At 43.5% G+C, this 503,371-nt stretch overlaps 3 protein-coding genes across 12 annotated transcripts; 2 read left to right on the top strand and 1 right to left on the bottom strand.

Annotated features, from left to right (window-relative positions):
* The first annotated feature begins 29,239 nt into the window (after positions 1–29,239).
* TBXAS1 (thromboxane A synthase 1) lies at positions 29,240–369,809 on the top strand. 10 transcript variants are annotated; one of them, XM_008171140.4, is made up of 14 exons: positions 29,240–29,395; positions 52,275–52,437; positions 116,783–116,876; positions 150,106–150,158; positions 186,051–186,147; positions 225,221–225,337; positions 239,382–239,470; positions 244,679–244,827; positions 247,240–247,370; positions 269,636–269,950; positions 350,319–350,407; positions 356,272–356,409; positions 359,719–359,881; positions 360,703–369,809. In XM_008171140.4, the coding sequence occupies exons 2-14, from the start codon at positions 52,340–52,342 to the stop codon at positions 360,775–360,777; spliced, it is 1,608 nt and encodes a 535-aa protein (XP_008169362.2). In that variant the 5' UTR covers positions 29,240–29,395; positions 52,275–52,339; the 3' UTR covers positions 360,778–369,809. The 10 variants fall into 10 exon arrangements, with proteins under 10 accessions (XP_008169362.2, XP_042707514.2, XP_065421538.1 ...); XM_065565466.1 differs by having other exon boundaries at positions 29,263–29,395; positions 52,252–52,437; XM_065565485.1 differs by lacking the exon at positions 29,240–29,395 and adding an exon at positions 31,961–32,102.
* On the bottom strand, positions 367,713–400,530 carry LOC101932609 (protein mono-ADP-ribosyltransferase PARP12). The gene is made up of 12 exons (XM_024107785.3): positions 399,897–400,530; positions 395,573–395,708; positions 393,920–394,184; positions 391,525–391,626; positions 384,233–384,356; positions 382,435–382,612; positions 381,786–381,906; positions 378,217–378,313; positions 375,477–375,552; positions 373,080–373,210; positions 371,373–371,524; positions 367,713–370,339 (listed from the first exon to the last, which is right to left on the bottom strand). Exons 1-12 carry the CDS (start codon positions 400,229–400,231, stop codon positions 370,032–370,034), a joined length of 2,025 nt encoding a protein of 674 aa, XP_023963553.2. The 5' UTR covers positions 400,232–400,530; the 3' UTR covers positions 367,713–370,031.
* A 35,109-nt stretch (positions 400,531–435,639) lies between these two features.
* On the top strand, positions 435,640–448,315 carry SPIC (Spi-C transcription factor). Its single transcript, XM_065597235.1, has 6 exons — positions 435,640–435,710; positions 437,344–437,370; positions 438,012–438,105; positions 440,492–440,604; positions 442,646–442,754; positions 445,862–448,315. The coding sequence occupies exons 2-6, from the start codon at positions 437,368–437,370 to the stop codon at positions 446,287–446,289; spliced, it is 747 nt and encodes a 248-aa protein (XP_065453307.1). The 5' UTR covers positions 435,640–435,710; positions 437,344–437,367; the 3' UTR covers positions 446,290–448,315.
* The last annotated feature ends 55,056 nt before the right edge of the window (positions 448,316–503,371 follow it).

Raw genomic sequence — 503,371 nt, 5'->3', positions numbered from 1 at the left:
GATCTTGGAGACATTGTGGATAGTTCTCTGAAAACATCCACTCAATGTGCACCGGCAGTCAAAAAAGCGAACAGAATGTTGGGAATCATTAAGAAAGGAATAGATAATAAGACAGAAAATATCATATTGCCTCTATATAAATCTTGAATATTGCATGGAGATATGGCTGCCGCATCTCAAAAAAGATACATTGGAATTGGAAAAGGTTCAGAAAAGGGCAACAAAAATGATTAGGGGTTTGGAACAGCTTCCATATGAGGAGCAATTAATAAGACTGGGACTTTTCAGCTTGGAAAAGAGACGACTAAGGGGGGATATGATAGAGGTCTATAAAATCCTGACTGGTGTGAAGAAAGTAAATAAGGAAGTGCTATTTATTCCTTCTCATAACACAAGAACTAGGGGTCACCAAATGAAATTAATGGGCAGCAGGTTTAAAACAAACAAAAGGAAGTATTTTTTCACACAATGCACAGTCAACCTGTGGAACTCCTTGCCAGAGGATGTTGTGAAGGCCAGGACTATAACAGGGTTCAAAAAAGAACTAGATAAATTCATGGAGAATAAGTCCATCAATGGCTATTAGCCAGGATGAGCAGGGATGGTGTCCCTAGCCTCTGTTTGCCAGAAGCTGGGAATGGGCAACAGGGGATGGGTCACTTGATGATTACCTGTTCTGTTCATTCCCTCTGGGGCACCTGGCATTGGCCACTGTCGGAAGACCAGATACTGGGCTAAATGGACCTTTGGTCTGACCCAGTATGGCATTCTTATGTTCATTAATGGGTTCTGACTTTCTCCTCTCACCACCAGAGCAAAGTCCATTCAGGGCATTTTTTAAATTTTCTTTGAAAAGTTGCAGTTTTTAAAAAGGCGTAGTAAAAGGTTGGAATGGAAACGATGTAAAATCATAATATAAGACAGGTGCTTTAAGCAAAAGGGGATGATTCTCATTTAGGATACGTCTACATTGAAAAAAAGGTGAGTTCTTAACTCACATTTCCTAACTCAAGTTCAAATAGCAGTGAACTGGCAACTCAGGTTAGTGTAACCCACACACCTCCTGGGTGTGGTGTTCTGTCCCATCTAGTGGCAGTGAGACCACTTAGGGTACATCTATACTTACCTCCAGGTCCGGCAGTAAGCAATCGATCTTCTGGGATCGATTTATCACGTCTTGTCTAGACGCGATAAATTGATCCCGAATAGATCCCGGAAGTGCTCGCCGTCGACGCCGGTACTCCTGCTCCGCGAGAGGAGTACGCGGAGTCGACGGGGGAGCCTGCCTGCCGCGTGTGGACCCGCGGTAAGATCGAACATGAATAACGTAGCTGAAGTTGCGTATCTTAGTTCGAAGTGGGGGGTTAGTGTGGACCAGCCCTTAGAGAGAGAGAAAGAGATCAAATGAGTCAACTCTAGAGCATTAGCTAACAGTCAGTTAGCTTTCAGCTCTTGTAGTAGCAGCTCATACACTGAGGTCCCAGGTTCAATCCTGCCTGCTGACAACCAGGCCCTTACAGCGTTACATTAGCTGCTCCAACAGCCTGGGGTTGAATTCAAGCTGCTAAACTAAGTTAATGGCTGAGTTGCTGTGTCTTCACTGTTGCATTAGCTGACTCTAGTTAAGTACACACTTTCTTTTGCAGTATAGCTATATCCTCAAACTAAGAACCTTTTACACTGCTCTGGTTGTGCAAAGGGAACTGAAAGCAGTGTAAAGGGATCTAAGTGTAAATGGGATTTGGGCCCCAAATCTTTAGCATTAAACAAAGCAAAATCATTTTGTAAATGATGAGGCAAGGTTTTCTTGTGAAATATAGATGTTTTCTTTTTAACTGTAAACCAGTAAGGGAATGGACAATTTAATTACAAACAATATCATTGAGTAAGTGCTGAGGGAATCTACTTTACCTGCGATGTACAGTCACATATGTTTTTAACAGTGAATCAACTGCAGTTTTAAATTTTTCCCCTCCTAATGCTATCAGCTTACAGAAGAGCTATGACTGCATGGAATGTACTGAGGGTAATTTTTCCATGTGTAGAAAGATGTCTACTCTTCAGGTGGATTGTGAGTGCCAACATTCCCAGCTGTTGCACATCTGTACCTTGTACTTACTCTCTGCTGAGCATTAGCAAACAACTGGCATGCAGAAAGAGTAGAGCACAGGCTTAAGGCTTTGCAGGATTGGGAGCCCATCTTTAAAAGGGGAACAAAGAGGACCTAGGGAATTATAGACTAGTCTGCCTAACTTCAATACCTGTAAAGATATTGGAACAAATGATTAAACAATCAATTTGTAAGCACCTAGTGGATAACAGGATTATAAGGAATAGCCAGCATGGGTTTGTCAAGAACAACTCATGCCAAACCAACCTAATTTCCTTCTTTCAGAGGGTTGCTGGCTTAGTGGATGGGGGGAAGCTGTAGACATGATATACTTTGATTTTAGTGAGGCTTTTGACACAGTCCCACATGACATTCTCATAAGCAAACTAGGGAAATGGGCTCTAGATGAAATACTATAAGGTATGTGCACAGCTGATTGAAAGGTCATACTCACAATAGTTATCAGTGGAAGGGCATATCTAGTGAGATCACAGAGGGGTCAGTCCTGGCTCCAGTACCAGTCAATATTTTTATTAATTACTTGGATAATGGACTGGAGATTATGCTTACATAACATAAGAACAGCCATACTGAGTCAGACCTATGGTCCATCTAGCCCAGTATCCTGTCTTCCAACAATGACCAAAGCCAGGTGTTTCAGAGGGAATGAACAGAACAGGCCATCATTGAATGATTCATCTCCTGTCATCCACTCCCAGTTTCTGCTAAACAGAGGCTAGGGATGTTCAGAGCATGGGGTTGCATACCTGACCATCCTGGCTAATAGCCATTGATGGACCTATCCTCCAGGAATTTATCTAATTCTTTTTTGAACCCTGTTATAGTTTTAGCCTTCATGACATCCCCTGGCAGTGAATTCCACAGGTTGACTGTGCATTGTGTGAAGAAGTACTTCTTTTTGTTTGTTTTAAACATGCTGCTTATTAATTTCATTTGGTGACCCCTAGTTCTTTTGTTATGTGAAGGAAAAAATAATTTCCTTATTCACTGTCTACACCCCAGTCAAGATTTTATAAACCTCTATCATATCCCCTCTTTCCAAGCTGAAAAGTCCCAGTCTTTTTAATCTCTCCTCATATGGAAGCTGTTCCATACCCCTACTCATTTTTGTTGCCCTTCTCTGTACCTTTCCCAATTCTAATATATCTTTTTTGAAATGGGGTGACCAGATCTGCATGCAGTATTCAAGATGTTGGTGTACCATGGATTTATATAGAGGCATTATATATTTTCTGTCCTATTATCTATCACTCCCCTAATAATTCCCAACATTCTGTTAGCTTTTTTGTCTGCCGCTGTACATTGAGTGGATTTTTTCAGAGAACTATCCACAATGACTCCAAGATCTCTTTCTTGAGTGGTAACAGCTAATTTAGATTCCATCATTTTGTATATATAGTTGGAATTATGTTTTCCAATGTGCATTACTTTGCATTTATCAACATTGAATTTCATCTGCCATTTCGTTGCCCAGTCAGCCAGTTTTGTGAGATCCCTTTGTAGCTCTTCACAGTCTGCTTTGGACTTAACAGTCAAGTAATTTTGTATCATCTGCAAATTTCGCCACCTCACTGTTTAACCCTTTTTCCAGATCATTGATGAATATGTTGAACAGTACTGGTCCCACTATAGACCCCTGGGAGACACCACTATTAATATCTCTCCATTCTGAAGACTGACCATTTATTACTATCCTTTGTTTCCTATCTTTTAACCAGTTACCGATCCATGAGAGGACCTTCCCTCTTATCCCAAGATTGCTTACTTTGCTTAAGAGCCTTTGGTGAGCCTTTGTCAAAGGCTTTCTGAAACTCTAAGTTCACTATATCCACTCGATCACCCTTATCCACAAGTTTGTTGACCCCCCTCAAAGTTTTTTAATGGATTGGTGAGACATGAGTTCCCTTTACAAAAGCCGTATGTTGACTCCTCCCCAATAAATTGTGTTCATCTATGTGTCTGATAGTTCTGTTCTTTATTAAAGTTTCAACCAATTTGTCTGGTACTGAAGTTAGGCTTACTGGCCTGTAATTGGCATTATTGCTTCTGGAGCCCTTTTAAAAAAATTGTCATCACATTAGCTATCATCCAGTCATCTGCTACAGAAGCTGATTTAAATAATAGGTTACATATCAGTTAGTAGTTCTGCAATTTAATATTGGAGTTTCTTCAGAACTTTTGGAGTGATTTATTACTGTTTAATTTATCAGTTTGTTCCAAAACCTCCTCTACTGACACCTCAATCTTGGACAGTTCCTCAGATTTGTCACCTAAAAAGAATGGCTCAGGTGTGGAAATCTCCATCACATCCTGCAATGAAGACTGATGCAAAGAATTCATTTAGCTTCTCCGCAATGGCCTTATCTTCCTTGAGCACCTCGATCATCCAGTGGCCCCACTGATTGTTTAGCCGGCTTCCTGCTTCTGATGTACTTGAAAAAAATTGCTGCTAGTTTTTGAGTCTTTGGCTAGCTGCTCATCAAATTCTTTTTTGGCCAGGCTAATGATACTTTTACACTTGACTTGCAAGAGTTTATGCTCCTTTATATTTTTCTCAGTAGGATTTGACTTCCAACTTTTAAAGGATGCCTTTTTGCCTCTGTTTCTTTTACTTTGTTGTTAACCACTTTATAGGTTCTCTTACTATGTTTTTTTAATTTGGGGTATACATTTAATTTGAGCCTCTATTATGGTGTTTTTTAAAAGTTTCCATGCAGTTTGCAGGCATTTCACTGATTATAAAATCTGCAGATGACAGAATCTGCTGGGAGGTGTTGCAAGCGCTTTGAAAGACAGGATTAGAATTCAAAATGACCTTAACAAATTGGAGAATTGGTCTGAAATCAATAAGATTAAATTCAACAAAGATAAGTCCAAAGTACTTCACTTGTGAAGAAAAAATTAAATGCATCAATACAAAATGGGGAATAAATGGCTAGGTGGTAGTATTGCTGAGAAGGATGTGGGGTCATAGTGGATCATAAATTGAATATGAGTCAACAATGTGATGCAGTTGCAAAAAAGGCACATATCATTCTGGGAGTGTATTAACTGGAGTGTCATAGGTAAGACACAGGATGTAATTGTCCTGCTCTACTTGACACTGGTGAGGCCTCAGTTGGAGCATCATGTCCAATTCTGGGTGCCACACTCTAGGAAAGATGTGGAAAAAATTGGAGAAAGTCCACAGGAGAGCAACAAAAATGATGAAAAGTTTAGAAACCCTTAAAACCCTCAGCACAATTATCCGAGGAATCAGATAGTGTAAATAATAATTATTATTATAATTGTCATAATCATCACTCTGAACTTCACTAACATCTCTGCATTGAAGAAAATTTGATGCAAACTGCTCTGTTTACGGATAAGAAATGGATTTCTAATGCTTTCAAGTTGAGTGGCAGCACATATTGCACACGCAGGTCTAGCGATAGAGGATAAATATAATAATATAATATAGTAATATAATAATATAATATAATAGGTTTGATTAGGCTTAATTGACATTAATAGGACTGATTCTCCAACACATTACACTCACTACCCCAGCATAAATCTGGAGTAAGGCAGTGAAGAATCAGGCCCATTGTTTGTAAAATGCTTTGAAATCCATGCAAGTGCGAAGTATTATTACCCAAAGGAAGCCGGGGATTAGGTCAATTCATACATGTGCACAGCCATATATGATCATATTTTTCAACCTCACTTCCCTACTAGGAGTATCACTGAAATAAATAGCCTAAAAATGATGTGGTCCCTCTATTTGAGGCTTAAACACAATTTCCTCTCTTCTAGTTTCTGCAGTCAGTTCAAGTATTATTGTCTGGCTCTTGACTTTTTCTTTTTCTTTCTTTCTTTCTTTCTTTCTTTCTTTCTTTCTTTCTTTCTTTCTTTCTTTCTTTCTTTCTTTCTTTCTTTCTTTCACAATGAAACTTTGAAATAAGAAAATTGGTTATCAGTTAATGAAATTCTAGCTGTGGTCAAATCTTTCAAACATCCAGGGCCCTGATTTAATTGGAAGTAATTATAGCCTTTTCTGTAGTATAATTATAGGGTATTTTTTCCCTGACATTTACAGTGTGGAAATTAAAAACAAAATGATGTCAGAATCACAAGATTTTAATCTGTCTTCAAACAATAATGTGAGCTAGTGTCAGAGGTTTGTCCTTGGTTGGGGGAGGGGGAATTCACTGAAGAAAATTCTCTGGGTGAAGATGGCTAATAGCACCTAGTAGTGTGGTTTTGTACCCAAACAGAGAGACTCCTGAGGGATTTCTATTTCTCAAAGCTTAATGAAAATCTCCCATCTATATAACTCAGGGAAAGGTAAGACAGTTCTTAGCTCCTGAGAATGATGGGTTTATTATTATATCAAATGTAACTCCATGATTAAGGTTACATTAAGATTTACACGTAAAGCAGGACATAAAAATAAAATAAAATAAAAAATCCCTGTGTTCCACATGTTAAGGATTGAATTCAGTCTCCATACTCAGAAAAACTCTCTGGAGGACAATTGAATGTTCTATGCCATTTTTTGGAGAAAAATATTTTACTAACTTTTGCAGAGGAAACATTTTAAAATGCTTCTTTTTGACATTTCAGCCTCTTTTCCCTTCACAATTCTTTGGGTTCCTCTAGCTGAACTGCCACACTACACACATTCATAAACTCCACACTACACACATTCTGGTAATAGGGATAAGCCCAACCAGTACAAATTGCAGCCATCCTTGACTATACATGAGGTTTGCAAATGTACAGCTACACTGGTTATTGGATTCGGATTGCAGAATCCCAGGGGCCAAAACTTCAGCTGGTATTAATTGTCATAGCTCCATTGAAGGCAATAGCTCTATGACTTCAATGGAGCTATGACATTTTACATAGAATCATAGAAGATTAGGGTTGGAAGAGACCTCAGGAGGTCATCTAGTCCAACTCCCTGCTCAAAGCAGGATCAACCCCAACTAAATCATCCCAGCCAGGGTTTTGTCGAGATGGGCCTTAAAAACCTCTAAGGATGGAGATTCTACCACCTCCCTAGGTAACCCATTCCAGTGCTTCACCACCCTCTGAGTGAAATAGTGTTTCCTAATATCCAACCTAGACCTCCCCCCACTGCAACTTGAGACCATTGCTTCTTGTTCTGTCATCTACCACCACTGAGAACAGCCGAGCTCCATCCTCTTTGGAACCCCTCTTCAGCTGGCTGCTATCAAATCCCCCCTCACTCTTCTCTTCTGCAGACTAAACAAGCCCAGTTCCCTCAGCCTCTCCTTATAAGTCATGTGCCCCAGTCCCCTGATCATTTTCATTGCCCTTCTCTGGACTCTTTCCAATTTTTTCCACATCCTTCTTGTAGTGTGGGGCCCAAAACTGGACACAGTACTCCAGATGAGACCTCACCAATGCCGAATAGAGGGGAATGATCACATCCCTCAATCTGCTGGCAATGCTCCCACTAATGCAGCACAATATGCCATTAGCCTTCTTGGCAACAAGGGCACACTGTTGACTCATATCCAGCTTCTCATCCACTGTAATCCCCAGGTCTTTTTCTGCAGAACTGCTGCTTAGCCAGTCGGTCCCCAGTAGTTCCCCAGATTCTCCTTCTTCCCTTTTTTAAAGATGGGCACTATATTTGCCTTTTTCCAGTCGTCCGGGACCTCCCCTGATCGCCACCAGTTTTCAAAGATAATGGTCAATGGCTCTGCAATCACATCACCCAACTCCCTCAGCACCCTCAAATGCCTTAGATCCAGACCCATGGATACATAGCTGAGAGGATCTAGTCCCAGCTACAGACAAGGCCTGGGCTCTTTCATAAATATATCCACCCAAAAGTACAGTTTAACCCAGCATTTTTAATCGATATCTTCTCCAGCAATTCGTGCAGCATATAAGGAAGAAGGGGAAAGTGCTCTCTACCCTGCTTTTCTGGAACTGAATTTCTGGATTTAACTTCCATTCCTAAATTCTATCCCTGCGAGTCAATCTAAGTGAAGAAAGGAGACAGATTAATATAGTGCCATTCAGATCAAAATGTGACATACAAAGCAGTCTGTAATTAAAAGCACAATAAGGCAAAATGTAACGTATTGTATGGTACTGATGTGAGTAGGGGGGCATTTGTGTGGCTGGATGCACCCTCTTTCTGATGCGGTGTTACAGGAGGTCCAGACCACTTGTAATCATTAATGATTCCATAGGGCTTTTGATGAGGAGTGTTAGCCAAATTCCAGCTGGGCAACTACCGTCTGGCCCACTAGCCTGCCCCGCACATAATTCTGTTCGAGTCTTCACTGTCCATCTTAAGAGCCCCACTGTGTGGTTTCATTGGTACAGAATGGCTACTGTGTTTCATTCCAGACATGGCTTTCCTTCTGTAATAGCTGAAGGGATCTCTCTCAGCATGGCGGCCTGTGAAACAGCCTGGTCAAAGAAAGTGATTTAAAAGGTAACGTTCATTATTTTTTTATAGTGGAAGCCAGGATGAAGACAATGCGCCTGATACAGGTGGAGGCAAAATGTTGGCTAAAGGAAAACTGCAATGACTAGTTATCATACCTTAGGTACTGGACCTGAGCCACCCAGTTCTTTCCAGAAACAGGCCCCACTTCTGCACCCAAATGATGAGGTAACATGAACCTTGTGACTCCTAGACGATATCGCCTAAGGCAGTGTTTGTCAAGGTTTTCGGGATGACAGCCCCCTTCTTCACAGTCAAATATTGTCATGACTTTTTACTCTAAAAGGAAGAGTAAAAACATATCATTTATATATCAATTATAAAAACATATAATTTACTTTTCAAGAGGTTGACGGAGAATATTGATTTTAAAGAGTCTATCTATCATACTTGGATGGCCTCCATTAACATATTATCACAATCATTAATGTATTTATCATCAGAAACGCCCTGTGAAGCAGGAAAGTGCTATTATTCCATGGTTACAGAAAGGGAACATAGGCACAGAGACCAAATGACTTGCCCAAGGTTACACAGGAAGTCTATTGAGGAACAGGAATTGAACCCAGGTCTTCCACTCAGTGCTCAGGCTAGCACTGTACCCACTGGAGATAGTGTGGCACTGGTAAGCATAGGAAAGGAAGATTTTTTGTGCTTTAGAGTGTAATAATTTTTTACTGCCTCGCAACCTTCCCTCCGCACCATTGCCTTTCATGACCCCCCCCCCCCCCCCCGGGTCACAACCCACCAGTTGAGATACATGAGCCTTAATTGATTGGGCACAGGACTAGGAGACCTGGGTTCTATTTCAAACTTGACCACTGACTAGCATGTGACTTTGCGCAAATTACATCACCTCTGTTTCTTCTCTCACCTTTTCCCTCTCATCTTGGGGCAGAGACTGTTTCTTACTGTGATTGTGCAGGGCCAAGTACAATGGGGCCTTGATCTCAGTTATGGCTTCTAGGTGCTAATGTCATACAAATAATAATAGCTAACTTGCCACAGGAAGCAGTGCTGGCGTTCCCCAATAATGTTCAATGTCCTGCACTGCTTTGGCTTCCCAACATAGCCATAGACTGTAACCACAATTTTGACAATTGTTCTGGGGGGACTTGTCTTGAGCCCCATCAACACTACCCCCTCTAAAGAGCTACATAAATATTTATTGCTTCTGATAATAACACTTAAGCATTTCCCTCTGCAAAAGGCTTTACCACTGTTTACTAATTCATCTAATTGAAATAAGAATATATGTAAACTGATTGTCAAAGCAGTTTATTAGAAAAACCCATCACTGTCAGGAGCAACCACAGTGATGCTGTGTTGTCTTTCATTGCTGGCTGACATTTTAATGATATTTCCCAGTGAGGGGCTGAGATTGATCATGCAGAGTAGAAGCCAATGTTGCTGGTGCTGGGACGTATCAATGACACCTATCTGGGTTAGCTAGGACATGCGTGCCCTTTCCTGCTTAGGCTGGGCAAACAGTGTTACTGCCTTAGTAATTTATCTGGATCCTGCCAGTTGTCCTACCCAGCTCTTCAGCATCCTGCCTGGCAGACTGCTTCAGAGTCAGGGACCCCAGGACTTCCCTGCCACAGAGCCAGCAGTCTGGCAGACTGGGGTGCTACCAGACCTTTGAGCCTTCCTGCCACGGAGCGAGGAGCCTGGAAGCTGTGACTGATTTGGGAGCCTCAGAGCTAGTGCTCCCAGGTGGAATTCATTTCAAAATTTTCAAAACAAAGCTTTTTTATTGTTTTGAGACTTTTTCTTTAAAAGAATTTCCCTTCCACAGGACATTTCAAAATGTCTTCTTTTTATTCTGAAACAAAATTAATTATTTTTCAAAATTTGGGAATTTCCTTTGTAAGGAAAATTCCAACTTTTGGCCAGCTCTAAAAATAAGTAAAATTTGAATTTTCTTTAATTTAACAGTGATTAAATTAACTTTTAAATTAGCCAAACCAACCCTACCAGCACTTATGCCCGTATGCAATTTTACACAAGCAATTAGTACCATTGATCTTAAAGGGATTACTCACATTTGTAAAGTTACTCATATGCACGAATGATGGCAAGATCCAGGCCTTATTTTAAACACTAACATCTTTATTACAATGTCTTTGAAGGTCTCTGTTTTCCCATACATTCAAATGTTGAGACCGATTCCTGCTCTAACACAGACCTTTATGTTGGCAGTTTCCTGGTTGAGGATGGTTTTTAAAAATATATATATTTAAGGTACTAAACTTTCTTAAATTGGGTTCCTTTTCTTCAGACTTGGATATAGTGATCAGAATATATTTTATGTTATGCTACAGTTTTCTATTATTAATTATTATATCCATTATTTGAAAGCCGCTCCAAACACTGACAAGGATTGCTTGGCACAAGCTACTCAGTTCAGAATTTGGGAGAGAAGACCTTCAGCGCCACTTGTGTTACCTTCTATCAGAATCCATCCTGCATTGTGAAACTGACTTTTCAAATAAGTGCGGCATTGTTCCCAGTAACGAGACTATTGGGAGGGTTGGAGGCAGTGAAAGGTTTAGTAGCTGTTTCCATTTGTTTTAGCTGTATCAGCCAGGCAACTTGTTGTTTTTTTTTTCTACTTCAAACACAGCTTTGTTTTCAAAAGTGTGGATGCAAAATCTGGACACTCCTGTCATCTGAATAGGGCTTACATATGTTCACGTCACCGCAAAGCAGGTTATAATGACTCTAGCTCAGGCATTCCGCCCTAATTAAGTCAGTGGAGATCTATAAAGCTTTCAGCAGAGCTAGGACTGCATGTACTGAAGTAACCTTGATGATTTTGGACCCAAAAAGCATGCATTAATGCTGAAATCTCCTACTTTGCTAAGCATGTTTTTTTCTTATTTTTCGTGACAGCCAGGTAAATATAGCTGAAGAATGCACATTCTTCCGCCTTTCTCCATTATTACAGAGGAGATTATTAGTGTTGCACTGAAGCAACTTTCCTGTTTAGTAAGTTTACATGACTTGCTTTGCCAAAGAGCTTGCCAGCTGTCTGGATTGCATTCCCAGTTCCCACATTAAGTCTCTATTGACCAGGACCCTTTATGTATAATCACCTCACCCTCCAGCAAATTCTTGGTAACAGGTCTGGCTTCATGAAGCGCCAAGTGCTAATAATTTAAGACCAGACGCTCTCATTTAGTGTGTGGCATGGATGGGAGCACAGGAGCAGAATTCTAGGCAAAAAGGACCTGAAGCTTGTGGAAGGAAAGGATAGCCTGCCTGGCAGACAGCTCCCAACCCCTTAAAGACCCTCCTTGTAAACACACTGTAATTGTACATAACTCTAACATTTGAGAGTATGGATGAAGGGAGTGGAGATAGGAAGCAGGTGCTACATGTTGTATGCCTCCCTATCAACCTGGACGAAATACTGCTGTGAAAGCCAATGGAATTAACATTGCAAATAGCAGCAATCATTTCCGCTATGTGTCTTATGACGAGCTGGGCAAATTTTTTGATGATTTTTTTTTTGGTCAAAAGTGTATTTTTGAAGGTCCAAAAGCATTTGCCAAATTTAACCCAAATTTGGAAAATACTTTTGGTTGGCAAACAATTGTCAAAAGAGTTAAAATGTTTTGTTTTCAACCATTTAGAAACATTTTGTTTTGACTTTCTAATTTGAATCAGCATTTCAATTTTAAATCTGGCCAGTTATTTTTTAAACTCTCTCTCTCTCTCTCTCTCTCTCTCTCTCTCTTCCAAAAAGGCCAAAATCAAAATGAACAACTCAAAAAAAATTGTTTTGCATTGACTGAAATAGTTCATCCAGCATAAAATGAATTTTAAAATACCTGAAAGAAATTTTGGCATTTGACTTGAAACATATTGGTCACTTCAGAACAATTTTTCTTTTCTTCAGTTTTACAATTTAAAAAATTGTTTTGGTTTGTATCATACTGAATTTTTTTCTGGATTTTTCACTTTGTCCCCTTGACCAAAAAAATCCGTTATTTGTTCAACTCTTGTCTTATATCCTCTTTGGAGGAAGATGTAGGTAGCATGGCCCCCACTAGGGGGTTGATCTACAGAGATTTATGAGTCTGCTATGGCTTCCAACTAGGGAGTTCACAGTACCTTAGCTTAGTTGGTAGAGGCTCGTGCTTTTAATGCTGAAGGTCCTGGGTTTAAACTTTGCTGTTGGTCCCAGTGGGATTGGCTACACAGACACAGCAGAGGGACAAGTGGCCATATGACTCCTGAGTGAGCCAGGCTACCAAGGGAAGGGAAACAACTGAGAAGCATGGATGTGCAAGCTCTCCATGCAGCTTCACTGTGATCCAATGGGTTGGGATCACATTGCCCTTGGATCCTTTAGTTCTGTGCAGCCTTCAGAGGAGAATACAGGTGTAACCCCACAAGCTGATCCACGCTTTCAGCAGCACTACTACCCCTCCCTTGGGAGGTTTGTGGGAGGGATAATTTACCTCTCAGTGTTCAGGCAGTGTCTTTTGTTGTATGGTGGAAGGACGGGTCACTCATTTCCAAAGTAATTCTACTCTGAGTCTTGGATAAATGTATACATTCCACTATGCAGTCTCTCATTTGGAAGGAGACATCTCAACAGAGCTGCTCAAAAATGGGGCAAAAATCTCAACAATAATGTTCATAAAATCCCAGCTCCTTTTTTTTTTTTTTTTTGGTAAAAATTTCAAATTATGATTTTTTTTGTTCTATACCTCTGTTTGGAGTCCAGGACACGCTTGAGGATTTGATAATGGTTGCCTGGTGGCCTATGTTAAAGGGTCTCGGTTTGATTCCAAGGAAACCTCATAATTGGCCCCCTTTTTTCAGCCTAAACCCAGGGGTCAAAGAGTCCCAAGAGAGAACGAAACACCATTGTATTCCTAGAAGGAAGGCCTTTACCTACAATTAGTCAATAAGCTTTCCTTTTATCAGTCCAATATGGACTGGCAGGGGTGGGTATTTAGGGGTCCTAAAGCTAATACAGGACGGCTATATTAGGCCTTATTTCCATTATGAGTTTGTGTCAAGAGGAAAGAATCTGTTTTCCAAATGGTATGTTTTCTATCTGCTTGTTATTTTCACCTTCAAGCTTGCTTGGGCAGTTCATTATGAGAAACGTAATGGTTCCTACAGGCAAACCTACCTGTTTATAGTATTTATGGGATGCCAATCACTATCTGTCTACGGTATTTATGGGGTGCCAATTACTAGAGTATCCAGGTGCCAGGTACAATATTAAGATAAGCATAAAAGTTATTCAACATGGACTCTGCTCTTCCCATTCTAGGGTTTGGCCCCTTATACTTGGATAGTTTTTGTCTTCTCCTCCTCTCTCCCCTTCACCTTCATTTGCCACCCTTTGTCATACTTGCTAGGCTTTGGGGGAAAGGTGAGGTTTGCACTGTGCTCTGAAAACAGTCAGACTTGTGATCTCTTTCAGCATGTCAGTCTAGGCCCCAGTGCAACAGCTTCTGGGCCCAAAAACTTCACCACAGGCAGAGTCAGCCTCTGATCCTCAATGACCACAGTTGCCTAATTCAGTTACTCATAGAGAAGTTGTCTTTTAAGGACCATAATCCCAGTGATAGGGGAAAATAGGAAGTAGTTCACAGGGATTACCTGGAACAGCTACTTTCCTCCATCTGCACTGATTGTGGGAGGAAGGAGGGTAGTTGTGACTAATGGAGGACCCACTAAGAGTACTTTGATCTTATTTCCCTAATAAAAGTGCCTCTATTGGAGAGTAGAAGGGGGTTGAAGAGAGACATGGGAAAAATACTCACCTGGTTGGGTGTCTCAAAGGCCAGGGGCTTGTGTTCTCATTTTGCCATGGTTATTATTTTGGTTAAACACTGGGAATAGAACCTGGGGAAGGCCCTGACACCTTTAGGGGTTGGTTTGCTGCAAACTAGGGCTGTCAAGCGATTAAAAAAATTAATCGCAATTAATCACGCGATTAAAAAATTAATCGTGATTAATCACAGTGTTAAACAATAATAGAATACCATTTATTTAAATATTTTGGATGTTTTCTACATTTTCAAATATATTGATTTCAATCACAACACAGAATACAAAGTGTACAGTGCTCAATTTGTATTTATTTTTATTACAAGTATTTGCACTGTAAAAAAACAAAAGAAATAGTATTTTTCAATTCACCTAATACAAGTACTGTAATGAAATCTCTTTATCATGAAAGTTGAACTTACAAATGTAGAATTATGTACAAAAAATAACTGCATTCAAAAATAAAAAAGTATAAATCTTTAGAACCTGCAAGTCCACTCAGTCCTACTTCTTGTTCAGCCAATCACTCAGACAAACAAGTTTCTTTACATTTGCAGAAGATAATGCTGCCCGCTTCTTGTTTACAATATCACCTGAAAGTGAGAACAGGCATTCCCATGGCACTGTTGTAGCCAGAATCACAAGACATTTACGTGCCAGATGTGCTAAAGATTCATATGTCCCTCCATGCTTCAACCACCATTCCAGGAGACATGCATCCATGCTGATGACAGGTTCTGTTCCATTTTACAGATAGGGAAACAAAGGCTCAGAGGAGTTAAATGACTTGCCTAGAGCCGTACATCAAATGAATGACAAAGCTGGGAATAGAACCCAGGAGTCCTGCTCCCCATACCCTTGCACTAACTAGTAGGCGGTGCTCTTTGTGCTTTTGGATTTCTACTCTCAGCCTCTATTTGCTGACTATTTTGGAAGAGCCAATCATTCTTGTAAGAACAAAGAGGATAAGAATTGCCTGTCGTCAAATAAGAACTTCTGTATAATTGTCCATGGCAGGTGGATCCTCTGGTTGCTTTTGACTGTTGCTACACGGGGCAGACAGCAAGTGGAGTTAGAGAGACAAGGTGGGTGAGGTAATATCTTTTATTGGACCAACTTCTGTTAAAGTTCAACTACACCGCACACAGCAAGCGGAGTTAGTCAGCACTCAGGGCTGAGCTGGCCCGATGATTCTACCAGTTGATTGCTCAGGGCTGCAGCAGCCAAGCTGCATGACGCCAATAGATTTGCACAGGGGCTGGAATCAGATTACACTGACTCCAAAGGATCAGGCAGCAGCTTCCAAGGAAAAATACTCGTCCACATAAAGAGAGAAATAATTACCAATAACTAATTAAGTGAGGAGCAGCAAGAGGGAAGGAGTGAGCAGAACTGAAGGAGAGGAGGAAAGGGAAAGTGTCTGAGTGAAAGCTACGGACAAGAGGAGCTGAATCTTGCATCAGAAAAACAGGGCAACCTAGAGACATTTTTAAAAAAGAAATTAAAAGTCTGGGAGGGAGAAGTACAAAAAATATCCCTTATTTTCCAAAGGAAACGGAAGGGGGAAATGGTGACATGAGGACAAAAATATAAACATTGATTTCTTATATATGTAGGAAAGCTCTCTTCAGCTGCAGAGTGAAAGTAAACTTTGGAAAACACCCAAGGAAAGTGATGGGAATTGTTTGTCCTTGCTATTTTTTACTCCAGTCATTGGGTAGCATTGGTGAAGAAGTTACTACAAACAAGCTTACTGGATTCAGTATATAGGGCATTCCTCTCTTCTCTTTTCAAGGCTAGCCTATGGCCAAGAGTACTTAGTTAAATGTGATAAAAGCTCCTAGCTGAACTCCGGGCACCATCCATGACTGTAAACACATTCTAAACTTAGCTGGATCTGATAGCCACAAGGAGGAAAATCCTCCCCACCCACTGCAATTAAGATTCCCCTTCACCCCAGTTCCACCCCATTCAGGAAAGCCTGGGGAAATGGATAGGCCTGAAAGCCAACAAATGCAGGCTGTCTCAGACCAAAGTACAGTGGAGATTTCAAAGTCCCTCACTGAAAAACCCCTGTAACTATTTCCTTCCCATTTTAACCAGGAGGCTGGACGCATGAGTACTGCAGCTATAGCAAGTGTCATTGTATTAGGTGAGCAGAGAGGTGGCTTTTCACATAGCCAAGATCAAAACCATTCAGGGCTTTTAAAGTCAAAACCAAACCCCTTAAACTTAAGGTGACCATGCGCCCTGTTTTGGACCGGGACAGTCCTTTTTTTAAGCCCTGTCCTCCTGGCCATCCTGACTCCCCCCCCCCCCCCCACCCAAAAGGAGGCATTTGTCCCTTTTGCTCTTGCTGACTTGCTCAGTTGGCAAGAAAAAACAGGACAAATGCCAACTTTTGTCCAAAGAGTGGGATGCGATGCAGAGGGGGTGAATGGAGATGCCAGCCCCCCGCAGGGGAGAGGCAGGGCTAGAGGTTGGGGGGGAAGCAGTGTTCCAGCATGCCCCCCTGCCCGGGTTCCAGCAACCAGGCAACAGCTTCCTCAGAGCTTCCCTCCCCCACAGGGTTCCAACAAGGAGGCAACAGCCTCACGTTGGGGGGTCCCCGCAGGGGTACAGTGACCGGACAACAGTATAAGGGGGAGCCCCTCAGTCGAGCGGCTGGGGTGTCCAGTTTTCTCTTTGGGAAATATGGTCACCCTACTTAAACTTCTTCCAGAAGGCAGCATAGATCACTAGACACAGGTGTAATGTGTCAGAAGTGCCACTCAGTAAGCAGGCTGTTGCATTCTGTGCTATAAACCAGGGCCACTTCAGATGCTTCCTGATGAAGTAAAATGCAATAGAGGAAAGTAGAAGAAAACTCAGGTGGGCAAACGCCTATCTTCTCCCCATTCTTGGGCCTGGTCTACACTATGACTTTAATTCGGATTTAGCAGCATTAAATTGAATTAACCTTGCACCCGTCCACACAACGAAGCCCTTTACTTCGACATAAAGGGCTCTTAAAATCAATTTCTGTACTCCACCCCGACGAGCGGAGTAGCACCAAAATCGATATTGTCATTTCAAATTAGGGTTAGTGTGGCTGCAATTCGATGGTATTGGCCTCCGGGAGCTATCCCACAGTGCACCATTGTGACTGCTCTGGACAGCAATCTGAACTCGGATGCACTGTCCAGGTAGACAGGAAAAGCCCCACGAACATTTGAATTTCATTTCCTGTTTGCCCAGCACAGGAGAGCACAGGTGACCACAGATAGCTCATCAGCACAGGTAACCATGCAGGCCGGTAATCGAAAAAGAGCACCAGCATGGACCGTACGGGAGGTACTGGATCTGATCGCTATATGGGGAGAGGATTCAGTGCTAGCAGAACTTTGTTTGAAAAGACGAAATGCCAAAACTTTTGAAAAAATCTCCAAGGGCATGATGGAGAGAGGCCACAATAGGGACTCAGATCAGTGCCGTGTGAAAGTCAAGGAGCTCAGACAAGCCTATCAAAAAACAAAGGAGGCAAACGGTCGCCAAGCTGCATGCAATTCTAGGGGGGGCCGCCACCACTACTCCACCTCTGACCGTGGATTCCGAGGCGGGGGTAATCTCATCAGCTACACCTGAGGATTCTGTGGACGGGGAAGAGGAGGAAGAGGAGGAGGAGGACGAGCTTGCAGAGAGCACACAGCACTCCGTTCTCCCCAACAGCCAGGATCTTTTTCTCAGCCTGACTGAAGTACCCTCCCAACCCTCCCAAGCCAGTATCCAAGACCATGACCCAATGGAAGGGACCTCAGGTGAATTTACCTTTTAAAATATAAAACTTGTTTTAAAAGCAAGCGTTTTTAAATGATTACTTTGCCCTGAGGACTTGGGATGCATTCGCGGCCAGTACAGTTACTGGAAAAGTCTGTTAACATGTCTGGGGATGGAGCGGAAATCCTCCAGGGACATCTCCATGAAGCTCTCCTGGAGGTACTCCCAAAGCCTTGCCACAAGGCTTGCTGGGCAGTGCAGCCTTATTCCGTCCTCCATGGTAGGACACTTGACCACGCCATGCTTGCAGCAAGTAATCTGGTATCATTGCATGACAAAGCCTGGCAGCGTATGGTCCCGGTGTTTGCTGGCATTCAAGCAACATCCTTTCTTTATCTCGCTGTGTAATCCTCAGGAGAGTGATATCGCTCGTGGTAACCTGGTTGAAATACAGGAATTTAATTAAGGGGACAGAGGTGGCCATTCCTACTGGGCTGTTTGCCTGTGGCTGAAAAGAAATCCTTCCCTGCAGTTAGCCAAGCGCGGGGGGTGGGGAAATTGGCCCTGAGCTTTTTGTTTGGCTAGCAGGGATCTTCCCTGATACCAGCCACGCGGTGGGGGAAGGGGTACAGCGATCATCCCAGAGAATTCATGGCGGGAGGGGGAAGCGGGGGGTTAGTTTGGTTTCTGCAGGGATCTTCCCTGATACCAGCCACGTGGTGGGGGGGAGGGATAAAGCGATCATCCCAGAGAATTGGATGGGCGGGGGGGTTAGTTTGTTTTCTGCTGCTGAAGGTTAACAGGAAAACTGCAGCAGTCAACGGGCTTTGCTTGGTATGTGGGCAATAACAATGGTTATTGATAGCAAGCAGCAATAACAATGGGGATATTGGTTTGGCTGAGGTCTGAGCGAGTCAGTAACAAGCGCCAGCGACCTTTTAAATGGCCAAATGCACATTCTACCACCATTCTGCACTTGCTCAGCCTGTAGTTGAACAGCTCCTGACTCCTGTCCAGGATGCCTGTGTATGGCTTCATGAGCCATGGCATTAAGGGGTAGGCTGGGTCCCCAAGGATAACTATAGGCATTTCAACATCCCCAACGGTTATTTTCTGGTCCGGGAAGTAAGTCCCTTGCTGCAGCCGTTTAAACAGATTAGTGTTCCTGAAGACACGAGCGTCATGAACCCTTCCCGGCCAGCCCACGTTGATGTTAGTGAAACGTCCCTTGTGATCCACAAGTGGTTGCAGCACCATTGAAAAGTACCCCTTGCGGTTTATGTACTGGGTACTCTCGTGCTCCGGTGCCAAGATAGGGATATTGGTTCCATCTATCGCCCCACCACAGTTAGGGAATCCCATTGCAGCAAAGCCATCTACTATGACCTGCACATTTCCCAGAGTCACTACCTTTCGTAGCAGCAGCTCAGTGATTGCTTTGGCTACTTGCATCAAGGCAGCCCCCACAGTAGATTTGCCCACTCCAAATTGATTCCCAACTGATCGGTAGCTGTCTGGCATTGCAAGCTTCCACAGGGCTATCGCCACTCTCTTCTCAACTGTGAGGGCTGCTCCCATCTTGGTATTCTGGCGCTTCAGGGCAGGGGAAAGCAAGTCACAAAGTTCCATGAAAGTTCCCTTACGCATGCGAAAGTTTCGCAGCCACTGGGAATCGTCCCACACCTGCAACACTATGAGGTCCCACCAATCTGTGCTTGTTTCCAGGGCCCAGAATCGGTGTTCCATGGCTATAACCTGCCCCATTAACAGCATGATCTCCAAAGCGCCGGGGCCCGCGGTTTGATAGAATTCCATGTCCATGTCCTCATCACTCTCGCCGCCGTGCTGCTGTAGCCTACTCCTCGCTGCCTGGTTTTGCAGGTTCTGGTTCAGCATAAACTGCACGATAACGCGCGAGGTGTTTACAATGTTCATGACTGCTGTCTTGAGCTGAGCGGGCTCCATGCTTGCCATGGTATGGCGTCTGCACTGTTCACCCAGGAAAAAGGCGTGAAACGGTTGTCTGCCGTTGCTTCCCTGGAGAGGGGGGAGGATGTACCCAGAACCACCCGCGACAATGTTTTTGGCCCCATCAGGCATTGGGATCTCAACCCAGAATTCCAATAGGTGGAGGAGACTGCGGGAACTATGGGATAGCTATGGGATAGCTACCCACAGTGCAACGCTCAGGAAATCGACGCTAGCCCCGGTACATGGACGCACACCGCCGAATTAATGTGCTTAGTGTGGCCGCATACATTCGACTTTATACAATCTGTTTCCAAAATTCAAATTATATAAATTCGGATTAATCCCGTAGTGTAGACATACCCTTGGATTGCACTGGTCATTAGGCAGGGGATAAGTGTCCAGGTGCTGCAGCGTTTCTCAAATACGGCCACCGTGGCAGCATGTGGCCACCTGGGGCTTTTCTTACGGCCACAGAATCCTGGGCTGTGATTGGGGGAGGGGAGAAGCAGCAGCCACTCCCCCTCCCTGTTGCTCCTGGATGCACTGCCTTGGTGTTGGTTGCTGGGGCTGCCAGCAAGGGTTTGCCTGTCCCCCTCCAGAGACACTTGGAGCACAATGCTGGAGGAGCAGGCAGCCAGTGAGTTCCCCACCTTCCCAGAAGCAGTGGGGCTCAGGCTTTGGGCATCAGCCGTGGGGTGGCAGGCAGCTGGCTCTGGCTGCAGGGCTTTGGGATCCAGCCCCGGCCTCAGGCTGCACAGCAGTGGGGCCCAGGCTCCAGCTGTGCAGCTTTGAGCTTCTTCCCCCAGCAGTGGGGCTTCAGGCTCTGGCCCCTCACTGCCTCCCCCAGCCACCCAGCCACCCACCCCCATCACCCTTGGTCTTCGCTGCCTCCCCCTAACTCCCAGCCAGGGCTCAATTTGTCCCTGCACTTGTGCGGGCTGCGTAAGCCTGCTGTGAAAAGTGATACTTGTGTGTTTGTTAATATCACTTTTCACAACAGACTGACTAGCGAGCACTAAATAAATTACAATGATTTGGACGTGTATATGTGCATATTTATTTGTTTTTCCTAAAGCTAATTAAATATTTTAGGAAAAGCGTGAATGCGGCCACCAGCACAAGTTGGTGGCTGCGCTCTGAGGCCACCAAATACTTTGTCCTGAGAACCCCTGAGCGTGAGGCAGCACTGTGCAGCTGGTACCCAGAGGCAGACACTTCGGCACTGAGGGAACTCCTACAGTGGCAATTTAGACACCGCATGAGTTTAGGTGCCTACAGGGCTAGGTGACAGCTGAGTGGGAGTTTTGTGGATCACAGTAGTGCCTAAACCCTAGATTTAGGCACCAAAATTCCTTTAAAAAGCTGAGCCCTTGCAGAGCCCTGTTTCAGGCTCCCTACACAAAGAGTCTCTCAGTTTCTTGCTAACTCTCTTTTGGGTTCAGCCTTCAGTTATTGTCCTGGGCTCTCTGGTGTCCTACTATGTCAGGTGACCCAACCTCCTGCCACCCAAGCCATACATCACCACATCTAGCTCCTCTGTGTCCCTGGAGGGCTTCCTTCTTTTCAGACCTGCCCTTGCAGGCACACCCCTTTCCTTGGTGTTGCAAGGCAGTTCTAATTTCGACCCTTTCAATTTTATTAACCCTTTCCTGACTCCTGTTCTTTCTTACCTAAATGCCCCTGGAAGAGAAAGGGGGAGATTTAGCCCATGAGGCACAGGGCACTGAATAAGCCTTGTGACAGTGCCCCTAAACTGCTGGCATAAAGGCACAGATTCACAAAGGTATTCAGGTGCCTAACTCCCCTTGACTATAGTGGGAGTTAGGTGCCTAAGTACCTTTGTGAATCTGGGTCTGTAGTATTTATCCTCCCCAAGCCCTGAGCTTTATTTGCATTATATTCTTGTTAACATCTTGCGCAACATTTTACAACATTTAAAAAACTTTCTCTGTGGACATTGGTGTGTAAGGGGATGGAACAGATGACTACTGACACTGATCCTAATCTAATCCTTCCAATAATCTAATCCTGCCAAGCCTATTTATAGCCTTGAAATGACAATAGACTTTAAAGGGACACAAGTATCTGCATTTGGGCTCTAGAAATATACATGCTGTTCTACATACATTTTAACCCTCCACAAATGCAGTTTCCTCAGACTGATTGCATGATAACTCCCTTTCAATATGCCAGGGGAATAGGATGTGTGCCTCTGGTACATCCTCCTTGACAAACAATACTTTTCATAATACTGGTAACGTACTAAGGACCAAAAATACATTTTATTTCAATAAAACTCATAAATGTGGATTTTTTTTCCTTGGTGGAATTTAATAACCTTCTGCTGTCTGGAAATAATCAAGAAGAAAAGCTCTCATAGCCATGTAAAAAATATAAACTGATTCTGGTTTGTTATTTCATCCAGCAATTTGAGAACTTTTTCTATTTTCTTGGGATTAAGGCGATCAACCAATGTTTTTTTCCCGCCCCCTCCAATCTTATTAAGGAACTTATTAATGTTTTGCATTCAAAATAAAGATAAATAAGAACAAACTGATCTGAAAACAAAGTCATACCTAATGCCACATATTTCTGTATGTGACTGCTAGACTATTTCCACTGTTTGTAACCAATTTATTTTACCAGTGCTTCTGCTTCTCACTAGCTCTGCAGAACTTCAGCTCACACATAGCAGAGCAGTAGTTCAACCAGGAGTCACCAGGTTTTTAAAAAAATATATATAATTCAATGCAGGGACTTGTTTATAGAACTGAATCCTTTTGTTTTTCCAAAAGGGACTTGGAAATTCACTGAGCAACGATACCAGTGGTAGGTAACTGTATGCTTTTTCCAGAGCAAAGTCCTCAGTTTTCAGCAGAATTTACATTCCAGAAATAAATATTTAAAAGAATTGTAATGGAACTGAAACAAAGAATGTCTCTCTGTCACACACACACACACACTGTCAATTAGTGTGAGGTCACTTCAATGCAGACAGTGTCTCTGTTCAAGCCCTTTAATATTTTACTTTATCCATGAGAAAACTTGGCTTCTTTAGATTTTTAATACCCCATAAAAAGCCAATAAAATGCTATTGCTTATTGCCTACCTAGCAGATGGGTCAAACAAGTCAGTCAAATGGTATTTTTTGTTGCAGGGCCTCTTTCTCTCCCACAAGAGGAAAAGATGCTATGTAACTCGTGTGTCAATTTCTTGCTGCTCTTTTTCAGACATGACATTTAAGATTTTCTATATCTCTGATTTTTCAACAACAAAAGGAAGTAAGTGACACCAGTGCAGCAGTCAGAGAACATAAAAGAACTGCTTAGCTAGATTTTGACTTTAAATGTGTTGACCATTGTTAAGCAAATGAGACAGTGGTGCATTTTTCCATTTAAAAAGCTTGCATTCACCCCTGTGGCCATAACACAGGGTGATGTCTTAAATAATGATAGTGACAGTCACATTTCTGACAAACAAAAGAACTGTTTGGGGTTTTTTTTTTTTTTTTTTAAGAAAAAAGATGAAAATATTCCCACTCCTTTGGGAAAAACTAATGCACTTTTTCCAAAGGGCAGAATAATGCAAGCCAACTCAAAAACAATTGGGAAAGAAGATGGCATACATACTGAAGTGACCTGCAAACCTCCCACAGCAAAGGAGGCTGCGATAGTTTTTGATTCTGTCAAACTGCTCCAAGCCAGGCACAAATTTGCACTGTATTTGCACCACATTCTGGTTGACTGTAAACCCCAGCACTGGTTTCCTCTGCCAAAAATGCTACTGCATGCGGGGAACAATGCCTACATAGACTCTTACTTATGCTGGGTAGTGCCTTAGTCGGCTGACTGAAAACAGCTAAGCTACTCCACAGGAATAAGGGAAGCAGAATCTCACCCAGAGAAAGGTCACGCTGTGGGTGGATCAGATATAGCCAACTCAAACAGACCATGGGATCCGTTCTCTCCCCACCCTCATTCCTCCTCCGTCTAGATGTGCCCTTGGCACTCCCATTGTGGGAATTACACAATGGGTTTGGGACATGCTATCCAGGAGAGGATAGACCCTTAACTTGCGAAGCATACATTATTCATGGGGCTGAGATTTGCAAAAGGCATTCATGTGATTTAGGAACATAATCCCTAATGAAAGTCATGCCACTTAAACATTCCTGAAAATCCCACCTGTAAGGTTAAAGAAACCCTCCTTCCTAGCTATACACTCAAGGACTGCTGAAGTCTGCTGTGTAATATTATACCAGACTAAGGGCTGTGATAGTTAAAGTCTTCAACAGATAAGGTTGAGTTTCAACCTCAAACCTACGTAGGGAGGGTCAAGCATAAGGAGGGTAGTGGGCTACCATGAGCACATCAGAGCTGTCTACACTGGCCTTCTATAGAATATGGAGTCAAGTTCATGGACTCAGTCCATATCTTTAAGGCACTCTATCGCCTGGGCACAGCACATTTGAAAGATTGCCTTAACCTCTAGGATGGGGGCTGTGGCTAACAACTCTGCTCAGCAGGCACAATGCAACTCTCTACGCCCAGGACAAAGCTCCTCTGTGAAGGAGACAGAACTTCCTTGGGAGGGAGGGCAGATGAAGACCGTGGAACAAACACTGCCTGAAATTAAAGGCCATCAAAAACCACACCAACATCTGCTCCAAGAGCAAGTTCAGCCTGGCCTACTCTAACACAAACACATTAAGAAAAACCCCAACCCCCAATCAAGACAAAACACTAGCTTGCACACATGGGCAGCGGGTGACCTGGCTTTTGGGAGAGGCTAGCCCCGGCCCCTCCCCCCGTGCCCAAGGCTCCACCCCACCCCCCTCCTCTGCAGGAGCTCAGAGCACCCCAACACAGCTCCCAGCACGGCTGCAGTGCCCCCAGCTCCCACGCACCAGGCAGCACAGCCCCAGCGCCAGTCACCCCAAGTCCCCGCAGCAGGCAGGCCGGCCAGCCCCAGCTAGCCCAGGCCAGGGCAGAGTGCCGGGAACTGCAGAAAGGAGTCTGGGGGGCAGATCATGGGCAGGACCACACCAGGCTATTTGGGGAGGCACAGCAGCCACCTGTGCTTGCACATGTGATTCTCCCCCAGGGAGAGGCTTAGAGAGGGAACAAACCACAGGTGACAGATATTAGTCACTTCATGGCTATTGGAAGGCTCTCACATGCTATGGTGATGAGGGTGGTTTCAGAACCTATGTGGAGCAGACTAGCAGAGGAGCCATTGCAGCAAGGCTTGGGATAGTTGGAATCAGTACTAGAGTGAAGGAGCCAGGGTAATAGCTGTGGGGAGGGTTGAGGGCTTGGGGGTTATTTGTTTGTTTGTTTGTTTCTCCATCAACTTTTACTATGTCCAAGACACTTAGAGAAAGATTGCTTCACCCTACCTTGCTCCCTCCTCACTGCCCTGTGGTTGTCCTGGTTTTTCGTTTTGGAAATCTGGTCACCCAAGGCTCAGCAGCACTAACTTGCCCAGCTGATATGAAAGCACACGTGTTTGTGAGGATGGTGGCTCAGCACCAATGGTTAAAGCAGATCTAAATAAGGTGAGGGTAAGCTCACCAATTCTGGTGGCAGTATGTCATCATGGGTGGTGACATTGCCTCATCTTGTGTGAAGGGTCAGGTCATGGTGGAAATGGGGTCAAGGGAAATGTCCGCAAGCAGACCCATACCCAGCCAAATAAAGGGAGGGTGTGTTTGTGTCTCTGCAGGCACAGAGTATAGAGCTGTGTAGAGAGGGTCAACCCTTGAGCTCACATGCATCCTCCCCACCCTGTTCCCATCCACACCCACCATTATGGGGAGGGCACATGCTGTTTCCCCTGGATTCAGCTAAAAGAAACAAAGCCTGTAGTAGGTTTTCCCTTTTATCCTGAAGAGAGCGAGATGAAATGGACTCCAGTGCACCTCTTTGCCCCTCTGCCTTCCTAGAAGGGAAGGGAACCATCTTCCTATGGAAGAGCAGAAATAGATGCAGATAGGAGACTCCCCATCAAGCGCCAGTGCTCCTCCACCTGCGGCTAGGAAAGGTTTGAAGCCTCCTCCTGTTATTTCCACTTCTGAGTCTCCTGCCTACTGACTAAGTCTTCATTCTACCTCTCAGTAAGAGCCAGGAAAAGGAGCTGAGCTTTCCCAAGGGAATTATCCCTTTAGGCAGAGGAGGAGGAGCTGTCCTCCCACAAGCCCCTCTGTACTTGGTGAAAAAGGATCAAATGTTTATATATCTACGTTCCAAGGTGCTCTACTAATTATAGGTCTGTTTATGCTCCCCTCATTCCTGGTAAGTAGAACCTTGGCTCAGTGATCTCCTTGAAATCCATAGGGCTGGTTGGGAGAGTAGGGTACTATTAAAAGTGAGGAAGGCTAGCAGAATTAGTCAGTGGTGTCTTTTGGGACTTCAGCATGTTTAAGAAAATCTGAGCACTCACACGGATACTCTCCAGCAGGGAGTGGAGCACTCTGTAAGGTCATTGTTTTGCCTTTATCTTCCAGGATTTTTTTTTTCTGCTCTCCAGGATTTTAAAGGAGCCATCTGAGTGAGCCTTTCCCCTTCAGAAATGGGAAGTGAATTACACAGTTGAATATCACATTTAATCAGCCCGACTCCTTGCTGTAGGGACCCATACTATATTGTGTGTGAGAGACGAGAAGGCACCCATGTGAAAGGCATGATGTGGTTTTAGCTCTGGCATACTTAGCACTAAGTTGTTTCCCCTCCAAAGCCTCTACTATGGATCTCCCTTCTCCTTTCTGTGTGCAAGGTAGGGGTCAACTGCCTTCTCAGCACCATTTTCTCCCCCCTCCAGTCCTCACAGAGGGCATTTGGGTGTTACAGTGTCTGCGCAAGAGGAAATGATGTAAAGATGGTCCAAGGTACCCTGGAGTCAACCACATTGTCAGGGGGCTGGGAGGAGAGCACCATGGGTAAGAACCAGTGTGTAGTGACAGGGTCTCCATGTGGATGGCTTTCACCTCCTATAGACCCCTACAGCAGTGGAACAATAGGGGAAGAGTTCTGCTACGGGAGCCACACACAGATTTCCTCCCCCAGAGCCTGTTTCTGCAGGTTTGTCCCTGGCTGTGGGGGGATAACTGAGACTATTTTATTTGGGGAAACAGCAAGAAGAAGAGATCATGAGAATAAGATCCCCATGTTGCACTGTGAGTAGCCCCACTGACTTCAATAGGACTGCTTAAAGGGCATAAAAGTTAAGCATGTGTGTAAGTCTTTGTAGGATGAGGGCGTAATGTAATACATAAAAGAGTCAGGCCCAGATCCACAAATTTATTTAGGCTTCTAACTTGAAGTAAGTGGAAGTTAGGACCCTAAATACCTTTGTGGATCTGAACCTAAGTGATAATCCATCATGTTCACAAAAAAACCTTCTTACGTTTTTTATATAAGACATTGCTCTGTCAGTCATCAAATACTACCGAACTATAGCAACAAAAAACAAAATAAAACATTTATATTTAAAAACAACTTCTCCCGTGCTTTCAGCAAGATCTTACTGGGCTCTCCAGTCCAACAATCATGGAACTCCAGGTGCAAGGGGAAAAAATGGTATTTTTAGTGTAAATTATATTTTAGAGATAACTGTGTCTTGTGCTGATTGAAGCAATCTTTGTAAATAATTAAAATTCTAGTAATTTTCCAAAAGAACATACTCTTGAGTTTTATTATCTGTACACAGATTGTTAATATGTTTTAGCAGAAAAGCCCTAGGTCAAAACTGAGACTTTCTAGCAAATGTAGGGAAATTTACCTTCCAAGTGACATACATCATAATCTTCAATGTCTACTGGTCTAGAAGGCATTTGTCTGACTGGTTGTACATTCATTTCATTAAAAAGAAGAACAGGAGTACTTGTGGCACCTTAGAGACTAACAAATTTATTAGAGCATAAGCAACAGACTAACACGGCTGCTACTCTGAAACCATTCATTTCATTGTTCACATTTTTGGTGGGTATGCAAGCAGCCAAACCTGGGCAAAACTTTAGAGCTTTCAGTATACTGTGAACAGAAGGTAAATTTTAGATTAATCACCCAAGTTGTATCATTAAAATTACCTGCCTGTAATTACTAATTATTGTGTGAAGAGTTTAGCCCTAAATTGTGCATAATGCTAGGAAGCAATGCTTGAAGTCTGAAGAGAACAGAATGATCTGCTCTGCATAATCTATCCCCCTGTGTTTAAAAAAGCAAGAATTTAGTCCCCAACAGTGCAGCCTCTTCCATGCAGCATTACTATTAGTTCTTGCAATTTTATCATGAGTCTCATGATATTTGGTATTTTTGTTGATATCTGAGCTTCTGAGTCATGTGATCACATAAGACTCTCAGCTTCTATTTTTCAAAGAAAGGAAGTTTTTAGACCCCCTGATTGCAGACAAGTAGCTTCAACGTGTGATCCTTAAAGGCACAAAAGCCAGAAGGCAAATAATAACAATCCAGCATTTTTTATCATGATTTTAAAGCTAATCTTGTGATTTGGGGGGGGGGGTGTCCTCACTCATGATTTTTGTATGCACAGGGCTGGCACTATTGCACATGCTAATTTTAAACAGCTGAGCAGTAGACCCATTGATTTTTAGGAGGGATAAAGTTAGACCTGTGTGTGTTTCTAGGACTAGAACCTGATGGCATAATTAAGAAGACACCCTTCAACACATTATCGCATGGGAACATTAAAATCCAGTCCTCTTTATTTAATTTTTTGCAATACCTGTTTGCATTTTTTTTTAAAAAAACACAAAGATATTAACATTTTCCTGCAATGAATTTAAGGGGGGGAAATTATTTTGCAGTCTTGTAGATTTTATACATTGGGGTGGGGGATTCAATTCCAATTCAACACGTTGTAACATGTTTTGATTTCTTCCACAAAGCAAAACATGAAACCCCGCTTTCCAACAAGTGCATTGGAATCAATCCTGGGATGTCACGCCCCCGGCCCTTTTACTGTCGCGGACGAACACTGTCTATAGAGCGGAAACTACAATCCCCACAATCCATTGTGCAGGGAACAGAGAAAAGGGGAGGAATGTGGTCTGCCGCATGGGTTCTGGGAAAGGTAGTTTTATTGCTGCTTCCCCTTTTTCCTCAGCTGAGGTCAGATTTCCAAGCACCTGTCCCTTTGGAGGGAAGCCGAACTACATTCTCCACCACTCCCTTCGGGTTGTCACGATGCAGTTGCTTGATAACAAGCCAAACAGGAAGTGATGAGAGCCACATGGGAGAGATGTAAAGGTAAGGAGGTGCTAGACTTTGCTGGGGTTAGAGCTCACTTTGGTGGCTTTTGTATTGTGTTTTCTAGCTAAGAGCCTGTGGCATTTCATTCAGTTTGGGCAATCATCTTATTTTGTTGGGGTGGGAAAATGTTTGCAGATGTAGCAGGTAGGACACTTGTGGACTGGGGGGGTCCCCTGCCTTGTGGCGGTTAACAGAAATAAGAGTTTGAGGGGGAAAATCCACTCCCTATTGTGATGGCAAAGCTTGCTGTGGTGTGTCAGGGATCGATCCCATGAACTCTTGCTAAATTTAAGCTTTTGTGTGTGTGTGTGTGTGGGGGGGGGGGTTAAACCTTTATTGCCCCAACCATAAGAACTAGAAACATCCAAATGAACTTGGAGTAAAGTGATGCAGTAGCATCTGCCTGTGTCTATTGATGGTTCCAGTGCTGTTGCAGTCTCTGATAAGTTTGTGCAGTAGCCAAGATAAATTGTCGGGGCTGTTCAATACTGCTGCAGTTCAGAATCATGTGGGCGGCAGCGAAACTCCCCAGAAATGTCAGTTTTATGCTGATGCTGCTTGGGAAAGCTCAGCAGTAGCAGCAGAGGCAGTCAATGGAGAGAAGACAAGGCATGGTGTTGGGTGCTCAGTGGCTGAGGCATGAACAGTTAATGAATGTTCCTGAAAATGTTGGCCTTAGTCCACTGACTAGTTGGTATCTAAGATGTCTTTCATGTTTTGATCATATTTATCCGTTCATGCTGAAGGATCACAAATTGCTTTACACAAGGCATATGTGCAGCACCACTGTAGTGCAGCCACCTCTGGGGTGAAGGACAGCAATCAGTGGGCACACACAACTATGCAAAACAGTGGCGTTTAAAGGGAAAATTTGGCTAGGGTTACTGGGGCAAATCCCTACTCCGGTGAAAAAATAGCATGGAATCATTAATGTTGCTGCAGAGAAGATAGGCTGGCCCTGATTATTGGTAAAGAATATACAGATAGATAGTCCTTAGTTCTACCAAGATCAAAATATCACCCTTTAAAACTCTGTGATAAAGCAGCTTCATGCTTAATTTCCAGAGAGGTGCCAAATACTGGAGGGGCCTTGACAGTGAATTACTTTCCTGCTCCAAGAATTGGTGCCTCTAGATCATTGAGGCACGTGTGGGTGGGACTTGTATACTTGACACCGTTACCAAAGATGTCTTGTGAGAAAGCAAAAGGCACAAAGCTTCAGGACTGTCACCACTCATGAACTTTGAATTCATGCAACATGAATAAAAGAACCCACACCAGCCTCCCCCCTCTGCCCCAGCAAAACTCTGACAGACCTAAAATGAGGGACAAATGGCAGAGGTGGCAATGGAAAATGATGTGGGATTAAATTAATTCCCTGTGTGTAAAGTAATCCATGACCTGAAAAGAAGCCAAGCCAATGCTTAGAATTTGTGAGGTACTTCTCATGTTCAGAGTCCTTTATACACATCATAGACTTGACATTTCTGATGTCTTAAATTATTTTCTGTATTAAACAGCATAGTAGCATAAGGTTGGCGTGGGAAGTAGGTAAGATTGAGTCTTAAGTACCTCATATACATTAAAGAAATATTGCCAAGGTAAGCGACACTAATAATAAAATATGTGGGTAATGTTTGTCTACAGAGTCACAGTGTTTTGGGTGTTTCACTGCTCGTGCATTGTCAAACACCCTGTATGCCAATTCAATCTACCCAATCAAATGCAGTTTTAAGGCTAAATCCTTTCAATTCCTGAAGCTCTGCTATGCTCAGTAGGCTACACACCAAAATAAGAGAGAGAGGCAGCCAGAGCATCAATTTGATGCTTACTTTGCTGAGTCCCTTTACCCTCATTATTGTACCTTTTTAAGGTGCCAGGAAAAAGCTATTCATGCTTGTAAGGCTTTTGTGTGTCACAGTGATTTAAAACAAGCTCTTTTCCTGGAAAAAAACAGATAGCTTGGATGTGAACAAGTTTTCACTTGGGAGTACTAAATTTCACTACATGCCCTTCAGACAAACTTGGAGCCTGATCCTATGATTCTTACTCAAGTAAAACTGAAACCAGTGAGAACCTTACTTGAGTAGGGAGAGCAGGATCTAACTCTTAAGCTTTGTCTACACTTAAAAAAAAAAAATCACCTGTTGCTGAACTGGAGCAAAACATGGCTTAATTGGGTGTGTAGATCAGGACAAACCATGTTCAGCTGTACTTGTGGTTGATTCCTATTATCTACAATGGCTAGGTCTCCTACTGCAGCAGAGAAGGCTTAAAATTAGCAGCAACCCAGTCTTCTCTAGGTCCTCTCCCCACTACCTCATTATTAAGCAAATCCTGAACTTTTGAAATGACACAGGTTTTCTATTACCCTGTGTCTCAAAATGCTTGTCTGAAAAGCCAGCTGTGTGTTTTTGCCAGTGCATGTAAAAATCATAAAACATATGTATAACCTTATTATGTAAGCCCATATTGGGTTGCTCTTACTACCTAGAGAAATATCCCAATGTCACAGTTCAATTGATAATATATTAGCTTGCTTGTCTTTCATTTGCCAAATGGATTGGAGCCTGCTTGTCATTAACATGCTTTAGCAACTACAGTAATTGGTTAACAAAGCTGTGTTCAGAAGCCTGGGTGGGGGTGGTTAGTAGCTAGAGACCAGGCCTGATATGCGAGAGGATCAATATGTTTGCTGTGGCTGGTGAGTTGATTTCATTGTGTGTATCTGCTTACATTTATTTTTTTAATGCAACTTGAATTACTTTTTTTAAGCTTGAACTGTATCCCAATAGCTAATTCATATTATAAAAGAAGAGGATAAAGGATAACTTCTTGCCTTCTATTGATCATGGAAATACAAGCCCTCTTCCTCAACTCTCCCCGCAAAAAAAGTGTGTGTTTAAAATTAAGCACAAATGCATACACTAGTAAATTTCAACCACTGTTTATGTCCTGATTGTAATGTAACGTAAGAGACGTTTCTCTCTGAACCCTTTCCTTCCCTCCTTTGGAATGGTCGGTTTAGAGACATTGCTCAGTGTAACCCTCACAGGAAAGAGTAATGTATACATCTGTATGTTGGAAGTGTACAGAGATGTATTATTCATACCTTGTCAATGGATATACTGGAAAACAAGCTGAATTTATAGTTCTTTTCCCTTTCCGCTAGTGCTGCTATAGTTAACTGTCTGAGTATTTCCATTATAAACCCATGTTTTTGGAGGTGTGTAACTGTCTTTAAAACAAAGAGTTCATTAATCTTGTACCATGACAGAGAACAGACAATGTTGCATTTAGAAAACAGCTGTAACTGCATATGAAGGGGAGTAACCTCAGTGTACACACATGCTCCAGGAAAATTAACTAGCGTTTTACATATTAAGGGGACAATAGTATTTTACACTTGAAATGATGCTCCTCTGTCAGAGATCTGAAAGAACAAGGTGGGTGGTGGTATTTTCCCCCATTTTACAGATGACAGAGCTAAGGCACAAATAGGTGAGTAAATATCTTTGAAAATCTGGGCCAGAGATATTAAATAATTAGCCGTGGATCAACCAGGAAAGTGGTGGCAGTTAGGAATAGAGCTCAGTGCAAACTACACTTGCAGTCGTTTGCTGTAGCCATTAGACGCATTGCCGCTCCCAAGAACTATTCACCATTAATTCAGCTAAATCTTAACTGGGGCAGAAGAGCCTAGTGTTTTGTTAGCAGTAATTGATGCAGCAGAGCTGAAAGAGACAGGCTTTATTAAACATACCATGAGACTGGTGTTCCATACTCCAGCTCTGCCTCTCTCTGGATGCAGCCCCTCTGGTTACACCCCTGAGCCTCAGGTCTCTCACTAATATATGCCCCTTCTGAAACCTGTCTTTCTCTGGTTCCACTCCTCTTATTACATCTGGGAGCTCCTTTGCTGCTAATGTTTCTTTTCCACTTTTCTTTACAGAGATGTACACCTATCTCATAGAGCTGGAAGGGACCCTGAAAGGTCATTGAGTCCAGCCCCCTGCCTTCGCTAGCAGGATCAAGTACTGATTTTTGCCCCCGATTAGGGTGACCAGATGACAAAGGTGAAATATCAGGATGCGGGGGGAGGGGATGGCGGCGGACAGCACAGAGCACCCTGGGATTAGGAAGTGAGCGGTTGGGGCATGCTCAGCCTGCAGCTGCTGTGACCCCACCGAGTTGTCCTGCACGTGGGGCGAGTCTGTCCCCACGCACAAGAATGGCCTGTAGCGCCGACCCGCTGTGCTGCGGCCCTGGGGGGTTCGGGGCAGGGCACGGCAGGCGCAACAGCTGGGCAAAGGGACCAGGGGACACGGGAGCCCTAGAGGAACAGGGGCCGCCAGCCGCCCCAGGGGAGAGGGCCGGTGGGCGGCAGCTCTGCCCCTCAGGTGTGGGGTCTGGGCGTGGCACTGGCGGCCTGGCTGGGTGCCCCATGGCCTCTCCCACCTTCACGCGGCGCGGGACGCTGGACAAACAAGCAATTTTGTCCTCCCCAAATCCCCGCCCTGGCCCTACCTTCTTCATGGCCGCGCCATGCACGCTGGTGTCACCCCCTCCCTCCAGCGCTTGTGCCACCATACAGCTGATCAGCGCAAGCCTGGGAGGGAGGAGGAATGCAGTGTGTTTGGGGAAGAGGGGGGGCCAGGGTGGGGATTTGGGGAGGGATTCAATGGGGGAAGGAGGGGGCGTGAGCTCCTCTGGGCTCTGCCTGTGTGCCGGAGCGGAGAGCAAAATTGGTGAAATCAGGATGTCTGGTCACCCTACCCTGATCCCTAAGTGGCCCCCTCAAGGATTGAACTCACTACCCTGGGTTTAGGAGGGCAATGCTCAAACCACTGAGCTATCCCTCCCCCCCCTTATAGTCATATGTAGATAAAAGAACATAGTTAAATCCCTGACTCAGGCTGGCCAGAAGATGGTCTCCATCAGGGTTCTAAATATGAAATCTGTGCGAAGAGTCACCACCAATAAACAGTACTCTTATAAGCAACTAGGGAAGCTGGTAGGGTGGGGTCCACCAAAGGATTTAGATGTTGCAATGCTGAGCATCATGGTGCCTAACTTTCAGGCACCTAGAAAATCACAGGAGTAATGCTGTATTCCAAAAAGCTGAGTGAAACACCTCAGCTCCCTGTATAATGAATGGGAAGAGATAGCAGTCTACAAATGTGATCCACAAAAGCCAGCATGTTAAGTGGCTCATTGTCTCAGCTAGCCAATGGGAGATGCTGACCAGAGAGGTGTGTCCTAAACCCTTCCCCTCTGTCTGGTGCCTGAGTCTGGGCTACTGGAAGGTGCCTATTTCTGCTAGCAATCCATGAATGGGAACCCACTACCTGGAGTCAGGTGGCTTATGCACCTAAGGAGTGAGTTAAATGCCTGCCTAGCTCCACACAGAACATCAGGAGAAGCAGGTGGTGGTGCCTACTTTTATAATTTTTATCCCAGAGGTTAGAGTATTCACTAGGGATGTAAGGGACCCTGGTTAAATTGCAGGGCATTGAGTCTGTGTCTCCCACATCCCAGGTGAATGCTCTAACCTCTGGGCTAAGAGTTATAAGGTGGGCAGCAACACTATGACCATCACCATGTCCTCCTCTTGGATTCTGAATAGAACCCAATCTGGTAGGAAGCTTCTAAGCATGCCTACCACATTGGGTCTTGCATGTGACTTAGGTGGCCGAACGTTTGTCTTTCCTGATTTGTGATTTGCTCTGGGGCATAGGTGGGAGATAGGCATGCGGGTGCCTGGAGGGAGGCAGTGGCGTCCATGCCCAGAGACAGAAATAAAGGACCTATTGAACTTTTATTCTGAAGACTTAGGTGCTGAGTGTAGACACCTGCAAGATTTGGCGGGAGTTTTGTGGATTGCAGTGGAGCCAAAACTGATACGTAGGTACCTAAGTCTTGGAGTCTATGTGCCTAAGTACCTTCATGGATCCCATCCCTAAGGTCTGCTGCACCAGGAGGAGGGATGACTTCTATTTGCTGGGAAGCAGGATTAGTTAGGACTCTCTGGGCGTGTCCACAATGAAGCCGGAAGGTGTGATTTCCAGTTCAAGTAGACATACCTGTGCTAGCTCTGATGGCGCTAATGCACTAAAAATAGAAGTGGAGCCCTGGTGGTGGGAGTGGCTAGCCCTCCCAAGTATGAGTGCATGCCAGCTACACCAAAATAGAAAAGGAGCCAAAAAAATGGACTACAGCAAGAAAAGTATGTTGAATAAGCTAAAGGAAGCCACCCCTACTTTATTTGACATCTTCTGCTCTTTCCTGTTTAAGCTATCACAACTGAGACTCCATTACATATTGGTAAGCGGGTTTCCATAGGCCTCAGGGAGTCTTAAATCCCACCCAGCCAACACTTAACGCTTAACTTTATGTTCATGACATATATGAGGTGCATCGAGTTAAACACAGGTATAAGTGTGGCAGGACCGGCCTAAGTGAACGTAAGGGCATCCCAATTTATGGTACTTTTATGCGTCACCTCTGACTTTGCTCCTCTGTATGAAAGAATTTATTCCCCATCCCCTTCTTACTGCAACTGTATCCATTCTAATACAGAATGTGGTGACTATTCTGTATTGTATATGCATGTCTAAAACCATGTGATGTCTACACATTGCACTCATTGTTTTTGAAGTATATACTGTGTGGGAGATTTTCAAAGGCACAAATAGCAGTTAGGCACCTAATTTCCCTTGATTTCTGAGGGGAGTTAGGCCCCTATCTGCTACTTTGTGCCTTTGAAAATTTCCCCATGTCTTTTATTCACCAGTAGAACTTTTTAATGCAATAAGGAGTTACTTTTGCGGCCTCATATAGACTCTAACAGACTATTGTTAAAAAGGCTTAAAAAAGAACAGTAATTGACAGTTTCCTGATTACACCTTACAGTTGAATGTAATCTTTTTGCAGTAGCATTTCCTTTAAACATATACATGTGGGATAATCGCATAACAGCATGCCACTGTGGTTTACATGCTTCTTGATCTTTAAAAAGTTCCTTCAACAATAGTATTAGACCAATGACTTTTTTAGATGCTTTCCCTGTTGGTCTTTTCTCTGCCAGTCCACTCACCCATTTTAGCATGTGCTGGTTGGATGGAAGTTCTAGAGTTATCATTCCCCCTCTTTGGCTGGTGAATAGCAGCATGTTTGCATTATGTAGCCAATCATACATTCTTTCTCCCCTTCATTCATGCTTTACCTCCAATTGTGGCTGTTAGAATCACTGGGGTTGGACATCTGGCCTGTGCTCTTTCTTGGGCCCAGTTCTGCAACCCTTATTCACATTGAATAATATTACTCATGTGAGCAGACCCATTTATATCAATGGAACTTCTTGTGTGAGTATGTACTACGTCAGGGGTCGGCAACCTTTCATAAGTGGTGTGCCAAGTCTTCATTTATTCACTCTAATTTAAGGTTTCGTGTGCCAGTAATACATTTTAAAGTTTTTAGAAGGTCTCTTTCTATAAGTCTATAATTTATAACTAAACTATTGTATGTAAAGTAAATAAGGTTTTTAAAATGTTTAAGAAGTTTCATTTAAAATTAAATTAAAATACAGAGCCCCCCCAGACCGGTGGCCAGGACCCTGGCAGCGTGAGTGCCACTGAAAATCAGCTCGCGTGCCGAAGGCGGCACGCGTGCCATAGGTTGCCTACCCCGTACTACATGATGTAATGAAGGGGCCAAAGAATGGTCCTTCTACTCATCAAAGGCTCTAGACTCCCTGTTCTCCTTTCATTCTGTGTTTTGTAGAGTTATAGGCTACTGGGTTTTTTTGCTGGTGTGTTTTGCTGTTTCCAGGTACTTTGTAATTGCACTTTTATTTCCCAAGTATTAATAGGGTGACCAGACGTCCTGATATTTCGGTGTCTGTCCCGCGTCCTGACCGATCTTTGGTCGGGACGCATTTTGTCCCGATATCCGCTGGCAGCACTGTGGGTTTTTTTGTTTTTTTTTTCCCGGCAGGACTCATATCCCGATATTTTCTTCCCCTCATCTGGTCACCCTAAGTATTAATAACTTTCTGGTTGCCCTAGGCCTTGGTGGTTCAGCTCATTTCCAGTATGTCAGTGTCAGGCTGCATGTGACCAGTACTTGCAATTGCTTCCTCTTTTTAATGGGCTAATAAGCAATTGTGTTCTTCAATTCAAGGTCTGATCAATTTTCTTTTTCCACAAGCAGAAACTGGTTGCAGATGACTGCACACTGTGATGCTAACATAAACTTCCTCCTATCAGTGCCCTGTGACAATCTGTTCTAATCCGATTTTCCTCATCTATTCCTCTTGCCTTGCCCTGCCCCTTTTATTTGCTTCTGTGACTCCTTTAGTTGAGGCATGTGGAACTGTTTTTGTTGGGGGCACTGTGAACTGTATAAGAGTTTGGATTTCTATTGCTGGCAAACTCGAAAAACACAGGTACTTTGTCTGTGGAATAGCGATCATTATTGGTTAATTCTCTCTGAACCCCTGTCCTACTTTTAAGTAGGTTGCCTGCAGTTGCTCTCTAATGGAGTCCTTTCTGTTTGGTACAGGGGAAGACTGTCAGTTTTTTAATTGTAGTCTAGAGAGTTAAGGGAGGGATCCTGTAACTATAAATACAAGATAGGTCTCTAAGTATTGCTAATCATTTGGAAAAAAAAAAAAAAAACAACTAGGGCACTATAACTACCTGGTCATTGGCTGCAGAATTGTTGGACAGCCAGTTTGAGATGTCTTAAATTTAGGGCCAGCCTTACTCATGTACCTTAAGCTTGGATCCACAAATGTAATTAGGCACCTAAAACTGGGGTATAAGCACCTAAGTCCCATTCCTGGTCTCCACTGCGATCCACAAAACCCCCACGCAGCTGCTGTTGAACACTGTAGGTGCCTAAACTCACTTGGTGCCTAAGTTTTCAGGATGCAAGTTTCCTAAGTATCTGTTTCTGGCTCTGGGCACGCACGCTGCAGCCTCCCTCTAGCTGCCTGGAAGCCTAAGTCCTAGAGTGATCCATGAATTGGGTGAAAATTAAATGGGAGAGTGCCTGTCAAGCCTGATTCAGTAGACCTGCTTGGGGGTCACCAGCTGGCTGAGATCCTATTCAAAATCTGGCCACAGGAGGAGATAGTGATGGTACTGCCCACCTTATAACTTTTAGCTCAGTGGTTAGTCCACTCACTGGGTTTTGGGAGACCCAGATTCAATCCACCCCTCTGCCTGAGAGGGAGAGGATTTGAATGGAGTCTACAGCACCCTTCTGAGAGGTGTGGTAATCACTGAGCTGGGGATAGTTTGTCCTCATCCAGTCTCACCTGTTGAAGCTGTTCCATGGTGTATAAATAAAGAGTCACTGCAGAAAGGGATCTGGATCCTGGGTCTTCTTCCAGGCTAGAAGTCATTCATTCTCTCTTTTTCTGGCCCGGTGAGTCTTGAAGTAGTTATCCAAAGGGGAACAGCTTCAACAGGAAAGAGTGGTTGAGTACAAAAGAATAGTGCAAACATGTAGGGACAAAATCAGAAAAACTAGGGCACAAAAATGAGTTACACCTCGCAAGGGACATAAAAGGCCATAAGAAGAGATTCTGTAAATACACTAGGAGCAAGAGAGAGACAAAGGGAAAGTGTAGGTCCACTACTTATTAGCTCTCTGTCCCTGCTAACACATGACATCAAGAAGTGAGGTGTTGAATGCTTATTTTGTTTCAGTCTTTACTAAAAAGGTTAATTGTGAACAGATACTGAACACAATTAATATTAACCTCAAGGAGGGAAGGAGTGCAAGCCAGAACAGGGAAAGAATAGAGTAAAAAATATGTATATAGGTTAGATGTATTCCAGTTGGCAGGGCCTGATGAAATTAATCCTAGAGTACTTGAGGAACTAGCTGAAGCAATCTCAGAACTGTTAGCGATTATCTTTGAGAACTCATGGAGGACGGGTGAGGTCCCAGAGGACTGGAGAAGGGCAAATATAGCACCTACATTTAAAAAGGGGAACAAAGAGGACCCAGGTCATTATAGACCAGTTAACCTGACTTCAGTACCTAACCAATTATTCAGTACTGGAACAAATTATTAAACAATCAGTTTGTAAGCACTTAGAGGACAATAGGATTAAAAGTAAAAGCCAACATGGATTTGTCAAGAACAAATCATGCCAAACCAGCCTAATTTCCTTCTTTGATTATTAACCCTAGGGTTATTAGCCTAGGGGATCAAGAAGGAGCAGTAGATGTGATGTGATGTATCTTAATTTTAGTAAGGCTTTTGACACAGTCCCGCATGATATTCATAAACAAACTAGGGAAGTGTGGTCTTCATGAAATTACTGTAAGGTGGATGTTCAAATGATTGAAAAACCATAATCAAATAGTAGTTATGGTTTGAAGTCAAACTGGGAGGACGTAACTAGTGGGGTCCTGCAGAGATTTGTCTTGGGTACAGTACTAGCCAATATTTTTATTATTGGATAATGGAGTAGAGAATATGATTATAAAATTTGTGGATGACACCAAGCAGGGAGAGGTTGCAAGCCCTTTGGAGGAATGGATTATCATTCAAAATGACTGACAAATGGGAGATTGGTTGGAATCAACAACATGAAATTCAGCAAAGACAAGTGCAAAGTACAACTCTTAGTAAGGAAAAATCCAATGCACAACAGCAAAATGGGGAAATAGCTGGCTACGTGGTAGTACTGCTGAAAAGGATCTGGGGGTTCTAGTGGATCACAAATTGAATATGAGTCATAAATGTGATATAGTTGCAAAAAAGGCTAATAAAATTCTGGAGTATATTAACTGGAGTGCTGTATGTAAGTCCCAGGAGGTAACTGTCCTGTTCTACTTTGCACTGGTGAGACTTCAGCTGGAGTTCTGTATACAATTCTGGTCTCCACACTTTAGGAAAGAGATGGACAAATTGGAGAGAGTTCAGAGGAGAGCAACAAAAATTATTAGAAAACTGACCTGTGAGGAAAGGTTAAAAATGGGGCATGTTTAATCATGAGAAAAGAAGATTGAGGGGGACCTGATAGAGGTGTATATAAAGGGCTATCTTGATATAACGCTGTCCTCAGGAACCAAAAAAATCTTACCGCGTTATAGGTGAAACCACGTTATATTGAACTTGCTTTGATCCACTGGAGTGCGCAGCCCCGCCCCCCCAGAGCACTGCTTTACCATGTTATATCCGAATTTGTGTTATATCGAGGTAGAAGTGTATTTGAAAACTGTTCTTATAAAGAAGACAGTGATCAATTGTCTCCAAGTCCAGTGAAGATAGGACAGGAATTAATGGGCTTAATTTGCAGCAAGGGAAACTTAGGAAAACTTTTCAACAAAAAGGGTAGCTAAGATCTGGAATAGGCTCTCGAGAGAGATTGTGGAGTCCCTGTTGTTGGAGGTTTTTAAGAACAGGTTACACAAACACCTGTCTGGGATGGTCCAGGTTTACTTGGTCCTGCCTCACCATAGGGGCCTGGACTAGATGACCTCTGTGACAGATCTCCAATCACATACAATGTCTTTGGGGATGAATGGTTTATATATGATGGTGTTCTGTTTCCTGGGGAAGGGTTATAGGATTGTCAACTTTCTACTTGCACAAAACCGAACACCCTTGCCCCGCTCCTTCTTTGAGGCCCCGCCCTCGTTCATGTCATCATTTCCCCTGCCCCTCCCCCATCACTTGCTCTCCCCACTCTCTCACTCACACATTTTCACCGGCCTGGCTCAGGGGGTTGGGGTGCAGGAGGGGGTGAGGGCTCTGGCTGGGGTGCGAGTTCCAGGGTGGGATCAGAAATCAGGGGTGCGGGAGGGGGCTCCAGGCTGGGGCAGGGGGTTGACATGCCGGGGGATGAGGGCTGTGGTGTGGAGCCAGCGATGAGGGGTTTGGGGTGCAGGAGGGTGCTCTGGGCTGGGATTGAGGGGTTCGGAGGGTAGGAGGGGGATCAGGTCTGGGGCAGGGGATTGGGGCGTGGGATGGGGTCAGGGGTGCAGGCTCCAGGCAGCACTTACTTCAGGCAGCTCCTGGAAGCAGCGGGTGTCCCCACTCCGGCTCTTATGTGGAAGCGCAGCCAGGCGGCTCTGCGTGCTGCCTGGGCTGCAGGCGCTGCCCCCGCAGCTCCTATTGCCCATGGTTCCCGGCCAAAGGGAGCTGCAGAACCGGCGTTTGCAGCAGGAGCAGCATGCACAGCCCCCTGGCTCCCCTATGTGAAGGAGCTGGACGGAGTGAAATGCCGCTGCTTCCGTGAGCTGCGTGGAGCCATGGCAGGCAGGGAGCCTGCCTTAGCCCCGCTGTGCTGCCGACTGGACTTTTAACGGCCTAATCAGCAGTGCTGACCGGAGCCACCAGGGTTCCTTTTCGATCGGGCATTCTGGTCGAAAACCAGACACCTGGCAACCCTAGAGGGTTTCCACAGCTTCCACAGGAAGTAAAAACCATGGGGGGTGATTAAGGTGAGTCACTGAGACTAAACAATAATGGAGAGGTATCACCTGCTGGAGTGGTTGGCATGTATTGGCTCAAGTTGGGTTTTTGAGAGACTAGGAAAGGGCTTTTAGTATAAAAGCATGCATTTGAACTGATCCAAGGCCTTCTTTCTGATCCAACAAATGGCCAGGACCTTCTGTACAAGGTGGGGGATGGGGAGTGCAACCCTTGCAGAAGAATTGGCCATGTAAAGCCCCATAAAACTGATGGCTGACTCCGGGCATGTTGCTGTGTGTTTAAATCTGTTTATTATTTTTATGATGTTTGCTTCTGTAATGCTTTTTACCTTAAGAATAAATGTGCTTCCTTAGAAAAAGCTTTGTGGTAACTTGTAGCTGCTGTTCATAGCCCTCTGAGAGAGAGCCAAGCACAGGGGCTGGCTTTTAGGTAGACTATCTTGCTGGGGATATCACCTTTGTAATGCAGGGAGCTGTGCAGCCTTAAACCCTCCTGTCAGAAGAAATTGAGTTATGGGTCCCTGCCCAGAGACAGGTGACAGCTGACTGGGAGCTCCTGCAGTGGACCACAGATGGAGAATACAAGTGCAGTTACTGTGAAACTGTGACAACCTCTTTAGGTCCCTTCCAGCCCTATATCTCTATGATTGAGGGAACCTGCTTGAGAATATCCCATAGCTCAGTGGTTAGAACGCTTTCCTGGAAGAGCCTTGTTTAAATCCTCTTCTCCCCCTCAAAAGGAAATTGAACCTGGGTCTCCAACATCACAGGAGAGTGCTCTAACCACTGGACTAAAAGTTAAAAGGTGGGTATCCCCAGCTCCTCCTTTTTGACCATTTTATGAGGAGTGGAACAGGCGCTTAACTCATTCTCACAAGAAATGACTTAGGTACCTAAGACACCGGACTCCAGGAAAGGGGTTACTGGTTGTGGGTCACAAGCAGGGATGGGCACCTCCCTGCAGCCTGGACTTAAAGGAGCAATGCTTAGTATATACCCCTCTCGTTAAATGAATAAATAAATTAATGGAGATATCCTATCTCCTAGAACTAGAAGAGACCTTGAAAGGTCATCGAGTCCAGCACCCCGCCTTTACTAGCAGGACCAAGTACTGATTTTGCCCCAGATCCCTAAGTGGCCCCCTCAAGGATTGCACTCACAACCCTGGGTTTAGCAGGCAAATGCTCAAACCACTGAGCTATCCCATTGGCATCTCCCATTGGCCATCTTAGGTGGCTCCCTGCCTAGCAAGCTGGTTTTTGTGGATCACATTCTAAGGCACCTATTTTCCCCCCCCCTGTCATTGTATAGGGAGCGTGGGTGCTTAACTCAGACTTTTTGTGTCACAGTGTTGTTCCTATCATTTTCTAGGTGCCCAAAAGTTAGGCACTGTGACACGTAGGTTCCTTTCTGGATCCTGGCCGTACTCCTTTAGTAACGCAATTTACTCCAGTGGGACTTTCTCCCATTATAAGACAATACTCAACATAAGCAAGGGTGTTGGGATCTGCTTTTTCTTTATTTTCTTTCTAAATACAGGTTTTACATGGGTGGCCAGTGTGAGAAAGATAGGTTAGTAAATACACATTGGCTATGTAGAGGTAAGGGTTCATAGGTTTTCTTTCTGTTCTTTGGATCTGCATTTCTTAGCTGAAGTACAGACAGAAAAATTATTACAAATCTATAGGTTATACTATAGACAGCAGAATGAAGATTGTGAATAATATCATCTCTGTCAAAAAACTGATCTCAACATGGGATGTTACAACAAGAGTTAATAAATCAGTTCAATTAATTCAAAGTCTTATCACAGTCTTGTTGCAAAGGCAAACTTTTATTCTAGTTCTATATTAGTCTGGGCAGGTGATCTTGGGTATCAACATGAAACCATATAGATCCTTATGTATCTATAGTCAAGTTTATGGGACACTGCTCTTGTTGGTTCAACCAACAATTCTAAAGTAGGACTTCAGAAATTTAGGCAACTTACTTAATTATTGGAGAATGTCAATTGAGTTCAAACCTACCTTATTAATACATGCTCAAGACTATCACACATTACACCAAATATAATATACGGGTAATTATTCTGAAGCTATTCTAATTTCTCTGGAATTTCACAAATACTGTAAGCTCTTATGTTACTTTAACCAAAGGTTCAAATTGTGGTAAAACCTTTAGCTTGCAAACCAATTCAAAGTTTCTTCCTCTTTCTGTGTAAGACACCATTTGTTCTCTTGGGTATCAACATGAAACCATATAGATCCTTATGTATCTATAGTCAAGTTTATGGGACACTGCTCTTGTTGGTTCAACCAACAATTCTAAAGTAGGACTTCAGAAATTTAGGCAACTTACTTAATTATTGGAGAATGTCAATTGAGTTCAAACCTACCTTATTAATACATGCTCAAGACTATCACACATTACACCAAATATAATATACGGGTAATTATTCTGAAGCTATTCTAATTTCTCTGGAATTTCACAAATACTGTAAGCTCTTATGTTACTTTAACCAAAGGTTCAAATTGTGGTAAAACCTTTAGCTTGCAAACCAATTCAAAGTTTCTTCCTCTTTCTGTGTAAGACACCATTTGTTCTCTTGGCCATAAAATCTATGTGGTTTCTAGTATGAACTCTCTGAAATAACCAGGATTTCTCGTAGCTAACTTGTTTGTAGGGAAGCAGTTTCCTCTTTCAAATAGTACTAGGCTTAGTTAATATAATGAGTTTCTCCAGACACTATGCCTTCATTAAAGTTAGTGATTCAGTGGTTCCTGAACACCATGATCAGCTTCAATAATGGAACCCTACAGACAACGATATACAAGAAACCAACGGATCACTACACCTACCTCCACAGATCTAGTAACCACCCCAGACACAACAAGAAATCTGTTACCTACAGTCAGGCCCCAACCTTGTTAAGCTCATGGTCAGAAGCAAGCTCCCCACAGACCAGGACACATCAAATCAAAGCAGCACCAGACTCTGCCAAAGCAAAAACTGGTAGATACATCTCCACAGCTGTGATGATCAATTGCCCCCCACAACACACCTATCACAATCCATGGGGTTTGCACATGCCTATCACAACATGTGGTTATCTCATCCAGTGTATCAGATGCCCCAATAAAACTATGTGGGTTGCTCACACAGAAAAATGATAAAAGACAAAACCACACTATCACCCATGGGTGAACACTTTTCACAAAGTGATCACTCCATAACTAACCTCTCAGTCCTCATCCTCAAAGGAAACCTGCACAGCATCTTCAAAAGACAAGCCTGGGAACTTAAATTCATAACTCCACTGGATACTTAAAAAAAGCCATGGACTTTACAGAGACACTAGTTTTATGGCTCATTCCAACAATTTGTAACACACCATACTGACTACTAACCCTCCTTTGTCCCACTACTGCAGAGGTGTTATTGCCCACTTTGTTTTAAGTAATGTCCTTCAACTTGTGGGAACCTCTTATGCTTAATTATCTGTCCCACCTTAGATATGACACCCTGATTACCTTCTCCAGATCTGAAGAAGAGCTCTCTAAACCTCAAAAGCCTGTCCCTTCCACCAGAAGAAGTTCGTCCAATAATTACCTCACCCACCTTGTCTCTCTTAGTGATTCAGTGTAAGTTCTAGACAACTAAGACTAAATTTGTTAGTGAAGTATAAGCACACATTATACACTTTAGTCATTCAAAAGCTTTAACTCTGTTATGTACTTTCTGAGGAGCATTTGGTTTAACATGAGCAGGTCACCACTTGGGTAAACAATTCATGTATAAAAGTCACTTTTGAAAGTGGCATGAAGGTGGCTTCTCCAGCTCAGCTTCACAATTGCAGTGACTGGTTTCTAGAGATTGAGTGAATCACCTGAATGAACTTTAAGGGCTAGTCTACACTAGGAGAACTACATAGGCACAGCTGCACCGCTGCGTGTCTGGTGAAGACACTCTATACTGATGGGAGAGAGCTCTCCACCTCTGTGAGAGGTGGTATCTATGTTGTTGGAAGAAGCTCGCCCACTAACATAGCACTGTCCATACCAACGCTTAGGTTGGTGTAACTTGTGTCGCTCAGGGAGGTGGCTTATTTGCACCCCAGAGTGAAGTAAGTTATACAGAAATAAGTGGTAGTGTAGTCCTGGCCTAAGTGTTATGACAGATGTAGTCCTATTCTTAGGGTTACCATACGTCCTCTTTTTCCCGGACATGTCCGGCTTTTTGGCACTCAAACCCCCGTCCAGGGGGATTGCCAAAAAGCCGAAAATGGCGGCTCTGCTCCTCCCCTGAGTCTTCGGCTCTGTTTAAGAGCCGAGCTGCCCGAGTGCTATGGGCTTCAGGCAGCCCCTGTGCCTCCGGACCCCAGCTGCCAGCCGGGCACTTCCCCTCCTGGGCTCCGGCGGCGCAGGGTCCGGAGGCATGGGGGCTGCCCGAAGCCCAAGCGCTACCGGCTGGGGAAGCACCGGCCGGGGGCGCAGGGTCTGGGGGCTGCCCGGCAAACCGTGAAGCCGGTAGCGCTGGGGCAGCCCTTTCCCCGTGGCTGGGAGTGGGAGGGAGGAGGGGGTGAAGTTAGGGCAGGGAAGGGGCGGAGTTGGGGCGGGGCCAGGGCCCGCGGAGGGTCCTCTTTTTTTATTTAATAGATATGGTAACCCTACCTATTCTTGTTCTGGATTTTGCAGCAGTCTCTCTAGATAAAGGGCTTGTTGGACACTTAGTTCCCGGTAAGCTAGAGTGTAAATCTACCCTGCACTAGCCTGGGGTGCACTAAATGTCCATGCAGACTCTGCTGCTGGGCACTGTATGGCAGCAGGCTCCACACAGACCCAAAGGATACATCTCCACTGCAAAAAAAAAAAGTGGTAGAGAGTCTTAGAGCGCTGGGGTTTGGGCTGCCGGCTCCCCCGCTGACCGCCAAGACTCGGGCTGCCAGCCCCAACTGCCTGGCCCTGCTCTCCCTGGGGCTTGGGGTGTCTGCCCTGCAACCAGGTCCCACCTGCTGTCTCCAATGCCCAGGGTCCTCTGTCCGCCATTAGTGAAATTTTTCTGGTGAACCCCCTGTAACGTTCTGCGAACCCCCAGGGGTTCACGAACCCCAGTTTGGGAACCACTGCCCTAGTGTAAGCCATGTTGGGTCATATGTTGAACACGTGCTGGCTCAGCTCCAGCCAGTGACCTACCTCTGCAAGTTACTTTCTGTGGGCCCCTCTACAGTGTGGTCGTCCAGTTGATTTTGCACAACTCCATGACCTTTCCAACAGCGCTTTTAGCTGTTTGCAGAAATGTCCATTTTGAAGTTGAGAAGAGTTTTTATGTATGTCTTTTTACAGCCTTGGATGGTCCTGTCTGTATTGCTGTATGACGAACATCTAAACAAAAAGTCATTTTCTTGGTCAGTCACCAATGGGAGATAACAATTAATGCAATAATATGAAACACATACTTCTTTACCAGTACTTGAATATTCCCTACACCTTCACACTAGAAGAATGGCTTCAAGTGTGAAACTCTCTGTTCAGCTGCCAAGCACACTGTTGATCAAGCTTTATGATCTTAGAAAATTTTGATTGGTTCATCTTAAAGATTTGCCCTTCACATTAGCTTCTCAATATTCCACTTGAGTACATCAGGTTCTTTATATATTAGGTATTTGTTTTGTATTATACACAAACACCTTTTTGTTAGATTAGTTGTATATATCTTATTGATCACATTTCTATTTAAAATACAGGGCCGCCCGGGGGATGGGGGGGGGCAAATGGGGCAATTTGCCTCAGGCCCCAGGCCCCGCAGGGGCCCCCACAAGAATGACGGAGGCTCCCCCAGCCCCTGCCTCCGCCTTCGCGTTCCCCCATCGCCTCAGCACGCTGTGTCTAGGAGTGGCCCTGGACAGCGCTGCAGTGGCGTGGCCTGAGCTCCTCCCGCTCAGAGCCGCATGGTAAGGGGGCAGGGCTCTGAGCTCCGGGCCGAGTGGCGGGACCTCAGGTCCCATGGAGCCAGGCCGCTGCAGCGCTGTCCAGGGCCACTCCTGGACGCGGTGCGCTGAGGCTCTGGTAGAGGGGGAGGTGGGAGTAAGCAGCATGGTAAGCCCCTCAGAGCCGGACACCCCCCTGCCCCCTGCCCCAGGGCCCTGACCCCCAGCTCCGAGCCCAGCCCCTCTGAGCTGGACACCCCCCTGACAACACTCCCCACCCAGCCCTGGGCAATAGCAGCGCCACCCCCAGGCAGCGACAGCCCATTGGCACCAACCATCACCCAGTGACAGCCCATTATGTAATTGCAAATGTATACATAGCATTAAAGCATTTAATGTTTTTAAATAATGTATTTCATGTATTTTCAAATTATTAAAATTAATTTTTGAATGTATTTCACTGGTTATTTTTTACATTTCCAAATACATGTTACTATAGTATTACAACTTTTTTTTATGGAAGGGGCCCCCGAAATTGCTTTGCCCCAAGCCCCCTGAATCCTCTGGGTGGCCCTGTTAAAATAAACAGCATGGGCCGAACTATTTGCTTTGGTTTGTGATCAGGTTGCTTACGCTACAAAACTTCCTTGAACTGAAGGGGTCTATTAAAGAATGCTTTAGATAGAACTATCAGATACTTAAGCTTTTTAAATGTTAATTGACACCTTTTTAGATTTCCTATATCTAGTAATAAAATTATACCTTCTGAATTTATATCAGATAACATTGATAGTTCTACAGTGTGTCCATTACAAATATATAGACATAAAGCATATAAAATAGAAGGAATTTACTTCATAACTTAGGCCTGGTCTACACTTGGGGGTGGGGGGATCGATCTAAGTTAAGCAACTTCAGCTACATGAATAACGTTAGCTGAAGTCGACGTACTTAGATCTACTTACCGTGTCTTCACTGCGGTAAGTCAATGGCTGACGCTCTCCCGTTGACTCTGCCTGCTGCTCTCACCCTGGTGGAGTACCGAAGTCGACGGGAGAGTGCTCGGTGGTCAATTTATTGTCTAGACTAGATACGATAAATTGACCCCTGCTGGATTGATTGCTGCCCATCGATCCAGCGGGTAATGTAGACAAGCCCTTAGCAAGAGTTTATGGTTAAACCAAGTTAGTTTAGCTTTTACACAACCTACATATCCTGTCTATGAAACACAGAAACAGTATGTGCTGTTTGATATGTTTTAAAAGCTTAGACCTAAATTATGCCAGGGATTCTGGCCTATGTCTTGAGATCTATAACGTTGTTAATTATTTATTCCATATTTTCTGTGTCACCACTACACTAATCTATGGCAAGCATTTTGAAGGTTTTCATCGTGGTAGAATATTTATGCTACATTCCAATTTAGAAATTAGTTCTGTTGCAACTGTGTTTAAAAACTATTCCTGATCATGTGGACAAGGCTTTAAAATCATTAACTCTTCCTGGAAAACTTTGACTATTTTTCAGCTGAGAAACAGTTCAATTTCTAGTATTTGTCACGCAATTTCTGTATTTCCTTTTTTCTTCTTCTTTTTACTGCTGTAAACACATACAAGTAAACTGGCTCTCTTGCTCTGTAAGACTTCAGCTGCTTCTGCAGTGCAGGCCAAATCCTGCCCTTTCCTCTACTTTAGTTCTGCTGCTGTTGCATTTCTCTAATTATGTGATTCTGCTGCACGTTGAAGATGGGAAGTGTCTGGATATGAAGCACCCAAGCATAGGTTTCTGTGGAACAGATCTGAGCCCTGTGGGTTTTTCCTGCGGTGGACGAGAATTTGGGATGGAAGAAGATGTCCTAGTGATGAGCGCAGTATAAATGCCAATGGATTGTGATCCTTGTGGATCTACTCCCCCTGCCTGTCCCTGAATACATGAGCTGCAACCTGAGTGGAACCATGCTGTGCCCTGACCTTGCAGTAAGCAGCCACTGAGTAGCTCTGCTCCCTGACTGCAGAGGATTCCTTCCCCCTTCTACCTCCCCTCAACCTTCTCGGACATTTGAATGAGAGGAACAGAACTTACCCGTCTATGAAGTTACATACTCCTGACTGACATTATAGTACTTTTCATACCAACCAGATGTTGTGTCATTCAGCAGAGGATTATGAGTAGAGATGGAAAAATAAGTCTATTAACTCTTCAATAAACCTTTCAATAAACATGTTTCTCATGCAGATGACTCTTGTAACAAAGAGGTGAGGGAAGAGAAATACTGAAAACAGGCTCTATAAATAGAATGTTTCTCAAAGTTTTCCACAAGGCATCAGCTGGATCTTTGAGACAAAGTCTCTTTTGGGAAATTAGCAACTTGACTGTGGTATCACTGTAAATACCTTGTAACGAATGGGCATGTGAGGCATGTTCCAGGTGAGTGTTGGGATTAGTGTTGTATGACTTCCCCTCTATCTGGGTGAAGATGCCAAGTTAAAAACTTTAGCAAGAAACAGGTGCAGAGGTGTAAAAATGCGGTGCCCAACAACAATCAAACTACTTGTTAATTCATTCTTTTCCAAATGGAATGCTGATTTTGAAAATCCATTTTACTTCATTATGTGTGTGTTTAAGAACAAATCCATCCCATCCTCCTCCAAGCATGATCCTGGAAAGTTCCATTGAGCTTCTAAAAATAATCAAGCAAGATCTGGGTCCAACTCAGTATTGACTGAACTCAACACAAGTTTTGCCATTGCCTTCATTGGGAGAAGCATCAGGTCTACCTTGGGCAACTATATGTACTCTTTAACAAAGAAGTGCAGTAAAGTCAAAATATCTAATGTCTCGCTCTCAAGATTTGTGACTAATCATTCTCCTTTTTTAAGAAGCTTTTAAGAAATATTCCATATAAACTAAGGTCCAGTGAGATCAGTGCTATTTGGGATCAGTGTGTGCCCAATGATTAATCCTTCATGTGTCCAGTCTTGAATTGTGATTCAATTGTTCTCGGACAACTTGGCAACAGCAAACGGGCAGAGCTATTATTGACCCAGAGTAGCATCTGGAAGCAATGGCATTATTAATACAGTAAGCAAAGTTTTCTGTGAATTACTGTGCTACTCTGTGGAGCTGATGAGCTGGTTAACACCTTTTACTTATTTTGTAAGGATCCAGCGCTGGAAAGGAATTAATGTAGTTGTGAAGCAGTAATTCAGTTATAGTAGAGTCAGATCATCTTAAAATTAAACTCTATTGCGTTGGAGATTTTACTTTTCTGATACCTATATTATTAACCTCTCTGATAAGAGAAGGAAATGTAATACAGTGATGTTGGAGAAGCCTCACACATTATATTTAAGCTGTTATCTCGGGGCTGTATAAGAAGAAACTACTTTTCGTCTTGTATGTTATGGGAATCCGATGAGCAGAATGTCTAGTTCTTAAGGTTACTAGATAGTTTACAAACTTAGTATCATAGGGGTAGCTGTGTTAGTCTGAATCTGTAAAAAGCAACAGAGGGTCCTGTGGCACCTTTAAGACTAACAGAAGTATTGGAGCATAAGCTTTCATGGGTGAATGCCCACTTCATCCCACTTGCATCCGATGAAGTTGGCATTCACCCACGAAAGCTTATGCTCCAATACTTCTTTACAAACCTAGTTCTCTTTGGGAATATTTTAATTTGCATAACTTTCAAATAGGTTGTGTGCAATATCTATTTTTTCTTTAAATAATAACAAAATATGTTGGATGGCCCTAGGGACCAGGAATCTCCTGGGTGGTGGAGGATGTCTCTCACTTGAAAGTCACTTTTAACTATGGCTCAAACCATTAGTGATTTGAAATTCATTAGCATCTGATAGCTTATGTGTAAGTAGTTGTGTGCCCATCGTAGAGATGCCCCCTACTTTCAACTCTGCTTACTGTCTAATTTGAGATACCAAGGACTGAACTGGCAGGGAAGCAGAATTACCCTTTTGCTTCTTGAGATGGTCGTTCAAGTCAGGGTTGAGTCACGTTAGAGGGACGCTAGAGGATGCTTGCGCTGTTGTTGAGCCTCTCCTATGGACAGCCCCTTTCCAGGGCTGCCTATTGAGCAATTTTCCCATGCGTCAGTAGTATGTTGCCAGATTGTTCACATTTTAAATGAACTTTTCTATTTACAGAGCACACTGGATTCACTGAGGTATTTTTTTTCAAATCTATTCCACATACGCGTGATATATTCCCTCTTTTATTCCCCCCTCCCCCGCTGCAAACCTGTGGGCCAGCTCTGATGTTTCAAGCAGTGGCTATGTAAATATTTATTAATGCGACAGTCATTAAGGGGGGGAAAAAACGTTGCTTCATCCCATTACACAGGAAGCCCTTAACTTCTGCCTCTCTCTGAGGGTGCAGTCAGTGAGAACAGGAAAAGTTCACAATTAGAGTTGGTTTGACAGACTTTGCTCTCTTGGTTCCTGTTTCACTACAGACTGTCATTCATGTAACTGGCAGGTTTTATCTGTTATTGAGGAGACTTCCCCATCAACCTCAAGCCCAGCATTGTGTAGTGAAGGAAAATGGAGCTTGCAGATCTCTTGAAATTTGTCTTCATGGAAATCAATGGAACAACAGTAACAGTGGCTCTGCTGGTGATCCTCCTAGTGTTACTCTATTGGTAAGTGTATTCATACTAATATGAGACCTACGTAATACTGAAAGCCAGCCAAAAAATTAGCTCCAGGAGTAGATTCTCCCAGCAGGAATTCAGTACAAGTGTCTCCCCTCAATCAAAATATCTTAGTGTTTCATTTTAAGAGGCTGGAGTGGAGGCAGATGCAGAGATTAAAAGAATAAAATAGACACTTGTTAGAAAATCTTGTCAAATTTGTGAGAGAATTTTGTCTTTTCTAAAGGTTTCTTTTTTTAATTTTGTTTTTTTTAAATTTCCCTATTAAAGTCTAGGTTTTTAGAGTAATTTCTGTAGAAACCTATCAAATTTATGTTAATAACTCCTGGTTTCATCCCCATTAAGTTTTCATGTGAGAGATGTTGAAGGTGGTCAGATTTGAAAAGGAAAAAAGTATAATGTCACTTGCAGAGTCTCAAAGGACCTTTTTCTCTCTTGATCTTACCCATGCCCTTTGCTTGGCTTTTCAACTCAAACCTACCAGCACTGTAAACACTACTTGAGTTCCCTTGCTTATTTTTTTTATTTCTCACATTGAGTACATAGTAGACTGATTGTCAACCTAATCATAAACATAGTAGGGGATGCGGAGGGAGGCTTATAAAGTAGGAAAGAACTGGATTACAGTGGACAAAGAACCTTGCCTACGTGTGCTGATTATCTATTAGGCAAATTAGCAATAGTTTATTGCCATCTCTGTTTTTACTAGAGCTGTGCCTCGAATCCTCCCCACTCACCCCATCATCAACCATTGTTCTTTGTTTCTGTGTGTCCAAGGAAGAGAATACAGGAAAATGTTAGGAAATCTAAGCTAAATACAGTCTTTAGACCACCAGCAAAAATAAAGATAAAACGCAGTAATAACACCGTAGGTACTACAGATGTTTCTGTAGGTGTGTTAATGAGAGATGCTCGTCTGCATGTGCCTTGATTCTTGAATCTCTTAGGGCCTCATCCATTTCTCTATTTAAATCAATTGAAACTCCTGCTGACTTCAAAGGGAGTGAGGTTGGGCCCTAGGTGGTTTGGCAGAATGTATTCAATAGATATGTTGGTGATCCAGTTTGGTTTAAAATAATAATTGACCGAAACCTCTTTTGAAAAGTTACAGTCCAACCCATCTGTTTTGTGGTCTGTTTTTTGAGATCCAGATAAATCGCTCTGAAGATTCTTGCTGCAGCACACCCAATGTCCAGTGTGGATTGTGGTTTAAAAGCAAAACTCCCATTGACGTCAATGAGGATTTTGCTTGAGTCAGGAGTGCAAGATCAGGCCCACAGATTAGTTCATGATGTTTAGACCATAGGTCACTTTCAGCTGCAAGGAGGGGAACCCCCACCCCTAACAATTTAGGGAGATAGAAAAGGGGCTGGAGAGCCCCATTGGGGTGGGAGGTTGCAGGCAAAGCCACAATTACTGCTTCTTAACAAGCTTCCCAAAGTGCACAGTTCTGAGAAGTGTATGTATCTGCCGTCAGGTGTGCATTTCTTAATATAATATAATCTACATGCTGACCCTGTCCAGTGTGTGCGCTTTTCAGGAGTCCCTAACTCTCTGTTAAATCAAAAGCAATCATTTGTTCAGACTAAGGGCTTGTCTACACTTCCTGGGGGATCGACAAGCAGCAATTGATGCATCAGCGATTGATTTAACGGTTCTAGTGAAGACCTGCTAAATCGACCCCAGATCGCTATCCCGTCGACTCCTGTACTCCATCGGATTGAGAAGAGTAGGGGGAGTCGACAGGAGAGCGTCTACCGTCAACGTCGTGTAGTGTGGACCCCGCGGTAAGTAGGTCTAAGCTACATCGACTTCAGTTACACTATTCACATAACTCAAATTGCGTAGTTTAGATCAAATTTCCCCTGTAGTGTAGACAAGGCCTAAGTCCTGGGCAAAATTCATTGTTGGCATCAGTAGCCATGTAACTCTATTGACTTAATGAAGTCAAAAGAATTGTTTCCTGTTTTGTCAGTCATGGATTTGACCCACAGCCTGTGCCAAACTTCAGCTTTCAAGCTTCATTTCTTTTGGGCATAGATTTGTTTAAAAGAGTGTAGTTAGAATTGTTTGAAGCAGGAAAAGAGTTTAAAAATTATGAAAGTGTGTGTGCGGGGGGAATCGTCATTTGGTTAGAGATCAAGTAGCCAATGTTTTCCTCTCAAAAAAATGCATGTTTTGTTGTGTTCTAAGACTGTGGGAAAGAAGTTGGACTGAGTGTTGTGCAGTTCTAACAATACGGTACTTACTACCAGTGCAATTGCAATTATAACTCTTGCTGCTGATCTGTGGAGATGTATTAATACAAGCTTAGATAATTAAAGGATACAGATGCCTGGAGGTCATTATTTCAATGAAAAGTGTGTTTCTCAAACTTCTAGTAGAATGTGTTGGGCAACCTATCCGAGCTGTCTGGTGAAAGTTCACCTAACGGACATAATCTTTTCACCATCCATTTGTTGTTTATTTCAGTAAAATGTAATGATTCAAGCTGTAGGATTAGTGGCTTGAAATCCATCTGCAGCCGTAAGAAGAGAAGTGGCTTCTGCTGTTTGTTAGAAGCCTATCAACCTTTTCCAACCTAGCTGCTATTTATAAGGAGTTGTTAGCTCTGCTGTGTGTTATTAAAAACTCCTTCAGGGCTGAAACCTTGCAAGCAGGGAATTATTGAAAATAATACGCATATGGCTGCTAATAGAAATGTGTCCATTATTCTAGAGAGCATTTACTCACTACATTCATGCGGCATATGCCATTGTGCAGCTCCTTTGTAGTGTCACTGCACGTGGCTATGATGGCAGGAGCAGTTACGTTGTTAACATTCCATGAATGTTTCCATTCTAAGCCCCTATTTTCATTTGCTTATAACTTTCTGAAATTTTCATTTTTCAGGCCTGACTTCTGCCTGAAGGTTCCTTTTTATTTGCGTGTTTAATTTTGAGTGAAAATGGTTCAGCCATTTTGCATGTAAGGAGTGGGAAATGATTGCAATGTATCTCAAACACCTCTTCAGCAGAAATGTATGATTTATGTTATAGTAATGCTTAGAGACCAGCCAAGATCAGGGCCCATTGTGCTAGCCACTATACAAACAGAGAGTAAGAGTATGTCTGTACTGGCATATCTACATCACTGTGGTTATGGCGGCATTGCCCCGTAATATAGACACAGCCTACGGCAATGGAAGGGGAATTGCCATCTCTGTAAGAACACCACCTCCCTGAACAACAGCAGCTTCGTTGATGGAAGCACTCTCCCGTTAGTATAGCTGCATCTACCCTGGGGGTTAGGTCAACATAACTATGTCAGTCTGGGGGTAGTTTGTTTCATACCTCTGACCAACATTTTATACCCCTGACCCCTGTCAACGTAACTTTTAAATGTAGACCAGGCCTAAGAGACAGCCCCAGCCTCCAAGAGATTAAATCTAAATAAACAAGATAAAGCGAAGGTGGGGAGGAGAGGCAGGCAAAGCATAGGTGCCAACTCTGTGGGTGCTCCGGGGGCTCAAGCATCCACTGAAAAAAATAGAGGGTGCTCAGCACCTGCAGGGCTGAATTAATCTTTTGTGGGGCCCGTTCATGTCCCTGCCCCCCAAGGCCCCTGCACGCTGCTTGAATGGAGGAGACTGGGCAGAGAGGAGCACCCGCTGGCAAGAACAAAAGTCAGCACTGGTGAGGCAAAGGGATATAAGAGAAGAGTGAATAATGTGATGCTGGCAAATGTCTTGTTAGTTCTACAAATTTTTAAAAATCATTTTTGGAGGTTTGTTAGGGGACTAAGTAAACAGGCAGCTGGGGAAGGGAGAAGAGACTGAGGAAAAATTAGGGAAGGATGGAGGGCAGGTGGAGTCAGGCAGAAGTGGAGTGACTGTGAGGGAGGTAAGGCCAGGAGGGATTGGAGCAAGCAGCCAATCAGCACATGGGGGTAACTGTCTAGAATAAAATGACTGATGACCTCGCCACTGTCTGGTGATCCTTGCTGCCTTGAGTCTTCTGAAGAAAATCGTTTTAGGTTTCACCGAGTTATGACCCTTTGAAAAATCACACTCTACTCACACATCCCTTTCATTTTTTACACAAAATTCCCAAAATGCACAGGTCTGATGTAAAACGTTTATTTCATGAAAGTACACTCTGCTTTTTTTTTTTTTTTTTTAATTAAGTGGGTAACATTTATAGTGGCTATCATCTGTTACTATTTTTGTCCTTCATTTAGCAACCTGTGTTTTTAAACCAATTAAATCTTTACAGTTTTACAAAATACAAAAAGGACTAATTTGGCCACATTTTCAGTGTTCATTCAGCACGCTGGGTGCTGAATTCTGTTGAAAACCTGGCCAAATGTCACAGAATGCTGCTGCATTTTGAGCACGCTTGAAAATCTGTCCTCTTCTTTCCCCTCCATTTCTCTGATAACCAAAATGGATACTCTGATGAATTACTGTCTTTTTTTGTTCTGTGTTTGCACAATACCTAGCACAATAGGGTCCTGATCTATGACAAAGGCTCAAATAATTAATCATAGTAATTTATCAGAAAAGTTCCTCCTAAGCAGACTTTCCTCTTCCAACTCCCAATGTGGAGACTAGCAGTCTATTCACTTAACCTTTCTGTGGCTGTTTCTCCTCATCTTCAAAATGGGGATAATAATATCTCAAAGGCTTAATTCGTATCTGCAGAGCCCTTTGATATGCTACAGTGAAAGATGCTATAGTGTAGCTGTGCAAAGTATTATTCATTTTCATTTTAACTAGATGCTGAGTTGGGTCTCCCATGCTTGGCTGTGGGTGCAAACATTATTTTGTGGCTTTCCTTTTGCTGCCTGTAAACGGTTGATAAAATGAAAACAGGAACTCATCTTTTCTTTTAAAGTTTAATGTACCATAAGCTTTACATTATGAAGATGCTGTCACAGCTTTCTGACGCATGTGTTCAAACTAGATTTTCAACTGCTTGTCTAAACAAACCTGATTTTTAGAAAATTGGAAGTTGAAGGGGAGGTGTGTATGTGACACACACACACACACACACACACACACACACACACACACACACACACACACACACACACACACACACACACACACACACACACACTTACTTCTCATTGCATGCTTAGTTTTTACCCATTGTGAAACACGCACTTATGATGTCCTTGCCTGGTGCTGCAAAGCCGAATCATTCAAAAGGTATCAGTTTTACATGTAAAATTGTTTATTGCTTGTATGATACCTAGAGGTGCTGATCCAAATCCAGAGATCTGGTCTAGATAATGTCCACCCATGTAATAAAAAGACAATCCCTTCCCCAAAGAGCTTACAGTTTGTATAAACTAGAGAAGAATTAGAACCAGAACAGTTCTTTTAAACCCTCTCTGCCCCTGAATTTTAGGAGTTTGGATAAAGTTGAGAGTTGGATCAGCAACTAAACCTTGGTCTGGATTTGGATCAGAGTTCACAGCTGAAAACAGTCTCTAACTGACCAATTTAGAACACTCAGACTTTGGGACAGCTTGGTTTCAGATATTTCATCCACTTAATGTTGGGAATGTTTAGATCTGGAGTTCTGGGGAGGTCCCAGAGAATACAGGTTTAAAAAAAAAAAAAAAAAGACTCAAATCCAAGCCCTAGTTTTGCAAAACCAAAACCCAGATGCTAAGACTTTGCAAAACTTAAACCAAAACTGTCTATCTCTTCTCACCCATCTCCAATAATGTGTAATCTAAAAGCTGGGTAAAAACGAATTGTATCATAACTTTATGAGCCAGGGGTTGAGCAGTGAGCACCCCCTGGCACATTGGAAAGTTGGCACCTGTAGCTCCAACCGCAGAGTCGGTGCCTATACAAGGAGCCGCATATTAACTTCTGAAGAGCCACATGTGGCTCTGAAGCCACAGATTGGCCACCCCTGTCTTAATGCATGTTTCTTTCAAGGTAAAGTTCTTGAAAATATAAGCCAAATGTGAATTTAAAAAAGTACTAAAATTATTTTCTGAGATTGATCAAATCAGATGTTAGGGAAGGGATTGGCTCTGAAACCTTCAAAGCAGTAGGAGTTCTAATGGCCATTCCTACCAGTTTTTATGTATCAGTAAGGGTAGGAAAACTAGTTTGGATAAAATAGGAACTTGTGAAATCAGGCTTTTTATTCAAAGATCGAAAAACTTTTGACCTCCCCACCCCCACCCCCCGCCACATAACCCTGCACTACTTTGTTCCTGTTTGAACCACGTGTTGAAATCCCCCAAGCGGCTTCTGCAATATTTGCAGGCTAACTTCAAGCCTTATGAGAGCATGCTTTTACAAGACTTCCAGCCCAGCTTCAGAGATTCAAGACATTCAGTTAAGCATCCAAACTTTGGGCTGCTGGGAAGTGGTTTTCACTAGTAATAAATGATCCAGCAGGAAACAGAAGTCTATTTAACATGCCAAGAAGCTAATGTAACATGCTGAGGCACTCCTGTTTGTGTAGTAGCAGCCTGAACCCAATTTGCATTCTGGTCCCTCCCTAAATTAGGTCTCTCTTTCTTTCTCCCGTTCCATTCATGAATGACCAGCTACACAATGAATGACCTCAGCTTCTAGCCCACTGCAGAAGATGCTGAACACCTTGTGGGATTGGGGCCCCAAAACGGATCCTTTCTGCGATTCTCCCATTACTAGTACTAATGGGCTGAGTGACCCATGTTTTATAATCTGGTAACCTCACAGAGTGTGGTCAACCCCAGGGGTGAGCTGGAGCCGGTTCGCACCAGTTCACATGAACCAGTTGTTAAATTTTGAAGCGGTTTTAGAACCACTTGTTAACTGGTTTCCCTGCGAGGGAAGCTTTGATGGGCTCTGGCTGGGAAGCGTGTAATTCCTCCTCCCGGCCACCGGGGGCGCTGCGCTGCAGGAGCCATGTGGGCTGCCTCCTGGCCCTGTTGCTGCTCCTTGGACCTCTGGCCCTGGGGCTCCTGCTGCTACCTGGTGGGTCCCCGGCTGCTCTGCTGGGCCTGGGCTGCGTCCTGCTGCTCAGGCTGCTCTCAGCCCCTCTCCCCGTGTGAGTACCCACCACCCTGCCCGCAGCCAGCCCCTGCCTGCAGCCAGCCCCTGTCGCACCCCCTGCCCGCAGCCAGCTCCTGCCCGCAGCCAGCTCCTGCCCGCAGCCAGCCCCTGTCGCACCCCCTTCCTGCAGCCAGCCCCTGTCGCACCCCCTTCCTGCAGCTAGCCTGTCGCACCCCCTGCCCGCAGCCAGCTCCTGCCCGCAGCCAGCCCCTGTCGCACCCCCTGCCCGCAGCCAGCCCCTGTCGCACCCCCTGCCTCCAGCTAGCCCTGCTCCATGCCCTGTCTGCAGCCAGCCCCAGGTCCACTGGTGCCCTGCAGTTCCCAGGGCAGTAACCCTGCACACCTGCTTCAATGATGGGGGGGCAGGGAGCAGCTGGGACCCACACATGTGCACACCTTAGGGTGACCAGACAGCAAGTGTGAAAAATCGGGACGGGGGTGAGGGGTAATAGGAGCCTATATAAGAAAAAGACCCAAAAATCGAGACTGTCCCTATAAAATTGGGACATCTGGTCACCCTAGCATACCCCCAGGGACAGGCGGGGACCCACACATGTGAAACGGAGATCATTTCTAGTTCAGGTCCATCTTTTTTAAAAAGAACTTTAGGTAGGGTTAACATACATCCGTATTTTCCCAGACATATCAGGCTTTTTGGTTCTTAAATAGCCGTCCAGGTGGAAATTTTAAAATTTAAAAATTCCTCCCGGGAAAATATGACTGTATGGTAACCCTATTGGTACAAAAAATACATACTGTGGCACATCCCTTAAATCAGAACTTTTTATAGGGAACCGGTTGTTAAGATTTTAGCAACTCATCACTGGTTAACCCTATACTAGTAATCAAGTTGACAGGTGGTGGCTGGGTGGGAAACCTTTCCTTTTATCCTAGGGTTACCATACGTCCTCTTTTTCCCAGACATGTCCGGCTTTTTGGCACTCAAACCCTCATCCGGGGGGGAATTGCCAAAAAGCCTAACATGTCCGGGAAAATGCCGGCCAGGCACTTCCCCTCCCGCGGTGGCTCTGCTCCTCCCCTGACTCTTCGGCTCTGTTTAAGAGCCGAGCTGCCCGAGCGCTATGGGCTTCAGGCAGCCCCCTTGCCTCTGGACCCCAGCCGCCGGCCGGGCACTTCCCCTCCCAGGCTCCGGCGGCGCAGGGTCCGGAGGCGTGGGGGCTGCCCGAAGCCGGTAGCGCTCGGGCAGCCCGGCTCTTAAACAGAGCCGAAGAGTCAGGGGAGGAGCAGAGCCTCCGGCCACGGCGGCTCTGCTCCTCCCCGACTCTTCGGCTCTGTTTAAGAGCCGAGCGCTACCGGCTTCGGGCAGCCCCCATGCCTCCGGACCCTGCGCCGCCGGAGCCCGGGAGGGGAAGTGCCCGGCTGGGGGTGCAGGGTCCTGAGGCAAGGGGGCTGCCCGAAGCCCAAGCGCTACCGGCTTCACGGTTTGCCGGGCAGCCTCCAGACCCTGCGCCCCCGGCTGGGCGCTTCCCCTCCTGGGCTCCAGCTGTGCTGGGGAAGCGCTGGCCGGGGGCGCAGAGTCTGGGGGCTGCCCGGCAAACCGTGAAGCCGGTAGCGCTCGGGCAGCCCTTTCCGCGTGGCTGGGAGTGGGGGGGCGGAGTTAGGGCGGAGAAGGGGCGGATTTGGGGCGGGGCTGGGGTGGGGAAATGGGTGGGGCCAGGGCCCGTGGAGGGTCCTCTTTTTTTATTTGTTAGATATGGTAACCCTATTTTATCCTCATCTGTCCCTGTTGGCTGCTTTTCAGAGAATGGCCCTTAAGTTGGAGGAAATGCTTTGTCTTGTTCAAAGGTTCCACCATGTGAGGTTGCAAGGATCTGACTGAACAGGAAATGTGGGCAAATTACCACTAATGACAGAAAATCTTCCAACTCCTCACTGCTTCGGTCATATAGTCTTACATCAAGCAAATCTGGATTTTCCACTAAAATGTCAAATGTAATATGATATTGGAACTGTGCAATGTGTGACTCCCCCTCTGAGAAAACCAGTTGGCTCTGGATGGGCCAGACCAAGCTTTGCCTGAAAGGGAGCAGAGTAAGCTAATGAATTCTGATTTGGAAGAGTGCCAGGCCCTTAATGACTAAACATCTTTAGTTCTGAAAACAAGGAAGATCTGATTATCTGGTATGAAGTTCTGTCACAATATTAATTTGTACTGTTTTTTCTGAAAACAAAGATCTCTCTATTTTGGGTGAGGTGGAAAGGAGTTGCTTGAAATTATTTTTGTAGCTTCAGAGCAAAATACTTTTAGTATCTTCGTAGGATAAACTATAAAGGCACCTTATTTTTCTGATAAACCTGTGTGCTTCCTGAGTGCTGTGTAACGTTGATATCCTCATTTCTCTCCTTAAGGGTGACATTCAGAGGACCAGCACAAGATCTAGGCACCATTTTAAGCCCTCAAAATAGGGCTTAAGTAGCGCATAGGCCTTGAGTTGACTTTCTGCATAGGAATTAATTGCACCATATTAGTGTCAGGTCAAAAAAATCCATTCCTGGGTTGTTTAGTCTTATGTAAATAAATAAATAAAAAGGACACTTAAATTATGCAGGCATAAAGTTTGATTTAGAGTAGGGAGATTGGTTCTAATGGTGCACTGAGGGTCGTCCTGCAGGATATGTTAGATCTTGGGACTCCACTGGAAAACTTTTAGAGCCCAGGTGGGAAACAGTCCTCCAATGCTGTAAAGTGAGTTAAATCAAACAAAAAGGTCACGATTGCTGGATCACCCTGGCACAAGCTGACAGTGGCTAGGCTGCTGGCCTTCATTTCTGGTGAGTGCAGAAGCTGCCCACAGCCATTGCTCCACTATGGGCTTGGATCTGGGCTGGTCTAGCTTTGGCAGGGCCAAGTTTCACAAGTTGACTCAGTTCCTTTTTCAGGAAGCTTCTGATACTGGGGCTTCTGTGGAGCCCCTACCAGATTGCACTGGGAGTAGGGAGACCTGGATTCTGTTCCTGTCTCTGCCACTGGCCTGCTGTGTGGCTTTGGGCAAATGACTTGCCCCTCTTTGCCAGTTTTCTCTCTGTCTGTGTTGTGTATTTGGGCTTTTGGGGGCAGGGACTGTCTGTGTCTGTATAGTGCTTAACATAAAGAGAATCTGGGTTGGGGCCTCTACGCACTACTGCAATGCAACTAATAAGCCGGTTTAAAGACGCTGCTTTCCCCTGGCTGAACCCCCCCGGGGGGAAGGGGCTCTGGGGCTAAGAGGGAGTGCAGAGTACTCCCTAGCTTGAAGTAATAATAGCAACCAAATGCTTTACAGTTTTGTTCAAGGGCTTTCTGCACCCTCACTCTAAAAATTGTTCTGGTGCCCCTGCCAAAGGGAGGATATTGGCAGCACCACTGCCTCCCCTCCCTCCCCTGGAATAAATACAGGTACCTCCCTTCCCCTGGTTCAGTTGCCCTGATTCAAGGGGTATAGATTTGCAATTTAAATTATTTGAAATGCTCTGGACCAAACGCTCCTCTGGCCTAACTCCACTGATTTTAAATGGATTTAAACCAGCAGGCAATTTGGCCTTGACTGACCGAACTTTCTGAGAAGTTGAACTGTAAACATAAAAATTCTCCTTGTGCCATGTCCTCGCCTCACATGTATTCCAGTGTTTTAACAAGGACAACTTTTATTTTCCCCTGCACCCTCTCAAACTTTTTAAAAATCCAGCTATGGACCCTCATAAATAATGTTTCATGTTCTTTTTGTTCTCTCTGCTGGCTCAGCTGTAGTTAGCTAGTGCTTTCCACAGGCGTAGGTACCCCTCTCAGAGAGAAGTGGAAGGAGGTAATTGTGCAGTATTTGATAGACCTGTTTGAAAATTACTGGTGAAAACTTCCTTGGGGGTGCAAAAAAATGGCTATTTGGACAAAACTGAAATGTTAATGAGAATTTTAATTTTTGTCAAAAATCTTGGGGTATGTTGAAAAATGATTTTTTTTTAACAACAGAAAACAAATGTTTTGTCTTTTTCATGAAAACCTGAAAAACTTTGAAAATGGAAATGTTTTGCTTTCCTCTAAGTTTCTGACAGAAAACAAAATACATGTTTTGAGGATCTCTAGTGTATGATAACCAAGGATGAACAGGCAGCAGAAGGAGCATGAAGTAATTTTCTTTTGTAGATCCTATTAAAAAGAATTTCACTTTACTTTTGTTTTTAACTTTCCTAGGAACAGAGAAGATTTAAAGAATAGATATTTAGGGTCCAGTTCTCCAGGGCCATGCACTTTGTGTCATTATTTACATCAGTGCAGTTTCGGTTCTGATCTGGTAGCATTTTACACCCACTTTCTGTGGATGTAAATGACTATATAGGGTGCAGGACAATGGCGAACCAAGGCATTGTATTTGCGTGATGGAGTGTACCCCTTGGTTATAACTATGGTAACCCCCCACATCCTCCCCATCCCTGATGTCCCCCCTTCCTCTCAGTTCCCTGGAAAATTCAGGAATGTAAGGGATAGATTTGGAAATGATCAGTAGGCAGGAAGGGTACAAAAAGGGTTATTGGGGCTAAAAATTTTGGCTGGGTAATGATGGGGTGATTGTTCTTGAATGGGACGAGGAGGTAGGTGGCTGAGGAGGAAGAGCGGTGTGCCATTGATCATTTGCGGAAAAGTCAAAAGGCCGTGTGGAGAGGAGAGACAGGGAAGATGCTGATTGAGATGGAGGAATGAGTCACATGGCTAGTTGTGGAGGAAGCACTGGACAGCTGGGAGTGGCTGCAATCCGTTATAGTCCACACATGTGATGCTTTTTTATCCCAAAAGAGCTTTTTGTAAATACTCTCTTGATTGATAGAGATGTAACAAGATGTAGATCTTTACCTAGAGGTTTACCGTATGGGATGTGAGAGAAACATTGCAATGCAGCCACCTCAGGGATGGAGGAGCAGTAAGCCAATAGCATGCTGCACGACAGTGGTTGAGAGGAGGAACTGTGGCCAAGGATGGTGGTGCCTTACTCCTGTTTTGGGGGGAAAACTTCATGTGATCTTTAAAGTTTACAGAGAACAAATGGGACTTCAGTTTGGGCTGAAAGGTTTGTGTCAAGCTGTAACAAACGAGTCCACATTGAGTTTTACACAATATATCTGCATTTATGGTTTTTAATTGTGTATCCTTGAAGGGTCTTGCTCCAGAGCTGTGCTTATGACCTCTATACTTTCATGTTAATGGAAGTGCCAGTGAACTAGAATAATTAGCAATGCAAAGCAGAATGAAAATTGCAGTTTTTAACTCTAAGGCGTCTGAGTTGGATACTCAACTCCCACTGAATTTCAAAAGGATTTGTGTGCGACTTTCTTAGGTTCCTTTGACAAATCTCGGTCCAAATGCATACACCAATGGTAACTTGCAACCTTGTATCTATCTAAAGTCAGAGCACTGTAAAGACGCTATTTGTTTTGTTTGTTCAGCTGGCCAGAGGCATTCAAAGAAAAGGAAAGTAACAAATTGTCAGGAACTTGCTTAGGTAAAGAAATCTTTACTAATCGGATCACAGTATAAGTTTTGTAGTAGGAAAAATTGAAACTGTTCTTTTGTGTACTGGTGGATTTTGAAAAGACCAGTGGGATACAGTTTGTTCTAGATCAGGGGTCGGCAATCTTTCAGAAGTGGTGTGCCGAGTCTTCATTTATTCACTTTAATTTAAGGTTTCGCATGCCAGTAATACATTTTAATCTTTTTAGAAGCTCTCGTTCTACAAGTCTATAATATTTTAACTAAACTATTGCTGTATGTAAAGTAAATAAGTTTAACTTTATTAACTTTACCGCATTATATCCGAATTTGTGTTATATCGGGTCGCGTTATATTGGGGTAGAGGTGTATTGTCATTATTTCTGCTTTCTTTCGTATTCGTTTCTAATACATAAGGCTTTTGCTTAAAATAAATAGAACTGGTGTTGACTGATATCTGGGGAAATGATTGGCTGATGATCTCAAATAAAACAGAGCTCTTCCCCCTGCAGAGAGGAAGAAGGTGAGATCCTGTATATGAGGAAGACGGCTGTAGTCTTCCCTTGGAGCAGTGCCATAGAGGGATTTCAGGGATATATTGTGTGCACAAGATGGTCAAATAATCCAGGGCACCATAGCACCTACAACCAAAAAGCTGTATGGAAATTAGCATATTTACCATGGAAACATTAAGGTCTAAGTTGATCCTGTTGTTGGGATTCAAACCTGCAGGGCTAGGGGTTTGTGGTATTTCAAACCCTATGCTTTGTCCACTAAACCATCTTCTCAGTGTTTAGCGATGGGTTTGTAATCAGAACAGAGTCCCTGACTATTAAGGAAATGGAGAACTCCTTAAGGGGCTTGTTAATAAACTGTTTTCTCTGAAGGACCCTTTTCTGTTTAATTTTGACATTTTTAGGGATTCTACACAGCCACCTCTTCCCCCTCCCCCACCCCCCCCCACTCCCTTCTTGTTTATGTTCCTAAGTGAGAGCATCACCAAGCAGTGAGCTCTGTGCCATGGCAGCATTTTATATTTTGAGCAGAGATAAAAATCTCATTCCTTCTATAAACAAAACAAATCAAGAGATGGTGCCCCAGAGAACCATTTCTCTGTAGCCATTTTCCTCCAGCTGCTTTCTATTCCATGCAGTTTGCAATGCACCATATGAAATACGCATGTGCCTGCGTGCGTATGAGGAACGCAGGTTTCCTCCAGACAGCAGCCACTGCCGCTCCATCATAAACACTGATTTTTACAGTGCTGTAATAAGAAGATTACTAATAGAGCTGAGATGTTTGGTTATTTAATAGCCTATTGTTTAGCAATGAGAGACAGCAAGAGCACTGCAGTCATGGGCACTCTGTCTTCACTGTGAATAGTTTGGGTTATACATAGGGATGGGAGAGGGTGGCAAATATTGGGGTGCATTTTCACTGAAGAGGGACCAAGCTCTCTTGCTGACAGCTAGCTACCCTGTGGGTGGTTGCTGGATATATTTCCCTTACCCACACTTGCAGGTCTTCCAGTTTCTTCAGTAGGGACTTGATGATTCCACTCACACCTGGGACTCCAGTAATCTAGAATTCTCTTTATTCACTGCACTGCCGTGTTCGCCTCAGAATGAGGCTCGATAAGACAAAACCAAGATGGTGATTGCAGCAAGCATAAACTGATAGTTGTGAGACAGGGTTCAAATCTGCTGAGTTCTCTAAATGTCACTCCTCCTCACTAGATGCTTCCTCTCTCTATTAATATACCCTGGCCCTCTGCATTAATATGGAGTCTCTGGGACTTAGTGGGTCTCAAACAGTGAATCTGAAGGTCTCTCAAACTTTCTCTGGCTTTTTAATAGAACTGGCTTTATCAATAGAGGGGGAAAAAAATCTTGCTACAGCAGTCAGTGACCCTAAAAAGCTCCTTTTACATTTGTATTTATTTCTGCAGTACATTGCTATGAATGGCCAGTTTTATAAAGGAGGAAGAACAGAGCTGGTCAGAGCTTTCTGCTCTAATCTAGACTCACTGGATCCTTAAGGCAAACCCACTGCACAAAGGGCTGGCCACATAATCCCTGGTAACTAGTGTTTGGTGGGTGAAACATCTAGAACTGCTTTACTAGGAACCCCAACTGTAGTGTTTTCAAACTATACCTGTGTTAGTCACCATCTTGGTTTTGTCTTGTCTAGCTTCATTCTGAGTCTTATTGTGTGGTACTGTGTGTAAAAACTGCAGCATGGTACATCAGCTTTGTGATGTCAACAGAATTCCAATAAGGATTAGTATGAAACTCACTAGACTCAGCAAACCTTTAAAGGTTGGTCTATGTTATGTAATTGACCTGTTGCCAGCAGCCTTTGCCAACAATGGGTCCCTCCCAAATTGTGGCTGAAAACATGTCTCTTACTGTGTTTGCAAACACCTATATTAAGTGTGTCAAGCTTAGTGTAGACTAGGCCTGTGCCACTCTTGGAATTTGAATTCCGGTCTATGTAGATGAGAGGAGAGAGATTAGTGTGTCAACACTACAAACATTAAGGTCAAAATTTTTCAAAAGAGCTCAGCATGCTGGGGACTGAACTGCCTTGAAAAGCATGACCTCAGTTATGGGTGTTGAACACATGGAAATCTTGGTTAAGTGTCATTTAGAATGGTTGGGTTTTCTTTGAGACTTTTTGTGTCAGTTGTGTAGCTGGTTGGGAGGATGAGAAACTTTCAGGAAAGTTTTCCTGGAAAATGTATCCCTATTTTTCATCGAAAAATTTCAGTTTTAACCCACTCTAGTCAGGTTTATCAAAAGGATAATAACATTGGGGGAACAGATTCACCTCTGTTGTAACTCCATTTAAAATCACGGGGATGAATTTGGCCCAGTATGTTTAGATCAGTGATAAACAAAACAAGAGCTGTTTTATGTCTGAGTGCTTTTGAAATCCCCACCCCCACTCACTTCTCCAGTTTGACACAGACCTTTTCCTGTGAAAAAATGTGCTTAAACATAATATTGGTGTGATAAGAAGTAAATCCATAGAGAAGATGCACCATAAATCTCTCTTTCTCTGAGGTGCTTTGCACCAGTTATGTAAATAAGAGGCCCCTGGTATTTTGGCTGTTTGCAGAATTGATGTGCTGCTACAAAAATCACTCTTGTGTGAGGAGTACTGACTGTGTGTGGCCATCTAGCTGTCCACACTGTCCCCTTTTTCGATAGATCCTCAAATGCTGTAATTTGGTGTAATTTTGATCTGTTGACGTCAGTGGGCCTATGACAGTTTACAGCAGCCGAAGATCTGCTCCCAAATGCTTTAGGAGCACGATAGTGTTCATTTAGTGCATGGATCAGCGTTCATGTCTCACTCCCTGTCAGTACCTGGCCCAAGCCAGGGAAGCTAATGATCCAACCAGCGGAACAAATTCGGTGATGAATCCTGGTCACCTGAGGCACGTTGCGCATATGCTAAGAAGTGCATCTGCATTTGTCTTTGTCTGGAAATACAAGGGCTTTTGATTGACTGGAAAGTATGTTGGCCAGTTTGGGAGGAAAGACTTTGTGTTAAACTATATTGTTGTTTCAGTGGAATGCAGTTATCTTCATTTCCCATTCCAAGCTGTTCTGTGACATTACTGTATGCTGTTTGACAGTTGCCATGTTCCACTTCAGTGATGAGTGAATTGATTCATATGTATCTGATATTTGTAAATTACATTGGCCTCCAGCTATATATGAATGCAAAGTCATTATCATTGCACGAACATTACAGCTTTTGGCAGGGGTTGGGTGGTTCAGTGTTCTCTTTGAGAAAGTTAGAATCTTTATCTTTGTGGGCTATGAGCAAATTGTGTTATAAACACAAGAGATTTGGTAGAAGTTTGTGGAATCCTAATGAACTGACAATGATTTTTTTTTTAAAGCCACATTTTTTCAATTAAAAAAAAAAGCTGTTAAAAACAACTTGGAACAACATTATGATATAGTAGTCCCTTGACACACAAGGGTAACTTTGGGTTAAACATATAAATAACACTGAAAAGACTATATTTAGCTCAAGGACAACCAAGAAGTGAAGGTCAAATAATAAAACGAAGCAGGGAAATTATAGCTCTCCTTGTTCTATTTTGCAATGTGCTGTTTGGCAGCTGTAAAGGTACAATACTTTGGAATTTGTCTAACACAACTATTTCTGATTTGTACTTTAAATAAAGCAAGTAAGCATGAAGTGTGTGTGTATAAGTATATGTATGTGGGTGTGTGTGTGTATTTATATACACCTCTACCCCGATATAACGCGACCCGATATAACACGAATTCGGATATAACGTGGTAAAGCAGTGCTCCAGGGTGGCAGGGCTGCGCACTCCGGTGGATCAAAGCAAGTTTGATAAAACGCAGTTTCACCTATAATGCGATAAGATGATTTTTTTTTTTTTGGCTCCCAAGGACAGCGTTATATCGGGGTAGAGGTGTATATACTTTTTGCTAAAAGCACAGTGCTGAGACCTGTTGCACCAAATCCAAACAGGAGCCTTAAAATGTTACAGAAGTCCTATAGGTTAGATATTAATAGATATTTGGAAGTCTTGATCAATGTTATTTCCCCACTCTATCACTGAGTGTGCCTCAAATCAGCTCTGGAGAGATCACGCCTGGAGGTGAATGGGTAATTCCATTTCCATCATCCTTCAATTTTTGGCATTTCTGCCAAGTGAGCCAAACTAAACCACAACTGACCATTAAACAGTAGACTGAGATCATCCACTCATTTCAAATAGATAATCAAAACAGTTGTAAAATAGTAACAACTTGAGGTCACCACTGACTCAGGCTAAAGTGGAGTTAGTCACCCAGACAAGATATCCTTTAAATTTAAACATTACAAGTGCACAGCTCAGTATTGGCTCATCACTGTAAATTCAAGTAAACTTACAACCTGGGAAAGGCACTCTTCAGCTGGGTCATGATACTTTGATCCTTGATAAATGGAGCTAACGTCCCTGTTGTCATTTCAGGCAGAATACCAGGATGAGGTAAGAATTATGCTGCGTTCTTTTTTTACCTAACCAAAGCACTTCACTTAATGTCTAACTTCGGGTCACATAAGTACAGTTAAAGTCACAGGAACAGATCTCAAGGGCCCTATGTCAATTTACACCAGCTGATGATCTGGACTGTAGTCAATGTCCTGAGTGCTCTAAGCCAATTGAAAGGCATGACACATACGTCTGTTTTGTGTTTATTACACTGAAGTACTAGCTACCATTAATGGAATGTGAAGACCAAAGATAATCTCTATCATCGTTACTCCACTGACATTGGGTCAGATTAATTTCCCTGTACATGTTTAGCCTCTCTGACGCTGAGGACCCCGATCGAGATTGAAAGGGCCGCATTCAGGAAGTTGCTCTCTTGGAATGGTAGCCACATATTGCACAGTACCCATATCTGTTTTTGTTGTGAATTCCAGACTTGCTTGATGTGAAATTGCATGACAAAGATAATTAGAAGGAAGTTGGGAGGTTTCCTGTTAGCAGCAGGATTTTGGTCGTATTTCCTGTGTGCAGACTTCTTATAACCCTTTGTCTAAACAAAAGCTTCAGAGCTCATCTCTCCACTCCATAGTATGGCAGAGACCCGTAGGGAGGAGGAGCCTTTCAGTAACAAACCAGTCTGTGACTATGCAAAGGAGGAAAAGTAAATTAGGATAATCCTGAACTGAAGTCCCAGCGCCCATGTCACCCTGACCACCTCATTCCCTGAATTTAAGATACCTATAACCTTAACTGAGGCTCATGAACTAGTCCAAAATTTAGATAGAACTTACAATTAGGGTCCAACTCTAACCCCTAGTCAAGGCCCACAAACTGGCCCCAATCCAAAGCTTTAGGGTTGGGCCATTGAACTGTTCTGAACATATATCTAGAAATAAGCTCCCAATTTGGTACTAACTTTACCTCTGGCTTACAGGTAGAACTAGGTGATTAAACAAATGCTGTTGACAATTTCCTCAATCCAGCAGCCATATATAATTTAGGCATCTTGTACTTCATTCTATTTGCTCTTTGTAGAAATGCAATGTGTTTCCTATATGAAGCTTTCATTTCATAATGAAAACACTTGTTTTGTAATGAAATTTCATTTTACTACTGAGGCACTCCCTCACGCTAGATGAGGAAACATGAAGCAGCAGTTTTCTAACAAACTACCCACACTCACTCCCTTTCTGATGTCTTCAGAGGCTAAGAGTCTGGTGGGGAAGGAGAGAGAAAGGAGCCAGCCGCTCTTTTGTAGCATGTTTTAGTTTGGCAAGTACTGTATATTCTTGCTTATATGTTGCTTAAAGAATTTTGCAGTAGGGTAACTATGTTGCTGTAGTTCCACCAGTGTAAACCCCTAATGTAGACATGCTACACCAGTCCAGCTCTTCTACTCCGGGGGTTTGTGAAGGTGTATTTGCATCAATGAAAAAGTCCCATGTAGACAGGGCCTTACCCAGACATTCATAGAGTGGCATACTGGCAAATGATCATCTGACTGCTGTAGCTCAGGCTAACCCAATGTGGTGTAGAGGACACTCTCTACCCTCGCAGGGTCGCAGAGCTTGGGCTCTAGCCCAAGCCTGCATGTGTACACAGTGATTTTTTTTTTTTTTCAGCCCCAGAGCCAGAACCCAAGTCAGCTGACGTGGGTCAGCTGTGGATTTTTATCACCATGTAGATGTACTCTATAGAAGTGGTTTGCCCACATGTCTGGGGTCAGGTATATTTGTACAGTAGTTTAAAAATATTACCAAGGACACTTGAATGAAAAGAGGATGTTCCTTCTGGCTCGTGCATTCCTTTGGCCCAGTTGTTTATTCCTCATTTGTAGTTCAACTTCCTTTGACCGCACACTTTTCAGAGACCAATTTATGAGGTCACAAGAGTATGATTTCTGATGGATTATTTTTCTTGAGTAGAGTGAAGAACCCCTTGTGGAAAAGAGTGCTTAGCATTGCAGTAGATGAGAAGCCACGTTTGAGAGCGTAAGAGTTCTGCCTCCAGCCGTTGCAAAGATGTGACAAAAAAGCAACCGAGGTGGATGAACTCTTAAAACCGCCTATTTCTGCTCAGATGTCCTTAGTGAGGATAGTAACAAAAAAGGAATTAAAAAATAAACCCATACCATGTATCCTATGTCAACAGAATTGTTTCTAAACAAAACATTCCAGAGCCTTCTGTGAGGCATCATCATCAATCTCTCTTAAAAATACCTTTAACTCTTTGCCAACTGCTCTGTGAAGAAGAAATAGAAACTTTAAAGTCAACTTGCAAGCCCACTAGATGGAGGTTATTCTGTGGCAGCACCCAAAGGCTTCAGTCAGAGGTGGGGCCTATCCTGCCAGGCACTCTACAACCACATCAGGAGGTTGTATAGTGCCATGTTTAATTGTTAAATTAGAGATACACTGCCTTGAGATGAGGGGAAGAATTCACCTTTTTAAAATTGGCTTTACTGAAAACTATCCAGGTACATTAAAAGTGGGATTATCTCTTTTACACTGCTATAAATCCAGAGCAACTCCACTGATGTCCATGGAATAGGTCTGAATTTCAACATCAGCCCCTATATATACCAAGGCACACTTGCTTTGCATATTCTAGAGAGAGAAGATCTGTGTGGCAGCTCCAGTGGGGTGAATAGTGTCAGGCCAACTTCTCAGTGCACATACCAAAACACACCACCATTTCAGGTCTAAGTTTTATTTCAACTCCCAGGAAGGAATATCTTGCTGCAAAATGTCCCTGCTCTTCCAGGGAATACTACTACAACAGACAAAGTGCCAGAACAGTCTAAGTTCAGAATCTCTTGCCCTCTATACTGTTTAGCACTGAATGCTAGATGCATTTTTTTTAAAATGGGGAAGAACAAAAAAAACCCTGAGATTTTCATATGATCACCTGACTCCAGGAACTGGCACTTTAAGAAAATACCAAATATTGCAAGACTTGTGATGATAATGCTGAGTGTACACACTCCTCACGTACTCTTGTGTTGTAGAATTAATAAAACTTTAAGGAGCTTGATCAAATTTTAAAGAAAGGGACACTTTTTCAATGAAACATGAAAGGTTTGGTTTTAATTAACAACAGAAATAATATAAACATAGAGATGAAGATCAGTTGCATTTTGTTTTAGGCCAATGTGGGGTTTGCAGCATGTTGTCAGTGACCCGGAAGCTGACAAACAGGTGTGAGGTGCGTGGAAAACAAACCACCACAGTGTCAGTATACAGACTACAAAAGAGCCTTGTTTCCTCTGCGCCCATGCCTCCCTGCAAACACAGAACTGTAAGATTCATGTTGTCAAGAGGAAAGAAGATTACATCAGTTCACTTGTTTGAAGAGATCATGTCTAAATTTCGTTAAGGTTGTCAGCTTCTAAATAACCCTTTGTTAATGTAGGGTGTACTCATTTCAGCAACTCACACGCAATCTCTGAGCCAAACCAGGTCAAAGAACATCTCCTGAGTAGAACTGGTTGAATTAGTTGTGCATAACAATTATGTTCATTGCTTACGTCCCTTGCCTCTTTTCTCCACAAATAGAACAAGACTTTATAAATGTATTCCTTATTTATAATGGTTGAAGAAACAGCTTTTGCCAACAGATTTGGGCCCAGGACTTATTCGTGGATTGTCTGAAGGAAATTCTCCTTTTGAGTACCCACTATTCAGAACTTCTTATTACAATGCGGGGATGGATAACCTAAATCATATGGTATCATTTCTGTTCTCTGATCGTATGACCTAACCATTATAGACAGTAGAAGTACCTGAAGAAATCATTGGTGGTTTGTTAATATCTTGGAGAGGAACACCTTGAGGTGGAGGGGAGAGAGCAGGGGATGAGCAGGCCTGGGAAATGTTAGGACTTCTAGAATGTCTTCCTCTTCTCTTTTGGTGCCTGATCCAAAGCTCATTCCCATTGACTTCAATAGACTTTGGATCAGGCTGAGAGAGATTAAGTGACTTACCCAAAGTCACATATGAAGTCAGCAGCAGAGCTAGAAACAGAACTATAATCTCCAAAGTCCCAATCCAGTGCATTAACCACAAGAATATTCTACAGCACCAGTACGATATGTTTGAGATACTGCCTATGTGACCCACCACTCGGTTTGTACATGTAAGGAAGAGATGGTGATTAGGTTGCTGCTACCTGATGTGTATAGTTTAATTTATGTCCTCCTTTTATTTAATAATCCTTCCATTTAGTACCCAAGCATTATGCCAGTGGTGTGGCTTGTGTGAAACCCTGTACGTGTGATAACTAAGAGTGATATGGCTGATGCTGCTAGCAGAGAGCTTTAATTTATGGACCTAAATTTATATATAAAGTTATGTATGTATAAAGTTATGTAGTGATAACTAACATGTAATGCTGTCACTTCCTGTAAACAAAGTGCAGCTGTAAATCAGCTGTGATTTGCATCAGTACACTACAATACCATCATACGCCCACTTGCAGAGGGGAAAATTAAAAGAAACTTTGGGGAGTAGAACTTACTCCCACCCATCTCTCAAAGGATTGTGAAAGAGAAACTGTAAGTTCTCTCAGCAACCTGGCTGGGAAAATGTAATAAAGGCTGCAGCAGTTGGATTTCTGTAACTCTTTAAAAATAAGCCCCTGTATATTTGGAGTCTCCAAAATGTTTTCAGAGAGAGACTCCCATGCTACTGAAAGTTAAACTTGCTCCTGCCTCTCTTGTGGGGCTTACAGTAACCTTTGTCAGGCTATTGAGAAGTGCTGCTGGTGTAAAGGTCACTTGCCCTTTCCTTTCTTCTGAAGTCTTGCTGTCGTTACCCAAACAATTCTGGCAGGTTCCCAGTGTACTCTAGGACTTGGATCATTTCTAAAATATTGACTTGGGAAAGTTTGGCTGCAAAACAGCATCTGGATTTTAGTGTTAGCCTGAACTTACTAAGGAGGTCTCAAGTGATTGGCCCAGTGCCACACATTGACTCAGTGATTCAGACACTTTGAAAACCATGCTCTTCCTGGTTCAGAGCTCTGTGCTCTAAACATTTGACCACACCACTACTTACTTGATGGTATATGAATATCCAACTTGAATCATTAGGTTGAATTGTGTGGCAACAAAAATGATTAGGGGGCTGGAGCACATGATTTATGAGGAGGGGCTGAGGGAACTGGGATTGTTTAGTCTGCAGAAGAGAAGAATGAGGGGGGATTTGATAGCTGCTTTCAACTACCTGAAAGGGGGTTCCAAAGAGGATGGATCTAGACTGTTCTCAGTGGTAGCAGATGACAGAACAAGGAGTAATGGTCTGAAGTTGCAGTGGGGGAGGTTTAGGTTGGATATTAGGAAAAACTTTTTCACTAGGAGGGTGCTGAAGCACTGGAATGGGTTACCTAGGGAGATGGTGGAATCTCCTTCCTTAGAGGTTTTTAAGGTCAGGCTTGACAAAGCCCTGGCTGGGATGATTTAGTTGGGAATTGGTCCTGCTTTGAGCAGGGGGTTGGACTAGATGACCTCCTGAGTTCCCTTCCAACCCTGATATTCTATGGTTTAAATGTATTTGAACACCAGAATAATAAATATAAAAATAAGCACTCCTCCACCTGACTGATCTTCTACATTATGTGGGCCCTTGTAGTCTCCAGGCTTATAACCTGAGAGAGGAGAAGAGGACCACATAGGCTCTGCAAGAGGTCCCTTACAGAGTTGCTGACTCTCTGCCTCAGGGCAGGAGGTTTGGACAGGGTATGCTGCAAAGGCAGCAGGGAGCATGGTCTGCAATCCTCACAAACGTCTAGGGATCTAGGGGGGAAAGAAAGCCCTGTTGTTGGTTGTTCATGTTTATTATGGGAGTATCTACAGGCCAACCAAGAATGGGGACCCCATTGCACTACGCTCTGTACAAATGCAGGCTACACTACAAGCTTAAGTAGACGTAAGCCACCTTGAGTTGACCTAGTTGTGCATGTGTGTACACTTATATTTGTCTCCCAGCAATGTGAGCTCTCCATTACGGTGACATAGTAATGTCATCTCCCTGAGCGGTGTTGAGTCGCGGTCAATGTACTGAGGTCGACACAGTGCAAATGTAGACACTGCGTTACCTATGTCAGTCCTAACAGTCCTCCAGCAGCTGTCCCACAATGCCTGGCACTGACCTTTCTGGTCACAGTTGTGAACTCCACTGACTGGAGGTCATGAAGATAGAAGCACCTCCTCTACCCTTTAAAGCCCCAATTTCTTTTAAATGATGTTTGCAACTGCCCAGCTGACCATGCCAGCTACATGCTCCACACTCAAAGAGCTGCATGCCATGCTTGGCAGAGACCCCCACCACCACTCTGGATATCTCTGAGGAGCCAACCAGGAACGAGGAGGAGGATGAGGATGGGGGACGTGCGACTGGCAGGTTCATCTGTGCCACAAGCCAGGACCTGTTTGAGACTCCACTGCAGTCCTGGCAATCAAGCATGGGAGAGCCTGATGCAAGGGAAGGAACATTGGGTAAGTGTGTAAATGTAATTCCCATTATAGTGATGGTGCCCCCGCAACTTAGCAGACACAGCTACGCAGTGGTACAACAATGAGAGCTAGAATTATCTGCTTTTCATTCCCTTGTAGTGGTGTGGGGGTTGGGTATACAGCATAGTTTATTTGTGTACACCGAGATGTCCAGTGAATCCTCCTGCGAGATCTTGATGGAGCTTTCATGGGAGTACTCTGCAATCCTCTCCAGAAAGTTTCTAGGGATGGCTGTGACGGGTTGGATCACAGAAACCCCCTTGGGAGCTGCCACCAGATGTGCAAAGACTACCCCTGCTTCTGTTTTCCCTGCCAGCTCAGGACTCCAGCACCCTGTCTTGCTGAGCCAGACACTCCCGTCTGGCTCCAGACACAGATCCAGGGTCTGAATCTCCTGTCCCAAAGCTGCAAGTTACCTGAAAACAGCGTACAGAAGTGCGCTTGTCTTTAGCACTCAGATGCCCAACTCCCAGTGGGGTCTAAACCCAGATAAATCTGTTTTACCCTGTATAAAGCTTATGCAGGGCAAACTCATAAATTGTTCGCCCTCTATAACACTGATAGAGAGATATGCACAGTTGTTTGCTCCCCCAAGTATTAATACATACTCTGAGTGAATTACTAAATAGAAAGTGATTTTATTAAATACAGACAGTAGGATTTAAGTGGTTCAAAGTAGTAACAGACAGAACAAAGTAAGTCACCAAGCAAAATAAAATAAAATGCGCAAATCTATGCCTAATCAAACTAAATACAGATAATCTCACCCTCAGAGATGTTTCAGGAAGTTTTTCTCAGACTGGACACCTTCCAGGCCTGGGCACAATTCTTTCCCCTGGTACAGCTCTTGTTGCAGCTCAGGTGGTAGCTAGGGGATTCTTCATGATGGCTTCTCCTTTCTCTGTTCTCTTCCCCCCCTTTATATATCTTTTGCATAAGGCGGGAACTCTTTGTCTCTCTGGGTTTCCACCCCCCCTCACTGGAAAAGCACCAGGTTAAAGATGGATTCCAGTTCAGGTGACATGATCACATGTCACTGCAAGACTTCATTACTCACTTGCCAGCACACACATATACAGGAAGACTCACAGGTAAATACAGCCATCTGCAGACAATGGGAGTCATCAAGATTCCAAACCATCATTAATGGTCCACACTTTACACAATTACAATAGGCCCTCAGAGTTACATTTTATATTTCTAGTTTTAGATACAAGAGTGGTACATTTATACAAATCAGATGATCACACTCAGTAGATTATAAGCTTTGTAATGATACCTTACAAGAGACCTTTTGCATGAGGCATATCCCAGTTACTTACATTCACTTATTACCGTATTTTCTCTAAAACTATCTCAGTTACATTATATTGACTTATTATCAAGCTTTTATAAAACCATATAGACTGCACAACGTCACAGCAGCCCTATTCTTCTGCAGTAGGACACTTTCCCACACAAGTCAGTGATAACTTCAGCAGGCACCATTGTAGTAAATGGGCTAGCGACATACTGGTCTGGGCAGCTTTGGGACACCAGCAGCAGTTGTGCTCTCTTTGCCTTTGTTACCCTCAGGAGTGAGATATCTGCTAAAGTCGCCATAGCTTGGGGGAAATGGTGCCAGTATTCAGTGCCAGTGCCCTATTCTCATAGTTTCATGCAAATAAGCAGTTCCCTCCTCATTTTCCTCACGCCTGGCAGACCTAGGGTTACCATTCGTCCGGATTTACCCGGACATGTCCTCCTTTTTGTGCTAAAAATAGCGTCCGGGGGGAATTTGTAAAGCACTCACAATGTCCGGGATTTCCCCCTCCCCCGGCACAGCAGAGCGAGCGGCTGGGAGGGCTGCAGGAAAGTCCCGGGCTGGACTCCGGAGCAGCTGGAGAGGAGCTCCGCCCTGCATTCTGAGCAAGTGTATCAGCACAAAGTGCAGCCCTCCCCTTTTGCAACTGGGAGCGGTTTCTGCCATGCAGCGTAGCAAAACGGGAGCGAGAGCACTTTGTGCTGATACAAGGGCAGCTCTCCCCTGCAACCCGGTCCGGACCAGGGACCGGGTTTTGTTGTGCAGGGCCAGGGACCGGGTTTTGTTGTGCTGGGGAGCTCAGCCACGTGTCCGGCTCGCACAGAGCCCAACACCCTGTTCTGAGCAGCAGGGTAAAGGGGGCAGGAGAAGGGGCAGGGAGGTTCTGGAGGGGGCAGTCAAGAAACGGGGGGGGGCTTTTTGGGGGGAGTGGAGAAAGTTTTGGGCAGTCAGGGTACAGGTAGGGGGTAGGGTCCTGGTGGGCAGTTGGGGGGGGGTCTTAGGAGGGGGCAGTTAGGGGACAAGGAACAGGGAGTCTTAGGTAGGGGGTGGGGTTCTGGAGGGCAGTTAGGAGCAGGGGTCCCAGGAGGGGGCAGTCAGGGGACAAGGAGCGGGGGGGGTAGGGGGCTGGGAGTTCTGGGGGGGAGCTGTCAGGGGGCAGGAGTGGGGAGAGGGATCGGAGCAGTCAGGGGACAGGGAGCAGAGGGGTTTAGATGGGTTGGGAGTTCTGGGGGGGGCTGTCAGGGGGCAGGAGTGCGGAGAGGGATCGGAGCAGTCAGAGGACAGGGAGCAGAGGGGTTTAGATGGGTTGGGAGTTCTGGGGGGGGGCTGTCAGGGGGTGGGGAGTGGTTGGATGGGGCGTGGGAGTCCCAGGGGTCTGTCTGGGGGTGGGGGTGTGGATAAAGGTTGGGGCAGTCAGGGGACAAGAGGCAGGGAGGCTTAGATAGTCCTGGGGGGCAGTTAGGGGCAGGGGTCCCAGGAGGGGGTAGTCAGGGGACAAGGAACGGGGGGAGGGTTGGGAGGTCAGGGGGGGCGGGAAGTGGGAGGGGCAGGGGCGGGGCTAGGGCGGGGCTCCTCCCGTCCTCTTTTTTGCTCGCTGAAATATGGTAACCCTAGGCAGACCATGCTCACCATGGCTGGTGCTGTGAGTGGAGCAAAGGAAGGGAGTTCTGAATCTTAAGTTTCGCTTTCCATTGTGACTATACTGACAATTCTACCTCTGTGTTTTATAGGCAGCTGCTGCCATTGCAATGTGGAGGGGTTCCCCCTCCACACCTGTGGAACGCCTGAGCCAGATAAGAAGGTGAAAGAAGAGGACTCGAGATGCCATGTTCAACGAGATCCTGCAAGCCAGTGCTGCATCACACTGGGAGCAAAGGGCCTGGAGGATGTATCTTGCAGATAGCCTGGAGAAGGAAGAAGTGGACAGGAGAGAGTCCCAGGAGTCCCAGAAGGAGAGGAAGATGCACCAGTACATAATGGGGCTTGAGGTTCAACAATCATAGGCTCACCTCCCTTTGCAGTCCATGGAGAACTGCATTTCCATCCCCTCATCGTTCCATGCGGGATCAGAGACCGCATCCCTCCTACTCCACACCACGGGATGTTAAAGACAATTGCAGCCATGGCTCTCCCAGTGTCTCCAGAGAGAGAGACCCTAAGAACCCTGGAATGCCAACTCTCAGGGGTTGCTCAGCACCTTACAAGCTGATAATGGGCCAAATTCATCCTTGGTTGACTGTCCATAGCTCCAGTGGAGTGCTGTGTACAAACACAGAATGCCTTGAAGAACTTAGTCTGATACAATATACCAGAGATTAATTTGGTCCATTGTGATTTTTGTTTGTGTTTTTTTTGTCCATGACTACAACATAGTGATAAAGTACCGGTCCTGACTATTTTAAAAACTACCACACTCTGTTTTAAATAAATAAATAAATAAATAAAAACCTTTCCAAACAGTCGTTTTTTATGCCATCTTGTGTTTAATGAAATGTCCTACAATTTCTGTGCCTAGCATTTGCATTATGCATGGATCAAAGTAAGGAATAAGCACCATCACTTTGAGTATTGTTGACTTTTTACAGAGTGCAGCTGAGGTCCCGAAAGAGAAGGGGGTAGATGCAGGGGCGGCTCTATGTATTTTGCCGCCCCAAGCACGGCAGTCAGGCGGCTTTTGGTGGCACGCCTGCAGGAAGTCCGCTGGTAACGCGGATTCGGCGGCTTGCCTGTGGGAGGTCCGCCAGTCCCACACCTTCGGCGTACCTGCCACCGAATTGCCGCCGAAGCCGCGGGACCGGCGGACCTCCCGCAGGCATGCCACCCTCACAGCGACCGGCAGGCTGCGGCTTGCCGCCCCAGGCACATGCTTGATGCACTGGTGCCTCGAGCTGCCCCTGGGTAGATGATATAGGAATTCCTTCACCACCATCAGCACATGTTCCCTCACTGCAGAAAAATAAATTGCCCCTTGCAAGAGCATTTTGCCTCTGCTCACAAACGAGTTTTTAGTATAAGCATTTTTCAGCTTAAATATTTTGCAACAGAATTAACTCATTGAAATGCTTTGGATTTTTTTCTTCTTTGCTTTTTTCATTTGTGTTTTGCGGTGGCTTCCCATCACATACCGAAGCAAGATTGCCAAACACAATAAAAATTTGTCTCTAGGCAAGAATTGCAAACTAGCTGTTGTACTGCTGATATCTGTAAGGAATCAGCTGAGCATTAGCAAAGTAGTTGTACAAGCTTTTATTAAGATTGCATGATTCCTAATGTGGAATGTGACTTTGTCAGGGTTTATGTAATTAATGTGCATGGGTTTGTTTTTTTGGGCAGGAGGGGGAGGAGGTTCTTGTTAATTTTGCATTGCTTTCTGCTGGGTTGCACTATCAATGCACAATGTTCATCTAGGACAGAGGACCTGAATAAACATTTCAAACTATCAAAATAAAGACAAAGGGCAGTGTCTTTAAGGGAGTGCACGTAGCCTCTGTTCTAGATAAAAAACGGTATGTAAAGGCCCTTAAATAGCTAGCTTTTATCTTTCCTGTAACGTTGTGTAACTTTTACTTAGGATGCCAATTAACTTTCTGGCATTAACTATTACCTTGAGATTTTTTTAAACTCTATTTGAATCTTGTGATGGGTCTAAAGACTGCATGCATACACTGCGTATGGCCCTGCATTCGTACGGGGGCACATGCAGAGATGGCAATGTCTGCTGCGGCTTTGGGCGATGAATAACTGTGGAGAACAATAGTAATACCTTTACTAAACACAGTGCGTTACTAAAAATAGTAACAGATACTGTTTTTAAATTCAAAGTGCTTTAAAAATAGTTAACTAATGACTACAACTTCCCTGTGAGGTAGGTGAGTCTTATTATCTCATTACGTAGCTGGGGAAATTGAAGCAGAGAGGTGGTGACTTGCTCAAGGTCATGAAGAACTGGCCTTAGAATCCACTTACAGTGTGATCCCTACCTTTGTGCCCTCTAGGTTGGATTGCTTCATTACCCCATACGTAGGTGTGAGCACTCTGAACTAAATGAAGCTTTTTAGACAGAATGGCACAGTCCTCCCCCTTAGCAGTGCCAGCCTCTGAGAGTACATCCCCCCCCGCCCAGTGTGCTGTTTACTACACTGTCTTCCGATGGAACACCAGGATAAATCCAGTTGAATCCAGTCTCAGTTCTAATGTGCATTGATGCCTATGGAATTGGCCCAAGATACCGCAGAGACCACCTCTTTTGACATGATGACCCCTTCCCATGACAGCTGTGTTTCTGAGGAACAATGATGCTGCCAACTGGAAGAGTGAAACTTATGAGAGCAGGAGATAGGGCTCTGTCTTCATCGCTACTTTCAAAGCAAAGTGCACAATACACAACCGTGCAGTTGAGGAGCTGTGCAGGAGGGGAAGGGTACCATCACGTGAGACTCTGAGCTCTGTAGGGTGAGAACTCTGCTCTTTACCAGCTTAGGCTGATGTGTGGAGTTGCTGAATTGTGCCAGAGCAGAGCTCCCCTCTGAGACAATTTAAGAGATTATGCAGCATCTGGGAAGAGAGGCTGAATTCTGCAGCCATTTACAAGGCTGCATAAAAGTATTATAGACAAGTCTTTGGGTACTGGCCATCTTTCTGAATGACCAGGGCTTAGGCTGGGCATATTTTCAACACTGGTCACTTGTGTGAGTTTTACAATGATACTGGGTACCATGACGTCACTCGTGCTTGGGGCAGGACTGATAGGGTTGCACAGCAAAATAACAAAGTCATCTGCGTTCTCTGCTTCAGGCCAGTCCCCACACAGTCATGATTGCTTTGCACTACACAGTAAACAGACAAGAGTCCCAATGAATTTAGAATTATTTTTACCATTTTAGGCACTGCCTCTGCTTTTCCTCTGCACTGTCAAGCCATTGATTGAGGTACAAGCCCCTCCTGAATCTATCAATGTGCCCCCCTCCCTAAAATAAAAACCAAATACAGCAATAAGAAAAGTCTATTGTTCAGCCATCTTGAGCCCTAACTGTAGGCTTCTCCTCTCCCCTCTGTTCCCATGGATAATGCGTCTTCAAATATATTTGATGAAATGTTGGACCAATTCCATTTGACTTGGTACCAGAGCCTCGGCCAGAACTTCTTCAGTCATTGATTCCAACATTGTTCCCTTCCCAGTGGCCACAGATGAAACCAACCCTAATTTTCTCAGATGATAGTTCAGGGGACAGCCTGTGCACCAACAACTCTAGATCCTTTTTTATTAAGGACGTGACTGTTTTGAACTCATTCCTGCACTCACTTAAATCAATGGGCTCTTTCCCCATTAACTTTAAATCAGACTGAGATCCTCCCCCTCCCTTTGGGTAGTTTGTCCACCGGTGAAGGGACAGGGTTTCAACCCCTTTGTATGGAGGGGTGGGCAGCGGACAAATAATAATGCTGTTCTAGTTCACCCATTTATGAAGCCTGTGTAATGCTAATCAGCAGGCGGGATTGAACCTGGGATCTCTGGAGCTTAGTGAATGAGTCTCTATTGTATGAGCTAAAAGCCACATGCCTGTTAACTAAGGCTGTAGAGCAGACTCATTTTCTCTCTCTAAGTGGTCTCAGTGCCACTGGGTGGGACAGAACACCACACCCAGGAGGTGTGTGGGTTACACCTGCTATCCGTAATGCCTTGGTAGAGCAGTTCCCAACCGCCCCTTATTGGAGCACTCCTTTTGGTGGGCTGACAGATGAGTGTCACCCCCACGTTCCCTCCCAATTATAGCTTAACGCTCTCTCCTTTTAATTCCTTCCATTCATCACTCTCTCCTTTGCTGTCACACGTGTGTGTTCTTTTACAGTGGATTTCTGAGTTTTCCTCTTATTTATTTGTTTATTTTGCCCTATCCCTTGCCCTCTCAAAAGAGGGCTATGTGCTGCCTGAAGCAGGACGGACTCATCAGTCCACGGCCCAGCAGGAACAAGCCTTGTATGCTTTTTGTGGCTGGACTGAGTGCTGCAGTAATAGAGAAGGAAAACTTCAGCTAGAGGGCTTCTTCCTGAGCTGCTCCCACAGCCAGCCACATTAGGGGCCAGTGAGGTAACAAAGCAATGGCTTTCAATGACATGTCTGCCCCTATGCTCCTCTCAAGGGAGCTTATTTAAGGGTATATGGGAGAGAGTGGCTTATATAACATCACATGCAGCTTTCCCTTGCCCCCTTTCCTGTCCTATGTTTTGTGTTCTCCCCGGGCTGGTTGGGGTTCTCTTCATTCCTCCAGTTGCCACAGTGGCTCCTGATACTGGATTTTTTGTGTGTGTGTGTAAATGTGTAGAGCTCAACACAACGTGAACAGATTTTGCTGAAACTTTTCAAAATAAATTAACCACTCCCCTGACAACAAACATAGAAAATTCCAGCCCAAATGGGCTATAAAAAGTTGTGAGCAGCTGGAAAAAGCAGGGTTATAATGAATGTTGCCGTTTCAACCTTAACTATATTGGTTGCCTTGTTCCTGAGCAGTGTATGTCACAGAACTGTGGGGCCCAGTCCTCACCTACTGTCATTTGGAGTAGCTGCTTTGACTTCAGGGGAGCTGTGCTGACTTACGCCAGCTGAAAATCTGGTTTGTCATCCTTATTATCCTGTAACGTTACTATTCTGCTGTAATGCAATCTGATTCAGCTTGCTGAGCCAAGTGGCAGAATAAGTGTCTAGGATTATCTTTAGAAAAGCACAAGATCTCAGGGAGCTGCATGACACACTTTCTTTGTATACGTTTTTTTTAATTGCTTTTGAGCAGCCTGAGGGTTGCTCCTTTTTTTTGAGGGCGGGGGTGGGGGCGGCTTTAAAAAAAAAAAATTAAAGATTCTACTTAGGCATATCAATAGGATGATTTTTCACCTGTTCCTTCCACCCAGGGCCGGCTCCAGGCACCAGCTTACCAAGCAGGTGCTTGGGACGGTCACTCCAGAGAGAGGCGGCATGTCCAGTTGTTCGGCAATTCGGCGGACGGTCCCTCACTCCCGCTCAGAGCGAAGGACCTCCCGCCGGATTGCTGCCGCAGATCGCGATCGCGGCTTTTTTTTGTTTTTGTTTTGTTTGGCTGCTTGGGGCGGCCAAAACCCTGGAGCCGGCCCTGCTTCCACCCTTCTGCCAGCGGTGGCTGCACAGAAAAGACGTGTGTTGCATCTGATGCAGTGCAATGTTTGCCTATTCCTGCAATTTGGGTCTGACTGCACATTTAGGGTTTAGTTTTGTGCTCTTTATTTTGTACTGAAATAGAACATATTGGTTTTTGTCAATCACACCCTGTTCATTTCCCCATCTTAATTCAGAATCCTCTGTGACCTTACAATCATCTTGACTACGCCAATTGCGATAGCCCCTTCCTCCATTTACCCTTCCTCCCCCGCACCCTAGCTCTGATTGTCAATAGAGAGCTAAGAGACACTGAAGTCCTTGGGATCAGGATCTGGCACGAACTGACGAGCCCTTTAAAAGTATGTGTCCTGTTTACATGCCAATATCTCTTCTGTAATGCAGAGTTTGGGAAGAGAAAAGTGGAGGGTTTGTTATTTTTCTAAATGGAATGTTTTCCCAACTTCTCTGCAAGGCATTAGCTGCTCTTTAAGAATGTTTGGAAGCATGAACCAACAAGGTATTACCCAAGTGTTATCTCCAGCATTCTTTTTCAAACTACTATTTTTATTTGCACATACTTTTATCTCTAGTATTTCTTCAGTCTGAGAAGGATCAAGCAGACGCCACGCTGTACAGCATAGCCCAGACAGACATGACACACTGCAGTTTCGACTTGAGAAACTCTTGACTCCTGCTAAGCATCAAGGGGCAAACCCTTCTCTTGGCACGTAGCCCTAACTGTGTTGTATGCTGAGAGAAATGGGAAAAATTCACTCTCCCAGTGTGTGAAGCTGTTCTAGATTTACCACTACAGCCACACACTTCTGCTCTACTAGTGACTGCAAATACCTGTATCTTTGAAGGGTCATGTTATGCCCTCTCCAAAATAGTTTTGGATGCCCTTTATAAAGAGATCTATACTAGCCCGGCCCCTCCTCATCCCCCCTTTCTACCCCCGCCCCCAAACTCATCCTCTGCAAAGGGGCATGGGAAGTGCCCATGGAACTGTGCTTACCGCTCTCACAGGAGTAAACAAGGGATCCCTGCTTCCTCTTTCTTCCGAGTTCCACCGCAATGGAGTCATCCCATTGATTCTGCTGTAGTCAGGGCCTTCTATGCCCCATAAGTGGGAGGTGGGGGTGTTTGAGATTGACCCCAAGAAATTTTGTGTTGATCATGGTGATGGTTCTTTAATTCAGGGGACATGGAATGAGAATTTGTAACAGGATTCTAGTGCAAACAGAGTGAAACAAATTCTGGGTTGCAGCCCGTAACTGAGGGTAAAATGTGGTCCCTTGTGCCTTGCATGGCAGGACTGAAAATGTGTTTTAAACATGAGCTCATCCTATTCTCTGGAAAGATTGCACATGCTCTTCCTCACTGGGGAAAGATATGCGTAAATCAAAGTATGTTATGATAGAGGTGCTCATTTAAATATATTCCTACTAAAAGAATAAACATGGAAGCTAGACGTCTGTGCCCATGACATTTTTGAGTAATACCTTGTTAAAAACCTAGTTTACGAGGGAATCAGTTCTGTGAATGGAAATCCTATATATTAATAGTAGGGGTTCTAAAAAGGGCTGTCAGAGTCGCTTCTCTTCCTCTGCCTACCCTAAAGAGTTGGTTAAGTTCCCATGATGTTTTAATCTAGTCTGCCAACCTGTGACTTCATAATGAATCCAGATTTGGCCCTACTGCTTTCAAAGAACTGAACTATTTGCTGTGTTGACATGTGGCATATGCTTTCAATGAATGGACTTGCTTGGTGAAGGTGGGGACGCATTGTGCTTCAGAGTATATTTTAAAATACAACAAACCTCCATCAGCCCCAAATCTAACCAATGTATTGTATATGGGAAAAAAACTAGGATGGGATTTACCTGCGTTTGATAGTAACTGTGCTGTTTAATCACAAGGCTAAATTCAGTAATGCCTCTGCTGTAAGGAATGTTTGATCAATGGATACAGCTGGTGATGCAACAAGCATTTAAGAAAAGTGCCCATAGGATATGCATTTAAGAGGTCTAACCATTTCCATACATTGAGTAGCTTCTGGCTTTTTGGTTCTGAAAACGTGATTAGGACTAAAGCCTTGTCATAGAATAGCTCTGATCTATAGAGCAGTAATCCAATGCAACGTTGTTAACAATGGCTTTGTATGTAAACAATAATAGTACTTTGGTTGTCTAGCGCTTTCCATCTGAGGATCTCAGTCATTCAGTCAACAAATTCTCAACACCCATGTGAGGAAGGTGTTTTACAGATGGGGAAACTTAAGCACAGAGAGGAAAAAGTGATTGGTCAAAATCACACAAGCCTGTGTCAGAGCCCATGGTAGATCCCAAATTTTGTCTCCCCATTTCTGTGCTCTAACTATGATACCTGATTCTTCCTCTCCTCCTTGTTTTCAGACCTGCAGAGGTAGTTATCCTCCTATGTCTTCCAGCATCTCTTCCTTCTTCCTAATTACTTACCTTTTACTAGTCCCACCCACAAAGGTCCCACTCACATCTAGCCATTCACATGCCTGACTAGGATGGGTGTGGCTGCCTTCAAGAACCCATTAAGGATGTTGAGCTCACTAGAGAGAGATTCTAAAGAGCACTGGCACTTTGTGCTTTCCAGAAACTGACCTTGGACTGTAGCCATTGTGTGTTTTGTTCTGAGGTACAAAATGCTCAAGCTGTAATGCTGCGGCAGTATTGCAATGTTTGCGTCTTCAAATCAGGATGCGGCTTGATGTGCAATAAATTTGTATTATTCTGGTCAAACACTATGGTGCTGCCTCCTCGCTACAAATAGATGCAGAATTAATGAAGGTGCATGAAAGAATCTGTAGTAAACTTGGGGGTCCTTTTAATTGTTCAACAACCGATGATTGCAGGACTGGGGCAGTCTGCTGTTGCAACATCCTGTCAGTGTCGGAATACAGACTCATGAGCTCGCAGCCTTGATTGCCCTAGACCAGAGGTCTGCAACCTTTCAGAAGTGGTGTGCCGAGTCTTCATTTATTCACTCTAATTTAAGGTTTCGTGTGCCAGTAATACATTGTAATGTTTTTAGAAGGTCTCTTTCTGTAAGTCTTTTAATATATAACTTAACTATTGTTGTATGTAAAGTAAATAAGGTTTTTAAAATGTTTAAGAAGCTTCATTTAAAATTAAATTAAAATGCAGAGCCTCCTTGACTGGTGGCCAGGACTTGGGCAGTGTGAGTGCCACTGAAAATCAGCTCATGTGCCGCCTTTGGCACTCACACTGCCTTTGTGCCATAGGTTGCCTACCCCTGCCCTAGACTGTGAAGGCCTGAGCTGGAGTCTTTCTAACTTTGATCCCTTGTTGGGTCTCATAAGTGGACTATGTGACTCAGAGGTTGGCAATGGGAAACAGAGCTTCTATCTCTTGTTCACTGGCTCAAATCCAGCTTCGGCCAGTTGTGTATGACAGCCCATAGCATCTGATGGCTTTTCTAATCCTGTTCAGGCAGGGAGGTTGACTTGATGATGTAACAGACTGAGGAGATCTAACTGCTGTGATTTTGTGTAGCCCGTGTACTACCACGAGACCACCATGCTGGCTGGGGCTGGCCTGCACCATAATTTGGTTTGGGTTTTTTTTGGGGTAAATTGGGCACACAACTGCTTACTTAATGAGACCCAGAGATTTGTCCAGTTGGGTATGAAAGCAGGTGTTTCCTGGTGACAGCATTTTTTTTGGCTCTATAAACTAATATATATAATATATAATGCAAAGAGACAAGATGGCTCAGGGGATTAGCAATGGAGATGGGTGCGGAGCCTTTCCTCTCTAGATCACTGGTTTGGGTCAGGCACAGGTTGGTCACAAGTGAGGGTCATTATCCACTTTGTGGCTGTCTTTTAAGTTGTGAACTGATGATATCAGGCCAGTTGCTAAAGCACTGTCTTGGGCAAAAACATCCCCGTACTTCACAGGTCAGGGTTCTTTTACGTTTCACTGCCTCTCTGGGTCACAAGAACAGAGCCGTGTGCATGGTGTCTAGGATCACAAACAGGCCCTGAGCCTTATTCATTGTTGCCCTATGGTTACTGTCTCACCGGGAAACTCTGCCGGTGCAGGGGGCCCTTGTTCCAGGTGCAGAGCTGTCTCTGCCAGCTTGGTGCTGGCTCAGCAGGAATAGCCACAGGAGGTGTTCTGGAGGGTATTGGGCTGCAGAAGGAAGAGGTGAATCAAGAGTATAGCCAGGGTGCCCATGCACCTTGGTGATTCTGCAATAGTCCCTAGGGGCTGCCACAGGCACTGACTTTTTTGCTTTTGCCAGTGGGTGATTCACCCTGCCCTGAGGCCCCACTCCCGCTCGGCCTCTTCTCTTGAGGCTCTGCTCCCACTCTGCCTCTTTCCAACCCTGCTTCGCCTCTGTCCCAAGGATCTTTCCTCCCCCCCCCCCTCCCCAGCCCGCTGCTTGCTCCTCTCTGCCCCCGAGCGCCTCTCCCACCGTTTGCTCCGTTCTGCCCCCTCCTACCTTAAGGGCAAGTGATGGTGGGAGGGAACAGAGAGGAGGGAGTGGTGGGAGCCTCGGTGGAAGAGGCACAGTATGGGTGGGGCTATGGGGGAAAGGCTGAGTGAGGGCAGGACCTCAGGGTGGAGCGTGGGCGGGGCCACAGTTCATGGGTGTTGAGCACCCCCCTTTTTTCTCCATGAGTTCTTGAGCCATGCAGTTTTGTTTAATGGACTTCCCCTCCCCAAAATATAAGACTCCATTCCTGCAGCATTAATTTCCTCAATGGTTTTATCCATTTCCGCAGCATGAACATCCTCAGTGGTTTTAAAACATATTTGAAATGGCTTAGGTCTGGCTTTATCCTCATCCCTGTCATGACCGTTCTGCTTTGCAATATTTGGTCTGTGCAATTGCTCTTGCATTGCAGCTTCTTGCATTCATACATAGCGTCAAAGCTCATCCAGCACATTATGTGCTGAAAGCATCCAGAAACCTTCTGTGTGTTCTCTCCCTGGGTGTGGGTGTATGTGTGTCTGCACAAGTGTTTTTAAAAATTGAACTTTATTTTCAGTAATATTTTATGGTAGGGTTACTGTTAATTACGCTGTTAGCCGTTGCAGGATTCCCACCCTTTCTAACCACATTGAAGACATATACGATAAATTGGAACTCCTGGACAACTGCCATATTTATTACACATAGCGGCACCTGTGCATTTTATAAAAGGCCTTATTCATTTGGAGGGCTTGTGTAGTGCTCCATACGGAGACTAGAAACACGTATGAACAGTATAGGGAGGGAAATAGTGGACAGTGCTTGAGAATGAGGTCAGGGAATAAAGAACTCTGTGAGTTCCCAATGACCTAACATGGAGACAAGTATTTCCTTGACTGACTGAATACTAGTCAGCAGGGGACAAATTTTAAGAGGTCAAGTGGTTAAACGCCTGTGGCCCCAAAACTGGATATTCTTAGCTGATCTCAGGTTGTTTTCTAATATGATGCCCCTCTGCCAATGGATTGTAGACACCTCATTAAAATAGTGTTGCTTCATAATCAGTTGGCAATTATCCTATTTACTCTCTGTTTTTTTCCTACCGCACCCATTAGTGTAGTGTCTTAAGTGCTGATATGCATTTTCAAAGTGTTAGAGTTTGTACTAGGTTCAACTCAATCAGAGACTAACTACTCACAAAAGGTGAAATTCACCCCATGCAGAGGGCCAGCACAAATCCTACTTATGGTCCAATTAATCCCTGTTTTGATGGGCTTAAGTAGGACTTGTGCTGGCCCTCTGTAGAGAAGTGAATTTCATCCATTGAACTTAATTTGAAATTGGCTTTCATAAGGGGCTGACTTACGAGGAAGAGATAAGTGTGAAAACAAGTGCAGAAATGGAGAGCTTAGCTTTGAAATGAAACTGTAAGCCGCATGATGATCCAAATTTAGCCTTCCTTATTTATTATCTGTGGAACCCAGAAATGTTCTAGCTGCCTTGCAAAACAAGCAAAAGCACGCTTCCTGTCCCGGATTGTTCACATCTAAATACAACATGACTCAGTAATAAAGAGTGATAAGCAGGAAAAAGATGGAGAGGAGAAAGAAGAGGGTAACATTAATAGGATGATGTGTCAACTCAGTAAAGCATGTCCTTCTCTTGCTGCCTCTGATAGTGAATTTTTAGGAGAAATGTGAGTGAGGCAAAGGAGGTGGCTTGGTGACCAGGTTTGGGGAGGTCTTTCACACAGAAGGGAAGTATGGTAGAAGGCTTGGAGATGTAAAAGATGTCAAGACTGTTGTCATTGGCAGAGCAGTGGGGAGGAACATGAAAAAAGCCTAGATCAGAAAGGTCTGCAGAGTTTGCTTGATTTATGGCCTGGAAAGCAAAGACAAGAAATCTGAACTTGATTTCTTGCAAGCAAGCTTCCATCCTGCAACCAGTGTGTGAAGCCCAGCACCTGCAAGCAGCCTGCTGATTCAAGAGCAAACCAGTGTGTGCGTGTGTATGTGCAATCAAGTTTTCCATATGTCACTAAAGAAAAAAAATATCATTTTCAAGCTTCCACTGGGTCCTTATAGATGGCAAATTAAAACAAAAATAAGCAAACAAGGTAATGAAATCAGTTATGTGTATGAAATTGGCAGTGCACTTTATAAGATCTGGTTAAAACAGTGGGCCCTATTCTCCACTGCCCTGAACCTTGCATAGTCACTTTCATCTGTACAAAGTGGGCTAGAACTGATCTACACCAGTTCCAGACGTGGCCCAGGATGGCTAACTTATTGGAATGCTAGCGTTTACACCATCTTTGTACAGGTATCAATGGCTGCACAAGGCAGTGAGGAATTGGCCCCAGGGTCACTAGTCATGTTGTTGCTTTCTATGGGTCAGATCCTGCCACCCTTACTTATGTTGTGTAATACCTTACTTCTTGCATTCCCCTTAAGATCCATAATGTACATGGGGAACTACTTGCAGAGGGTTAGATCAAGCACCCAGCGAAATCAGTGGTAAGACTCCTACTGGCTTCAATGGATTTTGGATTAGACTGAGCCGGAGTAAGGAACTACTTGATGTGAATAAGGATGGCAGAATCAGGCTCTGCAGCTTCTCTTCCCCTCTCCTTCTCCCCCCCACCCTGTGGATTTTATTGAGTTAAACCAGCAATCATTTTCCAGCAAGAGAAATGTATAATCCCAGCTACACGTGTATTGAGTGAAACACAAAGGCACACAAGGAACCATGTTGTCTAATGTAAACCAGTGCCGCTCTTATAAAATTATGACTCTTTAGGTGAGCAGTTACAGTCAGATGTGGTTAATCTGAAGAATAGATTTTGCAAGATTTATTTTTATTCTGATTTAAAAGAAAAACCCATCAGGTTAACAAGTCAATAGTACAGCCATTAACACTTAAATCTTTCTAAAACCCAGATCCATAGTAGGGGATGAATGAGGTCTGGTTATTGTGTGTTTAGTTACCTTTTTCATGCTCGGGTTAAACTAACCCTGCTTTGTGTGCCAAATCTGGGATTTGAGCAGTTCCAGATTTTTGCAGCTATGCAACTCAAGTGTAGTGAAGAACTGTTTAAATGGGTCTCTGTTTGTAGAGATACTTCTCTCCTCTTTCCCATTTGCACACTTATACTCCTGACACAATGTCCATTTTCACGCTAATCCCACTGTACATTTCACTTATCTTAAAAAGCGTATACTGGAACTGCTGTCTAATGTCAGTGCCGGGTTCTTTTTAAATTGATCACTGCAGTCCTCAATAACAAACGGAAACCTCTTTGTTATTAGTACAGGTTACAGGAGCGCTGCGTCCAATGATTTTTAAAAAGCACTTAATTATTCACTGTGGAAAAGGATTTTCTGATTTCATTTAAGTTCCTGTGATAAATCACTTTTAAATTAGAACCTTTTTTTTGTCTCTACATGAAGATAGGATCTGTAAGGCTTCCTGAGTGTGTTACTGGGGTGTTGGAGCATAATTGTCATACTGTAGGCTTGCAAATGAATGTACGAAATGTGTGCTTTATGGTCACTTGTTGACCACCATTGCATGTTCAGACTGAGCAGTTATATGCTGCAATGCATTCTGGTAGAGGTTTGTGTGTGCACAATCCTGGTAAAAGGGCAGACACAGTTGTGTACCTAGTATGGAAGCTGGGTCCTTGCTGTTCAAATTACAGCTGCTGAAAATTCAACTCTGCTTTTTATCCACTGAGCAGGAAGGAACAGCAAAACTGACAGCAGAGTCAGTTTGCTTCTTACAGACTGATGGGTGTCTCAGTGCTGACTGGGAGGGTCCGTCCATAGGGAAGAAAGGGCAGTTTGTTCCCTCTTCTTTCAAATCCTTGTCCTCTCTTTTAAGATATGCACAGAACAAACCTAAATTTCAGTATACCCTTATTGTACACCTTATCTTACCTCATTGTACACCCCTCTCCTATTGCCCACCCCTCCCACAAATGCCTACCACGAGGTGGCCAATTTCTCCTTCCCTCCCCCTCCCCCCCCGAAACCTGGGTGGGTTCCTAAATCCATATTTAAGCCCTTAAATATTAGTAGCCTGATTTTCAAAGGGGCTGAGCACGTGCAGCTCCTGTTGCCAATTGCCCACAAAGCCCTTTAAAGTCATGTCTGAAGATGAAGCCATTTATATTAAGGTGTCTAAATATGGATTTAGGAGCCTACCTCTTTTCATCTGGGTTTGAAAACTGTGGCTGTGGTCAGCAAGGTGAATCTAAGCTGTCCTTCCCTTTTAGGTGCAAATAAGTTTCCTTTATTAAAAATCCAGTCAGCGAGTTGTTGTTGTGATGAGGAATATTGTACCTCTTGGTTTCTGGTTTTAATCATGCCCAGGTGGAGTTGGTTCAAGCAAAACTGGACCCCTTTTTAAAATTGTTAGCTTCGGCCTTCTGGTTATAAAGCACCAGTTTCAATGCAGGGCCGGCTCCAGGCACCAGCTAAGGAAACAAGTGCTTGGGGCGGCAAATACGAAGGGGTGGCACATCCGGGTCTTCGGTGGGAATTCGGCGGCGGGTCCCTCAGTCCCTCTCCTCCTCTTTGAGCTGCCGCCAAAGTGCTGCCGGAGAGGAAGAGAGGGAGTGAAGGACCCGCCGCCAAACTTCTGCTGAAGAATAGAGTGGTGCGATTGAGCTGCCACCGAAGAGCCGCTGATCGGCTTTTTTTTTTTTTTTTTTTTTTTGCCGCTTGGGGCGGCAGAAACCCTGGAGCCGGCCCTGTTTCAATGTAGAATGACCCTCTCACCTTCCTTTTACAGTGGTGATAGGTAAATAGCAGGGTCCCCCCAACAATCTGTACTGGGACCTGTGCTGTTCAATATATTCATAAATGATCCGGAAAAGGGAACACACAGTAAGGTGGCAAAGTTTATACAGAATACTAACTGACTCACAATAGTTAAGTCCAAAGCAGACTGCGGAGAGTTACAAAGGGATCTCACAAAACTGGGTGACTGGCCAACCAAATGGCAGATGAAATTCAGTGTTGATAAATGCAAAGTAAAGCACCTTTGAAAAAAAAATAATTCCAGCTATACATAGGGAATGATGGGATTTACAACCCAAGAAAGAGATCTTGCAGTTATCATGATAGTGCTCTGGAAACATCCACTCAATGTGCAGTGGCAGTCAAAAAAGCTAACAGAATATTAGGAACTATTCGGAAACAGATAGATACCCCTTCACATAACACAAGAACTAGGGATCATCCAATGAAATTAATAGGCAGCATGTTTAAAACAAACAAAAGGAAATACTTCTTCACACAATGCACAGTCACTCTGTGGAACTCATTGCCATGGTATATTGTGAAGGCCTAAAGTATAACTGGCTTCAAAAAAGAATTACGAAAGTTCATGGAGGATAGGCTCATCAATGGCTATCAGCCAAGATGGTCAAGGATGCAAGCCCATGCTCTGGATGTGCCTAAACATGTGACTGCCAGAAACTGGGACTGGACAACAGGAGGGTGGTGGGTCACTTGATAATTGCCCCGCTCTGTTCATTCCCTCTGAAGCCTCTGGCATTGGCCACTGTTGGAAGACAGGGTACTGGGCTAGATGGACCATTGATCTGTTCTTATACTTAGAGGAGGTAGAGAACAGGACTAAGGCATGTTGTCTTTGTAGGGTGAGGAAGCTTGAAGTGCTGATGTCTGTGCTGTACCTAGTCAATGGGTATTTTGAGTACCTTGGTCTCCCATGGTCACACTCTTAACTGCTTTCATAGCTTAATTTTTGAATAAAACACACATCACCCACTTTTACTGTTTTAAAGGCATACAATCTATCTTTATCACCAGCTGCAATTTGTTAATGGAACAACAGGAACAGCTGCAGCTTCAGATGAGGGATCCCTGCGTGTTTCATAAGGGCCCCTGGGAATCATCTTCATTCTGTTGGTTGCGCTGCTGCATGTACCACATGCGGTAAGCAAGGGATGGCTCAGCTTCACTTTTGCCAGTGTGCCTACAGCTGTAACTAAAACCTCTTTGTCTAAGCTCAATAGTGAGCTTTTCAGATAGCCTGATCCCTGACTTCTTTCTCCCCTCAAAGATACACTTCTTAATCTTTCCCTCTCCCACAAATTCTACAGTTTGAAGATCACAGTGCAATCTTTCACCACTCCTTTCCATAGGGATGAAAGCTACGATAGTGTGTGCATTCAGGCTGGGCCAGTGGTCAAGGAACAGGATTCAAACCGTGCCCACAAAGAAGGTTTCTGCTCTGTTTGGAAATACAAGCCCTTTATGTAGACCTGTTGCAGAGTCATAAGCCAGACTGTTCTTCTGGTCCTGATGTGTAGAGTGAGGAGGATAGGAGAGTAATAATTGGTTTTAATTCTCAAGACTATCCTGCCCAGCGCCTCTTTGTCTTTTCATACCATAGCAATAGAATCACTCCAGGCGATCTTTCACTTTGCAGATCTGAAAAACAGAACGTGGTCACTGATGAAAAGTGATGTACGTGTTTTGAGGTTAGAATGGACCCTATGAAGTCATGCATCTAGCAAGTTGATTGATTAATAGAGTTACCATTTTATGTTGAAGGGCAGACAAGAGAATAGAGGTCCCTCTGAAGGGACATCTCATTACAGGATTACCATACTTAATTTGGTATATGTTTGGATGTACCTTCTGTGAAGTAGTATATCCCACACTGTTTTTTTGTGTATCTTGACAGTGACTGTAAACTTTTAAGACATTCTTTACCAGCAATTACCACACAGTAATACTCCCCTGACTAAGCATTGGGAGATAGCACTGCAGGGTATCAGAAGTACTACTGTAACTGTTGACTCTTGACTGGTGACTATAGTATTGGCTTGGGATTGCTTACTTTCAGAGTTGGATCTTCACCTCCAATAGTGCAATGATGATTTCTTCAGTCAAGTAACAGCTGCTCTCACAGATACCTTTTGAGTTATGGATAAGGCTTTTTAATTGCAAGTTCTTTTGTGTCACTCCGTGCTATGAAAAGTGTTTATGAAATTGTGGAATAGTGTAAGGTATTCCAATAAAATCCAAGTAGTGGATCCACACACACCTTGGTGTATTGAATAATCTTACAGGCCCAATACCTAAACTCAGTCTCCATTTGATGAGAGAATATATTTCTTTTTGCTGATGTGCAATGGGCAACCTCTAATAACCCCTCCCCCCCCCATTTGCCTTTATCTGCATGACCTGTTGGTACTGGAGTAGAAAGGGCCTGTTCCCTGACTCTTTACAGTTTTGTGTCAGTGGTGCACATCCAGTCTTGGTGAAACAGCGAAGAATAGTTCCTCTCCCACGCATTGTTCTATTTTTTATATGCTATTATGTTTCATTCGAAAGCATAACTTATAGGAAGTCCCCAAACAGCATTTTGGAAGCTAACAGGTACCTACAGAAACTAAAGTGGAATCAAAGAACCTTCCAGTCCATTTATCAAAGTGCCTACAGGTCCCATTTCAAGGCAGAGAACCATTTTACCACCTCCTCAGACTGACACTCACTACACCTAGGTAGAGAAATTGGCACGGGGCCAGCTACGCTGCCCATGCCTTTGCACCAAATAAAAATCCCTACACTGGGAATTCTCAGCCGATGGCCAGATTCTGGCTCCTTTGCACTGATCAGGGGCAAAAGGATCTGGGGTGTGTGTCGGGGGGGAACTGGACCTTAATGGCAGGCAAGTCAGAGAATGGGAAAGATCAACACTATCTGAAGTCAGTAGGATTAAAGTATAGAAAATCTTCTGTTCTGCTGCATCGAGCATTAACTCTGTGCATTGCTCAGCAGGATAGCTTCAGAGAGGGCAAGAAAATGGCCCTTTTGAAGGATGGCAGTGTGAATGTTCAGTTGCTCGGTTTAGCACTAACTTACCTCTGCTGCTAATGCACCCCCGAAGGGATAGATACGAGTGAAAGATAAGTGCACAAGATGAATAAAAATGTGGTGTACAGAAACCCTTGTGATAATTTATTTTGGTATCAGCACGGTTAAGTTGTAAAACAAATATTCATTTTGTTTCATGGGGAATACAGCAGGGTTTGGGGTTTTTTGGGTGGATGGGGGTGTTAAAACCTGGCACCTTTAAGTTTAAGTATTTGAAGAATCTGAAACTGCTTTACAAGGAGCAAGCTATTGTTAGTGCAGTGACTGGGTAGGTAAATGGAGCCGCCATTAGGCACTCAAAAATCACTTGAACAGTGTGCTAGAGCCGCTGAGGGAATTCATAGTCTTTCCAGACACTTCACATCACAGCCACTGTTTTGCTTACACTTGAGATATTTTAAAATTAAAACCAGAGCTCTTAATGCTTGGAAGGTGACAGTAGGGGACTCTCTCCCTTCCTTTGAGTGAGTCCAATATGGCAGCCATGAATGCATACAAACTTTTCTAAGTGCGGTAATGCTAGGTCGTGTGAGATCTGATGCTGATGGATTAGTTATTTATTATTTGAATTGCAGTAGCACCTAGCGGCCCCACTCAAGGATCTGGGCCCCACTGTGCTAGGTGCTGTACATGCAATTCAGAAAGATGGTCCCTGTTCCAAAGAGCTTGCAATTTAAGTGGTGAAACTTTTTGTTCACGTACCGCAAGGAATGTTAGACTGTTTCACTGCAAGAGGGAGGCTGGTGTAGGACAAAGGAGCTATCACAAGCCCCTTTTATAAATACCACCAGTGGGATCTTTCACTTGCACCACGAAATAGCATCCTGGAACCTCCATATTCACCACTGTGATAGCTGCTAGGGGAGAGGCTGTTTTAGATTTGATTTTGACAAATAGGGAGGAACTGGTTGATAATTTAAAAGTGGAAGACAGCTTGGGTGAAAGTGACAATGAAATGGTAGAGTTCATGATTCTAAGGAATGGTAGGAAGGAGAACAGCAAAATAAAGACAATGGATTTCAAGAAAGCAGACTTCAGCAAACTCAGGGAGTTGGTAGGTAAGATCCCACGGGAAGCAAGTCTAGGGGAAAAACACTTGAAGACAGTTGGCAGTTTTTCAAAGCGACATTATTAAGGGCACAAGAGCAAACTATCCCACTGCGCAGGAAAGATAGGAAGTATGGCAAGAGACCACCCTGGCTTAACCAGGAAATCTTCAATGATCTAAAAATCAAAAAGAGTCCTACAAAAAGTGGAAAGAAGGTCAAATTACAAACGATGAATATAAAGAAATAACACATGTAGGGACAAAATTAGAAAGGTCAAGGCATAAAACAAGATCAAACTAACTAGAGACATAAAGGGTAACAAGAAAACATTCTACAAATATATTAGAAGCAAGAGGAAGACCAAGGACAGGGTAGGCCCGTTACTCAATGAGGGGAGAAAAACAATAGCAGAAAATGTGGAAATAGCAGAGGTGTTTAATGACTTCTTTGTTTCGGTTTTCACCGAGAAGGTTGGTAGTGATCGGACATCTAACATAGTGGATGCCACTGAAAATGAGGTAGGATCGGAGGCTAAAATAGGGAAAGAACAAGTTAAAAATTACTTAGACAAGTTAAAAGCAACAGAGGGTCCTGTGGCACCTTTGAGACTAACAGAAGTACTGGGAGCATAAGCTTTCGTGGGTAAGAACCTCACTTCTTCAGAAATCTGCATCTGAAGAAGTGAGGTTCTTACCCACGAAAGCTTATGCTCCCGGTACTTCTGTTAGTCTCAAAGGTGCCACAGGACCCTCTGTTGCTTTTTACAGATTCAGACTAACACGGCTACCCCTCTGATATTAGACAAGTTAGATATCTTCAAGTCACCAGGGCCTGATGAAATGCATCCTAGAATGCTCAAGGAGTTGACTGAGTTGATATCTGAGCCATTAGCGATTATCTTTGAAAAGTCATGGAAGACAGGAAAGAGTCCAGAAGACTGGAAAAGGGCAAATATAGTGCCAATCTATAAAAAGGGAAATAAGGACAACCCAGGGAATTGCAGACCAGTCAGCTTAACTTCTGTACTCAGAAAGATAATGGAACAAATAATTAAGCAATCAATTTGCAAACATCTAGAGGATAATAAGGTGATAAGTAACAGTTAGCATGGATTTGTCAAGAACAAATCATGTCAAACCAACCTGCTAGCTTTCTTTGACAGGGTAACAAGCCTTGTGGATGGGGGGAAGCGGTAGATGTGGTTATATCTTGACTTTAGTAAAGCTTTTGATACTGTCTCACATGACCTTCTCATAAATAAACTAGGGAAATGCAACCTAGATGGAGCTACTATAAGGTGGGTACATAACTGGTTGGAAAACCATTCCCAGAGAGTAGTTATCAGTGGTTCACAGTCATGCTGGAAGGGCATAACGAGTGAGGTCCCGCAGGGATCAGTTCTGGGTCTGGTTCTGTTCAATATCTTCATCAGTGATTTAGATAATGGCATAAAGAGTACTCTTATAAAGTTTGTGCATGATACCAAGCTGGGAGGGGTTGCAAGTGCTTTGGAGGATAGGATTAAAATTCAAAATGATGTGGACAAACTGGGGAAAAAGTCTGAAATAAATAGGATGAAATTCAATAAGGACAAATACAAATTACTCCACTTAGGAGGGAACAATCAGTTGCGCACATAAAATAGGAAATGACTGCCTAGGAAGGGGTACTGTGGAAAGGGATCTGGGGGTCATAATGGACCACAAGCTAAATATGAGTCAACAGTGTAACACTGTTGCAAAAAAAAGCAAACATCATTCTGGGATGTATTGGCGGGAGTGTTGTAAGCAGGACACAGGAAGTAATTCTTCCGCTCTACTCCACGCTGATTAAGCCTCAAATGGAATATTGTGTCCAGTTCTTCGCACCACATTTCAGGACAGACAGGGCTGGTGCAGGAACTTCCACCTTGCACCCTTCCCCCCGCCCCCTGTGGCAGCTAACCCCGCCCACCCGAGGAGCCCCCTCCCCCCCCGCGGCAGCTTGAGCTAACCCCACCCGCCGCGGCAGCTAACCCACCCCTCCCCATACGGGGAACCCCCCCTCGCAGCAGCTACCCCCGTTTGCAAGGCCCCCCTCCACGGCAGCTAACCCGGCCCGGGGAGCGCCCCCCCCCCGCGGAAGCTAACACCGCCCCCCTCTGCGGCAGCTAACAGCGCTTGGGGAGCCCGCCCACAGAAGCTAACCCCGTCCCCCCCCCCCCCCCCCCGCGGCAGCTAACCCTGCCCGGGGAGCCCCCTCCCCCCCCCGTGGCAGCTAACCCCACCTGGGGAGCCCACCCCAGCTCTCCTCTGCTGAGCAGGCCGGCGCTGCTCTAATTCTCCTCCCCTCCCAGGCTTGCGGCACCAACTGGAGGAGACTTAGAGCGGGGGCTGTGTGCTCCGCAGAGGAGGCAGAGTGGAGGTGATCTGGGGCGGGGAGCGGTTCCCCCGTGTGTCCCCCCTGTTACTGCGGGTGGCCCCCCCCCACCGCCGCCCCAGCTCACCTCCACTCCACCTCCTTGCCTGAGTGGGCTTTTAGGCGCCCTCAACCACTAGGCGCCCTAGGCAGCCGCCTAGTTTGCCTAAGTGGTTGCACTGGCCCTGAGGACAGATGTGGACAAATTGGAGAAAGTCCAGAGAAGAGCAACAAAAATCATTAAAGGTCTAGAAAACATTACCTATGAGGGAAGATTGAAAAAATTGGGTTTGTTTAGTTTGGAAAAGAGAAGAGTGAGAGGGGACATGATAATAGTTTTCAAGTACATAAAAGGTTGTTACAAGGAGGAGGGAGAAAAATTGTTCTTCTTAACTTCTATGGATAGGACAAGAAGCAATGGGCTTAAATTGCAGCAAGAGAAGTTTAGGTTGGTCATTAGGAAAAACTTCCTAATTGTCAGGGTGGTGAAGCACTGGAATAAATTGCCTAGGGAGGTTGTGGAATCTCCATCATTGTAGATTTTTAAGAGCAGGTTAGATAAACACCTGTCAGAGATGGTCTAGATAATACTTAGTCCTGCCATGAGTGCAGGGGACTGGACTAGATGTCCTCTCAAGGCCCTTTCCAGTCCTATGATTCTATGCTTATGTTATGTTTGATACAATGCATGCCTTGTGAGGTATCATTTAAAATGTCTTGATCTGTTGAACCTTAATATCCTGTTGGATTGTATGTCCTATCATTGTATGTGAAGCTATGAAGTATTGCTCTGTGCTACTGAAATATGCTTTGAAGTTGGGAGATGCCCACAGCTGGCCTTTTAGTAGGGACAAATGAGCACCCATCATTGGCCAGACAGGTGTTAATGGCTCATCAAGAAGAATCCACTATCTCAGAGGCTTCTCAGAGAAGGCACGTACGCCATGGGGGCAGACTAATCCATGTCACAGCAAGGATCCTCCTAGCTGCTGTAAGAAAATATAAAAGAGTGGCAGTGACATCATCACTGGGCGTTTTTCCCCTTTACCCCACCCCTACCTCCATCTCCACACCTGGAAGATCATCTGGAAAACAGACTTAACTAGTGAGATTGGTCCCAGGCCAGAAGGGAGTCCAGTCTGTGTATTGCGGAACTGTGCCTGTAACATCTGTTTGTTTGATTCAGATCTTGCTTGGTCTGTTAAAGTTAGAATTTAGACTGCATTTCTATTTTTATTTCTATTTTTATTTCTTAACCAATTTTGATCTCTGTGCCTTCTATCTATACTCACTTAAAATCTATCTTTCTGTACTTAGTAAATCTGTTTTATATGTTACCTAAAACAGTGTGGTTTTAGTTGAAGTGCTGGGAAAATCTCAGCTCAGATTACAAAGGCTGGTGCATGTCCACATTCCTATGAAGAAGTGGTGAACTTATTAATGAGCTTGCATTGCCCAAGGGGTCTTGAGCAGTGTAAGATGGTATATTACTGGGGTGCAAGTCTGGGGGGTGGCGGTGGGGTGATTGACTGGTGCCTTTCTCTGTATGATTCATGAGTGGCTCAGGGGGCATTTATGTAATACAGCTGGGTGTGGGGCCCCACATGTTGATGGCTGAGTAATCACAGTGCCCAAAGGGGTGTTACTGCCTGTCACTGGCACAGCTTTGTGAGAGACAGCCCAGGCTAGAGAGTTAAAGGAGGCACAGTGGTCCCACAGTTCCAGGTTGTACCCCGGGGTCCCCGTCACATAGGTACAGTACATTAAGTGCAGAACTGCACATCTAATGTAGAGAAAAACTGGTGCCAAAGGGACAGACAGCAATGATTGACTTTCTTGTATTATTAGAGAGCAATGCATTATAAGCGACATTCAATAGCCTGTCAAACAGCGCAAGAAAGAACCAGACAGAAGCAGGAGTGGAGCTGCTTTATTAAAATTAGCTTTTCCGGTCATGTGCAAAACCATTTCACAGAAAAAGGGGACTGTTGCTGTGTACAGTATGGAACATTCAGATGAATGATCTGAAGAGGAAGCTGTCATGTGATATGACACAGAATAATGCAAAATAGACTCTGTTACAGGAAAGCTGTTTCCATGTCAGCCTGTACATGGGGACTGTCTGTCTCGAACAAGAGTTTTTTTTTAAAAGATTTTTAAAATATTAAGGGGTGGAATTTTTCTGTGCATTGGAAGAATGACCATAATGGTCTTCAGTGCAGCTGATCGATGAGATATATTGGTCCTGTGCTGCAGGCACCTTTTTATAACAGTCAGTCAAGAGAGGGGCTATTAAAGGGACACATCAACTTAAAAATTATGCTTCTGTTTGAACATTTTTAACCTATTGTTGTTGCAAGTGATGCCTAATGTTACTGTAATTTATAGCGATTAAAGGGGGAGGAGGGAGTCTCTATTTTTCAATAATTTCCTGTGAAGTCTGACACTTTATATATACTCAGTTTCATTGATTCCCATTTGTACTTTTGTATAGTCAGTCATTTTCCCTGTTGTTTTGAGCGAGTCTTTCACACAGCAGCAGGGAAGCAAAAAATGTTTCTTTAGAAATAGGGAAATTGGATTGTAAAATAGCAAGAAATCTGGCACAGGGATTCGGCAACACTTGAAAGTATTTTTAACTCATTTTGTCTATATTTCAGGTTAATGCCATCACCTTTAAAGTTCAACTGTTTGCTGTTATTCTTTGGCCCAATCCTTCACAAATTCTAGTTCCCGCCCCTCCTCACGTAGCAGCTGTTCAGCTATGTTCTCTTTGGCAGTGATTCTCAAACTTGTTGTCACTAGCGGTCCTTTATTAGTGGTCCACTGAGAGCTGGCTGGTCACATGATGATGGCTACTCCTCTTTGTTTCTGGCTGCTAAATCACATTAAATGATAAGAATACTTTCTTGATCTTCCTTTTCCATTTAAGGAATTGCATAGGGAGAGGAAGCGGTCCATGTGACTGCAAATGGGAGAGGAGATGGCCCATGAAGCAATCTCTCTATCCACAGCATGACAAAATTTGGGGACCCCTGTCCAACACTGCTGCTCCCCGCTACAGACTTAGCCCTTCTCAGCCAGAGGATACCAGATCAAGTCATGAATACTGGGCATAGGAAACAAGGGAGCTGGGTTAAATCTGCATCTTCTCAGCTTTGTTTCCATTCCCCTCCAGCCTCCCACTCTCCCTCCGGCTCCATGGGTACCTATCACCACAGGATTACTGTGGGTGGCAGTGCTGAATTGCCCTCCCTCCCAGTCTCTTCTAATGTTTGTCCTCATTACCTAGCATGCTTTGCTGTATTCACTATTGGAGCTTAGGACCCCCTGGCTGCAGCCTGCTCCCAGTGTATGTTAACCTGCGCAGCAAACCACAGCATCCTGGGCTGGAACTTCATTTTTATGTTTGGCAGTTTATCCCTGTGGGCCCCCAAGCCGGCCACCAGGTGGTGCTATTTTTTTTTGTTTTTTGTTTTGTTACTGCAGGTTGCTTCAGAGAATGTTGGTGCACCCTGGAGAAGAGCATTGCGTAAGCTTGTCTCTTTCACCAACAGAAGTTGCTTCAATAAAAGATATTCCTTCACCCAGTTTGTCTGTCTAATATCCTGGGACCAACACGGCTACAACTCTGCATGCTGTACACTAGTGGCAGCTCTTACATTCTTTCCCTCTTCCCATGCCATTACTGTTGGTTCAACAGCCCACCAGCGTACGGAATTACTCTTCCAGGAGCATTAGTAATCTCAGTGAAATAAGGCCGACCCAGGAGAGTGACTGTTTATGGGAAATAAATCTCTGTATTTTAATAATTTGAAAAGAGAAAACTTGGAGTGGAAAGTAAGCCATGGAATGAGGAAATGAGGGGTGGGGGTGGAATGAAGAGGAATCTCTGAAGCCTCACGGCAGCTTTCAAGCTCTGGGAACTGCAGAGCTCTTCAGTACTGATTTCAGGTTGTGATATGCTGTCTGGTATGTACGGTATTATGGTAGCATTCCTATAATTAAGGGTCTCAGTGTTGCCATTGTCACCCCCTATTATAATAGATTATAACTCAGATATAATAATTAGCTATGGGCTGAAATTAGACATACAAGTTCTCAGCCTAAGAGGCAATTTTTTTTCCCTTTTTTTTTTTTTTTTTTTTTTTTTTTTTTTTTTTTGAAACCAGAAGTATTTTATTGTAGGTGGGGCTGGTAGCACCACCTATGATTAAGGTTGCACAACACTTCCGATTAGAAGACCCTGTTTTTAGTTGTATATAGCTTTGCCAAATTTTAACCGGTTGGGCTGAAATTTTCCATGCCAGATGTCTCTCAGGCTAAGTAAAAAAAAAATCCATTAAAATAGTTCAGTTCTCACTTACAACAAAGCTAGGAGAAAATATGTTGTTTTGCCTATATTAACAAATTCTTGAGATCATTTATTGGAAATGACTTAGCGCCCCTATGCTCTGGAGAGGAACTTGAAGTTTGGCAGGGGGTGGCCTTTGTGTCAGGGATGTGCCTTTTGTGGTCCCCGTGGCCAAGTTATAAACCTTGGAAAAAATCATTTCACACATGCTCAATAGAGACTTTGATTTTAAGCTGCTAAAATCTCTGAAAATTCTGTCTTGCTGAGTGTGTGCCATCCCCTTACAGCTTGAGCTGAGCTAGCGTGAGTCTGTCTACCAGGGACACACACACACACACAACTATGTTAAAAGAACATTATTAAAGTTCAGAGGGGTAGCCGTGTTAGTCTAGATCTGTAAAAAGCAACAAACAGTCCTGTGGCACCTTATAGACTAACAAATGTATTGGAGCATAAGCTTTCGTGGGTGAATACCCACTTTGTCAGACTCACGTAATGGAAATTTCCAGAGGCAGGTATAAATATGCAGGCAAGAATCAGTCTAGAGATAACGAGATTAGTTCAATCAGGGAGGATGAGGCCCTCTTCTAGCAGTTGAGGTGTGAACACCAAGGGAGGAGAAACTGCTTTTGTAGTTGGCTAGCCATTCACAGTCTTTGTTTAATCCTGAGCTGATGGTATCAAATTTGCAAATGAACTAAACCCACCGACCGCTATGCCTACCTTCATGTTATATCCACCATCAAGTGCCAACAATGCCCCTCTGTTATGTACATCGGCCAAACTAGACAGTCCCTATGTAAAAGGATAAATGGACACAAGTCAGATATTAGGAACGGCAATATACAAAAACCTGTAGGAGAACACTTCAACCTCCCTGGACACACAATAGCAGATTTAAAGGTAGCCATCCTACAGCAAAAAAACTTCAGGACCAGACTTCAAAGAGAAACTGCTGCACTTCAGTTCATTTGCAAATTGGAGGAGGAGGAGGAAACAACCTCCCTTCTGCACCTGTACCTGTGGCAGGAGGATCAGAAGGAGAGGCAGTTTGGAGCCCTGTAAAACTCTGAGACCATCCTGCCTGCCTGCGTCACTTTTGTCTGTCCAATGATAACTGGGCTCTTGCCCAAATCTGTCAGTGCTGGCCCTGGTGCTAAGTGTACAAGAAAGGGTGATGCAAGGAGGCTCACTGCACTACCACTTATGGCGCCTATGCAGGGGCCAGCCACAATTGAAGTTCTTGTGCTCTCCTATGTACCAAGACTGCTCTTTGCCCATACTCCCAAAAATCTGGGAGGTGGGAGCTGGGGCCATTGGCTCCATTCCCTGCCTGTGCTCTAGCCACCAAAACTAGCAGACAGCAGAGAGGGAATGCTTGTTGTGCTTAGAAGGTATGTGAGGCACTTGAGGCAATTTTGCTCCTCCTGGAGCTCCCATGGGTATGATATGAGACCACACTGCCTCCGAACATTAGACTAGGCCTTATTGGCATAATCTGTCCTTAAGTGGCTGTATGCATGTTCAGTTGTTGAGGAATTAAGTACAGGAACTTTAACCCTGTTCCTCTGCAGCATTGGAAATCCTTGCTGTCCCCAAGGAATAATAGACCACAGGCCTGTGAATCAAACCCACTTTCTTCATGGCAGTGAATAGATACAATCACCAGGCCCCTGGGCAGGGCCCCCTTCTCCATTTAAACTCGTTGCATCTGCAGCCAGTCCAATCTAGGTTTATTCTTATTGGTATTTAGAAATGGTTGAGATGTATGTGGAAACACATGTCATGCATTTGCAAATGGAGTTGCATCACTAGGATATGAACTTGCATAACAATTAGGATGTCTAATTAAGCTGAAACTTCATGTCCTTTTAATTATGCCATTAAGATGTCTAATTACAAAATGAAGACGTGTAATTACAGGGTGACAAAACTTTATGAAATGTTATCCTGCTCACTGGAAATCATGTTTTTTAAAAGAAGCCTCAGTTTATGCAAATATCAACTTTCCTGAGTAACGCTGGGACATTCAGAGCCCCAATGATAACGTGCTCTGCCGTAGGCCCTGCAATAGGCAGGCACAAATGAATATACTAAAAAAAAAAATGAAAGAAAAGGAGATTAGTGCGTGTCAAAGGTACCATGTCAACAGTCCGAGAGAGTGAGAGGTAGGGTGGTCTTGTGGTTAAGGCACTACACTGAGACTCCAGAGAGCCTGGGGCAGTTCATAGCTCTGACACAGACTTGCTGTATGGCCTTGAGCAAGTCACTTGAACTCTTTGTGTTTCCATTGCCTCATCTGCTCAGACGGCTATCAGGGGTTCTAAGGGCACCTGTCTCCTAGGAAATGGACTGAGGCCACCAACCCATTTTGCAAAGATACCAAACAGCCACAACACGGCAATGGCTTTTGGTTGCTTCAGAACTGGATCACGTTTGCCCTTTGAGATGACACTGGTGAGAGGCTCGAAAGCCCATTATCACAGACATAAATGTTAGCATTTGTTTTGAAAAAGTCATAGCCCTGTTGGAAGAGGCTGCACTCTGAGTACCCACCCTCTGAGAGTAGTGATGAAATATTGTATGGGTCTGCCATACAGGCCTACTCTCTCCCATGGGGCTTCTCTCTGGAGCATAAGGCCTGTTGATTGTGCAAGTGTTATTGGCTTTCTTTTTTTAATTGGATGCAACTCATCAGTGATATTAAAAAAAATTACTATGACAAACCTGCGGTCTTATTATTACCTATCTCTTGAGCCAGCCAGCTCCCTCATGACAACATGCATTACGAGAATTGTTCAGTAGACCAGAACAGTGTGGATTAAAAGATGATTGCTGCCAGATATTTGAGGTATAAATGTACACCTCTACCCTGATATAATGCGACCCGATATAACACGAATTTGGATATAACGCAGTAAAGCAGTGCTCCGGGGAGGCGGGGCTGCGCATTCTGGCGGATCAAAGCAAGTTCGATATAACGTGGTTTCACGTATAATGCGGTAAGATTTTTTTTGGCTCCCAAGGACAGCGTTATATCGGGGTAGAGGTGTATATACATTTACCCTTGCCTGCCTAGAATATCATTAAAACACTAGGTATTTAATCTGGAATAGGAACACTATGGTCACATAAACTTTGCAGCTGGAAAATACTTTGTCCCTAAAACTGGCAGATTACGTATGTGTATATGTCTGTCTGACTGTCTATCCTATTCCGACACAAAACTATGTTAAAATGGAGTTAAGAGTCCATATCATAATTTAGAATTTAGATACATTAAAGGGATGCTATAATTATCCCCAGATCAAGTGTTTGTAACCCCATACATTCATAGATAAAGTTATATTTGAAAGAAATCTATGCTTGTTCAGTTATGGAAATACAGAGTTAGGGCACCCAGACAGCCTTCTGTGTCTGCCCTTTCATTGACTCTTAAAAAACTTCCTATATAATAAAAAACTCGCTGAAATCTTGTGCAGAAGGTATATTCAAATACATATTTTGGGGGATTACTGATTATTTTTCCTTACTATGCTTTATAATGCAAAGTACCTCCTTTATCAGAAACCTTAATTCTGTCCTGCAGGGGCATGATGCGATAACCATACAGTTAGGATAAAGGTATTTTAGTGTTTGTGGACCCAGATTAGATTTGACTGATTTTTAAAAACACAATACATTTTAAAAAATCTTTTGCACCCCTGACTTTGTCACACCACATGGCAGAGTTTTATGGCCAGATTCACTGGTACACTTTGGCTGTTTTATCCCATTCTGGAGCAATTCAAAGTGGCCAGAGCATACAGGCCAGTTAAACTGGGTTTACAGCTGCTTTGGTTTGTCAGAGCAAAGCAAAACAGTCAATGTATATCAGTCTCCACCCCCTTCCTGTCCTCCAAATTCCCTATCTTCTTGCACCTCTCTACCTTACCCTGCATGCACACACTCCTAATTGTCCTTCCTTCACCCTCTACATTCCCTTGTGCACACACATGCATACACCCTAGTTCCCTCTTGCTCCTGGCTTAACCCTTGACTAGATCTGGTAGTTTTTGAAAATAAATTTAGGATTAATGGTCACTTTTTGCCATTTTTTATGAAAGTGTATTTGTCACGAAGAATTGCTCTCTTTTAAAATGGAACTGTTCTCAATGTGTCTAAAACTGCCACGGCCTTTAGGGAAAATGGTGGCCCTCTGTGCTGTGAAGAGGCAGAATCAAAATCTCAGTGGGATAAATGAGAGACCCATTCTCAAATGGCCACCAACACAGGGCAAGTGTGGTGTCCCATCCCTTTAAATAATGGGAGAGGGCAGCCAGTTTGGAAGAGGATAGTTCTTTGTGGAATTCTCTGTTGCAGAAGAACATTGTATCCTTCAGTCTTTGCTGCAGTAAATAAGTGCGAAGAATAACTATGTATGTAAAATAACCATTAATTCTAAAAACTTATTCAAATGTAGCCCATAAATAAGATTTTAGTGAGTTTTAACTATATGGGAAATCTGAGGAGTCTCTTGCTCTTATACTGAAGTTATTAGATGCCCCTCCCCTCCCCCCCCAAAAGAAGTCTGACACGAGGTTTCAGAATTTCATAAATGACCCATTTTAATTCATTTTAATTTCTAAACATTAACAGATTTACATGTAAATTCTCAGACAATTCATTCTGTACTCAGAGTAAGTGCTGTAAATTTGGGGAGCACACACTTTAATTTTCATATATAACAAAGAGTTTGAATCCCTGCTAACTATGCAATTGCTACTGATACCTCTGTTGGGGAGTGTGTGTGTGTGTGTACTGATACCTCTGTGTGTATAAAATAAACTGGGGGACATATCATAACACTTACCTCTTTACCAGGGATAAGCCCTATTTCAGCAAAGTATTTTCTGTTTTCCCACTCAGCCTTCAGAAAAAGTCTCTTCTAGTTCCAAGTTTCAGTGGAGTTAAAAAGTGTACCACAATTTTTCTCTCTAAATATCGCTATTTATAGCTCTCAGATGTCAGGTATGCATTGCATCTTCAAAGGAGCTCAGACACAGAAAGAATGACAGAGAAATGTGGGATAATTTCAGTGGTATATTAGAATCCATGATGATTTAATCATAGAATCATAGAATATCAGGGTTGCAAGGGACCTCAGGAGGTCATCTAGTCCAACCCCCTGCTCAAAGCAGGACCAATCCCCAACTAAATCATCCCAGCCAGGCCTTTGTCAAGCCTGACCTTAAAAACCTGTAAGGAAGGAGATTCCACCACCTCCCTAGGTAATCCATTCCAGTGCTTCACCACTGGGGAATGATCACGTCCCTCGATCTGCTGGCAATGCTCCTACATATACAATCCAAAATGCTGTTAGCCTTCTTGGCAACAAGGGCACCCTGTTGATTCGTATCCAGCTTCTCGTCCACTGTAACCCCTAGGTCCTTTTCTGCAGAACTGCTGCCTAGCCATTCGGTCCCTAGTCTGTAGCAGTGCATGGGATTCTTCCATCCTAAGTGCAGGATTCTGCACTTATCCTTGTTGAACCTCATCAAATTTCTTTTGGCCCAATCCTCTAATTTGTCTGCTTTCCCCTCATCCATAGAGCCATTTATCTCATCATAGAAGGCAATTAAGTTAGTCAGGCGTGACTTGCCCTTGGTGAATCCATGCTGACTGTTCCTGATCACTTTCCTCTCCTCAAAGTACTTCAAAATTGATTCCTTGGACCTGCTCCATGATTTTTCCAGGGACTGAGATGAGGCTGACTGGCCTGTAGTTCCCCGGATCCTCCTCCTTCCCTTTTTTAAAGATGGGAGTACATTAGCCTTTTCCCATTCATTCCAGGACCTCTCCCAATCGCCATGAGTTTTCAAAGATAATGGCCAATGGCTCTGCAATCACATCAGCCAACTCCTTTAGCACCCTTGGATGCAGTGCATCCAGCCCCATGGACTTGTGCTTGTCCAGCTTTTCTAAATAGTCCTGAACCACTTCTTTATCCACAGAGGGCTAGTCTCCTCCTCCCCATACTGTGCTGCCCAGTGCAGTAGTCTGGGAGCTGACCTTGTTTGTGAAGACAGAGGCAAAAAAAAGCATTGAGTACATTAGCTTTTTCCGCATCCTCTGTCACTAGGTTGCCTCCCACATTCAGTAAGGGGCTCACACTTTCCCTGACCACCTTCTTGTTGCTAACATGCCTGTAGAAACCCTTCTTGTTACTCTTAACATCCCTTGCTAGTTGCAACTCCAAATGTGATTTGGCCTTCCTGATTTCACTCCTGCATGCCTGAGCAATATTTTTATACTCCTCCCTGGTCATTGACTCTTGAACAGTATCTTCTGATGTAAATGGTTTACACTAAATGATAGAAAATGTATTGTTAGTACTCACATAGTGGGGGGTTGATGGGGCATTGCCACCTCTGTTGTTTATTAATTTATTATCTCTTAAAGGCCAGAAGCATTATCATACTTATTATTAATTATTATTATTTATTTTCCTCTCTGTCTTTGCTGTGTATGTGTCTTTTGTTCTCCCTATTGTTCTTTTGCACTCTGATCTGTGGAGGGAAACTCACATTTCAGACAGCTTAAATCAGCATTACCAACCTACAAGAATTCACTTGGCATGTTAACTGTCTTTTAAGATTTGTGCTCAATACCCAATGGTGGCGTCTTGCTCTCAAAAGTCATTTGAATGTCTTCTAGGAATTATTGAATTGTTTATTGATCTTGTAATTATTCTTGTGTCTCTGGTTCCGTCTGATGTTTGCCACTTTGTTAAAAATTTAATACCATATTTTAAAATAGTTATTTGGGCTGATAACACTATATGTGCAAATATTGGAATATGTTTGCAAATATTGAAGTATATTTGGTATGTTTCTCCCTTGATTGAATTTGCTTTCCCCTCGCACCTCCTTGTCTGTATTTCTACCATCACAGTTTTTTCTTCCCCTACCGCCCCCCCCCAAATCTTTTGTCTGTCTTAAAGAAATCTAAGAATCCCCTTGTTTTTCTCTGCCATTTGAACACCTGGGGAACTGCCCCAACCAAAGATGATAAAATAAAATTCTGAGTACATTGACTCTTTCTTCATTCCTGCTCTGTGTGCAATTCAGAGCTGTTAATGTAATAGAATAGCACTTCCTGATGATGGTTGCATGCAGAGTAGCTACTCTGGTGCCCCAGACACTATATCTAATTCCAAGACTAAAAACTATGTTAAGATGGAGTTAATGTAATTTCAGGGTAAAAGACATTACAGAGATGTTGTAATTATCCCAAAATCAAGCATTACAAACCTCAAGATATTCAGGGTTAAGGTTACACTTTAACAAAACCAAACATGATAAAGTATGGAAATATACAGATAAGGCATTCAAACAACCTTAACTCTGCCCTGTAGTGACATAATTTAATAACTGTACAATTATTATGATAGAGGCATTTTAGTGATTGTAATCTCAGATTAGATAAAATTTATTTTTAAAGACATGGGCAGTTTTTCCATATTTTTTCCCACTTGGGGCCTCCATAGTAGGTATGAATTCCAGCAGGGCTACAAATCATCTACAGAAGTGGTTCTCAAACTTTTGTACTGGTGACCCCTTTCACATAGCAAACCTCTAAGTGCGATGCCCCCCTTATAAATTAAAAACACTTCAAAATATATTTAATACCATTATAAATACTGGAGGCAAAGTGGGGTTTGGGGTGGAGGCTGACCGCTCATGACCCGCCATGTAATAACTTCGTGACTCCCTGAGGGGTCCCGACCCCCAGTTTGAGAACCGCTGATCTACAGCAGGGCTTTATTGAACAGCCTGGCAGCCATAGCAGAGCATTCAGGGTAGCACTACCATGTGCCCCAAAACTCAGGCAGCATTATCAACAGACTCACTCTCTAAGTTTCAGAATCTGAGCTCCTGCCCAAGTTATGACATCTACACAGCTATTTTAGCGCTGTAGGGTGAGCCCTGCTAGCTAGAGTCTGTCAACCTGGGCTCTGAGATTCGCTGCTGCTATCTGTATAGATGTACCCTGTATGTAAAGAACGGTCTCTTAGCATTGTACAGAAGGTCTATTAAAGACTAGCCTTTCCAGACTCCCTCCTTCTTCTGTATGCTGTTTATATTGCTATCCACTTCATAACCCAGCAGGTCCCTACCCTGGGGTGTAGGCAACTGTTGTCATTCCTTCCCCCATACCCTTATTTATAGATAAGGTAACAGAAGGTGACAAGGTGCCCTTAGGCAGAGAAGGGAATAGAATTCCCATTGTTAATATGGTAGATCTAAAACTCATCCACTTAGGCAAACTGCCTCTCAGAATGAATGTATCAGATCTATGTGCTTGGCTATCCTGTCTGTGACCACTGCTCTAACCACTAACCCACTCTTCCCTCCCAGAGCCAGCAACAGAACAGGGATCCTGATTTCCCATATGTCTCTCAAAGAGCTGTGTAAATCACTAACAAAATGTATCACATTCCCATCTAGTAGCTCAGGGGTTCTCAACCTTTTTCTTTCTAAGCTCCCCCCCTCCCCAACATTCTGTAAAAACTTCACAGCCCACCAGTGCCACAACTGTTTTTCTGCATATAAAAACCAGGGCCAGCATTAGGGGGTAGCAAGCAGGGCAATTGCCCAGGGCCCCATGCCACAGGGGCCCCACAAAGTTAAATTGCCCAGGCTTCGACTTGAGCCCTGGGTGGTGGAATTCAGGGCCCCAGGCTTCAGCCCCGCACGATGGGGCTTCGGCTTTCTGCCCTGGGCGCCAGAGAATCGAACACTGACCCTGCTTGGTGGACCTCCATAAATCTGCTCACGGCTCCCCTGGGGGCCCCGTGCCCCTGGTGGAGAACTGCTGTAGTATCTGATCCACATAGAAGATAATAGCCTACTGGCACCACTTGTTACTTCTTAGCTCAAGTGATAAAGGTCTGTGCTATGGAGCTGAAGGTCTCCTGTTCACACACGGTTGATGACCATTGTGTAGAAGATCCCTATGGTTCCTGCTTTGTTTAATTAAAGATTATATCATTATGCATGCACGGAAGTAGGCGGAACTAAGGTTGCCCTGGTAATCTTAATGCTGGGATTTCCTAGCTTTCCAGTGCTTGGCTTTGCAACCTTAATGTTATTTTAATATAGCTTTTTTTGCTATGTAATTTCCCAGGTTGTTTAAAAACAACCATCACATACAGGGTTTTTTCCCCGCAAAACTGAGGAAAAGCAACTAAAGTAGCAGAAATGCCCTACAATTATAGGGTGTCTGAATATGTGTGCGCGAGCATGGCAATATTTTTTTCCCCATTCACCCTGCCTTCTGAGTCATTATGTGCCAGCGCTCAGCGTGGCTATGTTAGTGCTCTGCTTACCATCTTGTTGTAAATCATGTTTTTATACCTTTTGAAAATCTACTTCAAATGTAACTGGAACAAAGAGCATCAGAAGACGGCTGCATCCCCGAATAAAAGGCCGTTATGTGGAGCTGCCAGAACATTCTGAGGCTGACAAAGATGAGATGCTAATGAAGGGGTGAATGGTCTCCACACTTGCAGTATATTTTCTTTCCAGTGCTCTCATGAGAATCAGGGCTAAACTTTGAACACGGTTTGTGCTAATTAGCTCTTTTTTTTTTATTAAATATTAGTTGATCACATCATCTCCTTCATGCAGTATGCTCAGTTTTATTTCATTTTGCAATACATGAAGATCTGTGGTCTTGGTAGCATTGAGAGAAAATGCAGTGTAATTGTGGATTGGCTAGATATGAGTACCAAATCTGATACATTGTGACATATAATGTGTTTTAATGATCATTCTATTTATATTTTCAAATAAAAACATCAACAATAAAATACAATACAATAAAATAAAAGTAAGTATACACTAGTCTAAAAAAATGTTTTTGCCCCTTACTTTATACACTGAGGATATGTCATATCAAAGTCCCCAAAATGAAAAACACAGCTTAGACAAATCTTAAAATAAAAATAATCAGTTTTTCTCTTTTTTGGGGGTGGGTGGGAAGCAAACAGCTAACATATTATATTTTCAAGTTAAAACAATTTTCCTTCAAGAGTCTTGGCCATTGACATAAAAATCTCTTAATTTTTGACACAGTTAAATAGCCCCCCCCAAGTCAATAATATTCATAAAACATATAGTAAATGTGGACTTGTATGCCTTCCCCCCTTTTCTTTCTCTGCAATTCCCTGTCACATTGAAATTGTGCTCTTGCATGAACCAAAGATATTTTGTTTCTATTCAGAATTTGTGCTCCCACAGGGTTGTCTTGTCATCTAAAAAATGTTGCTATCTAAAAATGATCAAACATGTACTCAGTAATAATAATTTCTTTTTAAATATCGTCACAGAGGAAAATCAGCAGAAGTTGATATATCATAAGAAATCATTGGGGGATAAAAAAAATACAAAATACCACTAACTAGCTACTTTAGTCTCACTTTGTTTTGCTGGTCCCAGGAGATCCAACTCTCTATTCCCATTTCTAGTTATGGAATATTTCAGCACCCAGAATTCTTTGACACTGGGAGAAAAAAAAAAATCAAGATATGACACAAAAGATGGTTTCTTCCGACAAGTCTTTTCAGAGTCCAACTGTTCTCCCTTTTATCCCTTTTTTGTGAAGGGGGAGCACGCACCTTCTGTCCTTTAGGTAAGAGCAGAGCAAAGCATCTATATTTCACCTAGGGCTTTTCAAGTGGAGTGTATGAAGGTTGTGTGACTAGCAGACTCTTCCACAGAGGATCCTTAAACTGAGAACTGGGGCCCGGGGGTCGGAAGTCATTGGAATTAGTGGGAGTTATTCTATTGACTTCAGTGTGCTTTGTCTCTATAGTGTTACTATTTGGTTAAAGCTTTATCAGGTATCTGGCTAACTACAATTGTTCATGTTCGTCCCTGGCAGATTTCACTACCTAAACACACCACTCCTATTTAAAATTGATTTTGGTGTAAAGGTTTTAAGTGTTGTGTCTTACGATGCGCAGCCACAGCATTTCACTGTAGATGCACCTGGGAGTTTTTCCACTGGTTTTCGGTTCTTCCTATTTTATCTTGTTTTACGTTGCTGACTAGTAGCTGGCAAATCAGTTAATCAGTACATCTGGCACAGAAGCTACAGCCCCCTGAGATACTGACTGTATCTTGTCTCTGGCACTGCTGATTCCAGCTTGAGTTCTTGCACCAATGCTCTAAATGGGCAGTGGTGGGGAAGGGAATTGACCACTCCCCTGTGCCACCAGTCAGAAACAAAATGCCTGTTCTAACCTCACTTATGTTATGGCAGTGTACTTTCATTGACTTCACAGGGGTCTTCTGATTTACCCTGGTGTATCTGAGAGCAGAATCAGGTGCCCCAAAAGTTTCCAGGCCTAGATATGCTGTGTTGAAGAATCTCTTTTCTCTATGCTCCTCGGGCATCAATCCACTAGCTTTTGCAAGTGTGCTTAATAAATGGAGCTGCAGAGCAATGCTGCTGCGTTGACTGTGCCATTTGTCTGATTGCAGAAAGCATCTCCTCCCACTCTTACTCCAGGAACTCTATTTGATCTAATTCCTCTGGAAAGCCACATGGTGACTACATCCAACATTAACTTCTTGTCTATTTAACCCCTTTCCCAGGTACTCCACCTCTTCGTTCTCCAGGCTGGAGAGGGTGGGTATCAGGCATCCTGCACCTTTGCCTTTCATCGGAAACCTGCTGTTCTTTCGCCAGGTAAGAAGGGTTTAAATAGGTATCTATCCAAAAATGTTTTAAAAGAGCAGGGGAGATGGGGGAGGAGGGGAAGGGAGAGAGTGAACTTGTAACTACTGATCACTGCTCTTCGAGCATCTTCCTGGGGACATAACAAGCACAACTCACCTTTCTGACCAGAAGGAACATAGCAAGCAGCCACCTATAAGAGGCACTGATTTAAGGACAAAATTAACCAGACAGAAAGAAAGGTGTAAGCTTCTGAAGCTAATTACTTGAGCTTTTCCAGGAAAGTTCATGACCTTGGTGGAGTAAGCTTGGTTATGTGAATAGAACAGATTATATTAACTAGCTCTGACTGGTTTGTTCTGAGCAGTTTCAGTTTATACAGCCCTCTGTTGCTAATTGTACATGTTTATTTCAAAGCATGTAACTTTGTCTACTCCCAATCAAGTAAATGAAGTTAGATACCATTAACTAATACTGCTCCCTGTCCCCAGTTTTAAGGTCTTTTTTGAGGGAGGGGAGTTTTGTTTAGTTTTATTTTTGTTTGCTCATGTACAACAAAAGAATTGTTTCATCGAGAGAGATTTTGTTTTATGGTGTGATTTCAATAAAGCTCCCAAGGACCCAATCTCTCAATCTGAGTTTACAGTGGAGCACCATCATTTTTCAGGTATGGAGTGTTAAAGTCTCTCCCATTCACATTGGTGGCTTTCCATGTTGTTTTTCAAGATTCCCAAGCACTTTGTGAAAGAAATCTGGAATAACTCCAGTGTTCAGGCCATATCCCCCCCCCCCCCCCCCCGCCGAACAAAAAGGCTTAATGTCCAAGATTGTCTGAGAGATGTTAATGAGAGTATAGTTCTTTTTGCTGTCGAAGTGGTTACACTGCCAGTATCTGATTCATTATTTGTTAAGGCATTTTGAGATACCTGGAGTATTAATGTAAATCCAAATGCAATTCTATGGTGAAACTAATTTAAATAGTTGTTTTCACATGTGCACCTAGTTTCAACCAGGAGAGAATTTAAAAGGTTGGATCACCTTAACAAGGACAGGAAGGCAGTAATGAGACATGGAGCTGGTTTGAAACCAGCCCAGAGACTGAAAGTAACTAATCTCTTGTCTCTTTGATGACAAAGCACAATTGATCCCTTTGCTGGCACTTTTTCAGCAACAGGCTGACAGAGAACTGAGTCACCCTCTTACCCCTAGAGGGAGTTGCTCTTGAACAGGGTTGAAGCACTGATGAGAGTAGTGTGGGGAAGTTTTCACTGCTGTTACCTCAGCTTGTACTTAGACAACTTTAGTGAAACTGGTTTCTTTTATGTGCACCAAATTAACATAAACAATATAATGAAGAGAAAACACATGCTATTTTTTTTTTAAATAAAACAATTTAAAACTGATGTGCAATTACAGTTTTATGTTCATGCATGAGTAGTTAGAAATAAGAATTCTGGATGGGATTTTAAACCGTGCTTAAGTGTCTTAATAGCACAAGTCCCATGGATTTGCAGTCCTAAATCATTTAGGTTCTTTTGAAAATGCCTCTGTTCTGTTGTGGGTGGGCATGATCAGTTCTATCACTGTCAGTAGGAGCTAGGCACATGTCGTATTTAGTCCAGGCTCTTTGTAATTTGTTTTTCTCCCCTGATACGTTCTTCTGTATTTTCCTGTTCTGTTTCTTTGATTGTTTTCTCAGAAATAGTGCCCATAGCAACACACTGGTAACAGGAAGACCATGTTTGTGCTGCAGGCTGTTTTCTAATGGTAACATTTTCACATACACATGTACTGTACTGAACTCAAAAAAGGACATCTCCTCCTCTCTCAGTAGGAGATAACCAGAGGCAATATGTCATCTTACTGGGAACTAGGATGGATTTTATGGACTAGTTGTAAGGGCACAGCAGCAGTTTGATGGCTGGGTTAGTTTCTAAGGACAGCTCAGATGCAAGAAGTAAAATGCTTGTACATCCCATCATCATGTATAGAACAAGTAAAACTTTGCACTTACATTTGAGATGCAATAATGTGATTGTATATAAGTGATCTTATAAACAGCCTTTCTTCCAAGCCTCTTTGAAAGGCCGAATCCTTCTCCCTGTATTCAGCATTGCCAACCCCCTGCATTCAAAAATCATGTCAGGCCTGCCAAAATCATAAATGGTTTAAAAATCATTAGATTTTAAAAATATATATTTTAAGGTTTTTTTGTTTGCTTTCTGGATTTTGGCTGCACAGGTCACATTTTCAAGCTTTTCTTTGCAGCCATGAAGGCTAGAAACTTTTTTAAATGAACGCTGAAATTCTCCCATAATCTCATAAATCCAGGAGCTGGAGTTTTAAGAAAAACACCAAATACCACAAGACTCACAATAAAATTGTAAGAATTGATAACACTTATGCTTACTTGTATAGCTGAATAAAATCTATGGGCCTGATTCTCCTCTCACATAAATCATGTAAACCAGGTGTAGCTCTAGTAAAGTTAATGGGGTTAATGCCAGTTTTATTTCATCATATAAGTGAGAGGAGTATCAGGCCCTATCTCCCTTTCTCAGATTGCCTTGAAATGAGTGGGAAGTATTACTAATGTGAGTAGGATTTTGCCCAGAGTGCTTCTTTTTTATTATAAACCTACAAATCAAATTTCTGTTACAAAATTCAGACATGTTTTTCTATATCTCTTCTGTTTAAACAAAAACACTTTATTGAAGAGCATGTATTGTTTAGTTTAAAAAAGTAAATGTAGTGTTTGTGAAATCTCTGGCTGTTGGCTGGAATGAGGGTCGCTGCTATGAAGTGTCGTTTGAGAGCTGGAAGATGGTGGGTGTCAAGGGTGGATGGTGGGGGAAGAAATTTGTGGGGAGGTGCAAGGAAATGAATAAAAAAGTAAGAGCTGACTTGAAACAGCAAGTTGTTCCATTACTCGTAAAATCCCACTTCTCTTTTAAGAACGGGAGAGAGAGCGACAATAACACCCTGAAATTAAAACATACCCAAGTTAATCTGCTAAAGAAAAGAAGATATGGAATTATTGCAGTCCTGCAGCTGGGAAATTACCTCAGAGTCCAAGATATTAGATTAAAAATACTTCGATTACATCAGAACCATTTGCAGTGGGCAACATCTGCTGCAGGAGTAAAAGTGATTATGCTGTAAAAACATCGTGTTTAATTTTCCCAGTAACTGAGCAGGAGATTTGCAGCAGACAGAAATGCAATTTCACCAGGAACACTTGAGTGTTTCTCATCCTCCCCTCAACGATCTTGCATTTTTCTTACAAATCTGTGGGAAAACCAATGGGTTTCCTCCCCACCCCCCACTTGGAAGCATAACTGGATACACAAGGCATACACAGAGCACACAAACAAAACAGGGCATTAGAGCCACAGGCTATTTAAAAATTGAAACTCTTAATTCACAAGCTAATGGTTTTATTATGTGACAAATACGTTTAAAACCTAACATATATAACACGGCCCTTCCCCCAAGGAGCCAGAGAGAACACTTGACCTGTTGCTCTTGCAGTGTTATATCCCCTCCCCCTGTCCCTCGCCCTTTTCGAAGAAAGCAGTTATCAGTTATGCTGTTTTAAAATGTCATTATCTTGACATTTTAATGGTTCTAGTAATCGGGTACTTTACCTGTGGGCACTGTGTACTATTCAACTTGCTGCTGATCTTTGCTGAGCTGAAATATGTCATGTTCTTGGGGTCGTTTTTTTTGTTGTCATTTTTTTTTTTTGGTGGGAGGGACTTTTATAGCCAATTGTACCTTCTAGACTGTTGGGTGAGCTGCTTTGGGTCCATACATTGGCATGCTTATATTTTAGTTTTTCCCCATTATTCATTCGAAGCTTCAACCATGCTTGTGACTGGTTGTGTGCTGCCTCCCTGCCTTGCATTTTAATGAACGACATCGCTCTTTTAGCCCCTCTCTCAGCATGGACAAGATGCTCTTTGTTTGCTCTGTTTATTCCTGCTTGGGTTACTTGTCGTTCCTGGGCTTCCCCTGAGCAGCCCTCTTCTGCTGAATGGAAAATGGGCACTGTATGGATGCTTTGTCTCCTTCAGTGTTGGATTGGGCTGGGCTGAGCAGTTTTATGGAGTGAAGGGTGTGGGGAGAAACAAGAGATCAAATGTGATTCTTTCCCACTACATATCTGCCCAAAGCATCCTTTGATATGCAAGTCAAAGAAACAAACAAAATGCAGGGCCCTTGCCATAATGAAATTAACTCCTGTCTAATTTTTGAACTAGAAAGCAGCACATCAGTGTTTGGAGACAGAAGCTGCAGCATTGAGTGTTCTGGAATTTAATGACACAGCACGTAAACCAAAGCAAGGTTTAAGAGAGACAAATGGTGAGGAGAATGGGAGGGAAAAAAGGGGGAGCTCACAACTAACCTATCAGCCTGTGTTAATTGCAGGAGTAATATAGCTTTGCACTGATAGTAAAAGCTTGCATATGGTTTTGTGTTGTTTTGTAGAGATAAACAAGAAGAGAGGAATGGGATGGGGAGTGTTTGTTTGCCAGTTGATTGATATTTAAGTGGGAACTGGAAAACAAGGCCTTGTCATAATGAACAGATCTCTCATTATCTTTCCCGTTTGGTCATGGACATATATTGTGGGCTGACACTGTATCCTGTAAAAATGTTACTGGGTGGTTTTAGTCATCTCCAATGCTTTGGGAAAATTCTTTTCACATTAGAGGCCTGTTCATATATTTCTACTGAATGAAACGCATGCATTACAGATACAGCCCTAGCTACTGCACAGAATGCTGTATTGTACTGGGCCTTGATTCATGGTATGAATGTGCATATATCTGTGTATACATTCTCTCCTCTTAGCTGTATCAATCTCCTTTATTTTGATTTGCACTTGATACTGCCTCCCTTGTACAGGACCCAGTCAATTTGGTTCTGCACATGGTCTAATAGGTTTAATTTTTAAATTTGGTTTTATACAACCCTAGAGCTCTTGAAACTAAGGGGTTGTAAGTTCTAATACTGTACAAATATAGGCTAACAGGAATGTAAGAACCAAGCAGGAGAAGCAGGAGCTCTGTGTGTCTTCCTTACGCAGTGCCCCAATGCTGATCTGTTGAACTGCTATTACAGTTCTGGGCTTCATATGAACAGAATTGTGCTCAAATGTGTATTAATGTTGTACTGTGCACAAATGGTTTAGGTTTAGACCCACTAATTTTCACATGTGACTTTAAATATCAATTTGAACTCTGGTCTCCAAGAGGAGAGTGGCTAGTATGTTGCTAACCCTTTGTGTAACCTATATGTTTCAGCAGTCTTAGCAAGATAGATCTATTTGAGATAGTAGTCTTTATAAAAATAGGTTATTTCACAATTCAAAGTGATGTTAGTCTGGCTTGACTTTCTAAGAATCAGTATGGTATTAGTAAATTACCATTTAAGGGATAGGGAATGAGCAAATGCCCTTGCACATCAGAAAGAATTCAAGGTTTGTTAAGTTTCTTTATTTTTGACTTACAGTGCAGAAAGATGTGAAATGCAACGTACATCCATCTCTGGTTACTTAAAAAAGTTATCTCGCAGGTTTGGTAATGGAAAATACTGCTTGTCAACTCTAGATTGTGGTCTGGTTCAGATCTAGATCCAGCTGGTAATGAAAGTTGTTACCATAGCTTGCTTGGTGCTAAGTGAAATGAGATCGGTGGTCTCAGTCTAGTTCCTACGGAATAGATACACACATGACAGAAATAAAAAGAAACGCCCCCACAGCAGGCACAAAGTGGTACCCTGGTTGGCAGTGGGTACTGAACCACCCTCTAAATCCTAGAGGTGGCCTATTCAGGTCAGGATTAAAGCATGTTGATGGGGCATTGTGGAGAAGTTTGCATTGCCGCTGCCTGTGATATACTGATGAACCAAGAAATTGTACTGAATGTTAGATTTTTTCAATTGTGAATATTACATTTTGCGAGGTGCTTCATGCTCAGGATAGGTGGCAGAGAAATGAAATAAAAATTAAATATCATTTTTGTGTCTAAATAGAGGTCTTTATTGTTCTCAGGCTAGCCACCATCAAATTCTCACACTTGCATTTACTTTGATATACCTTTCTCATACATGAGAACACTTTAGTATGAGTAAAAAGAACAGGAGTACTTGTGGCACCTTAGAGACTAACAAATTTATTAGAGGATAAGCTTTCGTGGACTACAGCCCACTTCTTCGGTGCATACATCAATGACAAGAGAATGTATATAAAAAGGGAAATGTTTGGGGCCTGCCCCCTTTTATTTAGTGAAACCTTGAGAGTCCCCTGACTTTAGGAGTTGGTGATAGAATTGCGAGAGCCGCAATGAGGCCCAAGTAAGGGTGCTGAGCATAGTATTTTCTTACTCACAATCCAATAAGGTGAAGAAATCTGAGGGGAGTGAGCACTGAAAGCTGCTAGGCTAGGAAGAAAACAATGTCCCCAATATTCATCATAAAGGCATTCAACAGCTGTCAGCGAGAGGTGATGTTTCATGGGCACCTTTGGAAGTATTTCTGTGTCACTGGCTAGGCCTCATGCTTGTCCCTGTTCTCCCTTTCTATTAAATGCAGCTCTTTAACACACTCAAGTAAGATACTGTCCCTAACTGGCAACAAGAGTAAGCAGAGACCATAAAAATAGCCACAGGGCACATCTAGGGTGACTGCCTTTTCAAAAGGCCCCAGGGCAGACTATACCTCATTCCTGGCCCCACCCCCAGACGGAGCCTCACCCCCCAATCTAACCCTCTGCGCCAGCCCTGAGCCCCTCATCCTTGGCTCCACCCCAGATCCCTCACCCCCAGCTGGAGCCCTCACACCCCTACCCTCTGCCCCAGCCCTTGCCCCCACCCACACTCCGAACCCCTTGGTCCCACCCCCACCACACATCACTTCCATATTGGTGCACATAACAAAATTCATTCCACACATGGGTGGGAAAAATTAGAGGGAACATTGGTCCCCGCCCTCTGGGGCATGTCACCTAGGGCAGGTGGAGGGTCTGGAGCTCTTCACAGTGGCCTGGGGACCAGGGGACCAATGCTGTCCTGGAGTCATTCAGCCCAGGACTGGGACTTGAATTCTGCATTTTGGGACTGTCCCGCCCCATTCAGGACGGGTGGTCACCCTAGGAATATCATTTGGGTTCACTTGATTGCTTTTAAGCACCTATGCCTTAGCTCCATCCATCTATCCACTTTGAGCTTATTAACTTGTACGCAGTTCAGAGACATGCTCATACTGATGAGGCATGCATATATTTCGCTGTGCTCTGTGGAAGCCTTTCTATGGAAATGCTGAGTGCTGAGGTGCCCTGCATTTCTGTTAGCAGCGCTCGGTGGCCTGCCGGATGAAAACCATAACTCTCTCTTTTTAAAATAACAAGCTTGCAAGAAGCTAGAAACTGTAAATAAAACATACAAAGCAATAAGCAAATGGGACCAACTCACATGTGACTATATCGTGAAAGTGGAAGCTGCTAGAGATTCAAGTTTTGAAGCTGGTTGGGCAGTATTATTATTACACGCTTTCTTGCTTCTCCAAATAACAGGTTTTCCTCTCCGGGGGAGGAGGTGCGTCTCTGCCATCCCTTCCAGCATCTTAGAAATCCCCATTGTTTGTTTGTCATTTTACTACTTGGCCCGGTATCTGTCACCCTATCAGATGCACTATGTATGTCTATGCTGCAAAAAACAAAAACAAAAAAAGGGGCTGTTCTTAATTCAGGTGAAAATAGCAGTGAAGGTGAGACAACTCGCTTTGAACTTGCATTAGCAGCTCCAGTTAAAGTCTATAGGAGAGCCTGGGGTTGAATTCAAGCCGCTAACCCGAGTTAAAAACCAAGTTGCCATGTCTTCTGGGTTAAAATAGCAGTGAAGACATGGCAACTTGGCTTTTAACTCAGGTTAGGAGCTTGAATTCTACCCTAGGCTCTCCTATAAACTTTAACTTGAGCTGCTAACCCAAGTTCAAAGCTGAGTTGTCTTATCTTCCCTGCTATTTTAACCCATGTTAGCTAACCTGAGCTAAAAACACACTTGTTTTTTCAGCCTAGAAATAACCCCCTGTCAAAAACGACTGGATGGGGTCTCCCTTTGGCGCCAGAGAACAGCTATGTAAAAGTGGTCACAGTTTTGCTGGTGAGCTGTGTAATGCTTTCCTTAGCTGCTCTTATTGGCAAGCTGGTTTTGTGTAACTATAGAAGCTTGTCTTATTAAATGCTGTGGGGAGTGGTGCCTCAGGGGACTGCTAATAGGATATGGAGGACTTCACCTCTACAATGGAAGGAAGAAGCTTGTTAAGTGGTAACACTGATGAATGAGAATAGGGACTCTGTACTCCCAGCTTTGCCATTAACTCCCTGTTTAATTTAGGGCAAGTCACCTAGGCTGAGATTTTCAGTTTCCAATAAAACTAATGGGAACTGGGTATCCCAGACCCCTTGGTGGTTTTGAGAATCATAGGTTTACCTATTCTGTGCCTTGGTTTACCCATCTGTATAACTGATATAATATATTAACACTTACTTATGGGAGTGTGGTGAGAATTCTCTAATAATAATAAGACCTTGCTCTTTGTAGAACTCAAAACACTTTTCTAAGGCGGAAATCAGTATCATTATCCCCATGTTACAGATGGGGAAACTGAAGCTCAGAGAGGTGAGGTGAGTTGATCAAGCTCACCCATTTTAGGCCAATGGCAGAGCAGGAATAGAACCCAGGTCTCCCATCTTGTGTTTGTAAAACAAGTTATGATCCTCTGATAAAAGGTGACATACAAGTGAAGACTATTACATTAGTAATAATAATAGCAATAAACAATATTTTACCAGTTCCAATCCAGTCTAGATCAGAAGTAGCCAAAAATCATTCTGTTCAACAGCTGTTTGGTGGCTTATTTAAAATGATTATCTCCATCCAATTTCCATTGGAAAGAGGTATGCGTCACACAAAGTTTCCATCACAACTGGCTCTGTTGTTAGCAGTTTCATCAAAGAGGTTAAAGATTTCACAGATGTGGAGATTGATCTACCCTGTATTGATGGGTACTGTGGTTGAGATACATTACTGGGGCAGTGATGTATGGGAGGTTGCCATGTGCTATAACTAAGGCTAAGATTTTGTCATGATTATTTATAGTAAAAGTCACGGACAGGTCATGGGCAATAAACAAAAATTCACGGAAGCCGTGACCTCTGTGACTTTTGCTGCTGTGGCTCCATGGTTTCCCCATGGGGGCTGGGAGCTGTGGGGTTCCCTCTCTGCCCACAGCAGCTGGAAACTGCAGAGGGAGTCCCCTCCGCCCACGGCGGCTGGGAGCTGCAGGGTGACCATATTTCCCAAAGAGAAAATGGGACACCCACAGCTGCCCACATGAGGCATCCGCCCCCCCCACCCTCCCCACAGGCTGCCGCCCGTCACTGGAACCCTGAGAAGGGCCCCCTCAGGAGTCTGTCACCTGTCGCTGGAACCTTGTAGGGGGCCCCTTGTCGCCTGTTGTTAGAACCCTGCCAGGGCCCCACTGGCTAGCAGCTCCAGAGTCCTGCAGCCCCTGTGGCTGAAGCAGAGAATGTCAGGGAGGTCTCTGGAAGTCCCGAATTCTGTGACTTCCATGACCTCCATGACATAAATGTAGCCTTAGTTATAACTTTTCTAAGAATACCTTACATTTACATAGCCGCTTTCATCCCAAAGAATCACAAAGGCTATCCTGTATCAGAGTGGTAGCCGTGTTAGTCTGGATCTGTAAAAAGTGACAAAGAGTCCTGTGGCACCTTATAGACCAGGGGTAGGCAACCTATGGCGAGCTGTTTTTCAGTGGCACTCACACTGCCCGGGTCCTGGCCACTGGTCCGGGGGGCTCTGCATTTTAATTTAATTTTAAATGAAGCTTCTTAAACATTTTAAAAACCTTATTTACTTTACATACAACAATAGTTTAGTTATATATTATAGACTTATAGAAAGAGACCTTCTAAAAACATTAAAATGTATTACTGGCACGCGAAACCTTAAATTAGAGTGAATAAATGAAGACTCGGCACACCACTTCTGAAAGGTTGCCGACCCCTGTTACGGACTAACAGATGTTTATAAGGTGCCACAGGACTCTTTGTTGCTTTTTACAAAGGCTATCCTGTACATAGGAGTTACTTCACATACCACTGAAATGCAGCTGTTATTTACAGCAACACTAAACAACAGTTTACGTCAGCAAGTGAAGTATATCCAAGTGTAATTTTAGGGGGCTGTAGGTAGGCAAAGTGTAACCACCCAAATTACACTTTAGCCTGAACTCCAGGGTTAACAGCTCCTCTGCTCTGGTGACCATAAGGAGTCAGCACCTTCGTACCATGTCTCATTTGAAGAATGACACGATAATGTAATGAATAAAGGACTTCAGAATCCATGGCTGTGAATCTAACACCTTGTACACATACACTTAAGAAGGGAGAAATAATCTGAATAGAACAATGGCAATCTGTTAAATATATGCTGTAGTCATGTTGGTGAGTTATTGGCCTGGGGAGAATGTCTATTGGCCAAGGAAAGTTTCTTAGATTCTCAACTTAGAACATAAAAGAATCACTGTTATATTAAATAGGTGCATATCCATTGATATAAATGAAGTTACATTCATTCCCTCCACCTTTAAAGTTAGAATTTTGTGAGTCCAGACACCGTTTCCCCCCCTTTATTAGAATGCATAGAACTCCCCATCCAAATGAATACAACTACTTATAATAATGGCCAGGTATCAGTTATAGTGCTGGAATTATAGACAACCCAGAATGTTGCTGACAAACAGGCATTATCCATGAGCCAGCATATTTAGCTGAGTCTTAACTTTATTAGCAGTGTCTAAATGCATTAGCCATATGCTCTTCAGCATATGGTAAATACCTAACAATTTATTTTCATTAGGGTTTTGTTAGAAGTGCTGCGTAACCCTAGCTCCATCAAAAATGTTTACAGTATGAGCCATTTCTTAAAATAAAAGGCTGGGCTACTGTCATCAGCTTGGCCATGAAGGATTGGAGAGTGAGTGATAATGAAAAGCAGTAAAGTGCAGCTGTGTATAGGTTGGATGTCTCTCAGCTAGCTGGTCCCGGTTTTGCAGGTCCTTATGCTAAATAACAAATGGAGGGCTCTATACAGCTCCATCTCCAATCATGTACCCTCATATCCTTGACATTCCATCCTCATTTGCCTTCAGCCTACTACACACCTCAGATCTTGTTAGCCATCACAGGAACACCAGTTTATGAGGCTGCTTGGCCTCCATGACTCACTCCATATGAACCAGGAAGTGGACACAAAGTGCAATTTTCCACCAGGGGAGCATCTGGGTAATGCAGGTGGGGAACTGAATCTTTGCCATGGCTTGCTGAGTCAGATGGGACAACGGATGATGAGGTATTAAGGATAGTATTCTGGGCGTGTGATGTGATGTAGGGTTCTATATAGCTGCATAAATTGCATAGGAGTAAAGCTGCAATTGCACCTGTGTGGGACACCAATATTTTTATTTATACTTTTTGCAGCAAAAGTGAAACTTAACTAGACAAACAGAAGGATAAGAAAGGACTGACTTATCTGACTTGTATGAAAATAATAATAATAATTAATAATAAAAATACTACTTTAAATCCTCAGTCAAAAAACAGTAATTCCAAGTGCTGGTGGGCTTTTGTAGGTGAAGACTTCATTTTAATGGAGCTGATTTGAAATTTTTCAGCCAAAACCAGGGTTTAATCAAAAGCAATTTATTTTTTGGGGAAAATGCTGTTTTTAAAAAATTGTCAATTTTTCAATGGAAAATTTCTAAACAAAATCAAAACAATTTTTTATTGCAACTGGAATTTTCATTTTGGTTTGGTTTTTGAAAACCATTTTTTTTTAAACTTCTGATTTGTTTCTTCTCTTTTTTCATCACTGAATGCAATAGAATTAATGATATCATCTAGGGATTTTCCCTCAGACATTTTGCTTTTGGTTTTATTCCATTTTTCCTTTTTCCACTGAGCAACTTTTCAAAACTTCCTCAACTTTGGAAAAGTTACAGGATTGCTAAAGAAAAAATGAAACACTGTAACTTTGTCACTGTGCAACTTTCCAAGATGAAGTAGTTTTGAAAAGTTAGATTGGAGAAAGGAAACAAAATAAAACAACCTCCCGCCCCTCCCCCCCCGCCACTGTATATTATTCGTTCTGTTGCACTCAGTGACAAAAAGAGGGTGGGGAAGAGAAACAGAAAAAGGAGGTAAGTGAGCATTTGAAAATTTGGAAAAAAAAAATCCACCAAACACATTACAAAATTGTTCCATATTGAATCCTGCAAAATGGAAATAATTAGATTTTTTCCCCTCAGAATCATCTTTCCCATTTTTTGACCAGCTCTGCTTCTTACACACTATATTTGGTGGTTTTTAGTCAATTTGTGCAATAGCCAAAAGTGAAAACATTTTTTTAGGTAAGATGAAGGCAGGATCCTTGTGTACCTGAGATCTGGGCTTGATGGCGTGAGAATCCTGATGGCAGCAATGAACTGTCTAGCAGGGTTTGTGGGACTGGGGAAGGGAAGATTAAAGACTCCATTGAAAGAAAGGAGAAAAGGTCTTCCCAGAAGATGGGGACTGGGAGGAAGAGTCCGTGGGGAGTGCGGGGAGGAAGCAGGCAGAATAAAAGGTTAGAGGGGAGTCCCAAAGTTTTGATGGATTCAGGGCACATTTACTATTATCCAATATACATTGCTTGCAAGGAAAGGAGCAGTGTTTCATTGAATTAAGGCCAGGACAGGTTGTGACCTGCCAAAGGGCCCCTTGGTGCTTGACAAGGCCCCTGACTGAACAGGATATAATGGGAAATGACCGATAAGCTGGTGATTCATCTACTAGTGTTCACAAGGTTTACCACTTGGAAAAGGATGAACACACCTGATAAGGTCAGAAAATATACCAGAATATTGAACAAATTAAAGACAAAGCAACAAAGGGTGACCAGGCTATCTTTCCGCTGTTTCCCAGATTTGTAGACATCCTTAGACTTGATGTGCATTATAGAAAAAGTACATTGGAAAGGACTCTTCATAACTAAAAGGAGGGAAAAGTTGTTCATGATGGAGTTAACTGTAGCCTATTTCCCAGTAAGTGACCTTATATTGGAGATCACCATTTTAATAAAGAGCCTTGTAGAGTTCATGTCAGATAGAATTAGGGGGTACGCAGTGTCTTGTATTTATATTTGTGTTTACATTTTTACTTCCTTATTTTTAATGCCCCACAGAGCCATCTAGGAGGCCTCAAAATACAATATCTCACTGTCTAATGCTATTTCATTTCCAGAATGGAGGACGTACTGTGAGAAGACCAAACCTTGAATTATAATGGCTTCCTTAGGTAAAAGAAGAAAACACTGAGATCTTTGGGTTCCTACACAGCCAGAATACATAGCTCTAGTTAGGATATAGTTGGTTTGGTGCAAGGTTCCTATATAAAGTATGCTTTTTAGATTTCCCCTTTAATTTTCTCTTCCCCCTATTTATTTAAATTCCTGTAGCACTAAAGTCCCTTGTCAGCCTTTACGCTGGATGTTGGCTCTGTTCTCTGAAGTGCTTTCAGCCCCTACTACCCTGTCTCCATAGCATCGTAACTGTGACTGCAAAGATTATGTTGTGGTTACAGCACAAGGGTGCAAGCTTAGGTTCTATTACTGTCTCTGCTCCAGATTTCCTTGTGGCTATGGGCAAATTGCTAAGTGACCAGCCCATGGGGTGTGCAGTGGAGTGAATGCACAAAAACCTTTGCCAACTCTTGTGTGACCCACATAAGGACTATAAACAATTGCAGTCTTTGTGCTTAGGGAACTATAGGGGCTACTCCCAATGTGGGAGGTGAGAAGGCAAGGCCATGGTTCCTCTCCCCCTTTGCAGCAGCTTGCAGAGTGGTCTGGGTGTAGTGGCAGGTGTAAGCTGCACTGCCCAAAGAGGTATAGCAGCCAGTATGCTCCCCCTGCATGGTGAGGAGTTCAGGGCGGAGTACTGCTTCACTCAGGTAGAATTTGACTGGGTTCCTCCAGGGGCAGTGAGCCCCTGGGCTGTCCCTCAGTGGCACAAATGAGCCTCTAATCTCTCAGGGGATGTCAACACAGCAAAGAAACACCCCTGGCTGGCCTGTGCAAGATGACTCGGGCTCGCAGGGCTTGGGCTGCTGGGCTGTTTAATTGCTGTGTAGACTTCCAAGTTCAGGCTGGAGCTTGGGCTCTAGGACCCTGTGGGGGTGCACAGTAGTGTCAGCACAACTACTGTGTGCTGCAGATGAGAGTTTGACTTCTTAACTCCGTCACTCACCCCTTGGGCCAAAAGGGCTGGATCTGTTGTGCAGGCAACATTTTAAATCCCTGATGGATCATTCTTGATGGATCTCCTCCAGCAAAGAGACATGCACTGCCCAATGGGAGGCCTTTGGGGGAAGAGGGGTGGAATGAATAATAATTTTTATATAAAGTGCTTTACAAACTGTGGCCAAAATATTGGTGCCTAACCCTACGCAGGTAAATCCATATTTAGGCACCTAAGCTTGTGGCCTGCTTTTCAGAGGTACTGAGCACCTGCAGATTCCATTGAAGTTAACAGGTGCTCTTGATTTTTGGCCCCCTTGAAAATCAAGCCGCTGATTTAGTCGCCTAACTTCAGGCACCCACATTTGAAAATTCTGGCTCAAATACAAACATCATCAATCGAATGCAGCCACCTCTGGGATTGGGAGGACGGCAGCCAATCACAGCACACTACTGTGGAAGGGAAAATTCTGTGAGCAAGGACCCTAAGGCTCCCCCAAGAGACTTTGCACAGTAAATAGCCTGGAGTCTTCCTGACGGGGGATGAAGGACTGAAACAACAATGCCAGAATTTGAATCTGATGTTGTTTGTTAATACAGAAGCACCTAAAGGCCTAACCAAAATTGGAGCCCTATTGTGCTAGGCATTGTACAAACACACGATATCATAGTTTCTGCCCCCAGTATCTTACAAAATAGACAAGACAGACACAGGGTTGTAGAAAGGAAGCATTATCTCCATTTTACAGATGGGGAAACTGAGGCACAAAAGATTTAAGGTTCTGATCCTGAGTCTATTGAAATCAGTGGCAAAGCTCCCATTGACTTTAGTGGACACAAGATCCAATAGTAAATGACATGCCCAAACTGACACAGAATATCTGTGGCACAACTGAGAACTGAACCCATATATCAGATATTCCAGTTCACAGCTTTAATCACAAGACTTGCCTGCCTTTCACTCTCTCCTATTGTTGCAGGGAGTGTGTGTATATTGCAAACATGAATACCCAAAGCATCTCCACTGGAATAAACAAACAAAAAATGAAGAGTTCAAATACAAACCTAATACCCCACCACCTCTCCCTCAATCAGTTTGGTTATTATGTTGCTGTTTGTCTTAAAAGTATCAGAAAAATGTGAATAACAGAGTCAAATCCTTCTCAAAAGCCTGTCCCCGTCCTCCTTAGAAGAATGATTACAATTTCTCTTCACTTTCAACAAGGAAAGCTTGCTTTTGCAGCAAAGAGTTTGACATTTAGGGTCTTGATACAATAATAGGCATGAGATGGATTGCAATCTATTGCCTCAAGACTTTGCTGATCATAAACTAAAATCAGTTAATGCATTTGTCTAAATCTTGGTACATTGTGAAATGTGCTAGTAATATATTTTTTGTAAAAAAAATCAATCCAGGAAATATATTGATTATATTATCTCCATTGCAACAATATTGGGATAATGTTAGCTTAATAACTGTGCTTTGTTGAAATCTCAAAGAATAATTACAGCTTTGTGGTCTTTTCGCAATGTGTAATATAATAACGCTGATTCCTTGATTGCAGTCACCAGCAGCACCGCATCAATAGATGCTGTTTTTGTGTGCATGCATTACATCTATGAGTAATTTTGTGTTTTTGTGTTTTTGTGTGCATGCATTACATCTATGAGTAATTTTGCTCCGGGTGAAACAATTTAGCAGACTATTTTGGGATCATTTTTAAATGGTCAAGAGTACAGATTAGCAATTGTTTGTTTTGTTTTCCCCTCTTGACAATGCTACTGTAAAAAGAGGGAGATAAACATTATTTCTCCTGCTCCTTTCTTTCGAAGGCATGAAGAGATTTTAGCAGCATCTAGCACAAAATAAATGTCAAATTGATCTGTTATGGAAGGTGAAAACCACAAAGATAGGAATTTGGGGGGCGAAGGTGCTTCAAAACAAATGTTTCAAGGCAGTTTTTTTCTGGATCCAACCTATTTTCCTGTAGATCTAACTTCTCTTATTTCAGCGGAGACCTGAGAAATTTGGCTGCATTCTGGATGATCTGATCAACTATGGGATGTTAAGTGATTAATTTACAAATTATATATATTTTTCTAATTTTTACAAGGGGTGGAAGATTGTCTGCCCCTCTTCATCTTGCACTTGCTTCAGATTTTACTTAAGGCAATAACATAAGGATCAGTCTTCTTATTTTGATCTTGAACTAAAAGAGGAAATGTTGGCCCAATCCTCTGAGCTGTGACCAGTACTGAGGAGCAGGGTTCTCCGGTTTCTAGGATTGCCATGGACCAATTCATCCCACCCCAAGGAGAAGTTAAAGGAGCCTCACGGGTGCCCTAAATCAGTGGTTCTCAACCAGGGGTACCTGTACCCCTTGAGGTACGCAGAAGTCTTCCAGAGGGTACATCAACTCATCTAGATATTTCCCTAGTTTTACAACAGGCTACATAAAAAGCACTAATGAAGTCAGTACAAACTAAAATTTCATACAGACAATGACTTATTTATACTGCTCTATATACTGTACACTGAAATGTAAGCACAATAATAATATTCCAATTGATTTATTATAGTTATATGGTAAAATGAGAAAATAAGACATTTTTCAGTAGTAGTGTGCCGTGACACTTTTGTATTTTTATGTCTGATTTTGTAAACAAGTAGTTTTTAAGTGAGGTGAAACATGGGGGAATGCAAGACAAATCAGACTCCTACAAGGGGCACAATAATCTGGAAAGGTAGAGAACCACTAACCTAAATTATATCTGCTAGTAATGGATCACAAGTGCAACAACCCTCCAGCCATGTCCCCTTCCTCTCCCCCTGACGTACCCCTTATGCAGGGTTGGGGCTTAGAGAGAGGGTGGGGCAGAGCTAGATTTACACCAACTGGAGAGTCCCTTATGTTGGCAGAATCCTCAACTTCCCAGGTAGGCCAGCTTTATGATTTCTTTGCTCTGCCAGGATCTGACCCATTCTCGGCTCAACTGTGTTGTTCCCCCTTTTTTCTGCTCAACAATTCAGGCTAGGAATGGAAATTTACACTATTAGAGTGGTTTAGGCCCTGTTGTTGTTAGTTATCCAGAATTTCTTGGCATGGGATCATATTATTTCCTCCTACTCCTGGATACAGAATTCCTAATTTGAACTTCTCATGCCTACCACTCTGTAAGAAATGCATATTTCCAGGGTTTCATACTGCTAATGTTAAAAAAAATTGCAAAAAAAGTGCAGTGCTTTTTGGCCCCTGCAGCAGGCAGTCTTTTGGTATTCAATTTGTCACATGATCTTGGGGAAGCAAAATCATAGAGACAGACAGAGCGACTCCCTCCATACAGTGTTCTGTAGTCTAGAGGAAGGTTCGCTAAGCTACAAGCCAGAGAGCACAAGTTCCAGGCCCATCTCTTCTACTGACTGCTGTTAATGTTTCTGATCCCAGCCCTTGTGCCAAGGTCTCGTACTGCAGCCTGTGAGGGTTGGCTATATCATTCATCTGTTTCACAGATGAGATAACTGAAAGCTTGCAAAAGGTCTCTTCTGCCAGAGCTGAGAATAGAACCCATCTCTAAAATAACAGAGCCCAGTCTCATGCCCTTTGCCATGCAGCCTACACGCTCACTCTGTCTAGACACTGAGTGTGCTTAAGGTTTGAAAGAATAGAATCAGATTGTTTTCAGATCAAATTTCCTATTTTTATTCATTTATGCACCAGTCTAAAGTCTCAAATAAGATTTGCATATTTAGTGTATTGTAGGGAGATATCACCACCTATTATTGAGGTTGCTCAGCACTTCCCATAATAAGACCCTGTTTTCAGTTGCTTATTATTTTGCCAAACTTAAACTGTTTGGATAGAAATTGCCCACGCTAGGTGTCTGCCTCAGACTGATTTTTTTTTTTTTTTTTGGAAACTATGAGCCAAAATGGTCAGCTGTTTCTGAGAATGAGAACAGAGAAAATATGTTGTTTCGCCCATGTTAAAACTTTTGGCGATCTTTTCTTTGAAATACACTAGACCTCTTTCATGCTTTGGAGAAGGGGGGTGGGTTGTATCAGGGATGTGCCTTTTGCTGTTCCCAGGGAAATCTATTAAAATTTGTTCAAGTTATAAAAATCATGGTTTGCACATGCTCAGTAGAAACTTCTTCAATTTTAGCAGCTAAAATCTCCAAAGATTCTGTGCCACTCTGAGCATGCTCACGTAAGTCTCTCACAGCTCCTAGTGGTGACCAAATAGCTCAAGTGCCATCCCCACAGAGCGACTGAGTGTGTTGCATCCCCTCACACCTTATAGGTATGACTGGACTGTGCATGCACTATTCCCACAGAGTGACTGGGCGTGCTCCCACCATCCCATGGCTACAGGATCAAAGCCAGCCTTTTCCTATAACGGCTGCTGTGGGTTGAGATAGGGCCAGACACCAAAATTGAGAGCAGGAAGTCTGTGTCTCCTGTGCTCTCAATGACCTCCCACTGCCCCCACCCTCCATGGGCACCAAGACAGCGTGGAGGAGGAATTTGGCTCATTCAAATGTAGAGGAGTGTAACACTGCCTGCAGTGACTCAAGAGCACGAGTCCCCACCTCAGGCCAGAATGTTAGGAAGCAGGGCATGAACCCAAAATTGGTTGTGAGCTCTATACTTAGATTTCACTAACCAATTATCAAGTATAAACTCCTCAGGCACAGCCTTAACATGGAGTCACAGGCTTTGTTCCTTCTAAGCTGGGCGGCTGCCCAGGAGAGACTCAAGTACCGTACAATTGATTAGCAGAACATGCACATCCAGCAGCATGTGTTGAGGTGCCCCTCACCACACTGCTTTGCAGCCATGTTGCTCCTGCAGCTGCTCCCGGGACCCTTCTGCTTGCTGTGCAGAGGGTCAGGGAGGTGCTGATGTCAGGGTGTCCCCCTCGCGCTGTACCCTGTCTCTTCAGAGCAGCAGTTGTCTTCTACCTCAGTGGCCTTCTTCCGAGTCTCACTATGCTTTTCCAACTCTTTCTGGCAGTGCTTATCAACTCTCTCTTGATCCTGCTCAAATGTCAGTGTGGTAATTGGGATACTGTAACTGTTCCATTAGACCTGTCAGAGTATAATTCAGCATTTTCTTTCTCCAACCCCTAGTTAGTGAGTTAAAATTTTGGCACAAATGTCTTAATTTATACATGACTATGTTTTTTTTATATATATGGATCATATCAGCCACCTGCAGAGGGGAAAATAGCAGCCTTTATACACTGCCTTGCAGTTCAGGGCAGAACATGAAGAGTAACTTATCCCACTGAAACTACAGGGGATTTTTTTTTCATAGCTGGAAAAGTGTAATTAACCAGTCGAAGTTTGGCCAGGATAGTGACCAACACTCTTTTGTTGCAAAAAGTGACATATCTATTCTATTCTACACAGGTTCTTATACCACACTCACATCACTGTAGTATATGATCAGCTTCCAGTAGCGGGTTAAGCAATATGACTAACATCTGTCATGTGTGGTTTGTTTTCTCTCAGTCTCTTGCCAATGGAAGACTTGTGTCTGCAGGGTAGTATTTTGTTTTTTTGGGCAGGAGGGTTATTTATTAAGGCCATGTCTACACTACAGAGTTAAGTTGACTTAAGTTTTGTCGACGATCATAAGTCGATTTAATAACATTGGTGGAGCACTTCCACGCAGTGCTCCTTGTTTCAGTTGAGTGCGTCCACAGTTATTGCTCTTACATTGACAGAGAGAGCATTGCGTCATGGGTAGCTATCCCACTGTACAACTCACCACCCTCTGCCGCTGAGAGCTCTGGGAACGGATCTTGGTGCATCATGCATCATACCAGTTCTTTCTGTCCCATCATTCCATGGGCTTCCTACTTTGTTTCATGCTGTTTTTCAACAGCCCTTATAAACTGTGTGCCTGCCATCTCTATCTGACAGCATGGATCCTGAACTGCTGACCAGAGTGGTGATGAGCGTTGTGAACACAACACAGCTGGTCCTGCAGTATTTCATGAGCTGCGAAACAGAGAATGAATCAGTGATGCCTGCCCTGCTGTCTGCAATGGAAACAAATAATTCAAGCTTGCTGTTTTCATTCACGGGCCACCTTGCCACAGTAGACTGTCAGTACTGGGCTTGGAAAACAAGCACTGAGTGGTGGAATTGCATCGTGATGCACGTACGGGATGACGAGCAGTGGCTGCAGAACTTACGGATTTGCTAAGCCACCTTCTTGGAACTGTGTGTGGAGTTCACCCCTGCACTGCGGTGCAAGGACACCAGAATGAGAGCTGCCCTCACTGTGAAAAAGTGACTGGCGATCTCTGTGTGGAAGCTGGCAACTCCGGACTGCTACTGGTCAGTGATTAATCAGTTTGGAGTTGGAAAATCTACCGTGGGGGTTGCGGTGATGTAAGTGTGCAGGGCCATTAATCGCCTCCTGTTACAAAGAACTGTGACTCTCGGTAATGTACAGGAAAAAATTGATGGCTTTGAGGCGATGGGATTCCCTAACTGTGGTGGTGTGATAGATGGAACGCATATCCCAATTTTGGTCCCCAACCATCTTGTTTTGGAGTACGTAAACTGAAAGGGCTACTTCTCCATGGTCTTGCAGGTGCTGGTGGATCACCTCGACCATTTCACTGACATCAGTGCAGGTGGTCAGGGAAGGTGCATGATGCACACATCTTTCAGAACACTGAACTCGATAGAAAGCCGCACACTGGGACTTTCTTTCTAGACCAGAAGATTCCAATGGGGATGTGCAAAGTGATCCTTGGAGACCCCGCATACCCCTTGCTTCTGTGGCTCATGCAACCTTACACCGGGAACCTAGACAGCAGCAAGGAATGCTTCAACAGCAGGGTCAGCAGGTGCTGACTGAACGTTGAATGTGCCTTTGGCCAATTAAAAGGTTGCTGATGCTGTCTTTTTGGCCGGTTAGCCTTCAGTGAGGAAAATATTCCGATAGTCATTGCAGCCTGCTGTACTCTGCATAATATTTATGCATCAAAGGGGGAAAAGTTTCCCTAGGGTGGGCCACTGAGGCTGATTGGCTGGCTGCTGATTTTGAGCAGCCAGATACAAGGGCAATTAGAGGGGCACAGCGGGGGGCTATTCAGATCAGGGAGGCTTTGAAGGAGCATTTTGACAATGATTCCCAATAATTTGTCGGTATGTCATGCATTCGGCCAGGCAATGTTTACTTGCTACCATGAATTACCCCTGGAGTGATTGCTTCTTGAGCATTAATTGCAAGGAGCAAATATTCCTACATACAGCCAATGTGTTTCAATGTTAGCTCTGAGCGATGTATGTATGTATGTCACAAGTAAAGACTCATTTTATTTCAAAAGCTCATTTTTAATAACAGGATAAAACATAATATTTTGGACAAACAGGGGACATGAAAATAAGGAACAGCCTTGCGGTAAGGGCTCTCACAGCTGGGTGTAATTCCAGTTTTCATTGGAAAACCAGTCCCCAGGCGTGGAGTGCCTGGGGCACTGTGAGGGACCAGGAACAAGTGATTAATGCAGTGGAGGATTTTGGGGAGGGCATGGATTGGAGTTCTGTAGTGGCTGGAAAGGGAGTAGGGCATGGATTTGCTCTGATTGCAGGCTAATGAGGACTTCAACATATGTGGAGCTTTATCATCCGCTCCTGCCCCGATGTCCTTTCCTAGCTATCCAGCTTCAGTCTTTCATTTATGGTCTCCCTCCATGCTCTTGTTTTGTTCTGTGCTGCATCTGTTGACTGCAACACTTTGTGAAACATATCCTCCTTACTCCAGGGTCACTGCCTTATCTGATGGAGGCGCTCCACTGGTGTGGAGGAGTGTGTTCTCAAGGGCACATCTGCGGAAGACAAAGAAACAATGAACAGTATTGTGAATGTGCTCTCAGCTGTGAATCACAAAAGTTACACACATCTTTTTCTCACTATTCCTTGGCTAGCACACAGGTCACCGCGAGTCCCAATTATGGGGAGTTCACTGAGGAGAGGGGATGGGTAAGGGGGAAAGGGCAAGAAGGGACAAAGGCTGATTTGTGAAAGGGGTTACTATAAGCGGCTAGGGAGCCTATTCTGAATATTGGTACCCTTTTCCACAGGCTAGGGTAATCGAACCCAATATCTCACTCCTAATGTTAACCCAGAATGCAGGGATGCATCTTCTGCATGCATGTGGCTTCAGACCAGCTCCATATGCTGTTCATCTGTGTGCCCCTCTGGTCCCTGCAGAGATAATTGCTGGGTGGCCTGATAAAGTTTCCTACAGCGAGGGGAGAAACAAGGCAGCTCTGCTAAGGAACCTTTGGCAGAGGATTGCAGAATACTTGCAGGAAAGCTTCCTAGAGAGTTCTATGGAGGATTCCAGAGACATCCCCATGTACATTAACAAACTTTTCTGCTGTGGCCCCATTGCGTAGATGGACAGACTCTGTTGTTAATTTCTGTTCCTTATCCCTCCTCTGCCATATAACAAAATACATCAATCTCCTGTCACCGTGCAGTATCAAAGCAAAATGAGCACTTACAGGAGCTCCCCTCTCCTGCGTCCTGCACCCTGCATGGCAGAGCCAGATTGCTGGGACTGGCTAGACCTCTCCAGAGTGGAAAAGAGGTCCTGACTCGTCAGGAAGAGCATTTCAGTGTGTACACCTCCACACCTTTGTCGACAAAATTGTGTAGTCTAGACAAGGCCTAAGCGAATGCACTATGTGTGTGCTAGAGAAGATGAGGTCAAAGAAGTGCCCCTTGCACTTGGAGCGGAAGATGGTGAGATTTGTAATGATCTTAAGTTTCTGTGGGAATTTGTTCCACAGTCTTGGACGTGGGCTTTTCAGTGACCACAGGTAATAGAGTGGCTTTGATTTTAAGTCTCCTGTTTCACCAACACAGCATTTTCTAGCAAAATGCTGGGGAATTGCTTCAAATGAGTCCCAGAGACTACCCCCTACTAAATAAGTAACACCACTTCCTGCAGTGCTTGAGTTTTCTTTTGGGGCCTTCCATCCAAGTAAAGACCAGGCCTAGTGCTAGTTCGCGTATAGCAGTGTTTCTCAAACTGGGGTCGCTGCTTGTGTAGGGAAAGCCCTTGGCAGGCCGGGCCAGTTTGTTTACCTGCCCTGTCCACAGGTCCGGCTAATCGCGGTTCCCACTGGCCGCGGTTCGCTGCTCCAGGCCAATGGGAGCTGCTGGAAGCGATGGCCAGTAAGTCCCTCGGCCTGCGCCACTTCCAGCAGCTCCCATTGGCCTGCAGCGGCGAACCGCGGCCAATGGGAGCCACGATCGGCCGGACCTGCGGATGGGGCAGGTAAACAAACTGGCCCAGCCTGCCAGGGGCTTTCCAAACACAAGCGGCGACCCCAGTTTGAGAAACACTGGCGTATAGGGTTAAATGAGCCCATACCCTATCCAAAGGTTTGCATGGTAAGAAAAAATGTGAATAGCACTAGAGTCCTAGTTCTAATTATGTTATTGAAGAGGTAAGATATGTACACATGGCCCCAGTTATTGTACAGAGCCTTGTAGTCTCTCTCTAGTGATTGCATTGAGGTCCCTTTGCAGTATGCCAACAATCCCATTGCACAGTATTATTTTGTCTTTTTTTAGTCTGAAAGGAATCCACTGTTGCTGAGATCCAGACTGGGGAGGGGAGGACCCTGGATCAAAAAGCAGAGAAATCTACTACCTGAGCTAAAGTGGAATCTCTAATTGCTATTAGCAATAATAACAGCAAGACAGGAAGCCCTTTTCCAGTCCTCCCCGTGCTAATAGGAAAGATTAGAAGGCCAAGAAGTCCGTTTTTGACAACTATTTGGAATTCAGTCTCAGGACTTTTAAGGCTGCACCTAGCCAACATCAAACCTATTGGTCTACATTTGCTGCATTTGTACAGCACCTATGAATCCTCCATAGTTAGGAAAGGAGTCGGCTTTCTTTCCTGAGCAGCAGTCTGTTTGCAGCATGGGATCATATTGTGCTAAGATTGCTTTTGGAATGATGATTTAGCCATCATTTATGCCTGTCTATCTCTATAATACCATTAAGAAGTTTGCATTTTAGTCAGAATATCCAATGGCTGTTAAAGGAGACTGTGTGTCCTAGTGGGTAGAACACTGGACTGGGACTCAGAATACCTGGGTTCTAGTGCTGGCTTTGCCACGGGCCTGCTGAGTGACATTGGGCAATTAGCTTCCTCTGTCTGTGCCTCAATTTAATCTGTAAAATGGGGATATCGATACTGACCTCCTTTTTAAATTGTTTTGAGATCTATAGGTGTAAAGTGATATATAAGAGTAAGGTGGTATTATAAAAATGTGATTCCACTTCCCTGAAAAGAGACCAACAAAGAGAATTAACAACATTTACTCACCATTAGCAGTATGCTCTGAATGCCTCTGTTAATTTATCTGAGGGGCATTCAGCACACAATGGAGAACATCTATTGTAATGGCCTTCTGTCACACAAGTGCCCTCCTATATGGGACTATTTACTGTTTTCTTGCCACACCTTAAAGATATAGCTGATATAAAAATGAAGATGGTTAATGATATAGTGGAATTTGCATCCGAGGAGAGACTGTATGTCAGAAAGGAGAAGAGTTAGATGAGATTTAACTGACATTGTTAGGATTACGTTGGGTATAGTGAAAACTGATCAGTCATTCCTTTTTCTATTGTTTCCACTTTGGCTTTTTACAAGAGCATCGGAAGTCACAGTATACAATCTGCAGTGAGTCTGTAAGGCCCCTGATGTGGTCCTCCACACAGACTTGCAGTCGTACGGTATGCTAGGACTTCTGTTTTTGGCAAAAGAACCTAGAGATGAGGATAGGTTTGTTTTTTGGGAATACAATTTTTATAAATCTAAATAAATAAAGAAAGAAAGAATCAAGCACCTAGGAGATCTTTGAGTGTTATCTAGATCAGTGCTTCCCAAACTGTGAGCCATGAAGGGTTCATGGGAGAGCCACGAGTGTCTGGGGGATAAAAATTAACCAGTACTAATGTTTTTGGGTTCTTTCCCTAATTAAGATACTGTTAAAGTAGGCTTAAAAATCCCCTGCATTTTATCTGTGGGTCTGTGTTTTATGCTACTGCTGCTCCTGGCACTGGGAGCCTGGCTTTGCCCTCCACTCCAGCAAGTGGCTTTCAGCTGAGAGATTTCCTAGGGGAAGGGGGCTGAAGGAGAAAAAGATGCCTCTGCATAATGGAACAATTTTTACCAAGTGCTCAGCCTACAGGTAGCAAATGTGCGGCTGAAGAAGATGATACCGATTGGATTAAAAATCTGTTTTTTGTAATACTTGTCTCCGTTCCAAACTTAAGTATCTTGGCTCAAAAAAAATCTTAGAATTGTCAGGTGATCACGTACTGAAGACCAAATTTTCAAATCTCACAAACCAAGAGTTCTGAGTTTCTGTTAAAGGAGAGAGTATGAGGAACTCCATGATGAAGCTATGGAAGTGCTGCTTCCGTTTGCGTCCAGTGATCTCTGTAAATCTGGGTTTTGAACAAGGATTTCTGTGAAAACTAAACATACAAATTTAAACTTGGAGAAAGTGCCAGACATAAATCAGTCAGAAATTTAACCAAACACTGTGCCACTGTGCAATTTGAAGTAGGCCCATTCTTCTCACTAAAATCATACTTCAGCTATGTCTGAACATGCCAAAAAATCCATATTTTCAAATTATAGTTTTAAACACGCAGATTAGATCAGAATATATATTTAAACAAACGATACAGTTGAATAAAATTGTAAAACTGTCCCAACTCCAGTGCTCTTGAGTCTAGGGTGCTGAGTTGGTTAAAACAAAACAAAACCCCACCCAAAAAACCCAGTATTTGGTTGTGGGGAGCCACCATGTTTTAAAATATTTGTCAGGGAGTTGCAGTACTAACAAATTTGGGAACCACAGATATAAGTAATAAACAGTGAAATTGCAGTTACAACCACATATCAGATAAGAACAAGATCTAAGTTAATGGCAGTTAACTTCCAAACAAATAAAAGTACACACAGTGTAGTCTGCCTGGAGAATTCGCCACTGCAGGAAATCAGTGAGCTGAATTTTTGTAAAAGGTCTGGATAATTTTATGACTAATTACATTTGTGGTCATGCATATTAAGATAAGGGTAATTGAATCTCATGCTGAACACAGGGGTCATAAAGAAATCTCCCTCGATGTAAAATAATGCACAGTTGGTTGGATGTATGGGTTTTGACTCTGACTTCCTTTTAAGTTTCAGACATAGGACATAGCCATAGATAAAGGAGAACATCAAAGCTGAAGGGCTGTTGTTGATCCTTCAGTCTGGTATAGTATCCAGTGTTCCTATGAAAGTTGGAGGAGAAAGAATAGCCTTGTAAGACACAGGGCTGGGAAGCAGAAACTTGGGTCCTGTTCCCAGCTCTGCCATTGACTTTCTAGCCTTGCGTATGCTGTGTTGCAGAGGTGATGAGTTTGGGCTTTTGGGGCAAGGTATTGGCTATTGACTGAATCTCTCGTGTCATATATTGGGTGGCATTGGTTTGGACTCTAGAGAAAGATACAAATACAGCTTCTGTCCCGGGAAAGGAGTCGTGTCTATAAAGGGTTGGTTAAAAGAGAGCACATCCAAGAGGGGAAAATAGTCATTTCAAAATGAAAGGATTGTAGAAGCAACTCAGGGTTGTGTCTAGCCAGTTCTTTGCAAAGCAAAGGCCATTGTTAATAGATAGTATTATGGCAAAAAAAAACCTTCTCTTTTAACTTTTTATAAAGATCTAAAAAGGTAAAAAATAATTTACAGTTTTCTTGGTATTTAGTTCAGGTAATTTTTTATAATTGTATAATGAGAACACATTGTCCTAATTTTCATATGCAGATTCAATTAGCATTCAGTTAATTAGCCTTTACAAATGAGGATTAACATAATTGCATAACACTAACCTCTCTTAATAACTATAAAGGGTAGGAAGGCTGTTTTTAATAAATTTGGAAGGCTTATATATGTTTTTTAAAATCTGAAATGACACACACATAAATTAAGCCAAATTACACACAAAGGACAGCTATTAGGAATGATGATCAAAGGAAACAAACTGTGTACATGGTTTAGAATAGTGCTGGATAGAAATTCACTCTGGTTCTCTTCCTTGCCGTCTGCTGGCCTCCTAGTGTTTCCTCTATGATTATTACTGGGGAGATTGAACCATCCAGGGAGTCATTCCTTAAAAGTGAGCTCTGGCCTTATTATAATTTAAGTGTTGCTAGCTCATCTTTTGAAATATATATGATAATTTGGGTGGTAGGCACACAAAACCTATTGGATTTCAATGGGAATTGGTACCTGGTTCCCTTGGGCTCCTTTTAAAAATCCCAGCCCTACATGCTATTAGTTTCTGTTACCTGATGTAAGTGGATAGATATGGATTTTGTGTCTTTATTTGATATGGATATTTAAATAGTGATGCTCCAGTTAAGAATATCATCATGACACAAAATACAACATATGACTGGGGGACCGAAAAGCACATGGGTTTAGTAATGGGATATGGAGCCTTTGGCTTCTAGGTTACAGGTTTGAATCCAGACTCTCTTGGTGGTGACCTTTCAGTGGCCTAGGTGAGGAGACTTGGTGTCTGTCCAGTCCCTCATGAACAGGTGTTGGCATCAGATAACACTACAACTGATATTCTCAAGCCAACATTTGAATGGGCGTGAAACCCCAGAGATGTTCATTTCAGGCCAGAGTTGAGGCAATTTTACAGGGCAATGCAAGGAAGCTTGTACTGCTGTTGCTCATGCTTCATGTGTTCTGTGGTGAGGGGAATGCTGTCTCCAGTTCTGTCAATGTGATACTTTTCATAAACATGTAATAAAATAAATCTGCTCTCTGTTATTCTTAAATTAGAATGCTGCTCATTTAATGGTGCTTGAGTGACATATCATCTCCATTACCATATGGTCCAATACCCCTTGTGTTCTCATTTAAGTACCCTGGGCTACCCTATGTTCTAGAAGAAGCTTTTCATGTAAAAATTATTTTGTTGACTAAATTCTTGAGCTGTGGGCAATGACAGACCTGTATTGCATCCCAGTGCGTGTGCTCTCATTAAAACCATTTTACCCTGCCTCTTGTGATCCCAGCAAGGATCCTAGTTAATTTCACAAGTCATATGATCCGTTGTCAAATTGCAGAGCACCAACATTTTCCAGAGTGGCCACATTTTGATGCCTCCATTTTTCTGGTGATCAGCTTGAATCACCTTGACCTTTTAGAAGTGCTGAGTCCTCAGGACTCCACTTGAAGTCTATGAGAACTGCAGGTGCTCAGCACCTCAGAAGACCAGGCCCACAATGTCTTATACTTAGCATCCAAAAATTGAGAGAGACAAAACTAGTGGCCATTTCTGAAAACACTGGATATAGTGACTCCATACAGAGATGCCTCTGTCCATTCTCAACTGGAGGGGAAGGTCTCTGCAACACTGGTCTTTTGAGAGTCCGGAGAAGTAACCTAGTGAAGGCAGTGGTGGTGGGGAAATCCTGGGAGACCCTTCTCTGGGAGTGTGATAAATGAAGTTGGGGGTAGCTCCCTTCAGTGGACACCCAGCCAGCCAGTTCACTGTAAAAAAGCTCCTTGGACCCAGGAATGAACACTTGGGAATTCCTCCTTGTGGGGTACCCTCAAGCTCTTTCACCCCCCCCCCCTCCAGGGAAGAGCTGAGAAAGAAAACAAAGGAAATTAACTGTGCTACCAGCTAATCAAAACAACATTCCCAAACCTCTTAGGACATCAAAAATCCAATCCTGTTCTTAAAAAAGGTAAATTTTATTAAAAACAAAAAGGAAAAAAATACATCTGGAACTTATGCTATTGCTAGATTTTAAAAGAGCAATTCCAAAAATTAAGCAACCACACTAGCTTTCTTGGGGCTTCAGCTTAAAGGTTACAAGCAAACAAAAGCATTAGGGGTTAGCACAGAGGAGATCACAAGCCAAAATCAGAAATAAACCTGACTGTGTCTAAACATTCCCTATCCAAATAATTTCTTCCAGGTATGGAAGATACTTTTTCATACCTGGTTCAAACCTTACACAGCATTCCTGCTTATAGCATTGCTGCTCTGTGTCAGAATCCTTGCGGGCCCCCACCTTCTGTACTCAAAGTGACAGAGTGGGGATTCAGCCTTGACAGGGAGAATCCACTTTTAAAAATGGAGACTTGAGTCCCCATTGTCCTTTCTGATTTCCCTGATATATGTGCTGCAGAGTCTGAAATCTTAACATGAAATCGCTTAAGGTAGTTTCTAGTGGCCAAATTCTGTTCTCCCTGACACAGCTGTAATTCTCATTTCCTTCAACAGGAGTTCTACCTGTGTGTGTCTGAGAGCAGAATTTGGCCCTATGGGTTGTTTTGTACACAGATACATTTGATAACTTACAATCAGTCAAAGAAAGGAGAGAATCCAAACATCCTGTGGGGAAGCTGGCACAAACCATGTAAAGAAAAAGCTTTCTGAGTTTCAGGCAGTTAAACCACTTCAGCTGCTGTTTCCATGGTGTACCAGTTGCTAGCTAAATATGCCTTCCTCAGGAAAGGAATCCTTCAGCTTGCATGCATGTGTTATCTCTTTGATAATGGCCCATCAGTAGGAGGGCAGCTAATTGTGAGGCCAAGTGCAATTTAAAAACCTTTTCCTGAGGTGGTATTTGTGATCAGTCACATTCTGTAGCCTTTCAGAAAACGAGAAAGGAGAAGTGATTTTTCTAACTTGGAACAGCATAGCTGCCCACTTTTTTACAATTAGATATTGTGACACATTATTTAAAGTGGTAACTTCAAGGTCAACACTCATGCACTTAGGTATCATTAAAAATGGCATAGTCTATGCTACATTTTCCTTCTGATTCCTGAAAAACTATAGTATTTCACTTCCTCCACTCCATCACCCCCCATTGTTCTAAAGCTATAGCAGTAGGTAATGCACTGAGTACATGACTAGGAGGTAGAGCTCCTAAATTCTAATCTTAGCTCTGCCACTGATACAGTGTGTGGCATTTGGCAAGTCAATTAAAGCTCCCTGCCTCAGTTTCTTTGTAAAACAGCTGCTCAATGGTTTGTAGATGCTCAATCATGGTATATGTGGAGACTATTATTGCAGTTACAATCCTGAGCAGCCCTACAATAATACCTCATAGGGCCAAATTCACCTTAACATGTGCAAAGAAATTGCAAATGCACCTCCCTTCACCTGCAAGGCTTGCTGCACTTCAGGCAGGATTCACTTAAGGGGAAGGACAAGGTGGTATTTCCACCACACCCCTTTGTTGGGAGTTATGCCAGGGGACATAAGCTTTAGTGTTTATTGGAGCCCTGCCAGTGAAGACTGAATCAGTACTAGTTGACAGGGTAATAGAGCTCTTTCTGTCAGAAAGACTTTCCTATCTCTTCCATTGTTCTACATAGTGTAGTTGTAGCCATGTTGGTCCCAGCATGTTAGAGAGACAAGGTGAGTGAGGTAATAAAATTGAGCACATCACCGGCCACCAACAGTACCAGGAGTTGTGAGCCAGAGTGACATCGCTCTCCCACTACGAGAAAGGGACCAAGTGACCTTCTCCGTTGGATCATATGAACTAGAACCATCAACTCCCTGAACATTAAATCTTACCAAATGAGGGTCAATCCATCCTCCTCATCATATCCACTCATTATACTCCACACCCGAACATAGCCACCCTATGAACTTCATACCCGCATATCTCAATGCCTGTACTTTGACCCATCAACCTTTTACCCCCAATCGGGGATATTGCAGATTATGTATTCCTTATGCCATCTGATCTTAAACCAAACTTTGCACCCTCGATAATCTGTACGTTATTCCCTGATAACCAGAAACTTCTATGCTCAAACTCTGTTCACTTTTTTTTTTTAACATCATCTTAATAAAATCTGTTCTTTTATTGGACCAACTTCTGCTGGTGATGAGACAAGCTTTCAAGCCACTCTACCTTGAATGGTCTCTTACAATATGTGCTAAGTACTTAAGCTAAACCACCTGTTTCACTTTGCATTTTGCTGTAAGGCTGGAAATTCTTTCCCCAGACCTGTAGAAGAGCTCTGTGTGGCTCGAAAGCTTGTCTCTCTCACCAGCAGAAGTTGGTCCAATAAAAGATATTACCTCCCTCATCTCATGTCTCAGAAAGATTTTCCTGACATCCAGCCTAAATTGTCCCTTTTAAAATTTCATCTCCTCTCATCATTATGTTTTCTAAAATCTAAAGTCATTATGCTGGCTGATATTTTTACTCTATCTTTCTGTTATATAATTAGAACACAAATAAACACACGATTGCCAAATTGGTGGTAACTCAGTTCCATGGGACAAATCACATGTTAAAAACCCAGTGATTAAAAAAATAAAAAGTTCAACAGTGGATTCACTTTAAGAATTCGAAAAACCCTATACAACCCCCTATTAGAAAAGAATTGTATTTAATTTTATCTATAGTAGAAAAAAATATGTAATTTGCTCTATTAAATGGGAGATCCCTTGCCAACTGCCAGATTTTTTTGAATTATTTCAGTGCAAAAAATCAACAACAAAAGCACAGATACTGCATTACAATGTGTTTCATACATTTATGTTGACTATGGTTTAATTTTAATTATTTATGATATTTCATACTGTTCTAGCCAATATTCCATAGTATGTTGTAAAATAGCAAAGTCTTCATCTGAGACCTCAATGCACCATTTTGCTAGTGAATCTTGGCTGAGAATGGACATAGCCCATGAATTATAGAAATGCAGATCAGCAAGGTCATACTGCAGTTACTTTCCCTATCTAAGTGAAAATACAATACCGTATGATTTTCTGAATACTGTAGTTTTGTCTTAATCATGGGAGGGATGTTTGTTTATTCACATTTGGGGAAGCACTTTATATACCTCCCCTCCTGCTACTCAAATTGTATTTATGTAACATGGTAGCAATTTAGAATAGTGACAAATTTCTTTATCTAAATGGATACCAATTTTCCTCAATTATGAGAGTGAAACACAAAAAGTAAAAATTCAAAATAAGTCTGTTAAAATAAAGCTGTTTAATTTTTCTGTTTATCCCCAGTGACTACTTAGCATTAAACTCAAACCAACCAGGGATTTTTTATTTGTGAGATAATGTTTTATTGGTGGGTTGTTGTTGTTTTTTACTTTTTTTTCATGCTTTCTTTATTTCTCTTGTGTGCAATGAATAAGTCATATTCCTACTCTCTATTAGTTTCTCCATTTTCTGCATTTCCAACCACAAACATACAAAGGTTATGAGTTAGGCCCCAAAATCGTAAGATTGGCTTAAAATTTTTTTTAAAAATTTTCTTTGGTCTTGTATTTGCATTTGGAGCTTGTAGAGCTCACGTTTTCAAGTGTCTTTCTGCAACCTGGAGAACCAGAAAGTTGTGGTGGTGGTGTTTTTTCTTAAAAGAGAGCTGAGTTTCTCATATAGTAACATTACTCCAGGAGCTGGGATTTAAGAAAAACACCAGATATCATGAGTGTTGGTAACCCTGCATTCTAGGATCTCAAATGTCCTGGTAATGCCATATAGAGTTGATGATAATAATGTGCAAAAAGAAGAACAGGAGTACTTGTGGCACCTTAGAGACTAACAAATTTATTAGAGTATAAGCTTTCGTGGACTACAGCCCACTTCTTCTATATGCATCCGAAGAAGTGGGCTGTAGTCCACGAAAGCTTATGCTCTAATAAATTTGTTAGTCTCTAAGGTGCCACAAGTACTCCTGTTCTTCTTTTTGCGGATACAGACTAACACGGCTGCTACTCTGATAATAATGTGGTAACTCTCCTTCTCTTTACTCAGGGCTTTTGGGAAAACCATACAAAACTGATCACGGAGTATGGACCTGTTTGTGGGTAAGCCAGCAATACTCTTCCTTTATTCTGTTTGTTTCCTTGTTGGTTTGCAACTTAGGGTATGTCTACACTACCCACTGGATCGGCGGGCAGCGATTGATCCAGCGGGGATCGATTTATTGCGTCTAGTCTACACGCGATAAATTGACCCCCGAGCCCTCTCCCATCGACTCCTGTCCTCCACCGCGGTGAGTAGGTCTAAGTACGTCGACTTCAGCTACGTTACTCACGTAGCTGAAGTTGCGTAACTTAGATCAATTCCCCTCCCCTCCCCCCAGTGTAGACCAGGACTCAGTGACAGTGAACTAATGCCACTTTGCTCCTGAATAAAAGCATCCAGATGGAGGTTAATACACTGATGTGCATCGACTTCACACCTTTAGTTAATTCACCTTCCCTTTCTTGAGTGTCTCCATATAAACAAGTCCTAACATTGAACATACAGACAATTCTGCCTAGAACTCAGTCTTTCTCAGGCCTTTACAAAGCTACCAACCTGGTAAAATACGGGTGTTGGTAGCAGCAGCACAAAGGAAAATATATCTCTTCTCTCATGTGAACATTGAACTGATGAGGGGAGGAAGTGCCCGTAAAGTTGCTTCGGTTTACGTGCCCGTCACCTATGTGATTTTGAGTTTTCACTGTGAGACAAGGAAATGTCCACCAAAATTTAATTTAATTTAAGAAAAAAATCATGTTTGCAAAATACTGTGAATTTGAGTTAAAATCTCTCACTCCATATCTGTACAAAACTATCCATTTTAAAAATATCATGAAGTAAAAAGTAAAAATTGCACACCTCTTTCCCCTGTCCTCCAGCAGTAGTTAACCCCTCACTAGTGCTGAGGAGGGACTACACCTCAGGAACAGTACACAGGGACTTCCCTAAAGTCAATAATTTCACTTGTCTTTGACTCCCACATTGGTAGCACAAGTTTTGCATTGTTATTATAGTGCTAGAGCTGCACTTTGCCTTCCATTCGTTTCTATCCTAAGTGGAAATAATGACTTCCAGGTTCTCTCTATCCTTGGTATTTCCAATGTGCTTATTACTTTGATATATAAATACTGACCAATACTTACAAAGAAAGCATGGACTCAATAGAGACACTGGTTTTGTGTCTCATTACAACAATCTGTAACTCACTAATTCCCTTTTGTCCTATAACTGCCGAAGTCTCAATTGCCCACTTCATTATGAATGGTTTCTTGCAACATGTTTTAACTTCTTATGCTTAACAATCTGTTCCACCTTGTATGTAGCTGTGATGCTCTGATTACCTTTCCCAGACCTGATGAAGAACTCTGTGGAGATTGAAATCTTGTCTCTCTCACCAGCAGATATTTGTCCAATAAAAGATATTACTTCACCCACCTTGTCTCCCTCATATCCCGGAACCAATGTGGCTATAACAACACTGCAAACAAAGAAAGCATAAATAGTCCTGAAAGGTTTTTTTCTTCCCTGTTCCACAGAAGTTCAGAATGTGTATGTGTGTAGATTATAAATATGTTTTGGATGTTATTCCTACAGAAAGGCTTTATCAAAAAGGAGTGTTTTATAATTAATCTGAAGACAGGCAAGTTGAGGTTCAGACCTAATGGAAGTCTCACTGCTAAAAAAATACTCCACTCCCTATTTCTGACAATCTAAACCAGGGTCTTTGCAACTGTGTCATCCCACAACTATGTCTGCAGATAGCAGAGGATGAGGTGGTCTGCAAGATCATAGAACCATAGAATATTAGAGTTGGAAGAGACCTCAGGAGGTATAGTACAATCCCCTGCTCAAAGCAGGACCAACACCAACTAAATCATCCCAGCCAGGGCTTTGTCAAGCTGGGCCTTAAAAACCTCTAAGGCTGGAGATTCCACCACCTCCCTAGGTAACCCATTCCAGTGCTTCACCACCCTCCTAGTGAAATAGTGTTTCCTAATATCCAATCTAGACCTCCCCCACTGCAACTTGAGACCATTGCTCCTTGTTCTGTCATCTGCGACCACTGAGAACAGCCTAGCTCCATCCTCTTTGGAACCCCCCTTCAGGTAGTTGAAGGCTGCTATCAAATTCCCCCTTACTCTTCTCTTCTGTAGACTAAATAAGCCCAGTTCCCTCAGCCTCTCCTCATAAGTCATGTGCCCCAGCCCCCTGGTCATTTCCATTGCCCTTCGCTGGACTCTCTCCAATTTGTCCACATTCTTTCTGTAGTGGGGGCCTAAAACTGGACCCAATAGTCCAGATGTGGCCTCACCAGTGCCGAATAGAGGGGAATAAGCACTTCCCTCAAGCTGCTGGCAGTGCTCTTAGTAATGCAGTCCAATATGCCATTAGCCTTCTTGGCCACAAAGGCACACTGTTGACTCATATCCAGCTTCTTGTCCACTGTAATCCCCAGGTCCTCTTCTGCAGAACTGCTGCTTAGCCAGTCGGTCCCCAGCATGTAGCAGTGCATGGGATTCTTCCGTCCTAAGTGCAGGACTCTGCACTTATCCTTGTTGAACCTCATCACATTTCTTTTGGCCCAATTCTCTAATTTGTCTAGGTCACCCTGGACCTATCCCTACCCTCCAGCATATCTAACTCTTCCCCCCAGCTTAGTGTAATCTGTGAAGTTGCTGAGGGTGCAATCCATCCCATCGTCCAGATCATTAATAAAGATGTTGAACAAAACCGGCCCCAAGACTGACCCCTGGGGCACTCTGCTTGATACCGGCTGCCAACTAGACATCGAGCCGTTGATCACGACAGTCTAGCAAGCTTTCTATCCACCTTATAGTCCATTCATCCAATCCATACTTTTTAACTTGCTGGCAAGAATACTGTGGGAGACCGTATCAAAAGCTTTGCTAAAGTCAAGATATATCACGTCCACTGCTTTCCTCATATCCACAAAGCCAGTTATCTCATCATAGAAGACAATCAGGTTGGTCAGGCATGACTTGCCCTTGGTGAATCCATGTTGACTGTTCCTGATCATCTTCCTCTCCTCCAAGTGTTTCAAAATGGTTTCCTTGAGGACCTGCTCCATGATTTTTCCAGGGACGGTCTGTAGTTCCCCAGGTTCTCCTTCTTCCCTCTTTTAAAGATGGGCACCATATTTGCCTTTTTCCAATAGTCTGGGACCTCCCCCAATCGCCATGAGTTTTCAAAGATAATGGCCAATGGCTCTGCCATCACATCAGCCAATTCCCTCAGCACCCTTGGATGCATTAGATCTGGACCCATGGACTTGTGCATGTCCCGCTCTTCTAAATAGTCCTTAACCTGTTCTTTCACCACTGAGGGCTGCTCACCTCCTCCCCATACTATGTTTCCCAGGATAGCAGTGTGGGAGCTGACCTTTTCTGTGAAGACCGCGGCCAAAAAAGCATTGAGTACTTCGTTTTTTTCCACATCATCTGTGACTAGGTTGCCTCCCCCCTTCATTAAGGGTCCCACACTTTCCCTGATCTTTTTCTTATTGCTAACATACCTGTAGAAACTCTTCTTGTTACCCTTCACATCCCTTGCTAGCTGCAACTCCACTTGTGTTTTGGCCTTCCTGATTATACCCCTGCATGCTCGAGCAATATTTTTATACTCCTCCCTAGTCATCTGTCGAAGTTTCCACTTCTTGTAAGCTTCCTTTTTGTGTTTAAACTCACCAAAGATTTCACTGTTAAGCCAAGCTGGTCACCTGCCATATTTGCTATTCTTTCTGCACATTGGGATGGTTTGTTCCTGTGCCCTCAATAAGGCTTCTTTAAAATACAGCCAGGTCTCCTGGACTCCTTGCCCCCTCATATTAGCCTCCCAGGGGATCCTGCTCATCAGTTCCATAATGGAGTCAAAGTCTGCTTTTCTGAAGTCCAGGGTCTGTATTTTGCTACTCTCCTTTCTTCCTTTTGTGAGGATCCTGAACTCAACCATCTCATGGTCACTGCTGCCCAGGTTGTCACCCACTTCTACTTCCCCTACCAACATAAGATAGTCCATAGGGCTTTGTAGACTAGGCCAGGACTTAAAACTCAAGTTCTGAATTGGATGGGAGGAGAATGCAATTCGCAGAGCAGTGGTTGCCTTTGTTGTCTGAGGTATTTGCTGTACCAATTGCATCCTTCTTATAGCAGTCACATTCACCCCTAGGGAAAGTGTCTTGCAGAGATAAAACCAAGAGGAATGATATCATGGCTGTCAGTGGCTAGATCCTCGTTTGAGAGGAAATGATATAGTGTCCTGGCCAGCCAGAAATAGAAAAAGATGTTCATTACCACTGTGGCAATTTGCATTTGTTTGTGGTAGTAATGGACTGAGCATGATTCTGAGGCTTCATATTATTCCAAAGATCTGTAGTCTTATGCCGTTAAACAATGGTGATGATAGAGCACTGGCATTAGTTCCTCAGTATGTTTTCCCTATTCTTATTAGTATCACATCTGTTTTTAATTTGTTGATCTAGAGCTCTCTGCTTTTCACTCATCGGCTTACCCGTTCCTTCAGGCATTGGTGATGGCAGAACAGTGTCAGTAGAAAAATGAACTGGTGGCACATGAATCACACTCTCCCTGAGTGGTCTCTTGTAGCTGTTGGAGGATGAGAGAAAGCACTAAGCCTTGTTAGACTGCACATAAGATAATACGTAGGTATATATCCTGTCTCTCTGGGGTCTGGCTGATAGGAATGAGTGGATCCAGCACACTGCTGCCCTGTTTAATCCTGCAAAGTCTTGTATGTGTGTCTTCAGCTCTGTCTGACTAACGGTGCTGAAGGCTGCAGAGACATCTAGCACTAGTAGCACAGAGGTTTCTTTCCTATCTGTAATGGTTCTCAGGATATCCAGGACTGAGTGTCACCTTGTTACCACCTCCACCCCATCTCCAGCATGAAGGAGTCTTGCCTGTGCTTAACTGGGTATCAGCTCCCTGACACCACCAGCCAATTAGCCACCTAAGCACTCTTTTCTGGGCTATGCCTTCCCTTACTTTGCCTTGCAGGTTAACAATAAGTACACCCCAGTCCCTGAGTCCCTTTGAAGCATTCCCTTGTAGTGTTCAGTCCCTTATCCACTGAATACTCACAGAAATACCTGGTCTGCTGTCCCCAAAGGAAGAATGTACACACCAGCTTCAATGACTGAAATCAGGATCAGCACCTTGCTTAGTATCACATCACTGAGATACATTTATAGTGCAAACCAGAATAAGTTTATTAACAAAGATTCAAGAGTCAAGTGATAATGAGTGAGCATATTGGAAACAAATGGTTACATATCAAACAAAACCATAAAACACTTTCTAGATACTACATTTAACTAACAGGTTAATCTTTACCTCCATAGTCCTCTGCAGCATTTCAACCAAGGTTGGCTAAGATCCTGTTTTCATGAATGTAAATGCACTGTCAATTTACTTCGTGGATGTAGAATAAGGCAGTGTTTTCTTTGCCTTCTGCTTATAGCCTCAAAATTCATTCTCTGTAGCCAGAGTCAGTATAACCATCCGTGGTTTGTTTTTCCTGTGTGCAGCTGTCTTGTTGACTTCACATCTCTTTGATAATGTAAATGGTATCCATTAGGTTAGCTTACAATGTTTACTTAACATCCCAACAGAAAGACAGGTGAACAAACACCTCTTGTGTGACAGAAGACCTATTTCTCCATCTAAGAACATATTTTCTGTGTGTGTGTGTGTGTGTGTGTGTGTGTGTGTGTGTGTGTGTATGTATATATATATATATATATAAATAACTTTTTACATAGTACCTGTACATACATTTGACAACAATATTAAGGACCAGTGTGGCCCGGCTTTCACTTAAGATTTCACATGACATTCAACAAAGACAAATGTAAGGTGCAACACTTAGGGAAGAAAAATGAAATGCATAAATATAGAATGTGGGATAACTCTCAGGAAGAACTTCCTAACTGTAAGAACAGTAGGACAGTGGAATAGACCTCCTAGGAAGGTTGTGGAAGCTCCTTCACTGGAGGTTTTCAAAAGGAGGCTGGATACCCATCTGTCTTGGATGGTTTAGACACAACAAATCCTGCATCTTGGCAGGGGGTTAGACTAGATGACCCTTGTGGTCCCTTCTAAACCTGTGATTGTATGATTCTTTGGTGAATCGGAATGCACATTCCAGAATCAGGACATTCCTGAGACTCCCTTGCCAGTTGTCATTAAGGGGTTCTTGGTCACACTGTACAAGGCCAGGAGAAGGTTGTTCAATAGCAGGAAAGTTTCTGGGCTGTGTCCTAGAGAGAAACCTGATTTGTCAGGGATCCAGGAGTTTGGCAGAGAATAAATGCTACTCTTGAAATCTCCCAGGAAAAGGAATTTGCAGGACACTGTTACCAGGCTTGATGTAAGCTCAATTAGTGGTTCTAGGAAAATGTTTGGGCCCCTGGTGGCTGCCTTTGTGTGTGTATATGTGAGTGTGTATCATGTATTATTATGATCTACCCAATGCATGAAACTCCTTCCTCATCCCTGCAGATTCTTCTATTTGAGTCTTACAGTTCTTGTGAATACAGGTAACAAATATTATGTGGCAGCTGTGCATGTATGACCAGAATCAAGGCATTTGACCTGATGGCCTTGGAGAAGACCTGGCATTTTGCTCTTTTCAGATTGAAAACAGCTTCCCAATAAGCATGAAGAGCAATGATCTGTATTTTCACAGCGGTGAAGTGTGTTGAATACAGATCTTTGGAACGGAAGCCTTTATTCTCCCCTGCCCCCCTCCTAAGGTCACTTGAATAGTCTGAATGATACCATCACAACTGTTTTCTTTCGTGTGTGAATTGGTTTCCTTGACAACAGGATGTCAAATCAACTTTTCAGCTTTAATCAAGTCAAAACAATATATCCCTTCCATTCCAAACAGCTTCAAGTCGTAGGGAATTGTTTCAAGCAATGTTTTCTAGGTCACAATACCACATATATATAAATATATATATTTGCTCCTGTGTGCAGAACCAAAGGAGAGGTGATGTCATTGTTCCTTTACAGAGAGAGACAATGCAAATAACCTCCAGTGGTGAATGTGTGTTGTGAAATTCCCAGGGCTGGCCTTACGATGAGGCGAACTGAGGCGGCCGCCTCAGGTGCCAGACTGAGGGGGCACCACTAGGACCCAGAGTGTAGAAAATTGTGTCTGCTGCTGGTGCATATGTATTCTCTCTGCTCTAGATGCACAGAGATGGTGGAGTGCTGTGCTGGAGGAAGCTGGGCACAGGAGACATAACAGGTAGCCAGGAGAAAAGGTGAGAGGGAATAACAGAAAGCAGCAGGAGCTGCAGGGAGAGAGAGGAGGAGGAGCCTCTTATGTATCTCTCTAGCACCCCCAGGAGCCTGGACTGATTAACACCAGCTTCTCAGGGAGCTTCCTGTTTCCTGCTGCTTCCCTGAACCCACTTGAGGAGAACAGGCAGTCAACTGAAGTAGTAGGAGCCAGTTAGGCCCTTAAGACGCTGATATTTTCCCTCACTCAGGCTCTGCTACCAGTCTGCTTATTTGTCCCCTTCAACTGAGTGTTGAGAGCCACTATAGCTGGCACAGAACAGCAGTCATGAGTGAAAGAAGAAAATGCCCCTCTGGGGCAGCATTCAGAAAAAGAAAGAAAGCAAAAGAAGCTTTTCTATCTAAGCAGGAAGGAGCTTTCCTGAGATACATAGACACAAATGTTCACGGTGAGCCTTCCGGCCCCAGTGAAGATGTGGCTGGTGAGGAGATGCTTGATCTTCCAGTTAGTCAGAGTACAGGTGACCTGGCAGCTACTGCAGCATCCATATCTCCATCTCAAATGGATATAACCATGCACATTCCTGAAGAAAAGTGTAGATCAGAGAAGAGTGTGGTGGAGGCGCAAGAAACAGCTGCTGCTGAGTTTAGTTCCTTAAGTCTAGATGATCCAGGACTGTGGACCCACTTGAGCAGTAGCCTGAGTGACTTCCTTGTACTGCATGGGCCACAGCAAGTGAAAAACTTCATGTTCCCCAAAGACAATGAAAATAAAAGTTTCCATCCAACACATTATTGGCATGAAATCCCCAATGATGACAAAGTGGAGAGACCACGGCTTATGTATTCAAAAACCCAGAATGCTGCATACTGTTTTTGTTGCAAACTCTTCCAGTTTAATGTTCCAGCCACATTGGGTTCTACAGGAACAAAGGACTGGAAAAATCTGGCTAGAAAGCTGGCATGCCATGAGAAGGCAGCAAATCACCAGAGAGCATTCCATAGGTGGAAAGAGCTTGAGATGAGACTAAGGTTAAAGGCCACTATAGATGATCGGAATCAAGAGAAGATTGCATCAGAATCTCTTTACTGACAAAATGTTCTGAAAAGGCTCATTGCCATTGTGAGAAAGCTTGCTACCCAAAACCTAGCACTGCGTGGCACTTCAGATCACCTGTTTGTGCCAAACAATGGAAACTTCCTTCAAATTGTGGAGCTGATGGCTGAGTTTGATGCTGTACTCAAGGAGCATCAAAGAAAAGTCACCACTCAAGAAATGTACACACACCACTACCTTGGAAAAACAATTCAAAATGAGATCATACAGTTACTGGCAACAAAAGTCAAACAGAAGATTGTGGCAGATCTGAAGTCAGCAAGATATTGCCCTGCTCTCCATGTGTCAGTATATAATGCCTGCATCTGTAACTTTCATTCTATGCATCTGAAGAAGTGAGGTTTTTACCCACGAAAGCTTATGCCTATATAAATCTGTCTTTAAGGTGCCACCAGACTTCAAGATATTACTCTGTTATTCTGGCCTGCACACCTGACATCAGCCATACGGAACAAATGACTTTAATGGTGCGTTTTGTAACAACAGAACCTAGTGAAAATGTCCCTGCAATGGTGACTGTCAGAGAGCATTTTCTAGAATTTATTGACATTGATGATACTACAGGAGCTGGTATGACAAATGTCCTTCTTAAAAAGTTGGAAGATACGGGAATTGTGATAGCTGACATGAGAGGTCAGGGCTACGATAATGGTGCAAACATGAGAGAAAAGAACAGAGGAGTGCAGACACGGTTCCGAGAGTTAAATCCTCGAGCTTTTTTGTCCCATGCAGTTCTCATTCATTGAATTTGGTAGTCAGTGATGCAGCATCAGCTTTTAGTGAGGCTGCTGAATTTTTTAATGTAATTCAAAGCATCTATGTATTTTTCTCTGCATCAACTCATTGATGGCAAATTTTGAAGCAACATCTGGGAACATCTCTCTGACACTGAAACCACTGAGTGCCACACGATGGGAAAGTTGACTGAAGGCGATAAAGCCTATCAAACACCAAATTGGGAAGATAGATGATGCCATAGTTGCCATTATGGAGGATAATGCGATGACAGGAACTGTTCATGGAAGAACAGTGGCAGAGGGAAATGGAATCACCAGAAACACATAACTTCAAATTTCTGTGTGGCTTAGGGTTGTGGCATGACATACTGTTTGAAATAAATGTTGTAAGCCAGAGACTCCAAGGTGTTGACCTTGATATATGTGGAGCAATGGAACAACTGGAGAAAGCAAAGTCATACTTACAGTCTTACCGGTCAGATGAGGGATTTCAAAACATACTGAAGTGTGTACAGAAGTTGGCAGAGGAACTTCACACTGAAGCTATTTTCCCACCCATTCAAGAATACAAGAGTCACTGAAGAAGAAGACATTTTGATTACGAGGCACAGGATAATCCTATAAGAGACCCCAAACAACAATTCAAAGTTGAATTCTTTAACCAGGTGCTAGATTGTGCAATATAGTCAGTTGAAGAACGTTTCATGCAGCTCAAGGAACACAGAAGTATATTTGGGATGTTGAATGATATTCCAAAACTCCTCACTATACCTGAAGAAGACCTACACCAGCAATGCAGGGCACTAGAGACAGTGTTGACACATGATGACATGCGCGATATTGATGCGAGTGATTTAGGTGATGAACTGAAAGCCCTTTCAAGATAAATTTCAGCAGGATCAACTCCAAAGGCTGTTCTGGAATAATATGTGCACAAATAAGATGACCACCCTCTTTCCAAATGTTTTTGTTGCTCTGCTCATACTTCTAACACTTCCTGTAGCAGTTGCCAGTGGAGAACGCAGTTTCTCCAAGCTGAAGTTAATAAAAACACATCTACGCTCCACAATGACATAGGAGAGGCTGGTCGGCCTTGCAACCTTCTCAGTAGAGCATGAGCTGGCCCAGACTGTGGACCTTCAGGAAGCAGTTTAAATCTTTGCAACCAAGACGACACGGAAAGCACCACTTTGATTATTCAAACAGATAAAAATGCCAGTGTTTACTATGCAGACAAAAAAAGTTACATTTGCTGTTCAGGCGTTTGAAAGTTAAGTGTTACTTAAAATTTTTGAACAAGGCATTTTAAGTTGTTAGTTCTCCTTTATTGGGGTAGGTAGCAGAGCAGTACCATGAGAGGAGTAGAACAGGAAGAAAGCAGAATTGAGACCTTTCAAAGTTTTGGTCCCAGTGAGGGGACATGGGGGCGTCATTTGAGCTCCCCACCTCAGGTGCCAAAATGTTGTGGGCTGGTCTTAGAAGCTCCTGTCTATTTTCATACAGGGAGGTTCCAGAATGGACACCAAAGGGAAAACAAACTACTCTTGGATTCAGTACACAAGGAGAGATGCAATGTTCTAGTTCCATTGAAATGAATGGATTCATGCTACCCACTTCAGTTTGAAGAGCTAGAATCACCAAATAAAGTGGCTGTTCATGTGTGTATGATTCAGTTTGATTCTGAAATACCACCTACAAAGATGCTTATAATAAATGTGCTGATTTTTCATGCAAAAACAATGACAAAAATTCTATTTAGAAAAAACATTATTTATGTTGTTCCCCTTCTTCTTACTAGCAAAATAGGATCTTGGTTTCTGTGGGATTTATTGTGTTCTGTAGCTTATTCCTTAGATTAACCCCCAGTTTCTAAGTCCATTACTTATTTCCCTTGCATCCAATTGTCCCATTTCAATTCAAAGATATGACTTCTGGTGGGAAAGAGGTGGCACGAAACAAAGAGCCTTAGTGGATGAAGAGAAGTATGGGAAAAATATTATACAGAATCAGAAATGTGTCTAGTACAGTGGTTTTCAAACTTTTTTAGCTGAGCCCCCCCCCCCCCCTTTGATTTTACAATTTTCGGTTGCACCTCCCCCCCCCAATCCAGACAAAAAGAGGTGAGTCGGGGTGGAGGTGGCGCCCCCTTTCAGAGTTCCATCATGGGTGGCTGAGGTCTAAGCCACCTGGCATCGCCGCTTACCCCCCGAATGTTCCTCCTCGCCCCCTCCCCTGGAGGGTGCACCCCACTGTTTGAAAACCTCCGGTCTAGTAGAATGTTACCAGGTCTTTAGAGGCTATGACTTAATCCTATTTTACACATGCACTCCATGTGCATTTGATTGGCCATCATGGTTGCATCGTCATTATCTATGTGGCGCCATAGGTGCACATTGGTGGTGCACAGTAGGAGAGCTGGGTCAAAATAACTAATAGATTTCCTGTCCTGAAGAACATAGCATGGAAAAGTACAGAAAAATACAATACAATATTAGAATGACAGGTGGTAGATACAACTGGAATGAGTCACCTACTAGGACTTGAGCCTCCAGTAAACTCCATGTGGGCACAAGGGTCCAGTCAGAATGAAGGACTTACCATGAAGGTTGTAAAGCATTTTTGCAGCAGAATGCACTGTAATTCATGGTTGCAGTGTTCTTTCTTGATATGCCTCGAGCATGGAACAGCTCCCAATTATTGTAGGCCAACCCCAATTCCTTCTCCTCCGTCAATACAATCCTGAACACCTACCTGCTTTGTGAACCCTAGCAACTACACATCCTTCTTTGCTCACACCCTTGTGTGCCATGACATTGTGAGCTCTTTGGGGCAAGGCTTTTGTTCTTTATTTAGCACATTTTAGCTGTTTTTTAGGCTCCTGCTGAACACTTCTGGCTCTGTATAAATAATCAAGAGCTTTAGCACCAATGATGTGATGTGCAACACAATGTTGTTCATAATCCTGTTTTGTTGTTTGTTATAAACTTATTATGAGCAAGTTATCCATCTTCAGCAAAGCACCTGCAGCAAACTCTGCTGAGCCTAGGACATAAGCCTTTTGGTGCCAGCACAGTACTACAAAATGAGTTCCCAGGGTATGGAACAAAGCTAGGGGTATCTGCATTGATACTTGAAGCAACTGGGTCATATCTTTGATGTGAACTGATCTACATTTTCTTATAAAACATAATTATTTTATAATTAGTAACTTATACAAATTTTAATGACATGTCCTGGAAGTAAAACAACAGGCTGGATGTTCTTAAGGAATTTATAGAAATACATGACATCTGATCTGTCTAAAAAAAGACATTATTCATATCTTGTCATTTAGGGGGCTGGATGGCTCAAAGAATTAGCAGTAGAATATGGAGTCAGTCAGTAAGCTGAAATGTAGCTAAGGCTGCATATGATTGTAATTTATACAGTCAGCTAACAGCTTTTGAGCAGTCTAAGCAGAATGAATTAATGCTTTCTTAGTGGCTGTCCACACCAAACATGCCATTACAAATGGCACTAGTTGGCTTTGTTAGCCATTTTTGTAGGTAGACCAAGGATCAAATTGTTGTAGACACTGAACTCTCATTCCAGGGAACTCGTGGTCCCTCTGCATCAGGGATGAGGTATGCTGGTGACTTATTGTGAGGAAGGCTTGTGTGGCTACTGCTTATGCTATACCTATTCTGTGGATAAACAGGGGATATACATTTTCAGGGCTGTCGATCTGGAACTGTGCACAGAAATTATCCTCCCTCCCCTTCCCCAGAGTACCACAATAAAATGTTGGTCCCATTCAATAGAGCCAAGATTTCACCCCCACTGAACAGTTTTAGGCATCATCATGTAGTTAGTTTACCCACAGAAATAGTGTATTTACTGTCATTTAATTTTACAAGATTGTTTTTATACCTGTTTCTATGGCAATGCCTTATTCTTCCTCACCTGGAAAGAGTAATCCCAAAGTAGGTGTTTCACCATTATTTCTGATGATCAATGCAAACAAATCACAGTTTTCTGAAATAGCCTTATCTTGTGTGATTTTTTCCCCCCCTCCTTTTCCGCCGGTGGTTTTAATGGACTCCCTGGCTATCCTGTGGGCCTCCTATTATTTTTAAACAAGTCATTTACCATATTTCATCTAGAGAAAGACATGGCTTGGCAAGAATGGAGAGGGGAAAAAAATCAGGCTTTCTATTTTTGATATACAGCCTTCTTAATCTCTGGTTCACATTTTCCCTGCTAAGGTTTGTTTTCTTAGCCTCCCTTAGGCTGGATTTCCACATTTTAAAAAGGATTATTTGCTTTTTGGCCTGCATAAAATCTTTTACCATTCTGTCACTTTTTTGCTCTGTTTTGTTGCTTCCTTCTTGCATTGCGATAAGATCCTTTAACTCTACAGGTATGTACACTACACGCTCTATGGCAGCACTGCAGTGTAGACACTACAGCGGCAGAAGGGGTTCTTTCATCTCTATAGTGAATCCACCCACTCAAGAGGCAGTAAATCATGTTGACTGAAGAATTCTACTGTTGACCTTGCTGCACCTATGGTGTGGGTTAGGTCAACCTAACTACATCGCACAGGGTGTGAAAATTGTCACAACCCTGAGCAATGTAGCTAGGTCGACTTGAGTTGTAGGTGTAGACCAAGCCTAGGGTGTTCTTAATCAGTTCTAGACCTACTTCTGTGGATTGCAAGTATCTAACTTTTCCCTTTAGACAGTTGTAACTTTGGGCCATATTCAGCAAAGTCCTTGAAGACGTGCCTAACCTGAAGAACATGAGTAGTCCCACTAAAGTCAATGGGGCAACTCAAAAGCTTTGAGTGAGGCAGATGCTTTAAGTATCTGGCTGAATCAGGGCCATCAAAGGGACAACTTAACAATTGCTTTTCTATCTGAAAAATGTGTAACTACTACAGGTATAAGTAAACACCTAGTGCAACGGAAAGAAGTTGATAGGATGAAAAATATATTTCTCTTTTCCCGCCATTTGACAATATTTTGTGTGTAGACAGCTTGACTGGTGCCCTTTGTAGTCTGTTAGCCAATTTCTTGCATGGTTAAAAAAATCCTTACAAATATCATCCAAGCAACAGAAAAACATCAATAATTTATCTTTTCTATGTTGAAAACAATATAAACTTTCAGGACCATGACTATATAAAGAAGCTTTATCAGAAACTGGAATTTGTTAAAATCAGTCAATTAAAAAAATCAACATAACATTATGCCTTTCCATTTTTAAACAACAATATTCCAGCCTAAAAAGTTTGATGTCACAGAACAATGCTATCTTGTGGTATGATTCCCTACACAGACCCAGGATATCAAACTTAATTACATTCAGTCATTGTTACTTTTGATGGCTTAATCAAACTATTCCTGAAACAACGTTTATGAATTGTTCATAGCTGTCAGGTGCAAATGCAAAACTCATCTCCACACAGCAAGCTATCCCCTGCAAAAACCCAGATATCCTTCTCCTCCATGGCAAACAACGTGCTACTTTTCTTAAGAGCTCAAATACCATAGTGATTAGAGAGTTATATAAAACTTAGGTTGACGATATGCTGAGCCTTTAAATTTATCAACTGTCTTTTTTGGTCATGACATGACATAGCCCAGTGGGGAGAGATGGAGGAGCTCTTGAATGGCTTCTTTCCTTTCTTTGTGGGAGGTTTTCAGAGAGCAACTTTGTGCAATTGCTCATATTCCATGAACACTCTCTATGGTGGGGTAGTGGTGGTTCTTGGGTTATAGAAATGTGAATCACCTTGTTTCCTCCTGCCTCGAGTGAGAGGAAGCCTTACCCGTGATAACTGGCTGTTAGCCCCCGAAAGCCACCTGCCAGTTAGCCAAGCTCTCTCCTCCGGGCTAGGCCAGTCCTGTCTTTGCCTTGCAGGTTAGCAATAGGTGCGCTCTAGTTGCAAGTCCCTTTGCAGAGTTGCTCTGTGATACCCAGCCCCTGACACTGGCTACTCACAGAAATCCCAGCTCCTATGCCCCTAAAGAAGCAGTGTACCCCAGTTCTACCTTAAACCACCACTCCCGTACAACAAACAGCACTTGTAATAAAACAAAAGGTTTATTTAAGGAAGACTAGAGATTCAATTAGAAACAAGATAGAGTGATGGAAATGGTTACAGTACAGAATAAAATCATAAAATGCAAACTAGGGCCTACACATATTAATAGTTACCTTTCCTATTTAATCAAGTAGGTTTCCCCCCCAAAGTTCAGTCTGTTGCAGAGCTGGCTGGTTTACAGAAATCTTGATCCAAACGTTCATGAAAACACCCCTCCCCCCACTCCACAAGATATCTCCTTAGCAAATGATCCAGAGTGCCTGTCCCTCCTCTGTGTTATATTGAAACAGTCTTGGTTTTGTTCAAAGACAGGGTGATCCCCAGTCTGTTGTAATGTTCCTTTTTACCTCCCAAGTGGCTTCGATTGTTTGCAGATGTCTCTGAAGGTTTTTCATTGATAGTATAAGGATGGAGCAAGGCTAGACAACTGGGCCATCACCGAGACATTAACCCCTGGTGACTAATTTTTACTCTAAGACCTTAAAGCATACTTTCAATATAGTTACATTTTTCCTTAAATAGTACCTGTAGATGCATCTCGTAATGATTGAGTCTTAATAAGATATGAGCTTTTTGTAGATGCTTTACAATACATGTTATCCCTTCTGGCTAAATATCCTGCCAGACATGTGTTTGGTATAACGAGTTTGTCAGGCCTGACATGAGAGTTGTTTGCAAAGGACAGGGGACCCTTTGCTAAGGGGCTTCTGTATCAGAGGAGTACAATGGGTTTTTTGTCCTGTCTTCCCTCTTATTTAAGACCTCTGGGAGAGCTAGTAAACTGACACAAGGCCCAATTTTTCAGTGCCTTGGATCTGATGCAGTCTTTTGCACCTGTTCAAAGTGAGTGTAAAATGCTACCAAATCCAAACGATAGCATTGTGCACTCACTTTGCACAGGTGTGAATGACTATGCAACGTGCAAGGCAGTGGAGAACAGGGCTCGGGGTCTGTGGTGTCTGCCCATCTCTACGTTTCTATCTTCTCTGGCCTGACTCTTGCTACAGCACCAGTGACTTAGTATTTGCAGAAGATGGGGGGCTGGCTGACTGGATCATGACTGAGGTGTAATGCTGGTAGTTTGGGGGAAGCACCCAGGAGAGTTGGTGAGAATTGTACCAGTGCCCTTGATTGAGGGAGTGAGGCTGCCATTTGCAACAGAGGTTAGCAGTTTAGGAACGTAGCTAGATCCTGGATGCTCTGGTAGCAGCTGTGGCCAGGAACATGTTCCTTACCATCTGCACCTTGTGAGAGACTCTCTTGACTATGTGGTTCCAGATCTTTATTGCCTCAAGGCTAGACTGCTGAGACTGCTTGTTCAGTGGAGTGTCACACCTAGAGCACCTGTAACGCCGGTCAGTGCACCATCGTCTGCATTGGCTGCCTGTGTGCTATTTCAGATGATGCTTTTGACTTATAAGACCCTCGGTGATTTGGGTTCTGGTTACCTGAGAAAATTGCCTTTTCTCATTAGGTCATACCACTGCAGTGTAAGCAGCAGGTCTGTTCTAGCTGGAGACTTCCTAGTTTAAATGACAGGGAGATTCCCAAGAGGGCATTTTCTAAAAGGGGCCCTCAAATCTGCAGTGTGATCCACCAAAGACTGAATTTGTTAATCTTCTTAAGAAGCTGTAAGCCCATCTTTTCTCTTCGAGCATTTGGGGAGGAAGTGCGCTGAGGGTTTTTAGATGGTTACAGTGTATGCTGGTGATGATGATTTTAGCAGGCAAGTGCTGTATGAGTTGTAGGGCACTTCATTATGTAGATTTGTGTTACTGACATCGTATGTTTTAATTACTCTTATACTCTCGCACCTAGAGACATTGATGGAAACTTTATTATAAATCCAGGTAGGTACATACAGTGTGTAATGAGTTATATAAATGTACATAGAGTGAATATCATGGGTCTCGATCCTTACCAAAGGATGTTTTTCGTTATGTATGGAAAATGTTTCCCTCAGCTGTACACAGCAGCAGTTTTCAAATGAAGTGCTTGAATCATCCCCTTCACTACAGAGATGAGGCAGAGGCACTGCCTCCCCTACTGCTTCCCCCTTTTCCTCTGTGGCTGCAAGATCAGCTCTAATAGGAGTTGGCTTTGGTTTGAGCTGCTGTTGTCCCATCCCTGCTCCAGCTGCTCACCAGCTCCCCCACTGGCTGCCTGCTACATCACAGGATAGGGGGGTTGCACTATGAGCCTAGGGCAGAGGTGAGCGAACTACGGCCCGCAGGCCACATCCGGCCCATGGGACCGTCCTGCCTGGCCCTTGAGCTCCCGGCTGGGGAGACTAGCCCCCGGCCCCTTCCCTGCTGTCCCCTCTCCCCTGCAGACTCAGCTCGCGTGCCACCAGCGCTCTGGGCAGTGGGGCTACGAGCTCCTGATGGGCAGCACGGCTGCGAGAGCCGCCAGCCTGCCCCGGTGCTCTAGACTGCGCAGCGGCATGGCTGGCTCTGGCCAGGAGGCACGGCTGCCAGTCCTGGTGCTCTGAGCGGCATGGTAAGGGGGCGGGGTAAGGGGCAGTCGGGACAGGGAGCAGGGGGGGTTGGATAGGGGGTGGGGTCCCGGGGGCGTGGTTAGGGGCAGGGAGTCCCGGGGGGGGGGGGGCGGTTAGGGGACAAGGAGCAGGGTGGGTTGGATGGGTCGGAGGTTCTGAGGGGGGCAGTTGGGGTGGGAAGTCGGAGGGGTCGGATAGGGGGCGGGGGCCAGGCTGTTTGGGAAGGCACAGCCTTCCCTAGCCGGCCCTCCATACAGTTTCGGAACCCTGATGTGGCCCTCAGGCCAAAAAGTTTGCCCACCCCTGGCCTAGGGAAACATCCAGCAAAGGACAACTTCCGCCCCCACCCCACCCCACAAACAGCCAACCAGGAGAGGGGGGGTGGGGGAAGAGGAGAATCTGATAGGTCAGATGACCATAATGGTCCCTTCTGGCCTTGGATTCTATAAACCTATGAGAACCCACAACCAGTTACTGCTCCCCCTGATTCTCTACCGCAGCCCCAGTACAGTTTAGTGCATGCTCTAGACGTTCCCCATCTCTGACACATACCTTGTGTCGGGGCTTTGTGAGGGAAAGTACAGGAACTAGCTATGCCAACTTCAAGCATGCGGAGGGTGGGAGTGCTTGCCTGTGGGTGGCTCTGCTCCCTTAGTAGGGTGACCAGACAGCAAGTGTGAAAAATCGGAACAGGGGGTGGGGAGTAATAGGAGCCTATATAAGAAAAAGCCCCAAATATTGTGACTGTCCCTATAAAATCGGGACATCTGGTCACCCTATCCCTTAGTGCCACCTGGGTGCCATGAAGGGAACAGAACAGTGCTGAGAATCCACCCGTAAGGATTGATTGTGGTCTCTTAACCTTTGGAAAATGACATGTTGCACTCTGAGGGTGAAAAAGCTAGACGCTACTGCTGTGCACGGTATTTAGGAGAGCAGCTTTCCTTTTGTGCATGTAACACTTTGCCTTTTGTGCCATCGGTCTCAAAAGGTTACACGCTCTTGCATCAACAGCCTTGCCATGGTGTGGGCTGTTTTTAATGTTTCTGTTTCTGACAGTGAAAAAAACCTGCTTTCTGAGCATCTGCTTTCACTTTGTGTTTTGGCCTCTTTAATTTTTATTCCTGTGCTCAGGTTTTTATCCATGTTTTTGTAATGCCATCCCAAGGTTTTTATACACTTCACTTTATTGTTTTGTCATATATAGGTTAAATTTTTCCTCTACCTTATTAGTCCTGGGATCAATTTTATTCTACTACCTTTTAGTTAGTAGGAAGGAGGAAAGAACATCTCCTTTTTCTTTGTGGGTTTGAGACCATCTTCAAGATTACCCCATTTCTGCAGCTCACTACCTCTCTTCTTGCCCCTCTACATTATGGCAGACCTCCCCCTACGTGCTGGGTGCAGTTTGGCCTGAGACAAGGCAAAACCATTCTAGGCATTGGATCAGATGGTTGGTGCCTGCATGGCTATGTACATTGCTATTGCAATTCTCTTAGCTTGGCTGGTTTGAGGAGTGAGAAATGAACTGTGAGCTGACATCTTTGCAGCAGGTTGCTCTTTGAGTAGGCCACAAGGCATTTAACTATAGAGGTTTAAATTCACATCCTACTTTATACCAGTAAAAGTTCCCTATCTAAACCAGCCCAGAAGATAATGGACCAGATCCTCAGCTGATGCAAATTGGCATAGCTCCGTTAAAGTCAAAATATTGGGCCAGATGTTCAGATTGGGTAATCTAATCTGTGAGCCTCATGGTCTCACTCATACTCAGTCATTGCTCCCCAGGAAAAACATTGGTATATGTATATCCATGTAAGCTTTTTGGTAGCCTTCGTGACCCCTCACCCGACCATCACGTCATGTGTGCAGAGCTGTTGAATGTATTTCACAACCTCTTAGCTTCTCCTCTTGATTGACCCACTGTGCACGTGATCTGCCTTTGGATTTTTAAGGAAGGTCATTCAGATGATTCATTCCAATCCCCGGACCCAATATCTTCATGCTGCTCCTAACCACTTCCAGTTGTAGGAGAAGTGGAACCCAGCTGATTGTGCTGATGTCTAGCTCTACAAAACTGTACTGTCAGATTCAAGCTGTTTGTGTAATTGCAAAGTCCCTATCAGCTGAGGAGATCCCAAGTGAGATCAGTATGACAGATAATTGCCTATGTCTGAAAAATGACACCTCCTCCTTTGTCTCCCTGTGCCATTGTATCCCATGCCTGTCACAGAAAATGAGGTAGCACAGGGAGCAGCGGCACAGGCTAGCCATGCCAAGTGCAAACCCTCCTGAACCCCGTGGATACAAACTTGGTACAGCTAGCCCATGTTGCTGCTTGTCGCTATCCTGGTTACACTGCTATTTTTAGCATTCTAGCTCAATGAGCATTAGCATATGTCTAAGGGAGCTGGGGAATATCGCTCCTAGCTCCTTGTGTAGACATACCCCCAGATATGATTTCTCCCCCATTTAGTTTTTCTTCTCCCCCATTTATGGTAGCATTGCTCCATTCTCCTAGCTATTGCCTAGTGGTTATCAAAGGGAGACAGGCACGGTGACTGTGTTTTATCATCCTGCTGCTTTTTTCCCCCTGTGAATTCGGCGTGAGTTTTCTTGGTATTATTTTTGCTTTCTGCCTCTTCTAAGCATTTTGTCAAGTATCAGAGGGGTAGTCGTGTTAGTCTGGATCTGTAAAAAGCGACAAAGAGTCCTGTGGCACCTTAAAAATGCGTCTGACGAAATGGGTCTTCACCCACGAAAGCTTATGCTCCAATACTTCTGTTAGTCTATAAGGTGCTACAGGACTCTTTGTCGCTTTCTAAGCATTTATAACCCTTTTATTTTCTGTCTTTGATCATTCTTGATAGATCAGTATATTTACTTCAGAGACTGTTTGTTTGTTTGTTCATCCTCCAGTTGTTTAGTTTTTTGTATAGACACAGTGGGCCAAATGAAATTCTGGTGTCATGCCATTTAGTTCAGTGGAGTTCTGTCAGAGAAGAGCTTGTCCCAGTTTTTTTTTCTCATATATTTAAAAGGAATCTGGAACATTTTCCATAGGTTTTTAAAATCAGTTTGTTTCTCACTGTTTAGAGGAACACCTTGTAAGCTCAAAAAGGCAACTGTTGCCTGGTAGAAATGTGCTCCCGGTGACATTTTGTGTGTGTGTGTGTGTGTGTGTGTGTGTGTGTGTGTGTGTGTGTGTGTGTGTGTGTGTGTGTGTGTGTGTGTGTGTGTGTGTGTGTGTGTGTGTGGAGTGGGGGAGTTCCCTGAGTTCTGGCCTGCTGGAATTTTAGGTGTGTAGTCCCACTGCCATTTGGTAGGTAGTAGGAAATAGCTCAGATAGGCAGCAACTAGTCTCTAAGGTGCCACAAGTACTCCTGTTCTTTTTATGAAGTACAATGTTTGCCTGGCAACATGGAGTAGGGAGCCTGTCAGCAGGCTTCAGAAAGGAGACTGGCCCCCAAAACCCCAGAATTCTGACTAACTCAGGTGCCTTAGACATGGCCCACCGGTTGGGGCTGAGCCAAGGAAGAGGGGGAGTAATTCCTGAGCCAAGAGACTCTCAAACATGCTTGAGCAACAAAAATGCAGGCCCGGGTTAGCCTGCACGTGGCTGGGTCTGACCAGACACATGCACTAAGCCTGGATAGGCAGTATTCTAGGGAAGAGAGTTGGCTGCAGGGAGTCAGCTTCCAACAGCTGTAGAGATACAGCATCTCTGTTGCTCTCCAAGGGAAGGAGAGAAAGTATACAAACAACCCAGAGCCCATTGGTCCTGGGGCGGGGGGTGGGGGTGTCACAGAGCCACTGATGAAGGCGAATGAGTGGACTTCACCACTCTTTGGGAACCAGGGGTGCCCCAGGATGAGGGTATATATGTAATTTTTATTATAAAATGAGTGATGACTCATGGCTTTGCTGCTCAAGTTATCGTTTTATGGTAAGTATGAGGGAGGGCAGGCAAGTGTGTGTGTGTTGTGCTGGGAGATGTTTGTGTTGATTTGTGTGGGTAGCAAATGAAGGGGGTTGAGCTAAGGTGAGGGGCTCTATATGTTTGGGGTCATTGCATGTTCTGGTTGCTTTTGAAGAACTTGAGCAGTTAGGCCAAGTAATCCACCATGTGTGCAGTCTCTCTCTTCTACAACCAATTAAATTGTTGCATGCAGATTAGCTGTAGAGTAAAGATGGTGATTGGTTGAGTTACCTCTGAGATCACACGATCTAGGACTTTTGGCATGGCATAGCTACATATCTTGCTACTGTATGAGTGTAATTATAAAGTCAGAATGGCTGAGAACTTAAAAATTAGACAGTAACAGACCGCAAATTCCAGTGAGGATTGAATGTGGTGATATTTTCAACAAAAAAAGGCCACAAACATGCTTGTAGCTGTTTCCATTACTTCACACTGACTCAACAGATGTAATAGACTTCCAGTGACACACAGACTGGTAACAATCCTGGAATCTTATTATATAGATTGTAAAGAAAATAGAGCAATGAAGCATTCTGTTACAAATGATATACACTGTGATGGGGTGTACCAACCCCACATTGAGGTGGCAAGGGTTAATGGGCCCACTCAATTCCACCGTGCTGTGCATTCACTCGCTGTCTGGTAATGAAGAGATGGTTAAAAGGGGAGGTGAGGACAGCACAGTTGCTGGCTGACCAGGGTGGAGAGCAGACCTCCTATCCTTTGCTCCTTGAGGGAAAGGACCAGCCCAGGATTTCTGCAGAGACTGCAGAGTACCAGAGCCCCATCAGAGGAAGTTAGGTCTGGATCAGGACTGCTAAGTTTGTTTTGGGACCATTTTTCTTTGCTTGTTTATAAAAGGACTGTTGGCCCAGGTTGGGCTGCCTGGGGGGGACCTGCGGGGGGACCTACAAAGATTGTTACAGGTAACCTCTGCCCTAAAGCAGTGTGGGAATCTGCCTCAAACTCTGTGAACTTCTGACACCCTACTCCAACCTTCCCAGGGGTCTGTCTGAGACCTTAAAGAGCACATGGTCACACAAAGAATTACATCGAAGCAGTGCATTCTATGAAAAAATAGGTCACTCTCAACAGTGCTCCTTCTAACATTACTTTTCCAAACCTGACTTATGTACTGTCACAAGAAATCATAAAATTACTAGGGCAACCCCTCAAGTGATCTAAACTGGTGTATGTCCATTGATTTCAGGGAACTATTGGTTGAGGATCTGGCCCCCTGTAGCCAGTTACTCCCATATCTAACCAAATCCTTGCAGATTCGGGTTTTCAGCACCATTCAGTTCTCATTTCTAGATTAACACATAGTCTCTCTTATTAAGAAACTAGTGACTCAACTATTTTGTGTTATGCATTGGTAAAGCCAGATATTCCTAGCAGTCATTGTTTCGTTGCGCCATTGTTAGCTTACATCTATCGTTTCTGTCAAGCTTTTTGTCAAAGATTTTACCCGTTCTTATTAGTGAGGATGTGACCTCTCAAACATAATCTTGCAATCTTTTCATTCTCTTCTATCAGATACACACAGCTGAATTTCAGTTTCCTTTGTCTTCTGTCTGATGCATTGGAGAGACTCTTTCATAATTGTGTGTTTTTGTTTGTTTTATATAGGGCTTTAAAGTGCAGCACAACACAGATTGGATTGATTCAATACAATTTCCTGGAACCATATACTGCAGCTTTTTATTATTAAAAATATTATTTTTAGCTTTTACAATTTCTCTGAGATAGAAATGTACTTAATAGTTTTTCTTCTGAGTCTGTGTTGTAGCCCTGCTTTCCTAATGTACCCACATGGTCAAACATTAGCCACTTCTCTAGATAATTTAATCATGTATGCATCTAACATTTTCATTATAAAGAGTTCTGCTAGTGGTTTCATGATGAATGATTATCTAAACTATTAGGATATGACTCTTATTTGGCTCGGTGCATGTTTAATAATGCATTAACAAAACTAAATGATTGTTTATGCGTGTGTGTGTGTATGTATAATATAAATATATAGGGAAAATATACATTATCATACCCATTAAGGATTTTTAGAAACTGCATTTTTCCTGTGATTCATTTTGTATCCTGTGGGATCCAGATTGTTCCCAGGAACATGCTACGTGCTTGCTATGCTTTTTCTACCTTGATATATATATCAGACTTGAGAAAAAGAAAGTGAGCCCTGAGTGTTGTGGCATTGAGGACATAGGGGGTGGGAATTGCAGGAATCTAATTAGAAGAACACATCTAAAGGGAATGGATAATCTAAGGCAAAAAAGAAAAAAATCATGTTTGTTGTTCCTCTTATATCTTGGTAGATCTACGTAGGGGGTGAAATCCTGATTCCATTGAAGTTAATGGCAAAACTCCCATTTCACTTCAGTGTGTCCAAGAGTCCACGTAGACAGATATACACTGGGGAATATCTCATTTGAATAGGATAACTCACTTGAGTGATGCTTTACAAACTCAGGCCCTAGATCTGTATATTATAGGTGGAGCTAGAAGTGCGGCCTATAGTTAAGGTTGTCTGTTATAAGACCTTGTGTTCAGCTGTTTATATCTAAATATCTTCAGAACAGTAACCTTGATAGTCATATTTTTTATTTAACAAAACAGGATATGTGTGTTTTCTTTGATATTGACTTCAGCCCTACATGCTTACTCCACTGAAATAACAAATAACGTGGTTATATCCCATGCATTGTTGTTATGTTTCTAATGATTAAAATGGTCTAATGATGAAAAATAGAAAGAAGTGGTTCAGAAGTGCACAATGCTATTTCAACATAGCATAAGCAAAGGGCACACAAACGTCTGTATATAAAATTGATGATGGGCTGAGTTGTACTGTAAATGGTCTCATTGTTTTGAGTTAATATCAATGCATAACTAGAAAGTGGTAGAGTGAAAAGAAGATATGTATGTGTTACTCCCAGATATAGTAAAAATAAAATGTTGCACTGCCCACCATTGCTGATAATTTACATGTTTCAGATGAGCTGTCTCCAAAACAATCAAAGAGCTACGCCAAGATTTTTTTTAAAATAGTGATTTTTGAATACCTCATTTTTGGATGCCTGTTTTGAAACGCTTTTAAGGGGGCCCAATTTTCAGAGGGTGGGTGGTCAGAATTTTCTGAAAACCACACCACTTTATGGTATCTCAAGTTAGGCATCCAAAAATTGAGGTGCTCAAAATCACTAGTCACTTTTGGAAGGCTTGGCCATGATTACGGCTACATTTTAGTAATGGGTATTTTTGGTAAAAGTCATGGGAAGGTCACGGGCAGTAAACAAAAATTCATGGCCCATGACCTGTCCATGACTTTTACTATATACCCCTAACTAAAACTTGGACCGGGGGTGCTCTGTGGTGGGCGAGCCAGGGGTGCTGAGAGTGTGTGTGGCCCGGGACCTCTGCTGGTGCTGGCCAGCAGTGGCGTGCGGCCTGGGACCCGTACTAGGGTGGCGGGGGGAGGCGGGGCACGACCGAGACCCGTGCTGCGCAGGGGGGTGGTGGTGCGCAGCCTGGGATCCCTGCTGGTGCTGGGGGGGGGGCCGGGCCAAGGCATGTGGCTTATGACTGCTGCTGGTGCTGGGAGGGGCGGGGAGAGGGTTGGTGGGGCTGGAAGGCTCCCTACCCAGCTCCAACTGGCATGTCCCTGAAGCTCCTAGAGGGAGGGGCAGCCAGGGGGGCTCTCCGTGCTGTTCCTGCCACAAGCACCTGCTCCGCAGCTTCCATTGGCCAGGAACCACAGCCAGTGGGAGCTGAGGGGGCAGTACCTGCAGGCGCGGGCAGCACGCGGAGCCCTCTGGCCCCTCTGCCTAGGAACTGCAGGGACATGCCGGTGGGGGCCAGGGAGCCGCTCCCCCCTCCCCTCCCGAGATAAGTGCGGCATCGCACCACAACTCCTGCTCCAGCCCTGAGCCCCCTCCCACACACCCAAACTGCTGCTACTGCAGAAGTCACGGAGGTCACGGAAAGTCACGGAAGCCATGACTTCCGTGACCTCCATGACAGACACGCAGCCTTAGCCATGATATATACAGTGGCACATGTGATTGTGTATAATAGTTCTAGAAATCACATGAGTTACTGATTAGCTTTATCCCTTGGTATTTTGTCTTGGTAAAACAATAACAAACGATCGGATGTGCAGTTCTGCACTGTGAGGCAGACGGCAAAAGCTACATGAGCATTTCCTATATAATCTGACAACATGAAGTGTTATTTTGTTTTAATAATGGGAATGTAACTATTTATTACGCTCATGGTTTTATTATATTCCACCTGTTTACATATGTTTGGTATATATTTCCAGGCCAGAACATTACCTACTGCTATTTTAATCTTCTGAACTTTTTCCAATATCGTTTTCCCCATATGTTTACAAACATTGGATTTTCCTTTCTGGCAGTTCTAGTAATACTGTTCTGGCATTTGTAGTCCTAATTTTTGCCCTGGAATAACTTCACACTACTAGACTATCTGCTTTTACCCTCTGACCTTCCCCTCTAGCCTGAATGAGTGCCCACACACTGTCACTCTCATGCATTCTGGACCACCGAGTAACATCCCTAATGCGACTGCTTTTTGTTCTGGCCTGTTCTAACAGAATGCTCTAGAATAGAAAACATGCAGAACATCTCTGCTTTGTGTTCCTCAACCCTTTTCTGCTTTGGCATCCCATTAACAACAATTTTCTTTTAGTTGTTGTTACATTGCTTGCCTCCATTTATCCCGTATTAAATGGCTATAGCCCTGTCACTGTAATATGTCTTGCTTTTTATTTTTCCCCTGAAATTGCCTACTTATCTTTCAAGTCCAGCTGTTCATAGCTTCAGACTAGTAATAATGATACACCCTAAGCAGATCCTTTGCCTCCCCCCCACCTTCAACAAGGAAGAAAAAGCTGCCTATGTTTATCCTGGATAACATTATTGTGTTATCTCCCCAAGCTATCTTGCACCTTTCTTAACGTCACTGATAACAATAGATAACATTGTCAAATATCAAAAACACTCCTCCAAATCCAGACAAATGAACACAGTCTGAATGGCAGTCAAACAAATTTGAAGAAACCTTGAAATCTCCCAGCTGTCGCTTTTTTCCAGTATGTCTTGAGAATAGTTACCTAACATTTTGTTTTCCCCCAGCACCTGGAAATGGAATATTTTGGGTTTAGACTATGTGCGAGGAGGTCGGACTTGAATGAGGCAGTTCACGCTCTGCCTATGTCACAATCTCACAGAAAAGCTGGTTCCTATGCGTATGCTGAAACACACAGGGAAACATCTGCCACATCATCACATGGAGGTCAGTCAAACATACTGTTTAACAAGTGCAGACAAAACAAACTTCATCCCAACTCAGTGAAAATGTTGCAGTCCAAGCATGGATAATATGACACAGACAAATACAACCGAGCTTGGTGGGAAACATGATGGAAAAATATTTTAGAAATTCTCTTCTGCCAATCTTGCCAAGTTAAAGTACTACAAACATTTTCAGTTTTACTCAGCAGAAGCAGTGTACTCCGAAGCAGGAGAGGTGAGCTTGTATCTTTTTAGAGTCATATTGCTATTCATTTTCAGTAATATAATGTAAAGCACAGTCCTATGAACAGCTTTCATTTTGCATTAATGAAATAGAATACTGATACAGCTAATAAACAGTAGTGATACACACACACACACACACACACACACACACACACACACACACACACACACACACACAGATGTAGTAGTGATAATCATTTTAGCCCATTAGACAGTACTTGGGAAACTGAAGTCCTCCAACTGCAGAACAAGTTCAGTATCAGAACTGCATATTTCCCTACATTATGTTGACCCACCTCTGCAGCTGGGAGAGAAATAGTACAGTCTCCATGCCCATTCACTTCTGAGCCTCCCTTTTGAGACTGACAACTATGGTGTCAGTTTTGGTGGTATTTATGTGATGTATAGAACTTCTCTCCACTTGGACTAACACTGCAACTCATTTTGCATAGACCACCAAATACCCATCATATAATGCAGTTATATGCAGTCATAATACATTACAGTACTTTTCCTCTCCATTGCACTTTTCATCCATTAACTAAATTAATCCTCACAGCTCCCCTGTATGTAGTAAAGGTTGTTAATCTCATTTTACAGATGAGTTAACATAGTCATGGAAGGTCCAATTCTCCAGTTTGTCCGAGCACGTGCTTGAATACCTTGGACATGGGAGGAGGGGCCCTAGGAAGCAGGTGTGGCTTCTATTCTGAGCTGCTAAGACCCAGTCCACTTTAGAGGTGCATAGGAGTAGCTCTAACTTACACCTCTCAAATGAATTCTCATAGGAAAAATGATAAGACAAAAACACCCTATCACCTGTGGTTGCACAATTTTTTTCACAAAGTGCTCACTCTATATCTGACCTCATCCTCAAAGGGAACCTTTCAAAAGACTTTGCTAGACACTAACATGGACTGAACAGAGACACTGGATTTATGGCTTATTAGAACAATTTGTAACCCACTAACCCCGAATAACCCACTCTATGACTACAGGGGTTTTAAGGGGCCACTTCACCTTGAATGGTCCCTTGGTTTAGCATCAATAGTTAACACATATCAGGGGTAGCCGTGTTAGTCTGTATCCACAAAAACAACAAGGAGTCCGGTGGCATCTTAAAGACTAACAGATTTATTTGGGCATAAGCTTTCATGGGTAAAAAACCTCACTTCTTCAAAAGCAGTCTTTAAAGTACCACCAGACTCGTTGTTTTAGTTAACACATATTCTATCTGTTCAATCTTGGTATTTAGCTGTGACACTCTTAGTACCTTTCCCAGATCTGAAGAAGACTTTTTATAGCTCAAAAGCTTGTCTCTTTCACCAACAGGAGTTGGTTCAATAAAATATTATTTACCTCCAATAAAATATATTACCTCACCTTGTCTCGCTAATATCCTGGAACCAACATGTCTACAACAACAGTGCATACCTCTCATTACGTGACATTTAACTAGTGAGAAGTGAAATTTATAGGTTTTTTTTGAGGGGGGCGGAGAGGGGACTTAAACCCCTTTGTGAAAAGAAATGTAGCTCTTGAAAAAGGAGTTTATGAACAATTTAATGTTATATAGAAGTCATGGTGACCGTGTCTCCTCTTACAACTTTACACAGTAGCTTGGATTTCTTCTTGGGGCCGGGAGATCTTTGTGTAACTGGACAACTGGGGAGGGAATATGGGGGGAAAGGGGAAAGAGAAAGTCAAAGCTAGTGTGTAGGCCAAGACGTGGGTGCATTGGTAGAGCTGTATTGGAAGCTTCCTTTCCCTGTGCCTGATGCTAACCAGTGCTCTTGATGCCTCATTCAGTAAGTTCACCTGTTTTTAGTAAGGCTTTTTTTTAAGGCTACGTCTACACTGCTTACCACTGGCGATGGCATGTAGGGTAGGCGTAGCTACATGCCGCAGTGATGTGTGTAGCTCCACATCGCAGTGAAAGGCTCTCGCAGAGGGGGAGGCAGCAGGGAAAGGCTCCAGCAGCAGAGAGCTGCTGGAGCCTTTCCCTGCTGTGTCCCCCTGCCAGAGCCTTTCCCTGCTGCTGGCACGACACTGCTAAAAATAACAGTGTAGACAGGGGAGGCATTGCTTGGGCATGTAGAGACCCATGTAGGGTACATACTCACAGGGTTTAGGTGTGACTTTACTCACCTGAGCAGTGCCTCATCATCTACACAGCTATTATACATATGCTAGGGGGGAGAACTGTATATGTACTCTACATGCCACTGTGAGGAGTGTGCAGTGTAGACGTATCCTAAGAAGTAATATGCATTTTTGAACTCTCTAATCTAAGGAATCTTGGCTTCTAAGCTGTTTGCCTCGAGTTCAGAACTTTGTTAACAGAAGAGAACAAGGGCTAAGACCCTATGGTTGGGACTCGGGAGACTTGGGTTCAGTTCTGGCTCTACCACAGACTTCCTGTGTGATCTTGGGCAAGTCACTTAGGTGGACTTGTCAAAAACAAAAATGGTCATTAGGTCCCTAAATCCCATTGAAAGTCAATAGAATTTAAGTGCTTCACTATTTATACCTCTGAAAGTCTCCCCCTTTGTCTGTGCCTGGATTCCCATGTGTAAAATAGATAACACTAACCTTTCCCCCACCCTTTTGCCTGTCTTGTTTATTTAGATCAGGAGTGGGCAAACTTTTTGGTCTGAGGGCCACATTGGGGTTCCGAAACTGTATGGAGGGCCGGGTAGGGAAGGTTCTGCCTCCCCAAACAGGCTGGCCCCCACCAGCTATCCGCCCACTTCCCGCCCCCCTCAGAACCTCCCACCCATCCAACCCCCCCTGCTCCTTGTTCCCTGACTGCCCCCTTCCGGGACCTCCTGCCCCAACTGTTCCCCCCGGGACCCCACCCCCTATCCAACCCCCCTGTTCCCTGTCCTCTGACTACCCCTCCAGGACCTCTGCCCCATCCAACCACCCCCTGCTCCCTGTCCCCTGACTGCCTCCTGGGACCCCCTGCCCCTTATTCAACCCCCTCCTCCCCTGGCTCTCCCTTCTTATCATGCCTCTCAGAGCAGCAGGATTGGCAGCCCCCCCACCCAGCTGGAGCCAGCCGTACCGCCACGCTGCCCAGCAGGAGCTTGCAGCCACGCCGCCCAGAGCGCTGGTGGCGTGGCGAGATGAGGCTGCAGGGGAGGGGGAACAGCAGGGGAGGGGTGGGGGTTAGCCTCCCCGGCCGGGAGCTCAAGGGCCGTGCAGGACGGTCCCGCGGGCCGGATGTGGCCTGCGGGCCATAGTTTGCCCACCTCTGATTTAGATTGTAAGCTCTTCAGCACAGGGATAGTCTCTTACTATGCTTATGTCCAGTACCTAGCACACTGGGACCCCACTCTCTTTTGAGGCCTCTTGGTGCTAGTATGCTGCAAATGATGAGACAAATCAGCAAGGCCTCTCACTGTTCCCCTCCTTTCTTTTCCTCTCAGTCCAGAACAGCTGCCATCTTTGTGAAGATTGCATCTGGGTTGTGCGGCTGTTAGGCACATCCCATTTAGTCCCACAGACTGTGGCCTTCTCACAGGAGTTGGATGAGGGCAGGATTCATGGCAAATCAATTTGCTGACCTCTGAAATAATTAAGCCAGTAGTATCGACCTCAAGCCTATTTTTAAATGAATAAACATATTTTTCTTTCCCATATTTCTCAGCTTGCTGTGAATGAGCCTCTCTAAAAATAACAGAGGAGGAATGATCTAGGCTGTTTTCTCTCTTTGAGAAATAGCTATTAAGAAAATACACTTTCCTTCTGTATGCTTGCTACTTCCCCTCTTCTTTCTATTTGTTCTTCTCAGCATGTTCTTTGTTCTCCCCAAGGGAAGGAGAGATATAATATTTTCTTGTTTCGTTTGGCTCTCCAGATGATCTTTGCCTGCTTTACTAGACTACAGCCTAGAAAACAGAGTCTTGTTGTTTTTTGCCCAGCAGCATTATTTTTCTTAATGAGAAATGTAATGTGTCTGAAGTGCACAGGACTGATAACAGATAGAGAGATCCAAGCCTTCTGAGAGTTGATGGCCCAGCTATCATCAGGGTGATTGGAGTGCAGGTGTTTCCCACACAGATGTTGTGCAAAAAGTGCCCCTTTAGCCATGATGTATCATGCACACATTCCACTCGTCCTGTGAAGTAAGGCAACATTTGAATGGTGGCCATCTTGCTAAGAGCGTGTGTGTTTTCTAATGGCATAGGAGCTATTAGTTAATATGAGGCTATAAGGGACAATAGGAGACTGTCCAATAGAACTAGAATGGTCACTGTCTGTGTCACTTTGGATGCAGTACTGATGGCAGTAGGTGTGATCAGAATTTGTCCTCCAATGTGCCCTAAGACTGAGATTTTAAAGTCAGTTGGGTGTGCCATGATGTAGTGTGAGAATCCAAGTGTGGGTTCTAAAATCAGTACCTGCAGATGCAGGATCACTTTGAAGTCAGCACACGCAGAGAAGAGGTGATGGCATGGCAAGGTGATTCAGAAGGGACCTCCAGGTGGTTGATGATTGTAATGGTGCTCCAGAAGGATCCATGATCAGCTCTTCCTTGCTGTGGAATTGGATTGACAGCCCGGGAAATTGAAATCCTTTATTTATAGAACAAGTATAGCACAGAGAAGAGTAGTTAAAAATTTACCCCACCCCATTCCCTTCATCAACTATGATCCATAGGACCCTCCTCTGGTGAGAAGATCACTGAGTCTCCATTCCATGCTCATTCAGCCCTTGCTCTCTATTCTGAGATTGCTCTCAAAGGGAAGGCAAATGGGATGGTGATTTTAGTGGTGTGTAGATATCTGTTCGTTAGGAGTTGGACTGATATCACCAACTTGTTACATATAGGCTACTGAACAGGGATTGCCAGTAACTGGCAACTTTTTTGACAGTGCAGGAGAGATGGAGGTGTAGGGTAGGCACGGCCAGGGTTCTGGCAATTTGTGGAGGAGGAACTTCTCCTGGGCCGGGTGCTGTACTTGGGAGGATTTTGGTCATTGTGTGATTAAAAGGTGAGCAGGAGGGCCAAACTGTTCCCCCAGTAGGTATCATTAGTCTAATAGCTAGAATGGGAGACTGGCAATCAGGACACCTGGGTCCTATTCCCCACTCTGACACTGACTCGCTGGGTGACCTGGAGTATGTACGTTAATCCCCGTGCCTCAGTTTCCCCATTTAGAAATTGGGAATCATCATACAGTTCTTTGCAAAGTACTTTGAACCAATAAGGTACCTCTTATGACAGATGTTATATATTAATGATAATACTTAGCATTTACATAAAAGTGTATCTTGTGTAAGGGTGGGATAGGGCAGGGATAGCTATTCCCTCCTCCACCTTTCCTACCTTCCCCACCCCCATCCCCATTAGTATGCCCTCGATATGGCTTTCCGTCTTCTACTCACACCCTTCAACTCACCATCCCTACCTTGGTTGAAAACTGGACCCAGCTGCTTCTATGCTGGGCTTGACGCCTCTCTGCTGCCACGTGTGCGGCCCCCTCACTGAAGCCTGCTTCATTATTACACTAGGGAGACTAGGGGGCAGTCTGTGAGACAGCTTAGGCCCTCGCACTGAAGTAAACAGGGAGGAGTTGCAAGCAAAACTGTAAAAATTCCAACCTGCTTGTTTGCAGATAATTCCTGAGGAGAAAAGAAGAGCTGAATTTGCTGACTAAATTATTGGTTGTAAACTGGCTAGACTCGACCATCCTGAGTTGAATTTGAACGACAGGCAAAATAATCCGTATACTGCGTTAAATACAATGTGTTCGTTCGTTCATTCTTACAGACCAAACTACAGCAAGAAATGAGAATCATAAATGAGTTTTTGTGTTTGCATGTATCTATGGGAGCCTCTTTAGTTATTAAAATGCTCTGGATACAGATTAACTTCTTTTTCTTAATATATCATCGTTTCACTTCCCTTGAACTGCACACTGTTTGGGGGAGACAGTGAAAGGTTGCCTGGCTTTTCTGTAAGTCTTGTAAGTAAGTCTGTGTTCTCTGCTGAACAGCTGTTGGATAACTTCTTACAGTAGTACCCCTCAGAGGGCCGTATAACTCACAACCCTGCGCTTCCTATAGAAACGGTACCATTTCTCCCATGGGGGAAGCACAGTCCGGTCACAAACTATGGTAAATTAGGATACTAGGCCTCTCTACCATGACAAGTAATAGATCTTTGTCTTTAAATTGCTGGCCTAAAAATGTGGGGGTTTTACTTATGTTGGGTGGCTCCCATTTAAACAGAAGAGATTATGAAAAGATGAATGTAGCGAAGAAATAGAAATACCACACAAGAGGAAGGTTAACCTGGAGAAACGTAATAAAAGGGACTATCCTCAATTAGCTGTGAATCCATGAGTTTCTTTTCTCTCAAACTGTTATTTAGTAAAATATGACAAGAATATTCATTTCCCCCCAATAATAATCCTAACTATCGCTATATAATAATACTAGATGAATATAAAGCTATATGGCAGACGTAAATGGTTATTTATTTGGAAATAATAGATTATTGTTCAGAAGTTTTTAACTTAATAGGGTATTGAAGAACAATACAGGTAGGGAAATATCCTCTTGGTTTTGAGAACAAAGCCCTGATCCTATAGCGACTTATGCACATGCTTGATTTTAACTTTCATCCTTAAAGTTAAGCATGTGCCTAGTAGGAAAGCTCATGTGGTCTTCCTTGACCTTCAGGTCCCCTCATCCCTTTTCTTTTCTTTGTAAACATAGATGATAAGAGTTAGCAGATTATTACTAGGAATCCGGTGGCACCTTAAAGACAGACTAACATGGCTACCTCCTGATACATGACAGATTATTACTGTGACTCTTGGAACTGATTTTTCCCAAAGTGCTTTCCCATATCCCCACTTTTTTAGTTCCCAGAAAAAGTTAGGAAGAAAGTATTAATAAACATACAGTTTGGGGAAACAGAAAGGAGCCATCAGGGGAGCAGTTGTTTTGGGGTGAAAGAAAGCAATGATACACTGATCCTCCCTTACAACCATTGTTCTTGAATGCAGGTTGAGAGCACAAAGGCAGCTCTTCTTTGCATAAAAGCAATTTTAGCCTTTTAGTATTTTTAATCCCTGGGTACATCAGTGGATTTTCTCCATCCATTCCCTCCTATGCCCCTCCCTTCTTTGTAACTGGATTCATCATTACAAACAATAAGAGAGAATGGCTGGAAACTTCATTGCCAGGTGCTAATGACAGCTGTGATTTCAAATAATGAGTCAGTTGAAGAGTACTGCCCCAGAAACAGGGACTCTATTACAAGCATCTATATCCAGTGCAGATACATTAGGTTCAAATAAACATATTATGATTCAGGTTTATTATGTGTTAAAGTAAATTTGAGATTTGTTAAAAAATACTAGAATTGCATCTCAGGGGACCAAGGTCCCCTCTCTACTAAATAATACAGGCAACAGAATTGCAAGCTATCCCTACTACCTTGCCAATGTGCCTAACCTTTTATCTGGAGAAAATCATGTCTAGGAAGGAATGAAAGGGGAGCTCAGTTTTCATAGCCATTTGTTCTTCGGTGTCTCTGCAGAGACTTCAAACTAGTAGTGGGAAGAATTGGAGAAGTTCATTGTTTTGTCATGGATAAAAATTCAGACAATTGTTTGTACCTCTCAGGGTTTTATCATGGTGAGATCAGTCTTTCATCATGAGATTTTCAGTACTTCCTGGCTGAAGCGTGGTCTGAAACGCTGTACCAAGTGAGGCTACAAACATTCTTTGTGAATGCAAATGCCAGGGCTCAGGAGAAAAGTCTGAGTGTTAACAAACATATTTATTCTGTGGTATCTGGTTAGACTGGTGCAGATGAGGTAGAAACAGACCTATATTTTTTCTACATCTGAAGCAGATAAAGAATCTCAATTCACTGTCTGAGAAGCCAGCAGGAGCCATTGGATCAGATTCAGGAAACGATAGCTCCCTCCCCAAAGCTATGTAGGGTAAAGAGAAGACACTGTGGTCTTATTCTTACTTGGAGGCAATACTGTTTTTTTTCCCTCCTCACCCCACCCTGCCCCCACCCTTCCTCTGTCACTTGTTTATTGTTGTGATAAAAACACCTCTTAGGTGGTCTACACCAGCAATGCCATTGTTGTTAGCAGCAGTGGAACTGCACCATTGTCCAGTCAACAGTGGGAGAATTTCTGAAAATGTTCAGGGTAGAAATGTTTAATGCAGATACAGCCTAGTAGTGGAAAGGGATTAGATTTAGATTGGACAGAGGTTCTAGCAATTCTTTTTTGTTTGGTTGGGTGCGCTTTTTTCTTTTTTAATCAGTGTTTTCTTCCCATTCTTTTACAGTCTGTCTTTAGTGATAATGTATTGTGTTCTGTTATGATGCATCGAGTACAGTATGTAACAAGCAGCTGTGAGTAAGTAGATGATGGACTGGGTCTTTAATTAGTTCTCAGCAAGTGTTTTAATTGGTGATGACAATGGATAAAAGGTTTTTAATTGGTTCCTTTAAATACCAATGAACTTGACAGCTTAATCTTTTTAAATGTTTCAGAGAGGTGGAGAGATACTGAACTGCCAAAGAGAATGGAAACCTGATATGATTTATTTACAAAAAACGTATTTCAGCCAACAGAGGCATCTTAGGGAAGGCTATGGGTGCTAAAATGGTTTTCCACCTCCTTTATAGATACTACATCGGTCGGCGAATGTACGTGTTGGTGTCCAAGCCAGAGATGATCAAACATATCTTAGTGAAGGACTTCAGCAACTTCACCAACAGAATGGTAAGTTTGGTAGAAAGACTCTACCGCATACTGTAAATTCAACACTTGGGAGGCCATGTGGCTCATGTAGATTTTGATGGTGTTTCCTGAAAAAGAAGCTTCAGATCTGGCACTGAGTGTTTCAGGAAAACCAGCTATAGAGAGAAGAATGGATGAACTGCTGAATAAAACTAACGGAATGCAAATCTGACCACACACGTCAGCCAAATGACTCCATTATTTTCCAGGGCACTTTGAGGGCTTGAAGAGAAGCTGTTTAAGAGGGAAATAATCGTTTTGTGGTAAAGGCACTGGACTGAGACGCAGGAGAGCAGGTCACTTCACACTCTGACACTGGCTTCTTGTGTCCAATCACTTAATCTCTCTGTGCCCCAGTTACAAATGGGGATAATACTCTGTGACATTCCCCAGGGTGGAACCTGAACTGCTGTGTCCCTTAGCTCTCCAGCCTGGGATGCTTTTTACACTGCTTTACTGGTGAACAGCAAACCCCTCTAAGCTTTGCTCATTCGCAGCCACCAGCATGTAAAGTCGCTCCCTGCTGAATACATGCATGTTATGCCCAGCCATCCATGAACTACATACAGGATGACACCCACATATCCCTCAGCCCCAGCCTTCGTTCCCAGAAATGTGGGTCTTGTACTGTTCAGGACCCTCCTGGGCAGTGTAAGCTCATAGATAGTCCATCATTCCAACAATGGGCAATGAATTTGCACCAGGCTTGTTGACTTAAGTAGAGATTCCGAAGCGTTTCAACCAAAATACATTGGTTTAGATAAAACAAGTTTATTAACTAGAGAAAGATCGATCTTAAGTGATTATAGATGCAAATAAGTCAGGATAGGTTACAAAAGAAATAAAAGGATAAACATGCAAGCTAACTCCGAAACTTTACCAAGGCTAATAGGTTTAAAAGCAAAAGGTTTGTCTCACCATGAGCTGCAATACATTTAATCTGCGTCCCTTTCCAGCCTGGGACCACTTTCCCCCTTTGTTCAGTTCTTTGAGAGTCGTTGTTGTCATGAGCAGAGAGATGGAAGGAGGAGAAAGGTGGCTAGGGACATTTTCCCTCCTTCATATACATATTTCAGTAACAATCATCTAGCAAAATCTCATAATTTTACATGCAGTGTTGTCACACACATTGCAACAGGATAATAATATTCTGCAGACTATGAGTTTTCAGATGATATCTCACAAGGCATACTTAATACTAAATATATCATATCCTTACAAGAGTGGTGAATGTGGGGATTAATTTTCCTGAATGTCCCCATGTAGACAAACCCCCATACTCATCCACATCTATCTGAAACTGGCTGTTTCTGTCTTCCCTATTTCTTCTTATACAATTTCACCCAAAAAGCTTCCTTTCCTCTTTAGCTAACACTTGATTCTCTCAGTGAAGTGTTTTCTGATGCTGTGTATTAAGGATTCTATATAAAAATAAATAGTATTGAATTGTATGTAAGGCAGGTCATTTGGGTTTATTCAAATGTGACTTTGTATGTGTGAATAATGGTTGCAGAGGGACAAAAGCACTTTCCAAGTAATAGAAGCCTTTTTTCGTTGCCTGTACAGAGGTTATTTTAAAGCTTTTAAGAGAGTGCTTCTGTTTATACTTAGAAAATTACGGAAAGCAAGGTCCTTCTCTATTTTTATTAACAGTTTCTAATTGCTAGTGTAGAATTTAAAATACAAAAAATAATATTACTCTGGGTTATTTCCCCCCTAAATATTATGCTGATGAAATTGAGAGACTAAAGCATTGGCTTTTGAGTAAGCACTATGCACAAAGCTTTGCTAATGCAGCTCAGTCCTGACATAGAACATTCCTGCTGTTCCAGTCTCAGGCCTCTTCAGCTGAGGCTGTCAGTCTTGTAGTGGTTTTCTGATGCAATTGAACGGGGAGTAGGACAAAATCACCAAGCATATTTTTCACACGTCACCAAAACCAGAAGGCAAGTCCACCACAGGCAAAATCTTAGTAGATTAACCCAGCATGCCACAAAGGCAGTGGTGGCTATGACATGTTACCAAAACCTCTCTGCAAGACCTTGTCTACAATTGTCTATGCCTACACTCACTGCAGCATGTTGCTTTACACATGCCAGTGAATAGCTCCATCAGCAGCGGGGTAGCAGCAGTGAAAGGCTCTGGCAGTGGGGAGCTGCCTTTCTCCACCTGAGCCTTTCCCCACCGCCAGTGTTTCACTGTAGAGGGAAAGGCTCTGGGAGCAGGACATCTACACTGCTTAAAAATAGCCATGTAGATGCGGGAGCTCCCCACTGCCAGAGCCTTTCCCTACTGCAGGTAGATTTCAGAACCTTTCCCTGACGCAGGGAGCTGCCAGAACAGTGAAAGACTCCAGCAGTGGGGGAAGGTTCCAATAGCTCCCTGCTTCCAGAACCGTTCCCTGCTGCCTTCTCCTGCCAGAACCTTTCACTGCCATGTGTAGCTACACACTGCAGTGAGTGTGGATGCAGCCTGCCTTTCACTGCAGCATATAGTTACATGCAGCCACATCTAACACTGATGCCACTATAAAAAAGTGTTGTATAAGATTGTGCACATGGAGTTGGTATTTTCCAGGCTGTATTTCTCTGTCTTCTTGGACCTTGAATCCAAAGTATATGAAGAAGCAGCTTTTGTTTTCACCCATGTCTCTTTCCTCATGCCACGCTGCTACAGTTGAGGTCAGTAGGGGGTCCCTGTAAATTGGAAGTACAGAAGGGTCTCTTGGTGTGACACAGCCTGGCTTTGTTATCCTTCCTGATATAATGCAAAGCTCATTCTTTCTTTCCTTTGGTGTTGGCTGGGATGGAGTTATTCATTGGAATGATAAGGGTGTTTTGAGGACAGATCTCATCATTTTTTAGGGGCACTGGCAATGGATTTAAGTCAGGGGTAGGCAACCTATGGCACGTGTGCCGAAGGCAGCACGCAAGCTGATTTTCAGTGGCACTCAGACTGCCTGGGTCCTGGCCACCATTCCGGGGGCTCTGCATTTTAATTTAATTTTAAATGAAGCTTCTTAAACATTTTAAAAGCCTTATTTACTTTACATACAACAATAGTTTAGTTATATATTATAGCCTTATAGAGACCTTCTAAAAATGTTAAAATGTATTACTGGCACGTGAAACCTTAAATTAGAGTGAATAAATGAAGACTCGGCACACCACTTCTGAAAGGTTGCCGACCCCTGATTTAAGTAGTTTAATGTGATATATTTTATTATTATTATTTGTAATATTGTAGCAGTTGGTGCCCCTGTTGTATTAATTTAGATGGACTATATGGGTCAAAGGTGTTAACATAACCCAGTCACTGTCCAACATTAAACAGTGTTAAACAAGGTCTGGAATGTGGTATACAAGGCCTTAGCCTGCTTAGTACCATGGCAAACACACCATTACATTTTTAACCTGTTATTAAAGATACTGAAAATAAGGAAAAACAATTAAAAATGTGAAGTATTAAGTAAGGCGTTCTTTTTAACAACATCCCTTGTTCCCTTTCCCTTTAGCTGGAGAGAATTTTAGAAGGAAAAAAACCCCTTTGTTTGATGGTTTCTTAGATGGTATCAAAGATGGCAGTAACTGTCCTTTGGGGAAAAGAGAAGAAGTTAGTTGAAATGGACTGGAGCTGTTGTTGTCACAGCTGTTTTGTTAAAGTAAGATCCTATTTCATCTCAGGTGGCGTTTGGGATTCAGTTGAAGCTGGTAGATAGAGATGGTGATGTTATCTCTGGCCCCTCTCTGGCCTGATTTGGTCAGAGCATCTCTCAGGATTAGGATGACAATGGCCCAGAGTCCCAGGAAATGATTGGGCTGACAGCCACGATGGTGAAGTAGCTTCCATCTGTTCTTTCTCTGTGTCTGTTTTTTCCTCTATTTTCCCCACCAAAGTTTCTTTCTTTAAGGATCCAAATAGGGAGTGATGGGTGGAATAGCCAATCCCCTCATTATTTTGTCCACCAGTTAAGCCTAATATTTGACAAACCAATTTTGGTTTATTAATCTCTGGACCCATATTTTCTTGTTTACCAACCCTGATTTTAACTGTCCTTGAGTTATATTAGTAAGCATTTCTTGTTTAGACTAAGTCAGTTTTTCTGCCTCCTTTTTGTACCCTTTTCCATCAACTTTTGTTGTTCTAGATTATTGTAACATATTATGAACTTTTACTTTTTTGATACTTGAGCCCACAAGAAAAGTAAATTTGTGCTCCAGTTATGGGTCAGGACCCCACTGTGCTAGGTGCTGTATTTATTTAAATTGTGAATGTTAAGTTTTGTAAGGGATTCGCATAACTTGGAAGAGGTGCCTCCAGTATTACTTTGGGCATAGGCTTAGTGAGCCAAGGCTAGGGTAGAGTCCCTGGAGCTGCATTTCCACCAATCCCGTCACCCTAGTACTCCACATGTGTGATGCAGAGGGAGCTAAAGGCTGGACTAATAGCTGTAGACATGGCTGCACTACAGACCCATGCCCTGTGTCCAGGTCAGTGTGTAGATTTCATCTTCTGAGTTCACCCGCACTTCTCTTGCATCAAGCCTAATTACTTGGTGTGTACACAAGCAAAGTGGGTTTCGCCTTATATAAACTGAAGTCGAGCAATATTTATTTTGAGTGCTTGAGTTTCCCTTTGATGATATATGCATCTTCAAGGAAATCTCTTTTGAATGTTGTTGAAAGGAGCGTTTTAGGTCCCTCCTGCCCCCACCTTTCCTCTTGCCCTTTTCATGGTGTTTTTGAATTGCTGATTGGTAATTTTATGCTGTATTTGTTGAAGAAGCCTAGAGTGACTGTGGCTTCAAACTGCATTGAGGCTCACTGTCAGCATCCACTTTATAACAGGCAACCAAGTATAACAAACTAAGCATTATTTTCCTGCAGGGCTGGGGTACTTTTTATTCTTATCCATGTAATCACCAGGCAGGCAGTAATGACCTCATATTTTTCCACATAGACTTGATTAAGATGAGTGCTTCGGCCTTTTTTTTTAAATTTTGTACTGTTAATGAATACAGTGTTCATCTTTGAAATACACCGTCTTTTCCCTACAGTTATAGTTACAGCAGGAGAGGAAAAAGTGAGAATTAGTGCATAGAACTTGTGCTAAGAAAGTAAGAAATTGATTTGAATTTAATTTTTTCATGAAACCTCAATAAGAATTGTAGCTGGGGACTCTGCTGTAGTAAATGACATCTTTTTCTCACAACCATTACAGGTAATCGCTTGGATTGAGTTTTCCTTATAAGAGCACTAACATGGTACTTGAACCTTTATAGCTGCACAGCATTACTGTGTTCTCTGGGAGATGGGGTTATAATGTCTGTTGAATCATTTTAAGCAGGATAATGATGCATAATGTGTTTGGAATATGTTTTCAGTTTCCACGTTGAAAATTTTCTTAGGAATTAATACTTGCAAATCATTAAAGTGTAAGTTTTAAAAGGACAATCCGGATGTTCGTATTTAGCTGTTAAAAGAGAGATCCAGAGGTTACCTGGTCTATAATTTGAATGACAAATTGTATCCAAGATACTGCAGGCCAGATCAGTCAGAGAGAATGCAGATTGGTATGCCCCACAGCAAGGGTAAATACTGGATAATCTATGTTTATCTGACTGCTGGAGCAAACATTCTAAAAGGATTAATGCTGTTAGCAAATGGTAAAACTAATGATCGGTCCAGTCCAGAACCTCAAATCTGAATCCCTACAAATTTGGGGAAGGTTACAATTGAAGTCCATGAATCCAAATCTACTCTTACAGCTTTGGTTCTGAGTTTGAGCTATAACATTCCCATTCAGGTGCCTTTCCCTTTCTATTATGGTTGCTGACAATGAAAAAGCAAGAACTATGATCCCCTCCCCTCCAAGAAGTTCATATAACAGGACAATACAAGCGACTTACAGCCTCATTCCCCACCCCCAAATAGTTTCCCCAATTCTTTCATTTTGTATTTGTTTATTCTCCCCACTCCTCCATGTGTTGAGGGATTTACTCATTTTGTCTATATAAATTAGATTGTAATATCTTTGCATTGGTCTCATCTTTATTCTTTAATCTGTAAAGCTGCAAGCCCACCCATGGCACTATGTAAATAATATATCATCAATAAACCACAAGGGGCCAATTTTCTGCGTCATGTTCAGCTGTGGACCAACACTGTAGAAGTCTTACAGGATCAGCTCAACTAGTGGCTTTTCTGCCGTATGGGGACAAAACATCACAGGAGCAGCTTGTGAGAGCTAGTACTGTCAAACTAGCTCAGGTTGAGCCTCAAATACCAATTTTGTGCAAGAACCTTGGCTGATGTAAATCAATATAGTTCTGTTAATTTCCCTAGAGCTACAGCAATTTATATCAGGTATAATATACCTATAGCCATAACCCTAATCCAGGTTCAAGTTCTGCTTCCCTAGTCCATCTCTATCAAACACATTTGTTTATGCTTTGAAAAAAAAATTAACACATCCCTGTGGAGGCTTGTGATTTTAAAAATTAAGAAATTAAATGTTGTTGTGTATAGTTGGGGGTGGGAATCATTAAGTGCCAGACAAAAAAGAAAGGGTTTCACCTCCACAATTAGGGGAATAATTAAATGGATTTGTACCACTTGGTAATATTTACTGGAAAATGAACCTGACTGGCTTCTGACAGTGCTAAATTTCCGGGACCTACAGCCAGGGCCGGCTCTAGGCACAGCAAAACAAGCTGGTGCTTGGGGCGGCACATTTTTAGGGGCGGCATGGCCGGCGCCAGAATGCCGCCCCTAAAAATGTGCCCCGGCCGCCCTAGCTCACCTCCCTGCTGCTGCCACGGCGCGCGAAACAGCTGATTCGCGCGCCGCTACTCGCCCTCCCTCCCAGGCTCTCAAACCTGGGAGGGAGGGGGAGCAGCGGCGCGCGAATCAGCTGTTTCGTGCACCGCGGCGGCTCGGGGTCTCCCCCTCCCTCCCAGGCTCTCAAACCTGGGAGGGAGGGGGAGATCCCGAGCGGCCGCGGCGCGGGCCGCTTCTCCCCCTCCCTCCTAGGCTTGAGAGCCTGGGGGGAGGAGGCAGGGCTGGGGATTTGGGGAAGGAGCGGAGTTGAGGCGGGGCCGGGGGTGGGATAATTAAATGGGGGGGGGCCCAAAATTGTTTTTGCTTTGGGCGGCAAAAATCCTAGAGCCGGCCCTGCATACAGCATATTGAAAGTCTTGGTTGGATTCGATTCAGTTTCATCAACAAAGAGGGAGCTCCATAGTACAACATGTAGGACCTGATTCAACACTGTCTTGGGCATGTAGCCAAGTAGGTATGAACAACAGAGTGTGGTAGCATTTTGCTCTCGTTTTGTACAAGGGTAAATGTTTGCACATGTTCTGTGTGTGTACAGCACCTAGCACAATGGAGTCCTGGTCTGTGACTGGGGCTCGTAAGTGCTACCACAATACAAATAATAAATAATATTAATACACAATGTTCAAGGATGTGGAGGATCAGGACCATAGTGAGGAAGAGACATTCTTTGCTAAATTAGACTGTTAATCAAGTTGCCAAAAAAAACCCACGTAGCACACACTATCTAATCTCTAACCCCTTCCCTTTCTGTTTACAAAATTTTCCTTCATTGTAATTATACATAATGATTAGGACTTGCACTTACTGTTGGGTCAGCTTCATCATCCATCACATTCTCGTGTGGAACTCTGAGATTGTTCCCAGGTTATTTTTGCAAAATACAATAACCCTAGTTTATAAATGGATGACTTATGTACTGTGTGAAAGACTGATGCGCACATATGCACTAGGGTTTGGAAACACTAGTCACAAATATTTTGAAGATGGCTAATACAGTATTTGGAAAATGATTCAAAGGATTAAAACATTGCAGAAGAAAACACTTTTTGTTCAACCGGTGAGAACACCATTTCTGTCACCTACCCCCCTTCAGCAGGGTGGATATTTACATAAACTGTAACAACTACATTCCTGAGCATATTCATATAATTAATTTGCAGTCCTACACCGAGGTTTAGAGGATATTTTTAGACTTATTTATCGTAATGTTTTTTGTTAGTTTGGTTCTTGCTTTTCTTTTTCTTTATCCAATTTTCCTTTGTGTTAATTCAGACACAAGGAGTGACTCTCATGAAGTTATGGGTTGCTTTGTGTCTCAAAATTAGCTGGGCAGCAGTGATTTTTAATGGATCTGAGCTGCCTATTTTGTAGAAAAACTGAAGATCCAGATTGTTCCCCCAGATTTTTCCCTTGACCATGGCTGCCTCACAGCACCATGCCAATTTCACAAAATATGCATCTTCTCATCATGATGTCAGTATGTGGTGATGCTGCATCTCACCTGAGACAACCTTATCAGTATTGACAGCAAGTGATGGCTTGAAACTGCAGCCATTTGTGATGCAGAATAACTGTGGGATTATTTTGCCTTGTTGGGCAAATTCAAATAAGTAGGAACTCTACTGCATATAAAGTAGTTATCAGTCATGCAGAGTGCTGAGTTGTGAGTTGAGGGTGCTCAGTTCCGCCAGAAATTGCTCACCACTTTGCAGGATTGAATGAAAAAAGCATCTTAGCTTTGACTTTATCGAGACTTACCTTGCGCTCAACTATTTGCTACATCCTACTAGATCATATGTCATCCTAAAATGTTGGGTTTCAAATCTCTTGCTGACATGCCAGCAGAGAACTTGGTCAATTGTGTAATAGCACTCAGAAACCCCAGTCAAACAATCTGGTATTTGAGGAGTTTTGCCTAAATCCCTTCAAGGCAGGTGAACTAGGTTTGTCCTAGCTTTGTGTCTCAATCTTGTAACTAGATGGGGCTGTTGAAACGACTTCCCTTAGTGTCTTTAACCTGAATCATTCTGTGGCTATTTTCTACGCTAATTACAAGGCCTTTGTAGTTGGGTCAATTAATTCTTGACTACTTTTCTACCTCCCTTTTTCAAATAACTCTTAATTTTTTGGTTACTTTTTTCTTTGCCCATTTTTCTTTGATAAGTTTTTGACAGAGTTTTTTGGGCTGTTAAATTCAGTTTGGTTTAACTGCTTTGAAATTGTACTTCATGCCAAATGTTTGCAATGGGCACTTTAGAAAATAATAAAATAAATATTAAATGCAATATTAATTTAATTTATTACATTTAATAATAAAATAACTATTACATTTTCTCTCAGATTGGATGGCTCTTCATGCACTCACAGTACATAATTACCTGCTTTTCCCCTCTACTTCAGTTCAGGGCATTTAACTAAAGCTGTCAAATGATTGCTGCTGTTGGCTGTAAAATAGATCGGACTTTGGCAGTGCTCAGAGATCCAGAAGCTGACTAGTTTTAGATTTCATGAGTTGTAGCCTCAGCAATATGGGACCCTTTTTTCTTTTTTATGGTTGACTGTAAGGAGACTGGATGATTTGTAGGCCTTTATTTTTGAGTCCGCATATCAAAGACAGTAGGATAAACTTTATGGGCCAGACTTTGATGCCGTGACTCATGCTGAATAGCACCATATCAAGTGAGTGGTCTCTTTGAGTTCAGTAGGACTAGTCATGGAGTAAGTTACTTTTCAACATGAGTAAGGGTATTAGAATCTGGCCCTAAATCTTTTTCTGCTTTATTCAAATTCTTAGACTGCTCTCATCTGCTTGGTATCTGGACATCTCTTCCTCTGTAAAGATTATAAAGCTGAAGTATAAATTAGATAAAGTATAAATTCTTTGCCCTTTGTGTGTGTGTGTGTGTGTGTGTGTGTGTGTATGTATGTGTAAAACCAATAGTTTGAAAAAACTAAAGGAAACAACGATATAAATACAATTAGGTACCAAGAAATCATTAGGGTTTGTTTTTTGTTTTAAAAGGTAAAGCTCTTTCTTTTCGGCTATTATAACCCAGCTGTCACTGGGTCAATACCTGATCCTAGGTAGATATGGGAACACCAGCTGGATTACATACTGTCCAGCACTAATGATAGTGGCTGACAATTAGTGTAAATCTCCCTCTCAGTGGTTGTACAAGGCAGTTTAGGAATGCTGAATGCAGCTGTATGCAATTACACTACTTTTGAAACTAAACCAACCTGTGAAACTTCTGTTCCTGGAAAATGGTCTAAATTAGTCAGTTTAAAAAAATGACAACAACGACAACAACAAACCCACACCTTCATATTTACCTAATTTATAGCGTATTGTGACACAATGCTGCTTAGATGAGAGGGGAAAAAAGAGAGAGCATAGCACAATGAAGTTGAGAAAGGTGGTTTTACTGCACTGCAGGTGCAGGAAGACACTAATTTGGGCACGCATTCACCTGCGTGTGCATGCGCACACACGCAAAATGTGAAGGGGAATGGGAACGGAAGGGAGAGACTGTCTCTCTTCACTGTCTCACTGGTTCTTTCTTCCCGTCATTTATCTTACAATCTGGGATTAACCTTTGGACTATTCTTTATCTACAGATTTTTTCCTGGCCTTTCTTTTGATCCTATCGTATTTTATTTTTAAATGGGTAAGAAAAGCAAGATCAGATTTTTATTAGGCCTCCTCCTCCTCCTTTTCCCAGATTTGCCTCCTGTTGAAAACTTGCCAATCATGGTTAAAGCCCACATTGAGCTTTTCTGCAACACAAGAGATATCATTAAGGCTTTAAACTAGCTAATGATAGAAATGTGCACTGCTTGAAGGCTTCTGCAATATTAACTACATCCAATTATGTTAGGTAAACGTATGAGTATAGGCAAAACAGGATGAAAGCATATCTTTCTATTCAGGCCAAAAGCAGTCTTCTGAGCCAATCTTTCATCAAATTCACATGGGCTATTTATTTATTATTTTTGTGGCAATTGATTTTTTTTATACTTATGTTTATAATTCTCTTTCAGCTCTAAAGACAAACAAGGGTTACACACAGGAAGGAGCTGTCTATTCCCAGGTCTCTGTTCCTGTTTAAAAGAGAACATTTTATTGCTGAGTAAACATGTGAAATCTTAAGCCGCAATAAGATCATAATTTTTTCTGTTTTAAATTCAGAACTGCTTCCTTATCTGATATGTAATCTTATTTTGTCTGGCTGTGTTAGAAGTGGCAGTGCTGTGTGGTGGTAGTGGGATATGTAGCAGCTATGGGTTTGATGTCAATAGCCTTTGATTTCTATTGCTTTTTGGAAAGAGGTCCACCTTCCCCTGCTTATTTGGGGGCAGGCTTCTCTTTTGTGAATATTGCTTTTAGGGGTTTTGCTTTTATTTATTTTTTCACTGAGTGATAAAAAATTAAAATGCAAGAGGAGGGAGCAGGATTTTCTCCAACATAGCACCATATACGTTTGGAGATTCTTCCCCTGTCTCATTCCTTCTTAGGGAAGATTTATAACTCCTCCTTCCCAGTAGACTAAATAACTTGCAGGAAAATGCAAAACCTCGTTTCCACACATGACTCTGCACAGTTACTGTGACTTCTGAAAATATTCTTTGTGAATAGCAGTTTGGTTAATTTGTTTATGATTGTTTCACCCTCTTTTCCACTCATGCCATACCATATACTATGTCATGTCCTTTTACTCTTGCCCTACTCATTGCATTCCTCTTAGAAGAGAGGTCTTCTTGACTTGAACTTGCTATAGTTCTTGATGTGGCAGGTGATACTTTAATTAAGATGGATTCAAAAATCTCAGGTGTACTGTAAATATCCTAAGGTGGGAGGTGTTTGGATCCCAAGTTTTGTGCAGGCACATTTCTACATTTGAAGTTCTTTCTTAATGATCGAACAGCTACAGAACCTTGAACTTCTTTCAGTGATATCTCATAGTACGGAGAGCTGATCTCTGTGTGCATAGAAGGCAGCCTAGGTTTCAGGTGTGCAGATGAGCACATGGTTTTTAATGCAGAACCTGTGTGTATGATGCAGCCACAGGAAACTTTTCAAACTGGTGCTTGTGTGACAGTGTGTCAAGTTCATTGCTGTGCATCTTTCTCCACTGAGAATTGTATGAAGGTCAACCACACATTCTGAGTGTGGGTTTGATCTACAGTATAGCCTGTAAATAAGAGTCTTGGTTGCCTTATTTTTTAAATTTGCAGAGGTGAGAACACCAAGCTCTTACGATGCAACTTCTTGAGCAGTTAGTTGTAGTGTATTCAATCAGTGCTTCCCAACCAATGGATACCAGTACTACTCAGGGGTATCTGTAGATTTCAGACTTTCATGACTGGTACTCTAGGTACCTTCTTCACATGTTAATGATAAGCCTCTGTGCTGATCCTCAGTGCACTGCTGGCTAAATTTTCATTTAATTGTTTGTGCTCTAACCCCAGGAGGTTGGTGCTGCAGTGTGGAAAAGGGCAAGCACACATAGTTGAATGAGAGGTAGCAGAGTAGGTCTCTAAACTGGTACAGTTGCCTGAAAATATTTGGAACCACTATATTAGATTCTGCCTAGGGCCCATAGGTACATTTTCTTCTCTTAGATTTATTTGCTGTACAATTAACTGGAGTAGATTGTTCAAAGTGTGTTATATGTTCTGTCCATACTAACTATTTCATTGTAATTTTGGTGGTGGTTGTGAATGTGCAACTGTTTTAGTAAAAGGACGTACTTGGATATTGTCTGCTTTGTTCGGTATTTCCTTCACTGTTTGATTAAACGTTCATTTGATAAACTAATCAGCCCCCAGAAGAGTAACTTTTCATGCTTTTACAATGAACGTTTACCTTTATATTCAGAACAAATGCTTCCAAAGTTTTAATTTAAGTAGCTTTTCAAGTAATGGTCTCATCACAAAAACAGCAAAAATGTTTGTTTTTATTTTTACTCATTCCTTCGGATAAAGAGCAAAAATAATCACCTGCTTCTATACTTATATTTGAATTTAAAAACTTGGAGATTCTCCCAGTTCTCAGGGTGACATCTTTATGTATCATGACACATACATGTGTCGGGGGGAGGGATAGCTCAGTGATTTGAGCATTGGCCTGCTAAACCAGAGTTGTAAGTTTAATCCTTGAGGGGGCCATTTAGGGCAAAAATCTGCCTGGGGGTTGGCCCTGCTTTGAGCAGGGGGTTGGACTAGATGACCTCCTGAGGTTCCTTCCAACCCTGATATTCTGTGATTCTATGTCTGTCTGGAGTGGCTCACAACTCAGACTGTCAAGAAGCAGGGCAGAGACCCCAACTGGTTGTGTGTTCTATAATTAGGTTTCACCAACTCAGTAACAAATGTGAACTCCTAAAGCTCTATCACAGTCTTACCATGGAGTCACAGCCCGTCCCCTTGGGCACTCCAGTCTATCTTGCCACTCAGGGAAGCTGGAAGTATTGATAGTTGGTTGCTATACACCAAAGATCACAAAATATTCAGGTTGTTCCCATTCCCAAGAGACCAGTCATTTATCCCAGGTCAATGTGTACCTTAGATCTCACACCAAAGACAATGCTTGTAGCCAATCCTGTAGTAGACTATCTAAGGATTTATTAACTAAGAAAAGATATAAGAGAGTTATTGCAAGGTTAAAGCAGGCAAACATACGTACACAAATGAGTTACAATCTATGGTTTTAAAAGGTGACAGAGTTGTAGTAATCTGTCAGCTCAGCATGTATTTTAGGGCTAACCCAGGTTTATTTTATTTAGTGTGTGCATAGTCGTCTAGTCAAGCGATGGCATCTTCAGTGGCGTGATGCAGTTCATAGATTCATAGATTCTAGGACTGGAAGGGACCTCGAGAGGTCATTGAGTCCAGTCCCCTGCCCTCATGGCAGGACCAAATACTGTCTAGACCATCCCTAATAGACATTTATCTAACCTACTCTTAAATATCACCAGAGATGGAGATTCCACAACCTCCCTAGGCAATTTATTCCAGTGTTTAACCACCCTGACAGCTAGGAACTTTTTCCTAATGTCCAACCTAAACCTCCCTTGCTGCAGTTTAAGCCCATTGCTTCTTGTTCTATCCTTAGAGGCTAAGGTGAACAAGTTTTCTCCCTCCTCCTTATGAAACCCTTTTAGATACCTGAAAACTGCTATCATGTCCCCTCTCAGTCTTCTCTTTTCCAAACTAAACAAACCTAATTCTTTCAGCCTTCCTTCATAGGTCATGTTCTCAAGACCTTTAATCATTCTTGTTGCTCTTCTCTGGACCCTCTCCAATTTCTCCACATCTTTCTTGAAATGCGGTGCCCAGAACTGGACACAATACTCCAGTTGAGGCCTAACCAGCGCAGAAGTGGAAGAATGACTTCTCGTGTCTTGCTCACAACACACCTGTTAATACATCCCAGAATCATGTTTGCTTTTTCTTGCAACAGCTCCTGCCCAACTCGCCCTGCTCCCTGTCCCCTGACTGCCCCGACCCCATCCACCACCACCCCGACAGACCCCCGGAACTCCCACGCCTACCCCGCCCCCCCAGAACCACCGCCCCCTCCAACCGCTCCCTGACCCTTATCCAACCCCTCCTTCCAGCCCCGGCCTGACCCCCTTACCATGCTGCTCAGGGCAGCATGTATGGCTACTGTGCGGCCCACTGGAGCTCACAGTCCCACCCCCTTACAATGCCGCTCAAAGTGGCAGGAACTTCAGAGCTGCCCAGGAGCGGTCCAGAGCGCTGGTGACAGTGGTGCGGCACGCAGAGGCTCTGTGAGAGGGGAGAAGGCGGGGGGCTCTTTTTCAGCTGGGAGCTCAGGCGGGCTGGACAGGACGGTCCTGCGGGCCGGAGTTTGCCCACCCCTTTAACGATCGGTTCTAAACCGGCTTCTAAATTTAACAACTGGTTCGCGTTGCAAACCGGCTCCAGCTCACCACTGGTCCTGCCCTTTGATGAGCACCTAACTCATGACACTTGAAAGAAAGAAGTCAGAGACTTATTCCATACTCTCCTCAGACTTCCTGTGCTGTGCCCAGAACTCCTTCTACTCTCTTTAACCTGCCGCTTTATATTCCACCATTTGTTCCCTCCTCTGCAGTGTTACACAAGTGTCCCTTACTGCTGTTTCTGTTGGTCTTTGAGCACTGCTGGTCACTGCTCATTTCCACTTTGATGCATCTGTTTCTGAAAACTCATTGACAGCTACTCATAGCTACCGTTCGGTTTTTCAAACATGCACACGCAGAAACAGATACACACAGATTGGAAACAGCTGATCCTGGACCCAAAAAAAGGATGTTGATCAATGTTAATTATTTATTCCTGTCAATCTATGGCAGCAGAAATGACTGCAGCAAGCACTATCCGTTCTAAAATAAATATGCTTTCTACAGAACCAGGGTCTCTCCCTCTTCCCCTCCACACCCCCATTTGAAAAAGGACTTGGGGCCATAAGCAGTCAAAACAAGAAGTGTCTCACACTGTTGTGGTCTGGTAGATTAATTGTAGATTTAAAATACAGGAGACTATTTTTCTTTCTTTCCCAGGCAATTGCAAAGGCCAGTTTCACCACTTCCTTTTTCCATTTTCAGTCTGCGCATTTAGATGAAGCTAAAACTGCACTCTGGCACTTTTAGTGCAGCTTTCCTAAGATAATTCTGAATAATTTGACAGTGGCTCAGAAAAATCCCAGTTTAACCAGTAGATGCTCTTCCTTTACGTTACTCTGGACCTGTCCCCAGAATTGTGTTTCATCAAAACTCCCCTTTATTGAAAGTAAAGCTGGTAGTGATGCCTATAGTTAAGATTGCTAACACTTTTCATTATTATAAGACCCGGTTTTAAGTTGCTGATGTCTTTGCCAAACTTCAAATGTTCAGGCTGAAATTTTCCATGCCAGGTGTCTGTCTCAGGCTGAATTTGTGTGGGAAGTTTCAGCTAAAACAGTTCAGCCATTTCCAAGAACAAGGCTTGGTAAAAATATGTTGTTTTGCCCATGTGAAACAAATTCTAGTGACCTTTCTTTGTACAGCTCTAGTGCCCCTATTCTTTGGAGCAGGGGCTTGAACTTTGATGGTGTCACTCTGCTGTTAGAGATGTGCCTTTTGCTATCTCAATGAAAATTTGCCCAAATTATAAACCTTTGAAAAATCTTAGTTCACAAATGCGGAGGAGGGAAGAACATGTATAGAGAGAAGGGATGATGGAGGCTGGAGCACTGGGGAACATAGTACTGGCAACTCCAGATGTTCAGAAATCATGAGTTAGACTCACCAAAATCAGGAGATTGGCTTTAAAATCATGAGATTATGTAAAAAATGATAGATTTGGTGTTCCTTGTATTTGCCTTCTGCTTTTTGAGCTTTTAGGGTGCACTGGGGTCACGTTTTGAAGCTTTTCCCACAGCCACGAGGGCTAGAAACTTGCTTTTTCTTTAAGAATGAAGGCTGAAATCATCACATATCCACTTGACTCCAGGAGCTGGGGCTTTAAAGAAAATAATAATTATCATGAGACTCATGAAAAAATCATAAGAGTTGGCAGCACTGGGAATAGAAAATGGAGGTAAGAGGGGCAGGAGCTTGGGATGGGGGAGAATAGGAGCCACAGAAGAGAAGATAACCTAGGCAGGAGCTGGGGCAGAGGGCAGGAGCCAGGCAGCAGGGAGTAGGAGCTGGGGAAGTTAAGGTCAGAGGAGGGGAAAGAGCAGGAATTGAGGAGGGAGGGAAGGAGCAGAAGGGGACAGGGAGAGGCTGGTGTAGGGGACGAGGCCGAAGTGTCTATGATCACTAGAGCACACTCCCCTCTGGAATGTGGAATTGAATGCATTATTCCTGATTCGCACCATTCTTCTGCTATCTAGCAAATAGCTGTGAAACCCACTGGTGACGTGTGTCTCTGTCTCCCTCTAGTCACAGGTTCACATAGAAGAAAACAGCCTTTTACTGCTACCATTTACTCAGTTAGCTCAAGTGATAGAGCAGTGTTTCACAGACCCACCAGTGGGTTGCGGGAAGGTTCTACATGGGTTGCCATGTCCAGGACCAGATTAACCCATTCCTGGGCCTTAGCCTCGGCAAACATACACTTCTACCAGCTCTCCATGGCAGGGCCAAACCTGAGTGGTGCTGTGCGCCAGATTGCAGCACATGGAGTTGGGCCCAGCCCTATGAGATAGGAGCCACTACTGCATGGTGAGTGCCGGCTCACTCTCCAAAACCGCCCTCCCTCTCCCAGGCCTCCCCTCTGCATGGGGCTGGAATTAGGATGTAGTGCTGCTGCAGAGGGTACATATTTGTAAATGATGGATGATAAAAGAAGACAAAATGCAGGTGGTGGCTCACCTTAGTAAGAAGTTTGGGAATCACTGTAATAGAGGACTGTACTCTGGACCTAAAAATCCTGACTCTGCTGATGACCCATGTAGGAGATCAATGTGGTTTCATATGGTGACTATTTTTAAAAGTTCTTTAAAAAATCTAAGAAATTACATTTAAAAACGATGTGAAAGGAATGTTAAAGTTGCAAAGTCAAGATGACATCCTATGGGAGAAGTAGAATGTGATCATATATATGCACAAGGGGTCCAAAGGCATTGCCTTAATACTGGCATTTCCTGACTTTTGAGTCATTGACTTTGCCACTTTAATATTCTTTTAAACATAGTGTTTGTGGGGTCCTAGTTCTTTTTTTTTTGTTTTATTTTATTTAGCTGTAATGGGAATATAGGGCATGGTGTATTGCCGGTACCAAGGATTCAAAAATCATGAATAAGACCTTCAAACATAGATTGGTTTTAAAATTGTAAGATTAACAGTAACAGTAATGCATCAAAACTGGCCTTTATGTTGTCTCAGTTATGAGCTGGGTGAAGCCTTGTTATGGGTTGAGTTAAAACCCCACTGAGATTGGTAGGTGCGAACTCACCCTTCAGTTATAACTAAGCATAACCCCGCTGTGGAAGCAGAGAAAGAACTGACAGGAAGGGGATGCAATGCATGACAGTTCTTTCTCTGCTTCCACACCGCCAAAGACTAAACGTGTGTTTGAACCAGCCCGGGAGCTTTTAGCGGAGTATTGCATTGTGGGAGGGGAGAAGAGTGATCGCACAGAAACTGAGGTGAGACGAGAATAGACCGAGTGAGAGAGCGAGCCTGACGGAGCCGCTGAGGAGAGGTTTTTGGGTCAGACTTGCAGGCTGAAAAGGGTGCTTTTGGTGGTGTGAGCAAAATAAGCTGTTTCCTGCTATTTGATTCCTTCTGGGTTCAGACACACAGGACTTTGTACACAGGGGCGGCTCTAGGCACCAGCAAAGCAAGCACGTGCTTGGGGCAGCCCATTTGCAGGGGCGGCAGGGATCCAGCATGGGAGCTGAGAACCAACAGGGAGCCCTGGGAGCTGTAGTTCCTTGGTTAGCTCCCTGCCTATAGAGCCAGCCCTGGAGCAGGGAAAGAACTACATTTCCCAGCATTCCCTTGGCCACTACCAACAGGAAAGAGGGGGAGGGAGGGAGGTAGCAGAGACCTCATGCTGCAGTGAATGGAGAGCTGCACTGTGAAGGGTAGGGATACCATATTTTAACATTCAAAAAATACGACACTCCATGGGGAGGAAGGAAGGGTAGCCCCACCCTGCCCCCATCCACTCCCTCCGACTGCCCCCCCATAGAAACCCCAACCCATCCAACCCGTCCTGCTCCCTGTCCCCTGATCACCCCTCCCGGGACCCCTGCCCCTAACTGCCCCCCAGGATCCCACCCCCTATCTAAGCCTCCCTTCTCCTTGTCCCCAACTGCCCCCTCCTGAGACCCCCCCCCCGCTGACTTCCCCCCTAGGACCTCACCCTTTACCTGTCCCCTGACAACTCCCCGGGACTCCCATGCCTATCCAACCGCTGCCTGTCCCCTGACTGCCCCCCCAACCTCTGACCCATCTAACCCCCCTTCTCCCTGCCCCTGACTGCCCCCCCCCCCCGAACCTCCGCCCCATCCAACCCTCCAGCCCCCTTACTGTGCCACTCAGACCAGCGTGTCTGGCTCCACGCAGCGCCAGACACACTGCTGCATACATGCTGCTGTGCTCCCCCGCAGAGCCACAGCCTCCCCCCCCCTCTCCCCGCCTAGCACCTGCCTTCCAGATTTGAACACCTCAAAATTCAGGAGTGCTCAAGCTCAGTTTGGGCAGCTGTTACTTCATTTCTCCCAAATCAAATATACTGATCCACTGTAACTTGCTGTAGAAAAAGTAGAATAAATTGAGCAAGAAATGCTTCCCAGTGGTTATTAGGACTGGAATTGCTATTTTCAACTGCCATTGCCTTGTTTGTTTGTTTGTTTGTTTGTTTAAAAGGAAGACAGTGATATTGCATTGGCAAATTCTCCATAGAAAGAAAGAGAGGAACAAAAGAATAATAAAGGCATCTCAACTTTTCTTCATTTATGTAGGACAGTCTTATAATATGCATCCAGATATCCTCCAGTCACACAAGCTGAAAATTGTTCCACTTTACTGCAGTTCTGTAACCATATGGGAACCAATCTTGTCTGTGTTCTGTGCACATCTAAAATTCCTGCTGAATGACCTGCCGTGGGAGCGAGTTACCAATGACCCAGGGCTGCGGCGGAAGGAGGGTGCAGGTGCGGGGGGAGAGAGCACAGGGCTGGGGCCGCAGGAGATGTGTGTGTGTGTGGGGCAGTGATGGGGGAGAATGAGGGAGCCCAGAGCTGGGGCGGCAGGGGGTGTGGGTGGGGGGGGAAGAGCCCAGGGCTGGGGCAGCAGGGGGTCCGGCGAGGAGCCCAGGGCTGGGACGGGGGGCAGCCAAAATTTTTTTTGCTTGGGGCGGCAAAAAACCTAGAGCCGGCCCTGTTTGTACATTCTTTGTAAGTAAACAAAATTGTACCAGTGAAATACCTGACTGCCACCAATTTCAGCTCACAGGGCCTCCAACTTTGACTAGCCGCTCTGGACGAAAGCAGGGCTGGCTTTAAGCCGATTCAGCTGATTCCCCGGAATGGGGCCCCGCACCTAAGAGGGCCCCGCAATGTCCGGGGCTGCCAGCGGAGCGGGGGGGGGGGAAAAAAAGCCGCGTCCTGCTTCTCCCCCCTCCCTCCAGCGCTTGCGCCGCCATACAGCTGATCAGCGCAAGCCTGGGAGGGAGGGGTGAGGAGGAGGAATGCGGCGTGCTTGGGGAAGACGCGGGGCCAGGGCGGGGATTTGGGGAGGGATCCAATGGGGCAGTGAGGGGGCGGGGCTGGGGGCAAGGCCAGGGCGGGGATTTGGGGAGGGATCCAATGGAGCGGAGTCGGGGCGGGGACGGGGCGGAGTTGGGGCGGGGGAGGTGCGAGACAATTCGTGTCCCGGCGTGGGGCCCCGCACCTGCTAAAGCTGGCTTTGGCCGAAAGCACCCTTCCCCAATGTGCATGTAATCATTTCAGGTTAAAAATTCAACCTTTCCATGCACACAAAATGTACGTGTGTGTGCACACACAAATGAAAGCCTTTCTGCTGGCTGCTAGGTGATGCAGCTGCCGATTTCCTTTCTTCACTAGTGGGGTGGGGCAGCCATCATTCTTTCCCTCTCCAGCCCCTTCCCCTTTGAGTCTGTTGCCTTCTGCTGCCATCCATGTCCCCCTTACTGTCTGATGCCCCTCTCCCACTTTCCCTTCTGTGCACCCTTACATATCTACCCCCATATTTTCCCTTCCTGTCCTCTCACAGGCTCCTATTCCCTCAAATTCTCTCTTTCCACCCAAGTCATTCCTCCTGTTCTCTACATTACCTTGTTCACTCACATGGTATGTATAAACTATGATAAAAAACCCATGGCACCAATTCCCAGAGCTCGGGTCAGTTGACTCAGACTCGTGGGACTCAGGCTGCAGGTCTAAGAATTGCAGTGTAGATGTTTGGGCTGGGGCTGGAGGAGCCCAGGCTTTGGGACCTCCCTTCCTCTCCCCCCCCCAATGGGGTTTCAGAGCTCAGGCTGCAGCCCAAGCCTGAACGTCTACATTGCAATTTTATAGTCCTGTAGCTTGAGCCTGTCGATGCAGGCCAGCCACAACCATGTGGCAGGTCTTCTATCACAGTGTAGATGTTCCTACAGTTTCCTCAGGCAGTGCTTAACTGGTGCTTGGGGAAGGGCAGAATGGCTCCTTTCCATTCAGGTTGGCTCCCGCAGGGCTTCAGCTGTGCCAGAGTCCACTTGGGCTGCACAGCTCCATGTTCCAGGGTCCATGAGGTAACAGAATAGCATCATCAGACTTCTAGACAGGATGCTGAGAGTTGTGTTTATAATTTTACCATCCTTTTCTTTTATTTAACAGCAGATGTAATATAATATATGCTAGATGCTGATAAAATGCAGGAGTTACAGACACATTCAGTAAATGCTGTGTGTATATTTATTATGTGGAAGGCCTATCATTCTCTCAAAGATTTACAATAGTAGTCTAGACAAATTCATTCCTTTTTTCTGATTCATGTAGGAAGTGATCCATTATCCTGGGGAAGCACTTTGTTGTGAGAATAGCAAGGACAACCTCTTCTCAAGTTACCCATTGTATTATTTATATATCAGACTATTCAGGGATTAATACTCAAAGAAAGACTGCAGGTGTTTCACTTTAATGGCTGGCGAACATTCCTTATCTGGGACCTCAGTAGATGAGAACCAAAATTCCAAATATCTCTCAGTCTTACTGTATTTTTGTTGGACTCAAAACTTGGTGTCAGTTCGTCCATAACTTTTATGCCTTATATTTATTATTATGACAGCCTGCTACACTAGATGTAGTATTATTTTTGCAGGAATTAGCAATTAGGCTAGCATTAGACAATGTGGATTCAGGGCCTGACTTACCACCATGTTACTCCTGTTTCATGTCATTTAAATCAATGCCATAAAACTGAAGTAAAGCCGTGGTAAAATAGGCCCTTAGAGTGCTATATAACCTAAAGGAATCCTGTTTTGTAAGAATAGAATCAATGAGTTGTTGTGTGGTGTCCCATCTGTGATCCACCTAATTTGTGTTTATATCTTTTCGAGAATGCTTAAAATAATAAAATATACCAATATGTTTTGGCCCTTGTATTCCACAATACTTGTTATTAAAGGGCGAATATGTTCAAGAAACCACTGATAGCTGATCTGGTTAATTTATTTAAGCAAGGTATTTCCGGGTACTTCTGAGGAACATCCTGAAGGAGTCCAGTAAAACTGATGTCAGCAGTAGCTTGGTTACTGGTTGTTTGTGCACTGAGGCTGTTGAGGTAAAAGAGGGGCCATAGGGAACATGCGCTAATATAAGAGGCCCCATCACAATGCAGTCTGTATGCAACTGGGCAATAGTTCTGTGGAAACCATAATTTTTAATTTATTGGTTTTTTAGTTTGTTTCAGACTTCAGCCATAATCACTTTTAACAATGAATTTCCTTGCTTAAAACAAACAAAAAATCCTTTGACTGTTTGAGCATTCAGATCAGTGGGTGTAAGATTTAAATGAATGAACTGTAGGTTGGTATGCCCATTTCCAACATGTCCAGTGAAGACAACTGCCTTTAGGACTAAGTTCATGACATGTGTGAAGTGATAAAGACAAGCAAGGCCTGAGTTAAGCACAAAAAAACCTAATGTCCAAATATTGTTTTTACTCACTATTTCTCATATACATAAAGGGTCACTGCCAACTTGAAAATCACATCAATTTGAACATTTTTTTATCTGTTGTTATTACAAGGAACACCGGAACTTACTATAACGAAGAAAGGAGAAGGGGGAAATCTTTTTATTTTATCCACACACACAATTATAGATACTCGTATAGACAGAGATGTTTAATTTCTTCCCTTTATGTATCTGATAGTCCCTTTGTAGTTACTGCCACAGTTTCCCCTGTGTAGTCAGGGCCTGATCCAGAATCACAGAAGTTTAAGGCCAGAAGGGACAACTGGATCACCTTGTCTGACCTCCTGTATATCACAGGCCACCACTGCCACCCAGCATCCACACACTAAACTCAACAACTATAATTAGACCAAAGTATCACCGCCCACAGGAGACTAGATTAATATGTGCCACAGGCAGAGAATAGGAGGGTTCCAGGTGCACCAGTGGCTGAGGCCCTCACAATGGCAGGGAAATGATTAAGTGAGATGTACCCGGATGATCCCAGCAAGTGACCCACCCTCACATTCCTTAGAGGAAGGCGAAAACCCTCGAGGTCACTACCAATCTGACCTGGGGGAAAATTCCTTCCTGACCCCACATATTGCAATCAATTAAACCCTGAGCATGTGAGCAAGACCCAGCCAGCCAAGCACCTGAGAGAGAGAGAATGCTCAGTGCCACCTCAGAGCCCTGACCCACCTAACCCAGTGTCCCATCTCCAGAGGTGGCAATCCCTGATGCTTCAGAGGAAGATCATCCCCCGAATGTATTTGGGGAAGAGGAGCTGATAAATCCCTTCCTGACCACTGCAGGTGGCTGGCTGAAACCCTGATGCACAAGCTTTTAAGAACATAAGACATAAAGCAAAAGAGAGCTCCAGGGCTGCTGAGCTCTGTCCCTTACCATCCAAGCAACCCCATCATAAAATCACACTCATAAATTTGCCCATTGAAGTCAATGGGATTACTTCTGCATTTAAAGTTAAGAATAGTTTTTAATGCTTTATTGTATTGGGGTCCTTAGTCACTTTCTCTTTCTCTATGTATGAGTTTTTCATATGGTTGCAGAGGAGAGAAAAGTATTTTTAAAAATAGGGCAGTGTGTTTGTAAAACCAGCTGTCACACAAAATTTGAACTGAGTCCAAACTAAAACTTTTTTTGGAAATTCAAAAAAGTTCATATAAACCCTGTCTATTTTTCATGTTCATATGGCTCTGCATTTCCTTGTTCCAGCTGAAAGTGGGAGGCTGTTTTCTCCATGGCCCCAAAAATGCTGAATAATGATGCGATTACTCATGCTTAAAGTTAAGCATGAGTAATCGCATCATTATTCAGCGGAGCTCTTCAGCATGTGCTCAACTTTAAGCACATTATTTGTCCCATTGATCTTTAAATTAAGCACATACTTTCGTGCTTTGCTGAGTAGCGATGGGCGAACTCACATGCTTAATGGGGGGGAAAGCTGACAAGTGCAGAGGAGCACACAGTTCAGATAGATATATACCTCTGGAAGGACTTATTAAAGGGGATACTCTGTGTCCTAGTAAAGAGGAGAGGATAGAAGTTGATTAAAATACAGGTAGGAACTGAAGAGAGACAGCCAAACAAAGAGAGTCCTATTCAGTTACATCACATGAAGGGAGACAGCTAAATATTGACAAATTTGATAGGTCCTTGTATACAAATGCTAGAAATCTAAATACTTAGATGGGTGAACTTGAGTGCCTGGTATCAAATGAGGATATTGATATGATAGGCATCACAGAAACTTGGTGGAACAATGATACTCAATGGGACACAGTAATACCAGGGTACAAAATATATAGGAATGACAGTCTAGGTCAGGGGTCGGCAATCTTTCAGAAGTGGTGTGCCGAGTCTTCATTTATTCACTTTAATTTAAGGTTTCGCGTGCCGGTAATACATTTTAATGTTTTTTAGAAGGTCTCTCTTTATAAGTCTATATATAATATAACTAAACTACTGTTGTATGTAAAGTAAACAAAGTTTTCAAAATGTTTAAGAAGCTTCATTTAAAATTAAATTTAAATGCTGATCTTAAGCCGCCGGCCTGCTCAGCCTTCTGCCAGCTTGGGGTTCCGTTCACCTAGACTGGCAGTGGGCTGAGTTGGGCCTGCGTCCAGAACCCCGGCTGGCAAGGGGCCGGCAGCCAGAACCCCAGGTTGGCAGCGGGCTGAGCGGGGCCGGGGGCCGGGACCCCAGACCGGCGGCGGGCTGAGCAGGACCAGGACCCCAGACCGGCGGCGGGCTGAGCGGGACCAGGACCCCAGACCGGCGGCAGGCTGAGCGGGACCAGGACCCCAGACCGGCAGCGGGCTGAGTGGGGCCAGGACCCCAGACCGGCAGCGGGCCGAGCGGCTCAGCCTGCTGCCGGTCTGGGGTTCCGTCCGCTGGCTCCTGCCAGCCAGGGCGCTCATCCCACTGCCAGTCTGGGGTTCTGGCTGCTGGCCCCTTGCCAGCTGGTGTCCCAGCCGCCGGCCCCGCTCAGCCCGCTGCCAACCTGGTGCTCAGGGTGGGGGGTGCAAGAGTCAGGGCATAGGGTGCGGGGGGGCTGGGTATGTGTGGGGAGTGCAGGAGTCAGGGCAGGGTTGTGGGGGGGGCTGGGTATGTGTGAAGGGTGCAGGAGTCACGGCAAAGGGCTGGGGGCATGTGAGGGGGTGCAGGAGTCAGGGCATGGGGGTGTGTGGGGGCTGGGTATGTGTGGAGGGTGCAGGAATCAGGGATGGGGTCGTGGGGGGGATGCAGGGGGCTGGGGTGCAAGGGGGGTGCAGGGGTCAGGGAAGAGGGCGGGGGTGGGTGGGCTGGGATCAGGGGGTTGCTCCCAGCCCCCTTCCCCCTGAGCGGCTCACGGCAGGAGCAAGCTTGCTTCTGCCCCCTGCCCCCGCCAGAGAGAGTGGTAGGCGGGGGGCGGAGAAGAGCAGGCTGGGTCGGGCAGAATTTTTAATGGCACGCTGCTGCCTGCCGGGGTCCGGCTCAGCCCGCTGCTGGGGTTCAGCAGCGGGCTGAGCGGGACCCCAGCAGGCAGCAGCGTGCCATTAAAAATCGGCTCGCGTGCCGTCTTTGGCACGCATGCCATAGGTTGCCGACCCCTGATCTAGGTTGTGCTGGCGGGGGAGTGGCACTATATATGAAAGAAAGCATAGAGTCAAATATAGTAAAAATCTTAAATGAATCAAACTGTGCCATAGAATCTCTATGGATAGAAATTCCATGCTTGAATAATAAGAGTATAGCAGTAGGAATATACTACCACCCACTTGACCAGGATGGTGACAGTGATTGTGAAATGCTCAGGTAGGTTAAAGAGTCTACAAAAAGAGAAAATCCAATAATAATGGGGGATTTCAACTATCCCTATACTGACTGGGAAGATGTCAGGATGGGATGCAGAGATAAAATTTCTCGACACTACTAGTGTCTGCTTCTTGGAGCAATCCTAGAACCCACAAGGGGAGGGGCTATTTTTGATTTAGTCCTAAGTGGTGCACAGGATCTGGTCCAAGAGGTGAATATAGCTGAACCACTTGGTAATAGCGATCATAATGTAATTAAATTTAACATCCCTGGGGGGAAGGGGAAATACCAGAGAAACCAACCACAGTAGCATTTAACTTCAAAAAGGGGAACTACACAAAAATGAGGAGGCTAGTTACATGGAAATTAAAAGGAACAGTCACAAGTGAAATGCCAGCAAGTTTCGTGGAAACTTTTTAAAACCACCATAATGGAGGCTCAAGCTATATGTATGCCCCAAATAATTTAAAAAAAAAACAGCAAGAAACCTTCCCATCCACCCTCCAAATGCCACCTTGGCTAAACAACAGGTTAAAAGAGGTGATTAGAGACAAAAAGACATCCTTTAAAAATTGGAAGTCAAATCCTAATGAGGAAGATAGAAAGGAGCATAAACTCTGGACTGTCAAGTGTAAAAGTATGATTAGGCAGGCCAAAAAAAGACTTTGAAGAGCAATTAGCAAAAGACACAAAAACTAACAGCAGAAAATGTTAAGTACATCAGAAGGAGGAAGCCTGCCAAACAATCAGTGGACAATCGAGGTGCTAAAAGAGCACTCGAGGAAGACAAATCCCTTGCATAGAACTTAAATAAATTCTTTGCCTCGGTCTTCATTGCAGAGGATATGAGGGAGATTCTCACACCTGAACCATTCTTTTTAGGTGACACATCTGAGGAACTGTCAGAGACTGAGGTGCCAATAGAGGAGGTTTTGGAACAAATTGATAAATTAAACAGTAATAAGTCACCAGGACCAGATGGTATTCACCCAAGAGTTCTGAAGGAACTCAAAGGTGAAATTCCAGAATTACTAACTGGAATGTAACCTATTGCTTAAATCCGCCTCTGTACCAGATGTCTAGAGGATAGCTAATGTGACGTTGATTTTTTAAAAAGGCTCCAGAGGTGATCTTAGCAGTTAAGGGCTAGTGACATTAACTTCAGTACCAGGCAAACTGGTTGAATCTATAGTAAAGAACAGAATTATCAGACACGTAGATGAACACAATATGATGGGGAAGAGTCAACATAGCTGTTGTAAAGGGAAATCATGCCTAATCAATTTATTAGAATTCTTTGAGGGGGTCAACAAACATGTGGACAAGTGTGATCCAGTAAATATAGTGTACTTGAACTTTCAGAAAGCCTTTCAGAAGGTCCCACACCAAAGGCTTGTAAGCAAAGTAAGGAGTCATGGGATAAGGGGGGAGGGATAGCTCAGTGGCTTGAGCATTGGCCTGCTAAACCTAGGGTTGTGAGTTCAATCCTTGAGGAGGCCACTTAGGGATCTGGGGCAAAATTAGTACTTGGCTCTGCTAGTGAAGGTAGAAGGCTGGACTTGACTCAACTCAATGACCTTTCAAGGTCCCTTCTAGCCCTAGGAGATAGGATATCTCCATTAATTTATTTAATTTAAGGGGGAAGGTCCTATAGGACTGTTCAACTTGGAGAAGAGACAACTGAGGAGGGAGATGATAGAGGTCTATAAAACCATGACTGTTGTGTAGAAAGTGAATAAGGAAGTGTTATTTACCCCTTCTCATAACAAATGAAGCAGGGGGTCACCCAATGATATTAATAGGCAGCAGGTTTAAAACGAACAAAAGGAAGTACTTCTTCACACAACACAGTCAACCTGTGGAACTCATTGCCAGGAGATGATGTGAATGCCAAAAATGTAACTTGGTTAAAAAAAGAATTAGATGAGTTCATGGAAGATATGTCCATCAATAGCTATTAGCCAAGATGGTCACACATGCAACAACATGCTCTGAGTGTCCCTAAACCTCTGACTGCTAGAAGGTGGGGCTGGACAACAAGGGATGGATCACTTGATAAATTGCTCTGTTGTGTTCACTCCCTCTGAAGCATCTGGACTGGCCACTGTTGGAAGACAGGATACTAGGCTAGATGGACCATGGGTCTGACCCAGTATGGCCATTCTTATGTTCTTAAGCATATGCTTACATGTTTTGATAAATCAGAGACCATGTTTTCAGCTTGATTGAAAGCAAAAGGTATTGGAAACAAAAATATACAATCAAATTGTTTTCACAGGATTTACATCCCAATTGTGATTTGGATACTTTGTATGAGGTGCAAATAAATGGGGAAATAAAAACTACTACTATCAGGCAAATGCTATAGGTTTTCAATGGATAGAATAGACTGTTTTCTTACAACAAGGCCTTTGAGTTTTCTTTAATGTGTAAGAGTTATATGTGATCACAAAATTTTGTGGAATAGCAGTCTGGGAACTTGAAATCTTCAATTAGTCTGATCAGGGCCGGCTCTATGTTTTTTGCCGCCCCAAGCAAAACAAATTTTGGCTGCCCCCCACCCCAGCCCTGGGCTCTCACCACACCACCACCCCCCCGCCGCCCCAGCCCTGGGCTCTCTCTCTTCCCCCCTCCCCACCCGCACTCCCTGCCGCCCCAGCGCTGGGCTCTCTCTTCTCCCCGCACCAGCACCCCCTGCCGCCCAAGCCCTGGGCTCCCCCCCACCAGTGCTGACTCCGCCCGCTCCCCCCTCGCCTCCAGCCGGTCCGGTGCTGGGAGGGTCAGAGTAAGCAGCGGGGCTCACGGGCCGTGCCTCAGTCCCTGGGCAGCTCGGGCCACTTTGCCCAGCCCCGGCACCTGCAGGCGGCTCCGTGTGCCCCGCAGGGCGGCCCCCAGCCCGAGTGTCCCCCGCTCGGAGCCTGCCCGGCCCAGTCACAAGGTGCGGCGCTGCTCCCCTGCGGCGCAAACCCTGCAGTGGCCCCCGGGCACCCCCCGCGCACAACGTGCTGCTGCTGCCAGGGCCGGCTCTAGGCTTTTGCCGCCGGAAGCAAAAAAAAAAAAAAAAGTGTGTGTGTGTGTGTGTGGGGGGGGGGGGGGCAGAATGCCGCCCTTGAAAATGTGCTGCCCCAAGCATGTGCTTGGTTTGCTGATGCCTAGAGCCGGCCCTGAGTCTGAGACTGTGAATTTAACATTGCTGTTGGGTCATGTTGCCATAAGCGCTTGTTGGGAATTTTCTCTTGAAATGATTTTCTGACAGAAAATACAGCTTCTTCAAAATCAATTTGTCCCTGGGAAAATCTAGATTTTGTTTAAAAAAATAAAAATAAATCAATTTTTCTGTTATGAGAAGCAAAATGAAATACTTCGTTTCAGGTCAGTTTGTCTTGAATGAGAGTATTTAGCTTTGTTGAGCTGACTCAAAACATTTAATTACAAATCAATTCAATAAAACATTAAAATAGGCTTCTTTATCAGGACTTTGCCTTTTGAGAGTTGTAGTTTGAGCCACCATTCTCTCCTATTGACTGAGCTCTTTAGAGTACTATATCTCCCACAATGCAATAAGGATTTCCTTCTGACCAAGCACTGCATGGTGGATCATGGGAATGATACCTAACACTAGGTGCATCATGAGAATTGTACTCCAGGTAGGGAACCTGACCCATTGGGGAGAATGGGGATATCAGAATCCCAAACAACACCTGCCATAAAGCAATGGACCACAATGGGAAAATATATTTGAATGTTGAAAGAACTTCCCTATATTTGCAAAAAGAACAGGAGTACTTGTGGCACCTTAGAGACTAACACATTTATTAGAGCATAAGCTTTCGTGGACGACAGCCCACTTCTTCGGATGCATATCTGTTCCCTATATTTGTAAGTCCCTTACAATTGGCAGTGATCTTGGCAATCTCAGCAGAGAAGTAAGGATTGACTGGGCATGGAGACTTTCACCCCTACTAGGACAATAGAGGGGGGAAGCATGAACTTTCCACTGCTGTACTATATCTCTTCTTTGGATAAACAGAGGACTTCATCTCCAGAGTTTAATGTTCACCCCCTTCCAAGAGCACTAAAGGCTCAGTCCTGTAAGGTACTGAGTGCTCTGGCTTCCACTGAATTTGTTGTGAGCTACTAGGCGCTGAACACTTTTGAAAAGCAGATCACTTTTTAAAGTGCTCAGATATGAACTTAGGAGGCTAAGAGACTCATTTTTTAAAATCTTGGTTCTCATTTCTAATTTGCCGTTTATGCAGCTGGTTTACTTTTTGCATTTCAACAAAGTTGAGGCATTTTAAGCTAGATTGGCCTGTTTATCATTTTATTTTTATGGCACTTATTTCCATAGCACAGTAACTGAGCAAAAGAGATGAAATCTAAAATTCATTTGGAAATTTAAAAAAATTAAAAATCTTGAAATTATCTCTATTATGTTATAAAAAAATCCCTTAATATAAAAATCTATATTTTCACCTAAACAACTTGTCAGTCTCCCTTTAAACTAGTTAAATCCAGGGATCTCAATAACAGGAAATAATCAAAATATCTCTGATGTGTAGCAAACATTTGTTAAACTTTTCTTGAACAAGCAGACTATATCCCTTCTGCTCTACATTGCTTGCCGTTTTATGAAATGTGAAGAACAGTTTTGTTTTATGCATCAAATTTATATTATGCACAGATTACCATTTCCACATGTATTTACAAACAATTTAAAACACATGAATAAATCTAAATTGTCAAAAAAGATCCAGAACTATTTTCCTCTCCTCCTCTCCCTGATACACAAAGGGAATCTTCCTCTCCTAAACCATTCCATAGGAAAAGCATGCATAAATAGATATGCTTTTAACAACATTATGACCTTAACCAACAGTGGGCAGTACAACTGTGTCAGCTGAAAACCAGTTTTAAACACTGGCAGAAATAGAATGTGGTGGGATCCAGCGTCTGTAGCACAAACTGACAGTGCTAAAGTGTTGTTTTTGAAACCAAATTATCAGCAAATAATTATCTCTGTTGCCTGATTGTTTTATTCCCCTTGTGTGTAAAATGGAAAGTGGATTCTAAACAGTGTGTTCATAAAAGGTATGGGCTTGATCCTGATCTCACTTACACCAGTCTAACTATGTGGAGTCCTTGCTGATGTACACCATTCCAAGTCAGAGCCACAGGAGGCCCTATATGTTTATTTTAGTGTTTAAGAATGGTTATATTTATCTCATAGCTGTGTCTTGATTTGGTTTCTATTGACAAAACCATGACTTAAGAAAATGTTTGTGATGACAAGAACAGATGTTTCCAGGCAGCTTGCCATAGCGCGCGCGCGCGCACACATGCACACGCGCACACACACACACACAAACAATAATCTAGTGTTTACTTGTAAGCTGGTGTTGGCTGTTCCCTTTTGCCAGTGAATAATGACGACTAGTAGCTATTACTGAGTACTTTAAAATCCTGACTTGACAAGAAGGGAATAAGCTGATAACTGCCTCTTTGTGTAGTACAATCTATACCGTAGACTGGAATACAATTGCTGTAATCACCATAACAAATCTTACTTGGTAACATTTTTCCAAGTCACTTAAGGTATGTCTACACAGCAATTAAACACCTGTGGCTGGCCCATGTCAGCTGACTTGGACTTCGGCTGCAGGGCTGTAAAATTGCGGTGTAGACATTCGGGCTTGGCCTGGAGCCCAGGCTCTGGGACCCTCCCCCTCACTGGGTCACAGAGCTTGGGCTCCAGCCCGAGCCCAAACATCTACACCACAATGTTACAGCCTTGTAGCCGGAGTCCTGTGAGCCCAAGTCAGCTGACATGGCTGTGGGTGTTTAATTGCAGTGTAGACATACCCTCTATGACTGGGATGGAAACCTGAAAGCTAATAGAACAGATGGCCATTAATTGAACAACTGGCTTGTATTTGTGAATATTGGTGGTTTTAATGTAAGCTAGAAACCTTTAGTAGCAACATGTGAAACAGTCAAGTGACAAAAGCTTGTTGGAGTTGGCAGCTGGGTGGAAACTATTTGAACTACAGCCATAAGAAAACCTCTAATTCAGAGATCGTCTTCTGTCAGAGAAATTCTCCAACTTCATTTAAACCAACATGCTTAGGAAAAAGTATTCCTGGTTGCTTCCACTCAGGCTCATCATCAATTGTAAAGATTTTTTTTTGTATGTTTGAAGAAATCAGCAACCCGTGTTGTGTTTTAATGAGCAATAGGGATTGGCATAGTCATTCCTTGCTTGAATGGCCTGGCAGAACTTGGGCAGCTGGAGAGTTGTTGTTGTTGTTGGAAAGCAAATAGGTGAGAGAGGGGTTTATTTTGGGAGCGAACATGAAAGAAATAACTGGAAACGAGGAAGCTTGTAATTAGGTTGTTCTATGGACAAGATGCTTCTCCCTACCACAGCAGAATACAGGAGCAGAGTTGAAAGATTAGAAAGACTGATGGGGGTTAGGACTTTGAACTAATACCATGGCTGTGATTCTCAGATAGGGTGACCAGATGTCCTGATTTTATAGGGACAGTCCTGATTTTTGGGTCTTTTTCTTATAGAGTCTCCTATTACCCCTCCACCCCGTCCTGATTTTTCACATTTGCTGTTTGGTCACCCTATTCTCAAATAAGGAGCTTGGCTCCCAAGTCTTGTTTCAAATCTCAAAAATCCTGATTCCCCATGAAAGGAATGGTACAGAGAGTTTGCAGAGATACACTGACAGTGTCCTACTGCCTAAGCGAGAGCCCTAAGTTAGTGACTTTGGTGTGAAGGCAGAAGTACTGTACTGTAGAGTGTATCTAAAAGACAGCATATTTTGAAAATAGTTTGTAACATTGAGGTGGTACTCTGCTCAGTCAGAAGCCACGACATAAACTCTCTCTGAACGTAAGGCACTCAGGTTGGGGAGAATTGTGAATGACGTTTCACTTATCACAAGACGCTGGGGAAGTAGGGGGATAATATGGTTTATTAACAGTTAAGGGTACAGGTTTCTAACTAATACATTTAAATATCACTTGTAATGCTGCCTTGATATCCCATTTAGTCGAGAGTCAGAGAGGAAGAACAATACGCGTATGGTGATCTGTCAGCTTTTTTCTAAACGTGGAAGTGGTGCACTAATTTGTGGATGTCGTACCACTGCCCTCTACTGGGTGAAATATTGTCAAATTGGTTTATGTACATATTGGTTCCCCCTGTTGGCTGAGCTAATGGAGCTGCCCTTTGGTCTAACTGGGACAAGCAGGGCTTAACCTGTAACTTCTAACAGGCCTTTTAGCATAGTTCATGCTCCAGAGAGGAGTGTAGAGAACTACCCTCGGTCAGCATATGTACCTTCAGCCTATCCTCCTTTAATTCCCTCCTTGAGATGCACTTCTTCAAACAATGCTACAAAACCTAGTCATACATCTGCCATCACAGTGAGGGGAACACAACCCCCTTTTTAAAAGAATAAGACCACCAAATAAATACTGTGCCACTACAAGATGTGTGCCAGACTCTGCCTCTTGCTCATCCTATTTTGTGTGGCCTCCCATTCTCTTCGCTATGCTTGTATGTTGTCTGCCTAGATTGTAATCTCATTGGATTCATATTTTTTTACATGTCTATAAAACCCCTAGAATATTATGGCCCCTACACAACTAATATCATGCCTTTTTGAACTGTGTACAGAGCTCCCCCTTCTGGTATGGAGGGGAAGATCTTCTACCTCCACAGCAGCATCACCCTCCCTTCGTGCACACATCTCCTCAGCTCCACATAGGGTTCACCACAGGCTTGGGGATCTGCATGTGGGGAAAGGATGGGCAGTGGGAGGGTCAAAGAGGGGGTGGGGGTAGGGTTTGGAGGGACAAGTAGCATCTCCTGTATCCCAGCAGAGATCCCTCTGAGGTCCACACCAGAGATTGTTTGTGTGTATGTGGCCCCGAGTCCTTTCCAGTTCCACAAGAACCCTGCAGATGTGAGGCGGTGTGGGCCAGACTCTTTCTTTTTTCTGCTGGATGTAAAAATCCAATCCTCTTTTTGCTCTCTCTAACAGCCCCTCCCCTCCCCCCGCCCCACTTCCCTCCTAGACCCTCCTAGAATTTTCCTCCCCCTGTTCTGTGTTGATGTTACCGGCCCAGTAGGGTACAGTCTGGCCCACTAATAATTAATTGAAAGCAGACTTGATGAACATTGACACAAAGATGAAGGAGCCAGCGGTTTTGTCTTTAAGGACAGCATGAGTTGCAGACTATTAGGTAGGGAGTTTCTGCACAAATTCCAAAAGATATTGCATGCCCATATGGTAAAGCACATTTTTAAGCCCTGGGGCTAAAGCAGAGACCTCTTTATTTGGAAGCAAAGATCACTCACGTTCTCTCTGGCCATGCCCAATGTCACAACGTGATTGAAGATAGCGGCATTTTGTGTATATGCTGCCACAGCAGATTACTGTAGCTTCCCCTTTGCCCCATCCCACACAAAACCCATTTCTGAATTTCAGTTACAATCTTCCTTCCACTCTAGAGTATTACTGTATCACAATCAGAAGTGGCTGACTACTCAGGAAAAGGAAGTAGAGAACAGTTGTTGAATCTTTAGGTAGTAACAGATGCAATATTAGTCTGATTGCATTTGACTTGAAAGCAAAAAACAGAGAACGTTATAGCAGCTTTGTCTAATAATTTGTAGTGATTTTCATATGATCAAAAATTCTCAGTTGCCGCTTCTACTATTTCCATTTTGAGAGAGAAGACACTTCATCCTTCACCAAGATGCTTCAGGCTCATTGTCATACCAAACTCATTTTCATTCCTGCTATGAGAAGCTGTAACACAGGTTATGCAATTAGCAAGAAAGTGTTTGCAGGAATGATAAGGAAAACTTGACAAATGAAGTACTCTCTAGCGTATCAGTTCTGCTGCTGCTTGGCTAAACAGAGCATGCTATAGTACCCAATTTAAAGGCAATGTCAAATAATTTAAGCCCCAAATTTGACCTTCCTTATTCAAAGCGCCTCAGTGTATGTGTGATTTATATATACATACATATATATATATATATATATATATATATATACACACACACACACAAAACACTATATTAAAGGAACATTATTAAGGTTGCAAAGTCAAGTGCTCAAAAGTTGGAAATGTCAGAATTAAGCTTGCCTGCGCAACCTAAATTCAGCCCCCTTGTGCATTATGATACAGTCTTTAATTACATGATCGTATGCTATTTTTCCCACAAGACCCCTACCTCATTCAGTGCACAGAATGGATGGAGCTCACTCAGTAAGCAGCAATTCAATATTTTGTCTTATCCTCATTGTTCAATGTGTGGCCCCAGGCCCTATTTACTGCACACCATGCAAGCCATACTCTGAAGACAGATTTATTACTTTCCTCATGGGTTTTCTATGGTGCTCGTCACTATTGTATCTGAGTGCTTTACAAATATTAATTCATTTTTCTTCACAAAACCCTGTGAGGTGAGGGGGTAGTATTATGCCATTTTACAGTGGGGAGCTGAGGCACAGAGAGATTAAGCTAAAAAATGTCCACTAATTTTAGATACTCAGTTTGAGACAACTAGGACCTGACTTTTTCAGAGTAGTTAGCATTATATTGTGCTCTATATGTTCAGAGAACAGTTCCCATTGACTTCAGTTGCCTCTGTGAGGGCTCAACACTTCTGCAAATCAGGCACAAGGGTCTCAAGTCAGGCACCCAGGAAGTGAGAAACATACAATTAGTGACAAGGCGTGAAAAGGTTGATTTAAGGGACTCGCCTAACATTACAAAGTGACTCTGTGGCACTGGTGTGGGGATAGAATCCAGTTCTCCACAGGAGCGGTCAACTGCCTTAACCATGAGATCAGCTTTTCTCTTCCTGCAGTCCCCTGCCTCATTCACTACACATCGTTCAATGTCTGCAACAAACAAACCAGGCATTCTACAGCCAAGTTTACTTCACTATACAGCCTTGTTTCATCCCCAGAGTGGGTCTATGCTGTGTACTGAATGAGGCAGGGGTCTTGTGGAAAAAATAGCATGTGTTCATGTTATTAAGACTGTATCATAATGCATATACACAAGGGGGCTGAATTAAGATTGCAAGCCAATCTGAATTTTGGCAATTCCTAACTTCTGAGTGCTTGACTTTGCAACCTTAATAATGTTCTTTTAATGTAGGGGGTGGGTGTGAGATTTCCTAGTTTTTTTTAAAAAAAATCAAACTGAAAACCCCCCAGAAATTTCATCATGTGGCATCATGTCAACACTCACGTGGGTCAGCAGCAGGATTGGAATTTTTAGATCCACTACACCAGGGGTCTCAAACACGTGACCCAGGGCCCGCATGCGGCCCGCGGGGTTGTTTTCTGTGGCCCGCGAGCTCCTCGCGGCCCCCCCCCCCCAGCGTTTACCTAGAGTGGCTCCAGCCCGACGTGCACCGGGGGAAGGGCACATCCTGCCTGCCCTGCCCCCTGCCGCTCCGAGAAGCGGCTGGAACGTGGGGGAGGAGGGGCACAAGGGTCTGTGTGTTGCTCTTGCTTCAGGCAGCGCCCCCAGCAGCTCCCATTGGCCACAGTTCCCCGTTCCCGGCCAATGGGAGCTGCTGAGGGTGGTGCCTGAAGCAACAGCAACACACAGACCCTTGTGCCCCTCCTCCCCCAGGTTCCGGCCACTTCCCGGAGCGGTGCGGGAACAGGCAGGCAGGTGACCTGCCCTGTCCCTGGTGCGTGTTGGGCTGGAGCCCGCCCCCCCGAACCCCTCCTGCAGCCCAACCCCCTGCTGTACCCCACACCCCTCCTACACCTCACACCCCAACGGCCTGCCCTGAGCCCCCACCACACCCCTCCTACCCTCCCTGGGGGCAGGAAGGAGTTGGAATGGGGACAGGGCCTCATGAAAGGGGTGGAGTGGGGGCGGGGCCAAGGGTGGTGGGGGGAGGTGTCAGTAATGCGGCCTTCGGCCAATGTACTAGTCCTCATGTGGCCCTCGTGGTCATTTGAGTTTGAGACCCCTGCACTACACAGACCTCTGCCACTTGATGTAATGGAGTAACTGAGAGCAATAGTAGGTTGTCCTCAATGTTGATCAGCAGTAGGGATGGGATATAAGTTACATGCATTGCCAGTGGGTTTCACCGATATTTGCTGACAGCAGAGGAAGGTTGAGAAACAGGAATCTTGGGTTCCATTACAGGCTCTGTAGGGGAGTGTTCTTTAGTGGGCACAGGCCCATCTACCCATTTCCCCCAAGCTTGACTCCTTCTGTCCCAGTCCTGTCTCTTCACTGCCCCTGGCTTAGGGTGACCAGACAGCAAATGTGAAAAATCTGGACAGGGGGTGGGAGTAATAGGAGCCTACATAAGAAAAAGACCCAAAAATCGGGACTGTCCCTGTCAAATTGGGACATCTGGTCACCCTACCCTGGCTCTTTGTCTCAGTTGCATTCTCCTTGCCTACTTAGTTGCACTGGGCATTTGATAGTGGCTGGAGGCCCTATGGTTGTAGAGACCTTGGAGCCAGCATAATGCTTTCAGAGGCACTTTGTGTAGGGAGTGTACTTGCCAACGGTCCGCACTACAGTTTAAGAAAAGATTCAGCAAGGGTCCCTCCCCTATACAACTTTCCAACTTCTTGGACTGGGCCAAATCCCCACCTAACCCAGTCCTTAGACGTGCCTCCTTATGGGGTACTAAGCACAGCTGGCAGCATTCATTCAGCCCTCTCTCTCTGTCCCCCTACCTGTGCATAAGGGAATGCAAGGGGCTCCCAGAGTTTTCTGCTGTTGAGTAGGAATGGGACAAGCCTGGTGTACAAATGAGGAAGTAAATGAAAGAGCAGGGCCATGTTGGTTCATGTGGATCGGAAGCACAAGGTGGGGCAGGGGGTGAGAAATCAATGATTTGCTAAATCCTTGAGGAAAGAAATTTTATTTACAAGGACCTTTATGAACTTTGAAGAAGGTTCTGCTTTAAATTGGCCTCATACGAAGAATAAAAACTATAAAAGTAAAGAATTACTTTAAAGATGATTTGAAGGGAACTGTCAAATCTTCCCCAGCGTTTACTATGTACTGAATGCCCCTTATTGCCCCATGAAAATAATGGTTCATATGCCCATTCTGTTTTGTCTTATGACATTCATTCTTATGTGGATTGCAGCCTCTCCTTTTGATGCAGTGTCCCACTATGCACTCTTTTTCTGGCAATGAACCCACTATTGCTCAGAGCTGTCTGTGCAATGTCAGATTAGTGCCATTAGTTTACTATGCTGTGTGGTGTTACCAAATATTTTTACAGTAGAACTTTAGACATTTTGCAAGATAAAATACACTGCATAGTTTTGTAAAATACGTTAAGTGTAACAAGCCTCCTTCCAAACACCCCCTCCATTACCTAAACAACACTTTGGCTGGCATTACTTTCTTTAGAGGGATTCCATAGCTTAGGGTTACCATACGTCCGGTTTTTCCCGGACATGTCCGGCTTTTCGGCAATCAAACCCCCGTCCGGGGGGAATTGCCAAAAAGCCGAAAATGTCCGGGAAAAATACCGGCCGGGCACTTCCTCTCCCGTGGCTGCTCTGTTCCTCCCCGGACTCAGACTTCGGCTCTGTTTAAGAGCCAAGCTGCCCGAGCCAGCGCTACCGGCTTCGGGCAGCCCCCGTGCCTCCGGACCCTGCTCCGCCGGGGCCGGGGTGGGAAAGGGGCGGGGCAAGGGCCCATGGAGTGTCCTCTTTTTTAATTTTTTAAATATGGTAACCCTACCATAGCTGGTGTTGGTATTACAAGCTTAGTGGATGCTGGATGTCTTCGTGGTGCAAAAGCCCATAATCGGAGTGGGGCTGGACACTGTGGGACCTAACAAAGGGAAAAGGACCATTTAAAAGTAATATTACGTTTGACCAATAATGGTCACAATCTTCAGCTTCTTACTCAGATAGAACTATCAGTGAGAGACACCCAACAAGTAGAGTTTTGTGTTGAGTACAGACTGGGATTGGGCCTTGTCCCGTATTTCAATGTAATATGTTAGGGCTGCATTCTAATACTCCTCCCTTGTTTTGATATGGACTTCAGTGGGATGATTTGTAGAAGAAGATACTATTCAATATGTATCAGAATCTGTCCCTTGTAATTTTTTGGGATGCTAAAATAATTCTAGTGCCATGTGTTTTAACCCCCGTTTGAATTTATTTTGATTCAGACACCAGGCTTGGTTACCAAGCCAGTAATTGACAGCATTCTTTGTCTGCGGGATCAGAGGTGGAAAGAAGTCCGGAGCATACTGACCCCGGCCTTCAGCGCTGCAAAAATGAAAGAGGTAAGATGCAGTAAGTGCCATCGCTTTAATCCAAAGAATCTGATGTTTTGTCTTCTGCAAACACTTTCCTTGTATGCTGCACTTCAAGGATATTTAAAGGACTGTCAACATGTCATTGTCAAACTGTTCAAGCCCCATTGTTGTGTGTGTAGCCAGAGCCTCAGCTGGTGTAAATCAGCATAGCTCTATTGACTTCAGTACAGCTGTGCTGTTCTGTATCAGCTGAGCATCTGGCCTTATAACTTTCTCCAGTAAGAAATCAGCATGCTCATAAAAGTGTAGCAGATGTAATAAATAAATAAACTTTTAAAAATAAGCTGCTCTGATGGACTAAAGTACAGAAAAGGTTAATGCTCTCTACCAATCAGAACACAGCTTTTCAGTATTGGCAGAATTAGCAGCTCTCACTTTAATGCACAAACCTCTGTTAGTCTCTTTTCATCCCCGTCTCCCCTTTATTCTTTAATTCTGGGATATAATAGAAATAGGTCACTGGAATAGAATGTAGTTGCAAGATAAATACCACTGACTGAAAATAAATATCTTTCTGCTAATTTTCTGTAAATTTCTCCGCATTTATTTACAGTAGGAGACCATTATCTTATGACAAAGTTGTATTCCATTGACACTATATCTCTTAATTAAATGCAGAGTAAGGATTGACTGGATAAACTCTGCTTTAAAACAAATCTTCCTTTTTTGCATTTATGCTGAAAAGGAAACACATTCCTCACTCTGGTGCCCAGTTCTTGGTTGTAAAATTTTCCACTGGGCAGAAGCTTGTGTTATTTTGACATGTTGCTGTCGAAATCCACAGTAACATCTAAATGCGTCTGGCTTCTTTAGCTCTATAGACAGCAGTTGCTTAGCAACACCAGCTGTCACCTCCTTATTATGGTAAATTCTAATTGGACATAAGCCTGGCAAGGACCGCTGATTAATCAGAACTGACAATATCATTGGTTATGCATCTAGACACTGACTCTGCAACTGGCTTGATAGCAAATTTCATAGACGGGATTTTTAAATACTCAAATGATTATTCAGCAATGGTGTGGCTGAAGAGGAGAGTTTTTTGCATTTCCTTAGCTAAAATTAATCTCTCTTACTGCATGTCTTCAGCACAGAGCAGCTCCGGGGCTTCAGCTTTTTGCTGTTTAAACTAACAAAAGATAAAACCAATCACCACCTGGTTTGTACAGAGCAACCCCTGCTGGCACCAGTCAGGTCTATGTTAGGGGGGAAAAAGATTCTTTGGACATTGTGCTTTGTGGTGATGATGCATATAAGTGTTTGCAGAGTTAATTTTTTAATGTGGGAGGAGAAGAATCCACGCTCACATCTCATTTTGCTTGGTAGCAAAGGAACAACACCAAAGGAGATTAAAGCTAGAGGATTAAGCCCTGTGCTGACTTAATGTCTAGCAGCAAGCTCATATGTGCATACGGTAACATTTATGTTTCAGCCTTCTTCCACCTTTTGCTCCCTGTTCCAAACTGTGTATGCTGAGACTGTTAGCATGCTGTTAGTTATTAGAAAAAGAAGACTTTTCCTACTCTGTTGTACAAGGTGACGAGGGGAGTGTTCAAGTCTAAACAATCAGGGAAGAGCTTCCTTCAAACAATGCTACCTCTGTTCCTCTGTGTTGTGTGTGTCTGGAATGCCCCACTCCCTTTTGTTGATAAATGTTATCTCCAGTTTAGGGGATCCCCACAAGTAACCTAAATCAGTTCGCTCAGTTGCTTCAGCAGCATTGTTCCATACTTATTCTGTTTCTGCCTGCCACTGTGCTTGTTTTTTTCCAGCAGAAAATGATACATCTGGGTACAGTGCTTTCCTGGTAGGGGTGTTCTTGGTTATTTTAGATGATTCTGCGTGAAATTAAATAACCTCTTTTGAATGTATATGCTCCTCATCCTTGTATTTCATTTTAAATCAAAAGTGGTATTCTGTCCTGGGATTTCAGTTTAACATGATTTAACTCCTCGCTCACACACGCTTCTCTCCGCTGCTTAATTTAGTAGTCATACTAGAATTTCTCAAAGGAAATCAATACTCATTCATTGGTATCCATCTCCCCTTTTCTTAAGCCACCCACCTTTAGTACTTTCTACAGAGCCTCTGAAGTACTGCAATGACAGAAATACTAGATTTTAGTATTGGCCATATTACAGCAAGGCCTGGTGCTCAGAACTTTTCTATATAATTAATCCTATTAGTGTTTCCATTATAAAACCCGTTTTTCAAGGAATTACAAATTGGCTGCTTTTGGTGTAAAATTTGGCATCTAAGAGTCTGGGCGAATTGCTTGTATTTTTTTTCCTCCTGCACCTTTTTTCATTTCTGCCAGGCTCAATCCAGACATCATAGGTTGGAGTTCATTAGCCTCTAACACTTCAGTGTGGCATTGCATTTTAATGGCGTTTGCACCATATCGTTGTCATGTTACGATGCTTCACCTGCAGGGTCTGTCACCTGCAGTCCTATCCCAAGAGTGGGAGTGGCAGGAAATGGCCAGCTGCTTGACGAATAGTTCTTCTTTCCAGGAACCTGCCCACCTCTTCTCTCAGATCATTGGGGCCTTAGCACAGGCCTGCCTGGCAGTAAGAAAATGAACCCCTTTCATAGTTTTTTCTCGAGCACTTGCATCACCATGTCCCCTGGTGTTCTACTATGCCCCGGTTCCCTGGGGCGCTAACAGGCTCTTCCACAGCATTTACAGAGGTTGCAAAAATCCTCAGCGAGTGCTGGGAGTTGCACATGAGCAATATAGGTTACAGCTCTGTTCTGAGCAAACCATTATCTACCTGAATGCTGTAGGATAACAGGGAGATTGAGGCCTGCAATAGGGCAATATTCTAATGAACCTGTGTGCTGAAGACAACCAACACAGCTGCCAGATAAATTACACACACACCTGGAGAACTGGGTCTAGGAACCCTTGTCCTTCAGTTTTAACAACACTGGCCTCTACTACTTGAGCTACAGCTTCAGAACTGGTAGTAACAGTAGGCTCCTTATTCACTCTGTGGGCTAGTCACTAGGGGACAACATCACATGCAGAAAGCTAGTACTTTACATTAGGGGCAGTTTTTCTGTGTCTGGATGGGAGACCTGGGTTGACAGACCTACAAGGCCCTCACCTCACCTTGTTTTTCCAGAAAGCCAGGGGAGTGGTGTGATTGAGAAATTCACTGAGGATTTTCACCTGACTCTGTGGTATTCTGAAAAAGTCAACCAGAGGCAGACACCAAATATGGAAAATTTCAACAAAGCTGAGCATTGTTAATTGTTAGGTGACCATGCTGGTACTGCCTATATTAGGAGAATTGTTTTTCTAATGTGTTTCAAAATTTTCTATGCGGCTTCCACAACTCATTCACCCTGAATCTCCTAACTTGTTTGCATTAAAAGTTGAATGCTATTCGAACGTTGTTTTTATGAAGTTCCATGTGCTGTCTTTTCTCCCCTTTCTTTTTCTTTTTCTTTTTCTAATAAACACAAAAAGGCTAGTAAAACTAGTAAAACAGCTCACTCTCATTGGAGGAGGTTTTAATGCTTGTTAGTGTGAAGCACTGAGCTATCGTAATGACAAATGCAGTATAAGAACATTGCAGGATCGAGGCCTGAGAATCAGTCAGATGTGTTGCATGGACCTCTGCACTCATGTGGAGCCCCATTGGAGTCATCAGCAAATCTGATTGCAGGATAGGCCTTAGATTATAAATGCTTTGGGGTGAGGCACATATCTTCCTTTATGATTGTCCAGGAGTAATAAATAATCAGATTAGGAGAGACAGCACAAGACTGGGAGTCAGGAGATCTGGGTTCTCTTCCCAGCTCTGCCAGTGACTTCCTGCATGAACTTGAGAGAGGCACGTGAGTGCTCTGTGCCTCAGTCTCCTCTTCTGTACAATGGGGATGATAATACCTGCTTCACGAGGTTGTTGTAAGACTTACTTCATTAGTGATGTCAGTCACATGCTTTGAGGTCCTTGGATAAAAGATGTGTTAGAAGTATCATAGCTACACCAAGATTCTTTTAAAGTTCTCTCCAGGTATGATATAATAAAGCAAGAAAAGATGTTAGGATGTTTGTTCATGCTGTGGTGATCTTGGTGCCCTATTTAGCATTTCTTGATGAAAGTAAAGAATACACTTCTGATGATCCTGCAGATCTGGACCCCTTGTCAGACTTGATAAATAATTCTTCTCTCTTTTACTGCCCACACCAGCAGAATTCTATTGATTTTTATTTATTCTGATTGTGCTGCAGTGCTCTTGCCATATCCTATCAGTATACCTGCAATCCTCTCGGCCATTGCCTCCCGTTCAAACAAAAAGTTCAAGTGTGCAACACAGTGTAGCATTGTTCTAAACAATCTGTGAAATGGAGCTTGTGTTAATGCTGTTTTTCTACCTAAAGAGGGTTGCAAAGCAGAACTTGTGATGATGATGTACAAACAATGATTTAAAACCCCTCTCATGCCCATTTCAGATATTTGGAGCTAGCAGATCCAACTAAAAAGAAGAGTCTGACAGTGGCAGCTGTGGGGCAGAATTCTGGGTGTAGCTCGGTAACTCCCCTGAGTTCTCCATGAGTCAAAGATGTTTGGAAAGTGCCTCTCAGGACTGTGCCATGGTTGCTGGGCTTTTCAGCAAAATGCTACTGTTTTAGGGCTCCTTCCTGAAATATGCCAATGTGTGTTATGCAGTTTGGGGAGCTGGAGCAGTTGTCCCACATGCGGGTCCTTCATTAGGAAAAGCTATTTCACTGAGTTAACAACAGTGAATGACACAGAGAATTGCGATAAAGGGAAGCTAAAAGGGAGAGAAATTTTGGGTGACTGCATATATGAGTCAAAGAAGATTATTTGTGGGGTGGGACCCTCAGTGTCCCTTCTGCCCCAATGTTAGACCCTTCACTGGGGTCTGATCAGTTAACTGCAAATGAAGAGATGCAGTTGCTTTTTTCTTCCCTAGTGCTTGAGTATGGGAGTCATGAACACTGGCATGAGTCCCCACCCCTCAGATGATCTTTCTTGACTCTTATATGCTGTCAACCGCAATTTCTCTTCCTTCTTTTTCCCTGGCCTCTAGTAAACTCCTGTTTCTTGCGTCATCTGGACTGGCGGGGGCTCTTCATATCCTGCCTACTTGCCACCAGGATTGGGAGATGGAGTCCCCAGAGTGGGCTCTCCATTACTGGTGCAACTGCTGCCTTATCTACCTGCTCCTAATGTTCCAGCACCAGTTCTTCATGAGCTTGTAGTTCTCTTCTCCCCCTCCTCACACAGGGCTTCTCACTGTGGGTTTGATCCAATGCCCTTCAAAGTTAATGGAAAGTGCCCCATTTACTTCAGTGGATTTTGGATTAGGCCCTTAGTCCCTAGATGGTGCCAAATGTTCTCATGTTCCGTGAGACCACCAATACCAGGGCAGGGACCCTGCCTAGCAAGTTAGACCAACTGTATGTCAAGCCAAAAAAAAAGTGTCAACAGGGCATAATCACTGGGTTTAGTCCTGTACTTCCCCCTCCATTGAATATATAAAGTGTGTGTGTGGTGGGAGAGAGAGAGAGAGAGAGATTAAGGCATGGGGTCACGCATTGAGGCCCCAATCCAGCAAAGTACTTAAACACCTGTGCTTTGCTAGATCGCCACATGAATAATGAGGATAAAAAGAAATATTAACAGCTGTCTGATTGACTGCACACAGTTCATCCTGTGCATTGAATGAGGCAGGAAGTCTGTAGAACAAATGGTATGTAATAATTTAATTAAACACTGTGTCATAATTCATGTGCAGGTAGAATTAAGGTTGCACAGGCCTTAATTCTGGCATTTCCTACTTTTGAATGCTTGGCTTTGCAACCTTAGTAACATTCTTTCAATATAATATTTTTCATAGAATCATAGAATCATAGAATATCAGAGTTGGAAGGGACCTCAAGAGGTCATCTAGTCCAACCCCCTGCTCAAAGCAGGACCAATTCCCAGCTAAATCATCCCAGCCAGGGCTTTGTCAAGCCGGGCCTTAAAAACCTCCAAGGAAGGAGACTCCACCACCTCCCTAGGTAACGCATTCCAGTGTTTCACCACCCTCCTAGTGAAATAGTTTTTCCTGATATCCAACCTGGACCTCCCCCACTGCAACTTGAGACCATTGCTCCTTGTTCTGTCATCTGCCACCACTGAGAACAGCCGAGCTCCATCCTCTTTGGAACCCCCCTTCAGGTAGTTGAAGGCTGCTATCAAATCCCCCCTCATTCTTTTCTTCTGGAGACTAAACAATCCCAGTTCCCTCAGCCTCTCCTCATAAGTCATGTGCTCCAGACCCCTAATCATTTTTGTTGCCCTCCGCTGGACTCTTTCCAATTTTTCCACATCCTTCTTGTAGTGTGGGGCCCAAAACTGGACACAGTATTCCAGATGAGGCCTCACCAATGTCGAATAAAGGGGAACGATCACGTCCCTCGATCTGCTGGCAATGCCCCTACTTATACAGCCCAAAATGCTGTTAGCCTTCTTGGCAACAAGAGCACACTGTTGACTCATATCCAGCTTCTCGTCCACTGTGACCCCTAGGTCCTTTTCTGCAGAACTGCTACCTAGCCATTCGGTCCCTAGTCTGTAGCAGTGCATGGGATTCTTCCGTCCTAAGTGCAGGACTCTGCACTTGTCCTTGTTGAACCTCATCAGGTTTTTTTCGGCCCAATCCTCTAATTTGTCTAGGTCCCTCTGTATCCGATCCCTACCCTCTAGTGTATCTACCACGCCTCCCAGTTTAGTGTCATCTGCAAACTTGCTGAGAGTGCAGTCCACACCATCCTCCAGATCATTAATAAAGATATTAAACAAAACCGGCCCCAGGACCGACCCTTGGGGCACTCCGCTTGAAACCGGCTGCCAACTAGACATGGAGCCATTGATCACTACCCGTTGAGCCCGACGATCTAGCCAGCTTTCTATCCACCTTACAGTCCATTCATCCAGCCCATACTTCTTTAACTTGGCGGCAAGAATACTGTGGGAGACCGTATCAAAAGCTTTGCTAAAGTCAAGGAATAACACATCCACTGCTTTCCCCTCATCCACAGAGCCAGTTATCTCATCATAGAAGGCAATTAGGTTAGTCAGGCACGACTTCCCCTTCGTGAATCCATGCTGACTGTTCCTGATCACTTTCCTCTCCTCTAAGTGCTTCAGAATTGATTCCTTGAGGACCTGCTCCATGATTTTTCCAGGGACTGAGGTGAGGCTGACTGGCCTGTACTTCCCCGGATCCTCCTTCTTCCCTTTTTTAAAGATGGGCACTACATTAGCCTTTTTCCAGTCATCTGGGACCTCCCCCGATCGCCATGAGTTTTCAAAAATAATGGCTAATGGCTCTGCAATCTCACCCGCCAACTCCTTTAGCACCCTCGGATGCAGCGCATCCGGCCCCATGGACTTGTGCACGTCCAGTTTTTCTAAATAGTCCCGAACCACTTCTTTCTCCACAGAGGGTTGGTCACCTTCTCCCCATGCTGTACTGCCCAGTGCAGCAATCTGGGAGCTGACCTTGTGCGTGAAGACAGAGGCAAAAAAATCATTGAGTATATTAGCTTTTTCCACATGCTCGGTCACTAGGTGGCCTCCCTCATTCAGTAAGGGGCCCACACTTTCCTTGATTTTTTTCTTGTTGCTAACATACCTGAAGAAACCCTTCTTGTTACTCTTAACATCTCTTGCTAACTGCAACTCCAAGTGTGATTTGGCCTTCCTGATTTCACTCCTGCACGCATGAGCAATATTTTTATACTCCTCCCTGGTCATTTGTCCAATCTTCCACTTCTTGTAAGCTTCTTTTTTGCGTTTAAGATCAGCAAGGATTTCACTGTTTAGCCAAGCTGGTCGCCTGCCATATTTACTATTCTTTCTACACATCGGGATGGTTTGTTCCTGCAACCTCAATAAGGATTCTTTAAAATACAGCCAGCTCTCCTGGACCCCTTTGCCCTTCATATTATTCTCCCAGGGGATCCTGCCCATCTGTTCCCTGAGGGAGTCACAGTCTGCTTTTCTGAAGTCCAGGGTCCGTATTCTGCTGCTCTCCTTTCTTCCTTGTGTCAGGATCCTGAACTCGACCATCTCATGGTCACTGCCTCCCAGGTTCCCATCCACTTTTGCTTCCCCTACTAGTTCTTCCCTGTTTGTGAGCAGCAGGTCAAGAAAAGCTTTGCCCCTAGTTGGTTCCTCCAGCACGTGCACCAGGAAATTGTCCCCTACACTATCCAAAAATTTCCTGGATTGCCTGTGCACCGCTGTATTGCTCTCCCAGCAGATATCAGGGTGATTAAAGTCTCCCATGAGAACCAGGGCCTGCGATCTAGCAACTTCTGCTAGTTGCCAGAAGAAAGCCTCGTCCACCTCATCCCCCTGGTCTGGTGGTCTATAGCAGACTCCAACCATGACATCACCCTTGTTGCTCACACTTCTCAACTTTATCCAGAGACTCTCAGGTTTTTCTGCAGTTTCATACCGGAGCTCTGAGCAGTCATACTCCTCTCTTACATACAACGCAACTCCCCCACCTTTTCTGCCCTGCCTGTCCTTCCTGAACAGTTTATATCCATCCATGACAGTACTCCAGTCATGTGAGTTATCCCACCAAGTCTCTGTTGGTGTAATATTTGTGTGTATATGTATTGGGCACATTGTACCATCTAGCTATAGACCTCATAGGCGAGCTGGTAGCATCGTTTATTATTAAGGGTGCCCCAAACTTCCCATTTAAAGGCCCTGATTTCAGTTGCTTATAACTTTCCCAAATTTTAACCATTCAGGATATAATTTCATATGCTGGGTGTTTGCTTCAGCTTGAATTTTTTTGTTGTTGAAAACTTGAGCACGGATGTCTGTGTTCTTGAAGATAAAGGTGAGGGGAAAATAGGTGTTTTTTCCCCATGTTAAAAATTCTGGCAACATTTTTTGAGACTCTATGGAGCCCCCATGCTTTGAAGCAGGGCTTGAAATTTCGAAAAGAGGTGGCCTTTGTTTCAGAGATGTGCCTTTTTCTGTCCCTGGGAAAATCCACTCAGATTTGGCGGAGTTACAAGCCACAGTTCGCATGTGCTTAGTAGAGACTTGCTGGAGCTTTGCACCTAAAATCTCCTGTCAGCAGCGGCTCCAGGCACCAGCGCTCCAAGCACATGCCTGGGATGGCAAGCCGCGGGGGATGCCCTGTCAGTCCCTGCGAGGGCGGCAGTCAGGCCGCCTTTGGCGGCTTGCCTGCGGGAGGTCTGCCAGTCCCGCGGATTCAGCGGCAATTCGGCGGTGGGTATGCTGAAGCCGCGGGACTGGCAGACCTCCCGCAGGCATGCCGCCGAATCCGTGGTATCGGGGACCTCCCTCAGGCACGCTGCCTAAGGCAGCCTGCCTGCCGTGCTTGGGGCGGCAAAAAAGCTAGAGCTGCCCCTGTCTCCTGTGGGAAAAAAAAGAGCATATGATCATATAATTAAAGACTGTATCATAATGGATAAGCAGAAGGGGGCTAAATTAAGGTTACCCAGGCTCTATATATGTTCTAATCCAAACAGGAATTAATTCAGGGAAGTCCTATGACCTGTTTTGCAGGAAGTCGGACTAGATAATCGCGGCAGTCATTTCTGTTTTTATAATCCATGAATTACTGTTCTCCAGCCCATATCATGCTGTCACAGTGCTGTATGATAGTGATGCCTGCTCTTGTGCAATACAGTATGAAAATCTGAATGATTATTATTGATGAACATACACAATCTTATTGCTATTTTAATTATTATTTTTAATATATAAAGGTGAGGTTTTAATGCTATAGCAGCAGACAATTGGTTAACCAGTTTTGCTGAAGGCTGAGATCGTTATTATGGAAAATTGTTAACATGACATGATATAGTTAGGAAATAATAATCGCTTAGGGTGGAAAGGATGTTCAGTGAGTCCTGCAGAGTGTAGACCCATCCCCATGAATCAAGTTGGGAGTTTAGTACTCCTTAACCCTGTTTAACACTGTGTTTGTCTATCATCTTGAGGAAGGAACCTCCATCCACCAACCTCTGTGATAGCGAGCAAGAGTAAGCAGCAGGAGCTGCCAATGATTGCAAAGGGAAACATACCATGCAAGCCCTTCCCTTTGCCCCTAGAGAACATCAGCAGATGATCTCCAGACACTCCCATTAAAATGGGCACCATCTGACTGGGTGATTGGTTTTGTTCCACCCACCAGCGATGGTTGGTAAAGCGGGGTTGGGGAAAATAAAACACTGTTTAAAAAAGTAATCTGATACGGAAACAATATCACCTTGAATATTTTGCTCATACGTTGTTCATCGCTCATGACACTTTTGAGTGTAAGCTCTGTGTGGCAGGGAACGTGTCTTTCTATGGCATATTGTGGGGGCTAATATTAAGGCAGATAAAATTAAATATTCAGAAATGTGGTTACTCAGAGGAGTGTGACTATGATGCTATTGAGCAAAGTAAACACCCCAGTGTACTGTGTATACATAGTGCCAGAAACTAACTGTTCTGTGCCAGGCCATATATTGGCAAGATTACGCAAGGAAGCCCCTGGCAACAAGAAAAACCCAACCCCAAGCACTCTTCTTTGGCAGATAGAAATAAATCTGGACACTGAGATACTCTTGCCATTAGATAACTGGCAGATCAAATATTTACAAGGAACATACTGTTTCAGTTTTACTCCATTATGTTACTACCAGCCAGTCAGAATGTACAGCAGCTGGAATTCATTTACTTAACAGAAAATCATAGGTTGTGGAGCTCTTGCATTCTGATTGGCAAATGACAATGTGTAGTAAGGTAGTGGTCTCCAGGGCATAGCTGCTGAGTTTGTTTATTACTGTACTGTATTTTTTTAAAAGTTTTCTGTAATTTCTTTTCCCCCACCACCACTATTTTTTTTTGATGATTAAACAAAGGGCTTAAATTGCTCATGAACCAATAAATGTGTCAGCCTGTGGTCTTTTTATGTATTTATCATTAAGTTATTTATGCCCCCTCCCCCTGGCAAGAAAAATAGTTAAATATATATCCTGCATAGTCTTCTTATGCAAATAATTGTCTTGTCAACGTATCCCTACCCTTTAACAATGCCTGCACACATTCACAACAAATCAAATCCTTGTTAACTTCCATTTCCCTAGGTAGATTGGCCAACAAAAAAATCGTATGGGTAGAAATAAAGTGCAACAATATTCAGAGATTTCAAGGGCTGACAGAGTATAGAAATTCCGAGCAATAGAGTGAGCTGCCTTGTCCACCACAAGAGTAACCCTCTCCACCCCCATCCCATCAGCTGTTGGAAAGCTATAACAACTGGCTGGGTGGCTGCATATCTGGTGCTGAGGAATGAGGGAGAAAATAAGGCAATTAAAAGAAAATATATAATGATCACCATATGTTTAATAATCATACCTGTTTAAAATACTGATTTTTGTTTTGTTCTCCTTAAATGATTCTGTTATTTGGAAGGGTTTAACCCAGCGGTTACAAAACAACATTTCACACCATTTCAACCTGTTAACCGGATTTCTGTTAATTTCATTGAACCATTTGAGAAGAACCTCTTTGCAGGGGACTTTCCTGGCCTGGGGAAGCCAAGGGGGAAAGGAGATTGCACTATAACTTCCCTACCATCTCAGCTACTTTTGCAGAATACCAATCTGGCTTCATCAGAATTCACATTATGAGATTTCTAGTATGAGGCCCAAATCAATCCAGTTTTGAGCTGAAATAGTAATGTCCTGTTCCTTTAAGTATAGGAATGGAAGCTCAAGTGACTAACAATATTCCTAACTCGGAATGTTGCCTTCAGTAAACATATTGGTTGCTCATCCACTGATCTCTTGGCTGTTTGTACTACGGACCATGTGTTCAGATGGCACTGTGCCTGTGTACAAAGTGTTATGCCAGTTTCGCGAAGGCAGAGGTGCCAAGCAACCATGAACTTGGATGGGCAGCCCACATTGCTCTGTTGATGTAGCAAGAGGATGCAATAAGTCATTTTTTGGTAAGAGTGCCACAGGAGTAGCACAAGCCTGTTTGCTCTTATCATGCTGGTTCACATCCATGCAGAATACCTGGATAGGAAGGCAAGGAGGGTGTGGAGCTTGCGGGTGTATGTGGCTGCCAATCTAGGCAGCTTGTATTCCAATGGGTGCATATAATAGTCACTGGGGATACAATGAGGTAGCAAATCATGGATTATAGAGAAGTACAATTCACAGTCCCTGTGAAGAAAAGGACATAGCAGACAGTGCTGCCACGGGATACACTCAGATCACAAAAAGAACAGGAGTACTTGTGGCACCTTAGAGACTAACAAATTTATTAGAGCATAAGCTTTCGTGGGCTACTGCCCACTTCTTCGGATGCATATAGAGTGGAACATATATTGAGGGGATATATATACACACATACAGAGAGCATGAACAGGTGGGAGGTTGTCTTACCAACTCTGAGAGGCCAATTAAGTAAGAGAAAAATTTTTTTTGAAGTGATAATCAAGCTAGCCCAGTACAGACAGTTTGATAACAAGTGTGAGAATATTTACAAGGGGAGATAGATTCAATGTCTGTAATGGCGCAGCCATTCCCAGTCCTTATTCAATCCTGAGTTGATTGTATCTATTTTGCATATCAATTCCAGCTCAGCAGTCTCTCGTTGGAGTCTGTTTTTGAAGTTTTTCTGTTGTAAGATAGCCATCTGCAGGTCTGTCATTGAATGGCCAGACAGGTTAAAGTGTTCTCCCACTGGTTTTTGAGTATTATGATTCCTGATGTCAGATTTGTGTCCATTAGTCCATTAGTCTAGACTGTCCGGTTTGGCCAATGTACATGGCAGAGGGGCAGTGCTGGCACATGATGGCCTGTTCTTTTTGCGGATACAGACTAACACGGCTGCTACTCGGAAACCACTCAGATCACAGGCTGTGCACTAACCCAAGTAGTCAAGCCACCCATGGAACATAATTGTGATTGGTGTCTAATGGTCAGATCCACTCTTGACCATCATGTGTCATCACCTGCAAAGGACTGTTAGCAGAGTATTTTGAGGGGCATTAACCATGTGCATATCCATGTAGTGGCAATTGCTGTTCCCAAGAACCTTTTCCCCATGTAGTGATAATACTGGTCTCTGCACACTGTAGTGGACTATAACACCAGGCATTTATATGGTGCTTTGCTAACAGTCTTCAGATCTGCAAAACTCACTGCCTTCAACAGGATTCTACACAGAAGTAAGGGTCTATACATGCTGATCCATTTTTTTAGGATTGCAGTTATAAAGAAGGTATGTTCCCTGTCCTTGAGACTGTACCATCTCATTTTGAGTGTACCGTACACACTGGTCATTGTAAGTCACCATCTATATTGGGTTGGGGCATAATGGAGAAAAGAGGTGGTGTGTCTTTGTTTGATAGCAGTCTAAAGTGTAACCAGAGTTAGACAGGAACCCAACTTCTGTGGACATTCAGTCAGGATTTCCTGGCTTGCGTTTAGGCTGTGCAGCAGCCAGCTGGTGGAGCTGGCATATTCTTTGTGGTCAGAACTGAGAGCTTGTACACACTACCACTTATGTCAGTATAACTTATGTCGCTCCAGGGTGTGAATGAGCCATCCCCAGAGTGACGTCAGTTACACCGATCTTAGCACCGGTGTGGACAGCCATGTCGACGGGAGAGCTTCCCCCACTGACATAGCTACCGCCTCTCGTGGAGGTGGTTTTATTATGCTCATGGGAGAGCTCTCTCCAGTCAACATAGAGCATCTTTACTAGACGTGCTGCACTGGCGCAGCTGTAGCGCTTCTAGTGTGTAGACTAGCCCTGAGAAACAAGGGGTGTCTGTCCGCCCCCCCTCCAAGATTCCTTCTTCCTCAGAAAAAATTACTCATGCACTGATACAGAAGATCTCGTGAGCACTGTACCATCTACTGTTTGTAACTAATATAGAGGAAATTATTGAGGTTTTTCATTATGCCATGTGTGTTCCTTTTCAGATGACTCCACTAATAAACCAAGCATGTGATGTCCTGCTGAGTAACTTGAAGGTGTATGCAGATTCTGGCAAGGCTTTTGATATCCAAAGGTATATTCACCATACTACAAATGAGAACCACCTTTTCAAAATACTTGAATAGTCACGCTTCCCCTAAATACACACTTACTTTACAAAAGGAGTTCTCGATCTTTTTCGGAGGGTGGATCACAGCTTAATGCTGGGGTGTGTCTGATGAGACACCTCTCCTTTGCAGTCATTATCACTCTAAAGGTATGTCTATGCTGCAAATAAAACACCATGGTGCTGAGTCTCAGAACCCGGGTCAATCAGGCTCAGGCTCGCAGGTCTCAGGCTGCGGGGCTAATAATAGCAGCATAGATGTTCCCACTTGGGCTGGAGCCCTGGTTCTGAAACCTGGTGAGGGCTGATGGTCTTGGAGCCCTCCCAAGCAGGAATGAATACACTGCTATGTTTAGCCCTACAACAGAACCTCAGAAGCCCATGTCAATTGACCTGGTCTCCAAGACGCAGAGCCGTGGGTTTTTCTTTGCAGTGTACACGTACCCTACATCCCTGTGGCAGCAATTGCTTATCTGGAAAAGTAATTTTAGGAAAGTATCTAAGGTATTTGTAGCTATCTTTTAATGAAGTGTAACAGCTGAAAACAAAAAGGACAGATACTTCAGTCTGTGTCCAATCAGCTCCCTGTAGTCCACTAGAACATAAGAATCAGTAGCGCAGCTAGGGGGGTTCAGGTGAAGCGGCTTCTTCCCCTGACCACATTCCCCAAAAGTGGCGCCTTTTTAATTTTCATACTTACTCGGCGTCACTTATGGGTCCTTCCGCTGTCTCCTCCCTCTTGCTACTCACTTCATCAACAACAAAAGAAGTCTCCTCCCCCGACTGGAACTCGTCCATCTTTCCTCTGGCTCAGACCGCAGCCGCTCACCCCGCCAGCCTGTAGCGAATGCCCCGTCCCCTGATAATGGCGGAGGAGTTATCAGGGGACGGGGACGGGGCGTTCGCTACAGGCTGGCGGTGTGAGCGGCTGCGGTCCGAGCCGGAGGAAAGATGAACGAGTTCCAGTTGGGGGAGGACACTTCTTTTGTTGTTGATGAAGTGAGTAGCAACAGCAGCGGTGCACTGATCCCCGCCGCCCACCTGGGCACCCCCCCTCCTCCTCAGCTGCTTCTGGGTTTTTTTTTTTTTTTCGTGGGCTGGCCTGCTGGCTCCCACCTCCTGGCGCTCCGGGCGACCGGCAGAACGGGGCTACGGGCTCCCGGCGCTCCAGCCGGTGCAGCAGGGCCGCGGGCTCCGGGCGCTCCGGCCGGGACTCTGGCCCTGAGAGCGTGGCCGGGGGTCTCGGTGCCCCGGAAAGCGCTCCGGATGGGGAAGCGGGGCGGCCCTGCGCATGCGCTGCTCTGTCTTTTGGCAGCATTTCGGCGCATGCGCCGGCTGCCGAAATGCCACCGAAGGACCGGCACCTTTTTTCTCCACCGCTCCTCCTCGGCTGCAACCCTGGCTACGCCACTGATAAGAATGGCCATACTGGGTCAGATCAAAGGTCCATCTAGCCCAGTATCCTGTCTACCGACAGTGGCCAATGCCAGGTGCTCCAGAGGGAGTGAACCAAACAGGTAATGATCAAATGATCTCTCTCCTGCCATCCATCTCCACCGTCTGACAAACAGAGGCTACGGACACCATTCCTTACGCATCCTGGCTAATAGCCATTAATGGACCTAACCTCCATGAATTTATCTAGTTCTCTTTTAAACCCTGTTATTGTCCTAGCCTTCACAACCTCCTCAGGCAAGGAGTTCCACAGGTTGACTGTGCGCTGGGTGAAGAAGAACTTCCTTTTATATGTTTTAAACCTGCTGCCCATTAATTTGATTTGGTGCCTCCTAGTTCTTATATTATGGGAACAAGTAAATAACTTTTCCTTATTCACTTATGAATAGAAACATTCACTTAGAAACATATGAACACAGGAACTGCCATACTGGATCAGACCCATCTAGTCCAGTATCCTGTCTCTGACAGTGCCAGCACCAAAAGCTGGCAAGGAACCCCAAGATAGGCAGTTGTAGGATAATTTGCCTCAACTTTAGTTCTCATCCTCATCTCTAAATAGTCAGAGATTGGCATAAACCTTGAAGTATGAGGTTGAATATCCCTTTCAAAATTTTTGTTGGCATTAACTATTATAACTCTGGTTATTCTTGTTATCCATATTAATGTCCAATTCCTTTTTGAATCTTGCAAAATTCTTGACCTCAGTAACTTCCTGTAGCAATGAGTTCCACAGGCTAATTAAGTGAAAAAGGATTTCCCTTTATTGGTTTTGAATTTTCCAGCTTTTAATTAAATTGACTGTCCCATTGTTCTTATGTTATGAGACAGGGAGAACAGAAGCTCCCGATCTACCTTCTCTAGACTATTTCATATACAAGTATATAGTTATTTTATATACTTGTATCATATCCTCTCTTATTCATCTTCTCTCTAAGGTAAACAATCCCAGTCTCTGCAATCTCTCTTTATATGATAGTTTTCCCATGCCCGTAATCATTCTCATCGCTCTCCTCTGAACCCCCTTTAATTCTGCGCTGTCATTTTTTAGATGAACTTCAGAATCCTTGGAGGTATACTATCTGTTGCTTTTTAAATTATCATTTTGTTCCAATATCTCTTCTTCTGACACCTTAATCTCTGATAGTACCTCATCTTTATTAGCAGGAAAGAGCAGGTCCAGGGTTGGTATCTCCCCAATATCCTCTGCAGTGAAGACTGATGCAAAGAAATAATTTAGTTTCTCAGCAATGTCCTTGTGTTCCTTTGTGGCTCCCTTCAGTCCCTGATGATGTGCAAACCATCAGTGGTCCATCGACCACAGTTTGAGAAATGCTGCTGTACAATGTATGGTTAGAAATTATTGGCAGGGTTATAAGGAACATTCTCACAGATAGGGATCTGCTTTTGAGCTAAAGAGGCAGCTTTTTCATGGTCAAAGCACCAGAGAATCTGATACCTAGAATCAAACTAGTCTTTCATAAGATGACATGGGAGCTGTGACCGTGGATAATTTGATAGTTGTTTGTGAACCCCTGACATATTGCATTTGATTTATAACCATTTATAAAGAAACTTTTTTCTTTTTATAATTTAGAAGTACAGTTCCTGACCAAAAGGGTTATATAAACAATATTAAAATTTCTCACGTGAACTTTAGTGGAGGCTGGAGGCTGCTATTATTAATAGCACTTAGCCTTTGTTGTTAGAAGAATAAGGAAAAAAATTGCTGTAGGTGAAACTCAAATCTAATGAAAATTGATCCAAATCTAAAAAACAAAGGGGGAAAAGATATAATGTGATATTTGTGAAGCAGATATTGAGAGAACAAGTTAAGAATTACTTAAACAAGTTAGATATCTTCAGGTTGGCAGGGCTTGATGAAGTAAATCCTAGAATACTTAAGGAACTGTCTGAAGAGATCTCTGAGCCATTAATGATTATCTTTGAGAACTCCTGGAGGACGGGAGAGATCCCAGAGGACTGGAAAAGGGCAAATATAGTACCTATTGATACAAAGGGGAATATGGCCAACCCACGGAATTATAGACCAGCTTGCTTGACTTCAGTACCCAGAAAGATAATGGTGCAAATATTCAAACAATAAATGTTGTAAGCCCCTAGAATATAATAAGGTGATAAGTAATAGTTAGCATGGATTTGTCAAGAACAAATCACGTCAAATCAATGTAATATACTTCTTTGACAGGGGTAACAGGCCTTGTGGATAGGGAGGAAACAGTAGATATGATATATCTTGACGTTAGTAAGGCTTTTAATGCTGTCTTACATGACCTTCTCATAAACAAACTAGGGAAATGCAGCCTAGACAAACTTGCTATAAACTGGGTGTAGAAATGGTTGGAAAACCATACTCAGAGGCTAGGTCTACACTACCCGCCTGAATTGGCGGGTAGAAATCGACCTCTCGGGGATCGATTTATCGCGTCCCGTTGGGACGCGACAATCGGTCCCCGAATCGACGCTCTTACTCCACCAGCGGAGGTGGGAGTAAGCGCCGTTGACAGAAAGCCGCAGAAGTCGATTTTGCCACCGTCCTCACAGCGGGGTAAGTCGGCTGCGATACGTCGAATTCAGCTACGCTATTCACGTAGCTGAATTTGCGTATCTTAAATTGACTCCCCCCTGTAGTGTAGATGTACCATGAGAGTAGTTACGGTTCACAGTCAAGCTGGAAGGTCATATTGAGTGGGGTCCTGCAGGGAACTGCCCTGGGTCAGATCCTAGTCAATATCTTCATAAATAATATGGATAACTGCACAGAGAGTAGACTTATAAAGTCTGTGGACAATACCAAATTGGGAGGGGTTGCAAGTGCTTTGGAGGACAAGATTATAATTAAAAATAATCTTGACAAACTGGAGAAATGGTCTGAAATAAATAGGATGAAATTCAATAAGAACAAATTTAAAGTACAATACTTAGAAAGGAGTAATCAACTGCACAAATATAACATGGGAAATGACTGCCTAGGAAGGAGTCCTGCAGAAAAGGATCTGGGGGTCATAGTGCACCACAAACTAAATATGAGTCAACAGTATAATACTGTTGGAAAAGAAAAAGCGAACATTATGGGCTGTATTAGCAGGAGGGTTGTAAGCAAGAATTCTTCCACTCTACTCAGCACTGATAAGGCCTCAGCAGGAGCTCTGTGTCTAGTTCTGTGCCCCACACTCTGGGAAAGATGTGGATAAACTCTAGAAAGTCCAGAGGAGAGCAACAAAAATGATTAAGGGTCTAGAAAATATGACCTGCAAGGAAAGATTTAAAAAATTGATTTTATTTAGTCTGGAGAAGAGAAGACTGAGGGGGGAACATGATAACACTGTTCAAGTACCTAAAAGGTTGTTATAAAGGAAAGGATGATAAATTGTTCTCCTTATCTACTGAGGATAGGACAAACTGCAATTTATACCTTTTGCTTCATGGAAGATTTAGGTTAGACATTAGGAAAACTTCCTAACTTTAAGGGTAGTTAAACACTGGATCAAATTACTGTGGAGTCTCTGTCATTGGAGGCTTTTAAGAACAGGTTAGACAAACACCTGCAAGAGATGGTCTAGATAGTACTTAGTTCTGCCTCAGTGTAGGGGACTTGACTAGATGACCTATTGAGGTCCATTCCAGTCTTACATTTCTGTGATTCTATGGAGATGCAAACAAGCAGCTAATGAGGTCATGTTCTTAAATTCAATGCAGGAGTTATGGCTGCTTCACCTTGGATGTCGTCGCTAGCGTGGCTTTCGGTACCCACGTGGATTCTCAGAAGAATCCTGATGATACCTTTGTTAAGAACTGCAAAAAATTCTTTGAATTTTCAATGCTTAGGCCCATCCTAATTCTAAGTAGTAAGTATAGCCCATCTTTGTCTATTTATTTATTTATATTTATTTTTAAAAAATTATTCTTGAGTCACAAAACCTTGTGAAGTGGGAGCAGGAAGACATACTGAAAGCTTTGATTTAGAGGTATTCACAGTGCAGCCCATACACCAAATACACCCAGTAGATTTCTACAATGTGGCCCGCATCCACCCTCATCTTCATTGTGAACATATTTCCTTATGAACTGCATGTCCCAAAAGGCAATGCTTCACCTTGATCTGAGTGGAAGTCTTCTGGGACCTGTAGTCTCTGTGAGCTACACTTTCATAGTGAAACTGAGTCACTGCAATGTAATCCATGTTATGTGAATTAAGTGCGGTCCGTGGACTACTGACAGATTCTTAATAAGGCCCATGCTTGAGCCAGGGCCGGCTCCAGCTTTTTTCCGCCCCAAGCGAAGAAAAAAAAAAAAGAAAAAAAGGAAAAACCCGATTGAGCTGCCGCCGAAGTGCCACCAAAGAGGAAGAGAGGGAGTGAAGGACCTGCTGCCGAATTGCCGCCGAAAACTGAAGTGGACTGATGGAGTTGCTGCCAAAGTGCTGGTGAAGAGTAAGAGAGGGACTGAAGGACCCGCCACCGAATTGCCGCCTCAGACCCGGATGTGCCGCCCCAATAACGGACAGACTGCCGCCCCTTTCTATTGGCCGTCCCAGGCACCTGCTTCCTTCGCTGGTGTCTGGAACCGGCCCTGGCTCAAGCAGTTTGACTGCCCTCTGTTTACTTGGTAGGAATAAAAAGCCCACCCCCAACAAAATCAAATCTTACAGAAGGGGGATGAGGTGAGGGGATAAGTGTGTCCTGATATCATAAGTCCTTAAAATTATCATTTAAACAGCAGCTGTCTGACTGGTGTCTGTAAAGGATGAAGATGATAAATGCTGGTACAGGAGGCCATTAAAAGAATGTATTTATTTTGAGGTGAAAAATAGGGACTGCATTATGGGACTGGTAATGGAATATAAAGCCTTAGGTCATAAATTCTAGTCCAGCTGAGGCTGATTGCGACTAAGGCCTTGTCTATACTTAGATAATTAGGAAACATAATTGCAGAAGCTGTAGTGTAGAAAGGGCTCATTCCTTTTTACCATCTTGTTATTTAGACCTGCTCAGAGTAGGGTTAGAAAACATGATGGTACAAAGTTCCTGAGCCCATCTGAACATTGTCTGCACTGCAGATTGCACCAGTATTGTCACCGATGGAGCTGTCCCCAATGGGAATTGTGTATCTGTAAAATCCTTGTGTGAAATCCTGGCCCCATTGAACTTGATGGAAGTTTTGACATTGACTTCAGTGGGCCGGGTATCAATAAGGCCTTAGGGAGCCAAATCCTCCATTAAAGAAAGTAAGTTTCTGCATCATGTGGGGGTGTGTGCATGGAGAAGGCTGGTCTTCAGCATTATCCTTGCCACTAGTGCATCACACAGTTTGAGTCACAACAGCTTCTTGGCTTGCATGCTGATCTCACAGGAGTGTTATGACAATTAGTTAGTGTTGGTAAAGCTGCTTGAAGAGGCTCATGGTGCACTGTTGTGATAGCCAAACAGGGAGCTGTTTGATAGCTTAGTGGGTAATGGTTCACCTGCCAGCTTAGTTATACTGAAGTGCAATACTTCAGGTTTCTAGTCACTGATTATAAATACTAAGGGGAAGGAGTGCACCCTTGGGCCCCGGTTACGTTTTAGTGACATCCTGCTTCCAGGTTCCCTCTGCCTTGGTCTCTTCTGTAAAAGGGTGTGTAGTAGAAAGAGTAAAGTAGGCAACCAGTTTCCTATACATGGACAGGGAGCAGGAAATGGGAGATAGGTTACCATCCATCTAGATCAGTGTTTCCCAAACTTGGGACGCTGCTTGTTTAGAGAAAGCCCCTGGCGGGCCGAGCCGGTTTGTTTACCTGCCGCATCCGCAGGTTCGGCCGCTCGCGGCTCCCACTGGCCGTGGTTCGCTGCTCCAGGCCAATGGGAGCTGCTGGAAGCGGCGCAGGCCGAGGGATGTGCTGGCCGCATATTCCATACCCTGCCAAGCTAGCTTGTAGGATTAAAAATCTCAGATTTAATTATCTGGGGGTGGGAGGGGGGAAAACTCCTTTTTTCACCATGATGCTCCAGCATTATGAGGTCGCATTGAATTTTTGTACTGTGGGATAAAACTGCAAATCGTGGCGAACTTCAGAGGGCATGTGACTAACAAGAGATTCCTAGCCAAAAGAGGCTGGAGGATATGCAATATCAGTCTGTAATGGAGGGATGAAATCAGAGAAATAAGTGGTATAAAATTAAAACAGCCTACTCAATGGGGGCCCAAATAAAGTTGGGATGGGGGAGATAAGATGGGGGAACATCTAACTTCAGTGTTCTCCTTTTAATAATCTCTTACAGTTGCATTTCCATTCATAATGATCCCACTGTCCCGGATTTTGCCAAACAAGAGTCGTGATGAGATGAATGGATTTTTTATCAAAGCCATTAAGAATATGATTGCCTTGAGGGACCAACAAGATGCAAATGAGGTAAGGCATCTCTGTAATAAATGTAAGGATGGGCAAGTGTATTTGGATAAAATCAGAACTCACACACCCCTTGGTCTAAAATGCAAACTCATCCTGATTTTAATGTTCAAAATAATATTGGTGACGTTTTTTGTCTAACTTTTACATGCTTCTGCCCCTGTGTGTGTGTGTGTGTGTGTGTATGGCGGAGGGGGCGGGGGAGAAGAGAACAACTACTAAAATACAAGAAAAGCATCTGTCTTAGTATTTCTGCCCTGTTTAAAACAATGAAGTACTCATAAGGAGCCTGATCTCAGGAGATTTCCAGCCCAGCTTCTAGACCCAAGAGATATTTATTATTTCAACTAAATCAGCTATCACCCATCACTTTTCAGACAGTTTCTTTTTCATCTAGATATGGGACTCTTCTAATCTAATACTGTGGCATTGTAGAGTATGTGTAGACACTGGGCATTATAATAAAGAAACAGCTCCGTTCTCAGTCTGACATAACAGCCCTTCAGGCTTTCTTCCTTTTGGACTGTTCTTCAACATGGGCTCTCCATTTTAGGCTCACAGATACGTTGACCCCTTAATTCTAGATTTATAGACAGAAATGAGGAATGTAAACAAGATTTCTATGTTGGAGGAAACAAGCTTCTTTTTCCCATATAACTTAATTTGGCTGTAAAGTTTGACAGAGCATGCACGCCAACCAGCTGTTAATTCTGAAATATAGGAGGTGCCCTATCCAGTATCCAGGTTTGACATCAATTGAATGGGAGGAAAACAAATCACACTGAGATCCATCACCCCACGCTTGGGGTTATGACATATGCAAGAACAACAGATCCTCCCAACCATCCCTCTCAAACAGCCTACCCCCACATCTGCAATGCCACCTTTGAGAAAATAATGGATTTCAGCCTACTCGGCAGTATATCAGAGATTAATTTAAAACACAGATCAGTGTTCAGAGATATTGATATTTTCTATTTTGTTTTGTGCTCTGCTCCTTTTGACTCTACCGCTCCTGCTCTGTCTTGTATTCTTATGTTTGCTATGCTTTTGTCTTATTTTCCTTTCCCTCATTTTCTCCTCTAGCCATTCCTCCTCTTTCTCCCTCTTCTCTCCCTAGCTATCAGCCTCCTGTCCATCTCTGCCTCTGCATGCCTCTCCCCTCCACCCCCCCCCGCATTCTTTGTTTTCACTCTTCCCTACCCCCTGGTGTGCCCTACCACAATCATGGCTCATGCAGATGAAGCGCATGGCTGCTGGCTCAGGCTGTCATATAGGTGCTTTTGCTTACAGGTGGGATGGCTGATCTGCCTATAGAGTCACCACTTCCAGCACAGACTACAGCCCGAGTGACTGATTCCTTATTGATCTAGCTGTAGATATGATGAGGGCTGGCTCAAAGATTCATGCAGAGTGGGGAGCTTATAGGGATAGCAGGACGGGGTATATTTGCAAATTCTGGGAGGTCTAGTAGGAAGTGGTTATTTATTTATTTATTTGTACACACAACCTGCTGCTGGCTGTAATTCTACCTCCACCCAAGCTCTTGTCTACTTTGAAAAATTGTCCCATGGTAACTTTTACAAATGTTGGTAACGATGTTCTTATTGTTCAAGAACTTGGCCAAGACTTTGAAAAGTGACTATAGAGTTTGGTGCCTCAATGCCTTTTAAGTGTCTCAGGGTGGTCATCCAAAAACAGAGGCACCCAAAATCTTTAGGCACTTCTGAAAATGTTGACTCTTGTGAATAGATTGCCACCCAGTTTTGCCAGATACAGGCAACATTCATAACTTTCCAGGAACCAAAAAGCCTCATGCTAATTTATATAGAAAATGGAGAAGAATGCAGCTGCCCTTCATGTCAATATGGAAATATGATCTGCAAAGACTACAGCTGGAACACTGAATGTTAAGACTTGTCATGAAATCCTGACCCCATTGAAGTCAATGGGAGTTTTGCCATTGACTTCAGTGAGGCCAGGTTTTTATCTGTAGACTCTGTTTTGCATCTCTGTATTAAGGATGATAGCCATGAGCCATGTTATAGAACTCATGGTGGTGCATTTGTCCAGTGGGTGACCTTTAAATCGCCCCATTCTTAGATGTTGCATTGTTTGCATCTTTATCCTCTTCACCTCCATTTTAAAATTTTGTTTATTTAATTTTTGCTGAAAAACATCATTTGGAACAAACTGTAAAACAACTAAGTGATTCAGCTGGAGCACGTTTTTCTCCCACCTGCAACTAACATGCATGAAGAATAAATGGGAAAGGAAAGGAAGGCTTAAAAAATAACATGATGAGCAAAGTCAGCCTGTTATCACCATTGCTATATCAGTAAATGAAACACTGCTTGAAGATAATCGCACTGGGTAGATAGTAATTTTACAGCCAGGTTTAGATCTAATAATATGCTTGCCGTTTATGAGATTTGGGATGTCACTTTTTCTTATTCCATCAGGTAGTGCTGCAGATGTCATTTTAATTACATACTATTCTTCTATGGTCAGTAAAATAATTTCAGTCCTGGATGGTTGTACTCATTGGCTTGTGTATAGAAACATTTTAGGGTCACATTTTGGGAATATTAATTACAATACATTAAAAGCATGCAAGGATGCAAATTATTATAAGAAACTTGCTTCCTTGTATTTACATCAGAAGAAATTCATTCTTCTGCAGAAGAATCAGCACAAGGCCTATGGACCCTTATAACCTGTTCTGAGAACTTAAGAGGGATTCTAGTGGTACATCTGCCTTGCACTGGCCCTTTGCACAGAGGTGGATGTCATCCTTATAACAAAATATGTATATTTCTAGAGGGTTGGTAGGTGGACTGTTTCAATACATGATGGTTTTTCATTTAGTATTTTGATATTGCTTGTCCATATCCACATAACAATTTGCTTTCCAAGAAATGTATCTCAGTCCTTACTTCTGCAGTGTAATTGTAAAACTCTAGATGGATATTGATGGAAAGGTCTAAAAGGTGAACTGGTAGAAATTCACAGAGAGAGAGAGGGGGAAACTGTTATTTTAAGAGGATATCAAGCTGAGAGGTCTAAAATACGCCTTTCACTGTCCTCAAAATTGAGACCCCCCTTTTCAAATACAATCTAGGTGAAATCTAGGTCTTAGTCAAGTCAAAGGCAAAGCTCCCATTGACTTCAGTGAGGCCAGGATTTCACTCATAGTCCCTAGTAATAACAACAACGCTTAGCTCATATGTAACAATTTTAGGTTTCTGAAGGATTTATGAACATTAACTAGTTAATCCTCACAACAGAGAAATTTAAAATATTATCAGCCTTTGAAACAAGGACAGCCTTAAACTGAAAATGAGAGTTTCATAGTAGCTGCAACCAAAAGTAAACCTGCCCGAAGAATTGAATTTCTAAAATGCACAACTCTTTCCATTTCTCCAAGTGTCTCCTACTTTTCTAGCAGCATAGTGTAATGTAAAATTATTAATTCATAGTTGTCAAATCCATGCCTGGTAGATAGTGACCAAATGTCATTACCATCTGATGGGTCCTGTGGGTCTCAATCCAGTTCCTAATGAACAGGTAACAAAATCATCACTGGAATTTATGTTCATTAGCACCCTTGTTGGGTGGTTGAATCTCAATCTGGCTGAGGGCCGAAGATTTACTAGGTATGCTGAATGCATTATCCATTACTGCAGGCCAGGGTGGAGATGTATCGAAGTATAGTGGAAGCTTGTACAACCTCTACTTATGCTTTACATGTTCTGGGTATAAAAGTAGGACAGCAGTCTCCAAAGTGAGGCGCCACAGAGAAGCCATTTTCAGCTGCCAGTAATGGGGATGGTGTGGCCTCTACTATAGTTTAGAGCAGCCCTCTGGCTGCGCACTGTGCTAGCTCTATCCCACCAGGGACTATTCATCATCCGGAAATTGCCAGGGTATAATGACACTGCAACCATGTCCATTCCCCGCCCCCCCCTCCCCCAAATGCGACACACACCTTCCCCCCCCGTGCTGGGTAGGGGACAGCCCAGCAGTTGGCTATGTTGTGTCTATGCCACCCAAGGATTCCTTCAAGCAGGGGGAATTCCCAAGTTTGGAGATGCACCAGCTTTCCACCCCCAACCACAGAACAGCACAAAAAGACCAGGTGAAACCTGTGGCATTGAAAGCTGAATTTTGAGGAAAAGTGACACTAAATGTTTAAAAGCTTGCGGAGGAGTATATTGTTCTTTATGTCAGTTTTTAGTGCCTTAAAGGTATAATAATGCACTGTAAGAAAACAGACATCTTTTAATATATTTCTGTGGAAATCATGACGTGATTACATCTTTAATCTCTGGAACACTGGTTCCCAGAGAACTATACACAGAGCTTCACTGAATGGTTTACTAAGGGTAAGGTGTGTGTGTGTGTGGGGGGGGGGAGGTGTTGCACATGTGCACTGGGGGAGAGGGATCATCTGAAAATCTAATTACTGTGCACACTGTTCGCTTCTCGCTCTCCTGCATCAATTCCCTTGAGCTTTTCTTTTTTAATGACCTAATGAACTATTTGCTTCAAGAGCTGCTTGAAATTAGTTGAGCAGAGGAAATCCTACTGAAGAAGTCTGATCCCATCCTTGTCAGGGGAAAACTATATGGTTACTAAGAAAACTTAGTTAAAAATTTGCTAAATTCTGTGTACATTCCAGGAGCCATATCTGTGTTTGAACTGTGGAAAATGCAGTGCAGATGTTAAAAAGTAAATATTGTTCTTAGGAGATAGCAGATGGAAGGATTAGACACCTATGAGCTTGTTTATATTAAATGCGGGGATGGTGTACATTAGGCAAACTTGTTACAAGGGAACAGTAGATAATCCACATTTATTAATGAATTATTGCCTGACTCTTTTGGTTTTTTAAACCTATAGGATCATAACAGTTCTATCTTCCTACATGGTCCCCATACCGTATTATCTGAGCATGTCATCATCATTCATGAATTATCCTTGCAACATGCCTATGGCATAGGGAAATACAATTATCCCTATTTTTCAGCTGGAGAGCTGGGACATAGAAAAGTTAAGTGACTTGCTTAAAGTTACACAGGAAGTGTGTGCCAGGTCTGGGAATTGAACCTGTATCTCCATCCACTGCCTGAGCAACAAGACCATCTTTCCTCTTGAAGACGATAAAGACCTTTTAGATTATCAGATTTATCTGCATGCATGAGCAAAATATAATGCCCCTACATAGGATGCAGCCGATGGCACAAAAGATCACATTCAATATTAATGGCAGTTACTGGTGCTCAGCATCTCTCAGAATCAAGCCAATAGTGCTTACTTTAGCACATGCAACATTCTTTTCTAACTTTTAGTGAAGTCCTCATGGTTTTTGGAAGACTTCATCAATTTCCATAATTGCTGGAGATTTCAGAGAAGACAGCTAAACCTCTCAAGCCCCTGAAATCCCAGAGATACAATATAGTCAAAATCCCATTTTATCCCATTAGATCACCACTTTGAATCCACCCTTAGGTCAGTAGTGACCAGAATTATAACCAGCTGAGGGTTGATTGTTGGCCTATGAGAAATGAGTTTGGTGGTTTCAGGCCAGATCCAAGTGCTGAGATACAATGAAAAATACTTCCATGATTGATACTAGATGGCGGTCTCGTAAGAAATCCAGGATAAAATAGGTGTGGAGAATGAACTACTTTCTCACCCACCCACTGTCCCTCAGAGGCACATTGGTGGAGCAGTCAGGAGAAGTTTGCATTGCCACCAAATCAGTCCTGAGGGCAGAATGCTTCTATCTCCACTGCTGCCAATCCAGCATTTTTTATGAGCACTGTGCTCACAGAAAAACTCTCTGCTCAGCGACCCACTGGCCACAAACATGTATTGGATTTGTTTGCTATTAGATATGTGTACTCTCACCATGGTTCTCTGTAGGACTGCTCACATACTTAGTTAGCATGTGTGTATTTGCATGGGCAGGCTGAAGGACTGAAACAATGCTGAGATGCCAGATTTTCCATAGTTTTTTGAGAAGCCTCAGTTTTTGAGTGTCCCCCCCCCCCCACACTCCATCCGAGTAGACCTCTATCTTATGGAAAGTGCCACGACATTGTAAATGTCTATGCAGAGTGGACTGAAGCTCATCCAAAAGACCAAGTTACAATGGAATTCAATGTGGCTACATCAGAGGACATCTTGTCTTCCGCCTTGGTGAAAACAAACGTCTAATTGTAGCTTTACCAGTTTGTGGTACATTAGGGTTTGGTTTGGAAAGATGCCTCACCAGCAACAGTGGCAGGAGGCATTACAATAACAGAAATGTAGGGTTAGAAGGGACTTCCAGAGGTCATCTAGTCCAGTGTTTTTCAAAATTTTTGATACCAGGTACCGGCTTGCTGCCTTCCTAAACTGTGTCAGGGAGATCTCAGGGACCTGTGCCGGTCCACGGACTGGTAATTGAGAAACACTGATCTAGTCCAGTGGTTCTCAAACTAGGGCTGCCACTTGTTTAGGGAAAGCCCCTGGTGGGCCGGGCCGGGTTGTTTACCTGCCGCGTCCGCGGGTTCGGCCGATCGCGGCTCCCACTGGCCGCGGTTCGCCACTCCAGGCCAATGGGAAGCGGTGCAGGCCAAGGGATGTGCTGGCCGCCCTTCCTGCAGCCCCCATTGGCCTGGAGCAGCGAACCGCGGCCAGTGGGAGCCGCGATTTGCCGAACCTGCGGACGCGGCAGGTAAACAAACCGGCCCGGCCCGCCAGAGGCTTTCCTGGAACAAGTGGCGGCCCTAGTTTGAGAACCACTGATCTAGTCCATCACCCTAGGCTGAAGCAGGACCAAGTAAACCCAGATCATCCCAGACAGGTATTTGTCTAACCTGTTCTTAAAAACCGCCAATAACAGAGATTCCACAACCTCCCTTGGAAGTCTATTTCAGAGCTTAACTACCCTTATCATTAGAAAACTTTTCCTAATATCTAACCTAAATATCTTTTGCTATGGATTAAGCTTCCATGTCCTACATATAAGCACTCCTGTTAATACACACCAGAATAATAGCCCTTTTCACAACTGCATCACATTGATTACTCATATTCAATTTGTGATCCATTATAACCCCCTTGATCCTTTTCAGCAGTAGTACTGCCTAACCATTTATTCCCCATTTTGTAGTTGTGCATTTGATTTTTCCTTCCTAAGTGTCATACTTTGCACTTGTCTTTATTGAATTTCATCTTGTTGATTTCAGATCGGTTCTCCAATTTGTCAAGGTCGTTTTGAATTCTAATCCTGTCCTCCAAAGTGTTTGCAACCCTTCTCAGCTTAGTGTCATTTCTAAATGTTATAAGTTTATTCTCCTCTCCATCATTCAAGTATGGAATAGTACTGGACCCAAGATGGACCCCTATTGGTCCCCACTAGATATATCCTCCCAATTTGACAGCGAACCATTGATAAGTACTCTTTTAGTGTAATCTTTCAACCAGTTGTGCACCCACCTCATAGCAATTTCATCTAGACCACATTTCCCTAGTTTGCTTATGAGAATGTCATGTGTGATTGTGACAAAAGCCTTATTAAAATCAAGATATATCATGAATACTGCTTCCCCCCAACCACTAAGCCAGTAACTCTGTCAAAGAAGGAAATTAGATTGGGTTGGTGTGATTTGTTCTTGACAAATTCATGTTTGCTATTACTTATTACCTTGTTATCTTTTAGGTGCTTACTTGTTCCAATATCTTTCTAGGCATTGAAGTTAGGGTGACCGGACTATAATTCCCCGTGTCCTCTTTGTTCCTGTTTTTAAAGATAGATACTATGTTTGCCCTTCTCCAGTCCTATGCGATCTCCTCCATTCTCCATGAGTTCTTGAAGATAATTAACAAGGGTTCCGAGGTTGCTTCAGTTAGTTCCTTAAGTACCCCAAGATGAATTTCATCAGGCCCTACCAATTTGAATACATCTAATTTATCTAAATATTCTTTAATCTGATTTTCCCCTATTTTGGCTTCTATTCCTTCCCCCATGTTGTTAATATTAATCGTGTTAAGTACCTGGTCACAATTAACTTTTTTAGAGAAGATTGAAGCAAACTAGCTATTAAACACCTCAGCCTTCTTGATATCATCCATTATTAGCTCTCATTTCACACTAAATAATAGACCTACATTTTCCTACATCTTTCACTTGCTCCTAATATATTTATAGAACCTCTTCTTATTGCCTTTATGCAGGGCCGGCTCCAGGCACCAGCCAACTAAGCACGTGCTTGGGGCGGCACCTTGTAAGGGGCGGCCAATCTTGGAGTGGCGGGGGGTCTCGGGGTTTTTTGGGGTTTTTTTGGTTCGGCTGGGCGGCGCTCGAGGTTTTTTGTTGTTGTTGTTTTTGTTTCGGCCGGGCGGCGCTTGGGGGGCTGGGTTGTTTTTGTTTCGGCGGCGTAGCATGGCGCTCTGGGGTGGGGGGGGGAGGGTTTGGCGGCGCGGCACTGGGGGGGGTGTTTTGGGGACGCAGTGCTTGGGAGGGTGTTTCAGCAGGGCAGCGCAGGGCGGCGCTCGGGGGGGTGTTTCCGCAGCGTGGTGGTGGGGGTGTTACGGCGGGCCGGCACTTTTTTTTTGCTTGGGGCAGCAAAAAAGTTAGAGCCAGCCCTGCCTTTATGTCCCTTTCTATGGGCAGGTCTTCACTACGGGGGGGGGGGGGGGGGGGGATCGATTTAAGATATGCAAATTCAGCTACGCGAATAGCGTAGCTGAATTCGACCTGTTGGAGCCGACTTACCCCGCTGTGAGGACGGCGGCAAAATCCGCGGCTCCCCGTCGACGGCGCTTACTCCCACCTCCACTGGTGGAGTAAGAACGTCGATTCGGGGATCGATTGTCGCGTCCTGACGAGACGCGATAATTCGATCCCCGAGAGATCGATTTCTACCCGCCGATTCAGGCGGGTAGTGTAGACCTAGCCTATGTGTAACTCATTTTGTGCCTTAACCTCCCTGATTTTGTCTCTACCTGCTTATGCTATTTTTTTGTACTCAGCCTTAGCAATTTGTCCATGAAGGCTTCTGACTGCCTCTGTATTAAAGGGGAAAGCAGAGGCCTTCAGCAATGCTGGGAGGAGCTCCCTGGAAAAGAGCTTACACGCCTTCACTTGTAGGTTTTGCGTGTTTTGCAACCTCAGTGCTGGTTCCACTCTCCCAATCAGCACAGAAGGATGTGGGTTATGTTAGATCCAGAGCTACTGGAAATTTTGCAAACAAAAACTTTTTTTTGTTCCTTGATCCAAAAATTGCCTTTTTTTCACCCACAGTTGTTGACACTGTCAAAAAGTTTAGCTGTTTTTTTATAAATTTTATATCAACTTATAGAAATGGTTATCAAAATTTTATGTTTACCAAAAACCTAGGCAAAAAGATTTTTTGATAACTCTTGATAAGTGTTTTCAATTAAAAAAAATGCTCCAAAAATTTGGGGGAAGGGGAATTGCAAAATAAGTAGAAAAGATTAAAAATCTGACCAATTTGAACACTTTGAAGCATAATCAGCTTTGAAATTTTTTACGAAAATATGTCTTCATTTTTTGAGTAGCCTTACTTACATGCTCGTGGAAATGTTTAGCACCATTAGCAGTTCAACAGTTCCCCTGGTGATTGCACCAAAGGAGTGCAAGCATCAGGATTCTGGCTGCTAGATGTGCAAGTATACCAGACCGGGAGAGGGCTCCCTGTGCATGAGAGTGGGGCGCAGAAAAGTTTGGTCTGATTTTACCATGAGGGTAATTCCCATTAGGAATAATTTACCAAGTGATGTGGTAGATTCTCCACCAGGGCCGCCGAGAGTGGGTTCGGGCACCTGTGAAAAAAATTTTCGGACCCCCAGCAAGGGCGGACCAGCTAAACAGGGCCGACAGGGCAGGGGAGCCGGGGAAGCCGGGCCCTGGGCGCCCTTCTGGACTGCCGGGCCCCGGTAATTTGTACCAGCTTCCCCCCCCTCTCGTCGGCCCTGTTCTCCACAACTTCAAGTCTTTCCGATGAGACGGGATCTCCTTGTAAAAAATCAAACAGAAGTTATTAGGCTTGGCGAAGGAATCAGTGGATGGTATTCTACGGACTGTGTTATGCAGGAGGTCAGACTAGATCAGTGAGTCCAAATCCATCAGTGGATCACATGTGCCCGGAGGCACTCTTCCCTCCTGCCCATCCTCACGCTCTCGCTTCCCCTGGGCAGACAGCACTGTGGAGGACCAGGATCCAGGCAGCAGCAGAAGTGGCCTGAGTCCATGAGCAAACAGTCAGCAGCCTGGAAGTGACCATGGCCTGGTCACAGGGACAGAGGGGCCAGCTGAGGCTGCAGGAGGGGTCAGGATTGGAGGAGCAAGAGTAAGGGGGCTAAGGGATGCTGAGCAAGGAGCTTGGGCTGATAAGGGGATGTGGGGAGCAGAGATCTGGATGGTTGAGGAGAGGAGAGTGGGGACCAGGGGGCTGGATGGCTCAGAAGGGGAAGGGAGGGGGAGATGGAGTAATGGGGAATCCACAGGAAAGAGAAAATGCAGTTGCTTTAGGTAAAACAATTGGGACCCATTGGACTGGATGATCATAATGGTCCCTTCTGGCCTTAAAATCTGTGAGTGAAATCCTGACTCCACTGAAGTCAGTGGCAAAACTATCAGCTTCTATGTGGACTCTGACTAAGAAACCTGGTGACACCAGATTCTGTGAAATTTCTGTTTGTAGCTACTTTCTTCATAGTACTCCTTCTTCAACAATCCTTTTAGCAATAATAATGCAGCTATGTTTAAAAGCATTAAAAAGCAAAACCTTCCATTGAATAATAAAGGGACAAGGAGGGTTGCTGAGCATCCCATTTTTTATTTTAACTGAAATATACACCTTTTAAAAATGTAATTGCAATTAAAAATGTATCAATTTCAACCCACTCTTTGCTGGTCTCCAGGGAGAGAGAGTCAGAATTCATATTAGAATGTAAAATTTCAGAAGCACAAAGGGCTAGGTCGGTGTTTTGTGATTGCCCAAATATTCAGTGATTTTAATTACAATGGAACCTTGATAAATTGCTTTGTGCCACAATCCATTATTAACAGCTTAATGAATACCACAATGGCCTATTAAAACTGTTCTATAGCAAAAGCTGTTGTCAGTGTTTCAGTTACAATCCCCCTTTGGTGACTGGGGATTGGGGGTTGGTTTATAATTCAGCTGTTTAAAAAAAAAACCTAGGGTGAAACTGTGCATAGGAGGTTGCTGATCCTCGGGTCTGGCCAAGCTGTGCTTGGTGCAAGTCCTGAAGAGGGAGGGAAACAACAGTGGTTTTAATACTGCCTTTGTGCTCCTCTGATCTTAGGGTCAGTTAGGGGGTCAATTCTGCCCCCAGCACAATTTAGAGAAATCTTAGGGCTGCTTTACAATATGACAGGTGGTTTTGATGGTCCCCAAAGGGGCCAGGTGAGGGCTCACCAGAGCACAGTAGCACTCTATTCCTTTTCTCTTGGCCACATCCTCAGTACATTCTGTCTGCTAGAATCCTCTGTGAGCCAGTCGTGCCAGCTTCATGGCTCTTTTGTGCCACCAGGGTGCTGCAAAGGGGCTGTGGAACTGGCCAGGATCTGACCTCGGCATGATTTTAGTATGGATTAAACAAAGTGTTGATGGGTTCAAAATGCTATTTTTAAATGAATTTTTAAAAAGCTTTGATTTGCAGTATTGAACTTTGAAATCTGATGAAATATTAGGAAAAATTAATCTGATTATGAGCACAGTCACTACTATAGATCCAAATTTATTAACATCAGGGGTCTGAAAGATTTAACTGTAGTAAAACTCAGGCCATTTTTTTCAAAACAAACAATATCTACAAGTTTTATATTGCAGTAGGAACTTTGAGAACTTTAGATGTTACAGAAGGATATACGAGGTTGACAGATCTGCTTGATTTTATAGGGTCCTATCAGAATTTAAGCAGCTGGAATGTAAGCAGTTATGGTCCAGTTTCTTAGAGAAACATTTAAGACATTTGCTGCATATACTGTTTTCTTCTATTTTCACCATGGTTGTTGCAATCTCCAGAGGGATTACAAACAGATGTCAGGGGTCACGACCACCCTGCCCTTTAAATACTGCTGAATGGGGATGGGGTCCTGGCTTGATCTCAGCTAGATGAGAGGGAGGATCCCAGTACAGAAAGCCTGAGAACCACTGTCTCTAGTTAGGAGGAATTACATATATTAGACATATATTATTTGCATTTACACAGTTGACATGTTTCAACTTTGTTAATTATTATTCTGTCGTTACATTTTGTTCTGGAAAATAAAAGTTGTTGACTAGCAAAAGAATACCCAGATCTGCTCCCCACATAAATTATAGTATTACTCATTAGAATGCTTAATTTGCACATTGTGTAAATGTGTATACGGAATGCATAGACTCCTCCTGGGCTGTCAAGTCAATAATTGCCATACGATATGATTTTTCAGAACAATAATTTTTAATTGGTATGTTAAACAATGCTGGCCATAACTCGTGCGTATTGATCAGTCAGGGTCTCTGCAAGAAGTAGGACATGTTCAGGTATTGTTGAGGAGGCAGGCAGTTTGTATTCTGAATACTTTCAACTCAAGTGTTGGTGTATTCTGCTGTTGTGTTGAAGACTTGAATTTCAAGAGCACTCCAGACAATAGAGATGTCAGACTACCATTCTTCATGTATTCTTGTGTTTTGTGGAAAGGGCATAGCAAGATACACAAAGTCCTCTTATTTTTCCTTCTGTGTGTGTGTGTGTGTGTGTGTGTGTGTGTGTGTGTGTGTGCATCTCTCTCACTCACACACACATAATTTTTGTATGTGTTTATCAGTGTGTGCAAAATGCCTGTGTTTGCAATATAATGGATGTGTAAATACTAGTAAGTCAGACTGAAACTCTCTAATGGAAAAGGGAGAATGCTTATTACTACTAAGGAGCCATCTAATGGATAAAACCCATAACTGAACTGAACATTCATGAAACTGCAGATAACGCAATTTGTCATTGGTTATCCTGTGCACGTTCAATGTATCTTCCCCTCCCGATACGAGTTTTACCCATCATCCCAACCCTGGCAACAGCAACCTCCTCTGTGCACATATGCCTCCTCCCGAGGCTACTAATGTGTTTTAGTTAAAGGTTAGTTTAATGTGACTTAAAAATGTGGAATAAGTCCTAACTTAGAGCTAAGGCCTGTTTGGTGACTAAATAGCCCAGTAGCATGACAGAGCCCCAGCTGAAGAGACAAGGTTGCTAAAAGAAGAAATAGTAATAGCAGTTGTTATTATTTATTAACATATAGCAATAATTGTAATAACAAATGGTATAACTATGCTATTTATTATTAATAAATATAAATAATCACAATAGTGTAATACTTGACAATTATTAATTTTGAGCACCCCAAATGAGCTAGGCACCTCACATACCCAAGTAATGTCATGTTCCCTGTCCCAAAGTGTGCACGGCCTCAATGTGACACAAGAGGGTCTTAGACGAAGGAGAGAGGGTGAGGAAGGACAAGGGTGCCTGTAATACAGTCACATGGTAACCCAGTAGAGCATGTATGCAGGTGGCTCCACTAGGCGATGGAGGTGGATTGGCAAACAGGTTTGGGGAGGGTGTGCTAAGCATGTGGAGGAGAGTAGAAGGAGATTGAGGCATTTGTAAGCTGTTTTAAAAAAGGGTGAAGAATAAAAGCAATGTTGGGGTGGACCTCACAATCCTCAAGGCAATAAGTACTAACAGTACATTCGTGTACATTGATGTTGAATGTCAGGCCAACATTGTAAATAGAACTGATAATTAATTATGCATTCAGTCTAAGCTAATACCATTATAATCTCTAAGGAGAAAAAATGGGGCATTGAGCTCTTGCAACAGCAACCCAAATCATCAGTCTTGTGTTCGGTAACTGGCCTGTCAGTTGGTGATTATGCTTCTGTGGCTTTGGATACCAACGTCCTTACCTCTCTCTCACACACACAATACTGTGAGAAAAGGAGGGGAAGAATGTCAGATAATGATTTGGGAGTCAAAATAAACTTCAGAATGCAGTGTGTGTGTGTGTGTGTTTGTGTGTGTGTGTGTGTGTGAGAGAGAGATCTTATACCTACTGATACTGTATGTGTTTGGTACTGTATGTTGATTTGGGTGGGGGCTTCTGAAAGCTGACTGAAGTCAACGGAAGCCAGATAAGACCCTTTATGCACAGACGGGATATGGGCAACAACAGCTCAAGCTTTCCCCAAAATTATTCTTTCTATTATTTATTATTTGTATTATGGTAGTGCCCAGGGTCTTTCATCAGGGATCAGAACACAGAACAGAGAGGTGGTCCCTGCCCTGACACATCACTCACAGCCAGTGTGCCTCATTCCTGACTTGGAGAGAATAATGGTTGATGTGGGAGAGTAGCATAGTCTCTCTCCCCATTACATTGTTGGCCTCTCTTCTGACACTGCCAACAATGGTTCTAATTGTGTGTTGGAAAAGGAATTGTCATGTTTACATAATTTCATTATGCTTTGGACTGGGACCACCAGCTCAGCACTGATAAACCACCAACCAGCTGTCAGAAAGTAGATGACATTTGGTTACCAGACTGAGTTTCATCTGATGACCTGGAGATGGGAGGTTCCATATTCTGTTACCAGTCCTCCTAGCCATCCAGCACATCCTTCCTCTTCAGTTCAGTATTCAAAAAGAAAATGTGTGACTGAATTCGTTTTTGGGGATTTGCTACTGTTCATAAACTGCTCAAACTGTTGTCACTCTCTTGGTTTTATGATAACAAAAAAGCCTCAAGAGTGAATTACAGCTTTGTATAGGCATTAGAGCTGTCTCTATTGGCGCATATGTAGCTAATGATGCAAAAAAGAGGTGTGTGCTATGGGTTATCTATTCCACAGTATCCATGCACTTATCAACATATATTTAAAGTGGCACTGTTACAAAAGATAAGACACCATCTCTTCTTTAAAAATTATTTCTGCCCCTTCCCTGTGTATTTAGCTTGCAGTTAATGTGTCCAAAAAAAGTAAAAATATCCTTCTTATAAAGAAATACTTTGTGGAACTGCAGAAGGGATTAGCACAACTGTAAACTACTTCGATTTTGCCAGCACAGCGCATTAGGGGGATGCAATTTGTAGACCACTGGCTCTAAAAGGTATCTAGTTAGCGTTAATGTAGACGACATAGTGTAGACAAGCCCCAAGTAGACAGTTTACACCAAGTAAGGACCTTTTAGAGTGTGCCAGCAGAGTTTACAGGGTGTAGTTAGAGTCCAACGTGTTAGAATGCTTTACAAATCACACCCCTCTGGCGTCCTTTGCCGTGGTGTGTAGATGAGCCCTGGGTGTAGCTAATTCATTCACAAGGAGTTCTGTTGTGATATTTTGTTTACTCCCCATTATACTGTTTTTATATGGATTCCCCTGCTTGTCCCTTTCTGGAATTATAAAGTTCTCTTTTGGGATGTCCACCTGATGCCTTGGACCATAAACTGAAGCCTGAGCTGTTCTTGGAATTGCCCAGACAGCAAGTATGAGCATTTTATTACTCCCAGTAAAAATAACCTTGCTTAAGTGCATTATGGTTGTAAATATGTATCAATAACTTAAGTGGTGATGGTGGTGTGGAGAAATAAAGAATATTGCAGTTAAAAAAAAAAAGTCTCGAAGCCAAGAAATTTAAACCTAAGGTTACGTTTTAGAAAACTGTGGAGTAGCTTCATTGAGAAATAAAAAAGTGTGGTATTGAGCAGAATTCCGTAGCTAGAATTGTTGTTTGTCTTTATTCTATGCGTTGCCTCAGACAAGCCTGTAACTAGGAGCTTTGTGGTTCAGACACAACAGCTCATCCTGGAGGAACTATAAGGACCTATGTTAAACTTGTCTCAGCTTGAAATAGCTCTGTAGATTGTCTTCATTCATTAGCAACTGAATCTAAGATTCAAATTTATTTTCATCTCCGTACTGGGTGGAAGATCTTGGGAATGACACGATTTTCTCTGTAGGCTCTGAATACCTCTAATACAGGCTGGCACTTGCCTGTATACTGTACTGACATTTCTATATTTTATTTTGTTTCATTGCTGTGCTCAATAAATGAGCAGCTAAATAATCTCTGGATTGTTAACCAAGTGAGGCATTTTCTGGGATTGGGCATGGTGAGTGTGTCTTGGGAGTATAGTAGCACCACTTCCCCTCTCCTTCTCCCCGGCCCCCAAACTTCAAACATTGGACTTTTACAATGTGGACCACAAGGTGTATTTTAATTTCTCTGTATGAAAAGAGAGATCCCCATCCATTCAAAGTTCTTCAGAATGTGAAGAGGGGAAACCTGAGCGCACTTCTCTGTCACCTGCCCGCTGAACCTCTCTTTTGTCCTTAAGTGGAAACTAGCTTCGTATTTTTCAGCAGCCTGATTTTTCTGTTATTGGTTGATTCCATGGCCAGGTTCTTCCAGTGTTTCCCATGTCTGTGACTTTAGGGTAATGTAACATCCTGATCAAGTTATCATAATGACGCATCTGTTTTCTGTAGAAAAAAGGAAGTCAGTCTGGATTCTCCCTCCACAGACAAGGACATTCATAGTTAGTTTGACCACTCTCTAAGTACAATGAGCATAATCAGTGTGGCATTCCTGGAGCCAGGGAAATTGACTAAACTCTTTTTATTTTGAGCTGTATGAAATTATCTGAACCAAGTGCAAAATAACTCAAAACTTCCCTGCTCTGGGGTTTCATGAAAAACACAATGCTCAGACCAGGTTTGTCAAAATGTTCTTGAATCTTTCAAATAAACCTGGGCTGATATTTTTCCATTTACATTAAAAACCTCATAAAAGTAGGAGCTTTCTTCCTTTATAAGATGTACCTATCATCAATCTCTCAACTTGTTTACAATAAAAACACCACAATAAGCCAGCCAGCCAGTGTTAGTGAATGCAAACGACTTTCCCTGCCAAGCCAAAAATATCCAAACCACCCTCAAACAATGATTTTAAGGTTGGCCTGTGTTAAAAGATAAACTTTGCAATTGCCTTAAAGTTCAACAAACTCTGGTTCTTTTGGACTGAGAGGGGGACTAAATTCCAGAGTTGTGAGCCTCCACTGAGAGTGCCCTGCCCTCAACCTCCAGATGTGCAAATCTAGAACCTGTCAACTCAAGCATCCCAATTAATTCCAATCTCTGGTTTAAAACATATAGAAAGAAGAGAATCTCTGACTTATTGGGGTGACTGGATTTTTTTCCCAGAGGGCTGGAGTTTGCATGTTTTTGATGTGAAACTTAGTGGTTTTAATCAGAAGTTGGATTTGACCATCTTGTTTCAATTTGACAGATACTCTTCCTTGAAGGCTTCATTTTGTGCTCCACAGTAAAGCTGCCAATTAAAAAAAATTAAGAGTTTTATTCTCCGCTGCCTTACTGATGCCAGTGAAGCTATTCCAGCCAAAGATCTGGCCCTCAAGGTTGCAAATTTAGCTTTCAAAATGTGAACTGGATGCAGACTAATATAGTTGTGTGTCTGAGTCTGCAGAGAGCCTGAAACAATCCCTCAAAGAGGTGTGAACTGCCTCATTTTACATCAGTGGGTTAACTCTGAATCCTAAAGAGATTTGACTGTTAACCTCTTTTGTTATTTCACTGCCAATCAAAGCATGCAGGAAAGAGGAAGTATGATCAAACTATGAAGGTCTGGTGCAGTCTATTGTTAGTGGCATTTCATTTTGGCATCATGAGAGTGTGGCGCTTGGGTTGGCAAGAGCTTTGGTGAGAGGAGCTTGGGAGAGTTTCACCAATTATATTTTCCAGCCTGGCTGCTGGTTTCATGTGTAATTTGCTTTGATATTGTTTAGTTCATTCAAATCTGAAACCGAAATTGAATTACGGGCATGAGAAAAATTTGTAGACATCCTTGCAGTTGAAAGCATCCTTCTGAATGGAGATTTCACGGGAAATGGTTCTGGTAGTGCTGTCTGTGAGCTTTTCCTTTCGCCTTCCAAAACTGTAACCCAGGAGGTCCAGTTGAGTCCCAAAAGCCGGGATTCAGTAGTTAAAAGGTCACTCTATAGGCTTAACTTAAAAGTTATGTAAAAATGCAGTTTCCCAGTTCGAGGCTGAGTGAGCTTGAGACCCTGCCCAAGACCCTTGATTTTCGTGAGGAGAAGAATTTTGACATCTGTGAAACTTAAAAGTGAGGATTGAAGAAAGAATGATAAATACTGCTGGATGTGCCTTCCCCAGGACAGCACACATCTATTCTTCTGCTACACGTCTGCAGCACAAAGCTGGTTAGTTCCATGCAGAGTGATTTTTCTGCATGGCCAGGTAATGCTTAAGGAGACTAATGAGGGGGATGATATGGCCCAGATCAGTGGTGTCAGGAAGCATGTAATAAAGTATCTTTCTCCGAGAGACTGAAAGCAGGACTCGTCCTAGTATATATTTCAAAGGGGATAACTGTGTCATCCACAAAGTTGAACATTTACCCTCCTGCAAACCACATCCAAATTATAGTCTTTTAAGCAGTAACTAAACCTGAAGCTTTCATTGGTTTAATGATAGATGCTTCTTTGTGTGGAAAAAAATAAAAAATGGAAGTCCATCTCATTGACGCGACTTTGTTTTGCTGCTGGCATTGCAGCTCCCTCTTACTCAGGAATAACCTAGCTAAGCAAGATTGAATATAATATAGAAGCTTCTGTTGGCTTCTGCTGCCTGCCAGGAAAATCAAAGAAACTTCCCATTGGGAAGAGTAAGTCAGCAGCTAACTGTGATGCCCAGAGAATGTTTTCATGTGGTGGTGCTACCGATATCAGATCTGTTGTCAAACTGAAAAATGTGTGTTTTCTTCCCTGTGAATGTACCTGAGAGACTCCCTCTTCTCACCTCCAGCAACTGACAAATAATCCAACTTTTTTTGTTTCTATGCCAATGTTTTTCCCAGTCACCATGCTGTGCTTTTTGGGGAAGGACAATTTTACTACCTTTGTGATCCCAGAAAAAAAATGCATGTCTCACTGTGATAGGTAATAACCAACCTGTCAAATAGAAATCTCTTTTCTCTTGCTGGGCTGATGATTGTTAATGTTGCATTCTGTATTGATGTGTAAAGTAGAGCTGGATGAACTGTGTACTGTGGAGGATTTGTTAAAATGTACCACTTTGTTCTCTTCGTGAATTATCGATGAACAAGATGTGATTTTTCATAGTTTTATTCATTCTTCACCTTTATTCAAATAGTGTGTGCAAATAAACGTAAGTTTTTTTATGGATTGTTCACCTAACTGTGGCTTTAAATAGTCCCTGTTCGTTACGGGGCCAATCACATGGTATAAATAAGTTAGAAGTTATTTGCTTCTCCTCTCTGATTGGATGGCCTATAGTTCATAAACAGGAAGAGATGTCCCTTTTCCATATTATATGCAAAATGGTCAAAATTGTGATGGCAGTGTTTTAGTACAATACACTAGTGAATATTTAACTTGTGCTAGAATTCATTTTGTTTTCCACAAATGTTCTTGTGAACTAAATTTTGCTTACCCTGTTCTATTATTTCTTATGTTTATTACTACTTCAACTATCCTGGCAGAGCCTACGGGCCTCAAATGAGATCAGGGCCTCACATTGCTAAATGGTGGGCAAGCATATTGTAAGGGACAATTCCTGCCCCAAAGAACTTGCAATCTAAATTTGAAGTCCAGACTTGACAAGTGGGTACAATTCCCAGGCAACAGGAGCCAGTGGGTTGCTTTGCAAGAATATTCACAAATGTATCTTTGACCATATTTGCCTAGGTGTCTGGCTGATGAGTCTTGCCCACATGCTCAGCGTTTAGCTGATTGCCATATTTGGGGTCGGGAAGGAATTTTCCTCCAGGGCAGATTGGCAGAGGCCCTGGGGTTTTTTCACCTTCCTCTGCAGCGTGGGGCACGGGTCACTTGCTGGAGGATTCTTTGCACATTGAAATCTTTGAACCATGATTTGAGGACTTCAATGACTCAGACACAGGTTTGATGCAGGAGTGGGTGGGTGAGATTCTGTAGCCTGCGTTGTGCAGGAGGTCCGACTAGATGATCATAATGGTCCCTTCTGACCTTAAAGTCTATGATTCTATCTCTGGTTGAAACTAAGGGCTTGTCTACACTAGAAAAATTGTACCACTTTAAATTTACTGGTAGAGTCACAGCAGTACACAGCAGTACAACCGCTCTAGTGTTGACATAGTTATATTGGTATAAAGGTGATTTATACAATAAAACTAACTATTCCTGTGCAAGAAAGGGAATAACTATACTGGTGTAAATCACCTTTATACAGGTATAACTGCATTCACAGTAGGGCATTTACCAGTATCACACACCTAATTGAAATAGGTATACAGAAAAAAATGTCAAGTGTAGACCAGGACTAAGAGCTGGACTCTTTTATTGCACAATGCATTGACTACCAGAACAAATGTTGAATGAGCACGTGAATGAAGTCTTCCTAGGGCTGTTAAATGCAGTTTTTAGCCATACAGAGAAGAGTATGCAGAAGTATTGATTCTTCGGTTCACAGGGACAGCTGGGAAAGAAGGTATATCACACAGTAACAGTTACAATACAGTCACAGCTCTCTTATTTCTTCATGTATTAGATGTGAGAGGCTTTTTGCTAGGAGTACATTCATTTTCACTGCAGAGCACATTTCTAAATTTAGGCATAGGATGGTGTGGTAAGTGACGGAACACATTTCTGAGTGCAATATACAGTAATATGGCTTTGCATGCTTCATCACCCTGGGAAATCCATGTATGCAGGGCCCTGGGTGTAATGCAGATCAGCTCAGCCAGTACACACAGCTCCTGTCTATACTATAACTGGCACTGGCCTCTATCATCCAGCCTCTTGCTTTCAGGGACAGCAAGTTCACATGTGCAATTACAGGCTTTCATTTGATGGACTGAGAGTCACTTAGAGAGGTTCCGTGCTACCCCCTTGCCTTACCCAAACACTCTGAATTTCAGTTTCTCTCTGCAGTTTGCTGGCAGCAGAGCTAGAGCACAGGACATAAAATATTTCTCCTCTTGTCTCTCGCTGCTCCTTGTTCCCATATCATGTAAAAATATTATCTGATTAAATCTGTTGACATATATAATTAATTGCTATTTCCTTACCCTTATCTCACTTGCCTGTCCTTTCTCTGGCTTCTTCTTTATCTGTATCATCTGATGCAAGAAAATAATTCAAAATATTTTTTGTTTATTTTTTAATGAATAAATAAATGCCGATTTAATCCTTTTGAAGAAACACTTGATCCCTGCTTTTCCTTTTCAAGCTGCAGCATGTCAGAACCTGGCACTGCACTCACCCCGGGTCCTTTCTGTGCTATGATACATTATGTTGATATTTGAGGAATTGAAACTGAATCTCCTGGCCACATGGCTTAGATTCAGCACAACAGTATTATATCTTGCTCTCAAAAGTAAATCCAAACCTTTTGGGCTATGTTTAAAAGCCCTACCAAATTTGCTCTCCAAACTTGCTCTTGTGCATAGTTTTGTTCTTGTGGCATTTTTCTGGCACAAACTGACATATGCAAGTAGCTTTAGTAAAAGAAGGATGGTTCAACAAGCATTTTTCATGAACAAGACATACCTACATGTTTTGTACTGATATAACTAAGTCGTATAAAGATGCTTATAGTGGTGCAGCTTATTACCAAAGTTAGTTATACTAAGATAAGCACTTTTATACTAATAAAATGGAGTCCACCCTAGAGGATTGCACAACCAGTATAGTTAAATTGATACAAAAACTGTGGGTAGATCTGCCCTGAGACCTAGATTGTGGCTTAGTATGCTCTTGAGTGGCTGAGTAAGCTAACTCCACTGTACACACCTAGCGTGGCTATCTGGACCTTAGGTTTGGGCATATGTGAATAAGTGGAGCAACATGCTTGCTTACTCCCTTCTCAGAGTAGGTAGGTAGGGAATGGGCAGAGACTATGCTTCCCTCCCCCCCTCCTTCCCTCCCCCACACATGCACACTCACTGGCAGTACAGCTGTGCTGGTGTGGATCAGCTGGGACATGCCATTATAAGTACTACCAGAAGGTGCTAAATACCCATCCTCTGGAAATAAGGTCCCTGTAATGTGTCTGAAGTTGGGCACGCACCATCATTTTTGAAGACATATGAATAGTTATTACTTTGACTCATTCTTAGCGTATGTTTTTATCTTGCATTTCACAGAGGCGCAGAGATTTCCTCCAGTTGATACTCGATGCCCGCAGCTCTACTAACTACATCAGTGAGGAGTACTTTGACATAGTCAACCAAGCTGATGTTTCCATTCAGGACCATAAGCCTCCTGTTGACAAGGCCCTGTCTAAAAAGGTTCAGAAGACATTGTCTGAGGATGAGATAGTAGGCCAAGCCTTCATCTTCCTGATTGGTGGGTATGAGACCACCACCAATGCCCTCTCCTTCGCCACCTACTTATTAGCCACCAACCCGGAGTGCCAGGAGAAACTGCTGCAGGAGATAGATGAGTTCTCTGGAAAACATGTGAGTAGATTCATTGATTTCATACAGTTCCTTGCTCTTTGCATAACGTAAGTAGTGTGAGCAGAGTGCCCTCCTTGAAATACAGACCTGGACACGTGAGGCAGATATTAAAAATGTAAATTACATGCACAAAGCTACATTAATGCAACATGAATATTGCACCATTAAAATAAAAAAGTCAGGAAGTGCAAAAATTAAGATCCCAAGAGTAATATTTAAATGAACCATGGTCTTTCTTTTTATTAATCCACTGTGAATATATCCTCCGACTGTAGCCTCTAGTGCAGGTGGTACTCTTCTCGGCCCGAGTCCTGTATGCATTTCCTGGGTTTTAGTTATATTCAATTACTTATTTAACAAGAAAAATAAAAACATAAAATGCTAAATGTCACCACCTGGCCTGGAAACACATGGCAAGGATGCCAGACTGTTGTGACTGAATCCAACCACTGGGTCCTACATGCTTCTAAATCCACTGGGATTAGGTCGTGTCTACTCACTGTTTCTAATTATAAGACTCGGTTTATAATTCTAGGTTATTATTAGTACTGTTGCACTCCAAGTGGAGCATCTTACTCGTTTCACTCAGGTACAATGGGCAAATTCTGCCCTCACAATGATTTAACTTCATTGATGACGCTGGGGAGTTGCAAAGTTGTGACTGAGGGCACACTTTGGCCTACAGTGGGTATGATTTATTGGTTTATATTGCAGTCACAGCCCATCAGGATTACAATCTATTGTGCTAGATATTATATTAACACATAAGAAAATATAGTCTGTGCTATCCCAAGGAACTAACAGTCTAAGAAAATAAGTGACATCCCAAAGGATCCAATGAAATATATACAAGTAAGAGTGTGTGTGTACGTGTGTGTGTATACACAGGGCCGGCTCTAGGCACCAGCATTCCAAGCATGTGCTTGGGGCAGCACTTTTCAAGGGGCAGCACTCCAGGTTTTATTTTTTTTGCTTCAGCGGCAGCACTCCATTTTTTTTTTTTTGCTGTTGTTGTTTTTTTGCTTCGGCAGCGGCACTCCAACCCCTTTTTTATTTATTTATTTATCTTTTGCTTGGGGCAGCAAAAAACCTGGAGCCGCCACTGTGTATACATACACTCTCTCTCTCTCTCTCTCCTCACATCTACATACACAAATACATTATATTTTTCCACATAATTGTAAGTAGATGTAGGCATTGTGACATAGTGTGTGATTCACTTCTATCTTTCTGTGTTCTCTGAGCTTCTATTATTGTTAGGTTCAAAGGAGTAATGCTTGACTTTTGTTCCTATTACAAATCTATTTTCATTGTAGCGCTATCTTTTGTGATATTTGGAGAAAGCTCTGTCACTAGGGCTTTAATGGCAGAGTAGAATATAAAGAAGGAGGTGGGAATGGTGGGCACACAGATTAACTGGGTGGTTTAACAGCTTAATAAACGGTTGGTTCAATATGCAGTCATACGTGTAATGGGATTGATGGCCTTATCTTTATTTCATAGTGGACATCAGTCTGGATACCAAGGCAATACATGCACAGTTGTCAGTAGCCCCTTGCAGAGCATTTCCCCTGTTACCTCACTGGTGTTCAGTTTTAGCTACCAATGACCTATATATGGCTGTATGACAATGGAGAAGAGGAAAAGAACTGTAGTCATCCAGCTGTCCTCTTCAATAACAAGAAGTTCATGCTTCCAGTCTGCATGGCCCCCTGTCATAAGGTTTCCTATTACTACCAACATTAACCACAATTAATCTTTTTTATGTGTTAGAGGATCCCTGATCCAGGAATTCACTTCAGGGTCAGGAAGAGGGTATAGCATTTCAATCCCATTAGCACTGTAATTAACCACATTTAGCCTAAAAAATAAAATCCTCACAAATGATTTGAAAAGTTACGGGGGAAGAAACTGTTTTAGAACATGTATCATGTTCGAGATGGAGGGGGGGGAGAATATGTGACCCAAAGGCTCGCTGATCTCAAAGTCACTAAGAAACCTGAAGAGGTTATAGCAGTTGAATGATGCTCAACATTTCAGCTTAGCTCTTACCTTTAATCAAGGTGCTTTGCAATTTAAAGATCATGGTAGAAGAACATTTGTGGGACGGAACAGGCAAGATGGGTGCAGCTGGACAGGTTGCATCTGACCAGTAGATAAATAGAAGTCTGTACATATTCATAGATGCACGCATGTCAAACCATTACGCTGTGTCCTGTCCAGCCAAATTTATACTCAGGTAATTGCAGTACACCTACTAAATTCCCCCAGCAATTTCAGTTGCATTGTACAGTTATATTTTATTGCCCTAAACTGTGGTGTAGAGTTGCAGTATGATCTTAAAACAGCTGCTGCATTACATCCCAGAGATGGCTGCATTTCAGTGGTGAACAAAGTTAATACAGTCACTTTCTAGTGTTTATAGAGCATCGTGGGATCCAGCTGAGTGGGCCTGTCATATAGAGCCCTATCAACCCTGGCCCTTCTGACCAGGGAGTAAGAGGCACCCACATCCCTTACCCCCTCACTCAGGGGCTTTATGCCAGTCTGACCTATCCTAATGAGAATGAGGTTGGCACAAAGAGGAGAACAGAGCAGTTCCTTGGTGGCTCCTGGGTTCAGACCTGAAGAGTCCCATGAGTTCCCTGTCCCCTGTGCAGGCCCTTTGTCTATCCCCCTTGCACAGTGAATGCAGAAGCTACCACTAACCTGGGCTGCAGTAAGCCTTGTGGAGCAGCTTGCCGGGGAAGACAGCCTTAGGATGGGGCTGCTCCATCAGTTTCCCTCAGAAAACAGTGCATGTAGTGGGTCGGGTAACAATTCCTCCTCCACCTTCACTCCTCTCTGCTGCCTACTCTGTTCTTTCTCTTTTGCTATACTCAGGCCCCTCCTGGGTTTGTACATGTGCTCTGTAACCATTCCTCTCAACCATTCAGAATCCTTTGCTGGTTCCATCTTGAAGACCTTACAGCCTAGGAAGACACGAGGGAAAGAGTTGAGGGAGAGGGATACAGTTGCAGTTTTGCTACTGCCTTTCATTTCACTTCATTTTTGTCCCTCTCCAGATAAACCCATCTGTACAAAAGACAAAAGGTCTTCTTATTTTCTTACATGAGCAATGTCAGTTCACCCTTCAGTCTTTAAATCCAACCCAGATCATCAGGTGATTAATCTACATTGGGGGGTGGGGGGTGGAGGCTAGGAGCTGGAATCTGGACAGTTCACCCTTCAGAGGGTGAAGAGAGCCAAAAGAGGTGATAGGAATGTATTTTTGTGCCTATACCTTAATCTTAGGGAGAAAGCCTAATCTAGTGGATTGGGGCTGGAACTAGGAGCAAGGAACCTTCTGAGTTCTGATCCTGGTTGGAAAAATGACTCACTGTGTGGCCTCAGTCAAAACACTTCACCTTTCTGAGTCTCAGTTTAACATGTAAAATATGGACAAGAATTATGTACCAACCTGCCTTACAGAGACGTTGTGGGGATCAATTTACTAATGTTCATATCCATTTTTCTGATATAAAGCACTGTGTACGGCAAGTGTAAGTAAGGACCTGATGCTGATCCTAGAACCATGCTGAAATAATTTGAAAAAAATCTAACCCTGTATTAATGATTAAGTCCTCAGTGGGCTGATACTAGCTAGGAGGGCTAGGGTGAAGCTCCACCTGAATAACAGCTCATTCATTCTTGTCGCTGGTTGCCCATGAACATTGTTAGGGCCAGACAAACATCAGGGAGAGCATGAGGTTGGGAGGAATAAGGAAGCAAATGTAAATGTGTTTTAAAAATGAAGAGCAAATATTAATGGAAACGATTAAATATGGAAACCGAACCCTTGGGGGTCTTCCATTCTAGTTTTTAAATAATATGCAGTATATTACTATTATTTATTTACATACCTAGAAACCCCAACCAAAACTAGGGCCTCATTGCACTAAGCATGTATTTACACATAATAAGAGACAATCCCTGCCCCCAAAATGCTTATAGTTTGAATGTAATAGGTAAGACAGACGAAGGGAGGAAGAAAGGAAATATGCCCATTTTAAGGATGAGAAATAGAGAGATTGTTGGTATGTCTAAACTGCAGTTACACACCTGCGGCTGGCCCATGCCAGCTGTCTCAGGCTGCGAGGTTGTTTTATTGCTGTGTAGGAGTTTGGGCTTAGGCTGCAGCTCAAGCTCTGGGACCTTCCCACATCACAGGGCCCTAGAACCCGGGCTCCAGCTTAGGCCCAAAGGTCTACATCGCCATTAAATAGCCCCTTAGCCCAAGCTCTGCTGTCAGCCGAGTCAGCTGGCACGAGCCAGCCATGGGTTTTTCATTGCAGTGTAGACCAACCCTCAGTGACTTGCCCAAAGTCATACAAGAAGAGCCAGGAACTGAATCCACATCTCCTGATTCACAGTCCAATGTCTTAACTACAAGACAGTCGTTCCTTTCTGTTGTAACCCACAAATCTTAAAGAAACTCGAGGTCTTGGGATTTTAGCTTGCTGCTTAAAGGCAGTTTAGAGAAATGTTTTTAAAGGAAAAAACTCTGTCCCATAAACATTTGCTCTTCTGTTGCTCTGGCATGTCAAACAAAGAAATGTTGGCCTGTCCTATGTTTAAATTGTATTTATTACTTTTCATTGGCGTTGAATTGTGCCTACCCTACATTGTTACACATCATCATTTCATTTATAAAATGGTACTGCTTAATTGTTGTTATAAATCTGCTTTGAATGGTGAGTTGTAAATTAGCCAGGAGCTGGACTGGATTGATACATAGCCACTCTATTGCAGGTCGTGAACTTGCTCTAGTAATTCATGAAATAATTTGGACACAAGCTAGGCTTTCTTTTATTGCCTAACTTGCAAACTTTGGGCCCAGATCCTTCTCTCACGTAAATCAGCATAGCTCCATTGACATAAATGGAGCTAAACTGATAGGCACCAGCTGATTGTGCCCTTTGTCTTGAACTCTCTTCCTGCTGTTGTAGCAATCTAACTAAATACTGCTTGATATGATATTTTTGTCTTGTTACAAAGGAGTCTTTACCAACTTAAAATTCTTCCCTTCCATAAAGTTCCCAGAGAGCAGTGAGAGGAAAAAGTATTTATTATGGTGTCATTTTGCCTAATCAAATACTTTATATTTTAAGCTGGTTTTGCAGTGAATCTCTTTAGTAGACAGGCTGCTTTCTCCGAGTATTAGCAAAAACAAGAGGTGAAAGTCACAGAAATGCCACTGTCAGAGAATAACCCACAACAATTTGCATGTATCTGGTGCCTTTCATGCTGTATCTCAAGGCACTTTACTCTCAGAAGCTTGCAACTACAGAGACTAAGCTTTGCTGAGCAAATATGCTGATGGTGAAGACATGTTTGTCAAGAGAGCCTGTATCGTAAATAGGCTTTGGAAGAAGAATTCCACAGATGAGGGACACTATTTTATACACAAAATAAGCAAAACCAGCAAGAATCATTTTGCTGTCAATTTTGTCAAAGAAAAGGCCCACTTTGATTTAGTTATTTATGCAAGGAGAGGATGTTTCAGAGCAGCACCTCATTCACGTGAGCATCAGGTGCCAATAAGCAGCTTTGTTACTTAAAAATAAAAACCCAGTACCAAATCCTTACACCACAATAAACAAGAGCCTATTTCTGCATTCCTGGTAAGGTCACTGGATATTTAAATATTAATCTGTGTCTCTAGATACTTTTATATTTGCTGTATGATGATTGCCAGAACAGGGGAAGAAAATACATCTTTTCTTGCTGTTTCTCCACTCTGTCAGTGTGATATATCCAGGGTGTAATCCAGGCTAATGGGTAGCTGTGTCACCCCTGCCCTGTAAACCTGGGGTTCCCTTTACACTGTGTTACTGCTGTAGCCTCCAGTTTGGACTGCTTACAGATGGCCTCCAGCATGCAAGCACTCCCACCTGCGTCTGTGTGCGTCCTGCAGCCAGCCAGTCATATCTTGGCTCTCAGCAGCTTGGTTATATTGCAGGGTGATCTCAACAGGGCCGCCCAGAGGATTCAGGGGGCCTGGGACAAAGCAATTTCGGGGGCCTCTTCCATAAAAAAAAGTTGCAATACTTTAGAATACTATATTCTCGTGGGGGCCCCTGTGGGGCCCGGGGCAAATTGCCCCACTTGCCCCCCCCCCCCCCTGTACCCCGGGTGGCCCTGGATCTCAACAGCCCCCAGTCCAAGATCTTTCCCAAAAATGTATTTCCTGTACTGGCCAGCCCTCTCCTGGACAATGCAAGCTTATATAAAGTTTGTTTTATTAACAGAAATAATATGCACACATCTTGTTACTGCAATGGAGTTTTCCAGACACTTCAGTTTAAACACACTGGATTAGATAAAAACAAGTTTATTAACTACAATGAGAGAGATTTTAAGTGTGTACAAGTTATGAGACATAAAACTTAGAAATGGTTACAAGAAAATAAAGTTAAAATGGTACAGGTGCCTAACTTAACAAACTATGTCAAATTCAAGCAATTTCTCTCACTGTATGCTATTAGCAGTCTTACTGATCAAACTTCTTAGGCCAGAACCCCTTCTCCAGTTCAGTGGCTGCTACCTTTGTCCCTTCTGGTGCAATGAATTGATGGACAGAGAGAGGGAGGGAAGAGGGGTGCCTTGGGGTGTTTGTCCCTGTTTTTATAGTGTCAGCCCCCCTCTTGGAAAAAATTTCCAGCTGAGATTCTGGAGACAAAAAGTCTATGGAGAAGGATGTACCCTGGTGCTTTTTCCTCACCTGTCTGAGATTTCTTTGTCAATCTTTCCTGCTTGATGCCTCTGTTTACTGCTTAAATGCAAATTAATCAGAGTACACATTCCTTTGTTTGAGACAGACCTGTTTGTCAACTTCTGCTGTGGTTTGGAACATGTGTTAGTAACATACAAGGAAATCTTCTAACTTCACATACAACGTTGCCAGACACATTTTATCAGGACTATATTGACCAGTAAATTATGAGTTTTCAGATGAAATCTCACAAGGCATACTGTGTACAAAGGTTATTGCGACAGTGTGTAGAGTGTGGACTTGCTGTCACAATCAGCTTCTAGAGAGGAAGGATTTTGGGGAAATCCTGGTTCAGTTACCAGTGTGACCTTGGGCAAGTCACTTAGTCTTTCTGTGCCTTAGTTCCCCATCTGTAAAATGGGGATGATGATGATGATAATACTTTCATACATCACAAGGCTGTTGTGAGGATAAATACATTTTAAAAAACCTTGTGAGGTGCTCAGATACTACAGTAATGAGGGCCAGATAAGTACCCTAGATAGATACGATGTATTCTGTTAGGAGTTACATGTATGAAATGATTTTTGACTGGTAGGTGTCAGTAGTTACCACCTTCCTCCACACCTGCACTCCAGATAAGTACTCCTGGACCATAAATCCTTGCTGTTTCCGGGACGCTCCAATCTATTTAATATTTCAGACTAGACTTGCAAAAACATATACCGGTTGATTGCTAAATCAGGAGGAGTTTTAGAAGTGTTTTTTAAGAGTATATTATTAGTTTATATAAACATAGTCAGTACCTTAAAGCCCCAGCAGGAGCCATGCATTCTTCTGTCTCTTGACTGTTCTAGGAACCTTACAGCAAAGACAGCCTGCATCTGAGAAATTCACTTGATCACTGGGGCAGCACCATGAGTAGGCAGGGTGGTCTGGAGTGAAACTGTTGACATGACCAGTGCCCTCATTTTTCAAGATTATATTATTGGCCACAGGCTTTTGAGACTATAATTTTTACTAATAAATTTGTATATTCCTTTCCAAGCTAGTTAACACAGACTCATCCGTCTCTTTCCTATGAAATCTAATCTTATCTGTTGCTTGCACTTCCACATGTGGCTTGGTATACTAAAGGGGGCCTTGGATAATAAATGCTGTTGAGAGATTAATTTTTGACCCCTTGATTTTCCTGGCATTTTGACATCAGAATAGTTAACCAGCATCACTACAAGGTTGATGTTAAAGAATTAATTATTCCAGGGACATGGAATTTAGACAGACTGGGCTAAGTTGCAATCATGCAGCCTCTAGGATGATGGACACCCTAGGAATTCATAAATTTGATTAGCTAGATTAGCTGAAAAGGGAAGGAACGGAAAGGATCCTCCCCCACTTCAGACTTTTCTTGGAAGAAGGAAAATTGACATATTTTTCTCTCAGGCTAAAAGAAAATTAGCTTCATCAAGTGAGAGTTGGACTCCTATCCCCATTTCTCCTGTCCACCATTTTGGTAATCAATATACTTCCATCATAGACCTTGCAAGCCAAATGCACAACAATATCAGTGTTTTGTTTCTCTTTTGTATCTGCTGATAGACCAGTTTATTTGCAGAGCAGAGCATCACAGCAGGTGGAGTAAGGGGAGAGCCTGACTGGAGTGAAACCCTTGTCCACACTAATGACCAGGGGAGATTGAGAACAGATACACTAGGATTTGGAAAGGAGCAGGGCAGGTGGATGCTCAGAGTTTCACTTGACAGGTGGGCCATAGGGAGATGAGGAGGCAAGCTGGAGGTACAATAAATTTCCTTGGCTGGCTGTGCCTCCTGCAATCTTTCATAGGCCTTGGAATGGTTGTAAGGTACTAGCCCTGCCAGGGAAGCCATATGTGATGAGATGTAGTTTTGTCCGTATTGTATGATGCCTATAGAATGGGATTATCTTGTCTGGGTGCAGAGTGTCTCCCAACAGCAGTCTGCCCAGAAGCATGAGGTCCTATGTGTAGGAACTAGGTCCAACCCTGCAGTGCAGGTCCTGTGGGTTGTGATGCAAAGTAAGTAAATTGGGGTGAAAGGGGAGGACCCTTGCCCAAAAGAACAGTGGGCTCAGCCATACTTATTACCTACAGAAACTAGAATATAGGAAGTCAAAGAAATCTGGAACATCTGGCCTCGCGGTATTCAAAAACAACAAGAGAGGAAGAGCTTTGTATGATACCTCTCTTTGTATGGAACCCAGAGTGTATCCCGAAAGCTCAACATTAACTGGAAATAGAATTCGGCAGGATAGCACATATCTCCTGGGGAGCACTAACCAAACTAAACAATAGCAGCAAAAATGTAACTTCTCAATTTAGATGTTAATTTGCTTCCACTTGGAACAACAACATCCTTTCCTCTTCCCCAAATTAGCCACAAGATTTCTCAGGAGATCAATAGTGCTTCAGGTGTAGCATTGTAGTCTGCTTTATGCATTACCATCAATCCCTCTTATCCTGAGAGGTCTTCAAGCCTCAGCAATAAAAATGAAGAGGAGATCTTGATACAAGTAGCTCCTTTCCTGACCAAAAAAAGAACAGGAGTACTTGTGGCACCTTAGAGACTAACAAATTTATTAGAGCATAAGCTTTCGTGGACTACAGCCCACTTCTTCGGATGCATACCTCTTGTAAATGGCTTGTCTAGTTTTTGTAAAGTCTATCCATGAGGAAGTTTGTGTGGAAGGTTGGTTTCTTATGAGAGTATCCAGTTCTGAGAGCTCATTCTTAATCTTTCCCTGTTTGCTGTATAGGATGCTGATCAGGTGGTTTCGCAGTTTCTTTGAGAGTGTGTGACACAGTCTCTCAGCATAGTCTGTGTGATATGTAGATTGTAATGGATTTTTTACCTTTAGTCCTTTTGGTATGATGTCCATTTGCTTGCATTTGGAAAGGAAGATGATGTCTGTCTGTACCTGTACGAGTTTTTTCATGAGGTTGATGGATTTCCACTCCATACGGCTAAATGCAGTGCCTTGCATAATGACAGGTTTCAGAGTAGCAGCCGTGTTAGTCTGTATCCGCAAAAAGAACAAGAGTACTTGTGGCACCTTAGAGACTAACAAATTTATTAGAGCATAAGCTTTCGTGGACTACAGCCCACAAATTTATTAGAGCATAAGCTTTCGTGGACTACAGCCCACTTCTTCGGAAGTGGGCTGTAGTCCACGAAAGCTTATGCTCTAATAAATTTGTTAGTCTCTAAGGTGCCACAAGTACTCCTGTTCTTTTTGCTGTTTTCTGACCAAGACAACCTTGGGTTTTTGAGACTCCAGAGAACAGGTACCTCGGCTCTCAGTAAGGGCTCTCCTAGTGGAAGGGGAGAATTCAAGTAACACATATAACCAGTAAATAATCTATATGTGTCTGTATGTGAATGAGCTATAAGGAAGAAAAGGAGAACTCTGTAATCTAAAAGTCCAGCACAGAATCCTAAATTACCTATATTATACTTCCAGAATCTAAAAGCTGGGCTGATGAGAGCACATGAGAGTAATTTGTTAAGAAATATTAAATCCCCAGAAGCATACCATGATGGAATTAAACTCCTGTTTAATGTGTTAGCAACTTAAAAAATGATCCTAGCTGGTTTGAGTGTTAGGTCAAAATGGAATTTTTCCTCCAGGTATGTACATAAATTAGGTAGTATTAATAGAAAACAACCAGACCATTTATTTGTCAATACGTGTACAAAGTGAAGGCTGACTGACCGGCTGCCAGAAGGAATGGAAACTAGTTTGCATTTCATGATTATGTAAAGCAGTACCTTAATGGGGTGAACTTCCTGTGACCTTCCCATGTTGCCCTCCCTGCTCCCACCCTACCTGATGGGGATTTTCAATTTCTAACAATTTACTCATGCAATAATCCTACGCAGCAGGAAGCTTTGGTATTGCGTGTTCCAGCCTAAGATGCCTTTTTAATGTTGGATTAGAGAAACAATTGTGATTCAGTATTTAGGATTTTCTTTTCTTCTGTCTGTAAGTATTTGGGTAGGGTTCTTCCTGTGATATGGCTAAGCATATCTCCATTAAAATGGGACAAAAGGGAATGGTGTTGGGAGGAAGTCAGGGAAATGAAAAAAAAACCCTCAGCATGCATGCTGTTTAATACTATTTTGTTTCACACTGATTAATAGTTTATTAGAACAAAGAATTGAAGAACATTGAATTTTCACTAGGGTTACTAACAAAAAAAAAAATTAATGGCATAAATTGCCAAAAAGTGACTAGTGATTTTGGGTGCCTAGATTTATTGGGGGCCAAATTTGAGAGACCTAATAGAGGTCTGATTTTTGGAGGGCAGAAAAATAGGCCCTTTTATAGTGTCTCGGATTGGGCAACCAAAAATTGAGACTCTGAGATTAGTTATTTTTTGAAAATTTAGACCACTTTCCCAAAATGTGTCTGTGTGATTTGGATGATTGTTAATAGGATATGGAGCCTATCACCTCTATATCAGCAGCTGAGAGAGGGCCTAAGGGCCTAGGTCAATAGAGATTGAGGGTAATTACTATTCAAGGTCTCTGATGCGATGCTATGTGTCTCTCTCCATGTATGGACAAGTGTCTGAATCCATTTAAAAACTGGTACCAGGGTTGGCAATGTTGTTAGGGGGGCCACAGATTGAATTCACTTGGAATTAGGTTTTTATTTCGCTCCTACAGGTTATCCCTCCTGGCTACCATGGAGGTATATGACAAGAACAGGGAAGGGAAGCTTATGCTGCCGCTGCACATGTGGAATGCGTTCCGTGAACAGAATAATTAATTTTTCAGGGGTGTCGAACCAGCACTTTTCACCAGCACCAATCACATTTTAATATCCTAGAAAACAATGCGATTGTGTTTTAGGTCAAACTTTCTGGGTTTACATGCAAATGAGAGAGAAATTGAATTTCAAGGGTACTTTTGTTAATGAGTAGAAAAAAGGTACAAAGGTAATATTTTTCCAATAATGTGTAACATTCCGTTCGGTCAAAAAAGGAAGATGTTAAAATGATTTTGACACACAAATCACTTTGGGAACAGGAATTGAACGAGCTTTAACACCTTTCTTCATGTTAGACATGTTTGCAGTCCAAAAAAGACAAATTGTGTATCGTCAAAAAAGTTCAGAGCTGTAGGTCCATTATCTCTCGCCCCTCATTGCTCTTGATTTAAATAAACCACAGGGGGAGGGGTGTGGAAGGGATATCAAAAAGCCTATATACCATAAAGATAAGAAACATCTCTGTAGCTCCACTTTTTTATGCATCAGTTTTGTATGCATTGAAGGTACAATATGATGAAGGTTTTATACAGTCAGGAGCCAAGATTTAATAGCCTGATAAATAGAGAACCTTATAGCTAATGTCAAGGTGTTAATCTAACCTTGTGTTTTAATCTGTTAGTTGCCCAGGGAATGGAAAAACAAAAGGTAAATATTTTGATGTTATGGAGTGTTCAGGGAGAAAATTTTCTTCCAGCAGAGCGGCTTTTAAATAAATGTTTAAGATTTTTTTTTTCCTTGATGGGGAAAGAATAACTATAAGATAGATTTAGTAAATTCACTTTCCTTTAAATGTCTTGCATCTTTCCCTCTCACTAATTAGTAAAAGTCAAATGCTCTTGCTCTGCAGACAGCGACTATGAAGAAAGGGATAAAGTATGTGGAAAAGACTGCAGAGCTGAAATAATTAGGCAATTTATCATTTAGGGTAATTGAACTTGTGCAAAGCAGTATTGTTTAGTACAGGTTTCCATTTCTTCTAACTGGGTGTGAAAATGCAGTTGCATTGATTGGGCAATACTTCTGTGCTTTTTCCAATATGCATTATACCATGGTCTCTCAGTTCAAAGAGCAACCATTTTTCCAGTGATTTTTTCCCCTTCACTGATCTTCAGAGTCAGCATTGAGCTTCTCAGACCCCAAGCCAAGATTAAAGCACCCAATATAGAGTCAGAGATGGGGGGGTTGGGTTGCTGGATTTTATTTTTTTCCTCCACCAGGTGATTTTCACTTAACAAATTAAAATTTTCACTTTGTTTCAAAGGAAAGATTGCCAAATGGAAGCCCATCTTAGTCGCACTGGTAGCTAGCTGAGACATTATGTCAGTTTCCCAGGCATGTAGGCATAGGGAACAGGAGGTCCAAAACTGTGCCTCTGAGGGTATGTCTACACTGCAATTAAAAACCCCTGGCTGGCCAATGCCAGCTGACTTGGGCTCGGGCTGCAGGGCTGTTTCATTGCTGTGTAGACTTCTGGTCTTAGGCTGTAGCCTGGGCTCTAGGACCCTGTGAGGTGGAAGATTCCCAGAGCTTGGACTGCAGCCTGCGCCCGTAAGTCTACTCTGCAGTGAAACAGCTCCTGCAAGCCCAAGTCAGATGACTCGGGCCAGCCGTGGGTTATTAATTGCAGTGTACGTGTAGGGTGACCAGACATCCTGTTTTTAAAGGGACAGTCCTGTATTTAAGCCCTCCTGCAGGTGTCCTGACTTTTTCTTAAAAACCGGCAAATTGTCCCATATTTTGTGTCTCTTCCCTCCCACCCCCCCACACACACCAATCAGCACGGGTGGGTCCTGCTGCTGGCTGGATCCCTGCTTGCCAACTGCCCACTCACCAGCAGTGAGGGGGGGTGTCAAGTGGCTGATGATGGGGATGGGTTGTGCAAGGCTGGTGATGGGGCAAAGATGCAGCGCGTGGGGCTGGCTGTCTCCCCTTGCTGGTCCATCAGCGCACCCCTTCTGCTTGCCGACTCTTGGCCAGGAGGGCCCCATCCCATTTCCTGACAGCGCTGGCTGTGAGCTGCGGTGGCTGGTGAGTGCAGGCAGGCACCAGGCGGTGGCTGATTGTGTCGCCTCTGCTGCCCACTCATCGGCCCTTTATGTGCTCCCCCACTCGCTGCCTCTTCCTGTTTTGCCCCTTTGCCCCCTCCCCCCAGCCCTGCTGCTCCTCCTTTGCCCGCGTCCCACTCCCAGCGCTTTGTGGAGAACCGGCCCCTGGCTGGAGCGCTCAGCTCACCAACAGCCTGGCTATCGAGCTCCTTCCTTCCCCCACTGCCTCTGGCTGGGCCGGCAACCCCGGGAAAGCCTAAAACCCTCCAGCCAGGGGCTCTGGCCAGGAGGAGCTGAGCCCTGCATATGCCAAAGCCCTGCACAGCGCTGGCACGGGGCAGCCTTTTTGCCCTTCAGCTAAGCTCTGGAGTGATGGGGGGAAGCAATTTCCAGCCTGTTCACACCCCGAACTTGCAGGTTCCACAGCAACTCCTAGGGCAGGGACTTATCACCCTCTTCACCCACCCTGGATCCTGCCCCCAAGGAGTGTGGGGCTGCTCTGTCCCCTAGGCACCCTTCCCAGCTGAGCCATCTCTCTGACTGGGTTCGCTGAAGCCCCTGCAGTCATGTTCCCTGGGCCCTGGTGCACAATGCATTCTTAGGGCTTAACCCCTTCCTGCCTGTGCTGTAGCCAGAGGCGGCTGGGTTATGTCGGTGGCCAGGAGCAGCCTGGAGGTGTTAGCTGCCTTTCGACACTAAGAAAGGACAAGCTGCTTACAGCCACATAAGGGAGGGGAGGGGTGGAGGGAGAAGAGATGAGCTCTGCAAAGACCTGGGCCAGGTCATCCCTTCCCCAACTCCTCCTTCCCTGCGGCTGGAAGCAGCTCCCGTCCCTTCCCTCTCACACAGTGCCAAAAGGCTGCTGCTGGCCACATTCTGGTGTGAACCCTGGCAGAAATCTGGGGAGGGGAGCATGTGACTCTGCATTCCCCCCTGCCCCATATGTTGCCTTGGGAAGATGCAGTGCCAGGTACCAGGGGAGGCAGGTCCATGCCGGAGGCCCAGCCAGGTGTGGAGGGCAGAGAGTGCTGAGCAGGGAGGGTAGGGTCAGTGAGTCACCCCCCCACCCCCGTGTGAAAGAGGTATACGGAAGTGTTTGGGGGAGGGAGGTAAGGGGTGTGTGTATCACCCTCCCTGTGTGAACCCTAAAGCCTTAAAGATGAAAAAGTAAATAAAAAGAATCCAACTATGCAGTTTTTCTTAACAACTTGATGTTAATTTGAATGTTTGTATTGCATAGTTCTGATTGATTGCCGTTGAACTTGCTTGAATACCAGTAATTTTACCAGGCGTCCCATATTCAGCATAGGGAAATGTGGTCACCCTATGTAAGCGTGTCTTGAGAATGAAAAATATAAGCATGAGGGCACCACCAGCAGGTAGATATTGTTTAGATATTAAGGGGACAGAGATGAGCAGTGATTGTTTTATAAGACCCAAACAAGTTCATTATTCATTGGCAGACATGGCTGCCCCTTCACTCTGGTAATCCTTGTGGCCCTATGCATTTCAAGTGCCACTAAGTTCAACCCTTCAAAGGTGAATAGTCTCTTTGTTTTCCAAGGCGGAGAGCAAGGCAGATATCCCTCTGCATCCTTGTCAAAATTTCATCATGTTTCCTGCTTTACACCCTCACCCTTGACACTTACCTCATCATGCAATTCCCAACCTTTTGACCAAAGCAGACTAGATATAGCCTCCATTTGAGTTAGTCAATGCCAGGAGCACCGCCAGCTTTTTTGCCACCCTAGGCGGCGGAAGGTCCCATCCCCGAAATACCACCCCCCGACAGAGGCGGCAGAAGGTCCCGCCCCCAAAATACCGACAACGACTGGGGCGGCCGAAGATCTGGCTGCCGCAGTTGCCACCCCCCAAATGTTAGCGCCCTAGGCGACCGCCTAGGTCGCCTAATGGGTTGCGCCGGTCCTGGTCAATGCCACACCATGATTGGCTGGCTATTGAGTAATGCAAGGCATTTTCTTCCCTTTGTGTTAAGTGCTCTGCCATTTCATCCCTCCTAACACCTGCCCAAGGAAGTGAAAGGCTGTGAATGGCAAAGGCTAATATCTTTTTTAAAATGCTTTTTCATTCTATGAGTGTGCTTCATCTAGTAACCTCAAAATGCTTTATAAATATTAAGCCTCACAACATCCCTATGAAGCTTGTAAGTAAAATTATCCCCATTTTAAAGGTGAGGACAGTGAGGCACATAGAGATTAAGTATTTTGGCCAATGTTACAGAGTGAATTCCTGATCCTGAAAAGATTTACACACTTACTTAACTTTAATCATGTGAGATCTTTGGTTGGTGTAAATTGGCATAGGTCCATAGACTTTAATGGAGCTACGCTGACTTATGCCTGCCAAAGATCTGACCTGTTGAGTTCAGTAGAACTATTCAGGTGCATGAATTCAAGCACATGCATACGTGTTTGAAGGATTCAGCATAAATCTGTGACAGAGTTGGGACTGTACCCTGGAGCCCTCTTTTCCAGTCTCCTAGCCTACTCCCTCGATAGCATTCCCCCTTCCCTATGTCCCTTGCTGCACCAAAAAAAGGTCTACAAAAATTTCTAAGAAAAATGGAATGGCGTAAGATGGCTTTCCCAACCTCATGGGTTATGCTGAGTGGAATTTTGAAAATTAATTAATGATGGAAGATAAAATATTCTAAGGAAAACAAAAAATTCTGCTTTGCTAACTTTCTAAATATTTATTAAGCTTTTGCCAGTTTTGTATTACTCTAGAAATCTTAATATTGGCCATACCGCCTTTAATATATTGTTTTTTAAATTGATAAGATTGTTGAACTGTCTGTAGATTTTTGCGTTCATTATTTTAAAATTCAATTTTGTAAATTATATATACTGTGCACAGGGTACCTGCAATTCTCATTTTCACTAATGCCTCTTCACATTGCTCTGGTAGTGGGAATGGGCCTACAGTGGGTGCAAATTTATGTATGCCATATTCGGCAGTGGCAGCAGCTATCCCTAAATATAAGGATGATGTCTGCTGGGGGGAAAAGGTCATTGGTGAGACTTAAGATGGCTGAGGAGTCCAATTCATGCTCTACAGGTTTTTCCACATACATGACAGGTGGTTTCTTGGAGAGAGCACAACTGCTGGCCGGAATGCTGCACACTTTCCTTCCTCCTCTGCCGTTTCTCAGCCTCTTGAGCAAGGCGATTCTCTTCAAAATGGGCTGAGGCTTGATGTATGATGCAATGTCATTGCAGTCTATTGCCAGCCAGCTCTTCCCAATTCGTGGGGTCAATGCCTCCCTTCTTAAGATATACTTTTAGGGTGTCCTTGTAGCATTTCCTCTGTCCCCTGCGGGTCCTCTTACCATGACTAAGTTGAGAAAAGAGGACTTGTTTCAGAAGACGAGTATCAGCCATCCTCACACAATGGCCAGCCCAGCGAACTTAATGTTTCATAATCTTCGCCTCAACACTGGTGATGTCAGCTGCAAAGAGAATGCTGGCACTGGTGCGACGGTCTTCCCACCTAATACGAAGAATCTTCCTAAGGCAGCGCAGTTGGTATCACTCCAAATGCTTAAGATGGCTTCAGTATGTTTCCCACCTCTCGCACCCATAAAGAAGAGTAGGGGTGACGACTGCATTGTAGACCAGGGTCTTACTTTCCATCCGCAGATCTCTATCAATAATGACATGATGAAGCAACATTCCAAAGGATGCGCTGGCACAATGGATCCTATGTTCGATCTCCACATCAAGATTGGCGTCTGGGAAAGGTAGCCACCCCGGTAAAGGATTTCCTCAACGATTTAAAAGCAGGTGTGCTCTCTCAATTTTGTATGAGGGCAAGTCCTAGGCTACGATAGGCACCTGAGAAAAGATCTAAGGTGGACTGCAAGTCAGCCTCAGTGTGTGCAAGGATAGCACAGTCGTCAGCAGACTGAAGGTCAGTACTAACAGTCCGGGCGACCTTAGTTTTAGAATGAAGAGTCTGCAGGTTGAAGAGCTGGCCATCCATGCAATGCTCAATCCCAATTCCAGAAGAAAGGCAGTCATGAAAAAGAATCAAGATCATGGCAGGATAGATTGGAAAAAAGGGTTGGGACAATAACACAGCCCTGCTTAACACCAGTATGGATGGTGAACAGGTCCCTTTCCAACCCATTACAGAGGACAGTGGCAGTCATCCCATCATGAAGTAGCCTGAGAACATGAATGAACGTCAATGAACAGCCAAATCTAGAACAAGAAGCAATGGGCTTAAACTGCAGCAAGGGAGGTTTAGGTTGGACATTAGGAAAAAGTTCCTAACTGTCAGGGTGGTTAAACACTGGAATAAACTGCCTAGGGAGGTTGTGGAATCTCCATCTCTGGAGATATTTAAGAGTAAGTTAGATAAATGTCTATCAGGGATGGTCTAGACAGTATTTGATCCTGCCATGAGGGCAGGGGACTGGACTCGATGACCTCTCGAGGTCCCTTCCAGTCCTAGAATCTATGAATCTATGAAAAAAAACTAAACAGCACCTTCCATAATGCTTCATGACTGATGGAATCAAAGGCCTTAATTAGGTCAGTAAATGCCATAAACCATGGCTGGTGGTGTTCTCTACACTTCTCTTAGATCTGTCATGCAACAAAAATCATGTTGGTGGTGCCCTGAATTGGTCTGAAACCAGGTGGGATTCTGGAAGGACATCTTTGGCAAGAGAAAGGAGATGGCTCAAAAGGATGAGAGCAAGGATCTTCCAGGCAATGGAGAGGAGGGCAATGACTTAGTAATTCCCACACATGACTTGTCCCCTTTCTTAAAAATGGTCACAATATCGGCATTCTTTTGGTCAGGTGGAATTTACCATACCATACCATACCATACCATACCAAAATGCCATATACAGAGGTAATATCACCACCCTACTCTTGCTTGATATTCTTTACATTTACATACACTTCAAGGGTCTTTACACAGCCATAATAGTGTAAAGGGACCTTAATGTAAATAAGATTCAGGTCCAAAGGATATATATCTAGTGCTTTACAATACAACTATTTTAAGGAGAGCAATATTCATAGAAAAATCTGGCATGGAACTCCAGGCAAACAAATAATTCAGAAAACACGTACGGAAAAGGGAAGCCACATTAAAGACAAAGTGTTACACATTCCAGTAGATCTTTCTGCTTTATATGTGGGACGAATGCACAGATATTTTTTGTAACAACATGCATCGTTTTTGATGTAAGGAGTACAGCCTACACAGAACAAGACACTTTGTATAGGGGTTAAAATGGCATTTAAACAGTCCCTTATTCTTCCCTGATCCCACTTCCCCCTTTTATATTCGTACACAGACAGAAGCTAGAGCCCTGACATGCATAAACAAATTGTTTGTTAAAAACTTGAAGCCTACAGGATGTAAGTTTTTATTGGACCACTTGTAGAGCAGTGGTGAAGATATGTGCTGCCAGGGAGGGGGTCTCTAGTGATCAGTTGCAAAGCCCACTGAGGTCAATGGGAGTCTTTCCATTGTTTTGGATCAGAGCCTTAGTGAGATCAATGCTGAGCATCAACAACCAAGGGACTGCCATAACTGAGACTGATGTAGTGGCATGAGGGAACAGCTCCTGGGGAACAGCTGCTGTGCCATAAACTAAGTGGCTAAAATAGGGAGGTACTGATGCGGAGAGCGCACTGCCCACTGTGGTGAACTTGAAATATAGAAGTAAGTCATATGGGGATGTGATATGGCCAGATATGGTGGTGTTCAGGCTCACAGGATGCTTATTTAAATAAACCTTTTATTCTTCCTTTGGCATTCATCACCAAGAGTCTTAGTACTGTGTTTGTAATGGAGAATAAGTCAAGGCTGCAAAGAGATCAATATGGAATGAACATCCTGAATTCTTCCAATTTCTCCTTATGAGAGAACGATAGATGGGTCTGAACCATGAAGTTCAGGTGTGAAATTGTCTCAAGTTTGGCAGTGTTCAAATCTGGGTTCTGGCTTGATCCCCATGTCTAGGGAGAAGGAACAATTTCTTCACCATCTTGTATCAGCTGGTGCTGCTAAGTTTCATAGATTTTTAAAGCTGGAAGGGACCATTGTGGTCATGTAGTCTGACCACCTGCATAATACAGGGCAGAGAATTCCATCCAATGATTTTTACTGCATCAAGCCAAACAACTTATGGATGAATTAGGGCATAACTTTAGAAACACATCCAGTCTTGATTTAAAACTCCCAAGTGATAGAGAGTTTACCACATTCTTTGATAATCTGGTCCAAAGGTTAATTAGCTTCATTGTAAAAATAATATAATAATAATTGCATTTTGTTTCCACTTTGAACTGTGTTGGCTTCAACTTCCAGTTAGTAGAGCTTGTAATTCCTGTGATTGCTAGATTAAAGAGCCCTTTAGCATTAGGTATCTTCTCCCTATGGAGGTAATTATAGACTGCAATCTAGTTATTCCATACCCTTCTCTTTGATCAAATAAATAGATTGAGCTCCTTAAGTCTCTCACTATCAGGCATCTTTTCTTGAACTTGAATCATTCGCGTTCCTCTTCTCTGAAAAGTCACCAATTTTCAACATATTTTTTAGAGTGTGGACACTAGAACTGGACACACTATTCCAGAATGATAATAAATAATGATGATAAATACAGAGGTAATACCATCACCCTACTCCTGCTCAAAGCTCCCCATTAATACAGCCAAATGTTGTTAGCCATTTTTGCCACAGTATTCTTTTCTTGTCTTTGCCAGCAGAGCTTTGTAAGTGGAACAGCTGCAGTGAGGTAGGGAGTACTGAAAATAACACAGTTATTTGCCCCAGTGGCAGGAGCATGATATTTTCAGAATCTCTTCAATCTCACCAAGCCAAAATTTAATAGCTGAAACTAACCACCTAATTAGAATTGGGTTTTGTATATTGCCTTTTGTGTTTGTGATGTTTCAGATTGAAGAAGTAATGAGTTAAATTTGAGTAACACAATGACTATGTAGGCTAATGCAGCAGCTGTTATGCACTCAGGGCCAGATTTTTAAAAGTATTTAGGAGCCTAAAGATGTAGATAGGTGCTTTTGAAAATCTTACTAGTTGCTTATCTGCATATAAGGCATCTGCATAGGCACCTAAATACCTTTAAAATCCAGCCCTCAGTTATCAAACATCTTTGAATATTGGAACCTGCTGAGAATTCGTATTGGCCAAGACACTCGGGTAATTGATACTTTTCTAAAAGAGCCTTGGGGAACTTTAATTTCCATCTTGGTGGTGTGCATGAGGGGTCTAATTTTAATGCATCATCCAAAGGATGGTACCTCTAAAAGTGCAGTACATCCCACCTACTTATCCAGTTCTATACTAGTGTCAGTAATGCATATAAGCCAAGTCCTGGTGTGAAACTTTAACCTCCTCTAGGGGGATATCATAGTCGAGCCAATGTTGTTAGAAGGTCAAATGAAATTTGTAGGTTGCTCTTAAATGTAGAGAAATCTAACTAACTACACAGCTAGTCCATCAAGAGCTGTGTGTAAGCTTGAAAGCTTGTCTCTCTCACTAATAGAAGTTGGTCCAGTAGAAGATACTATCCCACTTCACTTGTCTCTCAGTCCATCTGATGAACACTCCAGATGTTAAATGGAGGTGACTGTTTAATACAGAATGTCAAATGCATCAGGGTGGGAATGAGTTTGCACTGTTCTCCACTGTGATTTAGGCTTTGTGTAGCCTGAAACCAAAGAGAATCCAGTGGGGTTGAAGTAACGAATCCAGGGTTAGGGTCACCAGAGAAGAGAAAACTGCACAAGATATACAATAATCGACAGTTAAATGTGCTGCATAGGGGGAATTAGACTATAGCTAGGTAAAACTAGTTAATTATTAAAAAAAATCTAATGAAATATAAAATATTCAAACTGTCTGTGCCTAGCATATGCTATTGCTGCAAAAAGAAACACACCTATATCCAGTGCCTGTTAAGCGATTTTAAAAAGTAAAATATTTTTAAAACAAAAAATGGAATCACATTATTTGAAAAAATAGTGGAAAGTAAACAAAAAAGGCTCCCAATCTTTCATTTCTTCCAGAGGAAAAGATGCCTCATTCTCTCAAAATGAAAGTAATTTAGAACATCTCTCTGCTCCTCCGAAATGAATAGCTTACTAAATGTTGTGATGATTGTGCTAAGAACCTGTTACAGTAACACAGTGTAGCTACAAACTGACTGGGAAATTGTTGCTTTGAGTCTGAAATTACATGTTGCAGTTACCAGGTGTCATTTCAGATTAGCTGTGCCTGTCTCATGGGCAGCTCATAAAGAGCCACATTGGTGACTCAGAGAGGCCTGCAGTTTTCCTTGCTTAGAAGCTGGCATGGAGAATTCAGTTCAGGAATAAAATAAAATAAAAATTAAGCAGTGCTTAAACAGTGAGCCCAGAGATGTGATCTGAGACAGGTGCAAATAGTTTGAACCTTAGTCTGCCTGCTATAGAAACTTGTAGATGAAGTTGAGTAGCTAAATATTCAATCACTTCGAACAGCTTTCAGTTGTTGGGCAAACCCTACCATATTCCGTGCCAAAAAATTAAAAATTCCACACACAATATTTTAAAATTCTGCAAAATTCTGCATATTTTATTTGTCAAAATAAGACAATATAATCACACCAGTTTTAATTGTTTTGATAATTGATTTCAAAATAGCTGTCAGCAAGTATGTCTGTAACAATACAGACAACAAAAAATATTCAGGAAATGTTTTTTGACAAATAAATTCCTTACTAGGCATATTAATACAGATCTCTGAGTAATAATTCATTTAAACTACAAGACAGACGATATTCCCTGCACCCCTCAGAAGCAGTGCAAAGGTGGGGGGAAGTCAAGGGAAATGGAGGAACTGAGAGAGAGGGAAGTAATTGCTGGGAAGGAACCTGGGTGTGAAATTGGAAGGTTGTTGGGTATGGGTAAGAAAAGTATGGAACAGGTTTTTTGGGGGTGGGGCAAGGCAGGATTTTTAGGGAGCTTCCCCCATGCAGACCCTGGCTGACCCCTAGCCTCTCCCATTCAGTTCAGTCTGCCCCATCCCCATGTGTCCCTGCACCCCCACTCAGACACCACTCCCCCCATTCCCATGTGGCCCTGCACCCCTCCCCCATACCCATGTGCCCTTGCATCCCCTCCCCCCTGTTCCCATGTGTCTCTGTGCCCCCACTCAGCCACCCCACTTTCCTCATGTGGCCTTGCACCTCTCCCCCATCCCCATGTGGCCTTGCACCCCATCCCCCTTTACTCATATATCTCTGTGCCCCCACTCAGCCACCCTTTCCCCCCATGTGGCCCTGAACCCTCTCCCCCCATGGCACTGCACCTCCACTCCCATTCAGCCCCTGCCCTAGTCTGTCCTCCCCCATAGCCCTTATTAACCCCTGTCTGTGACCCACCCAGCAGTCCCATGTGCCCCACGCTGTCTGTCTCTCCACATCCCCTGTCTCCTGACCTGGCCCGACAGGCGGTGTGAAGAAGGCAGGCTCCTTCTCTTCCCTATGGTAGCTGGGGCTGGCTGGGAGCTGCTTCTCTGTTCTAGCACCACAGTGCCCTCTGGTGGGCAAAAGGTGGAACTGCAGCAACTTTCTGGTAGAGAAAAATAAAAATACGCAAGGCACATGAATTATGCGCATGTGCAATTACGCAGAATTTCCCCAGAAGTACCTACCTTTAAGGACTATACACTTGTTTCTAGCAGGCAGAAAGGCAACATTTCTCCCGTGGTAGCTAAACATAGCACTTTTCACAAAAATAGGGCGTTAGCTGTGGTGTCTTGGCCAAATTGCAGCTACATGCTGGCTGCCTATAATTCCATCTGTAGTATCAGTTGCAGGAAATAAAGAATATCTTATGCCTTAAACTGTTGTCACTGTGTGCTGGAGGACTGGCTGCATTTCAAATGTGGATGACATTATCTCCATGCATGTTTTGTCTATCAGTTTAAGAGCCCGATGCTTCACACCCTTACTCATGTGAGTAGTCCCTTTGAAATCTATGTGATAAATCATGTAAGTAAGATTTACTCATATGTGTAAAAGTTTGCTGGGTTGGGCCTTAAGAGTTTGATCCTGCAACTCTTACCCATATGAGTAGTTCGTTATTCAGCTGTGCAAAGTTCCTCACATGCATAAGTATTTGCAGGGTCAGCACCTATGTTTCTAAAGTGCTTAGAGATCCTTCAGGATAAAAGTAGCATAAGTGGCTGATATTGTTATTATTTATTATGTATTATAAAACCTGAATGTCTGATGGCAGGTGTTGGAGTGGAACATTTTGTCATCAGAACTTCTTATTCCAAGATATTTAATTAGTTGTGTTGATAATTTTGTCACACTTGAATATTTCAAGTTATTAAATATTTCAGTGTTCATTTAGTAGGAAGGCTAGCTCTGTGGTATACAGCAGGTAATTACGCAGGATATAATGCCATCTACCAATCAAGATGACCCAAATGGCAGAGTGCTCACGTGCACAACTTCTTTTCCCTTCTGTGGCTAGTTAACTTGTAACTATTACTGGATGTTGATGCAGCATCTCGGCGTGCAAAGGTGGAGATCTGGAGATGGAGCACCTGAAGGGGAGGTGGAGAAAAAGCATCATTTTCATCTCAGCTTTCAAAACATTAGTGATTTCCCCCTCCAACATCACATCCAGCTTTAAGATGCCTGCTTCAAATGCATGGCAGTCACATTATTTGGGGCCCTCTCATTCCTATGGGTGAACCATTAGGAAAAAGGTGTACTGTATCAAATGGATAGCTTTTTCAGATTTAAATAATTATTTCCAAAGAGGAATGTTTCTGGGATTCTTTCTACACAGATAGTCTTTCTTCTCCTCCCCCTTGCTGATGATGTTGGCAGTGTATTCCTCTGCTGTAACTGTAGTTCTGAGGATCTCCCTTCTCATTCTTGTATTTAACATGGACCATCTTAACCCCCTGCACACCCTCCTCCGGTGGACTCAGTCATGCGCCTGACATAAATAATCTACAGGGGCATAGGCTGCTGTTCGTGTGGTATTTACAAATACCTGGTGTATCCAATTTGTAAAAACCAACATTTTAAAATATTCACCACTCATATTTACCTATTTTGATTGTAGGTCAGAATTTGTTTTGGTGTACATTGGTGCAGCTTCATTGAAGTCCCAAAGGAGCTGGGCCAGTTTACACCAGCAGAGATTTAGCCCTGAGTCATGAAGAGACCTGTAATAAAGGAACATTTTAAACTAATACTTAGGGAAATGTAGCACATGCATATAATTTGTTTTAATCAGATTATATATATTGGGGTTTTTTTGTTGTTGTTTTTTTGCAGCCCCGCTGCTTGAATGTTCCCTATAGGTGGAAAGTAATTAAACTCCACTGGCATCTCTCCCTGCTGGGACTTAGGCTAGGGACAGCTCTTTAGGAAGCATAAAACAAATACTGTGAAAAAAAAACCTTGTTAGAAGAGTTGCCAGAAAATCAGATCTGCTCCATTTACAAGCTGGTAGCTTTGAAAATGTGCCCTCTCTTCCTTTGGAGAATTGGTTTCCAGAAACTGTTAATTAGCCATTTAAACACTGGGGGGAGGAGGAGAAAAGCAATTTGCACCAGTTCTGGCTCTGCTCAGAGTCTCTGGGAGTTCACGTGTTGGGAAGCACCTTCACCGTACATAAGCTGTCAGGTATATTTGAAATGAAAATTGACTTTTGTTTTTTCAAATGAGAATTTAGTGCTGGGGGACAGTGATAGGTGGATAGCCCCGAAGGCTGCCACGTCTTACACACAGAACAGGTACAGAAAGGGCAATGGCATTTCAAGCTTCTGCCATGCTGTGTGGCCATGTGCCTCAACTGTGTGACCTGGCAGGCCGACCCATATGGATACGATACTGTAATTTGTTCTCCATGCCCTGTCAGTTCCTGTCCTCATGGCTGAGACTGCCAATAGGGATGCAGGTTGTGCACATTTTCCATGATGTATTGTAAACACCATCCCTCTTAGAGCTAACCCAGGACTACTCTCACATTCCACATAGCCTACCAGCAGCCATTAGATAGTAAAATTATGTGGGCCTGTTCTCAGTTCCAATGGAGTAAGTATGGACTACCTTTGTAAATTCTGGAGGCACATTGCTGTAACTGAGAATGGAATCTGGCCAAGATATTGTTACCGATGGCTGCTGGAGACTTTGGATAAGGCCCCTATATCCTTTAGGCACTCCTGAAAGCTTCCCTTTCAACCATATTTTAGCAAAATGAAATGAAATTGCCCCATAGTTAGTTTCCTTGTTCTCTGGGACACCAAGGTCTGGAATAATATGGAGGTAGCATGCCCAGTCCCATGGGGAAGAAGTGTCTGTTGTTGCTTTCACGTATCCCGCATCCTCTCTGGGCTGTTGACTGGAGTTGCTAAGCTCCAAAGTGTATCCAACCCTACTTCACATGAAAGGAAGGTGCCTTGATGTGGGTCTTTTCAAGAGTGGTGGTGCTAGGGCAAATGTAGGGGATCCAATTAGGGAAAAAGTCAAAGTAGAATTCAAAGCTCTGATCACTCATATCTCCTTTTTGTTAATTGTGGTTTTCAGAATTGAAACTGAACTTGCTACTGTCATGTGCATTAACCTTGTTAGTTTGTTCGCACTGTTGAAGCTGTTTATCTATGGTGTTTTTACTGTGCCAGTCACTGTGGGATCTAAGTGCCAAATATACTAATGATAAGCAACACTAAAAATTGCCCAAAGAGACTATAACTCAGTGCCTCTCCATGCTGTTTGCTTGTTTTCCCCCCATCTCTCCCGTACCCCATCACTTCTACTTCCTCTTATTCTCTTTCTTCTTCATCCTCCTCATTATACATTCTGGACCATTCCCTGCTTTTTAGGGGAGCTTACTTTGCGTTAGTTGGCCTCGTATTTGTAGTAAAAAAAATAGGTGAAAATGAGTTCTCATAACAGTTGTGTCCTGCTTAAAGAAGATGCCAAATAATTATAAGGATGAGCCCACTGACCCCAGGTTCATTATAGAAAAACCACCCCAGTCCTATGTATGTCTTTTCCTTTAGGATATTCTGTTTTCAAAAGCAAGCCTTGTATTGTTCTATTCCAAGAGGGCATCCTAGTGAGATGATTTCTGCAAGAGTGGAAGGGGAGTATACGCAGGCATTAAAGTGCAGCATTTTAGTTAATAGAGATTTTCTGTATACAGTATAGCATTACTTATTCTAAATTTTCTATCATTGTAAATATGTATGTAACTCAAACAAATTCTGCTGTTCTAAAAATGGAACTTCAGCAGCAAAGATTTTCGGGGGAGAATTAGTTGAGGCCCGGACATATCATAGAGAAGGCATTGGTGGTAGTTGCAGTGTTTCACAGGACATGATGCTTCACCACTTCAGGGCTGGCTGCTGAACGGCAGAAAGAGAAGGGGCTGCAGTGAGCTTTGGAGCAAGCTGCTCGTCTCTTCATCTAGCCAGAGATTAATTGCTGCAGTGATATTCTAAGTAGCTTCTTGAAAAGAGAACGGAGAAGCTGATCTGCAAAAGCATTTGGGACAGGGATAGAAGGGGGGTGGGGGGGACAGGTTTTTGTTGCCTGGAGCTGAGTGGGTTCAGTATGTACCGGTATGTCCCAGTTCACAATAAAAAGAGTGGAGGTAGAGTAAGAATTGGGGAGGGGAGGAGAGGAGAGGGAAATGCTCACCCTAAGCCAGATAGTTGACATTTCTGTCAAATAATTGTGTACGTGGTGTGGGGAGGGGTTGCTGAAGCCTTCATTTCACTACCCGGTTTTTAGGTCTATTGTAATGACCTCTGTACATCTCTCTTTTTGTCTGTTGAACTATCCTACCAGCACAGTAACAAATGGTGTTGGGGGAGAGAATATTGAACACAGGGAGGGCACAGGAGGGAGGGGTGGGATGTGTTTAATAAAAGAAGTTACTCTGCGCTATTGCAGGTGCAGTTGGATGCTATTTAGGACAGTCACTCATCTCTCTCTCCAAATAAATAGTAATGACTGTTTCCTGTGACTGTGCTGTGAATCATATTCAGTGCATGCAGGGGAGCAGAAAATAAAGCTGCATGCAAGCCACACGAGATGATGGCTCTTGTTATATTCAGCAGTCGGGTCTGGTTAGAAGCATTTCATTATCTCAGAATTAAGAGGGAGCATCCTGCTGTTGCAAAGGCTTGTTTATTCCTCTGCTCTTTTATATATATATAATCTCCCCCTTTCTGAAATGTTGGCTTAATGATTCCAAGCATAACTGCAAGGTCAAATTTAGTGACACTCAGCCCTGAGTATTATTATTACTATTATAATTATTATGAGTTTATTGTACGTTTTTTAGTTTAATGCAAACATATCTGCATTATCTTTTTATCTGTTTGTCCTTCGTCCCTCCCCCATCTCTTTATAGTCATCATTTATCAGGAATGATCTAGACAAATAGGGCTGCCTTCCCATTTCTTGGTGAGCCGTAAAGCTTTGCTTCTCCAGAGGCTTAATCCAAAGCCCATTGTAGTCAACGGGAGTCTTTCCCTTGACTTCTCAGTGGGCTTTAGGTCAGCGCCCAGATATCCTTGATTTTTAGAGACTGCAGCCATGAGGTCGAAGCCACCCTCTCTCTCATGCTGTGTCAAACCCAAGTAACCTGGCTCATCTCAAGAGGGATCCTGCCTGAGAAGGATAGCATTGTCCTTTTGACGCACTGCACAGTGGCAGAGCAGCCATTCTGCAAATGCTGCTACACTTGGGGGCGCTTTTTGAAAATCTCATCCTAAGGGAGCCAGTGCCCCAGCTCTTATTGATTACCAGTGCGAGCTGGGTCCCTAACTCTCTTAGGCACTTCTGAAATTCTCACCTTTAAGTGCTCCTGTGCTACAGAAAACCCTAATATACCCTGAGGCTTCAACAGCCCCTGAACTTGCTGTGCTCCCAGCTTCCAGGGGAGCAGCAGCTGGTGAATCCAGGTAGAGGATGGATCCACCATCACTGCCTCCATTTCTTCCTCATCCTGCAAGCACAATACCCACTGTGCAGATGGAGTCTCCACAGGGTGCAGGCTTTTGAACCCCCCTATTTAGGCTCCTCACAGCCCTGCCCCCTCTGCACAGAAGAACCATTCCCACCATTTCCATTCCCTCTGTGGCCATGAAAGAGGGGACAAGATTTTGTCTCCATGTTGCTAGAAAACCTTAGGCTAGGTCTACACTGGGTGTCTTAAAAATTCCCCCTTTTGCGCTACTATAGGTATAGCCTCCACGAGAGACTCGCATAGACGAAGTACCAGCATCTTATCCACCATGTCACACAATCCTGTTCAGAGCAAATGCAGATGGTGTGGTGGTAAAAAGATGGTGGCTGCTGGTGCTCTGCCTACACTTGAGATCCCATGGAGCTGCTTTCTTGCCTAAATTAGACCTTCCACTGTCATCACCACTCACAGGGCTACATCAGTGGAGGCACAGGGTTGGAAATTTTAAGGAAACGCTCATTGTAGATGAGGCCCTAGAGCCTCGGGTTTCTCACCAAACGTGGTGTGTGCCTATGTTTTGGCCTTGTCTGTTCTTAAGATGAGCCCCGATTCAGCAATCAACCGCCAACAACTGGGGTAGCTGCCCTAGTCCCCTAAATGCAGACAAGGGCGAGCTGGGGTTTGCACTGATTGAGCCACCTTTGTGTGTCCTTGTCTGCATTTAGCCGTCAGCACTGATGAAGCTACACCAATTGCCGAATCAGGGCTGTTCCGGTGTATTGGCAAGGCCTTCGCATTTTTATGGGATTTCAACCCTCATTTGGAGTGAAAGAGCAGCCTGTCTAGCCCTTACACTAGTACAGTCCTTTGCTCCTCTCCAACAGGTACTGAAATTAGAAGACACTGCCCTGAGGACACTAGCTTAGATGGACTATGAGCTGCTGGAGAAGGAATCCATGGATAGTAATTAATTAATTAAACCTCCAGAAGTGCCTCTGGTTAAGTACAGTGTTTGCCTCAGCAGCCGTCAAGATGGTTAAAAGGCAGTTGCAGCCACTGAAATACATAGCAAAACTATCATCAGAAGATGTCACTGTTCGTAAATGTCATATGTAGATTTTTTATGGGGCTATGGTGACAGATAGTGAATAATTTAACATAAATTTACATAATATAGTGCAGTTGTTAATTTATGGCCATATTAGACTGCAAGGTTATGTATCTAATGGGTTTTGGTCTCTTTTTCTGAAAGTTAAAACTTTCCCTAAATTGTCCCACTTGACTCATAATTCACAAGACACCTGTCTTCCCTCACCTACCTCTTTAAGGGGGTTATATATGTGTCATACCACCTTTTGTTAGCCATGTGATTCACATTGTGTTCCCCCCGCCTTAACTATTTCAGCTCATTTCATCCACTTTTTTTTAAGTAGCTACTGTGGTTGTTCCGGGACAGGGAGTGGCGGATGTGCAGTGATGGTATTGAAGTGCAGACGGATTGGCTTATATTCTACCACTCCTAACTCGGAGGTTTATGTATCACTATAGCAACACATCTCCTCTCCCCCACGTGGGAGGCTGTGGCCATGAGGTTGAAGTTTAACCATTTGGTAATTTAAGGCCTCATCCTACCCCACTGAGGTCAATGGGAACAGCAGTGGGCACTCAGCTCAGGGCCAGATATTCAAAAGCTCAGCACCCATAACTTGGGCCAGATTTTCAAGAAAGTTTAGGGGGAGATTTTCAGAGGTGCAAATGGCAGTTAGGCACCTAAGTCCCAGAGAATTTCTGAGGTGCAGGCGCCGTGGAACACAGACACAAGTTGTCCTCCAATGACTCTCTCACAAGCCCTGTTGAAGGGGCTGAGCAAGAGGGACTTTTTGGTGCCTGGGCTGGAAGTGAGGCCACAGATTGCAGTGAAGAGGGGATTCTGGCCGGTGCTGCTACCTCCAGGGCAGCCTGGGGAAAGCTGCTGTAGTTGAGATCATAAGAACGGCCATACTGGCTCAGACCAAAGGTCCATCTAGCCCAGTATCCTGTCTTCTGACAGTGACCAATGCCAGGTGCCCCAGAGGGAATGAATAGAACAGGTAATCATCAAGTGATCCATTCCCTATCGCCCATTCCCAGCTTCTGGCAAACAGAGGCTAAGGACACCATCCTTGCCCATCCTGACTAATAGCCATTGATGGACCTATCCTCCATGAACTTACCTAGTTCTTTTTTGAACTTAGGATCCAGGGATGTCTATTTTATGCCATGGGCTTCTCTAGCTCCTGGGGAAGTTCAATCTAAATTAGGCACCTAATTGCCATTTGTACCTTTGAAAATCTTCCCCTTTGATTCCCATTTAGGCAGCTGAATAAGGGACAGATTTTCAAAAGTCCTTTGCACCCAGAAACTCCCACTGTGGTATGAAGCATACTGAGCTCTTTTGACAATGTGGCCACTCTTCTATGCTGCCTATATGAGAGGCACCCTTGTAAGCCCTGGAAATTCTAGCCCATTGTGGGTTTGGGGGCCCTTCTGAAAATTCTGACTTCCAAGTACCCCTTGTGTTCAATATTAAAACAAGCTGTAATAATAATATTTAACCTCCTTAAGTAGACTGGATTTATTTATTTTTGAGGCATGTAGAATTCTGCTTGATTCAATGTACTGTTAATGTTAATGAGAGGTTTTTATTTTAAATATTTGGGGGGGGGTTAAAAGTTTGTATGCATGCGTGCGTGCACTTGGGAAAGCTCAGGGTCTGTCCAGCAGCTGTTTTCTGAGGGAGGCATCTTTCTTTCCATGATGATTTATTTAATTAGGGCTAGGTCTGTACAAATTGCACATAGACTGTGGTAGGGGTGTTGTGTAGCTGCACTACCCCAGTGGGAGCATAGGCGTACCCTGGTGCCCAGGGGGAATGTGTGCATAACTCACTGGTGAGCATGTTGTTACAGGCACCCCTCTTGCTGATCTGCAGAGGATATGAGACTATTACAGCCCCAGCTAGCTAGTAAGTGCGATGGGTTCGATCACAGAAACCCCCTTGGGACTGTCACCTGATGTGCCGAGATTACCTCTGAGCCTATTTTCTCTGCCAGTTTGGGCTTCCAGAACCCTGCCTTGTTGGGCCAGACACACCAGTCTGCTCCAACACAGACCCAGGGTCTGAATCACACACCCCAAAGCTGCAGACTTAACTGAAAACAGCGTAAGAAGTGCTCCTGTATCCAGCACCCAGACACCCATGGGATCCAAACCCCAAGTGAATCCATTTTACTCTGTATAAAGCGTATACAGGGTAAACTCATAAATTGTCCGCCCTCTATAACACTCATAGAGAGAGATGCACAGCTGTTTGCTCCCCCAGGTATTCATTACTTACTCTGGGTTAATTAATAAGCAAAAGTGATTTTATTAAGTATAAAAAGTAGGATTTAAGTGGTTCCAAGTAATAACAGAAAGAACAAAGTAAGTTACCAAGCAAAATAAAACAAAACACCCAAGTCTAAGCCTAATACATTAAGAAACTGATTACAGAGAAAATCTCACCCTCAGAGATGTTCCAATAAGCTTCTTTCATAGACTGGACTCCTTCCTAGTCTGGGCCTAATCCTTTCCTCTGGTACAGTCCTTGTTAGTTCCAGCTCAGGTGGAAACTAGGGGATTTCTCATGACTGGAACCACCTTTGTTCTGTTCCACCCCGTTATATAGCTTTGGCACAAAGCGGGAATCTTTTGTCTCTCTGGGTCCACATCCTTCCTTCTAAATGGAAAAGCACCAGGTTTAACATGGATTCCAGTACCAGGTGACATGGTCACATGTCCTGTGAGACCTGAAGCCTTCATTCTTCCTGGCCTGACTCACAGGAAGGCTTGCAAGTAAACAGAGCCATTTACAATCAGTTGTCCTAGTTGATGGGAGCTATCAAGATTCCAAACCACCATTAATGGCCCACACTTTGCATAATCACAATAGGACCTCAGAGTTATATTTCATATTTCTAGTTTCAGATACAAGAATGATACATTCATACAAATAGGATGATCACACTTGGTAGATTATAAGCTTTGTAATGATACCTTACAAGAGACCTTTTGCATGAAGCATATTCCAGTTACATTATATTCACACTCATTAGCATATTTTCATAAAATCATATGCAACATCACAGGGAGTTTTAGCTCAAGCTGTAACAAATCATGCTTTTAGCTCTGGAGGTCCCACCCAGTTGAATCACCAGTGTGTCAGCCAAGATTGTATCCATCACATTTGCACACTGCTATATCCCCTACATAGTAGCATATTCCCCTTCCCTTCTGCCTCCACTCTGTCTACCAGCTCTGCTGGACAAGCAATGCCAGGGCACAGCGTTGTAGATCCACCTCCCCTCTACCCCTCTCTGAACCACTGTGGGTATGTCTACACTGCAATTAAACAGCTGCACCTGGCCCAGATGTGACAGGATCTCTGAGGTACAACCTGGAACTGTGGGACCACTGTGCCCCCTTAACTGTCCACTATGCACTGTCTCTCACGAAGCTGTGCCAGTGACAAGCAGCAAACCCCTCCAGGTGCTGTGATCGCTCAGCCTTCTTGGTTTTCAGCTCTAGGGCTCACTGATGTGCTGCCTCGTCTCCGGCAGCCTCTTTCTCTTTCTCCTGTATCTCCAGGTCTTTCATTCTCAACTGATGTTTATAGTTTCTCTATTTTTCTGCTGCGTGCAGTCTGTACAGTTCTAACTTTGCAACTGCATTGCTCTCGCTCATTTTTATACCTTTCTGTTCCTATTTCCCTTTCCTGAAATAAGCAAATAGAAAATAACAAACTTGCAACCTTCTCTTTGACTGTTCTCAGCCAGCACACTTAAAATCGCTATATCTGTGTATGAAGTGAAAAATCTCACTCAGAACAACAAGTTGTACATTTCACACTGCTTGCTGTGCCACTGTAATGGGATCCCCAGTGTGCAACCTGGAACTGTGGGACCACTGTGCCCCCTTAACTCTCCAACCTGGGCTGTCTCTCACAAAGCTATGCCAGTGACAAGTAGCCAGTCCTTCTAGGCACTCGGATCACTCAGCCATTAGTATATAGAGATTCACATCCTGCTAAATTGCATTCATGCTCCCTGAGCCACTCATGAATAATACAGCGAGAGGCACCAGCCTTGCACCCCAGAAATATACCATCTTACACTGCTCAAGACTATCTTGGACAGTGCAAGCTAATTAATTAGTTTGCCACTCTGACAAAAGAGTAGTAGATGTGCAACAGCACTTGTTAACCTGAGCTGAGATTCCCCAACAAAAAACACACCGTTTTAGGTAAAATATAAAACATGTATTAACTACAGAAAGACAGATTTTAAGTGATTTATAAGTAGCAGGCATAGAGATCAAAATTGGTTACCTAAGATATAAAAATAGAAACACAGTCTAAATTCTAACTTTAACAGACTAAGCCAGATTTGAATCAAGCAGTCTCGTACCCTAATACATGTTACAGCAGCTCTCCAGTTCCTAATTCACAGGCTGGATTCCCTTCCAGCCTGGGACCAATCTCCCCAGTTCAAAGTCTGTGTCTTCCAGACGATCTTCTCAGTGTTGAGATGGGGAAGAGAGAGGCCAAGTGACAATGTCACTGTCCCTCTTTTATACTTTCTTCCAGCTGCTAGAAAGATCCTTGCTGTGACATGGGGGTTAGGCCGCCCTCACTGCGTACGTGTTCTCTCTGAGGATTCTCTGGGATAGAGGATTCTTCTTGATGGGCCATCAATGCCTTTCTGGCCAGTGATAGTCGCTCCTTTGTTGTTGCTGAATGGCCAGCTGTGGGCATCTCCCCAACCCCGCAACATATTTCAGTAACACATATAGCAATACTTCAGAGCTTCATATACAATGATAGTACATACAATCCAACAGGATATTCATGTTCTACAGATCAAAACTTTTTAAATGATATTTCCCAAGGCATACTTCGTACAAAACATATCATCATCATATCACAGTGGTGAATATGGGGGCTTCAGGGTGTTGTTTTGCAGTACAGAGTGTCACACCATGTCAGCTGACTTGGGCTTCAGGACCGTAAAATTGTGATGTAGATGTTTGGGCTTGCGTTAGAGCCCAAGCTCCAGGACCCCACAAGAGGGGAGGGTCCCAGAGCCTGGGCTCCAGCCTGAGCCCAAGCATCTACAATGCAATTTTACATTGCAAGTCGAGTCAGCTGGCCCAGGCCAGCCGCGGGTGTTTAATTGCAGTGTAGACATATCCTGAGTGTCCCCAGGGGTGTTTGGAGGAAGTAGCTCCTGTGTGAGTTTGAGCTCAGAGACTGGATTTCTGTCCTGCCCTTTCTGAGGGTCATGCAAGAAGGGGGCTCCTTACCCTCTCCCCTCCTGCTGCACAGGCACATAGCAAGCCCAAATGGACTGTTTGTTTCTATATGGCACTCAGAAATGTGCTAGATGCTCTACATGTTTGTATCATGAGGAGCTCATTGTCTTACCCTGGGTGGGGAGGGGGCGAGGATGCATGTGGTTACTCAGGGTATTCACAAAGCTTCGTTTCCCTTAAAGTAAAACATGGTTTCTATTTAAAATGGCTTCAAGCTGGTTTTCAAGGTGATACAAAAAAAGGTAGTGGAGTGAACTGACCAGGAGACAAACAGAAACTCATTCTGCAGAAGAACTGTAGTCTCCTTTGCACTAAACACCAGCCACACTGTCTCCTTTTCGTAAGGTGCTTCTCTCTCTGCTTGATTTATCCATAAAACACAGATCACAATGTGTGTGCTGCTGCGTGTCCCAAGCCTTGATGTTATGCACATAACAGTGCTCGGGCTTCAGAAAAGATGAGTTAAATCAGATTCCTGGAGCCCTATGGATCATCTCTAGAAACTCAGGGTGACGTATCAATGCTAACTTAATCTTTGGTTCCTCCTGTGGAGAAGGTGTCCTCCATATCCCTGTTAGAACTCAGAACGTTTCCCAGTTTCTCCATGTTGGTACCTCACCTTCACTTTAGGGTTGTGCATTGCAGCTACTAACCACCCAGCTAAGAACAATTGGACAGAGACTCCTTTGCTGAGCCTGGAAGTACTGTCCCTTAATCATCTGGTAGGGAGGGTTGCAGTTAAATAAAAAGGCTACCCCCTCCCCCACACAAGTTCTCCCAGAACCCCTAATTTAGTAATGTACTAGGGTGATTAGAGCAAAATGGTGTGATGATCCACCCACCTCGTTTTGTCATTGCCGAGCTTCCAGGGAGGCCAAATCAGAAAGGAGAAGAATTAGCACACAGAGAAATGGCCATGTCTCTAGAATATCAAACAGCTGTATACAGCGTGGCTTGAAGCCCAGTCTTTAATGCCACTGAGCATGATACAAATGCTTAACAAATAGTAGTATTTTAGAAGTCTTGAGAGGTGGGGAGTGACTTAACTTGACTGAATCCAGGCAACCTTTAATAGCCACTAGTGGGGGGTGATGCAGGAGTGAAGTCCATTGAACATTTGTAATAGTTTTTCATGTTTATTGTAAAGAATAATAGACAAAAGCCACATTTTTTGGTGTTGGTGCTCTACATTCCAGGAGCGCTAATTGAAATATTAAGTGTAAGACAACAGTGATTCATTCTGGCTGCTACCAAAGTCGAAAGCATAAATAGCACTTTTCAGATATCTACACCATGTCAGTCAAAGATATTGGGTTTCCTTTCCCATCTGCCTCTAATAAACTTCCGCAGACCTTAAGCTGCTACATACAGGAAACAGCCTGTTGGTTATTGTGTTAAACTGATAAGGTCCCCTGGGATGCTTTGACTCTCTGTTTGTGTGTGCAAAATTAGCTTCAATCATTGTCTTATTTGCCTTTCTTATTTAATGGCTAATAAGCAAATGTGATCGTGGAAAATGGGACAAAAGTATTTGATTTACCATGATATGAGCTAAACTCAGAAATTTGAGACTACATTGAAAAACCTTCCCAGCATTTCTCATGCCTGCATCTCTCTCACAAATAATAGGTTTCTTCTGTGCGCTGTTTTGAAATATATACCTGTTGTTTGTTAGCATATTCCACCCACACCCCTATTTTACACAATTGTAAACTGCAACAGACAAGTGTGGCTGTCACTGTAATTTTGCACTCTATGAGCTGTAATGGTATTTACAGCAATATTATATCCCTGTCTGTGTTTATGGCAGGTTTGTGCAGTTTACTGCTCAGTACAGTGCTGTGAGATGGCAGCCAGAATTATCTTTATCATGGCTCTTTACAAAATATTTAAAAGGGTGACTTCCCACAACTGCAGAGCACTTCATACTCTCTGACGATGGGCTGTGATGTTTCTGGAGTTTTTCACAGATCTCCTGGCTGTTTATGTCAGTTATTGAAATATGGACCAGATACTGGTCCATGCTAAGCCTGCTGTGGTGACTGAAAGTTGGGCTAAGTTGCCAGCTGAGAATTTCCGTAGGGGATGTGGAATCCCTGAGTGGTGTCAACCCCGTGCAGCTGGACCAGTGCCACTGCCCCTCATGTTCCCCATAGTCTGGTGTATGTTGAAACATGGTGGGGAGGAGGGGCTGGGGTCAGGGAGGGGAAGGGAAGGGACGTGGCTGGAGAGCTGCTGCGCTCCAACAATCCATGCAATCTGTACAGTCCCTCAGAGGCCATTGCAGCCAGCATAAGTTATTAGAGTAGCCCTGAGAGGATTGAGGCCCCTTTTAAGGTCCAGTTACTACCTCATGTTATCCCTCATCGCTCCAGGAGAGAGAGAGCCTGATTCCATGGCCTTGTCCTTTGTGTAGTTATCTCCACATTTGCTACCACTGAGGTATATTTGATAATGGGCTCTTCAGTCCAGCAGAGACAGGTATAACACGATCCAATGGCAGGAAGCTGCAGCTAGACATGTTTCGACGGGAAATAAGGTGTACATTTTCCCCACTCAGAGTAATTAACCATTGGAACAATTTACCCAGGCTTGCAGTGGATTCTCCATCACTGGCAATTTTTAAATCAAGATTGGCTGTTTTTCTAAAAGATCTGCTCTAGGAATTATTTTGGGGAACTTCTCTGGCCCGTGTTATACAGAAGATCAGACTAGATGATCACAGTGGTCCCTTCTGCCCTTGGAATCTGTGAATCTACGAGGGAAGTGAGTGGAGGACTCTGCTATGGTAACATTTTAAACGCAATTTGCACAGGTGTAAATGACGACACAGGATGCCAGGCAGTGGAGTGTTCGGCCAATAGCTTTAGGAGGAGATTTTCAAAATCACAAATGGCAATTAGGCACCTTAGGGTATGCCTACACAGGGATAAAAGCCCCATGGCATGGCCACAGCTGGCCCAGGTCAGCTGACTCGGGCTCGCAGGGCTCGGGCTAAGGGGCTAAAAATTGCTGTGTAGACATTTGGGCTCGGGCTGGAGCCTGAGCTCTGGGACCCTCCACCCACACAGGGTTCCAGAGCCCAGCTTCAGCCTGGGCCCAAATGTCTACCCAGCAGTTTTTCAGTCCTGGAGCCCAAACCCTTTAAGCCAGTCGCAGGTTATAATTCCCATGTTGATGTACCTTTAATCTCTATTCTAGAGGGTGGCCATGTGACTTTGCTTTGAAGTAGGGGTACTGCCTCAGAACTACAACTTCCTGGCCAGTTATATTATTTGTTGAGTGCTGACAGCAATTGTTTGGTCTATATGCAAACACACAGCCCCCAAGGAGCCTAAATACCTTGGAGGATGTGTGTCTTACAGTCTAAACAGACAAACAGTATAGGCCGAGATTTTTCCAAGAGCCTAAGGGCATTGGTCAGTAAAATCCCACTGAATTTCAGTGAGATTTGAGTATCTAACTTCCTTAGGCTCTTTTGAAAATCCCAGTCACAAAAGAGAGATGCCCTAGGGTGAGATTCTCTGCTGTGCCTCGCGGCCCAAGGGAGGAGGAGGAAGAAGTTAAGGTGGCTGTAAGCCACCTTTTGCGCCCTGGAGCAGCCCTTGTTGTAACTGAGGCTACAGCTACACTATGAGCAAGGGGTATGATTCCCCTGCTCATGTACATATACTCGCAAACTCTCATCAGCTAGCATGAGTACAACTAGCAGTGTAGCCGCAGCAGCACAGGGAGCAGCAGCAGAGGCACGGCTGAACCTGTGCTAAGTACAACCCCTCCTGAAATCTGTGGGTATGTACTTGGCTTGGCACAGCTCAGCCATGCTTCCGTTGCCACTGACTATGCTATGGTGGCTACGCTGCTGTTTATACTCTCGCTAGCTGGATGAGAGCCAGCACAAGTATGTATACGTAAGCAGGGGAATTATACCCCTTGTGTAGCCATAATGGTACAGCCCTGGGGGGCCTCTCTAAATTACTTCAGCCTCCCCTATGGGTAGCAACACTGCCCAGAATCTCCACAGCATGACGTAATCTGGTCACACCCCAAACAAGCTGCTTGCAAGTGTCATTGGAGGACAGCCTGTCTCTATCTCCCACAACATTTGCACCAGGGGATCCTCCAGGGCTTTTAGAGCATCCAGGGGTGAGAATCTCACCCTCATTCAGATGATGGTTTTATCTGAAAGCAGTGGGAAAATTTGTATTACCTTTTGTCAATAACTATTACAACACTCGTTTGTTAGATGAATGTTGGCCAGCTTCACTGAAGAAGTAAGCTTTAAAGTGGAAAGAGGGTGTTTTAAAAGGGTGGAAACCTCACACTCAAGGGGCTTGAGCTAAAGCTCACTGAATTCTGGCCCCATTCAGAGCTATGACAGAGCTTAATCCCAGAGATATGACAGAGCTTAATCCCATCTGAGGATTTGGCCCCTGGTTTCCCCATGTAGCTACTCAAGTGCATAGTGTTGCAGCCATTTTTTCTTCCACACAGGATCCTACCTTCTGTCTTATATTATTTTCAAGGCTGCAGCATAGCCTTTCAAGCTTTGTCCTGTCTCCTCAGATTAAACATAATTCTCCCACAGCATTTACTTCCACTTCTTGGTTTGCTTTTATTTGACCCATTCACCATGTCACACAGCATTAGCCTTGTAATGCAGGCCCACGCAGTCCTCAACTTCGTTGAATGTGTATGCATGTTTGAATGTAATTCCTTGTTTTTCTATGATGTGTCAGTATGACCAGAGAAATGTATGTCTGAAAAGTTTTGTTTTTTTTCTTTCAGCTAAAATGAACTGCTCAAGTCAAAAGAGTTTTCAATTAGTAAATGATTGAAGGGGTTCTAAATTACCGCAATAGCTTACCATTGTCCTACAACTTGAACATCACAGTCATCTGGCTAGACCACAGATGTTTCGAATGTCATCTAAAAAATATAAAAAACTGACTTTCAGAGTAAATTATGCTGTGTGCAAATTCCACTTGCATTGGTAATTGCTTCATGGGTAGATTAAAGGGGCCCTTCTGGGTAGTGTCAGCCCCAAAAGTTAGTTTTCATTAAACAGAAAACAAACTAATATGATTAAATATATTTTCAGTGTGTTCTTTTTTTCAGATGGAGGGAGTCATAACTTAATCATTCCTTTGTATTGTTGGAACACAGTAGTATTGTGCTCGTGCATGGGAACAGAAAGTGAGCCAGGCTTTTCGGGGGGAATGGCACTGCAGGCCTTACTAGTGATGATGATGGAATTATTACTGTCACATAGGGTTGCCAACTGTCTCATCACACAAACCCAAACACCCTTGCCTCGCCCCCTGCCTACCCCTTCCTGAGGCTCCACCCCTACCCCACCCCTTCTCCAAGGCCCCAACCCGCTCCCTCCATTCCCCCTCCCTCTGTCACTGGCTCTCCTCCACCCTCAGTCACTTTCACTGGGCTGGGGCGGGGGGTTGGGGTGCAGGAGGGGGTGTGGGGTGCAAGCTCTTGGAGGGATTTTGGGTGCCGGAGGGAGCTCCGGGTGTGGGCAGAGGGTTGGGGTGCAGGAGGGGGTGCAGGCTCCAACCGAGTGACACTTTCCTAGGGTGGCTCCTGGTCAGCGCCACAGCGGGGCCCCGCACTGCTCCCAGAAGCGGCTGGCATGTCCCTGTGGCCCCTGGGGGGGAGGGCAGGGGGCTCCACATGCTGCCCATGCCCCCAGCACCGTCCCCGCAGTTCCCACCTAAATGTTTTCCCAAGATCACCAGGAAGTCTGTGGCCCAGCCATGAACTGAATGCAGATGTCCTCAGACCCAATCCAGTGCCTTGACCACATGACTATCCTTTCTCATACAGTTGATCCCAGTAATTTCAGTGGAGCCCCTCGTGTGAGTAAAGGTTGCAGAACTGGGCTTTAGATTCATTGTCCATGGTGAATAACGGGGGGGAGGGATAGCTCAGTGGTTTGAGCATTGGCCTGCTAAACCCAGGGTTGTGAATTCAATCCTTGAGGGGGCCACTTGGGGATCTGGGGCAAAATCAGTACTTGGTCCTGCTAGTGAAGGCAGGGGGCTGGACTCAATGACCTTTCAAGGTCCCTTCCAGTTCTAGGAGATGGGATATCTCCATTAATTATTATTATTATAATAAAATTCAAAAAGTAAGGAAACCGCATAAATGGTGAAAAGTAAATTAGAGTTTTGATAATCTTTGACAATCCATGGTGTCATTAGTAACACGGGTCTGCATAGACCCTTTTTAAAAATATGATTTTTATTTTGACAGTGTCCATATTAACAGTGAGCCCAATCTTTCTTGACTACAAGGGAAAGTGATGCTTACCGTGCTATCTAGAGTGCTGAGAATGGCCTTTTCCAGTGCTAATTCCTTTGAAAATTGAATTTTTCATTGTGCTCCCACAAGGCAAATGTGAAACCTGCCTATAGAAAAGCATGAGGCATTTTCCCAAAGCAATCAATTTTTGCATGGTTTGTTTTTGGATTCCCATTGATGGCTGCTGCAAAGAAATCTTGTTTAACTTCTCAAGGTTCCCATGTTTTATTAGCAGTTTTGTTGGTTTTTCAGTGCAGCCTTGACCTCCAAGGTTTTCGGATAAAGCACATCACAGCTAGACTATGCTTTCCTTATTAATTATTATTATATTATGGCTCTTTCAGATGAGTGGATTGAAATTGATTTGGGGTGGAGGGAGGAGAAATAGAAAGAAAGGGATGTTTTGGTTTCCTAAGGGAAAATGGATTGCGCTATATAGTCTTAACTGGTTTTAACTCTTGCTGCCATTGCCTGCTTTCTCTAAAGAAGGCCCTTTATGTGCTTGCGGGTGACTGCAGGGTGGTTTATAGCTTCCCAGGCCTCAGCTTTACGGAGTAACAGAAGTGATACAGGCAGTGCTGCAGGCAAAGCCTTTTATGTTTTAACGGAGAGTATTATCTGCTTTAAAAATGTCAAGATTAATAGTGATCCAAAAAAGCAGGGCTTCCATTAACCCTCCCCAGCCAGGAATGGTCCCTAGACTCCAGTGGCTCTTTATTAGAGCAAAGGAGTTTCCCATAAGGCATCATCTGTTATATTACTTCCACCTTGTAAATTACATTTTTTTTATTAGGCTCCCCTGGCCAAAAAAAGAAAAAAAGCAAGATAGGTCTCTGAATTGGGACTGCTGGAAAAAATACAAAAGGAATGCCCTAGAAGCCTTTCCAATTAGCTTAGGGAAGCAATGCAGACCTTTTGAGGGGAAAGTGTTCGGCAAAAGGATGCAAAACAAAAGACTTTTATGAGGGACCTTGGATCAGCTGCATCGGGATTATTTCTGTCTGGCAAGTTAAGTGCTCCTGGAAAACCTCAGGTTTTGTCCCTGTATTTTCTGTCTAGTTGCGCTTTCTTACATTTTTGGAAAGGATTATTTCATTGACTGTTTTTTATAGTGCCAAGCAAACTATTGGTGCTCATAGAAAAATTATTTGTTCCACCTCCCTCCTTTCCCCAAATCAGAAGTGCTCTTCTGTCAATGGTAGAAATTGTGTGGTGATGAATGTTTCCCCTCATCAGGAAATATACCCCCTGATCTCTGAGCTTATCAAAGGTTAAGACAGGGACACTGATTTTCACACAGAGCTGAGGGAACAAATCCACAAAGGAAAGAAAAGTGCAGCCAACATCTGAAAGCCTGAAAGATATTTCTTAATAACTTCTTTAGCAGGCATCAGTCTCTCTTCACTCTCCTTTTTTGAGCAGTTTTAATGAAATCAACAGGACTGAAGCCCGATCGGTGTTTTAGCAACATCTGCCTTCTTTAGGGCGTAAACAAATAAACACATTCACTTCCTTATATACAGGCCTGTCTCATCTTACGCTGGGGTTACGTTCCGCAGTCAGTGCCTAAAGCGAAAATCGTGTATAGTCAAAATTACATTGAGTGTAATGGCGGGTGGAATCACCCACACTACAGAAACAATATTTAAATTGTTATTTTTCTCTTTTTGGGTTTTTTGTTTCGTTTTTGCCGACCGCGTAAAGCTGAAATCGCACATGTTAAATGCACCTAAGATGCGACAGACCTGTACCTCATGATTGCCATTAACATAGTCATGACACAAGCCCTGCCCATGTGGTGTAAAATGACTCATGCCTCTGCAACCCATAATTGATCAATTACACATTATCTTTAAATATCTTTCTAGGTTTTTATACCAACCCCACCACTGTGGTACCTAAGCCCCTTACAAAATTAAATGTCTGGGTGATCTACAGAGATCTACAGAGATCCTTCAGGTTTCAGAGTAGCAGCCGTGTTAGTCTGTATCCGCAAAAAGAAGAACAGGAGTACTTGTGGCACCTTAGAGACTAACAAATTTATTAGAGCATAAGCTTTCGTGGACTACAGCCCACTTCTTCGGATGCATATAGAATGGAACATATATTGAGGAGATATATATACACACATACAGAGAGCATAAACAGGTGGGAGTTGTCTTACCAACTCTGAGAGGCCAATTAATTAAGAGAAAAAAAACTTTTGAAGTGATAATCAAGCTAGCCCAGTACAGACAGTTAAGAAGTGTGAGAATACTTACAAGGGGAGATAGATTCAATGTTTGTAATGGCTCAGCCATTCCCAGTCCTTATCCTTCACTATTCCTTACTATTTGTAGCATGGTAGCACCTCCGTTATGCTAGGCACTGTTCACGTATAGTGGGCCAGAACCTCAGCTGTCTTCAAAGGAGTTATGCTGATTTATGCCAGCTGAAGATGCCACAGAGAGCTCACAGTCTAAGAAGAAAACTAGACAACAGACAAAGGGCCAACTTCTCTGCTGGTATAAATTAGAACATTGGCTTTAATGGTATTGATCACTCTTTAGGTCAGTTACCTGTTATCAATAATCTTATAGCTGGATAACAGTTACCTGTTATCAACAATTACACATTTCCTCTTATTTATCTCTTCACTATCAATAAAATAATTAATAGTTAATTGATAAAGCCACCCCTACCCAGATGATCTAGGATTAATAAACACAACTTTGTCCTCAGTAACCAATCGTTAAATTATATTAAAGATAATCTTGTTTTCAACAAATATCAATTAATCATTAAACTAATTATTGTTTTCCCATCATCAACAATATCATTTCTGTAATTGCAAGAGTCATTAAATGGTTAGTGCATAATAAAAATGCATACTCAATAACCCCTAAATTAAATCAAAATATATTGACAGATACTGAAGTAGAGCAAATAGGTCACTGTCTTAGTGTCCACCTTCTTTCCAATTAAAATGGCTAAAATTACATTGGGGGGAGGGGAAAAATCTGTGTCAGGGTTAAGCCTGTTTGTGGCAGTTTGGAGCATGTCCTTTGAAGGGGCAACTGGTATGTAGTCAGCACGTTGGTAATTCTAGATACCTGAAAAACAAGATGTGTGGTTGTAGATGTCATCTTGGATAGTAATACCTTTATTCACAGTTCAACCCCTGAAAAGCTCAATTGAGAACCAAGCCCTTTATGACACTTCCCTTATTAATGTATGAGTGAGTAAAAGCACACACTCTCACCAGACTATTAATACTTAATGGTTTGTGGGGAGAAGCTCAAGTGACCCAAGCGTTAGGATCAAGTGATCATAGTCCCAAATTGAGGTCATAGAAAGGAATCTTTAGAAACACAGTGGTGGGAGCAGGAGGGGAAAGGAAAAGCAGCTGGCACCGCAAAGTACAGTCTCAACAGTGTAGACAAGAAGTCAGTTGCCTGTTCAAAGACTGTTGCCAATGACCTTTTCATTCCTTTGTGAAATGAAAGAAGACATTCCAGTGAACACTGCACTTTGCTGCTTCAGCAAGACAAGCTATTTATTTTATTAAAACAAATTCCAAAAGGTTCTCTGTCTGATTCAGGCTTTTTGCTGCAGCTTATTATCACTGAGCAGTGTGTGTGAGACTTTAATACACAGTTTTGGGGATGGGAGGGGGGAGATGCTTCAGTTTAGACTAATCCTTTTGTCACCACAATCCCTTGTCACCCAGAACTGCCACATTTTAAGTGCATCCAGCAGGCTGATGTGCAGTAGCTATGTATTCCTGAAGAACCATGCAGTGCCTCTTTGCAGCATGTTCTCTGTCCTGCTCAAGGTACCTGAAGGGATTATAGAATTCGAAATCCTCCATTTTATACAAAGGAGAAGCAGGGCTATTCTGTGACAGGGTAAATACTAAGGAAGAGTTGGAGGAAATGCAGAGTGGGTTTTTTGTCTCTTTCTTTCACATCATCCGTATTTTAAACAGCCAGCATTCGTTCTGCTGTGGACGGAGTTAACCATTTCTGGTACATGTATTTACTGTTTTACTGGCATGTGTTCATCCCAACTGCTGTTGACTTAATCAAGGTGACACATTATTTAAGTACCTATTTAGGATTCTGGCATCCTCTGTGTGTTGTTTGAGATCCTTCCTTCAGCTTGTCAGTCAGTCATCAGGCTGCTAACAGTTTGTATCTCTCTGCTTGAATTTGATTCAGACTCCAGTTCCATTACACAGGGTTAGGATGGAATGTACCTGGCCTAATACTGAATTTTTGCCATAAAAATTCACCCCTGGCTGATTAATCCAGGTGGCCCTGTACGCTACCACATAGGTAAGACTCTTTGTTTTCAGTTTTATCAACTTTCACCAAAAATTTCCCAGTTATACAAAAACTATTTGATTTGTGCCAATTTTTTGCCTGATTTTTGGATGCTGCTTGGTAACCTGGGCGGACTCCAAAGGAACCTAGGAGGAGACACCCCCCTCCAGACCTGTCTGCCTGCTCCAGAAGGAGAGATGGTGTCTTGGGAACCAGAGTGGCCTAGGTAACCGAGCCACCATCTCTTCTTCCGGAAAGGGCTAAGAAGCAGAAGAAGTGGAGGAGGCAGCGTGAAGAGATGGTCTAGATCAGGGGTCGGCAACCTGTGGCACACAGGCCAAAGGCGGCATGCGGGCTGATTTTTAATGGCACGCTGCTGCCAGCCGGGTTCCTGGCCGCTGGCCCTGCTCAGCCCGCTGCCGGCCTGGATTACGGAACCCCAGACCAGCAGCGAGAAGAGCCGCTCAGCCCGCTGCCAGTCTGGGGTTCCGTCCGCCGGCCCCTGCCAGCCGGGGTCCCGGCCGCTGGCCCCACTCAGCCCTCTACTGGCCTGGATGGACGGAACCTGAGCTGGCAGCAGGCTGAGCAGGGCCAGTGGCCAGGACCCTGGCTGGCAGGGGCCGGCGGGCAGAACCCCAGACTACAGCAGGATGAGCCGCTCAGCCCACTGCCTGTCTGGGGTTCTGTCTGCCGTCCGCGCTGCCGGTCTGGCATGCAAAACCTTTTACTGGCACGTGAAACCTTAAATTAATGAAGACTTGGCACACCACTTCCCAAAGGTTGTTGACCCCTGGCCTAGGTAATACTTAGTCCTGCCTTGAGTGCAGGGGACTGAATTAGATGACCTCTCAAGGTCCCTTCCAGTTCTATGATTCACAGCGTTAAACTGTTTTTCCATTCAGTGCTCTTTTCTCTATTTTTTTTTGTCCTCTCATCTCTCAATATTAACCCCAATATTTACCTCAAAACTGTGAAGTTAAATTTTTGGACCGACTTTTTGCCCATTTTTGTAATAAATACACAGTCCCAGGAAATTTTAAACAAAATAAAAACCAAAAACAAAGCCCCTTAGCACCTCTGGATTTAATCCATGGGCCCAGTCTGTCAGTCCCTGAACTAGCAGGGGCTACGTTGCTGTAGAGGCAGTACAAATGCTTTGTGATGCAGGAAGGGCTCCTCATGTAGTTCTTCAGTGACCCTTCTGAACAGCCGGGATCAGGGCCGGCTCTAGCGTTTTTGCCGCCCCAAGCAGGGGGGGGGGGAAGCCGCAATCGCAAGCGGCGGCAGCTCTACCGCCGCTTCATTCTACGGCAGCAATTTGGCGGCAGGTCCTTCGCTCCGAGAGGGAGTGACGGCACCGCCGCCGAATGGCCGGACGTGTCGCCTCCCTCTTCATTGGCTGCCCCAGGCACCTGCTTGCTAGGCTGGCGCCCGGAGCCGGCCCTGGCCTGGATGACCCCTGAAAGGATTCCTCCATCATATGTAGCCTTCTTTGGAATGTGCCTATGACCTCTCTGCATAAGAGCCTGCTTGCAATCTTGGCTGTTAGATAAACTACATCTCAAACAGCTACAGTGCAGGGGCCCCTTACTCCAGGCGCAGCGCCAGCTCTGTCAGCTCGGTGCCGGCTCAGCAGGAATAGCCACAGGAAGTGTTCTGGAGTGTGCTGGGCTGGGAGAGGGAAGAGGTGGATCAAGGGTGTAGCTAGGGTGGCCATGCACCTTGGCACTCCTGCAATGGTCCCCAGGGGGCACTGACACAGGGCTGAACCTTGGGGTTTCCTTAGCCTGTGCTCAGGGCCAAACTGACTCACGCAGCCCCAAAAAAGAGAGGCACAAACTGGGAACCAGGGTAGGGTTTGAGGGGGGTAAGGACCTGGATCTCAAATTTCTGAAGCAAGGAGGAGATCTTGTAAATGGAGCTGTAAAGTTACTAATTCCTGAGGTGTTCACTAGCTTTGTTCCCTAACAGCACATGAGAACCCATATTTCTCCAATACTGGTGGTATCTCAAGGAACAACAGGGTTTTCTTTATTCAGCTCATGTAATACAGCACAGTTTAATTATTTTTGAAAATTTGGAACAAGTTAATCCCAATAACCACACACTGTTAGATACTGAACAGTTAATCCCGTAGAGTAGCATGTGACTGCATTGCGGAGTGGGAAGTCAAAGACTGGACCTAGGATCCCAAGCCTTAGTCATAGGACAGGGGAGTTTGAGTGGATGACAGCGATAACGACATCTTCAGACTCAGGGAAAGAAGAGGGCCAACCTCTTCATGCATCATTGCCCCTCCATACCCGGTGCCAGCTGGCTCAGAACTAGGGTTTGCATCCACATCCTCTGCAGAGGTATGTGTCTGACCATCCTTCTAGGCACAATAAGGTGCTGGGTGCTCTGGCTGATTCAAGAAGGACAAAATCAGTGAAGAAGAAAATCAGTGACAAAATTATGCCATTGACATTTTTAGTAGCAACAGTCTGCTCTTGTCTGTAAATCTTGTTTGTTTTTATTAAACTTTGACCACTATGTATGTATGCAACATAATTTAAAAATAGTTGATATATGCCAGCTTTCATCCTGTTGGACTTCTCAGAAGGATAACCGTGCATTGGCAAGTGGGAACTCATGCTTCAGTTAAAGTAGTATCACCCTCCTCACCATGCATTCTCCTCCGAATAAAGACAGAGAGGCTGGTGTTTATTATTTACAGAGGGAATGCTGTCTAATCTCACCTAGTTTACTGAGGCGCATTGAGGCTTAATTAATTGATTGTAAAGAAATTGGAAATTCTCAGCTGAAGGCCACTGGGTAGAACATAGCTGGATTATAATTTTATTCAGTGTCTCATTTTCTTTTCAGTGCATTTTGGAAAGTTGAAAACAATACTCCAGCATCAGGATACAGCAATAGTATTCAAGAATGATTTTTTTTTTTTACATTTTCAGATTCAGGTACCCCAAGTTAGGCAGCTACATCCATATTTAAGCACCAAAAAAGTGACTTAATTTCCAACGGCTATGAGCACACGTAATTCCCATTGAAGCAAATAGGAGCTCAATATCAGGCCACTTATTTATCGCAGGTGCCTCGGTTTGGTACCTGACTTTAAGCATCAACATCTGAAAATGTATGTAATTATTTCTGCCATGATTTTGTAAAACAATCTTTCCCTTCATAAAAAACAAAAAACAAACCAAAGTTGCCAATACAAATTATGCATTATTGGGGAATATCAAGAAAACTGATGGTATTTAGGCCTGTGTTTATGCCATATCCTCCATGAAATTATGGCTAAAACATCTGATAGTCTACGTGCAAAAGTGATCTTGCACAAGAACAAACTCTGAAGATTCAAACCAGTGTTTTCTTGATCTAACATTAATTAACCTAACAAGCTGCATAGGCAAGACAATATTTTCTTTACTGTATTCTGAGCACATACACAGAACTATCCAGTGGCAGAGCTGATAGGGGGTGGAGGGGGAGCAACTGTTTCCACCCCTGGCAGCCCTTAGGTGTATGTGTGGTGCCTTTTCAAATGTATTATGCAACTGACAAGGTGGTATGTGACACAAATTTTCATGTGGCTGCAGAATGAGTCTGCCCTGCACTCATCCAGCAGTGGTGGCTCCTGTCTTGTGGGGCTGGGGCTAACGTTCTGCTCCAAGTGTTTCCGCATGACACAAAGGTTACATGGTGCTGCAACCTCTTGGGCCAGGTTGCAATGCCCGGAATGAGGGTCTGGGCCCAGCCCCATGGAACAGGAGCCACCACTCCTGCGTAAGTGCAGGATGGGCTTGCTTTCTAGCCCAGCTCCCACCCATCAACCCACCCTCCATCCCCATTGCAAAACCTGGCTCCACCACCAGTAATATCAGGACCTGGAGAGGTAGGGTTGCCAGGTGTCTGGTTTTCGACCGGAATGCCCAGTCGAAAAGGGACCCTGGTGGCTCTGGTCAGCACTGGTGGCTCTGGTCAGCACCGCTGACTGGGCTATTAAAAGTCCGGTTGGCAACACAGGCAGGCTCCCTACCGGGCTCCAGGTGACTCCCAGGAAGCTGCCGGCATCTCCTTCTGGGCCTTAGACTGAGGGATGGCCACGGGGGTTCTGTGCATTGCTCCCGCCCCCAGCACCAGCTCAACATCTCCCATTGGCAGGAACCATGGCCAGTGGGAGCTGAGGGGGCGGCGCATGCAGCACGCAGAGCCATGTGGTCGCATTTCCACTTAGGAGCTGTAGGGAGATACCGCTGTTTCCAGGAGCCATCTGAGGTAAGTGTAATGCCAACAGCCCCAGGTCGTCAGCGGGCAGGATCGAATCTGGGAACTCTGGAGCTAAATGCATGAGCCTCTACCACATGGCTCTTAGCTAATGCTGTAGAGCAGACTCCTTAATCTCTAAGTGGTCTCGATGCCACTACACGGGGACAGAACACCACACCCAGGAGGTGTGGGGATTACATAAGCGCCACCTGGAGCCTGCACCCCCTCCTACACCCCAAACCCCGGCCCCACCCCAGAGCCTGCACCTCCAGCTGGAGTTCTTACCCCCCTGCACCCTAACCCTCTACCCCAGACTGTATCCCCCTCCTTCACCCTGAACCCCTCATCCCTGGCCCCACCCCAGAGCCCACACTCCTAGCTCAGAGCCTGTACCCCCTCCCAAACCCCAAACCCCTACCCCAGCCTGCAGCCCTCTCCTGCACACCAAACCCCTTATCCCTGGCCCCTCCCAAGAGCTGCACCCCCAGCCAGAGTCCTCAGCCCCTCCCACACTCCAGCCTGGAGCCCCCTCCTGCACCCCAAACCCTTCATCTCTGGTCCCACCCCAGAGCCTGCAGCCAGAGCCCTCATCCCCTCTCACATCCCTGCCCCAGACGGGTGAAAATGAGTGAGTGAGCGAGGGTGGGGGAAAGCGAGCAATGGGGGGTGTGGAGTGAGCGGGGGCATGGCCTCGGAGAAGGGGCGGGACAAGGGTGTTCGGTTTTCTGCAAATAGAAAGTTGGTAACCCTATGGAGCGGGTATTTTGCTCTTAGAATGACTACTTGTCCGTGTAGCCATCTCTAAGGTAGAATAATGTTCTCTTCTACAGCATCTGACTTGCTGTGAACCAATTTTCGCTGCATCTTTTTATAAAAAAGCAATTCATCTCATTATAGAACATGTCTAATTATAGCTTGTGAATGCCTGTGTTGTTGTTGGTTTATTTTTTTTTTTTAAACAAGTCTAGTTTATTTTCCATGTACAGAGTAGGCAGAATTATCTAGCAGCAGAGCAGTGGGAATTGGCATACGAACCCTTAGTCATCTTCTAGACTCCACCACTGAGTCACTCTGTGACCTCGGGCAAAACATTCAACCTGTCTGAGCCTCGGTTTCTCAGTCTGTAAAACGGGGATAATAATGCTTTAATATCCTCACAGGAAAGGCACAGTATAATTACTATTATTACTTATTACTTGTATTATTGTGGCACTTTACAAACACAGAAAAAAAAGATGGTCCCTGCACTCAAGTGCTTACACTCTAAGCCTGTTATTTTTATACTGAAATGTTAGAGGCATTCAACACACTATTTGCAATGCATTTTTTCCTCTTAAATATAAAATATCTTGTAATATTTATTCTGTTTACTTGGCCTTGTTCATAGTGGTTTAACAAAATATAACCACAGTACTTTAGGAGCTTGAAGCCTGTAGTAACTTGCAACACACCAACCACTTCAATCTGAGCTATACAGGTTTTTGCCATGGCAGTCCACACAATAGTGATCTCCAGGCTTGATTGGAGTACTGCACCATATCTCGAAATAAAACCATGAGGCTTAAAGCCCATCCAGTTCAAAACACAACAGCCACTTATTCAGCAACACAGACATCCAAGAGCACATTAGCTCATTGCTCCTCACTGATTCTTATATAATACTGGGACAGAGTCAAGGGTTTGGTCCTCCCCTTCAAAGCCATCCCTGAGACTGGTCCAAGTTACCTGAGAGACCACCTCATAATGTGACCATGATCCCCTGTGGCAACTACCATGGGATTATTAACATCCAGACTTGAGGCTTGTGTGTGCAGGAGCTGAGACGTTCTCAGTAACTGACCTACAATTGTGGATCTCACTTCCAGAAGACATCAGAGTGATTATGAACCTTCAGAATGAAATACATAACCCATTTCTTCAACCTAGCTTTCCTACAATTACCACTTCTACACATACTTAAGAAACAGCTCACTCCCTACAAAGTGGTGTAAGAAGAGTGTGAGAAAGACAGAGACCTTCTTGTGTCCACTTTAACAAACATATTAGATGCTGAGGTACCACAGTAATGGAGCAGTATAAGAACTAGGTAGATCATGATATTCAGTGACCTAGATGAACTGAATTAGTAGTCTCAGTTCTGTTCTTTATGGACAAGTGTCCACATCGAACAAATCACCAGTGTTGGCAACATCAGTGGAGAGGTTTTTCAAACTAAGCTGCACAAAACACTGGAAAATGTACTATAAGGGATAATTTGGCATTGGGACCATGACAGACTAGAGAAACTAGTATGGGGAGTTCTTTCAATATCTCAGTAGATAGTTCAGTCTTCATATCCACTCAGACACTGAAGTTCCTATCGAATGTATCTTCTCCTCATTACCAGATGATCCTGTCAGGTCATGAAGCACGTATACTGGCAGGACATTGTGGGGGAGCTTGCATGGCTGCAGCCCATTCTGTACCTATTCAGTGGACAGAGGACTTCAGCTTCGTGGGCTAAGATTTAAGGGCTTCAAAAATCACATCTGAAGATATATATGTTGGACAGGGGTGTGTGAGAGAGAAATATCAGCTTTTTCTCCAAAGACCTGCTCTATCTCTAGATTGTGACAAATTTAAATGGCCTGCTAGCAAATCTACATGGCTGTTGCCGAAGCATACTGTGACTGTTATGTCCTCCATTCCTTTCAGAACTACCCCAGTGGTATCCAGCTGAACCATTCCTCCAAATGTAGATGTCTTGGTGGCATCAGAAAGTGGACCTCCTATAGCTCACAATGTTATGTTGGATGGATAAAGTGAAGCAGAAAAAACTTTTTTTCCCCTTTCTTGCTTTCCAATGGGCCACATCTTCAGCACAATACACAATGCATTTATATATTATGAGGGATGTATGGTTATTAACTTTCACTGCAGCAGAGAAAAATGTTTATGATGCAATTTCCCCACAGACACTTATTTATGCTTTATGCAAATTTGCCATGAAAGCCAGGCCTCCTTTCTAATGCTGCTGAGATTTTTTTCTTATAGGTATAGTACCAGTGTCATTTGGGAGCACTGTGTTTCCCTATGGGAGATGTAAATGCCTGAACCCACTTAAACTGTATGGCATGTAATCCCAAGCAAATGTCAGTGATTCTCTTTCAGTATTGCCATACCAAATGGTTTATTCCCAAGCATCATTAATGTCCATTGTACCACAGGTCCAGCAACAATGCCATAATTACCAGACCTGATCACTTCCTGCTGAACAAGAAACACAGCCTGTCCACGTGAAAGATAGTGATCTTTTTTTCTCTGAAATATTCCCAAAGCCAGTGTAAGAACCACTCTTCCATATAATCCACTGCAAAAGTTCTCCCCCCCCCCCATATTCTCTCTGGCATCAAACACAATTGGGGGAATCTATTCGGGTTTTTTGGGGGGAGGGAGGGTTGTCTGGTTATAGGTTGTTTTTGTAATTTATTAATCCATGTTTGCTCAGCTCAAATGCAACATCTAGGTTTTTCAGTGAGTTTTTATTCAGTTTTCCAGCTACACTGACTAAGGTCACAATAAGACCCAATGATCTGTGATGAGGGAAACCTCAAGAGACTTAACAGATTGAGATATACTGTGAAACTCCAGTCTGGAAAAATTAGGTTGGAGATCTGACAATACCAAGTTTTCTCATGAGATTTCCAGCACTCCCAATTCTGGTCCCAGCCAGAATCGGGAAATAAAAAAGTATGCAAACATTTGCAGAACTTCAAAATGTGGGGTGGTTCTAGTTTAGTTCTACAAGAAATGGATAGTGGCTTTGGAGGGATTCTAATCTTTCCCAAGCCAGTTTGCTTTATCCCAGCAATGTGTCCCAAAGATGCATGGGAAATCAATGCCTTAACCTGCCCTAGAAGCAACAGTAAACAAAAAGAATAAAACCTAAATTGTCTGGAGCAGAGTGTGAAAATATAACTTTAGAGACAAGAAGTTACACGACGTTAGTAATTCATTATGTTTACCATTTTTAAATAATGCAGTTTACTAAGCCAGCCAAGAGTCAGCTAGGATCCCGGCTGATTAGGGCTGTGTTTCTGACACAGGAATTATAGATTCCATGGCTCTGGGAATTTTTTCACGTGTGTGTGTGTGAGAGAGAGAGAGAGAGAGAGTGTCTAACTGGTCATCTTGAGTGCTGATAGAGGTAGTGATAAGATTTTAAAGCCCCCCTTTCAAGGAAGGAGATTGAGGCCTCACCTCAAAAGAACACCACCTTCCACTTCATGTAGTCAGGGGGCTGACTTCTATGCCCCAGATAGCTTTGTGCAGTCCCCAACAACTATGCTAGTCATAGGTGCTGACTCCGTGGGTGCTCTGGGGCTGGAGCAACCATGGGGAAAAAATGGTGGGTGCTGGGCACCCACTGGCAGCCCCCTTATTTCCCCCCCCGCCCCCGCACCTCCCGCGGAGGAGCGAGGATGTGGCATGCTCGAGGAGGGGGCGGAACTAGGCAGGAAGAGGGGGTTGGGGATGGAACAGGGGTGGGAAGAGGTGGGGCATGGATGGGGCCTTGAGGGAAAGGGTGGAGTGGGAGCGGGGCCTGGGGTGGAGCCAGGGGTCAAGCACCCCCCGGCACTTTGAAAAGTCAGCACCTGTGATGCTAGTGGCTCCCACTTCTAGGTGTCCTTGGTGGGGTGTTTGAACAGAGACTGCTGTTAGGCTGTCCTACCAGGAATATAAAGATGAGGTGATCCTGGTGAATCAGCGGAGAGTGCTGGGATGGCGAGAGGTTATTGCTGAAGGAGATAATTTGATAATTTATTTCTTCTCCCTATAGTCTCCTTCATTGGTTCTTTCTATTCCACTGTTCCACCATATGCACTTCTCCCTGCACCCCTTTCCTCACTTTCCCACGCTTTATTCTGCCCAAGTCTTTCTCTTGGACTCTCCTTCCTGGGTTCCCCATCTCTCTGTCCCTGGATCCCCATCTTCATTCATCCTTCTAAGGTTATTCTCTGTCATATCTATTCTATCCTCCCTAATGTCACTCAGACGCTCCCTGTTGGCACCTGCAGTCTCTCCCTCTCTGGCTCCTCCCCTGGGACTCCCCAGTTCCTATCAGGCCATCACTTCCCCACCTCCCAGGATCCTGTAACCTTATGCACCCACTGGAGAGAATCTTTAGTCTTAAAGTCATGTTCTTCTCTCTTGGGCGGACTGGGGATGGGGGAATGGCCACCTGATGGGGGTTCCATTCCAGGCCACATTAAGGCAATCTTGAGGAGTAGTAGAGATGTTCTTTTACCCTGTATTTGGCATTGGTGTGACCACTGCTGGAATAATGTGTCCAGTTCTGGTGTCCACAATTCAAGAAGGGTGTTGATAAATTGGAGTGTTCAGAAAAGAGGCATTCAAATTATTAAAGGATTGGACAACATGCCTTATAGTGATAGACTCAGGGAGCTTAATCTATATAGCTTAACAAAGAGAAGGTTAAAGGGTGACTTGATTACAGCCTATAAGAATATTAAATATTTGTTCCCCAGGTATAACAATGTTTTCAGTCTAGCAGAGAAAGGTATAACGTGGTCCAATCTCTGGAAGTTGAAGCCAGACAAACTCAGATTGGAAATAATTTATACATTTTTGACAGTGAAGATAATTAACCATTGGAACAATCTACCTAGTGTTCTGGCGGATTCTCCATCACTGACCATTTTAAAATCAAGATTGGATATTTTTTTTAAAGACCTGATCTAGGAATTATTTTGGGGAAGTTCTATGGCCTGTGTTATACAGGACGTCAGACTATCTGATCACTCTGGTCCCTTCTGGACTTGGAATCTATGAATCCATCACCCTAGGTACCACACAACATGCCCCCCTAGATCTCCATCCTTATTGCCCAGCCCCTACACCAAGGCCACACCCCCTGCCTGGAGTTGCAGTGGCAGGAAGACCCTTTCTTTCCTCCCAAAGAGGCAGTGGCATAGGGTTCTCCTTTCTCTCCAGACAGGTAGGGGTGGCAGTAGAAGGGCCCCCGAGTATCCATGCAGCAGCTTGGATGGGCTGACCAGGCCCACTGCTATACCTAGTGTCCTATGCTGGATAGTCTTGTCTTGGACCTCCCAGAGCAGTAGGTCTTGGAGTTAACACCCTACTGAGATGAATGGGGGTTCACCCTTCTTGGCGCCACTGTTTCAGGCTCTCTGCAGACTCAGCCCATGCTACCTGCATTAATTACACTTGGGTCACATTTTCTTCACAATTATGAGGACTATGAACCTTTGTACTAAAAGCTGAGATTATAATCTCATTACATGATTTTAGGAGCTAGAGCTCTAGGCACAGACCTATGGAGCCTGTGCCTTAATTCGGCCCTGAGTCCATCCAGGATGTGAATTGTTTTCTGTGGCTGCTGACCACCTGGCTCCTATTGGCTTTGCGCTGTGGAAGCAGCTGGGCCATAGGATGTGGTCTTGAGATGTTTAGCTTATTTAGAGATGATGAGATTCTCCCCCTGCAAATTTTAATCACAAAAGAAGAAGAAGAAAGAGTAAATATTAATAGTAAATATTGGAGAGTTACACTGGTTTTCTCTAGGTCAGTTCTGTTCTGAGAACTGTGATGTTGAAATAGGCCCCCTGTTATCACAACACAAGCCCAATTCCAGGTGTTCATACTGAAAAAGGAAAATAATGCTATACTGGAGTGCAAGACTACGAACCAAATTCTGCCCTTATTTTTACACTGATGTACGTTCAGAGTAACACAGTTGACTCCAGTGAAGTAACTCCAGATTTAAACCAGGGTAACTGAAGGCAAAATTTGGCCCATTGTCTGTGACTCTTGATGATATTTTGTCTTAAACATATTTCTGACTTTTGCCCTTTTCCCCAGGACCTTTACTTTTCTGAAAAACTGCGTAGCTAAAAGCCCAGCCGAACCCATGAAAAATGAGTCAGGAGGGTTAGAGCTCTGGGCTTTTGAGTTATTTTAGGGTTAAAATACAACTACTATTTTTCTGAAGGTGAATTTTTTCCTTCTCATACTGTTTGAGTCTAAATTTCCCATTTAAATCTGCTTTCTGTACCATCAGCCCTCAGAATAATGATCCATTTGATATACCTGATAAGCATAAGTATGAAAAATTAATAAATCACTACTACTCCTTTTTCTTTTCTGCTGTAACTAGGTGCTTCTCTGTAAAATGAAGGATGCTACTTTGAGCAGGAAGTTTAAAAATGCTTAGACAGATGTCATTTTGGGGGGGGGAGGAAACTTACAGTAATTAAAATTGGCTTCCTGCCAAGTGCTTGTAATTAAAATTATTCTTCATAGTGAGAAAAAAGCAAATGCAAAGGGAGGTTTCCTGTCTCCCAGTCATTACTGGGGGAGGGGGCACATGCACATATTAATTTAGGACTTTATTGCTTATTTTTAAATTGGATCATGACTGAAATCTTTATTCACTACTGCATGGTGTATGTGTGTGTTTTAAGGCTTTGGGGAAGGGGAGGCTTATTTTTAAATTGGATCATAACTGAAAAATTATGTATATGTATTCCAGACGCACATCCAAACTATAGTTTATTCAAATGGTTGCTTATACATAGAGGAGTATGCGAGGCTGTAGACAGTAATTCACTGTTGTCGAGAGAATGATACTCAAGTGAGTATGTGTTTTTTAAAGACCAGCACATTATGGGCTGACTCCTGTAGATGCTGCATACCTACAGTTCCCACTGACATCAGTAGGAGTTGCAGGGTGCTCAGCAACCTCTCAGAGTCAAGCTTTAAGGGCTTGGCTACACCTAGTTATTGCACCACTACAACTAAGAAGTTTAGAAACGGATGCAGCTAAAGCTGTGAAACCCCCTTGTGAGGATGCAGTTCTACCAGTATAAAGATGCTTACATAAGTACGGCTGATTCCTCTACAAGCACCTTTATACCATTAGAACTGCATCCGCACTAGGGGGTTGTACAGCTTTAGCTACATCCGTTCTTAAACTGGTTTAGCTGTAGAGATACAAAACCAATGTGTTAGATGTATGGGCCTGCCTATACAGCCATCTCTACCATGGAGACGGGGAGGGTATTGTAGTGAAACCCTCCACCCTGACTGTTCCAAAATGGTTTGTGTATGAGTTCTATTTTTCCTTGTAGGGAGATGGGTCAATAACCCACTTAGGGGAGAGGAAATTGCACACAAAGTCCACTTGCCGAATTTTTTAGGAGTTCTTTCACTGGGAGTTGGGGCATGGCGCACACAGAGGGCAGGTCTACACTATGGGGGAAAGTTACTATGTTGTACTAAGCTACGCAATTTGAGTTACGTTAGTAGCGTAACTCAAGTCGACATAGCTTATATCTACTTACCGCAGGGTCCACACTATGCAATGTCAATGGGAGACACTCTCCCATCGCCTCCTCTTACTCTTCTCATTCTGGTGGATACCTGAGTCGACTGGAGAGTGATCTGCGGACGATTTAGCGGGTCTTCACTAGACCCACTAAATCAACCCCCGGTGGATTGATCGCCACTACATCAATCCACTGGTATGTGGAGACAAGCCCAGAGACACAGCAGAAGAAGCTGGGTTCTGCTTTCAGTACCTATGAACCTTCAGGAATCTTTCAAAGGCCTGGGCCCTTGCACTGGTTCTGAGGCACCCTGAGCACATGTGCATTTTAAAAAATTCCTTTGTAGGTTATCTTTAAAGAGCTGCATACAAATCATGGGCCAAACCCTCAGCTGATATCAGTCAGCCTGGCTTCATTTACTTCCTTGGAGCTACACCCGTGGACAACAGCTAAGAACCTGATTCTATGTGTCTACACTATATCCATCCAGGGCTGGGAATCAGCTGCCATATCTAGGGGCCAAACTTTCACTTAGGCCAGGTCCATACTAGGAACTTTTGCCAATATAGCAGTAGCAGTCAAGAGGTTTTGTTTTTTTTTCTTTTAATGATATTTCTACATAGGAAAAGCCCTGATGGTAGACACAGTTATACTGACAAAAATGTGCTTTTGCCAGGATAGCTTATTTTGTTTGGTAACTGGTATAAGCTATACCAGCACTCTTTTGCTGGCATAAGCTGCGTCTCCACTAGGAGCGTTTGCCAGTAGAGTTACCCACTAGTGTAGTTATATTGGCAAACCTTTCCTCCTGTGGATTAGGCCTCAGTCTCTCCATCTGTTTTACAATGAGAGTTCAGCCCTAGCATCATTCCAGCACCAAACCAATCAAACATCAGATAGGTACTTGTGCTCAAAAAGTCTTTGTTTAATATTAAGAGATGAAGTGACAAGAGACGGTGGGTGATCCCTCCAAAGCATTCCGGGGGGGGGGGGGGAAGGAGGAGCCATTAACAGAAACACCTCTCTCATATATTGTTACAGATCATATAGTACAAACCCCCCTCTGCTAACACAGGTGCGGTATGTGTTCACTTTAATACCATGGTCCTCTTGCCCCTCACAAAAAATCAGGTTCTAACTTGCTTCTGGAATAACCACTCTACAATGTGGGAATGCACAATTCTAATATTTATATTAGTAATCTCTACACTGAACTCAACCTATGAATAAGAATGGCTGGCACCCCAACAGAATATGTATTGAGCTTCGTAAGAGATTCCATCACTGCTCTTGGTGTCAGTGAGTGCTCCTGGGAAAACTTGATTTATTTTTGACAGGCAGCAGAATCTGTGTTGCCAGATTCTCTGGCAAGAAACCTGCCCAAGAAAGGCTGTAAAAACACTTAAAAGAGCGGGCATCAAATAGTCGCCTGGTCCAACCTATGTAATAACTGGCAACCAGGGAGACGGGGAGGAGGAGATGTGAAAGCCATGTGTAATGGAAGTAAGCATGTGCATGTCCTACAAGTTTTTCAGGGCCCTGGAAGCCAGTAGGGGTTCTTATTTGCTCAGATAAATGAATAGAAAGTAGTCTAATTGGAACTGTAATCCAGGCTTCGGGGGCAAGATCAGGTCACAGAAACGATTTCAAATGACCTGTTTACAATCTGTTAAGAATGCTGTGTGAAACCATAGTAACCTCCCAAGTTACTGCTCTCTTTAAAAAAACAAATGCACGATCAGCTTCACAACACAGCCCAAGGTCATGGGAAATCTGGACCTGGCAACTCTTCTGAGCTGAGCTGCCACCATCAACTGTACTTTATAAATTGCAACATTGTAGGGGCCTCCAGCATTGGTGCACCTCAATCCCTCCTGTTCTCTGCATGTGGCACACAACAGTTTAGTCTCCAGAGGTAACTGTAATACTATGATCTAATTCTGGCTGTTGGGTTTGGTCTGGAGTGGGCTGGTGGTGTTTAGTGGTCAGACTACCTTCTGGCCTTAAACTCTGACTTTTTAAACCTAGTCATAGCCTGCAAAGCCTCCCCCAGAGAAGACTCCCCCACCTGCTCTATGGTGAAACAAGCTGCTGGTGATTGTCTGCTGACACGAGGCGGGAAAGTAGAGTGGATCGAGAAATGCCTTTGATCTGCCACCTGTTCTGACATTGTGTTCATATGGCATTTCTACGCTGGTAGTTCTTACAGATAAATCTGAGATGAATTGGAGTCCACAAAATAATGGCTTGTAAATCAGCGCTGCAAAGAGATCCCGCACAGCATCTGGGAGAAAGGAAATATTATCATGCTCATTTTCCAGATGAGGAACTGGGGCACAGAGGATATGAATGGTTTGCCCAAGTCTGTAGCAGAACTCAGATGTCCTGAGTCACAGTCAAATGCCTTAAGTCCTGATTCAGCAAAGCACTTAAGCATGAGTAGTGCTATTGAAGCCACAAGACCCTTGTTCCTCTGTGTTAGAGCTACAAGTGAGCAATGCATTCCTGGCAGTGGTTTTTTATATTTTAGAGGGGGGAAAAAACTTACTGTGGCCTTTGACTGGCCCCTCTTTTAATAAAAACCTCGGATGATAAGCAGATATTTTTCACTTCTGTGTTACTCTGTCATGTGTAGTGTTGTTGTAACCTTGTTGGTCCCAGAATATGAGAGTGACAAGGTAGGTGAGGTAATATCTTTTATTGGACCAACTTCTGTTGGTGAAAGGTCCTGAAAAAGAGCTCTGTAAAGCTCAAAAGTTGGTCCAATAAAAGATATTACTTCACCTACTGTGACTTATTCTGTAATAGGCATCTTGTGAGAAGAAAGGAAGACATTGTTTTCTGTTGGTGTTTTGGCTAAATATTTTTATAGTAATGGTTGCCCATTGAAGACAACTGTTTAAAGTTCCTAACCCAGAACAGAGCTGGACTAGTGTTAGAGATTTGATATTTTATCGGGATGTCTTTGAGTATATGCACGCCCTTCTGTGAGCAAGTAACAAACGCACAGACCATGTCTACATGGGACTTTTAGCTAAAATGCATGTTTCATGATTTGTGACTAGAAATAGGAAAAAGGTTGTATTCCGAAGGAATTGTTTTGGGTAGATTTTAGTAAGCAATACAGCACTCCACAGTTGTATTTATTCTGAGAGACATATACAGGGTTAAAAAATATTCCATTACTTAAAGCTCTTATCTTTGTTTACCATATCACCAAGGACACTGACCTGTTTCATACCCTCATATTGAATTGTCAGTGAGAGACAGACAGGAAATGCTGCCTTCTGTGTAAGTTTAGCTTATGGATTTAGTGAAAAGAACAATACTTTAGTGGTGGTGGTAGTTTTTACTCTAGTTCTTTTATTTTCTTCTGTTGTCTCACTTCAATAAACCCAGATAATTTTAGACAAAGGCCTTTGTGCTAGATTCCTGTGCTTTCTAATTTAGTAACCCTCTGATATTTAAATATTAAGACCAAGTAGATCAGACAAAGAAGTCTCTATCCCTTTCATTTCCCATTAAGCTGAGCATGCTGTGTACTATCTGGAGCCTGGTCTCACACAGCAGTCTGTGAATACAAGCCATCTTTCAGTTTGAGCAAGTAGCAAGTATGTCACCACTGATAAAAAACATTGGGCTTCCATCCGTTACTGTGGTAACACTGGGCTCATTGCAAGCCTGTTCAGTCTTGTATCAGCTGATTAATAACCCCCTTTAATGAAATAAGAAACACATGGTAGGAAAAAAAGCATTGTCCAGACTGGTGCAGATATTTGCTAATAACGCTGTGTGTTGCAGTGAAGTAGACCTCCATTCTAGGCAGCAGCCTCCTATCACAGGCTTATAGGGAGTGATGGGGTGATGTGCCTGGACTACGAAGAGGAAAGGACAGCAGACCTACACTTGCCTCAATAGTGTTTTCTGTCACCTGACCTGAGAGCAGTGCTGGCTAAAAAGAACTGGGAAAAATAATTGAATTTGCCTTGTCAGCTGGAGGAAGAATACAACAGTCCTAGCACAATCTGAAGAGGGGATTGTGGAGTTTTAGGAGGGAAGGAACACCATCAGAGATCTACAGGACCCTGTTTGTGTCCACCCTGAAAGATAGCACAGCAACAGAAGCAGGGGCGGCTCTAGGCACCAGCAAAGCAAGCACGTGCTTGGGGCAGCCCATTTGCAGGGGCGGCAGGGATCCAGCATGGGAGCTGAGAACTAACAGGGGGCCCTGGGAGCTATAGTTCCTTGGTTAGCTCCCTGCCTATATAGCCAGCCCTGGAGCAGGGAAAGAACTACATTTCCCAGCATTCCCTCAGCCGCAATTAACAGGAAAGGGGGGGAGGGAGTGAGGAAGCTGAGACCTCATGCTGCAGCCTGCTATGAATGGAGAGTTGCACTGCGAGCAGGGATACCATATTTTAACATTCCAAAAATAGGACACTCCATGGAGAGGGAGGGTAGCCCCACCCTGCCACCATCCACTCCGACTGCCCCCACAGAAACCCCAACCTATCCAACCCCCCTGCTCCAACTGCCCCCCAGGACCCCACCCCCTATCTAAGCCCCACTGGTCCTTGTCCCCAACTGCCCCCTCCTGAGACTCCTCCCCCAACTTCTCCCCTAGGACTCCACCCCCTACCTGTCCCCTGACAAATTCTTGGGACTCCCGTGCCTATCCAACTGCTGACTGCCCCCCCGACCTCCTGACCCATCTAACCTCCCCTTCTCCCTGCCCCTGACTGCCCCCCCCCGAACCGCCGCCCCATCCAACTCCCCCTGATCCCTGTCCCTTGACTGCTCCCCCCGGAACCCGCTACCCGTTCTCCAACCCCCCAGCCCCCTTACCGTGCCACTCAGACCAGCATACATGCTGCCGTGCTCCCCCGCGGAGCCACAGCCCCATTTCTCCCCCCCACCCCCCACCCCGAGCACCTGCCTTCCAGATTTGAACACCTCAAAATTCAGGCGTGCTCAAGCTCAGTTTGGGCAGCTGTTACTTCATTTCTCCCAAATCAAATATACTGATCCACTGTAACTTGCTGTAGTAAAAGTAGGATAAAATTGAGCAAGAAATGCTTCCCAGTGGTTATTAGGACTGGAATTGCTATTTTCAAAAGCCATTGCCGTTTGTTTGTTTGTTTGTTTGTTTGAAAGGAAGACAGTGATATTGCATTGGCAAATTCCCCATAGAAACAAAGAGTGGAACAAAAGAATAATAAAGGCACCTCAACTTTTCCTCATTTATGTAGGACAGTCTTATAATATGCATCCAGATATCCTCCAATCACACAAGCTGAAAATTGTTCCACTTTACTGCAGTTCTTTATCCATATGGGAACCAATCCTGTCTGTGTTCTGTGTACATCCAAAATTCCTGCTGAATGACCCGCCCTGGGAGCGAGTTACCAGTGATCCAGGGCTGTGGCGGAAGGAGGGTGCAGGTGGGGGGGAGAGCCCAGGGCTGGGGCGGCAGGAGGTGTGTGTGCGGGGAGTAGGGGGGAGCCCAGAGCTGGGGCAGCAGGGTGTGTGGGTGGGAGGGTGAGAGCCCAGGGCTGGGGTGGCAGGGGGGTGCGGGTCGGGGGGGGAGAGCCCAGGGCTGGGGTGGCAGGGGGGTGCGGGTCGGGGGGGGAGAGCCCAGGGCTGGGGCAGCAGAAGGTGTGTGTGTGGGACAATGGCGGGGGGGTACGGGGGAGCGCAGAGCTGGGGCGGCAGGGAGGTGTGTGGGGGGAGAGCCCAGCGCTGGGGCGGCAGAGGGGTGCGGATCGGAGGGGGGGGGAGCCCAGGGCTGGGGCAGCAGGGGGGTGCGGGTGGTGGGGGAGAGTCCAGGGGGGCGGCAGGGGGGTGCAGCGAGGAGCCCAGGGCTGGGACAGGGGGCAGCCAAAACTTTTTTTGCTTGGGGCAGCAAAAAACCTAGAGCCAGCCCTGAACAGAACCAGCCAAAATGTCCCCCTCAAGCACTCAAACTTTGTAATTTAGAGGCGTAAGGGTGCAGTCAGTCCCTATCCACCTTCCTCCCCCCAACCCCTAATCCTATTTTGGAACTATGGAGAGCAAAAATAAATAATAAATAAGTGATCAAAGCAGATCCCTTAAACTTCCAATTATAACTATTTTCTTCATGCAGATGCAAGAAATAGCTTGGGTTTGTGTCTCCTTGTTATTTATTTTCTTTCCAGCAACTGATCCTCATGAAGTAAAGCTCTAAAAGTAAAAAAATAAATGTGGGAAACCTGTATCATTTCCTCATCAACAACCTGTTGACAATCTTGGAGCCCTTTCAAGATTTAGCTTTCCTCTCAATCTCCCTTCAGTTCAATATTAATACTGGCTGTTAATAGATATTTTACTGGTGACTTAAAAAAGGAAGTCAGTGGAATTAACAGTAATCCTTTATAATAATACTCTGAATTTTTATAGTGCCTCCCAGCTGAGTTCCTTGAAGCATTTTGAAATCACTAAGAAATTAACTAAGCTCAAAATTAAAAAGGAAAACGTATTATTATCCCCATTTTACAGATGGGAAAAATGAAGCACAAAGAGATTAAAGTCACTCAGGCTGTGCCAGGAATTGAACCCAAATCAAATGACTATTAGCTCTGTGCCATAGCCGCAAGGCCATCATACATGTATGAACTTATACATACACGTGCACGGAATTTGACCTCACATTTCCGATGTCACGTTGGTAACTGCTGGTGATAAATTAAGTTCTTTAAGAATATAAGAGCTCCCACACTGGATCAGATCCTGTCTCTGACAGTGGCCGTACCAGAGCTTCAAGAGGAGTGTACAGAACAGGGCAATTTTTGAGTGATCCACTCTTGTCTTCCACTCCTAGCTTCTGACAGTCAAGGTGTAGGGTTGCTGAGACTATGGGGTTGCGTTTCTGACCATCTTGGCTAATAGCCATTAATGGACCTATTCTCCAAGAACCCAGTTATTCTTTTGGCCATCACAACATCCCATGGTAATGAGTTCCACAGATTAGTAGTTGTTGTGTGAAAAGGTTTTTGTACTCTGTGAAAGGTAAATAACACTTTTTTCCCATACCACTCATGATTTTATAGACCTCTGTCATCTTCCCCCTTTTTCATCTCTTTTCTAAGCTGAACAGCCCTAGTTTTTTTAGTTTTTCCTTGTATGGAAACCATTCCATATCCTTGATCACCTTTGTGGCCCTTCTCTGAACCTTTTCCAGTTCCACCATACCTTTTTTGAGTTGGGCTGATCAGAGCTGGATACAGTATTCAAAGTGTGGGAGCACCAGGGATTTATATAGTGACATTATGATATTTTCTGTCTGATTTTCTATCCCTTTACTAATAGTTTCTAATATTCTGTTAGCCTTTTTGACCACTACTGCGCATTGAGCAGATGTTTTTCAGAGAACTATTCATGATGATTCCAAGATCTTTCTTGGTTGGTAAAAGCCACGTTAGAATCCATCATTGTACATGTATAGTTGGTATTATTTTTTCCAATGTCCATTACTTTGCACTTACCAGCATTGAATTTCATCTGCCATTTTGTTGCCCAGTCACCCAGTTTTGTGAGATCCCTCTGTAACTCCTCACAGCCTGCTTTGGACTTCTGAAAACTTTTCCACTTCACTCTTCACAATGTTTTCTGGATCATTAATGAATACATTGAAAAGCACAGGTCCTAGAACAGGTCCTTGGAGGACCCCTCTGTTCACCTCTCTTCATTGTGAAAAAGTGACCATTATTCCTACCCCTTGTTTACTATCTTTCAACCAGTCACTGATCCATTAGAGGGCCTACCCTCTTTATCCCATGGCTGTTTAGTTTCCTTAAGAGCCTTTGGTGAGGGACCCTGGCTTTCGAAAATCCAAGTACATTATATTGACGGGATCACCCTTGTCCACATGCTTGTTCACTTCCTCTGAGAATTCTAATAGATTGGTGAGGATGACTTCCCTTTACAAATGCTGTGTTGACTCTTCCACAACATATCACGTTCATCAATGTGACTGATAATTCTGTTCTTTACTGTAGTTTCTACCAGTTTGCTCTGTTAATTTGGCCAGTGATTTTAAGACTCCTTTTTCTTGTAGCTTAAAGGAGACAAAGCAGTGATAGGGCAGAGAGACCGAGAAGCACCTTGTGCATATGCATGCTTTGTGACAGTGTGTTTTTTGTAACATAGTTGCTCTAGAGTCTATTGTGGTAGAGAAAAGACAGGTCTTGGCTATAATGGGCACAAAGGGAATTTGTTTTATTGAGGCCACTGGACACAGACAGGAAGTTGTAGCCCTCCCTGGCTCTTTAGCAACCAGAGTAACTAACACAGCCTATGTTTTTTGTTCTGTGCTTGTACAGCGCCTGGCACAGTGGGAGAGCCTGGTTCAGACTAGGGCTCATCGATGCTACAGTAAATACAAATGTTAAATAATAATATCCTCAGCCACCAGTCCTCTTTGATCCCTTTACACCATGTAAGCCTGGTGGAAATGGGCCCTGGAGAATTCTGCTGCATAAGGATGTGCCAGAGACTGTAGAGATGCCAGAATGACTCTATGCCAGCCTCCATTGCTGCCCCTTTAGCGTAGTGGATATGCCAGGATGGGTCAGGGGAGCAGTGGGTGTGACTGGAGCATGCTGTGCTCTGGCTGGTCCAAGTTGTGGAACAGCCCCTAGTGGACCTAAATCAGAGAAGATCTGAGGCTCCTCTAATGCTGGAGTAGGCAGGGCCAGGAATACAGGAGGTGAAAAAGTTACTTAAATCCACTTTTGCACTCTCCTGACTTCTTTCCTGTTCAGGTAGAGCTCAGGAAAAACAAAGAATATTGTCCCAAGTTTCTTCTTTTCCTTGATACTTATCCACCCAAAACTCAATAGTCTGTACTTGTTGTAAATTATGGCAGTATTCTATAGACTGGATCAACCCCCTACGGCAGCAGTCCCCAAACTTTTGAGGATCGCAGCCTCCCCACCCCCTGTCCCCGCCCCCCCAGAGCCGGGAGCGGGCCGCAGCTCCTGGGGATGGGCGCGAACAGGGCTAAGGGGGCCGAGGCTGGGACCGCAGCTGGGGTTGGGTCTGGGGTCGGGACCAGGGCCGCAGCCAGTGGCCATAGCTGGGGCTGAGGGCCGGAGTGGAGCCGCAGTCAGGCTGTGGTGGGGGCCGACAGGCAGACCCACGTAGCCAGGTGCGGTTCTGCTCCCGGCCCCGCCCCCAGTTTTGGCCCTGGGCTGGGAACGGAGCCACAGCCAGTGGCCAAGGCCGGGGCTGGCGCGGGGCCGAGAATGCAGCTGGAGGTGGGACTGGAGCAGAGCACAGGGTAGGGAGGGGGCTGGGTGGTGCTACCTCCCCAACCCCATGGGTGCTGTCCCAGATCCCACAGTTTGAGGACCTCTACCCTACTGTAAGTTGCAATGTTTTGGAGCATTGCTATAGTATCTAATCATAGAATCATAGAATATCAGGGTCGGAAGGGACCTCAGGAGGTCATCTAGTCCAACCCCCTGCTCAAAGCAGGGCCAGTCCCCAGACAGATTTTTGCCCCAGATGTGATTTACCGCTATATTTAAATAAGGGCAGTAGCTGTCTCAAGATGTCACTGTGCCACTGGCCTCATTTTAAAAACAAGCCCAAACCGAAAAATACTATGCAGCTCTCTGCAATAGTCCCACACTAGGCAAATGATTATCCTGCTTGCTCATGGGAGAGAAACCTAGCTTTCTTCAGACACGTGAACGTAAAGGAAATAATAAGCATCCTTCATCAGTCAGATAAGCTCTATTTATACATCATTGGGTGGGTTTTTTTCCTTTGTCGGTTTACATTTTTGACTCTTTAATTTAATTTCCTCACTTACAGGCACCCAGCTGTCTGGGCTTCATCCATAGATAAGTGGCTCTGTGTATAATAGCAGCAGCCAGGATTTGCTTTGCTTTTCTCGTACCCAGCAGAAGCAATATGCTTTATATAGACTCAGCAGGATCCCCCCCACCCCCCGGCTCAATTACTTTGTCTAGGTGCTCAGCTGGGATTTTTTGGTGGAAATCGAGCACCTAATTCCCATTAGGGTGACCAGACATTCAGATAAAATCGGGACCATCCCAATATTTCGGGGTTTGTCCCGCATCCCGACCAATCTTTGGTCGGGACACAGTTTGTCCCGATATCTGCTGGCGGTGCTGTTTGTTTTTGTTTTGTTTTGTTTGTTTTTTTGCATTCCCCTCCCTGCGCCCCCCCCATGTGTCCCGATATTTTCTTTCCCTCATCTGGTCACCCTAATTCCCATGGGCTCCTTTGAAAATCCTGACCCAAATGTCTTGTACAAAATAGTCTCTATTTTGAGGAATGGGGTACGATGGGGGATCAACTTTTGTAGTTATCATTCATTTTAAGTTCCAGGTCCCTTACTCATTGTAAAAGGTCCGTGTGATGCTATCTGACCGCTTCAGAACCAGGCAGCCAAAGGGAAGACCAAATGTGACCCTAGTGTTGCCATCTCTTGCAATTTTATCGCAAGTCTTGTGATATTTGGTGTTTTTTCTTAAATCCCTAAGCTCTGGTGAATTAAGTTTCTAGCTCTCATGATTCCAGAGATAAACATGAATGCTGGCTCAAATGCCAGGAGGGAACTAAAAAGAACTCAGAATGTATTGTTTTTAAAATCTTGTGATTTTAAAGCCAATGTCATTAAATTTGGGACCTGACTCATGATGTTTGAACAACTGGGGTTGGTAGAACTGTAAATATTGGTAGCTGCCTTTGTCTTTACTGCACAGACTTTGTACAGAGAAACTACACAGTCTCAATATGCAGTGCTCCATCTTGTTCCTCACCGAAACCCCCTCAGATCATGATAGAGCATTCGTTATTAGACCTGTGTGCTCTGCACGTCACATCTGCTACTACAGCAGACATTGGGTGCAATGTATTTGGAAAACTAGGGGGGTTGGAGCAAGTTGCCAGTGGGCATAGTTTGGACACCTCTGTATCGCTAAAAATGAAGTTTTACTCTGAAGAATCACTTGGTAAAAATAGCATTGGGTGGTGCCATGTTTGTGTCCCAGTGGCTTGCAGATCAAATGTGCTCCATTTCAGGGCTGGTTCAAACACCTCTGTGCAACACTACAGTCACTCAAGGCCTCTCCATTATTGTGTGTCCCATTCTACCCCAGAGTTTACCGTTAAAACTAGATGCTGGATCAAGCTTTAAAAAAGGAAGGAAAAAGAACAAAATGTTGGGTGCAGGGAAAATCTGGTGGGGAGGGTGATAGGATAGTAGCAGACATAGGCTACAGAGACTAGTGGAAGCAGGTAGCACTGGAAAGGTAGAGGAGAGATACAGGGACAGACTGTGGGAGGAAAAGGGAAGGATCAGGGACAGGAAGCAGCAAGCAACATTAAGTGGCAAGACAGGGCCAGGAACTAGTGAAAGAGGCCTCCTTGTAAAGCAGAAGAAGCTACAAACCGTTGTCCAGGCCTGGATGATTTGGGGTCCATCAGGTAAAGGCTCAGAATTTTCTCTCTGCCTTCCTGTGGAGGTCTCCTCCCACCCTGTGTCCCCAATTCCATAGGCAGTTAGAAATGACCCTACTCAGTTTACAAGTAAATTACATATTTTCTAACTGCTAGCCATGTAAACCCACCCTAAGATCTGAGAGTTAAGATGGATTCTTTCTGCTTCTGCACAATCACCGGTAAAAAAAGATTCCCTGTGCCAAATTCTGTCCTCTGTTACACCTGTGCAGTCCCATTGGAACCTAGTTAGCATGATGCATGAGCCAGAATATAATCTAGCTCACTCTCCCGCAATTTCTTTAGCTCTGCAGGACTGATATGGTTAAAAAACAAAAAAAAGAAAGAAAACTCATTTTTAGTAACTAGTCAGCAGCCGTGACTGAATATGAACAAACCGCTGACTAAAAGGGTTCAATTTCCATACTCACTTTCTCAATTAGAACTGCACTTTATATCCCAGATCCTCAGCTGGCATAAATCGGATGTTGCTTCATTGACTTCAGTGACGCTGTGCCAAATTACATCAGCTGAGAATCTGGCTCCATGAGTTTAATCTTTTTAAATCTCTTTTTCTATACTTTTATGTATGTATCTTCCAGAAAGACACAATTCTCAACTTTTCTCCCCTCTTAAGGGTAGTTAAGATGTGCAGTTGGGGCAGACAGGCATTGGGTAAGTTAAATCATTAACAGAGGGACAGCCATTCCATGTTTCTACAGAAAGAGAAAACAAGTAGCATGGCCGAGGAAAGCGCAGACACAAGAAGTGCTGAATGTGGCACCATTAGGGCCTCACTAAATCCAAGTGTGAAGAAGATTAGGGAAATCAGAGTGCTTTCTCCGTATGGGTCTGAGTCAGAGCAGGGGGAAAAGAGAAGAACTCCTCAAGCAGACCTCTGTTGGGCTATGCTGTAGCCATGTTTATACAAGTATCTAGCAGGGCTTGTCACACCAAACCCTGTGACTGAATTCTCAGTGCGACTTGGGGGTGGTTTTTGGACTGGTTAACCATTAGTGTAAAGGATCCTCTCTGGGATGAAGGAAGAGGATGCAAAAGTTCTTTTAAGTACAGTCAATTCTAGTCAATACTGATAAATCCTAAATTCTTTTATTATTGATATGACATACAGCAGGTGCTTTCTAGAGCAAATAAAAAGATCTGACTAGAGGTGATTAGGAAATGAATTTTATTTACCACATTCAAACTTCAAAAAAAAATGTTTTACTGGATTTTTCAGATTTTCAATGAAACCCTGAAAAATTTCAGCACAAATGGAGATTTTCTCACATTTTGTCCAAAATTTGTTTTTGTCTAATAATTTTTGACAAGCTCTAGATCTGACATGTTCCATTCCCTGAAAATCTAAACAGTCCCGTTTAAGAAATGATGCAACAAACGAGAGTAATAAAAAAATGAACCTTATTCGGGAAAGCACAAGCTAGTGCTTACTTGACTAGGAACCCTTTCTTGCATTAGGGCCAGTGCGAGGGGAAAGGGAAAGGATAAGGGTTACAGTGATAAGATTGGGCACTTACACTACTCAGTTCTGGTATGTGCACATCTCAGTAGTAATTTAATTTATTATGTTTTAAAACAATATATTTGAAAATCATTTCCTCTTTGGGGCCCTGAACCTGCACTGTAGAGGTTACTGGGAGTTTTCCCATTGACTTCAATGGGAGCAGGATCAAGCCCTTACATTCCTGCTAGGCATTGGGTTCAGGGTCTGTATCAAGAGATGCCTGAAATGCTGAAAAGCATGCAGCTCCCTGCTTTGCCTTAGATATTTGTGGCATCATGACCTCTGCAAAGACAAACACAAAGCTCTGACTTAGCGTCTTTGTAGCTAAAAAAACAAACGAAGACCTTTTCTGTTTGCATTTCAGATGTATGTAAGTGCTAAGCACTATTATTATTTTATATCATTTTAAGGCTACACATTCATGGCCGAGTTCTGCCTGCTTTAGTCACACGAGTAGGGCTTTGAAGTCAATGGGAGCTCTGGCTGCTCAATGCCTTTGAAAATCAGGCCACTTATTTAGGTGTCTAAATATGGACTTAGATGATCAAGTTGGAAAATATTATTATTTACCTGCAGAACCTCAAATGAGGGAGGATTATTAACTAATTAATGTTTGTTAAACACTGTGTATTTCTGTAATATCTTCCACCTGAGGTTTTCAAAGTGTTATTATTTAACATTTGTTATTGTACCTCACTTAATGGTTGTAAGGGGCTTTGGAGGCCTCAGGTACTACATACCTGTGACATAGCATGAAAACTGCCCTAGCTTTGTCAACATGAATCATAATTACACTGAGTGATGGGGAACCTTACAATAGTTTTTTACTGGTTGCCTACCTACTAATTCACAAAAGTCTGATGCAGCAATGGAAAGTCTCCCATGGAAGTCACTGGATCAGGCCCATAATTTGGAATCTACAGTAGGGTGATTTACCAACGTTTTTTTATTTAAAAAAAAAAGCATTTCAGTTCTCCTTAAAAGTTGGACTGTTCACTCTATGGCATGTTTCATCATGCTGCATGCATGGGGCAATGTTATCTTTCAGTCCATAGAGCTGTACAGCATGCAAAGCCACAAATATGAGGAAAGATTGGGGTTGGACCAACCCACGTGATGGTCTCTATTTGTAGCATGGAAATTCACACTGATCCCTTTTAACATAAACATAAATGTGAGGAAATGAACATTTGATTAAACTAAACACACAGGTCTTTTACATCCAGGACCCTAATTTAAAGCACAGTCACCTCCATACAGAAAATAGCAGCTGGAGGAGGAATTATTTAATTTAATCATCTGGCTCTTATGTGACACAGTGAATGTCTGCTGAGAGAAGGGGAGAAAAACCCTCCTCTTTATTCTAGTAACCACCGAGGAACACTTGCATGGCAGGAAAGATTAAGTCCTGCATGAAGTACAGTACTTAATGTGCTTTGGACTAGTGACATGCCCTTCGGACAGACCTACCCCAGTTTTATAATTCTCTCATCGAGACTTTTGGACCTCTGGCAGTCCTTTCTCCTGTTTTAGTTCCTCCCTGCCTCCCTCCTGCTGGGATACTTCACCATTCAGAATTTCCACCACCCAAGTAGAAATTTTCATAGTGTCAGACAAGCTTAGCGAGAGACTCTTAATCTCTGCAGACTGAGGCAAGCCTAGGGAGAGAACTGAAGTGACTTTCCAGGTTGTGTGAGAATGTTTAAAGGATGCCAGAAATAGGCTATCCCTATACTCTGTCACACTGACCCACTACAAGCATAATGGGCAATGGTTGTCTCAAATGTTCAGCTAGCTGGAATTCAACAGTTTTTCTCGGAGTAAAGGAAACAGTTTATGGAAAAGAACTATTCTCCCTCCCCCACCCCCCAAGTTAAAAAAAATGCCAATGGACAGAAGACAAATTCTAAAACCCACCTGATTGGGCACTCTCCAGTTATAATAAGGTCCTTATACAACAAGGGCCAAATTCTGCCACCTCCTCCATGGCTGTGGAAGAATCCAGAAACAGCAGAACCTTCCTTTATCTCTCCCTCTCAAATTTGGTTATTCTGGCTTAGTATATGGGGGAGTACTTATGCCCAAGAAAATCTGTCCTTCAAACCAGGAGGCTGGTGCCTCCAGAAGTTCCTGTGTGGTTGAAGCCAGAATTGGTTTACAGAATTTCTTTCTCCTCTTTTGGTTTGTAACCTGCCTCTGACCTGCAGTAAAATAAACCAACCTAAAGTCTCTCTCTTCTGCTTACTTTAGATTGTACTTTATTCTGCATTCATTCACCCATAGGTATGGATGGTAAACTAGGTGTTTAGGAATTTCTGCCTGTTTTTGTTAGGGATGCATGCATATGTGTTTGTTTTTCTGTTACAGAAAAATCATTGTATCTCATTGAATATTTCCATTTGAACTATCAGGCTGCGATGACCTTTTCGTACAGTACAAAGGCAGCCTGCTGTAGGTAACTCTTGTCCATCCTCCATCAAGAACTGGAGTTTTTGAGTCCAAGGAAGGCCTAATTGACACCAGGTGGAGTCAAAGCTGCTGTAAATTTACACCTTCTTCTGGCTTCTTTATCAGGATTGTCACACCAACTTAGACTCCCACTGGACTGTCATATAAACACTTACTTATGGCCAGTTTTTCCTTACACTTATACCAATGCAACTGCAGGTCTTTAGTGGATTTACACCTGTGTAGCTGAGAGGATTTGGCTTTTAGACACCCACTCACTTGCAGGGCCGGTGCACCCTATTAGGCGACCTAGGCGGCCGCCTAGGGCGCTAGCATTTGGGGGCGGCATTTTCTTCGGCAGCGACTGCAGCGGCTGGATCCTCGGCTGCCCCGGTCGGCAGCGGCATTTAGATGGAGGGAGCTGGGGCAGAGGGGTGTGGGGAGGGCCGCCTGCAGCAAGTAAGGGGCGGGGGGGCGGCACGCAGGGGAACTCCCCGCCTCAGCTCACCTCTGCTCCGCCTCCTCCCCTGAGCATGCAGCCCCGCTCTGCTTCTCTCCCTCCTAGGCTTGCGGCGCCAAACAGCTGTTTGGCGCCGCAAGCCTGGGAGGCAGGAGAAGTGGAGCAGCGACGGCATGCTCAGGGAGGGGGTGGAGCAGAGGTGAGCTGGGGTGGGGAGCTGCCGCACGGCTCCCCTGGGCGGGGGGGGGAGCTGCCACTGGGGAGGCGCCTCAGGGCGGAGGGGGGGTGGGGAGCTGCCGCAGGGCTCGGGGAAGGGGCAGAGCAGAGGTGAGCTGGGGTGGGGAGCTGCCGCATAGCTCCCTGGGGGGGGGTGGAGAGCTGCCACAGTGGGGGTGCCTCAAGGCAGGGGGGATGGGGAGCTGCCGTGTGGGGGGGGCGCCTCAGGCCGGGGGGGGGGGGGGGGTGGCGGGGAGCTGCCACAGGGCTCGGGGAGGGGGGATGGCGCAAGGTGGAAGTTTCGCCTAGGGTGCGAAACATCCTTGTGCCGGCCCTGCTCACTTGTCAGTGTATAACTTATATAACACATCACCTCCGAATTTGGTCCACTGAATGTGCACCTGAGTAGGCCTATGCTGGTGTAACTCGTGTGACAATGAACAAGAAGAGAGGGGCATAGCAAGGAAAGCAACTAAAACAAGAGTGTAAGAAGGTGTGAGTTACAGTAGACTACAGCTTACTTTCAGCTACACCTTTTTAAACCTTCTTCTAGCTCCTTGGAGTGTAAATTACACCAGCTCACACTTACTCCCTTACTGAGGTGTAATTGACTATAAGAAGGTCTAAGTATGTATAAGGGTAAAAGCTAGAAGCTGGGACTGGACGACAGGAGATGGATCACTTGGTAATTGCCTGTTCACTCCCTCTGAAGCATCTGGCACCAGCCACTGTTGGAAGACAGGACACTGGTCTGTATGGACCATTGCTCTGCTCCAGTATAGCCATTCTTATGTCCTCATTCACTTTTTTTAATGCTTTGCATTTTGTTGTGACTGATTTTGACTTTAAAACCTCTGTATCTAAATCATAGCATAAATCGGAAGTCCAGGCTGAAATCATATGTCCTATGACAGATTAAATGTATTGGATGGAGGCAAGAATACTTGTAAAAAGAAGAACAGGAGTACTTGTGGCACCTTAGAGACTAACAAATTTATTAGAGCATAAGCTTTCGTGGACTACAGCCCACTTCCGAAGAAGTGGGCTGTAGTCCACGAAAGCTTATGCTCTAATAAATTTGTTAGTCTCTAAGGTGCCACAAGTACTCCTGTTCTTCTTTTTGCGGATACAGACTAACACGGCTGCTACTCTGAAACCTAAGAATACTTGTGGCAGTCATTACACTCTGAATCACTTTGGCTACTGCATAGAGTTTTTTAACCCTATGCTGTAGTTGTAATGAAGGCAAATAATTTGTTTTTTCTCCTCCCACAGTAGTATCCATGTAGAGCTGCTGAGTTTTTCCAGATGGGTGACAGCATGTTGAATCCCGACCGTATCCACTGGGAAACATAGCAAGAGAGGTTTGATTTTGAGGAAGTTTCTGTTGCCTGTAGCAAACACTATTGATTGAATTCTTTCTGTACAAGCCAACTCCAAGGTGGCAGATCTGAGTTTGCAGTCTTCCCTGGTCAAGTCACCCCCCGTTTCACCCCCTGAGACACTGAATGTTGTAGGAGTGCTTTGGTGTAGAACTTAACAGACATTCAAGTACTTCAGTGTGACTAGTAAAATCTAAGGAGGGGCGAGCTGCTTCCATCAAGCAAGCAGTTGTTAGGCTTAGGCTATCTTCATTCATTGATATGCACACTAAGTGCCATGGCTCTTCTCTAGCCATGCCTGTCTTGATAAGGTTATTAAAAAGGTTGTAGAGGGGCAGCTCTAACATTATCTGGTGTTCTCAGGTTTCTTTGGCCCCTGTCAGTCTGGGTATGGCACACAGGCAATTCTGGTAGTGTTGAGAGATTATCTGCTCCTAGCAGTGAGCAAAGGTCAAGTGCCCAAGCTGATTCTTTGATCTATTAACAGCCTTTGAGCCATATGATCAAGAAATGTTGTTCATTTATTTGTGGACCTTGGCTGAGGTGGATAGGGTTGCTCTGCAGCAATTTTGCTCTCTCCTTTCTGAGAGGTGCTCGAGGTTGACACTGGCTTATTGTTTACGTACCCGAATTTCTGTCCCCCTCCTGTCCAGCATTTATTGAGGGGATGGTAAAGTGATTTGGTCTGACCCAGATGGTGCAGTTTCCTGGCTGTCCCAGGGCCTGACCAAGAGAGGAGTTTGGGTGAACATAAGATGGCTCAAATTCATTCCAGACAAGATGGAGGGGTTGCTGCGTGGCAGGAGAAACATGCACAGCCCATGCAAGGGCAGCATTTGCTCCCATTACTGTGAAGTGTGTCCACCCTTTGTCAGGTAGATTTGCTGTTTGGTAGCACTTCCCTAGCCATTTACTGCTGGATTCACAGTTAGTGCTGGTGGACAGAACCACCATTTTATTAGACACGTGACCTGATCTCTCTGATGTGAACCTCATCACAGTCATGCATGCTCCTGTGATCTCAAATTTGGATTGTTGGGACTACCCTTCTGGGCTCCTCCAAAGCTGCAGCAGAAGGAGACTGTCAAGTTACTCAGCAGTGTTAGTTATAAGGAATATATTATCTGTGGCCTCTGGAGTCTTCACTGGCTTCCAATTCAATTCCTGATGCAATTCACTCTGTATATTTTCAAGTATCAGAGAGTATGCACATGTAGTAAGTCATGGAGCTACAGTGATTTACACGAGCTACGGATCTAGCCAACAGTTCCCAATGGATATAGCTCATAAAAACACAGTAGGCACTAACTGGCCCCTTATTTGTCTTCTCAACAGAGAGGACAAATACTGAATGAATCCTGGTGACTGAATTACCCTCTCACTGCTAGAGAGGTCCTTCCAAGTCATGATGGAGACACATTGGTAGGGCAGCGTGAGAAATTTGTATGGCATCTGCTGTGCTTGTGTAGACAAAGAGAAGACTTGAGTTTCCACTGCTGTTAATCCAGTTTCTTAAACCAGTGCTAAATTCCCTTTCATTTTGTTTTTTTCCAATTTTTCTCGCTGTATCCACTTTTCCACAGACTAGAACAGCTGATCTATGTGTAAGGAGTCTATTTGTTTTCACTAATATTTAGTAGTCCTACCGCTATGCTTACTGCATGTTTGGATTGCCATTAGGAAGAGATTTATTTAGGAATTTACTTTCTTCTAGTAGCACTCAATATGCTTTCCAAAAAAAAATAAGGTTCAGGCCCTACCCTGAGGATCTTCCAGTCTAAAGTCAGACTGAGGGTATGGGGATAAGTGCATGTCTGTTAAAGACCCTCAATCCACAAGCTGATCTGCACATGCAGACTCCTGTGCCCACGTGGAGCTCCACTGAAGGTGCAGAGAGTGGAGCTCCATGCAGAAGTCTGCGTGAGGGGAACAGCTTTCAGCAGCCGGAGCTTAGATTGCATTAGTGCCCAAAATGCGTTCTCTATTTACATGGCCCTCAGCACTGTATTGTCTGATCCCTTTGCAATCTTTCATTAACTTTATCCTCACAACAGCTCTGTAAGGTAGGGAAGAACCATCCCCATTTTACTGATGGGGAACTGAAGCACAGGGTAGATGAAATGACTTGCCTGAGGTCCTGAGGTCATACAGGAAGCTTGTGACCAAGCCTGAAGTTGCTACCCTATCCAGAAGACCATCTTGCTTACTTCTTCAGTGTCTGGCAAGTTAGGCACTTTCTGGTCACAGAAAAAGGGTTGAAAAGCCCAAGGGAGAGATGATGGAGGAATGTGTTGCCCATAAACCTGAAAAATAAGCCAGTGAAACATATCCAAAAATACCTCACTGGATTACACTCATTTCTAAGTTAGTAAGGAAAAGATATAAAAACACTGTGAAAACTATTGACGTAAATCTTTGTGTAAGACAATGGTCACAACATTAAAATGTCTGGTGTTTTATTACATGCAATGTGGTGCCTCCTTTTTTCCTGCATTCTCCAAAAAGGAAGCTCTTTCTGGACTAAAACATACGCAGCCCTGAGTAACATTCAATGTACAGATGTGCTACACAGGGGCTTCAAGTGGCATCTTAGCATGACAACCTATTACCCTCTCAGACATACCTGCCAATATTTGAAAGCGGCAATTAAGGATATTTGGAGAGAAAAGCATATTTCAATGCCTTTGAAATGCAGTGGGCTAAAAGTTTTTTTGAGAGAGGGAGTCGAAAAACAAATGGAAAATATTTTGTTAAAAATATATCAGGAATGTCCCTCCTAAATAGGGATGTTTGGCTTTGGGGACGACACACAGTCCAAGATCAGACCGTGCGCACAGCTGCTGAAGTAAGTTCAGCTACTTTGAAGTTAGAAGCAAGGAAATGCCGACAATTCTGTAGCATCTGACATATGAATTCACTGAGGTGCAAGTGAAAGTTGAGCTCACACTCTACTGCTATTGCCCGGGCTCTTTTTTCTTATGTAAACAAAACCAATTTTCTTCCTTGGAAAATCGTCTGTTTGTGCTGCTTTATTTTGTTTTCTAAACTGCTAATTCCCTAAAGGAACTGAGGCTATTTGAAATAGCATCCAAAATTTGGGAGATAATCAGTAAAAAACAAATATTAGCTTTTGTAAAACCTGGGAATTTTTCATTAAAAATTGGTAAACACAAAACAAAGGGCCTTAAATATATGTGCATCAAAGTGTAGACTTCTTTGCATAATCACAGAGAGGCAGGATGATCTTGTGGTCAAGGCACTGAATTTGGACTCAGGAGATCTGAGTTCATTTCCAGGCTCTGCACAGACTTCCCGTGTGATCTTGGGCAAGTCACTTAATCTCTCTAGGCCTCAATTATTTGTCTGCAAAATGGAGCTAATAATATTCCTTCCTGCCCATCCTTTGTTTGTCTTGTCTATTTAAACTGTCAGCACTTACTGTCTGTTTGCACAGCACCTAGCACAATGGGGCCCCAGTCTTGTTTTGAGGCTGTTGGCACTATAGTAATAGAAATAACAACAATAAATGATTGTTGCTGAAGTAAGGGACAAAATGCATATTGTATTGACTAGAGATGAGACAGCCTTTAACATAAGAGAAGAGTGGTAGCCCTATTTGAGCCCAGTGTGGATTTGAATAACTGACATAGCCTCTCTGCCTCTATTTCCGTTCTGAAAAATGAGTGTAATAGAACTTATCTCCCTCATAGAAGGATCCGTCAGAGTTTGTACAGCCCTTGGAAAATCTGAAGTGGCACAATGCTGTCTTAGCTCTGAATAAAGGGGATGTTCTAACCTGGCCAGGCATTCTCATTTTATTGTACATATTGTCTGCATACCATCTGGAATTGTTCTCTGCTTAGTATTTTTAGAGTATAACATACATTTTTCACATGAAAATTCAATAAAATATGCATTATATATGAAAGCTGATGTAGTAAATGAAGAACGGACAGAATCCAGTCCCTGTTGTTAACCTCAGAGGCCCCAAATCTTCACAGTTTTAGTCTAGCTTGGCGTAAGTGCCTCTTGCCAATGCACTCCATGTCAGATTTTAGAAGAGATCCCTTAATTTAAACTGTACAGTACTCAGCTTTACTGGGGATCTTTTTAGATGTACTTTCTCTGCCCTCTGCTGACAGAACTGAATAGTAACACGTACGATCTCCGTGAGTTTTCCAAGACAAGAAATGGTGAGAGAAATGTTCCCTCTCTCTCTGTTGTAGGGCTGGAGCTTTATTTGTTTATTCTATTATTGTCCCTGTTGGCTCCTTTGTAAAATGTAAATTCATCGGGGCCAGAGTCGTGTTTGTTTATATGATGCTTTCTATCAACTGAATGTATACTTTCAGGGTTATGTAAATTAGGCCCAAATCAAGGTCTGCTACACAAAGAACAAATAAACTGGGTTTGCACAAGAGATCACCATGGGAGAAAACAGAATTCTCCCCCTCCCCCATTCCACTACTAGGGTCCATTGGAATAGCACAAGTTGTTGCCACTGTGAGGAATTTTGTAGTAAAAATCCAACTGGGCACACTGTGAGCCAACCCCCACAGCCTGCAGCTCCAGCAGTTTCCAGAGCTTAATTATCTCTTTCTTCCTTTTTCCCAGGATGTCCCTGACTACCAAAATGTCCAAGAGCTCCCTTACCTGGATATGGTGATTGCAGAGACACTGCGCATGTACCCACCTGCATTCAGGTATATCTTTCCCCTCTAGCTCCTAGAGAGTACATCATTAGATAAATACAGTGGAAATCTGTTTGGAAGCCCCATGCTCTTGGCCTCCATGTAGCTAAGCTATCAGTACTGCTCGGGCACTTGAGAGATACAATGGGGCCAAATGAATGAAGAATACTGGCTAAAGTTGGTCTACTTAATGCACCCTTTTCAAAGCCAGCTGGAGTCTCTTTTCACTGTTCTTCGGGTCCCCCAAGCCCAGGGGAAGCAGTATCTTTGAAGCAGACTAGCCTTAGGAAGTTAGATGGTTCTTCTTTGGTCCGCTTCAGAGATCTGAGTACAGAATTTGCATAGCCTACTGGCTGAGTAGGCCAGTCACCCCATTAAACCCCTGATCTTCTGAAGATTGTGCATGTCCCTTGCTGTATTCAAAAACATGAATTGTACTATGTGCTAACATTCTGCCCTAATACTTTATTATACCGTTACAGCTAACTCTAGTGCCCCCATTCAGTGGGTATTAGAAATTTTCCTTAACTGATACTAAAATATTTTCCCAGGGAGCTTAGATATGTTCATTTCAAAAAGGTGGAGGGGAATAAAGAAATTAGCAAACTGTGTAAAATCACAAAACTGTAACAGAACACAAGTCTCAGCTCTCAGGGTGGGATTTTCAGAAGCAAACTAGCATTCACCTAGCTCTGCTTCTATTGAAGTCAATGGTAAAGCTCCCCTTTATTTCAGTGGGAGTTGAGTTAGGCCAATGCTGAGCACTTTGGAAATCCTACTCTACGGTAACAAGTACCTTAAAATAGAATATCTGAATATTAACCCCTCTTTTACTTACCCCCAAGACAGGGGTAGGATTTTCCAAGATTTTCTGTGGAGGTGCACATGGTTGTAAGAGTTAATTATGCTTGCTCATAAACGACAACATTTTACTTTGAAATCCGTGGTATATAAATAGAAGTTCCTGTGCCTGTTAACCATCAGGGACATTTGAATTTCAACTCTGAAACACTGGGAAACAATCAAAGTTTGTCAGATGGGAAACAGAATTAGAAGAGAAGGAAGTTATTCTGAAGCTCCCATTGGTGTCATTTGTGGTTGTTCCCGATCTCTATCTAAGGCCCAGTGCATTGCAAAGATGCCAGTTACATAAGACAAGAATAGTGCTGTATTCCAGAATACAAAGAAATAGTGAAAATTCAATAGCAAATAAAATAATTTTACTACCACGAGTGAGAGAAATTTAAAAACAATCTGAATAAATAGAGAACTTCATTCTGCAGAGCTGGTGGTCCAGTACCTTTCACCAACATCCTATTCACTTTTCAGCAAAAGGGAGGACTTGACAATATTTTTTTCAAGGCTTTGGTTCTTAGTTATCTATTTTATTTAATTTTGTGTGAGAGAGAACATAATGCTGTGAATAGTGCCAAAGTGCCAGTCCTAGAGACTGGAATCTTCCATTTATTCACTAAATAGCTATAGGGCAGGCACCAGTAATCATAGATACTACGCCAGTCATGAGGTCACTACTGATCTGGAGAAAACACTTTTTATGGATGAGATAACAGTTTGGCCTCCAGAGTCCATGCAGTCTTTGGTTTCTGCTGAGACTGTTCATATATTATTATTTGTATTACTGTACCACCTACAGGCCCCCAGTCAAGATCAGGGCCCTGTTTTGCTTGGCACCATTCACACATATAGTAAGAAAGAGTCTTTAATTTGAAAAGCCTGCACACTAACTGGACAAAACAGATGAAGGATGAGAGAAAAGACGTATTATCCCCATTTTACACTTGGGAAATTGAGGCACTGAAAGATGAAGGATAAAATTTTCAAAAGCCCCTAAGTCTCATTTTCACACATGATTTAGGCACCTAGGTGCTTTTGAATTTTTTACCCTTCATCTTTTATTGCTTGAAATTCAATTGGACTTAGACATCTGAGTCACTTAGGGTAAAAATTTGCAAAAGCACCTACGTGGCTTGTGCAAGGTGACACAAGAAATGTGTTACAAAACCAGAAATTAAACCCCGATCTCGAGTGCTAGGCTAGCGCTTTAACTAAAAGACCATCCTTTCTCTCTAACAATTCTGGTAGCAGTTTCTGTGATTTCCAGCACTGGAACAATGTGTATAGTGGGGGTGCTGAGAGCCATTGAACCAAACTGTAAACCCTGGATATGATGGAAACCTCTTCAAGTCAGGGGGTGCTGAAGCACCCTCCACACCCCTAGTCCCAGCCCCTATAGGTTGTATCACAGTGGTCCCCAACCTTTTCAATGTGGCGGGTGCCTGACGACTAGCCGCCGAGGAGCGTGGCCACCGGACAAACAGCTGCCGAAATGCTGCCAAGAAGCAGCAACACCAACAAGCGTCGCCGCCGAAATGCTGCTGAAAATCAGCGGCATTTCAACGGAGACGCTTCTTGACGTTACCCTTCTCGGCGGCTGCTTTTCCAGCGGCTAGTAGGCGGGCGCACATAGATGCTATGGCGGGCACCATGGCGCCCGCGGGCACTGCGTTGGGGACCCCTGTTGTATCATAATTCATATGCATAAGGAGGCAGAATTAAGGTTGCACAGGCACCTTAATACTGGATTTCCTGACTTTTGATTTTGCAGCATTAATTTTTTCTACGAGTAATTTCCTATGTTTATAAAAAAGCAAACTGAAAAAAAAAACACCCAGAAATTCCATCATGTAGCATCATACTGATACCCACATGGACCATCATCATTGCTGGAACCTTGGATCCACTGCTAGGGTTGCCAGCTGTCTAATCACACAAACCCAAATACCTTTACCACGCCTCCTGCCCCGCCCCTTCTCTGAGGTCCCGCCCCACTCACTCTATCTCCCCTCCCCCCATCGCTCGCCCTCCCCCACCCTCACTCACTTTCACCAGGCTGGGGCAGAGGGTTGGGGTGTGGTAGGGGTTGCGGGCTCTGGGATGGGGCCAAGGGGTCAGAGTGTGGGAGGGGGCTCCAGGATCAGCCTGAGGCAGGGGGTTGGGGTGCAGGAGAGGGTGTGGAGTGCAGGCTTCCGCTGAGAGGCGCTTACCTGGGAGGGCTCCTGGGTGGTGGCGCAGCTCCCTTCCTGCCCTGGCCCCGCGCTGCTCCCAGAAGCAGCCAGCATGTCCCTTCGGCCCCTGGGAGCTGCAGAGTTAGCACTTGGGGCACACAGAGATACCCCTGTCCCCACTGGGAGCAGCATGGGGCCAGGGCAGGCAGGGAGCCTGCCTTAGCCCCACTGCGCCACTGGACTTTTAGTACCTAAAATCTCCCAGTTTGGCTTCAGTAGCCCCTGGGAGATAAGGCCTGATTCCGGAAGACTCCCGGCGAAACCGGGAGGGTTGGCAACCCTATCCACTGCTCAGACCTCTGCCTCCTGAACTGAGTAACTGGTTGATAGCAGTAGTAGGTTGCCATTCTGTCTGTGGACCAGCACTAGAGGGAGGTGAGACATTTTGCTGGTGGGTTTCATAGATATTTGCTGACAACAGAGGAATGGTGAGGCTCAGAATGGAATGTTTGGCTCCGTCCCAGGCTCTGGAGGGCAGTGTGTTCTTGTGGGCACAGACTCTTCTGTCCATTTCCCCCCAATCTTGATCCCTTCTGCCTTGTTCCCTCCTCAGTCCTCTCTCTTCCCCATTCCTGACTTTTTCATCCCAATTCCTTGCCCAGCCAGTTCCCAATCTCTCTACCCCTAGTTCAAGTTTCCATCTCCCACTTTTGTGTCCACCAACCTCCAGTACCAGGCACCCCCACCCCGCCAGGTTCCTTGTCTCACTCTGCTCCCCTCACCTCTGCATCCCCTCCCCTGGTCTAGTTTTTATCCCCTCTGCTTTCAAATCAGGATGCTTCCTCCCACTCATTGCCTGAGCGCAACAGGGGGGCATTGAGAGCACCGGAGAGACATGCTCCCTGTTCTCAGTTTGTGTCTGGAGCCAGCCTGCAGCAGCTCAGCTACAATTGCAGAAAAAGTCCTGCTCAGGCCTGGGCGGTAGCATGCACAGTGCAGACAGAATCTTTGGAGATTTTTAGCTATTAAACTCTAGCAAGTCTCGACAGAGCCTATGCAAACTGCAGTTTTTCAAAGTCTTATAACTTGGCCCATTTTCACAAAGACAGCAGCAATACAGCCCTGATACAAAGGGCAACCTCTCCCAAATTTCAGTCCCTGCTCCAGAATATGGGGATGCTAGCACTTCCCAAAGAAAACGTCACCAGAATTTTTTAACGTGGGCAAAACAATATATTTTCCCCTTAGCCTCGTTCTCAGAAACAACGGAACTATTTTGGCTGACATTTTCAAAAATTTCAGCTTGAGGCAGATGCCTGGCATGGGAAATTAGAGTCCAAATGGAAAGTTTGACAAAGTTATAAGCAAGTGAAAACAGGGTCTAATAATGGGAAATGTCAGGTAACCTTAATAATAGTGCTACCAGACCCACCTATAGCAGCAACAGTTACCAATTTGGGGTGGATGAAGTCTAGCGCTGCAAGGATCCATATTTCATTTGCAGTTCCCCGAAAAGTCCATGCTCTCTATTTTTCTGGTGAAGATGATTGTAAACACCCTTTGTGTGGCAAGCAACTGCTGCTCTGCTTATCTACCAGTGACCACTGTGACGGGTTGGATCACAGAAACCCCCTTGCGGCTGCCAACTGATGTGACAAGACTACTACTGCCAGCTTGGGACTCCAGAACCCTGCCTGGTTGTGCCAGACACGCTGGCCAGCCACAAACACAGACCCAGGTCTGAACCACATCCCACAGTCTGCAAGCTTAACTGAAAGCAGCTTAAGAAGTGTTCCTGTCTTTAACACTCAGATGCCCAACTCCCAATGGGGTCCAAACCCCAAATAAACGCATAAATTGTTCATCCTCTATAACACTGATAGATATGCACAGCTGTTTCCTGTCCCCTCCCCCCAGATATTAATACATACTCTGGGTTAATTAATAAGTAAAAAGTGATTTTATTAAATACAAAAAGTAGGATTTAAGTGGTTCCAAGTAGTAACAAACAGAACAAAGTGAATTACCAAGCACAATAGAATAAAACATGTAAGTCTATGCCTAATACAATAAGACAACTGAATACAGATAAAACCTCACCCCCAGATGTTTCAATAAGCTTCTATCACAGACTGGACGCCTTCCTAGTCTGGGCAGAATCCTTTCCCCGGTACAGCCCTTGTTCCAGCTCAGGTGGTAGCTAGGGGATTTCTCATGATTGCAGCCCCTTTGTTCTGTTCCACCCACTTATATATTTTTTGCATAAGGCGGAAATCCTTTGTCCCTCTCTGGGTTCCCACCCCTCCTACTAAATGAAAAAGCACCAGGTTAAAGATGGATTCCAGTTCAGGTAACATGATAACATGTCACTATAAGACTTCATTACCCACTTGCCAGCACACACGTATACAGGAAGACTTACCAGTAAAACAGAGCCATCTACAGACAATGGTCCTGGTTATTGGGAGCCATCAAGATTCCAAACTATCATTAATGGCCCACATTTTGCATAATTATAATAGGCCCTCAGAGTTATATTTCGTATTCCTAGTTTCAGATACAAGAGTGGTACATTTATACAAATAGGCTGACCACACTCAGTAGATTATAAGCTTTGTAATGATACTTTACAAGAAACCTTTTGCATGAAGCATATTCCAGTTACATTATATTCACACTCACTAGCATATTTTCATAAAATCATATAGAGTGCAACGTCACAACCACCATCTTGCTTCCCTTATCATTGTAAGACCAACAGAGATGACTTATTCTATGGCTGCTTTCAACACCCTGCCTTTGTACTTTTATTCTTACTCATTTGGGGTCGGTGACATTTAACTGTTGCAGGTTTACTCGGGAGACATCGAAGGACTGCGTAGTGATGGGACAGCATATTCCAGCTGGCGCTGTAATAGAAATTGCAGTTGGACCTCTACATTATAACCCTGAGTTCTGGCCAGAACCTGAGAAATTCATCCCTGAGAGGTATGTGGGATAATGCTCATCATCTCTTGTACCATTGTCCTTATTTAGACCATTTAGAACAAAGTCCTGCCTTACATGCTGTTTCCTGTGTGGCTAATAAAAAAGAGCCCTATGTGTGTAAGCACTTTGCTCCCAGGATGCTGATGCCATGCACTGGAAGTGCATTCAGTGTATGGATATTCAAGTGAACACACCAAGCAACCCCCTTTGCTGCATAATTCCTGAACCCAACACAGCCCCAGCAATCAGCTGTTAACGTGGAGTGGATAGACACTATATCCAGCATCACCTCCACCAAAGTAGTTGCCTACTGGTAGATGAGACTTAAATAAGAAGCAATGCCATGTCTGTGGTTGCCTACTTGGCATGGGTATAACCTGTTCCTGTTCAAATGCTGCTCCTTTGGCCACTCCTGGATATAGAAATTCTGAAGAAAAATAGGCTACCCATTGTATTCATTTGCATGTAATTACCCAGAATTCTCCTCCAGCCCAGGGCTGTTTCAGAGCAGCCTTCTGTCTGAGATCTTGGAACAGTCTGGGTGTGCGGCTAGGTACTTAATCCTGTACCTGAAGCCAATGGGAGTTTTTTGTCTTAAGGGGAGCAGGATAGGATTCCAAGTTCTCCATCCTGCTTGCAGGACAGACTTTCATGTAAAGCTTTTCTCACTTTCAAACTGGGTCTTAACTGTGTTCTGCTTGTATAACAACTGCATGGAGAAGAGACTATCCTGCAGCTGCAGAGGTTAGCAGACAAAAAGTGCACTTGGAATTATTGCAGATCAAATACTATGTAGAAGCACAGTTTTGCTTAGTGGACACAGCTGATAAGACCCACCTCTCAAGTTGCCATCTTGTGAAAGTTCGAATACAAAGTGCTAGCTTCTCAAACACACTGGGTGTGATGCAGACATTCTAAGACTAGCTCTGAAGGACTAATGTAACTGTATATATAAGTGAGTTTGTATAGAGGAATCCTCTTGGAACAGTCCATCCTGTATACTAGTTGTCTTAGCCCATAAAGAGGGGCAGCACTGGGGTCAGAACATAAGAATGGCCACACTGGGTTAGACCAAAAGTCCATCTAGCCCAGTATCCTGTCTTCCGACAGTGGCCAATGCCAGGTGCCCCAGAGGAAATGAACAGAACAGGTAATCATCAAGTGCTCCATCCCCTGTCGCCCATTCCCAGCTTCTGGCAAACAGAGACTAAGGACAGATCCCTGCCCATGTTGGCTAATAGCCATTGATGGACCTATCCTCCATGAATTTATCTAGTTCTCTTTTGAACCCTGTTGTAGTCTTGGCCTTCACAACATCCTCTGGCGAATAGTTCCACAGGTTGACTGTGTTTGTTTGTTTTAAAGCTGCTGCCTATTAAACCTTCTTTCAGGAGAAAGCATTTCTGTTGTATTCTCAGGGACAGATGAGAAGTCTGGCAATGATCTTTCTAGTGGCAGATGTCATGTCTGGGTCTTCCATTGACCATTGGACCATATAATCTACCCCAGCTTCTGGAAGTGTTCAGAAGGAGTGCTTTAAAGGAAAGTGTTTGGGGGATGGGAACTATAATGCACTTGACCAGATGTGCAGTGCTGTGCATGGTGAAGCTGAGGCAAATTTCTTTCTTCACCTCTTCCTGAAGCAGGAGGTACAATTACCCATAGACTCACCTTAGTTTGCATAGGTTGCCAGTATTGGTAGTGGTCATAAAATTAGGCCTCTCGCTCGCTCTCCAAAAAAATAATAATCCAACTCCGGTATTTTTCTCTCTGACCTTCTGCTCGTGAACCATCCTCAGACTGATTATTTTGCATGAAGAAGAATTTATTAGCTCTAAATTTATTGCCCTTAGTCTTGTATTATGGGACATACTAAAAATGGGGAGACTGGCCAGTTTTCACTACACATGGCATAATTCTGAATATCTCGATCAAATCCTTTCTGTCCTGAGGCAGGAGGTGTCTCTTACTATGTGTTTGTACAGTGCTTAAGACAATAGGGCCCCGCTCTCCTTTTGAGGCCTTTAGGTGCTACCATTAATACAAACAGCACATGATGATTTTCCTTTCCAGGAAATCTCAGTCTTGAAATAGCCTTCAAAAGCTCTCAGCATATTTAAGTCCTACTGTGTTCATTGCCTTTCTCTGGACCTTTCCAGACCCAAGTGCAGGGGCTGCAACTGTGGCAGGTTCCTTGCACAGGGTATGCACGTGGAGGGGAGGCTTGTTGTCCCCCCCACCACCACCACCACCTTGCACCAGTGCAAGTGCCCTTACAGGTATGTAGCTGGCATTAGGGCAGTTCTTGCTGGCCTGGCCCAGTAAGAGCAGATATCTAGTACAATAGCACCCCTTGAAATGTTGTTGCTTTTCTAGAATGTGCATAGATTTTAAGGGCAAAAGACCCTAGATTTCAGCTGGATTGCTGAGTGCACTGAGCCCAATCCCTTGTCTGGCTAAAACTCCAAAGCCAGACTGGCTGCTTTTCTGGAAGGCTAGACTACAAGGGATAGAGTGTCCACCACATCCCTTGGTAGTTTGTTCCAAAGGTCACTCCTCCTCGCAGTTAAAAAATTGTGCCTTTTTTCTAATATGTATTTCCAATGTTTTTATTAGGTATTTTAAAAGAATTAGCTACCCGGTCCTCTTCTGGATGACTGCCACCTTAGTCCTCACTAGCGATTGAACTGGGCACCTCCAGAATTAAGAGCATGCCTGCCTTCAGTTTGAGCTAAAAACCTAAATCCCCTACTTCCTCTATGGATGGAGCACACATAAAACAATGGGATACATCTGTGCAATAAGAGCCTTCTTCCTCAGCCAATCAGATCCCTGCTTTCATATTCCTGTTTTTCTCATTGTCCATCCTGAAGAGAATCCCAGGCAGGCTCTGTCAATTTACATTGCTTTTGCAATGCAGAGGCAGCATTCTTGCTCATTCTAGATCAGGGTTCATTAGTTTGCTCTTGGCATATGCAGGCAGTAATTTCGCCATTAGTTTATGCATAGGGTCTGGGTTGCTATAACCCCTGAATTAGTGTTCTGTAGTTTCCTCAGATAATGAGTGTTTAGTGAGGGCAGTTCATTAAAGACAGACTTTTAAAAATGAGAAAGAAAGTCTGTTTGTCCTGCTGGGAGGACTACTCATTGACAAAGGACATTTTAGTTTAGAGAAGAATTTGCTAACAGTCCCCTTGAGAATTGTTTACCGAGACCAATTTAAATCCAGCTTTCTCACAATGGGAGTAGAAAAGCACATCAGTATGAAAACCGTTTCTTGAGCTGGTTTCCAATTTACCCACCTTGCAGGTTCACAGCGGAGGCCAAACTGCAGCAGCATCCCTTTGCATACCTCCCGTTTGGGGCAGGACCTCGCAGCTGCATTGGCATGAGGATGGCTTTGCTGGAGATCAAGATGACCCTGCTCCGGATCTTGCAGAAGTTCAGATTTGAAACCAGTCCCGAGACCCAGGTTTGTATATATGGCAACTTATGGACTACACCTGTAAACTCTCTTGTAAACTGACAGACTGTTCTATAGAGGGCCAGTGGTGTGTTATAGTGCAGTCATGGGGAAAAAACTAACAGGCACATGTGTATAATAGAAGTGGCAGCAGTCCTGAATCACATTATAGGTCTGTCTCATCTTACGCTGGGTTACGTTCCGTGGTCAGTGCATAAAGCGAAAACCGCGTATAGTCAAAATTACATTGAGTTGAATGGCGGGCGGAATCACCCGCACTACAGGTACAGTATTAAAATAGGTATTTTTCTCTTTGTTTTTACCGACCGCGTAAAGCTGAAATCGCGCATGTTAAATGCGCGTAAGATGCGACAGACCTGTACTTTAATCAAAATATAATTTGATTTGTCATTTAGCAAATAAAACAAACTTTATAAACCAGAGCCTACACCCCAGATCCTCCGCTGGTGTCAATAGTCTATGTCACTTTACACCAGTGTGTTTATCAGAGTATGCTGGTACTTCTGTGTGTGCACCTACTGTACATTCAATAACTCTAGAGCTTACAGCAGTTTATTTTATTTAGATTTGTAAGATATCTGGACATCCATTGTCTAACCCTCTAGGTGTAAATTATTTTTACCATTATACTGCCAACAACTGGCTGTAAAAAGGACATTTTACAACTTCCACAACGTCTGTATGAGTTAATCTCATAAAGGAAACTGAAAACATCATCAGTTTGTACTTGTGAATCTTTTACACGCACGTGCACACAGTGTGTGAAAGAGTAAATGTATAAAATATGTCATTTATTTTCTCTTTTTCAGATTCCTTTGCAGTTGACATCTGTATCGTCATTAGCACCAAAAAACGGAGTCTATGTTAAGATAATACCTCGATAGAGCAAAAACCCCATTCTGAAAGCCTCCAAGGAGGTGATCCATTGCTCAGTGGCTCACTGATAGATTGGGGGTAACATTTTCAAAAGTACTTAAGTGATTTGAGAGCCTAAATCTCATTGAAAGTCAATGGGACTTTAAATGTGTGGGCCAAAATCCTGCTGACTTTCAGTGAGACTCAGGCTCCTAAGTCACTTTTGAAAATGGGACTTAAGTACTTTGGAAAGTTTTACCTAAGTTTTACCCAAGCACATTACTGTGAATAGTATCTGAAAAAGCCTCCCACTTTTCATCAGCCTTAGTGGTCATAGCAGGGCCCACTTCATTTCACATCTACATGGGAGTTTGTCCAGGCTCCAATGTGACAATCTTACCAGTCTGCACTTCCTCACCTTCAGTAGATTTATATAATATGTTGAATGATAGCTTGTTAGCTAACACCTTTTAACAACAGCCCTTTGTCACAATAAACTCTGAAGGGCAACATATGTAGTGGTAACAGCAAGGACTAGGAATCAGGACACCTGGGTCCTACTCTGAACTCTGCTATTGACTGATCTTGAGCAGACAGCCTAACCTCACTGTTTCTGTCAAATGAAGATAATGCTTACTCATCTTTTGTAAAGCTCTGAGACATTTGGATGAAATTTGCTAGTATTATTATCTAACTTTTGTTACAGTGGATTTAAAAATAATGGTAAATGTCTGTACAGCACTTAAGTTCCTATAAGCAGGACCAGACCAAAGAATGTTGTAGACTGCTATTACATTTTGCAGCCTCCTTCATTTCCTTTGACCCAATGAGCTGACCAAGAGTAGTGCCAACTGAAATGCATAGAAAGGAAAAGTGTCATGCCATGCTGGGAAAATTCCTGCTGTGCCACTATCTTCAGGTCAACCCTAAAATTCCGTGAGTCCTCCTAAACACTTCAAACTTGTATATTCCAAGGTTCTCTAAATACTATTCAGTAACATGCATGTGGGGGAGGGATAGCTCAGTGGCTTGAGCATTGGCCTGCTAAACCCAGGGTTGTGAGTTCAATCCTTGAGGGGGCCATTTAGGGAACTGGGGTAAAAATCTGTTTGGGGATTGGTCCTGCTTTGAGCTGGGGGTTGGACTGGATGACCTCCTGAGGTCCCTTCCAACCCTGATATTCTATGATTCTATGAGCTAGTGATTGAAGCCAAGGATTGGGAGCCAGGAAAATCAGTTCCAATAGCTACACTAACTCCTTAGGTGACCCTGCAACAAGTCACTTCACAAACTTGTGCCTCACTCAACCCACATAGGGAAAGAACATGGGTGAATGCTAGGCCCAGATGCTGCCTGCATGTCTTCACAGCCCAAGCAAAGGCAGCACTTACTTGATTCTTCAGGACTGTTTGCCCACCGCATCTGCAGTAGCTAAAACCAATTTGTCCATGTTTGGAATTCTTCCATATTTGCGCGTATGGAGAAAACTGTCTCTTCCGCTGCAGTTTTGGGGGGCGCATGATACCTAGATAGAGGCAGAAAGTTTACTCCATGCCCAAGCCTGGGGGGGAAATTGAGAAAAAGGAAGAAAGTTGTCATAGGCCCAAGTTTTTGTGTGTGTCCCTGTTGCAGGCCCCTGGGTCGTTGGGGGACTAGTGGAGTGTCATGGAGCATCCTTCAAACTGGGACACTGACCATGACAACTGCAGCAGGATTAGAATTCCAACCAGCTTCTACTGCTGTCTTAAGCCTCAAGGAACTGTGGCCCAGATCCTCAAAGATATTCCACTGATTTCAATGGAAGTCAAAGAGCCTAAACACCTTTGAGGATGTGGGCACTTGTCCCTTCCTAGGCAGACTAGCACCGCCGATGACATTACAGATCACTAGAGGAAGTTCTACCCACTGAAGAAGGTAGGTCTCAGTTGGAGAGTGGGGTGATAAAGAGGCAGCCTTCCAAGTTTTGGGGGGAGATGTATATTATTTTCTTTAAACATAGGGCCCTACTTTTGTTTCCACTGCGCACTGAGATCATGAACAAGAGGAAAGGAGGAGGTTGGTGAAGTTTATTCATTTTGCCAAAAATATTATTTCCTCCACTGTGAAATTAAATTTCCTCAAGTTCCAGCCAGCTGAGCGCTCATGCGTACTTTTATCAAAAGCTCACTGGGCTTTTTTAAACTTAACCTCAGATTGCCCTTTAAAAAAATAACACCTGTTGCTAGTTGACATGTAGGGGAGGGAGGGAAAGCCACACTGGCTCTCTTTGGGAATTGGGCTTCTGCTGCAGCAGCTTCAGCTGAGCCAGGAACCCTTCTTTTCTAAAGCTATGCTAGAGGAAACACCATCTCTCTTGCATGGTAGACACAAAAACAGCTGCAATATATTTTTCTGCTGCTGCGTGAAAGTTCTCTGCAGATAAGGTACAAATGATATTGAGTAAGGAGCTCTATTTTAAGACTGCTGCTGCTCCATGATTTCCATCTACAGTCTCTTGCTTGCATATGGCACATTGAGACTGGTATGATTGGCACATGCTGCTTTCATCTCTTGGTGGTCATTGTGACCACACTTTTAAAATTCATGCTCTCAACTTCCTTACCAAGGCTTGTGTTTATTTCTGTCATGGAATTTTCTTCTAGCTTGAGTTCTAGAGTAGTAACTATGGATTATAGGCCTGATAGTTAATGCTCCACCCTTACCATGCTGGAGTTTAAATGACTCAATGTGCCTATGAAATGAGCTATTGAGTTAATGGTCTTATCTAAAAAGATGCAGCATGTACCCATATGCACTATTTTGCCTCGTTTTTTTCAATAGCGTATTATTTGTGGTTGTGATTCTAAATTATACCTGTAAACTGGAATAGTGTAGTGTCTCATTGAAGATTTTTCCCCTCCATTTGACTTAAAGAAAAAGTGTTTGTCCTTTTCTTGCTATCTACATCAGAAAGTCAGCCTCCAAGTTTTCTTTCAACAGTGTTCTCCTGCTCCCCCCCCCGCCCGTAGAGTAGTAGGTCCTCCCTTTCTTCATTTTTAAACACACACTTTAGAGCCAAAACCTCTTAGTTGTACACTTTACCAAATCACCTATTTATTGCCATCTTTATCCAAGGGACTGGAGCTACCACAACACGTCCACTGGAATTTAAAAAAATATTGTAAGAAAACAGATCAGCATAATTGATACAGTGCATTGGGTTCTAAGGCATGGAAACAGGCATTACTGAAGGGACTTGGGTTGTCAGATACGTAAAACTGATATGTATATTTTCATTCAGAGCCACTCAAATGCAGGTTAGTGGCTTAACTAAGAATACAGTGACTGTCTTGCAGGACTTTTCAGCTAGTATGTTAATACCAGCTTGCCCGTTCCTGAATACGGGGCTGGTTGCAAAGGAAGTAAGTGCCAGCTGTAGTGACTTGTCCATTTTGAGGTAGCCAGTTTTTCCCCACAGGTGCAGGTTAAGCCAGAATTCTGAATCTGAAAGTTAGCCACCATTTTGTTAATTCTACTCGGAGGCAGTCAGTGTCTTTGGACTAGTGTGGCAACTAGAAGGTTAAGAGGGAAAGAGAATGCTTCGGGACAAATCAAGAGTCTTGTACCCCACTGCTTTCTTTTAAATGGTAGTTGCTGGCCTGGCAACCACCAACTTTGTTATACAACAGCACTTGATGATCCTCGTTCCACCACTGATGAAGCATGGTGGGGAGATGAGCTCATCTTTGCCATTGAACTATGCCCTGAGGGTCAGAAAAGGGATAATAAATGACACTGCGAGCTGCCCTTCTGATGTTGCTCCCACCCCTCACTGACTTGAGATACAGGAAGCTGTCATTGCCTCAAGGCAGCTTTTCCAATCCCGTCTGCCACTTTTCTGGAAAAGGGGATGAGGGGGAAACAGCAGCCTGCCCTAAAGCTGAGCTTCCTATCAAGACACACGATAAGAGGAGGTGAAGCAGAGAAACAGCTGCTTGGCTGCCGAAGCCTGCAAGCGCACTCGTTGCTGGGACACATTGTTGAGCTGATGTGTTTGGAACTTTTCCTCACGGTGCCACAGCAAAGAAGCCCAGCTGCACTGGCTGCTGCTGTGGGGGCAGGTAGAACTTCAGGAGGCGGTGGCTTCCCATGCTGCTAGAGCAGGAGTGGGCAAACTTTTTGACTAGTAGGCCATGAATACTTGTGAAATTGGGGTTGGGGTGCGGGAGTGGGTGAGGGCTCTGGCTGGGGATGAGGGGTTTGGGGTGCAGGAGGTGCTCCGGGCTGGGATTGAGGGGTTTGGAGGGGGATCAGGGCTGGGGCAGGGGGTTGGAGCGCAGGAGGAGGTCAAGGGGGCAGGCTCTGAGCAGTGCTTACCTCAAGCAGCTTCAGGAAGCAGCAGCATGTCTCCCTTCCCGGCTCCTACAGCTTCCCTTGGCTGTGGTTCCTGGCCAATGGGAGCTGCGGGGGCGGCACTTGGGATAGGGGCAGTGTGTGGAGCCCCCTGGCTGCCCCTACACATAGGAGCCAGAATGGGGACATGCCGCTGCTTCCAGGAGCCGTGCGGAGCCACATCATGCATGGAGCGGGGCAAGCCCCTGACCCCGGTACCCAGTTGGAGCTCAAGGGCCAGATTAAAACGTCTGACAGGCTGGACACAGCCCAGTGGGCCATAGTTTGCCCACCCCTGCGCTAGAGGCTGATAGGTCTAGTTCTGCCTCAATGCTACAAACAGGCTGAACTTCCCATTGTAATGGAACTGTGGCCCTGAGCATGAGGGCAGCTTATTGCTCCCATGGCACTATAGTTGGAGGGTCTATAAAAGGGTCAGACTGATCGTTACTCCTTGGAGCAGGGACTAATGTTTCAGGTGCTGTACTCACATGTCACAATGAGATGATCCTGATCAGGGCCCGCCGGCACTCCTTAAAGTAACAGGGAAAGCTACACATTACCTCTTTGTTTATAGATGCAAGGCTAAAAAGTCAGTTTACTTCAATTTATCTTTCATCTGTGGCTCAGAGTGATTGCCTAATATTTCAGGTTTAGCACCCTTGTTTAGAGAGAGACACCACTTCAGCAAGGAAAGAGGTGAATGTCTAACTTCTCTAGAGAAAGCATAGATGCTTTATGCCTTGCACGGTCTGGCTGCAGGTTTGTTTTAAAATTACATGTGACTACTTTAGAAGAGTCTGTGCTTTCTGTCATCCATCTGGAAGTGACTAGGACCTAACAATGAAACATCTTCAGGGAATTCACATTTTCCAATCAATGCTAAAAGCTGTAACTTTAAAAGTGTGTTTTTATAGAACTGTATTGGGATAGAGAACTTTGGCAATGGAGTAGTTCACAGAGCACTTTTCAGGAGGGGGAATTTCTATAACTCTGGATTACACATGAAATTTTATCTACTTTAGTTCTGCAGCATAGTAGAAAGTCACTTCACAAAATAATATTTTAGATACATTTTCTGCTTTCTATTCTATGAGTAAAATGGACTTTCCACCTGAACTTTACCATAGATGCTGATTTGTTTAGCATATATTTATTGTTCCCCCAGGCCTTAATAATAGCACCTATATTGGAAGGGTTAGAGGTCAACTCATAAAGCTGAATCTCTCCCCCTTGTTATTGAAGAAAGTTATGCACCGGGCAACAAGCTAATTTCTTTTAGACAGACATCAAGTCGGATCTGAGACGCTTGCTCTCTGCCTGGCTGCAGTTTGCCACCCCTCTTCAAGCAGTTGGCAGGATTTACTCAATTGTTAGTATCTTTAAAACTAAGCTGACTCCCACAGCAATACTCACTTAAAAATGGAGAAGGCATCTGGAAATCATTCAAGGCACTTTTGAACAAGAGGCCTGACCTATTTACTGTTCAGTTTCTATGACATGCGCTGATCCAATGGTTAATTAACTACCCCCTAACAGCTGTGTAACCTCCCCGTTTCCCTGACCTTCCTCCTAAAATAAAGTACTTTAACTTGAGCGACAGAGGTCTCCCATTACCTTCATTTCCATGATTACTGATGTCCTCTCCTTAAGGTTGCCCTGTGTCCATGCTTCTAGGTCCTGCCTTGCATGAATGTCTGACCGCCTCCTCTGGAAACCTTTTCTTAAAAGTCCCCACTTCTAATCCAAACATGAACAAAACTCTCTCTCTCTCTCTCTCTCTCATATATTATCAGACTTGGCAATAATGTAAGATGAAATGCTCACACCTCTCCTGTCATTCCCCACATAGTTCTTAGCTAACAGACTCTGTTATCAAAGCTCTATAAATCAAGGCAGAAGCTGAATATCTTGCAAGCCTGAAATACTAAGTTAATAGGTAGACTCCGTTTCCAGAATATACGCAGCAGGTTGGTCATAAAATGCTGAAGTGCCCTACTATGCTGCAGACTGCATTACTGTCAAGCCAGTTTTTTGTTTAGCCCACCTTCCATATGCCTTCCCAGGATAGGGCTGCGGCAGAAATCCCTATAAACTAACCCCTCTATCATCCCACTCTGTAACACCACTCACTCGTGTTCCAAACAATTAAGAGCTATGGCGATCACTTCAGACAGTCAACATAAGTTTGCATATAATTTAGGTTTCATATGAAGTACCTTTCTTAAAAGTCAATAATTTCCAACCGCACTGTAAACATAGAGGACTCTACAGATTCCCTTAGTTTGTAAGAACTTGAACATGAAAGTTCACTAGAATCAAAAAGCGCAATTAATGCTGCTATTTTCAGCACCCAAGATGAGAAAACATGAAAAAAGCAATAAAGCCTGTTTTTCCCTGGGATGGAGGGAGACGCTTCCTCAACCTTTGAAAACTTACAATAAAAACGACTCTGCTTTGCATGAAAGACATTCAGTGTGAATCTACTTTGTTGCTACTTACCACAGTAAGAAACAAGGATCCACCTAGGTAGAAACATTAAAGAGGATTAGAGGATACAAAGAGGCCAATATTTGACTAAAACCTTAATCAGTTTTCAGTTCAAAATATTTTAATTTGCATTAAAAAAAGAGGAGCCATACATATTGCCACAGAAGATACACATACGGCTGAGAATAAGAAGATTCAATTTCAGTTTCAAACATTAAAAACATCGAGAAGAAGGGCTACAGACTGCTTCAAGTTAGGCATTTTTTCCTCATGGAAATCCTGAGGCACTTATAATACATGACTAGCCAATGCATTTACTATAACTGAAAGATAGCTGCTGTAACCCCACCATTCCCAACAATTACAAAGGAGAGGAAGGATCCTGAGTAGTGGTTTCCTCTCTCCAAGCAATGCAAATGTTCAACTTCAGTCACCAAATGAGAAGTATACAGCAGCTTACGTTTCCAGGTACCAATAAAAGCCTTATTAAACCCTTCCCTACCAGAACAAACCTGTACGGACAGTGAAAGTTATGGAAAGCTTCAGTGGTTCATCCAGAATTCTCACAGCGCTATAGAACGCATTTGTTTGTTAGTTGTAGCAGCGTCATCACGAAACTAGGTCGCTCATCTGTTCACAGCAGGGCATTAGGCACTATAGTTTATTTTGTGTACATACGGACAGTCTTATTGACATACAAGGATGGGCCACCTTTAATCAGTCCTTGCTATGTTTCCAGCTTTAGCACTTGCTTGCAATCTTTACCAGAAGATAGATGGAGAAGTCAGAAGAGATCCATGCAGTGTAACTAACTAGTGATAATCAGAGGCATTATTAGGATTCTGAAGTTTCTTCTGCTCTCCCATACTGCAGCAGGCTTTTGGACAGAGCTTTACCCAGCACATAAATACACCCCAGAAGGGAATGTATTAAAAATCCAGGCTTAACTTTTCATTCACATGTTAGTTAACAGGTGGAAGGGGAAAGCCTCCAAGAAGAGAGAAAAGCTCAGAAGCGCAGTTCTATTCTGAAATGCAACTACTGTATGTGAAATGGTACATTTACTCTATCTGTTCCTTGCATCTATAAGAACTAGACAGCTGATTTTACTGTCAGAGTTTTGATTGCTTTTTACTCCTGTTAACATACAGGAATGAATAGAGCCAAGATAAATAGTGAACTAGATTCTATCCTTTCTGAAACATCAACAGAATTGTTTTCTATATTCCAATTACAGGACCAATCACTTAAACCTGTGTAGCCCCCACAGAATATAGTGGGTTTGCACAGATGTCACTGAAGACATACGACATGACCTACGGAACCTTTATTATTGGCATTGATAAAGGAGGAGGAAAGAACCTCGCTCAACGCTTAGATCCCCAAGTTGAGTTTGCAGGGCTGACAGGAAAAACAGCCTTGTAAAAACTTTTTTAATCTGGGGCCACCAAGACAATAAACACGATCCCCACACTGATTCTTAAAGTAGAATCATGCTTTTAAATAATGCAAATATGTATCTATATACCACCTCTGACAACTAGGAACAGATAATAGCAGAAAGCTGTTGCAGCCACCTCTCTCACACCAGGTCAGAAAAACGTCAATTCTACAGGAAAGTCTAACAGAGAAAAAAGAGTAAGAGAGAAATTCTTAGATGTTTTGCCTGAAGTAGTTCCGCTGGAGAGGAGAAAGAACACAAACCAACTGCTCTGGTGTCCCTTCTTACACACCTAAGCTTGCCGCTGTTCCAACCACAACACACAACTCTCTCATTTATGTTAACATCACAAATCCTGAATCAAACTAATGTAACTGAGATTTAAAGCTTCCTGCATTATTTTATTTGTAACCCACATTTGGGGCTTAGCAGGCCCGAGGTATTAGGAGGAGAAACCCTTAGCAAGTAGAGGGTTGTAGGAGGTCACCCTGGTGTGGTAGCAGTGATCCACAGGAGGTCCGTGTGTGCAACAGTCCAAGGAAACTATTAAACAAATTGCTTGCCCACAAGAAGCCTTGTGCAGGTTCTGCCCTGGCTAACTAGTTTCACAGCTAACTTCACTAGGGGAGAACTAATGAAAACATAATTACCTTTTTTTTTTTTTTAAGAAGAATTTCATATGACATCACAACCACCTGCTTTTCTATTACTTCATCTCACATTGCAAGAATCATATGAAGATCTACTGGATTTCTTAAATCCCCCAGAACAGACTAACAGTGGGAAAAACAAGTTAGCCCCACTAGAGAAATTTAGGAATAAAGACTGGATTTTAAAAATTCATAAAAATACTATGGCTTTTCTAAAATTTCTTAAGATAGTCACCCCTGCTTACTGTTACAAGGAGAGGGTGGAGAGTCTAAATGTATCTAAAACATACTGGGCACATTTTTATTAAACAAATAACTCTCCTCAGTTAAGTCAATTCCGAAAATAAGCACGTGCAGCCATTGACAGAGCAGTTGCCACCGCCTGGTCCATGTATTCAATCAGATATTCAGGATAAATCTGATGTTTCTCAAAGATGACAAAGATAGATGGATTCGAAAGGCTGTTCACGCAGCTGTCATAGAAATTGTTTCCGCTGTCCTTGGCGGGAGGACGAAGATAGGAAGAGCTACCAAGGGTAAAGTCCCCCGCCAAGACCCGAGCCAGAAACATGGTCTTGATGTTTGAGTCGGTCTTGCTATAGTTATCAGAATACGATGCATCCCTTGCAAAGTAGCTTCCTGCAGTAGACAAAGATAAAGTTGGTAAGATTGCTGGCTTCCTGTAATACAACTATTGGAATTGCAAGGAGAAAAAAACCTTAATGTTTACTGAGAGAATCAATCAGAAGCTGGTGAGAGATTTGTAAATAATTTCTTGTGTGTTGGGCATCCTTTCCAGCATAATTTATCATTAGGTATTACCACAATTTGATTTTTCACAAAACATGTTAGATATTATCAGTGGTTTTTTTCTAATTCCTCTTTCTCTTTCTTAGAGTATGCTGTCTGCCCCCACACCCATCCCACCACACACACACAAAGCTTATAGTAACGTTTTGGAAGCTTGAAATTGAAGTATCTTGCCTTCCAAAATGTTCTAATCGTCATAAGCAACCCACTGGGTGAATAAACTCTGGAACAATAGATTAAATGTTTAAAAAATTAAAGCCCATTTTGTTTCACTTGATAGGTTGATCCTTTGCTTTAAATAGGGCAGTGGCAGGGACTGTATCATTTGCCAGGGATGGAAGGAATACTGAAGCGGAGTGTAGTTTACTTGCATGGCATCAGAGACCAACTAAATACCACTTCCTCCTGGGGTTCAGAGAAGACAAGCCGTGGCTTGGGGGAGGGGGGGGAACATGGACAGGAGTAAGGGGGCCAAGGCTGGGGCCACAGCTGGGGGCAGGAGCAGGGCCAAGAGTGGAGTTGGAGTGGCAGCCAGAGCTAGGAATAGTGCTGGGCGGCACTCCCTCCCTTCCCCTCTTAAGCACATCTTTCCACACAAATAAGTGGGTTTACACTGCACAGTGTGGAGCACATAGGCCAAGGTCTGTAGAAGTGCCTGCGCTCCAGCTGAGTGTGTTTGTTACATTGCCACATTAAGTGGTTAACATTAACACTACCCATTTAGGCATACAGGTAACACCTAGCTCAGCTGAATGCCTCCTCCCTCTGCCATTCTCAAGTTCAAACTACTGCTGCAGCTACTGTTTGGCTAGAGAAAGTTCTCTCTAAATCAAGGTTAGCAGAGCACGAGGTAGAGAATTACCTTTGCCATAAGCTGTCCCATGAAGACCACAGATTCTCCAGTCAAAGTTCTGCTGGCAGATGGCATCGATATGCTTTTTACTGGTCCCATGAAATAAGTGTCTTTCACACACATCCTTTCCTCCACTAGTCTTCTGCATTTGCTCTTTCTGCCTGTAATAAAAAGCATTGTCAAAGTTCCACAGTGCAGAGCCAGATTATTTTAGCCAAGCAGGTTCCGATGAGGCAGCACTCAGACTATTTGTGATGAGTGTTGCAGAGTGTTCAGATTTTGCAAAATATTTTAATACTTTTTAAAAATTGAGTAATTGCACAAAAGTATGCTTTTTAAAAGGCCTGGTTTAAACAGAAACAGAAGCGAGATGCACCATGTACTCAAATATACCTGTGTAAGAACTTATAAGGCTCTGACTGTAGCCAAGTGCCTCCAAAATATTTAAGAATAGAAATATTAGTCTTCCTTCCCAGGCTGTTGGATAAATACCTGGATATATATGTGTGTGTGTGTGTGCGCACATGCGTGTGATCACATGTACACCCTACTGACAGAAAGCCTAGTCAGAGGGGAGTTTGAAGTCATTCTGAACTCTTGCAGAAATTCCCTAAACTAGAACTGTGAAAGTTCTGTGTGACGGGGTGTACCAATCCCGCACTGGGCCAACAGGGACGGACCAATCACTGTGGGCCCAGGAGGCCACGCCCCCTTTCCCCTGCTGTGCATGCTCCAGGTGGAAGAGCTGGATAAAAGGAGGCAGCCCAGCTCAGTTGGGGCTGGCTGCGGAGGAAGAGGGATGTGTAGTGCAGGCTCCTCCAGAGGGGCTGTTGATACTCCAAGCAGCAGAGCCCGTGGACCTGGACTACACTGTGGGCAACTCGCCAGCTGCAGGGAATGAGAGGGACACCGAGCAGCCACCAGCCGAGGAGATGCCTGGGGTGCAATTTGTGGTAGGAAGTGACCAAGGGGATGTAGCAGAAGCTGATGCCTAAACCCTTAGCGTGGAAGTCCCCAGCTTCATAGGGCCCTGGGTCAGAACCTGGTGGAGCAGGAGGGGCCAGGTTCCCCCACCACACCCCACAGACCAGTAGGCATGGCTGCTGTTTGCTCTCGGTCCCAGTCCAGAGGCTCAGGGACCATAGACTCTTTGTCCTGCCCCGCCCAAGGGCTACAGGCTGACTGCTGTTCTGCCCCACCCAGAGGGCCAGAACCCCAACTGCAACTGCCTGACCTAGCCAGGAGTCTCAGGTGCTACTGACTGTTTGCTTGCTCGGCCCTGCCCAGAGTCCAGAGCCCACCACACTGCAATTACCTGATCTAACAGGGAAGCCCGACAACTGGGTGACGGGGTGTCCCAGCTCGACAAACAGTGCCTCCTATCACATTCTGTCATTTGCACTTGCAGGTCTCCTTCACTGGCTGCCAAACTTCAGTTCTTGTGAAATGCAACTCATGGGAGATAATGCCTCTCCCCCTCTGCAAGCTGTATCTCAGGGAGATGGGCTACTCCCACAGAGGGTTTTGAATATCAGAATAACCTCCATCTTGCCTGAGTTCTGCCTCAGCCAGCTGCAGATCTCAGCTAAGCAGTGGTCAAGCAAGTGCTAAAAAGCAGTTGTGCAGCAGTTTACATGGCTGCATACTGGCTTCTCACATAGGACTCTGAACGTAACTAACAAGTACTAACATACTAGAGCAATGTTTTACACATACCACTGATACACTTTCCAAAGAGTCGGGTTCTGGATTCTCTGAATCTCTTGAATGACTGTTTTGGGCATTGTGCGCTGAAAGTCAGCCTGGACCTTCTTGTATTCATCAGAAGAGCTGGGAAGTTTGATCAGCTGTAAAAGAAAATATATGTAAACCAGTCTCCTATCTTTTACAGAGTCACCACAAACCACCCCATTATTACTGCTCAAGTCCTGAACGCAGGGCGGGTTCCTGCTTGTATTTTACCTTAGAAACACCACGAAATCAACTTGAGCCTTCCTACTTTTACTAGAAGATTTGTTGAGGTTTTTAGTGGGGGAATATTGTGAGTTCTTATACTTTAAATAAAGAGATGGGGGGCAGGGATGTTGAAGATTCAACAAAAAACTTTCTTTCTCCAATATGTCAATCACAGTAGCCAAATAGAGCTGGGGGAGGAGGAAGTCACAAAACGTTTGTCAACATTTTTCCTTTTTTATTTCAAATTTTTGAAATGTGAAAAATTTCCACCTGCTCTACTAAATAGATGTTAAAAAGCAAGACAAAAATCCCCACACAATTTAAGAAACTACCTCCTCTTCTCCATTGTTTGGCTTTATAATCAGGAATAAAAAACCCAACCTTCCCCCTCCCCCCCCTTCAGATCATCTTTAATGTCCTGACTTAGGAACAACATGCCTATCATCACCTGCCAGTACACCCTACGATGAACACAAAATACTGCACTCCCACCAGCTCCACCCAAGAACAGAAGTAACATAAGTTTGCCTCACCACCCGCAGCTATCTTGTGTAGCTGAATTTAGTGTCAGTGCCCAAGGATGCATGAACCCTTGGACCACAACCAAACACAAAAAGAAGACAGCAGAACCAAAATAAAATAAATAAAAGCATTGAAAAGCCTTGTGGGTCTGTCTTCCCGCTTTGATTGCTGGATGTTAACCAGGCCTTGGGTTAACGTAGTCACTGCTTCTTGATTAGGCCAAAGCCCTGATCCTGCACTAAGGGATTCACAAGTGAGCCCTTGCACCCCTACCAAGCCCCACTGACTCAGCAAGGCTCTTGCAGGTACAAAGATCCACCTTCCCCCATCTTAGTGTATAGCAAGCACAAGATTGCAATTACTAATATAGTAAGTACATCGTGTAAGAGATGGTCATCTACAAGGGAACATGCAACACTGAAATAAAGGTTGCTTACCTGTAACAGGTGCTCCAGATGGCTCTGCATAGTCACACACATGAAATAATGCACCACCATGTGGTGCCTTGCAGGAGAACCTTCTAGCAGTGTCAGCTAGAGTGCTTTCGCACCCCCACCCCATCTGCCCCCCTCAGTATCACTGACATAGCACCTTTGTCTGATCCATCAGATTCAGACAGCTCTGATGCATAGAAATCAGCACTGCTAACAGTGGCTCCTTTGCCCTTGTGCGTCATTTCCTTTGGTGTCACAACGGTTGTAATCGAAGGCACTGACGACTCCAGTTATGACAGACTGATGAAATTCATCTTCCTGGAACAGGTAGTGGACAGTGAAGCCGACTCCATTCCTGCAGTTGCAGAGTTCTGCAACAGCTGGAAAGCAGTATGGCAGGAGGTACGGAACTGGGAAGAGTAAGTGAACTGTTGCTCATCCTTTCCATGAGACCTGGGGCAGTGGTATCCGACGACGTGGCCCTCGGTTCAGCCCTATACAGCCTTCCAGGAGCTGCAGGGACCAGATACAGCCCCGACAGAGGATGCGGCTTCTTGTAACCCTTCAGTCTTTTGCTGCTGGGAACCACAGGGGCTAAGACTGGCCTTACGGATCTCAGATTGGAGGGCTTGGATCCAGAAGGTCTCGCCTTGAGGGCTTCTTTCAGGAAAAGGAGGTGCAGGCAAATCTCCCTATCCTCGCATGCTCTGGGAGTTAAGATCCACTCAGAAGGTGAATGTTCTTCTCCCAGGCACCACACATGGTCATCGGACACCAGGAAGACAGCCAGGCAGGAAGCGCACCTCTTAAATCCCAGCTTCTTCGGTTTCCTCAATTCCACCATAACACAGAACCAAAAAAGATCACTCGCTAAACTGACCACTAACACTAACTACCTAACACAACAGAATCTTTGGTTCCAAAGAGGTTCACATCTGTCCAGCCACGCAGTTGGAAGGAAATGAGGTTGTGAGGCACTCTGCTCCCTAAAAAGCCTCGCCCTCAGAATGTGGCAACGCTGAGGGGAGAGGTGAGGAGCATGAGAGCACGCTAGCTGATACTGCTAGAAGAAGTTGTATCGGAAATCACCACAAGGTGATGCGTTATCCCATAAGTGGGAATATGCAGTGTCTCTTGAAGAAGAGCCTACATTTTAAGAAAGCTGTATGTGATCAGACAGAAAAACTTAAGAGCTCCATACCTTGTATCCCAATTCTGGTAAAGCTGATTTGTCCCAGTGAGCTGGAATGGATTCTTCCTGTGAATGCTCAACACCACTGTACATTACAAGAGAGTTATTGTTGGTTTGTTTGTTTGTTTTAAATCATAATATTTAAGAGTATTACTTTAGAGAGTTTTGCCTAATTTAGAATAAATAAAAGGTAACCCAATATATCCAGGCATTTCAAAACTGTATCTTCAGTTTAGCATGCGTAACATATCCTGTCAAAAGTGTTCCAAACCTCACGTCTGTTAATTAGGAACTGAGGCCCCAAGTCATCAAAGCACTTTGGTACATATCTAACTTTAAGCATGAGAGAAGCCCTATCGATTTCAATGGGAACTATTTCCATGCTTATAGTTGGGTATGTGCCTAAGTGCTTTGCTGAATTGGGGCCTGAGCACATAAAATGACAGAAAAGCACTCAGTATCAATTGTTGGTATGAGTTGTGTCACCAAACTGAGCTCAAACTACCAATAGTTCTGGTGTAGGTCATCGGTTCTCACACAAACCCAACATTTAAAGGGGTTAAGTCTCTTTTGTTACCATTAAGCGCACTTTGCTTGGGCCTTCTGCAGTTTTGAGTCTCCACAAGGTGAGAGTTTATGGTTTCCTTCCTACTGATTATAAACAATCTACTATTACACATGTCCAATTTCACCTGCCTACACAGGACTCAACCATATATGATATTTCCAAAGATAACAGGTTATAGATAGGGGTTTCATAATATCAGAGCATTATGTGAAAAGACTGAAATGCTCAGCCAATATGCTCTTCCCCCCCGCCACCCTCCACAAACTCCTGTACTACTTCAAAATACCGGAACATTATTTTCTAGTACCTAACGACCACAATATCAAATTTATTGTCTTCAAATCCTGCTTGAATTTGATACCAACAAAAGCATGATTGGGGCACCCATTATGTATGCACCATAGTGGTTAGGAAACATTTCAGCATCACAAATTTACAAAAAACTAAAACATGTATCTCCATCATAAACTCACTTACCCAAAATAACATGTTTAGCTAAGTTACTACACTATTTTACCTTAGGAGGTACAAATGCCCATCATCATTTTTACACCAGGTGTTCCTAATCCTCCCAAATACTATACTTCATTACTTAAGCAATGACCATTTCCAATTTGCTACATAAATTGTCAGTTACAAATTTATGGCATAAGACAAGCCAGGAACTGCAAAATGGTTAGGCAGAACTCACAGCTGTTACTTATATTTTCATTAATGACCTACGCACAAAAAGCAGGTGTGTGCCAATGAAATCTGCTGACAACATAAAACTGGAGGCATTTTCAATACAGAGGAGAATCAAAATATTATACAAGAAGAATTGGATTACCTAGAGGACTGAAGTAATAGAAAATGGATGAAATTTAATAGTACAGCATGGAAGGTCATGACCTTAGGGACTAATAAGAATTTCTGCTATAAACTGGGGGCTCATCAGTTGGAAACAACAGATAAGACAGATCTGGGTGTATTAGTTGATCCCAGGACGACTATAAACCAGCAGTGTAATGCAGCTGTAAAAAAAGTGAATGTGATCCTAGAATGTATCAGACGAGGCATTTCCAGTAGAGATAGAGAAGTATTAATACCATTGTATAAGGCACTGGTAAACTGGAATCCTGTATACAGTTCTGGTCACCCACGTCCACGAAAGATGAATTCAAACAGGATCGGGTATAGAACAGGGCTACTAGAATGATGGGTAGGGTAATAGAGAGCCTATCTTACAAAGAGGACACTAAAACAGCTTGGCTTGTTTAGCCTAGCAAAACAAAGGCTGAAACAGAGTTAACCAACCAGGTTTAAAATAAAAAAAATGTAGCCTTGGTGAAAAGGGATACTGGGCTTCCCATCAAGTCACTGACCTGAATCCTGCTGGTGGGCTCTGCCCCTTCCTACCAACTCCTTGTGGTCTATGCTTACCCGATTGTCAATTGACTCCAGCAATGAGTGAGCTATTTTTAGAGTCTAACTAGAAGGTGTGAACAAAAAAACCACCCACTCAACTGGATAATTATTTTCCCCCCATAGCTGTTCAGTTTTAAAACACTGCCATACTAGTTTTAGTTGGGACTGGACACAGATATTTAAGTAACTGTGAGAAAGGCTGTTTCTGTTACCAATACCTCAAGGGTTAATTTTGTGTGTTTTATAGGCACCAAATACTATAGAAGCAAGATGTGGGCTATTACATACGGAAATTAATCCTCGCTTACCTTCACATTTTCTGAATTCTATCTGAAATTGCTCTCGGTTTTCAGACACATTCCATCCTACCTCACTATTATTATAATTAGCATTTATAGTTCAGTAGTGCCTAGACGTCTCAGACATTTCAGGGCCTCATTGTGACAGGTCCTTTACAGACATATTAAACAAAACACCCTGCCCCCCAAAGAACTGACCTCTCCCCCATCTGCTTATGCAACGTTTTTCATCTTGATCTAGCCTCTTCTCAGTCAGGTAGGGTGTTCAGGACCCATGGGTACAGCCATATCTAAAACTCTTTCCACTTCACATACACTCCTCTTTCCCTCCAAGAGTGTCAATTCTTATTATAATTATCTTAAAAGCAGTCTTTTTACTTTTGCTTAGTACTCACGCTCTCTCTGCAAGACACTACATAGTACTGCATGAATACATAGGTATCCACCACCTCAGAGTAGAGTAACTGTAGTTTACCTGATTCTCCGTTTTTCCACGTCTTGCGGGGAGAGGAATTTGGGTCTCCTGCAAACCTCTCTCTGTGTCTTATAGCGAAGGTTTCTCTGATTCATGGCTGAAAACACAGCACAGACAGCCAATTTCTTTTTCAACAATCTTCACATTTGGGGCAAAATTCTCCATTAAGACTCTGCCAAGACTGCCACCAGATGATGCCAATGTCCCGCTCTTACTACATGCAGCCAACTCCCATTTGCATCACAGACTACAGGAGCCAAGCTCTACCATGTAGATCAGATAGGAGAATTCTGACTCCAATTTTTATTTATTTATTTATTTATTTTTAGTTTTGCTCTGAAATCTAGAGGAAATGACAGATAATTCACTTCACTTTCCAGGGCTATGGAGAGAACGGTAGCAGTTGTGGAAGCATCCCCACACTGTTCTGCTCGTGTGCTTCACCTTCACCTGGAAGGACCACCTCTACAGAATGGGTAGTTGCATTCTTCATACTCAGGTTTCAGCCTCTCCCTTAACGCTGTCAACAAAGGCGACCTTTCTCCCCTTACAGCTATACTTGGACCATTAACTCTTCAAATATGCTACCAAACAGCCATCACAGGGCACCAATTTTCATTGACTGACAACACATGGTAGTCTGGATTTGAACCAATGATCCAGGAATGAAAGACTTTGCTACAGCACAGTTATGCCGGCATAACCCCATAGTGCAGACGCTGCCTACAGCAATGACAGAAGGGGCTTTTCCCCCATTGCTGCAGGAACATGATCTCCTTGAGTGACGGTAACATTCTTCTGTCAGTCTAGCTGCATCTATGCTTGGGGTTAAGTCAGCACAGTTACGGCTCTCAGGTGTGTGGATTTTTCAGACCCTGAGCAATGCAGCTGTGTTGACCTAAATTGTGTGTGTGTATACAAGGCCTTTGTATCGCATTCACTGTCCCTAAACAAAACCAAAAATAAATCCAGTCTCGTAGATTTTTAAATAAAAATAAAAATGGAAACCTTATTTTTGGAAAATAAGCCAGAATGTTATACCATTGAGGATGTCCGGGCAAAGATGTCTGTATTTGTTTACAAAAATAAAGAGCTGGATTGAAGGAACCACCCTCATTGGTTACTCTAGTATTTCTAAGGAACTGACCTACAATAGCTTAATTTCTTGCAGAGGTAACTGGCTTTCATCAGATGCTGTTAGCACACTAAGAATACACACATATGGCCTCTACAAGCCAAGTAATTTGCTCATGATACCTGCAAGAATGAGGATGCTTTCTAATTTTTAAAGGAAAACTGCACCCATTCTGCATCATGCTTACCAACAATAAAGTGACTTTTTAAAAGGGTGGTCATAGTTCCCAATTTTTTATTCTATTTATTTATTTTAAGTAGAAAGTTTCAGTTGCGTTTCCCATCCTGATCAAAATTTTATTTTTTGGCTTACAGTTCTCAGCCTCCACTTCCTGAATGAAGAATTGTCTGATGATACAAGACCCAGAACTAGCAAAGCTTTATGACTAGACAGCAAAAATTCCCTCCCCCGACCTTTCCCAGTGCAGGTGGCAATCCAGGAAGAGAAAGGAGGCATGTCAGGGAAGAGGTAATGAGGCTGTGGAATTTATAATACAGCAATTCTGCCCACCACATTAGCACAGGGACACAAGTTAGAACAGGCCTGAGGTCTACCCTAGACCATGCCTGGGGCCAAAACAAGCCCTGGCTATCCCTAATACAGGGAGCTGTAAGCCACCTACCCTTTGTCCACATGCTGGTGCCAGGGCCAGCACAGTGATAAAGTTTCCCTCTGGTGTCTGCATAAGGATGCATGGTTTTCCAGAGTCATCCTCTTATCGGGGGCTTGTACCCTACCTGACCGTGTACTGCAACTGTTGCCAAGTCATACAAGCAAATGGATACAATCATCCGCAACCAGGTTTTAAAAAGGGATGGGGTCTCTCTTTCAGGGAAAGAGAGAGAGAGAGAGAGAGAAAGAGGCTCTGCAGGGAAGACCCCTAGAATTGCTAAGCGTGGGGAGTAATCTCAGGGTGAAATTTACACTGTATAAGTTACCAGAAAGAGGTTTAGGTAGGACTTTTATACTCTCTTCAGAGCAGGATGGGAACTCCATGCTGCTTACAGGCATATAGACTGAGGTCCAGCATAACTTCCAGTAGGAAGTTCATGTTTCCCTTCTGCATCTTTTTCTGGGTAGAAGGCAACAGTAGCAGAGATTCAAGACATATACTAGTACTAGCGAGTCTGAGTGGAGCCAGATGACCAGTCCAGGCGGTTTGTGCTTCTCCAAGTGTATGGATAGCAGGTCTGGGGAAGAGGTGGGAAGGAGAGTAAATTCTCACGAAAGGGGATAATTAGCGGTCTTAGCTTCAAGTTTGAGTATCTGGTCACCTTGGAAGCGCTGCTTTAAGTCCTGACATGGTTAACCCACTACTTCATCCTTCCCAGGCAGACAGAGCCGTGGTCTAGCCACTCTGCTTGCTAGCAACCTACACTCCAGCTCTTCTGGATTATAGAGCAGCCCATAGGCGGCAGTGGGAAAGCTACTTTAAGTTAGGGCAGGCCTTGAGGTTGCTCTAATTTATACTGGATGTCATGCTAGCCTCTGGAACAGGCCAGAATTGGCATGAAGCAGTGGCTTCTGTCCTTTGCCCTGCAACAGATAGATTCTCAAGGTGAGATTGTGTAAGACTCTTCTCACACCTCAAACTAGATTCCCGGAGAAAGCAGTATAGGGGGAAGTTTATTATTTGTGGCAATGGTTCCACAATAACCTCCTGCTAAAACGACTGTCTGGACACTATGCCAAACCTATCTTTAACTAGGAAATGGATGCATGGTTTTTTAAAAAAAACAACACACAACACCTTAGTTTAAGTCCAATTCTGGGGGTGGCTGTCTGGATGTAAAAGGACATTTGTGACATTAACAGAGAAAGAGCCACATGGAAGAGATTAAGCAGTGCCCAGCCTGCCTAATAACGATTTAACAGTGGTGGGAGCAATATGTAAATAGTGTTTAAGATTTACAAACTAAAAAAAGCAAAGGCTTTCTTCTCCTTAAACCAGTATTGAAAGAACCTGGAAACTGGTTTGCAGTCTACTCCTTAGGACTCATTACTTGCCATAACCAGAATGAGAAATCCATGAGAAAAGACTAAGCTAGTTTTCAGGCTTTTAGAAGTGGCTAAAGAAAAGCAAGCTTTGCTGAAGTATTCCTTTTCTAGCGGTTATCCTGTTATTAAAAGGAAGTTGGAAGCTGGTTTACAGATTCTTCCATGATTCTCTCACACTGTTAGCGTCAAAAAACAATGCAACTTTTCACCAAATCAGCTGAATCTTGCAGAGGAGGCTTTTAAATTAAAAAAAAAAAAATTCAGTCTGAACAGGCACATGAGTTTATTCAGGGTGACTAGCTCTTGTATTGAGAGCTTTAATGGATTCCCTTTTCCTTTGACCACCACAAAGTAAGATTAATATCTTAACTTCTCCTCTACTAACATAGTTTACACAACGTATCTGAAAGGAAGGGGGGGAAAAAACCCAGCGTACCTTTAAAGTTGAGTTCATATTCATGTCTCCCAGCTTTGAACTGCAACGTTGGAGACACTTTTGCTAGATAAGCGTGCTCCAGGTCACTGCTACATACAGTGGAAGCATCATGATTATCATCCTGTCAGGTCAGAACCAAAAGAAGAAAGATTTTTTTAATCTTCTTAAAATGAGAACGTATGAAGTATTTGTTCTGTGGCAGCTGTGGCCTTACAGGCCTGTGTGCTACTTCCCTTTAAAATAAGGGCCATCCACCACCAGCTAAACAGAGAAACTTCCCCAACTCCCAAGATGGAGATGGGAATGGGGAGGGGGAGAGCGAGCTGCTGAATCCAGAGTGTCAAGAAACACTGAAGGAAATAGAAGGTTACATTTCAAGCAATGAAAACAGGGGGAAATACCTGTCACCTATTTCAGACAACGCACTGAACAGATGTCAGTCAGTAATGATTTTCAGTAATACTGACTGCTCCTGTAGCTGAGCCACTGAACCTAAAAGTTAAAGTCTCCATAGCCCATTACTAATCCTCTGAGCCCAAATTTGATCAATAGACTATTAAAATAAAAAAAGACAGCCATGTAGCTTCCAATAGTTTCCGCAGATTTAATGCAATAGGGTTGGGCAGCTGCCTTTCATCTACACACTTACTTCTGTTCCATATTCACGCCACACACCATATTCGTCCTTCCAGTACCAAAGCCAATCTGTTGTAAGAATGAAGTGAGGGGGTTTGGTCACAGACGATGCTGTGGAGAGGCGCCTAACTTTGGCAGAGCCATAGGTCATGTTCCGAAAAGATATATACTGCAAGCCACTGTATGAAAATCTGTATGAGAGGGCCAAAGGGTTTAAAAAAAAAAAAAAAAAAAGAGTTAGCATCAATCAGTTGAGCATACTTACAACTTCTGAGTCAGAGATCCATAAAAATAATGCAAAATATTATGCCCAGTGTCAAAGTAATGTAAGTGCCCCCAAGGGCAAAGTTATGATTCCTACAACATTCACCCCTCACACTGCCCATACATGTGTATTATTTTGTATTGTATATGGTGCCAAAGTTAAGACATAATATTGTAAATCTATATGAAATCATAACTTATAGAAATCACAGTCATGACCCCAGTGGTTCTTCAGTCAGATATAAAATGGGCACGTGTAAACTTCACACACACTTCTGCTAATTCCTTATATTCTGAGCTGGAACACCTCTTGCCTTTTGATCCCTCTAAAGCAGAAACAGAAGACTGTGGATACTGCAATGACTTTGTGATATGAATTAATAGATGAGACCCTCAAAACGCATTTGCACTTATAGCTTAAGTCAGGCTTCGATCCAACATAAGCATGGGCTAATCAACAGATCTGTTCATCAGCTGCTCCAATCCTCTCTTTACAATTTCCAGTGCTTAGTGGCCACTAGCCACAGACATGCAACTTGGGAAACAGAACTTCAACAGTTTCTTCCAAAAGCTCCTCATTGCTACAGATGCAAGAGAATCTCTTGGCTGTTAGCAGCAGCAGTACTGCTGTCCTTTTTTCAGGCCGAGCCATTAGAAGCCGAGACCATTACAAACACACTAGGTGGAATGTGAGATCTTTTTAAGTAAATGGCCATATACATATTCCAGTACATTATACCATATATTGGTATGAGTTGGGGATGTAAAAGGTTAACCGATTAGCATTAGGCTTACTGTTAACTGACCTTAACCATTAACTCCCAGCCCCATCCGCCCCGTGCCAGCCAGAGCGACCTCAGCCCCAGCCGCCCCACGCCAGCCGGAGGGACCGTGGTTAACCATTCAACTTTTTAAATGATATTTACATCCCTAGTATGAGTCTCCTCCAATATCTTCTTTGCACTACCACAGCAATTTCAAAGCTTTCTGAGGTTATTCCCACCTTCACAATTGCTAACTAGGCCCCTCAGCTGTCTCTCTCTCTCAGCTCTAATCCTCCCACATCTCTTACTGCAAGGACTCCTCGCTGAAATGAGTGAAGAGCCACGATACTACAATAGTAAAGGAGATGCACTCTATCATAAAGGCAGGGATGAATCAGGACACGAGCTAGTCAAAACAGGACAAATTTTCAAGTCTATTTTAGTCTAAATTATTTTCTTCAAAAGTTTTCCCACCATCTCCATTGTAAATAATCCATTTGTGCAATAGTACAGAACAACAAACAAGTGAGCTAGCCACTCAGGTCTATAGCATAACCCATAAACGCCCAAGATGGATCCCAGGCTACAATGAACAGCTAGGGGGGCCACATCCCTCAGCTGGTGTAAATCAGCTAAATCCCATTGATTCACTAAATAAAATTAAACAGTTTAGATATCGGCTTTAATGGAGCTGTGTCAATTCATGCCAGCTAAGGATCTAGATCAGTATTTCACTTTCAGAAGGAAAGCCCCAAACATTAGTAAATTATTAACAAGGTATACCTGGTATTACTGGGGTCACAATATGCCTTTTCAATTTTCTCCATATCCTTCAAGTCCTTCCACAGGGCACCTTCCAAGATCTGCCATCTATATGGCAAATTAAAATGAACTCTGATACACTTATCTAAAAAAAGGTAAAAATGAAATGAAGCTATATTAGTTCTATGGCCTAACACAAGATGATTTTTCTGGGTATGTGTATTGGAATCGAATGCTCGTGAAGGTGCCAGGTACACAGCACTAGAAAGTGTCCACTACTGAATAGTACAGAATAGACATCTCAATGCAAGCTTCCATACACTGGCCAACCAAAGTGATTCAGTTGTGACCAAGAGGGACCCCCTCCTCTAGTCCCATTACATTCTTTGCTTGGGTTTAAAAGCTACTATTAAGGATATAATTGTGGTGGTGATGGGTATTTGCTTTAAAGCTATAAAGTCATGTGTTACTATGAACTCAAATCCCCACAATGGATTAAATAAATATTTTTTCCAACCACGTAGATTACCTTGGTGGCCTTGTTAACAATGACAATGAGAGTGGGGGACCCAGTTAGATTCCCAGAGTTAATATCCGTCACTCCCCAAGCTGATATTGTTCAAACAGTCCAGTCCTCTTTACCACTGTAATGCTGGCAGACAAGGTGCCAGCTCTTGCCAAACATCTGTACCCCATGTTATAAGGTGATATTACAGAGGATTGCGATGCAAATACTTAATTGTGTAAGTCAGTCAGTTATCGAACAGAAAAGAAACATTAATGAATGTAAAATGCTGGCTTTCTGCAGAAGGTGTTAGAACCTGCCCACAAAGAAGACCCATTGAAACCCAAATGAGCCTTGTGAAACATCAAACAAAGACTCTGTTAATTGCATTCCTCCCCCCACCTCATGACGAGGAGATGCAAGCATGTACTCATCCCATCAGCTTGAACTCTGGGTGGAAAAGTAAGAAAAATCCCTAACAAGAAGAAAAAGTATCTCTATGCTGTTTGGATTTTGGGAGGGCAAGATTTCTAAGCATAAGCAAGGGATCCCCAGCTGCTTAGCCTGGGTTATCCCTAAATGACATACAGAGCTTGAATATTACAAGCAGTTTCTATCACCTTTTGAAACCTAAGATTGTAATTCATTTGTGTACTTATGTTTACCTGCTTTAACCTTGTAAATTACTCCATTATCTTAGTTAATAAGTCTTTAGATAATTTATTACAGATTAGCTACAAGCGTCATTGGTTTGAGTTCTCTGGTGAAACTGACCCTGAAGTAAGTGACTAGTCCTTTCAGACTGGGAGTAACCTGAATATTGTTGTAATTTCTGATGTAAGGGACCATCTATCACAAAGATAAGCTCACCTGGGTGGCAAGATAGATTGGAGTACCCAAGGAGATGGTCTGTGACTCCATGTTAAGGCTGATTTAGTGCCTGAGGAGTTCACACTTGATAACTGGTTGGTGAAATCTAAGTATAGAACTCACAACTAGTTTGTGGTTTGTTCCCTGCTTCTGCACAGTCTGCCCCAGACTGTACTCACATTCAAGCCACTGCAGGACAGCTAACACTGTCCCTCTTGACAATATAGGCATTTTGTAACTGAGACAGAGCTCATACTAAGAAGTGTAGATATGCATAGCTGCTCAGTTAACCTAAAACCCCTCACCAGGAAAGAGTAAAGACAAAAAAAAAAAAAAAAAGTCTGTATGCACAAAGTTCGAGCTGTTTTTCATTCTAGAGCAAGAGGCAGAGGACCTTGAACAGCAGCTGAAGTTAAAGAAACCACACCGTACAAAATTATGAAAAGAGGCACAACCAGCAGAGAAGCAGCCGGCTGAGACCATGAGCAGGGAAAAGGATGAAAGGTGAACATGGCAACGAGGAATAGAAAAAGGGAAGGAGACATGCAACCACACACAGATAGCAGCAACAGTTACTTCACCCTGACAAGTTGGAGGATGCTCAAAGTGAGAGGAGGCTGAGGTCAGACAACAGCTCAAAACAGCCTTAAAGAGACAAGTACTGAAAGGGAGCAAGAAGGACACTAAACTATCTAAACTGCTACATGCCACAAGCAGCCACAACAGTAGTTCCCTTAACCCACCCAGCAATATTGTTAATCTTTCCAGCTATACTCTTAGCCCAGCAGAAGAGTCTGTCCTATCTCGGGGCCTCTCCTTTTGTCCCTCCAGACCCATGAATATGATACAGTTCTGCGGTGACCTAGAATCCTACTTTCGACGTCTCCGACTCAAAGAATATTTCCAACATACCTCTGAACAGCATACTAACCCACAGAATCCTCCCTACCAGCACTACAAAAAAAAGGATTCTGCGTGGACTCCTCCGGACGGTCGAAACAACAGACTGGATTTCTACATAGAGTGCTTCCGTCGACGTGCAAAGGCTGAAATTGTGGAAAAGCAACATCACTTGCCACATAACCTCAGCCATGCAGAACACAACGCCATCTACAGCCTCAGAAACAACCCTGACATCATAATCAAAAAGGCTGACAAAGGAGGTGCTGTCGTCATCATGAATAAATTGGAATATGACCAGGAGGCTGCTAGACAGCTCTCTAACACCACATTCTACAGGCCATTATCCTCTGATCCCACTGAGGATTACCTAAAGAAACTACACCATCTGCTAAAAAAACTCCCTGACAAAGCACAGGAACAAATCTGTACAGACACATGCCTAGAACCCCGACCAGGGGTATTCTATTTGCTACCCAAGATCCATAAACCTGGATATCCTGGACGCCCCATCATCTCAGGCATTGGCACCCTAACATCAGGCTTGTCTGGTTATGTAGACTCTCTCCTCAGACCCTACGCTACCAGCACTCCCAGCTATCTTCGAGACACCACTGACTTCCTGAGGAAACTACAATCCATCGGTGATCTTCCAGAAAACACCATCCTGGCCACTATGGACGTAGAAGCCCTCTACACCAATATTCCACACAAAGATGGACTACAAGCTATCAGGAACAGTATCCCTGATAATATCACAGCTAACCTGGTGGCTGAACTTTGTGATTTTGTCCTCACCCACAACTATTTCACATTTGGGGACAATATATACCTTCAAGTCAGCGGCACTGCTATGGGTACCCGCATGGCCCCACAATATGCCAACATTTTTATGGCTGACTTAGAACAACGCTTCCTTAGCTCTCGTCCCCTAACGCCCCTACTCTACTTGCGCTACATTGATGACATCTTCATCATCTGGACCCATGGAAAAGAAGCCCTTGAGGAATTTCACCATGATTTCAATAATTTCCATCCCACCATCAACCTCAGCCTAGATCAATCCACACAAGCGGTCCATTTCCTGGACACTACTGTGCTAATAAGCGATGGTCACATAAATACCACCCTATACCGGAAACCTACTGACCGCTACACTTACCTACATGCCTCCAGCTTCCATCCAGGACACACCACACGATCCATTGTCTACAGCCAAGCTCTAAGATATAACCGCATTTGCTCCAATCCCTCGGATAGAGACAAGCACCTACAAGATCTCTATCAAGCATTCTTAAAACTACAATACCCACCTGCTGAAGTGAAAAAACAGATTGACAGAGCCAGACGAGTACCCAGAAGTCACCTCCTACAAGACAGGCCCAACAAAGAAAATAACAGAACACCACTAGCTGTCACCTTCAGCCCCCAACTAAAACCTCTCCAGCGCATCATCAGAGATCTACAACCTATCCTGAAAGATGATCCTTTACTCTCACAGATCTTGGGAGACAGACCTGTCCTCGCTTACAGACAACCCCCCAACCTAAAGCAAATACTCACCAGCAACCACACATCACTGAACAAAACCACTAACCCAGGAACCTATCCTTGTAACAAACCCCGATGTCAACTCTGTCCACATATCTATTCCAGTGACATCATCATAGGACCTAATCACATCAGCCATACCATCAGGGGCTCGTTCACCTGCACATCTACCAATGTGATATATGCCATCATGTGCCAGCAATGCCCCTCTGCCATGTACATTGGCCAAACCGGACAGTCTCTACGCAAAAGAATTAATGGACACAAATCTGACATCAGGAATCAAAATACTCAAAAACCAGTGGGAGAACACTTTAACCTGTCTGGTCATTCAGTGACAGACCTGCGGGTGGCTATATTACAACAGAAAAACTTCAAAAACAGACTCCAACGAGAAACTGCTGAGCTAGAATTGATATGCAAACTAGACACAATCAACTCCGGTTTAAATAAGGACTGGGAATGGTTGGGCCATTACAAACATTGAAATCTATCTCCCCTTGTAAGTATTCTCACACTTGTTATCTAACTGTCTGTCTGTGCTGGGCTAGCTTGATTATCACTTCAAAAGTTTTTTTCTCTTAATTAATTGGCCTCTCAGAGGTGGTAAGACAACTCCCACCTGTTTATGCTCTCTGTATGTGTGTATATATATCTCCTCAATATATGTTCCATTCTATATGCATCCGAAGAAGTGGGCTATAGTCCACGAAAGCTTATGCTCTAATAAATTTGTTAGTCTCTAAGGTGCCACAAGTCCTCCTGTTCTTCTTTTTGCGGATACAGACTAACACGGCTGCTACTCTGAAAGAATATTTTAGTGATTTAGGGTCACAGATCTGATCAGTACAGTAATTCCGACATTCCATCTAATCTAGTATCCAATCTCTGACAGTAACCAGTACCAGTGATTCTAAGGAAGGTGAAAGAAACCTGCAGTAGGCAGATATGGGATAATATGCTTTCTCCCCACACCACCACCACATTAGATATTAGAATGAGATATAATTAGAGACTGCATAAGCCCTGAAACATGAGGTTTAATATCCCTTCCAAAATGTATTAGCATTAATCATGACAACTCTGGATACTCTTGTTATCCATATAAAGGTCCAATCCCTTTTTGAATCTTGCTATGCTCCTGGCCTCAACAATTTTCTGTAGCAACAAGTTTCATAGTGTAATTACACACTGTGGAAAAATATTTCCTTGTATCAGTTTTGCCACTTTTTAATGTAATTAAAAATCTCTTTGTTCTTGTATTGTGACAGGGAGAACACAAGACTCCCTATCTACCTTCTCTAGACCATACTAACACTAGACTGTATATACTTTTATCATGTCACCCCTTTAAGAAAAGGAAATTCAATCTTTTCAGTCACTCCTCATGAGAGTTTTCCCATGCCCTTGATCATTCTCATTGCTGCTCTTGGAATCCCCTTTGATTCTCCTGTATCTTTTTTTAGATGGGATGACCAGTACTATACACAGTATTCCAGATGAGGCCACACAATTGATATGAGGCATTATAATGTTCCCGTGTTATTCTCCATTCCATCCTAACATTGTTTGTTTTCTGATCACAGCTGTGCATCAACCAGAGATCTATCTACAGTGACACCCAGGTTTCTACCCGGAGCAAATACAGTTAATTCAGAACCTTGAAAGGGATGCTAGTAGTTTAAAAGTTCTCTCTCCAACATAAATTAACTTTCATTTATCGACACTGAACTTTAATTGCCACCTCATCATCCGTTGACCTAGCTCAGTTAGGTCTCACTGAAGCTCCTCAATCCTTCCTGGTATTGATGAATCGAAGGCCATGTCTACACTACAAAATTACGTCGACCTAACTTACGCCAGCATACAGCCACCACAGTTGTTATATTGCTTGTGTGCGCGCGCACTTGGCTCCTTGTATTGGTGGTGCGCATCCTCACCAGGAGCGCTTGTATTGATAGTACTGTCAGTGTGGGGCATTGTGGGATGGCTCCTGAAAGCCAGTAACAGTCAACACAAGCAACACAGTGTCTAAACTGACACTGCGTCGAGCTAATTACACTAACCGTGATTCTACGCCATTGGGGAGGTGTTACTAAACTGGCGTAGAGAGGCACTTACATCAGCGGGAGCCAAATTTAAGTGTAGACACTTCCACCCCTAGGTTGACACAAGGCAGCTTACGTTGACCTAACCGTGTAAGGTGCCACAGGACTCTGTCACTTTTAACCATGTAGTGTAGACCAGGCCTAAACAACTTGTGTCATATGCAAACTCTGCTACTTTGCTCCCTTTTCCAGACCATTCATAAATATATTAAATTCTGTACCCCGTACATAGCCTTGAGGTATCTCAGTGTTAACCTTTTGACAGGATGAAAGCTGACTATTTAATTATACTCTGTTTTCTAACTCCTAGCTAGTTTTTGATCCATGGCAATACTTTGCCTCTCACCCCATGACGATTTTGCTTCTTTAGTAGTGTTTTGTGAGGGACTTTGTCAAAGGCCTTTTGAACATCTAAAAAAATTGCCCGCCAGTGGATATAGGAGTTATTTGACACATTCAAAGAATTCTACTAGATTAGTGAGATACCATTTTCCTTTGCAGAAAACATACTAGTATATAATGATCCGCCAGATGTTTTAGTCATCTGTTTTTTAATTATCATTTCAACCAGTTTGCCAGGTACAGATGTAAGACTTATTGGCCTGTAATTCCACATATCACCCCTAGCATCTTTTCCGAAATATAGATACATTTGCTATCTTTCAATCCTCTGGAACAGTAGCTTTTTTTAAAATGAGACTACACTTCATACTTAAGGGCCTTCAGAACTCTTGGGTACATATTAGACGAGTCTGATTACTACTAAATCTACTAAGTTAAGACTGTTGCCAACACTATCTGTGATAGAAAGTACTCTATGGTGTTTTATGGTTACCAGAACAAGCAATACGACAGAAAGGGTATATGGCAGAAAGGGTAGAGGAACTGTCACATAGAGACTCCCAGTTGTAACAGTAACATAAATGAAGGGAGAGTCAACAGAATCAAGGGCAACTTTAGGGATCTGGAAAGAGAATCAATGGGGGATTGCCCAAACTGATGTTCTCAGAGATTCTTTCTGTGCCAAGTGTAAGTAAAGGGGGTGGGGGGAGACCAATACTAGAAACCAAATGAGGGCTGCATACATGGTAAAGGAAGAAGGGTCACAAATTCACGGGTTTCAGCCTTTGTAGATGGAGGAAGAGAATAGCAACAATGGCCTTGTGGGCAAAGTGTACAGACTAGGGACAGTGAGGAGAAAGGAAAAAGGTCTTATTAGGAAGTGAAGACCAGCTTCCAGCCATTTTTACTGAGTAAAATCATTATACAGGATATACCATAGGAATATTTGGTGACTAATTAAAAACAAAACACACACCCACACACATTCTAAGATAAAGGAAAAATTAATGCAACTTGCTAGTATCATGATGACTTACCTTGAAAGCTACAACTTTTCCGTATGTAGTACAAGCAGATCTCATCTAATTCTTCATTACTATTTGTATTCAGGGACACCTGACTAAGACTGTCTCTTCTCGCTACAAAGGGAGAAACAGAGTTGTCATTTATAAATAGCTTTAGTATGCTTAGTTTCAACAAGTTCTCCTAAAAAATACACTTATATTTAGAGAACACACCATGAAGAGACTTTGTAATACACAACTCTGATCCAATTCCAAGAAGACTGAAGTTGAAGCCTCCCCACTACAAAAATACATTCAGGCATATAGTTACGACACATAACAAAAAGTCATAACATACTTAAACCCCATCTATGCTATAAAATGTAACTATGTTCCATAACAAAACTAAAGCCTTGGTCATTTTGTCCAAGCCATTAGTCTGATTACATAAGCTTGTGTTTTGTTTTGTAGTATAGACAGTCCCTAATTTGGCCCAACTTATATTTTTAGATCCTGAGCATGTAAATGACACCTAACTTAGATTCCCTTACAGATATAACTTAAATACCTTACCTATCACGAAGCCTGTGATTCTTTCATGGAAGTCATGGATTCCGTGACTTTCCACAACCCCCGTGACTTCTGCAGCAGCTGGTGCAGCTGACTTCAGGGCCGCCCAAGCAGCTGGCCCTGGGGCCAGCTGCACCGGCGGTCCCCGGGGCCAGCTGCACCGGCGGTCCCCGGGGCCAGCTGCACCAGCTGCTGCTGGAGCAACCCAGGGCCACCTGCTCCAGTGGTCTCCGGGGCCAGCCGCTGCTCAGGAGGCCCCGGGCAGCTGGCTCCGGGGACCGCCTGAGCAGCAGCCAGTGCGGCTGGTCCCGCGGACCACCCAAGCATCAGTCCTGGGGAACGCTCAGAGCAGCAGGGCCCCAGAAGTAGAGATTTAGTCAGGGATATTTTTGGTAAAAGTCATGGACAGATCACGGACCATGAATTTTTATTTATTGCCCATGACCTGTCCATGACTTTTACCAAAAATACCCGTGATTAAGCCTTAGCCTTACCCATCACCTCTGAATTTGACTTCTGGGTCTCTAGTTCCTTGAATTCAGTTTGTAGGTGTATTGTAAAAATACAAGAACAGAATCAAAACAGACAGTGAAATGAAGGCAGAGAGATGTTAAATGACTTGACCAACGTTACACAGAGAGTCAATGGCACATCTGGAAACAGAATCCAGGAAGCTTGCCTCCTAGTCCCCTTCTCCAGCCACCAGACTTAGTCAGATCAGTTACAGAATATCATGAGTGAGACTTGCTTGGCTTACTAAGAAAGATATCTACATCACCCCAACCAGTGGAGTAACAGCCTTATTGTTTCAAAACACACAAGTTATGTGGGTATCCCAGACACCTATTCACCTTGCCAGAAGTGGTAACAGAGTCTACAATTTAGAACTGCTGTGGTTCCAAAGGTACACAAGAGAGCTGAGTGATCAGGTGGCAGGTATACATTCTGTTTTTCTATTCTACAGTCCTTTAATTAATTTAGCATAGTTTAAAAATTTAAGTGGAAAAGGAATAGAAAACATTAAAGCTATTAGAAGTAATTAGGGCACTGCTTTCCATGGCTTCTCATGCTATACACCATAGATAAGAAAAAGGTGGAGAAGTATATAAAATCTCACACACACACACACACACACACAAAGCCTGCCCTTCCTTTGATGTGCTCTCTCTCTGCTTAACCCACTTCCACCAGAACTATAATAAAGAATCCCTTTTTTCCCCATTTCCAGTCCTACTCTTCTATTCTATAGAGGTTTTTAATACCACACCTCATCACCACAGTATCTAAGCACTGACCATAAAGCATTAAGCAATGTGCCTAAACTTCTATCACGTTGTTTGTTCTCTCATCCTCACCCCAGAGAGAGAAGCACATGCAATAGAGTGTCTTGTATTGGCACTGTGTGTCTTTTTCTTTTTTAATATACACATATACCTGTTACTCTGTGTTTATGTTAGAGAAGGAAAGGTCAAAGAAATTCACCTTGCACTTGGAGTGGAAAGTGGTGAGGTTTGTGATGGTCCTTACTCCCTGGAGAAGATCATTCTGCCCCAGGATCAAGGCTCTTGCATCATGGCAATCGTTTTATCCTTTGGAATCCTATCTATGCCTCAAAATTTGAATAGGGGGATGTTTATAAAGAGAGAAAAGGTACCTCACCTGGTGGCAGGGTTGCCAGCCCCCCAGGATTGTCCTGGAGTCTCCAGGAATTAAAGATTATGTCATGTAATGAAACCTCCAGGAATACATCCAACCAGAATTGGCAACCCCTAATAAGAACTAGAGCTAAGTCTCAATTTCAGTTTCCCTATCTAGCAGAGATCTGTGCTAATGTTTTAAAAAGGATAAAATGTTTTACCTTTGCATGGTGAAGAGGTGCCATTTTTGATGTCATACATGTTCCTGAAGATAGAGGGCAGTTTGGCAATCAGGTTTGGGCTCATTCCCCGCCTCTCCAGTTTTTCATAACACTCCAGATTAAAAATGTCATGTGATCGCTTGCAACTACTGCCAAATCTGCACTCGCCCTGCAAGTAGTACTGGCACATATGGAGTTTGGTGCAGATCTTCTTGAAGGTACAAGACCCATAGAGTCCATCGCCTTTGTTATAATGCATGCATACCTGGGAAAGAGGAAAAAAACAAACAACTCTAGTGCAAGTAGTATATTTTGGCCACTTTCTTGTTCATACACACTCAAAACAAAAACAAAAGCCATGAAGAAATCTATATGGGCTTTTCTGAACCACGGCTACTGTTTAGAACAGTGGGGGCCAACTTATTGCACAGGAGGGCCATGTAAACCTAAGTATAACCTTGTGTGGGCCAAACAGATTCTACATATATTAATAAGATTTAAAATATAAATCAATACAGGTGACTACGTTCAGCTTGTTTCGTATGTATTTAGATAGACAATATTGTACATAGATACAACCTATTTACACACTTGTGTAATCTAAAATGATGTAAACAAGACGACAAAATACTAATGAATCAGGCGTTAGTATATCATGTTGAAGCAGGCCGCGGGCCTCATGAAATGCGCTGGCTGGGCACCCCTGGTTTAGAATGGGCTTTTTGGCAGACCCAAACATCCGCATCAAACACATTCAGGCCCACTTTGATGATGGCAAGTGGAAGTTTACTCTAACTCACATACATTCGGCATGGTTGAATTGATGTTGCCGTAAGAACCTCAACGCTTTGAGTTGCTAATTTTGCTGTGCTTTATTTCTCATCTTTAGTGTTTTAGGAAGATAGGTTTTGAATTTAAATTTCCTTGTAGATTCTGGTCATGCAAGTCAAGATCATTTGAGTTTCTCTTTTGTTAATCCTTCTAAACAGGTAACACCCAGTACAACAGATTTATATTATGGATGATTAAATACTAAAGAACAGAAAGAAAGACTTATAGAAAGTTAATACAAAAATCATTGTATACATATATTAGAACATTTTTAAAAGAATCAAAAGCTATTAAATTAGCATGTCTAGTTTCTTGAAAGCCACTAGTCCTGTGTGTTCGGGTTTTATTTTTTATTCTGAATGAACCTGGGTCTCATGAAAAGCTAGTTTCTACCATCTAGCTCTGCTAATGCACTTCAGTCTTAAATCATAACACTCCTGATATTCCAGACTCAGTTTCAGATAAAGTTCTGTCAATAAACTTCAATCTGACCTGCAATATCCATTAAAAAAAAAAAAAAGTTAGAACAGCAAAGGTTTTTGCAGGTCAGTGATGAGGTGCAACGCCGGAGCTATGCAGGAAATATGTACAAAGCAAGACACTGATCCTGCAAATACTTCTGCGCAAGCTTGATTTTACTTCAGTGAAATTACTCTCCGTAATGAAGTTAACTATAATTACAAGTATTGTAGAATCAGGGCCCACATACCTCATCACCACAGTGTTTGCCAATGCCATACCTGGTTCTACCCAATGCCATTATTTCTTCTTTTCATGATACTAATTGTAAAGGGAATACTATATTGCTAGAGTAGTACTCACTTCAGGTAAGAGCGAAGAATCATTCTGAAGCAGGAGCTGACGCAACTCATCATCATTTAAGTTTTCAAGACCATGTCTTTTTAGGACACGGAGGTTATGCTCTGACTGAAAGTTATGAACAAACTTGCATTCTTTCCTACAAGTTAAGAAAACCAGACATAAAGAAGGATCCTTAACCAGCACAGTTTTTCCATTACTGGAGATACATTACATTTAACAGTTTACCAACTGCACAAAGTTAGCTAGTCTCAGGAAAAAAATCCATGTTTCTTTACAGAGTAATTACATGATTATCCTCAGAGTAATTACTATGTAATCTGGTAGGCACAATCATCATATCATCATTTCTAATTTACTGCTTCCGTGTTATTCAGTAATTACAGCAGCACAACAACATTGGTACCTATGCCCCCCAGATTACATGTCAGTTACACTCCATGATGAAAAAGCAGGAATAATGGTTTATATTTCTAGCTCTCCTACCACAAATACACTAATAAACTTGAGCAGCATAAAATATTCAGAATCAGTACCTAAATGATTATTTGTATGATGCATTAGTCCAGGGATTGGCAATCTTTCGGAAGTGGTGTGCCGAGTCTTCATTTATTCACTCTAATTTAAGGTTTCACGTGCCAGTAATATATTTTAACGTTTTTAGAAGGTCTCTTTCTATAAGTCTATAATATATCACTGTGGCTCTTTGGCAATGTACATTGGTAAATTCTGGCTCCTTCTCAGGCTCAGGTTGGCCACCCCTGAACTAAGTGCACGTCTTCACTGGCAATGTTAAAAGCGCTGCTGCAGCTCCCAGCATGGCTCCCAGCGTTGGTGCATTGTCTACACTGGCACTTTACAGCGCTGAAACTTGCAGCACTCAGGAGGGTGTTTTTTCACACCCCTGAGTGAGAAAGTTGCAGCGCTGTAAAGTGCCAGTGTAGAAAAGCCCTAAGTGGGTGAAATCAGACAGACAATCACTACACTCTCAAATAAGCTTACACAGGAAAACGATAAAAGATAAAAACGCTATCACCTGTGGGTGAACACGTTCTACAAAATTATCACTCCATATGACCTCTCACTCCTCATTCTCAAAGGAAATCTGGACAACACCTTCAAAAGATGAGCCTGGGTGCTTGAATTCATGATTTTGCTAGACACTAAAAATCATGGTGTGACGGATCCACAGAATTGGTGCTATAGCCCCACCTTTGGAAAATTCTCTTGGAAAATCCCTTCAGTTTGCCAGACCTGCCCCCTCCGCCAAGGGTCTCACTGTTCCTCCAGGGTAACTCACTCTGCTTCACTGCCTCAGGCTGAATCTCAGAGTCTTCAGCACCCCTGCTTCACACCATGATCTCTGTTTAGCGAGCCATACTGGGACGGACACCTGAAAGACACTTGTATGCCCCTAGGGAGCTATGCACCTCCTCATTCCTTAAGCAGTCACAGCAACTCTCAGCCAGTATTGTAAAGACAGTAGGATTTATTAGTCAACTGGAACACAGCACAGAAAGAACAGGAGTACTTGTGGCACCTTAGATACTAACAAGGTGCCACAAGTACTCCTGTTCTTTTTGCGGATACAGACTAACGCGGCTGCTACTCTGAAACACAGCACAGAAAGTCCTTGGTTAGCATCTAGTGCCACTTTCAGCGCTAAAACTTTAGTCATTCAGGGGTGTGGAACCCCACCCCCCACCCCCAAGCAACAAGAGTTTTAGTGCTGAAAAGCACCAGTATAGACAGCGCTTCTACCACTGCTCATTCAGGGTGGTTATTTTTTAATTGCCAGGAGAGCTCTTCCCCAGCGATAAAGCGTGACTACACTGCCCACATCACAGCACCGCCATGGCCATGCTGTAACGTGGGCAGTGTAGACATAACCTTAGAGAGAAGAAAGTTACAGCATGGTCCATTCTGGTTAACCCAGAGCCCTGACCAGAATGCCCCTTTGGCTCCTGCTGTCTCTCTGTGTCCTCTTTGTTCAAATTCTTGGGCCAGTCCCACCTAGCCCCTCCTCAGTCCTTTGTTGTCCAGTTGGTCAAACACGGCTTGCTTCCTGTAGATGGGGTGGGTCACCTACGGTCGTAAATTGATAGGTATCAAATGTCACAGTGACTGGATTGGCCGTTGTCTTCATGGGCTCTCCACTGACCTAGGGCAGGCCCCAGACAGCTAGGCATCAGTCACACCTGTGTTATAGCTTACCCCAAGAGTAAACAGTCTTTTCCCACCACCTAGTTAACAATTCAGCATATAGGGGAAACCAAGGCACACAGCATTCATACAAAATATTTACAGAAAATTCCCACTCCATCACACTTGGACAGAAAACAAACACTGGATTTATGGCTTATTACAGTCTAGAACCCACTAACGACCCCCCACAAGCTGCCTGTTTTCCCTCTCCCTTCTTTTTCCCCCCTATGAATGGATGGATTCTAATGGGCCACTGCACCTTGAAATATGCATTAACTACTTATGAAAAACAATCTGTTCCAGGTTGTATTTAGCTGTGACATTCTGAGAATAAGTTTCCCAGACCTGAAGAAGAGCTCTGTATAAGTGTGAAAGCCTGTCTCTCTCACCAACCAAAGATGATCCAATAAAAGATATTACCTCACACTCCTTGTCTCTCTAACATCCTGGGACCAGTACGGCTACATCAACACTGCATTCATCTTTATAGTTTACAACGGTAAGTCATATTATTTCAAAGTATATGGGGGGAGGGATAGTTTAGTGGCTTGAGCATTTGCCTGCTAAACCCAGGGTTGTGAGTTCAATCCTTGAGGGGGCCACTTCGGGATCTGGGGCAAAAATCAGTACTTGGTCCTGCTAGTGAAGGCAGGGGGCTGGACTCAATGACCTTCCAGTGCTAATGAGATAGGTATATCTCCATGTGTTATGTTAAAGTAAATGAAGCTTTTGGGAGGAAAACTAGTTTTTGTCTAGTACGCAGAGTGTGCTACCTATGGTAAGAATTTGGTTATGTTTTTTACTTTGTATATTTTGCCTACTATAAAGAGCCCTGCAGAAATGGCATGATACCTTTATTTAGCGAACCATTATCCACTTACCCAATCCATTAAAGCACTGTCTCACATACACCCTCTATTTTCCAGGATTTGCACCATCCTATGCCAAGCACCTCGACTATGCTATTTCATCTTGCTCTGCAGCTTTGAGACTTTTTGTGATGCTTCTCTCTGGTTTTATAACGTCACAAATAATAGATACATCAAACCCTGGGTGTTATGGCTTTAAACATACCACAAAGAGCATCCCAACCTTTTCCAACTTAGGATAAACAGTTGCTTACCCAAGAGGAAACTACTAGGGGAATCAACAGGCTTCATCTCTAAAATGAAACAACTCCACTCAAAATTCAAATATTTACACACATACACACACACACACACACTGAACTACTATAGCTAGACCCTAAATGGAACCTGTACTCTTGCAAATCCCCTAACCATAATAATGTAAAATCTGAAACTGGGAGGTACAAAAAGCACAGTGGAAGCCAGATAGGAACAGTGCAACCAAGGTAACAAGATTTATCAAAACTAACACCCTTTTTATTTTTAACTCCACTCACTGTCCAAGTTAGCAAAAGATAAAATTCCATAAACCACCACAGTTAATAATATTAATAATAAATTAATAATAAATATGTTTTAGTTTAAAAAATACAAAGACACATGGAAGAAAAAACACATATCCCACTAGAAAAATAGCAAAGATATCCTCATGCCATGGAACAGCCTCTCCCCCAGTGAGTAACAATGATCAATTCCTGGTTTACTAAACTTTTGAAAAGTCCAGCCCCATAATCAGAAAAACAAAACCCCCTTCCACTCTGCCCTTTGAGCTTTAAAGGCCTCCCCGATCTGCATGTCCACATCTTGCATGCACCAAACTAGCCTTTTGTATACAACCCCTAAATCCGTCCAGAGGGGAGCGCCCCACATTTTGTGAAAAAGGGGGAGGGGAGAGAAGAAATGAACACCAACCCCTGAACAGGACACTGGCTGTGCTGTCCTGACCCAGCAGCCCTGAGGGGCTTTCCTTCCGCAGAGGGGCCGCTCCCTTGAACAGTTTCGGTGGCACCCACTGACAATGTAAATGGCTGTGTTGGGCCCATCCCCCCCACCCGGGCAGGGGGCCCCTCCCGCCCGGGGGTGGGGATGGCCAGAGGGGATGGATCCGGGCTCCCCCCGCCCGGGGGTGGGGATAGATCCGGGCTCCCGCCGCGGAGGAGGGTGGGGAATAGCCAGAGGGGGTCCCCAGAGCCCCGGGGGTGACCCCGGCTCACCTGGTGCGCTGGTAGCGGCAGTTGCCGTACAAGAAGTACCGGCAGATGTGGAGCTGGCCGCACTGGCCCCCGCAGCCGGCTCCCGGCGCGCCGTGCTCCTGGCACAGCCGCACGGCGCTAGTGGCCACCACCACCCGCTGCTCCTGGGGCGGGCCGCCGGGCGAGCAGGGCCCCGGCCGGGTCACCAGCGTGAACCGCTCCGGCTCGGTCAGCAACAGGCTGTCCAGGCTGGGACCCGAGGCCGGCAGCCGCCGCGACAGCTCGCCCTGCTCCAGGGAGCCGCCGGCGGAGCACAGCGCCTGCAGCGCCTGGCTGGGCAGCGCGGGGCGGGCCATCCCGGGCAGCCCCGAGCCCCTCACCCCGCGACCCCCTGGTGCAGCTCCGCCGGGAGGCCTTGGCACGGCTCCGCCCCGGCGCTCCCTGCAGCCTCTTTGCCTATTTATTGTTGTGAGTCTTCCGCAGAGAAACGAAACTGAAAGCGGCTCTTCGCGCAGCTCCCCTGCCCCACCCCCGGGAGCCCGAGCTGCCTGAGGGCGTCCCCATGTAGCACCCGTGACCCTGCATCGCTGGGGAGGCGGAGTCGCCCCTTCAGGAAGTTCCGCTGCAGACCAGCCAGGTGGCCAGTGGAGGGACCTGTCTTCCCTCCCCTGCCCTCCCGGGCCGCTCCCTTGCGGGGCGCTGCAGCCGGTGGGGAGGGACACGCAGCGCTGTAATCAGCACCCTAACGCGCTGGCCTCAGGCTCCCTCAGCGGCCAGGGCTAAGTCCGCTGTTGCCACTGACTTTGCCCTCTATACTGGTATCACAACAGCTCTCCTGATGCTTCTTCTCCAGCCGCCACCCACCCTAGTGTCCTGTCTCCCTTTCCCCCTCGGCCGGGGCGTGCCTGTAAACCCAGCAGAGATGCTAACAAGAACCATTCTTCAGCTCGTCTTCAGGAAGATGTAACAAGTTGTGTAATTAGAATGTACCCAGGTATCTTTGGGCACAAATCGTTTGTCAGGTATTTCCTGGTGGTGAGGTTGAAACCCAGGTCACCTAAATTTCCATCCCACCATCAACCTCAGCCTAGATCAATCCACACAAGCGGTCCATTTCCTGGACACTACTGTGCTAATAAGCGATGGTCACATAAAGACCACCCTATACCAGAAACCTGCTGACCGCTACACTTACCTACATGCCTCCAGCTTCCATCCAGGACACACCACACGATCCATTGGCTACAGCCAAGCTCTAAGATATAACCGCATTTGCTCCAATCCCTCAGATAGAGACAAGCACCTACAAGATCTCTATCAAGCATTCTTAAAACTACAATACCCACCTGCTGAAGTGAAAAAACAGATTGACAGAGCCAGACGAGTACCCAGAAGTCACCTCCTACAAGACAGGCCCAACAAAGAAAATAACAGAACACCACTAGCTGTCACCTTCAGCCCCCAACTAAAACCTCTCCAGCGCATCATCAGAGATCTACAACCTATCCTGAAAGATGATCCTTTACTCTCACAGATCTTGGGAGACAGACCTGTCCTCGCTTACAGACAACCCCCCAACCTAAAGCAAATACTCACCAGCAACCACACATCACTGAACAAAAACACTGACCCAGGAACCTATCCTTGTAACAAAGCTCGATGCCAACTCTGTCCACATATCTATTCAAGTGACATCATCATAGGACCTAATCACATCAGCCATACCATCAGGGGCTCGTTCACCTGCACATCTACCAATGTGATATATGCCATCATGTGCCAGCAATGCCCCTCTGCCATGTACATTGGCCAAACCGGAAGGTCTCTATGCAAAAGAATTAACGGACACAAATCTGACATCAGGAATCATAATACTCAAAAACCAGTGGGAGAACACTTTAACCTGTCTGGCCATTTAATGACAGACCTGCGGGTGACTATCTTACAACAGAAAAACTTCAAAAACAGACTCCAACGAGAGACTGCTGAGCTGGAATTGATATGCAAACTAGATACAATCAACTCAGGATTGAATAAGGACTGGGAATGGCTGAGCCATTACAAACATTGAATCTATCTCCCCTTGTAAGTATTCTCACACTTCTTATCAAACTGTCTGTACTGGGCTATCTTGATTATCACTTCAAAAGTTTTTTTCTCTTACTTAATTGGCCTCTCAGAGTTGGTAAGACAACTCCCACCTGTTCATGCTCTCTGTATGTGTGTATATATATCTCCTCAATATATGTTCCACTCTATATGCATCCGAAGAGGTGGGCTGTAGCCCACAAAAGCTTATGCTCTAATAAATTTGTTAGTCTCTAAGGTGCCACAAGTACTCCTGTTCTTTTTGCTAAATTACATGATCCACCCACCCACAGGATGGGCTTCTGTGTGTGACATCAAGTTTTTGACATCACAGCCCCTCTCTGTCCCCCCAGTTTTCCCCATCTGTAAAGGGGGACACTGCCCTCCTTTGTAAAGCTTCTTGTGATGTACTGATGAAAAATCCTATATAAGAGCTAAGTTTTATTACTTGTTAGTCAATGCCATTGCATTGCACTGCAATGTAAGCATGGCACAACATTGGGACACACATGGTTTGTAAACTCTTTGGGGGCAGGGATCACCTTTGTATTATGTGTGTGCATAGTGCCTAGTACAATGGGTCCCTGGTCTTTGATGGGGGCTTCTAGGCCAGGGATTCTCAAACTGGGGATCAGGACCCCTCAAGGGGTCACAAGGTTATTATGTGGGGAGTTGCAAGCTATCAGCCTTCATCCCAAACCCTGCTTTGCCTCCAGCATTTATAATAGTGTTAAATATATTAAAAAGTGGTTTTAATTTATAAGGGGGGGGTCACACTAAGAGGCTTGCTATGTGAAAGGGATCACCAGTACAAAAGTTTGAGAACCACTGTTCTAGCACTACTGCAATACAAATAACATAATTACAGTAAATGCAAAAAAAAATAATCTTTGTTTATACAAAGTTAGGGTTTCCCAGCGACCGCTCATGTCCTTCCAGAATGCAGAGTTCAGCAAAATTTCAGAAAACCAGGAGATGCAGAGTGAGGCCTTGGCTACACTTACCCGGTAGTTCGACGGCTGGAAATCGAACTTCTGGGTTCGACTTATCGCGTCTAGTCTGGACGTGATAAGTCGAACCCGGAAGTGCTCGCCGTCGACTGCGGTACTCCAGCTCGCCGAGAGGAGTACCGCGGAGTCGACGGGGGAGCCTGCCTGCCGAGTGTGGACCAAGGTAAGTTCGAACTAATTCAAACTAAGGTACTTCGAACTTCAGCTACGTTATTCACGTAGCTGAAGTTGCGTACCTTAGTTCGAATTAGGGGGGTAGTGTAGACCAAGCCTGAGGGTCAGAGTGGATATGATTTAAATCACTAGTCAGGAAGACTCGATTTAATCATGGATTTCTACATAAAAGTGCGTTCTTGTTGGCTGTTATAACCTTAATAGATATTCTTCACAACTCAGAGATAGATGTAGGTTTCATTTTTAGAAGGTACACACTATACATTTTTAAGTGATTTATTTTGAAAACTTTTCAGATCAGTTTTACAGCTATATCAGAAAATGAAATGATTGTTTGGTTATTTCATTTACCAAAGGTAATTGAAGCAGATATTTATGAAGTCATTGGGAGGTGAACTATCTCCAATTCATTAATATCTGGAGGATTTTCTTGCCATGCTATATTAGGAGGAGAACATCACCAGACAGACATTTAAATTGTTTTATTTAACTAAAACAACAAGGTTATATATTCTGGATTTTTTTCTTCAACAGCAAACATAATATTTTAACAAGACAAGGATATGAATTTTTGAATTTAGTTAAACATTCAAGTTTTTTAAAATCAGGTTCGTTTTTGTTAAAATTGTTTTTAACTAAAATAGTTAAATGAAATATTTAAAAAAAATTAAATCAATTATGTCAGCCAGGTCAACATGAGAAACTTAAAATATTGGCTTCTGCAGCTAATTCAGTCGTCTTCACCTTCATTTTCCTGTTTGTTCATAATCTGGAAAAGAAAAACAAGCTTTCCTGCTTTTTCAAGTCCCAAACGATTTCTCAGTTTGGAATGAATTAGTCCAAAGGAAAAGAGAATATTCTTTCTACACTGGCAGAAGAAGCTACTGCTGTTAAAAGTGGGATTATCACTTCAACAGTCTCTGAATCCAAGTGCTTAAGTGACTTCCACCAGTTCACTAGCGTGACTTTCTTTAAAGCATCATCAGCAAACATATTTCTTGAATGGTTCACCCTTAGCTCTGAAGTTTATTATAGTTGACATTATGGAGGGATGATTGCTGGATGTCCATGTCATAACCAACTCCTCTTCTTCAGCAGTTAAGGTTTGACCCTGGTACCGAGTATTGAGAATATTTGCAAGAAAATGAGCTGAGATAGTGCTTTTCCCATTCATTTTTTTAAATGTTTGTAATCTAACTCTGTCATTGCATATTTCTCTTTTTAAGGTCTCACTCAGTTCCTTCCAAATTTCAACAGTATCAACAATAAAACATCTATTTCCCTGCATTTTGTTCAAGGCTTCAGGGTACTCAGCATATGTTCAACATTTCTCTTAAGCCCAATGTTGAGAACTTTGGCTGTGACACTGCCATCTATTTATTTCACCATTTTGTTCACAAACTGTTATCAGATTAGGCCAGTTCTTGCTATAGTGCTCAAAACAGTTCACTACTGAGTTCCATCACACGTCTTGTGGGAGAGTTAGCTTGGTTCTTCCCACTTTTTTCAGAGCAGCTGCTGCAAAGTGGTTGTTACGGAAGTATTTTGCCATTTCAACAATATTAGCCTTTATTTCTGGAACACTGAAGTCTTTGGCTAGGAGGTGCAACAAATGAGCACTGCAACAGTATGTTATTAGCTTGGGACTCTCTTCTAAATAATTTCTTCTCATCTTGGATACATTTGCAGCATTGTCTGTGACCAAGCTGTGTACTAGACATTTGCATTTTTTTTCACAGTTTGTTATAGCTTTTACTGCTACTTCTTGTAAATATTCTTCTGTGTGTGCATTTCCTGATGTATCAATTGTTTCTGTGTTATACCAATAGAATAAAAACCAGCAGGATCTTATTAAGAGGGATAAGGCAAATATGCCACATTTATTGTAAATATAATAATTTAGGTTGTTTGACTACCTATTCTTATCACTACTTATTCCTTATACATACACACACACACACATATATTCATTCACACAATCATTCATTCAAGTTCTGTATAGGTGTTATAGTTACCAGCCTAGAAGTTGCTCATGCCAAGTTACTGGCCAGGTATCTTGGTCATAAGGATGGAGCTGAGTCTGTGTCAGATGCACCTGATGCTCCTGGAGGCTGGCAGCAGAACCAGAGACTCAAAGTCCTCAGTCTTTAGAGTTCATTCTTATAGGAATTAATTCCTATGTTAGTCTATGGGAGCTGTTTCATCCTGCTGTTGCTGACTCAATCAGCAGATGGCACATTCCTGGTGGCTCCACACTGTCCAAAGTGGCACATTCCTGGTGGCTCCACACTGTCCAAAGTTTGTGTTTCTTATCCTTCCAGGTGATGGGGTGGATCCCAGTTTACCCTCCGGGGGTTGTCTGGTGGTCTACTTGACACATTCTTTGGCCGATGGATACTCCCTTTCTAGGCTGGCACCTCCCTAACCATTCATGTACATCAAGCATTCATCAACATACATTCCATATCTTAACCATATTTTAATTTATTGTCTTCACCACTTTCGGGGTATGTGCTAATTCATTTGAGACTCCCGGCCCTTTAATCACAGAGGGTGGGAGTCTGTTCCTAGGAGCCATTGCTGTAGGGTGACCAGACAGCAAATGTGAAAAATCGGGACAGAGGTTGTGGGGTAATAGGTGCCTATATAAGAAAAAGACCCAAAAATCGGGACTGTCCCTATAAAGACAGGACATCTGGTCACCCTACGTTGCTGTTACAATGAAGTGAAAGTCACTTAACGGCTTATAGTATTTGTTTACATTGTATCAATTACAGAATAAACTGCCTGAAGCACAGAGTCAATTGACGGCTTAAGGCTCACAGCAGAGTTGGTAACATAGTGTTCACTTCAAGAACAAAGTCAATTAACTTGTTTGTAAGTTTTACATAGTAATAAAGTATCTTTCACAGGACAGATACAATCAATGGTTTCTACAGACAGTAGCTTACAAATTTTAACAGAAGACCCAAGAGATTTTTGTACTTGGTGAAACTGTTGGATTTTAAAGTGTGGGGGACAAATTATGCGGGGGGGGGGGCACTGTCACTTGGGGGAATCACTGTTAGTACCTTCTTTAATATCCCTACATCTGTAAGGAAGACATTCCCTTCTTCTGTTGTTACACAACCACATACAACAGGATCATTGTGGACATTGCTCCACCCATCAAGACTCAGGTTAACAATTTTACCGTTTAGATTGCACAGTGCTCAATTTCTCTTTCACACACTTTATCCAGCAATTTGCCTGTGACATCTACCCTGTTGGGTGGACTGTATCCTGGTCTTAATGAGTGAACCATGTTAATGAAGTGTGGGTTCTCAATCACACGGAAAGGAGAGTTTGTTGCATAAAGAAACCGGGCAATTTTTTCATCAATTATCTCTTTTTGTAATCTGCTGTTTCTCATCACAAACTTATCTATGGTTGTTTCTGGATGTTGGAGATTTTTTTTTTCTTTTTGCTACAGGTGATATACTGTGGCTATGTGACATACATGATGTGACTGAAACACTATCATTGGCAGATAACTCTGAAAGTATAGAAAATAATGGTGATCTTGAAGGTGGATAGTCTTCAGAATCCTGTATGTTGAGGATGGATTTTCCTAAACAAAATAAGTCAATGCAGTTATTTAATTATTATTACCATTTAGTATTACTCATTGCATTTCCTGACACTCAGTACTACTTTAAAGGTGAAATTGTAAAAGGAAGATCTGCCTATTTCAGCTATTTATTTTTTATCACAACTGCATCTAAAATTATAGTACCATAGAGTAACAACTATATTTATTGCTCAAACATGAGAATTCAAGAATAGTCCAGAAGGAAGACAGGCAGTCCTTAAGAAAGAAGTATGAAATAAAAAATTTACAAACCTGAAGATCCTATATGTTCAGACATGTTTCCTCCTGAGAAGGAACACTTCTCATCATGTTGTTTCATTCAGGCCTTGCATTTCTTTGTTGTACTGTTTGCATTTTGCACGCATGCCTGTTTTACCCACAGGTAGAGGAACTTCATTAAAATATTCCCAAACTGGGTCTCTTTTATGGCCTGCTGCCATTATAGGTTTTCCCTTCTAGTGAGAGAATGGTATGATAGATCTCAAATCAATGAAGGCTACACTCAGAAAGACCTCAAGACTTCTGGAATATGCTGCTCAAACAGTTTCACTTTTGTTTCTACTGCCTGTCCCTCCCTTCTCATATTTATCTCCAGATTTCTTCTCCTTGTCCGGATCTATTCCGCCCCCAACAATCTTCTATTCATTGAACTTTTTGAAACTTTGCACTTTTAGAGAGGTAAGGGATTGACTCTGTGTATACAAATTTGCAGAGGGATAATAGGGTTGAGGTCTGTTATTTCTCACCTCTATATATTATTTATTTATTTAAAAACATTTCTGCTGTTAACAAGCATGTTATCTCTGGAGACACAAATCCACAGTTTGAGAATTGCATTCCCATTGGGTAGATAGAAAGATTAACCTAAATAATCTATACAGAAGCCCCTGGAGCCTCATGAGATTGGGTCCCTAATCCATGAACTATTGGAACTCATTTACAAAACTTTTCTTAAAAAGTACATGAATATATTGTCTCATACTATAGAATTAGAATTTATAGTCCCTATTCCATGATGAGATATCTTTGAGCTATAATGTATCTTAATTAAAACTATCTTTAGATAGGTTTTTTCCCTCAAAAAGCATTTTATCAAAAAAATCTGATTTAAATTTAAAAAATGTGATTTTTTTTATTTATTTTTTAAATCATTGATTTTTATCCACCCTGGTTAGGATACATGCCCATGTAACCTTAACCTGGGCCTCTGGAGCTGACAATACCCTCTGGAAATTATGCATATGCATTGCTGCTGCTGCACTTGGTGTCTGAGTTGTAGCTGTATTGAATGGTGGAGGCAGTAGGTGGTAGAGGTGTGTTTGTGAGCTGAGCAGGGCCGGCTCTAACTTTTTTGCCACCCAAGGCAAAAAAAAAAGAGCGCCGCCCCACTGCAACACCCCCCCCCAGCGCCACGCCACCAAAACCCCTACCCCCCCAGTGCTGCGCCGCCCCACCAAAACCCCTGAGCGCCGCGCTGCCCAAATCCCTGCGCGCCGCGCTGCCCAAACCCCAAGTGCCACACCGGGCCGCCCAAACCTCTGCCCCCCGCTGAGCGCCGCTCCGCCCCACCCAACCCCCCCGAGCGCTGCGCCGCCCAAACCCCAGTGCGCCGCACTGCCCAAACCCTGAGTGCCGGGCCGCCCAAACCCCCCCGAGCGCTGGGCTGGGCTGCCCAAACCCCCACCCCTCCCGCCGAGCACCGCACCAGGCCACCTAAACCCCGAGCGCCGGGCCGCCCAAAGCCCCCCCCCCAAGCGCTGCGCCCCGCCCCCATCGAGCGTCGTGCCGGGCCACCCAAACCCCAAGTGCCAGGCCACCCAACCCCTCCCCCAAGCACCATGCCGCCCAAACCCAGGTCCCCCTCGAGCACCGCGCCGGGCCGCCCAAACCCCCGCCCTGCCCGAGCACCGCACCAGCCCCCGCCCCCCCCAGTGCAGCGCCACTGAAAGAAAAACAAACAAACAAAAAACCTTGAGCGTCACCCCACCGAACCAAAAAAACAAAAAAACCCAAGCGCCCCCCCGCCACCCAAAGATTGGCTGCCCATTCCAAGGTGCTGCCCCAAGCATGTGCTTGGTCAGCTGATGCCTGGAGCCGGCCCTGGAGCTGAGGAAATCGGGATTAGTTTAAGGAGCTGTGATTGTGATATGAGGAGATCAGGATTTGCGCCCACTCCATGTGTGAGAGTAAAGGAAAGGGGAGCACGTGTACCCTGAGGAGCTAGTCTACATCATTTTATTGCCAAATTGTGTAGATTGTCTTAGTAGCAAGGCACTGAGTGGAGGAGGTATTGCCATGGGAATTGGCAGTAGTAAGGTGGGATATGAAAACAGTCTGTGGGTTTACTGATGGATAAAGGGAATGTATAGGTTTAGATGGTATCCTGTGATTTAGCGTGAAGTGGTTGTTAAATTTCACAAGTGTGGTATTCTGTCAGGAGAGTAAGCTCAGATCCGGTCTGCTCTACAGCTCTATGTCAATATATCTACATTGCTCAGGAGTCAGTGTGGAAAAAACACACCCCGGTGTGACAGTTATACCAACCTAACACCCCCCTCCTTCTACACAGAGTGATGTCAATGGAAGAGCTTCTCCTGCCGACATAACAACGACCCCTCGGGGAGGAGGATTAACTATGCTGATGTGAGAAGCTCTCCTGTTGGCATAGTAGTGTCTTCATGTACAACGGTGCACCTGCACTGCTGTAGTGCTGTCCATGAAGACAAGCCCTCGGTGTTAGTGTAGGGCAGGTGCAGTGAAAAGGCAGAGTGTGGGTATGTTTGGGGGGCATCTTTCAAAGAGGGCAAAGTTAAGATTCCCTTAATTCTGTATTTTCTGGTTTTCTGAAGTCGGAGGTTTGCTGAACTCACCATTGTGGAGGGACAAGAGCAGTTGTTAGGGAACCTTAATTCTGTGTTAACTTTTTTTTTTCACAGGGGGAGGGGTGCCATTTAATTTTCTAGTTATTTTTAGCAGAAAGAAGGCTTGGTAAGAATTAGTGGTCATTGGTGCAACTGTGAACCAAGTGAACTAGTGATCCTGGCCCTATAGCTTTCTCCCTTCCTCCACTCAGCCCCACCAACCAGTCTTGTCCATTCCAGCCAGCCGGCCAGCCCTCACCACACTATTTTGTCCAGGCTTCCCTCCACCCCAAACCCCTGGATCCTGGCTCATCTAAGGAGGCACATGGAGGGGGATCAGACTCCCCTCAAGGGGCGAGGGGCCCCAGATCCTGGCACATACACACAGTAAGCCCAGGAGCAGGGCTCAGGCACCCCAGGGACAGGGACCCCTACATTCCAGCTCAAAAGTGGGGAGGTAAGGAGCGGGGCTCAGACCCCCCAGTTCCTGGCACACTCAGAAGGGGATAATGTGGAACTGACAGGTACTCTTGCCCAGCACCTCTGCTGCCACTCACCCCCATGTGTCCCTCGCCTGAGCCCCACACCCCTCTTACCTCCTCTACCACCCATCCCTATTTATCCCCCTTCCCCTCAATACAGACCCAAATTCCTCTTATTCCCCCCTCCTCCACTCCCAAAATGCCTCTCCCCTGTCAGCAAAGATTCACATCTTTTTTTATTTTTTTAACAAAAATACTTTGATTACATTCACCCAATTTTTTAAAAAAATCAAATCCCTGACAAAGACAGATTTTAAGCAACATGCCATCCAACCTTCCCCAGATTTGTGCCCATGATAAGGCTCAAACTGAGATTGGCTGGCTGGGTCAGGTTCAAAGGCCTATTATTTAATCCCCTGGGGCTACAGCTGGTGTAAAACTTTGACGGGGAACAATCCTGTTAACTCTTCTGTTTACACATGCTCAGTATAATCCATTCGGTGCACAAATAAGCCCATAAGGCACGTAAGGAACATAAATGGAGAAGCAATTTTTAAAAAAATGTTTTAATTTGATTTCCCCCAAAGGGCTGATGGGTGATATGCACTCTGTTAGGATAACCTTCAAGTATTGGAGACCCTGGTACAATGGTCTGAGCACTGAGTTGACCTCTATCTGTGAGCAAAGAAAGGTTGCCAAAATCTCTCAGCTTTTAGAAAAGCTGGATTTATTTTGAGGTCTGTATCTTGAGAATCCCCTGGTCTAATAGCCCCCGAATTGGCTCTCCAACAGAAACTCATGCCCCAGTGAGACTCACCAAATTTCAAAGCAATCCAAGAAACCATGTAGATTTTAGAACACATAGAATATTCTAGCTTTAAACAGAAAGCTGGTCTTAACCTTAACTGTAGCAGAGCTCTTGCCCTGCTATAAAAATTACACACACAAAACCGATGTTAAAAGAACGCTATTAAGGTTACAAAGGAAGCACTCAGTATGCATCTTCCCCCCACAAAACATACATTTTGCACAAACATGCTTTTTTCATCCCAAGGTTTTCCAGTGCAAATGTCAGGTGCAGATGCACTGCACAGGCGTCAGATGAGGTTTGTACCATTGCGACTTACTTTAGTAAATTGCCAGCATTAATTGGACCAGTGTAATGTGTCTAGTTTAGGGCATTTCACAAGTGTAATTAAATCAATATAGTTAAATCAGTGCAAATTTCCCTAATCTAGACAAGCACCTTGTCTCCCTTGTCTCATTGTGCTGTGAGAAAGGTGGACAGATATCCACAACACCAAAACACTGCCATTTTTGATGAAAATTGGCACCCTTGTCAGAAAACTCAGCCTAAAAACCAGGGTTTGAATGGACACTGAAACTGAATTGTCATCTTACCACAACAGGGAGTCCCAGGAGCCTGTTGGCTGAGGGAAGTTTATACTGCAGCTGTGGGGGCTGACTCTGCTCTCTGGTGTCTCTAGGAGCAGAGCTGTCAATCTGGCACTCTTCACAGGCACTAAAATTAAATCGCAAAATAAACCAACACTGATACAGCTTTGCATAGAGAATATTTCTAGCTTTCAGAGTTGCACTTAAACGGAAGCAGCCTTTTTTTTCTCCCCTTATACTCGTACAGAAAGTAAATCAGACTATATTCCTGTTATAATAAAATTGGTCACGTGAAGTTTTATTTGTTTGTTTAGCATCATGTTCCTCAGGAAGACACATTTGATACAACTTCCCCAGCTATGAATTATCTATAAGTAAAATTATATTTTTCTCTTCTTTAGGACTATTTTATATGAAAGGGAAAGTAAGTTTCTTTTTGCTTACAAAATCAAATCTCTTCAGCATATATGCCAGTTGAAGGAGGAAAAAAACAATTTACTCCTTCTCCCCACCTATGAAATCCCCCAATTAAAAGTAAGGATACATACATGTTTCATTAAAGTTAATTGTGACATAATTAAATTTGATTTATTACACCCAGGATAAATTACCACTTTGTGAGCTAACCCTGCAGTGAGGTCCAGACAAGTAGCCCCCATGGATTTCTGTACAGATGGCCGTGGTCAATCCACATGGAATTTATAACAGGGTCGGGGCCTTAGTTACAGCAGTTTCAATCAGCAACTCTTTGCTAACATCTTATTCCAGGGTTGAAATGTGGCACCATGAAAATGATCTTTAAGATATTTTTCGGATCTGAATCACTATATTCATATGTATGCATTGCTAATAATAAGCTTATGAATAATGACATTAATTTTAATCACAGAAACTTTATTACTTAATCTATTTAATCTTCACTTGAGTTTATCCACCTTAAAAGCGTGACAACTAAATGGTTTTTAACTGATGTATTTATATGCATCTTTAAAGCACCCATCATTGTAGTATAATAAAGGTGCCAACATTTCCCTCCCCCCCATTTTTAGCCCTACTTCTAGATGGAAGTTTGAAATACCCCTAAACAGAATATCTATAATTAGTAACAGATATAGAATGGATTCTTATGAGTATTGATGTTAAGGAGTTTTGCAAAGGATATGAGAGAAACAAGATGGGTGAAGTAATATCTTTTACTGGAGCAACTTCTATTGGTAAAATAGACAAGCTTTTGAGCTACTCAGAGCTCTGTGTACTCTAGTAGATGCACCACCACATATAAAAAGGCAACCTACCATTTTTAAAGAATTTCACAGTGGTACACCTTTGTTATTTTTAAAGCACAAAATCTGAAAGGAGAAGTTAAGAGCCTGAGATTAGATGCAGTACTTGAGAGGAGCCAGACTGTGGGGCTGTTGGCTTTTCCAGTGGTCTTGCAGCCTCTTATAGAAACCTTGATAATGGTATGTTTGCTACATTAGCTAAGGCTGCATCCGTATTTAACTCACTTTCAGAAATTTAGAGCGTAAACTGTGTCAGAACATAGGCCAGAAAGTTCGTTCAAAAATATTTATTTTGCAATAATGATTCTGTATGAACTCAACATATATGCAAAAAAATCAATACCTGCAATTTGCGCTGATCACTGGCATAAATCACAACTGGGTTTGCTACTAAAAAAAAATTTCAGAAGTGGCTCATAATGTAGTTACTAATGTAATTTAAACTGTCATCAATACAGTTCCATTCTGATTTCAGAGAATCATTACAGTCATTTTGCACAGATGTAAATAACCACACAAGGTGCATGGGAGGAGAGAATCAGGCCTTCTCTCTTCCCCCTACTCATCCTCACATCCCTCCACATAGAGGTCTCCTTACCATACAGACCCATGACACTTGTCCCCTGGACTCTCCCATCCTCAAAAACAAAGCACCATTCCGGGCCTACAATCCCCTCAAGAATAGACTCTTCCACTGAAGCTCATTCCATCCCAACTTGCTTCACTTACTTTGGATGTCTTTTATGGGGGCAGCTCCCTTCACTCCTCTCCCATGGCATGATCCAAAATCCATTAACGTCAATGGGAGTCTTTCCACTGACTTCCATGGACTTTGGATCAGGCTCCCACTCTTAATGTTTTCTAGGAGCACCTTGCATGGCTGCTCCCTCAAGCCTATGCCTGAGGAGTCACACCTTACACACTAAATGAGCAACACAGAGCTATCGCCACCAGTTCTATTATTGTGCTGACAAGAAGACATTCCCCAGAAACCCTTATCTGCATTTGTTGAACATAAGGACTCTAGGGTAAAGCTGGGAAAAATCTGTCCAACAAAACTTTTTTTGCATTGAAAAATGCATATTCAGATTGAATTGAACATTTTGCGAATTTATGTTGAATTTGCTAAATTGTTTTGCTGAAAGAAAAAAGAAAAAAATTCCTAAAAAGTCAAAATGTTTCATTTTGGCATTTTCAAACTGTCATTTCCTTTTGAATTTTACATCCATTTAATTTTTTAAAGGTTAAAAAAAGGATCTCAAAACCAAAATGAAACATTTTGAGTCAAAACATTTTGTTCACCCAGACACAAAACATTTTTGACTTTTTTATTTTGCTGAGAAATTCAAAAAACTGTTGTTTCAGGTTGACCTGAAACAATTTTTAAAAAAAAATGTTTTTGGTTTGGCCACTAAACCAAAAAATCAGTTATTCACACAGCTCTATTTTGAGGCATGTGTCTGGATATGTCTCTGTCCCAGAGGCTAATGGAACTAGTGACCTCATTAACACTACAAGGTAATAGATACACTGACCCTCAGGGTATGTCTACTCTACAGTTGCTATAATAACATAGCTAGGGCTCTGCAACCATGCAACTGTAGGGCAGTAGTGTAGATGCTTTATACGTTGACAAAAGGGTTTTTTCCATTGATGTAGTTAAACCACCTCTCAGAGATGTGGTAGCTAGGTCGACAGAAGAATTCTTCCATCAGCCTAGTTGCATCTACAAAGGTCAATCTAATTTTTAAGCGTGGACCAGAGGCAGATTTACAGTGAAACTCAGGGTTCCCTGGCATGGGGCCCCCCAATGAAAGGGGGGCCCAGGGCCGGGCAGCTGCGGGGGCAGAAGCTTGGTCCTGCCAGCTCCTGGGGCTCCTGCTGCAGGCTCCGCCCCCACCAGCAGCCAAGCTCCCATCTCCCCCGCCTCCTCCCCCGAGCGCGCTGCGTTCCTGCCCCTCCCCTTCCCTCCCAGTGCTTTCCCTGCTGCGGAACATCAGTTTGCTGGCGCTCTGGGAGGGAGGGAGAGGAGGCAGAGAAGAGGTGGGGGGCGGGCCTTTGCGGAAGGGGGTGTAATCGGGGCAGGGTGGAGCAAAGGCGGGGCCCCCGCACTCTGCCTACACATATCCCCCTCCCCAGTCCCCAACGTGAGCCACTCAGGGCAGGGGGCTAGGGTGGGGCAGAGGGCTGGGAGCACCTCCACGACCCCAGCCTACGACCCCTGCCCTGACTCCTGCACACACACCCCCACACCCCCCTCACCCTGAGCACCAAACGGGAGCTCCTGCACACACCCCAACATTCCCACCTGCACCCTCGCACCAAATGGGAGCTGCCCCAGGTAAGCGCTCCACACCCCAACCTCCTGCCCCAACCCTGAGCCCCTTCCTGAATCCTAACTCCTGGCCAGACCCTGCACCCCAACCCCCAGTCTGCTTCTGCACCCTAACTTCCTCCCAGACCCTGCACCCCCTCACACACACCCAGCCCCCTGCCCTCCATGACTCCTGCACCCCCCTCACAAACTCCTGGCCCTGACTCCTGCACCCCCCACACACATCCCCACCTGCACCCTTTGCACCAAATGGGAGCTGCCCCAGGTAAGTGCTCCAAAACTCTGCCCCAGTCCTGAGCCCCCTCCCACACCCTAACTCCAATGTTGCTACAACAACACAAAATTTTCCCAGTAAACCATTTCATTACAGCTCAGTCCAAGTTTACTGAGGTTCACAAACCTTTTGAGCAGACCTGGACTGAGCAAGTCCTCCTTCCCATAGGAGGAATTCATTATTGTGGTGAAAAACCAAACAAAATACAGCAGTCTCCGCTGAGTTTCTCTACCACTTCAGTATCTCTTCATTTGAAGTCAAAATTCAAGGTGACACTTGGGAGGAGGGGATGCAAAACAATAGGAAGCAAATTGGAAAAAGTTTGTTGAAACAACTGCAAATCAAGATCCTAAAGTTTTGAACAGCTTTGCTGGCTCAAGACAGTTCTATTAGACCAGTGGTTCTCAAACTTTTGTACTGGTGACCCCTTTCACATAGCAAGCTCTGAGTGTGACCCCCCCCCCGAATAAATTAAAAACACTTTTTAATATATTTAACACCATTATAAATGCTGGAGGCAAAGCGGGGTTTGGGGTGGAGGCTGACAGTTCGCGACCCCCCCATGTAATAACCTCGTGACCCCCTGAGGGGGCCCGATCCCCAGTTTGAGAACCCCTGTATTTAACCCTGTTTTCATTTATCACCTAATCACTCAACTGCTCCCACTGCTGGCATATATGTTGACCCAGAATATACCTTTTCATGAATCGGCTAAGCCTCCATCTTCTGATGGTATCTGCCTCCCTGCTGATAGCTTGTAAATGACAATTCTGTTTTGTTTAACACACAAATTACCAGAGAACCATCTTTCATATAACACCATTTGTCTTACACACTCTTAAATGGTCAATTGACACAGTTCAAGTAGTAAGGAGTTTATACAGCAGCTTTAACTTTTGTATTATTTTTGCAAAGTTTATCAATTTGCAGAACTACTTAAGACCAAAAGATGAGTTTCGTCAAATATATAAATACAGTAATTGAATTCTAAAAGTCCATTTTAATTTTGTTCCACTGTCTACAATAATCAAGAAGTTGGTCTGATTGCATGATATTTTATCCTGTGTCAAACAAAATACGAATTTCCATCTAAATAGTATTTGCTTCCAACTTCTCCATTGACAGTGTGAACAGGTATATTTATGAGAAGGGGAAGAAAGATCTTGCTATCGTCATTAATAACCAGTTGTGTTTGGACACATCAGTTCCAGAAAACTGTGCCTTTTTATTTGTATGTTATGTCATCTCTACATCACAAACAATAGCTATGCTAATCAGGGATCAACGACCTGGCTTAGATACTGTAAAAAATCCACTGCCACCCATTTTCAAGGCTTCAACTCTTGTTAATGCCAAATTCAACCCACACCTTTTCTGAGATTTTGTAATTTTCATATTCCTTTTATTTCACTTCTGGTTTCCAGTCAGGACTGAACCCAAAACAGTATGAATAACATGAGAAAACTTGTTTTCATTGTACTTCTGGCAAAGAATCAAAATGGTAAGTGCCAAAATACAGGAAGGAAATCTATTTCATGCTATATTCTCTTGCCTTCAGATGAATTGATTCATAGATTCCAAAGCCAGACAGGACCATTGTGATCATCTAGTCCAGCGGTTCTCAAACTGTGGGTCGAGACCCCAAAGTAGGTTGCAATCCCATTTTAATGGTGTCACCAGGGCTGGCTTAGACTTAGCCTGGGGCGGAAGCCCTTGAGCTTGGGCTTTGCCCCCTTCCATCCAGGGTGATGGGGCTCGGGCTTTGCCCCTCACCCTCACCCCCGACGGGGCGATGGGGCTTGGGCAGGCTCAGGCTTCAGTCCCCACTCCTGGGGTCATACAGTCATTTTTGTTGTCAGAAGGGGGTCGCAGTGCAATGAAGCTTGAGAACCGCCGATCTAGTCTGACCTCCCATATAACTCAGGCCATAGAACTTCCCCAAAATAATTCCTAGAGCAGATTTTTTAAAAAAATCCAATCTTGTTTTAAAAATTGTCAGTGATGGACACCTGTTGGTAGATTCTTCCATGGTTAATCACCCTCACTGCCAAATATTTACACCTTATTTTCAGTCTGAATTTGTCTAGCTTCAATTTCCAGCCACTGTATCACGTTAGTCCTTTCTCTCCTAGATAGAAGAGCCCCTTATTAAATGTTTGTTCCCCATGTACATACTTACTATAATTAAGTCACTCCTTTAACCCTCTCTTTGTTAAGCTAAATAAATTGAGCTCTTGGAGTCTATCACTCAATTGGGGAGGAATGGATATCTTAAAGGACACAAGAAAAGCAGGAGGGTTTTTATCTCATTATGGGGGGTGGGGGCTGCCTGCAGCCCCTGAAACAAGGAAAGCAGGCAACATTAATCACATTCTGAATGTTGGGAAGATGGGAATGGGCCTTCGGGGAACTGGCCTACCATGCTGGCTCCTGAAGATACCAAAGGACAGAATTGGATTTTCTACAATCATCCTGATTTTAACAGGACAGTCTCATATCTGACAAGCAGTGCTTGTGAGACATTTGAATCACTTTTGTTTCATGGCATGGTGATATTTTGCACAGTATAGAAATTGCCCCCAGGCACTAATGCCTTGCTGCCCGACCCACCACCAAGACATAACATCATCATAACAGATAAGGGAAACTCATCAAACATGTTTGTTGTCGGGAGGGAGTAGCAAAAGCCTCTGATTTCATATGAAATTGGCAGATTTTGCAGGGGTTTTATCCAAATGCACTTGGAGATATCAGCTAATTGTGTATTTGAAATGCCAGACAAACCTGAGGAGCTACATCGGCATGAAAACAGAAGTTTGGGGCCTTATTCTCCAGTCACAGGATTCAAGTAACTCCCACGGATGTTGGGTTTTGGCTTTGGCCCCACCCCCCACGCAGGACGGTGGGGGTTGGACAGGCTCAGTCTTCTGTCCCCGCTCCTGGGATCATATAGTAATTTTTGTTGTCAGAAGGGGGTCGCAGTGCAATGAAGTTTGAGAACCGCTGATCTAGTTTGACCTCCCGTATAACTCAGGCCATAGAACTTCCCCAAAATAATTCCTAGAGCATATTTTAAAAAAAAACATCCAATTTTGTTTTTAAAATTGTCAGTGATGGACACCTGTTGGTAAATTCCCACTGATGTCAGTGGGAGTAACTGTATTTCAATTCAGGACTTAGGCCCTTGGTTTCCAAGAATTAATTTACTCCTGCTGTTTGTTCCACACTTGAAGTCATAATTCTCCATTTGGAGTATCACAAGTGGTTGCTGTGGAAATGATTTTGAGATCATAAACACCAGCTTATGGCTTCAGGAAAATAAGCAGCAGGAACAAATGAACTCTAAAGAAACAAAAGACCTTGGTTTGCTTTCAAATAGCTCTTCTAATAAAATGTTAAAAAAAGAAAAAACACCCTGATAACATGCCACTTGGATACCACCATCCTCATCATCAACAAATCTTACAGTAAATGACATCTTTTTACTGTGACTAACGTCGAGAGTGCAGTCCATTATTACCATGTAGTACTTGCTTTGCCAAGCCGCATCAATATGTTATCAAGCACCTTCCTTGCCATAAGGTCAATCAATTCATTTTGAATTGTTTTGCTGCAGAATTGGTCCATAGCTTCTTTACAAACTACTCAACGTAGGTGCTAACACATGACATTGTCGTATTTGCCAATGAGTTCTACCAAACCGAGGAAATTATCATTATGTTCAGTGAAAAACTTATCCAATGAGCCAAATTATTCTTTGCAAGGAAGAGGGTAACTGAGATCAAAAGCTCGAGCACATCCCTCCAATGCTTGGTTTCTACATTAATAATGCACTGTTTTTCTGCATCTATGCATTTATTCAACTTGAGCCTGGTCTCTACCACCATCCATTTGAAGTAGGCCATAAAATGGCCAGGTGATTTTTCATGTTGCTTCAGAGCATCAGCTAAATTATGCCAGTAATTGTACCTGGAAAGCGCAAGTAATGATTTTGCATTCTTGTCAAATATTTTGCAACAAAAACAGAACACTTTGTCAGTTGATTTTGAGTAAACTAGCCAATTCTGATTCAGTTTCTCACCATTCTCGAGCACTATTTCCTGGTGTGACTTTGAGAAGTGTCATTTCTGCTCATTTACTGGAAATGTCATATCCTCAATTTTGCTTGGCCTGTTCAAAATTGTATGATCAATATTGTCAGAGTTTAGGACCGCCGGCCATAAGGCAGGATCGATGTATCAATTTGTGGTGTGCAATTTTTCTCAGTGCTGTTTCTGTCATCGATCCTCCATCACTTTCCTCACATTTCCATTCCTTATCTTCAGGTAAATCTGCTAATTCCTTAGTAATAGGATTTCCATCATTTACGCTTTGTTCCTCAATTTCTTCTGTACTAGGACAATCACTACTGCCTAAGGCCGGGTCTATGTTGTTCTGTTTCAGATATTTTCCCATCAAATTTGCCCCTTGCTGCAAACTAGATTGAAAATGAGCTTTTTGCTTCCTATACTAAGCTTCTGAAGGCTTCTCCTTCAGGGGCATCTTTTATTTTCTATGGGGGAAAACAGAAAGTATTAGGGAAAGCAAAAGTCTTATGTTCCGCAGTCTTAGGAAGTCTTCAAACATTACGTGCTAAGCACGGCAAAAGAAGTAACAGTATTTCTTTTATATTGTTGTGTAGATAGGGGTTTGATAGATATCTCTGGCATCTCATTAAAAATGTCCTTTATTAGTTGCTACTTGCACTCTTCAAGTCTTAAAACACAAGTACACGTTCACAATAAAACAAGATTCACAATATTGCATCTAGGCTCTCACTTCACTTCATTCCTATATCTCACTGACTGCCTGGCAATGCCCTGCCTCTTATATGCCCATGAGGGCATGGTTGACAACATTCTAGGAGGTTCAAAGAAAATTTAATTCTCAGAAAGTCTGGAAGGTTCCATGAGATTCTACAAATGTCCAGAACATTCTAGGTTAGTGAAAAATGAATCCACATATGGAATACCTGAAATATTTTACTTCAAACATTCTGTTTTCCCTTTTGTCACTAACAACAAAAACAGCACCCTGAACCCAGCCCCCCACAAACCCAGCACGCCAAGGATGTCAGATGGGTCTCCTGCCCCTAAATCCGCCCCTGCACACAGCTCAAACAGCAACCTATGGGACCAAGCAAAAATAGTTGCCTAGGAAAGGAGGCCTTAACTAAAGGTCAAACAGTATAGATATTATAATAAATATTTGAATTCGTACAGTTTAATTCGTCTATGACTGGCGCGGTAGCAGCCAAGTGGAGATATGCTTAGAGACGATCTTCATGTAGTGAGAGTACTAAGGCAGACTGTTGTATGTGGGCCAGAGGGAGCACACTGTATAATGCACCCTACTATCAGTGCAAAAGGGAACAGCATGTTGTTTCATATAGCCTGCTGCTAAAGATGAGTTCTCGGGCAGGGGGAGGGAAGTGGCCTTGTCCCCAGTACAACTAGGTAGGTGTGCTTGCTAATCCCATCTATGGTTGTTTACATGGAACAAATCACTGGACAATCTAGGCTCAGAATTCTTTGCAGGACCTAATCCTTAGTCCAGGATTGATTATATATTTTTGTATAATTGGTTTTATTTATTTTTGCTCTAAAACAATCTTTAAATAAAAATGAAAAGAGCACTAGTCTTGTAAAATGTGGGATGTGGCAATGGTGCTTTTGGCATGTGAAAATAGTAGTACTACATGTTAGCAAGTTTCAAGTCCTATTGAAAAAGAAGAACTAGCTTTATTAATAAACATTTTGCTGAGTCAAATAAGTCGTCCAAAAGTATATTTACAATGGTTTTCTAGCATTCTCATGGGAAATGCATGTTGCAATAAGGGTGATTTTCACTCAAAGTTGATGACATTTGTTTTAATTTATTTTCTCTTCATGCTTTTATGTGTGAAACTAGAGAATGAGTGACATTTATTTTTAATTTATTTTCCCTTTTAATTTATTTAATTTCCCTTTTAATTTATTTTCCCTTCATGCTTTTATGTATGAAACTAGAGAATGTGTGAAATTTTTAATTTATTTTCCCTTTATGCTTTTATGTGTGAAATTAGAGAATGTGTGAAATTATGGAATTAAGAGAGACAAGAGTTGGAAAACTGAGAAATTGAGAGGTGAAGGAATTTTGAATTAAATGATTGTTTTGATTAATGTTTGTTTTGATTAATACACATATCATTCTTAACAAACACTTGAGAGAAAAGTTCTTTTTGTTAAAGATTCAAATCCTTATACTCACAGGTGGCGCATGAACCACTGGCTGGGGGAGGCTAGCCCCTAAACCCGCTCCTTCCACGCGAGGTCCCGTCCCTTCCACACGCCCCATAACCCAGAGCCCTCCCAACCGCGGCCACCGGCCCCCGCCCCAGGCTGGCTAGTGCTCGCAGCCCCCACAGCCCCAGAGCGCCAGGAGCACCGTGCCACCATAGTCCCCCAGCCCCAGGAAGGCGGGCAACGTGGCCCCAGCCCCTGAAGCCCAGCAGCACCACTGAAGCGGGTTCCAGGGGCGGAGTGTGAGCGGGGCCACACTAGGCTGTTTGGGGAGGCACAGCCTCCCCTACCCACCACCCATGCTTACACTCCTCCTTTTGAGGAGTGAGACAGTTTCCTGAGGAGTCCTCCAGTAAAAACAGGGAAGATAAGACTTAAACTACGATGTATTTCTACGGTCAAAAACAAATGGAAAGGAACCTTTAAAACAAAACAATCCCTCTTCCCTCTATCGACTCTCCCCCCAAAACACCAACCTTTCGTGCCTTCTTTACACATAATTAAACATGAAAAACTATGCTAAAAGAACATTCAGTTTGCAAAGTGAATCAATCAAAAGATAGGACATGCCAAAAGTAAGGTTGCCTAGGCAACCTTAATTTGGCTCCTTGTGCTTATGTATTATGATACCATCTTTAATTAAATGATCACATACTATTTGTGCCACAGGACCCCACCTCATTCAGTACACAGGATGGACAGTGCTCATTTTACTGAGCAGCTCTTCGATGTTTTGTTTTATCCTCAGTTTAAAGTGTGGCCCCAGTCTTATTTACTGCATGTTATTCAAACCCTGTTTTGAATACAGAATTATTAATTTCCTCATGGGCTTTCCTATGGGCTTTGCTACAATATCTCAGTGCTTCACAAATATTTAATTTATTTAATTAATTTCACAATTAATTTTTCTTTGCAACATCCTTATGAGATGAGGGCTGGTATTATCCCCATTTTACAGATGGAGAATTGAGGTACAGAGATATTAAGGTAAAGAGTATCCACTAATTTTGAGTGCCACAGTTGACCTGATTTTTCAGATTATGTAACATGATACACACTTTACATGTTCAAAGCACAGTTCCATTGACTTCAGTTGCAGCTGTGAGTGCTATGCACTTCTGCAAATCAGATTCCACGGTCGCAAGTTGAGCAGAAAATGAGGAACACACAGTCAGTGGCCACCTGTGAAAAGTTTGGTTAAAGGGACTTGCCCAGGATCACATAAAAACTCTATGGCAGAGGCAGGGATAGAATCCATTTCTCCAGGGTATTATTCAACTGCCTTACCCATGAGACCATCCTTTCTCATTCTGCAGTCACCTGCCTCATACACGACACACTTTCCAACTTCTGCAACAAATGAGTTAAAGGTCCTGATTCATCCTGATTCATCCTCAGAGCAGGTATGTCAAATGAGGCAGGGGTCCTGCAGAAAATATAGTATGAAGTCATATCATTAAAGATTGTATCATAATGCCTACACACAAGGGGCAAATCAAAGAAATGGTCCTACCATTATTTTTTTTAACGTGGGCAAAAACCCCATATTTTTCCCTAATCTCATGCTTACAAATGGTTGAACCGTTTTGGCTGAAGTTTTCTAAAATTATTCAGCCTGAGACAACATCTCGCGTGGAAAATTTTTGCCCAAACAATTATGTCAGTCTTTTGGCATTACCACTGGAAAGCTTTTTTAACGTCCTTATAATGCAGCTATTAAAACTGACTTTTGAGATTCAACAAGAAATACAGGTTATCAGCCTGCCAGTGAATTATTTTATAATCCACTGACGAAGCATGGGGTGGTGTAAAAGGAGACTGATATCTAATGCCATATCACAGGCACTGAAAAAAAACCCAGTGGTTCTATTCTGCTTCACTTACCTCAGTGGGCCCTGCATTCCTTCTGCGCACACAACACAAGAAATTCAGGATCAGCCCCAAAATAGACTTTGCACAAAATGATGTGAAGAGTCTGGTTTAAACTGAGAAAAGTAAGGAAACATACAGTTTGGTTTGAAGTATCAGGGGGTAGCCGTGTTAGTCTGTATCCATAAAAACAACAAGGAGTCCGGTGGCACCTTAAAGACTAACAGATTTATTTGGGCATAAGCTTTCGTGGGTAAAAAACCTAGACTCTGCCAGGCCTGTTATTTATGACTCTCCTTGTGTCATGTCAAATTTAGATTGCAAGCTCTCTGGCACAAGGACCTCATGTATATTTGTTTCTGTGAGATGCCTGGCACCCTTTTGGGTGTTTGAAAATTGAAAAAAATAATTCTAATTAGCCACCACCGTATGTGACATTAAATACATAATGCCATACAAGGGGATGATTTGTTACAGAATGGCAATATTAGGTCCTGATTCAGAAAAGCACTTAAGCATAAGCTTAACTTTCAGCACATATTTAAAGTTAAGCACATGCTTAAGTGCTTTCCTGGATAGGAAGGGGCTTACATACATGCTTAATGGCTTTACATCATTGGGGCCTTCCATGTTTTGTCACTTTAGACTTTGTGATTTTACTGTAGATTTTTGTATTTCATAAAGTGAAATAGTTGACTTGGTTAATGATTAATAGCACAGTTGGTAAGATCTTGGAGGGTAGCCATGGACAATGGCTAAATGCCTATTTTAAACAAATTTTTCTTCTCTCCCTGTTTTCTTACAAAAACTAAAATATTCAATAATGTACATTTTTAAAGAGAAGTCACATCCAAAATATTATTCACTAATGAGTTGTTATTTTGTTTTTGTCCAATTCATCATTACTGTCAAAAATGTATTTCCTAGCATTAAATCCTAGCATTATCAAATCCACATTGGGAAAGTGAACGGAGAAATTATGAGATCAGTTTTTAGAAGGGGGTTGGGGAATTCCATAATGTTTGCATTGTATAAACCCTAAGGTGTGGCATAACTGTCAGTTTTCTTGCATTACAGCTTAATTCAACAACAAAAACACAATTTTTATGTCCCTCTCTTTAAGGAAATATTAGACTTTTTAAAAGTATATTTGACTATTTCATCTTGTGTGGTTGGTGAGTGGAGAGATGGGGGCAATTCATCCACCCCAAACTTCTTAGTTTTTTGTCCTGATTCCTTTTTTTCTCAGTCAACCATTACATGGGCGAACTTCTGATTATGGGGATTCTTGCACCTTAAAATGAAATTGAGGTGAATGAGGCCATGCAAAAGCCAAACCAGGAAAATAATTTCACATACAATTCCAAAAACATAAATCAAAGTTGTCCATCAAATAACTATAAATATATAGTTGAATAATATGAAATCAGTATAGAGATTACGGACACGTCTCCTACTTCGCTATTGAGATATGGAATTGAACATTCTTTAACACCAGTTTCTAAAAATCCCCCAACCCTAAATGCTTCCTCAGCACTTCCCTGATGATAGGGGAAACATTTGCAAAACATAAGCAGTTTATGTCCACTGTGGCAAACAGCCAATGCTACTGTCGTGGGACCCGTGCTTTTCCTTAGTGGGGTAGGTTGGGGCACCACCCCGTGTCCCTGTTCTTGGGTGCCAGGAGCTCCGCTAGTGCCCCGGGAAGGCGGGAGAGGAGGGTAGCGGGGAAGGGTCTGCTCCCTACTCAGTCCCAGCCTCTTCAGCGCCTCAGGCTTCTTATCCTCTTCCCCCTTGGGTAAGGTTACCCTCGGTCCTTGATGCTAGGGGGAGTCTCCCTGCTCTGCCTGGGCAAAGTCTCCTTTTCTCTAGTCCTCTAGTCTTTCAGTTCACAGCAATACTCCTCCAAACTCTAGTCATCTCTCCTTTTTCCCTTGTCTGACTGGGCCTTAATTGGCTACAGGTGCTCCAGTTGACTTGTAGTAACCTTTCCCTAGTCTACAGGGAACCAGGCCTTGATCAACCTAGGGCTTATATACCTCCCCCTGAGAAACTTCAGCAGCATAAACTTATGATAGTGACACTGTCAAGCGACCGTCAGATGGTGGATGACAAACTGGCTTCAGTGTTTCTGGAGACCTTGAAAGGAACCCTACAGAATCCAACATGACTTGCCTTACGTTAAACTGACCAGGGATTGGCACCTGTTTTGGCAAAATACGGGACCACTCTCCTACTGCTCCCTGGCCCTGCTGTATCACACCCACACAAATGTTTGTATCATCAAAGCATAAAAACCCATTATTTGTGCCGTATTTTTTTAATACCAGTATTTTCTGTGATAGGTAAAATAGACCTACTCCATATTTTTTTATTACCTTTGTTCCTCCTGCAATTATCAGTGCCTCCTCAAAATTCATAACTCTTGGCTACAATTCTGTTCCTAACCTCCACTCATACACTTCTCATTGCTGTGGGCACCCTATTCCCAGTAATGACAGGCTTCTCTTTTTTAAGTAAAGAAGGCAACTAACGCTCCAATATGATTTAATGATCTTTGTATTGAGGTAGTTTCAGTTCTTTTAATTATCTTAACACAGAGCATTTGATTGTCATTTTTAACTGTCAATTTATTTTTTCACTCACTGCTCCATTTTTATGTGTAGACACTATAACTCTAAAATGAATCCCAACTCAAAAAGAAGATGCATCTTTTCTTTAAAAAGAACTAGGCCTGGGAAACTCCTAATCTTTTTTATCCCTAGAAGACTCCAATTTTTACAATACTAAATAGTCTCTCTCTCTCTGGTCCATATTATGACCCTCTTACTCACACTTAGTAGCAACTTACTCTATGCATGGTCTCCTTGACTTCAATGAGTCCACTCATGGACTAAGGCAGTGGTTTTCAAACTTTTTTTCTGGAGACCCAGTTGAAGAAAATTGTTGATGCCCTTAACCCAACAGAGCTGGGGATGAGGGGTTTGGGGTGTGGGAGGGGCTCAGGGCTGGGGAAGAGGGTTGGGGTGCGGGGGTGAGGGCTGCAGGGTGGGGCCGGGAATGAGGGGTTCAATGTGTGGGAAGGGGCTCTGGGCTGGGGCAGGCAGGGCTTTGGAGCTATGCTCCAGCTCCGCTCCAGCTCCAGGCAAAAACCTGCAGCTCCACTGCTCCGGAACTGCTCCGCGCTTCAGCTTTGGGCACCACTCCAAAGCCCTGGGGGCAGGGGGTTGGGGTGCGGGAGGGGATCAGGGCTCTGGGCTGGGGATGCAGGCTCTGGGGTGGGGCCAGGGATGAGAGGTTTGGGGTGCAGGAAGGGGCTCCGGGTTTTGGGGGGCTCAAGGCTGGGACAGGGGATGGGGTGTGGGGTTGGGGTGCAGGCTTACTGCAGGCATCTCCTGGTCAGTGGTGCAGCGGGGGTGCTAAGGCAGCCTTCCTGCCTGTCCTGGCACCACGGACCACGCTGAGCCCCGGAAGCGGCCAGCAGCAGGTCTGGCTCCTAGGTGGAGGCACACAAGTCGCTCGCGTGGCTCTTGCCCGCAGGCACCGCCCCCCCCATCTCCCACTGGCCGGTTTCTGGCCAATGGGAATGCGGAGCCGGTGCTTGGGGCGGGGGCAGCGCGCGGAGCTCCGTGGCCCGCCTGCCTAGGAGCTGGACCTGCTGCTGGCCGCTTCTGGGGCTTAGCGTGGTGTCAGAACAGGTAGGGACTAGCCTGCCCTAGCCAGGCAGCAGCGCCGATGGGACTTTTAATGGCCTGGTCGGCGGTGCTGACCAGAGCCGCCACGATCCAGTGCGTTACATTCCGCGACGCAGTACTGGGTCATGACTTGCCGTTTGAAAACCACTGGACTAAGGTACTAATCAACTTGAGCAAGGGTATCAGAATCTGTCCCTGTGTTGTAAACTCATTCAGAAAGGCTTGAAGTCTTCATTTCAACTGGACTTCATCTGGGAACAGCAGTCTGCCTGAATACTGTAAATTGCAAGATTAGAGCCATAGCGTTTATGGTGCTATTTTTTTTTTTTTTTTACTTACTTAAGACTTAAATCTCTTTAAGTTGGAAAATTTCTCCCTGTGGAAAATTTCAGCTTTTTTTGGAAAGCTTAAAAACTAAAATTATTTTGATTTTTAGCCACCAAAAATTGGAAAAAAAAATTGGCCAAAACCTAAATATTTTGGGGCATTGGCTAAACATTTTTGATTTTCTGGTTTTGTGATGACAAATTTTCAAGCACACTTTAAAAAAAAATTTTCAATGGAAAATTTTCAACCAGCACTAGCCCATAAGTACAGAATTCACTTTGTTGTTCTATCTCCCTTCTGTTCTTCGTACGGGTGAAATTCACCCAGGTGCAGAGGGCCAGCCCCAACTCTCTGCACCACTTTAACCCTATTCTGAGAGTTTAAGTCAAACATAAATTGTGCATAGGCCTTATGCTAGTCTTCAGCACAAGGGTGAATTTCACCTAGTGTAGAGGTCAATTATTATCCCTTTAGGAATGGAGAAAATTTGTGTAGGGAGGTGTATTTTTAATGGATATATTAATTAATTGATTTACTAATCCCAGGTTGATTTGAAGAACTGGCACTTATTAAATCTATTTATTAATCCATGTAGTCAGCATTTTTTAAGAAAAAGAAAATATTTAACTCAATTTTTTTTCTATACACTTGTCTTGATTAGAGCTGTTCCTTGTGCTGTTTCTGTGGTTTCTGTTTTTCCGGTTTGTGGGGACTTCCCAGTAGAAGACACTCCCTTGGGTTATATGGGGCCAAGGGAGAAGCCGCCCAAGAAGGCCTACTAGCAGGGGCAACTAGACCAGCTTGTTAAATATCAATGAGGGGAATTGGAGAGAAAGTCAATGTAGATTCCCCCCCTAAGATCTTATCTCTTCCTCATGCCGATCCAGCCCACCTGCTAGATGTAGTTTAATGAGTTGTAAGTAACGTTAGATGATACATTATATGGGCCAGAACTTCAACTGATGTAAATCAGCAGAGCTTCACTGGCTTCACTGGAGCTATGCCAATTTATACCAGCTAAGAATCTGGTCCTATTTTTTTTTTATCAATTACTATGAGGCTGGACATTTTTTAGGCTGCGTCTACACTAGAGACCTTAAAGTGGCACAGCTCTACTGCTGCAGCTGCACCGCTGTAAGGTCTCCCGTGTAGCCGCGCTATGACGACAGGAGAGAGCTCTCCTGCTGGCATAATTAAATCACCCCTAACGAGTGGCGGTAGCTATGTCAACAGGAGAGCATCTCCCATGGACATAGCGCTGCCCACACTGGCGCTTTTGTTGGTGAAACTTTTGTTAGTCAAGGGGGTGTTTTTTTCACACCCCTGACCGACAAAAGTTTTACCAACAAAAGTGCTAGTGTAGCCAAAGCCTTAGTTTCAAACAGAGATTCATTGGGATCTGTGGAGCAAACTGATGGATTAGGTGAAGAGTTATACCATATTACATACTCACCTCCCCATGTCTGAGAAATAGTTGTCTTGTCTGGAAGTGTATAAGGTTTAACATTTTTAGGCAAAACTGGACATTTGTTGCACAGTTGTATTATCTGCATTACAAGAGTGCCAATAATTGTGCTCTGTGTTTCTGTGATCCCTTCTTTTCTCTCTAATTCACATTACGCCTATCCGACCAATTTCATGGTAGGCCTTATTGCCTACTCAGGTGATTATCATTTGTATCATTTGTTTTTTAAAGGATAAGTTTCATTGTTATTTCTCCTTGGGAAGCTGAGCTCAGAGCATAACCTGGGCTTGCTCATTTGAAGTTCAAATAACAAACTGATGTAATCATGCCCAGATCATTCCTCTATTCTTCATATAGAGGAGGGCATGTGTATATCCCTCCCCTTGCATAAAGAGAAGGGGTTTGACACCTTGTTGCAAAGTCCTCAGTCCCTTCTGGATCTGGAAAAAGGTTTACCATGATCTAGTCTACACAATGGAAGTGGGTGGAGGTTGGACAAGCTGGGAAGAGGCCGGGAAGATGGAATGCATATCATCCCTCACCCGCCTAGAGGCAGGCATTGTATTGCCTTTATTCTGGAGCCATGAGGGCAGCTACAACCAATGGGATTTCTGGTAGCAAAGCTTCAGCGGAGCTACATGGCCAGGGAACTGGCATAGTGGAGCCTACTGAGGGCCAGAGCAGGGGTGGACACACAGGGCCCCCATAAGGGTAGCCTCAGCCACTCATAGATCCCTGAAGAGCGCATTCCACAGGGGGCAAACCACCACCCCACGACAGAACAATTCCCACAATCAGGCCCCATTTCCACCAGTTTGTCTATGATTATCTGAATTTCATATCTTAAGTCATCCATCTTTCTTGTTTGGGCAACTACAGCTCAGTTGACTTCTGGAATTGGTGAGCATGCTACAAAGATCTGATGAGAACACATTTGCCATTTCGGATTGTAAGCTCCTAAGTGCAGGGATGGACTTTTAGTCTGTTTTTGAACAGTGCCTCGCACACTGAGGCCCTGATTCTGACTGGGGCTTCTAAGAGCTATTGTAATAGAAAACACTTAAAAATGTATTTAATGTACGTTAGAGGCAGCATTTGCGAAGACTGCGGGGAAGAACGCCTTTCATATACTACCTGTATGAATTAAGTTTTACAGCCAAGCAAAGGCTAGAGTGGCTTCAGAAACCTAAACAATGAATCTATTGTTGGGAGTATGTTTTTAAAATAAAGAGGAAATAGAAGACTAGAGGTTTATGGTATCTCTATTTCTCATTGACATTCAAATTTCAATTCAATATATCAGGCTTATAAGTCATTTGAGACACTAAGATTTGAATAGCATGTTCTCATTTTCAGACTCATTACTGGAATCCACTCTTCCCATCTGATGCAAAAACCATAACTGACACATTCAGTTCCTTTGTACACAAATACACATGGAGTGGTTGATGTGTACTGCCAGGCTCAGCCATAGCAGAGATTTGTTGGGGAGGCTGATGGTAGCCAGATCTCCTCAGCCAGAGGTGGGGACAACAAGATCCCAACTCTAAAAAGAACAATGCTTGTTTCTCCACAAAGACAGCTAGTTCTGCACATATCCCCTCGATTCACTCTGAGGAGAACTCCATCAACCTTGGGAGACATGGGGTACGTCTACAAAAAACCCTGCCGTGTCAAGTCTCAGACCCCAGATCAACTGACTCAGGCTTGCAGGTCTCGTGTGACAGGGTTAAACATAGCAGTGTAGACGTTCTCGCTCAAGCTGGAGCCCAGGTTCTGAAAGCCTGTGAGGGGGGTGGGTCTCAGAGCCCAACCAGAGTGGAAAAGTCTACACTGCTATTTTTAACCCTGTAGCATGAGCCCCCCAAGCCTGAGTCAGTTGGTCCAGGCTCTGAGACTTGCTGATATGGATTTTTTTTTGCAGTATATAATCAGTGTGATAATTTTACCATCAGAAACCAAGGGGAGAGAGAATTCAGCACAGAGTGAGGTACTGTGATCCAGTTGACATGATCTGGAACTGGAAGTCAGCATAATTGAGTGCTATTCCCAGCTCTTCCTTGGGCAGTTCATTTTCTCCATATACCTCATTTACCTCATCTGTAAAATGGGGATAATGTTATTTACCCACCTTTGTAAACCACATTGCGATATAGTAATAAAAAAGCACACCAGGCAAGTGCTAAACATTATTATTAATTGTTATTAGCAAGCCTGAGGAGAGCTTTAAGGGCCTAATTTTTTTAAAAAATTTTTGTATGCAATGGGTACGTGCTGGGTGCAAACAGATAACTTCCCATGCAAAATATGCTGCTTCAGTTGCCACTCAGGGCATTGTACAGGCAATTCCCATCTTGTGCATGCAAGTACCTGTTTTCCATGTGCAATTACATATTTTGCACACCTAGTTACCTCTCTGTATTCACACAAGCATATTTTTCAAGTGCAACTTGAACACTTATATTTGAAATAATGGCCCTAAATATTTACCTCCATAGAACAAGAGACTTTAGAAAACCTAAGGTTGTTCTAGTATCATTTCCTCAGTGATGCAAAAGAAAGAAGTCATCCTTCGAATTTACAATTTTCCCACCAGTCTAGTATTTTAGACGTTTTTGTTTTCAAAGGTCTTTAGACTTGCAAAGACTGAAAGCACATTCAGTTAACTGATGTGGACTCCAGGCTAGTTCTATGTGAAGGCACATATAAAATGGAGATATAGATATGATATTATAGAATAATAACAATTACCATATTCACATGAGTATTTATACCTAATACAATGACACATTATAGATGCACAGAAATACATTTCTTAGAGAACATTCAGATACTATATCTATCTATGATAAAAGGACATTCACAGTTCATGTAAATATATATATGTTTCTTACTGTCACATTTAATGCTGACTGTTGGTCAATAATCTGTTCATCCCAAAGCATCTTTACAGATATAGAGAGCACTACAGCATCGCCTTTCATTCCTGTCCGTAGCTTGTTCCTCCATTAAACCCAGCCTGGTCATGTCCCTGTGCACAATGTCCTGCCACCTAGTTGGTGGTCAGCCTCTAGGCCTGACTGACCTTGGCTGTATTTGCATTATTTTCTTTGGCATCCTGTCATCTGTTTGTCTTCTACAGTGTCCCCACCATCATAATATTTTTGATTGCAGCCAATCCCATACCCAGACTTCACATCCTACTCTCCTTATAACTTCTTCATCTGTGTTAAAATCTTTGCACTTTATACCTGCCATCTTCCAAAGAACTCATGTCTCTTTTGCCTCCAGCCAATATGTTTGGCAATATACTCATACAATTGTGTGGGAATACAATACAGCCCATGGATACATTTGACCTGGCTGAGACTGGCACGTTGGTCTAGACAAGCTTTCTGAATATTGTGAATGCTAGTACTCCAGTATTCTTGTGGTATATTCTTTTTAATAATGATACCCAATGTTAGCTGAAGCACAGAGTTTGAGACACTCTTTACATTACAAATCCAAAACTCCAATAGACTTCAAAAGGAGTAAGATTAAGTCCTAACTGGCAGCTCAAAACATGTAGAAGATTAAAAGTGCTATTCTCCAAATAAATTAGGGAGTTTAAGTCCACCATACAAAACAAGAGCTGCAGTTATGATCATACTATGTTTTACCATCCTATATGAAAACAGAAAATGAGTGTTATTCACGTTCTTTACAATATGATCTGGTATCATCAATGAGATGACACGGATCAGGCAACTTAATTTAAGAGAGATATTAATTTTTATGTACTAACATTGTAAACCTCTATCTTTGACCCTCTCTCAATTTCACTACAAGTCCATGGCCAAGATGAACAACACAGGGGTAATTGTGATATGGAATAATAACAACCTGAATGCAGACTTAGACACAAGTGCAGGCCACAATATTTCCTGCAATAATGCATCACTTATCTGTCAACAAGCACTTCTAGCTGATAAGAACACAGCAAGAATTTGGTCATAGGTGCTGAAACTAAAGGTGCTGGAGGTGCTGCCGCACCCCCCTGACTTGAAGTGGTTTCCATTATACACAGGATTTACAGTTTGATTCAGTGGCTGTCAGCACCCCCACTATACACATTGTTCTAGCACCCATGGGGCCAGATTCTAATGTCAGTTACACCTGTCTCATTTCATTAACTTAAACATTGTTTTTTCAGAGTTTGCTCTGGTGTAACTGAGGTCAGAATCTGCCTGTAGAGTTCTGGATTAATGCTATATAAACAAGTACAAATATAGAAAATTTCTTCTACATATTTTAGAGCTCATTCTTATTTTAAAAATCTGATACAATTGAAAAGATTTGTCACTATGTTTCTGTTGCAAGAAAGGGGTAAACTATAGAACTTGTTTTAGTCTCACATTACAGAGCAAAACTGTAAGTTTAACTACTTCATAAACTTGAGCAGATGAACAGGAAGCTAATTGCTTAATCAGCTTTAGTCCCACATCACACACTGAGTTATGATTCACAATTTTACGAATATTTCTTGCGGTTCATTTTCTTTTAAAAACACAAGTCAAATCAGAATAATTTGTAAAAATTAAACTCTAGGTTTAAAACACCAACACTGAACTATTACTGTACTGCATTTTCTAGGAAAAAATGTCAGATATCTTGAAGGTTTAGGGCCTAGTTTTGCAAAATTGCCCTTGTATTTGGCATCCACAGATACTTTTGTCTGCAAATCAGTTATACTCACAGTTCAGAGTCATGTGTAGTATTACTAATTGACAGTCATTCTACTTATGTGAGCTTTACATTGAACTTGTTAAAGACAGTGCTTGACTCATCTGGGTGAATACTATTTTACAGCACTGCATGGCATGCAATTGAGGTCATTTTGGAAAACATGCCAAAATAGATGGGTCTGTTTCTGAAAAGTTAGCTACCTAGATCCCGGTGAGAAGAGGAACTTTCCCAAAAATCAGGAGCTCTGGACTGTACCGAGCAAGAATTTTGATTTAGATCTTTCTATATCTTAGAAGCTTTCTTCCTAATTTATACATTGGGCCAGATCGTCAGCTGGTGTAAATTGGCATAACTGCATTGAAACCAATGTAACTATGATTATTTATACCAGCTGAGGATCTGGCCCATTGTTGGGGAAAGGTAGTTGGGCACAATCGTTAGGCTCTACTAGCAATTTCTAAAATTCTACTAGCAGAATCCTAGAAGGTCACCCTCTCAGGGAAGATTGATGGATGAGTAAAATGTGTTACCATGACTGCAGACACCAGGGCCTAGATCCACAAAGGTATTTAGGCTCCTAACTTCCATTGAAATCAGTGGAAGTTAAGAGCCTAAATACCTTTGTGGATCTGGGCCCAGACATGATTATTTTTCACTTCACAATGATTTAGGAGCACGTCAGTGGGTTGACTTGATAATCAAAGTTAAGAGGGATTCGGGGCAGATCCAGGATTTTTTCCTGGGTTATTATGACAATTATTTGGTCTGAAATGTGGCAGTGGAGGGTATGGCATGGAGCCACAAAGCCTTCACGATAAGGCCAGGAGGCACGTAAATTGGGAGATGTATAAATTCATGTGTGATCCAGAGGAATTGGTAATTACTCGTCTGCACATATCTTATTGGGCACCAGTTATTCAGGATGGGTGGGGGCACACCCATCTGACTGGGGAACAGATGTATTTTTGTCCGATAGTAGGGAAGGAATTGGTAAATATTGGTGAATATGGCGGACGGTGGGGGAGACGTCCAAGCTAATTGTTGGCACATTGCTGTGACAGATGTCGAGTACAGGTACTAGTTACAGAAGGTTATCGGATAAAATAGATTGGATGGGAATTTAGAGAAAAGCCTCCCTTAAGGAAGCTGGGGAAAGGGGGTTCAGTACTCCTAACAGCTGGTACAACAGGGAGCCAACCCCTCTCCTTTTCCAGACCCCTTAAACCTCATCCAAGGGGATGGCAGCAGGGTCCCAGCAACAGGCTGGCTGGGACCAGGTTGGGCAGGGGGAGGGCTGAGAGCAGCCATCCCAAATTGGGGGGAACAATTAAGGAAATTATGACCTGCACTGTAGAATTTATTATCAGGTATTTTAAGTGAATAAGGTTGTGGGCTAATTAAACCACATCCATTGCCTCCTGTCTTTCTTCCGGTATGGCTGGGACAATATTCACTTCTCTCTCCACTCCAACATCTCACCCCAATCATCATGGCAAAGGGAAGGCAAGCAGATTTTGTACCTGGGCTGTAACATTTTCATGACAATTTTACAAGGTTGTTCCACAGTCACACAGAATGAGTTTTAATTGCTTATAATGTTGCATGTTTTAAGCAATAGTTTAAACTCTTTACTTTATTCCAAAGTAAATTGCTACTATTTTGGAAAAACCATTCTGCACCACATAGTCATTCTATCTATTGCCCTATGCAAAATTAAAAACTACGATGGCACTGTGCTGCACCTTTGCTCAAAAACAAAACAAAAACCCCTAGTTGAAGCACTTCCCCAAAATCAGCTATTTAATGCAACCTTTCTGCCAGCCTATTGCTGTAATAATTCAGTCCTTCATTATTTATATAACTGGTTCTTTGTGTTGTACGTGAAGTTTCTATTTTAGGTAAGTGTTCAGATTATTTTTCCTCTCTCTTTCTCTGTTTTCAGCTCTGCAAATGGTACAGTCATTCAGTGGTTACCAGTATTTTACCTTGTTAGGCTATGTAAGCCATCAATTATTGTAGCAATGTAATCAACTTTACCACTTACTAGTCTGGAGTTTTGGTGGGATAAAACAGCTCCATTTTAAGAAATGTATGTTAATTAAAATGCCAGGAATGCTGGTTTTAAATATGAACTCCCATGGATTTCAGCAATGCAGATCAAGCCTTTAAAATCAATTCTAAAGCTCAGTATGCAACAAATACCAGGGCCAAAATCTGTCTTCAGTTACCTCTGAAATCAAAATCAATAGTTTTATACCAAAGAGCAATTTGGTCCTTCCTGTGTATGTTAGAGAGACAGGACATTGAGGAGAAATCCTGATCTCACTGAAGTCAATGGCAAAACAACCATTGACGTTGTTGGGCCAAGATTTCACTCTTTTTGTTTAGATCCTCAGAATCACATATATGGTAACAAACAATTTAGTCAGGAAGGGTTTAAAAGACATCTATAAAATTAGACAGTACCTTGCTATACATTTTAAAATACACTGCTACTTGTTTACAGGAGTGTATTTAACAGGTCAGATCTTTACGGTCAGTTAGGAACAAAGTATTTGTTTCTCATTTATATTTAAATACCTCATCCAGATTCTCTTACAGAGCTTAATTCTACTTCCATTGAAGTCAGTGTCAAAACTTCCACTGTTTTCAATGGAGCAGGATCAAATCTTTAACGAGGTAAAATATTGATTGATTGAATTTTTAAGATAATTTGAATATTACACTTAAAACTGAAAAAAATTCCAGGGCACATTTCAGAGAGGTAGCAAAAACTAATTATATAAAACTGCATAAATATATATGTCTATATGTGCCAAAAGAAATGCTAAGAAACCATCTATACATAATACTGCACATCACATATATTCTATGTTCAGCTGGTTAAAAATTAATCTATCATCATTGTTTATAAAACAACTTAATTTGCTTGAGGGACTGACAATTACTCTGGAGGGCTATGTATATGCATACATATTTATACATATGCTAAATTATGGTGAGGGGAAAAAAACTATTCTTGTTTTCAGTGACGTCTGAAAACCAGAAAGACTTAAATACCTGCAGTTGAGTCAGGCCAATAATCTTTGGGAAATTAAGAGGTTAAGGTAATCAAGATTTAATGCCAATAGCAATATATAGTCACTTTAAAATTTCTCTAAAATGTTCATATATAGAGGTTAGATATGTGAGGTAATAATGTCAGAACTAATAGTTTTAGTGAAAGTAACGTGATGCTTCCATGAAATATTAATATTGAGAAATTGTGTGGAATTTTTAATACAAAATCCAAGACAATTCTCTAAAATCAATGCTGTAACTAATTTAATATTAATTATATTAAAATTTTCAATCAAAGTGCACTTTCTAAATGTAGGTAGGTTTTTATCGATAATGATGTAAATTACATAAATATTTCACATTCTGTCCTGAGTTGCACTTTTAATAATCTGGAGTAACTCCATTGATTCCACTGAAGTAATTTTAGTCATGTTGAAATACCTGAAAATAATATTGTTTCCTTTTAAACAGGATTGCAACTTTGGTATCTAAATAATGGTAAGTCTGCAGTCCCTTTATTCTTATTTTTCATTAAGAACAGCTTCCAATTTACTACTAGAAAACTCTTAGGAGTTTGCATAGTTTGCAAAATTATTGTTATCCCTACTTTGAATAAAATACCGAACTGCCATACAAATGGCAAAAAGTGGTTTTGTAAAATTCCACAATGTGGCTTCCTATATGCTTCTTTACAATATTGTAGCCTTCGGTTCCTAATTTGTGTGTCACATGTTAAGCCACTTCCATGTTATTGTTTCATAACATTAATTTTAATATATTATAGATATAAAACTTCTTATTAAAGACTATAAAACAATTCAACAATTTTTTGTAAACTTTTGCTGCAAATTAAAGACATGATCCTGGAAACATTTGCACTCATGAGTAATTATACTCACATTAATAGTCCTGTTGATCTCAAAGAGACTTCTCAAAAGACCAGAAACTAGTCACATGTATAACAGTTATAGGATCAGTCTGTCAGTATCTGCAAAATTTATATTCTTCCAGGATGGTTTATTCTATGCATAATCTATTATATTTTTCTATTTATTTGGGATTTTCCAAGTACTTGGAATTTGAAGTATCAAAGCTGTTCTTTGTTGATTTCAAGCAGAAAAGACCTATTGTTCTTACAGAATTATTCTGACCAAGACATATTGGGTCAAGCCTTTGAAGATGCCTTAGAGGTGTTACAGCAACATTCTGATGGTGAGATTCAGTATTCACCAGGTAAAAACAATTATTTTCATTATACTTTATCATTTTTAATTTTTTATACACAAAAAACCTTAGACTGCTTTGTTTGGACAATAGTTTCTTATTGTCAACGTATTCATAATTACTGTGCAGCAGCCATTTATCAGTTTTCCTGATGTATTTAACTGCGAAATGTCCCGCAAATTACACTGTGGATGAATTGATACAACAATGATTTGCAATGCAAAAACAAACAAAAAAACATTCAAGGACAAATGATTTCTATATTCACTGAATTTACATTAAGATGGATCCATTAAATACAAATGAAGATAAACATTTTTGTGCATATGTAGTAACTTAAGTTCTGGATAATCTCTTAGAAAATTGTGATTTTATAGGTTTTAAGTGTAAACATGATGGCTTTTAAAAACTTGAAACAGTGGCAGGCTGTCAATTGAGATTTGCAATATAGAGGAGGTCTTTTGACTCAAAATACGGTACAACTTGAGCTCTTTTCTATTTTTTGTTTGTTAATTTTACATAATGGGGAAACAGGAAGACAAAGTGTTAAATCCTGGTCCCATTGAATCAGTGTCAAAACTGCCATTGACTTCAATGAGCCAAGATTTCTCCCAAGAGGCATATATTATTATTTGACATGTTATCCTATAATAGTCTAATACATGGGTGGCCAACCTGTGATTCTGGAGCCACAAGCGGCTCTTCAGAAGTTAATATGCGGCTCCTTGTATAGGCACTGACTCCGGGGCTGGAGCTACAGGCACCAACTTTCCAATGTGCCCGGGGGTGCTCACTGCTCAACCCCTGGCTCTGCCACAGGCCCTACCCCCACTCCACCCCTTCCAGCCCCCTCCCCTGAGCCTGCAGTGCCCTCACCCCCCCCCTGCATGCCATGAAACAGCTGATCCGGAAGTGCAGAGAGGGAGGGGGAGGTGCTGATCAGCAGCCGGTGGGTGGGAGGCACTGGGAGTAGGGTGGGGAGCTGATGCGGGGCTGCTGACGTATTACTGTGGCTCTTTGGCAATGTACATTGGTAAATTCTGGCTCCTTCTCATGCTCAGGTTGGCCACCCCCGGTCTAATACATAGATAGTAATATATACATTGGGCCAGATCCTCAGCTGGTTTTTATCAATGTAACTCCATTCTATGCTGATTTACATTGGCTGAAGAACCCATTATATATAATTTCTTACAAGTGTTGATAATTTGTATCATATATAGTATTGATCTTGTCTAAATCCATAGGGGCCCAATCCAGAAAGATGCCAAGGATTTGCAACTCACACTTCTCGGGATTGGCCCATATTTCAAAATGCAATAAGCATATCCCTTCAAAATCGTCTTCTGTTCATTTAAACAGTGTGTAATTGTTTCCAGATGTATCAACCCAGTGTTACCTTACGCTATCTTTAAACCTCCTGAAGACTTTAGTTATTTCAGTGTAAATTCTTTTTGGCATTGCATATGCTCACACCACAGGAATATTTTCCCTGTAGTTCATTTAGATTAGTAACATTCTCTAGGCCCCTCATTAGGAAGATTTTCAGATCAATAGGATGGAACTGCCTAAAATCATGCTTACAGAATTCTATTTATTATTTCATTCCACTTGGCTGTACTGATGGACATTTGCATAGAAAGTGTACAAAATATTCTTTTCCTTTCTAACAATTCTAACATTTGTTTTAGTCTTCTATGATGTTCCCTGCTTTCATCATTATATTTGGTGAGCAGGGCCAGCTTTAGGCCGATTCCCCCGAATCTGGCACCATGCCTAAGAGAGCCCTGCGCCCAAGCGTAAGAGGGCCCCGCACCCGAAAGAAGAGCGCCTAACTTTTTAATTTTTACTCACCCAGCGGTGGTCCGGCTCTTCGGCGGCACTTCAGCGGCGGGTCCTTCACTCGCTCCGGGTCTTCGGCGGCATTTTGGCAGCGGGTCCTTCAGTGCTGCGGAAGACCTGGAGCGAGTGAAGAATCCGCCGCCGAAGTGCCGCCAAAGACCCAGACTGCCACCGGGTATCCGAATTGGGCCCCGCACTTCCTAAAGCCGGCCCTGTTGGTGAACATGGGCCTTTTCTTTATTATCCAAACTATTTTATATTGATCAATGAGCCTCTTTTCATTAATTCTGTTTTCTGTCAAACTAAAAAAACCAACAACCTAGTGACATTATTATTATTAGTCTTAGTATATGACTACTATATGCTTGGTGCTGGATAAACCACCAATATTAAGAGAGTCCCTGCTCTGGAGAATTTATAATCTAGAAGGCAGACAGAGAAGGACAAGGTAAAATGGTAGACCCGGAAGGAAGATTTAGGTGATTTAAAAAAAAAATATTTCCTTTTCTTCCCTTTTCTCACTCATTCTCTTTTTTTCCAAATTCTCAAGTAGATTATAAAAATTGCCCGACCTTAATCAACCACCATCCTCACCTCAGAGCAAGTCCAAACTACTCTGCAGCACCACCTACAGAGGAACCAGTATACAACTGGAGAAATGTAATAGTAAGTAAATCACACAGTGTAGCAAGCAACCATAAGAATGAAAGCTGGCTGTTCATATTTCACATCCTGACAAAAATCCAGCCATAGGTGCCGACTCCATGGATGCTCCGGGGCTGGACCACCCATGGGAAAAAAATGGTGGGTGCTTAGCACCCACCGGCAGCCCTCCTATCAACACCTCTCCCTCCCCCCAGCGCCTCCTGCCTGCTGGCAGGCCCCACCAATCAGCACCTCCCTCTCCCTTCCAGTGCCTACCACCTGCCACAGATCAGCTGTTTCGCGGCATCAGGAGGCGCTGGGGGGGAGGAGGCGTCAGGGCACCGCACACTCGGGGGAGGGGGGCGGAACTGGGTGGGAAGAGGCGAGGCGGGGGCATGAAGAGGCAGGGAAGAGGCAAGGCGGATGTGAAGTGTGGGTGGGAAGAAGCGGGGTGGGATGGGGCATTAGGGGAAGGGGTGGAGTAGGGGTGAGGTCTGGGCAGAGCCGGTGGGAGCACTCCCTTGCAGATTATAAACTTGGTGCCTGCCTGGTCAGGAGTAATTCAGTTTAAACTGCATGGGAAAATCTTTGCACAGTGTGTTTCATGGTCTCTCTTTAGCACCAAGATTAACTATTTGACACCATTGGCTAGAGGAGATCAAAGGGTACTAATGGAGATGTAATTCTTAAGCCTTTTGCACAGTGGTTCATCAATTAATGTGAATCACTGGAGCTCTGTGCAAACTAACAGACAAAACTACCAATAAGGTGGGGAAGGGTTACCTTTATATTATTTGGGCAGCATGCTGAGAAGAACAAACTCCAGTGTCCAGTCTCTCCCCTTTTTAGGATGTTTTTAAATGATTCTCTTGACTGACATGGATTATAAGAAGGAAAGCAAGATTGCCAAGTACTGTGCATGTGGTTGTCTCACCACCAGCCTAATTTTAGAGAGGGGAAAGTAGTGGAGGGTGGGGGGTTAGGGTTAGGGCCCGTTGGTACAACTCTACCCTGCAAGACCATTCTCCATTTTTTTAATGAGAGTGGTCTTCCATGTACTGAAAGAAAACATCACCCTTACTCCATGGTCTGCTTCATAGTATGCTGATAGGCCCCAGACTGCATTGCCTTCCCCACAAAGTCCCCTCCACAGTGGGAAGACCTGGTGGGAGTCACAGGTAGCTGGTTCCATCAAAGCGATCACTCGATGTCTGACCTATCAGTCCTCATCCTCAAAGGGAACCTACCCAACACTTTCAAAAGAGGAGCCTGGGAAGCTTAAATTCATAACTTTGCTCGACACTAAGGGCATGGCTACACAGGAGAGTTTACAGCAGCGCAGCTGCATCAATGCACCAAGAGGTAATGCAGCTGTGCTGCTTAAAGCTCTCTAATGTAGCCGCTCTAAGCTCTCTCGTTGGCTTACCTACTCCAGCCTCTGTAACGTAGCGCTGACAACACCAGTTCCTATGTCAGTGTAATTTATGAGGCGTATGTGTGTGTGTGTGTGTGTGTGATTTATTTATCCACCTGAGCGATATAAATTACACTGATATAACCTGTAGTTTAGACATAGCCTAAAAATCATGGACTGAACAGAGACACTAGATTTATGGTTTATTACAATCTGTAACCCACTAATCACCCTTTTTGTCCTATGACTGCAGAGGGTGTTAACAGACCATTCTACCTTGAATGTCCCTTAAAATATGTGCTAACTACTTTTGCTATAACAATCTGTTATTTAGCTGTGACGATAGGAATACCTTTCCTGGACTTGAAGAACAGCTCTGTGTGGTTCAAAAGCTTGTCTCTCTCACCAACCGAAGTTGGTCCAATAAAAGATATTACCTCACTCACCTTGTTTCTCCTAGTTTGACAGTGCTCTTTATTAACCCTATGTACTACACACAGTAGTGGTGGGGGGAAATCTCCTGTGTGTCATGTGATGAATGGTAGGATTCCTGAGGCTATCCAATGAGCCAGTCAGTTCTTTTCAAGTTTTCTTTTTCTCACATGGTGTTTTCTGGTGGTAACGCTTTGTTGTCTTAATTTCTTGAAGAATAGTGCAACAGATTTATATTCTGAAGGAACTGTTTACCACACTCTGTCGAATATTCCAGAAAACCAAGTGATGCATACTACTGCTAGCCAGCAAAAAGGAGGGAAAGGTGTGTAGAAAGAACTCTGCTTTCTGTGAACATTGTGTTATCTCCAAATCCTTCTTTTAGAAGTGGTGAATCATGCTTCTGTCATTATTTCCTCAATTCTTTACTTTACTATTACCAGGAGAAATTTAATTAATCTTTTGATGTATTATTTACTGGAATACAACTCCCAGAGGGCTTAATTAATTAAGATCTGAGGTCTGCAGACAGATAGCAAAAAGACTGGAATAATCTAGCCATCTGAGTGATTTATAGAACCCTCTATATCAAAATGTTACTCTACTAGAATATTGTCATTTTCCAAGTATAGATACATCTTTTGATATCTCAGTCTTGGACAATACCACCTCCTTACCTGAAAAAAGGTAAATCATCTGTGGTGAAGACCAGTGCTAAGAAATCATTTAGCTCTCTGCAAATGTCCACTTATCCACTTTGTTTATTTCTTTTATTCCCTGTGGTCCAGCAGACTCATCATTTCCCTGGTAAGCTTTTGATATACCTAAATAAAATTTTTAATTTATTGTATGTCTTTGTCTATTTGCTCTTCAAATTCCCTTTTAGCTTTCCTAAATTCTATTGTGCATTTTACCATAGTTTATACTCCATTCTATTGACTTCATTAGAGTTGGATTTCCATTTTCTGAAGGATATCTGGTTTGGCTTGAATTACCTCATGCACCTTGCAATTTAACCACTCTGTTTTTCTTGCCTTTCTGCTTGTTTTTGTTTAGGGGTAAGCATGCCTTCTGTGACTCTGCTATGGTAGACTTAAGTAGCCTTCATGCTGAGATGAAATGCTCCTTTTTTGACTTGATGGTCTTCTTGAGGAGCTTCCCTTTTCTGTTGTTGTGTTTGAAATCTCCCTGTCTAATGTTTAGTCTCAGAGTGCCAGCTTTTGTTATGTTCCCTTGCTGACTGATGTTAAACTTGATTATACTTTGGTCACTATGACCTAGTGGTTCAATTATAGTTACTTCTTGAATAAACTCTTTGGGACTAAGTCAATAATAGCCGCTCTCCTCCTGCGCACACTAGAGCTCAGTATTCCAAGAAGCAATCACTAAAAATATGGAAATATTGCCTCTCTAAAATTTAGCCTAATGCAATACTTGACCATTTTACATGTTGTTAGTTGAAGATACATTTGATTATTATTCTTTTATTAGACTAAGTTGCCTGTTTGCTCTCTTTCAACCTTCTGCTGTTCAGGAGACCAGAACTATACACCCTACTAGTATATTTCTATTCTGACTTGGGATTTGTATCCATAATGATTTTCCACTCCAAACTTTTAACTTTATTATATATGGAATCTGTTAATGATAGTGCTACTGCTGCAACTTCCTGTATAGTTTCTAGCCAGGGTGCCTTGACTTTTGTCATTATACCAAGTTTCAGAAGTGCCTATTATGTCCTGGGCCATCTTCCATTGCCAGACTCATAGACTCATAGACTTTAAGGTCAGAAGGGACCATTATGATCATTCTAGTTCACTTATTTTTGCTTTTAAACTTTTCATTGTGGTAGCAGAGTATTTGTTTCTAGCTGTTGCCTGATTTTAGGGAGGTTAATAATATTGTTTAGATAACATGGGTCCTATAGGCTACATAGCTGTATGCCTATTTTTAATTAACTCCTTAGTCTGACATCCTGTTACTTTTCTGGAAAGTACCTCTGAGCTCAAGTGGTTCCTCCTCCAGTACAGCTGTCCTATTCTTTTTTTACCAGATGCAGGGTTACTGTCATCCCTAGCAGATGTCTTGGTTTAGACTAAGTGCTCCTGCGCAACTGTCAGCTTCCCCTCTCCTAGTTTAAAACGATCACCCCAAATTGTATTAGCTTTAGGTGCCAGCAGTCTGCTTCCACTTTGGTTAAAGTGGAACTTCTGCATAGACTCTCCCTTCCCCACATTTTCCCCCTGTGTTCAATAAAATTAAGGGCAGGTCTACATTACCGCTTAAGTCAATCTAACTTAAGTCGCTCAGGGGTATGAAAAAGACACCACCACCCTGAGCGACTCTAGTTACAGGAACCTAAGCGCTGTCCACACCGGTGCTATGTTGGCTGGAGACACTCTCCCAACAACATAGCTCCCGCCTCTCAAGGAGGTGGAGTAATTATGCCAATGGGAGAGTGCTCCCCCGTCGGCAGAGAGCATCTTCACCAGACGCGCTTCAGTGGCGCAGCTGCACCAATGTAGCGCTTTTATTGTAGACCTGCCCTAAGTCCCACTTCTTTACACTGGCTTCTCATCCCCTGTCTAGCTGGCTCTGAGCATGGAACTAGAAACACTTCAGAGAAAAGCAACTTTAAAGCCCTGGAGTTAAGCCTGTTTCCTAGTAATCTACCTTAAGCCTCCAGAACCAGAGGTGGCTGGAGGATGACAATTCTGTTTCACGACAACTTTTGAGGTATTAAAATTTGTTTTAGTTCTACCTTGGAATGAAAACAAAAACTTTCAAACATTTTTGTGAAATGGAATTGTGTCAAACGCCTATTTTGTGATCATAAAGGTCAGGGTTTTGATTCCGATCTCTCTCTTGAATTGACCAGCAAGTCCACCCTGGACCTCAGAAACCTTCCCAGTTGGTCAGAATCGATTTGTTGAACCCAAATTGTTTTGGCTTTGACAAAACAGCATATTTCAACAACAACAACAACACCCTTTTACCTAACTATTCTGACCGGTTCCATTCAGAACCTCTTTCTTGCATTGCTCCATGGCATTGATTTCAATGTGTACCTTGACTATGGGCTCCCCCCAGCACTCATTAGAAGTCTGTCTAAATATCTTGTTCGATTTGCCGCTTTTGAGGCCAGCTACTAAAGTGCCAAGTGTTTTTTATGGTCACCATATACCCCACTATCAATCTTGTAATGATCAAATCCCTATTGCCACAGTCTGTCTATATCTCACAACTATAGCCCCATTAAATCTGCGCTGGTCTTCTACTGCTCCAGTTATACTGGCCTTTTAATCTGTGACTGGGTACTACCTTGACCTAGACTTTACCTTTAAGTCTCCTTTCCAGGGATAGGGCAGCTGCCCACCTTTCAAAATGGATCTGAGTTATGCTCTGACCACTTGCATTTTATTTTTTTGATAGGGAGAAAAAAGCTTCGCCTGTTTGAATATCTTCATGAGTCTCTGTGTGACCCAGATATGGCAAACTGCATCCAGTGGGTGGATAAACCCCATGGTGTCTTCCAGTTTGTTTCCAAAAACAAGGAGAAACTTGCAGAGCTGTGGGGGGAAAGAAAGGGAAACCGCAAGGTCATGACATACCAGAAAATGGCCAGAGCATTGAGGAACTATGGAAGAACAGGGGAAATCATTAAAATCCGAAGGAAGCTGACATATCAGTTCAGTGCAGCTGTTTTACAAAGACTCTCCCCGTCTTACTTCCTGGGAAAAGAAACAGTTTATTGTCAGTATCTTCAGTACAATCAAGAATACCAGTGTTCAGACGACTGGATCACTTATAATAATTACATGTATAACAATGACCATGAGCTGCAGCATGCTAACGGCTAAACACATCATATTAATTTGTCTTTTTAATAGTTAGAAATATGTTAAAGCTCACAACTCTTCTCTCAATATATATATTTCTTTTAAAATGTAACAAACACACACACACACACCATGGGTGTGATTATCAGAAAAGAAAGGTTCAGTGCTGGCCTAATTTTGCGCCCATTGCAGGGAATGAAAAACTTTCATTGACTGTACAAGCAGAAGTTGTTAGGTCAGATTCTGATCTCTATTATATCAATTAGAGGAGTTACTCCAGGTTCATACCTCTGTAACCAAGATCAGAATTTGGCCTGTTGTCTGTTTGACATCACAGGCCATATCCTGACATTGATCCTCGTGCGACTCTCACTGACTTTACTGGCACTTCTGTGCATGGAAAAATGGCAGGGTATGGCCCTGAGTTCATATGTACCTATACTCCACTACTCAGACTTGCTTTCAGATGGATGCACATGAAATACGAGTTAGAGGGTGTTCAACTGCCTGCCGCTAGTGCTAGCTTTATTAACCAATACTTCTCATTAGTGACATTTTCTAAGTAAATACCATGCTGCATTTGTGCACCTACATGACATGGAAGCTGGGACCTGCGAATGCTGGTGAAGGTACTAATCCTTAAGCATTTGAGTTAACTCCTTGATATACAGAGTCAGGATATCCAGGCACCCATTTCATTGCTGACAGTGACACTCACTGGGAGAGCTACCATACCAGGAAGGGGGTCATCAAGGATTAAACTTTTTAAAATTTATTTACAGTTCTTTTGCTCCTAATTCTAGAAGTTGCATTTTTAAAGGGACAGCAATTTTGTATTCAGTTGTAAATAACAAATCTATTTTTTACATTCTCTTAAGTAGTTATAACTTACATGTTTAAAATACCACTGTCCGTCTCCACTCAGCAGCCTCACACTTTATTAGTGTAGAGGAAATTAAATTTAGATAGACACAGAATCCATGCACTCAATGCAAAGTTAGTGCAAGTTATATTACTTTACCATTTACACCTGTTTGCTGACCAACTTACACCATCATTTATGTCACTGCAGGTTTTGTCCCAGATAGATACATGGGATCTGTACCCAGTCCCACAAGGCCTTGATTTGCCCATGGTAACTATAAACACAAATACGTATGGAGAAAAAACTGGTTTGTATAGGGCATTAATAATGTTGACCTGACCTGTCTGACATTAACATGAAATCATGAGAAAGTAGCTCCAGGTAGAAGAATCTAGATGGGTATGAAAATAACAGGCTTGATTCTGATCTCACACTGATTTTTACCCCAGAGTAACTCAAATGACTTTGATAGTTAATCCTGATTTACACCAATGTAGGTAAGATCAAAATCAGGCCCTACATATTGTTTATTAATATTGGGGGTGGTAAGGCAATCACTTTTGATAGTGGCTCCAATACTACGTTCCCTAGCAAGCAAAACTCTAACTGACGTTAATTTTTAATATGATAGAAAGATTGTATTACAAGAAACTTGAGTGAAGCCATAACATTATACCAATAATGGGTCCAATTACTGAAGTCAGTGGGAGTTTGCCTGACTAAGGAGTGCAGGATTTATCAGTGTTTTGTTTTTGTTGACATTTCTTGTAACATGCAGACTTTAATATAATAAAAAAGACACCAGAATGTCTCTGGTACTACACATTTGGATCCAATCCTGCTGTACCACTAAAGACCAATCCTACCATACCAGGAATATTACCCGAGGTTAGAGTGTGAGATGAAGCTCTTTAATTTGTGATTCCGTCTCTATGTAAATAAACATGCAAGTACAAAATGTAACTAACGTGAACTTTCTGAATGTGTGCGAACTATTTAGGAAGCTGAGTGAGCTTAGTTATTATGTCTATGTCTCCCCTTCCACACTGATTTTGATATGCGCTTGAATCTTACAACAGCATGTATCAAATTAAACGTTTGCTTTGTCTAACATTGTATGTTCAGATTTGCTGCTTTTGACCTCAGCTGTTTGCCAAAAAAATAAACACTTATTGAGATTGATACAATTATTTTGTTTAAAATTTTGATATAAGCATTAGGCTTTGGCATGTTGGTTTGATAATCTGCTGAACAAAGCATGGAGAGTTAACAGCAGTGGTGAACATAAGAATGGCCATACTGGGTCAGACCCATGTGCCATCTAGCCCAGTATCCTGTCTTCCAACAGTGACCAGTGCCCCATGCTTCAGAGGGAAAGAACAGAACAGGGTAATTGATAGGTGACCAATCCCCTGTCATTCAGTCCCAGCTTCTGGCAAACAGAGATTTAGGGACATCCAGAGCATGGGGTCGCGTCCCTGACCTTGTGGGCTAATACCATTGATGGACCTATCCTCCATGAACTTATGAAATTCTTTTTTGAACCCACTTATACTTTTGACCTTCACAACATCCTGTGGCAATGAGTTGACTGTGTGTTATGTGCAGAAGTACTTCCTTATGTTTGTTTTAAACCTGCTGCCTATTAATTTCATTGGGTGACTTCTGGTTCTTGTGTTATGTGAAGGGAGTAAATAACACTTCCTTATTCACTTTTTCCACACCATTCATGATTTTATAGACCTCAGTCATATTCCCCCTCCCTCCCCAGTCATCTCTTTTCTAAAATGAACAGTCCTAGTCTTTTTAATCTCGCCTCATATGGAAACTGTTTAATATCCCTAATCGTTTTTGTTGCCCTTCTCTGTACCTTTTCCAATTGTAATATATCTTTTTTGAGATGGGGCAACCAGAACTGCACACACTATTCAAAGTGTGGGCGTCCAATAGATCTGTAGAGAGGTACTATGGTATTTTCTATCCCTTTCCTAATGGTTCCCAACATTCTGTTAGCTATTTTGACTGCCGCTGCACACAGAGCAGATGTTTTCAGAGAATTATCCACAATAACTCCAAGATCTCTTTCTTGAGTGGTACCAGCTAATTTAGACCCCATCATTTTGTATGCATAGTTGGGATTATGTTTTCTAATGTGCATTACTTTGCATTTATCAACACTGAATTTCATCTGCCATTTTCTTGCCCAGTCACCCAGTTTAGTGAGATCCCTTTGTAACTCTTTGCAGTTAGCTTTGGACTTAACTATCTTGAGTCATTTTGTATCATCTGAAAACTTTGCTACCTCATTGTTTACCCCTTTTTCCAGAACATTTATGAATATGTTGAAAAGCAGTGATCCCAGTACAGATCCTTGAGTGACCCTTTCTCCACTGTGAAGACTGACTATTTATTCATACCCTTTGTTTTCTATTTTTTAACCAGTTACTGATCCATGAGAGCACCTTCCCTCTAACCCCATGACTGCTTACTTTGCTTAAGGCCCTTTGGTGATGGACCTTGTCATAGGCTTTCTGAAAGTCCAAGTACACTATAGCCATTGGATTTCCCTTGTCCACATGCTTGTTGACACCCTCAAAGAATTCTAATAGATTGGTGAGGCATGATTTCCCTTTACAAAAGCCATGTTGACTCTTCACCAACATATCACGTTCACCCATGTGTCTGATAATTCTATTCCTCCAAATACCATCGTCTCATCCATGCATTGTGACCCTGCAGTTCTGCCTGTCTAACTGGCCCTAGTCTAACAGGTGAGAGTATATACCTGTAGGTGTAGAGAAATGGGGATGAAGGAGAATTGTAGGGAACTGCTAGAAAAGCACTTTGTGAGGGGTAGAAGAACTGGAGGGAATTCAGACCGAGAAGAAATGAGGGTGTAAAGAGAATTTGTAGAGGCAAAGGGGGAAGAGCACATGCTCTTAAGAAGAATTAGTGGGGACTGGGAAGAGAGGTCAGGAGAAATCATATAGATTAATAAATGTTCAGAAGGGCAAACAATGAGAAAGTTAAGATCTCATTTTTTTCAGTGGGAGAATATGGGTGTGGGGATGAGTGCTACATGATTGGTTTGAGCCTGGGGATACTTATGAGGAGCAGGCAATGGAGTGAGGCCAGGCTATATTGTGTGTGAATTAAAGAGGATGACTGGATTCTAACTAAAATGTACTTACATGGATAAGTTAACATTGTTAAAGAGGAATAAAAGATCACTTTAAAAGATGTTAACACTTCCAAAACAACTAAAGGGAGCTGGATAGATTTTAGGAACAGATACTTTTACTATATTTATGTAGCTACATATGTAGTGTCCCTAAATATGTATGATGGCCCTAGGTTGTACATATATGCTGAAGAGATTTCTGACTGTAGATGTCGTTTACTTTAGCAGAAATAAAGCATAAAAAGAGCCAATGGCTGGAAGATGAAGCTAGGCAAATTCAAACTGGAAATAAGGTGCAAATTTTTAAGAATTAGGGTGATTAACCTTTGAATCAATTAACCAAAGGATTGGGGTAGATTCTTGAACACCTGAAGTCTTTAAATTAAAACTGAATATCTCTCTATAATATATGTTGTAGCTCAACCAAAAGTTGTGGCTTGATGCAGAAATTGCTGTGTGTAATTCTACAGCGTGTGTTATACAGAAGAACAAATTAGATTATTGTAATAGTCCCTTCTGGTCTGAACATTTATTAATCTATATGATTGTATCATGGAAATACATGAGAAGAGCTGCAGGGCTGCGACAAAAGATTTGCACAGAATTAAGTAGTCATATGTAACTAATACAATGCTATGTGTAGCTTCAGTTACTCTCTGATTATATAATATGCCCCTCACTACCAGTATTAGCAATCTAGTAGGAACTACAGCAACCTGGTTGGGGAAGTGTAACAGAGAATTGTCTCAATGTTAATGGCTGTACCTCACATTCTCTTTAAAACATATTTTTTATTCAGAACATTGGGGACAAGTCTAGGTGTCCCTAGGTGTGTTTTAAATATTTGCTTTTGTCCCCGCTCCCTTCTCTCCCCTGCCCCCACACCCAATTTATGTTCTCTCTAGTATGTTGAAGGGCCTAAAAGCAGCAGAAGAGTAAGGAAATGTACCCCAAATAGTGTACAGAGGTTGGAATAAGCTTAAATATCTGAAAAGAGACAGTAAAAAAAATCGTGTGATTAAAAATGCTGCTGCATCAGAGTTGTTCTTGTGTAGGGAGGCTTGCTCATCATATGTTACAAGGTCATGTCACTGTGTCCTAGCCGGTGTCTCGCTAGTTAATATATTTAGCAATAGCAAGGGTAGGATAGCAATAGTGAAAAACATTGTCATGTGACCCTGTTTCAGCCAAAAATATTATGTCTGTGAATTTAAGGGTGTAATATATTACAGAGAGAATAAACTGGTAGTGATCCCTGCAAGGTTATGCTGTGGTTTTGAGAACCGTAACTCTTTTGAGTTCTGCTATCTCCAGAAACCACGAGATGGCAATATAACCTCAAAGACTAACAGATTTATTTGGGCATAAGCTTTCGTGGATAAAAACCTCACTTCTTCAGATCCTATGCATCTGAAGAAGTGAGGTTTTTATCCACGAAAGCTTATGCCCAAATAAATCTGTTAGTCTTTAACGTGCCACCAGACTCCTTGTTGTTTTTGTAGATACAGACTAACACGGCTACCCCCTGATACTTAATATAACCTTGTATTTCAGTTTGATTGAGAGTGGAGGCTGAATTGTTTTGGAGGCTTGCTTTTTGCACCTCTTCATTTTTCACTTAACTTCTCCTTCACTCTTAAGACTGAAGCAGCAACTGAACCCATAGCATCTTCTCTTGAAGTTGCTACCTGGGCAGCTTCAACTATGGAACATCCTAAAAATGTTGTAACTCCTGGGTTTGATATCACTGCTGTGAATTAGAGCAGCTGAGTAATGTCTCCACCACAGTATAATTACACACACAAAAACTACATTTAATTGAATAGTGTAAGTTTCACACAAACTCTCCCTTACCACCCATAAAATTTGGATCATTTCCTACATATGTCCTGGGTATCAATTGTTTTTGGGGTTAATCAGCACTTCAGCTGCAGTCTTGGCAGCATCTGAACAACCACAGCTAAATAACCAACTGTCACAGGAGCACAGAGTCGTGTATCAGTTTAGCACTGTGCCTCAGTGGTACATTCAGTCCTGTATTTATTGGGATCTTCACAGAACTGAAGGCAGCTTGTCTCAAGACAAGGTTTGGTCAGTGCTTGGAATTTCCTGGTATACAAAATTGCTTTTGAAGGGGACAAAAAAGTTCTTGACCCCAAGCCTGCAACAGGATCTGCAAGACCCATCCATCCATACAGAGTCCTACTGCAGGCTCTTGCAGGGTGCAGTGGTCTGCATGCATGGATCCAGTTGCAGTGGGTAAGTGACGCAATGAGTTAATATATTAGCCTTTCATCACTGGAGACTGGAATTCAAATCTGCCTTAAATTTCGGGTGACCAGATATTCCATTTTGAAAGGAACAGCCCCTTATTTAAGTCCTCCTGCAGGTGTCCCAACTTTTTGTTTAAAATGAGCAAATTGTCCCGTATTTTCTGTCTCCTCCCCATCAGTACTGGTGAGTCCTGCTGCTGGCCAGATCCCAGTTCGCCAGCCGCCTCCCACCAGCACTAAGTGGTGGGGTCCAGTGACCAACGATGGGAGTGGGTGTGCCAGGCTGGTGGCGGGGCAAAGCTGCAGCGTGCAGGGATGGCTGCTCCCCCTGCTGGTCCGTCAGTGCAGCCCCCGCTGTGTCCTGGCTCTTGGCCAGCAGAGCTCCACCCCCACATCCCGTTTGCGGATGGCACAGGCTGTGCACTGTGGTGGCTGGGGAGTGCGGGCAGGTGCCAGGCAGCAGCCGGTTACACGTCGCCTCTGCTGCCCACCCATCGGTCCTTTACCTGCTCCTCCTCTCACTGTCCTCTCCCTGCTTTGCCCCTTCAGCCCTCCAGCCCCACTGCTCCTCCATATCCCTACGGTGGGGTGTGTCCCGCCCCCAGCGCTGTGCGGTGAACCAGCCCCTGGTCAGAGCACTCAGCTCACCAACAGCCTGCCTGTCAGGCTCCTTCCTTCCCCCACTGCCTCTGGCTGGGCCAGCAACCCCGGGAAAGCCCAAGACCCTCCGGCCCTGGGCGCTGGCCAGGAGGAGCTGAGGCCTGCATGTGCCAAAGCCCCATGCACCATGGGCACGGGGAAGCCTCTCAGTCCCTCAGCTAAGCTCTTGGGGCAGCAGGGGGAGGGAAGCGATTTCCAGCCTGTTCACGCCCCGAACCTGCAGGCTGCACTGCAGCCCCCGGGGCAGGAGCTTAGAACCCTCTTCACCCCCCACCCTGCCCCACCCTGCAGGGCTGCTCCATCCCCTAGGCACCCACCCCTGCTGAGCCACCTCTCTGGCCAGGTTTGTTGAAGCCCCTGCAGTCAGGTTCCCTGGGCCCTGGTGCCCAGTGCATCCTTAGGGCTTAACTGCTTCCTGCCTGTGCTGTAGCTGGGGGGCGGGAGGCGGGACAGGAGGCCGCTGGGTTATGTCGGTGGCCAGCAGCAGCCTGGAGGTGTTAGTTGCCTTTTGACACTGTGTGGGCAGGAAGGGACAAGCTGCCTCCACCCTTGGGAGGGGAGTGGGGACTGGGGGAACAAAGAAGAAGAGATGAGCTGCTCTGCAAAGACACAGGCCAGGTCATCCCTTCCCCCTCTCTTCCTCCCCTGCGGCTGGAAGCAGCTCCGGTTCCTTCCCTCTCACACAGTGCTGAAAGGCTGATGCCGGCCACGTTCTGGTGTGAACCCTGGCAGAAATCTGGGATGAGGGGAATGTGACCCTGAGTGTCGCCCACCCACATGTTGCCTCAGGAAGACATGGCACCAGGTACCAGGAGAGGTGGGTCAGTCCCGGGGGCCCAGCCAGGCACGGAGGGCGGCAAGTGCTTGGCAGGGAGAGTTGGGTCAGCTGGTCACTCCCACTGTGTGAGACGTGTGTACGGGAATGTGTGTGTGTCACCTCTTCCCGTGTGTGTGTGGGGGTAGGGGTGTGTGTGTCACCCCTCCCTATGTGAACCCTGAAGCCTCAAAGATAAGAAGGTAAATAAAAAGAATCCAACTACATAGTATTTCTTTTTAGAGGGGGCTCAGTCAACTTGATGTTAATTTGAACATTAGTACTGCATAATTCTGATTGCCGTTGAACTCACTTGAATATGAGTAATTTTACCAGGTGTCCCGTATTCAGCATAGGGAAATATGGGCACCCTACTTAAATTAGATGTACAGGAGCTCAGTCTTATCCACAGTTGGACAGTTGTCCATATAGTAAAGATAGCCATATGATTTAGGCCTGTTCAACAAAGCTCAAATCAAGAAATCCTTATTGAGGAGTTCTCTATAAAACAGAATTGTCTGTCTACATGTAGATAACTGGGTAATGCACACATTGCCAGTAGATGGTGCTCAAGAATACACAGCCTTATTCCTGAGTTTTGTAGGACCAATAAAACTTGTGCACTACAAATAGCTTCTTGTGTCAAACTCTTTACATGCAGCTCCTAACAGTCCTTCCTCAGGCAAAATTTCCCATTGGCATGTAACTGAATAAGGACTGGTGAAGATACAGTCACTCCCCAGGGCAGAAGGCCTTTGCACCTACAGTCTTAGAGCTGCTTAGGCCTTCTGCTGGCTCTCTGTGCAGGGGTGAATTTCATGCTACATGATTCAAGCCCAAGATTGGTAGGTTTATTCAGGACAGGTCTATACCTGTAATAATGGAGTGTAGGAGGTCACCAATGAAATGATTTGACAGAGGTATATAATAATATCTAATTCTTATTACTTTTCAATCGGTAGAGCTCGGAGTGCTTTATAAAGGAGATGTCATTATCCCCACTATATACAAGGGGAAAACTAGGGCAAAGGGAAGTAAGGTGACTTGCCCAACATTACCCAGCAGGCCAGTGGCCAAGCTGGGAATAGTATAGAGGCTACCTGAGTTCCAGTCCAGTGCTCTATCTGCCAGGCCATACTGCCTTGCATAAGAAACATGCTTTGTCTCTGTTTTTGCTTTAGTGTCTCCCTTCCATGTGCATCATCTTCACAAAATAAATAAAAATTCTAGTGTGTTTGTTGAAGGTGCTCAGGAGAATGCAATCCTCCTATACAAGCACAGACAGACCAAACTTTTTCACTCTGCCCGGCAACATGCCTCAATGCTGCATATCGGGAACATCTGGGCAGGCTAGAGGGCAGTAGGCAGCGTTTCTGAATGTTTTTTCCCTCTCTCAAGGTAAAGACGATATTGCAAAATATCTTGTTGAAATTGTAAGGAGCTCTCAGTCCAGAGAGTTTGGCCTCTAGGGGAGCATTTTAGAAGAGTATCAAAGAGTCCTGTGGCACCTTATAGACTAACAGATGTATTGGAGCATAAGCTTTTGTGGGTGAATACCCACTTCGTCGGATGCATGGGTGGGTATTCACCCACGAAAGCTTATGCTCCAATACATCTGTTAGTCTATAAGGTGCCACAGGACTCTTTGTTGCTTTTTACAGATCCAGACTAACATGGCTACCCCTCTGATACTTTTAGAAGAGTGTGCTTTCAGGACAGTATACTGCATAACGTATCAGCCATCTTACTACGAGCTTGGACATTGGACTGTCCATGTTGATACAATGGATTATAAGGTGAATTACTGTGCAACCAGGCTATATTAGCAGAATGCCATCCAAGTGCACACAGAGTATAAGCTGACGGATGGAAAAAGAAATCCTTTACTTGACATTCCAGAGTCACATAACCTGAGCCAAGGCCTCAAGAACAATGATGGAATAAGAGAAAAGACAACTGGCAGCTAGTCATAATGCCTCTTTCCAGTATTACAGGAACCAATTTCATTGCAGTAATATTAATGAGAGCTTAACAGCTGAATATAACTAATAAATACTTGTACTGTAATATCTCCAGTCGGAAATCTAACCATGCCAACATTTTTTCCTGCATGTGAAATGAAAACACAACAAACCCTACTGGAATACGAGCAATCTGCACTATACCAGTTTACACCCAATAAGGATTTGGCCAGAAATTCTCCTCTGCAGGATCAGGATTTAATCACAATTAGCTGACACATAAGTTGACCTAGCAGTACTGCCAGCCCCAAGCATTCAGACATCATGGTGTGACTTGCAATAAAATCGGGCGTATTGGCAACACTAACCACAGTCAACAATGAGTTGCGGTCAGCATCTTGTCAGCTAAATCTGATTCTTCACAGTCATGTTCAAATGGTAATATTTTGTAAGTTAGACAAACTATAAGGGGTACCTGCAAGATGCTAGGTAGCCTCAGCCTGACCAGTGAAGCCATCATCTGAAGAAACAAAAGTCCTGATCCTCAGCTAGTGGACTACATGGAGTTTGCTATTTACAACAGCTGAGGATCAGGCTCAAGAGTCTTAAAAATAATAAGACCTGTTTTAAAAATGGAAACATAGCCCAGCAGAAAGACTGGAGTTCTGACCAGTGAGCTGCCTGATGCCATCCTATCTTAGGTAAAGAGCTTGCTAGGAACAGAAAATGTGCTGTTTAAAAAGAGTTCAGAGGCAGAATTTATGACTTGCAATTCTAAAGAATAAATGAAACAATCACACAGTGCAAGTTGTAGAAAAAAAAACATTGTTTGACCTTATATTGTATAACTTGAGAAAAAACATTCAGAGACAGTGGGGAAAACTGGCATGGCCCTTGCCTGGCTCCAGGGTAATGGGGCCATCCAAGAAGCCTCCTTAACTTGAATGGTGAAACAAAGACCTCTTACAATACTAGTAGTAGAGTGCAGAGACCACTTGCTGTCTCCCCTCTCAGACAGTAATGTCCCCAAACATGGATAGGGAAGAAGTTGGACCACAGTGCAAACTCCACTCCCCCCCACCACAATGGTAGAAGGATCAAAGCAGGACACTGTGTGGGAGCAACCTGCACCAGCCAAATGGTGGTGTAAGGGACCAGGGCACAGCAGTCTTCCCTAGCAGTCATGACTGGGGCTTGTGCCCATAAGTCAAGGAGAGCCAGGAAGCAGTACTCAGTGAGCAGGGACTGGAGTAATCACTAGAACCAGAATTGATAAGCAAGAGTCAGGGTCCAAATTAGGCCAGTGTCAAAGATCAGAGAGAACTACCAGGCTGGGGTTGGAGATTGGAGATCAGAAATCAAGGTGTATTTGAGCGTCACAGGAGGCCAGAAGTCTATATGGTTGCCCAGACAACTTCCTGGGGCAACCTTCCAGGGTTAAATAGTGTGCATGGCCAATCAGAGGGCTGCAGATTATTGTCACTCTGGAAATTTTGGCCATACTTCCTGTGGCCTGTACTCTCCACAATCAGAGGTGGATTACAGTTTTGTGGGTTACAGTTTTGTGGGTCCCTGGGCCACAGCAAGTGAGGCCCCTCCCCACCCCTTTCACCTGCAGTCCCCTCCCCTGTGGCGCTCCTGCCAGGGCACGGGGTCGGGGCTTCCCTTGCCCGCCCAGCACTTCTGCCGGGGGGGAGCGGGGTCCGGGCACAGGAGCAGTGGGCAGAGCGGGGCAAGCCCCCGTGCCCCAATTCCACTCTTTGGCAGGAGTGCTGGGTGGGTGGAGCGAGACAAGCCCCAGCACCCCGACCCTGCTCCCCGGCAGCAGCGCTGGGCAGGCAGAGCAGGGCAAGCCCCAGTGTCCTGACCCCACTCGCCCCTGGCAGGCGTGCCGGGCGGGCTGAGTGGGTCGAGGTGTGGGGCGCCCATTTTTCTGGGGCCCCCAGGCATAGGCCCCATTGGCCCAATAGCTAATCCGCCACTGTCCACAGTACTCCTAGGCTGTAGCTTAGCCTGCCCTCCTGGTGGGAATGTGGGATGTCAGCTGTCTAAGGCCCTGCAGACTTGGGTTCTGGTCCCCTACAGGCTTCTAGATTATCACAAAGCATAGCTTCCCCACCCCTGTGCACACTGACTAAATCTGCTAGAAACTGTTCCTCCTGCCAGAGGAACAATCTGTCCTGTGTTCTTCCTATGATGAACTCTACACCACTCCTTGCATAATTGTCACAATCTATCCCTGAATCATAATGCATATACATGAGATAGAAGAGTTAAGGTGGCATGTTCAACTATAACTTGGGCATGTCTCAGCTTACCACAGTTGCTTTGCATTTAATAGGCATATAACTCCCAGTGTGGTAAATATTGTAGCCCTTACTGAAGCTTTGTCTACCTGGGAAAGTTTATTTCAATATGACATGAGGTGTGAATTTAAACCAATATAGTTACACCGGTATAATTCCCCATGTGGACACACACTTATTCCAGAATAGAAACACCTTTTTTCAGTTTACCTTATGGCACTTGGGAAGGGGTTTAAGCTAAACTTACTGGAATACGAATGGCCGTACATGGGGTTATACCAATATAACTATAACCTGTACAACTTGTAAAACTTTCCCATCTAGACAAGCTCTAAGGCATATGAGAGTTTTGTATGTGTAAGTGTTTCAAGATGTGCATTTCTGCAGAAGCAAACATGCACTTAACTACTACAAGTTGAGCAAAACATAGAAAAATCAATGGCAGACTCCCTACTGTTAATCTTGGTCATTGAAGGCCTGATCTTGTTTCCATTGAAGTCAATAGCAGAGTTCATATTGGACTTCTGCGGGAGCAGGATAGGATACCAAACCATTAATATCTTAAGCAGATGTTTCTGATTCATAGGAAACCACATCAATCTCCCATTTAGCTGAGATTAAGATTTTGCCACCTAGGGCAGTGCTAGAAATCAAACACCAATGTAACCTGACTCAGAGCGTTAAATCTCCAGGTGAAGAAAGAACAATTTAAAGAGTTCACTCTGACTACAAACAACTTCACATATTGCTGGATACTTTCCAGTTGAGAGAGACAGAGACAGAGAAAATCTGTTTTAAGTATATATGTCTTTAAAAAATAAGGAATGAAAGTATTTCTTGTCACTTTATTAACCAGATCATTCCATTTGTATACTGATATGTAGCACCTTAGAGTATGCTGGCAGATTGCCCATTCCTGTCTTCTGGTTAGTCCCTATAATTAACGTTGAGTATGTGGGATAAATTTTCAGCACAAAGAATGCAGGATTAATTACTATGATTCACAAGGCAACCTGACTAACTCTCAAGAGACAGTATTAGATAATATAATTGCTCAGATTTCTACCTGGTGGAAATTACTCTGTTTTAGGCACTTTTCTGTGAAGTATCCTATTCTGCAAGAGCAAAATTCACCTCATGAAGAAGCTTACAGAAAGCTTATGCACCACTTCAACCCTCAAAACAGGGATTAAGGCTATGTCTACACTATGCAGCTTTTAGCGACATGGCTGTTCTGCTACAGCCGTGCTGCTAAAAGGTGCGCAGTGTAGCCGCTGTTTGTCAGCAGGAGAGAGCTCTCTCGATGACAAAATCTTCCACACACCCCCATGAGCGGCAGTAGTTTTGTCAGCGGCGCTGTTCAAACCGGTGCTTTTCCTCGACAAAACTTTTTTTGGGGGGGGGTATGCTTTTTTAACACCTCTGAACTACAACAGTTTTGTTGTTCACTTGCCAGTGTAGACAAAGCCTAAGTGGGCCTTAAGTGAGACATAGGTGTACAGGGATGAATTTCACCGTCACTGAGAACTACAGTAGCATAGTGTTCCAAATGATGTTCACTTGGAGCTTTGGCTGCAATATTTATATTCGAATACACATCTCTACAATATTGAACCTCCATCCCTGATTCTGCAGATATTCTTAATGGACTAGCCATCAATATCAGTGGCTCACTGGGATAATAAATACACCTCTACCTCGATATAACGCTGTCTTACCGTGTTATAGGTGTAACCCTGTTATATCGAACTTGCTTTGATCCACCGGAGTGCGCAGCCCCGCCCCCCAGAGCACTACTTTACCACGTTATATCTGAATTCATGTTATATCGGGTCGCGTTATATCGGGGTAGAGGTGTAATAAAATAATAATAATAATATGTATTGTAGATACTGTCATGGATCAGGACCTCATTGTGCTAGGTGCTATGTGAACACAGAATAAAAAGACAGTCTCTGCCCCAAGATATATGTTGTATATTCATTAGCAGTAAAGATGGTAAATGTAGATTGAGTGTTGAAAAGAGCTTGGTCTTTTCTTCTCTAGACAAAGTGAATCAGCATCAGGCATTCTGTATATACTACACAATACAGTAAAACTATCTCAGAAATATTTTAGAAAGGTTTAAAAAAATTTGCTGAGACTATTTTTTAGAAAGCTTTGTGACTTAGTTACCCTGAGTTCAACTAGACAAAGCCCCAGAGGAAGGGAAAACTAATAACTAATACATTTGAAAAACCTTTAAATTGACCACCATTTTTTTCTATACATAAAAATACCATCCATTTATAAACTGATATTCTATGACCTTCCAAGATTAGAAGCAAGCACTGTGTCCCATGGGAAAGCTGAACTTCCTCCCTTTCTAGTGCTGTAAAGTCTTCATTTCTACTCCTTCAGAACTGAAACCTGTCTCAGGTATGGAAATTAGGATTACCCAGCCTGGGCCTTGGGCCAGTGTAATTTGGAAATGGAGGGAAATTCTATATTTAGGCCCTGTCCTTGCAAAGATTTAAGCAAGTCCTTAACTTTATGCACTGTGTGTAAAGATAAGTAGCTGTGTAAGAATTTGGGGGATTGGGGCCTTAAGAGAAAAAAAGGAAATATTTTGCTAGAAGGGTTTAATTTTTGTTTGTTTTTTCTTAAAATGGCAGCTCAGAAATCTGGAATATTAGAATAAGTCCTGGGGAGGTGTGTTAGGCCTCAGTCCTGCAAAGACAATGAAGTAAATGGGACTACTCACAGTGTATAATATTAAGCATGTACAAAAGTCTATGCAGGCTCAGACCTATACAGGCAGCATGAAGATGAGGTGGGCAGAGCACAGGTCAGGTGGCCAAGAGTATAGGATACATGCAACTTATCATATGAGTCCACAATTTATAACAAGACTTTGAAATTTATTGTATTGTTATCTCAACATAGGTAAGTTTTCATGACAATTTTGCAAAGATTAGTGTGTGTGTGTGTGTGTGTGTGTGTGTGTGTGTGTGTGTGTGTGAGAGAGAGAGAGAGAGAGAGAGAGAGAGATAAAAAGAGAAATTGATGGTGTCTGGTATTTTCTTTGATGTGGTCTTATCATTTATAAGGAATGTATGAAGTCCTGCTTCTATAAATGCAGGAGGAACCAAGAACAAGAGGAGCAGTTTCTTAGCTTATAGCTTAACACATCCAAAAGATCTCTCTGTCTAGTTCAGTGGTTCTCAATCCTTGGCCCGTGGGCCGCATGTGGCCCAATTAGCACACACCTGTGGCCCAGCTGTGTGCTAAAAAAATTTCAAAATTTGCTGCTCCGGTCTGGCACGGGGAGACAGCGTGAGGCAGTCCTGCTGGAGTGCTCCTGTCAGCAGCAGACCGGTGAGTGCTACAGGGTGCGGGAGAGTGGGTCTCTGGGGAGGTTTGTGGGGGGACTCTGGGCAGTGAGTGGGTGGGGAGCTCTAGGCAGCATAGGCATGGGAACTAGGGGTGTGCAGGGGTGCTACAGCACCCCCAGGTTTTATGTGGGTCTCCGCTCTGGCCCCACACCTGGACTCCTGGCTGTGGTCCCGCACCTGGGGCTCTGCTCCTGGCCCCACACTGGTGGTCCCAGCTGCATGACCTGGCAAGGCTCAGATCCCAGCTGCCCAGCCTGGCACAGCAGGACTCAAGTCCTGTCTGCCCCGCCCCACGCCGGGGGCACCGCTCCTGGCTCCACTCTGTGCTGGGGGCACTAGGCATAGGGACTTGTGGGGGGTTCTTGGGGAGGCAATGCAGTTCTCAACCTGCAGCTGACATAACACATTGTGGGCTGCATATGCGGCCTACAATGATAAATAGGTTGAGAACCACTGCACCAGCTTTTTCCAGGGTCACACTGTGCTCACTGGCTACAGCTTGGCTTTCTTGCTTTTTGCCTCTGCCTCCCTCCGTGTTCTGTGTGTTCTGGCTTCCCACACCCACCCACAAAATACTCAGCAAAAGCCCTTCACTCGCCCAGTCCAAACTCCCGGGGGGGTTCACAGTTCCCTTTTGTGTTAAGTGAGGTGCTTCTGACTCACTCATCCTGACAGTTATGTTAATTGAAGGGTGAATTCACACCCAATCCCAATGAGATTTTAACTCAACCCATAACAAGGTTTCACACAGCTCATAGCTATATATATATATATAAAATCCATGACATGTTTCCTCACTTAGGCCCTGATCCAAAACCAAGTGAAGTCAAGGAGATTCTTTCAATTGACTACATGGGCTTTTGATGGGATCTGTAGATTGAATTCTTGCTCCCATTGCAGATAATGGTTAAACTCCCATTGACTTCCATGAGAACAGTACTGAGCCCTTAGGATATTTCATAAATAAAACAAGAAATTTTGTTTCTACTTTGCTTCTTTCTAACTAAAATAAATAATTTGTTGGTATTTGTTGAATGCCCACAGGTGAAGAAGAGGCCAAGTTTATTCTTATTCCTTGTGTGGTATCTAAGTAACAGGAATCTTTATGAATAAAGGGTTATTTATAATCTTTAATATGATTACCTTAGATCTCCATTATCCCTGGTGCAGTATGAAATTAGCAGGGCAAGAACATTTCCAGAGCATGTACTGGCATGAGTCCTGTCACTGAAACAAATGTGAGAGTCACTCTTCACAGCAATGTGTTCCATGTGGAGGTACATCAGCTAGCTAGCTAGAGGAGAGATAGCTCAGTGGTATGAGCATTGGCCTACTAAACCTGAGGGTTGTGAGTTCAATCCTTAAAGGGGCAATTTAGGGATCTGGGGCAAAAATCTGTCTGGGGATTAGTTCCCCCTTTAAGCAGCAGGTTGGACTAGATGATCTCCTGAAGTCCCTTCCATCCCTGATATTCTATCTCAGGAATTGTAAGCAGCAGTACACTTGTTAAGAAGTTCTTTTTAATGTCAGCCTATGTTGCCAGTTCTCCATGGTCTGCACTGGCTTCCAGGTGGAGTTTAAAACATTGATTTTGACCTATAAAGTACTAAACAGCTTGGGCCCTGCCTATCTGAGAGCCCGCCTCTCTCCTGCCCCAGTAATTAATCCATCTCTTGTGCCTAATCTCTCTTGTTAGAAAAGGGAGCGGTTGAAAGAGCATTCTCTGTAAGGGCCCCTTTCCTTTGGAACATTTTCCCCACCAAGATACAAAAAATATCATTAGAGGGGTAGCCGTGTTAGTCTGAATCTGTAAAAAGCAACAGAGGGTCCTGTGGCACCTTTAAGACTGACAGAAGTATTGGGAGCATAAGCTTTCGTGGGTAAGAACCTCACTTCCTTGCATCTGAAGAAGTGAGGTTCTTACCCACGAAAGCTTATGCTCCCAATACTTCTGTTAGTCTTAAAGGTGCCACAGGACCCTCTGTTGCTTTTTACAAAAAATAGCATGAATTTGTTGATCCTCCAGACATGCTGCAAACTCCATCTGTTTGAGCGGGTATCGGCTGTAGTAGTAAAGGGAGGCTGAAGTAGTTGAAGGTGGGATTTTCACTTGGCAAGGGGTTGAAACTGAACTGATAATGAAATGATGTGTGGGAGGAAGGAGGAGTACTGCTGCTTTGCAGGCTTTATGTTTTGGAACTCTTATGTTGTTTTAAAATGCCTGGAAAGGGCACCTGGAGCTTTGGATGGGTGCCCATCGGTGTGGGGTTTCTTTTAGAGTGAAACATACATATATACATGTGTCAATTTGTGTCTGATTGACCAGTATGGTACATAAGTGCTGAAAGTGAAAGAAAGATTTGACCATAATGATGAAAGTGTGTGGGGGGGAGCAGAGAAGTGGCCCTATAGGAACAGTGAGGGAACTAGCACTGCTGTGGCTATACCTTCCCGCTCTCCTGCACAGCACCCGCCTTTCCCACTAATTATTCATATTGATTGGAAGGGAGAGCGATCAGTTATTCCAACACAAACACTGTACTTTAAATCAATATGATGGGGAGTAATCCACTCCCAGTCAAACTCATGATATCTTAAGATAAATGAAAGAAGGTCTGCTAAAGGTGACAAAACTGCTCTATTATTTATAATCCTGATTATTAAAGAGTGCTTTTAAAATTATTGTATTTCTCTAGTCTAAAGAACGTGTTATTTTCAATTTTTTGAAATGCTCCTATATATTGTACACTCTGCATGTAGAGCACCTTAATGCAATTTGACAAAGAAACACAACAACAAATCTACATGGGAAAGTTTTACCAGCTATACCACTAGTTATACTTGTTTAACCCCCTATGTACATGCTTTAGTTCAGTTGTAGGGGTGGATTTTTTTTTTGCTATTTAGCGTAACCATCTTCCCAAGAAGAGTAAGCTAAACTGAAAAAAAAGGCACTGTGGAAATGCTTCTGCAGGTAGCAGTGTCCTGCCATCAACAGGGAAAAATATACAGGATGATACATCAATGGTCAACACCTCCATTCCTTAGGAAGCCCTGTGTCCCCTGATATCAGGAGCAAAAGGTTGTAGCAAGCAGAGTTTATTACCTACTCACACTGGGAATAATGATAGCATCTTCCCAGCTTTAGATGTTTCATTGTGCAGTCTAAACTGAATTCATATCCTTTTACTAATGGTCAACGTTGCAACTACAGTTGGTTTTCATTGTACCCGTTCACTGAATACTCAGCCGTAATGGATTCTGGTTTTTTGTTTTCCATGCTGTCACTTAGCTACTCAAAGCGCAGTTAGACCAGGAAAACAGTTTGGCAACAGACCATTCACTGAGTGTGGCTTTAAGAAATGGAAAGGTTTTCAGTGTGTGTTAAAACAACATGCAGTCAGTTCCAGGCATCAGTGGCAAGAGTACAAGAAAATTTAAATTAATAATTCAGTATGTGTTGCAGACATGCTCATGTCCAGTTGTCATGCTACCAAAACTGAAAATTGACAGAATGTTGAAATGCAGTGTAGTTGTAGCCATGTCAGCCCCAGGATATTAGATAGACAAGGTGTGTGAGGTAATATTTAAAGATATCCATTCTCTGTACAAGACAGGCTACTGCTTTTGGGGGACATGAAACACATAGAAATTACTTTCTTTTGTAAGGGTCTAAATGAACTGAATGAATTCTCCCCTGATATCTAGCTGGGAGGAGGAGAGACTTCCAGAGCAAACTGATTTACATGAACACATCTACTCTAGATATCCAGCAGATAGAACTGGGTTGTTCAAAATAATCAACTTTGGCTGGTGTTGGGTTACAAGGCACTTTGGTGCTGAGTGCCGGAGTGGTGGGGTGCTGTTGCTGATGTTGTGGGCTTTGTTATGTGGGTGCAGGGAGGCAGGGCTGTGCTTGATCTGTCCCAAATGAGGGGATCACCCTCAGCTGAAAGGACCTCATTAAGCCAGGGGCTCAAATGCCAGAAGCCCTGTGAAAGTAACAGGGGTGGGGATAGGTGTACTAGCCAGGAGGTGTGGCCTATCCTCCAAGGGTCCTTCCTGGACTGGTCTAACCTGTTCCCTATACTGCCCCCCTGCTGTTTAAAGCAAGAGCTAAATAGGTTTCATCTGGAGCCTCTTTGTTATTTTAAATGCTCAATCAGAGCTGAATTCAGTTGTGGTAGGACTGTTTCTGCCCTGTCTGCTAAGAGCTAAAAATCAATGAGAGCTGAAATCACTTGAGATGGGACAGTGTTGCTGCCTAGCCTGCAAAGAGCTGAAAATTAGTCTACGCTGGCAACGTTAAAGCGGCAGTGCTTTAATATGGCTTGTGTAGTCACGGCAGAGCGCTGGGAGACAGCTGTCCCAGTGCTCTAAAAAAACCACCTCCACAAGGGGTGCAGCTCCCAGCGCTGGTGCACTGTCTACACTGGTGCTTTACAGTGCTGAAACTTGCTGTGCTCAAGGGAGTGTTTTTTCACACCCCTGAGCGAGAAAGTTGCAGCACTGTAAAGTGCCAGTGTAGACAAGCCCTATGAGACTGATGTGCAGAGGTCACAGCAGAGAGGCAGGTGGCAGCAGAAGGTGACTGACAGTCAGTTGGTGAATGAACAGCTGGAAAGGCACAGGGAGTGGCCAGCAGGGCAGCTGGCAGAGAGGTGCGGTGAGTGGCCAGAAGGGCAGCTGGCGGAGAGGGCCAGAGCAGAACCCCACAGAGAGGGGTGGTGAGCGAGTGCCTCTTTACCCACCCCTCCACCCAGGGTGGGAGGTGAACTCTGCAGTTGCACCTCTGAACTCTGGGTCTGCACTGACCAAGGACAGCCACTGTGAGTGGGGTGCAGAGAAGGGTCGGGCACGTGAAAGGGACTTTTGGGTTGCTGGACTTAAGAACCTGAGAGGAAAAGGACACTGCCCAACTTACTTGGGGGTGGGTCTTTTGCTCATGGTTTATGTTTATGAACCCTGTTTGTGGTGTTTTCCCAAATTAACTCTGAGTTACTTCCCTCCTTTTATTAAAAGTTTCTTTTCTACACTCAGACTCTGTGCTTGTGGGTGGGGAAGTATTGCCTATAAGAGGCACCCATGGGTGGTGTGTAAAATTTTGCCAGGTTACTAGGTGGGGGTTTGAGGCGGTGTAATGTTATTGATTTGAACTGGGACCATATAGAACATGATTGCAACCAAAGTCCTGTAGTGGCACCAAATCTTGTATAAAGGGGGTCAAATGAGGTGTCTAAGACAAGGTTATGGTTTGCTGGTTATGATTATGCTGTCTCTATGTGTGTGTATCAATTTTGTAGTTGAAGTTATGAATATTGGCTCTATATTGTCTGTATTTCAAACTTATGCTATGCTTCTGGGAAACTTCCCAGACAAGTTAGTGTTAGCTCTGCCTAGCCTGCTTGATGGCCCATTAAGAACCATCAGCTATACAACTGACCCATTGAGAGATGGCAAATACGCCTTGCAACTCAGCAAAGTATGCAGGGACTGGCCCATGTGACTCCAGACTCCATTTTGCTGTAATTTTCCACAGTAAGGACAAAGAGGTATTCTTACACCTGGAAAAGACTATAAAAGGCTGATACCTCTCCTCCATCTTGTCTTCAATCCTGCTTCTTACCTCTGGAGGGACTTTGCTACAAACTGAAGCTCTGAACAAAGGACTGAGGACCCATCCCAGCTGGGGATATAGTCCAGAGACTAGATTTAAACCTGCAGTTTATTTCAGCACTGCTACAAGCCTAAATCAAGAACTTTGCCATTACTGTATGTAATTGATTCCATTTAACCAATTCTAGCTCTCATCTATATCTTTTTTCTTTTATGAATAAACCTTCAGATTTTAGATTCTAAAGGATTGGCAACAGCATGATTTATGGGTAAGATCTGATTTGTATATTGACCTGGGTCTGGGGCTTGATCCTTTGGGATCAGGAGAACCTTTTTTCTTTTAATGGTGTATTGGTTTTCATAACCGTTTGTCCCCATAACAGGTAGCACTGGTGGTGATACTGGGAAACTGGAGTGTTGAAGGGAATTGCTTGTGTGACTTGTGGTTAGCCAGTGGGGTGAGACCAAAGTTCTCTTTGTCTGGCTGGTTTGGTTTGCCTTAGAGGTGGAAAAACCCCAGCCTATGGCTGTAACTGCCCTGTTTTAAGCGATTTGTCCTGAATTGGCACTCTCAGTTGGGTCCTGCCAGAACCGCTTCGTTACAGGTGGTTCTGTGTTGTATCAATGGAAAGGAACCCCTAGATATTGAACCCAGCCCTGATTGCTGCTGGCTCCATCTGGCGGAAGGGTTACACTTCTATTCAACCCTCCCTTTACAATCAACTAGCAAGCTGGTGTGGATGTTATACATCTCACCAATACTAGAATGAATAAATATATATAATATATGTAATATATATTTTGGTGCATAACTCCTAAGAGAAAGCACTGCTGAAGGGTTGAAGAAGACAAGCCATGTATTTTTCTGTCCTTGTTGATGAAACTAAAGATGTATCTAAAAAAAGAACAGCTGTGTCTCCTAGTGAACTATCATTGAAAAGTAATCATTCAGGAAAGAGCTCTAGGCTAATTCCACATGGAAAACCTAAATGCTGAATTGTTTTCTAACCTGATCTATTCAAGAGCTACAGCGTTGAAGCTTGATATCAATTACATCAATTATTGTCATTCTCACGGGGTTAATCTCCTTATTGCAGATATGTTCTAGCATCATCCAGTGCCAGAAAGTCTTTATATTTGCTCAGGAGCTCTACATGTTCCTCAACAGCAGTTATAATCACCATAAGCTGTTTCTTAAAGCACAACAAGAACTAGGCCTGGAAGTTCTTGAGCTTGGTGGGTAATGTGAAACTCGGTCTTAGAATCATATTGCTATCTAAAAACTGCATGCAAGATATGGCACTGTAGTGGAAACACTGGAAGCTATTTCAGTTCAGACAGCTGATGGAATATTAGCTAGCACTGAAAAGGGCCTGTTGGCGAGACTGAAAAGCTGTTTCTTTATGCTGAGGATCTTAGTTTTGGGAAAAAAAATTCAAGAATTTGAACAGTTCTTCAGAAAAACTGCAAAATGAAAACCTAAATTTATGTAGTGCCCTAGAATTAGCAGCAAGCAATATTGCTGCTCTTCAGCAAATGAGATCATCTGAAAGCAAATGGAAGGAGCTCTGTGATGAAGCTGAAAACATGACCAAGGAACTTGAGATTGCCATTCCCAGTCAGGCAGTAGCAGAAGTTGACCTCAATAATGCAAAAACAACAAGGCAACAAACAAAATTTCCTCCAAGCTGGCACATTTCTTTGTTTCTGGCACTCTGGGTCAGTCATCCACACGTGATGTTCCCAAGATAGGTCAAGAATATATAAAAAATGATTTATACCATCCTGTACAGAATTATTGCTGAGCTTGACAGATGAATCACCTCCAACTCACTTTCTGCACTAAGTGCTTACAATCCAAAGAGTGACAAATTTCTTCATTATGTAACACTGACAGACCACAGGCAGTGGCCAGGATCAAACTTGGGACCTCTGGAGCTAAATACATGAGCTGCAAGACACATGTTTTTTATCCAAGGCTTCTAACAGGCTCATCAATTTCTAGTTGGTCTAGCTGCCACTAGAGATGAACAGAATGCCACACCAAACAGACATGGGTTACCATTATAACAAGCTAATAGCAGCTCATTAGGTATCAAAAGGCACCCATTTTCACAGTCTTGTAAAGAATTTGAAGCTGCCAAGGTGCACATTGCACCACAAAAATTGCTGCTCTTAGCCTCTGAGTGCAAAGCTGCAAAACACCTGCATGCCAACAAGGCCGTTGATTATTTTGCTAAGATGAAAGACCAAGATATTATCCACTATTATAGCTGATATCAGAAGTCTTTTGCTTCCACCCTTCCCACTTCAAAAAATTTTGCAACTTAGTTGTTTCCTGTGTCAAAATGTTCCAGCTCCAACATCTAAAATAAATACTTCAGCTTCTCAGCACGTCCACCTTAATCTTATGTCTGTGGTAAATGAATTGTTTCAGTCTCCTCTCCTCAATTTGCAACCTGAGTTACTAGCTGCTAAAACTTCCATTTATAAACAATTTAGTGGGACCACATCAGTAGATAAATTGATACTGTATTATACATAGTTCATGTTTTACATTAGAATGAGGAAAACCAGGTGGGATTATTTTTTGTATTTGAAACAACCAGGGACCACAACAGACTGCAGTAAATGTCCTTCAGGCATGATAATGGAGGATTACGTATATGGGTAGCAGTAGATTTTTAAAAAGTAAATTATTTGATTTTTCTCTACTAAAAATAGTAGCAATGTATCATACTGCATGGCTGCACTGCTACCCTATGTAAAGGATAAAAGATTGATACATCAAAGCTGGGAGATCAATAATATTTTACTGTATTTGTCTCCCGTGGGTTCTGGGTTTTATAAGCTTGAAAATTAGGTGTTATTTGATCCTGGCTCTGCATGCCACAGGTGCAGGTTGCTTAGCTTTAGAAGTTGCCTGTTTGTCTTGTGTTGGTAATTTTGTTGTAGATTTATATAAATTTATAATATAAATATAGAAAATAATCACAACAAATGCTCCTGAAATAGATTGACTTTTACATCTTATCCTTCAAAAACTCCAAGAGAATCCAGGGGCCACTTAGGGCCCTGGGCCCATGCTATAAATTGTGCGTGCGCACACACACGCACCCTTCCCACAAGCTGAAACAGCGCTCCTGAGATGCAGTCTGGTATCACATTTGGACTCTGAGAAGGTAGTGGCAGGAGCTCCATTGTCCAGTGGGGACCTCTGCAGAGTCTGGCTGCAAGAAACCAGATGGTGTGTCTGTGCATACTCTCTCTCTGCGCCCCCTGCTGGCTGAAGGCCAGTGTAGGGCCAGCAAGGAAGAGAAGGAGGCAGCAGCAGCAGCTGGTAGGAAGGTAAAGGGAACAATGTACGGCATGGGAGGATGGGATGGAAAGGGGGATGCATGAGGAAGACTGCTCCCCAAGACCACAGGCCCCAGACTCCCAGAAACCCCCTACCCAAGTTCTTCCCACTGCCTCACACCAACAATCCCTCTTCTAGACACTCCCACACCAACACCTCCCCAACATGCATAGGTGATGCGTAGGGGGGGGGGGGGCAGGCAGGGTCAAGTGCCCCCCAGATTTCTTCTTGGCCTGCCGGAGGAAGCAGGAGAGGGGCTTTGTCCTTCTCCCGCTGCACCTACCTTCAGCACGCTTGGCCCCTGTTCCTGGCAGTCAGCCCCGGTTGGGAAGCGGAGAGGGTGGGCCACTGCTGCCACCTCCCCAGCCGGGTTCTCTCTCAGGAAGTTACCCTGCTGCACAGAGCAGCGACCCTGAGCAGCCACCTTCAGTCACGTGAGAAGTGGCTCTGTCCCACTCCACACCTGGGCACGGCTGCCAGGGACAGGAGCTGAACGTGCTGGGGGGTAGGCGGAGCAGAAGGACAGAGCCCCCCCCCCCCAGGTAAAACTCTGGTGCGGTGGGGAGAACGCAGCAGTCCTGGCCTGGGTGCAGGGGAGGGAGGGTGTCGCTGGGGAATGCACCAGGAGCAGGTTCCCTGACCTCTGCTCAGCTGGGGCCAGGGCTGGCCCCTGCTGGGCCCAGAGGCATGTGCCCCCCACTCCTGTGGCCCCAGCCCCCCCAGGAGCCGGCAAGACTGGCTGTCTTGGCCCAGGGAGATGGGGCTGGAAGTTTCTCCCAGTAGGGTGGTCACGGGTCCTCCATTTTACATTGTGCCCCTCTCCCCCCAGTATCAGGAGGCATGAGTCATCTGTGCTAACAATCCCTGATTTCCTCCAGTACTTTAGTCCCCACTGGCTTCCCAGCTGCCCCTGGTTCCCTCCTAGTTCTCTCAGATCAGGGAATAGGTCCCTACCTTCCTTACAACAGCTCGTGCAGATTGGGGGATCCTGAGGGGAAGTCAGTGACTTTTTCCCTCCATTGACAAATATTCCACATGGAGCTACATAAAGATGATCCGCTCCATACGTCACTATGGGGACAGAAGTTGGCTGAGGGATCTGAGGCAGCTCCAGAGGTCGGCATGGGGACAGAAGTTGGCTGAGGAGGTATGATGTGACAAACACAAGTGCAGCTTGGCACCTAGTTGGTAGATTTGAGACGGGTGTGACATTATCTAGGGTACAATCTGGACTGTTGAACAGTTGTGTCTCCTCAGTTCTCCAACCTGTGGTGCCTCGTACACTACTTTGCTGTAAGAACATCCACTCTTGGTCTGTTCATTTACAGAGGAACTGGATACTGTGGTGTCTATATATTAAGCCAGATGACTGAAGACAGCAGAGCGGGATCCGCTTTACCACTAAGCTTTGACCCTTGGAACAAGTATGCTAGCGCTAGGGTGACCAGATGTCCTGATAAAATCGGGATTGTCCCGATATTTAACACTTTGTCCCGCGTCCTGACCGATGTACAATTGGGACGCCATTTGTGCCGATATTGTAGGATTGCCAGGCATCCGGTTGGCGCAGGGCTGGCAGGCTCCCTACCTGGCTCCGCGCGGCTCCCTACCTGGCTCCGCGCAGCTCCCCAGAAGTGGCAACATCTCCCTCTGGCTCTTAGGCACAGGGACGGCCAGGGGGACTGTGTGCTGCCCCCGCCACGAGCACTGGCTCCACAGCTCCCATTAGCCGGGAACTACTACAATTTACTAGTATATGTGTACTGTCAATTGTCTTGCATGATGTCAGGAATCATAAAAAAACATAATTAGTTATGCTTATAGACTCCTTTTATAAGTGCTATATGTATACTAGGGTGACCAGACAGCAGGTATGAAAAATCGGGACAGAGTGTGGGGGGTAATAGGTGCCCATATAAGAAAAAGCTCTGAATATTGGGACAGTCCCTATAAAATTGGGACATCTGGTCACCCTAATGTATACATGCTGAAACATGAAAACTAGAATACTGGGGAGTTGTGCCATAAATAGGGGAACTCAGTGGCATTACAGTATGTTTTAGTGTACATTATTAATGCCACATAGTCCAGAGTTATTAATACTGGTATGCATTCATTTTTTCCCATGCAGCCGTGCAACAAGCACTCAGGATAGAGGTAATAGAAACATAGGAATTGCAACACTGGATTAGACCAGTGGTCCATCTAGTCCTGTCTCTTGATTCCAACAGTGACCAAAACCAGCTGCTTCAGAGAAAGGTGTAAGAAATCCGGCAGTGGTCAATTATGGGGATAACCTGCCCATAGTGAAAATTTCTTCCTGGCCCCCATTAGTAAGAGGCTGGGGCCATTCAGTGGATACATTCAGGCCCTTTATGCAGTGCTTTGATCATGTCAAATGCTTATATTATAAGAGCAAAATATCCTTAATTAGCCCCATTGCTATTACCAGTTTAAGGCCTGGGACACAAAATCCAGATCCACATTTCAAAGGCTGAAAGGTCAAGGTTGCTCAAATCTGGTGGTAGAGAAAGGGGCAGGCTGTGTAATTTGAATCAAGCACCATGCTTGAATTCCTAGCTCCCTCCTCCCCAAAGTTTTGGGAGTATTCAGATCTGGAATTTTGTTTTGGGCCTATTTCTGAAAATTCATTTTTCCTGACTTTTGTTGCTGTTTGCTTTTTTACTCTTTTTCTCCCTTGCCCAGTACTGCCACATGCTATAATGATACCAGTACCTCACAAATATATTCACTAGGTAAGAGAGAAACAATGCAGACTCTTGCCAATGTCAGTCATGAGATCAAAGAGCATAGCACTGTATGTATCAGTTCTCAGTGTTGAATGGTGTATACACATTCGTCTCTAGCAATTGCTTATTATAGGTATATAAGAGAATTTCCACATGCCAAAAGTATAAAATCTGAGCCACAGGGTCTTCGCCAGAAACTTGTACAGCTAAATTCTTCAGATTGATTGTGGAGACTTTTACTTTTTCCTGAGCCAGGTATGAGCACCAATGTCACCTTCACCACTCTACCATGCAGATGACTTCAGTTGTTCTTGACCCACAGCCAACACTGTATGTGTTACTTTTATGATCCAAACTTCTGCATGCTGAGGTTGGGAATAAAAATGTATGACCTCAGATTACATTTTGGCGAGTTCTCTACGATTCGGTCTCTACTCTACACCCTTTTCAATCCTTTTTGCTGAAGCTTCATTTTTAAAAGGTTAACAAACATCTGAGCAGTGGAGCAAGTTGGAATCCATAGTTTTTCTCTGATATATTTTATGTGCAACCTTTAGCAACTATTTTAAAGTTTTGTCTTACTAAACCAGATACCAGCTTTGTTTTTGTTTTCTGCTTAGGAAGAGAATTGTAGCGCCCCCCTCCCCGCCAATCTACACTACAATTACAACTGATTCAGAAGACTCAATTACAATACAATTTCCCTGTGGCCTGGTGACAACATGTTTCCAATTTTTAGGGCAGAAAAGACACTAACAGTGCTCTCAAGCCTGGTGAAAGCCTTAGTTTAGAGATTCTAAACCATGCATACGGTAAAGGTCCTGTCATCACTGTAAATTGGTGCTGTGTTGTAACCGGGTCAGAGGACAACTGTGTTATAACTGGGTCCCCTGACTCAGTTATACTTGTACTGTAGAAGGAACCACAGACTTTTCCCCTCCCTCTTCAGTGTATCAGTAATGTTACACTTGACAGCTCTCCCTCTGTCTGAAACACTCTGATTATCTCCGGTGGTCTGCCCTTTTCCAGTGTGCTTTCATAGCTCCTTCTCTCCAATGCTTGCCCAACCCCTCTCTAGTATTTCTCCCAGATGGTCTCAGTCTGACTGACTCCCAGTCTTCCATGGTCATGGATTATGCTAGACACTGGACTAGACAAAGATGCAGCATACCACTTGCCCAGGACAAATAAATGTTCAGTATAGTAGCAGTGTCCAGCTTATCAGTGCAGTTCTGTATTTTGTAATATAACGTTTTGCCCCCTTTTCCAGTAATGTTACCACATATTTACATCATCTGATTCCTTTGGCTAGAAATGAATTTTTTACAGCTTTGTGTTGCAATTTTTAGTAATAAAAATAGAAGCACTGAAGTCAGTGCCTGATAAGTAACTCATATCAAATCACATCCCAATGGTCACTTGCCATAGTTCTTCCATTCTAAAGTATTATGTGAATGGATGCCCAAAATAACATGTACTAGGCATGCCAAGGTCTCACTTGTAATAACAATCCCTGCTGAAAATCCCATATGAATAAAACAAATCATGGCTCATACTTAAGAACTATGGAGGTTCTTTTTACTTTCCTTATGTGTCATGTCTCATTAAGGTTATACCAAACTCATCATTACCTATCTGCAATAAGATTATTAACTTTACAGAAACTAAATCTTTTATGAAATCTTTGAGCTAGTTTCTCTCATGAACAAAAACAAAAATTGCTTGTGTAAAAAAAGGCATCCCATAAAAAGATTGAGAAAAAGTAAAATCACATTGAATATTTTTTTCCTCATATTTTCCCACATGTTTTCCCTGGCATTATTATATTTGCCATTGAAAAGTCAGTAGTTACCACCACTGAGATCCCCTAGTGTTTCCTATTCTGAGTACTGTATTGAGAATAAAAAGGGTACCCCAGTTGCCAACAGTGTGGTAGCTGTTGGTAAATGCTGGCTTTTGTAGTGAGGGGAGAAATAGTGGCAAAACAGCTCAAGAAAATGTGAAATGAAAGATCTGAGGATAACATTAGAGACCAAGTTCTGCTCTCGCTGACCTCTGAACAATCCCATTGGTATATATAGGAATTTGGGTTGGATATAAGGTCTGGTATATTGTATTAGTATATAAATAGGACTTCAGGGAGGTTGCATGAGTACAACTGAAGGAATAATTTGGCCCTTAGATCATAGATTTGTGTGATGAATGTACAGGTATTATTGGTGCTACCTTTAGAGGACACCAAAGCCCTGCTTCCCTCACCTAGGTGGTGCCCCTAAAATGAGGCTCTGCTAAGTCAGACAAGGGCCTGGTTTTGAGGGGAGGGGGGGGATTGATTCCCCAGCCGGGATTCAGTGGCATTTTAAGGAGGCACTGTCAGCTGGGAGCTAATTAAGCACTTGGGTGGGGTGCTGCTGACCAGAAACCATGACAGGGATCTCAGCAGGGGGGATGACGCATACCTGTGTGGTTCACATTTTTTTAGTCTACTGCTTATAAGAATGCCTGGAAGGAAAGCAGCCAGAGTCTTTTGCCAGATTAGTGTCAATATGAATTTACTCCAAACCCCCTGCAATAAAACCCCTGCCTGGAGAGGGTGATTGTGTGTTAACACCAGAGCCTCTAGCAGGAACTTTCTCTCTCATATCATTCCACCCTAGCCCTGTGACAGCCTGTCACACCTGTTGTTCTGCGTTAAAGAGCATCATCCCACAAACAGTTAAGTCAATTACTCCGGCCATCACGCTTATTCCACGCAGAGTCCACTGATGTTAATGGGATTCTGCACAAGAATAAGTATCCACACAGAAGGAACTGGCACACAGGGTGCTAAACGTAAAACATTCCCAGATAATTCATTCTGAAACTCAGCCTAAAACTTAATGCAGAAAAGTCAGAAGATATTGGACTCAATCTTGCAGCCCTTAAGGGGGTAAAACTCACACTGCCATCACTGGGAGTTTTGTCCAAGGGCAGCTGGTTTGGACCCATATCTTTTTCCTTTGAAAAATGTATTCTTAATATTTTTAACAAAGAGGATTATAATATTGGACAGTGGAAGAGACTGAAAGGGTTGGCCAATATTTATAAAATTACCTAACTATAAACAAACAATCATCAGCAGCAGTTGGATTTTCTAACAGTTCCAGTAACCTTTCCATGGCAGTTATAAGGAAGCACAGCTAATGCTGAATATAAGGAATATCTCTTTTATATGCTAGATTTTAGGTGGAGTTCCTGGAACCTTAATAATTCTTCTTAACCTTCAACACCCTACACCACTCCGCCCATCTACTTCTCTGACCTAATTTCAACCTACCCTCTAGAGCTGATTGGATGTTTTCCAACAAAAGGTTTTTCCATCCAAAAATGATGATTCCTCAAAATCAAAATGATCCATGGGAATGTGTCAATTTTGACTAAATTCCAATGGAAACCAGGCAGGTTTCCAGTTGACCACTAGCAGGCAAGGGTTGGAGCAGCTGGAAACCTGGCTGGTTTCCAGCCAGCTCACCAGCCCAGTCCTTTGACATCTTAGGTTTCCAGGCTCCCAGGTAGTCCTGCCAGGCGGATTTCCCTCGAGCTCGGGCTGCTTGGAAGCCCTGGATGCCACAGCTCCCAAGCTCTCCATGCTGCGTAGGTCTCCTCCTGGCAGGCTCTAGGCAGCCTGGAGAGCCTTAGAAATGTTTTAGAAACATTGAAATTAAAATGCTGTTTCAACTTTTTCCCAAAAAAAGTTGTTTCCATTTTGTGGGAAATTTCAAATTTACCATTTCTTTTCAGAATGAGATTTTTTTTTAATTTTGGATTTTCCCACAGAATGGGAATTTCAATTTCCAGCTCTGTGACCATCCCCCCACCTGGCTCCAAATCCTCACTCCAGCCTGGGCCCATAAGTTGCATCCAACCCTCACCCTATCCTACCTACCCTAACATCACCTGAGTTCACCAGACAGTCCAATGAACGAATGCTTCTTACCTCACCACTCCTATTTCCTTCCCACTCTTGTTTGTGCTTTCTTATGCTTGGAATTACCTCCTGTCCTTTGTACAGATCAAATCCTACCTTAAAAACAGCTTGCTTTCACCTCCTCTACCAGTGAGAACTCATCTAGAATTAGAAGTATTTTTTAAAAAGTCATAGCTATATAACCTTCCGCTGATCTCTGCATCTGCATTGTTTTGTGCGCCAGTCGTTACTTAGCAAATAATAATTTAGGCTACATTTGATGAGGGGGAAAGGAATTTTCAGTTGAATAGATAAACTATGATGGCAGTGATGATAGAACCTTCCTGTTTAGATTTAGTTTTCCTGGCACAGTGCACCTTAACATTCTCCTCAGAGAATCTGAAGAAAAATCAAAATGGTTTAAGATCTTCCAACAAGGAAAAAGAAGATGGAGCGCCACCATGCCATTCTACTGGATTATAAAGTTTACAGAATCAAACACACATCTCCTGTGATCTAACACAAGAACCATGTCTGGTTCTCATCTTGAATTATAAGCCTATACATAAGGAAAAGGAAACCAAGAACAGTGTCCATGTAAACACTCCCTTCCCACTCACAAAACAGGTTTTAATGCTCAGTTCTGACAAAGAGTCACGTCAAATTTCGCAGCAAGTTCCATCCTGTACATCCAAAACCATTAGGCTGTAGTCTTATTCTATCTTGGCTTTGGGTCATTTCTATGAATCTAATTATCTTTTTGGCTTTGCCTCATCAGAAAATTTGATCAATTTATAATTTACATTCTCCTCCAGGTGGTTATCATGCCCCACTGAAGTCAAGGGGAGCCTTACTATTGACTTCAATGGGAGTAGGCTCAAGCCTATAATGAATAATATTTTACTCTGACTTTATCCCTCTGGGAGACCACTTAACATATACACACACCATTCTTAACTATGGTACAACCTCGACAGTTCAAAGTGATTTCACATCCTCTGTTAATCAAAAGTTTGTATGCAGAAAGTTGGCTGGCCACTTCAGCTTCGGGAATGTCTGGATAAAAATTTCAATAATTCCATGTGGCAAAGATCTTATTTAAAATCTAGATGATTTATATCCATTGCACTTCCCTTATCCACCACTCAGATACAATATTAAAAGAAGTTATCAGGTTACTTTGGTACTGTCTATGTTTCACAAATCTCTCTTGGCTTTAAGTCAATAGGTTCCTCTGCTCTATATGTCTAAAAATAGATTCTCTTATTAGGTTTTCTAATATTTTACTTGGAATTGAAGTCAGGCTCCCAGGGCTAGAATTACCCAGGTTATGCCTTCTGGTTCTTTGTAAAAATCACAACCCTCATTATTCTTTCCTTCAGTTCTGGGGTGCCTCATCTGTTTTCCGAGAATTAATGTTCACAGAACCCCAAGATGCATTGTGTCTAGGCCTGGAGATTTAGATGTGTCAAGTTTGCTTAAATAATTATTCATTACTACCTGTTTAATTGGTGGTAGTTTTTTATTTCCCTAATTGTTTATTGACTTAGGTACCGTTTTTGCCTTGTTATCCTTATTGTATACCTAGGAGGATTAGTTGTTAAGAAATTCCTAACTCTCTATTATTGTTTCCTTTTTAGCAGTTGTCCCATCTTGTTTTTGCTGTATTGCCCTGGATATAGGCATAAAACTTTTCCTATTTCCCAGCCCTACTTTAAGTTAACATGATTTAATCACTTCTCCTCCCATTTTTCTACTCCAACTGAGATGGACTGTGATTTTGGGGTACAGCTCTGAAGAAGGAATGGTGCATAAACTGTATTAGTCCTGGAGTAATCTTGGAGGGCATTGTGACTCAGAGTCAGAGACACACCTCTGAGCCACAGTTCCTGCTTGCATCATCCAGAGGATAGTAATTTGTTGTTGGCCCATACCCGCAGTAAGTTACTACTCTCCTCCCTCATGCTAGCTCAGCTACTCTGGCCAGCAAATAGTAGCTGGGGAAGGAAGGAGAGCCTCCTTTCCACTCCCTGCCACCTTGCTCTGAGATGGCTCCACTTACTCCTATCTGTCTGGAGCCACGGTCCAGACAGCCCACATAGGGATATAAGGGGTTTCCTACTCTCTCTTGCATGGAGATTAGTCTGAGTCAGTCTAGCCAGTGCAAGTAATGATGAATGAATCTCAAAGTGTCCAGTTCAAATAAGTACCCAAAGTTTTGAAGTTTATTCAAATCTTATCAGAGCCTCTTCGGGCTGCAAAACTGGACTGGAAATCTTGTGAGATCTCTCACAAATTGCTGATATATTTTGCTGCTAGTTGGACTGAAAAATAGCAAAGGCCACTCCTTCCCACAATATTCCAACAGTGGTCAGAACTGGGGAGCACAGAGATGTATGAACATGAAATACATGTTTAAAAAAAAACCCCACCATTTACATGAACTTACTAAAACCCTGGAGATATTGTTTGTTTTAGGCAACTGTACAAGTCCGTTCTTATTTTATCTGAACTGGCCCATCCACCCTTTACCCTTAAGCATGAATACGATGGTTACTATTTTCGGTGCTGTCCTTATTCAGGATTGTTAGACAGTGAGTAGTCTCCTGTCTTGTGATCCTGGAGCTGGTATGAGGAATTTCATCCTGCAATTACCTTTAGATCAGCAGGAAGAACAACTGCTCATTTTCCTTCATGATGTACTACTTTGACACAACGTAAATGTCAGCTGGCTGGCTAGCTGCCCATATCCCACAGAAATAAAACAATATTGGTGGACGGAAACCCTTTCGGGTTAAAATTCATATATTAAAAAAATTAAATTTATTTACTGGTGTCACTAATAGCACCTTTGGGTATTAGAACGGAAAGAACTATTAAAATGTAATTTACTTTTAATTATTTATGCTATTTGTTTACCATTGGCATTCCACTGCTAGGACAATGAAAGTAGTCTAGTAAGTCTCCTTTTCTGTTTCTAGTCAGTTTCACTTCCAGGTCTTCATGCATAACACAATGTTGTAATATTTGGGTTGTAAACACTGTATGGAACATTTAAGTCTTTGAAAAATAAAAAAACCTGTTTCCATTTAATTCCCCCCCCCCACACACACACAAATTTTCATTAATAATAGATTTTGTAAATTATAACAAACAAAACTTCAAAAGACGGTGTAGCAGGCAATGAGTTATGCCTGAAAACCCTACCAAGTTAGCTGGTAATTAATCCTGCTGAAAAATGTTAAGTGCATTATCCTGACTCACTAGTGCAGGAGGCTTATTACCCCCTCCCCTCCAGATATAAGGGACGTGGTGCTAGAAAGAGTGAGGCCCCAGGATGTGGGCTGAGCAGGTCTCAGAAAGGAAACCTAAGGCTTGGGCTGGTTTTTGCATTTCATTTTGAGTTTTTATTTAAAATATTGCTACTTACTATTGACTTAGCTTTCTTTCATACATACATTTTTTTTGAATGTTTAAAAACTAGCACAAAAATACAAAAAGATAAAAATAATAATAATTAAATAATTGGAAAATCAATACCAATTCTTGAATTCTGAGAATACATCTAATGAAATTTCAGATAAAAAGTCAAAGCTATAATATGTTTACTTAGTAGCAGATATTATATAGGCACCATCCTGCTGTCTTTGGAAAGAATGCCAAAATTCTAATGACAAGAATTCTAGCTGATTTCAGTTAGGTAAGTCAGTAAGGTAGGATAAGGTCATAAGATAGTGTAGGATAAGTTTGTAAGTAGGGCTTGTCAAATATTTTCCATCCAAAATATTTTGACAGAAAATGGAGTTTTTGAAAAAACTGAAATTTTCATGGAAGTGCCTGCTTTCCTTGAAATTTTCAACCAATGCCAATAAATTTCTGAAAACTTCACTTTGGGAATGAAAATTTCCATGCTAGTTCTCTTTCCAGAGGTGGATTTGGGAGGTTGAAGGGTGGAATTTGAGGAAAATAAATCCAGATTTGAGTTATGAAAGAATGATGAAAAAATTCCTATTTTCAAAAAACTAGACCACGATTTTGACTGGGTTACGTACAAAGTGCCTGAAATTAAATTTGAAACTTTGTATATGCTGGTTAATATTCCTCAATGAGGAATAGTGAATTTGATTGTTTTGGGGAAAATGTGAGTTGGCTTTGGGAAAAAATGGCCTTGATCCAACAAGTTATTTTAGTTTGAAAATTGCATAAGCAAGCATAGCAGACAATCTTATTAGTCTGGAGGAGTGCCCTTTGGAAGAGACACAGTGCATGCAGGTGCAGCTCTGGGAGTGTCCACTTTTCCAAATGAATTTTCAAGCTGGCAAAGCCTTTCTATTGGCTCTGAATTATGACCCTTCCCTTTTCTTTTATTACTGGGTGAGGAGTCAGAAACAAATCCTAGCACCCTTTTTCCAAATCTGTTCCAGTTCATTTCAGAGGCAATTTTTTAAACCTTGGCCCAGCAAACATATATGTAAGTTACTCCATTTAAGGCAATGGAACTGTTTGTGTGAGCAGAATTACTCACATGCGTAAGTGTTTGCAGAATGGGGCACTTTGTTTTTGTTATCATCACAGTGATCCGTGGGTGCTGGAGCTAGGGATTCTGGGAGTACTGCCACACCCCCTGGCTTGAAGTAGTAATATCAACCCAAATACATGGTTTCTGCCTTCATCACTCCCACTATAAAAATTGTTCCAGCACCACAGCAGTGATCCCACTATTAAGTGAATGCTAATTAATGGTGCAGTGAATGGATTATGCACTTCTTTGAGGCACAGGTATGGGGCAAAAGTGACTTAGGAGCCTAATTTTCATTGAAAGACAATTGAATATAGGCACATTTGAAAATGTTGCCCATTGTACTTACAAGAGGCAAAAATACTATATTCATGCAACATTCAGGTTACATAGTTAAAATACTACTAAATCAGGAAATAGCAAAAGCTAAGGTTGTAAACTGGGCTACATTGCACATTTGTACAGTAGTAATTTCTATATCTGTCTTCTTTGGGTATGTCTTCACTACCCGCCGTATCGGCAGGTAGCAATTGATTTATCCGGGATCGATATATCGCATCTTAACAAGACGCGATATATCGATCCCTGAACATGCTCACCGTCGACTCCAGAACTCCATCAGAGCGAGCGGCGGTAGTGCAGTCGACGGGGGAGCCGTGGCCATCGATCCTGCACCGCCATTGATCCTGCACCAGCTATTCGCGTAGCTGAAGTTGCGTATCTTGGATCGATTTCCCCCCCCTCAGTGTAGACCAGCCCTTAATTTAGGCTCTCATCCTGCAAACACACATGTATTTAACCTTTACTACTGTGAGTAATCCCATTGACTACCATGGACTACTCAGAATAGTAAAGGTTAAGTATGTGCATACCCTTTGCAGGATCAAGGCCTTAATATATCATTAGATAAATTAATTTTGTAGGTATTTTGGTAGGATATAGGATGTACTTTAATTAAAGTAATAGGAAGATCTTTATCATAACATTTCAGAGTAGCTCACAAATATACAACAGCTGCAGCTGTTGCAGGCCTTGTAATGAAATGAGGCAATGACTCAGACTCATTTTGTGCCAGAGGATGCTGATAGTGCATTATAACCTCTGTGATACCTCCACTGATGAAGTCAAATGTGAGTGAAGAGGAGGTACCCATAAAGGTTGAGCCCAAATCTGCCCCAGAGCCAGCTTGCAAGAAGGGAGCTAGAGCTCTAGAGAGAAATTACTAGACTTAAACCTTTTTATCTGTGGTTATAACCAGCAGGGTCTCAGAAGTCTTTCACTGAACAACTCCTGTTAATAGGCACACTGCATATGTTAGGCCCTAACACTATCACCAGTTTCTGGTCAATTATTATTGTGGAAACATATATGTTAAGGAAAGGTACCTCAGTGGTTTGAGCATTGGCCTGCTAAACCCAGGGTTATGAGTTCAATCCTCAAGGGGGCCATTTAGGGATCTGGGGCAAAAATCTGGGGATTGGTCCTGCTTTGAGCAGGGGGTTGGACTAGATGACCTCCTGAGGTCCCTTCCAACCCTAATCTTCTATGATAACATTCTATGAATCCCATTCTGGAAAAGTGCCCTGAATCTACACCTCTGTTGTCAGTATTAGCCAAGGTTTACATGTGCAGGGAGACTGAAGCACTTTCTCAACCTCTAGAGGTGTCTTCCAGCATTTTCATCCCAGTATCTATTAGGGCAATACCTTTTTAAAAAACAATTGTGAATGAACTAAAAAGAGAAACAAATGAAGGTTGTTGAAGTAGTAGGTCAAATACAAGGCTGCATTATGATTAAAGTGTGAGGAAACTTTTTAAATGAAGAAAAAAAGGAGGGAAAAATGAAGAAAGGAGAAATTATGGGTTCAACTATAATAAAACTGCATGTAAGGAGTAAAAACTAGAAGTTAAAACATTAGCTGACTAGAGCATATTAGAAAATGGTTACCTTTTGAAGAGTCATTGGCTAGCTATCAACAGTGTAAGTCTTTAGCAACTCATATATAGCTCTTAGCCTACTACACAGATATAAATAATTTCAGATTACTACATAACTGTCCCAGTGTTATACTAATAAAATAATACCAACAGGATCTTTTAAGAGGGATAAGAAAATGCCAGGTTTATTGTAAATACAGAGAAAGAGCGAGAAATCAGGATATGCAATTCAATATTATTTCACTACCATTCCTTATTCATTCACACACTCATTCATACAAGTTCTGCAGAGTTGTTATAAGCAACAGAGGGTCCTGTGGCACCTTTGAGACTAACAGAAGTACTGGGAGCATAAGCTTTCGTGGGTAAGAACCTCACTTCTTCAGATGCAAAAGAGTTGTTATAGTTACCAGCCTAGAGGTTGCTCATAGCAGAGTACTGGCCAGGTAGCCTGCACACGCGGGTGGAGCCGAATCCTTGTCAGATGCGTATCTGATGCTCCTGGAGGGTGGTTGCAGAACCAGACTCAAAGTCCCTGAGTTTTTGGTTCTGTTCTTAAAGGATTTTGTCCTTATACAAGTCTATGGGAATCGCTTCATCATGCTGATGTTTGTTTGAAGTGATTATCAATCAGCAGGTGTCACATCCCTGATGGCTGAGTGTTATCTTGTTCTTCCGAGTCTTCAGCCCTCCATGGGGGGGGGGGGGGGGGGGGAAAGAGAGAGGGAAGGGGGCAGGGCACTTGGGTGGATTCCGGGTCATCTGGTTATCTCTGTGCTATGCATTCTTTAGCCATGGGAGATCACAGTTATAACTCTTAGGCTGGCACCTTTGATTTGCTAATTATTTATTTGCATCACACACATTCATTCACATTTATCCTTTATCTTTAAGTCACATCTTACACTTTTGTTTTACTACCTCCTCTTCCTTGACATCCTTATTTTACAGTTCTATTTTCCAGATGTGACAGACTTTTATCAGTCTATTTAACCTTTTTAATACAATAGCAGAAAACAAGCAGGATAATAAACAAAGGGGGTAAGGGATTTCTGCAAGACCAATTTCAGAGCACAGTTGGTTTTACAACTCTTATCACCTCCTCGAACAGACTTTTTGTCTGTGGATGTGTAACTTTTCACATAGAGATACAGGGAGGATAGTTTTAATTGGCTTGTCCTTGGTGCTCGAGCATCTATGGCCTTGGCTACACTTGCAGCTGTACAGCGCTGTGAGGTAAACCTGTCTTCGTACAGCTGAGTAGGGAAAAGCGCTGCAGTCTGTCCACACTGACAGCTGCCAGCGCAGTGGTGTGGCCACACTTGTAACATTTGCAGCTGTGTTGGGAGCGGTGCATTATGGGCAGCTATCCCAGCATTCATGTGGCTGCAACGTGCTTTTCAAAACGGGGGGTGGAGTGGGGTGGATTGTGACAGGGAGTGTGGGGGGAGAGAGTGAGTGCTTTTTGGAGCATGTCAGCTCTCTATTTTGCAAGTTCCGAACTCCCGGCCCCCTGCTCATTCATTTACTCACTCAAAGCAAGCTGCAAATTGTTTGCTTTTCTCTGCAGTATGAGCTTTGAAACTGGCACTTCTGCATTCCTGCAGCCGATCACAACAATGGAGAGGATTGGCCACTTGACAAGGTGATTAGTACAGCGCTGCAAGCGTTTACACTCACACCTGTGAGTCGTAGCCACTCCGCTGCAGCTGTTATTCCTCTCAGAGCTGTGGAGTACCTGCAGCGGTGTACCCAGGGAGATACAGCGCTGCAAGTGCCCTGCCAGTGTGGACGGGGAGTGAGTTACAGCGCTGGGGGAGGCTTTACAGCGCTGTAACTTGCAAGTGTAGCCAAGGCCTATATTTCTTTCTGTTGGCTTGATTTGGTTTGAGGCCTAGAAGGGGGGATATATCTATACCTATGAAATTACAAAACCATTTTATATATATATAAATATAAAATATATACATATATATAAAAACTATCAATATCTCAACACCAGAAGCACATATCGTTAGGGTTACCATATTTCAACAATCAAAAAAGAGGACGGGAGGAGCCCCGCCCTAGCCCCGCCCCTGTCCTGCCCTAGCCCCGCCCCTGCCCCTTCCACTCCCTCCCACTTCCTGCCCCCTCAGAACCTTGTCCCCTGACTGCCCCCTCCTGGGACCCCTGCCCCTAACTGCCCCCCAGGACTCCACTCCCTATTTATGTACAGGCGTGACTACCTGCCCTTTCCTGGTTACTATACGCGGCCAGTCCGCATCCACATCCAGTAGTTAAAAAAAAAAATAAACTAATAATTTAAATTGGAATTTCATCCATTAATAAGTATTTATTATATAGTTAAAACCATTCTATTGAAGGACAGATATTAAATAACACTAAATATGTTAATGTTCAAAACAATATTAAAAATTTGAAAATTTAGAGCATGGAAACCAAAATAGCTAAAATTTAGTTTTGGCAAGATACACGGAATGGAAACTCCGGGATCTTTACCTGTCACTGAATATAGCCATCATACCAATAGTGGAATATAAAACAAGTCTACATATACTCTCCTTAAAATTTTTACTTCTGTCCATTCCCAATAATTGTAACAAATCATTATTACCTTCACTCCACTTGCCACGCGCCCCAAGCACAAAACCAAAGAAGTGGATATTTTTACCTCCCGTTAAGTTTTTAATTTCTTCCTCTAACTCAAGATAATAAGCCACCTTCTCACTGTGGGCTTGTTCCAAACTTCCGGCATTATCCTCCCATCGCACTGTAACATCAACCACCACTGCTGTATCTCCTTTTATAAATATAATATCCGGCTTTCTTAACTCACCCTTACTATTTCTCAAATGGGGCTCTATCATTGCCTTCCACCCTAATTTACCAACCTTATCTACAACTGCAGACACTACTCTATTATGCCTTTTTATCCTAGCATTCTTAGTCTTATAACATTGTCCTGAGATATGGGAAACAGTCTCCCGCACTTTATCGCACCATCTACAAAGAGCATTCACACCTCCTCTTCCTCTTGCTAATGTCTCCCTAGTAGGATAAATATTTGCCCTAAGCTGCAATGCTGCAATATACGCTGACGATTTAACTTTACTAGAGTTTCTAAAAATCGAATTACTAATTAAATCATTTTTAAAATATTTTATCCCTATTCCCTGACATCTCAGTTCCGACCATCTTAAAAATTCCTCTTCCCTCCATTTCTTGGGATGAGATGTTACTGCACTAAATGACAATATTTTATCCACAAGATTTTCTCCTGCATATAGATAAGATAGGTCCATCCAATCATCTCTCGAGACAATATGTCTCCTCCATTTACGAATTAACATATTTGGGATTTGCACACTAAACTTAGTGAGAGCTAAACCACCATCCCTACCTCTAGAATAAAATATCCCATCTGTGGTACACTGAGGTAAATGTAAAATCTCTTTAACTATTTTTCTAAGTAACACATCAAGATCGTCTAAAAGATTAAAAGGGGGTTCTATTAAAAGAAGATTATAAAATAGCTTCGGTAAGATGTATGTCTGTAAAATTAATATTTTTTGGGCCGGTTTTAATGGGGCCTTAATTAAATTCTCACTCCAATCTTTCAATTTTTCTTTAAGTACTGGTCCCCCTACACCTATCCAGGGATCTATTCTAGCCCCTAAATATTTTTCGAAATCCCCTGGTTGAACATATTCAATCGTCTCTGACCCTATCTGCCAATTATCCTTAGGATTAACTACATAGGTTTTATGTTTAGTTAAAATATGAAAGCCTTTCGTTTTCTTCACATTAACAGAGAGATTAGTATTTTTACAAAACTCCTCTAAGATACCCAAATTTTTGATCATTCCTTTATATGAGCTACTTAAAATTGCCACATCATCGGCAAAAGCCAATGACGTGACACTATTACCCTTAACATAAAAACCACTTCCTTCTACTTCTAATCTAGTTAAAAGGGGATCCATAGCAATATTAAACAAAATTGGGGACAACGGGTCACCCTGCTTGACCCCCCTCCTAATTAAAATAGACTCAGTAGCTTCATCACCCACCCATACCCTAGTTATGCAATTATCATAAAGGTCCCTAATAATATCTATAAAATGTTCATCTATACCAAATCTTCTCAACCCGGCTATTATATGTCCGTGTCCCACAGAATCAAATGCTTTAGCCAGATCTACGAACACTATTGCAATTTCATTCCCATTTCGTTTAGCCCCTTTAATCAAATTATCTAATATAGCAATATTTTCCTCACACCCAGGGGCGGATATAAACCCTTTTTGTCTACTACATATCTTAACTGTTTCCACCAGTCTTTTTGCTAATATTTTGGTATAGATTCTAATCCAAACTGACCCAATTGTCAATGGTCTCCAAGATGTTAACTTCTTCATTTCCTCCTCATCTTGTGTCTTTGGTATTAAAATCGTTCTATTTTTCTTAAATTCATCTGGTACCTGTCTATTTAGAAACCATATATTAAAAATTTTTGTAAGTATTAAGGAGTCTAAATTAAAAATATCCCACAAATTGCTCACTTTTACTTTATCTGGGCCAGGAGCACTATCTTTTCTTATTTCTCTTAAAGCTATTCTAATCTCATCCACAGAGATCGGACTCATTAATATATCATTATCCGCATTCTCTGTGGATGATGGCCACCCTATCATATTACCATGTCCAATTGTTCCCAAAATATTTACATAGTATTCCTCAATTTCTTTCATAGGGATAAAACACTTAGCCTTATCTGGCTCTCCCATTATAATGCGAGTCAATCTTCTTCTATCCTTATCAAATAATTGTTGATAGAATTTATACTTAGCTTTCTTTGTAGCATATCTCCTAATTGCATTAAATTGCTTCCTTCTCCCCTCCTTTCTCATCTTCCCTTTTCCTTTATTCCTCAACTCTATTTGACTTTCATTTCTAGGGTCCTTTCCCTCTACTAATGAATAACATAATTTTTCCAACATTGCCCATCCGAGAGCTTTTGTTAAATCCTCCTTTAATAATCCTTCAATTTCCCCTAAACTATTTATTATTTCTCTTCCCTCCCTACTTTGTTTTCCCCGTTTACATATTTTCTCCACTAAATCCACTTCTGGATGTCCTTTTAGTGGGAAAATCCTCTCTCTTGGGGGCGGAATTTCTAATATATTTACTCTAATGTCCTCTACCTCAGTCACTTCCTCCCTATCTCCTGTTACCACTAACTTCTTCTTTGCTAATTCTCGTCTTTTATCTGATATTTGTTTATTCGTTTTGGTCCTCATCTCGCTCTCAATACATTTATTTATATTCCTTTTCCCAATATATTTCCTTTCCAACTGTATAAGCTGCGCAACCTCATCTTTGGTCCATATACGAGATCTAGTCGATCCCTCTTTGATCTTACTTTTAGCAGCCATATCTTCTTTTCTTTGCTCATTCCTCACAGCAGGGTGTCTATGTCTACAGTGTTGGCTCAATCCAGATCTAGTATGAAAACCAAGCCCACAGACCGAGCACGTATGGCTCTTCATTGGGGTATCCGCCTTCTTGGGTATGCACTTGGGGTAGTGGCAAGCTATATTATGATATTGAGAAGATTTTCCACATTTACTACATACAACTCGTATGGCTTTACTTTTATGAACCACATTAATGTGTTTGGCCCATTTACCAAATGTTGGTAATATCTGGGGACATATTGGACAATTAAAACTATCAACGGGATACTCTAAATAAAAAACCCCATCCTTCCACGAAATACTTTCTAATATATTTATATTACTACCAGTACTGTTAAGATCCTTATTACGATCCCTATTAAAATCAGTACTTGGTCTAAAACTATTTAATAAACTAGACCCATTAACTAAATGAGCATTAAGATATCCCGATTCCCTAACATATGGATCATCAAATGTACTTAAATACTTAAAATCTGGATTAAAACTGTCCATAGTTAAATCATTAAAAGTGTCCCTTGTAAAAACCATCGGTAAGATAGATAAAATCTCCTCACCATGATCATCACAAACATTCTCCTCTACCTCCTCTCCATGCTCCACTGGGAGGACTTGATTCTCACTCTCATTCTCATGAGACTTCATTATAGTCCACACCATTTTATCCATTGGTCCAGCGACCCTGATCACACCCCTAATATATTTAACACTGTCAGCCGGGGCATCAAAGCCAACAGCGGGGGCGTTATTAACCCGGTCCAGCGCCAATCCGGTATAAAAATATAAATTACTTTTTTCCATAGCTAAAAGATTTACCCTTCTCAGGGGGAAACTAACCCTTTCCAGGGGGAAACTAACCCGTACCTGGGGGAAACTTACCCTTTCCAGGGGGAAACTAACCCGTGCCTGGGGGAGACTACCCTTACCAGGGGGAATCTAACCCTTACCAGGGGGAGTCAACCCGTACCTGGGGGAGGCTACCCTTACCAGGGGGGCATCCATGTGGCACCATATGGGGCTGCCCAACCCCGTCCCACACCCCACTGAATGTGGGATGTGGGTTCGTCCTCCGCAATCCGCCTGGCTATCCAAGCCAGTTACCGACTCTCACCACGAGGAGGTAGCGGTTGGACTTGCAATCCAGAGGCTTTCCTCAAAGAGGGGTCCCAAACAGCATAATGTCGAGCTCTAACGGGCGTGTGAGAAAAGGCTCAGATCTTGGTAGGGGTTGCCCCTATTGACCGGGCTCACGCCCACCCCCACCTCACCGATAACCCATTCTCTCACTACCCTCAGGCAATGTTTCCGTCCAAGCCCGACAGCTGAGAGGGTCCAGAGACGCATGGAGAGCCATTAAGAGAGCCTCCCTGCTAAGAGAGCCTAAGCCTCCCGGCTCCTTGTCCCCTGACTGCCCCCTCCTGAGACCTTCCCCACATCCTAACTGGCCCCCTAGGATTCTACCCCCTACCTGTCCCCTGACTGCCCCAACCCTTATCCACACCCCCACCCCCAGACAGACCCCTGGGACTCCCATGCCCCATCCAACCACTCCCCACCCCCTGACAGCCCCCCCCCAAAACTCCCGACCCATCTAAACCCCTCTGCTCCCTGTCCCCTGACTGCTCCGATCCCTCTCCCCACTCCTGCCCCCTGACAGCCCCCCCGAGAACTCCCAAACACCCCCCCCCCGCTCCTTGTCCCCTGACTGCCCCCTCCTGGGACCCCTGCTCCTAACTGCCCTCCAGAACCCCACCCCCTACCTAAGCCTCCCTGTGCCTTGTCCCCTAACTGCCCCCTCCTGAGACCCCCCCCACCTGTACTCTGCCCAAAACCTTACACCCCCAACCCCCAGACAGCCCCCCCAAACTCCTGACCCATCCAACCCTCCCCCTGCTCCCTGTCTCTTGACTACCCCCCCAAGAACCTCCCTGCCGCTTCTCTGACCCCCAGCCCCCTTACTGTGCTGCAGAGCAGCGCGCTCGACAGCGGGGGAGGGGAGCAGGGTTGGAGCTCCAGACTGCCGGAGGCCGAGGCGACGGCCGGCGATCTGTGAATGCAGGGTGGGGGGAGGGAGGGAGAGGAGGGGAGTGGTGTCAAGTTGCAGGAGAGAGGAGGGGGGAAGTGGAGGAAGGACTTCGGCTGCCGGAGCCCCATGCGAGTGGCACCATCCGGCCGGCTGCCCTGTAAGCCCCGCACGCTCTGCATGGGGGGGAAGTCCGGACATTGACAAATTCCCCCTGGACGCTATTTTTAACTGAAAAAAGCCGGACATGTCCGGGGGAATCCGGACAAATGGTAACCCTACATATCGTAATATTACCAGAGAGAGAACCATGAAAATTTGGTAACTAAACTCAAAGAGGAGCACCTCCACCATGCACAATCTGGATATGTCCTCACTGCAGTTAAAAACCTGTGGCTGGCCCTTGCCAGCAGACTCGGGCTAAAGGGCTGTTTAACTGCAGTGTAGATGATCGAGCTCAGGCTGCAGCCCAGGCTCTAGGACCCTGAGAGTGGGAAGGTCCCAGAGCTCAGACTTCAGCTGGAGCCTGAACATCTGCACCACAATTAAACAGCCCCACAGTCCGAGCCCTTGAGCCTGAGTCAGTTGGCACGGGCCAGCGGTGGGTATCTAAAGGTAGTGTAGACAGACCCTCTGCTTCCCCTCAGTTGCTGAGCTAGAAGAATCGCATAACAGCATTAGAGGGCTAACTTTTAGTAGCACCGTTTAATAAATAGCAACAAAATCACCAACTAGTATTATTTACAACTGACATTTATAGGTCAGCAAACATATTAGGTGATCCACCAGCCAGCTTTTCTATGCAAAACATAAGCATGAAGAGGAGATGCATACTAACATCTGGGGAAGGAATATAAACACTTTTTAAAGGAACATAGAAGCTGCCATAGTAGATCAGACCAATGGTCTATTTAGTTTAGTACCCTGCTAGTCTGAGATGCTTCAGATGAAGGTGTATAACCCGCATAATGGACAGCTGGAGACAATTTTTTCCTGAACCTAGGAAATAAAAAAATTTCTACAAACTGCTAAACTGTCTGCATATTATCTTGCAATAATTTCTATGTTGTATAACTTTTTTAATCAAATGGCAAATTTGTTGCCATTTGATTTCCTGGTCCCTTTCTTTTTGTATTGCAAGAGAGTGCCTAGAATTGGCTAACTGATCTACTCTAACTCATTCATTTTTATAGACTTCTATTTTGTCACCTTTTAGATCTTATCAACGCTAGAGGTATTTCTCATGCTAGGCCCTTTTAGCTCCCCTAGTGTACCTCTAGCACAGGTCCACACGAAAAAGGATCCTTGTGGTGCAGCATGGCACCATTTGGATTAGACTTTCTTCAAGAAAAGCTAATAACCACCATACCAATCTCACTACTATTGTGTCAATGTGACTTGAGACTGCTAGTGTTATTGCCCCCGTGTTACTAATAGTTTTCTCACTGCTATCCCACAATACACTGATAACTACTTCAGTGATTCTTCTGGTCTGTTTTCTGTCCTCCACTATGCAGATTTTAAGTTTGCCTGAAGCCACTGCACATGCCGTGGAGCGGAGTTGCATGCTATTTTACCCAGGGATCAACTTCCTTATTGACTTCATTCTATTTCAGCTTCTAGGGTGCCACAGGAAGCGGCTTTCTTTAAGCCTAAGGAGACTGCACAGGCACAAGTGTACATCTTGTGAAGTGGGGAGATCTAGGGCCAGCTGAATTTGTTCCAACACAAACCTTTCTTACTGAACAAGATTAACAGCTGGGCATTCATCCTAGTCTCCATTTTGAGAGAACTAGGAAATGGCAAATGGTATCTGGAAGTTTAAGGGAGTTTCCCCAGGGAATTACGGGATTTTGTCTTTTTCTCTCACAGTTCCCAGTCTCCCACAAGTCCCTTCAAAATTTTCCACAAGCCATTACTTCAGGGAGCAGTGCTGAGAACTATGGGATAGGTACCCGGGGGCAGTGCTACTGTGCAAATATAGTTGTGAAATCTATGAAAACGACATGAAACAGCACAGCTAATGTGAAGTCATTGCATTGCAACAGTGTTACTCAGATCAGAGTTATTCCACTGGGTCAATTATTCATCTCCTCTCCAAACTAAGTATTTTGGTCTGCCAAATCCCCACCTCAATCTGATAGCGCACCCAAATTCAGTGGCTAACATTATCTTTGCCGATCACTCCTCTGTTTGACCACGTAAATTCATTTCTAATTCCTTCACTGGTTTCTCCTAGCCAACTATATCAAAGTATAATTCTTATTCATGCCTTCACAGCCATACATAGCTCTGCCCTAATCTACTTACATCTTGCTTTTCATCTGTTTTCTTTCACTCTGCCAGTGATACCACCCACCATTTTCTTTTCTTACTCCCATTTTGTATCTTCTCCCATTAACTCCCTTCGCCCCCATGCTTAAAATTACCTCCTAATCCCACTGCATCCTAATCCCAATTCACCTTCTCATTGAAATTCTTCCTCTAGGTTTCTTGGCCACATGAACTGAAGACAAAAAAATGTTAATATTCTACCTCCATACCATACCCCATTGCATGTGGTCTTATACATGTCTCTCTTCAGAGTGCAAGGGCACAAGAACAGAAAGTGTCTATCTGTGATTTATACAGCTTCAAACACACACAGTCTGCACTGAAACAATATAGTTAATCTCTCCTCAGGCCCCTCTAATCAGGTTTGTTGCCCTTTTAAATAAAGCCATATTGCTGTTCCTGTGTTAATACTTAATACCTATGCACGCTACTTTACAACTTCAAAGTGTTCCTCAAATGTTTCAGGTAAAATTCTCCTCACCTCCTACATAATCTGCTTAATTGGGCAGAGTATGGGACGGTTTGTAGAGAATTGTGGGGGGGTAGAATCCACCCAGCTTCAAGCAGGCTGTGTTTTTGCTATTATAAGAGCACAAGAATGGCCATACTGAGTCAAACCAATGGTCCATCTAGTCTAGGGGTAGGCAACCTATGGCACATGTGCCAAAGGTGGCATGCGAGCTGATTTTCAGTGGCACTCACATTGCCTGGTTCTGGCCACCGGTCCGGTGGGCTCTGCATTTTAATTTAATTTTAAATGAAGCTTCTTAAACATTTTAAAAACCTTATTTACTTTACATACAACAATAGTTTAGTTATATATTATAGACTTATAGAAAGAGACCTTCTAAAAACGTTAAAATGTATTACTGGCACGCAAAACCTTAAATTAAAGTGAATAAATGAAGACTCGGCAGACCACTTCTGAAAGGTTGCTGACCCCTGATCTAGCCCAATATCCTGTCTCTTCCAGTGGGGAGTGCCAGAGGGCTACAGAGGGAATGAACAGAAGAGGTCAATTTTGAGTGATACATTGCCTGTGATCCAGTCCCAATTTCTGGCAGTTGGAGATTTAGGGACACTGGGAGCAAAGGGTTGTGTCCCTAATCATCTTAGATAATAGCCATTGATGGACCTATCCTCCATGAATTTATCTAATACTTTTTTGAATGCAGTTATACTTTTGCCCTTCACAACATCCTATGGCAACAAGTTCCACATATTGACTTTGTGTTGTGTGCAGAACCACTTCCTTATGTTTGTTTTAAACATGCTGCCTATTAATTTAATTGGGTGACCCCTAGTTCTTTTGTTATGTGAAGTGGTAAATTACACTTCAGTATTCCACATATGGGCTGGCATAGAGACCACAGCTCCCCACACCCTTCATCCCTTTTGTAGGGAGCAAGATGTGGATAGTCAGGCCTAAGGGTTGGAGTCAGGAGCCTGGAGCTGGAGCTGGGGTCAGACTCAGGTGCCAAGCCAATGGTTAGAGCTGAAGATAGAGCCAGGTGCCATGCCCTGTGTCAGGGCTGGAGCAAAAATCAGGAGTCAAAGCCGGAGTCAGCGTCAGGGGCAGGGCAGAGGAGCAGGGACTCAGAGTGAGGCAGGAAAGCAGGAATCAGGAGCAGACAGGAAGGCATGGCTCAGGAGCTAAGTTCCCTCTGAGTTGCGTGGCCATGCAGCTGCCTATTAAGCCCTGTGCAGGGGGCTGAGGGCTGCAGCAGGGAGAGGTGCCTCTCCCCAGCCCCAACACAGACCTGCCCCTGACTTGCCACGGCTGGGGGAGGGACATCTCCCTCCTCTGGACCCAACCCAGCTGCTGCACAGACGTGCTGTGGCCCAGGGAGAGGTGCCCAGGTACTGCTGCGGGGAGAGAGAACTGGGAGGAGTCCTCTCTCCCTGCCATAGCCCCCAGGCAGCCTGCACCCCAAACCCCAGCTCTGAGCCCCTCATCCTGGCCCCAGCCCTGAGCCCCCTCCCATACTCCAAATCCCTCAGCCCCATCCCCACCACATGAATTTTGTTATGTGCACCTGTCACACATCACCTCCATATTGGTGCACATAACAAAATTCATTCCACACATGCGTGGGAAAAATTAGAGGGAACATTGCTCAGGAGTCAGGCAAGTAGGCAGGGTCCGTAGTAGAAGCCAGGCAGAAATTCACCTATTTCAGTGGTTTTTAGACTTTTTAGGCTGCATACCCCTTTTGAAATAATGTAGTCTACCACATACCCCCATCTGAGATAGGCAGAGGCAACACATGGGGGGGGGTGGGGGGAAGGGCACATGGGGTCATGTGACCCCCCCAGATTTCTGCCTTCCATTCAGCAACAGCTTCTAAAAGTTTTCAAACTCTGGGATGCACCCCACCTAGGGGGGCACAGAGCAACATTTGAGGGGGCAAGGGGTGATGCCAGGCTGCTCGAGCCAGTTCTGCACAGCTGAGCTTGGGGGTGGGGGGAAGCACTATCTCCACCTCCTTACTCACCTAGGGGATCTGATGAGGTAAATCAAGCACCACCACTCAACTCCCCAAACATTCCTGGGGGGCACATCCCACAGTTTGAAAACCTCTGATCTAGTTGCTCAGACAACTTCCTTTGTCTTTGTTTTTGGTGCAGTAGCCTCATCATACAAGGCTATGACCTCATTGTTTATATATCTATAACGCAGCAATTATTCAATTTCCCTGATATTCTCACTAGTCTCTTTAGGCAAAATCTTTAATTCCAAGATGACTCAATATTTCATAAAGAAACCTTCATTCCATAGAATATTGCCCACAATTCCATAGAACACGATTAACTATTTGGTTTTGCACATGTCTTTATTTCTTTTTAATAAGTTTAACTTATTTAAGGCACAATGACCTATTAACTTGACTACTTCACATTTTCTATCATGACTGCAGATTATAGTATTATCTTATATTTTTGAGCAAACATCATAGAACCTTCATCGTTTTGTTTCCTTAGTCCATATTTCTTGCCATTCCTTCACAAGTTCCTATGTGACCACACTTGAATTCTTGTCTACTTAAGGGTACAGTAGTTTAATATCCATCTCATTTTTTAGAGCATGTTTTGCTGCATTGTCAGCCATCTTATTTCCAGGTATTCTGATATGCACTAGAATCCATGCTATTGTTATACAAATACATGCTTGCATTATTTCTGAACATTATTTCACTCATGTCATTTTTGCTTTCTAAAGTCCCTGTTCTGATTGCCAGTATCCCTGACAAGGAGTCAGATAAAATTACAGCTGCAGCCAGTCGCACACTTCTTATCCAGGTTAGTGTCGACATTATTCCCAGTAGTCCAGCCGTCACAACAGTGATATAGTTCACTAGCCTTTTAGATTTCCGGATTCCAAGAGTAGGAACACAGAAGGATGTTCCCATTCTACCTGTGCTGTCACCTTTTGAGCCATCTGTATAGGCTTGGCAAAGCTGGCCCTGTTTTTCATAAATAAATTCAGAAAATTCATTGGTTACAAGATTTTTATTTTCTTTCCTTTTTTTAAATACAATTCCAAAATCCACAAATGGGGGAAAAACTGTCAAGCTGTAATTTGACTCCCATGAATAAACATTGTTAGTTCTCTCTATTTTTCTTTTTTAGATTTCTTTTTACCCATTTTTTAACCCTGATAGTATGTGGAAGTCTGTGGCAATCCATATCATTTTGGTTACTAAGCTCCCAGCAATGCTCATAAATCTGTTGTGTATTTCTATTTTCATGATTCCATTTTACCTTTACTCAAAAGGTTAGATCTAATAGTTTCATCCTTAGATTTATAGATGCTTCTCAAGTGGCTATTTGCAGCATGCACACTGGTGTTATTGTTGTCCCACATGCCAATAACACAGCTTGGGAAATAACTTGCTGCACTTCTTTCTGGCTTAAGTAGTATGTCCCAGCCAATCGGTGGGACTGGATGGCTCCCACAGTCAGGAGCTTTGTGGATGGGGGCTTCACTAGCCCTCTTCTCCACAGGTTCCAGTGAACTGCCAGGTGGTGGCTGCAGTCTTCTGAGCACTACCTGGGAACATGCAGGCTTGGGTTTGAGGTCCCCCAATTCCTCACACCCTGATTTGGGATAGTTAGGCTATTGTGTCTGGGCCTAGGTGCACATCCAGTAATTCTTCCCCTTCTCTGCCTATGTCATCCTCTGTCCAATGGAGGAGCTGTGCAAGTCTTAAATAGTGAGGAAGTGTTGTGAAGACTTCCCCCCATAGGTAATTGTCACCCTCATGCATTTGTAAGGTAAGTATAATATTCCCATTTGACAGGTAGGGAGGCTAAAGCACAGTGGCTTGCTTTAAGGCCCCATGTGCTAGTGGAAGCAGTGGGATTGGAATTTGTGGTTCTCAGTCTCCTGCTCTCACTGCCTGCCTAATGTTGGTGCTGAAGTTGTCTTAGTTTAAATAAAAAAGCTAAAGTTCTACATTTAGGCCACGATTGTGCCTATTTTCAAAAGTTCTGTGCAACCAAGTGTCAGTGGGAGCTATTAGGTGCACTTTTGAAAACGAGGCAGGTGCGTAACTTTGGCTTTAGGAGCCTAACTTTGGCCAAGATTTTAAAAATCGGAACCTAATCTTGTGACATTTGCTAAAATTATTCTTCATAATATTTAAATGCCAAGTTAGTAACTAGGAAAAGTGATAGTGACACACAGAACTTACTGAGTATTCCTTTGGATATTTTGTGTGTGTGTGTTTCTATTTCTGTAGTTCTCTGAACTAGTCTTGGCAAAAGCACACACCACACAATAGCCTTAGCCTAGGACATTGTAGTGGGATAGCTGCTTACTGAGCACCCCTTTGTGGCCAGGGGTTGCTTTGCAGGCACCCTCCCCTCATTAACCCCCTCTTGCAAACCCCTTAAGAACGCCACACACTCTCTCGTGGCGAACAGCACCCGTATCCAGGGCTGGTTTGAAAACAGAAAAGATTCAAACAATCCTCAGAGTCCTTCATAACAAAAAAGGTTCAAACATCCTCAGAGAATCCCCACAATAAAGCCCATCCCCCGCCCCAGGCTTCAGAATCCAAGCTCCAGCCCGAACCACAACTGCAAAGTGTTGTCTACAGAACTATTTTTAGAGGGCTGGAAAGAGCCCCACTAACTAAGTCTGTCAACTGGGAGGCTCGCTGCCCTGGGCTGTCTAGACATACCTGAGGACACTGAAAATTAAGCATGTTTTTTTAAAAAAATGTAAACTGAAGCAGGCCCTAAAGGGTAACCACAGAAAGGAGCCTGTTTAGCAATGAAGGGCCATGTCTTGGCTATAAAGTCAGAGCACATCTTGATGTGTGTGGAGGGACTTGGTAGCAGGGAGAATCCCTGAAGGCATGGAGGGCTCAGTAGTGGTGGGTGTTGCTGGCTGCGGTCTGACTGACTCAGCCAAAATGCCTCCAGGAGTGCTTCACTGTCTGGTGTGAAAGGAGGAAACTTTATGACTGAGATTGTGGCTGGTCCTTGCAGGGGAGTGCAAGATAGGAGAAGGCTCCTTGTCTCTCCTCCCAGTTTGTCTACCCACACAGGGCCAGCCACAGTCTGCCCTAACTGTTTTCTGTGAAAGGTTTATTTTAGATCACATTAATGATTCTTTCAATCCCAAGAATGTTTGGTTTGTGGGAACAAGCCATGAAATATTTTAAAAGAAAGTTTAGTGGTGTGACAAAGTTCCCCCTCTATCTTGGTGGGTCCTGTGCTTATTGGCGGATTTTCTTGCCTCAGAGATTCACCATGTGGGTTGGGGGAACAGCCCAGAGACCCTCCCCTCTGGAAGAACCCACAGTCCAGGTCAATTGGGAGGTTTGGGGGGAACCCGGGCCCACCCTCTACTTCAGGTTCCAGCCCAGGGCCCTGTGGACTGCAGCTGTCTATAGTGCCTCCTGTAATAGCTGCATGACAGCTACAACTCCCTGGGCTACTTCCCCATGGCCTCCTCCAAACACCTTCCTCCTGGTGTCTGATAATGCTTGTGCTCCTCAGTCCTCCAGCCGCACCACACCCTCTCAGCTCCTTGCACCTCTTAGTCCAAGCTCCTCACACTCACACCACAAACTGAAGTGAGCTCCTTTTTAAAGCCCAGGTGCCCTGATTAACCTGCCTTAATTGATTCTAGCAGCTTCTTCTTAATTGGCTCAGGTGTCCTAATTAGCCTGCCTGCCTTAACTGGTTCTAGCAGGTTCCTGATTACTCTAGCGCAGCCCCTGCTCTGGTCACTCGGGGAACAGAAAACTACTCATCCAGTGACCAGTATATTTGCCCTCTACCAGACTTCTGTACCCCACTGGTCTGGGTCTGTCACAGTGGATAAATTGAAAAAAAGTCTTACATATTTGTTTAGTTGCCAGCAGATGGCACACAGTCTCTCTGTCCAGCTAATACTCAAAATAATCCTACAGATGCAATCCCAAGTGGGCTGTTGAACTTGTAATAACAAAGCAGTGATCATATCATGCACAAATGCTGCTCAGCCTCATTTGGGCTTTTCATATGTTTGTATTGTTATGGTTCCAGACTGCTAATACCTTAAGCCCCAGGCTCTAACTTGAGCAGGATGGGTTTATTTTTGGAAGAAGAATCTTTCCCATAGTGCTTGTGAGTCCAGCAAAAGCCTATTTTTTTTCTTATTTAAAAACAAATATACTGTTCAGTAAAGCTCAGACTAAACTAACAGACTCAGCATAGCACAGCACTGTCCTGTTGAGAAAGAAAACTTTCTGGAATCAAGTCCTTGAAGCCCATGTATTAAGACCTATATACTGGAAATGGTATATCTGGGAGGTGTGGTAATACAAGACTGAAAGACGTCCAGTCAAATATATTTAGAAGTGCATAAAGATAAATCTCTCTGACAAACATAATAGCTCAGAATACATGGAGAGGATGGTCTATTTTGTGTTTTGCAGCTGGAATCCAAGAAAAAAAAATCCTACTCGGATGGGATTTCTCATCCAGAGTTCATGGAATCACTGAGAAGTTGAAGTATGGTCTGGTAGTCAAAGAGCAGCACTAGGAGCCAGGTCTCCTTTGTTCTCTTCCTATAGCTGACATATAATGTGGAACTAGGCAAATCATTTGACCTATCTGTAAAATGATCATAATTGTCTACCTTCACAGAGTTGTTTGTGTGGCTTAGTTAATATCAGTAGGTACTTTGTATTACAGATTCATAGATTTTAAGATCAGAAGGGACCATTGTGATTGTTTAGTCTGACCTCCTACATCACACAAGCCATAACTTTTGGTTGAGCTAGAGCATATCTTTTAGAAAGACATCCAACCTTGATTTAAAGCAGTGGTCCCCAGACTTTTCAGAGTTGTGCCCCCCTTACTCCTGTCCACACCTCCACGCTCCCCTGGAGCTGGGGCCAGGAGCAGGGCCATCACTTGGGGTGGTGGAAAATGCAGACAGAAATAAGGGGGGGTCAAAGCTGGGACCACAGCTCGGGTCTGGGGTCTGGGATTAGGAGCGGGGCCAGGAATGGAGCTGTGGCCAGGGGCCAAGGCTGGGGCTGGGGTCGGAGCTGTATGTGGAGCCTCAGCTGGGTCACAGTCAGGGGCCTTGAGCAGGGAGCGGAGTGGGGCTGGGTGGTGTTCCCTCCCCACTCTCCCCCCATGGGAGCTGGCCCAGGCCCCACCATGCCCCCTGTAATCATAAGTACCAAAATATTAAATATGTACTTTCCCACATATTTAATATGTTGGTGTGATGTTCCTCTGGTGTTATCTGGACCAGTGATCTGCTAGGTCATTCCAATCCTTGACTCTGGGAGCCAGCCTTACCCTGCTCTGCTGTGAGAACCCCCACTCCTGGGCTGTTCACGCACAGCCTCTGGCATGTAAGCTGCTCCTTGGATTGTGCAACCAAATGACACTAGCCAATATCTCCAGTCCCAGACACAATGCTAGGAATCTCCATCTTGCCGTGTCCAGTTATGCCCACTGGATGCTGCAAGCTTATATGAGTTCGTCAATTTAACAAAGAATTGATATGTACCAGGTTTGTTATCCCAAGGGGAGTCGCTGACACACTTCAAGCCAAATGAACTGCTTCAGGTAGAATAAACAGATTTATTAACTACAAAGATAGATTTTAAGTGATTATAAGTCAAAGCATAACAGGTCGGAATTAGTTACCAAAAGAAATAAAATATAAGCACGCAGTCTAAACTCTCAACCCTATTAGACTTGGCAGTAACTAGATTAAGCAGTTTTTCTCACCCCACTGGATATTGCAGTCCTTAATATACAGGTTTGTTCCTTAAACCTGGCCAGTCTCCTCTGTTGGAGTCTTGTCTTCTTCTCAGTGTCTTAGTTGCTTGCAGCAAAGTTGGGGGCAGGAGAAAGGCCCAGTATGTGTCCACTCTGTTTTATACCCTCGTCCATGTGCTTGGGGAGCACATGTCCAGGAATGTCTGGAGGGCATTGCTGAGTCTCTCCAAGCACGGTTGAGCAATTCCCCTGATGTGGCCTCATGCAGGTGAGTCATTGCATTGTAGCTCCCTTGCTGGACAATGGCTGTTGATGGGTTGTTTGACACCCCGCCCGAGCGTTGGTTACTTTCCTTGCTGTTGCCTCTGAGGAACTAATATCTGGCTGATTCCCCAACTTACAGCATGTTTTAGTGACCACAATACAACACAATTCCCATAAATTCATATGCATTAATGATACACATATATGGATAGAGAAATGACTTTCCACAGATCATAACCTTTCCCCTGATACCTTACAAGGGATGCTTTATATGTTAGATCACAATTATATGAAAATGAGGAATATGGGGGTTACAGTATGCTCCCCCAAGGTATAGAATGTCACAGTTGGTACTTATGATTACATAACAAAGTAATACAAATATTTTAAACTTTTGGGGGGAGGGGTTGTTTTTAAGTCCATTTGGCCAGTTTTGAATTCACAGTTTACTATAAAAATCAGAAATTTATCTTATTTTTCACAAAGACAATGAAATTTGTAAAGTCACTTATGCAGAAAATTGATTAAGGTGAATGTTTTTAATGTATTCAAGTGATACTAGGAGACATGATTGTTTCTAAGAAAACTATGTTGTGATGACAAGATAAAACAGTTGTCGGCAACTTTTTCCATTCAGACAGAGGGCTGATCTTTTAATTCCACTTTATATTATCACAGCCTCTGAAATTCACTCACTGTTTAAGTGTATTGAGTGGGAAGAGTAGTAATTTTACTTAAAGTTCCTTTTTCTCTTAATGCAATGAGATGGTCACGTGATGTTTATATAAAGGATAATGGGAGCAGAGATACTCCATTTAAAAAAGCAATAATCTAATGACCATGTGATAAATTTCATGCTCATGTAAAGTGATCGCCTATTAGGATAAGAAAGGAATTTCTTCTGACGTGTCATAGCGTTGCACATTTGGCTTAGTGCATTAAGGGTGGTAGGGGTGTTTTCCTCATCTAAAGCATCATTGGCCAATGCTGGAGTCAGTATACCAGGCTACATGGACCTGGTATACTGCATGATCTGGTATGGCAAAGCTGTAAAACTAAATAGCAAATGCTTAATGAGCAAATGCTTAATGAGCAAATCAAATTATGGCCAAAGAAACACTTCTTATTTATTGTTATATTTATGTTGCCCATTTAAAATTCAACCGTTTATAATGTAATGAAACATGAACCCAGTTCTGATTT

This window comes from Chrysemys picta, chromosome 1 (assembly GCF_011386835.1).
Source record: "Chrysemys picta bellii isolate R12L10 chromosome 1, ASM1138683v2, whole genome shotgun sequence".
Taxonomy (NCBI): Eukaryota; Metazoa; Chordata; order Testudines; family Emydidae; genus Chrysemys; species Chrysemys picta.
Note: the sequence above shows the minus strand (reverse complement) of the source record. Positions and strands in the feature narration are given on the sequence as shown.

Coding starts and splice junctions, on each gene's coding strand:
- TBXAS1 (XM_008171140.4), top strand. CDS start 52,340: ATGGAGCTTGCAGATCTCTTGAAATTTGTCTTCATGGAAATCAATGGA. Junction 116,877..150,105: donor ACCTGCTGTTCTTTCGCCAG/GTAAGAAGGGTT, acceptor CTCTTTACTCAG/GGCTTTTGGGAAAACCATAC. Junction 186,148..225,220: donor GCAACTTCACCAACAGAATG/GTAAGTTTGGTA, acceptor ATTTTGATTCAG/ACACCAGGCTTGGTTACCAA.
- SPIC (XM_065597235.1), top strand. Junction 438,106..440,491: donor TGAGATTCAGTATTCACCAG/GTAAAAACAATT, acceptor ATTCTCAAGTAG/ATTATAAAAATTGCCCGACC. Junction 440,605..442,645: donor ACAACTGGAGAAATGTAATA/GTAAGTAAATCA, acceptor AATTTCTTGAAG/AATAGTGCAACAGATTTATA.
- LOC101932609 (XM_024107785.3), bottom strand. CDS start 400,231: ATGGCCCGCCCCGCGCTGCCCAGCCAGGCGCTGCAGGCGCTGTGCTCC. Junction 373,211..375,476: donor TACCAGAATTGGGATACAAG/GTATGGAGCTCT, acceptor TTTCTTTTACAG/CTGATCAAACTTCCCAGCTC. Junction 371,525..373,079: donor CTTTGGAAAGTGTATCAGTG/GTATGTGTAAAA, acceptor TTTTTATTACAG/GCAGAAAGAGCAAATGCAGA.